The 520,000-nt window shown below is 34.0% G+C and overlaps 4 protein-coding genes and 5 pseudogenes across 8 annotated transcripts in view; 4 read left to right on the forward strand and 5 right to left on the reverse strand.

The window, feature by feature from the left end:
• Window positions 1-31,337, forward strand: part of LOC145297576 (inactive C-alpha-formylglycine-generating enzyme 2-like) — an 86,292-nt gene extending 54,955 nt beyond the window's left edge. Inside the window, exons 4-8 of the mRNA XM_080143599.1 lie at window positions 91-241; window positions 4,572-4,627; window positions 4,915-4,999; window positions 17,961-18,123; window positions 31,020-31,337. Of these exons, the coding sequence (XP_079999725.1) occupies window positions 91-241; window positions 4,572-4,627; window positions 4,915-4,999; window positions 17,961-18,123; window positions 31,020-31,227 (663 nt within the window). The 3' untranslated portion in view covers window positions 31,228-31,337. The remainder of the gene's footprint in view (window positions 1-90; window positions 242-4,571; window positions 4,628-4,914; window positions 5,000-17,960; window positions 18,124-31,019) is intronic.
• Window positions 31,338-41,913: 10,576 nt separating this feature from the next.
• On the reverse strand, window positions 41,914-139,846 carry LOC145297579 (vigilin-like). Of its 4 annotated transcripts, XM_080143611.1 has the most exons (26): window positions 139,766-139,846; window positions 138,138-138,268; window positions 137,038-137,115; window positions 96,036-96,240; window positions 94,655-94,763; window positions 91,772-91,887; window positions 85,033-85,236; window positions 82,810-83,025; window positions 81,763-81,969; window positions 79,939-80,046; window positions 77,742-77,846; window positions 77,187-77,265; window positions 76,148-76,284; window positions 74,046-74,264; window positions 73,280-73,366; window positions 69,369-69,500; window positions 67,436-67,654; window positions 66,465-66,551; window positions 64,874-65,008; window positions 64,056-64,274; window positions 60,009-60,147; window positions 57,758-57,927; window positions 53,920-54,159; window positions 51,323-51,541; window positions 44,175-44,393; window positions 41,914-42,912 (listed from the first exon to the last, which is right to left on the reverse strand). In XM_080143611.1, the coding sequence occupies exons 4-26, from the start codon at window positions 96,192-96,194 to the stop codon at window positions 42,697-42,699; spliced, it is 3,741 nt and encodes a 1,246-aa protein (XP_079999737.1). In that variant the 5' UTR covers window positions 96,195-96,240; window positions 137,038-137,115; window positions 138,138-138,268; window positions 139,766-139,846; the 3' UTR covers window positions 41,914-42,696. The 4 variants fall into 4 exon arrangements, with proteins under 4 accessions (XP_079999737.1, XP_079999747.1, XP_079999756.1 ...); XM_080143621.1 differs by lacking the exon at window positions 139,766-139,846 and having other exon boundaries at window positions 138,098-138,166; XM_080143630.1 differs by lacking the exons at window positions 138,138-138,268; window positions 139,766-139,846 and adding an exon at window positions 137,976-138,105.
• On the forward strand, window positions 65,671-65,787 carry LOC145242187 (5S ribosomal RNA; annotated as a pseudogene).
• Window positions 68,750-68,883, reverse strand: LOC145242724 (U2 spliceosomal RNA; annotated as a pseudogene).
• On the reverse strand, window positions 71,405-71,523 carry LOC145241761 (5S ribosomal RNA; annotated as a pseudogene).
• LOC145242462 (U2 spliceosomal RNA) lies at window positions 98,845-98,977 on the reverse strand (annotated as a pseudogene).
• An 85,928-nt stretch (window positions 139,847-225,774) lies between the features above and the next one.
• Window positions 225,775-259,837, reverse strand: LOC145297593 (signal peptidase complex subunit 1-like). The gene is made up of 4 exons (XM_080143650.1): window positions 259,669-259,837; window positions 252,393-252,452; window positions 231,043-231,129; window positions 225,775-225,974 (listed from the first exon to the last, which is right to left on the reverse strand). Exons 1-4 carry the CDS (start codon window positions 259,723-259,725, stop codon window positions 225,846-225,848), a joined length of 333 nt encoding a protein of 110 aa, XP_079999776.1. The 5' UTR covers window positions 259,726-259,837; the 3' UTR covers window positions 225,775-225,845.
• Window positions 259,838-276,010: 16,173 nt separating this feature from the next.
• LOC145297600 (5'-3' exoribonuclease 1-like) lies at window positions 276,011-470,018 on the forward strand. 2 transcript variants are annotated; one of them, XM_080143661.1, is made up of 41 exons: window positions 276,011-276,707; window positions 298,980-299,111; window positions 303,306-303,406; window positions 307,031-307,128; window positions 313,465-313,574; window positions 321,519-321,629; window positions 326,376-326,464; window positions 329,145-329,232; window positions 330,783-330,951; window positions 332,547-332,614; window positions 336,490-336,618; window positions 337,872-337,974; window positions 348,228-348,318; window positions 350,342-350,431; window positions 351,939-352,095; window positions 353,428-353,547; window positions 356,611-356,780; window positions 363,978-364,104; window positions 368,120-368,209; window positions 373,040-373,143; window positions 376,339-376,440; window positions 377,901-377,975; window positions 381,859-381,946; window positions 383,916-384,029; window positions 390,014-390,109; window positions 396,286-396,545; window positions 400,854-400,940; window positions 402,719-402,851; window positions 408,564-408,623; window positions 411,188-411,390; window positions 413,783-413,987; window positions 415,719-415,859; window positions 421,763-422,269; window positions 444,588-444,915; window positions 453,366-453,389; window positions 458,577-458,856; window positions 462,272-462,350; window positions 462,577-462,684; window positions 465,390-465,534; window positions 466,684-466,937; window positions 469,393-470,018. In XM_080143661.1, the coding sequence occupies exons 1-41, from the start codon at window positions 276,633-276,635 to the stop codon at window positions 469,771-469,773; spliced, it is 5,892 nt and encodes a 1,963-aa protein (XP_079999787.1). In that variant the 5' UTR covers window positions 276,011-276,632; the 3' UTR covers window positions 469,774-470,018. The 2 variants fall into 2 exon arrangements, with proteins under 2 accessions (XP_079999787.1, XP_079999795.1); XM_080143669.1 differs by lacking the exon at window positions 453,366-453,389.
• A 6,884-nt stretch (window positions 470,019-476,902) lies between these two features.
• Window positions 476,903-477,040, forward strand: LOC145243033 (U2 spliceosomal RNA; annotated as a pseudogene).
• Window positions 477,041-520,000: the final 42,960 nt, after the last annotated feature.

Raw genomic sequence — 520,000 nt, forward strand, 5'->3', positions numbered from 1 at the left:
CTGCTGTACAATACAATCCTTTGTTGTCTATATTACATTTTTATTTTATTTATTTTATCTCTGTCTTATTTTTCTCTTTTTTCCTTGCAGCCTGAAGGTTTCCTAAGCTCAATTTCAGAACGGATGTCTCATCCAGTCGTCCATGTAAGCCACGACGATGCTTACGCCTACTGTTTCTGGGTCGGCAAGCGGTTACCTACAGATATGGAATGGGAGTATGCGGCAAGAGGAGGACTTGACAGTGCGTCCTATTTCTTATTGACTCCAACAAAGGAGATGTTATTCTTTTGATCAGGTTTATTTGTTTGTACAGCATAGCATCAACATCGCTGGATCAATCATCATCAAACTTGGTCAAACGATCTTTCATGAGCTAACTTAAAACTAATCTAATTTTTGGATGTCAAAGACATAGGTCAAGTTCACGGAAAGGGTGCAAGTCCTACCTTGGACAATAACTTTGGTTCTGTTGATCATAGAAACTCACTACTTGACCCATATTGCAGCCAATGAAGTCTTGCATCTTATATGAATGTGAACTTCTCAACTACCTATTAACTACTCAGTCTTCCTGTCTAATCTGTTTCCTGCTTCCTTTGTGCTAGCTCGTTTGGCTTGTTGATCTAATGGTCTCCATCAGTTCTCTGTTTTTATACCTCGTTGTAATACAGTTTCCTATTCTCTTGTAGCTTCTTTACAAGAACTGCAATCTTGTGGAATTCTTTCCCTGCTGACTGTTTTTCTCCTAACTATAGCCTTGGTCAGTTCAAAATGAATACCAATAGACATCTGCCTTTGCGATAATAATCATGCTTCATTCTTGTTAGATCCTTACAGCAAGTGGCTTCATGTTAGATCCTTCATCAAGTGGCAGTTTCTTAAAAAAAAATGCAACCATGATCAAAATTTTGAACGCATTTTAATCTTCGACTTTTTCCAAATTTGGTGTACAGATATGATGCTCTTCGATAACCGTGGTCACCATGCAGCATGTCTGATTAGATAGATAGTTTTGGGGTTACCAACGTTTACATGGCATAATATGAATACTTCATGCAATCTGAAGAAGTAAACCCCAAATAAGACTTTAACCCATCCTTACGTTGTCAGATGGAGGTATGCTACTCTATTAGAATATTACTCTTCTTGAACTAATCGAAGCGTCAATAATAAAAATAATGGATCATGAGTAGCTGACGTGACTTCTTTACCTGGATTGTTCCACTTACTTTTTATGTTGACCTTGTGATTTAGAATGTTTAACAAGTACACTAATATCAGGGCGTCTCCATTTACGCTAAACATCCACAGAATGCCAACATCAATATATTACATATGAATGAGTCCGTTGTGGAATTTCCACAGGTCCCGCTAGTTATTATTATTGGCTCACAAGGAGCTTTCACACATGTCATCAAAGATCTCCCCTTGAAAACAGTCTGTGGTGTTTCCTGGAAGCTGAGTAACAACAAGTCTCCCCAGATTTCCAGTACTCTCCACCTCTTTCGATAACATTTGCAAATAAATTTGCATTATTGCAACAGCTGCTTGTCATTGATTTCTCTTTGCCAGCGGTCACTGGTCTTCACTGGAATTTGAGTGGCAGTAAGCCTCCCCAAGATCCCAGTTCTCTTCGCACTTATCTGGCAGTGGTTTGGTCAGTTCATCGGTCTTTCCTTATTAGTATTATTATTATTATTATTATTATTATTATTATTATTATTATTGTTATTATTGTTATTGTTATTATTATTATTATTATTATTGTTGTTATTATTATTATTATTATTGTTATTGTTATTATTATTATTATTATTATTGTTATTATTATTATTATTATTATTGTTATTGTTATTATTATTATTGTTATTGTTATTGTTATTATTATTATTATTGTTATTGTTATTATTGTTATTGTTATTGTTATTATTATTATTATTATTGTTATTATTATTATTGTTATTATTATTATTATTATTATTATTATTATTATTATTATTGTTGTTATTGTTATTATTGTTATTATTATTATTATTATTATTATTATTATTATTATTATTGTTATTGTTATTATTATTATTGTTATTATTATTATTATTATTATTGTTATTATTATTATTATTGTTGTTATTGTTATTATTGTTATTGTTATTATTATTATTATTATTATTATTATTATTATTATTATTGTTGTTACTGTTATTATTATTATTATTATTATTGTTATTATTATTATTATTATTATTATTGTTATTGTTATTATTATTATTATTATTATTATTGTTATTATTATTATTATTATTGTTATTGTTATTATTATTATTATCATTATTATTATTAATATTATTATTATTATTATAATTGGGTTTCTGATAGTTTAACTTCTATTGATTTAGTATGTTTTTGTTTTTTGATTTTTGTTTTTTTTGCATTTTTTATTCTATTTCTATTTGCATCTATCTGTGGTTGGCATTTGTGAATTAGTTTCTGCACTTGAGGATTTTCTTTAATATTTCAGATGTTTTCATCCATACTGTACGTTATATAGAATATACGCCATAATCACACTGACACCAGTTTCCGTTAGATCACTGAAGTTAAGTGACGTCCAGCCTGGCCAATACCAGAAGGGTGACAATTTTCGAATACCAGGCGCTGTGTGTAGGAGGACGTTTATACTTCTGGCAGCTCATGCATCCCACTTGGCTTCCCTTTGTGATGCTGCTAGAGGGTCTTCATCGTGACAACCGACAAACTCGCACATTGCATAGTGTCACTCCTCCTTTTGATACCAATTTCTTTTTTTTTTCTTTTTTTTTTTCGGGTTTATCTGAACTGCTTCTAGTGCTCCTACAATTATTGATACAACAGTAATTTTCTCCATGTCTCATATTCCTTTCACTTATCTGGAAAATTCCATGTATTTGCTTAGTTTTTCTGCCTCCTTGATCTTCACCCTGTGGCTGCTGGGATGGCAAAATCTACTAATTGGCATTCTTATTATTATTATTATTATTATTATTAATTATTATCAGATCCAGTTGTCTTGCTGGAATAAGTTTGTCCATTCGGATTCTCAGGTCCAATAAGATTTTACATCTTTCATTTTTCAATATTGGCTATGATTTATGCTTATACCATTTGTCTGAATGTTCAAAGGGCATGCATTGTATCGTTCTCAGTTGACCACCTTCTCAACCCTGTCATGTTTGTTTTTGTATACTTTTTTGATTAGTTTGCTATATGCATTTATGATGTGGTTTATTGTTCCATCCTTTTATCAAGAGAGTCTACATTTACAGTTTTTTCTGGGTTTTGTTTTGTCTATTTTGATTTTTGTGTACTTTATTCATACCATGGTTTTGTAAACCTTTCGACTTAATTGTTTCTATTTGCATTTTGCTTTTCTTTTTTTTTTCTCGTTTTTTTTTTTTCTTTTCTTTTTTTTTACATTTTCACCCCAAACAAGGCACATTGCCACTTTGATGGGAGCTACTATCAGGGACATAAGCTACAGGGGTACTATGTGGGGAGTTGTACAGCAAGATGTCAGTTCATGTTACACTTGAACTTCTGCATGTCAGTACAGTTGGGGAAGCAGGAACCCAGAAGGGAATTCCAAAGTCCAGCGGTTCTGGGGAAGAAACTACTGGAGTAGAAGGCTCTCTTACATCTAGGGATCTCAACTGTGAAGGGGTGGGATTTTGCTGCTTGTCGGGTTTGTTGAGGGTATTTACGTCAAGGGGGTACAAGTGCTTGCAGTTCGTCGGAACATTCACTTTGCCGCTGAGATGGAACAAACTATTAATAAATAAAAGTTAAGATAGACAAAACTTAGTAAAAACTTAAATGTAAACATTTGTGGACAATCTTCACTGAGATTTGAGTGGCAATAATCAACACCAAAGTCCCAGTACTCTTCATACCTATTTACTATGCCTCCCCACGGGACAGAGTTAGACACCAGGGTCGTTTTTTAACGTGGAGAAAAGGTATTCATCCAGTGGAAGTCTGATTACTGCTTTCTATCCTTGGTCCTTCCATTCATTTAACCCTTCACCACTTTTTTGTGTGATATCAGCCAAGACTGATGCTTTTAATATTATTTATACTCACTGGAAGTTCTCACACAGGTCATCATCAGAGATTAATCACTGACAACAACCGGTGGTGTTGCCTGGAGTCTCTGTGATGACAAGCCTTCCCACATATCCAGTACTCTCTACCTCTTTCGATACTCTTTGCAAATGACTTTGCATTATCACAACAGCCGTTTATCATTGATTTTTCGCTAGTAATGACCATTGGTCTTCACTGGGAACTCCCATGACTCTTCACTCTTTTTAGTTGAGGTCTGGTTAGTGCTTTTCCTCTTCGGTCCTTCTATACTCGTTGACTCTTCGACACAATTTTGTGCGCTTTCAACCTAGGATAATGCCTATTATTATCATTATTATTATTATTATTATTATTATTATTAGTAGTAGTAGTAGTAGTAGTAGTAGTAGTAGTAGTAGTAGTAGTAGTAGTAGTAGTATTCATAGTGAAAAGTTTTCCTTACTCCTTTGCAGATCAAGCTTATCCTTGGGGTGACAGGTATATGAAGATGAGAATGAACGTCTGGCAGGTAGGTTTTTTTTTATTCATTTCAGCATTTTCTCTTTGTAATATTTAAACTTGTGAACATTAAAAATATATTGTAGAACAATAGATAGATAGATAGATAGATAGATAGATATGAATGATGCTCTCCAGATACATTTATATCTGAAAATAAACGTTTAATGTGTTCATAAAGACTTTATCGCAATAAGATAGATAGATAGATAGATAGATAGATAGATAGATAGATAGAAGCAATCTTTACATACATAACTTTACAGTTGAGCATTTTCATTGTTATTTTTTTAACAGGGAACGTATCCATCAGACGATAAAAAGTATGATGGTTTTGATGGCACAAGCCCTGTCGATGCTTTCCCAACACAGAATGATTACGGTAAGTTATGCTCTGGTCACAATATAGAACCTTCTTTTTATGTTGATTGGGATACGATTAAATCACTGTGTCTCATCATGATATGCTAGATTTGAAAGTAGATTAAATTTCGTAATCTTCTATTATATAAATCTCACCTGTCTGTTTAAATGTATTATGTATGTATGTATGTTTGTATGTCTGCCTAAAACTTTCGACAGAAGCGACAGATTTTCACAAGATCGTATCATTTTGAAGACCGATCCTTCGGACGACAAATATCGAAAAATTGGGTAAAAACATTAATTCCTTCACCCTCAACTGAACACTTTTCTACAGGGAGGGGTCGCTTTTTTCGCCGATATCTGCGAAAGACATCCCCTCTTTTCGGTTGTCTTGCCTTCATTTACACCTACGTCACTTCCGGTTTGGCGATGGACGCAACAGCAAACACGTCACTTTTTTCACGTTCTTTTCCTCCTTCGCCATACGGGTTCAAGCCTGCCTGTTTAATACCACTTTTTTTTTTTTCAACATACATCTCCAAATACCTGGACAAAACCGGGCACCCAGGCTAGTTCATGATAAAGCGACACAAAATAACGATTGCTTGTATAGAAAAGATATGCCCGGATACATGTGAACATGAAATATTTGTAACTTCCAGTATTAATACGGAATTTTTGAAAACTCTCATATAAATAAGATAATGCAATCTTCATTTTATGTCATTGGAATGTTTTGTGTTGTTTTACTTGGTTTTGATACCAGCACATACTTTGTTTCACTTACTGGGGAAAAAAAAAACGACGTCTGCTTCGACAGAAGAAAGCCCTTACGTCGTATAAAACTATTAAAACATTCAGAGTCACCTCCCTTTTAACACTCTCCGTTTGTAACGATACGATGGTTTGTCGGTAAAATACCAATCATAGGTCATCTAGCAAAATTAGCTTGGCTGGCGAGCGCACGGACGTTTGAAGAATTCTCTCTCTTCTCCTAACTTTCATGGAAGCAAGACGAACCTAGCACATGCATTTTCTCTCTCTCTCTCTCTCTCTCTCTCTCTCTCTCTCTCTCTCTCTCCACTGATGATTCCCGAAAGGATGAAACACTAGTATCTGTAGGTATAAAAGGAATAATTATAATACTTATGTCAGCCCCTTTAAAAACCTGATTCTTTTTGTTGAGCATTCTAAGTTGAAATTAAAATCGGTCACTTAAGCTTACATGTGCAGATCATGATGTCATGATCAGAAGAGTACTCTCGCCCAGCTTTGACTTTTACACTTGATATAAATGTTAATTTCAATTGTATTTATCGCGGTTAACGTTGGCCGTGTGGTTTATTCCTTGTTTATGGAGTCAGAAATGGTTAGAGGCCGGATTTGAATCTCCCAACCGACTGTAATCGTAGCTCCCTGCACTGATGATTCCCAAAAGGATGAAACAGTAGTGTCTGTAGGTATTTAAAAAATAATTATAGCAATATATATATATATATATATATATATATATATATATATATATATATATATATATATATATAAAACAATCGATACAGCAGAAAAGAAATGTTTGCCCGATATAATCCGAGGTAAACTTCAATTAAATGCAAATATTAACATTTATATTTTAATGAATTAATTCCAACCAAAATAAAAAGCTCAATACAGACACAATAGGGTTTAGTAAAGTACTGGTTTGTACCCACTAATAAAATATATTTAATGAAAAAATTAACAATAAACTTCTTTTTAACGATAACAACGTAGAATAGGGTTTTATTGGTAACAGGAACTTGAAGATCGAACTGAGGTAATGGAAGAAAGTTCTTTTTGAGGTCATTGTCGGTCAGTAAGTACATTTCCTGCATCATTATCAACTAATAACAGTTGTCTTCGGTGGATACCGTCAATGCTAGATCAAAATATCCGGTGGACAGGGGACGAGAGAGGATAGGTGTTGCTTGGCTGAAGGTCCGGTCCTGACTGACTGGTTAGTTATTTGTTTCCCCACGAAACAAAATGTGACACAAGGTCGTTTTTAATGTGGAAGATAACCAGCTCCCCACAAAAGGGGCATTCTACAAAAATAAAATTGCCTTAGTATAGAAGGGTTTCCCTCTCCATTGACTAAGGACAATTAATTTGAGTGCAGCAGCTGAGCAGACGCCACACTTCAGCCACCAGTCCAGTATGAGTACCGGATATCGACTGACTGACGTTCCCTCAAGTCTTTTTATCGAGCAGATAAATCGATACACCCTGTTATCTAATAGGTCAGCCTGTGGCCGAAGAACTCAGAGGTGAGGGGAGGGGGGGCATTGATTCACTAGAGAAAATAGTTCTCTGTAATTGCTACAAGGACTTTGAAAATTGTTTTTGGAGTATTCTGTGGAATAATAAATTTAATTGTAAATTTTAATTTACGGTTTAAAATTCTTTTATTTTCTCATATATATATATATATATATATATATATATATATATATATATATAGAGAGAGAGAGAGAGAGAGAGAGAGAGAGAGAGAGAGAGAGAGAGAATAAATGACAAAAAGTTATATTCCAAAATTCATGATGTTGAACATCTTATAGTTTATTCCTTTAATTCAGTTGACTTGTGCAATTCTTGACAGTATCTGTTTCGTAGCACAAAATCAATCACTTAATTATTATATCAATCAGTGAATCTATCATGCCCTTAACTCATCAGGAGAAATAGCAACAATCAATCCGTCAAAGGAATTGAAATGTGATTTGACATGGTAAAAATCCGAAAATTGGAAGAGAGGCTGCAGCTACCTTTTATATTTTTCCATTACGCCATAATGAATTTTTATCAAACAAAGTCATTAAACTCAACTATTCGTACTAACAATTTTAATTAATGTATAAATCTTCTACCAAAATTTTCTATTTAATAATTAGTAAATTTATTAATTCTAAGTTGTGTATACATACTTATGAAAATAATATCAACAAATTATAAATTATTATACATGTTTGTATATACGAAACTAAACTAAGCTAAAAAAAATGTTTTTAAACATTTATCATAACTAATCAATTGATCTGAATTGAAAACCATACATAATTCAAATCTATTAGCTATTACAATCAAACTTATCAATCCTTACAATTATAATTTATAAAATCATACAATTTAAAAACTATACTTACGTTTTGTTAAGTTTGAAAATAAACTGAAAACTCCTTTATATCGTAATTGTCAATAATTAAATTTACTTAATAAAATGAGGCAGAGTTACCTCCCTTGCAACAAATCTAACGAAATTAACATTACTTATATATTTATTAATTCTTTTTTATTTTCACAAAGCATAGACATCCATATTCAACTAATAAGTAATTTTAATATGGTTTTAATGTCTTTCACTTAATATTATTTTTCAAAAAATTACATCGATTTATATTATAAATTAATTCACTAATTTTTCAATACAAAATATCAGTATTACAGATTATTTCAATCGATAATCATAATTTAATTGTATATCACACAAAAGCTCCGCAAACTGAACTGCATTATTTTTCCCTGACAAGTTTCTCGGCTGATACAAGCAACTCAAACTATACCAGTTTTTTTGCTTGTTTGTTTTTGTTGGGGGGGGGGCTTGTTTGTTTGTTTTGTATTTTTGTTGTTGTTTTGTTTTGTTTTTGGTGCACACAAGATCTCTAACTATATAAAATGACAAATGTATTAAATTTAACCATAAATAATTTTCGACAACCATATTGCCGTGTAGCAGCATGCATTTTTTTTTAATGCCTACATCAACCATTTATAATATATTTTTAACTGTATACGCATTGTTAACTATTATTTTTAATAAGTTGTTTTGAACATTTTCTTTAACATAATTTACCGAAACATGGGTAAGGGAGGTAACCATGTTTAAGCTGAAAAGAAAGATAACTCTAGAAAGCTTGTTTGGATTTCTTTCTAGATGTTCGCATTTTGAAACGACTTACATTAAAAAAAAAAAAAAAAAAAAAAAAAAAAAGAGGGAACTTTATATATATAAATATTCGTTTTGGGATTTCATTTCAATAAATAATCGATTAATATAAATCGTTATATTAATCGATTATTTATTGAAATGAAATATTTATTGAAATGAAATCCCAAAACGAATGTAATAAAGCGAGATTTTATTTTTAAAGAATGTCCCTTGAAAAAAAATATTCGATTAAATAATCCGTTGTAATCCTTCGGGACAAGATCAAAGTGTAGTATCTGTTCCGGCAGATGCTGCACTTGGGATGGTTTGTGCCGGTCAATGGAGGGGGGGGGGGCCTCTATACTGGGACAATTATTATTTTTGGTAACCAGTGCCCCCTTTTTGCCTACTTTTAGGGGAGCTGGTTTTTACCTCACATTAAAAACGGCCTTGTGCCTAATTTGCTCAGTGGGGGAGCAAATAAATACCATCCGTTGTAATCCTTCGGGACAAGATCAAAGTGTAGTATCTGTTCTTCAGATGCTGCAGTGCTGCAGTGCTGCACTGCTGCAGTGCTGCACTGCTGCACTTCAATTTCTTGTCTCTGTCAGTGGAGGAGAAATCCTTCACGACTGAGACCATTTTTATTTTTGTTCCTTTTCTCCACATTAAAAAACGACCCTGGTGTCTAACTCTGTCCCGTGGGGAGGCATTGTAAATAGGAACAATGCATTTGTTTTCGGGTTTTTTTTTTTTTTTTTTTTTTTTTTTTTTTTGCTTTTGTTTGTTTGTTTGTTTAGTTTTGCTTTTGTTTTTTTATTATTTTATTTTTGTTTTGTTTGTTTGTTTGTTTTTTTCGTTTAAAAATGGTCAGTTCAGTTTAATATTTTGGCGCTTTATGTCAACAGAAACTCCAATCTAGGGGAGATAACCAGCAGAAAAAAATAAGCATATATAGCAAGGTAATTTGGGACGCTTATTAATTAACGTACACAAAACACACAAGTAATCAATATGTTACAACGAAACGATGTTAATCAACAACAAAAATTAAATGAGCTTTTCAATTAACGAAAATAAAAAAAAATCATGTCATATACTTCTCTCTTTTCCGCCAAAGAAACTCAATGAGATGAATTTTCGGATGTCTTTTTGTATGGAACCAAAAACCTTCATTTAAAAATAAAAAATTTGTTTTTCTTTATTTTAGTTAATCAGTCAGCGTCAGCCTTTTTTGTATCTATAATAATAATGAAAAACAAACGTATTTACTTCGCCATTTGAAGGAGATTTTGAAGTATTTAAACTGTCAATTTCTCGTTATGATTAGAGGGCACTTCTGCATGACAGTGCCATGAGGCGAATGTGTGTAGTTTAGTTTCAAGAACAGCCGATACAGTGCGTGTGTCAGTCAAACAGGTGTTGATAAATCGTATCACTCATTGAAAAAAATATATTATTAAAAATTTCTATAAATTTTTATAAATAAATAAATAAATAAAAAACTTTTATATTAAAATCATATTTTGCTCTATTGACAAAGCAAAAATTATATTTTGATATATGTATCATAGCCTCGCCAACTTCACGGCGAGACTACTCAAATAGAATAATGGCGCCCAACCCCAATTGTTACACTTAGTTGCACGCGCATGCGCACGACTGTTTAAAGATCATTTCAATTGCGCGTACATCGCCTTTCTACACCCAGGCAAATTCTGTGGCCATATAAACGAAACTGTCTTTTCATGCAGACGTCTTGGAAAGCACCTTATGTTATAAAGATTTTGTTTTCATCCAATCGGATTACGAAGAAAACAAATTTCAAAAATATTTTTCAGACAGTGTTCGTGGAGCCTGGAGCCAGCCTGAAATCTATAAATATTGCATTTTGCGTCAAAACCAATCAGTCGACCCTCAACCAACATGCTGTAGACGTTAAACACAGGCGCAACCGATAATTAATTTTCCATGGAAATGGACTTTTTACCTTTTTCTGTCTCTCTGCTAAAGTAAGCGATGCACTTTTATGTTGGTTAATTATTCTTTAAAAAAAGGACTGGTTATTTCCAACCGAGAATTTTTACTGTTCTACTTCATTTCATTTTATTACCTCAGCTGCAGGAAGAGACTCAATTAAGAAAAAAAAACTTTCTTGTCTTCTCTGTTCACTTAATTATGATTCTGAGAAAATAAATTTTGTATTAAATTTATTCATCCACCTTAGTCATCTTTGCTTGATTGTTCAGCTCCATTTTACACATTATTTTTATTTTTATGTTTTGAGTTCGTGGGACCAACATCGACACCCATTAGTCCAGCAACAAATGTTTATACAATCTTACTGTAAAAAAAAAAAAAAAAAAGCAAACTATTATAGTGTAAAAAATATTCTTAAATTTCTATAAATGTTTCATGTTTTTTTTTAAATTACCTTTTGCTACATTTTGCTAAAATTATATTTCGATATATTTTTATACAATCTTATTGTGAAAAAAACAAAAAAAAACAAAAAAAAACAATTATATGTTCCTACATTTTATACAATCGTATAGGAAAAAAACAAAAATTCTAAAAACAATCTATAAATGTTTCATGTTTTTAACATTTATTTTATTTTCGCTTATAAATCACTCATTTAAAAAGAATGATATCAAAACATTAAAATTATATCTTTTATACAATAAATGTTTCTCTTTTCCTATATTTTTGTGTGATTTATTTCGTTATTATATATTTTTGCATTCTTGGAGGCACTTGTTTATATTTGAGGTTCAGAGAACGGCCGATAGAGGGCATTTCTCATGCAAAGAAGAGGGGTCGATAACTCGTCTCAGTCGCCTCCTGGCACTGTCATGCAGAAGTGCCGATTAAAGTTTAAAGTCAAGCATTGTAGTTTACTTGAAAAGGGGAAATTAATCATAATTCAAATTTTAAAAAAAATGAGAGAAATAGTGATATGTATTTAAATTTTTTAAAAAATGATACTCTTGTAGAGAAAGGGCCGTGCTGATATAATAATAATAATATTTCAAAATCCATTTTCAACATGAGTAGGGGGTGTTTTTGTTTTTGTTTTGTTTTTGTTTTTTAACTATTCTGTAGTTTCACCTAGCAATTTAATAAACAAAGATACCGTAGAAATTGAATTTAATAATAAAAATATTTACACGGTCCTTTCTCTACATAAGTACCTGCATTGTCAAAACTTTTATCAAAAAAAAAATAATAATAATAATAATAATAATAATAATAATAATAATTATACATAAAATCGTAAAATATACACATATTGCTAATGTCTTTCCTTTTCGTAAACTGTTTCAGCAATTTCCAGGACTTGGCTATGTTAGAATAAATTGCTTTGACTCTTCCGGAAATAAGGGATCGTAGTTATTCCCCTTGGCCGGAATTAAGGATTCTGCTATATTGATTTCTCGAAAACCCGTGTATACTTTTAAGTTGATAAAACCTTTGCGAAAGGCATTCCTGTTTACTCTTCTTTTATTTCTACTTATCATTTCAATTTTATCAACTTAAAAAAAAAAAAAAAAAAAAAATGGACAAACTACTGCGACTGCGTCTGGACAGATTTAACGTAGAACCAACAGCTCCGAATTCAGAAAAAATCTATAAACACTGGAAATTGACATTCGAGTATTACTTTTGCACTTTAAACAACGGGGGAAATAGAAAATAATGCACACAATCTCTCCGCCTTGATTAATTCAGTCTCAGCGACAATATTCGAAATAATAAGCGATGCTATGGATTACAATGGCGCCATAGAAACGCTAGATGCCGTTTACAATGTAAACTTTACATGAAACCGGCAAACATTATATTTAATTTAACCGACATAAACTTCTGACGAATAAACAGAAACCAGCACAAACTATCAACGAAAGGCATTACTGTTTACTCTCCTTTTATCTCTACTTATCGTTTCAGGCTATATTATTTGTGTAATCAGTTTTTTTGTTTTTTTTCGTTTTTTTTTTTTTTTTCATTTAACATTCTTTCTTTGTTCCACTGCTTATTTCAACGGCACAAATTCTACCTTGGAAAATATGCTTGTTTTTGCTATGTTTATGCTGGTTATTTCCCCTAGTTTTAAGTTTCTGTTCGTATGAGCCAATATTTTGTTAGTTGTTCAAAACGGGTGCTGGCCGCTGGCGCCTTACTCGGCGCTTTGTATATACTGTCATCAATCTGAGGGGGATAACTCCGTTTTACTTGGAGATTCGTTTATTTTTTTTCTGATACGAGAATTTAGGACTCTGAAACCTAGGTATTGTACGAAAATTCACGATTATTCAAGAAAAAATAAATGTTAACCTTAAAAAAAGGCACAGAATGAAACCATTTATAACAAAAAAAATTAAGCCGATGATGAAGGTTCTCATACTGGTTTTCTCTCTTTTTAATATAAGGTCCAATTTGACTGGGGACAGACTTTTCTTTGGGCTACTGCCCGGAAAAAACAATTTTCATTATTTCAGTTGTTTTGAAAGCTTTCCAATCGGATTGCATCGTCACGCTGGACTTATTTTGGAATACATTCTCTCTAAAGAAATAGTTTGCATTTCGGATCAACTTGAGAGGAGTTTCATGCAAGCTGAAATATTATACGCGGTTTGTTTTATATATATTTTTTTTACATATCCAACATTTTTTTAATTGTTTATTTGGCAATTTATAACTACAATAAATTGCGGTTTCACTTAATGCCTTAACTAGCAAATTCTATCATACAAATATAATTTGCTGATTTCTTTATGTCCTCTGATGAGAAGAATAACAAGAATAACATTCTTTGAAACTCCGTGGAATAAGGACTTTGTAAATTGCTTTTTGGAGTATTCAGTCGAACAATAAATTTTGATTGTAAAGTTCAACTTACAGTTTTAATTTTCTTTCTCTTATAATAAGCTCTACTCTCTATTGCGTATTGAGCTTTTTTATTCGGTTGGGATAAAATTTTCTATATATAAATACTGTTATTCATATTAGTTTGAAGTTTACCATTGTGTATATCAGGTAAACACTACACCCCTTTGTTTTCATTATATATATATATATATATATATATATATATATATATATATATATATATATATAGAGAGAGAGAGAGAGAGAGAGAGAGAGAGAGAGAGAGAGAGAGAAAGTTCCTAAAAAATACACTATAAAATTTTAGAAAAGACTATCAAATTGTAGAGATTAAAGGTAACATTAGGTGAATTTTAAACAAAAGATTTGAAATAGAGGAAAATATATTGATTTAGTACGGATAACTTGTTAGGAAAATCAAGAATAAAAAGTTGGTAATGAATGAGGAAGAAAAATTGTTTAGTGTGTAAGAAAAAGTTGAGTAATCATGTTTATTTCCGCTAGTGCCGTGACAGTTGGCGTTTTACCTTGTGTGTAAATCGGACAGGGATTGTAGATATGTGTATATTAGCTTGCCTATCTTTTTTCACTTTTAGTACACACTTCTGATGTTATAGTTTGTGAATGTCTCTCATTTCATATTCCGAGAGCTTTTGTTCTCAGTTTCCTCGGATGAATTCGTGATGTACTATTTTATAAAATGACAAATGTATTAAATTTAACCATAAATAATTTTCGACAACCATCTTGCCATGTAGCATGCATTTTTAATGTCTACATCGACCATTTATAATATCCTTTTAACTGTATACACACTGTTAACTATTATTTTTAATAAGTTGTTTTGAACATTTTCTTTAACATAATTTACCGAAACATGGGTAAGGGAGGTAACCATGTTTAAGCTGAAAAGAAAGATAACTCTAGAAAGCTTGTTGCGTTATAGTTTGTGAATGCCTCTCATTTCATTTGCCGAGAGTTTTTATTCTAAGTTGCCTCAGCTGAATTCATGATGTACTCACGTGTATCAAGTCTGAAAAAAAATTGAACTGCAAAGAGAGGAAGAAAGTTGTGTTTGGGTTTTTATAGTGCATGCAAAAATATTAGAAAATGAATATTCTTGTGCCTGTAGCTGACTGAAGGGAACTGCTGATTGAAGATTTTGAACATGAAGATGTTGATATCGTCTCTTTTGATAGTGGTCCTCCTTACAGTTTTAGACCACTTCATGTTCCTGAAGGATTTCCAACAATGTCAGCAGAGGCCAGCGATTGCTTCAAATCATCGAATAAGATCGTTATATTTTTATTTTTTTTTTTTACACAGTGATTACCACTTATCAAGGCCCGGAAGCCACTCAGGGATAAGGGTTATTGCAAGTACATTACGTTAGTGTGGAGATTTGATGAAGTGTTTACTTAAGGGGGCGGTTCATTAGGAATTTGTTAACGTTGGACTTGAAGACATCCAAGTTGTAGTCTGGTGGGAAGCAGGCAGACGGAACAGAGTTCCACAGGCGTGCAGTTCTAAGAAGCTTTGTTCATGGAATCTGCGTTTTGATTTAGGCACAGATATAGAGTAGGGGAAATTTTTGACAGTGGATTCAGCTAGACGGGTGTTTTTTGTGAAAGATTGGCGAGGGGGGACCAGAGATTGGAGTTCAGACGAGTACCTGCCATGGAAATAACGATATATAGACATTAAATAATAGTTCAACACTTGCCAATGCAACATTGTTGTATTCACTCATTATGAATAGTGATAGATGACTTGTCATGGAGTATCCACTGACGCATTGGCAAAACCGACTAGAGACTATCACACAGACACCTTTGAATTCCACCAGAGCTGCTTTAGCTAGGCTGCAGTCCTAATGGCAATGTTTGTCAGACTAATCTGTCTTGAGTGGCTTTTCCAAGAATCTGTAGGACTAACCTGAGTTGCCCCTAAAAGCCAAGAAGCAGGACAAAAATAATACCATTCCCCAAGAAATTATAGTTTCTTAGCCCCTCTCTTTCTCTTTCTCTTAAACCGGACACAAACCAGAAACTGCTACTCAGAGTCCCTCATCATCTCCCTCTCTCTTTCTTCTTAACGAATCCCTAGCCAGCATGACAGGTGAGTAGGCAGTACACTCTTCTGAAACCAACGAGGCATAAGTTACCAGTGAACATTTTTAACAAGAGGTGTACTCACTCCAAAATGTAAAAAGGCAAATAAAGTTCTTTCCTTTTAAAGGTTAACATTTGAATTACTTTTATTATTCCAACAACAACTAATGAAGACAAGTGCCAGCCAGTGTTACAATCCAAAGTTTCCCACAGCGTAGATCTGACACTAACTGTTATCATAGTCCTGTCGCATTTGATGAAAAGCTGCTGCTGATGCCTTTTTGTAGATATCATCATTTGAACAACAGACCACAAATAATCAAGCTTCGTCTCGAAGATGTCACATGTTGATGGCAATTAAATTTGAATAGTCGTTGTTCAAGAAATGTTGACAATATTTCAGTTCATGCCAGATCGTCAGGAATTTGTAAAGATTATATTTTTCAGGAATATGTAATATGCTCGAAAGTGTATGTGTGTGTGGGAGGTGGGGGGTGACTTCAATCAAGTATCCCCACGTCTTCAACTGACCATCTTACTCCAAACACACGTTTATGGAATACAAAATGGAATAAGATTGGTAAGTTGAAGTGTTTTTGTGTAGAGATAGGTTTAATATATTGCCGGCTGGTTGAAGAAGAGAACAGTTCAGTTCCGTTTACACGTGTTTATAGATAGTAGTTGTCGGTATGAAGGAATCTGATTAAAAGAGAAAGACAGGGCAAAGTCTTCTATGTATTAACATGTTGTCATGCGTGAGTGTGAGTTGTATGTTCTTTAGCATGACAAAGAATGTTCGTTTGGGTACAGCACGTGTAGAATGATAAAGTTCATGTGGGTACGGCACGTGGAAATAAATGGAAGTTAGAAGAAAGCCATAGCAAACTCGTAGTACTCACGTTCAGCCTGGGATCTAAGCCGCAGGTGGTCTGCTTCCAGGCAGGGTTAGGTTGAAAGAGGATTAAAGGTTCGTGATTTCGCCTTTTATATACTTTGTCATATGATTGAGAGCTGGTTTGTGATTGGACAAGCCAGAGAGAAAATGGATTTCAAATCTCATCGAGAGAAGTAGCTGTGATGTAGCGGGAGTCGGCTGCAACACGTTCTTCTTTTATCCTATCTTCTTAATGGGCTGTGTTGAGATTCTAATGTGGTTGGTTGTTGGGGTACAAAGCCATATTCCATAATTTATAAGAAGTGTTTACTTTTTAATCTCTTTCCGAATTTTGTATCTTGAAATCACAGGCTGTTAACAGCTAATTCTTATGGCATCATTTGTCTGTAGAGTTCAGTGTATCCATCGTTTTTAATTTGTAGTGAAGACAAGACTACTACTACTACTACTACTACTACTATCATTACAGTATACTCTCTTTCTCTCTAGCCTTCCCCTTTCCTTCCCTCCTTCCTTCTTTTCTCTCTATGCGACCAGAGGTTTTAGCCAATCAGGACAGAGGACAGTTTTGGAGGGAAAGAAGGGAAGATATAAAATATTCGGGGTGAAAGATAGCTGACACCAAGATGGAGAGACGAGTTGTTCCCGGAGTCATTACACAAAATGAAAAATCTCGAACTTTCTGTGATCTGATACAACTTACAGGCTTACTGTAACCTTGGATGCTGAAATGTATATAAAAACCGTGTCGTTTTGAAATGCCTTGTTTCGTTGTTATTATTATCCCCAGGTCTGTTTCTAGACCATTTCAACACCCCCGTCTTCTTATTAATTTCAACGACTTACCAAGAGGGGACCCGCCAAAATGGTGACCTATCCAACAAAAATTACATTAAGGTAACCACCATAAATGTATTTTTAATGTTTTTTTTCTCATTATTTTTCTAGCTTTCTAGGCGGTCCTAGTTAGGGCGGGGGGGGGGGGCATTCCATACTACCGCAACTGCTGATGGGGGAGGGGGGGGGTTATATGTTTTTTCTTCAGATCGTTGTGAAATGTTTTTAATATTTCAATTTATATCAGATCGTTAAGATTTTTTTTCTCCCATTTTTATTTCAGGAATGTACGACATGCTCGGAAATGTGTGGGAGTGGACCTCAACCAAGTACTTTGAGAGGGTAGTTGATCGAACCAAGCAACCACTGCGATATACTCTCAAGGGTGGATCCTTCATCGACACAAGAGATGGTAATTACAACTACATCGTGAGAACTGCAAACAAGTAAGATGAAAATTTCCATTTGTTTGAAAAATACATTCTAATTATTTCTTTAATTTCTACTATTTGTATCTTTTGGACTACAGGGTGGATCAATAAAATTGTCGCCATAGAAAAGACGACATGATTTGAACTAATGAAGGCAGAGTTTTTTTTTTTTTTGTTGCAGACCATCTACTGGTTTGTTAGTTGTGTACAAATCCCAAGAGCAATAGGAGCCCTCTATCATATCTGAAAGTAACACAATGGTCAACGAGCGAGATTCAGAGATGTGCCGCTGTACAACTCATGCTCTCTACCGATCTATTATGATAACAGGACCATTGCCACAGTGCATTGCTGGATTGCCACAGTGCATTGCTGGATTGCCACAAATAACAGAGATGTGCCCAGGGTGATGAAAACAAAGTTTCCGGTCACGGTTATGGTCTTTGGTGTGGTTTCAAGTGAGAGCCACATCATCTTTGAAGTCGGCTTGAAAGGCAACACCAAAGTGTACCTGGATGTGCTGAAGAATTTGGTGATCCCCCCGGTGCAATTAGCTCGTCGTTAGCAGACCCTGAGTATGGCAGCAGGACTCAGTAGTGGCCTACAAGTCCAAAGAGACCCAGATTTGGCTTCAGAAGGAGTGCTACAACTCTATACCCTTCTCTCGCTGCCCCCCCCAACCTCCCCTGACTTGAACCCGCTGGACTACTTCATTTGGTCATACATCGAGAACATCACCAACATGACCTCCTACAACACCAAAGCCAGCCTGATCTCTGCCATCTGCCAATACATAAACATAAACCAGAAATTTAACGGGTTTAAATATATTCCAACAAAGCAAATGGAGTTAAATCTATTACACTCGAGACGACAACATTTCGTTCGAAGACATGTCACTTTTGAAAAATGCACGTACCTTTAAAATAAGTGAAGATACTCAATTAATTTTTTTTATCTATTATTATCATATAAAATTATCATGTAAAATCTATGTTTTACAATTTTAAAAATTAAAAACAATGACATGAAATTTTAAACTTTCTCCGATAGACATATTGTGAAAATCTTTTTACCATCATGTAAAAACTGAACTATTAAAAGAACATTAATTCAACATAGTTTTTGCTGTATTATTTAAAAAAAAAAAAATATTGACAATGTTATCAAATGTTATGAAATAGCTTAAATAGTTTTAATTACATACACTTTTAATTAAATATGTATCTTAATGCTTTTAAATAAATACACTTTTAATTAAATATGTATCTTAATGCTTTTAAATAAATACACTTTTAATTAAATATGTATCTTAATGCTTTTAAATAAATACACTTTTAATTCAATACATTTTTAATTAAATACATTTTTAATTAAATATAATTTTAATAAAATACGCTTTTAATTAAATATGTATTTTAATGCTTTTAATTAAATATGCTTTTAAATAAATACACTTTTAATTCAATACATTTTTAATTAAATACGCTTTTAATTAAATATTAAATTTGCTATTTTAGAATTAAACGTTTTTAAACGTCGCCGAGAAATAAGATCATTGAATACTTATTATCTCCCTTTTATCGAGTCAATTACGGAAAAATTAAATTATATTTCTTAGATTACATGAGTTAGATCGGATATTTGCACAATAAAAAAAATGACTACTACTTTTTCTGTATCTTTTTTTTGGGGGTGGGGGTATTATAGAGTTAGAATAACTCCTTCTATTAATTAACCTGCCCCCCTCAAAAAAATTATATCTATTTTTTCAATCGATTACGTTTGATTAGTTTCACATGTTCATACATTTATTGCAGTGTATAATGCGTTGTTTGCTGAATGACCGTACAACTAAAAAAGTAGACACCGTCAAAACACGGCAAATAGCAAAGAATCGAGGACAAACGCAGATGAACAGTTATAAAAAAAAACAAATTTATTTCGCCATAAATAGACGAGGAAAATGTAGAAGAACTGGACAAACTCGATCGATAAAAATTCTGGAAGTAGGAAGATTCAAGGATAGGAATTGTTGTACCTGGGTAGCTGTGGAGACTGGATGGATAGGAATGCGGACGCTGATTAGCTGGAAAGATTGAAGACGTGGAAACTGGATCATGAGATGTTGTCATATGAAGATGAATGTGGATGTCTCTGAGGTGTGCTGAGATTTCTCATGTAGGTCCAGTCCATGTGGACAAGGCCAAGGGCTGGGTCCACAGGTACAGAGGTTGTAGAAATGAACCAAGTATCAACGGTCACTGAATTCGTGCGTTGATGGGCACTGGAACAGGGATCTGGAGCCTATATGCAGGAACTGCTAGAAGGAACTAGAATATGAACTGAAGCAGAAATTGCTGGTGTAGGAAGGAGCTGGAAGGAGTGTTGCTGGAAGGAGCTGCTGAATGTTGCTGGAACATGAAACACTAGAGTAGCAGGGGAGAGGCTGCAGCCGGAGCTGGAAGAGAAAGCCGGAAGCTGCAGCAGTTGTAACAGAGCAGCTAATGCTGGTAGCAGTAGCGGCCATATAACACATGTACACATGAAGAAGCCAGTGTACAATGTGACATCATAGCAGAGGAAGAGAAGGGAAAGAAAAAATTATAAAAAAATTTCTTTTTGTTTCCCCTTGCGACTGACTCAGATACAACGTGTTGGGTCCGAGTGTTAAAATGTAACAACACCATAGAAGAAGAATAGAATAACTGTAATGTTACAGAGTGAGTTAAATGCACGGAGGTTGGAAGCTGTCGGATTCAGAATAGGAATTGGAGTCAGGTAGATGAAGCAGGCAGCAAGTTGTAAAAGATTGAATCGCATTCTAGTAGTTTGAAAGCTGCCATGAAATGGATAATTTGATTTGGCACTGCTGCTGCTGCTGGTATCTTCTCCTAACGGGGCTCAATGATTGACTACAGAGTCGAGTTGGAGGGGTCTCCTGAATCGATTTTTATGGTCAAAGTGCATTGTATCTATTTAGCATGAGGCACATTACAGTGGCAATGTCATCAAACAAACAACTATAATTAATTAATAATCAAATTTGGCTCGATCAGCCATATCTAAAGTCTTCATTGATTGCAGTTTTTCGGTCAACATTTAGATATTGGTATTTGATTGGGTGTGAGGAAGTTGAACTACATGTGTTTTAAGGGTCAAGGTTTTTGCGAGAAACGTGGCTTAACATCCAAGTTTGTTAAAACTAGCGAAAAATTAATCCCACCTTCCGACCTTGTGTCACATCCCCTTGCGGTGGGAGAGAGGTAAATGCTGGGTGTGGAAAATCTCGTAGTACGCCATATTGGCACTAGGTACTACAACTCTCGTTCTGAATGTATACTATTTTGCTGTAAACACAAATACCTTTTTTTTTAAAACCATATATGTGTCCGAGTCTTTCTTAGTGACCCTTTTAGGCCACCACAAATACCACAACCCGACAGATAAAAGACCACCGAAATAGCCCAGTTGTAACAGAGCATAGATGCATGTATGTAAATACCAAGCAAAATGACCTCATGGTAAAAAAAAAGAAAAGCATTATAAAAATGAGAACAATCACGTTAGAGACGTGGGTCTCGTTTGAGAGGACAGAGAGAAGGATCACAGTTTATTCAGGAAAGTACCTGTAAATCAATGTTGTTGTTACAAAAAGCAAAAAGTCGAGTTATTACTTGTCTTATGTTCCTTGCAGCATACTCTGCTATAATGTGTTGGGTCTACATGTGTAAACGTGTAACGTTACACAGTTCCCATCGGATTGGTTGTCGAGAAAGAATCCTTAACTTGTATTTAGCAGTCCAGAGTTTCTAAACAACTAAAGCTGCTGCAAGTCAAATTATACTCATAGCTTTCACAGAAGTTGTGGATAATTTCGCCCCATGCAACAGTCATTTATATCTGATACAGTTTCCCATGACCTTCAAATCTTGATTGAATTATATTTCAGAAATTTTTTTTTTTTTTTAGATAGGGATTGATAATTTGTATTTATATTTTGGACTACTATTCTCATCTTGGTTGTTATGTTTTTTTCGGTTGATGTCAACTCCAATCTTTTTTTAGAACTTTTGAAGCGAACACTTTATTTAATCCATGAGGGTAGATTGTTCACACTCCGTCCGCCATAATTGGATAGAAGTGTTCAGTAATTTATATTATACAAGCAGGGCTATCCGGCGTTGCTGGGGCAAAAGTGTAACATATTTCTATTAAAATTTCTATCTCTTTAACTCTTCAGGAATACACTTTATTAAAATTCTATATATTATTTTTATTTTATTGGAATCCTTTAAAGAGAGTAAGTTGTGTGTTCATTTTTTTATTTGCGGATTGTTATCCTCATCTTCATAGTTGTTGCCTGTTGTTGTTTCGCCACGTTTTGTCCTTTGGGGTCCGTGGCACAGTGGATAGAGGCGTTGAGTCTCTACAGTTTCAGGTGAGCATTGTCTGAAGATCATGGTTTCAACTCTACCCAAAGCCAGCCAGCGAATTAGTTGGCCAAAACGTGGTGAGACAACAACAACTATGGAAGGCAGTAATTATTGAAGATTCGGTTACAAGACTCAGCATTCCTATTCTGTCATGGTTAATCATCTGGAGAAGGCCAAAGGATGAGTGGGCTGAAACGTGATGGAATAATAACAACTATGAGATAACAACGAAGATGAGAATAAAAAAAAAAATGAATACACTTTATTAAAACTTTAATGAAAAGAGTCGGTGTAGGCGTTCATGTTCGCCTGCACCGAACGATTGCTTATTTTTATTTTTCTTCCCCTTGAAAATGAAGTATACCCCTGTAACATAGTGCAGACGCACGTATGCTGCACATGCATGCGAAATGGCGTCACCGGTAGGGAAAAATAAAGGCTTTAAAAAGGAGATCACGTTAGAGACGGGAATGACGTTTGTGATCACATTAGAGGTGTAGATAACGTTCAAGAGCATGTTCAAGAAGACAAACATGTGAGGGACGCCGCAGCGGTAATGAGCGAATGAGGAAATAAATGCTGTTGTACAACAAAAAGTAGTGAGTTAAAGTTCTTTTCTATTCACTGTCTTATTTGCGACTGAGGCATACAATGTGTTGGTCTCTTGACAACGTTACACCCTGAAAATTTGGGAGTCTTACAACACGTTAACATCTTCATATGACACATGACGTTTGTAAATAACTATTTTATAATTGAAAATTATTGAAATCTTTCGATATCATCATGTTTTATTCACTCATCCCATATCCAACGGTGTTCTCCTATGAGACTGCATTGTCATAACCTTCCAAAACAACTCCTTTCAAACTATATACAATGCTTTAAGCAAACTACAAACTCCTCCTAAGACTTGAATTTTCAACTTTTAAGCAAGAGATTTTTATAATACGCTAAAAGAATTGTAAAATTTATTTTTTTTTTCTTTGTCTCGGTAAAGTTTATTTCATATCATAATCTTTACTGTGATATCAAAGAAACTTTGTCTGTGTGTATTCGTTCTCTATGGACTCGAAAACAGCTGAGATGATTTTTATGAAATTTCACACAAGGTATTTTATGTGCCTGGCAGTGTTCTTAGATTGCTTTGTATCTGAATGTCTTTCATAAGTATCGATAATCGAAATAATCCGATGAAAGAAAAAGCAGGCGATTTTGATCAAAGTTAACATCTTACACAGCCGAACATCGCAAATGCATTTGAGAAGTTTTATTACCACACAAGCCGAAAAGACCAACATATAAAATCAACAGTAGGTTCTTTGATATGACAGGGATGCGTTCGAAATGAATGTTTCTGTTTAAAGCACAACTGAATCACGATATTTAACTTTTTCATTTTAAACTTAAATTCAAGGCATTATCACCACACAAGCAGTAAGGTCAAGAATACAAAGTCAGCAGTAGGTTCTTTAATATGACAGGAGCGCATTCGAAATGAATGTGTTTGTTTAGAGCACAAAAGAAATATGATACTTGACTTTTGCACTTTAAACTTTAATTCAAGCTATAATATATATATATTACACAGGAATCATCACTTACCAAGGCCAGGAGGTCACTCGAGGATAAGGGTTAATGGGTATACATTAGTCAATGTGGTTCAACAGTTGGTTCTGTACAGTGCAATGTAGACAACAAGGTATTGTGAACTAAGTCTACTGGGAGGCATGTAAACTTCCTCCCGGTGCATCATGATGGGTCCCCAATTAGAACAGGCAATCAATCGATTTGATTAAAAAATGGTCGAATTCACCGATTTTGATGACAATAAAAATATGGAAGTGTGAAACATTTGTTTACCATCATTCAATCCCGGGCAACGTTGGGTCACCCCGCTAGTCATCTATATATATGTAAGAATTATTTCCTTTTGTTTGCAAAGCTTTTTTTGGTTTATTTTGATATTGTATATTAACGTCTAAAATAATCTATCTGTTGTTTAGCAGATTAGGCGTAGATAAAAATATATTTATTGGACAACTTGTTAGAACAAACCAAAAAAAAAAAAAAAAAGAGATGTAAATGAATGAGTTCAGAGCGTCCAGCAAGAAGTTGTGGTGCTTATTTAGAAACAAACCTATTTAAAAAGAAAACTAAATTGCAATAAAAATCATTTTGATATACGTACCAGTCACGGAACAAAGATATCCTATTCTAAAAATCACATAAGTTGATTATATATATACTAGCAGAAGTACCCGTCGTTGACTGGGTTCAAAAACCGCCTACAGAAAATGGACTGTGATTGATGAAAGTACGATAGGTTATAAAAAGGAGGGGGTTGTAAAGAGATAGGTTTTGATACGCAAAAAGTTTACCCTAAGCAAAATATGATGAAAGTAAAGATAATTTTCGCAAAAATGTATTTTTTTATATCAACTTTGTTTCCATTCGTAGCCAAGAGTGACCAACAAAATGATGTTTCCTTACAAAGAGAAAATGTTATATATATAATAATATAAATATACAAGAAATAAATGTTACCATAGTCAATAAAAGTTACTTTTATGGTAGAAAAGTTCATTGGTCTGTATTTTTAAGTAGTTTGTAAAAAAAAATTTTTTTTTTAATCCACGAACCGGTTTAAAAAAAAAAAAATCAAAATTGCAGCGATTTTAAAATGGAGAGCCCCGTTTTCAATTTGAAGGAGGGGCACCTGAGCATTCTGTGTTAACAATTTAAGAGAGTTCCGTCAACGTAAGGAATATTTATAAACATATTTTAATGTTTTCCGTTATTTTGTGCTTGAGGAATATCCGATTATGGCATCTGTAGTTTATATAAAAATTCAATTAAGTAGTTATTGCCTCAAATTTCGTTTTAATTTCGGTTTGCTGAAATTATTTCAAGTAAAGAGCATTAAAAACTATTTCAAAACAAAAAAAAACACGAACTGAACTTTTTATTGACTATGGTAACATTTATTTCTTGTATATTTATTTTTTCGGGTAGTCGTTTGTTGGCTTTTCTGCTAAATACTCTAACTAAATAATATCGACGAAATATTGAAAAACAAAGAAGCAAAAACAGATTTGAAAAATAATGAAGCTTTACTTACTTTAGTAAAATAATCTGAAACAGCAAAATGGGATATTAAAAAAGTAAATACGTAATTACTTTAGTTTTTTAAAGCAAAGAATCGATATAAATATGAATAAGAAGAAAATGGCACCCTTTTCAAGCAGAACAGCTTCGTTTCAGTTTTACAGTATTGAACGGTGTAGTATTGCGCCGTTGGATTCAGGGTTGTACTATTGTAATGTAAAGAACACACAGAAAGGGTTGTAATCAACTAAATTCCTTCTAGTACACTGACAAAAAAAGCTTAAACAGATATATAAATAAAAATAAAAAGGTTATGTAAATGTTTTTAAAAAGACACAATGTAATCACGTGATTAGGATTTTTTCCTTCTTTTGACATGATAACAAGTAACGTTCTTATTTTTTATTATTTATCTATTTATCTATTTCGAAAGAGTGCCACATGCAAGTGGAGAAGGAAAAAACAGAGTTATGCAAAATTTGTGTCGAGAATTGTCTAAAGTTCCGGCTTATTTTTTGGCTTTCACTTTAATAAGAACGTGAATTTATGAGGTGAATTTATTCGACACAATATGATTCAACTAAAAAAAATAAATAAAAGCTAACGTGAATTAAGATTAAAGTTAAGGTGTTATTGTGGACCCTCACCCCTTTTAAAAAACCTTGTTAAACTTTGTGACATATTTATATTCTATGGAGGTCAGGTGCGAACAAACACCCAATAATTTTATTATACCATATTTCTTCAATCTGAAACATAATTATCAAAGTATACTTACGCAAATAGATATGAAAAGTCTTTGTTAAAGTTTGTGCCATATTTCCATGGAGTACAGGCGCGAACGCAGACCCCACAATTTTATTATACCATCCCTATTTAGGTTGAAACATATATATCAAAGTATTCTTATGTACATCTATATCAAAAACCCTTGTAAACGTTTTTTTTTCATTTTTTATTTCCATACTTTGGGGGCCAGGCGCGAACACAGACCCCACAATTTTAATGAACCACCGTTCTGCCAGATCAAACATACTCACTCCTGATCCTCAATACATCTTCTATCATTATATGTAATCAGTTTTTTAAAATAATCAACCATATAGGAGCCTATTCGTGACCAGACACACACACACACACACACACAGACGTTCAGCTTTATATATATATATATATATATATAAAAAGATTTTTATGGGTACATTATTTTATAATACTTTTAAAGAACACCGAACGTAGTGCCATAATTAATTACTGAGCGTTCTTTTTTTTTTCTTTTTTGGTAGTTTAAACATAAACCATTAAAAAGAAACTTTCAAAAAGACCAAAATACACTTCTAAAGTATATTTCTCCTAAGCCTACATAAGATAAAGAGGATAGATAATGGGTAGAGCAAGAAAAAAAAAACCTATCTAGACGTCTTTCAGCCAACCCTTTTTCAAGATATACGTTGGCAGCGGGGGGGGGGGAGAAAACATTGTTTAAAAACGTGGTCAAAAGACCATAAATTAACAGCAAGGGTAAAAAAAAAAAATTGTGTAGGGAATAGGAGAAAAAAGACAGAGAAACAATCTCAGCAAATACCAATAAGTTATAAATTATGGGTATACTCTCTTTGCTTACACAGAGATGGTTGGCGCAAATTAATGTATACAGCCTCGAGAATTTTTAAGTGAATTCTCAAGCGCGCTCTGTGTAAAACCGAAAAAGTTTCATCCGTGTATCCTTCAGTGCAAATTTGGCACTATAATAAATGTTCACCAATGGCCGACGTATGAGTTGGTAAACGCCCGGATGTTGGCCTTTTTGTGCCTATGTATCGAAGGGGGGGGGGGACATGTTGGGAAATTCTAACCTCCAAACGTTGAATGGTATGGCCCACGTAGTCAGCTTCACACTAACCGTTAAATCGATAAACAACCATATTATATTGAGTGGTAGGGATACCATCCTTTCGAAAAGAGGGGAAAGCATTTCTCATTCCAAACACCGTTCGGACCTTCGTTGCAAAATAGCAACGTGAAACGGCTGTAGCAATTTTATGTGAAAACTCCTGACTTTTAACACCAATCCACGGGAGTTTCACATATACGGGACATTTTTTAGGGCCCACAAACGTTCCACTTAAAACGTCAAGATTTTATCCCTCATACATTTTTGAATTACAAACTTTGGAGTTCCGCATCTAGTTTAGTACTAGAGCAGATCAACAAAGTTTTAATCAGATTTAATTTTCTGATTTTAGGGGAGAACGAAACCCAGCTAATGTATTGCGCTGTAAATGTGGGGTTTCTATATATGCTAGTAGTAAAACTCATACCGGATCTTTCAATGTGAACATCTAAGAACGGTAATGAGTCATTAACTTCACTCTCCATAGTAAACCTCAATGCAGGGTGAAGTAAGTTTAATTGTTCTAACAATCCCTCGGCTTCCGTACAGGAAGAACACATGACAAAAAATGTCATCCACGTAACGGAAATATCACACCGGTTTAGGAAAGGGATCAAAAAGCAGTTTTTCTTGAAACCCAACAAAAATATTAGCCGATGTTGGACCCAAAGGACTTCCCATTTAAACAAAAAAAACAAAAAAAATTAGATTTAAATAAACATATTTGCATTTTACGCAGTGACTTTTGGGGTTTTTTTTTTCTTTTTTTTCCTCTTTTTTTCCTTTGGTATTCTTTCACGTTCGTTTTGTTTCAATTTTCAATTTTCTTTCAATTTTACGCGTCATATATTAGAAAAGAGGCTTGCCTTTTTTCTGTTGTTCTTGACCTTTGGGCTGGGATCAAAGTGTAGTATCTGTTCTTCAGATGCTGCACTTAAGATAATTTGTACCAGTCAATGGAGGGGAAACCCTCTATACTGGGACAATTATTATTTTTGGTAACCAGAGTTCCCCCTTTTTGCCTACTTTTAGGGGGGGCTGGTTTTTACCCACATTAAAAACGGCCTTGTGCCTAATTTGCTTTGGTGGGGAACCAAATAAATACAAATATTACCTAAACGAGGGCGGGGTGGGGGGGGGGCATCTATAAATATAAAAGCTAAAATGTGTGTGTGTGGAGGGGGTTCCTTCACCGTAAATCGGCCTCCTCCTGCTACGACGACAATGACGTCATGTTTGACCTAGAAAACGTTGACGTTAGTTTCAACCACCTGCAAGTGTTTTTAAAGGGTTGATTTTATCCGGTCTCAATTGTATGTCTCTTTGGCATAGAGGTAACGTGTCAGGCATTTTTTACCGCTTTAGCCTCGATGCTTCGGGTTCGAGCCTGTCTTCCTACCTAAACCTTTTTTTCTCTTTTACACCTTTTTTTTTTTTTAACATTTGTTCGTGGTTTTGCTTTGTTTTATCTACTTTTAAACATGGATATCCTTTGCTTTTAATATCGGAAGAGGTTACTATTTGAGACCATGTTTACAGGGTACTATGCAAGAGGTGTCAGTTTATATTACATTTAGACCTGCATGTCAGTATAGTCAGGGAATCAGGAAACAGAGGGTGGGGGTAATTCCAAAGTCTAGCAGTTTGATGTAGAAGGCTTTCCGGCATCTAGAGACCTCTACAGTGAAAAGGGTGGGATTTTGTTGCAGAACAAGTGTGTCACGAGTATGTATGTTGAGGTACAAATGCTGTAAGTTCATCAGAGACATTCCATTAAAATATTTGCACAACAGATACAAGAACACAACATTGCAGTGATAGGACAGCGGTTGGAGCTTAGTTGATAGTGTGAGACTTATTACATCAGAGATTTTTTTTTGGACCCTGTCCAAGACAGAGTGACTAGTTGCGGATGCATCAGCCCGAATGTGGCAACAATACTCGATGCATTGGGTGAATAATGGCTTTGTAGGCATACTGGATACTCTCAAGTGTAAGTAATTTTCTAGCACAGCAGAGGGAACCCACTTTTTGCGGCAGCCTTTGCAATATCCTCAATGCATTACTTTCTTTTTTTTTTGTATTCAAGCGTTTGATAAACTCATAGTGAGATTTTTATGTATACTTTTCACTTGCGTCAGTTTTTGCTATTTTTCCACTTGTGCCATTTTTACTGTGGCATTTTTCCAATGCTAATTTCACCGAAATTCGTTATTATGATTTATAAAGTTTAGTTTTACTCATAGTTTTAAACAAATAAATATTTATCAGATTATTATTACCAGCAATTTGAAAGTTTAAATATATATATATATATATATATATATATATATATATATGTATATAATGTCTACGAATGATGTAAAGATGTTACTAAGAAGATCATTAATGTAGATCAGGAAGAGAGTTGGGCCCAACTGTTTGTTCACGATATGATTATTGTACAAAAGGTACATTCTTTCATAGAATTGTTTTAATTGTTCTGTTTAGGAATGTTAGTTAAGGTTAATTTATTTTAAATTTAATATATTTTTAATTATTTACTAAAACTGACACCAATAGCGTTTACAAGTGGAAGTAAGCTTTATTTATTTAAGCTATGAGAATTATTCCCCCCCCCCACTTTTTTTTTTTTTTTTTAAACTCATGTTCACCCCTTACAAAGCATATCGCCACTTGGATGCAAAGGGCTACTATTTGGGGCAATGTCTAGGAAAGATTAACACAATATTTGTTTATGTTACATTTAAACTTCTGCATATCAGCACAGCCAGGGAAGCAGGCAGCAGGAAAGGAATTCCAAAGTCTAGCTGTTCAAGGGAAGAAACTATCAGAATAGAAAGCTTTCTGACATTTAGGGACAACAATAGTGAAGGGGTGAGATCTTATTGCTAAGCGGGTTTGTCGGGATATGTACGTCGAGGGGATACAAGTGAAACGAATTCATCAGAACATATTCCATTAAAATATTTGTAAAACAGGCACAGTGATGCAACATTGCGGCGATGGGACAGGGGCTGGAGCTTAGTTGATAAAGTGGGACGGATTAGATTGACAACTCTTTTTTAGACTTTATCTAAGGAGGGAGAGATGAGTGGTAGATGCACCAGCCCAGATGTAACAACAATACTCAATGCATGAGTGAATGGTGGCCTTGTAGAGGTACAGGATACTCTCAGGCGCGAGTAGTCTTCTAGCTCGATAGAGGGAACCCACCTTCTTTGCAGCAGCCTTTGCAATATCCTCTATATATTTAAATTGATTATTTGATTTTCAAAGATGAAGCTGGGTGCGTCTTATGCTTCCAACATATGAGTCACTTTCAGGAAAATGATAACAGAGTTAGGATATTCGGTGCATCTTAGATATGTGATTAAACCCTCTGCCTGGCAATATATTTCGACCTGACAACACTATCCGACAGTACTAAACATTCTAATAACCCAACCATTACTTTATCTGTTTCTTTTTAGGCTCGGTCGTAAACCAGACTACACATCAGGTTACATTGGTTTCCGTTGTGTGATGGACATGACAAAGGAGGAATTGTACGCCCGGCTTCATGCTACGACAACAACTCCAAAACCAATCCGTATCCACCGGAAAGAAGAGATGTTCTACGATGAATTTGGAAAGCCAAGAAAGAAAAAGAAAAAAATCGATTCCCACAAAGAATTGTGAAACCAAAAAAAAATAAATAAAAAATGAAAAAAAAAAAAAATCCTTTCCACTCTTTATCATCTCCATTATTTCATTTTCTTAAATAAATCAAGATTTCAATTTTAAAAAAAGTTTCTACTGAATTCATTTATTTCATAAAGTAAAAAAAACAGTTCAAATTTTTCTGGTGCTTCTTCACAATAACGGCACAATATTATTTTTCTTGGTAGTGGATTGTTCAATTGTACAAGGGGAGTTCAATAAATAATGCTCTTAACCCACTTTTTTTTAATCTAGCTGAAACTTAACATGTGCAATGATTTATATCTCTATGGGTTATGTGGTAAATTATAAATTTGAACTAATTGTGATATATCTGATTCACAGGTGTTTGAACCGAGCCAAGTGTAAAATGGAGCCTGTTGAGTGTTGCGCAGTGATCCGGAATTTTTTCTATTTTAAAAGACCTCAAGAGACTTTATGAAATGCAAGAAACACATAGTAATAATGCCCCATCATATGACCTTGTAAAACGCTTGGTCTGTGGAAACAATTATTCATGATTATTTGCATATGCATAAGTTGCCTGCTATATGGATTCCCAGGCTGCTGATACCTTTCCAGAAATGTTGTATTCGAGGATGAATTTGGAGATGTGCCAAGAAGATGAGTTAATAGTTTTTCAAAAGACTGATTACTAGGGCTATGACAAGAGAATATTCTTTTCATTACTTTGACCCTCGAGTATATATCAGTTAATATCTTAGATGTTTATAAATAGAGTGATGTGGTTCTCGATTGATTAACTGTGTCAGATAGAAGTGCACATCTGTGGAACTCTCTTCCGCTTGCCTGTTTCCCACCTGACTACAACTTGGATGTCTTCAAGTCAAACATAAACAAATTCCTGATAAACCACCCCCTTACTTTATCAAATCTCCAATACTAACAATTACTACGATACTATCCCATTGATTATTGTACACGCAATAACCCTTATCCCCGACTGGTTTCCGGGCCTTGATAAGTGGCGACCACCATGTATAAATAGATATATACTCGAGAGTCAAAACAAGGAAAAGAATATTCTCTTGTCATAGCCCTACTGATTACACAGGAAGAATCTTGAGTCTATAGTTATTATCCAGAGAACAAAGTTCAGTCAATGCAGTGGAAACACTTGAACTCACTACCTCAAAACAAATCAAGGCTGCAGCTCCTCTCTGCTGGCAAAGTCATGTTCACAGTATTCTGAGACTAGGGCAGAATAGTGATGACAGATTTCCTGGCAAAGGATACTATAATTACAGGAACCTATAATGCGTCAGCTTCTTTTAATTTTCTCAAAACTATCAAAATCAAGAGGCAGGGCATATCAGGATGTGTAGCTATGAAATCCCCCCCCTCCCATCCATCATACTGATCACTTATCTGACCTTCACCTCTTCGCAACTCTAAAGTTGACTTAGAAAGGAAAGCATTTCCCAGATGCTGCAGCCTTGATTCCAAAACTCACATTGTGATAGGAGGAACAACATGGGGTGTGCTACAAAAACAGTTTTCAGAGTGACATTGAACGATGGGAAAAATGCATAACTCTAGGTGGTTCTCCATGTAGAGATAGACTAACAGCTGTGCCAAATTTCGTTACTCCACTGCTATGAAAGTAATATTCGGTTGTAAAATATGCTTAAATATATTTTGATTTATCCAGATTTCGTATTTATTATTATAGGAGTTGATTCTATCACTTATTTAATATGATATTGGACCCAATATGTAGTCAGAATTTCAAATGAAAAAAAAAAAAAAATTATGACTTGAATACCACCAGCTAGAATCGAAACTGAAATTGAAAGCAAAATTTGTACCATGTGAGCCTTCGTCAGTCGGATAATAAATAGCTTAAAATGAACTAACATACAAATGTATGCATACACTCCTGATCAAAAATTTAAGACCACTTGAAAATCTTTAAAAAGAAACCTTTTTAAGAATAGATTTTAAACTCCTCCCACTTAAGGTTACAAATACTACAACCTAAAAAGGGTGGGGGGGAGAAAACGACATTCCAGAAGTTTCCATTTTTATAGACTGAGATATGAGGCATTTTACACTTGATCAAAACTATAAGACCAAGAGTATAAGTTCTATGAAGTTGCATGAAAAGTGCATAAAGAACATTCAATAACCAGATTTAATAATGAGTTCTATCTCCACTGGTTTTGATGACTTCAAAATTCTTTGGGGGATGTTAGAAATAAGTGTTTCCATTAAGATGCGAGGGGTATGTTGCTCCAGTTTCTGAAGATGGCTTCACGAAGTTCATTTTTGGTTGAATATGGTTTGCCATTTCAATAAACATCTCATCATCAATCCCCAAACATTTTCAACTGAGTTCAAGTCCGGTGAGCATGCAAGATGTCCAGAGAGAGACCCATTTTCTTGCAGAGAGGTCAAGGTCCATCACGTAGCATGGATTGCAGCATTATCCTGTTGGAATAACCATCCATCTCCACACAAACAATAGCCCTCCATCATGAACGATACTTTTTGTAGTATGCTAACATAACCAGCCACTTTCTGACGACCCTGCATCACCTGGAGCTCCATTGTCCCTCTGTAAGAAAAGGCACCCTATACTATTGGAGACCCTCCACCACTATGACGTGTGGAAAAAATCTTAGGAGGCATATTTTTGTTATGCCAATATCATTGGAAGTCATCAGGACCATCTTGATTGAATTTTTCTCATCAGAAAATAGGACTTTCTTCCACTTCGTTCCATGTTTGGTACTCCTGAACAAACTTAGGCGGTTTGCCTTGTGATGTGGAAGCAGGCAAGGAATTTGTTTACGCTTTTACCATGCCTTTTTGTCGCCTGATGGTTACTTGACTACAACCAGCATATGTGGCTGCCTTAATTTAACTAGAAGAAAGTCCCTTGTCTTTCACGACAACCAGTCTTATTCTCCTACTCAATGCAGAATTTTTTTTTTGGGGGGGGGCATACCAGTGAATTTCGCTTTTCCATAATTCTCATTGTTCTTTAGAAAATTGCAAATTAGTTTTACTGTGATTTACCTTAGCTGTGATCGCCTGCTGTGACAAACCTTGCTTATGGAAATCTAGAATTCAAACATGCTCAACTTCGGTAAGATTGCTAATCAGTAACGGAACTAAAAAAAAATAAATAAACAATTTATACCCGTGGTCTTATAATTTTGATCAAGTGTAAAATGCCTCATCTTATAAAAATGTAAATTTCTGAATTGTTTGGAATGTAGCTTTTCATTTTCCATAACCTTCTAGGTCGTAGTATTGTTAAGCTTTCAAATAGTCTTAAATTTTTGATCAGGAGTGTATTAGCGTATCTGTATGTTGTACATGTGTTGGTTTAATCTAAATCATACTTATATTTATATTTTCTCGATTAATTCATGAGCCACATGTATGTACGTTGTGTTATAATGGACTTGTCCTCGTGTCTAAATGTTTATCTTAGCGACCCGTGACTCATCTAGTGGTGTTGATGCGTGCTTGCGTGTCATTACGACATACCTGTTTCAGCTGCTGGTTGCATCTGGGGGGGGGGGGGGGGTTTCAACCATCTTGGGGAGCCAGACCTGTTTTAAGAAAAATGATTCACCAAATGTAGACCAAGACGTAGGATTTTATATAATTTATTCACTCCCAAGTATTTGTTACAGCAGAAGGGAGTGATCGATGGACTCTAGGCTTGTGGGATTTTCTATGTCTCTAATTTTGAGGGAGACCTGTTCAGTTCATCCACCTTTCTTGGCAACTCAAACTATGCTTGTGCAAACTGAAACAAGTGACACGTTATGTCATGTCCGGTCACCGTTCGGATATTTGCCGGTGCAAAGTGACTGGTCACAAACTGATACACGTGAAAACATGTCACCATTTAAATCTCTGTTGTTCACTCATAGCCAGATATAGATTATATAGAGACGGACAGATTTTATAGAGATAGATAAACAGATAATGAAAAGCTTCTAAACAACTATTGTCTAACACGCAGAAAAGCAGTTTAAGTCAACTTATGTTTGTCAAGTTCTCAAATTCACATGAATACTTGCTCGTCTAAACTCCACTTCCCACAGATCTCAAAAGTTAGAACTGGCATTACAATTACACTGATTTTGTGCTTAAGAAGACTGTTAGCGATGTAGGATACAGGATAGTGAAGTGACATATGAATAAAAACGAATATCACATTTAAATTGCAAATCCTCTCAAATCGATTTTTCAAAGTCTTTCACATATAAATCAGTAAATATAACCAGGATCGTAAAATGTTTTTGAAAATTTTGAGCGATACCTTCCTTTTCCAAAAGAAAATATCCCAAAAGTATGCGCTGTAAAAATGGAACAAGAAACACCTTCAAATATCGATAAATAAAAAAAAATAAAATAAAAATAAATAAATAAATACTGAAATGTCTTGTTTTTTAAGCTATCATTTTCTGTTACATTTTTCCGGCATAAACACGCACTCTAAAGAATGTTTTTAAATAAATGGGTCACCTGACATCATTAAACGCACATGCGCAAATATTCTGTGACTAAAAACCCTTTGTCTTGCCTCAGTAACTTGCCAACACACACACACAAAAACAATAAAAATGTTTTCGCTGAAAAGCAAACCAAAAAGCTTTTTTAGTTGCATGCAAGCGACTATAATTCACTCCGTCAGTCAGTCCGTAACACTTTTGTGCTTGGCCTTTTTGGTTAAGATCAAAGGTCTGTTGTTAATAGATGCTGTTCTTAGCTTTTTAAGCTCCCGAAATGCACTTCCACTTAACATACGATGTAGTTCTGGGTTTTTGGAGTCACCTGCTTGTCCCCGTGGCGGGACAACGGCCATAGAAACGACTGATCACGCTTTCTTCGATTGCCACCAGTACTGGTCGTATGTCAGCGAGATGACGGCTCGCATCGATCCTGAACATCTTCGCCCGATTACCGTATCAATTGTCGTTGACAACGTGAGACCGCCGTGGGATCGGGAAAGACAAATGGTCTACATTACGATCCTGGCCGTGATGAGAATGGTGGTTTGGACGTCGCGTCTGCAGGGTGGCCAGGGGATGTTGTCTTTTTCTGATCAGGATCTGATCGCTTTCTTTAAACATGAACTACAGGTGAAGATCAGATGTGATAGAAGAAGGCTGCATTGTGTGGCATTTGACAGATGGATACGTGTAAAAGTCTGTGTGTACGAAAAGGAGCCAAGTTTGAATACGTGTTCCCCGCCTAGGTGTGGAACGCGCAGTTCCGTCAAGCATAATCCATTTTCAGCCTCTTAGCTAGCCGAGTGAATGCTTCATCCCTCCCCAACTAGGAAGCCTCCAAGATCCCCACCCTCCCCTATCTGCATTTTTCTTTTCACCCCTCCCTCTAAATTTCACCCATCTTGGAGATGAAGAAATCAATCACTAACTCCCCATCCCTCACGCACAAAATTTTCTTTTCTCCATTTCGTCCCATTTATAGAGCATCACCCACTTAGAGACCGGCCTGCAGGAGCTCAGGTTCCTTTACAAACCAAAGTGGAACAGATGGTCTATCAACTAGACGGGGTTGGGGGGGGGGGGGTCCTACTAACCACGTTTGTATTTTTTCTTCCCCCGCCCTCGACACAAATTAATTATCATATCATCATTGTTATCTTTTTTGTTTTTGCATGGAAATAAAAAATGTTTTTAAAAATTGGGTGCCAAGTAGGACGTCCCCAACTACAAAAGAGCGAATGCGGTATTATGGTGAAAGAAGATTATAGCTAAGAGAAACTTTTGTTTAGTTCTAGAGTGACAAGAATGACGAATGACCCCCATCTATCCCCCTTTTGAGTTGGCCTTGTGCCTAAGTTTTTGTTAATGTTCATTTTTTTGTCTGAATAAAAGATTTAATATCTCAAAGTGTAGTATCTGTTCTTACTACATGCTGTACTTATTGTGATATAAAGTGGGGGATCACTTTTCTGTATTAATTTAATGTAAAATGATCACCCACTTTACAACCAGTCAGTCTCAAAGCCATTCAAGTCATTCTCCAGATCATTCAAGTTGTTTTTGAAGGATTCCAGTTATTTTTTAAGCATTCAAGTCATTCTTAAGGTCATTCAATTCATCCTTAAGTTCATTAAAATCATTTACTTTTTATTTATTTACTAGCGGGGGGTACCCGGCGATGCCCGGGTGTCTTGAGGTAAATCAAAACTCCGGGGGGGGGGGGGGTTAAATAATAATAAAAAAATGTTTTGGTAGGTGAGTATGAGAATCGAACCCATACCCTTGAGTTGGAAATTAATGTGTGAAAAAAAACAAAAAAAAACGTGATGTTACCATTGGGCCACCGCGACTTACAGCATAGACGTGTTTGAATTTATTTATCTAACTATAAAAACAGGCCCTGCTTCCATTTGACCTAATTAAGAAGGTCAAATAGAAGTCACGCAGCGTAAGCGTCTGAGTTTGTCTGGACGTTTTTCTCAGCGAATGCCGCGAACATGTCCGAGTTTAGTTTCACTTTATTTATACTAAAAAGCCCAATCAACACGCGAGAAGCCAAAATAGCAATAATTTTGTAAAAATCGAAGTAAATAAATCTATACGCTACGCACTTTCCTAATTCCTAGATATTATTATATAGGACCTATATACAGTTTTAAGTGATAGTAACGACCCCGGGAGCATGTGCGAGAAAAGCCTTTTGAAGACATACACGAAATGGTCAGACACATTTTGCCTTTTATATATATAGAAGTCATTTCAGCCCATTTTTCGGTCATTTTAGTTAATCTTTAAGAATTTTATGTCAATCCTACATTCACGCATTCATTCATTACACGAGAGCACACAACTAATGGCTATCGCCCTTGTTTTTTTTTCAGTGAATAGTTTTCCACAGAAAAATAACTAACCTATGTTCCATGAAAAAAATATATTCGTTTGAAGTATCTGAAAGAACAGTATTACAATGTTCGACTAATAATCTGGTCAGTGGTTAGTGAACTCAGCTGCCATTTTCTTTCTAGGCCGCCGTGTCTACACATTACCCATGCTCTGTATTACATTGAGCTCTTTTACTCAAGATTTCCCCCGCAGATCCAACACATCCTCTGCATATATGTTTAGAAAGATGTTTGTTAACTACCACCACCCTCTGCACTTTACTCATCAAATTTTGAGCAGAGCTATTTCTAGAGAGAAAAAAAAGGGGGGGGGGGTAACTCTTTTGGTTAATAATTACTGAAAAAATTCCATCTTGAATCATTCTTTTTGAAATAAAAAAGGCAGTTATGCTTTCCTAGGACTACAAAATTTGAGATAGTGTGTAATAGAGAGACGGGCACACAGACAGAGCCTGATAGACATACAACCAAAGAATAAAAAATTCAATTAAAATCCAATTATAAAAATAAAATATGAAAAAAAAAATTTGAAAAGAAAAATGAAAACCATTCTTAGAATATATTCTGATTTTATTGCGCCAGTTGGAAGATTCTCAACAAGAAAAACAAATTAATTTCTGCAACTTCTTTATTATTTTACAGTAAATTTTGAGGATCTTCTGATTAACATCATGGATATGAATGTACAGAGTTTTTCGTTTTTTGGATTTTTTTTGCATTTTATACACAGAAACTGAAGTTCTGTCATGAGAAATAGCTAAAAAAACACTTGGTCAGGGTTTACACCATCTCTCAAAACTAAAAAGAAAACGTTATGTGAAAAAAAAAAAAAACAACACCTTACGAGTTCCTTATGTAATAATAGTAGTTATAACATGCATCATAATTTCTATCATGGTATATTTTGATATTTTTGTTTGCTTTTTTTTTTTTTGATAGCATAAAAAATGATTGGAATGGAGCAAAATTTCTTCACTTTTTTTTTTTATTTCTTTGTGTGAAATTATAAGTTGTGCTTGAATTGCATCATCTTTATTGACATCAAATATTTTATGATTTTAGGAATTACCCCATTAAAATTTTTTTTTTTTGTTTTAATCATTCAAATTAATTACCTCATATTTTGCATTATCGATTTAGTTTTCCATTTTAGTTATTTCCAGAGATTTATTTTGTTTTTATTGTTCTGTCGTTCTAAGGGAACTTTTGAAAAGTAAAGGAAACATTTTATCATTACCCTCCCACCCTTCTCAAAAAAAAACTTTATTAGAGATATTTTGCCTCAGTATATGCTATTACGGAATAAATAAAAATTCACCCATATAATTTGGGGATTTTTATTTAGCCCCTTTTATGAATAGTCTCCGAGGGCAGAGGGATATAAACCACTTTTTAAAACCTCCACAGCCAATAAAACAATTTTGGTGGTATATCATTTTTTTTTTTTTATTATTCAATATTTATCTCCAATCCACAAAATACGATTAAGAAAAAAAAGTGTGGACTTTTGAAGATTTAGCAATTAAACAGTTTAAAATCTTTTGAAGATCTTACTCAAGACAAGTTCTTCGGAAAAGATGTTGAGAGGGGGGAAAGGAGTAATTGACCTGATATTTTGTTTTCAAATTTGGACTGGAAAACATGTTTATAACCAACATTTTTTTTATATGATTACTTTTAACAATTTTTTTTTTTTAGAATTTTCTTATGTTTTCCCTTTAGCATTTTTTTGTTATTTTTTTTTTTTAGGATTTCATAACAATATTAAGTCATTTTTAATAGTATAAAATTCTGCAACAAGAAAATTTTTAGTTGCATCTTTAATAATGAAAAGATGCATAGAGGAAAAAAAGATTTTGATCACTTAAAAATAAAAAGAAATTTTAAAAAAATTAATAAATCTTTTTTTTTTTTTTAAATTATTCTTGTTTAAGCTACTAAACAATATTAGATAGTCAGGAAACAGATTAACAATGTTTTTTTTTGTTTTTTTTAATCTGTATTATAGTGATTGAAAAAAGAAAAAAATATCAGTTTTGAGATTGACATTAACAATTATTTCCTTTTTGGACATCCATAATGCAAACTCTTGTATCATTAATAAACAGACTAAACATGTTAATTAAATCGTGCCAGGTTCAAACAAGTTCAATACTAATCAGACAGTGTTTCAAAAAGAAAGGGAAGGGGGGATAGCAAGATAATGTAAAAAGAATAATTTGATGACACAACCTGAATTACTTAGGCTGGTAGGTTGAAGTTGTATTTTCTTTTTTCTCCCCAAATGCGAAACATTCACACATTTATGGGGAAAGAAGAAAAAAAAAAAAATTATTTACAAAATCATTTCAGTTCGTTTGAAATGAAGAGCAAAAACAGTGGAAACAGTCTTCCCCGCCACCCTCAAACTGAAATACATGAAAAGCAGCCCACATAAAGAGATAGAAGGAAAGGAAAAAATAATTTTTTTGTCTTTTTTGCTATTTTTCTTTTAAAAGATTTTATTCCTTTGTTAGATGTATGGCAAGAAAGGAGAAAATTAAAAAATTCCCTTTTTATTTATTTATTTATTTTTTTTTGGCAATTTTTGCTTTATCTATTTGTAGCGAATGACAAAAAAAAAAAAAAAAAAAAAAAAAAAAAAAAATAGCACTTCAATATCACACAATAAGGGCAAAAAAAAAAAAAAAAAAAAAATACCCATATTTCTTCCTATTTGGAGGTAAAGATTAAATCGCTATACAATCTTAACGGTATAATTTCCATTCTGGGTTTCAGAAGTGCAAATATAGAGCATTTAAATGTGCTGGAAAATTAGGAATCATTTAAAAATGGTTCAGTTTAGGAAGGCAGAAAAAATTAAAAGCTAAGTAATAACACTTCTAAAAATTCGACACTCACTACAAGTATCTTCGTGCAAGGAAGATTGAGTTTCAGACAATTTTGATGGGCTTAAATTATTTTCCAATTTTAAATATCTAATATAGTTCTAATAGAAAACGAACCACTTTGTGTATGTTTGTTTTATGGCATATCAACCTCATATACGATTTGGTGCCATACAGTTACCCTCTATTCGGGATAGATACAATCATCTTTATCAATAACAGTGTTTTTTTAATGTTAGGTGAAATATCTCTTAACAGTGATAGCAAAAAAATGACTAAATTTTCAATATGTATATGGTACTTGTACAGTTTAATAAAGACATTCAAAAATGAAAATATTGAAAAGGTTATATTGTACCCATCCGTTTTTGGACTGAAGACCTCCAAAAAGATTTTATTTAATTTGATTGAGTAGTTTTTTTCATTTTTTACAGCAGAAAAACACTTTCTTATGAGCGCATTGAAGTCAGCCATTGTGGAATTTGTTAAACACGCCATGAGGAGATAACTCAATGTAAAGCGCCGACATTCCCTCCCATCTTTAATACTAGCTTTTCTTCCTAAAAAAAAAAAAAAAAGAGCCTTTTGCTCGGTATCATATAAAAAACAAAATAAAAAAAAAAAAAAAAACTACTTAATGAAATTAAGTGAAATTTTTTTTCGGAGAACTTCGTTCCATAACAGATAGATACATGCAACATAAACTTTTTTCGATATTTTCATTTTTTAATGTCTTGATTAAACTGTACAAGTACCACACATTATATATATATATATATATATATATATCTGAAAGAGAAATGGAAGGAAGGATGCATTTGCTGGTCTGAGCCAGCCTGCCCAGTCACCGCATACAAATTATAGAAAGAAACTAGAGAAATCATTTGCATGTTTTATTTATAGAAAAGAGTTTATAAAAATTAAAACCTTTCCTGATCGTTTTCAATTAATTCTTAGCAACCTGAGTATATAGATCATGTCAAACACAAGCAGATATTCACATCTTTTAAACGGTTTTCCACCATCTTGGCGAAAACAGTCCAAAACATGCAAATAATACCTCATCGGAGAAATAGAGCGAAATAAAATAAGAAAACCTCTAAAAATATATTTTTTTAAAAATAAAAATATGAAAACTTTATTTTATCACTTTTGTCCGTCTGCAAACAAATCCTATTGCAGTTGAACAGATTCTTCAGAGAGAATGCAATTTGTTTTTTCTACATCTCCGGATTATAAGCAGAGAAACTCTCTACTAAAAGAAATTTGAAATGAACACAAGTTCCCACAGTATTCAAGAAGAGAAGGACAACTTGCAGACATAAACTGAATACCGGGTGCAGAAGATAATGAGATAAACTGGTGTTGAGCATGACTTGCAAAAATCATTAAAAGAAAAACTTTTTTTTTTTTTTCAAAAAAGACAATATAAACATGTCCCCTTTATTCTAAATTCTTGAACATAAGTATCTAGAAATAAAATAAAAATAATTTGAAAGATTAAAAAAAAAAATTGAGAAAATCTTGAAAATTAATCTTAATGAAGGAAATTGAGAGAGAGAGAGAGAGAGAGAGAGAGAGAGAGAGACAAAAGGTAAATATACTAATTTCAAGAAAAGAAAAAGCCTTTCAATGGCTTAAATGAATGTATGGGGACAGTGTCTATTTACGCTTAAGGGGACCCCAAGCCTGAGATGGCTTTGGGGTGACCACTGTTCCAAAAGAAGGGAACTCGTCTGTGCTGGCTGTATCAGGTACTTTATCCCAAGGGGCGTCCTTGACAAAGAAGCCCTTTGACTCTTTGGTGGCTCCATTTACTTCGGCACGAGGCGGGGATTTCAGATTATCCAGATATTCTTGGTCAATGACATCTTGCAACTGAAATACAACGAAAGAATCTATTATATAAAGCATAGTTGTGTGTTTGTGTGTCTGCTAACAACTTTTGTAATCTGCATCAAACCGGCATGAAACTGGTACCATCCCCAAAGTCAATGCCTTGGATGCATAATATGTGAAAATTAGAGGAAAAAAAAAAATTTCATTCTGTGGGGATCAACTGGATCATTTTTTAGGAGGAATGGGGTGTGGTGGTCAGTTTTTGCAAGTCACATGTGTATTAAACTAAAACTATGTTTAAAACGCTTATTTTGCAATGTTATAACATCAAAAGCATTTGCCCGTAAGTTTTTGCCTTCTCCTCCTCTTTCACAGTCAAGCCCGGCCATTGCTAAATTTTTTTTTTCAGTTGATGGGCACACTGCTATTTTGACTGAAAGAAAAGTTGTTTTGATTTACGGAAAGGGGAGAGGCAACATCGGGCACACACTTGCTAGTCTATTATATAAAGCACAGTCATCTGTGTGCATGTATGTCAGCCTAAAAATCTAAATATTTTCTTGTTCACCTCTGGATGAATATCTAAAATTTTTAAAAATATATTTATTCTTTGACCCTAAAAAAAAAAAAAAAGGGGATCTGTTTTCCATTTATTTGATGCATTAATTAAAGGGAAGTAACTGTTGAAGGGATTATTTCTCTTACAGTTAAATATCTCTTAAATATTCTATAAAATAGAGGAATGGGTGGGCAGAGAAGATGTTGGTTAGTTTGTTTAACCAGCATATTAACTTTCTTTAGGTCATTTATGGTTGTATATAATTTTTTTTTTTAATTTTTTAAATTCTGTTGTTGTTGAAGTTGATTGTTTTCAAATTTTTATTTATTTTGTTGTCTTCACGGATGCTTTCTAAATATAGATAAATAGGTTATAGTCAGCTAACAAAATTCCTAATTTTCTGTGGAGCGCTACTGGAAGCGACAAGGCAAATCAGGTCCTTCACTTTTATGTTTTCTTATATTTTATTTAAATAAATCGCTTCACAATAGAAATACTAAAGAACAATAAAAGTGAAGGAACTGATTTTCCTTGTCACCACTTCCGGTAGCACTCTGAAGAAAATTAGGAAGTACGTTAGCTGACTATAACCGATAAATATTGAACATGCTTAGAGTTGATAGACATGTATCAACACGTTAAAATAAGCAACTTAAACATGCATTTTATAAGTAGGTTTACGAAGCTACATAGTGTCGACTTTTTAGAAAAAAAAAAGTTTTAAAAAATTGGTTTAACTTACAAATTCTTCTTCAATAGCCATTAGATAATCCTTACAATCGAGACAGTCGTCTTCAGCACCAGTAATCGTTATGGTATCAGGATCATCGGTATCTGGACGAGGGAACCTGATGTCGACTTTATGATCCTCCATAAGGCGGCGAACTGTACGGCCCTTCAAGCCAATGATGCGGGGATGGACTCTATGGTCCACTTTCACTTCAATGGTTGACATGCTATCCTGAATAAAACAATTTTAAAAGTTGATTTAATATTAAACATATCAACAACCTTCCACTCTGTACCTGTTAAATATTTAACGCACACCTGCTTTGGACCTGAAATACTTCTTTTTATGAAATTGTTTGTTTGTTTGTTTGTTTGTTTTGTTTTACGGCATATCAACCACTTTGGGGTCATTTAATGCCGAAAGGTTCGTTATGTTGTGTTAAATATTGGTTTGTTCTTCTTAAGGTTTTTTTTTTTTTTTTTTTTTTGGGGGGGGGGGGTCTTTCCTTATATTTTTGAGTATATTTTAGTTTCTTTCAGAAAATTGATAATTTTTTGGGGATCAATCTTGTTTAATATTGTTTTCAGATTTTTTTCTTGGTAATACTTTGTTCGGATTTGTTCAAGGTCAATGCAGTTTGTCAGTATATGGTGTATTGTGTAGGGTTCTTGACACGTTATACAGTTTGGTGTCTCCTCCCCTTTTAGTAGATGTGAGTGGGTGATGTGAGTGTGACCTATTCGCAGTCTGGTCATTACTACCTCTTCCTTTCTTGTTAACTTTTTGGTGTCTCTCGTTCCAATATTTGGTGTTATTTGGAATAGTTTGTTTTTGGTGCATGAGCTCCAGTTTTCTTGCCATTTTCTCTTCAAAAATGTGTTTATTTTAGTCTTTAGGTCTGTATAGGGGATTTTTCCACTTATGTGGTTTTGTTGCAGAGTTTCCTTTGCTGCCTTATCTGCTTGTTCATTCATGTATATGCCGATATGGCTTGGTATCCAGCAAAAGATAATGTTTTTTTTCATGGTTATGGCATCTATTTTGTTTAGCAATTTTGTAATGAGTGGGTTTGTCATTTTTTTTTCTTTTAGAGATATGAGTATTGAAAGTGAGTCAGTAAATATGATATATTTTTGATGGTCATCATTGGTTATTATATTCAGTGCCAAATCTATGGCTGTTGCTTCTGCGCTGAAAATAGAAGATTCGTTTGGGAGCCTTTTCTTTAGTTTTATTTTTTTGTGGATGGCTGCGCATCCTACTTTATCTCCATCTTTTGATCCGTCAGTGTAAATTTGTGTATATTCTTTGTATGTATTCTGGATGATAAGTAGTTCTTCATGGAAGGTTGATGGGTGGGTTTTCGTTTTGGGATATTTATTTAATTTTAATATTATGTGTGGTTGTTTGATCATCCAGGGTGGAGTTTTTGATTTGTTATATTTATGTATTTTTGTAATGTCCATTTGGGCTTCTGTGAGAAGGTTTTTTATCCGGAGGCTGTAGGGCTTGATATCTTCTTTCTTGTTGAAGAGATGTGTGTATTGTGGGTGAAGGGTACATTGATATGCAGGATTTGTTGGACTTGATACCAGCTTTAGGTAATATTGTAGCGCTAACTTCTGTCGTCTTAGAATCAGTGGAGGCTCGTGGGCCTCTATATAGAGGCTTTCTACTGGAGAGGTTCTAAATGCTCCCAAGGCTAATCTTAATCCTTGATGGTGGATTGTATTTAGTTCTTTTATGTAGGACTTCCTTGCTGCTCCATAGATGAAGCATCCATAGTCCATTTTAGATCTGATTAGAGTTTGGTATAATTTTAATAATGTGACTTTGTCTGCACCCCAATCGGTGTGTGCTAGGACTTTGATCAATTGCATTGTCTTTTGGCATTTTGCTTTTAAATATTTTATATGCGGTATAAAGTTCAATTTTTTATCAAATATAATACCTAAATATTTATGTTGGTCGGTAAGTGGGATGTTCTTGTTATCCAGTTTCAGGTTGGGGTCGTGGTGGAATTTTCGTAATTTGCAAAAGTGGATGCATTTAGTTTTTTCCTCTGAGAATGTAAATCCATTTTCTATGGCCCATTTGTTTATTTTATTCAGACAGAGTTGTAGTTTGCGTTCGGCTGTTTGTATATATTTAGATTGGTAGTATATAAGTAGGTCGTCCACGTATAGGGCATTTTCAATTCCTGGGTCTATGTTTTTTATGATATTGTTTATTTTAATGTTGAAGAGGGTGACAGACAGGATACTGCCTTGGGGGACTCCCATTTCTTGATCTTTTTGGACTGAATAAGTGTTGTCCATCCGTACTTGGAAGTTTCTATTTGTTAAGAAATTTCTGATAATTTCTGGCATTCTACCCCTAAGTCCTAGTTCATACAGGTCTTTTTGGATTCCGTATTTCCAAGCGGTGTCATACGCCTTTTGCATGTCAAAAAAAATTGCTATTAGATGTTCTTTTTTTGCAAATGCTTCTCTTATGCGTGTTTCCAGTTTTATTAAGTGATCGGTGGGGCTTCTATTTTTCCTGAAACCCGACTGGCTTTCTGTAATTAGATTTTTGCTTTCCAAGTACCAATTTAATCTTTCGTTAATCATTCTTTCAAAAGTTTTGCACAAACAACTAGTTAGTGCAATGGGTCGGTAGTTTGTTGGGTTTGTATGGTCTTTTTTTGGTTTGGGTATTGGGATTACTGTTGCCTGCTTCCAGTTTTTTGGAATGTTGTTAGTTATCCATATCTCATTGTAAATTTGTAATAAGTAGTCCAGTGATGGTTTTGGTAGTTTTTTGAGGAATTGATAATGGATCTCGTCGGGGCCGACTGCTGTATCGGGAGATTTGTTTATTGCCTCCTCTAGTTCTGCACTGTTGAATAATTGATTGTAGTTTTCTTCATTTTTTGATTTGAAGTTTATTTTTATTTTTTCTTCATTTTTCTTTATAGCTTGGAATTTTTTATTTTGGTTTTTTGATGATGAGTTCATTGAGAATTGTTCTGCTAATTTATTTGCGATATTTTGTTTGTCGGTAATCTTTGTGTTGTCGCATATAAGGTGTTTAATAGGGTTCTTTGTATTTTTTCCTGCTATTTTTCTGACCATCTCCCATACTTTTTTGGGTTTTGTGTTTTGATTAATTTTTGTTACATAATCTTTCCACGAGTTCCGTTTTGATTCTTTGATAGTTTTCCGTGCTTTGGCTTTGCTGTTTTTATAGGTGTCCAAATTTTCTTTCGTTGGACTGTTTTTAAATTTCCTTAGGTTTGCACGTCTGGCTCTTATAGCTTCTTTGCATTCTTTATTGTACCAGGGTTTGTTATATTTTGTAGTAGTGGAACTTTTTGGTATGTTCTCCTCGGCTATTGTGAGTAGGGTGTTGCTGAAATATGTGATGTGTTCTAAGTCAGGATTCGCTTCAGGTATTAATCTGTATTGACATGTATTTTGGAAATTTTCCCAATTTGCCTTTTGTAAATTCCAGCGGGGTGTTTTGTCTTCTGGCTTGGGATTCTCGTTTTCTATTATGATTGGGAAGTGGTCACTTCCGCATGCATCCTTATGTGTTCTCCAGCTATAATCCATGTATATAGTTGGGTCACATAGTGTTATATCGATTGCTGATAGGGTTCCCGTTGGTGGGTGCATATATGTATTCTCTTTGTTGTTGAGTAGGCATAGATCGTTTTGGTTAATTATTTTTTCTATGGTTTGGCCTCTTTTGTTGTTTTTTTTTACTGCCCCACCATATATTATGACTATTGAAGTCTCCCAACAGTAGAAAAGGTTTAGGTAGTTGTTTGATTATATTGTTTAATTCAGTTTCGTTTATTGTTTCATTTGGTGGTATATAGAGTGAGCATAGGGTTATTGTTTTGTGTAGTGTTGCAGTTATTGCAACAGCTTGCATATTTGTTTTTAAGTTCACTTTGCTGTGTGGAATGTTTTCGTTTATCAGTATTGATGATCCACCGGTGGCTTTGCATGATAATTTGTTTATGTGGTTGTATATTGAGTAGTGTTTTATGTTAATTTTGTCATTTTCTTTTAAGTGTGTTTCCTGTAGGCAAATTATTGCAGGACATAAGGATTTGATAAGTATTTGCATTTCTTCGATATTAATTTTTAATCCTCTTATGTTCCACTGTAGGATTTTGTTAGTCATGGTTTATATTTTCTTTTGGTTTTGGACTGTTGGTGTTTATGTCTACGTCCATAGTTTCGATGTTAGTTTGGGTGTTTCTTTTGGAAGTGGATGGTCTGTTTCTTGTTTCTGGTGAGAGGCTTTTTTTGGGTTTTGGTCTGGGACTTTTAGATTTACTTTGTCTTGACTGTCTTTTTTGGCTATCAGTTTCAACTAGTTCAAATTTATTTTCATTTTCAATTAATACTAATTCTGTTTTTTGTTTGTCATTTTGTTTTTGGGGGGTAGTTTTTTTGTTGTTCTGTTCTATTTCCATTTTTTCTGTTGTTGTGTGTTTATTTTTAACATCTGTTTTTGTCCTTGTTTGTGACTTGGATCTTTCACGTTTTGATAATTGAGGAGGTTTCATTTCTTTAGGGATTGATTCCTCAATATTGATGGAAGTTTTTCTGATTTCCTTTGTTTCGTTTTCTTTTATACTGGGTTGTTCGTTTCTGACTTTTATTTGGCTGTTGGAGTTTATTTTCAGTTCTGATAAAAAAGATTTTAATTCTTCAAGTATGTTCTTTAGTTCTTTTGCTAGGTTTGCAATTTCTGGAGCAAGGTTTAGTTCATTGTAGTTGTACATTTTGTTTGCTTGTTGGGTTATTGTGGCATATGAGTTTTTGGTGCGATTTGTGACTTCTTTGCGGGCTTCTTGGAAGGTTATATTTTTTTGATATTTGATTGTTATTATTTCCTTCTCTTGATTATATATTTTGCACTGTTTTGAGTGAGAGTGGTGCTCTTCTTGACAGTTTGTGCATTTGGTTTTATTTGGACAGTCTTCTTCATCGTGGTCTGGGTTTTTTTCACTGCAGTTTCCACATGTGAAGAATCTTAGACATTGGTCTTTATTATGTCCAAACTTTTGGCAGTTGTAGCATTGTAAAGGTTTTGGGATGTATTGTTCTATTTTCGTTCTTTCATAACCTATATTGATGGTCTCTGGTATTTGAGGATAATTGAATGTTAATATATAAGTGTTTGTATATATTACCTCTCCTTTTTTTTTAAATGTGATTCTTTTTACATCTGTGACCCCTTGGTTTTTTAGTTCTGTTTTGATTTCTTCTGTTGTGCAGACGGAGATTTCCTGGTTTTTTATGACTCCTTTGGAGTAGTTTAGTGTTTGGTGTGGATAAGCTTTGATGTTTGTTTCATGCAATTTTTGTAGTTGAAGTAGGGTTTTGGCCTGTTTTTTATTTAGTACTTCTACCAATATGGTACCATTCCTTAATTTTTTGACATTTTTAGGTGTTATTTTGCTTGATATTACCTTTTGGATAATGAAGGGTGACATTTTAGTTAACGGTATATTAGACGTTGCTTCTAGCACGATGAATCTTGGAAAGTTTGTATCTTCATTGTCGCTGTCAGAGTCAATTTCTGTGTGTGGTCTCTTGGATTTTTTGGTATTCATAATAATTTTTGAAAAATTCATCAGCCATGCTCCCCACCCTCCTCGGAGCCCCTTATGGGGAAGAACTATGAGGGGGTAAATCCCATTCGCCTCGGTTCTCCAGGGCTACATAGCTGGTATACTCAAACATGGGGAGGTTTCCAAGCATTCACAATATATGGTTATGCCCACCCAAGTATGGGATTTCCCTGTATTTTTATTATTCCTGATGGTTACCTTTTTCCCAGCTTGATTGACCCTTCAGCCATCGCTTATTAATTCAGTTTATTGTTTATGTTGAGTGTTAGTGTGTTTTTGTTTGGATTGTCTGAATTAGTGCTTGTCATGACCAACCGATTGATTGGATCGGGCCTATCCAACCTCCCGTCTAGCCTAGTAAGGGCCAAAGTGGTGTGTTGTAGTATCATGTTATTATTTCCTAGGCATGTTCCACTCAACCACCAGGATCCCGTTCTTAATGCATTACGGGTTGCCACCAACGGTCAACTGGTGGTCCCATTGAAGGATTTTTACCCTCTGCAGGGGGGCAGTTGGTATGTTCTATCGCCCTACCAACTAGGCAAAAAAAAAAAAAAAAAAAAAAAAAAAAAAAAAAAAAAAAAAAAAAAAAAAAAAAAGGTGAGGAGGTGAAGGAAAAAGAAAACGAGGGAGGGGAGGGGGAGGAGAATGTTGTTTTTGTTTTTGTTTTCGCAGAACATGACTAAGTTTTGCAAAAGGGAATAAAAAACAAAGACATCTATGTAGGTGCGTTTCATCTCAGGAAGTCAGTAGACAGCCTGATCTGGTAGCACCAGTTTTATGAAATTGAAATTAACAAAAAAAAATACATGACTAGGAGAGACTGTTGATTTGGGCAAGGTTGAGCCAATCTCTGATACAGCATCCTGAATCAGACTGCTTATACGACATGGTTTTTCAAAGTCAGACTTTGTAATCCCCACTAGTCTCATAATTCCATTGTCGACGATCACAGATTTGATACAGATTGTTTTATGGCATATCAACCCTTTTTGAATTATTTAATACGGACTCCATTTTCATTTTAGGATTTTTTTTTTTTTTTTTAAAGATATTTAATAGATTGCTTTGCATAAAAATCATATATACTTTAACTTCTTTTGCATTTGTATATTTTATACATAAACAGTCTGCAATTGATAAATTCTATTGATTTAGGTGTTCGTCTAGTTTATTGAGCTTCTAGATATTAGATTTGGGGTAAGAGGCAGTGATTATCTCAAACTAATAGTTATGATGGTTTAAAATTGTAAAGGATTCAATTAGACCACTCTACGTTCTAAAATTGTTTTATGATAGCCAATACTTTCCAATGTCTTTATAACACAAATTACCAATTACTTCAATCATTTCTGTGATCTTTAAAATAATCTTCCATTTCCAGCATGAATTTCTGGTGCCTCAAAAATGAGTGCATCTTATGGTGACCCTTCTTTTTTATTACAATTTGAAATGAAAACAAAAATCTGAGAAAACCTTTGGAGCGTGACGCTTTCGCCTGTATTCAATAAAAATGTCTACTTACCAATTCTTCAACAATCTTTAAGATTGCTTCTTTTGCTTTGGTAGCATTCGCTTCATAACCAACAATAGTGATTATGTTTTGGGCATCGCCTCTATCTGGGAACTGAATATTCACATCATGATCGGCACGTATCTTGGAAATAACGGCTCCTTTCCTGCCAATGATCTTGGGGTGGTAAGTTGGCTCCACCTCAATTTCAAGCTTGAAACTACGCAAGATCTGTATTAAAAAAGTTTTAAACACAAAATGAATGATTTCTTGGAATTTTTGTTTTGCCTATCTTCACTTTAAAAATAAAACTAAATATTGTATGCTGCCTGATTTTCTTATATTTCAAAGTAAATAAAAAAATTAACGGTTTTAAAATTTAAAAACAGAAACTGTTTGATTTTTTTTTTTTTTTTTTCATTAAAAACAAATTTTGTTACTTAGACATAGAAGGTACCGTGCCAAAGCCAAAATTTTATGTGTTTTTTGGCAAATAACGTAAACCACTGGGATATGCTGAAATGCTTAGAAAATGAAATTCGAGTAAGCAGACAACAGTTAGCAAATGCTGATAAAGTTGTCAAAATAAAAAAAAATGAAAAAAAAATCCAATAAATTTGTTGACATCTTTATGAAAGAGTGTTGGATAGACTTGGTAGGGACAGCTATCTCAACAGAATTGTGGAAGCAGAAGTTCAGACAAGATCCTTTTGTCTCCATATTGAACCAGATAGCTGAATATAACTATCAAGCACCAGCTTCCTTCCGCCTTCTCTACCAATTCTCTTTCTCCTTTGATGTTGTATACTCTTAAAGCTAAAGGCGGCTTATCAATGATGCCATCTACTACCTCCTTAAATATCACAGAAAAGCGACAATTAGACTCTTACGGTATCAAATTGTTAAGAGAAAATACAAAATAGTTACAAAACACCCTCCCCATGTTAAGAATGGCTTTTTAAATAATATTATTTCAGCACAGTACATTCTTTGCATAAGTACCAGAAATTTCAATAAAAAAAACCCCAAAAAACAACTTATCTCCCAAACAATTTCTGATCATTGTCTTATTTTTAATATTCTTACTAAAATTTGGACTAAAAAAAAAAAAATCATAAAAATTGAAAGTCTTTAACATTTGCTGTTATGTTTTAATTTTTTTCATTATCATTAAAAAAAAAAAAAAAAAAAAAAAAAAAAAAAAAATTTAAATATTCATTCTTGAAAATTACCATAGTTTAAGTGGTTTTTATTTCTTTTTTAAGTGGTTTTTATTTCTTTTTAAGAGGTTAATAACATTATTGAATTTGATTTTTTTTCTTCTCCATTAAGACATCATGTTTTATTTATTTGTTTATTTAGGTCAGCATTTTAAATGTGTCACACTCAAAACCCACTAACACTCCCAAATTGACCTTTGTCCTAAAATAACTGCCTCACCTTGCTTAACAGTACTATTTCAGCTGCTTTTGTCTACCCTGGTAAACAACTACCTCCATTCTCTATATTCACTACCTCCATTCCCTATATTTATGTTCGCAATAAACTCTTATGAAAGTGAATCCAGGTTTAGTCTTTCTATCCTGAAAATCACTCAGAAAGACTTGAGTAGATTTGATAAAGGAAGAGTGAAGAAAAAGGTACCCCAGCTTTGAAACTGGTGAACCTTTATTTTATTGGGCACTCAATTTTCAGTGGAAAACAGAAAATGTGTTTATAGTAAGATTTGTCATAAGGGACATTCATTTACATATGAGAAGAACAACTCCTTCAAGAATGACAAATTAAAGACGAGCATTTTAAGTTTTGACAGCTGAGCAAGAATGGTTCTTATGTAATTACATTTTCCTCATGTGAGATCGTTTCAACGACAAGCCTTCGAGTACAGGGTCAGCCCCAGATCACAGGTAGCTCTGATTTCATCAAAAGAGGACTACGCAAAATTAATCATTTCCAAATCAACCTATTATAATAAAGTCATATTTCTATCTGTTTGCTTATGCACAAAAGGTACACTATTTCACAAATAGATTTTTATACTGAAAACGAAATTCATGTATTCATATATATATATATATATATATTATTTATTTAAAAGGAATCAACATCCAAGAAGTTATCTCATTTGCATATTGCATTAAAGAAAATCTGTTTTAACAATTAGCTCTAAGTTTTTAATGGGACTTGGTAATAGAATTGTTTTAAGTATCCTATTTAGAAATATTATATAAAGTTGATTTATTTATTTTTAATTTACATTTATTTTTAGCATAACCAACATCAGCTATGTTTAAAAGCAGAAGTTTTCATTTAGCCTATAGGTTATTTCCCTTTAAGCTATGAGATTTTCTTCCGTTTGAATTTCACAGACGAAGATGACCGTTTTTTGCTTCCAAAAATCTAAAATATGGTCAACTTTGAGGATATTTGGTGTATCTTAAATAGTATGTGACTAAACCTTCCACCTGGCAATGTTTTTTTACCTGTCAACATCTGGTATATACAGCTAGTGATTATTTAAAATCTTAGTAAGATTACCAAGATAAAAAATGACATTGGATATTTGTAGTATTAGAGTCAATAGAAAATATATATTAAATAGAACTTACTTTATCTTGCTTTTCATTTTCCAATACAACGCATTTCTCTTCGAGAGCCACCTTAGCTCCTTGCACGTTGGAAGGTGGACCAGTTACCGCAATGATGTTGCTTTTATCTTCAGGAGGAGGAACGGTGATGCTCACCTCATGATCTTCCATCATCTTACGTACATCTTTTCCTTTTTGGCCAATAATAAAACGATGGAATTCAAATGGTACTTCCACTTCCACAGTAATCGGAACAAGGGCCTGAAGAGAAACAGAAATGGAGACGTATAACATTAGACATAAAATGGGTAATATTTAAAAACAAAAGAAAATCATTTATAAAAAAAATGAAAATTTTATCTGCCTTATCCAGGCAAATCAATTCGTGAAAAGGGATCGGCAAAAGGGCAGCATAAACAATACAAACTAGACCACATCGGTTCTACTCTCAAGAAAACAATGTTTAAGATAACATGCTTTGAACATTTTTTCCTCAGCTACCAGAATCCACTTATGTAAAAAGGAATTTATTAGATTTTAAAGACTCCAATAAATGAACTGAATGAAAGTGACAGTTTTGAGCATACATTGGTTACTTCCGGTTGACCTAAATACATTACAAACAAATAGATAATAAACCTCAGTTTTTGTTTTTTCATCACAAGCTAGAGTTTTAATATAGGAAAAAAATTCATATTTGTATTATTCAGACTACTGTTCTCATTTTGAGTGTCATTTTTTTTCACATTTCAGTCGATGTAACCTCTGACCTTCAGGTGTATTTTGTCAAACTCTGGAATCTTTCTGTTGAACTTGGGAATCTATGAAAATGAGACTGTAGATGAAAACAGTAGTCCAAGAATCCAAATAATACAAATAACAAATCCTCATCTCCAAAATTCAGAAACGTAGGAAAAGATTTATTTTGAGAAAGAAAGTGGTGGTGGTGGGGGGGAGATACTAAACATTTTTTGATGATTTTTTTTTATTCAAGAAAATGTTTTAAAAAGTGAATCTTTGTTTCTATTTGTCAAAATGGAAGATTCTATCTTCAGATTGTGCACTAGCAGTATCAGAATTTTGGGGGAATTTTTGACACCCCTAACAGAAAACTGCGATTAAAATATAGAAAACTCGTAATTTCTCTTTTTAAAGTGGGTTATTTATTTTCTTTATAGAATATGCTTCCAAAATAAACTATTTAAGTTGTTTAAAAAATAATAGAAATATTATTTTTCATTGTTTAAAAAACATTGTTTACAAAGTGCGTGCGTGCGTTCTGGGAAGCCATTTTGTTACGTAGTGAAATCAATTGATTTTTATGAGATGAATATTTTTCAATTTTTAAACTTTAAAAATCTATCAAAATTTTCCTATTCGTTCAATTGTTACGTTTTTTTCAGGGTGAATGTAAAATTTTATGCTCTTTCCGATAAACTAAATATAATATTTTAGACAAACGTTGTTTTATAAATTCACCCCCCCATTTTGGAATGTCTATGAGAATTTTAATAATTTATTTTGTTTGAAACGTTTTATATATCACAAATTGAAGATAAAACATGAATAAATAAAATACTCAAATTTAAAACAACAAAAAATATCGCTTATCTGGTAATTTACCGGTAAAGTCCAAAATTTAAATCCTTTTTTCGATAACCACGTTTTTTTTTTTTTTTTTTTTACGTGGAAGCTTAATTTTTGTTTAGAATGTGCCAGTAATTAATGGTCGATCAGTTTATATAATTATATTTAATTCCTGGTTTCCTTTTTTTCGATATAAAAAAAAAAAAGACGAATTCGGATAATGCAGATTTATAGTATAATAAAAAAAATATTCAGGTATTTCTTTAAGATATTAAAAAAAGAAAAATACCATTGCACATCTGCGTCATATCATAATTTGTGTTAATGAAAAAATGAAAACTATCAGATTTTATCTACGATAGCGTCAAGGCACAAAAATAAAAAACGGACAAGTTATCTCCCTTAAGTCAGGCAAAAACGTAACTGACTGCTATTCGCTACTGATATTACCCGACATTCAGCAATGTGGCCATAAAGTGGGTGCCCATTTGACGTCACATCATTATAGAAAAGTGACCCCCCACTTTGTGACCATTTGTAAAATTTTTTATCTTGGAAACTACTAGTTTTGTTTGCCGTATATATAAATGGTTAATTCCGTTTTCAGCGCCTCCGAAAACCTTTAAAAGTGGAAAATTTGAAGGAATATAATCCAATATCGAGATTATTAAGGTTTCTGAATTAGTGGGGGTTTTTTTTTACACTTATAGGCCTCCGTACATAAGTAAGAGATAATTTTTCACTTCCGGTGTCGTTACAAGTTGCTTTAAAGACACGCCGTCGTCGCCGTGTGTTGGAAAAATCCTTCCATTTAAAAATACATGGATTATAATACATAAATATGAATAAATTCTCATACAGGAAGATTAAAAGAAAGCATATCTTACTCATTAACCAGGTAAGTTCTTTATTTTGCCGTTAAAATAATTATCGTAAGATTCAAGTAATGTTATTGTTCGAATGTTAAGTGTCACTTAAGTGAAGAAATCGACGGAAAAATAAATAAAATTGTTTATTTCTCTATTAAAGCTTTTATGATATTAAAATTTGGTCTTTGCTCGTTTTATTGAAATAAAATTTACGGGTTTAAATTACGTTTTACTATTATTAAAATCTGATAGAAATATAGGTGTATATTCAAAATTGCGACTTCGCCTGAAAATGTCCCCAAAATTCTGATACTGCTAATTGTGCACATTTTAAATGTCCTTAATTTTCGTTTTCCAATTATTTCATTTTCTATGACTATTCAATTTATATTTAACTTATTAGAATTCAAATATATAAATTTTTAATTTAAAGAGTAATTATTTTATGTTTTAATATTTATATTATTTTTATACTCATTTTAACTTTTAGTATCGAAAATTTCCTTTCTATTAAAAAAAAAAAAAAAAAAAAAAAAAAATGACCCGGTATCAAATCTGCCCAAGAAGGGGGGGGGGGGCTAAGAGCTTGCTTTTTAATATAAGGAAAGATTTATTTTAAGAAAAAAAAAAAAAAAAAAAAAAAAAAAAAAAGGGAGAAATACTAAATTTTTTATGCTTTTTTTTTTTTTCTTTTTAAATGAAAAAATATATTTGTCTAGACAGAAGATTCTATTTTGGGTTGTGTACATTTTAAACATCCGTAACTTGTTTTCAAATTACTTCATTTTCTAAGATTATTCAATTTATATTTTACTTTCAATGTCTCAAGTGCATTTGATTTGGAGTTTTAAAATTATAGGCCATTCAAGTAATCTTCCATTTTGCTTCTCTACTAGAGTGGAGTTAAACTAAATAAGTTTATAAACGTTTTTCTGTAAGCAAAATAAATAAAACTAAAATTCAACTTTCTTTTTAACTAAAGCTCTTCTGAGTTGCTATCACAATATCTTTCTTTTCCTCTTTCAGTTAAGGAAAAATCCTTCGCACTGATGAGACAATTTTAACTTTTGTTTCAATCCAGAGTGCCCCATTTTGAGAGGAGTATGATTTTTGCTGCATGAAAACTAGATCTTAGAAATTTCTAAAAGAATACATTTTTCATCAGGAAAAAAAAAAAAAAGTTACAAACACTTGACCTCCCCACTTGAGCAGATTTGAGGTCATTTATTTTAAATTACAAATCAAATAATAACAAGTGAATTAGAGATGCTAAAATGCCCACAAAAATAATATAAACATTAAAAAGCAGGTGGGGGTGTCAGGTCATATTTTTTAGACTAAATAGTAGGAACATTTGAAAATGAATTAATCAAAAGATGATTTTCAAAAGGTTATTAACTCACCAATAAAGCTTTCTTTGCCTCTTCACAATTATGAGGTTTTCCGGTAATGATGATGACATCCGTTTTATTAGTGTCAGGAGGGGGTGTCTCCGAGTCTGGACTAACGTCTCCATTGGGAATAGCAGTCGTGGAGGAATCAGTGTCCTCAGTGGGAGGCTGCGACGAACGCTCTACATACAGAAAAAGAAAATGAATGAAAATGATTAAAATTTTACATATGAAATCTATATCGTAGTTCAATCTTCAAGAAGGATATTAGCAGTCAATGCGCAACAACAAACGACGTCGTCACGATGCGCAACAACAAACGACGTCGTCACGATGCGCAACAACAAACGACGTCGTCACGATGCGCAACAACAAACGACGTCGTCACGATGCGCAACAACAAACGACGTCGTCACGATGCGCAACAACAAACGACGTCGTCACGATGCGCAACAACAAACGACGTCGTCACGATGCGCAACAACAAACGACGTCGTCACGATGCGCAACAACAAACGACGTCGTCACGATGCGCAACAACAAACGACGTCGTCACGATGCGTAACAACAAACGACGTCGTCACGATGCGCAACAACAAACGACATCATCACGATGCGCAACAACAAATGACATCATCACGATGCGCAACAACAAATGACATCATCACGATGCGCAACAACAAATGACGTCGTCACAATGCGCAACAACAAATGATGTTGTCACAATGCGCAGAACAATGGGCTCCACATTTTGGCCAAGTTTCAGAAAAATCTAATGGATGGATCAAAAGTTATGGGGCAAAACATGTCATCTTTTGCCATTTGGGACATTTTTGACCTCTTTTGAGCCCCTAGGGACACAACATGAATTTTTGCAAAAAAAAAAATTTTTTTACTGTGCACATCTATTTAATGAAATACAATTTGTGGCAAAATTTCAGGAAAACTAATGGACGGTTATCTGGCAATCGTCCGGACTAATGGACGGACGCCACTGAAAACATAGGTCCCTCTCAGATAAACCGGGGGACCAAAATGCACTCATCTGTCTATAAAGGCAGAGAAGATTAATTTGGGATGTATTCTTGCTTATATCTCTATCTAGGTAGTGCAAACATATCGGTCAGCAGCTGAAGTGAATAACAACAATCGGAAAGGACTTAATTGAGCTCTTAAGTTCACAAGTAGTCGATCTCCGATAGTGAAATTGTGATTGATTTACTAGGTCTTACGATTGTTCATGACCGCCATAACTAGAAAATGCTAGCCTAGAAAGAAGCCGACTCCATCGGACTAAGGTGGATGCAATTACAACTAAAACTTACATTTTTTTTTTTTTTTTTTTTTTTTTTTTTTTTTTTTTTGCATATCAATGTGTAACAATCTGTCTAATCCAGAAATCCACATCAGGGTAAAATGCCCAAATACTGAGTCTAGTAACATGCTATCAAACATGCTGGGATGGACAGATGGTTCGCATGAAAAATGACAGACTCTCAAAGCAATTATTTTACAGAAAGCATCTTCAACACAAGCAGAAAGAGGTACAAGACCATTATTAAAAACAACTACAAGCATATAAAAGGAAGGAGACTAAGTAGAGAGGGCATATAAGGGAGATTGTAGCAGGTCACCCGAAGGGCGAGTTAATTCGCTACATAAACCTCCCTACCTGGGTGACTTGGATACCAACTATCAAGGATTTGGCCGAACTCTCAGATATACAGGTGGTTGGCCTCCTATATTGGATTGTGGTCGACTAGACATATATAACCTGGTTCTGAGCAGACAATTTGGATGTTTAGGCTAAGGACAAAACCACATCAACCTGATTAAGGTGAATATCATTACAACACTAAAGATAGCAATCGATTAATAACATTCTTTGCAGGTCTCCATTTTGAATAAAATCTGCCTTCTTTTGAAACTCGCATGGAAAAAGAAAGAGACAGACTAACAAACACCTGGTATTGTAGGCTGGAGCCAGATAAAAAGAGGATTGGCCATACATGGAGGAAAGGTTTGAAATGTTTGTCTAAGACTAGGATTTCTGCGAATTTTTCTGTCCAAAAATGGAGGCAAGAGCTTAATGATTATTAATACATGAGCAAACAAACAGACGCTTATTAAGCGAATTCAAATGCAATGTATTATACAAGATAACAGGAAACTATTGATTGTATGGATGATGATAAAAGCAAACATTTAAAAAAAAAAAAAAAAAAAAAAAATGAATAAAAATAAGTATTTTTTTTTTACTGACCTCCGTTAACAGGGCGGTCAGGAAATTTGATTGCCACGTCATGGAGCCGTGTGATCTCTTGCACTTTCAGTCCTCTAGCTCCCATCACGGTACGATGGAACTTTTGAGGGATCACACATTCTACCACAACTTGAGCATCCTAAATTAAAATAAAAAATTTTTTTAAGAGTTTTTGATTAGAAAGTTTGGTTCTTATCCAAAATTCAACCTACAAAAAAAAAAAAAAAAAAAAAAAAAAAACATGGATGTATATACGTGTCATGGAACAAATGTCATATTCCAAAAATCATATGAACTGATCTAGTATATATATATATATATATATATATATATAAAGAGAGAGAGAGATAGTTTTTTTGGGTTTTTTTTACAAGTTTTACTAATTTTAATAGTAAATTATAGCCATTACAAGGCTAATTTTGTCAGTTGAGTTGTTTCCCCTTTGATCATGGATCAAAATATGTCTCAGTCATAAAATTTGATTTTCTTCTACTTGATCAATGTACATAATTTTTGGAATATGACATTTTAATTCAGTGATAGGTATATTATAAATGTTTTTGGTATGTTTGTTTTTTTGTTTTTTTTTAGTTAGGTTAAATTCTGGGCAAACACCAACAGTTTAATACTTCTTCATAATCATACAGACATATATTTATAGAATAAATTAGACGTGGATGTCCAGAATTCACCTACATTAGAAAATAAAGGTAGAAAAAAAATCTATTGTAACTGAACAAAAGATCATATTCCAAAAATCGCATAAATAGATTAGTTTCATTTTTCTAAAGAAAATTTTTAAATAATTAATGGGAAATCATAGGCATTACAATATTGATCTCCCAAGTTTTGTGGAGTTATCTGCCCTTGCTTCTTGATGCAAGAGCTCCTTTTTACTTACTCATAAAATTTGATTTCCTTAGCTAAAAATAAAACTACTAGTCAATTTATGCGATTTTTGGAATACAACATTTTCATTGTAAAGAATTCTGGACAAGAACCTTTACTTACAACAAAATATGAATACTGATATCAATATGTTAGTCTATTAAAAGTATGGTACAACGAAAGGCTTACTATATTTCATGTTTAGGTGCTAGAAGCATTGAAAATAAGGTTTAAAGTGTCCCCAAACATGGAAATAGTCAATGGGTTGTGCTGCCATAGTTTTATATTAAGTAATTAAAAGAAAAAGAAAAACTTTTTTATATAGTCTGTATGACAGAGGACAGAGAATGATTCTCTTTAAGATCTTTCTTCATTAGGTACATTAGTGAAGACAATAATTTCAACTTGAAACATTTTATCAAGATTGTTTGAAGCTAATGGGGGGAAAAAAGTTAAAATTTAATTTCTCAATCCCCATGTGTAGTACAAAAAATAACTTTTATTTCTGAAGTTTTAAGATAAGATTATTTGAATTATTTGGATTCTTTTAGACTATTGTTCTCATCTTGAGTGTTAGTTTCATGTTTCAGTTGATGTAACCTCTAACCTTCAAGTGTATCTTCAATCTTTTTGCCGAACTCAGAACTCTTTGCAAGATGGCAAACTTGGAAATCTCCACGAGATGGCAGACTCGGAAATCTCCACGAGATGGCAGACTCGGAAATCTCCACAGGATGCCAAATGGAACCCTTTATTTAATCCACCTAGGTAGCATGCTCTTGTTCCGTCAACCACGACTGGATAGAAGTCCTAATTAATTTGCCCTTTTGAGTGTCATCCATACTGAGGATTGAACCTTCAACCTCCAGAAGAGTAATTTATGACAAATATTCTCAGGGTTCAACAATATGCACCTTAAGAAGACCAAGGGTTACATCAACTGAAACGTTGTGAAAATAATACTCTAGATGAGAACAGTAGTCTGAAGAATTAATAAATGAAAAATTTTTTTCCTGAACTGATAACAAAATTAATAATTTAAGTTTTCAGAGAACCATCATAAGAGGAAAAGAGAAACCAAGACAAAAAGAAAATAGGAAAAACAAAATGAGAGAAATTGAGAAATAGAAATTCAGTCAAAAGTGACAAAAAAAAAAAAATAAAAAATAAAAAAAGAGAAGGTATGGTTCTAGGAACAGGGTTCATATAGATTTTCAACATCCATTTTCAAGGCTTTTCAAATCCTTCTCCAGACAAAATGCAAGTTTTCAAAACAAAATGAGGTTTGTTTTACAATCCACAGCAATTCAAAAAAAGTGTTAAAAAATCAAATATACAACAAATAAACACAACCAATAAGTTACTTTGCAATGTACCTGCATCATCTTTTAGTCTTTTTATGTAGTTTGAAATGATTTTTATTTCATCTCAAATATTAACTCTCTTTACAGCTTTTAATTTCCGACCAGGATGGCAGCTGTCTTGTCCATTTTTTTGCCTGGCCAAGTCTAATTTAAAATTATCACAATTTGGGGGGAGGGGGGCATTAGAGAGTCCCGTCTGCATAAGGACAGTATATCTTTAGAGAGTGAGGGTCATTTTATTTATGGTGATCACTACTCTTCTATCCTTGCGCCCTCAACCCACAAAAAAAAGTCCATTATAAAAGAGAACAAAAATAGACAAAGATTTTAATCTTTATCAGAAAACTATCCAAGGTAGTTTTGATAAAGGGATATAACTCTTGTATCCACACTACTGTGCAATTTCAGAACAATGCATTTCGATTTTAAAAAGTATTTTAATCATTTTTATTAATACTTAAAATAATTTAATAGTATTTATTTCTATTTTATTATTAATATTTCAACAATTTTTTTACTAGAAATAAAGAATATGATTTTCAAAGCCTTTTCAATAAATTTTCCATATTTTCAAGGATTTTTCAAGGTAGTAATAGAAATAAGACCTTTTTAAGGAAAAGGCCAAATTTAAGGACTTTTCAAGTCTGTACGGACCCTGAGTAATTCTGTTGTGTAGGGGTACATATTGGAGATGACGTGGAATTCATATTGGGGCACATATATAATGGGACTCATGTAATACAGACATAACGATCGTGATGATGAGGGAGAGAAGACATTTATATTACAGTTCTTTTAACACATTAGAGGAGAGGGAGATACTTCACTTATGATGATGGTGGGGACACATAATACTTAGAAGGGTTTACACAATGTTCATTATAAGATGATAAACACAATTACCTTTTTCGTTCGTGATGAAGGATGACACAAAGCAACAGTTACAACATGACTTCTTTATTCATCTGATCGGCCGGTTGATGAAGTCAGGAATTCAAACTTGGATCTACAGGGTTAATCTTCTACCCTTCACCTCTAAGGGACTCCTCTGACTATGTCAACTCTTGGCTGATCAACTCTGACGGACTCCTCAACTGACCGACTGACTAACTCACTCTTAGATCCTATATTGAGAATTTGTCTATGACGTCAGAAGTGTGTTTTCAAACATGACCAATTTTCACGTGGCTTAACATATGTTTGTCCAAAACACTTTTGGCAAACAAAAGAATCCTCAATTATACTCTAACCTATTTTTTAACAAGATATTTTTTAATTTGCATTGTTCATTCTTTCAGCTGACATTTTTAATATTCTGATTTCTAAACGAATGGACACTCAACTCTTTTTCCGATATAAACAATATTTAACTATTCTAACAGAATTTAATAATAGACTAAATTTCTAACATTCCATTTCTTAACTTTGCCTACAGGGTTCGATTCTAGGCTTATCCTAATCTCATTTTCACTTATCTAATATTCTTATTTCCATGTAACAATTCATCAGATTTTGACCAAAAAAGTGAAGGAAACCTGAGTGATTTAAACAAAAATCTGCATTTTCTAAAAAATCTTGTTTTATAAGTTTGTTGCAAAATCTGAAAGTTAACGATTTCCTTTGGTTTAGAAGCACATAACCATAATACTTGAGTTACCTTTACTCTTTCATTCAAACTGGAATTTATCCATTAAAGAACTTAAAAATTACTTCTAAATGCTGAAGTCTAATGATCAGTAAATACGTGTCAAACTTTTATGATTAATATTCAATAGATTTGAGATAAAATATTTACCAGATCAGCAACGATCTCAAGGATCCTGCGTTTGGCTCCTTCAACACAGTCCTTGGCCCCCTTGATAACCACGCGGTCACTCTTGACTCCACTGCGAGGGAAGCTGACCGTCACACCACCATAGTCATCAGCGATCTGACGCAGCACCTCACCACGACGAGCTACAAAATATCTGTGATGTTTGGGATCAACGCTGATTTCGCCTTCAACGATATTATCCTGAGAAGAAAAAAAGGGAGGGGGGAATATTTAAGATATTTATCAAGATGAGACTTCAGGAGATAAAATAAAAAAAAAAGGTTTTTAATTTGGTATTTATGCAGAATAAGGATCATATTGTCTAAATTTTCTGAGCAATTTACGTAAAAAACGCCAGGTGCCTAATGAAAGTTAAATAATTTTTTTTTGTGCAAACAATGAAAAATATATTTTTGTTATAAAAAAAACAAAAAAAAACAATGAACAATTTTATGAAAATTTATGAAATTTAAAATTAAAATAAAAAACTTGTAAGCTGCATGAATATTCATTTTTTTTTAATAACCAGTGATTTGCTTTTATGATTTGTTTTTAATGCTTTTTAAAATAAATTTTTTTGTTAAAATCAAGATAAATATCCAGTTTTTTTTTAATAATTATCCAACGATATCAAATAAATGTTTCCTTAAATGACATTGGCTGCTGCCATTTTCATTGGCTCAGCATTTCGGTACCTTTTGGCATTTTATGTAAACAGCTCAGATAGTCGACTCTTCTGCATCAGTATCAAAAATTTTTTTTCATTTTTTTTTGAACGGAAAAGAAAGGAGAAAACATACCAAATTTTGAATGAGTCCTTCCAGTTCCATTTTGGCCTGTTCTACAGATTCTTTCCTCCCAATTATAGAAATGAGTTCAGGGTCATTGTCTTGATCAGTTGGGAATATAACACGGGCACCAGTTTTTTCACGAACCTTTAGGAAAAAGATTTTTTTTAAATAATAAAACATGTTCAATGTTATTTTAATTCAAACTCAACTTTGTTATTTATGTTACAGTAGAAAAAAATAGCAAGATATACTGCATCACCCATTGAACTGGAGTTAAGATTGTTTGAATCGAAACAGGGTGAGTTTGCTGAGCCAGTTAAGTTTTTTTTTTTTTAAATAAAGACAAGATACAAATTTACTTTTTCCTTGCTATGCTCCTTCTCCCCTCTCTCTCTCCAGCTATGGATTAAATAATGTTACTACCTGGTGAAATTTCCCTTTGTTAATGTAAATGCTGTCAAGATTGTTATAAGGTACTCGAGTTATAATTATTTTTCTCAAAGATTCAAAATGAGTACCTTATTGGTAACACCTTGCGTACAATTATTTCAGCCCTCAGTGTTAGCATGTAAGTTTATATTTAATCAAAACCATCCGTCCAATTAGTAGAAAAATTAAAATTATACTTTGCAAGTCTTTGCACTCACTATTTAAATATATTACTAAAAGATGTATATATAACTTCTTTCTAGTATCCATAAAAGCAACATAAAACAGACAAAGGGTACAACTGATATTTCTACGTGTTCCACAAGTAAATTAGGATTAGTGTGCACGGAATATGTCTGGTCATTTGATGAGTGCTAACTTAAGGCTAATCACGTTGACACACTGGTTCCCATCAGATCACCAAAGTTAAGCAACGTTGAGCTTGGTCAGTACTAAAATGGGTAACCATTTGGGAATTTCAGGTGCTGTATGTGCTCTCTGCTTACCTCAGCATTGTTTCCAGTCATCCTGGACCTCTTCTTGCCACTGGACTCAAACAGTACCGATTCAGAAGAAGTGTGGTTGAGGCTTGCACAACCCTTGCCTCACAATTACAAGCACAGCTACCTTTACAGAAGTGTCTGTCTCTTGAGACTAAACGGAGGCATCGCAACCTAAGGCTACCTGCTGCATAGTTGGATTATTAACGACTAGACCAGTTTCCCACCAATCATAACTGATTAAGATACTTAGTTTTAGATGGATGTGAAGTTCAGTTAGTTGGGGAGAAAAGTCGAGTATCGATTTTTAGTCGGGCTGGACATACAATGAAGTAATCCACATGATACGAGTTGTGGGAGACGAGGCATCAAGAGTTAGACAACAGTGAAATTGCAACTCCGACAATTAAAGATTATGAAATCACCAATTTTGTCCAGCGCTGTTAAAGAGATGACAATGATAAAAGGTATGTCGTTTGTGTATATGTAAAACATCCTCCCACACACACGGACACAAGACGTTATATACACCCATGTTATATAGCTCAGTATGCAACAATAGCAGAGACAAGATTTAACTGACAACCAAGAGAGAATACAAAGTTTATTTTGTTTTAATTAAAAAAAATAAAATTAAAAAAAATAAAAAATTTTAAATTGTTTAAGTTCACCTTTTTAATGTTAGCTCCTCCACGTCCAATGAGAAACTTGTGATATTCTGGTTTGGCCTTGATATCGGCAGTGAAACTTGACATTTGCTGTGGAAAAAAATTTTTTGAAATTGATCTCATAAAAATCTCAAGAAAATGGGTATCAGAGAAGAGAAATATTGTTCTGCTTTTCTGTTACGCATAAAAAAAATTTATTTTCATTAAATATTTGAGCTTTAAAATTAAATTTTTTTTTTTTTACACTATAATCCATTCACACTTGGATTCCAAATTACTATTTCATTAGCAGATTGAAAAGATAATTAGTTGATTAATTTTATTTTTTTATGTTATTCTATTAAAAATGCCTGTTTCACAAAAAAGTTTTGTGTATATTTTTTACAATTTATGCTAACCAATGATTCAGCTTTTACTAATGTTTATTCTCTGATGAAAAGAGCCTATGTTTAAAAGTAAATGGGTTATGGATTTTTCTTTATTATAATTCCTTGTTTGAATTTTTGATGGATTAATATTGTAATTGATTCAATTTTTCTTGTTTCTTATATACACATATATAAATAATACTAGACAAGCTTTGAACAAACGTTGGTACATTGTACATTAAACACATTTTAAAAAGTTAAAAGTGAGACATGTTCAACACTTCCATTTACACAAAGAATTTAAAAATACATTGTGATATCATAATAGACCTTTCCCTTCAAGTATTTATATCATTTAATTTCTCTCAGCACTTCTCTTATTCACTCTTTATCTTTCATTTACTCTTTCTGCCATCATCTAAAAAATTCTTGTACACAAATGAGGTATGAACGATAAGATGACATTCTCAAAATTTTATATATATATATATATATATATAACTACAAGTTTCTTGTTGGTCTTATACAAGGAAACATGTTTCAAAGGTTTGCTGCTATAAAAATAGAGATAACGAAAAAAAGAAAAGCAATAAATTTGTTACCAACCTTTTCGCTAGTCAATTCCTGCAACTGTCTGCGAGCGTTCTCAGCATCCTCAATCGGGCCACGAATGACAACTTTGTCACAAGAGCTCCCTTCAGGAGGAAAGCGGATTAAAACGCCAGAGCATTCTTCTAGGATGGAACGGATCAGACGACCTTTGGCACCTATGATGGAGTTGTGGAACTTTGAAGGAATGTCCACAGTGATTTCTTTAATGTTAGCCTAGATAAAAGACAAAGACATTTTTTTGAGGTGGTTAATGTAAGCAAAAAGATTCACATTTATTCCGATCGGAGTTGAAATAATCTGTCCATTAATTTGCATAACTCGCCCTATTCTTTGGTTTTTCTTTTATAAAATACATAAGAGATTAATATCAACCAAAATTAAAAGAAAATTCAATGAAACATTGGTTATAAATTGTTTTATCCTCAAGATAGACCATTCCTGTAATGATCTGATCCCTATTGATTCTGCAGTGGGATGTTAGTTCTGTCCAGTTCTAGGTGGTCTACCCTCCAGGGCTTTGCCTTCCATCTTTAAGAAGGGGTTAATTTATTGCTAATCACCTGAGGCGCCCTTACCAGGGAAGGTTAACAGGTCTAACCAGACATTTCGCAGGTCAGAGTGCCCCTCTTCGTGGGGGCGCTGACTTCTCAATCTCACTTCCGACCCTGGTGTTACAGTTCTTGCAGTGGGTTATTTTTGTTTTACGGCATATCAACCCTTTTCAAGTTATTTAATGCCAAATCCAGTGATTTTGAAGACAAATTTTTTAATAGAGTTTGTTTGGTTTTTTTTTTTTGCAAGTCGGTTCCTATTTAAGCCATAGTTGGGACCCTAACAGGTACTACCACTCCAGGTCAGAGTGGACCTGGGAGCAATGGCAATTAAAAAGGCATCTCCACACTCCCCAAAGCCCATAAGCTGGGGGCCTCACCATCAGATATAGTTTAAGGTCATATCCAGGACCTCTTCCAGTGGGAGAGCACATAATACCCTATATATATACATAGTTGTAATATTGTTTAAAATAATTTAGCTGTCCGATGGTAATGTAGATGTGATACTTAAAAAAAAAAAAAAAATTTACATTTAATCATTTTTTTTTAAAAGCTGACATCTTCTGGCATAGGAATGTTTTTGATTGTTTTGAAGAATCGCTTGCATTTATTAAAAGTTTCCACATGTGCATTATTATATATGAACCTGTTCTGGGACAGGTATTCCAGTTAATATCTGATATTATATTGTACCTATTTACTATGCCTCCCCACGGGACAGAGTTAGACACCAGGGTCGTTTTTGAACGTGGAGAAAAGGTACAAAAATAAAAATTGTCTCAGTCGTGAAGGATTTCTCCTCCACCAAAAGAGAACAATAAAATGAAGTGCAGCATCTGAAGAACAGATACTACACTTTGATCTTGACCAAAAGGCCAAGATTGTAATTCAACTGTTCTCCATGATTAACTCACATTAACACTTACAAGTTTGTTTAACTTCTGACATCATTAAAAAGCAAGATTTCAAAGATCATCATTGTTATTTGGTTGTGTTACAGCATATCAAACCTTTTCAAGTTATTTCATGTAGAATTGAAAAAAGTTTATCCTTTAAATTTTTTTTTTTTTTTTTTTTTTTTTTTAAATATTTTCAAATATTCATTCATGATGTTTAGTTTGGTTGTTTTGTAGAGAAAAATTGTTTTTGATTTTGCAGAACATATTGTTTTTACATAGAAAAGTATAAAAAAAAAAGTCAGTTTGGTGTATTTTAGGTCAGAAAGCCAGTATCTTAGACAGCCTAATTTAATAGCGTGAGACTATTAAACATTATTGTATTAAAACATAAAAATTGTTGGATTTGTTTAAGAGGCAATTATTTTATTTTTCTGGTAATTAAGTTAAGAAAAAAAAAAAAAGCTAATTACTCACCAGTTCTTTTTGAATGGCTTCAATTTTTTTTGTGGCCAATTCTACATTGGCTTTCTTGCCTGTGATAATAATCATATCCGAATCAGTGTTCTCACTGGGCAATTCAATACGAGTGTCAGTTTCATCACGAATCTGAAGAGAATTTCAAATCATACGGAAGAAATTAATTAAAAAGAATGCCACAAATACAGAGGATTATAATTTAAATTTAATACTGAGTTTTAAAGAATTTGAAATCTTTTTTAACTTGTTTTTTGCTTTTATTCACTCCAAACAATGCACATTTCCACGGAGACATAAGGGATACTGTGAATTACAAGTCATAACCACAGGAGCATCTTAAGTGAGGAATTGTACAGCGTGATGCTTGTTTACATTACATTTAAATTTCTGCATGTTATATCGAAACAAGGAAAAGAGAGGGAGTTTCAAAGGCTGACAGAGGCGTATTAGAGTAGAAAGCCTTTCAGCATCTGAGGTTTCCTAAAATGAAATGAAAGGGTGAGATTTTGCTGATTGTTTAAATGTTGAATTTTCTGGTATGGTGTTATTAGCCACGGCAATCAGTGATTGAAAAGGCTTCTTATAATTATTAAAATAAAGGATCTTTATCCTAGTAGCATTAAACGTTACTACCTATTTATGAGTTCATTCCACTACAGACTGGAGGTCATTCTATAAGGTTTCTGACGTTGCCTTGGATATAGGTACATTCGCTTTACCCACATCTTGAGAATAGTGTCGGGTCATCAGCTAATATACATATCTTAAATATGGAGGGAGTCCATTTATGAATATCAGGAATAATAAAGGTCTAAGGATTGAACCCTACATTAAGTTTATTTAAGTATGCAACCTGGATTTTTCTTTTAGTTAGGTAGAATCTGATTATGTTGAATATTCATTCAGTAATAACATGCAAATTTATTTTCATTGACCTTATCAAAGGCTTTTGAAATATCAAAATCTACTACCCTAGTAATGAATAACACGTTTTCAGGTGTACATCTTGATGTAAAAAAGCGAAACGCCAATCCGAAGAGGAACCGAAAAATGAAACAAGTATTTTCTTCATTTGTTTTACAAAACTACACCTTGTTTCATTTTCCATTTCAGATTCTGGCGCTTTGCTTTTTACATCAACAAGACGTAAGCCCGAAAATGCATTATTCATTACCTAATATACAGATTTTTAAAGTGTGTATTTCTCAAAAGATTCGTCGTGTAATAATATTTTTAAAAAAGAAGGGCGGGAAAAAAAACCAAAAACAAAACTTTTTTTTTTAATGGCTACACAGAACTGTTTTCTTGCAATAAAGTCATGCCACAACTCAGTGACTTTGCCTAGTTCTTTCACCAGAATTCTTGAATACTGGTACCACAGAGCCAATTTTCCAAGGCATTTGTTTTAGAGTTCGGAAAGAACAGGAGCCAGTTTAAAAGAACATTTTTCTTATTAATATAACAGAGATAAGATCAGACGGACATGCTTTGGCGGTGTCAAGATTCTTTTTTTATATCTTGGACATGGAAAGAGGTCATCAAGTGTGCCTTTTGTTCACAATGAGAAATTTGGGGGGGCAAATAGTTCAGCCTTATCAGTTGAACAGTGGGGTGGGAGATTGTCGATTATTCATTATTCACCACACTATTATAGAGTTTCCAGAAACCGAGTGTTCGAAATTAGTCTAATTACAGGAAAGTTTTTAGATTTCTAGTTCTTAAAAATAGTCAAACTAATTGGTTTTTGTTTATTTAAAAACAAAAACCAATTAGTTTGACTATTTTTAAGTTTTAAAATATGCAATCTTTAATTGTGAAAGAAAACTAAATTGTAAAAAATGTATTTTTTCAGGCATTTTCTAGAATTTAATTTTCACTTCTAATGTGTGCAGTCAGCACCAACCCTATTAAGGGTTTAACCGCCTTCCTCCAAAGGAGGCAGTTTCATGGGAGTAAGAAATTCACAAGCGGTCTCCAGTCGCATGTTAGGGGAGATGACGTTAGGTTTTTGCAGGGAGGTATCGTCGACGTCCTACTTACAGCACCTGGACTTTCCAAATTGGTCACCCATTTTAGTAATGACCAGGTTCAACGTTGCTTAACTTCAGTGATCTGACGGGAACCGGTGTGTCAACGTGATTATGCCGTATGCTTCTAATGTTGGTTTTAAAAACTTTTTTTTTAATTTTTAAAATTATTAAAATCTTTCTCTTTGTTACTTAACATTTACGATAAAATTTTAAATATAGTGTGACCAAAAATAAAGGGATGAGGAGAACGTCAGATTTATATCTGAAAGACAACAAATCTAACAACTAAAAATAAGTTTGATTAAAGAAAAAAACGATTATTATGAAAGCGATTGGACAGGGCTCTGCATTGCTAGTGAAACAGTTGCATTTATGAGTGATTTTTCAAAGTGGCAACTAAAAATAATGAAACGCTTATATTCTGGCGATTGTATTTCTTTCACTGACAGTCTTCCAAGGCTCACTACCGAGTGAAAAATATCTTTTTAACTTGTTTTTTTTAATAAAACGAGCAAAGTTAAATTATTTAAACAATAAAATATACTCTTTTTTTTAACGAAGGCTATTTAAAAAAAAATATCTGAAGAAATTCAAATGTTTATACCTTCAAGTATCAACATAAAATTTGTTGTATATTTAGAATTACACTTATTAAAAAAAAAAAAAAAAAAAAAAAAAAAGAAAACACAGAAAAATCTTTGATGTACATACTCGTCACAGAACGAAAATGTCATATTCTAAAAATCATGTGAGTTTGCCTAGTAACTGTTCTATTTGGCTAGTAAATGAAATTTAGTTAAAGGTCAACTAAAGATAAATTTGTAGAGCCCTGTTGGACTTCTAATTTGTGAATTTACTAACCAACAGAGATTTACTACTGTCACTGAACGGAAGAGTCTATCAGACATGTATACACTATGTGATGACATAGAAAAGTAAAACCGACTAGTGAGGATAGGAGTTGCATGGAGAGAAATGATATAAGAATAATACAATGGATGTGTAATGCTAGTCTTAAAGACAACTTAGTATTGCTGACCTCAAAGGAAGATTAAATCTGGATAGTATAGAGATGTGTGCAGAACAGGAGACTTTGATGGTATGGTCATGTTAAAATGGATAAAAATTCTTAGGCCAGTGACTTTACAACAGTCAAGGTAGCAGGTTAGGTTTGCAGGGGAAGGTCAAGAAAGTCATGGGAGGGAATGATAAAATGTACTTAAGGGAAAGAAGGATAAATAAAAACATGGCCAGAGATAGGTTAGTTTTGAAGCCTGTTTTTAAGAAACAGGCTTCAAAACTAACCTATCACTAGCTGTCAAATGCATGCCAGCACATAAAGCGTCCATTAAACCAAATATGAGGTTATTGATAATATAATAACCTACTTCCCTACAATTTATTTTTTTTTAAGTACTTAGTCCAGCCCCAAAAAAGTGATATGAGGAATTTAGCTAACCACTGAAAATTAAAAATCAGCAAGGGGAATAACTCAAATTTTTAATTAAATATAAGGGTTGTAGTTTTCATAGTTAAAAATCTATTTCTTTTTTCTATATTAGTTTAAAATAGTGTAAACAAATAAAAATTAAAAACTAAAATAACTTAATTATATTTAAAGCAACACCGGGTAAATACATTAGTACATTATGAGATCAATTAATATATATATATATATATATTACACACACACAAAACTAAGTAATCACTGTAGGGCAGTGGATAACGAGATTATCATATAAGCCAATAATAGTGGGTTTATTTCTAAATTCAGTTGCATTAATCCAGTAAACACCTAGAATGAGGATTAAGTTTTGATACAGAATTTAAAAAAAAATGGAAATTTATTTAAAAAAGCAAAAAATATCGAATGTTCACCTTTCGAATGGTGGCTCCACCTTTTCCAATGATATTTTTATGGAATGCTTTAAAAATCTGTACTTGAGACTGGAAGTTGTTTGTTACCTAGAAAAAAAACGGAAACAAAAGAATGAAAAACATAAAAAATGAAAAATTAATTAAAATAAGAAAATGAATTAAAATAAAATGTAAAATTTTTAAAATAGTAAGTGAAAAAAATTGTAAAAAGTTAATACATGTAAAAGAGGAAATAAAAAACGTAAAAGAGGAAATAAAAATATGTAAAACGAAATAAAATATGTAAAAACGAAATAAAATATGTAAAAACGAAATAAAATATGTAAAAACGAAATAAAATATGTAAAAACGAAATAAAATATGTAAAAACGAAATAAAATATGTAAAAACGAAATAAAATATGTAAAAACGAAATAAAATATGTAAAAACGAAATAAAATATGTAAAAACGAAATAAAATATGTAAAAACGAAATAAAATATGTAAAAACGAAATAAAATATGTAAAATTATTTTTCGATTATTTGTTGTTTTTCACCCTTATTTTCTGTTGAATATTCTCTACAATCGCCCACATACGTAACTTATTTACATTGACAAACTTGTTATGAATCAAATAGTAAAAGTTTAGAGGCAAAAATAAGTTTTTTTTTTAAATGATGTATTAGATTGGTGCAAAAATAATGTTTTTAACGTTCAACTTCATGTCAATAAACATTATTTTTGCACCAACCTAAAAAAAAAAAAAAAAAAAAATGATGACTCACCAGTTCTTGATGGTATGCATTCAAGTGCTTGTAAGCCTTATCTACATCGTTCTTGGGTCCACGAAGGATGACCACATCGCTCTTCTTTCCAGCATCAGGGAAGGTAATCTGTACCTGATTGAACATCTCTCGAATCTCTCTGATCTTCTCACCACGGGCACCAATGATGGTCTTATGGAATCGCTGTTCAATGAGAATTTCTCGGCTTTTCTCATTTTCCTAAAAAGTAAAACAAAGTTGAAATATTTCATCACAAAAATTCAAAGAATAAAAATTATAAAAAAATCATACATTATATTAATTACCAAACTTATGTTAAACTATGTTGCTAACCTCAGTCTTTTCTATAAATACTATTATAGCAGGTGTTCTAAAGAATGGTTTGCTTCCTTTATACAAGTTCGTTTAATTTGTTGGTCTAGTGGTCTTTATATATTTGCTGTTTTGATACCTCATTGTAATACAGCTTTCTATTCCATTAGCTTCTTTCCAAGAACAACAAGCTTGGGGAACTCTCTTCCTGCTGTTTTCCCCTATTTTTAACCCTGGCCTTTTCAAGACTACATCCAATAAGAATCTCCTGTCTTTGCAATAATCATCTTTCATTCTTGTTAGCTCCATACATCAAATGGCTTCATGCCTTGCCTGGAATGATTTCTATTAAAAACAAGTGAAGCATGCATGGCCCCCCCCCCCCATGAGTGCACAGTGAACGAGGCATAAAAAAAAAATGACTAAGTGCAGCATTTCTCCCCCATTTAGCCCAAAAAGTCCTCAGGCAACAAAAGGAGGGTGGGCCTGTAAATTTACCCTAGTCCATTCATCCATTTGCACTTTTCTCAATAATTATGCCTTTGAATGTTTTTGAAATTTTGTGCAAACATTAAACATGATATGAGTAAAAAAGTAACAGAACGGAGTTTCCGGGAAAACTCTGGTTGCTCCCCTAAGGGTGCCTTTCAGGTTAAAATGGCTAAAATTTACATTTTTGTGCTTATTAAAAAAATAAAAATTGATGCCTTGGATTTTTATAAAACTTTCTGAAAAGTTGTAACTAACTGATTTCTATATAATTTTGTTTGTCTATACTTTGCTATAACTCTTGGATGTGTCCCAGAAGCTCTTTTAGGGTTAATAAAAACACTCCATTTTTGGGACTATTTTACCATATTTGTCCAAATTTTTTTATGTATGTCTATTTAGCAGTTTTGCATGGTGCTGAACTCAAATTTAAATATGTTATGACCTTGGAGACTTTGGGGGCTAAATGGGGGCGGAGGAAAATGATGGATCTAGTCATTTTTTTCTTTTGCATGGTGCAGAACTCAAATTTACATATGTTAAGGCTTAAAACTACACAGTTTGTTCATTTTTACCAGGATTTGATGTCGCCTGAGGACTTTTGGGGCTAAATGGGGGGGGGGTCAAATGTTGCACTTAGTCATTTTTTTTGTATGCCTCATTCACTATACACTCATGGGGGACCATGAATGCTTCACTTGTTTTATCTAATAATCATTGAAAAGTTTTTTCAGTCTTAATTTAAATAATTATTGGAATTATTTTTTTTAAGAATTATTGAAAACACTTTAAAATCTTTTTAAACTATTTTGAGAATATTATGTATTGGATACGTTTTTTTATCATGTTTTAAACTTATTTTGATTTCAATTTTATTTTTATACTTTCATGAACATATTTATGATATAAATTCAAGAAGAAATACTTTTGTTTTTAAAATTAAGAAAAAACATTTTCATAATTTCATAAAGATATTTTTTTATAAAATTACAAATAAAAAAAACTTTAAAATTTTGTTATTTAAAGTGCAGTTGTGTTATTTTTATCTGTATAATTTTGTTAATTTTTATATTTTTCAATAATGTCCTTTTCTTATATTTTATTTCAATAAATCGCTTCACAATATAAATACTGAAGAACAATAAAAGTGAAGGAACTGATTTGCTTTATCAGCGTTTACTGTGTCAGTCAGGCCAGAAGTTAGGCAGTACGTCAGCTGACTATAACCATGAAAAATGTAGAAAAACTCAATATATGGACTCTGAAACTATACGAGAAACAAAGGTTTCTGATGAACTTACCATTCTCTGAGCCATGTCCAAGAGTTCCTGCTTAGCTTTTTGCACACCAACTGGATCACCTTCGATTCTTATCACATTGTTGACATTATCAGACGGAATTTGAATGGCCACTCCAGTTTCATTCTTGATTCGAGAGACTAAAAATAAAGACAAATAACGTTAGGTAAAAAAACAAGTAGTGATGGTGGGAAGGGGATTGAGCAAGCAAAAAAAAAAAAAAAACAATATTAAAGTATCAAATAAATAAAACAATAATCTATACAATAATATGCTAAATCATTTCAGATTTGTACATACGTTATCACCTTTTATACTTTTAAAAATATAGAAACTTTTGGCCTAATGAAAGACAACTTCTGGCATTTCTACATTATTAGGACAAAATTTTGTAGTCAATAAATGGAATTTTCAGATAAAAAAATGGTTCTGATTTTTTTTGTCAATTTTAATAAATTACAATGGTAGCTTCCAAATTATGTAGTCAAAATTACTGAATATTACTAAATTATTAAAAAAAAAAAAAAAAACTTTAATCATTAGGTAAAAAATTGTAGCAATCATGTTTAAATCGAAATGGAAAATTACCTCTCTTTTGGACTATGTCTTACAATCGTTTTCATCAAATCCTATTTTCTTTTTTTTTTTCTACCTTATTGATTTTCATAATTGTTTTATATAATCTCAAAAATATGAAGAATACGTAGATGCCATTGTTTTCATGTGAAATTCAGTATTACGATTTCTGAAATTTCGTCCTAATAGTGTAGAAGCGCCCAACTTTTTTTAAACTACCTTTTGAAGTTCAATATTCTGAAATAAAAAACCTCTTACCAAGTTTCAGAACTGAAAAGCTATGAAGGTCAATAGAAAATTAAAGTCTGGTAAGTATTATGTGTCATCTATTTGTTCCTCCACTCTTTGCACCGTTAACTATCCTACACTTGTATTCAGTTTTCATAAAGAAGCATTATTTTGATGTCCGTTTCAATTTGTATTGAATAGCTTGGCAATATACTCAATCATAAAAAAATACACTTACTGTTAGCACCATTCTTGCCAATGATATGTTTGTGGAAACGTTGGTCCACTTCTATTTCGGCAAATGCCATCCGTTGCTCCTGTAAAAAATTGCAAAAAAGTTTAAAAGAAATATAAAATGGTAGCTAAGCTCAAAGTACAGTTAATGTCAAAGAAATTTAAAAAAAAAAATTTTTTTTTTAATTACCACTAATAACTTTCAAATGCATTAATATTTAACTTTCTATCCACCTATGTAATTTCTGAACTTGTTTTTAAATATATAGGATTATAACAAAACTAGTTCTATTAGCATAATTTTAAAACTTTAAATGTTTTTAAAATTTGACAACACGAGGTTCTTATCCTCTACTTAAAAATAATTTAATTACTTTTCTTCTTGAATATTAAAGCGATATTGCAAGCTTCACAAGTTAAATAACTATAACTAAAATTTTATGATTAAAACAAAAATGAATGCAATAAAAAAAAATTTCATAAAAAGTTCTAACAGTACAATTAAAAACATTTTTTAAAAGAAATAGAAGAAAAAAAAGAAAAGAAAAGAAAAGCTTACCAAATCAGAAACAAATGCTGTTAAGTTGTTAACACATTCTTCAACTTCTTCTGGAGGACCTTCAAGGGTGATTGTATCTTCCCCATCAGTGAATTCAATATGAACCTATGATTATCAGAAGACAAAAAGCATAAAATCAATAAAAATACTCTTGTTTCTGCTATCACTCACTATCAAGGTTTATTGTCTATATTCCTTTCAACAAGATTCAATACTATCTGGATGTCCGTATGCTAAAGTCTTCAGTGATCGCAACTATTATATTATTGGTTCTTGTCTTGCTTTTTTTTTTCTTCCTTTGAAGATTGTAACCAGCTGTCAACATTTCCTTGCTTTTTACTGAAACCAATCGAGAGCTCTTTTTAGTATTCCCGTTGTCCCTTAAGTGCAATTGTCTGGATCTCTTTTGTACTTGGTTCACCGGGAATATTAGTTAGGTAGGACTTCAGGTTCTTCATAAGCCCTGTGGCACCTATAATAACTGGTATGATTGATATCTAAGATTCCAGTTTCTTTTCATATCATACATGAGACCTTGATATTTGGTCTGTTTCTCCCTTTCAGCTCTGTTCAGACCTCCATTATGAGGGACACTCACTTCAATCTGACTTATTCCATATAACTATGTCAGGTTTCACAACAGCATTTTCAAGGTAGGTGGCTGTATGGATTACATGGTTGTAATGTATGGTATATAAGTTATTTCCAACTCTTGCCTGATGGTTTCTTTCCACGTTTACTTAGGGTGCCCTGCTTTGCTTTTGCTGTCAGCCTTAGTTCACTGCAAATGCTGATATACCTCTTGCTTCTTTCACGAGTGAAGATGGTTTGTCTTAATCAGGATATAAAGTTTTTGGAATGGCTAATTTCTCAAGTAGAGTGTCTGATCTAACTTTATATTGAATATCCACCAAATTATTGCCCTGTCATTTCTTTGGACTCAGACAAATGAAGCCTGGATAATAACCTAACACTCAACACCATACTACATCCCACTTCTTATGCAGATATCATGGATCTTACTCTTGGTAATAATCGGGATGGCTCAGCTACAATTGATATATTTAGAAATAAATATATGATGCATGTTTGAAAATTAATGGGACTGGAGTCAAAGAATTTATTTCAATTCCAAACCACATAAAATAACATGCATAAGGTTGATCCATAGCTTAGATGATTGATGGTGTAGATCTCGACAAATTATACGCATTAGTATATCATTTTTAAGGAAAAAAAAAATGCAAGCAAAATGAAATTTATAATTCTTTGATGGTTGGATTTTAGTAAGTTTGCTTGGCATGTCAGAATTTGATCACTAGGGAAGGAACTAAAAATTAACTGATATGGCCACAATGGATCTATTCTGTAGGCCAATGGCCAACGTGAAAAAGTGAGACAGTTACAATTTCCAAACTAATATATTTAAATTGGTTCAATAGTGAAAGAACCATTTCCATTTGTACATAAATATTGTTTCAGAATAAAACAAAAATATATTCATTTTATTTATGCCTTGTTAGAACAACCAACAGTAAAGAATTAGTTTTGTTTGAATGGATGTAAAATTATGAAAGTTTTGTTGAATAGAAATTATAAAAAGTGCATGCAACATGTCAAAACTGCCCACGTGGAGAAAACCTGCTTTGACCCCTCAAAAAAAAAAAAAAAAAAAAAAAAAAAAAAAAAAAAATTTTTTTTTTTAAATTCTACAAATTTAAATTTTTTCTCAAAATCCACAAACTCAGATTAGTGACTATATATTACAGGTACTGTTGATCCAAGTAAACATTTACTTTCCTCTAAGATGATTAAAAAAAATAAATAAATAAAAATAAAAAAAATGGCACATTGTCACAAACATTTAAAAGTCAAACCATTAATTTTTTTCCAAAAGTTGTGATCAATGGACTCTAATCAGATAAAACCAGCTTGCTATTTCCTAGCAAAAGGCACTTCGATACATTAATTTAAAATAAAACAGTCATAATAACTGTTGTAAACACTAAACAAAACCATTTATTCATACAAATAAATGTTAACATTTTGATAATTTCACTACAAATTCATTAAATTAAGAGTTTAATTTTACCTTGCTATTAGAGCGAAAAAAATTTAGACATTTAGATTAGTAATTGCAGGGGAGACAATTCATGCTTTGTTTTATGATCATTGAAGTTTGCATTTCCGCACTTACTTTTGGCGTGTTCTGTGTGATCTTCTTCACATTGGCACCTTGACGTCCAATAATGAAACGATGAAGCCAAGCAGGAGCACTCACTTCTTCCACAATGACACTGTTTGCCTATTGAGAAATAAAAATTAACAAATCAAATATATTAACTTCAAAAAGAAATTTTAAAGTGATATTTTTTAGATTCAATTTTGATTATAAAACGAATAATTAAAAAACAATTGTATTTACAGAAAAAATAAAGCAAGAAACTTAATGCTTATATAGTATGGGATACACACGAAAATTGCATTCCAAATAAAAATTCAGTAATATACTTTGATATCATGATTTGATATCAGGCAAAATTAAGTATCCTCAAAAAATTAAAATTTAAAAAAAAAAAAAAAAAGAAAAAATGAAAAATGAATTTAAAAAATAAAAATCAGTTTTATTATATTTTGTCTATCCACCATTGATAAGAGTAGAAATCTCAAAACAGGACAATCTATTATTTAACCAAATAACAATGATTAGCAGATCAGCAAAATACGAAAACAGATTAAAATTTTTAATTAAAACTTTGCTTAGATAATTTTTCAAAATTTTTGTACATAAGCACCGTGACATTCCTCTACCATACTTATGTCTGTTAAGTTATGTATGCAAGAATTAAAAAAAGAAAAAAAAAAAAAAAAAAAAAAAAAAAACACTAAGTCGAGATAGTTCTTTACAAGGCATTGTTGATACTTGAAATATTAAAAACAAAGTTTTATATCATCTGCTGGAACATTAGCCTTCAAAAAGGAGTGGATTACATAATATCTTTCTTTATGAAGCAAGGTATATAATATATTCATAATGTTCAGTTAACTAGTTTAAGAGTGAATCCTGTATATACAAATACAACCATATATATGTTTATATTTGTATATTCAGGATTCACTCCTAAACTAATTAACTGAACATTACGAATGTTGGAACACAGCTGTTTGATATATGGGACTGTAATCTGTGCTATATTTCAATTTAGTTTTGTGCAAAGTAAATAAAAAGGGGGTAGAAGCCCTTTGAGAAACTCCTATTTTTGTGAAATTTTATCAGTAGTAGATATCAGTTTATGAACATTTCTCAAATTTCAGTTTCTTTAGGAGATATAGTTTTTAGAAGGTATAATATGAACACAACCTCCCATTTAAAATTAAAATATTTCAGATTTGCATTAAATTTGATTGATAGTAATTAAGCAACATTCCTTAAATTTCAAACCCTCTTAATATTTCTCAAGCCTAAAATTTTAGACATTTTATAGAATCAAAATGTTATTAATTAAAATTGGAACAAGGATTCTAGACATGATTTTATTTTCATAAGAGGACATGAAAGTGGTGCAAAACTTAATTGTATCTACCCTGGGGCAGGTATTCTAATCCATTTATGTGTATCTCAAAAAACGTTTTTGTTACTCTTATTCTTTTTAAAGACTAGATGGGTTTCTGAAAAGCCAACACACTAGCTGAAGTGCTCTCAGACTATAAAAATTGCTTGAGCATCCTTGTCTGCATTCCCTTGTCGGAACACTTCAGGCAATTAGTAATAAGCTAACCCCTTTCCAGAAAGAAGGTAAAGTCAGAATGACCTCCTAGAAATGAACAGAACCATACTTCAGTCCAACAACAACAAAGTCACTGTTGAACTGATTGTTAGGGACGCATCCTCAATGGGCGCAAACAATACCTACTTGAGCTGTGTCAGCTAAACTTTATGATCAAAATAAAAGAACCAACTTTAAATTTTTCACAAATAATTTTACATACCACAAGAAAATCTTTTTTCTTTAAAGCCTACCTTGGAATACACCATAGTCAGAGCTGGGCCAAGTTTGTCCTCTTCACCACGTAATGTGATTGTTCCTGAATTGCTTTCCAAGCTGGGTACTTCCACGGAAACTCCAGTTGCTTCAAGGATCTCCTGGATGTTAACCCTCTTTTGTCCAATCACATACTTGTGTTGAGATTTGCGAACTTCAACAGAAACCGCCTGACACTTCCTTTTCTGAAATAAGGAAAAAGAAATTTAAGCATTCAAAATCTCAAGAAATTACAATCATTTCGTCTGACAAGTTTCCATCAGAACACAACTCAAATAGGAAGCTCCACGGACTGATTTTTTAATGGTTTCATGCACTTTTTTTTTCTTTTTACACTCTGATATGTAAGCATTTATTTCAATCTCTGATCCTTTAGTTACTGAATTTTGCTACCCAAGTTTTGATAATCAAGTTCCAGACTTCCACACCTTAGATTCCTTAACATCGGACTCTCCCCATCGGTTCTATATCCTCTGGACCGTTTTCCCACGGACTTTATTTGATTAAGCTTATAAAGTTTGGACTATTTTTTAATGCATTTTTTTTTTTTTTTAATATTTCTCTATCCTTTCATATGTATTCCCTGCCCTACCATATATGCCCCCTTTCTGTTACTGTATGCATATATCCTTTCTCATTTCTAAACTGATGTCATAATGCCAGTTTTTTCTCTAGATTTATAATTCTGGCTCTTACTCTTCTGGTGAAAAGCATTTAGTTCTGAAATGCCATGAACTAAAGAGTTCACCTCTCTTTGTCTTCGTTATTGATCTGAGGAGTTAATAAAGATTTTTTTTTATTCAACTTCAAAACTCATCTCTCACTTTTTGTATATAATAATGGAAAGTTAATTCTGCAGAGAATGAGAAATACTGTAAGTATATTCTTCCAGCAAAACCTGATAACATACGTACAAAAGTAAATTGTTATTTCACCTATTGCATGAAATAATTTGTCATGGTACCGGTTAATGCTGTGAACTGCACTAAATAACACCATTACAAGAATCACATCAAGAAAATTACCTTTTCTTCCAAGATCTGCATTATTACAGCTTTAGCTTTCATGACACCTTCTTTCTCGCCAGAAACAACAATCTCATCCTTCATCACACTGGGTGGAGGTACATTTATTCGAGCATTTGTCGTTTCCATAAGATTTTTGATGTTGTTGTTGTGAGGCCCACAAATGAACGGATGGTAGATCTTTGGTACAGGCAGACGCTCAAAAGCAAGTTTAGCCTATGGAGAAGAAAGAATATTTTTTGTTTGTTAAACCAGATATTTATTAAAAAATATATAACGGTGCAGAGACCAATAAAAAATGCAACTTTTTTTTTTCTAAATATAAACATTTATGTATTTAAATTGTAGTTTTTAACCCATATAAGAGTTTTCATCAGGAAAATACCGCCAACATTTGTTTTTAATTTACATGGCATATTATTAAGTATTGAAGATTAAGATTTTTTAATGTCCAAGTTCAGTGGTTTTATGCCTTTGTGCATATATGTGAGCAAGCTGTAGAAGTATCTCCACTGTTTGAAAACCTTGAAATTTTCAATAACAAGATGCAGCAGAAAATAAAAATAAAATAAAAAATATTGTCTGTTTTTTTTTCTTGATAAAAACTCTTATTCGAGTTAAAAATGATTAAAATAAATCAGATATTTATGCTTTTTCTTTCAATTAATTTTCAACTGTGAATGAAAACATTTTATATATCTTCAGTGTATAAACATTACAACGAATTGTTCAGTATTTATTTTTTTTTTTTTTTGGAAGTTGGGGGTAGCTTTTCATGCTCTAATGAATACTGACATTTTATTTATTGACAGAATAAAAAGAAATTTCCTATTGATATTTCAATGCTCTTATTTTCATTTGTCCGCGCACTTTCAACTTGTTTTAGTAATTTTACAAGGATTATGTTTACCCATCTGCACCCATGGACGAAAAGGATAATTTACCATATTTTTTTTTTTAAACATTTGAATTTTTCGAACATAGTCATAGTTATTATAAATATTGGTGTCTGATTTATATTTGTAATACTTTTTTCTTTTATGGCATATCAAATCTTTTTGAGTTAATTAATGCTGAATCCAGTCATTTTGGTAAAAGTTTTTATACTTCAAGTTCTTTATATCCTCATTTATTTATTCATGATGTTTGGTTGTTTTGATAATAATTGTTTTTAACCTTGCAGAAACTGATTGAGTTTTGTCAAATTGAATTTTGTGAAAATTTAGGATGGAAGTATACAATTAGTTTCTATCTGTCATTCAATCAAACATTTTTTGGGCAGGTAAACTTTATAACCAACCCACATTGTTATATAAAGGACTAAGAGGGTGACCCGATGTTTCCCAGGATTGAATATTCCTGTATTTTTATTATCAATAAAATCGCCTATTTTTCAATCAAATCGATTGATTGCCTGTTATAGACGAAGACCCATCGCAGTGCACCAGAAGGAAGCTTTTACATGCTTGTTGCAGTGACTTAGTTCACAATACATTGCAGTCTACATTGCACTGTAGAGAACCTACTGTCGATTTTATTAAATTATATTTTATATATAATGGTTTGAATTTAAATTTAAAATGCAAAAGTCAAATATCGTTCAATCGTGCTTTAAACAGAAACATTCATTTTGAATGCACCCCTGCTGATTTTATATGCCAGCCGTTTTGGCTTGTGTGGTAATAAAACTTCTCAAATGCACTTGTGATGTTAGGCTGTGCAAGGTGTTAACTTTGGTCAAAATCGCCTGTTCCTTCTTTCATTGGATTATTTCGAATATCAATACTTAAAGACATTCCAACGCAAAGTCTTTCTTAGAACACTGCCAGGCACATATAGTACATTTGTGTGAAATTTCATGAAAAAAAATCGGCCCAGCTGTTTTTAAGTCCATAGGGAACGAATTCAAAGTTCCTTTTATATAATAGCAGAGAAATTAATAGTCAAATAAATCTTTGAAACTAATTTGTATTTATGGAAGCTTTTTCGTAATAAACAAAATTTGGGCAGTCATAGGTTAAATCAATATCTGCAATAATTAACATTAATTTCCTTAGCGAAATTGTCAAAAAACACTAAATAACTGCCAGATTTAGGAAAAAAAAAAAATTAACATGATGCATTGTATAAGTTCAATTAAAGTAATACAAAATTTAGTAAATAATGCAGCAAAAAAAAAAAAAAAAAACAAACAAATAAAAAAAAATACAGACAATGGCTCACCTGTTCATCAGAAGTACATTGTATTTCATGACGAGCCTTTTCAATACCTTCTTTAGTGCCCACAATACGGATAGCATCCGAGTTGTCAGTGCGAGGAATGATGATCTTGGTAGCTGTGTTCAGTTCTAACTCGTGGAGTTTTTTGCCATTCTTGCCCAAGATAAAACGATGATGCTCCTTTGGGATCTTGATCAAATAACTTGCCTGTTAAAATTTTTTAAATAAAAATAAAATCATTACAAAAATAATTTCTTTATACAAACTTCTCAAATGAGATGAAATAGGGAATTCTTCTAAACACAGGGTTGTGGTCCTATTCAAGAAGGTATCATGTTTGTCAAACAAGTTAAACACAAAAATACAATACTATTTTACGCCAGGTTGGCCTTAAGGTTCTTGCTGCAAATAGGTATCTCATTTCTGATGCAATCCTCTATCTGAATAAAAGGCAAATATGTCCTAAGTTAGACTGTTGGCACATCTGAAAAGCATCTTTTACAAAACAGACTTTGAAATCCAGTGAGCAATGTCCTCTTCTCCACCCTACTACATTTTTCTTACATAAGAGACATTGCTAGTCTTTCTGAACTCCAATATTTTCATGGCAAGTACTTGACCGAACTTCAATATATGCCCCCTCCCCCATAATAGTGGAGCAGATTACCCAAACAATCGTTCATTTGATGATACAAGCATGAAATTTGGCATAAATATTCGCTGGATAGTAGATTTTAAGAAAAAAGTGCTGGCCACCTGAAATTCCAATATGGCGGCCATTTTCCAAGATGGCCGCTATAGGAGTCCAAATTTTGAAAAATTTCAGCATATTATTGTATAATACAGTGCGTTTATCGAGCTTAAGTTGGTTTTGTTGTCATAATATTACTCACTTTAAGCTCGTTCAGTGTTCTAGTGTTCCTGTAGAAGCTTGACAAGGGCAACTGCAAAGTTTAGTACAATGCAACCCAGTCTTTTTACATTTGCACCTTCCACCACAGTCAGTCTTGCATCCACATTTTGTCAGTTCACTGCAGCATTTTGAAATCGGTTCCAGTGAAGTCCACACAATTTTCCAAGAGTCATCTTCTTTTGACCATCCCCACTTTGAAGGACACTGAAGTTCTGGATCACGTATGACACTTTGTCCCCAAACATGACCTGCTTGATAGGCAGCTCTTTTGGCATGTTCCTTGAGTGCATTTTGAGTTGGTGGGATTAAGTCATATGACCTTTGCTTCCGTGCAAAGAGGTCAAGTCTTGCGTCATCTACTGATGAGGTTACACTGGACCTATCATACATGAGAATTACATATTTCTCCAATACTTGTAGATCAGACTCCTCAATTTCAGATGGGCTGAGACTGAGTTTTGCAAATGTGGCTGAGACTTCATTAAATACATTCCATGTCTGCAAGGCTGTCTTTTTTCCCTTGCCATTGAAAGAAGATACAACATCACACCCTGTGAAAGCATGGAAGAACAACATTCTCTTGGATTTCTCTGGTCCTAGATTGGACACAAGGTCATGTATAGGAATCCACCTGGTGTGTTCCCCCTTGCCGAATCTCACCCACATTTCCTGAAGACAAATTGCTGTGAGAGAAGGCATCATCGATATGGCAATTACTACAATGTCTGTGTCATTTGCATCAACCAGTACAGACTTGTAGCCCTCCTTAGCTGCATGCCAAGCATGTAAGAATATCCGTGTGTCGGCCTCCTCATGCGTACAGGGTGCCAATTCTTCTAAGCTGAAGTTGGTGCAATTGGCACTGGTAAGGACGATTTCCTCCCTAGTCACACGGACTGCATTTCTTGTGGTCATTTCAGCTATGACATCGGCAAGGAAGTGGAAGAGTTCTGATTTGTTAGTGCTGTCTCGAAGGAAGCTCTTCCAGTTTGTAGGCGGTTTGCTCTTTGCGGTAACTCTCCTCCTGATGGCCTTTCCACATTTAGATCTAGCTTCTGACTTAAAGGACTGGGACAAGAACAACTCCAAGACAAATGAAGGCTGGTCTTATGGTATACATCAAAAATGATATCTGTTCTCTTGTGAGTGTGGCTGTAGTTCTGCACCAAGGGAAGAATATCGTTTTGGGCATATTCCTCAAATGTCTTTGGTGTTTTGGTGCAACAGCATTCACCAGTGAAGCTCCATCAACAATCAGTACATCAGATTCTGGCTTGGACTCTGGAAGCTGGACTTGCCCTTGGAGAATTTCCACAAGATCTGACTTGGTACTTGGACGTAGGTTACCATTCTTGCTGAGAGAGGGGGGAAACGACTGGTTCTCATGCTTGAAAAATTCCTGTAGATCACAACCTCTAGTTTGGCAAGAGATGAAAAGGCGGGAAAACAGGTGGCAATATCTGAACTTGGGTGCTGGAACACTGAAATACTTGTACCATGGAAAGATGTGCTTGATGTTGTTGCTGTTGGGTTGTGATCTATGTTATCTACAGCAGATGTTGTGAACAGCCCTTTCCTCAAATTTGGTGGACACACGACATCATCTTCCACATATTGCTTTACAACAATCTCACCCAACTGTCCTGATATTTCCAAAACTCTGTCATAAGATATGCTTATTCCATTCTCATGCAGCTTGTCGATCAGTTGTCTCTTTCTTGTCTTTGCAAAAACTTTCATTCCAACATAAACAGCAAACGGTGTTTCACGGTCTTTGGCATGTCTTTGAGATTTCGAACCTTCCCTGTACTTTGAGTAACAGTTGAACTGCAGTAGTTGAGCAATGGCCACATCTGACTGCACAATACCATGATTCAGATGGGACCTTATGTCCACCCCATGCTCAATACTGCAAACAAACTGCAGAAGTGCCTGGGGAACGGCTTCCTCTCCAAACCCTTCTTGAAATGCCTGGCTGAATTTTGTCTTGTGAGCCAGCATCTCTTTCCGGATGATATCAGCAGCTTTAGCCAGATGAATGGCTTCACTGTACTTGCTAGCATCAGATAGAATGGTGCTTACATCTTTTCTGAATGCAAGAAGGACATCTCGCCCTTTCTTATGTGCTTCAAGCTCAGGGATCCTAGAGAGTAACTGCTCTTTTAATCTGGTAGAATTGACCTCTGGGGATTCCACACCTAGTTGTTGCAGCCGACGCTTGTAAAGTGAGGCTAGATCAGCAAGTCGAAATATCACTGGTGTTGTTTCTGTACCGGTAACCATGCTATCCATGATGTAGATCACAAGCTCTGAAAACGCTAGGGGGTAAACGTCTTTCCCTTGACCGCTGTTATTCTTCTCTTGCTTCATGACATTAAGATGTGCTCGCTCTGAGTTGTATAACTGTGCCAAGCATCGAGGGTGATACTTCAGCTCTTGGGCAACAACATCACCAGCACTTAACTTTGCTAGGAGCTTTCCATTGTTTAGGGTCCGGGCACACAGATTAAGCCTTTCATTCAGCTGCATGGTCATTGCCTGTCTTAAATTTGATATTTCATCCTCTTCTTCACATAAGAAGCACTGTACCTCTGGAGGGTCTGAGGTCCTTTGTCTCTTCTCACGGTTCTCTTCTGTGCCTGATGTACTGGGGGTTATTTTCCTTTTCTGTCCTCTTGACAGCTTTGTGTTATTGAACAATAGTCGGCAGCTTTGGTGATATTTTGCTTTATTTCGTATCAGTGTGGCTTCTATGCCTTCTCCTTCATCTAACCGTGCTGGATTAAAGGGTATTGGCATATCATTAAGGGCATAAAACAAAGGCACATTTTTTGCAATTTTCGCATATCCAGCATAGTCCTGTTTCCTCTGGAATGAGCTAAGAGGTGAAATTAGAGTTTCATCTCTTGTCAACCTGACAAAGGCAACATTTACTCCAGTCAGTTTGCTGTCTAGTTTTGGCATCCATCATAAGAGTCGTTGAAGTGGTGTAGGCCGAGGGTTTATCCTTTTACCACCTTACCACCTTTGCTCACTTTGATGTATGGGATACAGTTAGGTTCATGCTGCTGCCCTACACCTAAGCCGATCGTTCATCCAATATCATTTAAATCCCGTGCGATCTGTACACCATCCGGATAACAATAAAGCCCCTGTCATCCTTGGCTCGGCTCTCCCGCGCTGGCACATCCTGTCAATCAAGGTGCGGCTATCCAACCTTAGGGGCTGGCTAGATAGCATTTGGGATACTAAACTGGAGTTTAGCTGATATTGAACCCCATGCTGAGTTCCACAGCAGTGTCTCTCACCAGTGTGCCCTGGTAGTGAGCGACATACACTCTTGTCATAATATTCTGCAAAATTCTCCTTCTGTGGAAAAAACGGTGGTACTTAATTTGATCCTCGTGAGATGTGCCGCCTTGGTCACAATTTCTCAATGGGTTGATTCAGGGGCTTGTATGGAGTGAGGAAGGTAACGGAATTAAGAACACCTGATTTCTTCAGGATGGCTAGCATGGTTTGTAAGACTTTTTGGGGCATTTTATAGGCAAAAACAGGTTATCCACTTTGTCATCCTTGCATTAGCAGTCCTTTTTAGGCATAAAAGTTGGAAAAAATGACCGTTTATGGAAATTTGTGGTTTGCTGGCGGCCATCTTGAAAAAAATGGTCGCCATATTGGAATTTTTGATGGCCAGCACTTTTTTCTGAAAAAGTAACTTACAGAGACTATTGATGCCAAATTTCATGCTTGTATCACCAAATGAACGATTCTGGCAAAAAATCACATTAAGCTGCTCCACTATAAGACATTCACAACAAAATCTCATCTAGCCACATCAAATACAACAATAGTTTCCCTTTCTACCTAAAACTAAACAAAGCTTCCATGAAGAAAGTTTCTTTCCTAGAACTGCCTTTTCATGAAACAATACTGCAAGACTGCTTCCCAGCTAACTACAACATGCTCATTTTCAAATCCAATGCAAACAAGTTTGTATGGAGTTACCCTCTTAATCAAGTTCTACCCAATCACCACCATTATTACCAATTATCACGGTGTTGTCTCACCGTCCATCCGACACTTATTTAATCCTTGAGTGGCCTTTGAGTCTTGATAAGTGGTGACATCTTAGTAAAAAAAAAAAATAAATAAAAAAATGGAGTAATATAAATGATTTTAAAAGAATACTTGCTGAACACTTTATTTTGTCCTGACAAAGGAAGAATTTCCATTTTTTGGGTCAGAATCTATCCATTTGACATATATTGTTGGCTATTCTTTTACCTTTAAGCAGTTTTTTTTTAGCTTCTTGTATCAAGTTGTTTCATGCCTTGTTTGGAATGATTTCAATTTTTTTTTTTTTTTTAATTTTAAAAAGAACTTTTAAAGAACTTTGTATATTTTTGATATTAGCAGAGAAGAATAATTGTCAATAATTTTCAACTTAAAAGTTTGGGTAAGGTGATGCCATGCCACCTACTTCTTCCTTGGAGAGCCTCAAACTGAACACTGATGGTTTTATCCATATTCTGAGAAAGGCAGTGAAACCTTGGATCAATCAGGTAGGTCACACCTGGGGGCAGGATGACGGAGTGCTCTTCTCATATCATCCAAAATAAAAATATAAAAAATAGCCAGAGAGCTGATTATTTACTTCTTTCTCACCAGAACATGTGACACAAGGTCAGAAGGGAGGTGGGGGGATTCAAACCAGTGCCCCTAAAGGAGGAGCTCTTTGACTCTTCAAAAATTCCTGGGCAGCCATGTTGGCATTTTCTGGTTGGGTGCCTCAGGCAGTAAGCAATAAATTTACTTCACCCACAAAAAGGGAAGGTAAGGCATGGGAAGGTTAGACCTACTAGGACTACTACTGCAGCTCAACAGAAGGTTACCATCACAACTGCCCATCTCTGTTAAACAGATTGTCGAAAACAAATCTTGTTATATAGTAGGAGATTGTAAACAGATTGGCAGTTATGGCAAGTGCCATGTATAGAATTAAAAATTAGAACTCACTGTTTTTAGATTTTATAAAAACGTGTCATAAGATTAGAGAGATGGGTCGAACAGGTAGAGCAATCGTTGACATGGAATAATGTGAATCACCATGTCACAGAACGACTGATGCAATGCAACTGAGGGAAGAGTGATACAAGTTAGTGGGAGTTTGTTTCGAGGATTCAGAGAGAGCAGATTAAAAAAAGTGTCTCTGATTCTCCATAAATATGGATCAGCAGAGTTCTTGTGGAGGCGATAAGATAATAAATAGCAACTAAACTATAGAAAAATAAAGGCCCCTAACCTCCCACACCTAAGGATAAGAAACAATGACAACTTTGACCATGGAAAACAATGATGACTGAATAAAACCCATTTGTCCAGAAAGAAATGAGACTTGCATCTGTTGCTAAGCATTGAGATGTGATGAACAACGGGACACAAACCACTTTGCGCCATGGCCAAGGGGCATGAGAGCAGGATATAAAAGGTGCAGTCGGTTTCGTTTTTATAAAAAAAAAAACAAAATGGTTGAGGTGCTGTAACTGAAAACAACAATCCTTGACATAAGAATGGTGTCTTTGACCTTCAGAAAAAAAAGACTTGTTAGAGAATTTAATCAACCACACTTCACTTGACATCTGGCCTTATCTGGAAATTTTGAAATATATACACATAGCATTTTTATCAGCTATTTTCAATGGTCTAGCAAAAGAAAGGCTCATCTTTACATTATGTTAAGGAATGTAAGAATTTATTTATTCAAAAAGTTAATCTAATATTAAGGGGAAGAAAAAAAAAAAAGAAAAGAAAAAAAAAGGTTTTTACCTGTGTCTGCAGTTCGGAAACCACTTCTCGACGAGCTTTCATGACATCTTCAGGTTTACCACTAATAACAACAGTTAAACTCTGATCTTTAGCCAAGCTCATCTCAATGGATACGCCTTAAAAACGAATATTAAGTATTGTTATATAACAATAATAGCATATAAAATTACTGAAGTTTCAAAGAGAAAAATGAAAATATTTGTTGTATAGAAGAGTTTGTTTGTGACCCCTCCCAATATTTCAAAGAAAATGGAGTTAACTGAGAAGTATTTGTGAGAGAGGCCTCCTGTATTCATTTCGGCTTGAACCATTTTTTTCATGTAATAATAAAATATTGAAATACTTCAGTATTACTAGCAAGAACCCGTGAAATACCAGTGCTTTCTACATCAATCTGTAGAATTTACTGTTAGTAATAATATTCCTTTTTGAAATAATAAATGTTGGTGTGTCACAATTGAAAATCATATTTCAAATAAAAAAAAAACAATTGGATATACTTACATGTCATTCTGAAATAAGTATCCTAAAAAAGATTTTGACTAAACATAAATGCATTTCGTTTTAGTGATTTGAATACTTGGCGCTTCTACAGAATTAGGAAGAAATTTACGGAAATCGTAAAACTGAATTTCACATGAAAACAATGGTATCTAGGTATTCCTCGTATTTTTAATATGAATATATAAAAAAATTACGAAAATTGGTAAGGTAAAAAAAATTTTATTAAAGAAAATAAAAAATAGAATTTGATGAAAATGATTGTAAGACACAGGAGAGTTCAAAAGGGAGGTCATTTAATTTTATATTAAGATCACAGAATATGTTTTAAAATGAATTTGCTACAATTCGAAATAAGCAACATTTTTTTTATTATTTAAAAAAATAATTAACTGACAATGACACTTATTTTGACATAAAACAAAAAATGTTTTTCTCAATAACAAAGACCCTGATAGACACTAGTTTCAAAAGGAATTTTATCATTATTATTACTAACAAATTATACAGAGTAATGTTGAAAGCACCATGGAACTTCCGAGTTTCACTAGTACAAATATAATGCTCCAATATTATGTTTTAAAATGCTTTAAATGTTATTTATGCTGGTAATATTCTAACAGATTTTTGCTTTTATTTAATTGTTTTTCTTATTTAAAAGTAAAATAAGGATATGGCTCAGAAATGGGTAGTCAACAAAGAATGTTAAAAAATAAACAAAAAAATAAATATTTCTCTTATAAAGTTTACAAATTTTGACACTAGTTTGAATTACTGACTACTGTTCTATTCCTGAGTGTTATTCTCACAATGTTTCAGTCGATATAACCTCCAGCTTTCTTTAGACGTATTTTGTTGAACTCTGGAATCTGTACAAAATTTTAAACTAAACCTTTTAATCCATAAGAGTAGCATGCTCTTGTTCCATTAGCTAAGTCAGAATAGAAGTTTAAAGTAATTTGTGATTGTATTCTTAATATTATCTGCACTGTGAATTGAGCCATCAATCGCCAGAACTGAATTTTACTTAGTACTTTATCCGTAACGTCACAAATCTATGAAAGGACCTGTGGTATAGTAGATCAAGTACTAGGAAAAATTCAGTTCTAAGTGACACTCTCCTAGAGGTTAATGGTTTCAACCTCAGTGCAGTGTAATACTAAGAATGCAATAGCAAATTAAAACTTCTATTTAGTCATGGCTGACAAAAAAAACAAAACGAACATGCTACCCTTGTGGATCAAAAAGGGTTCCTTTCAAAATTCCATAAAGATTCCAAAGTTCAATATATATTAACTGTAACATTGTGCAAATAACACTCAAGATGAGAACAGTAGTATGAATAATTATCAATCCTCATTTCAAAAATTTAGAAACTGACACTAGTGTTTTTTTTTGTGTGTCTAATAAACAGTTAGGTTATTATTTAATATATTAAATGGTAGTAATTGAACAGTTGAGCACAATGATGGATTCATAATGTTCTCAGGTTCAGTCAATAACTAAAACCTATTTGATGTTTCTCAAAAATGTAAAGCTATTTTAATTTTTATTTGTTCACACATTTTCTTTTCTTTAAATTGCAAATTTCCAGTGGCATGGGAAATCTTTATTCAATGAAGTGCGAAGAAAAATCTTAAATCTATCGGAATTCTAATTGTTTTTTTTGTTGTTTTTTTTTTGGGTTATCTAAAATGTTTGATACTGGCAGTTATACAGGTTGGACAAAGTAATTTCTAAAAATAAATTGTGTGCTTGTGCATATTAGTGATGTTTTAAACCAATGCATTTCAGGTGAAAACATTGCATACTTTGATGTCATGTTAAAATTAGTATACAACACATTCAAAATATTATAAAAAATGATCCAGTAGATGTGCTAGATGCATTTTTAACAAAAATCATCTATGATAATGTTTGGAAATTTTGTGTTTAAATGTGTCCAAATTACAATTGTTTAATTAAAATGATCGATTACAGTTACTTCCCCTGGATCTTGAGAACTCTTCTATATTAAAACATTGTTTTTTGTTATTTCTCTTGTGTTTATTTTTTATACTTGTGAATCAATGTTCACCACCTCAGCAGTCATCAAGACAACATAGCCAGAATAGAAGATAAAAGAGAAGTAAACCACAGCACAATAATGGGGTCAGCAATTGTCGTAGAGAGGGAGCACATGGTTTCACATTTTGTCAGATTTGTCTGAAGAAGGTGCAAGAATTGTCCAAAATATTGCGAGAAAAACATTCAAGATGAGAACAGTAGTCCATATTAACTGAAATTAATATTTAAGCAGGCTGAATTGGTAGTTTTGCACTAATAGAATAAACAAAAATTGGCAATATGAATGCAAAGAATAAAATAATTAGAATAAATTACCGTTTCTCTGCATGATCTCTCGGCAAATCTTTGCCTGTTCTCCTTCCTCTCCAAAACTATGCTCATTGATCTCCTTAAACCTTCTCTCTTCAAGAGGAACGGTGAAAATCTGAAAAGAAAAATTTTCATTATTTAAAAAAAAATTTTTTTTTTGTATATCACTGAATTCATTCAGAAAATTTTACCTATAAGCACAAACAAATGCGGGGACCAAAGATCACATCTGCATTTAGTGAGATAAGAGTTGTCATAGCGGAGCTCATGTTGAAGGGTCATTTTGATATGCGAACTTTCAAAACAGTTAAGATGCAAGTCAACCCCACTTGTCTACAATTTGCTGGGTTGGTCATGTGGCAGGCAAGGGTAGGTGTAACAAATTTTTTCCAAAATGAAAAATCAGTATCAGTTGGAAACCGGATATGGAACGAGTAAAATTTGAGTCTCTCAACCAAATTTTATCTCTTAGTTAAGGAATCCACTCATAAGTTATAATAAACTATATTTTTAAAGACAAAGTATACAAATATTTATTCAAGCTTGTTTGCTTGGTTAGAACCTGTCGAACACAGCACAATAGAGACGTCTGTCCTTGGGTTGAGACAAAACGTTTTTGGATCAGAACAGAGAATTGCTTACTGACGACTTACCCAAGTTCCAGATCAATGACATCAATACCAAAGTTTTGCTGATTTTAAAACAATTGATAGAGAAACTAGTCTGAATGCATACGATTCTAATAACATTGGAATCCATTCATTACCAAGTCACCCAGAATACACTACCAGGTGACTCCCAGCAATACAATAGGTTCACAGTATATATATATATATATATATATAATAACTTGCTTTAAATGATTTTCATTTCAGTTCTAGAGCAGTTCAGCCCCATCCATCACACTAAACAAACAAAATGGCTGCTCATTATGATAAAGATATAACATAATCGATCAGTTACACCCATTACATAACACACACACACACACACTGGTGCTACCAGATCAAGCTGTGTGTATATAATTGCTTCTAACTTAAAATACATTAAAAGCATTGACGTTTTTTTTACTTTCATAACCAGGGAGGGTTGTGAAATGAGAAGGTATAAGATCCAACTCCTAGAACTCCAAAAACAAATCAGACTCCTTAAAGTCTTTCCAATATTGAGATTTGATTTTTTTTGGATATTAAAAAATACTTCATTATTTTTATTTTTTATTATTTTTTTTTTTTTTTTTTTTTTTACACATCTGACTCTTTTCAAACCTCCACCTTGGAAACCCTGGTGATAACAAGCAAGATGAGAAAACCAATCCAAAAATTGTTAATCAAAATTTAAAAAACAAAAATAAAAAAATGATATAGACAAATAATTGAATGTTTACCTGAGTAGTTTTGGTCGATCGCACAGCCAGTTTAATATCTCCATGGGAGATGGTGACTGGCGCATCATTCCTATGAGAATGGAGCGCTGGAAAAGCTTCATCATAGGTCTGCGGCTCATAAGCCTCATCTTCAATATTTGGAACCACCTCAGTCGCCATGCCCAGACTCAAGGTCAGTAGACAATTCCGAGTCGTACAGTACAAACTGAAAAGATAAAAAATAAATTTTATAAGCAAATAAATGACCTTTAAACCTCCTGTTGATATACTGTACATTAGATAAATAGATTAAAAAGAAAAAGTCAAACGCAGACAGGATCAACCATATCAATGTTTTGAAAAAGAGAATCAATAGACAAAACACCCACTTTGACACGTTGTGATGTCATAATAAACCCTTTTTATTTCTATGCTTTTGCTCTTAATTTCAATTTCACCACTTCTTACCCTTCACATTTCCTTGCACCATCTAAAGCAGTCACGTACAGATGAAGTATACACAGTGATAGGACAACAGCAGCTGTTTCAGAGTTTTAGAATTCTCTACACAGAGTTACGTTGCGGATACGTCTGACTATCAGCCCAACAGAGGGTTGGCTGCTGTGGCATCTTCTAGCCCCACTATATTGGGCCATGGTATTTGTTCCGGATGAGCCTAGAAGATCCACACGCATATGTTAGCATCTCTTCGAGAAGAGAACTGGTTTTTAACCAATCGCCTGAGGTTTCCCTATCAGGGAATGCTGATGGGGTTGCTCAGGCATTCTCACAGTCAAAATACACGGCTTGCCATTCTTTCGAGTTTTACTAGTAGTGATTATATATTATAGTTCCCTGAAAGTGAAAAAATAATTGAGCACCAAATAAGAAATTAAATAAAGAAATACAGTTTCGTTTGGTACAAATAGTTCTCGTTTTATTTGTGATAATGATCCGACCATGGAGAGAAGATTCTCAATGAAGTATATCCATTTTCTACCCAATAAAATACGTCTCTGCTAGCAGAAGAATGATAAACCAACTGGGAAATGTCTTCACCCTACAAGGTAAAGCAACAAAAAAAAAAAAAAAGTTTGTCAAATTATTGATCAGCAATTGAATCTGCAAACTTTGATTCTCTTTTATACTAGGGGTGTGCAATAAGTAATGCCCCTGATCCACTTCCAGTTGTCTGATCTAGCTGAAATTTTGCATGTGCAATGATTTATATCTCTACGGGTTATGTGGAAAATTACAGCTCTGAACTAATTGTGGTTTCTGTTTTACAGGTGTTTGAACTGAGTCAGGTGTGAAATGGAGCCTGTTGAATGTCGAGCAGTGATCCGGTTTTTGTATTTGAAAGGATGCACGTTACAGGAGACTTTTGATGAAATGAAAGAAACTTATGGTGATAATGCCCCATCATATGACCTTGTAAAACGCTGGCATCATGAATTCAAACATGGCCGGAAGTCTGTGGAAACAGCTCCCAGAGCTGGTCACCCCCCTTCTGCCATTGACGAGCATCTGTCCGTCAAGTTGAAGCTGCCATTTTGGAAGATCGGCGCATTACTATTCACCAAATAACCCAAGATGTCAAGATTAGTATAGGGTCTGTGGAAACTATCATTCATGACCATTTGCATATGCATAAGGTGTCTGCCAGATGGATTTCCAGGTTGCTCACACCATTCCAGAAGCAAGAACGTATCGAGTGGTCAAGGATGAATTTGGAGATGAATCAAAGTTCTTCAAAAGACTGATTACACAGGATGAAATCTGGGTCCATCACTATGATCCAGATACCAAAGCCCAGTCAATGCACTGGAAGCACTTGGACTCACCACCTCCAAAGAAGACAAGGGTGCAGCCCTCCGCTGGCAAGGTCATGCTTCAGTCTTCTGGGACCAGGACGGAGTAGTGATGACAGCTTTCCTGGCAAAGGGTACCACAATTACAGGAGCCCATTATGCTTCACTTTTGAGGAAATTAAGGGAAGCTATCAAAATCAAGAGGCGGGGTAAGATCAGCAAAGGTACCCTCCCTCCTGCAGGACAACGCTCTGGTCCACAACTCGCATGTCGCCAGATCAGAAGCACGGGCGTGTGGTTATGAAATCCTCCCTACTCTCCTGACCTTGCACACTGACTTTCACCTCTTCCCAGCCATGAAGTTGTTTCTGAAAGGAAAGCGTTTCCAAGATGATGCAGCCTTGATTTCTGAAGTCACGTCGTGGTTGGAGGACCACCCTGGGGTGTTCTACAAAAACGGTCTCCAGAGCTGCATCAAACGATGGGAGAAATGCATAACTCTGGGTGGTTCCTATGTAGAGAAAGACTAATAACTGTGCCAAGTTTTGTTGCTCTACTGCTATGGGAAGTGGGTCAGGGGCATTACTTATTGCACGCCCCTACGTACATACAGATTTTTTAAATCTATATTGATTGCTTTAAAACGTTATATATTTTTAAAAATATAATTATCCATGCACACAGATTCGAAACTTCGTGGATAATTATATTTAGAAAAAACAAGGCCGATAGCCATTAGTCGCCTGCTCTTGTATAATGAATGAATGTGTGAATGTAGGATTGACATGAAATTCTAAAAGATAAACTAAAATGACTGAAAAATGGGCTGAAATGACTTAAATAAATAAAAAGTAAATGACTTAGAATGACTTTAATGAACTGAATTTGATGAATTGATGAATTGAATGACATTAAGAATGACTTGAATGCTTAAAAAATAACTGGAATTGGAATCCTTCAAAAACAACTTGAATGATCTGGAGAATGACTTGAATGGCTTTGAGACTGACTTGTTGTAAAGTGGGTGATCATTTTATATTAAATACAGAAAAGTGATCCCCACTTTATATCACAAAGTTACAAACATAAGTACAGCATGTAGTAAGAGCAGATACTACACTTTGATCTTGGCCAAAAGGCCAAGAAAAGGGTATTTATTTGCTCCCCCACAGAGCAAATTAGGCACAAGGCCGATTTTTAATGTGAGGAGTGAAGGAGAAATGGGGACCAACTCCCTGGGGAGTAGGGGAGCTGGATAGTGACAATTGGTATGAACGGTTTCCCCTACATTGACCAAGGTCTTATATGTGGGGTTGCCCCCACATATGGTCTTTGCTTATATGTGGGGTTGCCCCCACATATGGTCTTTGCAGTATCTGTTCCAGCAGATACTACACTTTGATTTTGGCCAAAAGGCTAAGAAAAGCTTAAAAAGCTAAGAACAGCATCTATTAACAGATCTTTGATCTTAACCAAAAAGTCTAAGCACAAAAGTGTTACGGACAGACCGACCAACAGAGTGACTTATAGAGTCGCTTGCACGCGACTAAAAGGTCTTTTCCCCATCACATTAGTGAAGAGAAAATTATAATACATCAGAAAACCCCAGTCTAGCAGCAAAATCCTATCCCTTTACAGTAGAGGTCTCTAGATGCTGGAAATAGCTTCTTTCCTTGTACTGGTAGACTTTAGAATTCCCTTCTTATTTTCTGCTTCTCTGTACTATGGGTACCTCCAATGTGAGACACAGATTTAACCCCCTCCCCCATATGAAACACGATGTAACTAATTTAATGTTATAAATTTTATACCATTTAAAAGAAGTTTCAAATAAACTAGTAATATTTCAAAAAAAAAAAAAAAAAAAAAAAATTTTTTTACAGCATACAGAAATAATGAAAATAAGAGATCAAAATCATGTTTACATTATTGACGCTTTAAAACAACGTTCCTATGTAATGATCATTTTGAAACCATAAAAACAACAGTGTTTAAAAAAGTCTAGCAAAAAATCAATGGTCAGATTTTCATGAAATTTTCGAAACATTATCTTAAAATAAGTTCAGCATTGGCATATTGTCATAAATTTATTACTTATGTTTCAAAACATGAATTCCAACATAAGTGATGACAAAAAAAAATAAATGAATAGGTAAATATTACCAATAACATTTGCAATTATTTTAATAGTACAAAACAATTTTGGTTTGAGTACACATTGACATTAAAACAATAGTTACTAGAATCTGTAGTTTAATTAAATGAGGACTTGCTACGAATTTTAAAGTTAAGTTAAATAGGTTTCTATTCAGTAGTATAAATGCTTCTGTAATGCGGTACCGTCACAAATGGACAAACAAATAAAACAAATTCAAGTAATTTTTCTTTTTTACAAAAGCACTTATCGTTACTTTTAAAAGTCGATTAATGCCACATGTTCATTTTACTTGGCACGTTTCTCCTTCCTCCGACTGCATGCTGGTCACAGTCGGCCCATTCTCATCTTCGGGTTTATACGTCCATTCTCTTTAATGCCCACTTTGCTTCTGCTCGAGCACGTGGTGTATTCCCCCCCCTTCCTAATCTGCCTATGCCTTTCTGAATGAAAGACCTGAGAATGATGCACACAATAATTGCAGATAGGTTAATCTCAACCTTCCGGAAAATGTTGATATCATATCAACAATCTGAGCAAGAGAAGATGGTTGAGTGAATGAGAGTTTAGAACAATGGCTGCTTTAAAAGGCACATTTAATGATCAACATAGACAGGCGGTAGACATACCAAGAGAAAGATTAAACTGGTCGATTATTACAATGTGGGTAACATGTGTTGGCATTCACTGTCCCTTCTCCTCATCACCACCTCCCGGGGGAAGAGGGACATGCTCTCACAGCTGACAAGACCAACAGCTACAGTGAGGCGAAAAGAAAAAAAAAAATTCCTTGACAACCTGTAAACCTACAAATTCCGGTTTTATTTGAACTGATCATTCGTTCATAGAAAAAATAAACTTGACCAAGTAAAGGTACTTTATATCAAGTCATCCAAAAGTTTTCGTAGACTTAAAATTTCAGCCTGAAAATAAGAATGGTTTTGAAAATGTTTATTCATAGTAATAACGACCTTTGCTTTTTCTAACTTGATTCTATCTGTCAAAGAACTTACAAGTGGAAAATTACTTAGGTTTTGATATTGAATACGAGTTTAACTCGTGTTCAATTTCTTCTAGTTATTTTTACCTAAGGCCATCTGAATGGTTTTGTAATCCTCAAGATAAGCAATAATCTGAATCTGAAGAAGCTAGGTCAAAAAATATGCAGAATGGTGCAATATTTCCCAACTAAATTCTCCGAAAAGAGATCTTTGATTAATAGTGTTGTGTGAGGACAAGCATTATCATGATGGACGACGATTCCTTTATCGACTAAAGATTGTTTTCAGGTCAAGATGGATGAGAATATTGTAGAAAAATATGAAGGATGCTTTAATAATCTGAAAGTTATAAATTAATCATGGTGATATGCTTAAGTAATAACAATAAGCATGAAATATATTACAATGGTTTAAAATGCCCTTCATAAACCAGCAAAAGTTTTTGTACTGATCTAATATTTAAAAAAGAATCAAGGTGCTCACTCCAAAAATTATCAGGAAATCTTTTTACCAAGACAGTAACTACTTAATGGAACAAGTTGCTGGTCAAACTAGTTTAAATGTTTTTTTTCTTTCAACAACAGATTTTATGATTACGCAAGCACAATTGAGGATCTACAGATGAGATTCTTAGATCTAAACTAGTTACACATGCGATATAAAAAAAAAAAAAAAAAGTTCAATTTTTAATAGTTCAGCATTAGGACTTTGCTTCTCACTGGTAGCATTTTATACTGTTTTAAGGTGAAAAGGTCAAAGTTTAATTCTTAATGCTTGTAACCAGAGTTGGGCAGTTTACAATTTGGTGGAGTGATTTTAGACGATGCATAGGCTATAGAAAAACCTTTGTTCCATGAAAGTGATGAGCATCGTATAGAAACTACTAATGTTCACAAAATATCATTTAAATAAGCTTTATTTTGCTCATTTATTTTTATTAGATACAGCAAGTAGAGTATAAACATTTCGGTACTTGTGCATTTAGCGAACAAGACGTAACTAAGCAAGCGCTCGGATTTGTCCGGCGCATGACGTCAACAGCCGGATAAAACCGAGCGTTGCCGATTAAATAAAAACAACGCTACAACAAAATAACTGTACAATGAAATTGTAAAATGTAGAAACATAAATGTAAATAAATAAAAAGCAAAAACCTACCGTTCATTTATGTTTTTTTATTAATAATTATTATTTCTTTTTTTTTTTTGAAATTGTTTTCTGTTATCAAAAAAAAATAAATAAATAAACAAGTTTTTTTAATAATAGGAAACTTTTTTCGTCTGAAATGTTTGGGTTTTTTTTCCTTAATGTTTAACGTAAAAAAAAAAATATTGTCATTTTTTCCCCCAGAAACAAGGACTTTTTTTTTTTTTTTTTTACCGGAATCCCTGCGAGATATATAGTTTTTTTTTTTGTTTTTTTTTTTTTCTCAGGAGGATATGTTTTCCTCAGACTTTTGAAGGGCTTCAGACGAAAATGTAGATGGAGAAGAGGTAGCGATTGTGATAGGAAGCTCCTCCTTACCAACCGGGTAGCTTTCGGCTATATGGGTTAATATGGAGTCAAAAGGCTGCCTACCAAACTTTTGCCTCCACATAAACTCAATAAGATATGTGTCCAAAAGTTCCCGGTTGGTACCGCATTCGCGTTTATTTCGTTGCTTGGCTTCCTTCCACATCCGCTCCACATGATTTGTGGTTGCCTGTGTTACGGGATCAACAAAATTCAAGCTGTGGTTCACCGTCAAATGGCAATACCCATCTCCTCCCACTTTGCTATAAGCCCTCCAACAGTCTGATACGACCGTCGTCCCCAGCAAAACATATTTTTTTATTAGTGGAAGGAGGGTTTCGGCGTTCCTATTAAATACGGACTCGTCGATTTCTACCGTATGGCCTGGGCCTCCAATCTGCCGGGGATTCCTGAGAAAATAGTCCCTGCATATATCACGCAGGAAATTCTTCCAATCCACAATTGTGTGGCGAGAACGTAGCCCACATTCGCGATGAAGGTTTTTGGTCGAGGCCATCTCGAAAGCCCATAAGTATATTACTTTTAGGATGCATGAGATGGTCAGTCGCGAATATGAGAAGAAGGTCCCATTCCTGATGGAGGTCCAACAGCGGCAACTACTACACCTCCAACCGTAACCGTCGGAAAGGCTTGCTCTCTTTGCTATTACACAATCCTGGCCGCAATGTAAACACCTTTTCTCTTCTGCCACCAATTTTCGTTTCTGGCAAAAGTTTAGGGTAGCCTCGGGGGGTCTGTAGCTGGTCCGCAAGGTTAGTAATATTCATTTTTATTTCGTCGGTTATCTTTTTAAAACTCTCCTCGATTAAGCGTTTCTTGATTTGTTACAGTCTTCCAATTGATAGCGGTTATCTCGTCTGCTTAATCGGCAACGCTCGGTTATATCCGGCTATTGACGTCATGCGCCGGACAAAGCCGAGCGCTTGCTTAGTTACGTCTGGTTCGCTAAGTGCACAAGTACCAACATTTCCAATAAATTCCTTTTTACAAACATTCATAATTAAACTGTAAAAAAATCGGCTATTTATTTTAATTAAAATAAATTTCTGTAGTATAAACTCCAAACATTTAGCAATAACTTTGTAATTTATGTTTAATTAAAATACAATATGTCTTAGTTGATTTATGCCCCCCACCCCTCACACACCTTTTTTATCCCTCCTAATATTTACCCCAAACAAGGCAAATTACTACTGAGAATTAGAGACCATGCTTACAGGGATACACCAAGTAGGGAGTTGAACAGCAAGATGTCTATTAACCTTACACTTTTATTACAAATCAAGAAAGCAGGATACAGGGAGAAAATTTCAAACTCTAGCAGTTTGGCAGTTTGAGAGAAGAAATTTTCAGAGTAGAAGGTTCTCTGGTATCGGAGAACCTCTACAGTGAAAGCATGGGATTATACTGCTTGTCAGCATAATCCGATGCTTTCACTGTAAAGGTCCCGTTGAGGAGGCACCAGTACTACAAGTTTGTCATAGCACACTCCATTAAAGTACTTGTAAAACAGGCATAGGGATGCAACATTGCAATGATGGGATAGGGGTTGGAAATCCTATGCTAGTAAGTAGAGATTATGTTAACTAGTATGAATTTTGGTAAGCGTTACATAGGTACATGTCAGGATAACCCGGTGGCAAACAGAAATAGACCGAACTACAACTGACATAATTGAAGTGAGGGAGTCAAGGGTAACCTCTCTAGACAAAACGTGCTAGAAATGCAGGTGTCAAATTATATTACATAAAAATGACGTCACATGTTCAGAAGAGAGAACACAGAGTTTCTACACAGTCGGTACCAGGAAACAGGTGATACACAGGAAACAGAAGCGATATGGGCAGAGTTTCAAAACAATATTCACTTAGATTTTCTATATTTTTAAAAATGTAGAGAATCTTAGTGAATATTTTTTTGAGACTTTGCCTTAAGGCTAAGTAAAAAAAAAAAAAAATTAAATAATTCATGTGGTCTCTCCTTCAAAGAGCAAACTCTTTGAATAAAACTTTTGAAAACCCAGCAAGTCTATTTTGTGCCATGCACGAGTAGATTTGAATTAAACAGAAGATCAATGACCACAAGGGGTCACAGCCTACACATGGAAAAAAATGATAAAAAGAATGAAAGACCAGCAATTGCGCATGGATGTAAAAAGACTTTTTGTTGATAGTTTTTTTCATTGTTCACTAGTGATAACACATGTGAACTAGTGCATGTTTAAAACGAACAGTTCACACATGGAAATGAAAATATTAGATTGGAGACTTTTTGGACTGTCCAAAAGGATTTTTATCCTTGGTTCCGATAAAAAAAACAAAAAAATAGATTAGACCATTCCTGTAATAATCTGATTGTTGTTGATTTTGTGGCGAGAGTTTAGTTCTGTGCAGTTCTAGGAGGTCCACCTTCGCAGGCTTTGCCTTCTCTCTTTCAGATAGGAATTAGATTATTGCTAATCAATGAGACCACCTCAATGGGGAATGCCGACAGGGTTGCCCTGACACTTTTTGCATGTTAGAGTGCCCCCTGCCACCTCGGGGGTGCCGACTTCTCAATCTCACTTTCTGACCCTAGTGTCTAAGTTCTTACAGTGGAACTAAACAACCATATGTGGCAACTATATTTCATGCATGGGAATCAATAAAAAAGTAGCATATCTAAAGAAATTAAAAATCTACAAAATCAAGATACACTTGTCAGATTTGTATTCCAATCAATCCCTGAGGAGAAACTGCCCCAGTCACATGGGACTTCCTAAACTACCTTAATATATTAATGACGTGCCATGCCATAAATTGACTCAGCCCTAAGAGTGCTTCTCCATCACTATTATTCAATGTAACACCTTGAGCCTGCTCTTGGCCTGCCAAGCCAGCAGGACATCCGATGAAACTCCATGTTTGGAATATAATTTTGGTGGTTGAAAAGATTTGTGAACTTTAAAATCTTAATATACATATTTTGTCAAATATTGAAGTACATATTTATTGAATTCGTCTTTAATATACTATTTTATTCATTTATAATAAATTATCAAAGCTTGTGAGTCAATAAAAACAAGAGAACTGGTGACAAGATGAGAACATCCACTGACACAAATTCAACAACACAAACACAATCCAACACGGACTAATAATAATGCTGATAATTATGAACGCTGAATTCAAGAGCAACCTGTGAAGTTACTCTCAAATGACTTATAGCTCTTAGGTGAGTGCATTCTAGTCTTTCATGGTGTCTGATGAAAGCACATAACACCGTTCTTGGGCACATGCCATCACAATTTGTAATTTCGTTTCTTTTATTGCTTTTTTTATTACAGGCAAAAAAGATACTTTCATTTTCTTGGATTTGTTATTTTAGAAAAGCAATTTATTTTGTCATGAAGCCTTCAAGCAACCCCAGAATTATTAGAGAATTGAAAAGTCGAAATGTATTATTCATAGCAAACACTTCCATGAAATGTGAAAGTTAAAATACAAAGCCCAGTTAGATTTATTTATATTTATTTAATGCAATGAAATGAATTTAATTTGCTCAACCTCAAACATGTACATAATCAAAGTTCAAGAACTTTAACCTTTTTTTATCACAGAATTAGGATATAGATCAACCAGGCTGTGGCTTTGTTACTGTCAGACTGCTGTTTTATTTAACCATAGGAGTTGCTTAGGCAATTTTTGTACGCCAGTGTGTTGGCTTCTGAAAACACTTCATGGAGAGGAGTTGCATAATGTGAAAGCGCTCAGTCCTGATGGAGAGAATGATTGACAAATTAGGAACCAAGGGTTGGTTGGTTGTTTTTGTTTTACAGTATATCAACCCTTTTCAGGTTATTTAATGCCGAATCCGGTGATTTTGAAGAAAATTTTTTAATAGAATATATTTGTTTTTTGCAAGTCAGTTTCTATTTAACCCATAGTTGGGACCCTAACAGGTACTACCACTCCGGGTCAGAGTGGACCTGGGAGCAATGGCAATTAAAGGGTGGCTCCACACTCCCCAGAGCCCGCAAGCTGGGGCCTCACCATCGGATATAGTTTAAGGTCATATCCAGGACCCCCATTGAGGGACTTTTACCCTCTGAAGGGGGGTAGTCGGCGTATTCTAATGCCCCACCGACAGGGCCCTAAGAACCAAGGGAAAACATCAGTGGATAATCAGAAATATGTGAATTCTGGTAATTGTCGCCAAATCCTCAAGCAAAGTAGTCGCATAAAAGCTGCTCATCCTCCAAAAGTTCCAATGATGGTGGGAAGGTAAGCAATGTGAGTTAGCATAGCATGGCAGCCAAGCTCTGTAACCATATTTGTCACCATTTTGAAATTAATAACTCCTTTATTCAAAAGATTCTCTTTGTGTGCACATAAAGATAACAAGGACAACTGGAAAGGAGCACCAGCTACAGCGTTTATAATGGATTATACATGTTGTAGACAAAGTGACATTGTAACATTTAACAGAAACGCCATCTAATGCTGAATGTGCTTTCAATTGCCTACAGTCCCCAACTGTATCCTCATCCATAGATCACAATATGCATAAGAGTCCGATTTATCAAGTGCTTGTCGGCTTTTCTCTATGGTTGAAAGACCTAGCTGATGAAAGCTGCGGATCTCAAAATGTTGGTAGTGTTTGTCCTATACTGCTACACCAAACTCTGTAAGTATGCTGGAACTATTTTGTTTTCAATACACAAATCTGGATGCAATACAGGACTATCCTTCTGAACAAAGCGCTTTTAAAATGGAGACTTTGTTGGTTTGGGCACGCAGTGTGCCATAACAAGAGATATAATTTCTTGGCCTAGGATCAAAGTTTCAGTCCTATTTAGAAATCAAACTGTTTGTTTTCAGTTCCCAACAAGCTGGAAAACAGTGGGTGGTCTACCATTTAGAACGGATCAGAAGAGTCTTACTAACATCTGTTCTCAGTTTTTGTTTTTCCCCATCACTCTACGCCAATGAAATTATTTTTTTCATAAAATTATTTATGTCCATATTTATTTTGGGGAAAATCAATATGGTAATCTTAAATAGGTTGACCCCCCCCTCCAGAGTGAATGTGGTATTATGGTAATTGAAGACTCTAGCTAGGAATATTTTAGACAGCTATAAAGTACGGTAACAAAGGTGACCCTCTCTCCTCACACTTTTGAATGGCCTTGTGCCTAATTTGTTTCGATTAATGTAAAAAATATTTTGAAATGACGAAATTTTTCAAAGTGTAGTATCTGTTCAGTCCAAAGATGATATAATCATATTGTAGAGTCTGTGTTCATGGCAGACATCCATGAAGATGGAAATATGTTAGAACTCCTACAAGGAGGTTGGAGATAGACACTCTCATAAAGTATACTCTAAAACTACATCAAACAGTACCTAGGTAATGAACATGTACTAGTTTGAAAAAACAATCTTGTAGGATCTACATTTATACTAGCGTTCATAAAATGGCGACCTTTTTAAGCATAACAGTATTATACAACAGATAAAAGATACAAATTCAGAATTTCTACACATTCCACTAGTAATTCCATATTTTACATGCTGAGCTATTTTTGGTAATATTTTAATGAACATATAAAAATTGCTACCGTTAAAAAATACTAGTAATATACAAAGTTGTAGCGAAATCTTTAAAAGTAAAATTTAAAACAGAAATTTCAGGACTTATGAAATAGGATTGGAAAGTATAATAGCTGTTGTATAATAGCATTGTAGATGAGACTCGAAATACAAGTTTTTTTTTTAACCTATAACTGTTGATACCTTTTGTTAGATAGCGAAGTGGATGTTTGGATGGAAGAGTTTGAGTGACACCCTAAAGGTCAGGGATAACCTAAAACCAGAAGTCTATGAAACTGATTTCCGATCAGTCTCATTTGGGCTGACAACTGAAGCAAACAGACACAAAACATCAGTTTATCAAGGGGTGGGGCAGCAATCCTGTCACAAATACACAAGTAAACAGTTAGTGATGCTTTATATGACTGTCTCTTTAAATATACTTTTCTTATAAACTGATATCAACGTTTGAGCATTTTATCTACAAACATGTGTCATGTTTTCAGGTCGCTTTTTCTCATTATCCTCATTTTTTTGCTATAGAAATAATTTTTTCATGAAGAAAGAGGACACAGGGAGACTTCGCAGAGTTTTCTTTAAGGTCTTTTTTGAAGAGAATTCATTCAGGAAAGACTAACATTATCTTAGCTAATTATTTCCTTAATTTAACTTCCTAACTTACCAAAATGAGTGACGCACACAGACAAAGTAGCATTCGCCTTAGATTATAAAGTTTTCTACATCATTGGTGGCACCTCATTCACACAGCTTCCACGGAGAAACTGATCCGAGCTCTAAAAATATTATGCCAGTTTCATCTACAGCATTTTGCTTGTTGCCCCCTGACTCAACTTTATGCCACTCATCTCTGGGAACGATTCTGTTTTGCAGATCTGGGTTATTATCATGCACTAACTTTGATAATTGTCTAAATCAACAGTAGTTAACTTAATGGCCATTGACATAGGGTCCATAATATGTAACAAGAACCTGGGTGCAGAATAAAATGTGGGTGTATAATAGTTTATATAGGCATTATGCAAGGCCTTTTCCAACAGTATTAGTGTTAAGATTACAATAGATCAGCTGGATTTTAATTCATCATCTAAAATCGATTTAATATTTTGTGACTGTATTAATCCAACAAGCCCCCCCCCCCATTGCCTCCTAAAGAGAAAAACACACATAAGTATCAAAATGAGAATTAAAATACAAGTTAGGCACGAGTTGTCTCCCCTTGTAATTACTATTACTTCAACAATGTAATCACAACTTCCGGCACTATGGGGGGGGGGGGGTATTGAATGTACTTTTATTTATTTTTTAAAAGAGCAATTTTTGCCAGTTTAGAACATTTCGAGTATTTAGGTATGAAACCAAAGTTTTTCAGTAATAGTTTCATTACTTTCCTACATCTGCAATAGTCATCTTTGAATACACTGTCAACAAATACCATGAAACCATCCTCACAAATAACCAAATTTTATTCATTTTCAATCCTTTTGATATTCTTCATTTAACTGATAATCCTTTGCCTCAAGTGATGTTTGGCCATAATGTGGTGATTTATTAGAAAAAACATTTCAGTGACTTGATAATATATATTAGGGTTGTACTGATTAATAGGCAGGTAATCGGCCTAATGCGTCAATTTGCTAATTAATCGGCCGATTAATTACTTTTCTTTTTCCTATTAAATTTAAATCATTTCATCTCTGCCAAGAAACTCATCAGATAGCATTGACACATTTACATAATAACTGCCAATTTAGCATTTAAGTGTCTGGTCACTATTATGGCTTTTTGCCTTTATTAACTAAAATTACAAAATAGAATTCCCAATTCTTCAATGAATATAATTAAGCAATTAGATGTGAAAAAAGAAATTACAAACCAACTACAAAGTACAAATTGAAATTCTTCAAGTGAATAACTATAAGCTAAAGTTCAACACCCGCTGCTGCTTTATTTCCTCTTCTATTCTAGCTGCCTGCCTCCTCTGCTCTCATAATCTCCTCAGTATTTAAAGTTGAATACTTTTAAGTTGTAATGTAGAAACATTAGTTTCTCTATTCTCATGACGCAGCCTGTTCCTCAGATTCATATACATTACTAAACTGTATTAAAGAGCCTCTCACTCTTCACGGATGAAGGTGGTGTGCTTAAATATTTTGAAGCCAGTTTACTCAGCAGTGGTAAAGTCTCCTCCTTCCACCACTGAAATGGATCATCATCTCTTGCAAGTAGTTGTAAAGCTATGTAATGGTCAAGTTCTTTTGTGCACTTAACCATAAGGGATTTATTTCTGTTGCAGTCTCCAAGTTTAACTCGGTTTCTACCTACTCTAAGTTTTGATTTGTAGGTTTATTCGAAGTTAATTCATCAAAAATAGTTTGAAAGAGATACAGTTTTACTTTCACTTTGATCTTCTTGACTCAACAAAGTTTGAAGTCTGTCCTACTGATTCTGCTTCATTATCATTAATAGAAAGTAGATGTAGAATCCAATTCTTAGTCGTTTCTGAATTTTTGAGATGAGGATTGGTTATTTGTATTATTATTCAGCGGACTACCCTTCTCATCTTGAGTGTGATTTTCACAACGTTTCGGTCGATATAACCTCCGACCTTCTTCAGGTGTATCTTGTCGAACTCAGGAGTTTGGACGGAATTTTGAGTGGAGCCCTTTATTTACTTCACGGGGAGTAGCGTGCTCTTGTTTCGTCAGCTATGATTGGATAGAGGTCCTAAGTAATTCGCAAATGTATATGTCAGTCGCCCACACTGAGGATTGAACCTTCAACCTTCAGCAACACCGAGCAAAAGCAATATGTAATAACATCACTGCATATCAAGAGGAGATGGACAGTTTAAGAGAAACCCTCCGCCGAAACAACTATCCAGAGAGCCCAACATCAGCTCCAAGAAATCTGGACCAAACAGAAAAGGACACCACTCAGAAACTCAACACAGTTTGCATACCATATATGAAGGGCTTGTCTGAAAAACTTCAACGAATATGTAATCCATATGACATCAGGACAGTATTCAGGAGTGATTCAATTCTCCAGAAAGAGCTTATGAGTCAAGCCCCCTACAGAAAAAATCATGACTAAGAACTGTGAATATGAAATCCAATGTAAATGTGGAAAAATATAGAGGTGAAATGTGTCGTCCGTTGAAAGTACAGTTAGAAGAACATCGAAAAGCCGTAGTACGTGGAGAGATTGAAAAGTCAGGTATAGCTGACCATATCTGGAAAGAAAAGGGAAACCATCTACCATTATGGGACGAAGTCTTCAAATGGACTCAGGAACTGGATTTTTTTTTTTCAAGCAAGTGCCCATTGGTAATTTAAGGTAAGAATCTTATCAAAAGCTCACATTACAAGAGATTTTCATTGTTCTTAATTTATTTTCAGCATATATGTTATTTCCACCATGTGATCACACCTTGAATGAGCTTGTTTTTCCAAATTAAGCTGAGCCTGTATTTCAGTTAATTTGCTAATAGAAAATGATTAAAGGGAGAAACTGTATTTCTGTTAGATGTAATGGTTGTCTTCACAGCCTGAGTTACAATGTATAATAATCATTCTAAATCACATTTCCTGACACAAGCAATCATATTTGTTCCTAAATCCCACAAGACTAAAAAAACTTCTTGAAGTTTTTATACTCATCCAGAAAATTGTGCAATTCTTATTCTTGCACCTGTGTGTGCACCAGGGAATGGAATCACTTAAACAGCTCTGCACTGTCCAAAGTCATTTGAAAGCCAATGACCTGTCAAACTCAAAGGGACCATTATCAGTTGTAGTTCAAATGTCTGTAGTTCATAAAATGCTAATTTCAGCAGGTTACAGAATATGGTTGAATATCAACAGCAATCATTTCTCAGATAATGGATCTCTTGTGACTTGTGATCATTAGTATTACAAACTTTTTTTTTTTGGGGGGGGGGGGGGCTAATATTGATTCTATAGTAGTTTAGTGTTTTGCTGGAGGCTCATAGTTGCTGCTACTTGTTCCTGAAATGTCTATCCCTGAATATTCATTGTGCTTCTTATTTTATATCTGCAACTTTTGCTTTTTTTGAATAAACATTTCTAAGATGGTTTAACATATTAGTCATCGTAAAAGTTTTTACTGATTTGCCATCCTTTGATGTAATAGATTTACATAACTTGCAAGCAGCTGTATTCTTACTCTTGGGATTGACATCAAAATACTTCCAGCAGAAACTGGTTGTCAAAATGGTTGAAGGTTAATATTTAGTTAATTTTTTACATATTGAAATTACATGTCTGATATCTAATTAGTAATTTATCTCAATAAAATATACATTATCTAAACCAGAAAAATAAAAATATATATGTAATGGTAGCAAGAGTCCGAAAATGAGGAACAAAAGTATGACTGAAGAATATTTTATTTTTGGTTCACACATCGTCACAATTAACAATCCCAACATGAAAACTGAAAGATGAAGTTATTTTCTTTGACAGTGATTTAAAGTAAAAAAAAAATAAACATAATTCGATAAGAGAAAAGGAAATTTTCTATATGTTTACATCTATTTGCCTCAAATTCAGTGCAATTGTAAAGGTCTACTTGTTAACTGTGCATAGTGGTGTTATTTGATAATATGGTGTTGACAATGGATGTATCTTTGATAAATGTTCACTGGCAAGCAAAACTTGTCTTCGTTTACAATATAATATTAGTATCATTTATGACAAAATTTGCTGATAAATCAGCATTAGAAAATCTATTAATTGGTAATCGGACGATTTGATAATTGGTACATCCCTTTATATATATATATATATATATATATATATATATATATATATAGTAGTAGTAGCTTGGCAAGGCCACAGGGGAGACAACCAAGCAAAAAAACGCAAAGCAAAATTCATCCCAAAGCAGCAAAACTAAAGCTGGCTTGCCATGACACACACACATACATACACAGGCAAATTTGGGCATACTATATTGGTTGGAAAACTTTTTTTTTAACCAATTGTCATAAAATCTTAACCATAGAATAATATTATAATCTTCTAAAAGCCTGCAAATTTTCATGTAGTTTCGACCCAAAGAAATGAGTATTTCAATTTGGTGACGAGTGTATAATTATAAAACTCAAATGACCTTGTCACGAGTGATGTAACCCACTTTCCGGTTTACGACATCCGGTTGTGCATGCGTGCATAAACATTAACCCATAACAACGTAAACAAATAAATACAAATCACTTCTTTTGCAGATTTTGACCTGCGCACTGAAATATTAACATTATTATTTCAAAATTATTATTTAACATGGGAAGAGTGGGGGTGTTTTGCAACTATTCTTTATTACAACTATACTGTCACTATTTTCTTACAACTAAACAACTTTATGTTAAGAGTGTAGATAAAAAAAGGTTCTAAGTTTATTAAAAAATGGAGAAGAAAAAAAAGTGTGTCAAAATAACTTAAACATAATACAGAAATGAACGATGTAAAAAAAAAAAAAAAAAAAAAAAAAAAAAGCGGACAGTATTGACAATTGTTTATTTGGATAATTTAAACGCGAAACCCCCCCCCCCAAAAAAAAAAACAAAAGAACAATTGGGATGCTGAAAACGTATAAGTATGGCCAACCACTTATAATTCAGTAACTGTAAATTTTTTTTTTCAAAAATAAATTATAATAAACAGAACAACTCATAGAAATCTATCTATATTCTTTTTTCATTTTAATATACTTTCATAGAAATGTTTCTATTATGTCAAAAAAAAAAAAAAAAAAAAAAAAAAAAAAAAAAAACTATTTTCTTTACGTCACAAGTTTCACGCTCATACATGAATTCCATAGCTAATATAACATTGACCCAACGGGTCACGGGTAGTCTAATATATATATATATATATATATATATATATATATATATATATATATATATATACACACACCTCTTTTTGAGGCAATTTTATAAGATCGAAATCTCAGCAACGACTGATCAGAATTTAACAAATGAAGGCCCGTTGGAAAGCTAATGACCTAAATTGTGTAGTGGGCTATGTTACATTTGCCTTTAGGGTTGCACATTGTTTCAAGAAGTGGGGGATCACTTTTCTATATTAATTTAACGTAAGATGATCACTCACTTTATGGCCATCTTGATTATAACGTGGATGTTCATTTTATGTTAAATTAATATAGAAAAGTGATCCCCCACTTTATAATTTCTTCATGCCTTCGAAACTATTCGTTTCCTGGGATTTTTATTGTTATTTTCAGCACCCCAAAAACCTATAATTGTGGTAATTTTAAAGGATTTTTCATGGGTGAAAAGGTACTGCACCTTCACCAATACTCCAATCAGGTATTTGTTTTCCTAGTTTTGCATATGAATTACAAAATATCTGATATTCTCCCAAAACCTCTGGCCTTGATGGAGGGAAGACTAAAACTTGCTGATATGGTTTCAAATGATATGAAATAAAAGCAAGGGGAGATTGATTCCAAATATTTCTCATATGTTATATCTCTCCTCTTTGGTTTTCATACATAAAGTAAATTTCACAGTATATAAAGATTATTTGATACTGGAGATAATCATAGCCTATTTCCAAAAGAAGGGAGATATAACACAAGAAACATTTGGACTTCAGTCTCCCCTTGCTGTTATTTCAGATCATTTAGAACTATAACAGTAAGTTTTAGTCTACCCCTCCATCAAGGCCAGAGGTTTTGGGGAAATATATATATGTATATATATTATATAGAAGGGAAATTAGCTAAATGGTAGAGCGCTTGCGTAGAATGCGAAAGGTAGAGGGATTGAGGCACCTATTCTCCAGTAAAGTTTTATTTTTAATTCTAAATAAGCTTCAATACAATTTTGTTGAGCTTTGTATTATCCAGATAATTATCTCCCCTTAAAGAATTGATTTTATTCTCTTCCTTTAACCTCCCTATATATATATATATATATATATATATATATATATATATATATATATATATATACTTGAGTGTTTATCATCATTTTAAATCATAAATGTTATTAAATATGGGAAAAAAAAATTAATTAAAAAATTTTTTTTTAACTATTTGGCTACCACCTATCAAGGCAACTATCCACTCAAGGATAATGTTTAATCAGATAAAAACAATTTTCAGCCAAAATAGGAAGAACACTGGAAATACTAACATGAATAAACGATATGAACAGATTTCTATTTATGGGACAATTTGTTGACCTTGGATTTGAAGATGACCAAGTTGTAATCAAGCAGTAATGCGTTTCGGTTGGGAAACCCTTGTAAAGTAGCACTGTCCGTAGAAATTCTGCCTGACGCTAGACATCTTTTTTTCAATGTGATAGCAAAACAAGTCACTTAGGAGGAACCAACATTGACGCTAAGTCAAGCACTTTTCATGAAAATAAAGATAAAAGTAGAAACTGGTAATGTCTCTTCTGCGAGAAAGGGGTGGTAGGAAAAAGAAGACACCCCTGTCCCACCTAAAATTCAAACTTTATTTTGTATTCCAGGGCTCCACGGACAAATTTATCTTTAGCTGACCTTAGACAACTAAATATTTTCATTTACTAGCCAAATAGAAAAGTTACTATCCAAATCCACATGATTTTTGGAATATGACATGTTCATTTCATGACAAGTATGTACATCATGAAGATTTTTCTGTATATGTTTTTTTATAAGTAATTCTAAATATACAACAAATTTTAAGTTAATACTTGAAGGTATAAACATTCTAATTTCTTCAGGGTTTTTTTTTTTTTTTAACTAGCCTTCGTATAAAAAAAAAAAAAAAAAAGAGTATATTGTTCTATTAAACTTTTATTGTTTAAATAATTTATCTTTTTGTTTCATTTTATAAAAAAAAAAGAAGTTGAAGATATTTTTCACTCAGTAGTGAGCTTTGGAAGATTGTCAGTGCAAGAAATACAATCGCCAAAAGATAAGTGTTTCATTATTTCTAGTCGCCACTTTGAAAAATCACTCAAAAATGCGACTGTTTCACTCGCAATGTAGAGCCCTGAAGACAGGAAAGAATACAAAGACACCTCCCCATACATGACAATAGTATTCCAACTTTTGATGCATTCACCATATAGAGGATTAGATTTGGAATCCGATACTTATTGAACATGCGTTTCTCATTTTAGGCCTCAGGTGAGCATCAGTTTTAAGAGACTATCAAAGCAGGAGTTCTTCAAGGAGCAAGCTGCTTATTTTGACTGGAGCAAAATAGATATCCGAGCATTGGTGGTGAAAGGAGTAAAGCAACGTTTTTAGATGTAAGAAAGCAATTTTTCCCCAGGTCCAAAGAAAGAATCAGCAAGATCATGGTCACCAATGCATAGATGTCAAATGATCTCAGGATATAATTTAGCATATCATAAATAAAGATCAGTATGAGGGTTATTCCGAGTATAGATCCTTGAGTCACGTCGGCATTGATTCTACGTGCCTGTAACCATTGCCCATCAAAAGCTACTTGTGCAAGCCTATCTGAGAGAAAGGATTCGATGATTGCAAAGACATTCCCAGATATTCTATAGTCAACAAATTTGTGAAGCAACTCTTTGTACCACACACTGTCGAAGGCCTTTAATATATCAAAGATTATTGTTCTAGAAACAAACCCCTCATTAAAGATTCACTTATCCTATGAAATTTTGATACCTCTGCAGTTTACAGCCCATACCATTTTTTTTTTTTTAGATAAGATTTTCAAGTTAAATTAAATTTTTATGCCATCTTTTGTTAAATTTTAAGGTGAAAATACAGAATAGTTAAAACTTCCCATGTTAAAAATGGATTTCTAAATAACATTATTTCAGTATGGTCTACAGACTGCAGAAGTAGACAATGTTTTAACTCTGCAATTTCTATTATTATCACATTAATATGTCCTTGATGTTTATTGTCACTACTAAGTAGATACAACAACTGGCCAAATATTTATCACACGCTATGGTTATATTAAATTTGTTTTCACAATGAACCGTTGTGAGTTTTCCAACTTCTAATAAAAAGAAAAAAACTTCAGTGTATTATAAAATAAAAAAAAAACTGATTCATACATTTTATCAGACAGCATGGAATTATAAATAACTACTATCCAACATTGCCAGAGTGTCAAATACGTTTAACCTAAATAATAACTTTATCGATTTATAGTCTATATAGTCGACACACAAGCAGTATTGTTGCTCGCATAATATGCAGATAGGTAAAAAAAAGAAAAGTTCTTGTTGAGAATTCTCCCTATATTAAAAAAAAAAGAAAGAAAAATCTGTGATATACATACCTGTGATATTCCAAAAATCACAACTTAATCAAATACTTTTATTTTTAAATAAGAAAATAAAATTTTATGGAGTAACTGAGGAGAGATTGTCTCACGTTGTCATTTTGAAAACAATCTCAAGAAACAAAGGGATATAATTCAACAGTTCAAACTTGCAAGATTTGTTATAATGCCTACGAATTCCAATTAATCGCTAAAAATGAAATTTTTTTATAAAAATAAAGAAGGAAGGAAAAGACATGCCTACGATTGAAAGACAATCGAGTCTTAGCAAAATACAAACAAACCATTTCATATCACCAACAACTAAATCAAAGTCAACTTCTAGATTAGCTACAGATTCCATCTGAGCCTAGGGAAATGGATGAGAAGAAACAGCATTGGGCCTAGAATAGAGTCCCAAGGAATATCAGCATTGATAGGGAAAGAGACTGAGGCAATACCATCCAGAGTTACATGCAAAAATAATAGATCTGATAATATGAAGACTAAGACCATAGTCCTGAAGTTGAGCATTTTGTAGTATAGATAAAATGAAAATATGATTAAAAAATAAATTTATAACAAATGTTACCTAAGACAAAATCAGATCATTTCTCTAACTGGATAAGTTTTCGATGTTTTAACTTATTTTAAGGCGTTTATTTAGTTTGAAACAACAGTAGTGTCACATGTTTTTTTTTGTTGTTTTTTTTAACTTGGGAGTAACCATGTATCAACTCCCAAAGACCACTCAATAAAGGTTAATGAATGCAAGTTGGTATTGCAGCAATCACTAACGGTGCAAATTGAGTATAATTTGATCATTTATGGGGACCGACTCAACAAGAACTTGTTTATATTGGATTTGAAGGTTACTATGTGTTACATTAGAATGAGAACAAAATGGTGGATATGAAACTGCCATCTTTGGAATCTTGATAATCGCTCAAAATATATAAAATTAAAAAAAAAAAAAAAACACTGGTAGAAGACCAGAAATGCCATTGAAATGTCAATCACAATGGTTCTACATTCCCCTGAACTATCCATAATCCAACAGATCCGTTCAGTTACAAGTTAAAAAATCAGCAATTGAATGAAAACCACAAAAGTGATACTGAACAAAGTTTTTTCACTTCTATGTGACTAATAATTTGTTTTTATTACTAATCAATTATTTATTGAAATCAAAAAGACAAAAAGTATTAAAAATTTTAAATCCCATTTTTAGAAATAACTAAATTATGAAATTAAATTCACCAGAATGCATTTCAAGCCAACCATTTAATCTGTTGGTCATGCTTTTCAAAAATAAATTTAAAAAAAAAAAAAAAAATGAATTATTTTGTGACCCTTTGAAATTTAAAAGGAATTTGGAAGCATTTAAATGGTTGAATCGAAAGTTATTTCTAGCTATATTCAATCATTTTATGAATAGAGATCGAAACAAAAAGAAAATTAGTTATAATTTTATGAACAAAATTAGTCATAATTTTATAACAATTCAATTAAAATTTAATGATCAAACGATTAAATTTAATTTTTAAACTATTATTTAAAAAAAAATAGGAGAGGAGGGGGAAAGCAAATGATACAATACAGAAAAAAAAATGAAAGTAAAAATACTCTCAGACAACGGCAGGTAGGGCATACGATTTATCTTTACATTTTACTGCAGTTTCAGTGATCATCCAATCATCGAAAGCGACTAATATATATATATATATATATATATATATATATATATATACACACACAAATTTGGTTATATTTTATAACAATTTGGTTTACTGAATAGTTTAATGACCAAACAATACTGTAATTAAAATTTAACTTTGAAAATTCTGTTTAAATATAAGTTTAAGAAAATAATGAAATTTTAGGATTTTTTTTTTTTTTTCGAGTATTTCTTTTTCACATCTGTAAAAGTTTCTTATAAAAAGATAATTGAATTAGACTATATCCCGAGATAAAGCATTACGGAAAAAAAGAAAAAAAAAAAAAGACCGACCACGCATTTGTGAAGTTTCAGAGAAGGGCTGTTGATTGGGACAAGCGAATAAGGGTGGAAAATAGTTAACCCTGAAATAGAATGTAGGTTTAATGCTCAGATCAGCTTGGTAAGTAAGTAGCTAGCATATCGTTAATCAAAGACAACTATTTGAGGAGCTGGCGTGCTTCAAACTGCTAAGAACATTTTTTGGCACACACACACACACATATATATATATATAACAATAAGAGTAACAAGAGAAAACACTCATACGTATACAAGCAAGAATGCTCAGTGTTTCTCAATTTAATAATGAATCCTATATTCTCCCGACACATAATTATATTGTTTTACTAAGTATTTATTTTACTATATTCATTTTTGAGGATGGGATTCGAGGAGGTTTTCAGCATTGATTAGGTGGGAGAGTACAAGGAGGGGGGGGGGCATTTGTGGAAATACATTTGGTTGTTGTCCAAAATTTAACAAATAAAAAAAAAATACAGAAAAAAATCAGAATAAAAATGCCATATTCCAAAAATCACTTAAATTGATCAAATAGTTGTTTTTATATGAAAATGACTTATGATTTTCAGCAATTAATAGTATATCATAGCCATTTTAAGGCTGATTTTGATCTCAGTAGTTCAAATCGAGTTGTCTTCCTTTATTAAAATGTCGGAGTGAGACACTATCCTTGCTTCTTCATGAAAATGTGATTTTCTTAAACTATTTGATCAATTTGTGATTTTTGGAATATGGTATTTTCATTCCATGGCAGGTACATATATCATAACGCCCCCCCCCCCGAATGAAAATACCATATTCCAAAAATCAAATTTTTTATGTTGAATTCTGGACAAGCACCATACAATTTCAGTACATAGTCTAATTTCCCATCCTCACAGTGGTAGTGATTTCCAGGAATCAATAGAAACTTCTGTATACTCCTGCTCCAAGACCGGAACACCTGAGATTTCTATTTTTATATTTCTAGAATTTAAATTATAAAAGTAAAATGTCACATTTCTTTTGTTATGGATGTAAAGCACAAACAGACTATGATAACGTTACGCCTCCTTTAATCAAAAGGAAATAGTCATCCAAATACCTTGGATAACAATAGTTTTAAAATATGTATTATGAGCATCTGTTTTACATACCTTAGATCTGGAACAAACATAGAGAACAACATATAGAGTTGGACTAATTTTACTCATGTATTTTAAAGATCTACTTTATGCAAAATGTTGATCAAATTTTGTATCCATTGTAGCTGGGTTTTTTTATTTTTTTTGTTTATCTATTAGACTTTAATCTACATGCAAAGATATTCCATGTTAGTGTGTATATTGTAATAGGGCGATTAATCTGACGTCATTAAGGTAAAAAAAAAAAAATTCTTACTTTATTCCTTTCAAAATGAATTGTTTCAAAATCTAATTTTATCATCACGTCAACTAAAACAGTACAGTTTTCAATAATTAAAAAAAAAAAAAAAAAAGTTACATTTGTTTTGATTTGGGAGATTTATTATGGTACAACAGAATATTTATTAAAAAAATAAAATAAATTGTTCCAATTTTAATTCAAGAAACATTCGCTTTAATATCTAGTTGATTATTTTCACGAGAAGGATTTTTTTTTTAACAGTATTGACACTGGGAGACATTATTTTAAAAGAATGTTATTAACAGTAAATTGTACAGAATAATGCAGAAAGCACCATGAAATTTCTACAGGTTTCTGCTAGTTTATTTATTCCTCCAGATGAATTTATAAATGGTAAAAACACAAAGAAATTAAGAAATTTTTTTAGGAACTATTGAGTGAAATATTTAAAATTTCGTTTATCTCTTCTCTATATAAATAAAATGAACTCATTTTTTCCCCGTCTGATTTTGACATTAATAGGATTAAAAATAAAGATATTTCATGCAAATATAATATGCACAAACGGCAGAACAATATCTGAGGTGTGTTATAGGCTTATTATTTCTCAAATTCCTCGATCATCTTAGATTTCTATACTTTTTCTGCTGAGAAGTCACGGCCAAAATCGGTTAAGATCAATGGAAGTGGTAAAATATTTTCTCTCTAATAAATTCCTCCTCCCCCTGCCACCACTTAACACCGTTTGGGGATCGTTCACAAGGAACAGTTGAGAAGAGAACACCGGTTTGGCTTCGTAGTTCTTTCATGTGAAGTTATTTAAAATCACTAAACTAAGCTGCAGTGCTCTGTAGCGTAGTGGTTAGCGTGCTGGACAATTCACATTATATTTTCACGTTCGCGCCGACCTACCGTAGTCGTTTTTTTTTGTTTTTGTTTTTTTCCTAAACAACTGGAATGGACTTTTCTTGGTGGCCGAACTGTTAACGTTGCAGATGTTTTTTTTTGTTTTTTTTTCACACTTTATTTTCCTACTTTTACTCATGACTCCGGGTTTGATCCTTCCTACTTACCTACCATAACATTTTTTAACCCCCCCCCCCCGTCCCGGAAAGAAACACTCGGGCAACGCCAGGTACCCCCGCTAGTATATTCATATTGTGTTAATATTGTAAATATTCTGCACACTTTTTTTAAGAGTTGAATTAAGAAAATACTTAAAATGGAATTGCTTAAAGCAGTATAAACAAAATCACTAATAAGCAAGAATGGCAAAAAAATGTTTTTAATGCAGATGTATTTCCGAACCGTGGTGGGAATACATGCCCTTAGTGTGTGTATGTAATAATATATATATATATATATATATATATATATATATATATATTCACACACTTTCCTCCTAAACAATCAGAATTATTATGATTCTTCAGACTATTATTCTCATCTTGAGTGTTATTTTTGCAACATTCGATCCACAGAATTTCTGACCATTTTTAGATGCATCTTGTCAAACTCTTGAACTCAGATACCTGCATGAAATTTCAAATTTAATCCATGAAGGTAGCATGTTGTTGTTCTGTCAATCATGACTGGGTAGAAGTCCTAAGTAATTCACAATTGTATTTTGAGTGTCACCCGCACTGAGGATTGAACCGTCAACCTACAGAAGAGTAACTTTTACAACCAAATTTTACCAAGTACTTTAGCCACTACATCATGGGGCCTTGCAGATAAACTTGGAGAATGTTGGAGGTTACACCGACCGAAACGCGAAAATAACACTCAAGATGAGAACAGTAGTTCGAAGAATCCAAATAATACGAATAATCAATCTCCATCTCAAAAATTCAGAAAAGTAACTTCAATCAGTTTTCAACTAAGTAAAAAATAATGTGTACAAGTGGGGAGGGGGGAAGAAGACAGGAAGTAATTCTTTTTAAAATAAAGATCAGAGCTTAACGTTGAGAGAGTGAAACAGTCACATTTGTGAGTTGACTAGAAATAATAAAACGCTCATCTTTTTGAGTCCTTCTAGTAGTTGCAAATGGCATTAATTCATGGAAGTGCGATTCTCAACTAATTTTATAATTACTAAGTTTACAGCAATTTGATAACTTGCATAAAAATAAAACTAAGATTAAAAATCAAGACATTAAGAAATTGCTTTTGACATTTAGAATAGCTTCATGAAAATGATAAGTCTTAATCGTTTCAAAGATTTTCATTCTGTAGTTCAAACACTAGACCTTGACTTAATTGTGAACAGGTCAAATTTGAATCGGTTTGGTTGTTTTTACTGCATTGGATTTTCTTTATGGAACAGGTGTTCGAAAAGCATGAGAAATTTCTCATGGACTGAAAGAAGTTTTTCAAACTAGGTTTTAACTAATCTATGGTCTCATCAAATCAATCAAGGATTTGAAAAGGTGACGCAATTAATTATCTATGATTCACTTAAAATTAACTTCAAAACTTTATGCAAATATTTTAACTATACACTATGAAATTCTACACGATATAAACTATTTTGAGAGGCATAAAGGGAAATTTAAAAGACATTACAATAATAGATGCAACAGTTGAAATTAAAAAAAAAATTTAATTAAAAAAATAAATGCATATGCTTTCATAAAAGAAAAATGGCGTTATTTAATTTTTATCATGTATCAATGTTTGAGATGAGGATTCATATTTATCTGAAGAAGATCGGAGGTTACATCAACTGAAACGTTAAAATAACTCCAGATGAGAACAGTAGTCCAAAATAACCAAATCATCCCAATAACTTTTTACCATTTTTTAAAATTCCAAACTGGCATTATTTTCAAAGTTTGCGAATCTATGTTCTCAGAGTGATGAAAGTTAGTATAAGTTTTCAAGTCATTCAGGGCCAGATCAATTTATATTTTTTTGGTAAAACATGTTAGGACTCAGTTCTTAATTACGGTTGTGAATTTTTGAGATAAGGATTGTTATTCATATTATTTAGATGTTTCCGACTACTGTTCTCATCTTGAGTGTTATCACAATGTTTTGGTCAATGTAATCTATGATTTTCTTTAGGTGCACCTCATCTAAAAAAATTTTATTCAAAATTGTCGGAAATCTTTATTCAAAAATTTGTGCAGATTTCAAAGTTTGACAAGATAAACCTGAAGAAGGTCGGAGGTTATATCGACCAGGACGTTGTGCAATTAATACTCAAGAACAATAGTCTAAAGAATCCAAATAAATGAATAATCATTTCTTAATATTTTCAAATATTTATTTCGTATTTAAGGAGTTGTACATTAATTTGTATTACAAGCATATATTTCAAATTCTGGCTTACATAGCCAAGAATGATCAACGAGTGTACACACTTCTCATATTTTTGTTTATGTTTCAGGCATTGTTAGGTGGTCTCCATTTGTCCAACTGAGCTCATATTCATCCATTCTAATGAGCCCACAGCTTGCGGTTCTGTAAGGTTGTGTGGCCTAATGCTATCAATTATGTTCACCCAAACTCACTTTAGTTCTAATCACAAGTATAGCATCCATGAATACTCAGGCAGAGATCACCGTTGTTAATAATCCTTCAGAATCACCTGAAGACCTCTCAACCAATTTTGTATCCAGATCAAATAGAACCTGTTATCCTCACAGAGTCATCACAATTAAGTACTGAGAATGTGAGCATCAATTGAAACACCTCAACACAATGCAATTCAGTGACACAAAACATGCACGAAATGCCAAAGAGATTGCAATCATTTAACAAACAAAGCCTCAATGAACTTTAACTGCTTTTACATGGACTGAAACTCATTCTTATATTTTTGTTATTTATGTTTTAAGTATTCTTGGATGATCTCCATTCATCTGATTGATCACATAATTCATCTCTAAATGATCCACAAAACCTTTCTCTATCTCTTAGTAAGATGAAGATGAGATAAGGTATCCATATTTTCCTGATCAAGTTATTACCCTGGTTGATGTCCAATCCGAACATTATTGCATACATTTGGTCAATTGATGCTTTTTTTTTTTTTGACATTTGATCAATATTCAAGCTGTCGAGCCATAGAGTAAAATTCCACCATGGCCTTAAAAAGTATCAGAAAGGGGAGACTTCCAAATGGTCAAAGTTCAACGACACTCCGAGCCTTGTCTTTACAGATTTTGATAGCTTCTTTACTGATTAGACATTGCTGTCAAGGTGTACAAATGGACTTTATATTTCAGCTTAATTTTTCCTTGGTTGTAGCTGATTTGTTTTGTAGCTGATCATTTCTGCTAGCATTAACCAATCTCACTGGCTGTTTCTTCGAGCTGATGAAGTTTTCTAATCCACTTAATCGAGTCTGCATACTTGGTGATGTGAACTTCTTGTTCTTCCAAGGGTGAACACCAGATACATGTTTAGATTGGCAGAGTGTAATCTAGAAAAGCAAAGGAAAGGGGGCAAATGCAAGACTTCTGCACATTAAAGATCTCCATATTTTCATGGAACCAAGGGCTGATACTGATTCTTGCAGGATCCCATATAGCAACATAATTTATTCAAGTTTGCTAAAATGGAATCGACATGTTTAGTGAACTAGATACATTAAAATGCAATTTTGAGGTTCTTGTCTTTTTACACCCTCAATTATATGACAGTTAGAATTTGACCAACTGTTAGGTCTTGCATGAAACAGTTTTTCTTTTTTACTTTTTATATACAGAAAATTCAGTTCAGAACAAAAAATTTAAAACTAATTGATATATTAAATACAAACATTAAATTTTTTTCATAAATAAATTCTAACATTTCAAAATCATTTTTGACTTTAACATGAGAATTGATTTTTAATGAATTTTTAACTGCTGAATAGACATTAATTCATTGCTTCAATTAACGTTCTTCAATTCCTATTTTAGTCAAATTATTTAGAGTGAAATTGTTTTGGGTATTACTTTCAAACTTCTTACTTGAACTGTGTTTTAATGTGCATATATATATATATGTATGTGTATATATATATATATATATATATATATATATATATGCACACACACCATTATCATGTTGATACACTTGTTCTCGTCAGATCACTAAAGTTAAGCAACACTGAGCCTGGCTAGTATCAGATGGGTGACCATTTGGGAATTCTAGGTGCTATATGTGCTCTCCACTTATCTCAGCATTGTTTCCAGTCGTGCTGAACCTCCACATGCCACTGGTATTTAACAATGCCGACTCAGGAGAGGTGTGGTTGGAGATTGCGCAACTCTTGCCACAAAAATTCCACATGCACCCTTACAGTTAATTTCTATAGTCTGTAAAGACTGAAGGAAGCTACCATATATAAAGTTTCATAATACATATGAAACAACAAAATGCAAATTCGACACCTTCATAAACAAGTCGAGAATGAAGCTAGCTAAGGAAAACATTAATTCAAGTTCATAATTTTCAAGCTACCATTTTAACTTAAAAATTATAAAAATAACCATATTTTTTCCGTTAAAGTTTTGTTGACACAATGGTGGCGTTGATTAAAACTAAAATTGTATATATTCTTCGATGCTTATATAGATCAGCCCCCAATGGCTGTCCGTATTGGCTCGCTAAAATGTGATGAGTTGTTGAATGAATGAAAGACCGCACAAACTCAAATTCCTGAAAGGGAAAGCGAAAAACAGAAAACACAAACTTACTTTGTAATGCATTTTCTACGGATGTATTTATGTAGGTGGATTATTTTTTTATTATTTTGCTATTTTATGTTAGTTGCTTCATTTGTCTGCCTTTGTTTTTTTGTATTCCTGCAATTTACAGATGGTGCTGAAACAGTATGGTCATTTAGAAACCCATTCTTAATATGGTGAGGGGGGGGAGTAACTTTTTTGCACTTTCATCTAAAAATTTAATAAACAAAAGATACCGTCAAAATTTAATATAACTTAGAAAATTCTATCTAATAAACTGCAGAAGTATCGCTATATATATATATATATATGTGTGTGTGTGTGTCGTGTCTAAGTTCAGAATGTTCTTTTGTAAATTGTTGCATTTTATGCGGACAAAAAATTGACCGACCATTCCATGCTATCCTTTTAAAAAAAAAAATAATAAAAGTAAATAATATATATATATATATATATATTCAAATAAATATTAATTATTTTTATACCTATAGACACTAGTGTTTCATGCTTCTGCAATCATCAATATAGGAAATGATTATTGCTGGTTGGGAGATTCGAACCCAGTCACAAAGTCACTCTCGTAGGTTAGTATCCTTTACCTCAAAGCCAAGAATTGAAGAAAATTAAGTGCGTATAAATGCCATAAATCAGCAAGTGATTTTTTTCGTTTTACACTGCAGGAACCCAGGTTTCAGTGCGTCTATCTATATGGTCGCCCTTCCACTGTTCTCATTCGTTAACGCAGTTAATATGGGTAGCCATGGGGGCTGATCTATATAAGCACCCAACCCGATGAGCAAACAACAAAGGTGAAGGCAATCGATAAACATCGGACAGACACAGTGTAAACATTCTCGAGCAGTATTATTTGAGAACAGAGGTTTTTGTTTGTTTTTGTAAGCGTTATGAACATATGAATATTAAATGAACGAATAGAAGGTTTAATGTTTTCTTTTTAAAGGCAAAGAGAAATAATTCGTGGCTTACAACAGCTCGTCATGACTACAAATGCTGCCTTTTTTCCGTCTAAAAGGAGTCATAAATTACTTAAATGGCGTCTCAAATAGCCCATCCATCACCCATTTAATCTTTATATTAACAACATTGTGCAACAACTTGTGTCTGTCTTTCTACCCGCTACGCGACTTATTTTACGTTTGCTTTTAATCGAATAAACTGAAATAAAATACCAAAAAATAACTTGATATCCTATTAAAAAAAAAATTAATCGCGAAATTAAATCCTCCACACTGCATTTCGGTTTCTTTTTAAAACAAGTCAGCCATTTTAAATGTTACAGTTTTAAAAAAAATTAGTACTTTTTTTTTACGACAATACTCAGCGTAATATAACCCCCCACCCCCATGTTAAGAACAGTTTTCGGAAATAACCACCCACAACCTCGGAAACCGTTCTTAACATGGGGAGGTTGGAGGTGTTTATACTATACGCTGAGTACTTTCGTAAAAAGATACAAAAAAAAATTGTGACTCTTTGAAATTCAAAAGGAATTTGGAAGCATTTAAACTATCAAATTGAAAGTTCCTAGTATTTACTTACCTCCCAACGAGGACAATCTTAGACACAAAGTCGTTTTTTTAATGTGGATAAATCCAGTTAACCAAAAGAGGTCAAAAAATTAAAACGCCTCAGTCCAGAAGGGTTTCTTTTTCAGTCTGTCACACTCACTGACTTTGAACATAAGATTAAGTATCAAGAAATATACTACACGTTGCTCCTCCTAGCCAAAAAGTTATTTCTCATTTTAAAATCCTTATGTAAGACTGAAAGTTTTGAAGTTATAATCACTTTATAAATAGATTACGGTGCTTATTCACATTGGCACTTCTGGCGGCAATTAAAAGTAAAGAAAATACAGAAAAGTCTGTATGTACCAGTCACGGAACGAAGATGAAATATCCCAAAAATCACGTAATTTGATCAAGTAATTTTTTTGTTGTTTTATTTTAATTCAAGCAAATCAAATTTTACGACTGTTTTCGTTGGCCATGATTAAATTCGATGAAATAAAAAAGGGGGGGGGCTCAAATCAAAGTCTTATGCTCAATGCAGTTTAGTAGTAAAGTCGCTAAAAATCGTAAATGTTGATTTTCTTATTAGTTTTAAATAAAACTACTTGATCGATTTATGTAATTTTTGAAATATGACATCTTCGTTTTGTAACGAGTACGTCCATACACTTCTGTATTTTCTTTACTGTTAATTGCCGACATAAGTGCCAATTTGAATAAGCACCTAGATTATATTACCACAACAAAATTAGCATTTATAAACAATTTCGTTTAATAATTTAATTTATTGTTAAAATCCTATTAAAAATGTTTTGGTAAATTTTTAAAAAGTAAGACACCCGGGCAGTAGCGCAGGCTAAGTAGATATGCGATAATGAACAGTTTGTTTGACACGTAAACAAGGTCAGTACAGGACAGGAATCTTTGATCTTTATATTTTTCCGTTACTTGCGAATAATGGAGGATTTCAGTACTTACGAATTTAGTTCGTAGTACTGACGGCGTAGCAGCTAAGCAGCACAGACAGACAGCAACAGCACTAGCACGCACCGCCCGAAGAGAGCAAAGTTAGACACAAAATCGGTTTTAATATGTCTAAAATCCATCTGACCCAAAAGGACACTTCAGATTGTGGCAAATAAAATGCAGCAGTCTAGAAGGATTTCTCCTTTACTAAAAGAAAAGAAGTTAGTCAGAACAAATACTACACCTCGCTCCTAGCCAAAAGGTCAAATAATACAGTCAGTCACGGAAATTACCGAAACAATTTACGATTTGAAAGCTACTCCCTCCATAAAGGAAGTTTTTCAACATTTTATATAACCCTAATCTAATCCTTCGCATGCTTAGTGTCGTCTGCCATTTTTTCGCGGCTTTCAAATTGTAAATTGCTTCGGCAATTTCAGAGAGACTCGAAATTTTCCAACAATACTCTGAACCGACTTCATAAAAACTGCACCCCTCTAGGTGTTGACTCCTCACAAGCACCTTTATTCACATTAAAAAAATGCAGATACTTTAAGACGGAATATTTCAAATTCTGAAGGGGAATCCGTAAGTCAATTTACTTAAATTCAAAATATCTTTCAACTAAGGTAAAACTACACGCCAATTATTCAGAGTGGAATTAGTTTTGAATTACTCCTAAAGTACTAATTACTTGAGCAATTAAAAAACAGTAAATTATAGCCACTTTCATCGTACATGCGAAAAACCAAAATGAAAAATAGCCAGGAAAAGTATAGTTGTCATTTTTATAAACAAGTTGAAATGAGGCTAAGGGCACATAACTCAAGTTCAGGAGTTTCTAATTAAGAGATGGGAGTTTTGTTTTTTTAATGAACGGTTAAATAAATAAAAAAAATTAAAAACTTGTTGAAAATTAAAATGTTTTAACTTGATTTTTATGTGTTGCCTGTCCTTATGTAAAGAATTATAAAATTGAACCTCGGTTCAAATTGCCCACAAAAATGACAATTTTCTGGTCTAATTTTCACGTGTACGATCAAATTCGCTAACGTACTGATAAAAAAGAAAAATCTGCGTGACACACACATAAAGAAACGAAATTATATTCCAAATGTCACGTAAACTGAGCGAGTAGCTTTATTTTTAAATAAAATTCAATTTCATTAATATCCGAAGAATGACTTTCTAGCTCGCCATTTTGAAGAAAAAAAAATGTCAAGAAACAAAAAGAGATAACTCAACAATAATTTATACTTAGCAGATTTTTGTTGCAATGCCTTATTACATATCAATCGCTTAAAAATGATTTTCTTAGTCAAAAATAAAACTACCCGATAAATGTACGCAATTTTTTAAATATATTTTTGGGGGTGCTTATGCATTTTTGGTACCGCGCTATTTTTTAAATAATTTTTTGGTGCTAGTGCAGACTGCAGATCCACGCTATTTTTTAAATCGTATTTCCAAGTTTAATTAATGTTTTATGATGTTTTTTTTTTATTCAATTGTAAGGTTGAAGTATAGAATAGGTACAAAACATCCTCCCCTCCCCATGTTAAGAACGGCTTTTTAAATAACGTTATTATGTACGTCCGGATCGGATCACTCTCTGTACTAGTACCAATTTTTTCAGGTTGAATTCAAATTTCACGATATCTTTTATTATTAAATTGTTAGGCAGAAGCATAGAATAGTTACAAAACACTCCCCCTCTCCATGTTAAGAATGGCTTTCAAAATATTTTAGCACGGTACCAAAAATGCACAAGTATCATTTTTTGTTTCCACACAGATACAAATTTTTTCGTTTTTTTTTTTTTTTAAATTTTGTATCGGGTTAATTCTGAACAAGAACAGTTTATTATTGATGATGATGATGATGATGATACTACATATTGCGATATGAGTAAAGAGAAAAAAGTTGGTAAAAAGAACTTCCACTGGATTTAGCCATAGCTAAGTTTTTGTAACAGTGGTTAAAAATATTTCGTTACATTTCATAGTTATTTATTCACTACAGACAATATACTTTAGTTTTCAAAAATGTTTTATAAAATGGATAAAAGCGAATTGAGTATTTTTTTTTCTTTAGTTTCGTCAAGAATGACGCCACACACGAATAATAGCAAAGAGCAGACGAAGCAATTAGTTGAAGTTTTAATTCTTTTTTTAAATAAATATAATCCCCAAAATGGATATTTGAGGGAGGGGGGGGGGGCTCATTTTCGTAAAGATAAAATACATTAATATTCATTTACAAAAACTGAAAAATCAAAATGCTTGATCTTAAAAATTAAGTTGCTCAATGCTGCTGCTCTAAGCAAGACGGACACGTCATCAGATTTTTTTTTTTAGGTATCAAAAACAAAGAATTCACTCAAAAATATATACTCGTTTTATTTACGATTTTGCTTAAAAAAAAAAAAAGTAAATATATAAGGGCATCAGTAGAATGTTCGATGAGTGATCACTATCAGTTATTTTCGATAAACAATCAGGTGGTGTTTACTTTGGAGGAAGGGGGGGGTGACAAGTGTCTACGTGGTTATGGTGATGTGTGTATAGTAGGGAGAAAGACATGACAGTCGTCGGGTACATAATTGACACATGACTAACAGTAAACAGATATAAAATGAAAAGTTGGCCCCTTTTAAGGGGATAAAAATGTCAAGAATAGTTTTAAGTTACAAAAAAAAAAAAAGAAAAAAAAGAAACGCACCCATAAGATTAAATCGAGGATGCTGGGTCCCAGCATAGTATAAACACCCAACCTCCCCATGTTAAGAACAGCTTTCGGAATAAACACCTTAACCTCGAGAGCCGTTTTTAACATAGTGAGATTTGAGGGGGAGGGTCTACTACTTTGGGTTAGGTAATAAAAAATACCTAAGTAAATTCACGTCTTGGTAGGGTTTACTTTTGACACACAATTTTATAAAGTTAGGCATGTTTATACATATGTACAGGATTCACTCCTGAACTGATTAACCAATCATTATAAATTTGGGGACAAGGCTGCGTGCGATGCGTAAAGGGTAAAATACAGCCCTTCCCCTTCATAGAAGCTCAGAAATTAGACTTTTTGTGGAATTTTAACTATATCAATAAATATTCCCCAAATTTCAGTTTCTTAGAAGTAAGGTTAAAAAAAAAAAAAAAAAAAAAAAAAAAAAAAAAAAAACGGGGGGGGGAGCACAATCTCCCATTTGAAAATTCAAATATTTCAGATTTGCATTGAATTTGATCCATAGTCATTGTACAGTAATTAAGATTATTTTAATTTCAATTTTTCAAGATTCGTTAAGCTTAAATTTTAGACATTTTCTGGAATTTAAATTATATAATGGATATGGATCAAAATTGGAATAATGATTTTAGGATGCTTATGCACTTATGTTACCGTGCTATTTTTTTTAAAATATTATTTCCAAATTAAATTCAAGTTTTATATCTTTTTTATTATTAAATTGTTATGTGAAAATACAAAAGAGTTTTAAAAAAAAAACTCCCTATGGTAAGAATGGTTTTCTAAATAACGTTATTATTTCAGCACAGTAACAAATGCATAAGTACTGATTTTAGACATATGGCTTAAATCATACCTTGATTTTGATCTTTGCCTTGTAACATAAGTGTTGTGCAAAACTTCTGTTCGGTGAATTAGTTTTACCCGTCCTATATAATAGATCCGAATTAGATGCAGGCTACTTTTGTTGGTAAGTCCTGTTAGCGATCAACGTAATTATAGAACAATAACCTTAATAATATTGAAGTTATATGGAAAATCTCAAGCCAACATGTCGGCTGTTTCTTGACCTACAGGTTTAGATCAGAGTATAGTGTGCCTAATTTGTTTAAAATGTAAAGTTTTTTATGCTTTGTGCAAAAAATGCAAAGTGTAGCATCTGTTCTGTCTTCATTGAAGAAAGAGGGATACTTGACTGAGGCAAAATTAATTTTTGTCTCATCCAGGATACCCCTTTTGGGGAGACAGATATACACCCGTCCCCATAGATAACGACTTTATACACAACTTTGCCCTTAAGAGCCCTGACAACAGAGACATGTCCCTGTTTGCTTGCCTTCGCACGAGGACAAAGTTAGACACAGTCGGTTTTATAAGCGGAAAATCCAGCTCCCCAAAAGGGGCATTCTAATTTGGTACAAAAATTTAAATTGCCTCAGTCTAGAAGTATTTCTCCTTCGCTTACTGAGGATAGAAAAGATGAAGTGTTTGAGCCAAAAGGTCAAGGTCTTCACTTATATGTAATCTTATATTACTGACATCGTGGTTTAACTGTTTTTTTTTTTCCCCTGTAACGGTCTACGTCTCACATACACACTAATATATATATATATATATATATATATATATATATATATATATATATATACACATATTCACACACACACACCCAAAACCTCTTGCCTTGATGGAGGAGAGACTAAAACTTGCTATGGTTTCAAATGATCTGAAATAACAAAGGGAGACTTAATTTCAAATATTTCTCATGTTATATCTCCTATCTTTTGAAAATAGGGTACGATTATGAATAGCACAAGTATCAAATAATCTTTATACACTGCAATTTACTTTATGTATGAAAACCAAGAAGGGGAGATATGAGAAATATTTGGAATAAAGTATCCCCTTGCTGTTGTTTCAAATCATTTGAAACCATAGCAAGTTTTAGTCTCCCCTCCAAGGCCAGAGGTTTAGGAGAAATATCATATTTTGTAATTTATAGGAAAACAAATGAATATGATTGAAACATTTTATGGCTGTAAAATGTGCCAAAAAGTCTTTGGATAATGGATCATCCCCTTAATTACGACCTTAAGAGCAAATGTCATATAGCCAACTACACAATTCAGGTCATTACCTTTCCAACGAACCTTCATTTGTTAAATTCTGATCAATAGTTGCTGAGATTTGGAACTTATAAAATTGGTGTGTGTGCGTGTGTGTGTTTGTAATATATATATATATATATATATATATATATATACTCGTAGCCAAATTGAATATTGAAATGCTCATATTTTTGGCTCTATGGGATAAAACATGAAAATTTGCAGGAATTTTGAAAATTATAATACTATAATATGGATAAGATTTTATGACAATTGGTAAAAAAAGAACCTACATTTTCAAACAAATAAAATATGCTCAAATTTGCCTACATTATATATGTCTTGGCAAGCAAGCTTCAGTTTTTTTTTTTTTTTTTTTTTTGTTTTTTTGCTTGCTTGTCTCCCCAGTGGCCTTTCTAAGCCACTAACAGGGTGAGGCAGAGTAACTTATTTGGCATATCAATCAAAACAAAAAAGCAAGTTGCTCTGTATATGATGCTTATGTATGTGTGTTACCGCGCTGTTTTTTTTAAATAGTATTTTCGAATTAAATTCAATTTTAACGATATTTTTGTTTAAACTGTTAGGTGAAAGTACGGAATCGTTACAAAACACCCTCCCCATGTTAAGAATGGGTTTCTAAATTATAACGTTATTACTTCCGCACGGTAACATAGATGCACATTACACACACTTTGCTTAAGTTTCGCTTGTTAAATTTAAGTACTTCTGAAGTTTACGGATTGTGCTTTGGAGGGGGGGGGAGATATTTTCAATTTAAGATACCATAAAAATTGAATTTGTTTATTAAGTTATTAGATTAAAGTAGAGAATAGTTAACAATTCCCTAATTCCCATGTTAAGAATTGGTTTATAAATAATAGCATTAATTCAGAGAACAACAGTCTGTCATCTGCAGAAGCAGAAGCACCGAATTCGAATTTATGATGAAGGTTTCTAAAAATGTGAATCCGACGATGAATCCATTCGAGTATATTAAACTAAATAAATAAAATAAATAATAGAATAAGCAAAATATTGCACGATGAATATCATTAAAAAATTGACTGTTTACAAGTCATGAGGTTAAAAATCCATACAGAGTAGGGGAGGGGCAACAGTAGTCAACATCGCTGTAGATTTGTGTCCACGTAGTAAAGTTACCAATTGACAAGTCAACGCACTAGTTTGTTTTTGTTGTTTTTTTTTTTTGTTGTTGTTTTTTAGAGTTGGCAAATAAACCGTACATTTTTATGAAGAGGTCATTTCAGTGATTCATGAGGATTCCATTTATTATAAACTAATTTAAATTTTAGATATGTAGTTTTAAACTAGTAAAAGTAATTAAAAAAAAAAAAAATTAACAACTCTTGCGTTTTCCAACCCCTCCCTCCATTGACAAAAATTATACAAGGAAATGTTCGAAATTCACTCTGATACGTATATAGAATATGGATCGAGCTTTTTTTTTTTTTTTAGATAGGCTCTTTAAAGTTAAAAAAATTTTTTACGGTATTTTAGTGAAAGTACAGAATAGTTACAACCCCACGCCCACCCCTTCTCTTCGTGTTAAAAATGGGTTTCTAAATAACGTTATTATTTCAGCACGGCCCGTATACTACGAAAATACCTTCATTTTTATTTTAGATGCGATAATTGATTTATAAAGCTGTTAGATTATTTTTTTAGATCAATCAAAGTCTGGAAGAAAAATTTATATATATATGGGGGCACTTATGTTACCGTACTGAAATAACGTTTTGGAAAGCCATTCTTAGCATTGGAGGGGAAGGTGTTTTGTAACTATTCTGTACTTTCACCTCACAATTTAATAATAAAGGATAGTAAAACTTGAAAATACTATTTTTTTAAAAATAGCACGGTAACATCAGTGCAAACACATACAAAACAAAAACAAATAGAAAAATATTGCGTACGTTTTCAGCATCCTAAATATATTTAAATAAAAATGATAAACGACATCCATATGAACGTGCAATATGATTTAGTATTGCAAAATTTCAAACATTCATAAAGATTTAACATCGAGGTACTCCATGCAGAGAGTGATCCATGCCGAAATAACGTTATTATTTAAAAAGCCATTCTTAACATGGGGAGGGTGTTTTGTACCTATTCTGTACTTTAACCTTACAATTGAATAAAAAAAAAAAAAATTTAAAAAACTTTAATTAAACTTGGAGATACGATTTAAAAAATAGCGCGGATATCACTCTCTGCAATCTGCATTAGCACCAAAATCGATTGTTCAAATTCTTTTACATATAGATCCAGGATTAAGGGTCCTTTTTCTCTCCTTATTAATTTTCTATTTTGGTAATTTTGGTCAATGTGCAGTGTGCACTTGTCCAACCTGCAAAGGGTGTTTATTCCGAAAGCCGTTCTTAACATGGGGAGGTTGGGGGGGGGGGGTATTTATACTACGCTTGGGTACTCTCGTAAAAATACCTCTTTTCCTTTCAAATATTAAAGTTTGAAAACAAAATGCTAAGTTCCCTTACAAAGAATCGACATTAAAAATCGGATCTTTATATTTTTACTTTGATCCATCTTAAATTACAAAGTAATCTTAAAACTAAAAATCGAATGATCGCAACGTGTGTGGGGGGGGGTCTCTTTTGGAAAGAGAATTTGGGACGCTGAAACCGTACAGCAACTAAAATGTCAAAATAATCCAATAAGAAAATAAATTATTATAAAGTATCAAAAATAAATTATCAAGTTCAATATGAAAAAAGAAATAAAAATAAAAGTATTTATAGTCAGTGATCGAAGTGAAGTGCACCTTGTGATGTGGCAATTCAACTAACAGTAAATGGGTTTTACTTACATCAAGAAGTAAATTTAAAAAAAAAAAGTGTGAAGGGGAGAAAAACGAAGTAAATAAATAAGAGGGAGGGGCAAAGATGACAGCACGGTTCGTTAGACACGTCAACAACAATAAATAATATTTAATGTAAATGAATATCAATTAAACAAACCAGAACCCCCCACCTCCTGAAATCGAAAAAATAAAAATAACGAGACGACGTGGAATGCCAAGTCAAGAGGCAAAAATTGATGACGCAGCCAGGCTTGTCGACGTGTCCACTTTTTTGTTGTTTCGGCAGGATTTCTCCCCTTGAATTTTTTTATACAAGATTATAAACCCAGTTTAAATCACATCCCTTGTATTAAATAAAAAGGGTTATACTTACTGTACTGCGTCCGTAAGAAATCCGTCCTAAATGTGTTATTTACACCTTTTGGCCTCCACTTTGTGGTCAGACTTTGTTCTGTAAAGAATAATTGTATTTAATAAAGAGTTTTAAAAAAAATTGTACGTTAAATATATATTTTTTAAAAATCGATCGTATTAAAACGAAAAAAAATAAAAATAGTTTGAAGTACAGAAATAATATAAAAATAGATCATCTTGACAATTAAAGAAAAAAAACGTCAGTTATGTAGTATTTTTTTTTTTTTTTTCAATAATTGTCGAAAACGTATACAGTGGTTACATAGACTACAACAAGCAATGTTTTTAATCGACCTTTACTGTAATCTCGGTTTACAGCAAAAATCTACAAACACTATAAAACATGGACTTATAAAAGAGGTGGGGGCTGAATGAAGATAATCTAAGATTAAAAAGATCGAGTATATCTTATATTCTATCAAGAAAATGTAGATGCCGTCGTATCCAGATTGGGAAGAAAAAAAATCAAATGTTAAGTTTTTTATATTCTCTATGACGGACATAACTACATATTGATGTATTTTTTTAAGCATTAGAAAGCTAAAAAAAAAAAAAATGCCTTTAACGATCGTCTTTTTATTTTTAAACATTGGATATACCCGGACTAAACAAGATGTAAATAATAGATTGTGTCCATGGAGCAGAGGTAGTAACAACATATGTATGAAAATTATATAAATTATCTTGAAGTTAGATCGGTATTAATACTTAATGAACTAGAAGAATAAAAGTTTAAAATATCTATATCGGTTTCTAATTAAAAAAAATACTCCTTTCAGAAAAAGAAATCCATTACAGATATTAAGAAAAAGGCGTAGGTCCCAACAGATTGTGTGAGTGTGTGCCTATACACGTCAAATAGAGATAGACTAGTGGCAAACAGATGGGGGAAATTACGATTTTGTTCAGAGATCCAACAGCTGCGAGTTTACTTTTAAGAAATCCGACTAGACTTTAAGTCGTGAAGTTGGTATTCGATATAAAAAAAAAATGTGAGCTAAGAGCTGAGAAATGCCTACCAGTCGGGAAGGAGAACGACATCAAAGAAGTCATACGTACCTCGTCAAGTAAGAGAACAGTCAGAAATCGGCCTGTGCACATGTGATTGCGCTGAAAACCCCGCACACAAATAAAAGCTGGAATCCGATTGGCTCTCTCAGCCATCTAGGTCAAGACCGTCAACTTATTTTCTATCGATAATAAAAACAAAAACATCACACTTTTAATTTTTTTATACAAATAATATTTACCAAACAAAATCATCTCTTATTTTAAATATTTCGTGACGATATTATTTAAACAAATTGTCTAAATAAAAAACGGTCCTGTAGAACTATTTTTCGCAAAACAAAAATAAATAAAAATATAACAAAACAAATACGACAAGGAAACTTTTAGCCAATTAACGACGCCGTTTCATAATGTGTTATGAAGATTTTCCGGCGAATTTGTTTTTTTTTTTTTATTTATGTCTTCAATGAAATAGTCCACGTAAAGATAAACCTACTAAAGACATACGAGGGTCTTCTTCAGTAAAAAAAAAAAAAAAAAATAGAACCCGGTATGTTTTATTTATTTGTTTTAATCTAATTCATCGTGAAATTATGTCAAAAATGGGAGTTTTCTTTAAAGAAATCACGTCAAAAGAAAAAAAAAGTGTTGACGTCAATTATTTAGTGCAAGTAGCCACGTGTGACAGCTAACTACTGCAAGAGACAGAAAGCAACATAACGATTGACTTTCTCTACTTTCTTTTTTAGAGGACTTATCAAAGTTCATCGGAGATTTTAGCATACTTGTATATTGTAACTAGTTTAGTTTACCTGCTCGACTTTACCCAGGAGTCCTTTTTTATTCTGATTTTTATTTCACTTTTTTTCCTTTCGATTGAAAATCAACGACAACAAAACTCTTCAATTTATAAATAGCTATACGACACGTGACCCGTAGGGTCATTATTTTGTTATATAATTAAACAAAAAGAATACCCGCCCCAGGACAGGTAAAATTGATTCCCTTGCGGAGATTAAAATAAAAAATTAGTAGTACTAAACTTTCCGGTTAGGGGTTTTTATCCTCGACCCCCAAAATCAACAGAGATTAGACCATTCCTGTAATGACCTGACCTCTGTTGATTGCGGTGTAGTGCTAGTTCTGTGTAGTTCTAGGGGTCCTGCTTCCCAGTTTTTGTCTTCTCTCTTTGAGAAGGAGTTAGTTTATTGCGAATAGCCTGGGGCGCCCTTACCAGGGGGTGCCCAGGGCCAATTTCCGATACTGATGTCACGGTTCTTGCAATGGGAAAGAACTAAATAACCCTATGTATATAATCTTTAGGGTTTGTTTTACAATCCACAGAGGTACAAAAAGTGGTCAACAAACATATATTTAACAAATAAATGTTATCCAAGACAAGAAAAGTTTCTTTTCTACCTGAGAGGATAAGTTTTTAGTGTTTTTATTTAATGTAAAATGTTTGTTCGGTTTGAAAACAAGTAGTGTTGAGCACTACAAGAGATCAAGAAAAAATGGCTGTGTTAGTTTTAACTAAACCAAAAATATATGAATTGCCCAATTACGTTTACACATTTATTATACACTGACAAACATTTAAACAACAATAAAACACAATACAATAGCGACAGTTCGATAAGACTCACCGACTGGTGGAAAAAGTTCTCAGAGCTCACCTCGTGGTGGAACGAAGTTTCTCCTCTTCTTGAGAGGGAAAAGGCAACACGTCTGCCCGTGACCAAAGGGAAAAACAAACCAGCACTAGAGCAGGGGCAGATTACTCCTCCCCGGTGTCCTCTAATTTTTAGTCCCCTACAACACTACCCCTCAAAATACAGAGTACTTTTAATTGAATGTTGTGAGAGGATTGTTTTTTTTTGTTTGTTTGTTTTATGTAGAGACAAAGTCTCTTAAATGGGCAGGCCATTTTACCTGTCTGCCCGAACGTGTTTTTTTATAAGGGCGTTTTTCCAATGTCACTTCTACTGGCATCCTTTGTGAGGGATCTACTTCTAAATATGCATCCTAGCGTGTTGCGGGTTTCAACCTGTCAATTGAGATATTTTGTTCTTCGTCCTTAATGAGGACGCTGAAATACTTCTTGTTTTTCTTGTTGACTTTAAAAGGTCCGCGGTACAGTGGTTGCAGGGTATGCAACCTAGCTGTATCGCAAACAAACACGTGTGCATGTCTCTAGTGCCTTTGGCACATATGTGCTAGCGCACTTGTTTATTCCTGATGGAGAATATGCCATTTTGGCCATGGTTCTTGTCAGTCTATCAACAAATGATGCAGGGTCCCAAACTTTTCACAAAAGTATTGTGCTGGCAGGCATAGTGTGGTACCATACAGCGCTTCTGCTGCTGAGCAATTCATATCCTTCTTCACTGCAGTGCGCAAATCCAACAAAATTAGAGGAAGATGTTCTAACCACTTTGTATTGCTGCTAAGCACTGCGCGTAAAGAGGCCTTTAGGCTGGAATGTAGACGTTCGACTGCTCCGTTTGCTTGTGGATGGTATGCTGTCGTGTGTATACTTCTGGTGCCCAAAAGTCCTGAGAGTTTATGAAACAGTTTGAACTCGAACTGTCTACCTTTGTCAGTTATCACATTTTCCGGGACACCGAATCTTGCTACCCATCCAGCGAGGAAAGTTCTGACTGTTGTGTATGCTGTCATATCCGGCATTGGTAAGGCTTCAAACCACCTTGAAAATCTGTCGACACATGTCAAAAGATAGCATTGGCCTTCACATGTTGGAAATGGACCGGTGATGTCGAGGTGTATGTGCTCTCATCAGGTACTGGAAATGTGCCTAGTAGCGCACGTGTATGTCGACCGACCTTGGCCTTTTGACACTGCACGCACTTCTTTGTCCATTCTCGCACGTCTGCTTTCATCCTCGGCCAGACATACCTGTCTGTCATCAAATGTATCAACACATTGGCCCCTGGGTGTGATAACCCGTGTACCGCGTTGAATATGTTTTTCCTTAAGGATGCTGGAACATATGGGTGCAGTTTGTTAGTGCTGATATCACACACTATTTTTCTAGGGCTGTTGGGGTGTGCCATTTTCACCAGCTGTAGTGATGTTCCATTATTCTGCAGAAGCTTCTGCAGGTGCTCGTCTTTTTCTTGCTCCATAGCTAAGGTGTTGGCTCCGACGGAAGGTCCCAATGTGAAGGAGTTTATTCCTTGTGACAGTGTATCTGCTGGTATATTGTCAGCTCCCTTCACGTGCCTGACATCTGACATAAACTGTAGGATATAGTCCAACTGACGAACCTCTCGGGGAGAGTATTTGTCTGAGGAGGACTGCAGAGCACCTAATAAAGGCTTGTAGTCAGTCACCAAGTAGAATGGCTGTCCCTCTAGGAGCTGCCGATAATGTCTTATTGCGGAAAATGAGGCCAACAACTCTCTGGAAAATGTGCTATAGCGTGTTTCTGCGTCAGTCAATTTTCTGGAGAAGAAAGAAATAGGTTGCCAGTTCCCATCACATTTTTGCTGCAGGACCGCTCCAATTCCAGTTGCAGATGCATCTACTGCCAGGCAAAGTTCACTATCAGGTTGAATGTGGGACAGCTTTGTGGTGTCTTCTAACATGGCCTTTATTTTGTTGAATGCTGCTATTGCTTCCTCCGATAGTGTAATGTTGTAGTTCTTCACATTTGTCAGCATACCTGTCAATGGCAAAAGTACTTGGGCAACATGAGGGAGAAACCTACGATAGAAGTTAACTAATCCTAAAAATTGCCGCAACTGTCTCATTGTAGCAGGGATAGGGAAATCTCGGATGGACTTGACTGTCTCTGGGGATGGGGAAATTCCCTTCTCTGAAATATGGTGCCCCAAAAATATAACCTTGGATTGACCAAAAGTATATTTCGATGGATTTAAAACAACACCATATTGGTTCAGGCAACCGAATACTTGGTGCACATGATCTATGTGTTCCTGCCTATTCCTGCTAGCAATGAGGACGTCATCTATGTATGCACACACAAATGGCAGATCTCGCAGAACCTGGTCTATAAAACATTGGAACGTTTGTGCATTGCGTAAACCAAATGGAACACGCAAAAATTCAAACATTCCAAACGGTGTGGTAATTGCCATTTTGGGAATATGTTCGGGCTCCACAAGGATCTGGTGGTATGCCCGAATAAGGTCTAATTTAGTAAAAACCCTATTATTCTGGGCCACTGCTGTTATATCTTGGATATGTGGTACTGGGTACCTATCCGATTTTGTAGCGGCATTTAAAGCTCGGTAGTCCTCACATGCCCGCCATGCATTTGGACCCTTACTTGTCAGCATACCTGTCAATGGCAAAAGTACTTGGGCAACATGATGAAGAGGCAAGGCCCATTCGTTATTTGAAGGACGAACTATGCCAAGCTGCATCATCTGCTGAAATTCTGCTTTCGCAGCCTTTATTTTTTCAGGTGTTAAACGTCTGGCTTTACAATGGATGGGTGGGCCTTTTGTCTCAATGTAAGGAGTTACAGTGTGTGGTAACACTTCCTTGTGAAAGGAGGGGACCGATATTGAAGAATATTCCTTCAACAGACTCAGGAAGGCTTCGTTCTGGTCTGCATGTGCTACCTGTGGACCTAATGGTGTGCCAGTCCCCACCACCCCACATGCTGCAAGTTGTGTGCTTGGATCTCGGAGACACTGGCCTGACATATCTACTACCAGGCCAAATGCTTACAGAAAGTCAGTACCCAGTATAGCACTGCTTACGTCAGCCACTATGAAAACGTGGATAAACAATCTGCGTAAACCCAAGTTAAGGTCCATGCACCTCTCCCCATAAGTCCGTATTATCGAACCATTTACAGCTCGCAGTGTAAATTTACAGGGAGGAGACCTTTTGTCCACTGATGTTGCCGGGATAAGGGAAACTTGTGCCCCACTGTCCACCAAAAACAGGATGCCTGTATTTTTATCTACAACATAAAGTAGGCGGCCAGAGCAGGATGCATCGACAGTTGATGCCGCTCTCGTCTGTTGGTTTAGGCTTTTCCCTGTCCCTTATAGTTGCAAGGTGGAATACAAGAGTTGGCATTTTCGCCAAATCTCTTGTGCTTCCAACAAATAGCTTCTTGCTTGCGTTCCCGGGACTGGCTGCGACCTCCTCTGCTGCCATGTCCCTGCTTCTGTTTTAATGATAGTCTGGCGATGTCTTCCGCCATTCTGTCCATACGGGCTTCCAACCGTTTTTGGCCCTCCATTAATTTTTCCAGAAGCTCGTCTCTTCCAGAGGTCTTCACGCTGGATACTGCAGACGATTGTGTGGATAATATGTCTGCAATGTGATCTGCTATGACGGCGAGTTGTTCCACCGGCGTGGACTCGTCCTGAGCAGCGATAGCCACCTTATACTCCGTCGGGATCCGTTGGAGGAAAATATGCTTAACGATGTTTTTATCCATCGCACCTTCAGCTAATTTTTGTAACCGTTTTAGAAATTGGGACAGCTTGCTATCTCCCAGGGTCTCTTGTTCCAACAACTGCGAAATATGCTTATGTTTGAAAACAGTCACAGCAGTTGTGACTCTCTCCTTAAGTACATCGTACGGCTTTTCTGTAGGTGGAGAGGTTATTAACTCTCTTACCTCAGTAATTGTATCCTGAGGTAAAATGGATGCGACGTAACAGAGTTTCTCTGCCTGGTTGTCAATTGATTTTTGTTTAAAAAATAAATCGAGTTGAGCAAAAAACAAAGCAGGGTCGTCGCGAACTAGGAGGCATTAACGTTACAAGTTGTCGCCATTTTAAAAAATATATATTTATTTATTTATTTTACTGCACTGGAAACTACAACAGTCTAGCAGCAGGGCATGGAAAGAAAGGAATAGTAATAATACAACACGAAGGGTAAGGGGGCACAGAGACAGAACGCAACGTACTTGCCCATATCAGTCAATCCTGTATCAGGCGCCGAATTTGACAGGAATACCGGCAGCCATTTCAGGAACGAGTTTTCCAATAAGGGATAATTTAGTTTCGAAAAAAAAACTTGTTGTATTTGTTGTGCACGATTAAAACAAAACCCTAGTTCTATCCTTATTCTATCGACAAAAATATGTAAAGAATAGAAGAAAAATCGTGTTGCTATCTTAATTACGCTACCCTAAAGATTTTTATTTAAGGAATAATAATTAGAATTCTAGAAATAAAATTTACATCCTAACTTTTTCTTATTGTTCATAGAATATTATTTTACTTTTTTTTAACAGAACTTATTATTATGTATGTGCGTGTACATATATATTTTCTCGGAGTCACCAATTTGTTAGTTTTAACTAAACAAAAAATATATGAATAAACACAATTGCCCAATTACGTTTACACATTTATTATACACTGACAAACATTTGAACAACAATAAAACACAATACAATAGCGACAGTTCGATAAGACTCACCGACTGGTGGAAATAATTCTCAGAACTCACCTCGTGGTGGAACGAAGTTTCTTCTCTTCTTGAGAGGGAAAAGGCAACACGTCTGCCTGTGACCAAAGGGAAAAACCAACCAGCACTAGAGCAGGGGCAGATTACTCCTCCCCGGTGTCCTCTAATTTTTAGTCCCCTACAGCTGCAATGTCTCTTTACAGCATTGAAACCACAATTTTGTTTTATTTCTTATTTTGAAGTCTTTGTTGAGACTTCAAAGATGTAAAGAGACATCATAGCTATTTTTTCTTATTCTCACATTGTGCTCAACAATACTTGTTTTTCAAACCGAAAAAACATTTTACATGAAATAAAAACACTAAAAACTTATCCAGTTAGGTAGAAAAGTAACTTATCTTACTTTTGATAACATTTATTTGTTATATGTTTGGTTTTTGACAACTTCTCCATACCTCTGTGGATTGTAAACAAAGTCGAATCCTTATTCTAATTTTAATCCATAGCTATTACATGATTTTGATACTATCAGGTTGACAAGAAAGTTCTTATGGTTTTTAACTTTTAAATTCACACGAACAAACAAAAATTTATTGACCGAAATAAGCACCATCAGAATCAACACACATTTGCCAACAAAAAACAAGTGTATTTATGCCTGTAATAAAAATCTTGCTTTCTGGTGGCGATGAAGTCACTGAAGGCGTTTTTGATATCGCTTAGGTTTTTGAAGCATTTCTCATGCAGAAAGTTGTAATCAGTAGGTGAGAGGTCTGGAGAGTATGGCAGATGAGGCAGAGTTTCGTAATCTAATTCATTCAAATTCTGTAGGATCGGTTTAGCAATGTGCAATTAGGCATTGTCGTGGAGGAGAATTATTGACTAATGCTGGGTGTTATTGTCGAAGTTTCTGATGCATTTCATCCATTTATTGACAGTACTTCACCACCATAATGGTTTCGCCTGCATTCAAAAAGCTGTAATAGATGAGACTGGTCAAAAAAGACTACCAAACAGTCAGGATAACCTTTTTTTGGTGCAACTCTGGTTTCTGGAAGTGTCATGCTGCTTTGTCAGTGTCTAATCACTGAGCTGAGCGCCGCTTGTTGTCATAGAAAACCCACTTTACATCGCAAGTCACAATCTGGTCAAAAAATGGGTTGTACTTTTTTATTTCCAAAAAAGTCACCACTTATCAAGTCTGGGAGGCGATTCGAGGATAAGGGTTAATGATTAGTAGTGGAAATTTTGTAAATTGGATTACTTAAGGAGATGGCTCATCAAGAACTTGTTTACATCGGACTTGAAGACAACCATATTGTAGTCAGTAGCAAAAAAAAAAAAATGTAGTAAAACTGGGAACCAAGCCGTTGCTCAGCTATTTTGGACTTGACGGACTGAGCATACAACTCTCTCACATTCTTTATTACTCTTTTACAGCGGTTGCTGGTAGTCCTGACGGCGACTTTAGTTTCAGTACATCTCTTACGTTGGAAGCAATGGAAATAGTGATTTCTGTGTGCAATGGCAAGCAGCACATTCTGGAGAGAACCGTGACTGGCTGTTAGGTTTTTGCTGGAATATTTTGGAGAGTATGATGCGGTCTATACCTACAATTAACCATTCCGTCAGGTCCGATACTATGGAGGACATGTTCTTTTTATACATGGAACGCAGTGGTAGATTTGATATAAATGTACGAAAGCTATCTCAGTCAGCCATAGAGTATCAATATACTGTACAATGGAGAGGTATGTTGGAGGACTTATTAAATTTTGGTTTTATCTTAACGGAAACAACCGAGTGGTCGGAAGATCGCAGTGAAGAAAGAAACGAAGATGAACATAGCTCTGGGCAAGTTGTGAGGAACAGGTCTAGGAGACTTGCATACTGACCATCGGTGTCGGGCACACGGGTGGGTTCATGAACAATCTGAATTAGGTCATAAGCAATGGAGAAATCGTGACAGAATCTCTCCTCATCATCTGTTTTGTTTGAGCTGGCTAATCATTCCACGTTATGAACATTAAAGTCTCCACAGATTTGAATATTAGCCGAAGGATGAGCAGATAGGATGTGATCAATTTTCTCAGATATGCTCTTAAATATATGCGGTTATGGGGTGATAGAGGGCAAATAGAAACTCAGTGGTGTGAGCAAGTGCAATCTGAAAGCACATATAGGGTAATTTAGGGACTTCTCTGAAGATGTCCCTACCACATGGAAAGCCACCTCTAATGTAGGTACATATTCCATGCCCATGATCTTGGGGGTCAGACTTGGATGTTAAATTAGAATATCCTTACACATATTATAACACTCCTAGGTACTACCCAGGTGGTGTACCTCAGTTTGACAGTTCCTGACCCCCACACCTGTCAGGCTAATTGTCAAGAGCAGATTCTATTCTTTACTGGTATATCGAGCTGGTCTTTAAGTAACCAAAACAGCAAGGAAATCCATCCTCATCATATTATGATGAGAGTAGAAATTGACATGCTGCGCACAACAGCATGATGTAATACTAGGTTGGGAAAGTGGAGATGTCAAGCAAGCTCCCCTAAAAGAATGGCACTCTTGCCTAGCAAAAACTGCCTGAGCATCCCCTTCAGCATTCCCAGGTTTGGGCGCTTTAGGCAGCAAGCAAGCAACTTACCCAACCTGAAAACCAGGTGGCAAGGCTTGGGAGGGTGGACCTCCTGTGTGATACCCAGACAGAGTATTTCAGTCTGACAGGTACTGGGCTAGTTCCTAGCACACATATGCACAGACTAATTGTCAAGAACAGATTCTTGACTGGTACTTTCTACCCAAGTCTCCAAGCAACCAAAGCAGCAAGAAAACTCATCTTCATAATTCCAAAGAATATGATGATGGTAGATATTTACATGCTGCCCACCTCAGCATGGTGTGACACAAAGTTGGGAAAGTGGGTATGTCAAGCAAGCTTTCGTAAAGAAGGGCACTCTTGCCTAGCAAAAATTCTTGACTGGTACTTTCTATCCAAGTCTCCAAACAACCGAAGTAGCAAAGAGATTCTTTCTCCCATTAAAAAATAATGAGGAGGGTAGAGATTACGAAAAATTGGAACGGTCTATTTATAGACAGGGATGATAAGAACTGACCAATCAAATGGAACCGCGCTCTGCTAACAACCAATCAGAAACTGGAATCACTCCATAAAACATACTGGATATTTTAGAATTTTGATACATACTTTTTCGCCTTCACGTGAGAAGGAACTTTGCTCTTCATCTCAGGACCACTTCAGATTGACTACCTACTGGAAACACTTTTCTCCATCTGCAAACTTTTAAAATTCAATACTTCTCTGGATTGATACTGCCATTTTGTTTGGAACAACATTTCTCTTATCTTCTAAAACTAAAATGGCTTATTACTCAAAATAATATTCTTACCTTGCTTTGTACTTCCTTGTATAACCTGATGTAATTACTAATATTAATTTATTACTCTAAACTAGTTCCTTTTTACCGCCTTTGCATAAAACTAAATTAAATATTGCCAGCATTTGTATATATTACACATATTTCTCTGATGTATCGTTATTTTCATGGAAAGTGTTCGACTGAGCTTCAGTCTATGGTCCCCCCCCTCGCCAAACTGTCACAAGAAACACTCGTCTAGCTGAAAACACTATCAATAATTCTCCCCACTCTTTATCTGTGCCTAAACCTAAATGTAGATTCCATGAACAAAGCTTCTTTCTTAGAACTGCACGCCTGTGAAAATTGTCTTCCGTTTTTCTGCTTTCCGGCTGACTACAATATGGTTGTCTTCAAGTCTAATGTAAATAAGTTCTTGATGAGCCGTTCCATATAAGTTATCAAATTTACTGAATTTTCATTACTAATGATAACTATAATGTCCAATTTTTACTGTACACTCTTTAACCATTATCCTTGGTGGCCTCTTGGCCTTGATAATGTGGTGATGCCTGTGTAAAAAAAAAAAATCTGTGTTTTAAAATTCATAATGATCGTTTAATTAGTTTAGGATTGAATTACGTACATACTTTTCAATTTCTTTGCGGCACCATTTTAAAATTTGCGTCGGTTTTCATGCATTTTCCAATTAAGCAAGATTCCTTGAATTTCAATGTTTTCCCAAGACCCTTGAGCCATAACATTAAATGTTAAACATGTTGTAGAATCAAAACATGATATGGATTTTGATCAAAATTAGAATAAGGGTTCTAGATGTAAGGTTTAGTGTCAATATATTTTAATGTTAATCTCTGAAAGGGGCATTAAAACTGTTTGTATGGGAACTTAATTTTACTCATGTTCGAGGAGGGGGGTATTCTTCTAGTCTATCTATCTATAATAACGTTATTATTTCAAAATTATTATTTAACATCGGAAGAGTTGCATCAAGTCGTTGCATATGTCAAGGGTTTGGGGATAGTGCTCTAGATAAATGTACTGCAAGGTGTTAGTTTAAAAAATTCAAGTTGGACGATTTGTTCCTCTGTGATGATCCTCACAGTGGACAATCATAGATCTTGAATGACAGAGTCCTGAAGGCAATATTTGAAGAAGGCAATAGTCTAATGTGAACTTGTAAGACAGTTCACTGTTTTCGATGAAACCGTTAGACTTCACCTGCATCGCCTAGATAAGACGTACAAACCTGATTCTGCAAATACTCCTGGAGGTCCACAAAAAATAACGAGTAGCAGCCTTAGTATTGTTGCTTTCTTGCCACTGTACAATATTTTTATTCAATTGAGTGCTTATCAGTGATGAAAGGTGGATTCTGCATGAAACTCCCAAGAGTTCCAGACATTGGTTGTCTCCTAAGGATGCTGTCCTTCACACTGCAAAACTGCCTATGCACCCATGTAAGTTATGCTTTGTGTCAGGTAGACAAGTCATCAAATGGTTCATTATGGTCACTGGAAACCTCACAGCAATTGAAACCTGTGCAACAGGCATTGTAGCAGAAGGAGGCAGCACTGGGGAATCATAAAGGTGTGCTTTTCCTCCATGACAACGCCAGATCACATGTTGGACAAGTGGACAAGAATACTATACAGCAACTTGAGTTGGAAACTGTGCCATCCACCTTATTCACCCGACCTTGCACCATCCGATTACCACCTTTTCCACTCACTGGATAATCATTGTCAGGAGAAATCCTTCACCAATGAAGTAGACTTGTGCCAAGTCTTTATGGATTTCTTTGTGTTCAAAACCCCCAAGTTCTACCGCAAGGTGATTAAACAGCTGGAGACGCATTGACGTAAGTGGTTGGATGCTGATGGCGATTGCTTCACAAACTAAATATAAGTTACACATATTGTGAACACATTGATTATAAAAGCTTGATGATTCCATGATGTGATAATGCAATAGTATCATTGTACGTACCATGAGAGGTCCTCGGCAAATGGACTGAGGTGTCGTTATTCGTGCAAGGTTCTCAACCAATGGATGGATGTGCCGCTATTCTTGATGAGATGATACAGAGAACGAAAGGCAAAACAAAACGAAAGTGGTGCTCCTGTCAGCAGCAGTATATATAAAATGTATGGCATGAACCGCTGTTTGGTTTTTAAGCATATATATTTAAAAACAATTGCAATCACATACATTACAGTTCAGATCAGTAAAACAAAACAAGAAAAAAAAGTTATTAAAAAAGAGAAATAGAATGAATGTACAAACGTTTTCGCTTAACTTTGGTGATCTACATAAAGCATTTTGTATTCCCAAGTAGTCGGTCCTGGGTATGACTTTAAACTATATCCAGTGGTGAGGCCCCAGCTTGCGGGCTTTGGGGAGTGTGGAGCCACCCTTTAATTGTCATTGCTCCCAGGTCTACTCTGACCCGGAGTGGTAGTACCTGTTAGGGTCCCAACTATGGGTTAAATAGAAACCGACTTGAAAACAAATATATTCTATTAAAAAAATTTTCTTCCAAATCTTTGGATTCGGCATTAAATAACCTGAAAAGGGTTGATACGCCGTAAAACAAAAACAACCAACCAACCCAAGTAGTTACCCATTATATAATGACCAGGCTGGATGATAGTGACTAAGCTCCTATTACTTAACTTAAATGATCTACATAAAGCATTTGAAATTGCTAAGTAGTCACCCATATGATAATGACTATGCTAAATGTTGCTTAACTTTGGTGATCTACATAAAGTATTTGGTACTCCCAAGTAGTCATCCATCTGATAATAACCAGGCTCTAAGTTGCTTAACTTTGGTGATCTACTTACATCATTTGCTAATCGCAAGTAGTTACCCATCTGATAATGACCAAGCTCATTATTGCTTAACTTTGCTAATATACATAAAGCATTTGGTATTCCCAAGTAGTCACCCATCTGATAATGTACAAGCTTAGTGGTGGATGCATTTAATTTCTCTTCTTTCATTTTTCCCCTCAGATAGTTATTTGCTCCCATGCATTATTAAGAAATCGAGTTTTAACTTAGTTTTTCTTTACTTTTGTGGGGTTTTTATCAGCTTGATCGACACATCCAAGCTTTCTAATGTTATTTTTTCAATGTTGGTAGAATATCTTTTGCTGGTTACCAGTTGATTACTATGATTTCCATCCTGGGTTTCTGCATTGCAATTTCTAGAAGAGTTTCACAAGTCTTCTGAAATATCTTGAAAATTCTTTTAATTATATATCTTAAGGAAACTGATCTGCTTTATGCCCGAAAGCCTTAATGGCAACACCATTCAACTCACTGACCAAACTGTCTTAGTCACACTGTTTGACTGATGAAAAATGGTTGTGCAGTGCATTTTATACTAAAGGATTAGGTTAGGGGAATGTGATTTCCTGTCATGTACCAATTAATGCTTGCCACGTTGATTCTCGTTGGAAGATGATTGGTCAACCATCTATGCCAGACTGGTTGCCCTCAATCAGGCTTCCCAAGGATAAATGTGATCTCACGTCTTGGTTTTTAGCCAAGGTCAATGGGGCAACCTCTTGGTTGACAATATTTTTTGTCATCAATCGAAATCTTAAAGCGAATTGACATTTCCTCTTCACTCAAAACCAATCTTAACCAAAATAATTAATTGTTCAATCCATTTTCACTTGGTCATTGCATTCAATCTATTATTCAGCCATCATAAATATACATCCACTGATATCTACTAGTGAATGTATAGCTAATGTGATCAGATCCCGTAGGTATTATAGCAATTAGCAGACATCTCTAGTCCCACCCAACTTGGCCTAGAAGTTGAATCTCCTGGGGCTAGCTACACCGATAAGGGACTGGAGTTCTAATCAAACACCAAGATTACACTTGTCTTAAATTCATTCTATATTAAAAACAAAAATAAAGAAAAATCTGTAAGATATATGTACTTCTAATGAAATGAAAATATCATATTCCAAAAATCATATGAATTGGTCAAGTAGTTTTATTTTTAAAGAAGAAAATCAAATTTTATAAGTATCCGAGAAGTAATTGTCTTACCTGCTATTTTGAAAAAGTTCTCAAGAAAAGGAGATAACTCAACAATAATTTATACTAAAATACCTATGAATTCCTGTTAATCGCTTAAAAAAAGTTGTTGTTTTTTATAAAAGTAAAACTTCTCAATCAATTTATAATTTTTGGACTATGATATTTTCGTTTCATCATAGGTAGATATTTTCTTTATTTTTGTTTTTTAATTTACAAGGAATACTGAGCAAGTACCATATTTTCTAATCTAATTTTAGGGATTTTGATTTTGGATAGGATTACAATTTTCACTTATTACCTCAATTTTTTTATATCTAAACTAGCAGACCGCCTTGCGTTGCCCGGTCTTAAAATATGCTTAAATAAGATATTTTAATTGATGCAAGTTTCATATTTATTATTATTATAAAACTAATTCTCTGTTGATTATTATATTGTACTCAATATATAGTAGTGGCTCACTTGGCGTGACCCGGTCATAAAATATGTTTAAATATCATATTTTAATTCATGCAGTTTTCATATTTATCATTATTATTTCACTCCTCGGCCTAACGTTTACAGGGAACATGAACTGGAATAGATACATTGAGGGCATTGCCAGGGCTGCTGCGAAGAAGGTGGGCTCTCTCTACCATGCTAGAAAACTACTTACGCCTGAAAGTATCCTGTACTTCTATAAGGCCACCATTCGTCCATGTATGGAGTACTGTTGTCACATTTGGGCTGGTACATCTGTTACTTGTCTCTCACTCCTTGGCAGGGTTCAAAAGAGAGTTGCCAACCTGATAGGTCCTGAACATTCATCTAGGCTTCAGCCTCTGTCCCATCGACAAAACGTCGCATCACTCTGCCTGTTCTACAAGTATTTTAATGGTGAATGCTCTGACGAATTACAAGCACTTGTACCCCCTCGATGTGAATATCCCTGACAAACACACCAAGCAGCTAAATCCCACTCCTTCACTGTAGAGATCCCTAGGTGTAAGAAAGCCGTCTACTCCAATAGTTTCTTCCCCAGAACTGCTAGACTTTGGAACTTCCTTCCGGGATTCTGCTTTCTCAACTGTACTGACATGCAGAAGTTCAAATGTAATGTGAACAGACATCTTGCTACTCATCACCCTTCATAATATCCCTGCAAGTTATGTCCCTGATAGTAGCCCCCTACTGCTTCAAAGTGGTACTGTGTCTTGTTTGGGGTGAAAATTGAATTAAAAAAAATTATTATAGAGCCAATTCTCTATTGGTTATTATATTGTACCAATATGTACTAGTGATTTCAAAAAAGTTTTTTTTTAAATATAATTTGGGTGCCATCAGCAAGAATTGAAACCAATGTAATTAAAAGGCATTAAAAAACCACTACACACCTGTTTCTTGGGTGATCCCATGCAGACAAAAAGAAAAGAAAAAATGGCTGCCTTTCCAGTTTTATGCTAATCCAACTGATCACTTTATGCAAATGAGATGCTGCTGATTATAGTATAAAAGCCTGACTTCTATACAGACTTGGGGATTTAGGATTTGGTGAGAAGGAGCGAGTCTTGTGAGCAGAGAGTTATGTTTTTTGCAGTTGGGAGAAATTAGGCAGCAGAGTCGTGGGAATGTTTTTTTAAAAACAAATTTTATTTTGGATATCGAAGCAAGGAGGAATTTACAAGCTATTTCGGCAAAAATGGGCGACCAAATAAGGCCAAGCAGTGACATCATCAGGCCATTTACTGGAGAAGGCAATGTGGTCGCCTGACTTAACAAGCTGAAGCTAGTTGCAAAGCTCCAAAAGATTGAAGACGTAGCAACATTGATTCCAATGTATTTGGAAACGAATGCGCTCGTGGTCTACCTGGAAATGGGAGAAATGGACCAGACCATCGCTGAGAATATCAAAAGTAAATTAAAGACTGCATTTTCAGAGAGTGCTTTTGAGGCATACAATAAACTCCAGAAAGTTACCTGAACTGAAGAATCAGTGGATGTGTATGCGGCAGAAATAAGGCATCTAGCAGGATTGGCTGGATATATGGGGTGCAACCTTGAGAAAACTGTCAGGGCTACTTGTATTTTGGAAGTCTTGGGGATGTGAGTGCTAATCTGGGCATGGGTTTTGTGAGATAATCTTTTAAGATCATAGGGTTATGTAGTTTGATATGCATTGATTTACATATCAATTAGCTTCGCTAAAAAGATGTTATAAAAAGACAGTCGAGTGGTTGGCAACAAAAGATATGAGGCAAAAAGTCGTGCACATGTTGGCAATTACTTTTTGTTTTTTAATAAGATTACACGATGATTGGTCAAGCGATGTAGATGCTAGATTGTACACAAGTAAGAATAGAAACAAATTTGGCAAAAGTAAAAACCTTATCAAACAATTCAATTAAGGGTGAAATTGTTGGTTGATTTGATGGATCTAATTCTATTGTGAACATAGCCGTTATGAATTAGATATTATTTAGAAGTTACAATAATCATATCAGTAAAATTGCAGTATAGTTAACAATCGATAAATAATGAAAATACAAAATCTACAACAAAATAACGTTTTACTAATTAATTTTTCTACTGACCTGTATACTGTAAACATTCCCAAACTATTTTCAAGCTTTTTTTATTTTAAAATTATATTTCATTCAAAGATCTTTCTTTTAGTCACAGAAAAAAGAAAATGGCTGCTCAGTTCTCTTTTTTTTTTTGTTCCTTAAAAATTGTAATAAAACTGACTTATTATTAGGGCTAGGACGACAGCATATTCTTTTCATTGTTTTGATTCTCGAGTATATATCCGACACAGTTAGACACATTTAATCAACCGAAAACCACATCATTCTACATAAAAAAACATATAAGATATCAATGGAGATATACCTGAGAATCAAAGCAAGGAAAAGAATATGCTGTTGTCATAGCCCTACTTATTAATACCAGGAACCTGAAGTCCAAAATAGCAAGCTCTTCCTCTTCTGGACTTAGAGTTAATGGTAGGATAAGTTATTTTCATTTTATTATCTTTTCAGCTTAAAGTTAGACAAAGCTAAGCGACCATTTGCAAAAAAAAAATCGACTACCTTTTTTTTTTTTTTCTTGTGTTTCAATAAGTCTATTTAAAAGTAACAAATTCAGAGATAATAACATATCCAATTAGTTTTCACACTTTAAAAGTATACAGGTCGGTAGAAAATTAAATTTTAATGTGTTTGGTGAAAGTTATTAATTGAAATTTTCTTTTATTTTTCGATTTCTCAGCTGTTAACTATAACTGTAATGTTACCGTCAGATATTGAATAGGAAAATACCAGGTTGACAAGAAAGTTCTTGCGGTTTTTAACTTTTAACTTCAGATGAACATATCTCTGCTCAAACAAAAATTTATTGATTGAAATAAGCACCATCAGAATCAACACACTTTTGCCAATGCAAAACAAGTGTATTTATGCTAGTAACATAAAAATCTTGCATTCTAGTGGCAATGAATTCACTGAAAGTGTCTTTGATATCGCTTAGGTTCTTTTAAAGTCTTTCTCATGCAAACATTTGTCAAGATGCTTGGAAAAGTGGTAGTTGGTAGGTGAGAGGTCTGGAAAGTATGGCAGATACGGCAGTTTCATAGCCCAACTTCTACAGAGTCGGTTTAGCAATGTGCAGTCGGGCATTGTCATGGATGAGAATTGGATCTTTTCTGTTGACTAATGCTGGGTGTTGTTGCTGAAGTTTCTTATGCATTTCATCCATTTGTTGACAGTACTTTTCTGCCGTAATGGTTTCGCCTGTATTAAAAAAACTGTAATGTATGAGCTCAGTCACAAACTATGAAACAGTCAGTGTGACCTTCTTTTGGTGCAACTCTACCTTCGGAAAGTGTCATTGAGCTTTGTGAATGTCTAACCACTGAGCTGAGCATCGCCGGTTGTCATAAAGAAATCGCTTTTTATCACAAGTCACAACCTGGTTGAGAAACAGGTCGTTTTCATTGTGTAAAAAAAGGGAAGATGACACTTCATAACAGCGTTTCTGTTGGGTGTCGTTCAATTCGTGAAGCACTCATCTTTCAAGTTTTTTGTCTTTCAAATCTCTCTCAAATGGTTAGAAATCGTCGTATACATTATGTCTAATTAAGAAGCAAGTTCTCGAACAGTTGTACATGGATTGGCTTCGACTAAGGCCTTTAATTAATTGTTGTCAACATCCAATTATCAATTATCATCTTCAAAACTCTTGTGGCCGCCACAAAATTTCTTAAACCACCATATACTGTGAATTCAGTAGTGTTTCTGGGACCAAATACTTTGTTGATATTGTGAGCTGTTTCAGCAGCTTTTCAGCCTAGCTTAAATTGAAATAAGGAAATTGTGCAAATTTGCTTTTATCCATCTTGTATTCAACGTTCTGAAAAGAAGACAATTGTTTTAAAACGATTGTAATTTAAACGATTAGATAGAGTGAAAAACGCTCTTTAAAATGATATGCAAAGTAAAAGTATTACAACGAAACTTATTTTAAAATACATCATTTGAAATCAAAATTAAAAATTCTGCAACAACGTTCTTGTTAATCTAATGAAAACGCTTCCAATCATAGTAAAAAAAAAAAAAAATTCAGCATGAACTGTCAATTGTATGATTTAAAGACTTTATACCTGCCTTGCAAATTGGTTCACATTAATATAAGAATGAACACGTACAATGATTTGAATCTGAACTTTAGATTCGGATAAAAAAAAAAATGCACTACTTTTTTAAATCACATATTTGAATGAAACTCCTTTTTTTATAATTGTTCTCCCATTGTTTCAAATTGTATTAGATTTCTAAAACCAGATCAAACATAATTTTATAAACAATTTCTAACCCAAATAACATCATTTAATCTTGGTCTCACTCAGAGACAGTTACAGTTAGGATTGCCTGTTCTTTTTTACTTCCAATTTCTGACAGTAACAAGAAAGATATGGTCCTATTAGATAACGCGAAGCCCTCCCTTGTTTCTCATGTTAAGAATGGCTTTCTTATCTGGTTGACCATATCTAATTATCCGGCCAAATGGACAGCAGAAAAAGGAAGTAAAAAAAATTAGACAATTTTGACTATAACCATGCATTCTTGGAGAGAATTCCTTTTTGCTGAAGCAAAGAGGTAGAGGGCTATTATTTTAACCTGCTTTAGCTCGAGCAAAAACGGCTCTGTTTGGAACAAGAACAGATTTTAAGTATTTGTCACGATTTCATAAGTGTTAAAGTTTAGGTTAGTAGTAGAGTAACAAGAAACAACGCAAAGGCATGTTTAGCTTACAAGAGCTCCATCTGAAAAGCACGCGAACCCGCTTTATTCAAGGGCAAGTAACTCAATAATAAAAGAAAAAGGAAAGGATGAAGAAGAAAGAGGAGAAAGTAGAAATGGAGATAGAAAAGGCAAATAAAGGATACAGAAACACATATATCCAAGATATATGTGATGGAAGTAAAATCCAAACTTAAAAATACTTGTAAATCCTGGTAAAATTCTGAAAATTAATTTGAAATTAGAGTCAAGTCAAGGTAAAAAAAAATTCCCACACAAGACGGTTGACAGAGGAATTCTATTAATTGGTAGGTTTCACTTCCATCAAGGGGGGCATTTATATTGAAATAGAAAATTGGAGTATATAAGATAAATGGTATATCTTCGAGCAGTAACCAAATAGGAGGGCTAAAGTCGTCAAGGTCACGTTCTTAGAGTGGATACAGTATATCAGTATATCGATGTATAAGAAATTGGCATACCAGAAAAATGGTATTATTGCTCTCAAAAGGGACACAAAAGCTTAGAGAATCGAGTATAATAAAAAAATAAATAAATAAATCTGCAGATATTAGTTACAAAGAGAAATCTGTAATCAATCGAAAATCGAGCACATCAAAATACAAATATCCAGATATCATCACTTTTTCATCAACCTTTGTATCTGAAGGTTAGATTTTTTAACACTCTTTATTTCCTGTATTACTGGTAAATATATCATATTACTGAACGTATTTTCAATTTTCGATTGTTTTAGTTTTCTTGAATTTGGATTCGATTACTCTATCTGGATATTTGCATTTTGATGTGCAAAGGGTGAGTGTGACAATAGTACATTCGAATCAGAATGTTTAAAATTCTAATCAATTAATTAATATATTTTGAATATTATTTCGAATTGTATCATATATATATATATATATATATATATATAGTGGACCCCCGACATACAAGATTAATTCGTTCCCGGATGAAGCTCGTATCTTGAATTCAAATGGTACCATTAAGGAGATGTAGTGAAACACGACACACTCGACCACCTAGCGGTTGCATCTGGAAATTCATAACTTGGATTTTTGCTCATATGTAGGGGGAGGATTTTTGCTCTGAAGCCATCTCGTATGTCGAATTTCTCATAACTCGGGTAGCTTGTAAGTTGGGGGTCCACTGTGTATATATATATATATATATATATATATATATATATATATATATATATATATATATATATATATATATAAGGAACTTTATCTGTGTGTGTATGAGAGAGACAGAGAAAGAATTTCCTATTGACTCAAAAACGGCTGGGCCGATTTTTATGAAATTTCACTCAAAGGTACTTAATGTGTCTGGAAGTATTTTTAGATAGGTTTTATATCAGAATGTCCTTGATAAGTATCGATAATCGAAATAATCCAATGAAAGAATGGAACAGGAGATTTTGACCAAAGTTAACACCTTATACAGCCTAACATCACAAATGCATTTGCGAAGTTTTATTACTATACAAGCCGAAATTCCCGACATATAAAATCAACAGTAGGTTCTTTGATATGACAGGAATTTCTGTTTAAAGCACCATTGCACCATGATACTTGACTTTTTTCATTTTACACTGAAATTCAAGCCATTATTACTGCACAAGCAGTAAGGTCAGGCATATAAAATCAACAATAGGTTCTTTGATATGACAGGGGCGTGTTTGAAATAAATGTTTGTTTAGAGCATAATTGAAGCATTTCAAACTTTAATACAAACCATTATATATAAAATATAGTTGAATAAAATCAACAGTAGGTTCTCTACAGGGCAATGTAGACAACAATGTATTGTGGACTAAGTCACTGTGGGGAGGCATGTGAAGCTTCCTCCCGGTACACCGTGATAGCTCCCCAACTAAAGCAGACAATCAATTGATTTGATCGATTTCGATGATAAGAAAAATATGGGAGTGTGAAACATTCGTGAGTCATCATTCAATCCCGCACAACGTCGAATCTTTCTGCTGGTATATATATATATATATATATATATATATATATATATATATATATAATTTGAAATTGGTATATTTAGGCAGCATTTTTCATTCAAGCAAATATTATTAAATGCAACGGAGACACTTTGTTTTATGATTCTTTTTTTAATTTTTCGATTTTCCGTATAATCTTGTTTGTATCAAAATCAAAAATATTAATATTAAGTTGTTGCTGTCACGAGCGCTTTCGATTCATCCACGAATCATCATCAGGTGTTGAAGTAAAAGTCCGAAGGGGCGAAAATGAGAATTAAAAGTGAAAGCTAAAATATACAGCAAACGGTGATAAGTCAAAATATATAGAGTCGATGAAAAGATTATATGGAAAATCGAAAAATTAAAAAAAGAATCATAAAGCAAAGTGACTCCGTTGTATTTAATAATATTTGCTTGAATATATATATATATATATATATATATATATATATATATATATATATATATATATGAAGACTGGCAGGGAGACCCAATGTTGCCCGGGATTGAATGAGAATCAACAAATATTTTATTGCCATTGAAATCGGTGAGATTAACTATTTTTCAACCAAATCAATTAATTGCCCACACTAGTTGAGGACCCACCACGGTGCACCGGGAAAAACCTTCACATGCCTCCTTAGAGTGTCTTAGCCCACAATACATTGTAGTTTACATTGCACTGTAGATAACCTACTGCCGATTTTATTTCTATATAATGGCTTTAATTAAAGTTTAAAATGCAAAAGTCAAGTATCATGGTTTAATTGTGCTCTAAGCAGAAACATTCATTTTGAATGCGCCCATGTCATATCAAAAAACCTACTGTTGATTTTTATATGTTGGACCTTTCTGTTTGTGTGGTAATAAAACTTCTTAGATAGACTTGTGATATTAGGCTGTATAAGGTATTAACTTTAGTCAAAATTGCCTGTTTTTTCTTTCGTTGGATTTTTCGATTATCAATACTTATCGAAGACATTTTCATACAAAACCTATCTTAGAACACTGCCAGACACATAAAGTACATTTGTGTGAAATTTTTTAAAAATAGGCCAAGCCTATATATATATATATATATATATATATATATATATATATATATATATTACAAAGAGGTTACTACATATCAAGGCCTGTAGGCCACTCGAAGATACGGGTTAATGTTTGCATTGTAGTCATTAGGATAGTAGTGTAGCAATCGTTTGTGGTAGAAATTTGGTATAATCAGATTATTTGTGAAGACGGTACAATAAGAACTTGTTTACATTGGACTTGAAGACCACAATATTAAAATCAGCTGGAGAGCAGACCAATGGAACAGAGTTCTACAGACAGGCAGTTCTAGGAAAGAAGTTTTGTTGATAGAATCCACATTTAGGTTTAGGCACTGATAAAGGGTGGAGGAATTTATTGATAGCGCTTTTGGCTAGACAATTTTTTTTTGCGATAGAATGGAGCTCAGTCGAACACTTGCCATGAAAATAACAATAGAGCAGAGACAGGCTCATAATATCCTTTCTGTGGGAAAGCGGTTGCAGAGAAGAGAAAAGGGCATCAGCTACTAGATTGCGAAGTCGGTTTTGAACTCTGTTAAGGCAGGATAGGGTGCTCTAAGCAGCTCCTGCCTAAATGTGGCAACAATACTCCATCCTAAGACGTACTTGGCTCTTATACAGGTAGAGAATAGAATTGCATCGGCAGTTAGATATCTACTGGAGCGGTAGAATGATCCCACCATTTTTCCAGCAACCTTGGCAACAGATTTGATGTATGTGCTCCATTTCAGATCAGGAGTGAAGCTCAGACCAAAAAGCTTGTCTAAACATGGAGCATCCTCGAGGTGAGAGCCATTCATTTCAATAAGGGCCAGATGTGAGTCAGAACATTGATGATGGAAAATTAGAAGCTTGATTTTAGATGCATTACAATGATTCAGCCACCTTTTTCTTCATTGCACCTCGTTCTCATATCAGAGGAGAGAGAATCAGAGAGATTTTGACCATTTCCAGCCTTGGAAGTGTTACCATAGATGGTAGTGTTGTCTGCATAAATGTCTACAAATGATCAAAGAATGTGATTTGAGAGATTGTTGATGAATATTAGGAAGAGAGTTGGGCCAAGGATGGAACCTTGAGGGATGCCAGCATTAATACTGTGAGCTTCTGATTTATGCCCATCAACAATTACTCTTATAAACCTATCAGATTTAATGATTGAGAAGACATTTCCAGCTATTCCATAGCTGGAGATCTTGTGTAGTAGGTCTTTGTCACACCCTATCAAAAGCCTTTGATATGTCAAGAGCAATAGCCCTAGAAACCAGGCTCACATTGAAAAATTCACTAATCCTGTGAGATATTACTGTTAGTACATCAGCTGTAGATTTAGCAGATTGGAAACCATATTGCATGTCACTAAGTTAGTTGTTTCTGTTGAGGGGTGATTGGCCACTTCTCTGTTTTACATGGATTCCAGTAACTTACTCATGACACACATGAGACTGATTGGTCTGTACTGAGAGGGAGATGAACGATCGCCTGAATTTTTAAATACGGGGCAGACTGATGAGGTTTTCCAGTGTGTTAGGAGTCAAGTATCTGCAGAATGTCTTCTTGGTTCCTCCTCTTCTCTTTTCTCTCTCCCAACAATCGAACACAGCATATAATAACAAAACTCTAAAGCACGTCTGACAGCACTGACTTCTGCCAACAGTCTGCCCCTCCTCTTAACAACACAGGCTTTTTATATCGCAAAATCGTTCACCTCTATTTGCATATTCTTCTAACTCACGTGATCACTACTCTATAAATAAGAGTCTTGACCATTTCTTTTCTTTCTTTTTATTTATTTTTGGTGACCGACCCGCACGTGGTCTATCCAGGTAAGTCACGCATTTCTCCACACTCCCCCCTGATCTCATGATCACAAACAGGACATGCGGGCAATCGTCGTTGGCGGGTACTCCTTCGAAGAAGCACTTCCTCATTGCTGTTTTCTTCATTACCACCATCATTACTACCAGTCTGTTCCATTATCCCGTCTCGTGGTTCCATAGGCGGTGTCTCACAATCAGGGCAGGGGGGCAGTATCCGTCTTTGTCAGGTACTTCTCCGAAGAATCGGAGGCGTCATCTCCTCGGTATGCTCCATCATCCCTTCTCGCTGGGTTTCGCAATCACGGGGGGTGGGCAGTATTCGTCTCTGTCGAGTATTTCGATGAGGCATTACTTCCTTGTGTCCATCGCTCTCCTCACTATTGTCATCAGTATGTCCCATCATTCCCTCATCTGGTTCTGTTGGTGGTGTTTCTATGCTCACCTGAAGGGGCAGTAAGTGATCAGGATCATCTCTGAACGGTGTGTGATCCTCCTCATCGTCCTCAGAATCAGAAGAGGTATAACAAGGGCGGATATCTTTTACGTGACGTGGTATGCCACCAATCAACATGGTCTGAGGACTTATGATTTCATCTATTTTTCCCCGGAAAAATTTCGTAGTGCACCCAGCATTTGGGGGTTTTATCCAAACAAGGTCTCCCACCTGATATGGTGTATTGACAACACTCACCACTGATGGTATGGCATCAACTCCTTTCACACGCTGTTCATATTGGTAAATCCCATTGGCTGGTGCAGTTGCTGGTGTTGCATTGTCCTTGGGTGTTATATTATACCAGTACACAGCTTCTGGAATAGAGCACTGCGTCCTGGCTGCAATTCTTTTGATGGTGCGGTGACACCGTTCTGCTATACCATTACCCTCGGGATAATATGCACACCGATAATGCATTTTAATCCCCCATTCGTGCACGAATTTCTGAAATTCTTGACATCGAAATGTGGCGGCATTATCAGTCAGAATTTCAATCGGGGCACCACGTTCAAAAAAGACGGCTCTCAACTGTTGTATAATGCTGGCTGCATCCTGTCGTGTCAACAGGCGCCATATTGTGAAACGCGTCGGGCCACAATCCGTCATGGTCAAAAAATGTTTGCCCCCATAATGTGTTATGTCCATCCCTACTCGCTGCCAGTTGCCCTCCACCTCGAGCTTCCCTTTTTGCCATTGGGATGGTGCCGGATCAATTCTCTGACACTCTTCACACGAACGTATGGCTGCTTTCACTGATGCTTTTGTAGTTGCAGGGCATACTCTTCGGACAAAATATGCAGTCCTCTGAATTCCAGGATGTCCAATCTGCTGGTGTATCATACGGATCTGGTCAGGTGTTAATTGATCCGTTACAGTCGCGCATGTTTGTTGTTGAAGATCGGATCCCTGCCTCATTGCATCGATCCACCTCTTTGGTACTCGAGTCAAGCTATCAGCCAAATTCTGCATCGACGAGACTAACGTAATGTCTACCTGCAAGCTGTATTCGTCAACTAGACGCTTAATTATTGCTAGTCTCCTTCGTACTAGCATTTCACTTGCAGCTCTAGTCTTAACTCGAGCCTTTCCAGTCAAGGTGTCGGTTAACCAATGGTAAACACACAATGAGTCAGTGTGGAGATGCACAACATTAGTCTGCCATTGCAATGCGAGATTAAGACCTTTTAACGTGGCATCAAGTTCTGCCAAATTTATATGTTGGGCATCATTTTTCGGACGAAGCCAGCATGCATCTTCCACAACAACACCTAGTTGCTCCAACACGACACCTGTAGCCAACGAACTTGCGTCAACCCATGCATTTAGTTCGTTTCCAGACACTTGCCACTCACCCCGGGCAGGGTCATTCCTATGCACTCTGGACAACATTTCAGCCATCATTTGTTGGAGAGAATCATCATCCGCAACATCGTCCCATCCTTTTGTTACTGTAGTCACTCGTCTTTTCACCACTCCTGTTGCCGATCGGAGCCATCCACAGACAGGTAGATGTCCTACCAATTTACCACAGATAGAAAACACAGTACGTCTTGTTAATACATTGGGTAACTTTGGAAGTGGGCTCCCTCGTTTCCATCGCAACGTATTGCCCTCCTCCCAGACCTCGAGGCCTAGCACGGGCACTCCATCCTTTAGGCGCTTAGGGTCTTTGCTTATTAACCCAAACGCTTTCAGTTTTATTCGAACTGCATCCGCAGACATTATGTCCTCATTAACATAGATGTCATCTATGTAGGCTGAAGCAGCTTTTGCTGTGGTCTCATCCTGCATCAAAACAGTTTTAATAATGGTTGTCATAATCAAGGGTGCTACGTTTAGGCCAAAACCCAAACGTGTCAAACAATATAGTTTTCCCTTGAGTAGTACTGTCTGAAACGGCCATAATGACTCATGGACACGTATCTGCAGGTAGGCCCTCTTTAGATCCAGAAGTGCTACATTGCTCCCTTTTTGACGCCACTCTCTCAGTTTAGCAGCGCACACATCTGCGTTTCCGGTAAACGCATCAACATGCCGATTCAACTCTCGGTAATCCATTACGGGACGAATTTTTTCTTTGGTAGGTTGTTCAACAGCCATGAGCGGAATTAATCCCTTGGGTGGTCCCAGACGTTCCTGTGGGTATGGTATTAACCAACCGTTGTCAATCCACATCTGAAGTTCTTCTTCATATGCGGCCCTATTCTTGGTAGAAACTGCATACTCTGGAATCGTGTTGCACAGCCGATCTGGTTCCTGGCCCATGGCCCATTTCCACTTTGCAGTCCACACCCTTTCGTTGTCATCAAATGTAGCACAGAAGTCCTTTTCTTCAATCGACATGGCTGCACAGACGTCTTTCCCTTCTCCAAGCCATTGATGGTCATAACGCCAACTGGGTTCCTCCGCCACACCGGACAGCAATGGGCACTAACTATAGACCGGGAACACCCCGTGTCTATAAGTGCTGAACACTGCACATCATCAAGTTTAACGCTAATGACAGGCAATCCTGTGTTTATTGGTTGGCAGGGGGCAAGGGTAGCGATAGTACCTTGCCCCCAACTTCGTTTCCCGAACAGTTGCGAGATATGTGCCCAAACTTATTGCAGCGATAGCATTGCACTGGTCTCTTTGATTGTGGATATACACCTCTCCTATCACTCCGGCACTCTTTAGCAAAATGATTGGCCTCCCCACATTTATAGCACACTGGGGTGGCATGCTTATTACTATCTGGAAGAGAGTCCACATTGCCTCCATGTCGAAAACGAGCTGCTGCTGCAATTGGTTCCTGTTCCTTACAGATGTTTCGAGCTCGGGCCAATAACTCATCAGTTGACAATTCATCGATTCTTGATGATGCCCGCAACAGTTTACTGACCTCCTCGGGTAGGCCTACCAAAAAAGCACAGCTTAATATTTTATCGTTGACCCCACCAAACGGTACAGATAATTTTCGCAGGTCGGCTAGGTACACGTCGACTGTTTCCTTGGGTTGAAGTGTCCGGCTCGTGAACTGTTGCCATGCAACAAATGGATCTGTACCAAACGCTGTATACAGGCTCTGCTTGATTTCATCCCAGTCTGGTTCATCCCCGAGTCGTTGGTAGACTGCATAGGCCCCTCCGGTTAGCCTCAAAGGGATAACTGTGGCTGGTTCTTTAATTTTGCACAGTTTACAGATTTTCTCTGCCTTTTCAATCCATTCAACGACAGCCGGTCCAGTGGTAGATCCGTCGAACTCGGGTATTAAGCGAATGTCGAATCTGTCCATTGTTAGTAACCGCACACCAAGCGCCGAAATAGCTTAAAACCAACACAAAGTCAAGTATCTGCAGAATGTCTTCTTGGTTCCTCCTCTTCTCTTTTCTCTCTCCCAACAATCGAACACAGCATATAATAACAAAACTCTAAAGCACGTCTGACAGCACTGACTTCTGCCAACAGTCTGCCCCTCCTCTTAACAACACAGGCTTTTTATATCGCAAAATCGTTCACCTCTATTTGCATATTCTTCTAACTCACGTGATCACTACTCTATAAATAAGAGTCTTGACCATTTCTTTTCTTTCTTTTTATTTATTTTTGGTGACCGACCCGCACGTGGTCTATCCAGGTAAGTCACGCATTTCTCCACAATGTTTAAATAGCTTTGTAAGTATAGAGACTAATTCTGGTTGAAGCTTTTTGAGCATTATGATTGGAATGCCATCACAGCCAGTTGCTTTAATGCTTTGATTAGCTTGGCAACATCATGCATAGTTATTTGCATGTTGCATAGTGTCTTTCCAGACACAAGAAGATATATGGGAATAGGCAGCCCTGATTGCAAAGTATAGAATTAGCTGCAAAGTTGTTGGCAAAGAGTTTGGCTTTGTCTGATGCTGATGAGATTACCTCACGTCCATTGATGATCATTGAGATAGAGGACATGCTTCGGTTCAGGACTCTGTTATTCACCAAGACTCATGAGAATTAAACCATTGCTTGGACTTGACGGACTGACCTTACAACTCTCTAATGTTCTTTATTACTCTTTTACAGTGGTTGCTGGCAGTTCTAATGTTCTTTAGTCTCAGTACATCTATTTTTCGGAAAATAATAGAAATAGCGGTTTCTGTACGCAATGACAGCAGAACATTCTGGAGAGCTGGCTGTTAGATTTTTGCTGGAATTTCTTGGAGTGTATGAAGCGATCTATACTGACAATTAACCATACTATAGAAGACACATTCTTTTTATTCATGTAGTGCAGAGGAATATCTGATATGAATCGGCCATAGAATATCGATATACTGTACGATGGAGAGGTACATCTGAGGACTTATTACATTTTGTTTTTATTTTAACTGAGATAACTAAGGCGTTGGAAGATCCCAGTGGGGACAGAACGGAGGATGAGCATAGTTCTGGGCAAAAAAAAATCTAGGAGGGTTGCGCACTGAGAGTCAGTGTCAGGCACACAGGTGGATTTGTGAACAATCTGAGTTAGGATGGAGAAATCATGACAGAACCTTTCCTCATCATCCGTTCTGTTTGAGTGGGCTAGATATTCAACATTGTGAACATTGAAGTCACCATAGAGGTAAATGTGAGCCAAAGGATGAGTAGGCAGAATGTGGTCAATTTTCTTAGAGATGTTCTTAAAAATAGTAATTCCACTGTTGTAAGGTGGGGACGATAGAGGGCAAATATGAATGCGGTGCAGTGAGCAAGTGCTACTAGAAAGCATATATGGGTCTTCTTTGGAAATGACCTTACCATATGGAAAGCCATCTCTAATGTAGATACATATTCCATGCCCATGGCGATCTTAGGGGGTCAGATTTTGATGTAAAGTTTAAGTATCCTTTAATCGCGATGTCACCTAGGGAAATAGTCTGTCCAATGCCGGTTTCACACAAGAACAATAGGTCTGGTTTGGTATTCTGTAATTAGATTTCAACCTCTGGAAGGATGGAACATAGACCTCTGATGTTAGAGAAGGAGACTTGGTAGTGGGATCTACGTTAGAATATATATTACTGATTTCTCCCTGTAGAAATGTCAAATGTCCATTTATATAGGCACCTGCCACTCCCCCACTTTCGACTATTTACAAACAAACAAACAAACAAACAAACAAAGAACTTCACATAATGCTAATCAAGCAGCTGTGAAATCATTTTACGACAGTGTTCTACCCAAGGAGCGGTCTTAAAATAGTCATATATATTACAGATATTTTTCCTTTGGCAAATAAGTTGTCTGGGTTTCTTGCCAAAGAAAACAATGAGATTTACACAGTGTCATCATCAAGTGGTTTCATGATTAAATGACTAAACAAGATATTAATTTGCTTCCTCCCATAAAGAAAATATACAATAAGAAGCCGAGTTTAAAGGGAAGTGAGTGTAACATCTGGATCGAAGGTACAAAGTTTACACTCAAATGTTTCCAAGTTTCTGGTTCTGGCCTCAAGTGGAATGTAACAGACGAAAATTGCAACAAACAGAAGCAGGAACAAATTCTCGTGGCTGGAGATTTTTAATCCACTTTCTTCCTGGCTTGTTCAATCAGAAGCCAGTTTTCAGTCATGTGACTGAGTGTATAAAAGGTTTAATCGGCAACAGACTCTCTCTCTCTCTTTCTTCCTGGCTTTGACTGAGAACGTACCCCTTTGTTGGAGTGTGACCTCACCTGGGCTTTTGGCCCCTGGGCTTATGTGAATACAAACAAACCAACATGGCTATCTCTGAAACACAGACTTCCTTATGCGGTACACATGCGTACTCTCTTTTTACCACAGGACTTTTACTCTTTTGCCCCCGTCCATACATAGACGCAAGCTCCTACTACACGTGTACACTGAACTCTTCTCTATTTCAACAAACCTATCTAATATTTAATGTACATTTCCACACAAGAACACTTTCAACGACTAACCCTTTTGCTATACAAATCGTTTCTCTCCTATATTTTCACTAACGAAGACAACCAATAAAGTTGCTTTTAAATGTTAGAATGAGACTTCTTGTCTTTATTCTGTAGGAGTTTGCAAGTGATGTTCTTGAGTCATAAACCCCATGGAGATAATCATATACTCAACATTCACTTCATTCACTATGTCAATTTTGGATAAATCAGCTTCTGCAATAAGCAAACATGTACTAGAATTCCCATGTATACTTCTTAGATCTACTGCTTATAAAATCGAACTTAAGAAGCAAATACCATTCTGAAAATGACCCCCTCCCAAAGACCGGAATCAACTTTTTGATTGTATGTCTTACAGGCACAAGTATAAGTCCTAGTGATGAGATGATTCCAATATTTTTTCTCGATTTCAATACAATTACCGATTTTATTTTAAATTCTCAATTCATATTCCGATTCTTTTAAAAGCCGTAAATATTTAGCTGTAGAGTTGCTATTATGTTTTGTTTCTTGCTTTTTTTTAATTTTCAGATTGCTGTAAAAATTTATGTAATCTCATTTATAAAATTCACTATGTCTGTCTATTTCCATTTTTTTTAAAATTTGCATCTCCTCCTTTAAGACGTGATTACATTTTTTGTAGGCCGTTTTTTTTTTTATGGTCATTTACTCGGCTGAAATACTTGTTAAGCAATGAAGAAAGGATCAAAATGGAAAGAAATCGTGTCAATTGTTAAGTCGTCTTCAAATGTCTTCTATGCGTGCGCAAAAACGTATACGTTAAATGATATTTGTATGTTAATGTAAGTTTATTTTCACCCTTTTATTACCTGACTAATGGTGACTCACTCAGTAACGTCTCTGGCAGAGACGTTTTAACTTTTTCTTTCGGTTTCGATTCTAGCTGATAGCACTCAAGTCATTTTTTTTTTCTTTTGTTTTACTTTTGAAATAAAAAAATTTATACAGCGTTTCACATTTGGTAGAAATAAATATTTATTTGCTTAGTTAAAGCATAGTGTAAGTAAAATTTAGTTTTTAGAGACTAATGATGAAATCCATGTCACGCTAAATAATTTGCGTGATTAAAATAGGAATTAAGCCGATAGTTTACAATTATAGATATTTTTTTGTCATTTCTTTAGAAAAAATAATAGACGGTAACTCGATTTTTTAAGTTTATTGAAATTTGAAAATCTTAACAAAAAATTCATGTTTAAACATATTTTACGACTGGGCAAAGTCGGCCGCCCCACCGCTATTATGTGCATATCTTTTTTTGCAAACACAAAAACACAATGTTGGGAATCTGAATTATTTTTCCTTTGACAGACTATCGAATTATTGTAGGCTTTGTGCCAATGGACATATTTTTTGTGTTTATCTAAAGTTTGTCTTGTCTCTTTCAGCATTTTCTCTGCATTAGATTTTGAAGAGTTTATTAACAAAAAATTATATATACATAAAATATAAAAAAACAAAATCTTATTTCCAATCATTACGGAAATATTTTAATCATTAAAAAATATAAATAATTTAGTTTTCTTTAAAAAGATATAAAAACAAAAAATTTTAAGAAATTTATAGTTTACATTTCTGATTTCTTTTTCTTTTTTTTTAGATGAAGATTGGTTATTCGTATTATTTGAATACTTCGGACTACTGTTCTCATCTTGAGTGTCATATTTACAACGTTTTGGTCGATGTAACCTCCGACCTTCCTTCTTCGGGTGTATTTTGTCAAAATCAGGAATGTTTCTGTTGAACACAGGAATCTGCACAGAATTTTCGAACTGAACCATTTATTTATTTCACAGGGATATCATGCTCTCGTTCCGTTAGCCATGACTGGATAGAGGTCTTAAGTAATTTTCAAACATATTTTTCAGTCGCCGTGCTGAGTTGTGAGTTCAACAGAAACATTCCAGAGTTCGGAAAGATACACTTGAAGAAGGTTACATCGACCGAAACGTTGTGAAAATGACACTTAAGATGTGTAAGAAATTATTCAATCATCATACAGGCCCTAACTGCCATTGTATCGATCGATTTGATTGGTCAAATCTAACCAGACATGTTACGTGCCTTTGGTGTCAATTTCTATTCCCCTGTCAGTTTCTTCAGTTCCTTCTAGACCAGCGGAGAAGAGGGACTCATTTTTTATTATGTCTTCTATAAGGAGACGTGAACGCTAACAGTAGTGCCTTCTTTACTTCAGAACTCTTTATGAGTTGGCTCACCTATAAGACAGAATGTCTTCAACCATATTAAGAACTTTTTACCTTTCATCTTTAGTATGCAGCTTTTTTGCTTTGCTACCAACCTTTGGGGGTCATGAGGTCCTATGGAACACAGCTAACTTCAACTTTTACCTGCAATGGACCCTGCAACGGTCTTTGACAACATTGCAAAATACAAAAGGCATCTAACTACGGCTCAAAGAAACAAACTACCCGTTCCAAAGTTGGATGCAAGATGGGCGCACTATTTTGCAATAATATCCTGTATACCAATAAAGTCTTTTGCGAATTTTGCAGGTAGGGTTTGTTGTTTTGTGATTGTCTCATTTCTTGCCTTCAACAAAGAGCATCGAACGTGCTAGATAAATTCCCATCTTCCTGCAAAATAATTCCTAATAGATGAGAACTGTAGTCCGAAGATTCCAAATAATACAAATCTTGCAGTGTTTCAATAAACGAAACCAAAGATTTATATGAATAATATAGACGAATAATATTTTTCTAATGGTAACATTAAAACGGTCTCTATCAAGTTAAATCATGCATGATGTCTGCACAATTAGTATGATATAGAAGTCATACGCAACAAAAAAGTGTTATAAAAAGACATAGCAAAGAACTAATATATTGTTTACTCAGTAGTGCTTTGTATACATCTCAGCGTCTACATCACTTGACCTGGTCAAAGTATTGGTCATCGTCTGAGAACTGGTTTAATTTTGAGATATTTAGGTTACAGTCAAAGAAAAGGTTAAACATTAGATAGGTTCTGTGGAATGGTAAATCCGTATGCGATCAAAAGTTCCGTGTTGTTATGGCAACCATATCTGATACAGACTTGGGTATATTTATATGAACCGCTCCAAGGGACAATTTGTCAGAATTTTGGGATAGTTATCAAAATTCGACTTTGTAGGGTAACATGTACGAAAAAAAAGGAGAATAGCTATGCAGCAACAAAGAAAAAAGAAAGACCCTGAATTAAAGTTTAAAAAGTCCAAAGTTTATTTGGTAAAAGTGAGTGATGAATTGTTTTTGCTTCCCAAGAGCAATGGTAAAAATTACCACATTAACAAATCGAGTAAAAATAATTTAAACAACAAACATTCAAATTACAATTGAAAGAAAAATACCAAAGAAGGAACACAGTTTTACAATGAAGTCACGAAATTAGACTTCTTAAAAAAAAGGGGGGGGGGACGTTCTCGTTTTCCTTAAAAACAAAAGAAAGGCTTACTTGAAAAAGGTCTGAAAGTGAAAAAATCATGAAAGAAAGAGTTCTCGAAGTTCTTTTAAAGTTTTTTTTTTCTATGTCCCTTTTTCGTCCTTTCTTCAGAACAAACAAAGCAAACGAAAGGTTTAAAAGCTGGTCTCTCTCTCGACCCAAGAACAGAGTCCAAATGAAAATTCCTTTTCCCTGAAAAGGGTTGTCTTCTTTTTCTTCTTTTGCTTCTTCAGAAATAATATTCTTTTTCTCTGAAAAGGTTTGTTTGTCTACTTCTTCATCCGTTCGAAAGGGGACGAAGAAAATAAATCTGTCTCTCAGTCAACCGCTTGAAAAGGAAGAATAAAATGGTGACAAGCTATGCCACATTTTTTCTTCTTCAATAAATGGTGTATTTTAAAACACGAATATCAAACCGCGCCAATAAAGGCTCTGTACCCTTAGTGAAGGGGTTGAATGAATTTACGTTGGTGGTCTCCACATGACGGAATCCCAAAAAACAGACTTGCTCTTATGAAGTCTTAATTGGAACTAATTTTAAAAAAGTGCACAAAAAAGGGAATTCTGGGACTGTTTTACAGCAGCTAATCACCATCAAGCAATGATGATGGATACTAAGAAAAGGAAAGATACTACATAAAGAGAGAGAGAGAAAGAGAGAAATGTCCGCCAGGACTTAAGTGACACAAAAGAGGGGAGGCACACGCACACACATTCGCCAGCTGAAAAGACCTTTCAGGTCAAACGATTGCTAGACAACAGGGCCAAGATGAGAATGCTACAGGCTAACCAAAAATGCTGACCTCCACTTCCCTTCGCACTGCTGGAGGCGACTGCATCGATAAAAAAAAATAAAATTCCGACAAATTTAAAAACTTTTGGTTGCAGAATTTAATCCAGCTGAAACCTTAAAAAAAAAAAAAAAAAAAAATGGCGTCACAAGTAAGGTTAATGTTTTGTGAAAACAAGTAGAATATTTTTTTTTTTTAACAAATAAAAAATTTAACTCAAAGGTAAAGATTACAATTGTCGAGAAAAGTTATTCTAAAGGAATTAACGTTTGGAAAATTTGTCAAAACCTATTTATTTCATTTTACATAAGCATTTGTGACCACTAATTCAAAAAAAAATATAAATAAATAAAAAATAAAAATAGAATAAAATAAATAAATGAAAAATAAAGAGACATAATTTAATAGAAAATTATAAGACTGTGATCATCATATCGGGCGGGTTGCCCAGACCAAATTAACTCTTTCTCTCCACAGGCCCTTTGTATATAAATCCGGTTCTTTTAATTGTAGAGACTCGCTTCTTGTCTCACATTGTACCCAATGATGTCCTGTATTATATATAACATTGAGCTCCGACTTTGAAAAATTCGGTTGCACCTCTATATATTAATGATAAATGAAACATAGCCTGGAATGATACACAAAACATCTTTTAAAACAAAACAATGAAAAAGGTTGAATAAAATAAATACGTATTATATACGTTTGAAGCTAAAACAACGCATTATTACAAAATAAACAGATATTTATTTTGTTTGAAATTTAGATTGAAATTCATGTATATATCTCGAAATATATTTATAAATTTCAATATAAATTTCAAACAAAAATATTTGTTTATTTTGTAATAATACGTTGTTTTGGCTTCAAACGTATCTAATACGTATTTATCTTATTCAAACTAAACCAGCGCTTCTGTCAAGGAACACAAATCCTAAAATGAAAAAGTTCATTTCAGTGGCAGAAAGTTGGCATAAACAGTAACAACTTATGTAAAATGAAGAGTTGAAAGATCTTTGACTGTTGCAGGTTGGCCAGCAGTTATCTTCAGGCGAATATCGTTGATGATGGAGCGTCCAGTGAACAGGGAAGAGAGAGAGAGAGAGAGAGAGAGAGAGAGAGGGGTCTTCAATGCTTACCACATTCTCTCTGCTGACTGACTGTGGTTTCCAAAGGAGCTTAACAGGTTCCTTAGGGGACAGATGGAATCAATGTGCCCTGCAAGTTGATTGGTTAGTGCTGCAAAGAAGATGGGCTCTCTCTACCGTGCTAGAAAGTTACTCTCTCCAGGGAGTATCCTGTATCTCTATAAGGCCATCATTCCCCCATGCATGGAATATTATTGCCACATCCAGGCTGGTGCATCTGTCACTAGTCTCTCACTTCTAGACAGGATTCAAAAAAGAATCGCCAACCTAATAGGTCTCGCACTAGCAACCAAACTCCGACCTCTGTCCCATGGCTGAAATATTAATGTTTTACAAGTATTTTAATGAAATGTCCCCCGACAAACTCCAAGCACATGTATTCCCACATTGTAAATACCCTCGACTAACTCAACAAGCAGCAAAATCCCACCTCTTCACTGTTGAGATCCCTAGATGCCAGAAAGCCTTTTACTCAAATAGTTTCTTTCCTCAAACTGCAAGACTTTGGAATTCTCTCCTGACTTCCCTATCTGTACTGACATGCAGAAGTTTTTTTTTTTGTTTTTTTTTTACACAGGCATTACCACATTATCAAGGCCAAGAGGCCACTCGAGGATAAGGGTTAAAGAGTGTACAGTAGAAATTGGACAGTATAGTACTCATTAGTAATGAAAATTCGCAAAATTTGATAACTTATATGGAACGGCTCATCAAGAACTTATTTACGTTAGACTTGAACACAACCATATTGTAGTCAGCCGGAAAGCAGGAAAACGGAAGACAATTCCACAGGCGTGCAGTTCTAAGAAAGAAGCTTTGTTCATGGAATCTATGTTTAGGTTTAGGCACAGATAAAGAGTGGGGGGAATTATTGATAGTGTTTTCAGCTAGACGAGTGTTTCTTGTGAAAGTTAGGCAAGGGAGGACCATAGATTGAAGCTCAGTCGAACACTTTCCATGAAAATAACGATACATCAGAGACAAACTCGCAACATCTCTTCTGTGAGATAGAGGTTGCAGGGAAGAGAAAAGGACATCTCCTACGAGGCTACGAAGTCTATTTTGAACTCTATCAAGGCAAAACAAGTCCTTTCTAGCAGCTCCTGCCCAGATGTGGCAACAGTATTCCATCCTTGGACGTACCTGGCTCTTATATAGATAGAGAATTGCATCAGCAGTGAGATATCTACCGGATCGATAGAAAGATCCCACCATTTTTCCAGTGGCCTTGGCAACAGATTTGATGTGCGTGTTCCATTTAAGATCAGGAGTAATGGTCAAGCCCAAAAGCTTGTCAAAACTTGAGGCCTCCTGAAGACGAGAGCCATTCATTTCAATTGATGCCAGATGGGGATCAGAATGTTGATGATGTAAAGAGAGAAGCTTGGTTTTAGATGCATTAAAAGTAACCAGCCACTCCTTTCCCCATTGTACAACGTGATCAAGATCAGAGGAGAGAGAATCGGAGAGAACTTGATCGTTTACTGTCTTAGATGTGCTACCATAAATGGTAGTGTCGTCAGCATAAATGTCTACAAATGATGTAAGGATGTGATTTGGAAGATCATTAATGTAGATCAGGAAAAGAGTTGGGCCCAGGATAGACCCCTGAGGGACACCAGCATTAATACTGTGAGCTTCTGATTTTTGCCCCTCAACTACTACTATTATGAACCTATCAGAAAGAAATGATTTAATAATTGAGAAGACATTACCAGCTATACCATAGCTAAAGATCTTGTGAAGTAAACCTTTATGCCATACCCTATCAAAGGCCTTTGATATGTCAAGAGCAATTGCCCTAGAAAGGTTGCCTCCGTCGAGAGATTTGCTAATCCTATGAGATATAACTGTAAGCACATCTGCTGTACATCTTGTAGTTGAAATAAAAGTGAACGGACATCTCGCTGCCTAACTCTCTACATAGTATCCCTGTAAATTTGGTCCCAAATAGTAGCTCCTTACACCAATATGGCACTGTGCCTTGTTTGGGGGGAAAAATCGCTTAGTATGGACATTGGTTCACAAGAAAAAATAAATCTTTATTTTCTTGGTGACAGCTACAATTTTTTCATATCATTGTTCTAATACTTGTTGATAAACGAAATGTTTACCGACTTGGGCTCATTCTTATGTTGTTAAGCAGAGGAACAGCCAACTTATATTCCTATCAATAAATAGTTAAAATTCAAAAGTCAGTCTCCATTGGAGGAATTCTTAAATATTAGGTAGCCGTTTTTTGGTACTCCAATAAAAGGAGGATGAACCTGTAAATTCACCCTTGTCTGTTTGTCCATTCGTCCGTTCATCTGTCCGCACTTTTCTCAATAATTATGCCGAGGAATTTTTTAAAATTTTGCACAAACATTAAACATGATATGAGTAAAAAAGTAACAGAACAGATTTTCCGGGAAAACTCCGGTTGCCGCCCAAGGAGCGCCTTTCAGGCTAAAATGGCTAAAATTGACACTTTTGTGCTTATTAAAAAAAAAATTGATGCCTTGGATTTTTATAAAGTTTTCTGAAAAGTTGTAATTAACTGATTTCTATATAATTTTGTTTGTTTATACTTCGCGATAACTCTTGGGTGTGCCTATGGGGCTCTTTTAGGGTTAATAAAAAAAAACTCCATTTTTGGGACTATTCCACCATATTTGCCCAAAATTTTCTGCGTATGTCTATTTATTAGCAGTTTTGCATGGTGCAAATTTACACATGTTAACGGCTAAAACTGCACCGTTTGTTCATTTTCACCAGGATTTGACGTCCCTTGGAGACTTTGGGGGATAAATGCTGGACTTGGTCATTTTTTTTATGCCTCGTTCACTGTGCACTCAAGGGGGACCATGCATGCTTCACTTGTTTTTTTTTTTTGATTAAAGAGTCACCGCTTATCAAGGCCGAAAGGTCACTCTAGTGTAAGAGTTAAATGAGTACTCCATGAACAGTATGACAACACCGTGATGATTGCTAATAATGGTGGTGATTGGACAGGATTTCATTATTTAAGATGTCGGTTCAACAAGAATTTTTTTATATTGGAATTAAAAACGATCATGTTGTAGTCAGCTGGGAAGCAGCCTAGTGGTATTGTGTTCCACAGACAGGAAGTTCTAAGAAAGAAACTTTGCTCATGAAAGTTTTGTTTAGATCTAAAGATAGATAGATAGATAGACAGATAAATAGACGGATAGAAAGATTGATAGATAGATAGAGAGAGAGAGAGAGAGGGGGGGAGAGGGAGAGAGAGAGGGAGAGAGAGAGGGAGAGAGAGAGAAGCTATTGACAGTAGTTGTAACTAGATGAGATTTTGTTGTAAATGTTTTACAGAAGGATGGGCATAGATGGAAGCTCAGTCGAGCGCCTACCATCACGCTAATTTTTCCTGTAAAAAAAACTAAACAGAACTTTGGAAGAAAGTTAAAGTAACGGATTAAAATACCTTTATTTAAAAAAAAACTGAGATGAACGCGTTCATATACAAATTATCAATCCTCACCTACAAAATTCAAAAACAGTTGTTGTTTTTTACTTGCTAAATTGTGTGTAGCAAGGGTGGATATGTATTTATTAATATATTTATATACAATTAAATACACATTAGTCTTTATTATAGAGAAAAGAATTAGCAAGTGAGAGAGAGAGAAAGAGAGAGAGAGAATGAGTGAGAGGAGGAGGAGGAGAGAGAGAGAGATTTAACTGTCATTTTATGCATGTGTTTCAAAGTTCAGGTCAATTATCTACAGATAAGAAAATTTATCAATGTGCATTTAACTTTTATTTTAAGCACTGTGCTCCCAGAGGAAGGGCCTAGACCAAAGGTCAGCAATCTACAGCTCGTGGGCTGGATCCAGCCCACAAAAACATTTTGACCGGCCAGCAAACCTAATTAACAATGACTATTTTTAAGATGAAGGACGAAGCTTTCGAATTCAACAAAAGGCCTGTGGTTATCTTCCTTAGATCCACCCAACCAAATTTGAATGCTATGACCGCAAAACGCGATCAAGACCCAATCACCTCCATTTCTGCATTAAAAAAATAAAAAAAATAAACATATAACAAAAACTGAAGGCCGATTGTACCGATCGACCATGCGTAAATCGCTCACATGACAGATTTTGGTATCTAAAACATTTCTAATTTTATTCAGTTTATTTACAGAATAATTAAGCTTTAAAAAGCATGATATATGGCCAGTTTCGAGGGATGCAATGTGCAAAATAGTGAAATATTCTTGCTTGAGAAGAGGAGGAATATGATAAGATAAAAAACATGCCGATTGAAAGATTCCAGCAATTTACAAAGGGTAGGTTGAAAGGGCAAGCGATCGAGGGGGGGGTCGCTGTTGGAAGAATGAAATGGAAAGCCGACTGAGACAGCATTGTACCTTTAAAGCTGTCCTCATCTTATGTTTGTTGCTGATATTTTTTTTTGGGGGGGAGCTTCACTGTAGCTGTTCTAGTTTTGGGTCATCTTTCCACCGGGCAACACTGGTACACGGGTCCTGCTAGTATATATATATATATATATATATATATATATATATATATATATATATATATATATATACTTGCAGGCCACCCGGTATTGCCCGGTGTTTCCCAGTTGTAAAATATGCATAAATATTATATTTAAATTCATACAGAAATTCAGATGTGCATGCAAGTATTATGGTTTTTTTTCTAAACAATTCACTTCTTGTAAGAAAAAAATACTCCAGCTGAGATCAAAACCAAAACCTAGGGGCAGTGAGTCAAGTACAATAACCATTAGACTAGCTTGACACGATCTTTAAAAAGTGTTTTCGAACGTACTTATTCCTAACATAAGGAATCTGTCATGTGAACTATGCATGCATGTGCATTCGTGAAACAGTTGACAAACAAATAAAAATTTGATGACCCCTCCCCACCCTCACGTACCAATTTTTCAATTTTTACCCCTTAGCAGCCCTTTTTCCGGATGAAAACCGATTAAAAAAGTTTTCCACATGTCTGAATATCCTATGTACCAATTTTCAAGTGTGTAGTTCAAAACTTTGTTGAGTATATAGGTTGGGAATTGTCCTCACACATCTACATATTCTCACTTTTATAAATATATAGAATAGATATAGTAGTGATTTCAAAAGTTTTTAAAAAAAGATATGACGTGGGTGGCATCACCTAAAATCGAAACCGAAACCAAAGCATATAGCACTCCAGCCTTAGTCATTACCGTTTGAGCTAAAAAATGAACTACCATTGACTTATATATATATATATATATATATATATATATATATATATATATACTGTGTAGGCAAAATCAAGACTTAAAAACAAAAAGTGTATTTCATTTTACGTTACAATTGTTTCCATATCCAGTTCGACAATTTCAAGCATTATATCGTTTGAAAATTTTCAAAAACCAACATTTCTTCAGACTTTATGAATAAACACACTTTTGGCAATGGAGCATTTTTTTGAAGAGAAAGAAAAAAGGAGGAAATCCCTAACGGGAAAAGCATGCAAGAAACATTTACCTCGCATGTTTTTTTATACATATATATATATATATATATATATATATATATATATATATATATATATATATATATATATATATGCATTTACATACACATTTATTTGCCTTATTCCGGAGTTTGTAGATACCGGCCTATCCCTCCCCTTATTTTGTATGTAAGTATGTATGTTTTTGTTTAACTTGTATATGTTTTTGGATATGTGTATATATTTATGCATATTTATGCATACGTGTGTGTTTGTATATATATGTGTGTGTGTGTTATTGTATATGTATACATATATGTATATATATTTATATGCGTGTGTGTATGTATATACATGTATGTGTGCATTTGTGTGTCTGTATGTATGTATATATATATATATGTGTGTATGTGTGTATATATATAATTTTCTATTTTTTTTATTTATTTACTTTCATTCTTTATATATATATATATATATATATATATATATATATATATATATATATATAGCAGACGCCCCATTTCATAAACTTAGCCATTTATTTGTTCTGATCAGTTTTCTTAATTTAATTCTGGGACTTTCACGTGCATATCTAAGCTGACCTAATTATTAACGCTAATTTTTGCGCTTCTTGTCTGGGTCAGTTTGACCTTGCTTGTCAAATTTAAATCTTCACCGCTTTTCAGGTGTGTTTTTTTTTTTTTTAACCTAAATTTTTTTGATTGATCCAGCCTTGACAGACGTGTTTTTAAATATTCTCTCCAATACTTTTCTTTTAATGATTTGGAATTCATTCCATTTGCGCTTTTTTCCAAGGAACTCTGCCTTTTGGATTATTTTGGACCATTTGGAATTTACCCATTGGATTGAAATTTTAAATTCGACCGTTTTGGATTTTACCATTTTGGGATTTTTACCCTTCACCGGACTGTCCATTCATGTGCAATCTTTTTATCATTTTTCTTTTGCCTCCTGTTCCCCTTACCTCACCCTTTTTTTTAACCAAGTAAGATCTGTGACTTACTTGTAGTTTCATTAAATACTTTTATATGCAAAATCCGATCCTGCATTTTGCTAATTCCTGCCCTCTGATGAGAAGGAGAGTATTTCTTCGAAACTCCGTGGATTAAGGACTATCCACTTATCTTGTGTTTCCTTTTTTAAAATTAAATATGTTTTTAACTCTTTTTCAAGATGTCTTTTAACATGTTTTATTAATCATTTGTTCATATTATAAGCTCTATTTCCTTTTCGGTTTTATTGAGCTTTTACATCTGGCTGAGTTTATTTTACTTGTAAATATTTACTCTTTAATATTTATAATATATTTTAAGTTTACCATTTTGATTACCTTGGTAAACTTATTGTAATTTTTATTATATATATATATATATATATATATATATATATATATATATATATATATATATATATATATAATAAAAATTACAATAAATTTACCATTTTGATTACCTTGGTAAACTTATTGTAATTTTTATTATATATATATATATATATATATATATATATATATATATATATATATATATATATATATATATATATATATGACCCCATAATAGTTATTTTTACCCACTAAAGACCCATAAAAAACGGTCCACAAAAAATGCAATCATTTAACCTGCCTTGTGTCACTCTGCGACATCGTGTTTCGGGTGGGCGGGGGTCGGGGCGATACAGTTTGAAAAAATTGAGACAGACGGACAGACAGGCAGACAGACATAATGAGTTTTATATATAAGATTATTATAAAGTGTATTTTGCGCTTTCATTTTGATATTTGTTGTTCAGAACATGTCTGAGGAATTGACATCTCAAATATGTCCGAATAAGTCACCAGTACGTTGAGACGTTGAAAGGCCAATAATAAGCACATCAATACATTTACAAGGGTGTGTATTTACAAAAGTACAGAATGATATGTTACAAAAAAGCTGATATTCACCCCCTCCCACTCCGAGAAGATGTGACACAAAGTCTGAAAGTGGAATTTGGCAGTCCAGCACACAAAAGGTAGCATGTTCTGAGCCTGCAAAAAGTGCCTGAATGCCTCCATAGGCATTCCTCGGTTAGGACGCTTAAGGCACTAAGCAATAACCTTACTCCACCTCACAGAGAAAGGTAAGGCCTGGGAGAATGGATCTCCTAGAACTACTCAGAACCATACCTCAGGCTGGTAGAAAAAGAGACACCATCAGACAAAATTACCCACTTTCATTAAACTGATTGCCGAGAATGACTCTTCTACATGGTAAGAATGGCTTTCTGACATGCACAATAAGACTGTAGATGCACAAATGATTATTTACTTCTTTTCCACCACAGGAAAATGTGACACAAGGTCGGAAGGTTGGGAGAATCAGGATAGTACCTCTAAAGGAAGAGCACTGGTCCTGCAAAAAAAAATGCTTGAACAGCTCCGTTAGCATTCTCCGGTCAGGGCACCTCAGGCATCAAGCAAAAAACTTACTCCACCCCAAGAGGTAGCGCGCTCTGGCCCTGCAAAAATAATGCCCGATTAGCCCTGTAGGTCAGTTAGGGCACTTCAGGCAGCAAGCAATAAACTTACTCGATCCCAAAGAGAGAAGGCAAGGCTTGAGAGGATTGACTTCTTAGGACTACTCAGGACCATATTTAAGCCTGACAGTGGGAAGGCCACTATCACTCGTAATGACCCACCTCTGCTTGAACTGAATGTCAAGAACGAATCTGCGATATGGTAAGAATGGTGTCTGACTTTCGCAGTAAAATTGTGATAGAAAGATTACTCGTCCCCTGCTGTAGGCTTTTCTTTATATAATGTCTAGAAGAGTCCATATAGTTACAAAATAGGGTAGATCAACTATGACGCCATGACAGTTATATTAGGGGAAAAAAGGATAAATAATCAAATAAAGGTTTTTCTTTTGGTTTTGAGTTTAACATTTAGATTTCAGAGAAGGAGAAATTATTTCGGATAGCTATTGGTCATACATTAGAGAAAGCCCCGAAGAGGAGGGGGGGGGACAAATTATACTCGTATTATGTGCTATTTATATTGTAAATGTCAGGAATTTTGCATTCTAGCAAAGATACTGTTTTTAATTTATCAGGCTCCGTGTATTTACTTGAGAAAGAGAGATAGATAGATAGAAAAAGAGCGAGTGAGTGATTGAGTGAGTGAGTGAGAGAGAGAGAGAGAGAGAGAGAGAGAGAGAGAGAGAGAGAATAATTTTTCTAATTCTTCATTTTTAGAATGATAATGCCCACAAAAATGTCACACCATCAATTATTTTTTTCGTAAGAAATGCCAACACATCAAAAAATGAATTGAATTTAAATATCTGAAGGCGAGAGAGAGAGAGTAAAAGAGAGAGAGAGAGAGAGAGTAAAAGAGACAGAGAGAGAGAGTAAAAAAGAGAGAGAGGAGGGATAGAGAGAGAAAGAGACAGACAGACAAATTGACAGACAGAGACAGAGCAAGAAAGAGGAAGGAAGAGAGCCATAAATATGTAGAGACTCAGCAGTAAGAATTATATCAGCCTCTTTAAGAACTCGGTTCTTATTGTTGAGCACTCTAAGTCGAAATTAAAAGTCGGTCAATTAAGCTCACATGTACAAATCATGATGTTATAATCATAAGATAACTCTAGCTGTCTAGACATTTATATAAATGTTAATTTCAACTGTATTTCTCGCGGTTAACGTTGGCCATGTGGTTTGTTCCTTATTTACTTAGAGTCAGAGATGGCTACATGGCCATGTTTGAATCTCCCAATCGACTGTAATAGTAACTCCCTGCACTGACGATTCCCGAAAAGGATAAAACACTAGTGTCTGTAGGTATTATATATATACTAGCCTTTTTCGCCCATTAAAAGGAAGTAAAAGTTATAGACGATTGACTTAGAATGAGTTCTTTATTCCAAATTGATGGTTGAATATGATTAAATTTGCGCCTATTTTTGTGTTAAATACTAATCCTTATTAATCCCTAACTGTACATCAAATGGATGCCATATTGCTTAGTTTGCTGCATCTTATTATAACAAAGGTACATACAAAATTTCGGCTAGATCGGTCAAGTAGTTTCTGAAAAAAGATGAAACGGACAAAGAGAGAGAGAGAGAGAGAGAGAGAGAGAGAGAGAGAGAGAGAGATGGATTGATTGATAGATAGCTAATTAGCTAGATAAATAGGTAGACAGATAGAGCAAGAAAGAGAGGGGGGTAATTTTCCTAATTTTTCAGTTTCAGAACGAAAACAAATATCACATAGTAAATTATATTTTTCTTTAAGAAATGCCAACATCGAAAAATGTGCAAAACTTGTAATATTTTAGAGAGAGAGAAAGAGGGAGGGTGGAGAGAGAGAGAGGGGGGGCAGATAGAGAAATATGTAGACAGAAGGATATATGAGAATCTAGTTTGGTCTTGAGAAACTAAAGGGCCCAGACTTAGCAGAGATCTTCCAACCAATGAGGGAGATTTTGCCTCTCTCACCGTCATCGATGCTGATGACGCGGACTTCAGCATAACAGTGACAGAAACAGCCAATGAAATCCCTGGCAAGCCTTGACCAGTTAAGAAACCATGACCCACAGCAGACATCCTGAAGGTGAGAACTGAAAAAGGAAAAAAGTTTGTTTTGTTTTGTTTTGTTTTATGGCTCATCAACGCATTTTTGGTTATTTAATGCCGAATCCAGTCATTTTGGTAAAAAGATTTTATGCTTTAAGTGCTTTAAACCTTCAAATTCCTCAGGGAGTAAGTAATAAACTAGTGTTTTTATTATAGACACAAGTGTGTATGTGTGTGTGTTTTCAAGCAGATTCGAATGACTTCATTTTCAGCAAGATGGGGCTACCCCACTGGCATCTCCCCTTTCCCCTAAAAATGCGTGTTTTACAATTAAAAAAAACAAACTTTTTTCGTCGATTATCATAGATAATTAATGACTTTTAAGAAAGGGTTCACTTTCTCGTTATAACGTTCTAAATACTTCATTGCTACCTGATTTACCGACGTGTCACGTGATTAGAACCCCTTCTTCAAAGTCATTAATTTTTTTTTTTTTTTTTAATTTTTCTATTAATATGATATTTAAGTCTGTAATCTATAATAATCGTTGGAAAAACTTTAAAAGAAAAAAGGTGAAAAAAAAAAAAAAAAAAAAAAACCTTTTACGGGGGTGGCCACTCTCGTACAGGTCCGCCAAGGAAAGATTTTATTTTCAGAAAAATGGAAGGAATAAATATGTATTTTATGCGGGGTACATTTTTTCGGGGGAGGGAGATTTTCTTTTTTCTTTTCTTTTCTTTACATAGGTGTAACCACTTATCAAGGCCCGGAGGTCACTCGAGGATAAGGGTTATTGACTGTACGGTAATTAATGGGATAATATCGTAGTAATCGTTAGTAATGGAAATTTAGTAGATTGAATTACTTAAGGGCGGTTCATCAAGAATTTGTTTTTAACAAAACGTTTTATTTAATAAATGAACGTTGAGATTGTGTGTGTGTGTTTTTTTTTTAAATTAAATGAGAGTTTTGGATATTAAAAATCAATTAATAAAACAAACGATTCAGGTTGTGTATGTCTGTTTATAAATGACATGTGTCAATTGGAATGTGTCCCGCTTGAATCTTTCTGCTTCCAGGATCCTTATTCCATAATTGCTCCGGAGGTATTTGCAATGAGGTAGTCGTTTGAAGGCAGTAAGTTCACCGGATTGCATTTCATGGAAGTACTTGCAATACAAGCGCAAGGATACAACACTGCGGTGATGCGACAAGGACTGGAACTTGGCAGACAGTGTGCAACTTATTAGATTAGCGAATTTATTTATTTACAATTCAGATGCATTAAAGAAATGGTATATACAGCATAATCACGCTGACAGGCCAAAGTTAAGCAATGTTCAGATTATCAAAGTTAAGCAATGTTGAGCCTGCTCAGTACTAAAATGGGTGACCATTTTGGAATTTCAAGTGCTGTACGTGCTCTCAGCTTATCTCAGCATTGTTTCCAGGTATTCCTTGGCCTCTCCTTGTCTCTGGACCCAAGCAGTGCCGATTCAGGAGAGGTGTGGTTGGGGATTGCACAACCCATGCCTCATAATTACATGCACAGCGACCCTTTCAGAGATGTCCATCGTCTCCAGACTGAACGAAGTCATCGAAAGAAATGATATTACATTTTCAATAACAAAATAAAGTCTTTATACACATATGCACGCTGTTTATACATGCTTGTCTGACATATGGTGAAAGTGGACGCAAAGAAACGTTTGCAGAGAGTTTTCTTTAAGATTTTATTTGGAGAAAATTGACTCAAGAAAGAGAGGCTAATGTTCTCTTAGCTAATTATTTCCTTCTTAATTTCCAAACGTAGACCTCCCCTTCTCGCTACCAGGTCTTTTTCTCCACATAAGAGGTCTACGTTCCAACCTTTCAATCTAATTACATACGATCAAATCTGACATTGCTCTTAAAGAGCCGTCCTCTAGGAAAAATTATCAAATAGAAATGAGTGACGCACACGGACAGATAACAAAGTAACATTCGCCTTAGATTGCAAAGGTTTCTACATTATTGGCCGTGTCTCATTCGCACGACTTCCACAATGAGGCTGATTTGAAAACCTTTGTTTTTCCCAACTAAAAAAAATAAACAAACATGACGTCATTCGTCCTATCACTCTGTTTTTTCTACGGTGTTTGACCTGCTGTTCTCCGCCTCAAATTTACGTCACTCATTTTATGGTAACGATTTTGTTTTGCAGATTTGAGTTATTATCATGCAATCAGTGTGATCCTTGCCAAAATTCACACTAGGTGATTTAATTGCCACCGGCGTAGGATTCTTAATATATAACAATAGAAATTAGAGTGAAAAACTGGATTTAGACAGAAAACGCTATTCAAAAATGTTGTCGATTTTATGAGGGGGGGAAAAATGAGTTAGGTTTAACAATTGCAAAAGCGCATAAAGAATGAAAAATTATCTTTCACTGAAAAAAAGAAAAATAACATCTTTAAATGGTTTCCATTTCCAGATTCACAAATTTTTACCCTTTCCAAAACATTATCCATGACGGGTTGCAGGAATGTGTGATTGCGATTTAATTCCTCGAATTCATTCCTAATGTTCTTCAATTCCTGTAACGTTTGTGATACTTCGAAAAAAAAAAAATGAATAAATAAAGTTGCTGACAGACTGTAAAGGAGGTTCACGTGTAGGTTGGCGTCAAACGTTAACACCTGCATCCAAGCTAGATTGACTGTAATGATCGACGTTTGTGGCAGGTGTACGTTTACTATACAAACTTTAAAATGTCAAATGTAAGTCACTCTCTATTTACCTATATATATATATATATATATATATATATATATATATATATATATATATATATATATATATATATATATATATATATATATGGGAGTGATTAAATGACGTGGCGCTAGGGTTGTTTTCCTAGGACATATTTCTCTGAGGTGTAAAAAGTCAATCTCAAGCTAAGAATCAAAACGGATATGATGATAGAACAAACATTACAAAATAAAGTGAAGAAGAAATTGAAAAGGCATTAAAATTCGAAGAGGATGATTCATCTACGATTAATTTTTTTTATTATTTACTTTCGGCGACCTCGTGACTATCGCTTCCTCTATTTTGCCCATTAGTCCTCACATTCCATGAGCGATGTCTTTGATAAAGAAGTAAGAGTTGTTTATTTCTAGGTGGAAGTCTATCTATTTAACATAGTTGTTTTCTAAATGGGCGGTACTGCCTCCCTCCCGCCCCGAGGGGCGATATAAACTTTCGAGAGGGGGCGAATAAACAGACGGATGGGGCGTTGAAATTTTAAAGATGGCGTTCGAGCCATTACAGTAAAATGTTACGTTGGTGTTGGTAGAAAGACTGGAAAAATGGGTCGTTTTCATTAAGCGTTTCCAGTCGCGGCAACTAAATGTACGTGCCTGTATACATCCAGTGTGTAAAGCCTGTTTTTAGTTCCTTTTTCTTAATTTCCATTTGGTAATCATACCTAATTGAATTATCAGATGAACATTAGCTTTTGATTAATAATATTGAATTATCAGATGAACAAAAATTTATTTTTGATTAATAATATTGAATTATCAGATGAACAACATTAGCTTTTGATTAATAATATTGAATTATGAGATGAACAACAATTTATTTTTGATTAATAATATTGAATTATCAGATGAACAACAATTTATTTTTGATTAATAATATTGAATTATCAGATGAACAACAATTTATTTTTGATTAATAATATTGAATTATCAGATGAACAACAATTTATTTTTGATTAATAATATTGAATCATCAGATGAACAACAATTTATTTTTGATTAATAATATTGAATTATCAGATGAACAACAATTTATTTTTGATTAATAATATTGAATTATCAGATGAACAACAATTTATTTTTGATTAATAATATTGAATCATCAGATGAACAACAATTTATTTTTGATTAATAATATTGAATTATCAGATGAACAACAATTTATTTTTGATTAATAATATTGAATCATCAGATGAACAACAATTTATTTTTGATTAATAATATTGAATTATCAGATGAACCACAATTTATTTTTGATTAATAATATTGAATTATCAGATGAACAACAATTTACTTTTGATTAATAATATTGAATCATCAGATGAACAACAATTTATTTTTGATTAATAATATTGAATTATCAGATGAACAACAATTTATTTTTTATTAATAATATTGAATTATCAGATGAACAAAAATGTATTTTTGATTAATGATATTGAATCATCAGATGAACAACAATTTATTTTTGATTAATAATATTGAATTATCAGATGAACAACAATTTATTTGTGATTGATAATATTGAATCATCAGATGAACAACAATTTATTTTTGATTAATAATATTGAATCATCAGATGAACAACAATTTATTTTTGATTAATAATATTGAATTATCAGATGAACAACAATTTATTTTTGATTAATAATATTGAATTATCAGATGAACAACAATTTATTTTTGATTAATAATATTGAATCATCAGATGAACAACAATTTATTTTTGATTAATAATATTGAATTATCAGATGAACAACAATTTATTTTGATTAATAATATTGAATTATCAGATGAACAACAATTTATTTTTGATTAATAATATTGAATCATCAGATGAACAACAATTTATTTTTGATTAATAATATTGAATTATCAGATGAACAACAATTTATTTTTGATTAATAATATTGAATCATCAGATGAACAACAATTTATTTTTGATTAATAATATTGAATCATCAGATGAACAACAATTTATTTTTGATTAATTATATTGAATCATCAGATGAACAACAATTTATTTTTGATTAATAATATTGAATCATCAGATGAACAACAATTTATTTTTGATTAATAATATTGAATTATCAGATGAACAACAATTTATTTTTGATTAATAATATTGAATCATCAGATGAACAACAATTTATTTTTGATTAATAATATTGAATTATCAGATGAACAACAATTTATTTTTGATTAATAATATTGAATCATCAGATGAACAACAATTTAATTTTGATTAATAATATTGAATTATCAGATGAACAACAATTTATTATTGATTAATAATATTGAATCATCAGATGAACAACAATTTATTTTTGATTAATTATATTGAATCATCAGATGAACAACAATTTATTTTTGATTAATAATATTGAATTATCAGATGAACAACAATTTATTTTTGATTAATAATATTGAATCATCAGATGAACAACAATTTATTTTTGATTAATAATATTGAATTATCAGATGAACAACAATTTATTTTGATTAATAATATTGAATTATCAGATGAACAACAATTTATTTTTGATTAATAATATTGAATCATTAGATTAACAACAATTTATTTTTGATTAATAATATTTCACCAATCATTTAAACCATCCTTTTGGAACACACAATTTGTTTCGAATTTTTGGTCAACGATGATCTACATATGTATGGTGGTTTTAAGCTCTCCAATCTCTATATTAAGATGTCCCAAGCATAATTTATCGAGCCTTTCACACGTTTCCATACAACTGTGTTTTTAAAACTATATATACAGGTTTCATACTTTTTTGCGCTTGATCTCAATCGTAGTTTCTAATCGTTGCTCCATTTTCTGCCTCTAAAAACAGTTTGCAGTTTTTTTTCTCTCTGGTGATTACTATGGTAACCCCAGGAGCATCAAAAAAGAAGTGTAGACAATCTCCTGGATGCACGTTACACTCTGTAGAGTACTTGAAGTATGAATTTATACAATCACCGATCAATCCACAACAACGTATGTGCGTTTTTGTGGGAAAAACTTTTCTAATGAAGCCGTCTAGGCTGCTTGAACATTTACAGAAGTTTCATCCCAATAAATCTGATAAAACACGTTCTTTCAATCTCTTTGAGATCAATTTTTGCAGCAAAAAACAACGAATATGTTTATTTCCTCATTTAAAAATTCAGATGACGGTCTGAACGTTTCTTACAACATTTCTTTGCTGATAGCGAAAACGGGCAAGCTCCACGCTAATGAAGAAGAACTGAATCTGCTTGCAATTAAAGAGGTTATTAAAACAGTCTTGCACAATCTCCTGAACAACTCATAAAATCTATTCCTCTCGGTGATAACTCAGTTCAACAAAAAGTGGACAAAATGGCTGACAATGTCGAAGAAACCGCCAGTAAAATGTTAATGACAACTGAGTTGTTTTCAAATGGACGAATCCACTCTTCCGGGAAACGAATTGCTACTTCTCACTTATGCAGGCTTCATCAGGGGTGGGGTCACTGTGTCAAGAATTATTGTTCGCACGTCTCCTAGAAACAGATATCAAAGGAGAATCAGTGTATCGAGCTGTGGGGGATTATTTCCAGAAAAAAAAAAGCATTCCACTTACAAACACCATCTGATGCGTTACAGATGGCGCCACCGTGGATTTCCAAGTTATTTGAAAAAAAGCTTTTTCGGAAGTCTTCACAGTTCACTGTGTGATCCATCGACAACACTTAGTAGCAAAGAATTTGAGTTATGAGCTACATGAATCCTTATCGACAGTGATTTCTGCAATAAACAAAATCAAACCGAATGCTCTCAATTCTCTACTGTTCCATCAGCTATGTATTGAAAATTACGAAAATTTTCAATGCATGCTACTCTATGCAAAAGTCAAGTTGTCGAAAGGCAACTGTTTAAAAAGGTTTTACATGCTGTTTAACAGTGTTGTAGATTTTTTCAAGAATCCAACCCTGAGCTTTACGACAAACTGGAATCGAGTAAGACATATACTGCGTACCTAACTGAAATGTTTTCCAAATTCAATTAAGTGAATTTGCAGCTTCAAAGTGATAAGACTTCATTAATCAAAGCTAAGTCCGCCTTCTCTCGCATTCCTCTCAAAATTACAGCTTTGCAACAGAAACCTTGGACACCACGAATTCCGTCAGTTTCCTCATTTGTCTGATTTGGAGAAGAAAACAGGAGTGAAAGAACGATGATATTCCCGTGTATTGCGCTCATTTAGTGGAACTCCACAGGAATATGTCAGTTAGATTGAACGTCTTATTTTTTTCTTGAAATCCCTGATCGATCCGTTCAATGAACCCAATATAGTGGTGCCAACCCATCTAGAAAAAGAACTTGTAAGTTTTCAAAAGGACGAGGATCTGAAACCAAAGTTGAAAACCTCTTATGCAAAAAACGATCCCGAAACGCTACTCAACCCTGTGGAAAGACATCGAGTTATTTTCCATTGCTTTTCCGGCTTCCTAACTCGTTGAGAGAGGATTCAGCGCTGTGTCCAGGCTCCTCATCAAACAAAAAAACAAACTCAACATAACAGAGCATGGTGACAAACCTTCATCCTGATATTGAGACTTTGATTACAATGCACAAAGTTCACTCATCTCGTTAAGTATGGTAGTTGTTAATGATTACTCGTTCAGTTTTACAATTTATTTCATGTTCAGTTCAAGGTTCTGTGATTGAAAAATAAATGTCAACCATTTTTTAGTTGTTAAAATTGTTTTTTATGCTCTTCAAACTGTTCGTGATTGAAAAATCAACAAATTCTTATGACATTCCCATCGTTCTGGCGTTCTTTGAAATTTTAGTCTGGCGATAAAGAAGGCGGTGGCAATAAAGTGTGAAGACCACTAATCTAACACATGCTTGGCTAGTTATTGTCGTTAAAGTAGTATTTTTAATTCCTTACATATCAAGTGGCTTCAACTTGGATTAATCCCTAAGGAGACCGTCCTATTAGTAGGTGCAAAGGACTGAGACTGGTGTATTGCCATTTGATGTATGGATTCTAGAACATGCAGTAGCTTCTGATAGGGCTTCTCGATGCTATATAAGTGGGAAATGTTACAGCTTTCCCTCTTCATGGTCTGTAAAAAAGCATTTCCCGTATCTTTTGACCCTTTTCTTTCCCTCTCTTTCCTGCTCTAATACTGTTAACCTATTCCACATATCCCCATATTCCAACATGAAAAATTCTCAAGAAACAATACCAGATAAAACCCACAACCTTAACTTCCACCGTAGGCCCCCATTACCAGGTCTCCTTCTTCAACATCAGAGGTCTATGTGCCAACCTTCCAGAAGTAGAAATTAAATTGCATGAGACCAAATCTGACATGGTCGTTTTCAAGTGCAACGTGAACAAGCTTTTGAAGAGCCGTCCTCTAGGAAAAATTATCAAATAGAAATGAGTGACGCACACGGACAGATAACAAAGTAACATTCGCCTTAGATTACAAAGTTTTCTACATTGTTGGCCATGGCTCATTCGCACGGCTTTCACAATGAGACTGATTTGAAAAACCTTTGTTTCTCGCAGCTTAAAAAAAACGTGACATCATTCGTTCTATCATTTTGTTTTGTCTATGGCGTTTGACAAGCTGCTTCCTGCCTCAATTTTACATCACTCATTTCTAGTAACAATTCTATTTTTTAGATCTGGGTTATTATCATGCACTCAGTGTAACCTTTGCTAAAATTCACACCAGCTCACTTAATTGCCACTAACGTAGGATTTTTGATATATAACAATGGAAAGTAAAGAGAACACCCACATTTAAATAGAAAACACTAATCAAAAATGTTGTTGATTTTATGAAGAAAAAAGAAGCAGTTAGGTCTAACAATGTGTGCAACACATAAGAAAAATACAAAATTATCTGAAAAAAAAATAGCATCTTTAAAAATCGTTTCCATTTCCAGATTCACAAATTTGTGCTTTTTACAAATCATTATCCATGGCGGATTGCAGGAACACGTGATTACTAGTGAATTCCTCGATTTCATTCCTTGTGCTCTTCAATTCCTACAGAGCTTCCGTTTTGTTGATGCAAACATTTTTTTTAGATCTTTCGAAAAAAAACAACAATTGTTTCAATTTCCAGATTCACAAATTTGTGCCCTTTCTAAAATATTATCCATGACACATTGCAGGGATGTGTTTACGATTTCATTGCTCGGCTTCACTATTCCTAATGCTTTTCAATTCCTGTAGAGTTTCGGGTTTGTTGATGTTAACATTTCGTTTGAGATACTCAGATAAAAAAAAAAAAAAAAACAATGCACGCGTACATTGGCGTCAAACGTTAACACCTGTATCTAAGTTAGTTTGACTGTAATAATCGACATTTGTAGCAGGTGTAATACAAACTTTAAAATGTCAAACGTAAGTCACCCTCAATTTACCGATATATATTTTGAGGTGATTAAATGACGTGGCCCTAGGGTTGTCTTCTATGACATATTTCTCTGAGGTGTAAAAAGTCAATCCTAAGCTAAGAATCCAAACGGATATGATGAAAGAATAAAATTACAAAATAAAGTGAAGAAGAAATTGAAAAGACATTAACATTCGCAGAGGATGAGTTATTTACGATTATTATTTTTTTTTTTTAAATTTCATATTACTTCAGGCAACCTCATGACTCTAGATTCCTTTATTTTAGTCATAAGCGATGTGCTGACAAAGAAGTAAGAATTGTTATTTATTTCTGGGTCGAAGTCTATTTATCTTACACCTATGTTTTATTAGTTTTTGACGTTGAAATTGTATTATTTTTTTTATTCCTTACATATCAAGTGGCTTCATGTCTTGCCTGGAACAATTACATTATCCACCTGATAGTCAGGCACTCGAACCTTGGATTAATCCCCAAGAAGATCGTCCTATCAGCAGGTGCTGGGGCTGTTGCATTGCCATTTGATGCATGGATTCTGGACGATGCAGTAGTTTCTAGTGGGCTTATCGGTGCCATATTAGTGGAAAATGTTTCGACTTTTCCTCTTCATGGTCTGCAAAAAACATTTCCCGTTTCTTTGTCTCATTTCTTTCCCTCTCTTCTCTGCTCTAACCAAGTCTGTCGAGCTCTTCCACATATCTCCATATTCCAACATGAAAAGTCTGAAGAAACAATACAAGATTAAACCCAGAACTCCAGCTTCCAACGTAAACCCTCACTACCAGGTCTCTTGCTCCAACATCAGGGGTCTACGTTTCAACCTTCCAGAAGTAGAAATTAAATTACATGAGAACAAATCTGACATTGTCGTTTTCAAGTTTAACCTGAAAAGGTTGTTGAAGAACCGTCTTCTAAAATATATTATCAAATCTTATTCCGGTACTCATTAATCCTTATACTTGAGTGGCCTCCAGGTTTTGATGAGTGATGACTATATAAAGTAAAAAGCAAAAAAACAAAAAAAAAACATGGAAATCGCTCCAAACATTATAGCACATTATAGGACAGTATAGGTCATTATAAAAAGAAAGAATGGTAAAGTTAATCCATACAAAATTAATTCATCTGTAGTGGACGTTGTTAAATGTTGTCTATCACGTCGTTAAAGGTAAAATTAATGGAAAAACAACAAATAAAGAAACAACGCTTACCAAAAATATGGAACTTGCAAACCGTGTGAATTTATCATGGGCGACTGGTACAAGACATGTTTTATAAGAAAGCCAGAAGGAGAAAATCTCCACACGTCCATACAGCATGACGTTCCAAATGAAAGAGAGACGGACAGACAGACTACAGACAGACAGACAGAGAAAGGAGGAGAGAGAAAGTCGATATCGCCATCTATCTATTGAAACATACAACTCAGAAAATAAGAGTCGATAATCGTATATGTCTCAAAATTGAGGGTGTTATGTATTGTGTCCGTGTGTGCGCTGCTTGCGAGCGAGGCTGAATAGTACCTATTTACTATGCCTCCCCACGGGACAGAGTTAGACACCAGGGTCGTTTTTTAACGTGGAGAAAAGGTACAAAAATAAAAATTGTCTCAGTCGTGAAGGATTTCTCCTCCACGGAAAGAGAACAAGAAATGGAAGTGCAGCATCTGAAGAACAGATACTACACTTTGAGATATTAAATCTTTTATTCATGTTAAAAAATACAGTCAATACTACACTTTGATCTTGAACAAAAAGGCCAAGTTCGACAATCGTCTATACATCTTTATGGACAACTCAAGACAATGAAATATAAACAGTTCATAGAACTTGAAAGTTCAAATAGTTGTGAAAGCTTCGCGTGTAGGGAAAAATTGAATACACAATTGTACGCAGTTAAAGCCTTGTCTTGGATCGTTTTATGTATTTCCTTTTGTCTGCTGAAGAAAGTCCAAGATTAGTCAAATATACAAACGTTGAGTTGGCAATGAAATCTTGGCATTGGACCTCAATGTATTGGTTATCTACCTACTCCTGCCACATTGTTTTTAGAGATCTTCATTTTTCCCCCCAGGTTGCGTTGATGTAACCAGTCAAAATCTTACTCAAAAGGAACCGTTAACTCAAATCACAAAACTTTTTTTTCAACTTAATAAACTAAATGACAATATCTTGAAGCTCAGCTGTTAACAGTATTTGTGTTCTCAATAGGATACAGTGAGCCAGTTTTATGTTGTTTTTTTTTGTGTTTTTTTCACAGAAGTTTCAATTTTTTTTCTTCTTCAACGGAATGAATCGATTTATTGATGATATTGGGAGCTTAATTAGCAATCTTTGGGCCCCCCCAAAAAACTTTCCAGGACGTCGTGTTTCAACGCGCTTCTTAATTCATCATAGCATCTAATACATACTCTGCGTCGGTTCGATGGAAATTAATCACCAAACATGATGTTGGTAAAACTGTTATAGTCTACCTTTAGAAGGAAATTTAATTTTTAGGTGCTATGTGTTTGAGGTTGTTCTATGTCACAGCGCTCTCTATCTCTCTCTTCCCTCCCCCTTCCTCCCTCTCTCTCTCTCTCACACACACACACTCTCTCTCTCTCTCTCTCTGTCTATTTATCTATCTATCTAGCTAGCTATCTTTCTATCTCTCTCTATCTCTTTCTCCTCCTCTCTCTTTCTCCTGCTCTCTATTTTCGCTCTATCATTTTGGCACTCTCTCATTTGGTCTATGCACCCTGTTTACTTTGTCCTACAACTGTAGCAATACGTTTGACTTCCTCAAAATAATGAATTTATTCCATGTAAAATGAATGTTTAAATTGAATATAATGACGATGATCATCATTAACAGGAGTTGTGGTACACTGTGTAACTAGCCATTGCCATTTGTGCCGCTGTTTAAAGAACACCGTCATTAAATTCCTTATAAAGCTGTGCTTGATCTTGGTATAGGGCTTCAGCTTTTATTTGCATCCCTGGACAAACAGAAAGACAGACAGAAAGACGGCATTTACGAAGGTTGTTCCAAATGTAATGCATCCTATTTTTAACTAAAAAAGAAAAAAAATATTGAAAAACTACGAAGACGGGAGTGGTACCATTAAAATGAGCGACCTTTTGTGCTCCAAAATTTATTTTTTCTAAATAGTCACTATCATTCTCAATGCCCCTTCGCGCCATCGATGGGGATGGTGGCTGTGCATAGGTGTCCAGGGTGTGCTTTGCTATTCACGTCGCTGTCGTTATTCTAAAATCGACGAACCCATCTTCTAATTGTGCTGACACCAACTACATCAGCTTTGCCAAATGTTCAACAGGCGCCGATGAATGTTAATTGGTTCAATGTTTCGGCATGGAGGAATTCACTTATGCATCTTTGCTTCTGATGCACGTTCATGACAGGAGTTGCTTTATATGAGTTTCACACCGTCAATATCTGACACAGAGAGATGAAACTTTCAGGTGATGAATGCATAAGTTCAGTCATCATAAAAATGCAATTTGTAATCCTTATCTTACCCATTTGGGTAGAATAAAAATAATAGGGTGCCTTACTTTTGGAATGCCTCCCGTATTATATACATTCATAACTTTTTTAATTTAGCTAATATAATATATAAAAAGGCAAACATTTGTATGTATGTATGTATGTATGTATGTATGTCAGGCCATGTCATATGCTACTGGTACCATGTAACCCAGTACTACCTGCCTCATGGTCGGGTCACCGGCGACTAAACTGGTTCCCCCACCAGACTTGTTTGGTGAGGAGGGTGGCTAGTCTCCCTGAAGGATTAAAAACAAGACCTTCCAAAGAGCGAATGAACCCTTTTTCGGGGTCAACGGCCAACTAGCACCATGTGTGTTTGTGTGTATGTATGTGTGTGTTGGGGTGGAGAGGGCTCCCGTAAGTCGTGGTGAAGGCAACCTTTCTAGGAGAAGCAAATCTCTTATTTAAAAAACAATAAAGCGGGAGACCAGTACCCGCATTAAGCTGATCTGCAGTTTAACTTGTTGCTGGCTATCTTGCTCTTGCTTGTTGCTGGATCTCAACATTTTGAACCGAGAGAGAGAGAGAGAGACTTAGCTGTCGTACAAAGCTAAGACTCTGTAACACCATCTGTGTACAGATACTCCCTCAGGCATTTGTCTATTAAAATGGTCCTGTGGCGATGGAAGTCATTTTTGGGTTCATGGACTTTGTCTGAGGGAGTGGCACTCGTCTGACAAGACGTTACAATCATCATGTATGTATGTATGTATGTATGTATGTATAGTTAAAAGTCTAAAACTATAAAACAAACAGCCACAAGTATCATAAATATTCAAAATACAATTCTAATATGCACTTTTGTTTTTAACACAAATTTATTATATTAGTGTCTCTCAGTTGGTCTTTTCTCATCCGAGTACAGCACAACGACAGGTTCATGATCAAATGGATTTGCAAGATGAAATTTGACCATACGCAACACATCAGGAATTATACCAAACCGATAATACCTGGTGTGGTATTAGCCTTAGTTTACAGGGAATATGCAATTCACAAGCATATATATCTCTGTCATCGAAAGATGACATAATACACCGTCTAGCATTCACGAATGGTCACCCATCTGATACTGGCCAGGCTCCACATCACTTAATTTCATTGACCTAATAAGAACATGATTATGCTGTATATCATCATCATCATCATCATCATCTACACCACCACCACCACCACCACCACCACCACCACCACCACCATCATCATCATCATCATCATCATCATCTACTACATCATCATCTACTACATCATCATCATCATCATCATCATCATCATCATCATCATCATCATCATCATCAAATCTATTTTATTTAATGGCATGTGTTGGCCGGCTTTTAGAAATCGTGAACGTGGTATATAACAATAATTTTGTCTATCTTATCTCCGATCTTTCTTTCTTTCTTTCTTTTTTTTTTTTTTTTTTTTTTGTTTACTTCACAGTTCAAACAAAACCATCGATCTCACTTTGTTGACCTTCTGACCTTGCTAGTCCGAGTTTTAACAAAGTGCTTTCACAATATGAGTTCAAGAAGAAGAAAAAAAAACTGCCAGGCTACGTGCACTAAAAGTGTATGGTGACGTGGGTGTTCATAAACTTCGTCACAAAAAAAGACAACGTGGATTGGGGAAGAGGTGATTTTGCTGTCTTTTTTTTTTTCTTCTTTTTTTTTTTTTTTTTTGACAATCTGTATGCAGCAGTAACAGCAAGTGTAACAGTCAAATACGCCAAGGAAAGCTAAAAGTTTCGTATCGTATTTCAGGTTGACCTACTATAAGCATTGTGACTATTTCTTTTCTTCTTTTTTTTTCATTAATTTCTTTTCTTCTTTTTTTCATTCACCTATGCTTACATGAAATTTTTAAAAGTAAAAAAAAAAAAAATAGGAAGAAAGGAAAAGGGGCGAACGAAAGAAAGAAAAAAGGAAAGAAAAAGAATTACAAAAAAAGAACAAATAAAATAATGGGGAATTAAAGAAAGAAAGAAAGAAAAGGAGAACGAGAAAAAACAACGATCAAAAGAAAAGCGGGTTTGTGTCCAGAATTTCTCCTATATTAAGAAACAAAAATAAAGAAAAACGATGTACGTACCTGCGACAGAACAAAAGTGTCATATTCCCAAAATCACGTAAATTGATCAAATAATTTTTTTTTTTTTTTTTTTTTTTTTGCAAAGGAGTCACGACTTATCAAGACCTGGAGGCCACTCAAGAATAAAGGTTAATGAGTGTACAGTAGTCAATGGGAAAATGTCGTAGTAATCTTTAGTAGTGGAAATTTGGTAAATTTGGTAAATTAGATTACTTAAGGGGGTGGCTCATCAAGAACTTGTTTACATTGGACTTAAAGACGCCCATATTGTAGTCAGTTGGAAAGCAGGAAAACGGAACAGAGTTCCACAGACATGCAGTTTTAAAAAGAAGCTTTGTTCATGGAATCTACGTTTAGGTGTAGGCATAAAGAGTGGGAGAAATTATTGATAGTGGTTTCAATTAGACGAGTGTTTTTTATGAAAGTCAGACCAGAGGGGACAATAGATTGGAGCTCAGATGAGCAATTTCCATGAAAATAACGATAAAACAAAAGCAGGCTCGCAACGTCTCTTCTGTGGGAAAGAGGTTGCAGGGAAGAGAAAAGAGCATCCCCCACTAAGCTACGAAATATATTTTGAACTCTGTCAAGGCAGGATGAGCTGCTTCTAGCAGCTCCTTCTCAGATGTGGGAACAGTACTCCATCCTTGGACGTACTTGGCTCTTATAGAGGTAGAGAATTGCACCAGCAGTGAGATATCTACTGGAGCAGTAGAACGATCCCACCATTTTTCCAGCAGCCTTGGCAACGGATTTGATGTATGTGTTCCATCTCAGATCAGGAGTAAAGGTAAAGAAAAGCATTTTAAGTAGTTAATGGGAAACCGTAAATATTACAACAAAAATCTAGCAAGTTTGAATAATTGTTGAGTTATCTCCCTTGTTTTTTTAGATTATTTTCAAGATGGCGACAGGAGACAATCACTCCTTCCTAACTCGTAAAATTTGATTTTTTCAGTTAAAAATAAAACAGCTTGATCAATTTACACTGAAATATGATATTTTTTTTTCTTTACAAAGGAGTCACCACTTATCAAGGGTTAATGGGTATACATTAGTCAATGGGATTATAGCATAGTGTTAAGGAGAGGTTCGGGCGACCAATTTGTCCAGGTAAACAATGAAAATCCCAGACGATCATAGGAACAATGTGTCGGTCCCAGGAAAGGTGACATAAGCTATATCCAGGCGAACAAAAATAAACAATGGAAATCCCGGGATTTGGAGCGACCTGTATCCATGATGTCAATCGGTCATGGATCAGACCAAAAACTAGCAAAATTGCAATAAACAAGCTGGCGAGAAAATAGGTTAACAGGTCGAAGTGATACCAATAAAAAGAGGAGAGCGAAACAAAGCAAGAGTCAAATGGACAGAAGCGTGACACAGATTGACACAGTTTGCGACCCACCCTCTGACACTAACCCTACCGTCATCATTTTGTTGAAGTGTATATAGTAAAATAAATAAAGTCTTCATGATAAATAAAATATCTCATATTCATTCATAAATGAAATAACGGTCCATTTCATATAGCTAGATGATCACCAGCCAACCATATATGTAACAATAGTAATCATAAGTAGTGGAAATTTTATAAATTGGATTACTCAGGGGAACGATTTATCAAGAATTTGTTTACGTTGGACTTGAAGACAATCAGACTGTAGTCAGCTGGAAAGCAGGCAATCGGAAGAGAGTTCCACAGGCGTGCAGTTCTAAGAAAGGAGCTTTGTTCATGGAATCTACGTTTAGGTTTAGGCACCGATAAAGAGTGTGGGAAATTATTGATAATGGTTTTGGCAAGTGTTTTTCATGAATGTTTGGCAAAGAAGGGGGGGGGCATAGATTGAAGCTCAGACGAGCACTTGCCATGAAAATAATGATAAAGCAGAGACAGGCCTGCAACATGTCTTCCATGAGAAAGAGGTTGCAGGGAAGAGAAAAAGGGCATCTCCCACTAAGCTACGAAGTTTGTTTTGAATTTTGTCAAGGCAGGATAAGCTGCTTCTGATATATGTATTTTTTTGAAATAGAATATATATAAATCAAAGCTTTATTTTCTCTTGTGAATCAATGCCCCTCTCCCTCTGCTAGATGATTAAGTCACACACTGACCAGTCAGGTGGCAGGGCGCATTGATTCCATCTGTCCTCTAAAGAACTTCTATAGCCCCTTTGGGAACCACAGCCAGCCAGCAGAGAGAACCCAAGCAGCACCTCCCTTTTTCTCTCTTGTTCTTGTCCACTTGGCATTCCAGCATCGAATAATTGTTGGCCAACCTGAGACTACATAAATTAATTATTTTATCAGGAGCTCTAACAAGCAATTCCCTAAAGGTATTTTCGTTTCACCCCGTCCCCGGGTACATAGAGATTTTTCCTTATTTTTGATTTTTTAATAGAGAGAATCTTGAACAAGAATCAAAAGGCGGAATGAAAAAAAATGGACGAAATAAAAAATAAACAAAGAAAAAAAAAGGGAGACTGAAAGAAGAACGAAAGAAAGGAAGAAAAAAGAATAGGAAAAGAAAGAAGGGGAAAGAAAGAAAATGACTGAAAGAAAGAATGGGTAGAATAAGGAACGAAAGAAAAAATAGGAAAGGAAAAGAAAGAAAGAGGAATAAAAGAAAGAATGAAGGAAAGAATAAAAAAAGAAAAAGAAAATGAAAGGAAAAAGCAAAAAGAACAGGTGTTGTGTGAGCCCTGTCATGAATGAGATATAGACGATGATAGTTTTGTGTTTTGGTGTACTGTGGCACATGCTAACAAGGAATATTAAACACTAGCAGAACCCGAAATTGGTATAAGAAATATATTTAACCAACAAATGTTTTGATAAAACTGATGTTTTTCTGAATAGGGCCAAAAAAATTTTTTTTTGACAGAAAAACCAATAACATGCAGCAAATATGAGTTTACTAACATTTCTATGAAAATAATGTCCATTGTATCTTGAAATACGACCTAACCCAAATGAGATAAATTAATAAGTACTAATAAATACTCAGAAAGTAATATTGTGCTACATAGTTCAATACAATTAATAAAATCACATTGTAAGGGACAATCTTTAATTTACTTTTTCAGTCCAGCATCTCTTAGTAGACAATGTTCTTCTTTTTTTTATTATTTTTTTGCCCTGCTTCTTTCGAATGTTCCCTTTGTTTTGTTGACTTCTTTCTTCAGTGAAGAACTGCTGCACATCAAAATTACTATGAGTACCTTTCGTACACCATTACAACAATGATCATATATTATTATAATGATATTTGCAAACGAGGCTACATCAAAGAAAGGTCATTCTCATATTCTTGTCCAGGGTTGGCAGATTGGCCTTTTTAAAGCCAAATTTTGCAAATTTAGCTTTTTTTGAAGCAGTTTGGCATTCAAAAATTGTATTTGGCCTTTTCAAATCGTAAGGTATGGGCGAACAAGTAGATTATTATTAAGATAGATGTTTGAAATGAAGAAGGTAACAACATGATTAACAAACACAGCATATATATATATATATATATATATATATATATATATATATATATTCAGCCAAACATTATTAAAAACAACAGAGATACCTTGCTTAATGATTCTTTTTTTCATTTTTTCGATCTTTCGTAAGATTTTTTTAACTTCAAGATGGAAGGTATTTACAAATGTTCCATGGTTCACACGAGCGCTTTCGATTCTTTCTTGAATCATCATCAGGTGGAGATAAAATATTAAAAATAGAAGTGAAATATATAGTTACGAATGATAAAAAGAGTCAATGAAAAGTCGATTAAAATATACATTTACGAGTGATGAAAAACTCGATTAAAAATTAGGATGATAGAAGGCAATGTTAGTAAAACCAGTCGTATACTGGTTATGCTAAACATTTCAGCACATTATTGCTACTTTCAAAATTAATGCTATTTATAGATGGATGCTGGGTTTTTATATATAGTGCTTCAAGTATTTTTAATTTTTTACAATTACTTTCTCGTTGCAAAATCCTTGTGTTATCCACGAGGACCTTTTAAGATTAGAGGGGGAACAGCTATGTTGATTTGTTAAATGTTGGTATATTGAGCTAGTACTGTTCAAATGCATCGTTAATCGACGGGACAATGTTGTTTTTGTATGTCCAATATATGCGTTTTTATTTTCGGAGTTACACTTACAAAAGGGAACTCCTCGCCGGCGACAAAAATTTTGGAGCAAACCAATATTGTGTACAAATTTCAATGCCCCTTAGAGGACGAGACATTTATGTGACATTGTTACACAGCTATGACGATGACGAAGAAAATAGTTTACAAATATAAATGATGATCTTTGTATTTGACCAGCTGATTGATTGATGAATCAGGAATTCAAGCTTTTACGATTACATTGTTCTATCTTCCCCTCTTCGCTTCAAGAGGGTTTCAGCTAACTCGATTCGACCCTTGTCGACTCTGCCTTGACTCTCATAAGTCACTCTCCGACTGTGACTGTTTGCTAACTGACTCGAACCCATCTCAACATATTAGGAATTCTCTTTCTTTATGACGTCAAAGCGTTCCCCATAATGTGATTCTTTCACGTGGATTTCACCTATGTATGTCCAAACACGTTTTTGGCAAACAAAGAAATTCCTAAATGAGTTGTTTCATTTATAACCTATTTATTTCATCATTATCTAACTTGCGTTGTCCATTCTTTTAACTGACATATTAAATATTCAGTTATTTCTAAAACAATGAACAATCGCTACATTCCTAAATTGAATATTTATCTTTTTTTTTGAACTCTTGCTTACTGGGTTCGATTTGTAGAGGACTAGGATACATAAATCCTAATCCCGTTACAAAAGAAAATAATGAAACGAATGGAATGAAGGAAACAAAAACTCAATTGCTGGATAAAATAAACGTGTCGTTTATTTACTGTTGAAAGAATGAATGTTTTAGGTGTAACACGTGTTCATGTCCGCGCGGGTGTCACCATCGTTTGTTGTGGGACTTGTAGTATAGGAGGAAAAGGAAATGTGTGTTCATCTCACGTTCGGGTCACTATCGTTTGTTCGCGCGTGGGAAGAGAAGTGAGTAATGTAGTGGAAATGGTAATGATAGACCCGCGTGTAGACAAAGAAAAAGATAGAGGGTTGACATCAGTTAAGCTGCGCGCCATGTTAGCAGTCAGCTACGCAAAGGTATTCTCAGGCACAAGTTGTATATATAGAGAGAGAAAGAGTGAGAATGTCAATCCAGTTGATGGAGAGAGAAAGCGTATAAAGTGTACGTACTGTTTGTTAGCTTTTTGCCCCACATACAGTAGCCGAATTAAAAAGGGTAGGAAACAGCTTGTCTCTTGCTTTTATAGTTGTTTCCGGTGGTCTTTTGCGCATGTGTGGATTTCCTTCAAAGGGGAATGACGTTCTCCATGTGTGCATACGTGTGCGTGTATGTGAGTACATGTGTGTACGTTAGCATGTGTGTGTATACACATGAATGTGAGTGTATATATGTGAACATGAATATATGTACATGTGTTTGTGTGCATGTATGTATATAACAAGAAATATGGCTTGAGATGTGAATGCATGTTTTTGTGTGAGACTAGAAAAGGCTCGCGCAGATTCTATTCTTTTCCAAATATCATTTTCAAACTTATCTAGGTTGTTCTTTTACTTAATGGTGTCTCTCTCCCTTCTCATGTAACGGTTGGTCAAGTGGTCTCCATCAATTTGCTGTTTTTACACCTTACTGTAATACTGCTTCTTCTTCCAAAAACCTTCTTTCCAAGAACTGCACGGCTGTAGAACTCTACTTCTTGCTCACTGTTTTCATTCTATCTCCAGCCTTGGTCTTTTCAAGACTAAGATCAATATACATCTTTTATCTTTGCGATAATCATCTTTTGTTCTTGTTAGCTCCTTAAATCAAGCAGCTTAATGCCTTGTCTGGGGCAATTTCCATTAAGAAAATGTTCGGTCATGGTCGAAATTTTGATGGAATTTAAACTTTCGATTTTTCCAAATTTGATGTACGGATTTGATGCTCTTTGATAAAATAACCACCGTTCAATATTGTATCTTGATCAGATAAAAAGATTTTTTAGTTATCAATGTTTCCATGGATACTTCATATATTGTAGCAAAGTAAAGCTCAGATAAAACTTTGGCTCATTCTTATGTTGTCAGGCGAAGGTATGCAATCATGCGATTAATTTTATTCTTAAAATAATTATGCTTTTGAAAAAGTATCACTGCTGTACATCAAACGAGGACCAAACAGGACTCAAACCACTTGATAACAAAATCACCAGCTGTCACAAATCAGATAGGTACTGACTGACGCACAAACCTCACGAACCTCATGAGTCTCATGAACTGATTTATAATGATGTCATCAGCTGTTGCAAATCGAATTGGACGGACTCACGAACAGTTTCGTTTTAATTGTCACAAACTAAATGGCGACTGATTGAAATATGCTTGTTATGGACGCCACATGTGATTTGCTGAACGTAGGATCAATTGCATTTATGTTTGATCCGGTCATTTTCATGGCAAGCAGAAATGTATGTGCAAAATTCTGTCTCTATTTTCGTCACCCGACACTTGTAGTTATGTACTCCACTCTTGTTGACGTCAAACTCATGTGGCGTTACTACATTCAGCTGAAGTTGATTCTCAGAATGCCTTGGTTAACGATGTTCTCCTGCTGACCAAGATTGAAGATGTCAAAGCATCTGCACTGGTCAGTTCAGTCTCCTCCCCACATTGTGAATGATAATTGAAAGGATTATGTCCGACTGGTCAGTTGAGTTTGGCATCACTTGAAGCATGGAGTCAACTTCACAGTGAAAGAGTAGAAAGTGGATCATGGGTTTGCTTTAGGCAACCTTGTAACCCTTGCTTACATTATATTTAGATGTTTCTGACAAGTTAGGAAGAATTGCTGTTTTCTGGGTTGGAATCTATCCATCTCACACTTATCGTTAGCTAGTTTTTGACCTTGAAGTATTATTTTGGGGTTTTTTTTAGCTTCATGCGAAAAGTGGCTTCATGTTGCAGTAATATTTCTATTCAAAAGACAGACTTCTAGGTCTATGGGACAAATACAGTCTTTACACCGGAAACATACATGAAATGAATAACAAAAAAAAAACCCTAAATACAAACCTCAAATTAATGTTATGACTTCAAAACGAGGAGGTCCTGAAGCAGCTGCTACTTGCCAAAAAGGAATGGACTCCCTCCTCCAAAAAATGCTATGGATGCCACAAATGATCCACTGAATGTAGAACTAATTGTAATTATTTTATTTATTTTTTTTTATTACTTTTTCACCCCAAACAAGGCGCATTGCCACTTTGGTGTAGGGGGCTACTATCAGGGGCAGCAATTACTGGGGCGCTATGTTGGGATTTGGACAGCAAGATGTCAGTTCATGTTGCACTTGAACTTCTGCATGTCAGTATAGTTGGGGAAGCAGGAACTTGGAATGGAATTCCAGAGTCTAGCGGTTCTGGGGAAGAAACTACTGGAGTAGAAAGATCTTTTGCATCTAGGGATCTCTACTGTGTGGGGGTGGGATTTAGCTGCCTGTCGGGTTTGTCGAGGGTGTCTACATCATGGGGGCACAAGTGTCTGCAGTTCGTCAGAGCATTCACCATTAAAGTACTTGTAAAAAAGGCAGAGAGATGCAACGTTTAGTCGATGGGACAGAGGCTGAAGCTTAGATGCCAGTTCAGGGCCTATCAGATTGGCGACTCTTTTTATTAACCTTGTCTAGGAGTGAGAGACTAGTAGCAGATGCACCAGCCCAAATGTGACAACAATACTCCATACATGGGCGAATGGTTGCCTTGTAGAGGTACAGGATACTTTTAGGTGTCAGTAGTTTTCTAGCATGGTAGAGAGAGCCTACCTTTTTCGCAGCGGCCCTGCCAATGTTTTCAATATAATTGTTCCAACTCATGTTTCCTGTGAACGTTAGGCCAAGCAGTTTGAAAGATGTACTCTCAGACAGGGAGTCACTGGCCATTGCTATTGGTGGCAGAGAAGGTTTCTTGAAATTATTGAAGGAAACCAGTTTAGTCTTGGCAGCATTGAATGTGACCATCCATTTATGTCCCCATTCCACTACAGATTGGAGGTAATCCTCTAGTGTTTTTGCCATTTCTTTAGATATGTGTTCATTATATTTGATCCTGTCATTTTCATGGCAAGCAGAAATGTATGTGCAAAATTCTATCTTTGTTTTCATCACCCAACATTTGTAGTTGTGTACTCCAGTCTCTGGTTGATGTTGAATCCATGTGGCATTACTACATTCAGCTGTAGTTGATTCTCTGAATGCGTTGGTTAGAACTGTTTTCCTGCTGACCAAGATTAAAGATGCCAATGCATCTGCATTGGTCAGTTCAGTCTCCTCCCCGCATTGTAAATGATAATTAAAAGGATTGGGTCCAGATGGTCAGCTGAGTTTGGCATCACCTGAAGAAACAAAGGGTCGTATCACCTGTGGGAGAATAGAACGTGAACTTTGGGTTTATTTTCAGTGGCCTCATAACTTCTGCTGCTTTTATTTTGTCCTTTAGTTCTCACATTCCATCAGCGATGTTTCTGATAGAAAGGGAAGAATTGCTGTTTTCTGGATCAGAATCTATCCATCTAACATATCATTGGCTAACTTTAGCCATGAAGTAGTATTTCCTGTTAGCTCACTACATTAAGTGGTTTCATGCCTTGCTTGGAGCGATTTTCATTTAAAAAAAATAAGCCTGTTTAGGACGAACAATACTAAATATACAGTTATAAATTACTTCAAAGTTTTAAATGATCACAGTTGATGAAATAAGAGAAAGCTACCCTCGTGGATTAAATAAAGAGTTCCATTCAAAATTCTATACAGATTAACAAGTTAAATATAAAAATTCTCGAGTTTGACAAGATGCGCTTAAAGAAGGTCGAAGGTTGCATAAGCCAAAATGTTGTGAGAATAAATAGTGGTCCAAATAATTGAAACAATACATAGAAAATGGTCCACATGATTCTCCAATCCTGCCAAATCATAGATTTAGTGCAAACCCACAGCCTTAAGCACGATACTGACACTATTATTATACATAAATACTTTGGGTCCTTTCTTCTATTATAGGCCTTGACATATTTCTTCTATTTTAATGATGGTGGTCTTAACACAGAAACACTAACTGGTGACATTAGCTTGCTGACAATTTTTTTTTTTTTGCTTCAAACTCGATGTAAAAACATAGGCTCAGCAGACTTGGAGACAGGCATGTTTTTGACATGAACACACCCAGACAATTGACGAGCTTCAAAGACAGAAGACAAAGTTTCAATTACAGCTATTTTGGTTTGGTTAAGCTGTTTTCTTTTTAAGGAATGCCGAGTTTTCAGTTATTTCGGTAAAAAGCTTTTATTTGTATTACTGTTCCCATATTGAGTGTTATTCTCACAACGTTTCGACCAACATAACCTCCAACCTTTGTAAGGTGTATTTTGTTAAACTCAGCAAACTTCTGCAAAACTTGAGAATCTGCATGGAATTTTAAAAAGAATTCTTTATTTAATCTACACTGGTAGCGTACTCGCATTCCACCAGGTATGACTGGGTCACAATTGTATTCTGAGTATCACTCGCACTGAAGAGTATCACTCACAACTAAATTTACCAAGTGCTTTATCCATTACGCCATGCTCCTTTAGAGTCTTGAACCTATTCTTGTTTTTAGATGTGCAATCTGACTATTATAGATCACTGCTTATTACTACAGATTACCATATATCTCTACTGTTATATAAAATGAACTTTCTCTGTGTGTGTGTGTGTGTGTGTGTGTGTGTGTGTGTGTGTGTGTGTGTGTGTGTGTGTGTGTGTGTGTGTGTGTGTGTGTGTGTGTGGAGTTCTTTCTCTATGAATTCGGAAACGGCTTGGCCGACTTTTATGAAATTTCACAGAAAGGTAGTTTAAGTGCCTGGAAGTGTTTTTAGATAGGTCGTATTAAAATGTTGTCGATAAGTAGTGATAATCGATAATCAAAATAATCCAATGAAAGAATGAACAAGCGATTTCGATGAAAGTTAACACCTTACACAGCCTAACATCACAAGTACATTTAAGAAGTTTTATTACCACACAAGCCGAAAGGTCCAACATATAAAAATCAACGGTAGGTTCTTTGATATGACATGGGTGCATTTGAAATGAATGTTTCTGTTTCAAGCACAATTGAAGCATATTACTTGACTTTTGCATTTTAAACTTTAATACAAGCCATCTTCTATAATATAAATCTCACCTGTCTATTTAAATGTATGTATGTATGTTTGTACGTCTGCCTAAAACTTTCGACAGGGGCGACGATGTTTATGAGATCAGCATCATTTTGAAGCTCAACGTCTTGGACGTGTATGAGCCCTTTCTAGTCTCGCACAAAAACACACGTTCACATCTCAAGCCATTTTTCTTGTCATACACATACGCGCGCACAAACATATGCACGCACGTACACACACATAGATATATTCACGTTCGCGTACATACACTCACATTCACATGCATACACACACATGCTAACGTACACACATGTACGAACACATACGCGCACACGTATGCACACATGGGCAACGTCACTTCCCCTTTGTAAGAAATCCACACATGCACAAAAGACCACCAGAAACAGCTATAAAAGCAAGAGACCTGAGCTATTTCCTTCCTTTCGATTCAGCTCCCGAGCTAAGCGGTCGACGGACCATCCGCTCCCTTTCGGGGCGTGTGCGCCTGCGCGCCTCACGCCACCTGTACTATGTGTGGGGCAAGAGTCAACAGACAGTATGTATACTTTACACACTTTCTATCTCCATGGCCAAGATTGACTTTCTCACTTTCTCTCTCTACAACAATAGACTTTCCTTCTCACCAGTTAACAGCGAGAGACGCACGCCAAACTAAACACGTGCTGTACCCTTTTCTTCTATTTGTTTCTTCACGAAATAAATCCTACTTCGTTTATTTCAATAAACGTGTTGTTCGTTTCTTCCTCAAAGCAATTCATTTTTCCTATTTTGTACGACTGGGGGATATATATAATATATCCACCAGTCCACTACAAATTGGTAACCCGACGTGAGATGAACATGCATTTCCTTCTATGCCACAAGTCCACAACAACTCGGCGACCACGACGAGACGTGAAACGAACACGCATGGTGACTCTACTTTTTTTTTAAATGAATTGTTTTGAGCGAGACGCGCGTTTTACTTGATAAACAAAAAAAAAAAAACATTTCAACAAAGAAAAACAAGTGAACTACTACCGACAGGAATAATTACTACAAACAACAATGACGAAACTCCTCGTCAGACTCGGTAGAAAAATAAACATGGAGCTGTCGACTTCATACCGAATATAAAGAAAAATTCGAGCTCGACAAACATTTTTCACGGTTTCCTGACATTACCCTGCAACAAGCGCGAGGAGCAAAATCACATAGGCCTATACACATTCTCTCCCGCGCAGCAGATGCAACAACAAAGAAACAATTACAGGACATCCCTATGAACATATAGGAAGAAGTTGAATCAACAATACGAGTTGAGATGCACCATGCACACTGATAAACTCACAACTGGAAGTTTCGTTGGCACGAACGAATGTGCAACTAGCGCTCATACAGACATGTATACACTACCGCAGACTCACTTGAGAAGACACCGTCAACTGGACACACCACGTCAACACGAACAAAAATTTTCCTTCCAAACGAACAATTCACTTTATTGTCCAAGCAACTCGTTGCACATGTCAGCACAAAAAAAACAAAAGACAAAACAAACAAACAAATGTCAGCTTAAAAAAAAGAGTAAACGCCTTTTCCACGTGTAAGTAAATACTTTTTTTTACAAATACACTCCGTTTTTGACGTTTTTTTTAAACAACCACACCAACAGCAAAAAAACAGGACGAAAATTCAATTGGCCAAAATATTACTTAAAAAAAAATATATATATATATATACTGCATATTTTTTTTTTTCCTGGGAATGGGAGTATTTCTAGTCTCGCACAAAAATACGCGTTCACATCTCAAGCCATTTTTCTTGTCATACACATACACGCACACAAACATATGCGTGCATGTACACACACGTAGATATATTCACGTTCACGTACATACACTCATAATCATGTGCATATGCACACACGCTAACGTACACACATGTACTCACATACGCGCACACGTATGCACACATGGACAACGTTACTTCCCCTTTGTAGGAAATCCACACATGCACAAAAGACCACAGGAAACAGCTATAAAAGCAAGAGACCTGAGCTATTTCCTTCCTTTCGACTCAGTTCCCAAGCTGAGCGGTTGACAGACCATCCGCTCCCTTTCAGGGCACACGCGCCTGCGAAGCTCACGCCACTTGCTACTATGTGTGGGGCAAGAGTCAACACACTTTCTATCTCCATGGCCAAGACTGACTTTCTCACTTTCTCTCTCTCTCTACAACAATAGACTTTCCTTCTCACCAGTTAACAGCGAGAGACGCACAGCAAACTAAACACGTGCTGTACCCTTTTTTTTTAATTTGTTTCTTCACAAATAAATCCTAGTTCGTTTATTTCAATAAACGTGTTGTTCATTCCTTCCTCAAAACAATTCATTTTTCTTATTTTGTACGACTGCGGGATAAATATAATATATCCACCAATCCCACTACAAAGTGGTGACACCCGAACGTTAGACGAACATGCACTTCCTTCTATACCACAAGTCCTGCAACAGATGACAAAAATCGAAAAATTGGCTGAAAACATTAATTCCTTCACCTTGAACTGGGTGCTTTTCTACAAGGAAGGGTCGATTTTTTTGCTGACATTTTTGCAAGTCATTTAAGCCTTGCGTCAACGACGTCACATAAAAGACGTTATTTCGACCGCCTGTAATGTCACAATCGTGGTGGGCGCATCATTTTTTTTCATCTCCTTTTCGTCTGGCACATTACGGGTTCGAGCTTGCTTACTACTCCTTTTTTTTTGCTCAACCAACACCCTTACACACATCTCCACTTTCTTTTCCACCTTCACATCACAGGTTTGAGCCTGCCTGCCTACCTACTACAACTTTTTTTTTTGCTCAACACAAACCTACAAATACCCGAGCAACACCGGGCACCCCCGCTAGTCTATGATATAAACGGCAAAAACCTGTATGTATATATGTTTGTATGTCTACCGAAAACTTTTGACAGAGGCGACAGATTTACACTAGATTAGTATCGTTTTGAAGCTCGATTCTTCGGACGACAAATATCGAAAAATTGGCTAAAAACATTAATTCCTTCACCCTCAACTGGGCACTTTTCTACAGGGAGGGCTAGCAAAAAATCGTTCCTTCATGACAATTTAGCCAAACACGCATGCGCAAAAAACGTTCTTTCTTGAATTAGTTTAAATATTAAAAAAAACAACCTAACTTCGCTCACGCAATCATAGACCAATCGTTATAGTGGCAGTGTCATTATCTTAAGATAACACATTCGAGCCAAGATATCAGATATATTTTATTTCCGATTTTTAAAGTTTTAATATTGAAACAGGATTATTTATGCCATTTCTTCGTTCTTTTTTCTATTTTTCCATCACATTCGCTGCTTTTTTTTTTTCTATTTTCCGATTTTTTAAACATTTAAACAAAGTTATTGATGCCATTTCTTTTTCGTTCACTTATTCTTTATTTTGCATCGTATTCGCTGTTTTTTTTTGTTTGTTTTTCTGATTTAAAAAAAAGTTATAATGTTTAAACAGGGTTATTATGTTCGCTTCTTCTTTATTTTCCATTTATTTTCCATATGTATGTATGTATATTTGCCTAAAACTTTCGATAGAGGGAACAATTTCACAAAATCGGTATTGTTTTGAAGCTCGACCCCTCGGACAAAAAATATCGAAAAATTGGCTAAAAAACATTAATTCCTTCACTCTCAACTGGGAACTTTCCTACAGGGAGGGTTCGCTATTTTCGAAAGTCATCTCCTCTTTTCGATTGACTAGCCTTAATTTGAACATTCGTCACTTTCGGTTTGGCAATGGATACAACAGCAAAGACGTCATGTTTTTGTTCACGTTTTTTTTCCTCCTTCGCGGTATGGCTTTGAGCCTACCTGCGTACTACAACTTTTTTTTCTTTTGTTCAACACACATTTCCAAACACCTGGGCAATGCCGAGCACCCAGGCTAGTTGTAGATAAAAAACAATTTTATAAAATCAACAGTAGGTTTTCTACAGTGTAATGTAGACTACAATTTATTGTGGATCAAGTCACTATGGTGAGGCATGCAAACTTCCTTCCAGTGCACTGTGATGGGTCCCCAACTAGAGCAGGCAATAAATCGATTTGATTGAAAAATGGACGATTTCATCGATTTTGATAACAATAAAAATATGGAAGTGTGAAACATTCGTTGATCATAATTCAAACCCGGGCAATGTCATGTCTCCTGGCTAGCAAATATATAATTATAATTTTAGTTATTTGTTTCATATACATCAACAACTTTTATGTTATTCGTGTTGAATCTAATAATTTTGTAGAAAGTTTTCATGTTTCAAGTTCCGTATATATTCAATCATTAATTCATACTGCTTGCTTTGGTTGTCCTGTAGTGGATTCTGTTTGCGTTCCCAACCCAGCAGAACATGATTGAGCTTTGCTAAGGGAAAGGGTTATAATATTAAAGTCAGGAAGCCATTAGGGAAGTGGGGAAATGAAAACAATGGGGGATGTTGCTTTTGTTTTTGATTTTGCAGAACATAATTGAGTTTTGCAAAAAAATTAAGACAAAAACAAAATGGTTTTAATGCGTTGGGCATTTGAGCCAGGAAGCCAATATATTCAGACAGCCTGATTTGGTAGCACCAGAAATTGTAACTTTAAATATCGTTTATAATAAATGATTTCCATATTGTGTTAAATTCTATACTAGGTCTGCTTAGTAGACGGTCGTATCTCAGCATATGTGCCGCTTCTTTGAGTCGTCTTACTCTCTACCATTCTTCTCTATAATTTTTACTTCATCCCTCGAGGATATATGGTTTCTCTTTTCCCTCCATATGTGGTCAGCCACAGCCAACTTTTCAATATCTCCATATATACATACACCTTTTCAATGTTCTTTTAATCTTACTTTTAGTGGACGACATGTTTCGCCTTTGTATATTTTCCACATTTATATGGAATCTCATACACACAGTTCCTAATCATAACGAGATGCTTTCAGAGAGTTGAGCCGCTCCTGGATATTGCCCTGATATCATATGGATTACATTTTCTTTGAAATTTTTCCAATAAACCTTTCATGTATGATATACAAATTGTGGTGAGTTTTCATGTGGTTTCCATTTTGTGTTTGGTCCAGATTTCTTGGAGCTGAGAGTTAAGTGCATGTCAGAATAACCTGACATCTCTTTTGATAGTTATTTCAGTCGAGGATTTCTCTTAAACTGTCCATCTCCATTTGATATGTATTGCTGTTACTAGCTATTATTCGTTGTTGTAGGCAACTGACGATTCCTTTCTTTTCATTATATGGATGGTGGAAGTTGAAGTTTAGATAGTGTCCAGTGGATGTTGGCTTTCGATATACAGATGACATAAACGCCTGATCAGTGTGGGTAAATCAGTAGGGCTATAACAACAGCATATTCTTTTCATTGTTTTGATTCTCGAGTATATATCCGACACAGTTAGACACAGTTAATCAACCGAGAACCACATAACTCTATATAAAAGCATATAAGATATCAACGGATACACACTCGAGAGTCAAAACAATGAAAATAATATGCTGTTGTCTTAGCCCTAGTTTTTTTTGTTTTTTGTTTTTTACATAGGTGTCACCACTTATCAAGGCCGATAGGCCACTCAAGGATAAGGGTTATCAGTATATTTAGGAACAAAAGTTTCCTTTTCCACCACGAACAGTATGGATGGACGAATAGGGTTCACATGGTCAACTAATCTGTGAATGTCTTCCTGGTGAAGTCAAGGTCTGAATACATCATCCACATATCGTAGCCACATTGTTGGCTTTGGTGGTGTTGAGTCTGATGCCATTTCCAAAAGGTGGGAGATGACATCGACCAAAACGTTGTGAAAATAACCCTCAAGATGAGAACAGTAGTCCAAATAATCCAAATGATATGAACTACTAATCCTCATCTAAAAAACATCAGAAGCATAAAAGCTTTTATGTTTCAAAATCTTAATATTCTTCAAATATTTACTCAGTTGGACCTTGGGTTTACTTCTCACGGCCTCGTAATTCTCGCTCACCTCCTTATCAAAAGGGAAAGAAGGTATTTAGTTAGCAAGAACTTAGACACCAGGGTCGGAAAGTGGGATTGAGAAGTCAGCGTCTGAAAGGAGGAGGGGTACTCTGACCTGCATTTCCGGGTGAGGGTGCCTCAAGTGATTAGCAACAAACTAACCCCTTCTCAAAGAGAGAAGGCAAAGCCTGGGAAGATGGACCTCCTAGAACTGTACAGAACTAAACTCTCACCACAAAATCAACAGGAAACAGATCATTACAGGAATGGTCTAATCTCTGTTGATTTTGGGGGCCCAAGATAAAAACCTCTAATTGCTGTTTTCTGAGTCAGCTATTGTTCTGCGCTAGTTAGGATTAGAGTAAGGGTTAGGATTAGGGTTAGGGTTAGGGTTGTGGAAATTTTCAATCCTCTTGTGGTATTCATCACCAAATTTATCTATTTCATTAACCGTTATCCTTGAGATATTTTAGCTTTGATAAGGGGCGACTCATTAATAAAAAAAAAATCGTTCCTTTGAAACAAAATGGCTGGCACAAAATTTTAATGATTCTTTGACCACTAATTATTATGAAACTATAATTTTTTGTAGGATATTTGGACCTTTGATAGAACAGAGACGCAGCAAAAAATGAAAAAAATATGATATTCCGTTGGTTTGGAAACATAAAGGTACAACAATACTTGACTTGTGTGTTTTAAATTTTATAATATATAAAGATGTATCCGTTTTATTGCCACTATCATTTTTATTAAAATTAACCATGAAAATGGACATGTCACAGAAACCGAGATAACCAAATCTCCTCACTGCTTGCAACCCTCCATCCATCTTTGCTGCCTTACATACTCTCGTATTGATGGATTTTTTGGAGTGTCTGCTCACTGGACTGTTCACTCTCACCTAATATTGCTCAGCTATGCTAGAGTGATCCATATGCCAACTCATATCTCAGCCATTGATTTGTTTAAATTTGTCTGCTGGAGAGACATTCATCTTCCTGCTACTAAAAGCTTTGATTTGCATATGTAGAGGGTAGTCACTTCCCTCACTGGTTGCTTGAGAGGCGACCACATCTGTATGATAACCCCCTGGAATATCAGAGGGAGGTTAACAGGTAGTACACCTTTCCTAAGGGTGATCTGGAACTGTGCAAGGCAGGGGCATTCAGCTCCCCAAGGTATTATATATACCTGTATGCTCTGAAAAGCAAAACTGCAATTGTAAAATAGATATCAAAAGACTGCTTATTCAAAGTGTGGACTAACTGACCGTACAAGATTCTCAGTGTTTGGTTTGGTGTTAAATGTAACGAACCTATGTTGATCTCAACACTGTTTCTTTGGTCTTCTTCTCCTTAGTCTTCTTCTTGTTCTGGCCATGTTGTCGCCTTTCACACATTGGCAACTGCCGATGGGATACACTGGCTCACAAGTATAAAAATAAAACAAAACGAAACACAAACTCCAGCACCTGCTGCAGTTACAGTCTGGCTGTATATGTGACAGCATCGATCCTCTGAACACTGAGGTCAACATCTATATGGTCTGTTGAGGCTTTTTCGTCATCAATTGATGTCAGCTCATCTCGATCTACTTCAAGCCACGATCTGTGTTCAACTACGTCAAACTTTAAACTCTCCTCAACTGTAACTGTTGTCAGCTATTGCAAACACAAGACTGTCCACAATTGTCGGCAACTGTTGCAAAACTCATTGCCACTCCTAAAACTAAATCTAAAGTATCTATATTGAGGATCTTTTGCTTCTGTTATTGTCACGCCTTGATTAACAATCCCATTTTAGCGTTCTTTTGTGCTCCTTTGTGAATAACTTCCTTTCCATTGTTCTGCTGATAAACCCATTTCCACTTGTTTTTGTTATATCTTTTTCCTCTATTTGTTTTTACTTCCTAACACTTGGGGTGGGATGAGGGGAAGATCGATATTATTGCACTAATCTCATGCTGGAGAAAAATCGGTTGGAAGTTTTGAAAATGATCATGGCCACAGATAGTCCCCATAGGAATCGTTCATCAAAAACGGGGGTGGGTGTAATTTGCACATCTATTTGCCAATGCGATACCTTTCAGTACTTCTGTAATGTTTTTATTACTAAAATGTTCTTTATATATGGTATTTATATGTGAGTCTTTAATACTTCTTTTCTATGCAACCCAAAATGTTCATTATCTACATGCATAACATTTTCGCAAACAATTTCACACATATAACACACCAAAAAAATTAAAAACTACATCTGGTTAAAAAATGGATAACATATAATTAATATACTGAAACCAGCAGCCTCTTAGTTTTGTAAATATTATGTTTCTAAGAACTTACAATTGTTTCATTGATTTAATTAAAAATTTAATCATAATAAGTTAAAAATTATACCTCCTAGGGTTCCCTGATAATTAAATTATCTTTATAATTCGTGTAAGCTTACTTCCAACTAGATTCAAAACTTCAAAACCCTAGAGGCAGAACTATTTTCTTTTTTTTTTTTCCTTCCAAAAAATGGCGGCTTCAACATTTGACAAAGGTCAGAGGTTACATCGAGCGAAACATTGTGCAGATCACACTCGAGATGAGAATAATTGTTCGCTTAATTTAAATAATACAAGTATTCATACCTCATCTCAAAAATTCAGAACTGTAACGTCACACATAGTCTTTTATGTATAAACGCGTACTTGTGAACGTATGCATTTTTGTGAGTGAGCAATCAAGAAACTATCAATAAAGTCTTTTTACACACGTGCGCAGCCACTGGTCCTCATTCTCTGATCATCGCTTTTCCATGCGTGACCTTTGATCAAATTCTTACTTTGAGAAACACAAAAGGATCAAATTGTTGCTCTAAATGTAACATTTTCATCTTAAACATTAAACGAATCATTCACACGTTTCCAACAAATGCATGCACTTGTACACATGTATATTATCACCAGTAAGTGATCAAGAAAAAGTCTTTTTACATACATGCGCAGTCACTGATCTACATTCTCTTCATTAGTATTTGCATGTGTAGCCATTGATCCATCATAATCTTTTGTTAAACTAAAGACAAGTCTACTCATGCATGGAAACACAATGGAGACTTATTGGGGTTTCAATGGTTTTATTCAGAGAGTTTGCTCTTTAGGAGAGACACCACATAAATTATTGTTTATATAATGTACTGCTAGCTTTAAACATTACAATACGTTGCAATAAAAATGATTTTATGAATATATTCTGATGAAGTTGAGAAGGGTGTTGAACATTGAGTCATTATTTATTTCTAGCGTTTTTTTTTAGTTTTGTTTTACATTTGTAAGTTATTTCAACACTTGTACCAGGTAACAACAATGTGGAGTCGGAGTTGACAACTTTTTGAACAATCATGACTCAGATTCATTTTTTTTTAACTCTATTAAGAAGTTCTTTGACTTTCTTTAGTCAACTTACCACCTTTTATTAGGAAAGTTTGCTCTTTGGACGACATAAATTATTTCTTAGTCCTTAAATGGTCAATGCTTGGGCAGTATCTCAAGACAATAGTCACTTAGATTATCTCTCCATTTTCCAGATACTTCCAAAGGCCAACTAACTAGAAACTTCATTCTCTTCCCCAAATATGTGACATAATCTCTGTCATATCATTCAACATCTGCAGTTCTAGTACGTTTTGTCTTGGGAACTAACCTTTGAACCTCATGTTAAGTGCAATTAGTATTTTTTTTTTTTTTGCCATCAGTTTATTCTGACTTGTACTTATGTAACCCTCGATAAAATTCATACGAGGTAACATAATCTCTACTTGCTGGCATAGGGTCTCAATACATAAGATAAATACAAAAAACTATCCTGTGTGTACAATTAGCATATAGCATCTGTACTTACTGCTTTTGGAAATTAAAGAAAAAGTGGAGTAGGATTTTTAAAGGCATAAAGTTGCTGTCCAAGGAAAATTAGCGTTACTCTACAGGTATATATAGGGTGGGGCAGAGCAACTTGCTTATTTGGAATATCAATTAAAACAAAAAAGCAAGTTGCTTTGTCCCACTCTGTATTTACAAAAAAAGACTTTTATAGTAACGGATAACTCAAATAACCTATTACTTTGTATGTTTCTTCACTCTTCGTAAAATTCATGCTAATTAACATAATCTCTACTTACTTGCGTGGACTCCCAACATATTACATATGCGTGCATGTGGCATACCTTAACTCGCTGTTTTCCTTTTCTCTTTCGATGTTGATTGACACAGCTTTCCTTCAGCATCACTGTTTCCATGAGTTGACTATCGATCATTTTATCTGCTTAGCATGACACATTTTTCATGCAGAAAGAATTACAGAGACGTTTGCTGAGTTTCTTAAAGGTTTTATTAAGGTACAAGATACTTTCAGGCAGCTTTCTAGTACAGTAGAGAGAGCCCATCTTCCTCGCAGCGGCCTTAGCAATGCTCTCAATGTCTCTGTTCCAACTCATGTTCCCTGTGAACATTAGGCCGAGGAGGTTAAAAGAAGTATTCCTGTTATTTGTCTTTGGCCATTGCTATTGGTGGTAGAGAAGGTTTCTTGTAATTACTGAAGGAAACAAGCTTAGTCTTGGCAGCATTGAATATGACCATCCATTTTTGTCCTCATTCCACTACATATCGGAGGTCATTCTCTAGTATTTCTGCCATTTCCTTAGATATGTGTTCATTTGTTTTCTCCTCGTACCTGTTATAGAGCATTGTGTCATCAGCAAATATACCCATCTCAGAGACAATTTTATCAGGGAGGTCATTTATGAATATTAGGAATAATAAAGGTCCAAGGATAGACCCCCCCGAAGTATTCCCGCATTTATATCATATTGTTTAGATGTACAACCGTCGAGCACAACCTGGATTGTTCTCTTACTTAGGAAGGATTTAATTATGCTATGTATTCTTCCAGGGATACCATATGATCTGATTTTCCTGAGAAGACCATCGTGCCATAACCTGTCAAAAGCCTTACCTATATCTAGTGCTACCACTCTACCCTCCCCTGTTTTGTCCAGCGAATGGTATATACATTCAGAGATTATAGTTAGGATATCTGCTGTGGAACGGGCTTGCCTAAATCCATATTGTTGGTCAGTCATAAGTTTAGCAGCTGTAAGGTGATGGACTAGAGCTTGATTAATTATGGATTCAAATATTTTGGTGAAAAGCAGGAGGAGGCTAATAGGGCAATAATTTAATGGGCCAGTTCTTTCACCAGAATTCTTTAAAACTGGTACTACAGAAGCAGTTTTCCAGCAGTCAGGAAAGCAAGATTCGTTAAGGCATTTGTTGTAAAGTTTGGAGAGAACTGGAGCAACCTCAGCGGAGCATTTTTTTAATAGCATAACCGGGATGAGATCAAGTCCACATGCTTTTGAGGTGTCTAGGTTTTTTGATACCTTGTACCTGAGAAGGTGTGATTTTCACATCATCTAGTGTGGTGTCCATCCGCAAAAGAAAATCAGGGAGGGAGTGGTTTGCTGGGTCCAATGTGGAGTTTGAGGCAAACCGACTAGCAAGCATGTTAGCTTTCTCGATCGCCATGCAAACAACCTCATGATTGTTTGAAAGTGGGGGAATTGTTGATTGCCCATTATTTACTACACTGTTGTAGATTTTCCAAGAATCACAGGTTCCTAATTTCTGTGCTTCAATACGTTTTCTGGTAGTTTCAGTATGTTCTCTCTTAACTGTGGCTATTTCTCTCTTACAATTACTTCTTTCTTATTTTTGTTATGGAAATCGTTCTAGATATGGCATGAAGCCACTTGATCTAAAAAGCTTACAAGAACGAAAGATGATTATTGCAAAAACAGGATATGCCTATTGGCCTTAATCTAGAAAAGGGACCAAGGCTCTTCGTAAAAAGAAAACAGTCAGCAGGAAGAGAGCTTCATAAGCCTGTAGTTCTTGGAAAGAAGCTAGTAGAATAATTAGCTTTATTATAATAATTATTATTAATTATTATAATATTATTAATTATTATAATAAGGTATCAAAACAGCGAATGCCAGATTAACGAGTCAAACTACCTGGAATGCAAGAAACAAGGAATAGATCAGATGGTTCTGAAGAACACATGCCACAATGGTATTTATAAAGAAGACTGAGACTAACAACATCACGTCTGTGAGAGAAGTTGCAGAGAAGAAGAAGTTGAGTGGAGGTAATAAAATTCCAGATACGTTTCTGAACCTGAAATGGGACAGAGATTCACCAGTTTAAATATGACAAAATTTGTAGGATAAAGGGAATTCCATTTTTTTTTCAATGTTCATACATATGTTACCAACCTCCACCCCACTTTAAAGAAATTACATTGCCAAAAATGCAATGCAATAGAATGCAATGAAAGTATTTTTTAAAAATTTTACTTTGATATCACTGTTTGTTGTTCAAGCAACATCTCACAAAGATCATGCCTCAGGGTTATCTGATATGCATGTAGTCCTTATTAGCTATAATTATTAGGTTGGTGCAAAAATAATGTCGTTTTTTATCAGATATATATAGGTCAAAAATCAATATTATTTTTGCACCAATCTAATATTTGTTAACCTGAAAGATTCTAGATTTTATCCTTGATAATGTGAAGAGCAAGGCTACGCAGTTGTATGCAAAGTTGGAGAAGGTTTTGCACAAAATGAATGTAGGGATTTGTATTATTTGGATTATTCAGATTACTGGTCTTATTTTGAGTGTTATTCTCACAATTACAGGGTGGAACGATAAAATTGTCGCCCTAGAAAAGACAGCATGATTCCATTTCAGTTTGATGAAAACCGGTTTTCTCTTTTTGCTGATCATCTACTAGTTGGCCAGTTGTGTACAAATCCCAGAAGTGATAGGAGCCTTCTATCATGTCTGAAAGTGAAAAAGTGTTCAATGAGTGAGATCGGAGATGCACCACTGTACAACTCATGCTCTCTACCAATCCAAGTTATGACAATGGGACCATTGCCAGCACTCTCAAAATGCATCGCTGGATTGCCATGAATAACAGAGACGTGCCCAGGGTGATGGAAAAATTTCCAGCCATGGTTATGGTTTTTGTTGTGGTTTCAAGTGAGGGCCACATCATGCCATCTCACATCTCTGAAATCGGCTTGAAAGTCAACACCAAAGTATACCTGGGTGTGCTGAAGAGTGTGGTGCTCCCCTGGTGCAATCAGGTGACTGCTGGCAGACCCTGATGTGGCAACAGGACTTGGCGCCAGCCCACAAGTCCAAAGAACCCAGGCCTGGCTTCAGAAGGAGTGCTACGCCGTTCTACTTTTCTTTCACTGTTCCCCTCCTCCCCAAACCTAAACTACTTTGTTTGGTCATATGTTGAGAACATCACCAACATGACCTCCCACAACACCAAAGCTAGTCTGATTGCTGCCATCTGCCAAGTATTCGCCAAGCTCCCACTGGCGCTTGTGGAAAAGGCATGCTCCCAGTTCTTCACCCGCATCGAGGCGGTGATTGAGGGTAAAGGCGGGTACATTGAATAAATATCAGCTCTACTACATAATCAAGTTATCTGGATTGATTTTTTACAATAAAAGTTTTAAAATAAAGCGGTAGTGTTGTTTTCTTTCGGGCGAAACTTGTCTTTCCACCCTGTAAATGTCATGAAGATCATTCCTGAGAATTGTTGGGTCTGCATGAAGTCCTTTTTACTGGTTATTCAGCATTGCAGGTGTTTATCTTCAACATCGAGAACAGCAAGGCTCAGCAGAGAATGTTTGACCCGGAATACACAAAGGAATGTCACAGAAGCAACATTGCCATTTTCACTCCATTGATTTGTCACATACAGAGGCAAAGACATCAAAAGACGATAGAGTTTGATGCCAACTCCTCCTGGATTTTCATCAGAACCCTGTTAGGCAGGTAGCTCTGACACTACCAAGATTACCACCACTCCTACCACGCTTAGAAAGGGTTGGAATTTAAGGGGTAGGGCTATTGTTACTGCTGTTGTTACTGGAACAGATGTTTCCCCATAGGCAATAAAAATACCAAAATAATCTGAATTATTCGGATTATTCAGACTACTGTTCTCATCTTGAGTAACATTTGGAATACATTTTCTTCATGTCCAGAAAGTACTAAAGAAAAACATTCAAACTGGTATTATCTAAATTTTAATTTACTTGTCTATACATCCAGTGTCACAAAAAAAAATAAATAAAAACATCATCACAAATATTAATTAATGAGAAATAAATTACCTCCCTTTATAGTCGCTCTTTATCAGTCAAAAATCATTAAAACTATTTCCTCTCCAAAATTAAAAAATAAAAAAAAGACACGGCTGTCTGTTTACGGTTTCAAATTAGCTATTTTATTTTATGATTAAAAAAAAAGCCATGTTGAGAGGAGACTAATTTTTTTTATTACTATAATTTCCTTGTAAAATTAAAAAAAATATGTGCAAGTGAATTAACATATGTTCCTTTATAATTTATATAAAAAATTATTTAGAGAAAAAAAAACAGAAAACGTGTTGTGTGTTGAATTTTCATTGAAAAAATTTCTTTTTACTTTAAAACTTAAAAAAAAGAATTTGTCAAAAAACTTGTTTTAAATTTGGCGTTATTTGTTTTTTTTAATTTTTTATTTATAATATTTTAAAAAAATTTCAACTACTGTGGAATTTTCATGGTTTCTGCTAGTTTGGATTATTAAGACTACTGTTCTCATCTTGGATGTTATTTTCACAATGTTTTGTCTGATGTAACCAACGACATTTTTCAGGAATATTCAGTCAAACTTGTAAATCTTTCTCTCAAATTCAGGAATCTGTATAGAATTTTAAATGGAACGCTTTATTCAATCTACCGGGTAGCATGTTCTCGTTCCGTCAGCAAAGACCCGGTGACATAACAAATAAAGTACTAAGTGAAATTTAGTTCTAAGTAACACTCTTATGCGGGTTTAAGGTTCAATCCTCAGTGCGGGTAATATTAATATAATTGCAAATCAATTACTTAAGACCTCTACTTCGTCATGCTTGACGAAATTTGAAATTCCATAGATTCCCTGAGTTCGATAGAAAGATTGGCCATGTCGTGATTTATCTTTTCCTACAAATGAATCGAAGCAGGTTAGGGTTGGATTTTGAATTTAAAGCCAATACAAAATTTGTTGTTTAGCCTAATAACTGAGTGTGGTTCAATATACTAACTTTGTTATCCACCAGAACCTTTCTTAATGACAATCTTATTCATTCAGTCAGCATCATCGTTGTTGAGTTAACATCTGTTTAACATGTTATGCATCGGACAGCTTTTAGAAATTCACTTCCAGACTAACCTATCTCTGGCCAGGTCTTTTTTTTTTTTTCTAGAGTCCATCCTTATCATTTCCTTCCATGTTTTCCTTAGCCTTCTTCTGCAAATCGAATTTGCTACCTTCACTATTCTAAATCTACTAATCCAAGGGCTCTCATCCATTCTTTCAATGTAACCAAACCATCAGAGTCTCCTGTTCTACACAAATCTTCTTATATTGTCCAGATTTAATATTCTGAAGTCATCAAAACTAAGCCTGTCTTTACAACTGACATTACACATACATTATATCGTTCTTATATCATTTTTATCCATTCAATGCAGGTTTTCAACCATCACTAGTCGGGTTTCACTTCCATATATCATCACTACGGATGTGACAACAAAATATTCTTTTCATTGTTGTGACTCTTGAGTATATATACAACACAATTAACCAACCAAGAACCACATCTAAAAAAAAAAAGCATATAAGATATCAACGGCTACACACTCGAGAGTCAAAACAATGAAAAGAATATGCTGTTGTCCTAATCATCACACTGTGTACACATGCCTGATCTAATTGTTAGTGATTTGAACAAATTCGACCTTCAAACATGTCTGAGGTTACTTGTCTTTTTCTATGCTTTCAAAACCCTCTCTATCTAAAAATAAAATAAGCCCTCCCCCACTCCGTCTGCCCTAAAATAACTAATTTGTGTCAGGTTTTAAAACCAAATTCATATTATTTGGATTATTTGAACTACTGTTCTCATTTTGAGTGGTTTTTTTTTTCATGTTTCAGCCGATGTAACTTCCAAGCTTCTTCAGGTATATCTGAACTCTGAATCTTTGTCAAACTAGGGAACCTGTACGGAATTTCAAACAGAACCTTTTATCCACTGGAGTAGCATGCTCTTATTCCGTCAGCCAAGAAATTCCATGCAAATTCCGGAGTTCAACAAGGTACACCTGAAATAAAAATAATTTCTGTAAGATCTCAACTGGCTTGCAATCACAGCATAGTACCTTTTATTCAAAACATTATTTCAAAAAGGTTAGCTGATCTCTTAGGTGGTCTTTTTTCTCAGTTAAATATTTTTCCCATTGCAGACCTGCCACCCATAGCATTACATCTATGCAACCCACTAAACACGCAGCATTATACATTTTCTACACAACAATAACGTGTATACAAAAAAAAAAAAACTTTAAAATTAAATTCAAAATGATTGATGGTTGTATTATCAATTTATTTGCAAAAAAGACTGATTGATGATAAAAAAAATGTCAACAAAAATGGTTAAGCCCTATTTTTCTTTTTAGATTTCTTCTCAGTTGTTTGTTGGTTGGAAGGATCACTATCCATTTTTTTGGGTTTTTGCCAGTTGAGAGGTTTCCTTCTGTACATCGGCCATGGTGGTAAGGTTAGCTACAGTGAAAAAGAGAACAGAATTAGCAAGGTATGTGGGGATATCATTTACGGAAGAGAGGTTGGGATTATATACATATATTTATTTTTCATTTATTTTTAAAATATTTTTACATGCATAAAAGTTATCCATGGCCACATGTTTCAGCTATTTTCAGCATGGCATTTTACCACTGAGCCACAATACCTTGCCAGATTTTATGCCAGACTGCAGGCTTGATCCTTGTCAAATAAAATCTAGCAATGCTGACAACGGCTGGTAGCCAAAAACATGTGTCCATGGATAACGTTTATGCACGTAAAACTATTTTTAAAAAGTAAATAAAAAATAAATAAGCATAAAATGTCCCATCAAAAAAAAAAAAAAAAAGAAAAGGACGAATGACATGCAAAACAAAAAGGAATATAACTCCATCATTTAGGAAGTGAGATTAAATACAAATAATATCGCTAATAAAAAATAACAAGAACAGTTACAATATATATATAAACCCTGGGTATCGCTTTATTGCAGGTCAACATTTTTTAATTTTGAAATTGCTATGAAAAGCAGAAAAGTGAAACTTGGTACACTGGAAGAGCATAACAAGGTGCCTTATTTCCCTGATTTTTGTGGAATTTGAACAAATATTTTGAAAATTATACTAATTTTTCTAATTTCTGGTAATTTTAAGTGTGTATTGCTTTATTACAAGTGTCTAAAATGTATGTTTTTCAGTAATAAAACAATATTTTAACTTCATATTTCTATTTATATGAAATAAACATATCCAGTAACAATATTAACCAAAAATTTCATATTATTTTGTTTAAGGAAATATTTATCAACTTAACTCCCTGCTCCAAAATCATTTTGAATAGCCTCTTGTCAACTGATGATGTCAATTGGTGGATTTGAGATGATGTGATGCTTTAGGAAACTTCCAAAATCTTTCTCCAAAGTTCATCGTTTGATAAAAATTGAACACCTCCTTCATAACCTTTCATTTTTATTATTGACCAGAGTTGCTCAATTGGGTTTATATCTAGAGAACAAGGTAGCAATGTTATCACATTTTCTCCACTAATGCCTAATGATTTAAATTAGGATGTCGAAGCCTTGGTTGAGTTGGATGGCACATTGTCGTGCATAAAAATCAATTTGTGGCAACTCGCCAATGGAAGGTCATCAGACCATGGTGACAAATGCTCATTTAAAAATAAAATATAAGACTGGCTTATCAGTTTAACACCTTCTGGCACTCGAAATGGTTCAATTAATTCATTGCAGATTATTTCAGCCAAAAACATGACACCTCCACCTCCCTGTTGATGAACGAATCGATGAGGGGTAGGGAATTTAAACTTTGGCCCACCCATCTGATCCACCAAGGGTTGCTCTGGCCTCATTGGTGAAAAAAACATTTTCAAAGCTTGTTATCATGTATTTCTCAGCCGAAACCAAACGTTTTTCCTTATGAGTTTGGTTTAAAACAAGTTTTGCTATGAGCTTAACGTTGCTTACAATTTTGTTTAAGACATTGTAGCATGTCTTTCTAAATAAGGACAGTATTCCAGCCTTGTCAAATATAGCAGCACTATTGCTGTTTGGCTGCTTGATAAGTTGATGACAAATTTTTTTAACATCACTAGCAGAAACTGATTTGTGTTTTTGGTTCTTCCTTGGTTTGATGTTTGGATTTTCAACAAATGAAGACAATGTTTTTTGATCTCTTCCAAGCTACGAGAGATAAACCTTCTGCAAGGCCTGCAACAATATGTTCCTTTTCACTAGCTGTTAATCAACCCTTTCTAGACATTTTGGGAGACCTGCAATAAAGTGATACACACTTATAATTACCAGAAATTAGAAAAATTAGCATAATTTTCCAAATATTTGTTAAAATTCCACAAAAATCAGGGAAATAAGGCACCATGTCATACTCTTCCAGTGTACCAAATTTCACTTGTCTGTGTTTTTTTTTTTTTTTTACATAGGCATCACCACATTATCAAGGCCAAGAGGTCACTCAAGGATAAGGGTTAAAGAGTGTACATTAGAAATTGGACAATATAGTAATCATTAGTAATGAAAATTTGGTAAATTTGATAACTTATATGGAACGGCTCATCAAGAACTTATTTACGTTAGACTTGAAGACAACCATATTGTAGTCAGCCGGAAAGCAGGAAAACGGAAGACAATTCCACAGGCGTGCAGTTTCATAGCAATTTCAAAATTAAAAAAATATTGAGCTGCAATAACGTGATACACAGGGTTTATATATATATATATATATATATATAGTTTATTTAAAAAAATATTAAGTGGAAGAACCAAAATTGCGTAATACAAAATTTATTAATACATTAGATCTTATAAACCCAGATTCATACCCAAAATAAAAATAAGCTCAATGGTTAACAGATCATGTTAAGCAGAGCTTTCATATAATATTCTAATCATATTCCGAAAATCGACCTTTCATATTTATTTAATATTGCTAAATGTCAATTTTCAGAGATATAATTATAATATTGTAAATATTAATTGTCATAAATTTTGTTATATACTGAATGATAACATATTTATCGCTTAACACCATTTCTATGACATCACATGGGTGGGTTTAATGAGCGCCGTTACCCACTGTTACTTCCAACACAAATAAAATACTAACTGATTTTCTTATTCGCTAAAATTAAACCAAATAATAAATTAATAAATAAACAAAGAAAATAAGGGTGAAAATGACAATAATAATAATAATAAATAAGGAAACATTAGGTATCAATATATAGAAAACAATGATTATAATATCAAATTAATTAGGCTTAAAAATAAGTCCTATTACTTAGTTGAAGCTCAACTAATCCCACTTCTGGTTTCATTTTTACAATGCCCCCCCCCCATCCCATTTTTTAAAACATTCTTTCAACTTCTTTCTTTTTGAAATGAGATGATATTCTCAAAATATTAAAAACTCCCACCATCTCAGTTATATCAAACAGTAAGTCCAAATTTAATGTTTTGTATTTGTGATTGTTTTTGGAAAATAAATATATATACAATGATGTAAAAAAAACAAACAAACAAAACCTACAAGACCTTTCTTCGTTTATCTATTTTTGTTCATACATCTGATCACTTCAACACCCAGTTTCCCAAATTGCTACAGCCTTATACTCTTACATATTTGTTTACCAGCAATGTTTCAAGCAAACTACTTTTCCCTTTTATATATATATATATATTAGTGATGGGACGATTCCAATATTTTTCCCCCGATTCTGATACAATTACTGATTCCATACTAAATTCCTGATTCCGATTCTTTATAAATCTCTAAATATTTAACTATATAGTTGTATTTTTTTCTCTGATTACCATAAAAACACACATGTCAAATGTGCAAATATTTTCCTAAACATAAAAATATACTTGAGAGGGGGACGATCTATTGATTTTAGCTTCACTGGTGGTATAAAATCAATAAATATCTATTATTTTATTATTATTATTACCAGCAATAGAAGATTTAGCTTTAAACAAAATCAAATAAAAATGGCAAGTAAAAGAATCGTTTTCGGCATCAAAAAATCGGTACAAATTTTTCCGATTGTCCCAACACTAATATATATATATATATATATATATATATATATATATATTACTGTTGAGACTATTAATTGGAATCAAGAATCAGAAAAATAGGAACTTTTTGGGGTATTGGAATCGGAAAAATTTGTGCCCATTTTCCGATGCCAAAAACGATTCCTTTGTTAATTTGACTCTATTTAAAACAAAATCTTCCACTACTGGTAGTAATAATAAAATATTTATTGATTTGAAAGTAACAGCAAAGCTAAAATATATAGATCACCTTTCACAAATGTATTTTCATGTTTGAGAAAATATATGCACATTTAACATATGTTAAAAATAACAATTTTATAGTTAAATGTTTAGAGATTTATAAAGAATTGGAATCAGAATCTGTAATTGTATCAGAACTGGAAAAATACTGGAATTATTCCATTGATGACTACAAATATATATATATATAGTATATGTGTCGTGTTAGTAGATAAAAAAGAAGCAAAATGTCACATCTTATGTCAAATAAGAGCCAATATTTATCATTTTTTTTAAAATACTATGTACTCCTACATCCACTGAAGATTTCATTCATCTAATCATGCTGGAATTAGGAAAAAATCCAGGCTGTAATATTCTAAGCAGAGTTGTCAGTCTCGGTTAGCATAGATATGCTGGTGTAAATGCCTAAACTTTGGGTGTTTTCCACTGAATTGTTTGCTTTAAAATTGTTTCTAGTTGGTTTTACAAACAGCTTTCTACTTGATAAAGAAGATGAAATGTTTGAAATGTGTGTTTGTCTTTTGTTTATTCCTTTAAAGAAAAGAACAAAAAAAAACATTCTAAACATCTTTGTCAGGTAGAAAACAGTTTGTAAAAGGGTTAGATGCAGTTTAATGTCTCACATAGAATAGATTCAATTTAAATCATAGATGAGACCCTGTCGGGTATTACCATGCTGGGTCAGAGTGAACATAGGAGTCTGAGCTTCAATCTATGGCCCCCCCCCATGCCAAACTTTCATGAAAACCACTTGTCCAACTGAAACCCTATCAATAATTTCTCCCACTCTTTATCTGTGCCTAACTCTACCTAAACGTAGATTCCATGAACAAAGTTTCTTTCTTAGAACTGCACGCCTGAGGAATTCTTTTCTGTTTCCCTGTTTTGCAGCTGACTACAATATGGTTGTCTTCAAGTCCGACGTGAACAAGTTGTTGATGAGCCGTCACCTTAAGTAATCCAATTTAACAAATTTCCACTACTAAAGATTACTATAATATTGTCCCATTGACTACCAAACACTCATTGACTCTTATCCTCAAGTGGCCTCCGAGCCTTGATAAGTGGTGACTCCTTTGAAAAAAAAAAAAAAAAGTAAATAAGGGGATTACTCTATACTCTTAAAAAATGAGATTCTAAAACGAGGTCTCATTACTGGATGTATTTTAAAAGAAAAACGATTAAAATCAATAATAAAAATGTACTTACTATGCAGGAGAGGGCAAATCCAGCAAATAATATGTACATTGTCTGGCTAAACTGCTGACAAATGTAACCCCAACAAAAGCCAACAACCTGAAAAGGAAAAAAGGAAAGAAAAACAAACAAAAAAAATAATTAGAATCAATTTCATGTTTTTGTTTAGCAGTCTTGTATTTTCTAACAAAAAAAAAGAAAAAAAAAAAAGAAAGAAAAATGGCTACTATCTTGGATTTTTAATTTGTCAGTAGGGCATATATAAAGAGTATTTTAAACAGCATTTCTAGCTTGTCTTACTAATTTGAAAGACATGAAGCAGGAAGAACATATCAACGCCTCTAAAGTTAACACTTTACAATAATTTCTATTGCTGTATATGCAAGCGAAACATTGACTATACTGAGAAGAAGCTCAATGTCTTTGAAATGAAATGTTCAAGAACTATATTTGGAGTAACTTTGCAAGATAGACAAGGAAAATGGAGATATCAGAAAATGGTTTAATATCAACAGATCCATCAACAATGTTATTTGAACATAGAGAACGCCGGTTGCCAGACTCCAGCTATGCCAAGAAATCATATCAAGAAGACAAGCTCACCAGATAATGGTCGAGAGTTGCATACTGCTTCTGGCAGCTTAAACACTGGCCGCAGACTATGATAAGTTTGTTTACAAGAATGTGACAAAGCTCTCTGGAAAGTGCACATAATCAATTTAACAAGTATAAATAGTGTAGAGTTTTAAATGGGCACAATTATAACAATAGATAACATTATGACCTTAAAAGAACTGACATGCTTAATTATCACCCAATTAGTCTACTTCCTTTCTTCACTAAAATCTTCCAGTTGTTAATCCACCAGGCATTAGTCCACCATATTGTAAACACTAAATTCCTTTTGACCAACAGTATGGATTTAGATAAGCCCGTTTTTCTGCAGATATCCTATTAATCATCTCTGAATGTATATACTGTGCACTGGACAAGGCAGGAGGAGCCAGGGTAGTAGCCTTTGATATATCAAAAACATTTAAGAAGGTCTAGCATGAAGGTCTGCTCATGAAAATTAAATTGTATGGTCTGGCTGAATACTTAATATAATCAAATTCTTCTTAGACTAGAGAAAAATCTAGGGTGTCCTTCATGGCCGTACATCCAAACATGACATTAATGCAGGTGCGTCCGAGGGGTTGATCCTTGAACCTTTATTGTTCCTGATATCTATAAACAACCTCCATGATAAAGTTGTGTCTGAGATGGGTAGATTTACTGATGACACCATGCTCTATACCAGACATGTATCCAAAGCAATATCTAAATGACCTCCAGTCGGTAGTGGAATGAAATTGTCAATGAATGGTAACATTTAATGCTACTTAGACAAAGCTCCTTTCCTTCAACGATTACAAAACCTTTCCAGCCACCAATTGCCATGTATAAAAAAAACTAGTTGAGAGTTCATAATTCAACTAATTCCCCAGCTTAACATTTTTAGGTAACATGAATTAGAACAAATACATAGGAGACATTGCCAAGGCTGCTGCAAAGCAGGTGGGCTCCTTCTACCATGCTAGAAAATACTCACACCTGACAATATTCTATAACTCTACAAAGTCAAAATTCGTCTATACATGGAGCATTGTTGCTACATATGGACCAGAGCACCAACCATTAGTTTCTCTCTATTGGACAAGGTCCAAAAACAAGTCTAGAATTAATATGTCCTGTACTGTCAAATAAGCTCCAATCCCTGTTCCATCATTGTAATGTTGCTTCCCTATGCTTATTTGACAAGCACTTTAATGTAATTATTGTCAAGCAGAGTACAATCTATCATATAATCTGTCATGTCTTAACTATCTCGAATAATTCCTGTCACATATTTTCTCTGTAGTTTAACTGAACCCTTACACCATTCCTTCTAAACATATTAAACTAGTAACGAATTAGTTCATAGTTTTACATTTATTTTCACATTAATTGCAGATCTGACATTAGAAATCTGATCACTTCAGCACATTTTAAAATGTTTCTTTTTGTTCTCTTTAGGGTTCAGAGTTAAATGTATCTCCTTTGGCTAAGTAAAACCCAATCTTACTGTGAATGAGGGAAATTAACTCGCTAATATTTATGCAATACAATGTCTCAATATCTAGCACACTGATAACTAAAAAAAAGCATTATACTATACAATCAAATAAAATATGTTGCAGATAAAATTCCACCAAACGGACATTACCTCAAACAATAGAGGAGAACCTCTTAGCCATATTTGTATTAAAAATAACTTGATAATAACCAATACAAAATATCATAAATGATTTCATACATGGACATCAAAATAAAATTGATTTTGTTCTGATGCAGAAAAACTTCATTAAATTATATTTATTAATCCTTATCCTCTAGTGGCTCTTGACCTTGATAAGTGATGACCCAATAGTAAAAAAAAAGAAAATAGATATCTCAATGCTCAACACTATGTGAACATATATTTGTATGTGATTACTGTACACGCCTTGATCATCCACTAGTCTTTGTCTGAAATCGATACTTAATTCTGACATCGGTTACAGTGTAAATTGTGTGATATCAGTTGATGCTGCAACAGAAGGATTTTCCCATCCAAACAAAATCACAACTAAAGTTTAAAACAAGCAACAAAGTTTTATTTCCTGAGGTTATAATGAGACTTCCTTTCTCTATTAAATAACAGGTCTTCAAATCAAAACTCTTAATCTAATGAACTAAAAAAATTATTTTTTTTTTACTTTTGGTTGCCCTTTGGGGCCTGTGGCGAAGCGGATAGAAGCGTCGAGTCTCTACGGTTCTAGGTGCGCTTGTCTGCAGATAGCTGTTTCAATCCTACTCAAGCAGGCCAGAAGATTAGTTGGCCAAAATCTGGTGAAACAAATCTATGAAAGGCAGTAATTACTGAGAATAAGATACAAAACTCCACATTCCTATCCCAGTGTGGTTAATCACCTGAAGAAGGCCAAAGGAGAGGTTGGCCGATGAAACAACAACAACTATGAAGATGAGGATAACAGTCCGCAAAAAGAATGAATGCATGAATCAAAACAAGTTCACCCGAACTCAATCTTTCAGCTTAGTTGGTTCCATAGCCCCATTTTCACTTTTGGATATTGGCAACCTTTACATGGTCCCTCCTGCAAATACCTCAAAGAATCAAGGGAGACCAATGCCAACAAGAGACTGAAGCCAGTCAAAAAAAGGGTCACATCATGTTAATTAATCATACAAACTTACATTTACTTTATCAAATTTCTGCAAAGATTTTTACCCCGTTTTAAATGAAAAGATCAATACTTTTCCCAAGTATTATTATGTTCAACCAATTTGAGTTATATATTTTTTATTTTGTGAAATTACAGAACAAAAAATTAGGCATAAGACCACTCAAAAATTAGGAAGGAGATGTCTATGGTCATTCTCATCACTGCACCTTTGCTTGTCTATGCTAGTCCTAGCTAAAGTTCTCATTCACCATAATACCGCAAGTACACAGGGGGTTGTCCTACTTAAAATTCCCAAATCATATCAGTTTTTTTTTTCTTTTTTTAAATGTATATGTATAATATATGCCAAAAATAGAAATCTGTATTATTGAAATTTCATTGGCGTAGAGTGAGGGAAAAAGTAAAAATTTTTACAAATGTTTTTTTTTTTTTGTTGTTGTTATATTCATTTATTTCGGGGTCCTTGGGAACAAAATTAGTCAGGGTTATAGCTGACATTTGGAACAATTTTTTCATCAACCTTTGCTGTAAAACTAACTAAAATACATTTAGACATTCCAATGAAATTGAATGTAGACGTATTCATGAATAAATTTTTTAATCATTTCAAGAAATCTTAAGTAGACTGACACCTTGACGTAAATGTAGTATTATGGTAACTGATCATTGTACTTAAGAGTAGGATAGAGATTTTCAGTAATTGTGACCAAGGATGACCAATGACACCCATTTTCCCCAGACTTTTAAATGACCGTGTGCCTAAATTGTTTAAATATAACATTTTTTATTTTGTGCAAATAAATATTTAAAAACATAATATTTATTCTATTTTCTGTTGGTGAAGGGGAAAGATTTTTAAACTGGGAAGGGGGAAATTGGAAGAAAAAGAGAGAGGAAAAAATAGCTATAGAGAGGGGGAATCACTTCACCTGCCCCATACTGATTGCCGTTAGGGTGCTACAGATGAGTACAGATCTCAGAGGGGTAATATACGGAGGTAAAGAAAAAGAGAGAGAAGTTTAAAAGAAAGATATTATACACAGCATACAAAAAAGATGACAGCTTAAATTTATTTGATCTAATTATTACTATAATCTACAAGTACTTAAATGGAATGTGCTCTGATGAACTCATAGCACTTGTGCCCCCTCAATGTATATACTCCCGACTAACCTGACAAGCAGCGAACTCTCACCCCTTCACTACCTAGGTCCCTAGATTCTAGAAAACCTTCTACTCTAATAGTTTCTATCTCCCTCCCTAAACTACTAGACTTTGGAATTCCCTGTTTCCATCTTCCCTGACTGTACTAACCTACTGAAGTTTAAATGTAATGTGAAGAGATATCTCGCTGCTCAACTCCCCACAATACTCTGTTAGACCTGATCCCAAATAGTAGCCCTTTATGTTCCAAGTGGTAATATGACTTGTTTGGGGCGAAAAAGAGTAAAAAAAAAAAAAAAAAACAGGCTGAGCGTGCAGAGTCCCCCTTTCATAAGTGAAAAATATACTTTCACCATGACTAATGTTTGTGCAAAATTAAAAAAAAAAACCCAAGGTGTGGTTAATTAAGAAAATGTGAACAAATGAATGGATGATTGATTTGGGGCAATTTTACTCCTATAATGGCCTCCAGGGGGCCAACCAAAGTTATCCCAGAAAATCCGTTCAGGGAAAAATATACTTTCATCATGACTAATGTTTGTGCAAAATTTCGAAAAAATTCAAGGCGTGATTATTGAGAAAACTGCGAAAAAACGAACAGACGAACAGAAGTGAATTACTAAGTCCAATCCCTCCTTTGTCAGGGAACTAAAAAAGTAATCAGGTATTTTTGTCAGAAAAGAAAAAAAGAAAAAGATAAATAAAAACAAGTTTCCATCCTATTTTTTTTTGTTCTCTTATTAATAGCAGATAACACACACACACACACATATATATATATATATATATATATATATATATATATATATATATATATATATATATATATATATATATTGTTTTCTTATTTATAGCAGATAAAAAAAAAACAGCTGCTCTTGGTCGTTTGAAGGGAATCATTGCCTCATTTATCAGACTGCTTATCTTTTTAAACAAATCTTTTAGTAAAAACGTTTTTTTTATCTCCAAATTTAAATGAAGATCAGGCTCGACTTGAAATAAACGCAACAAGAATACACAATATCCTTCAACAACATCAGTACAAAAATAAGAACAATGCCTTTGATTAAAAATATAACATTCCCCCTCCCCATCTCTCTCGTAGGAGGTGAAAAACAATCTGCAACTAAATCAGGACACGTAACGTTCACAGCTAAATCAAACCAGCAACGGGAAGTCATGTAGTCAGTCAAGTGTGAACAGATCCAGTACTATTAGTCCCACGTGGTCGTTCAGTGCCGCGTGGAAAGCACGCTCTTCAAAAATGTGCCCAGTTATTTAGATGTCTGCACTGCACAAGCATTCAGAGTCGTTGATACATGCCATAGTCTAAGCAGCCCGTTTTTGCTTGCAAGCAATTTAGTCATAACCAAACAGGCAGTAAGTCTTCACCAAGTGACTAGATAAATTAGTGTAGAATGCATAGAAAAACAGCTGCCATTCACAATTTATGTACGAGGATGCCACAGTCTTTGTGTATGAGAGATTGATAGAGATGTAGTTTGGTTGTTTTAGGGCATATCAACCTGTTTTGGATTATGCCGAATCCAATAATTTTGGAAAAAAGTTTTTATGCTTCAAGCTGTTTATATCTCCAAATATTTATTTTTGGTGTTTGGTTTGGTTTGGTTGCTTTGTAGAGAAAATTTGTTTGGTTTGGTTATTTTGTAGAGAAAATTTGTTTGGTTTGGTTGTTTTGTAGAGAAAATTTGTTTGGTTTGGTTGTTTTGTAGAGAAAATTTGTTTGGTTTGGTTGTTTTGTAGAGAAAATTTGTTGTGATTGAGTTTTGCAAAGAGAAAGGAAAAAATAAAAACACAATAGAATTAATAATGGAAGCCAATATATTCACACAGCTTGATCTGGTAACACCAGAGATAGAGATATAGTAGTCACTTTTATGGCTTTAAGTGCTCTTAGATCCAATGTTTATCACTGACCTTATAATGTTTAGTGAAACAGGATAGTCTGGTCCATTCCTTATGACAGGATGCTAGTCTGTCACCAGTTATGCTTTCTAGCAACGCTATTACCCAGTTATACATCTGGGCAGGGTGTTTGCTTACAACATTTGATATTCTCAAATAGTCAACATCTAAATAGTCACCATCTAAATAGTCACCATCTAAATTGTCACCATCTAAATTGTCACCATCTAAATAGTCACCAATCAAATATGACCAGATATGTATTATTTGAGCTACCATTCTTATCTTAAGTGTTATTCGCACAGCATTTTGACCAATGTAACATCTGACCATCTTCAGAGTGTATCTTGTTGAACTGAGGAATCTGCACAGAATTTTTAATGGAACCCTATATTTACTCAATGGGGAGTAGAATTCTCTTGTTCTGTCAGTCATGATTGAGTAGAAGTCCTAAGTAATTACCAATTGTATTCCTTGTATCGTTTGCACCAAGGATTGAACTTTAAACCTCCAAAAGTGTGTAACTTACAACTGAATTTTTTCAAGTACTTTATCTGTTATGCCATAAGTCTTTGTGGACGGAATGAGAGTATGCTACCTCTGTGGATTAAATAAAGTGTTCCATTTGAATTTCCTTGCAGATTCCAGAGTTTGATAAGATATACAGTGTGTCCAAAAAGTAACTGAAGCGTTGAAAATCTCTGTCATTTTACCATTAATGGTTTTTTTTTTTCTCTATTTCAGATATTTTACAGATAATATTTTGGAAATCTATTATAGATAAGTATAGCATTGAACAATGTCATATATGGTGAGAGACACACTACGGAGCTTCTTAGGCAATGCTTTGGTGACAACATTATCTCTTGCTATGGCAATGTCAAATGGCCACCACGTTCCCCAGACTTGATTAGCCCTGACTTTTTCTTGTGGGGATATCTTAAAGAAAGAGTCTATGCTAACAAACGCCAAACCCTGCACGAATTGAAGGTAAACATCAGGAACAAAATAAAGGAGTTAAATCGCAATCCAGAGATTCTGCAATCTGTCATGATTAATGTTTTGGAAAGAGCACAAATATGCGAAGCTGAAAATGAGCAACATTTAAAAGACATTATTTTTCATAAATTAAAATTGTTTGAATTTTACATTTTGTTTAAAAAAAAATTCCTAATGTCTTAGTCAGATTGTGTTCAAATTATAGAAAGATATCATCAAAAATAAAGAATCTATTTAAGTTCCAAACCCTTAAGTGATTTTTTTTTGGACACCCTGTTCATGAATAAGGTTGGATGCTACATCAGCCAAAATATGAAAAATAAAAATAAGAGCAATCATACAAATAACCCAAATAGTCTAAATTATCAACTCCTACCTCAAACACAACCAGGTGTGGTCATGCATACATTTCATTATCCACTGGGTGAACTCAAAGAATAAGATTTTCTTTTGGAGGTTAGTGGCTGATGCTGGTTTTGACAGATGTTTAAAAAAGATGGGCAATTTGCTATTAAGCAACTGTCATAGCTGTTTTCATGTTGTCACATCTCATTGAAGACCTGACAGTGCAAAATTAGCAAGGATCGTCATCATCATATTCACTTTGACATCCATTTTATATGCCGGCATGTGCTAGATGTTTTTAAGAAATTTACTTTCAAATTAATCTATCTCTGGCCAGATTTTTATTTATCCCTCTTTCAAGTTCATCCTTATCAATTCCTGCCATGCTTTGCTTGACCTTCCTCTGTGAGTTGAATCTATCACCTCAACTGTTCTACAACTCAAGAACTCTTATCTATTCTTTCAATGTGACCATACCATTGAAGTCTCCTGTTCTGAAGACATCTCCCTATACTGTTAAGATTTAATCTTTCTCTGGGGTCATCAAATCTAAAGTAATTCTTAAGACTCATGTTGTACATCTATTGTACCAATTCTCTTCATGCAACGCATGTCCTCAACTCCCACCGGTCAGATTTCACTTCCACGCATCATCGCACTTCACACGTTTGATAGACTCTTCCCTTAGTCAACAGTGTTAAAATCATTTCTTGAGTATTTTCACCAAAGAAATAACTTCAGAATATGTACAAGTTGACATAACTGACAATGAAGAGGTTAATTAAACATACACTTTTTTTTTGGGGGGGGGGGTTGTTTCATGGCATATCAACCATTTTTTTGATTATTTGATGCTGAATCTAGTAAGAGATGTTTATATAAATTTTATCCAGTAAGAAAGAGTCTATCAGCCATGTATATGCAGTGTAGTGATGAATGCAACTGAAGTTTGGCTAATGAGGATTGAAGACATGGGTTGCATAGCAGCGAGGCATGATATGATGGATGTGTAATCTAAAAGTCTAAAAGACAGGCTTAGATCTGATGATCTTAGAGGAAGATTAAATCTAACCACTATTGAGAGATGTGTGCAGAAGAAGAAACTTTGATGATATTGCCACCTTAAAAGAATGGATGAGAGTTTTATGGTTAGTAGATGTAGAACAGTTGAGCAAGCAGGTTTAGTTTATAGAGGAAGGACAAGAAAAACATGGGAGAAAGTGATGAGAATAGACTTGAGTGAAAGAAGGATAAATAAACACCTGGTCAGAGATAGGTTAGTTTGGAAGTTAATTTCTAAAAGCTATCAAATGCATGCCAGTATATAAAACAGATGTTAAACTAAATATAGGGATGATGGTCGTCATCATCATCATCATCATAAAACATGCAATAAATGTTGAATTCAAGGAGCTGTGAAAAATAAAAACACAAAAACTGGCTTCTTTAAAAATCAAAACACTAAAAGATATTTTCATTTTTTTTTTTTTAAATTGAAATCGCTCCAAACAGGGTATGACACCACTTGATGTATGGAGTTTAAAAAATCTCACTTCAACATCAACAACTAACCAACGATAAGTATTAGTAGATGGATAGATTCTAACCCAAAAAGCACCAATTCTTTCCCCTTTGTCAGAAACATCGATCATAGAATGAGAAATAAAGGACCAAATAAAAAGAGTGAGAGTTATGAGGCTGCCAAAAGTAAACCTAAGGTTCATTTTTTACTCTCCTTAATAATATCTAGTACTATACATTATTAGTGGTAGAAAAAGATCTCAGAAGTCGGAACTATGTGTTTGAACTACAGACTTTATAGCTTCATTTAAGAGCATCTGTTTCAATTTGTATTATTTCTGTTTTACAATACTATTTACACTGTTTTATTTTGGGGCCCGGGGATATGGGTTCAAATCTCAATAAAATCATATCGAAGACTAAAAAAAAAAAAAAAAACGATACTCCCTTACTAAACACTCAGCATTATATGCGGAGGATCATGTAGACAATGCATGATGACGTGAACATCATACCGGCCGATGCAGAAATGGCCCGTACTCATTTGCATATGTGCAAGCCTCGAGGGGCATAAAAGATGGTGAATTTTCTTGTGTGGGCAGTATTTCTTTCAGAGTCAGATAGATTCCTCCACGTTGTTCATTTCAGAAGGAGAAGAGGGGGAGGAAGTAGAAGAAGATCAAAACAAACAAATTCAAACACAAGCTATTTCGGCAGATGTATGCAACAACTCTGCCGTCTGACCATGAATGCATACTTCAATGTCTGGCTGGCTGACGACTCTTCCGAACAGACTGGAAAGTTTTGTGAAGGCAGAGTAGAACTCATCTACTAACTTGTTCAAGCATAAAGTGCATCTCAAAAACTGCTCATACACCTTACGAGTTAAGCGCAAAGGCCCTATGCATTGCATCTTTTACCAGTGTCACATTCGTCTTATCTGCATCAGACAGCTGCTGGTAAATGTCAAAGGCCCCTCTGCCTAGCCACAAGGGGGTTACTTGCTAAACTCTGCACATGCTGTGATCAGAAGGGAATGTAGACAATACATCACGAGGCAAGCGTCATGCTGGCCGACACAGAAATGGCATTGCGTGTATGCGACTAGACTCAAAGTGAGGCCTGTACTCATTTGCATATGTGAAAGCCTCAGGGTGTATAAAAGATGGTGAACTTTCTTGTATGGGCAGTATTTGTTTAAGAGTCAGGCATGCCATTCATTTCAGAAGAAAGAGAGGGAGTAGAAGTAGGAGACGACCAAAACAAAAAACTCAAACATAGATCAAGAGTAAATGGAGTAATCCTAAGAAAGGAGTGGCATCTTTCCTTACATTGAGATGTATTGGCTAATAAAAAGGAGATGTTTGGGTTACCCTCGATTATGACTGACCACTTTACTTTTAGTTATATTAAATGAACTAGTAAACATTATGGGCCATCTAGACGCACATATTTAATATTTTGTGAAGGTATATAAGAAGATTGTTCTCAATGCCTTTCTCATGAAATGTATACAAAAACAGTTGTTTTAATGTATAAAAATAAAACAATGACATTAAAAATCCACAACAGCAGTAGTGATGGGACGATTCCAATATTTTTTCCCAGATTCCGATACAATTACTGATTCCGTTCTTTTTAAATCTCTAAATATTTAACTATAGAGTTGTAATCCTTTCATTTCTGATTACGATAAAAACACGTTAAATGTACAGATATTTTCACAAACGTAAAAATACACTTGTATGGGCCGATCTATAGATTTTAGTTTTACTTGTTGTGTAAAATCAATAAATATTTACTATTTTTTATCATTACTACCAGGAGTGGAAAATTTTGTTTAAAACAAAAAGTAAAAAAACAAAAACAAAAAATTAAAAGAATCAATTTTGGCATTGAAAACTACTCAGAATTTTTCCCAGATTCCAATACTCCCAAAAGTTCTGATTTTCCAGATTCCCAACACTAAATAGCAAGTAATTATTTATTAAAATTATCTTGCTTTAAATCATGCAAATTACACCTTCCCAATCACTGATTGCCATGACTAATAATACGCCACCTGAGAGCTCTGCATTTAAATTTCTCACATTCACAGGAAAAAATGAATTTGAACAAATATGTTGAGGGCATTGTCAAGGCTGCTGCAAAAAGGTGGCCTCTCTATTGTGCTAGAAAACTACTCACACCAGACAGTATTCTATATCTCTACAGCCACCATTCGTTCATCATGTATTGAGTATTGTTGTCACATCTTGGCTGGAGTATCTACCTAGGTATAGCACAATTCCAATATTTTTTCTGATTCTATATTAAATTACCGATTCTGATTCTTTATAAATAAAATGAGCACCATAAAACACATATTACATGCACAGATATTTTCCCAAACATAAAGATACACTTGTGGTGGATGATCTATAGCTATTAGTTTTACTAATAGTTTAAAATCAATAGATATTCATTATTTTATCATTATTACCAGCAGTAGAAGATTTTTCTTTAAAGAAAATCAAATAAAAATGGCAATTAAAAGAATGGTTTTTGGCATCAGAAAATAGGCACAAATTTTTCCGAATCCAATACCCTAAAAAGTTCCGATTTTTCAATTCTCGATTCCGATTAATCATTCGAACACTAGTATATACCACTAGTCTCTCTCTCTCTCCCAGACTGGGTGAAAAAATGGTCTCCAACAATCAACTAAACTCTGTCACCTTGCCACAATTTACACTGTGCCTATTTTACAAGTACTTTAATGGAATGCACTCTGATGAAGTTGTAGTACTTGTGACTCCTCCCCCCGATGTAACTGTTGCCAACTAACCAGACAAGCAACAAAATCCCACTCCTTCAATGTAAAGCTCCCCAAATGCCAGAAAGTCTTCTACTTTAATAGTTTCTTCCCTTAAAGTGCTACACTTTGGAATTCCCTCCCAGTCTCCTTCTCCCCTGATTGTAACATGCAGAAATTTCAAGGTAATGTGAGCAAACATCTCGCTGCTTAACTCCCTACATAGTGTCCCTGTGGATATGGTCCCAAATAGTAACCTCTTACGTCCAAGTGGTAATATGCTTTGTTTGGGGGTGAACAAAAAAAAAATACATTTACTCTGGTAGCGGTTATTATTCAGTTTTCAGGTTAACTTAAAAACAAAGCCAATAGCTTAACTACGTGAAGATGAAAGAACAAGAGTTGAAATAAAAAAAAAAAACAAAGAAAAGTCAAAGATTTAAAGACAGAAAAACATGTGTTATTAGAAAAATATAATTGATAAGGAGAAAGGAAAATGGAAAAGTTTGAATTGACAGAAAGATTGGTTCATTTTGTTTTAGCATAGTATCTGTTCTGATGCTACACTTCACCATTTCTGTCCTTGGTCAGTGGATGAGAATCCTTCACGACTGAGACAATTTTTATTTTTGTTCCTATCCAGAGTACTCCTTTTAGAAGAGCTGGATTTTCCCACATAATGAAAACCGACCTTGTGTCTAACTCTGCCCTCGTGGAGAGGCAAGTAAATAGGAACCATCTAGGAGTTATTTAATGCTGAATAAACTTATCAAATATAATTCTAGAGATTCTTAGAATACAGTGCTCTTAGAAGGAAATTTTACAATAAGAGTGGGACCATTACTCTTTGAAAACATTACTCCTTGGCAGTTGTAATCTTTGTTCTCAACATGATGTACCATCAACCACTACCTTTAAGTATTGACTTGGGAAGAAAATAAAGAGAAATAAGGTTTGGATTTTGAGAAAAATCAGATTAAATGAACTTATAAATACTAGGGTATTATGTTACCAGCTGATTGATTTAATTGGGTCTCTCTGATCTCCCGTCAAGCTGAAATAAGGACTGAAGTGAAAGAAGGGCTCAGCCACCAGGATCTTATTCTAAGGTATCATGGGTCGCCTTGCACAGCCTACAGGTGGCCAGTTTTTGGGGGCAGGTGGTAGTTAGGGGTATCCCTCTGCATAGGGTTGCAGTTGACAAATTTGCAGCCCTGGCGATGGGGCACAATTAACAGAGAGGAGTTGAAGCAGTTTAGATATATTAAAATTAATACAAAACCTAGGAGAGGATCTTACAAAAGCGATGGGGAAATTTGTGTGAGACAAAATGTGAATAAACTCCCAAAATCCTCAGCTGAAAAGAATTTAGATAGAATAGTCTAAAAGAAAGCTTTTAAGGCTTTTTCAGTAGAGAAAGAAAAAAAAAAATCGCTGAATGAATCTTTAAGTAGGTCCTGCCAAATCAATTGCGTGAGGTTTTTGGGAATCAGGTGACCTAAAAGTTGTTGGTTTTTTATTTAAAGTACATCTGACCTGGGTATTATATAACAAAACAGACAACCTCAAAAATCAAACCTATCTTGATGCGAAACTCAAGATTTTCATCTTTTACCAATCTGCTTCAAATGGTCAATCATTAAAATACTAGCATTAAATGAGCGCAAGTTTGTGCAAAACAGACGAATCCAGTTAAACTTTTGTGTATGACACACCTAAACATCCTTTTTTGACAAATGTTTGTCGATGCAAGCATCCTTTAATATCTTAATCTCCCTTCTATGACAAGAAGATGTGACAAAGTCAAAAGGTGGGAGATTTAAAAGCCAGTGTCCTAGAGTAAAAGCAATCCGGCCTACAAAAAATACTAAAAATAATCATCTATTGAAATGAAACCCATTCAACAATTTGTTTCAGATGGCTGAAAACTATTGAAATAAGTTTATATAAGTGGGAATCTTTTTCCTCAGCACCAAAGCCAACAGAGCCTAGATTATTTTTAAAATGACCTATTTCCTGTTGACTGCAATATGTTGTTGGTCGTATGTAGTTCTAGGAGACCCACCCTCCCAGTCTTTGCTTCTCTCTTTAAGAATGTGTTAATTTATAGCTGATTTTTTATTATTCAATTTTCACCCTAAACAAGGCACAGTGCCACTTTGAAGTAGGAGGCTACTATCAGGGACATAAGTTGTAAGGACTCTATGATGGGGGATTAGCAGCAAGATGTCTGTTCACATTACACTTGAACTTCTGCATGTCAGTACAGTTGAGAAAGCAGAATCCCCCAAAGGGAGTTCCAAAGTCTCGCAGTTCTGAGGAAGAAGCTATTGGAGTAGAAGGCTTTCTTAAACCTAGGGGGCTCTACTGTGTAGTAGTGGGATTTAGCTGCTTGTCGGATTTGTCGGGGGTATTTATGTTGAGGGGATACAAGTGCTTGTAGTTCGTCAGAGCATTCACCATTAAAGTACTTGTACAACAGGCAGAGGGAGGCAACATTTCGTTGATGGGACAGAAGCTGAAGCCTATATGACAGTTCAGGACCTGAGGCACTTCTCCCAGGGAATGCCAACAGGGCTGCCAAGGCATTTTTGTAGGCCAGAGTGCTCTTTCTCTGGAGCACTGGCTCTTCAATCCTACTTTCCGACATTTATGTCACATCTTCCCGCAGTGGGAGGGAGATAGATACCTACTAGCATCAAGTAAACATAAGTTTGTGCAAAACAGTCGAAGTATGAGCCCAGCAAAACAAAACTTTTGCGTATGACACACCTAAGCATCCTGCTTTGACAAATGCTTGTCAATGTGTTATTGGAAAACTACAATTGATAAAGGTAAAAGATCTGAAAGTCGGAAAAAGTTTACATATGTTAAAATTAATAAAGGGGAAAATCATCAACAAGACATGAGGATTTTTTTTTCTTTTTACTATAATAACAAGTGACTGCTTACCAAGGCCCAAAGGCCACTTGAGGATAAGGGTCAACGAGTTTGTCAGGTAGACGGTGAGACAACATTGTGAAGATTAGTAACAATTATTGTAACTGATCAGAATTTGATTATTTACAAGGACGGTTCAACAAAGATTTGTTAACATTGGACTTGAAAACTCATGTTGCAGTTAGTTGGGAAGCAACTCTGTGGTATTGTGTTCCACAGATGGGTACTTCTAGGGAAGAAACTTTGTTCATAGAAATTCCATTTAGTTTTAGGTATATAGAGGAGGAAAGGGAAATTATTGACAATGGGTGTAACTAAATGAGTTTTGTTGAAAATGTTTTATGGGGAGGGGGGAAGAACCACAGATTGGGGTTCAGTCAAACGCCTAATAATGAAAGAGCAGAGAAAGACTAGCAACAAATCTGTTGCCAAGATCACTGGAAAAATGGTTGGATTATTCTATCACACTCACTATCGATGCAATCCTTTATCTGTATAAGAGACAAGTACGTCCTAAAATGGAATACTGTTGCCACATCCATGCAGAAGCTGCTTGCCACACCCTATCCTGCCTTGATAGAGTTCAAAACTGGTTTAGAAACCTAGTAGGTGATACCCTTTTCTCTTCCATGCAACCTCTTTCCCCACAGGGAAGATTTTGTGAGCTTGTCTCTGCTCTATCATTATTTTCATGGAAAGTGCTCGTCCGAGCTCAAATCTATGGTCTCTCCTTGCTAAACTTTCACAAAAAAACACTCGACACTCTACAACCACTATCAACAATTTCCTCCACTCTCTATTTGTACCTAAATCTAAACACAGCTTCTATGAACAAAGCTTTTTTCCTGGAACTGCCTGTGGAACATTGTTCCACTGACCTGCTTCCTGGGTGACTACAGTATGGTAGCCTTCAAGTCCAATGTAAATAAGTTCTTGTTGAGCTGTCCTCTTAAATAATTCAAATTCTACCCAATCTACATCATTAATGATTATTACACTATCACCTTACATTCATTAACCCTTATCCTCGAGTGTCCTTCAAGTCTTGATAAATGGTAATTTCTTTGTAAAAATAAACAAAAGACAGCGTTTCTTTTGTGAGAAAGAGACTGCAGGGAAGAGAAGAGGACATTTCCCACTAGATTTTGATATTCGTTTTGTACTTTATCAAGGCAGGAAAGGCTGCTTTGAAGACATTTTATTTGCATAAGATAAAATATGTGAAATAAACTCCTCAAAATTTGCAGATAAAAATATTTTGGACAGAACAGTCTAAAAGAAAACAGAGATGAAAATAACTCCTTGTTCAGTAGATAAAATTCTTTGGATTGTAATCCTGCCAAATCAGTTGTGTTGGTTTTGTTTGTATTTTTTTTTTTTTTTTTGGTTTGGCAACATAAATTTGTCTGTTTAGGTTTAAAGTATTGTCAAAAGTATTGAAATTTTTAATACCACATCTTTTAAAAATCTTTTGCATATTCGATACCAAAGCCATCAAAATTTAGTTCTTGTCTAGATCTCCCACTGTATTAAAAAACAAAAATAAAGAAAAATCTGTGTGATGTACGTACCCATGATAATACAAAAATATCATACTTTAAAAATCATGTAAATTGATCAAGTAGTTTCACTTTTAAGTAAAAAAAATTAAATTTTATGAGTACTGGAGGAGTGATCGTCTTGCCATTAAAAAAAGGATGGGGGGGGTAATTCAACAATAATTCATACTTAACTGTATTTTTGTTGTAATGTTTATGAATTCTCATTAATTGCTTAAAAATCATTTTCTTATTTAAAAATAAAACTACTTGATCAATTTATGTGATTTTTGGAATATGATATTTCTGTTTCATCATAGGCACGTACATAATACAGATTTTCCTTCAATGTTTTTTAATATAAGGGCAATTCTAAACAAGAACCTTTCTCTTTGTTTTTGTACTTGTCTGCCGATTACTCACCCAGGCCTTTGATCTCACTTCCCTCTTTTTTTTGTACTAATGTGCCACTGCTTATCAAGGCCCATAGGCCACTGGAGGATAAGAGTTAATAAGTTTGTCAGGACGACAGTGAGATAACTTGAGGATTGATAACAATCGTTTAGACTAGTCAAAATTACATTATTTAAGAGGATGGCCTAACAAGAATTTGTTTACATTGGACATGAAAACAACCATACTATAGCCAGCTGGAAAGTAACCTCATGGTTGTGTGTTCCACAGACGGATAGTTCTTGGAAAAAAACTTTTATCATGGAAGTTCTATTTAGTTTTAAGTACACAGAGGGAGAAATGAAAATTATTCAGTGGTTGTAGCTAGATGAGTTGAGAGAATGTGGGGCAGAGGGATCATGAATTGAAGCTCAGTAGAGCACCTACCATGAAAATAACAATAGAGTAGAGAATGAAATAATGTCTGTTCTGTTCAGAAGAGATGGCAGGGAAGAGAAGAAGATATCCCCCCCACTAGATTTTGAAGTCAATTTTCTACTCTGTTAAGCTTGAAAAGGGTGTTCTGAATGGCACCTTTCTAGATGTGGCAGCAGTGCTCACTCTTAATATGTATTTGACTCTTATACACATGGAAGCTTGTGTTAGTGTAACATTGTCTGGGAACCAACATGTTGTAGGCTCAGCCACAAAGCAGATAAAGAATTAAAAAGAACTTCAACTTGCCTTTTTTGTCGTACAACAACATTTATTTCCTAATTTCTTCCATTACCACTGAATTATATATTAAAAAACAACATTAAAGGAAAAATATGTAGTATGTATGTGCCTATGATGTAACAGAAATATCATATTCTGAAAATCACGTAAAGCACTGTGATGTTGCTCACATGATCGTCTTTTCAAACATGTTCTCGAATGTCACCCATGCCTCTAGCATGATCACAAATGTGCTCCACGTCTATAACGTGATTGTTTTCTCCTTTTTTTTTCTCTTTACCAATGGTGTTATTTTGTATGCATTTGTATATGCGTGTCTGCGCTCTGTTACATCAGTAGAATGATCCATTTTAGAGCAGTATAATAATACAATCATTTTCCTAGCTACCTTAGTAACAGATTTGATGCAAATCTTCCAGTTCAGAGGCTGCCAAAAGTAAATCCAAGGTCCACTTTTTACTCTCTGTAATAATATCTAGTACTATACATTATTAGTAGTGGGAAAAGATCTCGGAAGTCAGAACTATGTGTTTGAACTACAGACTTTACAGCCTTGTTTAAGAGCATCTGTTCTGTTCCAATTTGTATTATTTTTGTTTAACAATACTATTTATACCGTTTTATTTTGGGACCAGGAGACCCCGGTTCCAATCTCAGTCAAGTCATATCGAAGATTCAAACAAAAAACGGTACTTGATGCTCTTACTAAAGACTCAACATTATATTTCTTTGTCAACAAAGAAAAAAGAGTGTACAACTATTTGGACGGACCATTCATTGCTCAGTGGCTCAAAGTCAGAACTAGATGTTAGTTATGCAGCTGAGTAGGTTCAAATATTTGTTGCTGAAATATGGATTGTAATAGAGTTAAATATTGTTGGAAATTATTATAACCTTTCCTTTTTCTCCCTTGACAAAGAGATTTATCTCGAAAATTTGGGAAATTTACAATATGTTGGTAAATAAATATTTTATAATAGAAAATTATTGAAATTCTTTCAATATTGTCATTATGCTTTTACTTCATTGGTTTGTGTCTACAGTGTTCCCACACAAAATGCATTGTCATAGCCTTCAAACACAGCTTCTTTCACACTATGCACAATGCTTCAAGCAAACTACAACATCCTCTTTTGTATATATATATATTTATGCTCACTTAAAGATTTATATAAAAGTTCAATAATGTATAAGACTAGAGCTCTTTAACTGCAAAAACAGAATCTAAGCAATTTTTCCCTTCTAATTAGAGTGATAAAAAAGAAAATAGGAAACTAAAAATGAAATGAGTTTCTATTAAACATTAGACACATTGTTTGTTTTTTTTTTCAACCAAACTTTAATGTCATAACTTGGTAAGCGCCATTGCGGCAAAATATTAGGTTAGTATATCATTTTATTCCCTATAGTCTCCTCTAACATGTACAAGAATAGTTATGGTCGAATTCAGACCAGAACATGGGTAGAAATCGACTAACACACAGTATACTCAAACTAAACTTTAACTGCGTTTTTGTCTGTTTTTTTGTTTGTGGCACTTACCGAGTTATAACATTCAGCACCTCATATAACATAATATATTCCTGGTTCATAGAAAAAACATTTTCGAATGTTCTAAGCATTCAAAGGTTAAAATATTGACTTTGAATCCTTGACAGATAGAGCATCACTCTACATGCCGATGATGCCCAGTAAAATGAATGAAGAATGAAATGTGTGTGTATGTGTCTATATATATATATATATATATATATAGAAAGAGAGAGAGAGAGAGAGAGAGAGAGAGAGAGAGGGGGGGTACAGTTTATTTTTGGCAAATATTTTTTGAGGTTTTGCCAAAAATAAACTCGATTATTTTTGATTTTCCTCTTAAGCCTGAAAAAAATTTTTTTTTAATATTTTACCTAAGTTTGGAAAAAAAAGGAAAGAAAAACTTGTTTACATTTTTACAAAATTTTTTAACAAAAAAACAAACAAAAAGAAAGGCATAATGCCAAACATTTAAATTAAAATTGATTGCTTCATATTGTTTTAGGCTTAAAAAAAAGTTTCTTTTTGGCAAATATTTGTTGTTAATGTATCAAGGTTGCTGTAATATAGAATCATTGGTTGTTCAAATGATGTGCCTAAGTCGCATGAACAGAGAACAAGCAGCAGCAGTCGTTGTAACTAGTCAAACGAGATGCCTTAACTAAGTTTCAAAACTTCTTTGTTTGAGATGTAAAGGAAATCAATATTTGAATATCTATGTATCTCAAATAGAAATCAAATGTTAGCCTCAGGAAGGGGTCCCTTCATTTTTTGAGAATTTTGACTGAAGTAAAATGAAACAATAAGGACGAACAGTTGGAAAGTCATACACCATCCATTACGACGATGAAATTCCTTCAGCTACATACATAGAAAACGGAGCTGTTAAGCCCGATATAGTGATATGGGGCAAGAGGGAGAAAGTAACAACACTAGTTGAAGTAAGTGTTCCTAGTGATGCTGGCCTCATCAGAGCAGAAAGGGAAAAGATAACAAAATGCCAACATCTTATGTATGACATGAAAAGAAACTGGAATCTTAAGATCTCCATTGTTTCAGTAATTATAGGAGCAACCATACTCATGAAAAAGAATTTCAAAAACTACCTGTCGAATATACCTAGTGAACCAAGTGTAAGAGAAATACAAACAACTGCACTCAAAGGAACGGTTAGAATTTTAAAAAGATTTCTTGGTTGGAGTGACTGAAATAGTGGGTGAATATCTGGCATTCGGTAGGATGCCCCATTCCCATAAAAACAAAATGATTAGAAAATTAAAATACGTAAAAACAAGTTCATTTTTTTTTTTTTTTTTTTTGTCTAAACTCTTAACATTTCTTAACTCCTGTTAACTCATTGCTTTTGGTCATTCAAAAAAACAAATTTGATATATCATGCATGGATAAACTTTGTCATTACTTTTGATGATTGTATTTTTTTTTAAATTCTGGACACAGGAGTCGGAGGAGCTACAAAATTAGTGAAATGAATAAAGCATAAACACAATCTATATATATATATATATATATATATATATATATATGATGATGAATTTCATTTTCTCTGTTCTTCTAAAAAGTGGATTTCTATTAATTTCTACACAAGTGTGCCTGATCAAGCACCTACCCACTGGACTGGACAATACACAACATCAATCTTCAACAAATAGACTGTGCTGAAAAACACCATGGCAAGTAAGATAAAAAAAAAAATGTATTGTTTAAAAAAAAAAAAAATTCCTGATGAGAGCTTTGTTATAAGCTAAAAATTAGAACCGTTAAATAAATGAATGTTTATTAAAAAGAAAATTAAAATACTGCATGTGTCCAATCTTCTAACCGGCATGCTCTTGAATTTCCTTTTCTCCGTGCTTCTAAAAAGCAGATTTCTATTAATTTATATATATTTCTTTGTCTGTCTGTCCATTTCAGTTTTTCTCAAACTACTGAGCTGATTTGTCTGGTATTTTGCATGGGACTTTGTTAGGATAAGGTGCAATGAACTATTATTGCACCCATTCAATACACAATTAGTTAATAGGAGTCTGTATTTAATGCAAAAATGAGCACAAATTTAACCATATTCAACCATCAATTTGGCATAAAGCACACAATCTAAGTCAACGGGTCATAACTTTTTCTTGTTTTTAATGAGTTAAAAAGTATTGTCTATTCAATTCAATGAAAATAACCAAATTAAATACTCACTCCGAATACGATAATGATTATCTGGAAAGTCCTTTCTGCTCGCTTTTGACCATCAAAATCCTATAAAATAGAAAGAAAATGCAGTGTAAAATAAATGTTAAACCAAATACAGCATGATGACATTGCTTATTTACACGGACTCTCTTTTGCTTATCATGCAGGTGGATGGCATATCAATGACGCAGTTCCAGCTCTTCCAGTGTTATCACTAATCAATTTGCATTCATGTTCAGTTACAGAGTCAGAGTCTTTTGAGGTGAAGATTGGGGTTTTCCAAGAATGTGCCCTATCTATCACACCCTTCAATTATATGAATGACTTCATTTTCAACAACCTAATCTTATGTGGGCGGGTCACATTCTACAGAGATGTAAATGTTTGACCTGGTGTAATCCTGATGAGATCAACAAATGAAGATTACATTTCTGTATTTTTTAGATGAGGACTGATAATTCATATTATTTAGATTAGGATTATTGTTCTCATCTTGAGTGTTATTTGCACAACATTTTGGCTGATGTAACCGCCAATCTTATTCAGGCATGTCTTGTTGAACTCTGAAATATTTCTGTTGCACTCAGGAATCTGTATGAGGTTTCAAACAGAACCTTTATTTAATCCATGAGAATAGCATGCTTTCATTCATGAGTCATGACTAGGTAGAAGACCTTAGTAATTCGCAATTGTATTTTTGAATGTTACCCACATTGAGGATGGAATCATCAATCACTAAAAGAATGCAATTTACAAATGAATTTTACCAAGTACTTTACCCACTATGCTTCATGGTGGAGGTTACATTGGTTGAAACATTGTGAAAATAACACTCAAGATGAGTGCCAGGAAGAAAACCAGCTCAACTACAAGTGAATACTGCCACAAGTACAAGTACAGTTGTTGCATAGGGGTTATATTAGAAGGGATGACCTATGTTATATACTTGTTGTTGCATGTTTGTCTTAGAGCGTTCATATTAGTGAGATAGAGTACATTTTAATACCGACGATGACATGTAATAGAGACATGTAATACACTTTGAGAGGGATATAGATAGAAAGATGGAAGAGAGATTGACATTTATACAATTCTGACAGTTCTGGGAATGTTTCTATAAACATTATTTTTCTTTAACACACATATATTTTTGAGATGATGATTATCAGTTCTTTTATCATAAAGAAGGAACCAGTCATTACTTATAATAGCTGAGGGGGGGGATATTCTTAGATGAGTTTATACACAAAGTTCTTTATACAGATGAGTGGAACACAAGTTCTTATAAATACAATTTCACAATACCTTGTTTGTTGAATGATATAACACAAGGCAGTAGTTACAAAATATGATGACGTCCTTAATTTCTTGACCGGTCAATAATTTCGCATCAAGGAATTCAAAGTTTCTACATGATTTCAACTTCCAACCTTTCGCCTCCAAAGGTGGATATCAGCTCTGTCTGTCCGACCCTGTCTGACCTCTAACTCAGCACTGACTTCTCTCTTTGACTACTCTGACTGTTTGTCTCACTAAAGCTCTAACTATATTGACAACTCATCTCTTCCATGACGTCATTGCATGACCAAACAACATGCATATCGATCCCATAGCCTGACATGCCTCATGCGTCTAAACATGTACTGTTCCTCACATGTCTACAACAAGAGTTCTCTAACCTATTTTTTCGACTAACCTACTTTACAAATATGTTTAACATTTTCCTATTTCGTTTCAAACTCCTTATTTTAATTTCATTTTCATAAACAAAATTGAATCATCAAATTCCGTTTTCAATAACATTACTAAACAACGAATTCCTTTTCAACAAAACATCTGCTTATTTATTTTAAACTCTCAATCAGAATTCTCCTGAATCTTAATTCCAAACCTAGCTTCCCAGATTCGAATTCTCGGACTATCCTATCTCATTTTTACTTACTTACAAGAACAGGCGACCTGTTACCTAACACAGTAAACAGCAACTTTGGTAAATATTACTCTGTGGCAACTGAATCAAGAAGAGATTCTTACGAATGCTAAAAAGCAGATGACTTTATTTGCTACCCTCTTTCCTTCTCCACTTCATTGGAATTCGCTTTCCTCCTCAGTCTCTAAAGCAAGTATGAACTCAAAATATTTTCCAACCAATGAAAATCATTTCAAACACAAAAAGTAAGAAGTCGATGTAAAAAATGGTAAACCAGTGCGGAGTTACTCTTCTATCTACCTGAATAAGTTTATTTGTGTTTTAACATATTTTAAAGCGTTTTTTATTCAAAACAAACTCTACTCGATTCAGTTTAAAAAAAAGAACATAAAAATTGCACAAGGACCGTTAATTAAAAAAAAATCGAAAATTGAACAAAATACTGGTAGAACATTGCATTTATTGGATGTTTCTATCAGTATTTTGTTTAATTTTCGATCTTTTAGCTATTATCAAAAGTTATTGTGCAATGATTGTGGTTGTCATTTTTTTTTTCTCACTGAACAGAGTGGACACTGTTTATTTGGAAATATTAAAAAAAAAAAACGCTTTAAAATAAGTTAAAATACAAAAAATACTTATCCAGATAGATAGAAAAGTAACTTATCTTGCCTTTGGTAATATTTGCTTGTCGCATATTTGTTTTTTTTTTTAGTTCCTCATAAATATTTAAAGTTTTAAAGCAATTTCATTTGTCTTAAATAGAGACTGTGAAAATATAATCCATTTATTAATTTACTTCCTGGAAGGGCTGAATACGGATTATTTTACTCTATTGTGATTTACAGCAAATGAAATTTCTTTAAACTTCCTTCATATTAAACAACAGCAATAATAATAATTATAATAATAATAATAATAACGTAAGTAGGTCACAAATGAGTTAATAAAGTAAAATAAGATGATTTTCCAGAATAGCTAACAAAACAAAAAAAAAAAACATACATACCTAACAAATAAATACCAAATGCAAGCTATGTTACTCTTCTACCTTTCTGGATAAGTTTTTTAAAACTTATTTTAAAGTGTTTTTTTGCTTAAAAATGGAGGTAGTGGAAAGACTGTCGAGTTAAAACAAAAAATAAAATGTTGGTCTCGAGCCATAATAAAACGTTGACAATCGCTCAAAAATCGAAAATTAAACATAACATGCTCTTACATAAAACCTTGTTTTTGGCCACTATATATATATATATATATATATATATATATATATATATATATATATATCTGTAATGAAAGAGCGTAAAAAAAGCCAAATTTTGCCTTAAAAAGGTCAATCTGTCAAATCTTTGAAAGACCAAATTTTAAAAGCAATATAGCGACCTTTAATGCCGTACATTTAGTTTAATAAAAATCATGAAAAAAAAAATAAATAAATAATAAAAATGAAATTTTTTCTGGCTTTATTTTAGCCTTTGGGTCTAATAATGTGTTTTATATAAAAATAAATATTTTATAATTTTTTGTCTTTCAAATAATTTACGCCACTAAACTATACTTGTACCAAAGTTTTATATTATTCTGCTTTTCATGTGATAAAATTCAGGCTTTTATCTTTCTGGGGGAAAAAAGTTGCTCAAGAATAATGGATTTTAATTTATTTTTAAAAACTTGGTTTTTCTTCCAATTTTTGGCTGTGCCTATAAAAAATATTCTGTTATTCTAAAAAAAAACAAAAAAAACAGCCATTTTTAAAAAAAAAATTTATAACTCACGTTTTTTTTCTTTTCTTTTTACATAGGCATCACCACTTATCAAGGCCAAGAGACCACTCGAGAATAAGGGTTAAAGAGTGTACAGTAGTAAGATTGGACAATATAATAATCGTTAGTAATGGAAATTCTGTAAATTTGTTAACTTATATGGAACAGCTCATCAAAAACTTGTTTACATTAGACTTGAAGACAATCATATTGTAGTCAGCTGGAAAGCAAGAAAACGGAAGACAATTTCATAGGCGTGCAGTTCTAAGAAAGAAGCTTTGTTCATGGAATCTACATTTAGGTTTAGGCACAGATAAAGAGTGGGGGAAATTATTGATAGTGTTTTCTGCTAGATGGGTGTTACTTGTGAAAGTTTGATGAGGGGGGACCATAGATTGGAGCACAGTCGAGCACTTGCCATGAAAATAATGATAAAGCAGAGACAAACTCACAACATCTCTTCCGTGAAAAAGAGGTTGCAGGGAAGAGAAAAGGACATCTCCTACGAGGCTACAAAGTCTATTTTGAACTGTATCAAGGCAGGATAAGTCCTTTCTAGCAGCTCCTGCCCAGATGTGGCAACAGTATTCCATCCTGGGACGTACCTGGCTCTTATATAGATAGAGAACTGCATCAGCAGTGAGATATCTACTGGATCGATAGAAGGATCCCACCATTTTTTAAACGGCCTTGTAATGGATTTAATGTATGTGTTCCATTTCAGATCAGGAGTAAAGGTTAAGCCCAGAAGCTTGTCAAAACATGAGGCCTCCCCCAGAAGAGAGCCATTCATTACAATTGATGCTAGTTGATGATGTAAAGATAAAAGCTTGGTTTTAGATGCATTAAAAGTAACAAACCACCTCTTTCCCCATTGTACCACTTGCTCAAGATCAGAGGAGTGAGAATCAGAGAGAACTTGGTCGTTTACAGTCTTAGATTTGCTACCATAGATAGTAGTGTCATCAGCATAAATGTCTACAAATGATGTAAGGATGTGATTTGGAAGATCATTAATGTAGATCAGGAAGAGAGTTGGGCCCAGGATGGACCCCTGAGGAACTCCAACATTAATACTGTGAGCTTCTGATTTCTGCCCATCAACCACTACTTTTATGAACCTATCAGAGAGAAATGATTTAATCATTGAGAAGACTTTCCAGCTATACCATAGCTGGAGATCTTGTAAAGTAAACCTTTATGCCATACTTTATCAAAGGCCTTTGATATGTCAAGAGCAATTGCCCTAGAAAGGTTGCCTCTGTCAAGAGATTAGTTAATCCTATGAGATATAACTGTAAGCACATCTGCTGTAGATCTAGCAGAACGGAAACCATATTGTGTGTCACTAAGAAGGTTATTTTTGCTGAGATGCTCGATTACTTTTCTATTTAACACAGATTCCAGCAACTTACTCATAACGAACAGGAGACTTATTGGCCTGTACTGAGAGGGAGATGAGCAATCACCTGAATTCTTAAAATACAGGGCATACTGATGAGATTTTCCAGGGTGATCAGAAGCAATTCTCCTTAAGACAACGTTTAAACAATTTTGTAAGTATGGGCGCTAGTTCTGGTTGAAGTGTTTTGAGTACTATAATTGGAATACTGTCAGGGCCTGCTGCTTTACTGGAATCAAGGTTTTTGATTAGCTTGGCAACATCACGTACAGATATTTGTATATCACATAGCGTGATACAGGAGGAAATATTGGGGGTTGGCAGCCTTGGTCGCAAAGGGTAGAATTAGCTGCAAAGATTACCTCAGGTCCATTGATGATAGTTGGATAGAGCATGGGATTTTGTTTGCTATTTGCCAAAACTGGTCGGTACCAAGCAGCTGCTCAGCTACTTTGAACTTGACGGACTGAGCATACAACTCTCTCGCCTTCTTTATTACTTTTTTACAATGGTTGCTAGCAGTCCTGAAAGTGGCTTTAGTCTCAGTACATCTATTATGTTGGAAGCAATGGAAAAAGTAATTTCTGTGCGCAATGTCAGCAGCACATTCTGGAGAGAACTACGGCTGACTGTTAGGTTTTTGCTTGAACTTTTTCGAGGGTATGAAACGGTCTATACCTACAATTAACCATCCCGTCAGGTCTGATACTATAGAGGACACATCCTTTTTAAACATGGAACGTAGAGGTAGATCTGATATAAATGTACAGAAGCTATCCCGGTCAACCATAGAGTATCGATATACTGTACATCTGAGGACTTATTACATTTCATTTTTATCTTAACTAATATAACAGAGTGGTCAGAAGATCCAAGTGGAGACAGAACGGAAGCTGAACACAGTTCAGGGCAAGTTGTGAGAAAAAGGTCTAGGAGACTTGCATACTGGCCGTCAGTATCGTGCACACGGCTCGATTTGTGAACAATCTGAGTGAGGTCATAAGAAATGGAGAAATCATGACAGAACCTCCCCCTCATCATCGGTTTTGTTTGAGTGAGTTAACCATTCCACATTGTGAACATTGAAGTCTCCACAGACATGAATATTAGCTGAAGGATAAGCAGATAGGACGTGGTCAATTTTCCCAGATATGCTTTTAAAGATAGTAACTCCGCTGTTGTGGGGCGCACCACGCACCACTTAGACGCAAGGGGCTACTATTTGGGACCATGTTTAAGGGAGATGAGCAAAATGTTGGTTTACGTTACATTTAAACTTAGACAGAAAAGCAAGCCGCAGAAATGGAATTCCAAAATCTAGCTGCCCGAGAGAAGAAACTACTAGAGTAGAAAGCTTTCCGGCATTTAGGGATTACTACAGTGAAGGGGTGTGATTTTGTTGCTAAGCGGGTTTGTCATAGGTATGTATGTCGAGGGGGGCACACGTGCAATGAGTTCATGGGAGTATATTCCATTAAAATACTTGTAAAACGGGCATAAAGTTGCGGCAATGGTAAACAACATTAATCAGAAGGGACATTTTTAGGGCATCCACCGTGAAGTAGAATGGTCAGCAGAAAACGGAAGTAAACAAAGATATGCAGATTGCAGAACGTTAACAACCCCCCCCCCCCAAAAAAAAATATATATCCAGGAAGGTAGAAGACTAACTTAGGTTGCCTTTGGTAACAGTTGTTGTGCATTTATTTTTTTCACTCCTTTTTTGGTTCGCTAACCATTCTGGAAAAACCATATAAAATAATTTGTTTAAAACTAATTTTCAAACAGTATTTCCTTTAAAATACAGTATGTCGGTAATAGTAATGATTATTCAAATGCAGTAAACCTGTTAAACATATGTTGACATAATTAGTCCATTATAAAGATAATAGGATTTCAAAATATTGTTCATTTTTTTTTTTAATCTATGCAGATACAAGTTCATAAAATAGACACCTTTTCTTTTTTTTTAAATAATAATAATAAAAAAAAAAAAAAGATAACGTTTTATTATTTAACAAACGCAAAATATTGATAAACAAAAACAAAAAAAATCAATTCTTTGTAAAAGCATATTTTGGTATCGCGTTTTTTGTCATTTTTTTTTTTTTTAACTTTATTTGAATAAAAAAAAAATAGATGCTTTTTTTTTTAGTACGTATAGAAAATCCTGCAGGAACTTACCATATGTGTAGGTATGCTTTTGATACTTTCGGGCAAAAGGTCTTTAATGAAATCCATTTTCTTTTTCCTTTTGAAATTTGAATACCGGGTTGTTTAGCACAATCGATTACAAACAAGATTGTTGTTTGAGATACACGTCAAGTTAACACCGGTTTCTGTTCTCGTGAAATCTCGTTGAGGTATGTAGTTTACTTTATAGACAAGGGAGACAATTCTAGATTTTTTACACACGAATTATTTCCCCTGTTTTTTTTTTTATTTTGGGTGTATTGATATTCATATTAAAAACCTTTTTTCTGTTTATTTAAAAAGAAAATACAACTTTCTTATATATGGGTCGTGGAATTGCATTCACTAGCAAAAGATCTAGCTAATTTGCGTCTTCTTTTAAACATTCATTTTAATTAATTCCCTTAAGTTTTTTCGAGTTCTCTTATGGGATGATCATATTTAGTTAGTTAACTATTACTTATAATTATATTCAGGTATGATTTATACTTGCGTACTATTTGCGTGAAAAGATTATAGTAGTAAACACAAACCTCTTTTTATATGAATTTATATTATATATATATATATATATATATATATATATATATATATATATATATATATATATATATATATATATATATATATATATATATATATATATATATATATATATATGTGGTTGTGGTACTTGTACAGTTTAGTCAAGACATTAAAAAATGAAAATCTCGAAAAAAGTTTAAATTGTATGTATCCATTATACAACGAAGTTCTCCGAAAAAATAAATTCACTTAATTTCATCAAGTATTTTTTTTATTTATTTATTTTTTTTTTTTTACAGCGGAAAAATACGTTTTTATGAAAGCGCGTTGAAGGCGGCCATATTGGATTTAAAAAAATTGTTTGAATGTTATAAATGCCAAAGGGAGATAACTCCAGTTAAAGCGTTGACACCCCTCCCCATCTCTAAATACTAGCTTTCCTTCCTAAAAATCGAACATTTTGCTCGATATCATAACAATTTTTTTTTTTCGCTGTAAAAAAAAACTACTTGATGAAATCAAGTGAAATTTTTTTTTCAGAGAACTTCGTCCCATAACGGATACATATAATTTAAACTTTTTTCGATATTTTCATTTTTTAATGTCTTGACTAAACTGTACAAGTACCAATATATATATATATATATATATATATATATATATATATATATATATTTGTTTAAAAAATTTTGCCTACCCAAACTCTTCTGTCACTTTTTGGTCTACAGATATGAAACTTAATATAGAGAATATTTGAATCCATGCAAAACTTTATATTTGTATTTTAGCAGGGGAAAATCGGTGCAAAAGTGTGAAAATTACAAAAAATGGAATTTGCCAGGTGAAGGTCGAACGATGGCATTACGAATATGCATGCGTAACGTAATAGCTATCCGTTCAGGTTTTAATTTTTAGCCTTGCAGCAAATATGTCTTCATACCTCAGGCATTAACATCAAAGGAAAAAGTAAATTGTAAGCTAAACGTTTTGGTTTCAATCCTCGGTGGTGGCGCACAAGTCATTTTTTTTTTTTTTAACTTTTTAAATCATTACTATAAATTAGGTTCAATATACAGTGTAACCCTGATATAAGAGGCCCTAATATAAGAAAAAGCGGATATAAGAGAGATTTTCTTTGGTTTCAAATTAGAATCTGTGTTAATGTACAATGTAACCTGGATATAAGAAACCCTGATATAGTGTAACTCGGATATAAGAGAGTTGTAGGGTCCAGAGAAGAAGTTACACTGATCTATATAATTATAAAACTCAAATGACCTTGTAACGAGTGATGTAACCCACTTTCCGGTTTACAACATCCTGTTGTGCATGCACACATAAACATTAACCCATAACAACATAAACAGATAAAGACAAATCGCTTCTTTTGCAGATTTTGACCTGCGCACTGAAATATTAACATTATTATTTCGAAATTATTATTTAGCATGGGAAGAGGGGGGAGTGTTTTGCAACTATTCTTTATTACAACTATACTGTTGCTATTTTCTTACACCTAAACAACTTTAACCTGCTGACAAACATAAGAACTATTGTAGTAAAGCCAAGACTATTACTACTACTACTACTACTACTACTACTACTACTACTCTCTGTCTGTCCCTTTTCCTTCCTTCCTTCCTTCCTTCCTTCTTTTTTATTTTTTGTTTAGATTTCTAGATACAAAATAGTTGTGTGAGAACGATGAATTTGTTGACACATTTACTAATCTGTTTCAATATTAGTTTTACTTTATTTTATTTATTTAGGTTTTATTTTTTTACTTGAAGTTTTATTAATTATTTTTTTTTTTTTTAGATTTTAAGTTTCTATAACTTGGTTGAAGAATTCCAATATGGATTTTTCATTCTTATATTTCTTATCGGTAGGTTCATGTGCGTTTTTGCTGCTAAATGACTTTTGTCAGCGTTCGATTTGTAGGAAAATCATGTTTAATTTTCGATTTTTGAGCGATTATTCGGAAAAATAGGTAAGTTTACACGATTAGGGAGGATTTTTTTTTCATGTTTGAGTGATCCGTCTGTGATTTTTCATTTTAATGTACTTTCATAGAAATGTTTCTGTTATGTCAAAAAAAAAAAAACTATTTTCTTTACGTCACAAGTGCCACGCTCATACATGAATTCCATAGCTAATATAGCATACTGACCCAACGGGTCATGGGTAGTCTAGTATGATAATAAATACGAAATCTTCATTAATCAAAATATCATATTTAAGCGTATTTTACAACTACGCAGTGCTGGGCGGCCTGTTATTTAACTATTAAATCTATCTAGCAATTGTATTTATCAATCGATATGCCTGCATATTGCTAGTTGGAAGTTTTCTTAGGGAAAAATAATTTCGTGATTCCTCGGAATAATAATGAAAATCGAAACCCCAAAAATTGAATTTAAATTAAAACTAATATTATCCACTTAATTGCCATGTCACAATCGGTAACATATTACAACATTATTACATAAAACATGTACTTTCACGACTTCCCGATCCAGTGATTCGCCATTATTATTTTTTTTAAATGTCACTTAAATAAAGGAAGTAAATCTTAGTTTGGAATTCTGTTTATTGTTAGTAAAACTTGCAATTTATTTTGAAAACTATTTTCATTAATAATTTTCTACTTCATTGTTTTTTGTAATTTTTGAATATGTTACTAATTTCGACATGACGATTAAGTAGATAACATTGACTTTTATTTAAATTAAATTTCATTTTCAATTTTCATAATTATTCCGACCAGGTACCAATGATTTCAAATATAGTCAAGTTTTAAACTTTTGCCTTGAAAGAAAATTTAAAAAAATAACACTTGTAATATATCACGTGATTAACATAGACTCTCACTGTTTCTAAGTAAATGAAACTATATCAGTTGCATTAAAGGAATCGTGGAGAGAACAGGAGGCTTAGTTGAAAAAGCATGTTATGGCGACAGACACGTGCAATAGACTGTTTAAGTCAATTAAAACAGTGGCCAGAAAAGGTGCACAACTTTATTGAAACAAACTTTCAAACTATACAATCAAGAATATTCTTTGTGTGTGCGTGTGTGTTTTTTTTTTTTGTTGTTCTAATCAAGAAAATTCCTTGTGTTGTCTTTCCAACAATATATACAAAAATATGCAATATAACTGGTAAAAAAACCCCCCAAAAAACGATCTCTGTATTTCAGTGGCATAAAGAAAATAACAGTATGTAGATAATGTTGTTGTTGTGAAGTCCACTTTTATTATTAGTAACAAAAAGAAATATAGCACAGAAGGAAAAACAAAATTTCTTTTAACATAAAACGAAAAGATTTATTTCAGTGGCATCAAATTCTATAGTGTCCGAGTGAGGAAGATGAAGAGTTGAAACTTTTTTAGACTATCAAAGGTTGGCTAGCAGTTATCTTCAGGTGAAGATCAAAAATTCTGGAACATCCAGCGTTCACTGTAGAAAGACAGAAGAGAGAGAAAGAGTCTTCCTTAGATGCTTCCAGGATTGTCTCTGCTGACCGACTGTGATTCTTTTTTCTTTTTTGTACTTGAGAGTCATTACTTATCAAGGCCTGAAGGTCACTTGAGAATAAGGGTTAATGAATGTAAGCCACTCGAGGATAAGGGTTAATGAATGTAAAGTGGTAGTGCAGTAATCGTTAATGGTGTAAATTGAGTAGAATTGGATTAATAATGGGGACGACTCAACAAGAATTTGTTTACATTGGATTTGAAGGCTACCATGTTGTATTCAATTGGAGAGCAGGCCAGCAGAACACTGTTCGATAGGCAGAACAGTTCTGGGAAAGAAGCTTTGCTCATGGAATCTACGTTTATATTTAGGCAGAGTTAGAGTTGGGGAAATCTTGAAGTGGCTGAATTAGTTCTTCAGGAGTGTGGCCAAATCGCTTAACAGGGATATTGATTCAAAATAGAAAATAAGTCTTTATTGTATTTATGACTGCTGCAAGTTTAGGGTTAGGATTGGGGCTAGTTTTGGGTTAGGTTAAGGTTAAAATAAAGTCCTGTTTTTGTTCAGTTCAAAAGCTATGCCAATACAAAAAATCCTATTTATCTATAATATAAATCTCACCTGTCTGTTGAAATGTATGTATGTATGTATGTATGTATGTATGTATGTCTCGCAAAAACTTTCGACAGAGGCGACAGATTTTCATAAGATTTGTATCATTTTGAAGTTTGATCCTCCGGATGACAAATATTGAAAAATTGGCCCAAAACATTAATTCCTTCACCCTCAACTGGGCACTTTCCTACAGGGAGGGGTCGCTTTTTTCACCGATATTTTCGAAAGTCATCGCCTCTTTTTGATTGTCTAGCCTTAATTTAAACCTACGTCACTTCCGGTTTGCCGATAGGCACAACAGCTAACGCATCACATTTTTTTTCACTTTCTTTTCCTTCTTCACGGTACGGGTTCGAGCCTACTTGCCTACTAACACTTTTTTTTTTGCACTTGCAATTTTCCTTCTTTTTTTTTTTTTTTGCTCAATCAACACCCTTATACATAACTCCATTTTCTTTTCCGCCTTTGTGTCACGGGTTCAAGCCTGCCTCTCTACTACAACTTTTTTTTTGCTCAACAAACACCTGGACAACGCCGGGCAATGCCGAGCACCCAGGCTAGTCTAATATATAATAATAAGTAATAATCTATGAAACAAAATCAACCAGCATATTTTAAAGTTATAAAAAGAGCAAAATAAAGTAAAAGGACTCATGAGCAATGCACTTAGAAGAAGGTAGTAATTAATAATTGTGACTTCACCTAGTAGTGGTCGATGTTTACACATCGACGTACGAAATCAAAATGTATAAACACATTTGTACACATGTCGTTTGCACATACACTATCATAAATAAAAACAAATAATTATATTTTGGACCAATCAGAAAACTTTCTGAATTTATTTGAAATTATCTTTCTGGGAGCTACCCAAACCCTTTAAAAGCCAGATTTTTCTTCAATAAACCAATGGAATCTAGTTGACCCGAGTCTGCAGAGCGGTGTCGCTGGGAACCCCACTGTGGTCACTCATCTTTGCAATATTTCTCTCCACCTATGCACATAAACATTGACGAAATTTTGGGTTCGTCTCCAAAATCCGTTTTTCATGGTAACAAAATGGAAAGAAAAAAAAGGGGGAAAAAGCATTTATGGCAAATTTCTCGTAAAAGAGTAACTAGTGGAAATGAGCAAAAGAAATACAGACCCGAATAAGTTTAAAATGATCCAAGTTTATTAAAACAAAAAGTTATCGATTGCCTTTATTTCCCAAGGCTGGTGTAAAAAAAAACAAAAAAACCCTTAAGGAAACATTTAAAAATACATTAAAAAAATACAAAAAAGACGTCAATCCTTACTTGCAAGAAAGGCTGAAAGAAAAGATCATATAAAAAACGGAAAACAGTCCTTGTTTAGAATTCAGTCCTTTTAACAAAATGTTCAGTCTTTCTTTGACAAAATGTTCTTTTTTTTTTTTTTTTTCCGAAAGGACAAACAAAAGTTTCTTTGACCTAAAATGGGAAAAAGAAGTAATTTCCTTTGTGAAGGCTCATGTGCCTTTTAATTCAAAGGGGAGAGAAGACCATAAAGCCGCTTTGATAGGCTTTATGTGTACAAATACGGGGTAAATTCTTGAATTATGGAAGATTTCCTTTCTGAAGGAAACTTCGGTTGAAAAATCTTTCAAAGAGGGGATTTCCTTTCTAAGGGCGATATTCTGCTCGTCTCGTCGGCGAAATTAAATTTTGTTCTTTTAGAAAAGAACTCTTCAACACACGGTAGTTTCGTTCGTTAATCCTTTGAGAATAATAATTTACCAGTTGTAGACTCGTTTGTCTTTTAATAACCGGTATTAATCTTCCAGTCGTAAGACCTTGTTGTCTTATAATGACTGAGAATAAAATAACGTTAATAGTTTAGTACCAACAAATGAAGTTCTAAAAAAACGTCTTTCTCCAAAGGAGGAGAGAAAAAAAAACGTAGAATTTAACGTCAAGAATCCTTTTTGACGGAGCCGAATAGCATCCTTCTTCTTGGCTGGCTAGATTCGAACTGACGAAAATGGGCAAAAGCCCTTTCCTCCTCCTCCTCCTCCTCCTCCTCCTCCTCTCCAGAGGGTAGAAGTGGAGCTGGCTGTTAGAAAGCGAACTATACCATTGCTGATGATGATGGAAGTGACCTGCCGGTCAAGGAATGCGTTCCTTGACCCAAATGGTGAGATGTTGAATGTGTATAAATAAAAAAATAAATAAAAATTATTTCTCTATTAAAAGTTTCAACAACATTAACAAACACATACAACCCATCGCATTATCATCTGTCAATCTATATAAACTTTATTCATTGAAATATTTTACTAATACAATAACAAAAGAATATTGACTCTTAAAAACAACTTTCAATGAATTATAATTTATAAAAATAAGCAGAGAAGTTTTGAATACGATTTTCCTGACATCTGAAACTCATGGCTTTTAATTAATCGATTCAGACTTCTAATGTCTCAGCTAATGACTTCCTTGTTTTCACAAGAACACTAAAAACATTTACAAACATTTTATGTTTTCCTATTACTGTAAGCCTTCCAATTTAAACATCAACCAGCTTGTTGTGAGTTTAGAGCGCTAGTGTGCATGCGCACCAGATGTTTACAAATAGAACGAAATTGGCGCCTTTTCCCAGCTTAGTCGTTCGTTACCGACCATGTTGTTGTACCTGCTGAATTTTATATTGAATAAAACCTTTCTAATATCTTAAAAGGTCTTTATTTTCCATTACAATTTATTCAACATAAAATTAAAAATTAACAGCAACAATGAATGCTATACTGGGACCTGGTAAATTCAAAGGATCGTCAGATACAACCGCTGACGAATGGAATCATTGGTATCGTACCCTCATCAACTGCATCGACTCTCTCACAGTCGCTCATCCTCAAAATCCTCCGAATAAGTTAAGTATTCTGATTAATTTCATCTCACCGAAGGTCTATTCTCTTATATCTCACTGTTCAACATTCGAGAGGGCTATTAGCATCCTTCAAGCAACCTATGTAAAACCGGTAAATTCTGTGTTTGCTCGTCACCTTCTCGCCACTAGGAAACAAAATCAAGGTGAATCTATTGATCAGTTTCTCCTAAAACTAAAGAATCTTTCTAAGGATTGTAAATTTGAAGATGTTACTGCTCTCAACATGCGGAGCTAGCGATACGTGACGCATTTATCACAGGTCTCACTTCCTTAACTATTAGGCAGAGATTACTTGAAAGTTTTGAAATTAACCTAGATCATGCCGTAGCAACTGCACGAAGTCTAGAAATGGCCCAACATAATGCAGCAGCTTATGACACATCAATTGTAGCAAAGGCATCTATTCATGCAGATGAATCTGAAAATAACTCTAGTTTGGAACTAACTAATGAATGTGCTGCTATTCCCAGAAATAATCAGGCGACTCACTTCGCCAGATGCCAATTCTGTGGACGAGAAAATCATTCTCGAAATATTTGCCCAGCTTGGAATGCTGACTGCCTTAAATGCGGAAAGAGGGGCCACTTCTCTAAAGTCTGCCGATCTAAAATAAAACAAACAACTTATAATACCAGGACTAGTTCTGCATATATTGCCCTCACTGCGTCATCCCAATGCACTCCATGCACACAATATTCTGTAGTAAATGCAACAATTAATAGTACCTGTTTGAAAGCTATGGTAGACAGTGGAAGCACTCATAACTTTATACGAATGAACATCGTGAGATCACTCGGCCTTAGTATATTACCTTCTAATGATACGGTAAGCATGGCTTCCTCGAATCTCACGAGCAAAACCTTAGGACACTGTGTTGCGTCCATCGCTGTTAATGGACAAATTTACACTAATATGCATCTATCTATCCTTCCCAACTTGTGTGCTCCAATTATACTAGGACAAGAGTTCATGCAATTGCATAACCGGGTGGAATTCCGTTATAACGGAAAGATACCATCTTTACAGATTTGTAACGTCACTCAGATGAAAATCGAGCCACCGTCTCTTTTTGCTAATTTAGCAAAGAATTGTAAACCCATCGCAACAAAAAGCAGAAACTACTCAGCATCGGACTGCGAATTTATCCGGAATGAGATACAAAAATTATTAAAAGAAGGTATCAATCGAATTCCCCATGGAGAGCCCAAGTACTAGTAACTAGAAATCAAAGACATAAGCATCGCATGGTCGTTGACTATTCTGCAACTATAAATCGGTTTACACTTTTGGATGCTTTTCCGCTTCCCAAAATTTCAGATATCATACGCCAACTATCACAGTACAAAATTTTCAATAAGTTGGACCTGAAGTCTGCATATTATCAATGCCCTATACGTAGAGACGAGAGAATTTACACAGCATTTGAAGCTGACGGAGGACTATACGAGTTTTCTAGGTTACCTTTTGGGCTAACGAACTCAGTAGCTGTGTTTCAACGTATTATGCATAATCTGATTCAAGAACATGAACTCCAAGGTACATTTGCCTACATTGATGACATTGTCATTGGAGGAAAAACTAATAAAGAATTAAACGAAAATATGGAAGCTTTTAGAAAGGTTATCAACCGTCTTAACTTGCAACTAAACCCTGTAAAATGTGAATATGGTATAACCAAACTAAAGTTTCTAGGGCACTTATTGGAAAATGGAACAATCAGTTCTGATCCAGACAGACTTACACCACTAAAAGAATTATCGATTCCGAACTGCAGTAAGTCACTCAGGCGGGCTCTAGGTCTCTTCTCATACTATTCACCATGGATAGAGAATTTCTCAGATCGGATTTCACCTTTATTAAACATTGTGTCCTTTCCTATCACTGAGAAACTCAAAAATCAATTTCAAGCCATGAAAGATGAAATTTGCAAGGCTTCGGTTGCAGCCATTGAGGATGAAGTTCCTTTTACGATAGAAACTGATGCATCTGCGACAGCATTAGCAGCCTGCCTTTCCCAGAATGGACGTCCAGTAGCATATTTTTCCAGAACCCTAACGCAGTCAGAGCGTCGACATTCAGCAGTGGAACGTGAATCGGCAGCCATTGTAGAATCTGTGCGTAAATGGCGTGACCTCTTACTCGGTCGACACTTTACCATTATTACTGACCAACAGGCTGCATCATTTATGTTCAACACGCAGACACCAAATCGTATTAAAAACGATAAGCTGCTTCGGTGGAGACTTGAACTTTCAAACTATTCTTATGAGATAGTATATAGACCAGGTTCTCTTAATAACTCTGCAGATACCCTTTCTCGATCATGCTCTGCTTCGCGCTCATTATCACTAAAGGACCTGCACGCAGCACTTTGTCATCCTGGAGTAGCGAGACTCTATCACTTTGTGAGGCAGAAGAATCTACCATTCTCCATGGAAGATGCTAAGTGCACCTGCGCTGAATGTCAAATATGTGCTGAACTAAAACCAAGGTTCTTCAAACCTCCATCAGGTCGATTAATCCATTCCCGATCCCCCTTTGAACGTCTTTCAATAGATTTCATGGGACCGAAACCATCTACGAATAATCTCAAATACCTACTCGTGATTGTAGATGAATATTCACGCTATCCTTTTGTCTATCCATGTCAGGACATATCAACAAAAACTGTTATAAATTGTCTCCAGAATTTATTTACCTTTTTTGGCTGCCCAGATTCCATCCATAGTGATCGAGGAAGTCAATGTGAACTAAAAGAGTTTCTCTGGCAGCATGGAGTTGTGATTACCCACTCAACTCCATACCATCCAATTGGCAATGGACAATGCGAGAGAGTAAATGGCACAATCTGGAAAACGATCAAACTTGCACTCAAAACCAGGCAATTGGACGAACGTCACTGGCATGAAGTACTCGACATAGCTTTGCACTCTATTCGATCGCTACTTTGTACAGCAACTAACTCAACCCCACACGAGAGAATGTTTAACTTTTCCAGAAGGTCGGGCACCGAATATACCTTACCCGAGTGGCTGCAAGGAGGACCGGCCCGCCTTAGGAAGTTTGTCCGCCAACACAAGTCAGATCCCCTAGTGGAACCAGTAGATATAATATCTGCAACTCCCAACTTTGCCAGAATTCGTTTCCCTGACGGCCGTCAGTCAACAGTCTCAACAGAAGACCTAGCCCCCACTCCTGTCACTGACCCCTCCTCTACAAACTTGGAATCTCCTGTCTCCCCTGATCATGGTACATCACCAGATTCTACTACTCCATCAAACATCCGCGAACCAGAGTTGATTGATCAACAGGAGACCCCAAAGAATAATACCTCACCAAATGGAGAGTCTTTCTCTTCAGTCGACAAAACAAAGTGTTTAGAAATAGAAGAGCAGCAGCAACAGTCTGACTCGAAGAAGGGCGTTTTCAAATTTCTTCCAGAAGCAACAAAAAGGGGAAGGAAGATCACCTGCAACCCGAAATATAAATAAAATGTGGTGGAGAGTGTTGTGAGTTTAGAGCGCTAGTGCGCATGCGCACCAGATGTTTACAAATAGAACGAAATTGGCGCCTTTTCCCAGCTTAGTCGTTCGTTACCGACCATGTTGTTGTATCTGCTGAATTTTATGTTGAATAAAACCTTTCTAATATCTTAAAAGGTCTTTATTTTTCATTACACAGCTAACCCAAGTTGCTCGTCATATTAACAAAAGAATTCATACGGCTGAAATTTATTCATTGCAGGGATATTTAGTTGTGTCACCGAACACCCACGCAAATCTGTATTGTGCAAGGAAACACGGCTGTAATCCGTCACCTAGATACACAAGTTCATGGGACTACATTTTTATCCCTTTGTATAGGAATACAGTAAACAGGTTAGAATGTTCAAGAAAGCCGGTGTATAAAGATTAATGCGCTAAAATTTAAACAGTCCAGAACAGTTCAAAACGGTCACTAATAATATTTGCAAATTATACAAGAGCACAGACCACTCTGTAAAGGACTGTCTCAAATATTTGAATTTTGACACTAAATGTCAAAGAGCTAAGGAATTAAAATTATGTGTCAGGTGCCTCGGTGGGCACTCCAAAACTAATTAAGGGTTTTCCTTATCCTTGCGCCGTTTGTGGACTAAAGAACCACTAATCTATTATGTGTCCTAAACGTCCCAAATCCTTCGAGGGATGTACCTCTTGAACAGGACAGGAAAATTGTACTTTCCCTATAATTAAAATCTCGATGAGGATAAATGACCATCATATTTATTTCTATTCTTGTTAGATATAGGTAGTTAGAGGTCATTGTTTCCGCAAACAGTTTTAAACCAATTAAGTCTCGGAAAGAAAGTAAAGTCAGGATCAGTTGAGATGCCTGTAAACACTCTTATTGGGTATAATTCTTTGAAACTTAAGGCAGTTGAAGTCTCCCTTAAATTGGGATATCAAAAACCCTTCCTAATGAAATCATGTCAAAATTGACTAATGAGGGTTTCCATCTTTGTCCTGGATACACCGAATTAAACGGCTCTGTTATTCATGTCTGGATTAAATTCAACAAATAAATAACCTCCATTTAATTAAATGTTTGGGAGGTACTGCTTGAAAGGTTTCCAAGTACATAATTCCTTTCGATGAAGAGTCAAAAATGTTGAATTTTAATGCAAACGATAAGGAAGTTACTGACCTTTGATAAGGTCATAAATGCACTCCTATACACTATTCGCTACTAAAATCGTTCTTTAACAATTTTTCAGTAGAGCATGGAATCAAGAAGTTATTTTCCTAGATTCCATTTGGATTGATAAGAATGATAACTTATCTTTTAGTGATGAAGAAGAAATAAATAATTTTAAATAGTCTATTGTCCTTAGAGATGGAAAATATTATATCGATCTGCCGTAGGATTCTGAGAAAATTAAATAAATTATGGGACTTTTCCCCCAGATGTTGAAATCATTTGTTTCTGTGATGCATCTAAGCATGTTCACAGATTCTCTTTATATACCAAACAGGGGACTCAGTGTTTCTTGATATTTGCCAAAGCTAAACTGGCTCCCATTAAAGGGAAATTACTCCCTACCTTGGAATTGATGGCCATATACCCGGCCTTTAAAGTTATTCTTCAGGTCTTGCGGGCCCTAATGCCTATTAATATCCAAGTTCTTTTCCTTGTGTTTGACACATAAGTAGCTTTGACATGGGTTTTAAATGAGAAGGGCTCAAATAAATATATTCTTGTGAAAAACCGTATATCGAATATAAATAAATCTTTGGAGGAGATTGACCTCAAATTATGTGCCTTCGTCGGAGAATCCAGCAGATTTTTAACAAGAGGCATTACTACCTCTAAGTTCACACAAGTGTTCAATTTCTGGGCATATGGATCAGATTGGCTTAACCCAAATAGCATCAACTGGCCCGTCTCTCCCATACTCTGCCTTAATGGCAGCAACAGAAAAATTGTTTCCTGCATGTTCTTGTATGACGTCAACTCAGACGAGAACTTCTTCTCTTTAAAAATATCTGATTTTCTACATTATCTAAGGCGATTAATGTCTTAGAAAAGGTTTTGAGATTCGGTGATAAGCTACAAAACCAAAATACCGACTCCTATAAAAGAGCTACACTGTTGCTTTTTTTCTCGCATGCAAAGCGAAACTTTTACCTTTGAATTGAATTATCTAAAACAACCTTTGAATAAGGTTGCCCCTTAAAGGGTAACTGTCCTTGACTTATTCCTAGATAAGGATGGTTTGATGTGGACCAGAGGATGCATTCAGAACTCTGAAGTTTTTCCCTTCGAGGTGAAATTTCCTATTCTGTTAGGAAAGAAGCACCACCTGACCAAACTGGCCATTAATGAACCTTCAACCCTCAGCAAGTTGAGATTATCTGGTTTTCGGATCCCTCAGGGGAAACAAGCGATGAAGACTTTTCTCCGCAGTTGTGTCATATGCAAGAGAATTAATTCTCTACCTTGCAAGGCCCCATCAGGGTTTCAGCTACCCTCTCATAGGGTAAATTTTGTCCACCCCTTCAAACAGGAATGTGTGGATTTTACTAGACATTTTTTTTATTAAATGGAATGAATAAGACATAAAAAATGTACATTCTATTGTTCACATGAATGACCTTGCAGGCTATTCATTTGGAACTTTTACCAGACATGGGCACACGTTCTTTTCTGTTAGCCTTTATCAGGTTCACCAATTTATACAGTGTATCTACTCATGTATATTCCGATAACGCCAAGTCATTCTTAGCATCAGGCATAATACTACCAGACATATTCGTCTCCAACGACTTTAAAGAACACTTTAAGTCTGCTTCGATTAATCACTTTACCATTCCACTTTATTCGACTTAGCAGGGGTGGGGGGCATGGGAAAGGCTGATTAAAACTGTTAAACAGTGTTTGACAAAATTGTTGGGTAGGAGGAAGGTTGATTATTTCAAATTCCTAACTACCTTGTTAGATGTGCAAAGGACTATAAATGATAGGCTGCTCACATTTATATCAGCATCGGGCACAGGTCTTGATGTTCTGACCCCTAACCATTTTTTGCAATTGGACTATCATCCCTGCTTGCTAATAAATAATTACAGTTCTGAGGAGTTGTGTCCTGACCTTCCCAATAGAACGGGTCTTCTATATTCCCTTGAGTTAAGGGAAAAATTTATTAATAAATACAAAAGCATCTGGCATAACGACTATTTGTTGTCCCTTAGGGAAGTTGATGCTAACATAAGGGGCGACTGTCTCCCAAAAGTTTCTGTAGGCAAGGTTGTACTTGTTAAATCCCCGAATAAATCTCGTCCATATTGGAGTCTAGGTAAAATACTTAGACTGATCATTAGTAGTGACGATAAAGTTTGTTCAGTTTGCGCACTATAAGAAATGGGTGTGCGCAAATCCACTCGTTCAAGCATATTTTCCCTTAGAAGTAAAGAGTGATCCAGAATCTGCCCCAGCAGAATTTATTGAAGAAGGGGGACCTTTCTATTACCCTGCATGTTCAGTCACTAATGATGGATCAGCGAGCATGGTGTGCTGTGACTCATGTGATAATTGGTATCATTTTTATTGCGTCGGGATTATATAGCAGGACACCATAGGGGAGTGGGCTTGTCTGAATTGTGTGAATAAAATATCACAATAAAATTCAAATTTCATGCTGCTTTTATCTAGATTCCAAGCTGCTGACACTCGTTTTATTATTGTCTTTGGCTAAATGTGGTAGCCTTTTTAATTAAAAAAAAGATAATAAAGGGAGATAATTTAAATGTTAATAATTTCTTCCTAGTTAGTGGGAGAATCAATTTGGATTTCTCTTGTATCAACATATTCCTTTATTCCTTTTCTTCCTAAGTGAAGTAGCTAAGTTACACAATGGCGATTGGGTCTAACGTCAAATCTATTGATTATTAAAAGGACTTCGACCTCTTTATAAAAAGAAAACATTTTTCACCTTTTTCCTTTCCCTGATAATAGTGAGGGTAATATTGTTCCCTTAAAGTATCTCATTGAATCTTATAATCAGTAATTGTAGTTAATTGATTTAAGATGTAGTCACTTTCTTTCTTGTGATTAATTACTGATCTAGACAATCTAGATTTTTTTTTTTTATAAAATCATTCAGTAGCAGATACATATATTTGAATTCAATAATAAAAATAAACTATATGAAAGTTAAGTCCCCTGGGATAACCATTGTTACCTGTCTCTTACTGACAGTTTTTAAATTCATTCATTTCAATTCAATAATGAAAAATTAACTATATTAAAGTTAAGTCCCTTGGAACAACGTTTGTTACTTGTCTTAATGGCAGATTTTTAATTTCCACATATTTTAATAAAAAAGTAATGAATAATTATTACTTTTTCCTCCTTTCCTTGGCAGTTTGTTAGAAATTTGACAATTATATCATGCCCCCAATTGTATTTGTTTTGGACCAATCAAATCGGTCGATTATATTTACCGCGTAGAATTTTGCTTTTGCGTTTTTTTTTTATTTGCATGTTTCTTTTCAGTTTCAATGAAGGCAGCCGAAATGTACGGATGGGGCAGAATTCTGCTCCAGTTTCATTCATGAACCCGTGCAAGAAGGACGCATAATGGAGTCTCCAACTATCGTCTCTTGAGATGTTTTATTTCAAGCCTAAATAATTAGCCATATTATTATTTAAGTCTGTTAGCGACTTCCAATTTGGTCTGCATTGCCGAACTGACATGATTATTTAAAATAGACTTCTGCACTATCCTATCTGCGAGGACTGGATCTTTTTACACCAAAAGGCATAATATCGACCCCTTTAATCGCTGTCAACTTTTATCTTTGACGACAGATAAACTAGCGACTAGCTCGTGTTGAATAATCAAAGACGAAGAGATCATTTCCAAAAATCACATAAATTGATCAAATAGTTTTATTTAACTAAGAAAATCATTGCTTTTTTTTTTTTTGGTTTTAATAGAATATTGTATCCATTACATGGCTGATTGAGATCTACATAGCTTGAATTAAATTGTTTCCGGCTATTCATAAAACGTGGCGGATCGAAACATAGCATCTCATAAAATTTGATTTTCTTAGTTAAAAAAAAAAGAAAAACTACTTGATCCGCTTACGTAATTTTTGGAATATGGCATCTCCGTTCCGTGAAGGGTACGTACATAATAATATTTTTCTGTATATAGTTTTAATTAGCTGGAATTCTAAATAAGAAACAAGACTTTTCATTTCACTAGGAAAACATTGGGCCAACTTCCGGTATAGAAGTCACGGCGCAAAAACACGTGTGCGTGACTTCCGGCGAGAGTTGGTGGAAGTTTCCTTTCGTTAGTTATTTGTAGGCTGCAGCCAATTTTAACTGCAGCTGCATGAACTGCTGCCCCCCTTTTTCTTTTGATTACACTGTAAAAAATCCGGACTTTTCCAAATTTAATCGACGCAAGTGTCGATACAAACACTAAAGATTAGTAATAGCTTGTTAAAACAAGAAAAAAAAAAGTCTCACTTACATAACTCCGAATGATTGTTCGGGCTAGATTTGGATTTTGGGGTGGCTTTTCTTTTTATAATTACGTCAACTAATTGGTTTTTATTTATTTTTTATTAATATTATCCATAAACGGTTATTATTTTTATTGTGTTCTTTTCAAAAACTATCGTTTTGTTTCGATATTGTCAAAGGCTATGTCGTCATCTTTTAAAAAAGAAATAACCTAACTACAGGTTAGATTTCATGTCTGCTGGGATTCATTAATTTCTGTTTTGGAGAATCCAAAAATAAACCCCATAGTGTCGCTAATGAAAGATATTTGTAGCGCTTAGGCAGGAAAGAACTTTATTTATTTTTTTTTTTTTTTGTGGGGGTTAACAACAGCAACAACAACAACTACAACAAAATTAACTTCCAAAAAGATGGGGGTTCCAAAATTTTATCGCTGGATAAGCGAGCGATATCCTTGTCTGAGCGAAGTTGTCAAAGAATTTCAGGTATGAACGACATTTTCTTTGAATTTTATTAATTTTCTTTTTAATTATTTTCTGTAAATGTTGCATTTTTTTTGTTTGTTTAAATGTCTGTTTAGGGACTCGTATAGATCAGCCCCCACGGCTTCCCATATTGGCTCGGTAAAATACGGTAACAGCCTAGCAAGGTGATGGTGGTCATACAAAATGAAACTCCACTTTCCTAAAACGAAGCTGGTTTATTTACATTGCATTTTATTTATTTATTCCTCTCTTATTGATGTATTTATAATGTTGTATTCTACTTTTGGTACATATGCAGAATACGGATCGTGCTGAAATAACGGCATTATTTAGAAACCCATTCTTAACGATTCTATACTTTTACATAAACAAAAGATATCGTAAAAATTAAATTTATCTTGAAAATCTTAAAAATAAAGAGCACTGTCTGTATTCTGCATAAATTCTGTTTATTTTTATTTGCTTTTATTTTATTTATGGTACTTATTATGGTATTTTTTGTTATTTTCATGGCAACTGCTCGTCTAAGCTTCAATTTATGGTCCCTCCCACGTCAAACTTTCACAAAAACACTCGTCTAGCTATAACTAATACCAACAATTTCCCTGTGTTAAATTAGTTTATTTTATCTTATGGTGGGGAAGTACACCGTGATTTATAGTTTTCGTATCTGGTTCTACGAAATTCTAGGAATTGTTCGTAATTTTTCAATATTCAGAAACATACTTTCTTTGAAAACAATCCCGTGTTCAACCAACTTTGATTCAAGACAAATAAAAAATAAAAAAGCCAGTTCGGTTTAAAATATGTAGCCAAAGTACTTGTTTTTTTTTTGTTTTTTTTTACTTGGAACAACAATAAAATGACCCTTGTTTTTATTTTAAAGTGACAAAGTATGGGAGATATTCTTTAATTTTACCAAGTGATACATGCGAAATATTTAGAAATTTTACCAAAAGAACGAAAAGCACTTGTGTATTTTAAACCCCCCCCCCCCGGCAAATTATTTTCATTTTAGGAAAGTTCCGTCGGTCTCAAGGAAAGAGTAAACAACGTACGTACTCATCGCGGAACGAAGATGTCATATTCCAAAAGTTACGTAAATTGATCAACTTGATCAGATCAAGCTTTTATTTTTACTAAGAAAATTACATTTTATGAGTAAACAAAACGGTACTAGTGTCTCTGTCTCGCGTAGCCAAAAATAACTCTACAATAATTCAAATTTGCAAGCGTAAGATCAACCTTATTACAGATTAATCGCTTTAAATAGTCTAAAAAAAATGTTTCTTATAAACTACTTAATTTACGTGATTTTTGGATACGTACATTATAAAGATTTTTTTTTTTTAATTAGGTTGACTGGTTGACTGCTAAATAAGAACCAAGGTTTCCCCTCCCCCTTTTTTTTTCCGTTTCATTTTTCATGGTTGCCTTTCAACTGTTGTCATAACTCATGACGGGATTTTACCTAGTCGAAAATGGTAGCTATGGGGACTGATCTATATAAGTACCCAACTTTCATTTAAATGTTTGCTTTTCTTTTATCAATAATAATTAAAAAAATTTTTTTTTTTGCTGAGTGATGTAGGAGAGTCTATAATATAGGTCAGGTTATTTCTGTTCAACTCCACATGATGAAATCATATAGTGAAACTAACTGCATTGTTTATTTATTTGTTTGTTTGTTTTGTGGTACGTACGACTATCTCTTGAAAAAGAATCGGCATAGTGTGGGTGGAAACTAATGTTTAGACGATTAATCGGAATCGGAAAAATCTGAACTTTGGGAGGTATCGGAATCGGAAAAAATTGTGCTTTTTTTTTTTTTTTTTCTAATGCCAAAAACGATTCTGGTACATTTTTACATTAGATCCAGTGCAGTGGTCCATCTCCACCTCCACAATTTTTAACATGGGGAGGTTGGGGGGGGGGTGTTTATTCCGAAAGCGGTTTTTAACATGGGGGGAGGGTTATTCCGAAAACCGTTCTTAACATGGGGAGGTGGGGTATTTCGAAAGCTGTTCTTAACATGCAGAGGTTGGGGGAGTATTTATTCTGAAAGCCGTTTTTAACGTTTTTAAAGAAAATTGTGGCGGTGGACCTATTTGTTTATCGTGCGCGCATACAAACATGTCCGCCAGTGAATTACAATGCATAATACAGTTCTTTATATCTCGTAAACTACTTGTCTCTGCAAAATTTAAATTGTTTTATTCAGCATAGTCGAAAACCTACAAAAGTCATTTTAAAGAAAATTGTGGAGGTGGACCTAATGTAAAAAAAAAAAATACTGTATTTCTATTAATGTTTTTAAAATTTTCCATCATGATAAAATGAATATTTATGGATTTTTTAAACTATCAGTAAAACTAATCTATATATCTGTTGCGGGGCCGGTCGTCTGGGGACAATCGACCCAACAACTAACAAGGTAGGCCTAGGCAAAAGGTATACAGCAAAAAGGCAAAGAAGAATGACAGACGACAGGTTATTTGGTTAAAGACGAGGGTTCGCCTGGAAGGTCGCATGTCATTGGAGGCTGAGGTCTGGAGGTCTGGAAAGGTACTCTAGACGTAGCGTGGTTCAGGGTTGCTCGCTGGGTCTGGAACAATCGGCTAGATGTCAAGGCGATCTGGAACGGACGGTGGACACCGAGAACGTGAGGGTCAGTATTAGGGAACGGATGACACTGAGAACGTAGGGGTCAGTGTTAAGGAACAGATGACACTGAGAACGGAGGATCAGTGTTAAGGAACGAACGGTCGGTAGGGAGCCAGGTGCAAGCGAGGTTGCAGACCGGAGGAATAAGGTGCAGGCGAGGTAGCAGACCAGAGGTGCAAGGTGCAAGAGAGGTTGCAGGCCGGAGGTGCAGGTGAGGTTGCAGGAAAGCTGTAGAAGGAAGTTGGAGCGAGCTGAAGGCACCAAGGGCTGGAAGGCTGAGGGAATAAGCAGGAAACCGCTGGAGTGCACTGGAGACTGGGAGTGAAGTTCGCCGCTGGTGGATCTCAGGAAGCAAGCAGTAGTGAATCGCATTCATCAAAAAACTTATTAGCTCTGATAAGGGTTGTTTTGAACTGCTGCTGAGACGGCTGGTGTCACTGGGAATCTTTTGGCTTGGCAGGTGGGTTCGGTCGACGTGACTGGTAGCGTCAGGCGTCGCTTCGGGAGCCTCCTCCTACTCCCTTGGCCAGGGCTGGCACCCGGCTGAAACTGGTTTTAGTTGGGCCGAGGCTGGCTGTATTCATTTGGCCAGCGTGATGTTAGTGATGTCACTCCCAATAAGACAAACAAACGACTCTAATTAATTCTAGAACGAAATTTATGTAATCAAAAGTAGATTGTGGGTTTGTTGATTCCATTTAAATTAATTTTGTCTAAAAGCAAAAATGTCAATTGCCTGTTTTAATGGCGTTTTGTTGATGTATTTGAATTCCGACGTGTGTAGCGAAATCGATGATGAAAGGGAAGGTGAATGAATTCATTGAACCCGGATATGTTCATATGTGTAGCTGGCGTTAGCCTATCGCATCCTTTTTTTATGGGAAGGGAAAGCAAAGAGAACAGCGGGAGAAAGAAAGAAAAAATGGAGGTGGTGATTTTGAAACTGCAACATATCCAAGCATAAATATAATTTTTACGTTTGCGGAAATATATGCACGTATTAATTTTTTTTGTTTAAATATTACTAGTTTATTTTAAGCTTCTTTTTAAATGGTATAAAAGTTATGATGATGATATTAAGTTATATCACAGTTACATCGTGTTAGATATGGGCGAGTGGGGGGGAGGTAAGTCTGCCGCACACGTTGGAGGTCCCTATTGGTCAGACTTCTGTTTGATTATTTTCAAGTGATTGCTTTAAGGTTTCTCCTGACTGATATTGTCAACGTTGAAATATAAACAAGAAAAAATACCTGGGTGATTTTTTCCAGAATATCCAACATAGCAAAAAAAAAAATAAAGGCACAACAAATGATACAAAACGCAAGCTAAGTCTATTTATCTATTGTTTTTGTGCTTTAACTTATTTTAAAGTGTTTGTTTTGTTTTTTTACTTAAAAATAAAGGTAAAGCCTGTCGAGTTAAAAGTTTATTTTTCTACATCGTCTCCTAAAATTCTTATTAGAATTGTCCGCAAGGACCTGTAGTGCAGTAGTTAGAACACTTGGAAAAATTCTGTTGCAAAAGCAACCTTCTTTTGAAGGTTGAAGGTTCAATCCTAAGTGTGGGCGACCAAAAATATAATTGCAAATTATTTCTATCCAGTCATGGCTGATGGAATAAGAACATGCTACCCCCGTGAATTAAATAAAGGGTCTCATTCGAAATTCCGTGCAGATTCTTGAGTTGGACAAGATACACCTGACGAAAGTCAGAGGTTACATCAACCAAAATGTGAAAATGCCACTCAAGATGAGAACGGTAGTCTGAAGAATCCAAGTAATGCGAATAATCAGTTCTAATCTCAAAAATTCAGAAAAAAGTTTTTATGTTCTGATTGTGAACCACTTGAATTTTGCTAAAGTTTATGTTCATACCAAATGACCCTCATAGTCAGTTTTTATGCCCATAGATTAAAAACTAATAAATCTCAAGTGGTCTTGCCGCGTGGACTTAGTGATATCTATATATATTCTACTGGAACTGGAAGAAAGGGGACAGTTGGGTGCTAAGCTGATGAACTATGTGTGTTCAGTTATGAGATGTTTGTTCATTTTTTCAAGATTGTCATTCATTGGAGGAGCTGGGTGTCATTGTAACTTCCAAAATTTACTTTTTCAACTGCTGTTATGATCTTGTAACTTCCAAAATTTACTTTTTCAACTGCTGTTGTGATCTTGTAACTTCCAAAATTTACTTTTTCAACTGCTGTTGTGAAAGCAAGCACCAAATTCGGACGAAGCCAATTAGTGTGTGCTGTTAACGCCATTAATAGTAATCTATAAATATAAAAGCGAATATGTATGCATGTATGTATGTATGTATATTCGCTTTTCCTTGATGTCCACGAAAGGCTTCTTTCAAAGAAGCGCTTGCTCGCTTCACAACTTTTTAAAACTTTTTATATCATCTATAAATTGTAATATCTACGAATTATCCACGGAGCTCGCCTCTCTATTTAATTTTATTGACTTTCAAACCTTAATTATTCCACATTTCCCGCATCGGCATGCGTTACATTCGCTTTTCGGTATAAAAAAAAAGCGAACCTCGACTCTAATCATAGGCCTAGAGCCAGTTTGGTCAATGTCGACTTCGTCATATCAGACTGTAGCTTTCATTTCGAGACGAGGGAGCGGGTTTTTAAAAATAAACAAACCCATTTATTCAAAACTGTCCCGCACAAAATAACTGCTGAATACCTATCTCCATCACGTCAATCAAAAACGCGCACCTGTTTTTTTTTAAAACACTTTACTATTTTTCAACTGCGCGTCGTCAACGCTTCGGCTTTTTTTCACATACCCCGAAAAACACCCGGGCAACACCGGGTACCCCTCGCTAGTAAATATGTAAAACAGCTTATCCCCCACCCCCCTTGATCCATTCTGAACATTATAGAAAACAATTGCTTAGGGTCATTGGAACTCCTTGTGATTGCTGTTGCATTCTAGCCATTCAACTTTGTTGACAAAGGGTTCATACTTATGAGCGTACATGAAGTTTTATCAGGACCGGACCTGGATTAAAAAACCAACTGGGAAGAGAGGTACCAGATGCTGATTTCTGATTATACTGGAATATTCACTTGTGAGGCATAGCGTGAGTGGCAGTATACAATAACAAACAAATGGAATGCAAGGCATCCCACAAAACTGATTCCCGATGAGAAATTAGCAGTCTTCGTGACTTCAATGCCAGCGATATCATTTTCCATAACGTGGCATTTAGTTATTCTACCTGGCCATTTCTCTATGGGTTATTGCGATTGTGCGGCACATTGCTATTCACTTCCTATGCAAAAAATCTGTTCTGTTGAAAGGAATGATGGACCTTTGTCAGAGTGAATAAAGGAATGCATGCCAAATAGTAAAAATAGTTGGCAAAAACAATTTATGATTGTTTGTTAGGACATATCTTGACAAGGAAAGGCAAAGGGGAAGCGTGAATGTTTATTGATAATTGTTAATAGATATTTGTTTCGATCGTTAGATGGCAGGAGACCTTTTAAAGCCAACATTTAAGCGTTCAAATGGTTTTGTCGCTTTGACAAGCTTAAAAATTAGTAGAATGAAAAAAAAAATCATAGTTTTAATTCTGCACAGACGAAACAGTTCCCAATAGTTGATTGAACATACGCGATGAACTAAGAGAGGTTACGCAGACATACAAAATGTCTGGATGACACAAAACTTTCAATTAAAAAATTTTTTTATTTTTTTTTTATAACAATTTATAATCTAGAATTACCTGATTAACACAGGAAAGCTGCAAAATGGACCTTGTTTGTTGGATTTGGTACAAATAAAAGAAATCTTCAATTCTGACTGAAGTGATGGGACGATTCCAATACAATTATAGAGTCTGTAGTAAATTACTGATTATGATTCTTTATAAATCTCTAAATAGAGTTATTTAAAAACATGTTAAATATGCAGATATTTTCCTAAACGTAAATTCACACTTGTAGAGGATGGTCAATCGATTTTAACTTTACTGGTATTTTAAAATCAAGAAATATTTATTATTTTATCATTATTACCAGCAATAGACGATTTAAAAAAAAATAAAATCAAATTAAAAAAGACAAAAGAATCGTTTTGGCATCGGAAAATATGCACCAATTTTTTTTTTTATACCAATTCCAATTAATTGGCCCAACACTGATATGTATATATATATCTGTACAAGGATGTCCGAAGTCTGACTTTTTTCTTTTTTTTATGCAAGTGCTTCTGCTTACGCCTAATCCGTTTTTGTAACTCTTTTACGGAAACGGTCAAACAATCATGGATGTGGGTGTAAATAAGTACTAAAAACTGAAGACATAAATAAAACGTGGAATTAAATGGTAATTTTTATTTAAGAGATTCTATCTTTCTCTAAGAGAAAATGTAAGAGAGAGAGAGACCAAGAGAACTTTCACGAAAAATACTTGTCTAGCTGAAACCACTGTCAATGATTTTCCCCACCCTTTATCTGTGCCGAAACCAAAATGTAGATTCCATGAACAAAGCTTCTTTCTTAGAACTGTACGCCTGTGGAACTCTCTTCCGTTTGCCTGTTTCCTAGCTGACTACAATTTGGTTGTCTTCAAGTCCAACATAAACAAATTCTTGATGAACCGTCCCTTTAAGTAATCCAATTTACCAAATTTCCATTACTAACGATTACCACAATATTATCCCATTGACTACTGTACACTCAATAACCCTTATCCTTGAGTGGCCTCCGGCCCTTGATAAGTGGTGACCCCGATGTAAAAAAAAATAAAAATTAAAAGAAACAAAAAACCCTTATCTCAAAGATTTTCACAGAAGAAAATAGAACTGTTACGCTGATTGCTTTTTATTTATAATAGTGGATTGTCTGGATGTCCCAGTGGCCAGTATGTTACTTACAGCTGATATATGAACAAGCACAAACATTTTATATATTTTTTTTTTTTATTTATAATTTTATCATTTTGTTCTAGTTGGGGATAGGGCATCCTACTGGATGCCAGACATTTGCCCGCTATCTCATTTATTCCAACTGAGATCTTAAGATTCAAACTGTTCTTTTAAGTGCGATTGTTTGCATCTCTCTTGCACTTGGTTCACCGGGTATATTTGCCAGGCGCTCCAATAATTATTGGAATGGTGGAGATTTTCCTATGGTTCCAGTTTCTTTTCATGTCATACATAAGACCTCAGAATCTCATCTTTTCCTTCTCACGTCTGTTTAATCCAGCATCATTGGGGACACTAACTTCTATTAAGGTTGCTCCGTTCTCCTCCTTCCCCCATATTACTACGTCAAGTTTAATAGCCTCGTTTTCTAGGTACGTAGCTGTAGGAATTGCATGGTGGATGGTGTGTGACTTATTTCCAACTGTTCTTTCTGGTAAACATGTTACAAGGCTTCCTGCTATATTCAATATTCAACTTTTTACAAGTAATCCAGTAGAGATATTTACACACTCCATTATAATACGTTGTATAGCAGCCGTCCTCCAGCAAATTTACCAAATTTACAGGGATGCTGTGTAGGGAGTTGGGCTGCGAGATGTCCATTTACATTACACTTAAACTTCTGCATGTCAATACAGTCAGGGAAGCAGGGACCCGGAATGGAATTCCAAATTCTGTTTGAGGGAAGAAGCTATCTGAGTAGAAGGCTTCCTTGCATCTAGGGATCTCTGCAGTGTAGGGGTGGGATTTTGCTGTTTGTCGGGAGTATCTATGCCATGGTGGTATAAGAGCTTTGAGTACATCAAAGCACATTCAATTAAAACACTTGTAAAAACAGGCACAGGGATGCTACATTTCATCGATGGGACAGAGGTTGGAGTTTTGTTGATAGTGCGGGACCTCTCAGATTGGCGACTTGGAGCGAGAGACTAGTGGCAGTGCACCAGCCCAGATGTGGCAACAATACTCTATACATGGGTGGATAGTGGCTTTTTGCAGAGTACAGGATACTGTCGGGTAACCTTCTAGCATGGTAGAGGGAGCCCACCTTCTTTGCAGCAGCCTTGGCAATTACCTCATTGTATTTGTTCCAATTCATGTTGTGAGTGAATGTTAAGCCTAGGAGTTTGAACGATGTACATTGAGGTAGTGTATTATTAGCCATAGCAATCAATAATTGGGAAGGTTTCTCGTACAGGGTGGCCCACTTAAAAGTAGCCTAGAAAAATGTAATAGAAAGAACATTCTTTTCCAATGCCTCCGTTCAGTCTCGAAAGACAAAGGATACTCTCTGTGGGGGCAGCTGCGCGTGTAATTGTGAAGCAAGGTTTGCGCAATCCTTAATCACACCTCTCCTGAATCAGCATGATTTGGGTCCAGTGGAAAAGAGAAGTCCAGGATGACTGGAAGCAATGCCAAGATAAGCGGAGAGCACATACAGCACCTGGAAGTTCCAAATAGTCACCTATTTTAGTACTGACCATGTTCAATGTTGCTTAACTTCGGTGATCCAGCGGGAACCGGTGTGTCAACGTGTTTATTCCATATACACATTCTTTTATTGTTTAAATTACTTGTAGCATTGTTTAAATTACTTGTAGTATTTAAATTACTTGTAGTATTGTTTAAATTACTTGTAGTATTGTTTAAATTACCTGTAGCATTGTTTAAATTACCTGTAGCATTGTTTAAATTACTTGTAGTATTGTTTTAATTACCTGTAGTATTGTTTTAATTACCTGTAGCATTGTTTAAATTACCTGTAGCATTGTTTAAATTACCTGTAGCATTGTTTAAATTACCTGTAGCGTTGTTTAAATTACCTGTAGTGTTGTTTAAATTACTTGTAGCGTTGTTTTAATTACCTCTAGCATTGTTTAAATTACTTGTAGTGTTATAAAAGATGCTGGAAATGCTCTCCATTTACATCTATGCATTTCTGGACACGTTTAACAATGTTTGAGATACTGCCTGTAGATCTTCTCTGTTGATTCTCCTGATAGCGTTGGTAATGTTCTTTAGTGGGTCTAGATTGTGAGGATTATTTGCATAAACTTTTTGTTTTAAAGTCCCCCAAAGATAAAAACCACATGACAAGTCCGGGAAACGTGGTGTCCATAAACTTTTGCTTGTTGTTTACTCTTCCGTAAACGTCATGAATTTGTGTCCGTGATCTGTGAGATGTGTGGCATGTAGTACCATCTTGTTAGAAAAAGAATTGCATTTTGTCGTGTGGTGTCAGTTGGCTGTTAAGAGAAAAATTAGAGAGATTGGGCTACTTTTAAGTGGGCCCCCTGTAGTTATTAAAGGAAAGAAGCTTAGTCTTTGTAGCACAGAACATTACCATCCATTTACGACCCCATTCCACTACAGACTGGAGGTCTTCCTTTAAAGTTTTAGCCATTTTCTTAAATATGTCTTCATTCGGTTTCCCCTCGAGTCTGCTATAGTGCGTAGTGTTGTCAGCAAATATATCCAATTTGGAGACAATTTTATCAGGGAGATCATTTATGAATATCAAGAATAATAAAAGTTCAAGGATCGACCCTTGTGGGACATCCGCGTTTATATCCTGCTGTTCCAACGTACAACCATCTAGGACAACCCAAATTTTTCTCTTATCTAAGACTAGCCTACATGCGCGGCATTGCCTGGGTGTTTGGAGGTGTGTTAAACAAAAAAAAAATGTTAGTAGGCAGGCAGGTTCGGAGCCATGACGTGAAGGCGGAAAAGAAAGTGAAAGAAAATTTGACGTCTTACCACTACTCCATGACACGACCGGAAGTTCAGAACGTTAAAATTAGGCAAAATCGATCCAACTGATATGATGACTTGCTAAAAATCGACCCCTCCTTGTAGAAAACTGCCCAGTTGAGGGTGAAGGAATTAATGTTTTTGGCTAATTTTTCGATATTTGTTTTCCGAGACGTCGAGCTTCAACGTGTTATTGATCTCGTGAAGATCCGTCACCTCTGTCCTAAGTTTTAGGCAGACATTTAGCAGTGTCAGAAATTTCGTGAAAATAGTGAATAATTCCACCCCATCTTTCCAAGCTTATAACTCCTCGAAAAATGTAATTCAAGCCCTAATTTTTTTTTTCAATTAAAGGAGCAAGGACCAAGGTTTTATTAAAAAAAAAAAAACAACAAAAAAACAATGTGTTTTTTTTTAAAAAAAAAGGTTTTAAACTTCGGACTTTACAGGTAAATTTCTAAAAAAGCGATTTTTTTTTTTTTGTTTTAAATTTGAATATATTATTTATTGACCTTTTCTCTTCAATTTGTGATATATAAAACTATTCAAGATAAATTAATTATTTACTTTTTAATAGACATTTCAAAATGAGAGGCGTGAATTATTCGACCCCCTGTCTTTTCAAGCTTATAACTCCTCGAAAAATGTAATTCAAGCCCTAATTATTTTTTCAATTAAAGGAGCAAGGACCAAGGTTTCATTAAAAAAAAAAAAAAAAGACAAAAAAAAGACAAAAAAAAAACAATGTGTTCTTATAAAATAAGGTTTTAAACTTCGGACTTTACAGGTAAATTTCTAAAAAAGCGATTTTTTTTTTTTTTGTTTTAAATTTGAATATATTATTTATTGACCCTTTCTCTTCAATTTGTGCGACATAAATTAATTATTTACTTTTTAATAGACATTTCAAAATGGGTGACACTTGGGGGGGGCGTGAATTTAAAAAAAAACGTTTGTCTAAAATATTATATTCGGTTTATTGGAAAGAACATAAAATTTCACATTGACCCTGAAAATATCGTAAAAATAGAATCAATAGAAAAATTTTGATAGATTTTTAAAGTTTAAAAATTGAAAAATATTGAGTTCGGAAAATTCATTACTGTTTTTAAAAAAAAAAAAAATATTTCTATTACTTTTAAAACAACTGTAATAGTTTATTTTGGAAGTATAATCCATAAAGAAAATAAATAACCCACTTTTAACAGAGAAATTACGAGATTTTTATATTGTATTCGCAGTTTCGTGTTAGGGGTGTCAAAAATTCCTACAAAAATTCTGATACTGCTAGACATGCATACATACATTTAAACAGACAGGTGAGATTTATAGAAGGATCTGATTATGTTAAATATTCGCCCAGTAATACTATATGAGCTTATTTTCATGAGAAGACCATCATGCCAAACCTTCGCTTTAGATATGCATAGGGCAACTGCCCCAGCTTTTCCCATCTTATTCAGTGCATGATATGTTCAGAGATTACAAATAGGATATCTGCAGTAGAACGAGCTTACACCTGCACTTGGTGTCGTTGCTGAGACCATGTATCAAGTGTTGATCAACAAGCCTTGATTTCGTTTTGGCTCAGAATATTCAGAACTTAGTTTCTGATAGCAACTTATGTTTCCTAAAAAAACAAAAACAAAAACGAACTATGTTAACGTGTCAACAACACTCAACAGTGGAGTCAATAGTCATTTCTAAAGGATGATGGCATTTTACCAATTTTACGATCGTTTAAAGACTCTAAAGAAACAATGAACAATTAGGAAGACAAGAACAACGGTGCCAATAGTTGGAAAGAAGCGTGGTTTAAGATCTATTTAAAGCGAACTCCAAGGAATTTGAGACATTAAAAAAAAAAAAAGGAATTAAAACAGCAAAAACGGCACATGACTTTACACTTAGTTTTTGTCTGTCTTCATGAAAAGGAAAAAGGAAAAAGGAATTGATGGAATGGAGCTATAGTTTGAAATTTCTAAAGGAATTAAATTTCGATTACAGGGGGGGGGGCATTTTTTTTTTTTTTTTTTTTTTTTTTAAATCTAATCCTCAGCCCCTAAAATAAACAGATTAGACAATTCCTGTAATGACATGGCCCCTGTTGATTGCAGTGTAGTGCTGGTTCTGTACAGTTCTAGGAGGTTCACCCTCCCAGTTTTTGTCTTAACTCTTTGGGAAGGGATTAGTTTATTTCTAATCGCCTGAGACGCCCTTACTGGGAAATGCCGACAGGGTTGCCCAGGCACTTTTTGCAGATCAGAGTGCCCTTCCTCAGGGGCACTGACTTTTAAACCCCACCTACTGAATCTGGTATCATGGATCTTGCAGTGGGAGAGAACTGAATTCCTTAATGAAATGTTTAGTGTTTGATCTGCAAATATTCTTTTGGGTCTTTTGTATATTAAGTTTCGTTTTATAGGTTTCGTGCTTTGCGTCTAAGTAAATTGGAAACTTTAAAACGGATATTAAGCAGTAATAAAACGCGGCAAAAACAATGAATTTTTATTTACTTCATCTTTTTTTTGTCTTGTCTGTCATTAATATTGAGTATCATTCATGATTTTTTTTTTTTTTTTTTTTTTTTTTTGCATTCTTTTCTCCCGATATTTTTCTATTAAAAATTCTTTCCTGAAGACCAGAAGAATATCGGGTACTTTTAGGAGCGGTCACATAAAGATTGTCAACATCCATCCCTAAGTGAAAATTTTTCTGTGGAACAAACTGGATTCGAACTTGGCACACCCAGGTTGTCAGTCCATGTTAGCCACTTAGCCACTATCACCTCCCTTTTGTTGTTGCTTGCCTTTTTTTTTTTTTTTTGTAACTCACAAAAAATAGTATACAGATTTCTTCTACAAGTTTTGTTTTGATTACATTTAAAGGTTCGTTTTTTTTTTTTTTTCCAGTTTGCTGTAAGGCAACATTTTTTTTTTCTCTGATCATTTATTCAAATGTTGTTAAATGAGTCAATGACCCAGTTTTCAAATAAGAAATCTTCAATAACATAAATATGGTTATTGCTTAAATGTTTCAAGTCCCATTTTTGGTTTAGTTTGCTTAAAAGTTAAAGCCAACAACAGCGGTTAAACTAATTTTATTAATTAATACTTTTTTCTTTTTTTGTCTTTCTTTTGGCCTTGAACTGAGAGGAGTTTTGTCAATAGAATATTTTAAAATTAACCAGAAAACTGAACTATGGACAGTAAATACAAGCTTACATTGTGTATCTCATATTCCGAGGTTCTAGGTATTGGTCTGTCTGTCCTTTTCATTTCCCTTCTCAAATAGTTATAATATAAATCATGTTAAAAATTAAAAAATAAACTAGATGAATTCATAAATGATTGAAAAAAAAAAAAAAATGGTTTCACGGGGACGTTTTTGGGGTCTATACTTTAAGGGACAGCTACAATCTTAAAAAGATCTCTTGGTTGAAATGTATGAGATAGTAGATGAATATCTAATATCCAGCAGGATGCTTCATCCCCAGCTAGAACAAAATAAGAAAATAAAATTTAAAAAAATGAAATATTCAGAATTTGATCTGCATATATTCTTTCGGATCTTTTTATTTATTTAAGTTTACATAAAATTAAAGAATTATAGATTAACACCAAAAAAAAAAAAATGCTCCAAAAGGCATCATTATCATTTTCGGTTTAATGTTTTTTTTTTTTTTACATGCTCACTTGCATTAGACATCTTTTAGAAATTGATTTCCAAATAACTAACCTATCTCTAACCCGGTCTTTATTTATCCCTCTTTCTCTAAAGTCCATCCTTATCACTTCTTCCTCTGTGACCTGACCCAATTACTATAACTGTTTAACAACTACTAACCTAAGGACTGTCATTCATTCTTTCAATGTGGCCATTAAGTCTCCTGTTTTAAAAACATCTCTCTATACTATCAGGTCATCAGATCTAAGCTTGTCTTTAAGATTCTACTTCTTTAGCACCACCAATAACTGTTTGGAATGCTTATCGTTGCACAGTATAGGGTTGCAAGTGACACAATGACTAAAAGGAGTTTAAAATATTTGATTAGTGAAAGAAAAGAAAACTTTGTAGATATTTTGGTTCTTGTACAGAAACCTATTTAAAAAAAATTTCAGAAAAATTTGGATGAAAATGTCATATTTCAAAAAATTACATTTCCTTTTTTTAACTAAGAAAATCAAATTTTATGAGTAAGCAAAAAGGGATTGTCTTGCATCACCATCTCGAAAAAAGAAAACAAGAGCAGATAACTTCACAATAATTCAAACTTGCAAGATCAATCTTGTAATGCTACCGATTTCACATTAATCACTTAAAATAGTTTAAAAATGATTTTCTTTTATTAAAAATACTTGATCAATTTAGATAGTTTTTGGAAAATGACATTTTTTGTTCTATTCATGGGGAAGTACATCATAAATTTTTCTATATATATATATTTTTTTCTTAAGTGTACTTGTAACAATACTAATAATTTTTATGACCCTCTAATCTAGTGATAAATGAATTTCAACTTTTTCTGATCCCAACATTTGATACATTGTACCAGTGTTATGGCCAGTATTAGTTACCTCCCTTAAGCTGTTTTGTTTGACTTATCTTTCCTTGATCTTGTATGATGATAGTGTCTTTTAATTTTAACATTGCTGTCGTCATTTATATGTACTAGTAAACTTAATCATATTCTGCAAAAACAACAACCCACCCTTTTCCCCTTTTTCTTCTCCCCATTTCCCTTTTCTCTTTTTATCTCCCCCATTTCCTGACTTGTTTCTTAACTTAAAATGTACCAAACATTAATACTGTAACCCTTTCCCTCTCCCCTTGCAAAACTCATTCATGTTCTGCAGGGCAGGGAACAAAAACGATAAAATCCACTATAGAACAACTAAACCAAGCACTACAAACTAACGATTGAAGATACAAAGAGCTTGAAGAATAAAAACCTAGTAGTGGTAGATGGTCAAAAATCGGTGGCCTGCAATATAAATGCTGGAGTCCCTCAGGGGTCAATCCTGGGCCCAACTCTTCCTGATCTACATCAATGACCTCCCTAAACACATACTTAAATCATTCGTTGACATCTATGCTGATGACACGACCATCTATGGCAACACATCAAAGGCTGTAAATGACAAAGCTCTCTCTGATTCTCTCTCCTCTGATCTCGAGCGCGTGGTTCAGTGGGGGAAGATGTGGCTAGTTACCTTTAATGTATCCAAAACCAAACTCCTATCCTTACATCATCAACGCTCTGATCCCCAGCTGGCATCAATTGTGATGGACGGCTCTCGTCTGGGTGAGGCCCCGTGTTTTGACAAGCTTCTGGGTTTGACCTTTACTCCTGATCTGAAATGGAACACGTACATCAAGTCTGTTGCGAAGGTCGCTGGAAAGATGGTGGGATCCTTCTACCGCTCCAGAAGATATCTCACTACTGATGCAATTCTCTATCTATATAAAAGCCAAGTACGGCCAAGGATGGAATACTGTTGCCATATCTGGGCAGGAGCTGCCAAAAACAGCCTATCCTGCCTTGACAGAGTACAAAATAGACTTCGTGGTTTAGTGGGGGATGCCCTTTTCTCTACCCTGCAACCCCTCTCCCACAGAAGAGACTTTGCAAGCCTATCCTTGTTTTATCGTTATTTTCATGGCAGGTGCTCATCTGAACTCCAATCCCTGGTCCCCCCTCGCCAATCTTTCACGAAAAACACCCGTCTAGCTGAATCCACTGTGAAAAATTTTCCCCACTCTATATCTGCCTAAATCAAAGCGCGGATTTCATGAACAAAGCTTCTTTCTTAGAACTGCACGCCTGTGGAACTCTGTTCCGTCTGCCTGCTTCCCTCCGGACTACGACTTGGATGTCTTCAAGTCTAATGTTAACAAATTCCTAATGAACCGCCCCCTTAAGTAAACACTTCATCAAATCTCCTCACTAACGTAATGTACTTGTAATAACCCTTATCCCTGAGTGGCTTCCGGGCCTTGATAAGTGGTGATCTCTGTGTAAAAAAAAAAAAAAAAAAAAAAAAAAAAAACCTACAAAATAACTGGATTCAGCATTAAATAACCTGAAAAGAGTTGATAGCTCTACAAATAAATATTGAAGATATAAAGAACTTGAAGAATAAACAACTTTTTCCAAAATCACTGGATTTGGCATTAAATAACTCAAAGGGTTGATATGTGGTAAAGCAAACAACCAAACCAAACCAAATATGTGTAGTAGGGCTATCCAGCATTATCCGGGATTTTAAATAAACAAAATAGAAAAGATTAAAAAGTGTGTGTAGCATCTTTATATTAAAACTACTTCCTCTCTACCTTTCTTAATCTGCCTCTCTTTCTCCACTTCCCCATTTTTTCACATCCTTCCCTCCACACACTTCTTTCACTATCGTCCAACCCATTCTTCTCGTTTTGATGCATTGAAAATAATAATAATAAAAATAATTATTCTCTTTGCTTTGATATATTAAAAATGACTGAGAACCTGCCCAGTTACCGCCTCCCTACAAAGAATGAATAATTTTAAATATTCATCCAGGGCAAAGCCGATCAAGATTATACTAACTTTGTGGGTGTTTGTTTCATAGTTTATGTTTAGCTGAACATACACACAGACAATTGCTCTTTATACAATAGAGTAAGGAGATAACCATGTGTACATCATCATATTCCGCTGTGTTTCTCCTACATAGTGAGTTCTGTACAGGATTTCTCCTTCCACAATACATGGTCAAAGGCTTGGTTGGGATGAAGTCCAGCTGTCTTGAGATCTTGGTATAGGGCTGGGTTTCCCAAAGTGAGCACCATGAGTGAGGCTGAGGGGCTCCGGATAAAAGCCAAGTACGTCCAAGGATGGAGTACTGCTGCCACATCTGGGCAGGAGCTGCTAAAAACGGCCTATCCTGCCGTGACAGAGTACAAAATAGACTTCGTAGTTTAGTGGGTGATGCCCTTTTCTCTTCCCTGCAACCTCTCTCCCACAGAAGAGACATTGCAAGCCTGTCTTTGTTTTATCGCTATTTCCATGGCAGGTGCTTGTCTGAGCTCCAATCCCTTGTCCCCTCTCGCCAATCTTTCATGAGAAACACCCGTCTAGCTGAAACTACTGTCAATAATTTTCCCCACTCTTTATCTGTGCCTAAATCCAAACGTAGATTCCATGAGCAAAGCTTCTTTCTTAGAACTGCACGCCAGTGGAACTCGCTGCCGCTTGCCTGTTTCCCACCTGACTACAACTTGGATGTCTTCAAGTCCAACATAAACAAACTCCTGACAAACCACCCCCTTAAGTAAGACACTCTATCAAAACCCCCAATACTAATGATTACTACAATACTATCTCATTGATTATTGTACACGCAATAACCCTTATCCCTGAGTGGCCTTCGGGCCATGTAAAAAAAAAAAGGACCAAATACTTGTATGGAAAAAATTAAATGGCTGCAGACATTTAATTATTGATCTTTGTTACTAGAAAGAGATATATGTGGTTGCTCCCCTTGACTTAAAATTTAAGTTAACAAATTCCAAAATCATTAGTTAGTGTTAAAATTTAAAATCAATGTTTTTTTCATATTTATTTTAGAAATTATCTTGTTAGTGCTGCATAAAAAACCTTTTCCTGCTCAGGGGTCTAATGGTGGCCTGAAGTTTGGGAAACCTTGGTGTAGAGTATGCAACAATCTTTGGAGTGACCATTCTCTTTACGTTTTCCCTGGGGGCTTCCATTTTGAATGCTGTTTTTGCGACATGTAATTTCTATGTAGTACATGCTCATACCAGCACATACCTAGCAGTATCAGAATTTTTTGTGAAAATAGCGAATAATTCAACCCCATCTTTCCAAGCTTATAACTCCTCGAAAAATGCAATTCAAGCCCTAATTTTTTTTTTCAATTAAAGGAGCAAGGACCAAGATTTCATTAAAAAAAAAAAAAAAAAAAAAAAAAAACGTGTTTTTTTTTTAAAAAGGTTTTAAACTTCGGACTTTACAGGTAAAATTCGACGAGAACACGATGTCCGTTTTTTTTTAAATTTGAATATATTATGTATTGACCTTTTCTCTTCAATTTGTGAGTAAATAATTATGTACTTATCCGAGTCGAAATTAATTATTTTTAGACATTTACAAAATTGGAGGCGTGAATTATTCGACCCCCTGTCTTTCCAAGCTTATAACTCCTCGAAAAATGTAATTCAAGCCCTAATTTTTTTTTCAATTAAAGGAGCAAGGACCAAGGTTCCATTAAAAAAAAAAAAAAGAAAAAAGAAAAAACAAATAACGTGGTTTAAAAAAAGGTTTTAAACTTCAAACTTTACAGGTAAAATTCTACAAGAACACGATGTCCGTTTTTTTTTTAAATTTGAATATATTATGTATTGACCTTTTCTCTTCAATTTGTGAGTAAATAATTATGTACTTATCCGAGACTAAATTAAGTATTTTCTTTGTAATAGACACTGGGGGGGGGGGGGGGAACCGTGAATAAAAAAAAAAAAACGTTTGTCTAAAATATTATATTCGGTTTATTGGAAAGAACATAAAATTTCACATTGACCCTGAAAATATCGTAAAAATAGAATCAATAGAAAAATTTTGATAGATTTTTAAAATTTTAAAATTTAAAAATATTGAGTTTAAAAATTTAAAAATATTGAGTTCGGAAAATTCATTACTGTTTAAAAAAAAAATAAAAATATTTTTATTACTTTTAAAACAACTGTAATAGTTTATTTTGGAAGTATAATCCATAAAGAAAATAAATAACCCACTTTTAACAGAGAAATTACGAGATTTTTATATTGTATTCGCAGTTTCGTGTTAGGGGTGTCAAAAATTCCTACAAAAATTCTGATACTGCTAGCACATACCTTGTTCTGAGACTGGTATGATGTTGTAACAGTGGCAAATATTGATGTTACGGATATGATCAATTCCCTTTTTATTTTCTTCCTCCACGAGGGCAGTTAGAGACGAGGTCGGTTTTTAGTGTGTGTGTGTGTGTGGGGGGGTCCAGTTCTCCAAAACTGGTCATTCTGTATTGGGCAAAAATTTAAGTTACTTCAGTCTAAAAGGATTTCTCTTTCAATAACCAAAGACAGAAAAAATGAAGTAATAGTATGAGAACAGATACTACACTTTGGAATATTTATTTTTAGAAAATATCTTTAAAAAGTACATTTAAAACAAATGAGGTAATGAGTAGGACTATGATAACAGCATATTCTTATCATTGTTTTGACTTTCGAGTATATATCCGACACAGTTAATCAACTGAGAATTATATCCGTCTATATAAAAGCATATAAGATATCAACTGATACATATTCGAGAGTCAAAACGATGAAAAAAGTATGCTGTTGTCCTAGCCCTAGTAATGGGTCATCAAAAATGTGTGTGGGTGAGTGGGGAATATTGTTGGTTATCCTTGGTTTAAAGTAATAAAAATGTTTATCCTATTCTTAACTAGAATCATCTCGGTCACCACAATATCACATTTACACTAGGAGCTCTCTTATTTAAGATAGCCCTAAATAGATTAGAATTTTTTTTTTTTTTTTTTTTTTTTTTCCATGAATATATTTATATACAAACTAGCTGAAGTACTCTGTGTTACCGGGTTGTATTGGCTATATATGAATATTCCGTCCTCATACATTTTTTTTTTTTTTTTTTTTTTACATAGGCATCACCACATTATCAAGGCCAAGAGGCCACTCAAGGATAAGGGTTAAAGAGTGTACAGTAGAAATTGGACAATATAGTAATCATTAGTAATGAAAATTTGGTAAATTTGAAAACTTATATGGAACGGCTCATCAAGAACTTACTTACGTTAGACTTGAAGACAACCATATTGTAGTCAGCCGGAAAGCAGGAAAACGGAAGACAATTCCACAGGCGTGCAGTTCGAAGAAAGAAGCTTTGTTCATGGAATCTACGTTTAGGTTTAGGCACAGATAAAGAGTGGGGGGAATTATTGATAGTGTTTACAGCTAGACATAATTATCTTATTGGTTAAGCGGAACATTAATTCATAATGGCTTCTTTTTCCATATCCCCCATGAGGTAGAAGCGGTAGATACGTTTTAATTTAAAAAAGGTCTCGTCAGTAGCAATAATTTTCTTTTCTAGTTTAATCTTTTTTCTTTTAGTCCTTCTTCCAAAATATGATGCAAGAATCTATATATTAATATGATAGCGCTTTTGATTCCTCTTGCCGTAATATATGTTTAAATATATTTAAAATCATGCAGATATTCACATTTATTAATACAAAAATATGATGGCAAAAGTTTAAAAAAAAAAATAATTACTTGGTACCATCAGCTAGGATCGAAACCAAAATATTTTGCGTCCCAGTCGCGTGCTCTACTGATGTTGTTATTGAGACAAAGATAATAATGTCTAAATGTTAACGCACTTAAAATAATGAATTTTATGTGAACATGCACAGAAAGAAGTATAAACATGTCGGCTAGTTGGAAAGAACATTTTGCATTCTAACATGCCGATATGTCTTTGTGCTTTATTCATCAACCCAAACAAAGATTTTATTCCTCATAAACCATCCTTGGTGTATAATTATTATTTGCAGTATTACGTGACTAGTAGTTTAAGAGTTTACCTATTAAATATTTACACGCATATATACATCTATTTTATTTATATAGATTTCATTGGTATAAAATGGAGAAGGGAGAGATGGAACAAAAAGCAAAAAATTTGGTTAGCAAAATTTTCCTAACCCTTTCTAAAAATATGGTTTTCCGGTTTGTTCAGAACCAAAAAAAAAAAGCAGGCACATTTATCAGAGTCTAAAAAGCCAAAGAGAACTGAGTTGCTTGACATTACAGCTGCAAAATCCCAACTTATAAAACTAATTTGAAGTTAGGGTCTTGACTGTGACCCTGGCATGCCTTACCACCACACTAAACTTAGGGTTAGTGTTGGGGGGGGGGGTTAATGAAAAGCATGTTTGTGTTATCAACTAAATTCCAAAGAATCAATCAATAAATTAGAAAAATTTGACTGATAATCCCTAAGTCTAGAAGAATTGCTTCTTTACTGAAGAACAGTTACTTCACTTTGCTCCTAACTAAAAGGCCAAGTCTGGTCAGATTGGAAGTCCAAGGCAACATCTCCATTGCCATAATACCAATAGTATTCCTTCTACATCTTTTGTCTCTGAACGATATAATTATGTGCACCGTTGTTAAATATCCAGGCTGTGTGTACCAAGAAATAATTTTTGACAAGAATAGGTGCACCTCATGAAGACCTGCAAGAAACAACATAAAATAATTATCGGATGTACTAAAAGATCATTTGAATAAAAATAATGAACCTGACAGCAAATACCTGCAAGGGAAGAAACAACAAAAATGACTGATTGTCAAAAGCTAAGTTAAATGTTTGAAATATTATTTTTGGCAAAAAGTATCTACGGGTGTAATAAAGCCAAACCAAAATCAAGTCAATTCAGTGAAATGACCATCATTGAATAAAACACCATTGAGGTGTGCCTACAGTGACAATGCCATTCCAAGGGGCGTTTGAGGTAGTCATAAATGGGTATGTAATAACAACCGAAATAAATATCAGTATTGGTTGATGATTTTAACCCGAGAAGAATCAATCTGTTGAATTCCTGTGTGTGCATCTCTCTCCTAACATCTAATCATCCATCACCAACAATAAAGATATGTTATATTTATATACATTAGTTTGTTGTCATTCTTTTAAACACAGTGGAAATACAACACCTTCTTTGTAATGTGCATTTCATATTTTTTTTTTCTTTTTAATTATTAGTAAGCTATGTATTATAGTTTTTTCTCCATGTTTGTTTCTAACTGTTTTTTGTTATTTTCTTTTCAGATCCCAGAATTTGATAATTTATATTTGGATATGAATGGAATCATCCATGTTTGTTCTCATCCGGAAGATGACAATCCACATTTTAGAATATCTGAAGAAGATATTTTTATCAGTATATTTCATTATATCGAAGTACGTTTATTTTTATTTTTTTATTTTATTTATTTATTTTTTTACATATCCTACTCCAACTCTCTTCCTGATCTACATCAATGATCTTCCAAATAACATCCTAAGATCATTCGTTGACATTTCTGCTGACGACACTACTATCTATGGCAACACATCAAAGGCCGTAAATGACAAAGCTCTCCCTGACTCTCTCTCCTCTGATCTTGAGCACATGGTGCAATATCAATTGAAATGAATGTCTCTTGTCTTAGGGAGGCTGCATGTTTTGACAAGCTTCATTTTTACTCCTGCTCTGAAATGGAACACATACATCAAATCTGTTGCCAATGCCGTTGGAAAAATGGTGAGGTCCTTCTACCGCTCCAGTAGATATCTCATTCCTGATGCAGTTCTCTACCAATATAAAATGGAGTACTGTTGCCACATCTGGGCAGGAGCTGCTAGATGCAGCTTTGATAGAGTTCAAAATAGACTCCATAGCTTAGTGAAGGATGCCCTTTTCTCTTCCTTGCAACCTTTTTCCCACAGAAGAGATGTTGCGAGCCTGTTTCTGCTTTATCGTTATTTTCATGGCGAGTACTCGTCTGAACTTCAATCTATAGTTCCCCCCCCTTGTCAAACTTTCACAAAAAATACTCGTCTAGCGAAAAGCACTCTCAATAATTTCCCACACTCTTCATCTGTGCCTAAACCTAAACGTAGATTCCATGAGCAAAGCTTCTTTCTTAGAACTGCATGCCTGTGGAACTCTTTCGTTTACCTGCTTTCCAGCTGATTACAATCTGATTGTCTTCAAGTCCAACGTAAATAAGTTTTTGTTGAACCATCCCCCTAAGTAATCCAATTTACAAAATTTCCACTACTTGTGTATACCCATTAACCCTTATCCTTGCATGGCTTCAGGGCCTTGATAAGTGGTGACTCCTTTGTAAAAAAAAAAAAAAAAAAAAAACTATGGATGAAATAACAACTTTTGTTCAATTATACCATGCAAGCTGCAACACATCACTGAATAAGTTCTGGGTGTAACTGATAAAACAACTTTTAGGAAAAATGATAGACTCTTCCAGTGGTCAACCCTGTCAGTGAGGCATTAGAATACATTGACTACCCCCTTTCAGAGAGTAAAGTCCTTCAATGGGACCACCTTTTAATCATAGGTGGCGACCTGTAATGCTTAAAGACAGAATCCTGGTGGTTGAGCAGATCATGCTTAAGGTACTATAAGAACATGAACTGCAACACACCATTTTGGTCCTTACTTGGCCTAAGTCGAACGGTTGGACAGGCCTGATCCAATCAATTGGTTAGTCATGTCTAGCACTAATTAGGCAAACATAACAAGAAAATGCGCTGACACTCCCCCCTATTAAACAATAAACTGATTTAGTAAGCGGTGGCTGAAGGGTCAATCTACTTGACAGACAATGAACTCAACATGGATGAGAAACACCTTTTTTTTTTTTTTTTCTAAAAAAGGTTTAGAAATAAATGAAAGAACCTGGGTTCATTAAATGGTTGAGTATATCTCTTCTGTATCCTTCTTGTGTTGGGGCGAATGGGTCATACCTCAAACCTCCAATATAGGACTTCGAGATGGATGGGAAGCAAGATAGATGAAAAAAATAACATAAAATTATGTACAACAATAAAAAAAAAATTAAAAAAAAAAATATCATTCTGATTTCTCAAATCTTACCAGTTCAGACTCAAAAATTGAAATGAAATATAAAAACAAAAACTTCCCAACATACATAGTGATAGAATCAACTGATAAAAAACCTTTTACGAAAATATCACCTTTCAAAATTGAAAAAATATTCTCCAAAAGTATCAAACTAAAACAATTTAAAATCCCCCAAAATATCAAAATAGGATATTTGATAATAAACACATAACCATATATTTTTAACTCACTAATATGCCATAATTGTCAAAGATATGAACATCATCATGGTAAATGTACTTAACTCCCCCCCCCCAAAAAAAAAACATGCATAAGATGTGGGAGGAAAAAGATTAACACAAAAAAATGCAAAGACGAATCTAAATGTACTAATTGCAGTGAAAATCACTGGCCAAACTCCAAAAATTGCCCTATTTTGATAAAAGAAAAAGAAATCCTCAAAAAAATACACCAAAAATATTTCCTTCTTAGAAGCCAGGAAAACAATAGAAAACACCAATCATTCAGAAATAACTAAAAAAAAAAAACTGCCAAATACTAACATACCAAATCACCATATAAAAGCAACAAACCTATCCAATGTGAAAATAAGAAGCCATCACAAAACTCTTAAATGAAAATTTTACTAGAATTCAAAAAGAAAACATAAACCAAATTAATACTGAAAACAAAATCTATCCAAATAAAAAACAAAAAACAAACAAAAACAACTCAACAGAGGACCCAACAAAAACCCAACCAAATATATACTCAAAACCCTAAACCACAACTAGTTCTACAGACCCTGTTACTAACATGGAACTAAAAAGATGACACACCAAAAGCAGTACTTTAACCACTGTGCCATGGGTCCTTGCACAAGGATCCATGGCACAAGGTCCTTGGAAAAAAAAATACAATTACGAATTACTTAGAACCTCTAGCCAATCATGGCTGATGGATCGAGAGTGTGCTACTCCTGTGAAATAAATAAAGAATTCTGTGCAAAATTATATGCAGATTCCAGAGTTTGACAAGATAAACCTGTAGAAGGTCGGAGTTTGCATCAACTGAAGCATTGTGAAAATAACACTCGAGATAAGAACGGTATTCTGAACAATCAAAATAATACAAATAACCAATCCTCATCTCATGAAAAATTCAGAAATATAATTGACTGATGCAAAATTTTTTAAAATGGCTATTTAGAATAAAATATTGATATTTTAATCCTAAAGTAAAAATTTTCTCAGATTTTTATATAATATACAATAAATTCTTTACGATAAGTATTGTGTTTTAGTATTGTTGGCATCAATTGTCTTGGGAGATTAATGAAATTCTGTGGGCAAATTGCAATATCTGCTTTGACTGTGCAAGCATATCCTGAATCGGTATGCTCTGCTGCAGGTGCCATAAACATTAGTGGTGTCTAGTTGTGGGAGCTCTGTTGCAACCCTCTGCCATTTGTTTTCTCTCTTCCTCCTCCACTGCTAGTCTCTCCTCTCTTTTCCTCATTCTTCTTGGAGCATGCCTTTATAACTCTTCAGCTGCTGTAATTTTCAGCCACAGACTCCCAGCCTGTTGAGTCAATGCCACTTGTCCTCATATCTCACCTGCAAACATCCTTGTAGTGTAGGATAAGTCTTCTTGCCTGATCTGGAGTCTGTTGCAAGCTCACCATAAAGAATGTCCTTTCAGATCCTCCTGTCTATTCGCTTCAATATAATACAGCATTCAATGGGTTGATATGCCATAAAACTAATTAGTTTTGGTATTCGTCTGTCTTTAGGTTATATGATAGTGGATACCACTGGAAAGCTAAATGTTTTGGTTTTGATTCTAGCTAATTGCATCCAAGTCATATTTTTTCATCTGTTGAAATTTGGTACAATATAATAATCAACAAAGAATTGACTTTCTGCATAAACTAAACTATCATATTTAAGTATATTTTATGATTGAGCAATGCCAAATGGGATTCTATAATATATATCTCCAAGCAAATATTATTAAATGCAACAGAGACACTTTGCTTTATGATTCTTTTTTTTAATTTTTCGATTTTCCGTATAATCTTTTATATCAAAATCAAAAATATTCATGAAAGTTCCATAGATCTTGCTGTCACAAGCGCTTTCGATTCATCCACGAATCATCTTCACATGTCGAAGTAAACATGCGAAGGAGCGAAAATAAGAATTGAAAGTGAAAACTAAAATATACAGTAAACTGCGTTAGGTGATGATAAGTTAAAATATATAGTCGATGAAAAGTCTATTAAAATCAGCAAGTTCGTGGACACTGTTAGCAAAGTTCGCCCACTACGAACTACTATATATGAAATATTATTACAAGTGTAAGTGAGATTTTTTTTTTTTGTCTGATTTTCAAAAAACAGCTCACCAACAAGTATTAAAGAGTAAAAGATAATCTGAAAGAAGTTATTAATATTTTGGAACTTTATTCAAACAAATTTGGTTTTACTTTATTTAAAATTTGTTTCTGTTTATTATTTTTTCCCCCAGTTTTTATTCCGAATGATTAAACCACGAAAAGTGTTCTTTATGGCTGTTGATGGTGTCGCTCCTCGGGCAAAGATGAATCAGCAACGAGGAAGAAGATTCAGGTAATTCACACAAAATTAATCAAAATGTCTTGGAGACTTAATTTATGAGTGTTGTTCCAAAAGTAAAGCCTCCTATTTTTTTTTTTTTTTAACATAGTGGAAGAGCTAGGCATAATTGCACAGTCTTTGATCTTGATTTTGTTGATATTGTCAGAAGAGCTATGAAGACGGGAGTGATACCATTAATATGAAAGACTATTTTTGCTCTAAAAAAAAAAAAGCACAAAAATGCACAAACGTTTCAACACAACGTTTTGTGTTTTTGTTACATTATTAAAACATTCAGAAGTTTTAATATGATGACTAGTTATAGCTACCTGGTGTTGCATAGAAGTCTATTTTGTAGTTATTTTTGTCTTGCTTTTTTTGTTTCTTTTTTTTTTTTTTAAATTTAAAATAGGATTTTGAAAGTTAAATCTAATTATTACAGTTACTTTTGATTATTATTTGAATCAAATTGTTATGAAACTATAAACTATAAAAAAAAAATCTTATGTGTATTTATTAAATTATTGCATGTAAATAGCTTCCAGAATGTTCAAACTTTTAATGCTATTAATTTGAAAAGTAGAATGACTTTCTATCAAACTGTTTAAATGCTTCTAAATTCCTTTCAAATTTCGAAGGGGTCATGAAGGAAATCATTATTTTTCTTTTTTTCCAACTAGTAACAAAATATTAAAATGGCTGACTTTATGAACAAACAAAAAATTCTATGTGATCGATTTAATTTTTTAATTACATTTTTTTTTTTTAAATAGTTTTTTGATTCATTTTAGTTTTTACTATTGCATTTAATATTCAATCAGTAGTAAAAAAAAATGTCACTAGCTTGACATGTTGCCTGACATCATTACAGGAAAAATATTTGACCCCAAAATGTTAAAGAGTAAAGTCAATGTATCCTAAGTAATTCGAACTCATTACTACAGGCTAGCTGTCCAATTGTTAACCAATTATACCAAAGAGATCATTAAGCTTTTGTTCACTTTTTACTAGACTTGAACAAAGTATCTCAGACTGATTTTTTTATTTTTTTTATTACTGTTTTTTATTGTAACAAAACCACTGTACCAAATTTATCCTGATCACTCAGCAACCACGTTATGACTATGTAAAGTTTGTCAGAAATCGTATTTCATGTGATACCAAATGAGAAGCAAACTTCAATCTATAACTGAATATATAGGTTTTAATTGATAGTATGGCGACCTGGAAAAAATGGATGAAAATTCTTTGGGTTAGTAGATGTGAATGAGTTAAGGTAGCTGGTTCAGTTCACAGAGGAAGGCCAGGAAAAACATGCAAGGAAGTGATAAAATCGGACCTTGGGGATGAATAAAGGTCTTGCTGTAGATAGGGAGACTTTGGAAGTCAATTTCTTAAAGCTTAGCAGCATGGAAAATGGATGTTAAAATGAATATCATGATGATAATTGAGCAATTTTTAGAAATTTAATGTCATAGTTAAAAAAAAAAAAAAAAGAAAAGATATTAATAGAATCAATAATCTATAGATTGAACGATTAGTTATAAAAAGAGAGCAACTCCTGTTTGTCCAGAATTCACCCTATATTTAAAAAAAAAAAAAAAAAATAGGAAAATGTATACAATGTACTTACCCAGTGTTGAAAAAAGAAAATATCGTATTTCAAAAACCACCTAAATTAATCAAGTAGTTTTATTTTTAGAAAGAAAATAATTTCCATTTAAAGCTAATTTATAGAAAGTAATACAATGCAGTAGAGGATGGCCCACTTAAAAGTAGCCCAGAAAATGTAGTAGAGAGGAGAAACATTCTTTTATTGTTTTTTATTAAATTACCTGCAGCATTGTTTAAATTACCTGTAGTGTTATAAAAGAAGCTGGAAGTGCTCCCCGTTAACATCTATGTATTTCTGGGCATGTTTAATAACGTTTGCAGATATTGCCTGTAGATCTTCTCTGGTTGTTCTCCTTTATTTGGTCTAAAAATTGTGAGGATATATTTGCATAAACTTTGTTTTAAAGTCCCCCCCAAAGATAAAAATCACATGATGACAAGTCTGGGAACGTGGTGGCCATAACTGCTTATTGTTCTCTCTTCTGTAAACATGTTGTAAACTTGTGTCATTGATCTGTTAGACGTGTGACATGTAGCGCCATCTTGTTGGAAAAAAGAATTGCATTCTGTCTTGCAGCATCAATTGGTTGTTATGAGAAAGATTAGATAGATTGGGCTACTTTTAAATGGGTCACCCTATATAACAGATTAATACAAACTGAAGCAAATTAATAAGCTATGGAGATTCACCTTTTATTAATACAAGGTACATATTTTTTATTATGCTTGCATTGTGTTTTTACTTGTGTCAGTATGGTCAGATGGAAGTTTTTTTTTTTGTTTTGTTTTTACTTGGGACTCACCACTTATCAAGGCCCGAAGGCCAATCGAGGATAAGGGTTAATGAATGTAAGGTGGTAGTGTAGTAATCATTAATGGTGTAAATTGGATAGAATTTGATTATTTATGGAGACTGTTCAGCATTTGATTATTTATGGAGACTGTTTACATTTGATTTGAAGGCTACCACATTGTATTTAACTGGGAAGTAGGCCAATGGAACAGTGTTCCACTGGCGGCCAATTCTGGGAAAGAAGCTTTCTTCATGGAATCTACATTTAGATTTAGGCACAGATAGATAGTGAGGGAAATCGTTTATAGTGGTTGTAGCTAGTTGAGTGTTTTTTTTGTGAAAGTTTGGCAAGGGGGAACCATAGATTGAAGTTCAGTCGAGCACTTGCCATGAAAATAATGATATTTCCTTATTGTATGATATTTCGGGGGAAAATATACCTTCATCAGTTATGTGTTTGATTTTAGTTCAAATGTACACATGGGGGTATGCATTCCCCAGTAAATAACTAAACCCTTCTTAAAGAGTGAGAAGACAAAGCCTGGGAGCATGAATTCCCTAGAACTGCACAGGACTGTACTTCAACCAACAGAACAAGTCATTTCAACAATAGTCTTGTGGTGTTTGCAATAGTTTAGAGTTGCTTCCATTTTTTATGTACAAAAAAAGAACATCAAAACTTTGAAACTTACTATACAAAAAGGTTATTGATAGATTTTTTTTCTTTTTTTTTTTTTTTTTAACAAATGCTTTAAATATTTTTAAACACAAACTCACAAAAAAATTTCAAATGTGTAAAGATGTGCGTTCTCTGCTTTTTGGTAAAATTCCATTTTTCTTTTTATCCAGAAAAAACGGATTTTCACTAAAATTGCTAAAGCCTTCAATCGATCTGAGTTGTTCACTTTCTGGTCAATTTTTGTTATTTTAAATTATAAATAAATAATTTGATTTCTGTTAAATAACTAGAACCTTGCCACCTTATTTTTCCAAGTTTTTAAATTTAATGAAAATAAAATTTTCATTTGAGATACCTACTTCCAATAATGCGTTTATTCAATCTGCATATGTTAATAATAAAACCACTAATTCTAAGCTCAAAGCAAAACAGACACATAGCTTATAAAAGAGATATATTGACATAACATAATAAGATAAAAAAAATCTGTAGGCAATATTTTTCTCTCCATTTTCTTATTGATGTTTATTTTTTCCGTTTATTATTTTAGATCAGCTAGGGAAGCTGAAAATTTAATAAACCAAGCAAAAGAACGAGGAGAAATTCTTCCGACTGAAAAACGTTTTGATTCAAATTGTATAACACCAGGTAAGAGTTATTGCTCTTTAAAATGTGGAACATTATACTGTAAACCTGCACAGTGCTGCATGTTTAGCTAGGGTGCATAGATGCATGTTACATATGGCGGACCTACAACAGGAAAAGTATTTAGTTAAGAGACAACCTAAGAATGGGTTAATTTTTTTTTTTTTTTGACAAAATAATTTTTTATATGCAGCATAATCAAGTTAATACACCGTTTTTTCTCAGATCATTGATGTTAAGCAATGTTGAGCTTGGTCAGTACTAAAATGAGTGACTATATGGGAATTCCAGGTGCTGTATGTGCTCTCCGCTTATCTTGGCATTGTTTCCAATTGTTTAGCACTTCTCCTTTCCACTGGACTAGAACAGTGCCGATTCAGGAGAGGTGTGATTAGGGATTGTGCAACCCTTGCCTCACACTTACACACGCAGCTACCCTTATAAATGTTATCCATTGTCTTTCGAGACTGAACAGAGGCATCAAATGGTTTCTTGAAAATGGAGTTCATGTTGAGAAGTAGACCACTTGAAATGCCAACAGAATTTCACTCCAGATCTCCCTGGTAAATTCGTTATTATATCCATAGATTTAAATAACTGATAATTTTCAATGCATTTGCTATTTGGCTTACATCAAATAACAATAATGTCTTTCTATGTACATACTAGCAGGGAGACCCGACGTTGTCCGGAATTGAATGTAGATCAACAAATGTTCCACCTTCCCATACTTTTATTGTCATTGAAATTTGTGAAATAACCCATTTTTTAATCAAATCAATTGATTGCCTCTAGTTATGGACTCCCTCTGCAGTGTACCGAGAGGAATGTCTCCCCACAGTGATTTAGTTCACAATACATTGTAGTCTACATTATTAGGTAGAGAATCTACCGTTGATTTCTATAAAATTATCTGTAAAAATTATGACTTCAAATTTAAGATGCAAAAAAAAAAAGTCAAGTTTCATGGTTCAGTTGTGTTCTAAACAGAAACATTTTGAGTCCACACCTGTCTTATAAAAAGAATCTACAGTTGATGTTATAAGCTAGGCCCTTCTGCTTGTGCGGTGATAAAACTTCTCAAATGCACTAGTGATGTTAGACTGTATAAAAGTGTTAACTTTAGTCAAAATGACTTCTTCTTTAATCGGATTTTTTTGGATTATCGATTTTCAATACTTGGAAGCATTCTGATACAAAACCTACATAAGAAAATTCCCAAACACATCAAGTACCTTCCATGTGAAATTTTTCAGTCGTTTCAGAGTCCATAAGTAACAAACTAACACAGACCAAGTTCCTTTTATATAATAGTAGAGACAGAGATAAGCAAGACAGATGAGGGATTTGGGCCAATTGATAAGATCCTGAACTCTATTTGTCTGTAGGAGCCTTTTGTTTTAGTCAGGCTCTGGATACCATCAGAAATTTAAGCAAACCCATCTGTTGTTTTATGTTCAGTTAAAAGGGATTCTATTGTTCTAGTTGTAAGCCTGTTATTTAGTTGAGAAAATAAGTATCATTGTAAATTCACAAAATAAAATACTCCTTTTAAAACTCATGGTTGTAATTTTATTTAGAAAAGAAATTTGTTACCACACTGACCAAGACCATGTGATTGAGATTAATGGAGCTGGTGGCTTTCCTTAGTGTTTCTGGTGTTTGTCGCTAGAATCAGGAATGGCTGAAACCTGCCAAGAACTAAGCTGCTAATCAACCGAGGTGGACCACCTTAATGTGGAAAGCAGTGAATTTATTTAAATCTGGCTCAACCAACCCTGGGTGAAATGCTGTTTTATTGAGACTAAGGCCAGTGTCGAATTCGGGCAGAGACAATGAGCAGACGATTATGGCCTGAGCAGTGAATGCATATAAACACAAGTTTACAATATTGTAATAACGATTTGGTGTCTAAGATTTATTTATTTATTATGCTTTGGGCATTTCTTATTTTATCAGTAATCTCATGTCAACTTAAAAAATCTCATGAATCAAAATTAAATAAAGAAGAAAAGTGACATACATTGTTTATTTATAACTATACTAGCAGAGATACCCGTACACATATTAATTGAATGTACTGATTTTGTAACAGTAAGAAATCGATTCTACAAATAAAACAATATATATTAAAGAGTTATTTGATAAAAACAATCTCCACACCATACTCTCATATCTTAAAAAAATTGGCCTTTATAAAAAAATTTAAAAAGAAACCTTTATACAACGGTCCTGGATATGACCTAAAACTATATCCGATGGTGAGGTCCCACCTTGCGGCCCTTGGGGAGTGTGGAGCCACCCTTTGATTGCCATTGCTCTCAGATCCACTCTGACCTGGAGTGGTAGTACTTGTTAGGGTCCCAACTATGGGTTAAATAGAATCCGACTTAAAAAACAAATATACTCCATTAAAAATCGTTCCTCAAAATAACTAGATTCGGCATTAAATAACCTGAAAACGGTTGATATGCCGTAAAACAAAAACAACCAACCAACCAACCGTACTTTATGAGGGATTTGCTGTATGCTTGGGTACCTACTTCGTGGGTACCTAAGCGTACAGCAAAGTGCCAACCTTAACCATGACCTTGAAAAACTGTGTGCACCATCTCTAGGTAGAAAACCATCATCATGCCAGGTTTGGTCATGATTGATCCTGGTGTTGATGTGGGCTGTAGGAGAGTTGTACACACACACTAATGCTATGACATATATATATATATAACTACTTCATTTACTCACATAAAATTAATATACGAAAGTGTAGATTTATGCGTAAACTTTAAGTATTTACTTCAAAAGTGCTCAATACGTAGGTAGAGCTAGTTAGTAATTTATAAAATATATATGGCGATTAAGCTACACTGAAACGCCGAATATTCAGTGTAGCTTAATCGCCATATATATTTTATAAATTACTATATATATATATATATATATATGTGAAATAGAATGGAGGTGGAAGGACCTGAATACTCAACGATTCATCCAAATTATGCAGGATTTTTCAAGAGAGATGGTCATTGACAAGAGAGTCAGAAGATTTGGGGCTGTATATAATGATGGGGGAGAGTAGCATGTTTTCCTTATGTAAATTAGATGTCTATATACATATATACATTTTATGAGAGAAAATAAATTAGAGTAAATTAGCATAGTGGATTACATCTAAAAGTTAAAATATCGTAGAGATTTAAAAGATTGCATCTGGAAATATAACCGTGATAGATTAAGTAAATAAAATGAAACAAGATTACAAAGAGAGTTTTTAAAATTTTGAGATAATTGAATTGGGATAAAATAGCATAGTAGCTTAAAAGATGGCATCTAAAAATAATAGGTGATAAAATGGAGTCTAAAGATAGACAGTGATAAAATAAAATACAGTAAATAAGTAAAATAAAAATAAAATGCAGTGAAATTACGAATGGATTTTTTTAAAAAATTATATATATATATATCCACGATCACCGCCCAAACCAGGGATGTCACTCTACCAAAACGATACATAAATGCATTATCACACATAGCTAGCGACTATAATATTATCGTCTCACCTGCTGATTGTGATAATGGAAACAACTGAATACAAATATAAAATACTTCAACTATTACAAGATGAAAACACATATGAAAAAACTACTTCCGAAATAATACATAAAGAAATTGACAAATTTAACAAATCTTACAAGAAATTAATAAATAATGATAAAATATGGACTACCTACATAGAATATCATCCTAAAATTCCGACCTTATATGGTTTACTCAAAACACATAAAAATAACAACCCACTACGCCCAATCATTAAGATAGCACGAGCCATCACAAAACTCCTAACGCCATTATTGGGCACAATTAGCAATTCCCATATAAGAAACTCTGTCGACCTTCTTAATAAGATAAAAAAACATAGATATGAAAAATAAAACCATTAATAGTCTCGATATAGAATCTTTATACACTAATATCCCTACCAAGAAATGCCTCAACCTTCTTTCAAAACACTTGAACAAAATAAAAATTAAGTTACCTCTGCCAATAGATTAATTAAAATTATAAGTATATGCATTGACATGACGTATTTCATATTCGATGGACTCTACTACAAATAAAAATTTGGACTGCCCATGGATAACCCCCTAAGTGGGGCTTTGACATGTCTATTTTTGGAAATTATAGAAACCGGACCCATGAAATATAAATTGTCCAAGGGCACTTCCTACTATAGATATATAGATGATATTTTAATTTTCCTCTCCATGTCTTCCAAAATAGAGAATATCACTTATAAATTAAATAAGATCGAACCCACTATTAACTATACATATGAAAGAGAAAATAACAACTCCATACCTTTTCTGGACATCAATATCATAAATAACAATGATCGTCTAAGTTTTAAAGTCCATCGAAAGTAACAAATAAAAATGATTACATACATTTTTATTCTCATCACGATGATAAAGTAAAAAGAGGTATTCTAATAGGATTTTTTCTTAGGGCCCTGAGAATATGCAGTGAAGAATACATCAAGGAAGAATTTGAGTGTATCGAACGTACATTCATGAACTTACAATACCTACAACATTTTTTGATAAATACAAAAAGGAAAGCACTAAAAATTTACCATAACCGAAACCGAGACAATTCCCTAAATAGCCAGATACATGACAGACAACATTCCCAACTAATAAAAATAACGACACAATCTATAAGAACCTAAATAAGACAGGCATTCAAATAACAAAACTAAACTCTTTAACAATTAGGGATCTAACACGTAAAATTATGACTAATACCAACACTAACACCAAAGCCGGAATATATTCCATACCCAGCCTTGATTGTGGGAGAAACTCAACGTAAATTAGATAAAAGAATATATGAACACAAAAGAAATGTGAAAAACAACAATACACTCAACGCCATATTTTGTCACATCATGGAGAACGACCACCATTTTAATTTTAACAAAGCAACTTAAACACATACATAACAGATCCACACGATGTTTGAGTCGGCTATAATCTCCCATTCCAGCAATATAATTGAACAAAGAAAAATTTTTTTCCACGTTGCTCCCTATCTGTCGAAAATAATTATTAAAGAGAACAATTTAGACACAGGTTAAACTCAACATATATATATATATATATATATATATATATATATATATATAATTTAAAAAAAAAAAAATCCATTCGTAATTTCACTGCATTTTATTTTTATTTTACTTATTTACTGTATTTTATTTTATCACTGTCTATTTTTAGACTCCATTTTATCACCGCCTATTCTTATTTTTAGACGCCATCTTTTAAGCTACTACGCTATTTTATCCCAATTCAATTATCTCAAATTTTAAAAAACTCCCTTTGTGATCTCGTTTCATTTTATTTACTTAATCTATCACGGTTATATTTCCAGACGCAATCTTTTAAATCTCTACGATATTTTAACTTTTAGACATAATCCACTACGCTAGTTTACTCTAATTTATTTTCTCTCATAAAATGTATATATATACATAGACATAATTTACATAAGGAAAACACGCTGCTCTTCCCCATCATTATATATAGCCCCAAATCATCCGCCTTTCTCGTCAATGACCATCTCTCTTGAAAAGAACGCATAAATCGGGCGAAACGTTGAGTATTCAGGTCCTTCCACCTCCATTCTATTTCATCTCATCGGATTTAATCCAGCTCAACAATATAAATATATATAGTATAATGATGTTGACACAGCGGTTTTCATTATATCACCAAAGTCAGGCGACATTAAGTCTGGTCAGGCATCCAGGCTAATTCGCAATAATATTAAGAGGAACTAATATACCCCAGACAAACCCAACAAACAGCTAAATCCCACCCCTACGCAGAGATCCTCAAGTGTAAGAAAGCCTTCTACTCCAATAGTTTCTTCCCCAGAACTGCTAGACTTTGGAACTCCTTTCTGCTTTCCCAACTGTACTGATATGCAGAAGTTCAAGTGTAATGTGAACAGCTGCCCATCTCCCTTCATAATATCCCTGCAACTTATGTACTCGATAGTAGACCGCTATTTCAAAGTGGCACTGTGCCTTGTTTGGGATGAAAAGTGAATAAATAAAAAAACAAAAAAAAATGTCATTTAGTACATTCTAAATATTTCATTGTTTGAACAGAAATAAATATTATTGTCATAAAATGGTTACCTAATTTTTCAGTGCTTGATTGATTTGTTGGGGTGGGGGAAAAAATAAATTAGCTAATCAATCTGCTACTTTACATTTTTAATTTGATATTAATTTTTTTACGTTTTTATTTAGATGTATTTTTTCACTTACAGGCACACAATTCATGGTAAAATTACAAACACAATTGCAATACTTTGTTGTCCATAAAATCAGTACAGATCCACTTTGGCAGGGAGTTGATGTTTACTTATCAGGACATGAGGTAAGCTACCTCTTTCTGTTTTTCTCTCTTGCTCACTCTGCAACAAAATAGGACCCTCTCTTTCTAAAAGAAAATAATCTTCTTCACCAAAATACAAACCAGCCCCCCCCCAACTATGTGTACACAGTAACATACCAAAGCAATAATATAGAACCAGAACAACGAAACCAAGAACATGATGACTAACTGAATCAAACAACCCACAACAGACAGTACACTACCCACCAGCAAGTACAATACTAAAAATATTAACACTTGGAAACCTATACAAAATAGCTTCCCACAAAACCTTTTGTTCACTCTCTCACAAACTGATATATTGGAATATGAAAAAAAAACATGATTTATTATAAATACTTAAAAATGTAACATTGTTGGGGGCAGTCCTTGTCCCCCCCCCCTACGCACGCACGCGTCATTAATGGCACTGGTTTGAATCACAGGGTTTATCTAGGGGAGATAACTAAAAACTCAATTTTCACTAATTGTCTTTGAAAACCATTTTCATTAATATTTAATTTTCTACTTTATTGTTTAGTAATTTTTGGATATGTTCATTACTGTGACATGACAATTAAGTAGATACTGTTGGTTTTATTTTAAATTCAATATTTCGATTTTTATTAATAAAAATAGATTTTGAAGACAATTTTTTAGTTATCTCCCCCAAATAAAACCCATGATTCAAACTAACACCTCATTATTTCTGTCGATAGTAAAAGTTCTCTATCTCTCTACCATAAGTAGTTGATGACGTTTAGTCCTAAAGATGTCATATAGTGATGTAGAGATCTTATTTTCCGTCTCTTTATGCCTGAAATAATCAAAACCATTAAAAAAAAATAGCAAATAACTCCATTATTTGCTCAGAGATCTTTATTTCTATTAGTAATTTGCAGCAAGGAGGAGGACTCAAACACATTTGATCACTTTAATCCTAAATTTCCAAAAGCAGTAATTCTAGCTTTTCTGACACACGCTTCCTCCCATGACATCTTCTCCTACTCGTGGTCCTATTTCAAAAACTTTAAAATTCCTATCGAATTTTCCACTTTTTTCATGTGAAAAATTATGATTTTTAACCGCTTTACTGTTATACACCATATTGCAACACAAGTTAAAAAAAAAAAAAAATTTATTCTTATTATAGATTTTATCGCTAATTCCAGAAAATCAAGCTCTCTGTCCAAGTAGTAATACACACGGACGAAAAAACGCTTTGGATAATCACAGATTTCAAGGTAGTTCTACTAAAATAGCCATATTTTTTAAACCAAAGCACTTCAAGTCTTCAAATTACTACTGTTTTGTTCGGAAATGAATATACTTTCAAATGAATTAATAAATATGAATGTACATTATATATTTTAAGAGTTTTGAGCAAATAAAGTGATAAAAATGTGAACGTCATAAAATGGCGTTTTCGGTAAGGTTTTGTAATGACCCCCCCTGTTTTCTAAAGGTCCGTACCGTGATTGTATGAAGAATTTCGTCATGAAATTTGGGAATCAATAAGAAGAGGTGTTAATCTTAATACTGTCAAGTGTCCGAAATATTTTTGACCATTTCTTTTTTTGTTGTGTTAAAAATAAGACTTTAATATGCCGAGTATCGAACATTTTGAAAAAAAAAAATTCTTCGGACACCCAGTAGTAAGTAAATCAATCTTTTTACTATCTTTATCAATTAAAAGTATTATTTTATGTTGAGTAGGACCGCGGTAATTGATAATTTAAAAGGACCTACCCGAAAAAAAATTGTTTCTATTTCTCGAATTTGGTCAAATGAAGTTAATATTACTAGAAGCAGCAGCAGCTACAGCCTGTAGAATCAGCCATAGCACAGTGTATAAACAAACACGCGTTCTTTAATTTTTATTCAAGAACGAATTAAGAAAAACAAAATGAAACATAATGAAAATAATTAAGAAAAACAAAATGAAACAAAATGAAAACATAATGAAATATGAATATAAATGTTCTTATGTTTAATTAGAACTATTTTGTTATCAGAATAACATTAGTTTAGAACTATTCGGTTTTCAGAATGTATAATAACAACAATCCCAACCAATTCGGCATTATGAATCTGTTGCAATTTCTCACATTTTTCGTCAAATTTAAAAACATGGTTAAAAAAAACAAAATAAACTTTTGTAGATATATAGCTTGCATGCACTTTTATTCTTTAAATTAGTTTTGAACAGCGAATTAAAACAATGTTTTACTGCAAACAGCCACAAATGTTTTTTTTCAAAATCAAAATAAGTATCAAAATCTCGTTGATACATAGATTCGAAAAAGTTGTCAAAAAACAAATATATAACAAATAAATGTTATCAAAGGCAAGATAAGTTACTTTTCTACCTAACTGGATAATTTTCTAGTGTTTTTATTTAATGTAACATGTTTATTCAGCTCGAAAAACGTACAGTGTTTACCGATGTATTGGAAAATTAAAAATGGCGCCCGGCCCGACTCTCTTTGACACGGTAAGTTTGAGAAAAGGAGTTAAAAATTAAAAAAAAAAAAACTATACAAAATACTGTTAAAAACTCACCGAATATATGTCGGCCTATGTCACGGTAACATATATTGAGCGAGTTTCTAGCAGTATTTTGTCTACTTTTTTATTTTTAACTCTTTTCCCCAAACTTACCGTTTCAAGAGAGTCGGGCGGCGGGCGCCATTTAAAATTTTCCAAAACATCGGTAAACACTGTTTTCAAGCTGAATAAACATGTTACATTAAATAAAAACACTAAAAAATTATCCAGTTAGGTAGAAAAGTAACTTGCTTTTGATAACATTTATTTGTTATATATTTGTTTTTTTGACAACTTTTTCGAATCTATGTGTATAGTAATACAAACCCTCAAAATCTATATCAATATTCTTGAAATTTTAAAAGCAGTTAGAAAACACATCAAACTACAATTAGGAAGCTTTTTATTTCGTTAATTTTTTTTTCTACTTATTAAGCGAAAGATATTTTTACAACCTGCTCCAGCGTAGTATAAATGGCCTATGGAATTAACACCTTCAACCTCGAAAATAGAAATCAACAAATTTATGGAATTTTCTTTGAAATTTCGCAACGCAGTTTCTTATTAAATTAAAACTAAATAAAGCCAATAATTATGAACTGCTAACAGTAAATATAAGTGATGAACGCTCTCTTTGAAAAAAAGCTCTCTTAACTTAACCTCTAATCCAAATTATGTGTGGCAAGTCTCCTCCTAAAACACTCTTTAACCCTAACAATAACACTAAGTTCGAGTGGCAAGCCCTCCTCCCCCTCCAACAAAATACCTCTGTAAGCCACATACAAGCATTTAAAACAAACAAACAAAAAATAGATCCTTCCTTAAAGAAAATACACATAAAAATAAATTGGTTAACTGTCCTAAAATGCTAGAATGGCCAGGAAATGGTGAATTATTTTACATTAAATTTTTGTGAAACTAACCGCTCCCCCCTCTAATATTGTTTTTGTTAGCTTTGTCTCTGTCAAGTTTTCAGTATGTTCACACATAATTTTCCTTAGCCCTACAATTAATTCAAAGTCCGAATGGCAACCCTCCACATATTCTCATTGCATAGAAACCCTCTTAAAACTACACATAATCAGCTTAAAAAAAAAAAAAAGCATGCATATTTTCCCATAGAAAAAAAAAGTTAACTGCCCTAAAATGCTAGAATGATCTGTAATAGGAAATTATTTTACATTCAATTCTAAAATAATTTGTTTATCTTTCATTAAAGTATTTCATGGCATTTTATACATAATTTCCTAAAAAAGTAGAATCACATTTTGGAGGGGTGGTCAGAAGGAGTTGAGTGGTGTTAAACAGAAGGTGTTAATCTACAGTAATACCAAAGAAATATTGCAATATATTCATTTTTAAATGGTCTTATGTTTAGATTTAAGTTTTTTGTACATAAAGCACATTATAATTCAACTTTGAGTTCTCCAACTTCTTTTCTGTTTATGGATACATGGCATTTTTAAGGAATTGCTGCATATTTATGCACATTTACTGCAGATTATTTGGAAACCATAAACTTTGGGAGATTTTCAGTTGCATATTCTGATTCCTTGTACAAAAATACACTTATACAGTAAATTTCATTTTTTAGTCTTGTGTTTTAACAAAGATATGACATTTTTACTGAAAAAAGTAGTGTAAAAAATGTGACGAAATGCATATGGTCTTAAAGAGGGGAAAATATCCAAACGTGTGAGGCACAAAAATAGCCATAACTTCCTTAATTTTAATCAGATTTTAAAAATTTAAAAAGATTCTTTCTTAGCTCATCAAGCTCTTTCTATGCATACCAATATTGATTCCATGAACAAAGCTTCTTTCTCAGAACTGCACGCCTGTGGAACTCTGTTCCGCTTGCCTGTTTCCCTCCCGACTTCAACTTGGATGTCTTCAAGTCCAACACAAACAAATTCCTGATGAACCGCCCCCTTAAGTAATGACACTTTATCAATTCTCCAATACTATTACTACACTATCCCATTGATTACTGTACACACAATAACCCTTATCCCCGAGTGGCCCTTGGGCCTTGATAAGTGGTGAACTCCATGTAAAAAATAAAAATAAATAAATAACTACCTCATAAAATCTTATCCTACTGAAGTTGTTTAATCTTATTACAGGACTTTGTTATGAATAAAATAAAATGTTATTTTTGCTGTTTTTATAGTGTAAATACAAATCTGACATTATTGTAACCTGTGCGAAATTAGAACCATTGACATTCAAATCAATATATTCGAAATATGCAATACAGTGTGCATGTGTGTGTATATATATATATATATATATATATATATATATATACATATATATACATATATATATGTGTGTGTGTGGTTTAATCCTTTTAAAATGCAGATTCAAAAAGTCTGATTCAAAATCTGTCCAGAGTTTTACTATTAGAGCAATCGTTCAAAATTGATAAAGTTTTTAATTTTTATTTATTTTTACTCATTTAATTTTCATTTATCTTTACTGTTTATTTATTTTCATTTATTTAACATTATTTATTTTTATTTTATTTATTTTTTTTTTTCAAATATTGCCTATAACTCAAACTCTTATCATTGCCTAGACCTGTTGGATCAGTATTTATATCATTAAATATTAGGAAATTCCAAGTTATGGCTGTTGCTTTCAAACAACAACCCAGACTTTTAGTTTTAAATAGATCAGCAGTTATGGCTGCTGCTATATTTCAAACAAGCATAAAAATTAAGAGTATTTGTACAGTTTGATTAAGACATTAAAAAATGAAAATGAAAATATCGAAAAAAAAAGGTTATATTGTACATATCCGTTTTGCACTGAAGATCTCCGAAAAAAAAAATTCATTTAATTTGATCGAGTAGTAGTTTTTTTTACAATGGAAAAACGTGTTTTTATGACAGCACGTTGAAGTCAGCCATTATGGAAATTTTTAACATGCCACGAGGAGATAACTCTATGTAAAGCGCAGAGACTCCCTCCCCATCTTTATTACTAGCTTTTCTTCCTAAAAATCCAACCTTTTGCATAACCAACCTTTTTATCATAAATTATTTTTTCGATGTAAACAAAAAACTATTCGATCAAATTAAGTGAATTTTTTTTGAGAACTTCGTTCCATAACGGATACGTACAATATAACCTTTTTTCCGATATTTTCACTTTTTAATGTCTTGATTAAACTGTACAAGGCTCTTGTACATTTAGATGATTTGTCCAGAAGATAACCCATTACAATTTATCTAAATTTCTTTTGTCTCTGGTTTGATGTTTGCATCATTTTGTATGGTTAGCCTCTACCTCTGTTTTAATGGATGTTATTCTTTTAGTGACGTCATCATTTCTGATGTCATCCATCATGTATGGTGACAAACAAGATATCAAGATCCACACTTTTAGTATAAACAGGGCTTGTACAAACTTGAAAAGTCTTTGAATTTTTTTTTTTTCCTCTTGAAAAGACCTTATTTCTATTACCTTGAAAATATAGAAAATGTCTTGGAAATTTCTGGAAAACTGTATTCTTTATGTCCAATAAAAGTTTGTTTTGAAATATTAAAAATAAAATCAAAATATATATACTATTAAATTATTTTTTTAAGTATTAATAAAAATGCCATTAAAATATTTTTTAAATATTGATAAAACTGAAATACATTATGAAATTGCATCATATTATTGTGGATAAGAGTTACATCCGTATCTGGTATCTTGTATTGTTTCATGATAAAGATTGAAATCTACGTCTATTTTTGTTCTCATTTATAATTTTTTTAATTCTTCTTCAAGGGAGAGAAGTAGTGGAGGCCGTCATGAATAAAACTACCCCCCTCCTTTAGGCTGGCAAGGCAAAAAAAAAAAAATGGACAAGATGGCAGCCATCTTAGTTGGAAATTTAAAAGCCGTAAAGAGAGTTAATATTTGAGATGAATAAAAATCATTTAAAACTACTTAAAAACACCAAAAAAATGATGCAAAGTAACTTTTGGCTATGGTAACAATATTTGTTGAATATTTGATTTTATTCCACTTTTTCAAATCACTATGGATTGTAAAACAAACCCCAAATTTTGTTTTGAAAACTTTAATTTTGTCTAGAAAAGGCCTTGAAAAACTTTGAAAAAGACTTGAAAAGGAACTTTGAAAATCTGTACGAACCCTGATAAAACTAGATCCCCATGGCTTTATGCAGTTTGTCTCAAACTCTGGAATCTTTCTGCCAAACTTGGGAATCTGCATGAAATAGGGAACCCTTTATTTAATCCACAGAGATAACATGCTCTCATTCCGTTAGCCATTTCCGGGTAGAACTTTTAAGTACTTTATCTATACAAATTTTCATGTTCAACAAAGCGATTCCCAAGTTTGACAAGATACGCCCAAAGAAGGTTGGAGGTTACATCGGCTGAAATGTAAGAATAACACTAAAGATGAGAACAATAGTCCAAATGATACGAATTGTGACACAACATGTCTAACCAACTGTGATTCCATTATTCAAAATCAACCAAGTCCTCATTGAAAGTTGTTGTCCAGGTTCTTAGTTGTCCACGAATGTGTTTGTACAACCAAGGAAGGTTTACATTGCAAAATAACTTACTCTCCAGATGAAAATCTGCAACTCTCCTTTAGATACCTTCTCTACTCAAACTGTCTCCTTCCAGTTCCTCATATAATCCTTTGTTTGAAGTAGTTTCAAATGCTGTCCTTATACTGTTGCATTGCATCAATGTTTACAACAACAGCACATTCTGGAGGTTTATAAAAATATAAGTGAACGCACCTTTTTTTTTTTTATCCTGCTTTTGTACCGTTTGGCCCGGTCCCCAATGCATCACGACAGACACAAGTCTTGTTTCTTTCTGGACAAATGGGTTTTATTCAGTCAAAATCGCGTTAGTGTTTCTCATCCTTAGGAGGATGTTTATTTTGCTATGGTTTTAGCCGACATTTACTTTTATCTCATCATCTCCCTGAGAACTCTGCCAATCTATCTTCTCAGGGAATCGGACTTTTTTCTGATCTGCTCTGACTTCCCCAATCAGACTTTCTGCTAACTCATATGAATCTTCCTCCAAAATCGAGTTCCACAGAATCCTTCTGTGATGTGGTGATCCATTGCTCTGCCTGTTCAACCCATTTCTAATTTTGCCAGTCTGTCTACGTTGGGACCGTTATACGACACTACTCATCTTCCTGCTTGTGCTGAGGATTCTTTCCGAGATGTAACCCATTGTAAAATGATTGCTTTAAAGGTGTATCATCTCTCATGCGAACCGTGTATCCTTCCCAGAATATTTGATAGCATGTTACGACATGGATCTCTGGATTAGATATATTTGCGTATTGAGGCAATAAAAAGGTGTTTGTATAATTTTTTCTTTTCTTTTAAACTCATTTTTCCAGACTCCTGGTGAAGGAGAACACAAGATCATGGATTTTATTCGATATTCACGTTCACAACCAAACTATGATCCAAACACAAGGCACTGCTTGTATGGACTTGATGCTGACTTGGTGAGTAAAACTTTAATTTTTTTTTTTTTTTTTTTTTTAAGACTAAATACAAACAAATACTGATTGCAATATTGATTTGGAGTATTCAATGAGGGTGCTATGATGAAGTGGGAGGTAAATAATTGCCTCTCTTGATGGACCTGTTTCGCCTTCAGTGTTAAATATGGATTGTTTTTTCGGTACTTCTATGGTTTAATCAAGATATTAAAAAATAAAAATATTGAAAAAAGTTATTGTATGTATCCATGAAGTTCTCTGAAAAAGAATTTCACTTAATTTGATCAAATAGTTTTGTTTTTTTTCAGTGGAAAAAGTGTTTTTATGACAGCGCACTTAAGGTAGCCATGTTGGATTTTTAGAACACACCACGGGGAGATAACTCAGTCTAAATCTCCGACACCTCCCCTCCCCATGTTACATAGTTTTTCTTCCTAAAAATCAAAACATGGCTACCTTTTGATCAGTATCATAACAAATTGTTTTTTTTTCACAGTAAAAAAAAACAAAAAAAAAACTACTTGATCAAATTAAGTGAAATTCTTTTGAAGAACTTCACTCCAAAACGGATACCTAAAATATAACTTTTTTTGATATTTTCATTTTTTAATGTCTTGATTAAACTGTACAAGTACCGTTTTTTTTCTTTGTATCCGGAGACTTGCAGTTTCATTGTGATAAGTTATATGTCTTGCTAGCACTAGTCATCTTCTTTCAATGGTTAACAGTCAAAGTTGCACTTTTGTGTCATTTTTACACATTTTTAGGGATAATGGGATTTTCCAAATGTTTAGGATGGTTTGATCAAATTATTGCTTGCATTATGATTTTTATACACTACAAATGATGTCATATTTATAAGGATTCTTGGCACTTCTAAATTATACAAACGAAAAAAAAAATTTGAATTTCAAGTGAAACAAATGGTACCTAGGTTTCAGATATTAACATATCCAAAAATTAAGAAAAATGATAGGTAGAAAAATAATCTATAAATATAAAAGCAAAAATCTGTGTATGTTCGCTTTTTGTGTATGTCCAAGAAAGGCTCTTTTCCCAGAAGCGGTCGGTCGGCTCACAACTTAAAACTTTTTATGTCACATATAAATCATAATATCTATGAGTTAACACCGGAGCTCGCCTGTCTATTTAATTTGCTCGACTTTGAAAAGATAAATATTCAACATTTTTCGCTCGCCGCATGTGGATTAGGCTTTTTCATATAATAAAAGCGACACTAATTCTGGTGGTATTTTTCCGGTTGCCGGAAATGTCCAAAAGCAATCAGCTTTGAGTAATGTGGAAATATTTTCCTTATATCAGACAATTGCTATTCAATTTGGGCAATCCCCTTTACATGGGGAGCTGGTCCCCCCCCCCCCAACATCTTGGGAAAATAAAAATAAAGTGTTCTCGCAGTAAATAAAATACTACCCCGCAGTCAAACTTGACCTCATTAAGTCATTAAAACATGCACCTGCCAATTCTAAGTAATTAAATAAATTCAAACGTTAGTATTTCGCGGTGGCCCAATTGTTAATGTCGCACATTTTTTTTTTCACACTTTAATTTCCAACTTTGCCTCAAGGGTTCGGGTTTGGGTTCGATCCTCATACTTACCCCCCCCCTAGTTATTAATGAAAATGAAAAAATAAATTTGTGAAAGGAAGTGAAATTACTGTATTACACTTATAAAAAATAAGTTGACAAGGGAGATAATTAAGTTCTGTTGCTTACGTCATATGACGAATGTAATGTCCCACAAAATTTATTCCTCATATAAACTTTAGCGAAAACAGTTTTTGCATTAAAAAATAAAATAACCAAAATGAGAACAATAGTCGAAACAATCCAAATAATACAAAAAAAAAAAAGTTTTACATTGATAATTATTTTTCTACCTTATTTTCCATAATTTTTGAATATGTTACTATTTGCTACATGACGGTTACATAGGAACCATTTGTTTTACTCAAAATTCATTTTTTTTTCCGTTTGTATAATATAGAAGTGCCAGATTCTTTTAGATAATGAAACCTGAAGTTATACAATGTGAAAAATGGATACACAACTAATTTTTTTCATTTGCAACATGTTTTGAATAATTATAATTCAAATGCTAATTGATCTACAAAAAATAAATTTTGTACCAGTCATGATCAGTGTTGGAAAGCTTCCTAAAAAGAAGAAAGTTCTTCTGCTCAGAGCTTGTTGCAATTCGATCTTTTGTAATATGTGTAAGCATTGGGTACACAAAAAGTGCAATGGAATTACTGGTAGGTTGAGAGAGGATAACCAGTTTGTATGCCAGAAATGTCATCATCATGCAGTCCGTCAATAGATGACTAGTTGGGGCCTCAGTGCTTTATCCCTCGGTGTTGGCATAGTCTCACTCCATCATCACAGGACTTTCCACCTTGGCTCCAAACTTGCTTGTGCAGTTTACGTGCAGTATTTGTTGGGCATCAGCTAGACACCCTCTGAACCTCCAATGCTGATGTCTAGTGAAGTGAACCCACGACGACTAGCAGCAGAGGAGGCCGCAGCTTCTGGATGAAAGTAATCTTAGTGAGCTAAACAGTCGCCCTATCATGTCCGCCACTACGCCTTTTCTTTCTGGATGAGGTTCCATAGCAAGACAGCAGTAGAATTTGAAGTCAGTTCCCATCTCTTAGCCTTTTGTTGTGATAAGGCCCACAAGGTAGTGGTGTTTGATTTTGGGGTTGGTTCCTCTAGTCTTCGCCCAACCAAGGTCACCCACAAGACAGTGGGTAGGGATTGGTAGTGTGCCAGGGCATGTCCACACATCGGTGGGCCATAATGCACTACCTCTGGGGTCCCCTACTACTCCGAGATCTACAAGTTTAGCTTGGGGCCCGCAAGGCACCCAGTTACCGTGTGTGGCCAACGTGGAGGCACTCTAGGAGTCTTGATGATGGAGAGGCTATGTACTGGCAGGGAAGACTTATGCATAGCTGCTCCCTTAGCCAGCGGTTAGCTGGAAGCGAGAAGGCATGCAAGCATGAAGTTAACACTAACTTATACCTAACACACTAGACGCATCACATCCCCCTGCCGGATTAAGAATCCAAATGCACACACTACCAAAAATGTAAGACAATGGAGATGGATGAAAACTTTGATATAGGCAAAGTATATTTGGATAGTGAAGCTCTTGAATTATCAAGAAGTTTTGTTGCCTTGGTGATACCATTAGAACACAGGGTGAAGCAAGTGCTAATGTGATTGCATAAATTAGGAAGTGAGTGGAGTAAGTTCAGGTAACTTTTGTCATTACTAACCAGCAGAACGTTATTACTGTTGATCCCCCCCCCCCAAAAAAAAGTCTGTCAGCGATGTGTACGCAGTATGATAATATATGGAAGTGAAACCTGGCCAGTGAGGGTTGAGGACATGTGTTGCATGGAGAGAAATGATATGAGAATGATACAATGTGTAATGTAAGTCTTAAAGATGGGCTTAGTTCTGATGATTTCAGAAGATAAAATCTAGAAAATATAAGATGTAGGTAGGACAGTAGACTTTGATGGTTTGGTCACATTGAAAGAATGGATGAGAGTTCTTGGGTTAGTAAATGTAAAATATTTTCTTTTATGGAAATTGCTCCAGTCAAGGCATGAAACCACTTTATGTAAGGAGCTAAAAAAATAATAATGGTACCTCAAGGTCAAAAACTTGCCAGTGATAAGTGTTAGATGGAATAGATTCTGACCCAGAAAACGGCAATTCTTCCCTCTATGTCAGAAACATCACTCCTGGAATGTAAGGACTAAAGGATGAAATAAGAAAAGTGAGTTGTGCAGCTGTCGAAAGTAAACCCAAGATCCAATTTCTACTCTCCTTAAAGTTATGGTTGCAGGTCCAGTTTACAGAGGAAAGGGAATGATAAAAATAAACTTGAAAAAAAAAAAAGAGATAATGACCTGGCCTGGAAGTCAATTTCTTAAAGTCATCCAACATATGCTAGTGTGTAAAACAAATGTTAAAGTGAATATCGTGTTTCTATTTTGAATTTCTGGCATTGCAGTGCATTGAGAATGATGGTGACCATGTAGAAGAACAAATTCTGGAACACAAAAGGTTGCTCGTTTTAATGGTACAACTTCTGTCTTTGTAGCTCTTCAATTCTTTTTAATTAAAAAAAAAAAAAAAGTTAGGAGGCTTTACCTTTGGAAAGACCCTTGTACGTCAACCAATCCAAGAACTTTCATCCATTCTTTCAATGCAACCAAATACCTTCTATATGAAGTTTCATGTCTGTAGACCAAAAACTCTAGGAGGAGTTTGGTAGGCAACATTTTTTAAACAAAAATATATGCATACATATATATATATATATATATGGAAAGAGTTTTGTTTTTATTATAGACTTTTTATGCAAATATAAATCATGTAGAATATCTGCATTAATATAATTACATGTAAGAGTTAACTAAAGATGATCATCCCATAATAAAACTGAAAAAACTAATAGGGAATTAAAATGAATGTTTAAAAGAATATGCAAATTAGCTAGATCTTTTGCTAGCGAATGCAATTCCACAACCCATGTATAAGAAAATTGTATTTTTTTTTTAAATGAATAGAAAAAAGGCATTTTTAATATGAATATCAATACACAAAAAACTCAAATTTATAGGAGTATAGATTTGCTTGTGATTTTATTCTGAATATTTTTTTCATTCTTTTAATCCAGAATATGTTTTTTCATTCATTCTTTTAATCCAGATTATGTTAGGTTTAACAAGTCATGAACCTCATTTCTCGCTACTTCGAGAAGAAGTTCGCTTTGGGGGCAAAAAGGATAAAAACAGACGGTAAGTTTTATTTTTGTATCTGTGCATTTCATGGGTTTAATCAGGATCTTTGAATTCATTGGAAATTTTTACTTCCTTTTCGTTTAATATCATTTGATTCTGAGCTCATAATAGATCCGCTGACTTTAAGTCAAGGAGTCATACTTATAAGTTTCTTAATTTTTTTATACTTAAAACAAGACCTATGTCACTTAGATGGATCATATCTACAGAGGATTATGTGGGAAGTTGGGATCATATCTACAGAGGATTATGTGGGAAGTTGGGATCATATCTACAGAGGATTATGTGGGAAGTTGATTAGTACGATTTAAACTTCTGCATGTTAGTATGGTCAGAGAAGCAAGAACCAGGAATGGAATTCCAAAGTCTAGCAGTCTGAGGGAAGAAACTATTAGAATAGGTTTTCCAGCATCTAGGGATTTCTACAGTGAAGGAGTGGTATTTTGCTGCTTCTTGCATTAGTTGGGAGTATGTACGTCGAGGAGGCACACTCCATTAAAGTACTTGTAAAACAGGCACAAGGATGCAACATTGCGGCAATGTGACAGGGGTTAGAGCTTGGTCGATAATGTGGGATCTATTAGGTAGGAGACTCTAGTTTGGACCCTGTCTAAAAGGGAGAGATTAATGGGAGATACACCAACAATACTCCAGGCATGGGCAAATAATGGCGTTGTAGAGATATAGGATACCCTAAGGTGTAATTTTCTAGCACGTTTTTTTTTTTTTTTTTTTTTTTTTTTTTTTAAACATGTCATGAATAATGTTAAGAAATCACTGATTAAAAATGTTACATATGAAATGTGAGACGAGAAATGCTCTGATCTGGTTGCCTTATACCAAACTGAGAAATAGTTTTCTGTGCTGCTTAAAATAGAATGTAAGGTATGTGGTCACAAAAGAACTTGTGTGACTTAAACAAGACATGGCTGAATCAATAACGGTTAGAACTTGAATAAAGAGGAAGGAATGGTGTGCATACATACAGTTCTTTAATTCTTATTACCAATGGGGTTGGTCACACAAGTTGGATTTCATTATTATTTTTTTTTTTTATTGTATATATTGAAGGGTTTTTCTTGGCCTTTTGCGAATGCTCTGTGACTTTGAAATTTTATCAGAATTTATGGTTTGCATTCTTTTTTAATTTCATCAGTAAACTTTGACTAATTTAAGCATTGCCCCCCCCCCCATTCTATAATCTGAAATCAATGTAAATAACAAGTAAAATAAAAGCTTGGTAATCTTGAAGCATTATCAAGTCAAAAAGAAAAAATATATAAACAAAAAAAAACTATCACTAAACAGATTAAAATTTACTTTACTACCAGTTGTAATATTATCTCTGAATTTGTTAAGTTGACTTATCAAAAAAAAAAAAAAATGAAAATAAAAAATGGTGTTGATTTCTTTTTTTTTTTTTTTCCTAGGTGGTCTTTTAGTTTTGGAGAATTTCAAGTTTAAAAGATAGTAAAACAAACAAAAAACACTTACTGTACCATAACTCAATTGGATTTAGGCGGTGGTAGGGTAAATCATCTTTTTGTACAAGTTTTTGAGAAATGAAGTATAATAGAGAGCCAAGCAACCATTTTGATGCTAGTGTGTTGAAAGGGAGGTTTCGACTCATGTTGGAACGATTGATCGGCGTCAGAAAAATTGGAACTTTTTGGGGTATCAGATCAGTCTTGGAATAGGAAAAATTTGTGCCTATTTTCCGATGCCAGAAAAAATTCCTTTAAGTGTCGTGTTTTTTATCTGATTTTGTTTAAAACAAATTTCTTCCTAGCGGGTAGTGATGATAAAATAATATTTTAAACTAATAATAAAACTAAAATCTATACATCATCTCCCACAAGTGAATTTTTACTAGTGATGGGATGATTCTAATTTGTTTCCTGATTCCGTATTAAATTACCGATTCTGATTCTTTATAAATCTCTAAATATTTTACTATAAGTGTTATTTTGTCCCGATTACTGTCAAAACACATCTTAAATGTGCATGTATTTTCTTAAACGTAAAAACACTTGTGAAGGGGTGATCTACAGATTTTAGTCTCTTACTGGAAGTTTAAATCGATAAATAGTTATTTTATTATTACTACAAGCAATGGAAGATGTTTCTTAAAACAAATAAAAAAAGATAATTAATGGAATTGGTTTTGGCATCGGAAAATAGGCTAAAAAATTTTCCGATTCTGATACCCCAAAAAGCTCTGATTTCCCCAATTCCGACTAATCGTCCCAACACTAATTTCTACGTTTGAGAAAATATATGCCCATTTGTACACATGTTTTTATGGTAATGGGGGGGGGGGAATAACAACTCTGCAGTTGAATATTTAGAGATTTATAAGAATTGAAATAAGTAATTTTATAGGAATAGTCCCATTCCCATCATTAGTTTCAACAAAATCTAATTTTGTAAAAAAAAAAAAAAAAAAAAAAAAAAAAAATTGAAAATAATTTCAGAATATTTAAAGTATATTGGTTGGTAGAAAATTAAATTTTAATGCATTTGGTAAGTAACAGTTATTATATCTTTTTAATTTCTTATTTTCTTGGTTGTTAACTCTATTACAAGATTACAAAAAGTTCTGTATAAAAATGAACTGTAGTAATATCTTATCTTATTGATCATTTTTATTTATTGATCTTTTCTTTATCTTTAAAAGGCCACACACTCCCGAGGAAACAACATTTCTACTTTTACATTTGTCTCTTCTGCGCGAATATTTAGGATTTGAATTTGCAGATTTGGAAGTAAGTTTCTTTGACTTTTTCCTTTTCTTTCCTGTTTTTTATTTTTTTTTTTATAAAACACCTAAATCAAAGATTTTAAATTTTAGTTAAACTTTTAGAAATAAATGAATTGAATGTTTCTGATTTTAAAAAAGGAATCAAAGAAAAGGAAAAGTTATTTTCGAATTCAAAAGAAATTTTGTTACATTTCTTCCTGTTATTGTCTTTGTTGTTTTTGTTAACTATCGACACGTCACAAAATACAGACATGAGCGAGTATCTTGTAACCTTTATTATCAACCAGGCAACTAATGATTTCTCTATTTTCGATGCCTAAACAGATTTTTTCTGATGTTCTTCCACGACCGTGATCTTTAGATTACCAGATTCTAATACTGATAATTAAAGAATTGATATGTCATTTTAAAAGTGGACTGATTTCTCCAGCGACATTTTGTGATAAAATTCATCCATTTTACTTTTTCTTTTAAAATCTTTGATTTAGGTTTTTCAAAAAAAAAAAATTGTTTGAAAAAAAGAATAAATAAATAAATAAAAATATACAAGTAAATGTTTCCATTTCATTTCAAAAATAGTCTTTTACTATGATGGTAAGTTTAACTTGTATTCAAACGATGCCAGAGAGAAATCATTTCCATTTAAAATCACATTTACAATTGAGAAAAGCCTTTTTTTTTTCCATGGGAGTTACTACTTATTAAAGTCCGAAAGCCACTCAAGGATAAGGGTTAATAAGTGTACGGTAGTCACTGAGACAACAGCATATTAATAGTTAGTGATAAAAATGGATTATTTGAGAGGGGGCTCAATAAGAACTTGTTTACATTGAACTTGAAGATGACCCGATTGTAGTCAGCTGGAAAGCAGGCTAGTGGTACAGAGTTCCATAGGCAGACAATTCTAAGAAAGAAGCTCTGTTCATTGAATTTGCGTTTAGATTTAGACAGATGAATTCAGTAAGACCAAGAGACAGATATGCTATAATGTAGTTAACTGGTCAGTTAGTGAAATGATAATTAATATTACTAACTTCATCAGCAGTATATGGGAACCTGTAATTATAAAGAAAAGCAAAAATTGTATAACCCCTCATTTAAATTTAAAAAATAACAGGACAATAATCCCTTGTCCAACTTTATTAAAGTTACCTCCCTTTGTCAGCCAAATCGATTTCACACATACAAAAACCATGGCAAAAAAAAAAAAAAAACAACTCCAAGAATACTAAACCATCTACAAAGCCAATAACTTTACTCCTTTCCCCCCCCCCTCAAGATGACAATCAACATGCCTGATGAAGGTCAGAACTACAGACTGAAATGTTGCACAAATAACACTCAAGACGAGAACAACAATCTGATCAAAACAACATAAAACTACTTTGAATGTTCAAACAGATTTTTACATGTATTCTTCAATAGCCACAATTTTTTTTTTTTTTTTTTCATGTTTGAATATCCAAAGAAATTTTTATTTTCATGTTTGAGTATTCCCCCCCCCCCCATTTTTTTTTTTTTTTTTTTTCAATTGTTCAAAATGTTCTATTTCAGCATCGACTACCGTTTCCTTATGACCTGGAGCGAGTGATAGATGATTGGATTTTAATGAGTTTTTTAGTCGGCAATGATTTCATTCCTCATCTACCTCATTTACACATAAACCACGATGGCTTACCTACGCTTTGGACGACATATATGCAAGTTTTACCCACATGTGATGGTGAGCTTTATTTTTTCTGAACCTTCTTTTTGCATGTCCTACTATTTAAACACTATCTTTATCTCTATGACTGTTTACATTACACTTGAATTTCTGTATGTCAATATAATTGGGGAAACAGGAATTCGGAAGTGAATTTCAAAGTCTAACAGTTCTGGGGGGGGGAAGGCTTTCTGGCATCAGGGGATCTCTACTGTGTAGAGGGTGAGATTTTGTTGTTTGTTGGATATTTATGTTGAGGGGGTACAAGGGCTTGTAGTTCTTCAGAGCATCTACCATTAAAATATTTGTAAAACAAGCAGAGGGATGCAACATTTGAAGCCTAGCTGACAGTTCAAGGATATGGACGAAACAAGAGCATCCTACCCTCATGGATTAAATAAAGGGTTCTGTTAGAAATTCTGTGTAGATTTCTGATAAGATACACATGAAGAAGATCGGAGGTTACATCAATGGAAACGTTTTACGAAAAACACTGGATGAGCTCAGTAATACAAATGGAAGATAATTGAATTACAAAATAAAATCCAGCAGAATACACCACGGTTTCTTTTGTAAATAAGTTAGTCATTTTAATCTTTTAATAGCTGAAACAAAACAATGAATTTACTTAGTTTCTCTTGGAAATTTGAAAGCCTTCAAACTGTCAAATATAAAGTTATATCTAGCTTTAAAATTATTAACAAATCCTTATTTATTAAAGCTAACTAAAAATAAGTCTTTTTATTTAGTATTAGTCTTATGTAGAATTATCTTTTCTTATATAGAAAAAATTCTATTGCTATCTAATTTACATATGTCTTTATGGTGTGCTAACATGTACGAAAATGATGCCGAGACAAGAATCAGCTAGAGACATTAAGAACTATTAGAGAATGGTTGGTTCAACACCGTGAGAGATGAGTGTCTTCAGTTAATTGTATTTACAAGGATTAAAATAAATTTTTGGTTCTTCTCTAGAATTCCTCTTTTATTAAAAACAAATAAATAAATGAAAAACTGTATAATGTAAGTATCTGTGATTTAAAAAAAAAAAAAAAAAAAAAAAAAAAAAAATTCCTAAAATCCCATAAATTAAGTAGTTTTATTTTTATAAAGAAAATCATTTTTCAGTGATTACTGAGAATTCGTAGGCATTACAACATATACCAAGTAAGTATGAATTATTGTTGAGTTATCGCCCTGTTTTTTTTTTGTTTGTATTTTTTTTAGACTTTTTTTCAAAATGGTGGGTGAGATAGTTACTCCTTGAATGATCATAAATTGAATTTTCTTATTGAAAATAAAACTACTTGATCAAATTGAGTGATTTTTGGAATATGATATTTTCATATTGTCAAATGTACATATCGTACAAATTTTTCCTTATTTATGATTTTTTAAGACAGGAAGTTCTATGTATTAGCATGTATTTTGTTTTCGGAAAAATATATAGGAAAAGCCTCTTAGGGAAATAAACATTGAATTCTGCTTTAGTATAATAATAAATAATTATCTTTTTAAAATTAAAAATAAAACATTTTAATAATTCAAATTGAATAACCAAGAAAAACTAGTTAACATGGAAACTTATTTTGCTTTTATTTATTTTTCAGGATATTTGACAGACGGTGGGCATTTAAATTTACAAAGATTTCAGAAATATATTGCTGCTCTTTCAGAAGTAAGTTTTCCAATTCTTATTTTCATAATGCAAGGGATGGATGGGTTTTATCCTGGTTATTATTTAGAAGAGTGGAAATGAAACATTTCAAGTTTGTATGAGAGTTATTTGGTTAGATGTAGAACAGTTGAGGTAGCAGGGTCAGTTGCCAAGTAAAGACATAGGAGAAAGTGATAATAATGGGATTTGAGAAAAAGGATAAATAAGGACCTGGTGAAAAATGGATTAGTTTGGAACTTTGCGTTGCATGGTTTGTCTCTTTATTATTGGCTCAAAATAATAGATCCAACACTCATTTTGGATTGGCAAATGTTGAAAAAAAAAAAAAAAACTAGCTGGAACTGTTGCAAACAATATTAAGATTTTCTCATTATGTCATCAACCTGGTGCACTTTTTATTGGGTGTCAAAAAACTCTGCATCCATCAAGCAGAAACTTTATTCATGCTAACTTCTATAAGAATATTTTTAACTCCCTCACGAGATATGTTAATAGCATTGGCCATTTTATTGATAGTTAGATTACCTGTCATCTATAATCGTGTGATCATCATAGCATTTCACTCCATTTTGGAGTCCATCATTGGACAGTGTCTGAGACATTCCTCAAGTTCACATTAGAGCATGCTTCGCTTAGGGGATAGTCTGTGAGAATGTGTGTGATAGTTGGCATGTCAGTACCATCAGAACACCGACCGTCCTGTATATAGCCCCACTTATGCGGGTTGTTCTGTGTTTTGGCAACCTTCGATCGAGCCTAGTTGAGTGTTACCCACTCTTTCCGGTGGAGCTCAGATTCTGCTGGGAGGTCTTCTTTTGGTGTCAGTGTTGTTTTTGATTCATTCTAGCAATGCAGGCAAAAGAATGCTGGTGTTGTTTGTCTGAGGTCAATCAATGACAGTGACAAAGCTCTTATAATCGTACTAGCGGGGGTGCCCGGCATTGCCTGGGTGTTTGTATGTGTGTGGGGGGAAAAAAAAGTGTTAGTAGGCAAGGCAGGCTTGAACCCATGACGTGAAAGCGGAAAAGAAAGTGAAAGAAAACCTGAGAGTTTACCGCTAGGCCATGAACGAGCGAAAGTATAAAGCGTTCAAAGTTTCACTTTATTTATACGAGAAAGACCAACAAACACTGAAAAGGATGGGATGGTGGGAATTTTTTAAAAGTCTATCAAAATAAAGATAGACGATGTCTGTTCACAAATCGGAGATATTACAATCTAGGGAGTATAAGGAAACTTCTCCAAAATAGTAACCGACGTGAGAAGCCCAGCGAAAAAAGCGTTTCTTTGACATACAAAAATGCTTGTGGTGGTTTTGCCGTTTTTATATATATATATATATATATATATATATATATATATAGACTAGTGGGGGTGCCCGGCATTGCCTGGGTGTTTGTGTAGGAAAAAAACAAAAAAAAAAAACTGGTAGTGAGGAAGCAGGCTGGAACCCGAACAGCGAAGGAGGAAAAGAATGTGAAAAAAAAATCTTGGTAGACAAGCAGACTCGAACTTGTGACGCGATGTGAAGGGGGAAAGAAAAGTGAAAAACCTGAGATTTTACCGCTATGCTAAGACGAGAGAGGAAGTGAAAACCGTTCAAATTTAGCGATTAAAACATTAAGTGAATGAGTTCATGCTGTTAGCCAGTTAAGCTTACAGCTTTCCACCTGCATATTTCTTTCCCCACGATGTTGGGGAAAACCAGCTATTCACTAAAAGGGAGTGTCCAAATGAATAGCAGTTGTCTGATATGAGGGGTTTCCCCCAGATTGATCCCCCAGATTGATCAAAGCTAATTGCTTTCTGGACGTCCCGGCATGAAAAACCAAGAAGCTGACTTCGTTTTTGATTTAGTTTCTCTTTTATATGAAAAACACGAACAAACATGCGAGAGGAAGGAATAGCCAGAATTTTATAGAAGTCGATCAAAATAAATATAGACACGACGTCCCTTCGCAAACTGTAGATATTATAATCAAGGGAGTATATTCCCCCCTCTCCCCTGTGAACCCTGGTGAAAAAAAAACTATGCTGGACATACAAAAACGCGCATGGCTGTTTTGTCTTTTATATATATAGATGGTGAACACAATGTTTGTTTGATTTATTTTTCTTCTTTTTTGTTGCTTTTTTTTTTTTTTTATTGCAGTTATAGGATGTCCAGATCTTTTGTTACATTTTCTAAATTCTATTTCCCACTTTAGCACGTTTAATAAATTCGAAGCATCATCTCCCGAGTGTAGTAGCAATTACAGGTAGGTCAAGAGATAATAACCCGTATGTAAAGAAGTATTTACTTATACTTATTTCGGCATTCCCTCTGCTACATCTCGAACGAATGCTGACCAGACATAATTTACCGCAGTAACAGATACAATCATGATTCCAGCGGTCAACCCCATAAAGTTCGATATCATGTTTCACCGTTCTGAGCCAGGTTTTCTGCTGATCTGCGCATCGTCTTTCCCGTTCCCTGAGGAAGGACTGGTTCCATGACTTTGTGGATGAAATCTGTGACAACGAAGAACATGACCAAACAAGCGAAGACATCTCGTGTGGATATGTTACAGCAAGAACGAACAGCAGCATTTAAGATGAATTGCTGTCAACACAAATGCAAAGTAGTGATCGAACACCTCAAGCTTTTGTAGGTTTCTTGCTCTTATCTGCCAAGTTTCACAGCTGTACAATAGAATGGTGTGGACGAGGGCTTGACAGATGCGGATTTTAGTACCAAGTTTGATTTCAGGCCTGCTCCAAAGCCCAGATTAAAGATTGTAGAGAGCGAGACAAGCAATGCTAATGTCGTTGTCGATATCTTTCTCTCCTTGACCTGTTGTGGTGATAGTAGAACCAGTGTGTTTGGAATGATCAACCTCTTCAAGATCAATTGGATGTTTTTTGTTTGCGAGGAAACTAGCAATCAGGAACTTTGTTTTTTGAGCATTTAACTTCATCATTTTAATGTCTGGCATCCAGTAGGATTGGCTCATCCCCAGCGAAAGATTAAGAAGTGACTATTAATTGTTTTCAAAGAAGACATTCCTCTTGGCCTTTTGACTAAGATCAAAGTATATTATCTGTTTTAATACTAAACTTCATCTTTCCTGACCTCGGTTATGAATGAGAAATCCTGCTATAGATTGAGGCAATATTTATTTTTGTCCCACTTCAAAGTGCCTCTATTGTAGTAATCATATTTTCCCCCACATTAAAAAGCAACCTAGGTGACTCGGTAATAGGAAAAAAATATTTTTAATTCAGCAGATTTCAGATAAACTATCAATGGCCTTGTGCCAGACTGTTGCAGCTTAAAATCAAATGTAAAATGGATTTCATGTATAAATTATTTTATTAAAGAAAATTGGGTGCTTGTTGAGAATTCCCTCAATATTAAAAAACAAAAATAAAGAAAAATCTGGTGTGCATACATGTGATGGAAAGAAAATATTGTATTCAAAAAATCATATTAATTGATCAAGTAGTTTTGCTTTTATAAAGAAAATCATTTCTAAGCAAATTTGAACTTTTCAATTTTTTCATGTTAAGAATAGCTTTCTAACATCTAGCAAGTTTGAATTATTTGGATTTCTCTCCCTTGTTTCTTCAGATCGTTTTCAAGATGGCATTGCAATACTGTTGCTGTTCGTTTAATCACAAAATTTGATTTTCTTTAAAAAAATATAACTGCTTGATTAATTTACATGATTTTTGGAATACAATATTTTCTTTCCAACATAGATAAATATACATATCATAGATTTTTTTTTTATGTAATGGGAATACTGGACAAGCACTAAAAATTGCTTTTTATTTTTTAAATGTGACATGATGGATGCTTTAGAGTGTAACATCTGATTTTTACTTTATAGTTGGATCTACATAAATTCCAAGAAACCAGTGCTGATGCTAAATGGTTGGCTAACAAATCGACCCGAGGTCGGCCATGTCGGCCAAAGGTGGATTTACCAGAATCTCCAAAGAAGGGGGAAACCAAATGGGTAATTGATTTTTTGACTTGTTTTTCTTTTTATCTTTTTCTTTTTTTTCATGTTTTTTTATTTACTTATTAGTGAGCATCCACCGTCAAAAATGACAGAAGGAAAAATAATTATGTTTCACCTATGTTCGCACTAATATTCATATAAAATAAAATAACATCTTGGTGTAGCTAATAGAAAAACAAAGAAAACATAGTAACTTCATCTCTATATAATATTTGCGTGCAGAAATTCCCCTCTGGACCAAATTACCATAGGTCTGCAACAACAGATGCCATATACAAATTTTTTATGCTTAAGCTATTTTACACCATCTTATGTAACTTTACAATGCCTTCACAAACACATTTATTCATTAAAATAACATCTTACTTTACTTTCTAGGAGAAACATCATGATCACCTACATCTTTAGAAGGTGTAGTTTGTATTTTCCCCTTTAATTCTAAAGTCCTCTCACCGCTCCCAGTCATCACTGGGAAGAGATGTTCACATTAATACTATATTGCCCTTACACCCATCATAATTGGATCATACTTGCCATTAACTTTCCTTTCCACACTTCTAAAATAACAATTTCCCCCTTCCAAAAATTCCTTATTCCCATTGGCTGAAACCTTACGAACCAATTATTCTTGTTTACAATCTTATAACATAAACGAACATGGTCAACCTTTACTAATATGGCTGCTTTCTCCTAACAACGCAATCATTAAACAATAAATTAACACAATTTCCTTTAAATACTAAGCAACTATTATCCCAATATATGCAGAATTTTTTCTTATATTACTAAGAAAACAATTAGAAACTTTAATAATTTTTCACTCTGTAAAACTTCTTACAACTTTTATTCTAGACAGGAGAAATCGAATCAATTAAATTGCATGATTACGTCAAGAACTAATTGGGTAATTATGACTAATAACGCATTAAACATTATTGGTACTTATGCACTTATGGCAGATTATGTACTGTAGCTGATGTTTTTAATCAAGTAGTTAATTCTTTTATACTGACTCATTACTTGAGGAATCTATAGAAGTGCATGTGGATGTGTATATCTAGCGAGAAAAATGGAATGGGTAGAGAAGATAAGTGGGAAGAAAAAAAAAGTTTTAAAAGAAGTATGCTGCACTTTACCCCCTGGTAGCCTTTTTATAAAATATTTAATTTGTAATATTGAACTGTTATTCAATATCTTCTTACAGTATTCCATATTACATTTTGTTTATTTGTTTAATTTTATTTCAGCGAAATCTTGAACAGTTTGAGATTGATGAAGATGAAAAATTGATTGACGGCTTAGTGGATAGTGAAGAAAGTCCTGAATGTGAAATACCCCAAAACATTAAAGGTGAGAGATCAGTTTTTTTTTCGTTTTTTTTTTTTTTTTACTTTATAGGAAGAAATATAATTGAATGTTTCAACATTTTATCCCTCTCTCTCCTCATTTTGCAAAAAAAAAACATTGTTCTTGGCCTTTTGGTCAAGATCAAAGTGTAGTATCTGTTCTCTGATACATACACAGCGATAGGCAGTCGTGTTCTGGCGACACATTCTCGTGCCCGGAGAGCTTGTTGGGTAGCGTTCTGTCCGCACCCCCACTTTGTCTGTCTTTCTCTGCTCTCCCCCCTCCCCCACGGGGGGGGATCCGAGCTGATAATTTACGACCTTCCCGCGAGGGAGGGTCGGAAACACTTTCTCTCTTCCCTCCACTAACCTCCCACTCCCTCTCTCAGTTCTATCTCCCCTCTTGCCGCCTTTGGCGCCACTTCTTTTTGGCGCCAAAGTCGGCTCCCAATTTGGACGCCGACTCCACGTCACTCATTTTGGTGAATTATACAGAAGAGAGAGAGCTTTTTTCAAAAATGGACACCCCCAGCTCGGGGACCACCAATACAGATACCCCCAGCCAGGAGGCTACCACAAGAAAAACTGCTCCCCAAGAGGACGGCTCCCCAACAGGGGAAGCAAAAAGCAACGGGGCATACCGCCCGGACACGAAACCGAAGGACGCCCCCCAGAAGGGAGAAAACTCACCAGCAGCTCCCCAAGAGGGCGACTCCCCACAAAGGGGAGAAAAAACAATGTTGGACAGGGCATCCCGCTCTGACAACAAAAATCAAGAGGCAGTAGCCCCAAAGGACGATAAGAGAGACAGTGCTCCCCAGGAGGGCTACTGCCCCAAAAGGGGAGCAAATCAAGAAAACGAGGGGGCATACAGCCTAAACCTCCCCAAAACAAAAGGGGCAAAAGCTCCCAAGGACAATGCTCCCCAGGAGGCCGACTCCCCAAAAAGGGAAGTATTTCCTGGAAGAAGTATAGAGCAGGGAGAGTCGGTCCCAAAGGAAAGCGGAAAGGGAAATGCCCCTCAAAATAGCAACCCTTCCGCCAAGGAACAGCAAAAACAGTCCAACCTCACCAAAGATCCAACACCAACAAGAGGGTTGGCATGGGGGAAGACTGTAGAGAAGCAACTGTCCCCTCAAGAGTATAAAGACTTGTACTTGACCAAGTACAGACAATACATAGAGGGGGCAGAAATTAAACCAGTGCCAGGCGCTTGGGAGGCAATCGAAGACAGAGTGCTCTCCCTCATCATCTCGGATATGCCGGAAAACCGCCTCCTAGGGATGAAAAAGGAAGACATGGCAGGGCTCCTACATAAGCTAAATATCCCGGTATTATACCTGTACCAGAGGAGCTACGCCATGTGGGACATCCTCCTACCCACCAAGGAAGATGCAGAGAGACTCTCCCTCCAAGAAATAAAGCATGGGAGAGTCAAACTAACACCTGAATACCAGGGCAAGAGAAGGACTCGGGTGCAGGTATTTAATGTGCCAACCCAAATACCTGCGGAAGTATTAGGATGCCTCTTCAGCCAGTACGGTGAGGTAGAACAGGTGACCCCAATACGGTCAAAAACTGGGACTCACCTGGGCTGCTACACAATAGCAATGAGGCTGAAGAGGAAAGGTTTTCAGGCAATACCACCGCTGCTGACATACAAAGACGCCAGCATAACGGTAGTGGTGGAGGGCCGTCGTCCACACTGTTGGTTCTGCCAAAAGCAGGGCCACATGGCTAGGAGTTGCCCCCAAAGGGTAACCCCTAATCCAATAACCCAAAAGGCGGTCACATCCACTGAGACAACGCCCGCACCAAAACAGGCGGCAACAACCCCTGCAACTGCAGCACCAACCCCAGCTCCAAGGAAAACTCAAACCACCCAGGAGGCCAAGGGGGAAGAATGGAGCACGGTAGTGAGACAAAAGCGGAAACACTTAATCCCTTCTGCCACCGTCCCACCACCAGCCCAAAAATCGAGGCAGGAGCCTCTGCAAATGCAGAAACAACAACAGCCACCGCAGCCAATGCCGCGGAAACAACTGCAGCAGCAACTACTGCAACAGCAAAATCAGCAAGTGCAGCAGAAGCAGCAGCAGCAACGACACCAGCGAGAGCAGCAACAACAAAAACAGCTGCAGCAGCAAATAGAGGAGCAGACACAACCAACGGTCCCCACACCAATCGAGACAGGGATCAAGCGGAGAAAAGACTGCTCCTCTGAGGATGAATCCGCAAGTGAGAGGGAGAGGAACTCAACCTCACCTCTCCCCGGTTCATTCGAAAGAATGAAAAAGAAAAACAAAAGAAGAAAAGAGGAAGAAAAGGTGGCCCCCACTCCCTGTGAACATACACCACCCCTAACAACAAAATCCACTTCCACCCCCAAACCACACACTGCAACAACACCAGACACCGCACCAACACCAGACACCGCACTAACACCAGACACCGCACCAACACGAGACACCACACCAACACCAGACACCGCACCAACACCAACACCAGACACCGCACCAACACCAAACACTGCACCAACACCAACACCAACACCAGGCACCACACAAACACCCGTCCCCACACCAAGGCAAACTGAGCCACTACCCCAAAAAGAAAATGAAAAGAATGAACCGAGGGAGAGGAGAGACTCCTCTGCCTCTTGCAGACCAAAGGTCCTTGCCCCTGAGGAACTATGTTATGTAGACCCTCTATCTGTGGCCACAGACATTTCCCATCGGCAGAGGAAAAACTTAAAACCTCTGCTCGATTACAAACAGATAGAGGGGAAAGATGTAAATATCCCCTCAAATTTCCCGGACGCCCCACTCCTAATAACCTTTGTCAGAACTCCAGAGGCCTGCAAGACCAACTTGTGGACAAGGCTGCAGGCCGCTGAAGGGGCGTTTCCGGGAATTGAACTGGTTAAAAAAAATGACCCTTCTCTTGATGAACTGTCAAAACAATGCAAGGGAAGGGTCCCAGTGTTGGTCCATCCGTCACTCTATAGGGCCCTTAAATTGACCTACCCTTTGGATGTCGGCGGCATTGTGAGAGAAGGTCAGGACATGAAAAACCTGACCACCTTGAGCATTGCACACAACGTCGGTGTCCTTTCCCCGGCTGACTTCGGAGCTGAGTGTAACACACCTTAAGGTAGGTACCATGGCTTTGAATTTGGCTAGTCTGAATGCGAGGGGCTTGAGATCATCGGGCCGGGCGGCTCGCCTCCGGCACGACCTCTGGTCCCTGGGAGTGGATGTCGCTGCGATTCAGGAGACGCATTTCGTTTCCTCTGTGGACTGTCAGGTGCTGGCCCGAGACTTTGAGGTTTTCTCAGCATATGGCAGCCCGCGGGGGAAGGGAGTTTCCGTGCTGGTTAAACGTACCCTGTCGGCGACGGTCGACGTTGTCCATAGAGATGCAGTGGGTAGGCTGGTTGTGGCCGATGTTGCCGTAAAAGATTCTGTGTTTCGGGTGATTGCGGTTCATGCGCCCAGCACCGCTCGTGAGAGGGTCTCATTCTTCAGTCAGCTTGACGCGTTTGTAGATTGTCGGAAGCGGGTAGTGCTAATGGGGGATTGGAATTCCATCTTAGACCCCGACATAGATAAGGTAGGAGGCGGAGCTAGAGGATCGGAGAGGTGCGAGTCCAGCCTGGCTGATCTGATGGCTAGATGCGGTCTGGTCGACAGGTTTCGGGTCGAGCATCCAGGGCGGGAGATGTGGACGTGGACCAATAGTGTTTCCTCCTATCCAAATACTTATTTGGACAGGATGTTAGTTAGGAGAGGCGAAGTAGACTTCTTATCTTGTCCCACGTTCACTTGGCTAGGCCAGACGGACCATAAATTAGTTATGGCCCGGCTGAAGCTAGGAAATAGGCCTAAGTTAGCGGGGTACTGGAAGTTAAACACCTCCCTTCTGGAGAGACAAGACTTCCAAGATCAGTTAAGAGAATTGATTAAAAAGGCACTAGTGGGGGCGGTTACCGGGAGTAAGTGGTGGTTAGGTCTCAAAGCCAAGATCAGAAGCTTCTCCGTCAAGTATGCCCAGCGCCTCGCACTAGATAAGGCCAAGACGAAGAAGAAGCTAGAGCAGAAACTAGCCCAGGCTACCGGGGAGGGTGATAGGGTTAGTCAGGAACTAGCTAAGCAGGACCTTCTACGCGAGACTAGCGAGCGTTACGAAGGCCAAGTAGTTAGAGCTAGGCTTAGAAAGATAGGCAACGAAGCAGTCAATTCTGATGCAGACGTGCGCCGTGAGGTTTCTAGGCGTGGCTCGGACAAATATATTGCAAAAATCAAACATCCGAATGGACGCACCCTGGAATCGACTCGGGAGATCTGCGAGGGGTTTCGAGAACATTTCGAGGAGCGTTTTACGCAGCAGCCCGATCTTCCGGTCCTTGAGTTTAGCGACTATTTGGCCGACTCTCCCCGCCTCGAGGCGGCTAGAGCGGCTGGTTGCGAGGGCCGGGTGACAGAGCAGGAGGTCTTTACTGCGCTGAAGCAGGTCAGCTGTGACAGATCGCCAGGACTTGATGGTCTGCCATACGAACTGTACTTGAGGCTGTCGCCCATGTTTCTGCCTCTTCTGACGGATATGTTCAACCATTGGTTTGCTCAGGGATCCATCCCAGGGCAGGTGACCAAGGGAGTGATCACATTGCTGAAGAAAGGTGACGGGCATGGAGGGGAAGAGTTAGATGACTACAGGCCCATAACTCTGCTAAACACAGAGTTGAAGATTTTGGCCAAGGTCCTGTCGAATCGGCTGCAGGTTGTTATCGACGAGTTGGTTGAACCAGAACAGAACTACGCTGTGAAGGGGAGATCGATTCAGAACAACTTGCACCTGATCCGCATGATCCTAGAGGGGGGAATAGATGACGACACAGAAGCCGCGCTGATAAACTTAGATCAGTCCAAAGCTTTCGATAGGGTCGACCATCGTTTCCTGGCATCTGTCTTAGAGGCCGCCGGTTTTAAACCGGACTTTTGCAAGTGGATCTCCATAATGTATCGGCAGCCCATGGCTGTCGTGCAAGTGAACGGAAAGCGCTCGAAACCCTTTGTTATCTCTCGGTCGGTTCGTCAGGGTTGTCCGCTGTCGCCCCTGCTTTATGTCCTGGCTTTGGAGCCTCTTCTCCGCAAGCTGAGACATGGGGAGGCAAATTCGGCCCTGCGCGGAATGGCTCTGCCTGGCGGCTCAGCTGCCAAGGTATCCGCGTTCGCCGATGATGTCACGATCTTCGTGTCGGGCTCCAGAGACATTGAGGTCGTGTCGGAGGCACTCACACAGTACGAAAGAATTACAGGGGCCAAGATAAACCGCAACAAGTCGGTAGGACTGCGGTTGGGCGCATGGAGTGGCAACGCAAACCTCCCTGCGCCCTTCAGCTGGACAGATGGCCCGGTCCGGATCCTCGGCGTGTGGTTCGGACCGGGTCTCCAGCTTGACAAGAATTGGTTGGAGGTACGGTCAAAGGTGGAGGCTGCAGTCAGTTCGTGGCTTCCTAGGAAACTTTCCTTAAAGGGTAGAGCTGAGGCGTGCGCCACTTACGTCTTTCCTCTCATCCTTTACCGACTGGCCGTACTTCCCCTGCCTGCACAACACCTAAAAGCTCTCGTCGAACTCTTGTCCTCGCTCCTTTGGGACAGAGGAAGACACTGGGTGAGCAGACAGGTCTGTATTCAACGTCCGTGTGAGGGAGGCTTGGGAATGCCGGACTTGAAGTGTCATCGAGATGCTGAGAGACTGGCCTTCCTGAGCAACTATATGCAGGAGGACCAACCGTGGCACCCCGTGGTTACTGCCGCCTTCCCCGACCTCGTTCTCGACCCTTCCATCGAGAGCCGTCGCAGGCCGCGGGGAGAATCTGCCTACATGAAAGAGTGCCGAGCCGCGCTAAAACGACTACCAAGGTCCAGTGACCTTGTGACTGCTACCCGTAGGGAACTCCACAGGGATCTAGTGAGGGAGGCCGCTGACGACCCGCTATGCGCGCGTTTGGGGTGGCAGCAGAGTGAGATCCGCTCCGCGTGGAGCTGGGCGCCAGGTTCGAGTCATCTGAACAATTCGGAGTTCTCTCTGACCTGGCGATTGGCCCGAAATGCACTTCCACTCAACAACATACAATGCAGTTCTGGGTTTCTGGAGTCGCCCGATTGTCCCCGTTGTGGGACAACGGCTGTGGAAACTACGGATCACGCTTTCTTTGATTGCCGCGAACTCCGCCAGTACTGGTCGTATGTCAGTGGGGTGACGGCTCGCATCGATCCTGAGCATCCTCGCCCAATTACTGTATCCAATGTTGTGGACAACGTGAGGCCGCCGTGGGACCGGGAAAGACAAATGGTCTACGTTACGATTCTGGCCGTGGCGAGAATGGTGATTTGGACGTCGCGTCTGCAAGGTTGCCGGGGGGTGTTGTCTTTTTCTGATCAAGATCTGATCGCGTTCTTTAAACACCAACTACGGGTGAAGATCAGATGTGATAGAAGAAGGCTGCATCGCGCGGCATTTGACAGAAGATGGATACATGTGGCAAGTCTGTGTGTACGAAGAGGAGCCAAATTCGAATACGTGTTCCCCGCCTAGGTGTGGAACGCGCAGTTCTGTAAAGTTAAATTAAACAAGTAGTCTCTCAGCTAGCTGAGTGTGTGTTCCATCCCTCCCCGATTAGGAAGCCTCCAAGATCCCCATCCCCTCTTACCTGCAATTTTTGTTTTTCACCCCTTCCTCTAAATTTTACCCATCTTGGAGAAAAAGAAATACAAACTAACCTCCATCCCTTACCCACAAAATTTTCTTTTCTCCATTCACCCCCATCTAGAGGGCATCCCCACCTAGAGACTGACCCGCAGAAGCGAGGTTCCTTTTACAAACCTAGTGGAACGGGCAGTCTATCAACTAGACGGGGTTGGGAGGGTCCTACTAATCACCTTTTGTTTTTTCTTCCCCCTCCCTCGACACAAATGAATTATTGTTACCATTTTATTGTTATCTTTTTTGTTTTTACACGTCAATAAAAAATGTTTTAAAAAATTGGGAGTTACTAGGACGTCCCCCAAGATGAAAGGGTGAATGCGGTATTATGGTGAAAGAAGATACTAGCTGGGAGAAACTTTTGACTTTGTTTAGTTCTGGAGCGACAAGGATGACCAACGACCCCCAAAATCCCCCCTTTTGAGTTGGCCATGTGCCTAAGTTTTTTGTTCACCGTTAATTTTACTGTATTTTTTTAACATGAATAAAAGATTTAATATCTCAAAGTGTAGTATCTGTTCTTCAGATGCTGCACTTCTATTTCTTGTTCTCTTTCGGTGGAGGAGAAATCCTTCACGACTGAGACAATTTTTATTTTTGTACCTTTTTTCCACGTTAAAAAACGACCCTGGTGTCTAACTCTGTCCCGTGGGGAGGCATAGTACCTATTTATGGGGAGGCATAGTAAATAGGTACATTATTTGCTTAACTATTATATTAAAGGCAGTTGTTTGTGTCTAGCTAAAAGTAGGAAATTATACAAAGGACTCCCACAAAGTTATTTATTTTTGTTCATTTTTTCTTTTTCAGCATTGCTTCAGACAATATAGGCAGATTTTTTTTTTTTAATATTGATTCTTTTAAAGGTAATCGGGAACAAAATTATTCAATTTCCATGGGCCCATGTGTAGCCCTGCCAAGGATATCTTATTTTGGGTTCAAATACTCTGTTATTTTGAATATCAAGTCAGGGTTTACTTGTTGGGTGAAGTATCCTTATATCAGGTTGTCTTGACAAACCCCCATACAGAACAGACACTTGAGGATGGTATCTAGTAATTATTCAAACTCTCTCTTCTGTGTGTAGCTATGTGTTCAGTTAAGTCAAAAACTACACGACCCACGTTTTTCAGCATTGCATCAAATAGAAATTTTTTTTCTTAATATTCATTCTTTTTGGGGTTACAATGAACAAGATTAATCAGAAATGAAGGACATTTACAGCAATTTTATATATATAGGATATGTTAGGAATTCAAACGAAGATTATCAACAGATGATCATGGTTTGTGTAGAGAACATGCAGAAACACAAATTCACATTTCATTGGCTAGTATTGTGGAATATGGAAAATTCTGTATAGCTTAATTGCCATATTTTCATAACTTCCTCTTATATATATTAGCAGGCTACCCAGAATTGCCTCGTCGTAAAATATGCTTAAATATGATATTTTAATGCAGATTTTTGCATTATGTTATATTGGACTCAATATATAATAATAATTTAAAAACATTTTTTTTTTTTTTTTTTTAAATGTGACTTGTACGCCACCGAGAATAGAAACCAAAACATTTAGCTTATGATTTACTTTTTTCATTGATGTTAATGCCTGAGGTATGAAGACATGTTTGCTGCTAAAAATTAAAACCTGAACCAATAGCTATTGCGTTATGAATGCATATTCGTAATCCTGTTGTTTGACCTTCACCTGGCAAATTCCATTTTTTTTTAATTTTCATACTTTTGCACTGATTTTCCCCAGCTAAAACTCAAATATAAAGTTTTGCATAGGTTTGAATACCCTATATATTAAGTTTCATGCCTATTTTGATCCATATGTCGTATTTTCTTTTTAAATAAATAGAAAAAAGGCGTTTTTAATATGACTATCAATAAACACACAAAAATAAAGACAAATTTATAGGATTATAGATATATATATAAGATATTTTATGTAGCAATTTTTACTTCTCTATATGCAAGTAGAGCTAGGTAGAATGTTATGAAAATAATATATTTATGGCAATTAAAACAACAGTAGGCAGCCTGGTTGGAAAGAGGTATTATTAAAAAAAAAAAAAGTGGTAGTTGGTAGGCAGGCAGGCTTGAACCTGTAATGTGAAGGAGAAAAAGGAAAGGTTAAAGAAACATAACGTCTTAGCCGATGCATTCATGGCGAAACCGGAAGTCTCAAGCATTGTAATTAACACTTAGTAACACGAAAGGAGATGATGACTTGCGAAAATGTCAACAAAAAAAGCGACCCTCCCCCTCCTTTTAGAAAACTGCCCAGTTGAGGGTGACAGAATTAATGTTTTTGGCCAATTTTTCAATATTTATCATCAGAGACGTTCAGCTTCCAAATGATACCGATCTGGTGAGGATCCGTAGTGTGTGTGTCGAAAGATTTTGGCAGACATACAAATACATACACACATTTTGCCTTTTATATATTAGACAACTAACTATATAAACATAGAGAAATATGTATTCATGTACAAATAAAAAGACACTGGGATTTGTCATAAAATAGAAGATTTTTATAGTTTAATGTTCAAATTTAACAAAGATTTTCAAGAGTGAAATTTGAGTTGGATATCAATATTTTGTTTAAATCTGATTTTTTAAGTAAGGAAACAAATGCATAAAACTGGGAAATCTCTTGAACGCGGCTGAAACCATCCCTTCAATCTCCCCCCTCCACCGACCCCCCCCCACACATTTGCAGCGATAAATACAGCTAGATTTGGCTGATATTTTCTGCAAATGTATAACTATGAAATTTATGCGTTGCTAATTTTTATTTGTATAAAGAGGAAGTTAGCAAGGCTCTTAAAGTACAGATTTACTTTTTATAAATATTTGGTTAACTTGCTGTTCAAATAAGAGTATATTGAGTCATTTTACTTTTTTACTAGCGGGTCATAAAAATATGCTTAAATATATTAATTCATGCATGTTTTGTATTTATTACAGAGCCAATTTTCTATTGAATATTATATATAGTACTGATATTAAAAGTTAAAAAAAAAATGACTTGGGTGTCATCAGCTAGAATTGAAATCAAAACGTTTAGTGTTCCAGCCACGTTCCCTAGTGGTTGAGCTAACCTGCTAGATAGGTAAGAAAGATTTAAAATTAATCCCTTTTATATATATATATATATATATATATATATATATAATGTATGTATGTATGTATGTAAAACTAATAGAAATATGTCGGTAAGTTGAAATGAACCGTTTGCATTTCAATTTTCCAACATATTTCTGTACATGTTATTCATCCATGCAAACAAAGATTTTACAAGTTATGAACCATCATTGGCATGTAGTTATTACTTCCTGTTAATTTTGGTGTTATGTGAGCAGTAGTTGAAAAGTTTATCGGTTAAATATTTACACACACACACATTTACTATTTTATTTATATAGACAAGACTAAATTTCAATAATCTATGAAAAATGTTTTTTAATTCTTCTCTAGTGCCTGACAATTCTGATGCTGAAGATCAGCATTTCACACAATACAAAAAGGAATATTATATGAATAAACTTGAATACAAAGAAGTTACACCGTAAGTATTGAATGTTTAATGAAATTTTTGTTTCAATTAAAATGAAAATGGTTTTAAAACAATATACGCATTTCTGACAATATAAATCATTTTTCGGCACTTGTACAGTTTAGTCAAGACATTAAAAAATGAAAATATCGAAAAAAGATTATATTGTACGTATCCGTTTTGGACTGAAGATCTCGGAAAAAAAAAATTTCATTTAATTTGATTGAGTAGTTTTTTTTTTTTATAGCGGAAAAACACGTTTTTATGAGAGCGCGTTGAAGTCAGCCATTGTGAAATTTGCTGAAGCTGAACAACATGCCACGGGGAGATAACTCAATGTAAAGTGCCGACACTCCCTTCCCATCTTTAATTCGAGCTTTTCTTCCTAAAAATCAAACCTTTTGCTCGCTATCATAAATTTTTTTTTCGCTGTAAAAAAAGAACTACTTGATGAAATTAAGTGAAATTTTTTTTTTTTTTTGGAGAACTTAGTTTCATAACGAATACGTGAAATATAACCTTTTTTCGATATTTTCAGTTTTTAATGTCTTGACTAAACTGTACAAGTACTCATATTTCAAATCAACAGAATACACAAAGGTGTTATAATTATTTATAGCTGTTTCAAGGCAATGTTTATTTCATGTGCATACAACAAAACTGTATTTTTTCAAATGCTGCATCAACAGAAATTATATAATTACCCAGCAAAAGAAAAAATTCTATGAAAATATTTCAGTTTAAACCAAAAACAAAGTAAAAATCACAGGAATAGATTCATTGTTATGCAAACAAAATAGAATAAAAATAAGGGGGGGGGGATTAGTATGGACAAATTAAATAGAGAAATAAATTATTTTTTTTATTTATTTATTTTTTTTTTTTTCCAAATTTTAAATTCATGGAACCAGAACTTATTAACCATTATTATCATTTTTTTTTAAATTTTTTTGTCTTCTGCTGGAGGTTAGACGTTTCATGAATGACTTAAAATTTTTCTTGTTTGCTGCCATTTCGGTTGTGCTGCTTCCCAGGATCATGTTGTCATCAACTGATCCTTTTCATGTAGCTTTGGATCATGGGAAGCCGCTTGAGATTATGATTTCAATTATTCAGACTGCTATTCTCGCTTTGATTTTGAAATTCCATCTACGAGGGGTGTTCCAAAAGTAATGCACCCTAGTTTTTATTCCACTCAAATGGATCGGAGGGTCTTTCAAATTTCATTGTTATAATGACTGAACTTACGCATTCATGACCTGAAAGTTTCATCTTTCTGTTGTAGATATTGACAATATGAGACTCAAAGAAAATAACCCTTGTGCATCAGAAGCAAAGATGTTGAATTCCTAGCAAAAGTGCATTGAGAATGGGTCATAACTATGTACAAAAATAAATTCTGGAAAAGGTCGCTCGTTTTTAATGATATTACTCCTGTCTTCATAGGAAGTTAAAAAAAAAAAAAAAAAAAAAAATAGAAGGCTTTACTTTTGGAGCGGTCTCTACAGATTCACAAATTGAACCTGAAGCTAAAATGTTGTGAAAATAACCAAGATTAGAATTGTAGTCTGAATAGCCATATTTAAAGCTCTAAACAAAACCAATGACCTGTATTCCTCCCTCTTTGGCAGAACACTAATCTTTTATGGTTTTACCTCAGCTAAGCTGATATTCCTTTATATAGATGTATGTAGTATTTATGTATTGACAAATGTAAGGAGTCAGCAAATTTTGTGAGTGTTCGATTTTTTTTTTTTTTTTTTTTTTTTTTTTTTTTTTTTTAATAACCAACTCTCCATCTTGGAAGTGGGATGGGTGGTGGTTAATAATGTTTGTAAGAATTAGTTTTTCAAACTGACTCCAGTTAAATATTTTTTTAAGCTACTCTCTATTCAACTTACGGCATCTGGTATTTTCAAGCGGTCACTCATTTAAATATTAACTGGTATTTATGTTGCTTAACTACATATGTATTAGATCCATAATGTTGCTCACAATGCTGTATTGATGTTGATCTCAATTTTCTCTATTCTAGAGAAGTGCTGCGTCATCAAGCTGAGATTTATGTGACAGCTTTACAATGGATTCTACTTTACTATTTTGAAGGCTGTCAGTCATGGAGTTGGTGAGTTTTTTGTTTTTTTTTTTGTTTTAGAATAATTCTCAGATTTATTCTGTCTTCCAAGATTTGATTAAGCATAAACAGAAAAGAATCACAAATATTACTCAGCTGTTCTGTTATTACATTTTTATTGTCATTAATATGAATAAAACAATTAAAATCCTAGTGCTACCAGATCAGGTTGTCTAAAGATACCGGCTTCCTGACCTAAAATGCACAAAACATTAATTTTATTGTTTTTTTGTTTTTTTTTCCTTTTACGAAAGTCAATCATGTTCTACAAAGTCAAAAGCAAAAACAATTTTCTTCTACACAACAACCAAACCAAACACCATGAATAAATATTTCAAGATATAAAAAACTTGAAGTATAAATACTTTGTTCCGAAATTACTGGGTTCAGCATTAAATAACCCAAAAAGTAGACCATGAAATAAAACAACCAAACCAATACTGTCTGTTTTTTTATTTTATTTTTTTGGGGGGTGGGGGTTAAAAAATGAATAATTAAAGCACTTATTTTCACGTTATCAAAGTTAAATATACAATTGTAAAAATCTAAAATATAAACTTGTTTTGTGCGTATTATTTGGATTCTTTGGACTATTGTTTCCATCTTGAGTTATATTTTGCACAATATTTCGGTCAAAGTAGCCTGCGACCTTCTTCAGATGTTTCTTGTTGAACTCTGAAATCTGCACAAAATTTTGAACGGAATCTTTTCTTCAACTCCTGAGAGCAATACGTTCTCACTCCGTCAGCCATGATTGGGTAAAAGTCTCTGGTACAAATTTTAGGAGCCTTAAACTTATTTGATCAGCAAGATGTCTGTTCACGTTACACTTGAACTTCTGCATGTCTGTACAGTTGGGGAGGTAGGAACGCGGAAGGGAATTCTAAAGTCTAGCAGTTCTGGAGAAGAAACTTTTAGAGTAGAAGGCTTTCTTCCATCTAGGGATCTTTACTGTGTAGGGGTGGGACTTTGCTGCTTGTTGGGGGTATTTACATTGAGGGAGTACAAGGGCTTGTTTGTCGGAGCATCGACTATTAAAATACTTGTAAAACAGGCAAAGGGAGGCAACATTTTGTTGATGAGACAGAGATTGAAGCTTAGATGACAGTTCAGGACTTGTCAGGTTGGCAACTCATTTTTGAACTCCAGGAGTAAGAGACTAGTAACAGATGCACTGGCCCAAATGTGACAAAAATACTCCATACATGGGCAAATGTAGGCTTTGTAGAGGTACAGGATACTTTCAGGCATAAGTAACTTTCTCGCATGGTAGAGAGAGCCCACCTTCTTCACAGCAGACTTAGCAATGCTATCAATGTATCTGTTCCAACTCATGTTCCTTGAATTAATTTTTTTTTTTAATATGATGTTTAAAAAGTTTGTGTTAGTACTTTATGCTATTTTATTTTTGATTTAAAAATGAAAATGAAGGTATAGAGATATGAGTAATGTGTACCCAAATTTATTCATTATTGTTTTATATTCTTTTTGCTTCCAGGTATTACCCTCACCATTATGCTCCGTTTATGAGTGATATTGTAAATATCAAGGACTTGAAGCTTCGATTTGAGATGGGAACGCCATTTCTACCTTTCCAACAGCTGATGGCCGTCTTACCTTCTGCCAGCAAAGAATTTTTACCTCTGCCTTTCCAGGTATTTTATTCATCTGTTTATCTTTTCGAGATATTTGTTATTCGAAAATCAATTGCGCAAGAACCTGTGGCATAGTGGATAAAGTACTTGATTAAATTCAATTGCAAGTTACACTCTTCTGTATTTTATTTTATTTTTATTTTTTTTTTTTTATATAATTGTGGAGAATAAAGAAAAAAAATGTAATCCTCAGGGCAGGCAATACTCAAAATATAATTACTTAGGACTTCTACCCAATCATAGCTGAACGAGAGCATGTTATTCTCATGGATTAAAGAGTTCCATTCAAAATTCTGTGCACATCCCAAGTTCGACAAAAAAGATTTTAACAAGATACACTTGAAGAAGGTCGGAAATTACATTGACCAAAACATTGTGAAAATAATATGAAGATGAGAATGGTAGTCTGAATAATCCAAAAATCAAATTGGCACACCGGTTCTCACCAGATCACCAAAGGTAAGTAATGATGAGCCTGGTCACTACTAGATGGGTGATCATTTGGAAATGCTAGGAACTGTATGTACTGCGCTGGGATATAGAAATTTCTAAGTTGGTATGGGAGGGGGCACATTTAATCCACTGAGAGAGATGCACCCTCAGTCTTCATTAAGACATGGATCTAGGAGAAGGAAAACTCTTGATCTAAAACCTGAAGTTTCCTATCTATTCTCTTTTGTGGCAGCAGTTGCACCAGCTGAGATTAACAGTTGTACCAAAAAGTGCAATTGTTTCGCACAAATCCTTCACCACTATTAACAAATCATCTGTGTGGATTTCTGAACAACCGAAGGGTATTGCTTGCCTGGCGTTGTGGTCGAAGTGTATTGCTTGCCTGGCGTTGGGCGTTGTGGCCAAAGGGTATTGCTTGCCTGGCGTTGTGGTCGAAGTGTATTGCTTGCCTGGCGTTGTGGCCGAAGGGTATTGCTTGCCTGGCGTTGTGGCCGAAGGGTATTGCTTGCCTGGCGTTGTGGCCGAAGGGTATTGCTTGCCTGGCGTTGTGGCCGAAGGGTATTGCTTGCCTGGCGTTGTGGTCGAAGTGTATTGCTTGCCTGGCGTTGTGGCCGAAGGGTATTGCTTGCCTGGCGTTGTGGCCGAAGGGTATTGCTTGCCTGGCGTTGTGGCCGAAGGGTATTGCTTGCCTGGCGTTGTGGCCGAAGGGTATTGCTTGCCTGGCGTTGTGGCCGAAGGGTATTGCTTGCCTGGCGTTGTGGCCGAAGGGTATTGCTTGCCTGGCGTTGTGGCCGAAGGGTATTGCTTGCCTGGCGTTGTGGCCGAAGGGTATTGCTCTGTTTCACTGTAACAAATCTTTTTTGTTTGGTTTTGATGTAGGAACTGATGACATCCGAACACTCTCCACTCAAAGACTATTACCCAGAGAATTTTGAAACTGATCTTAATGGCAAAATGCAGGAATGGGAAGCTGTCGTGTTGATTCCTTTCATTGATGAGGTAAGTAAATTTATTTTTTTATTTTATTTTTATTTTTTTGTATATAATTGTGGAGAATAAAGAAAAAAAATTTAATCACTTGTCTAAAATGCATGGCTAGTTGCATCTAATACTGTTTCTGAATTTTCTTATTGATATGTTTCTAGCATCATCTCATCTTGGTTGTTATAATGTATTTACAATTATCTGCCTAATGGATACCATCACAGCCTTTGAGGCACTATGTACATCCCCATGTGCCACAGTTCAACCGCAACATCAGTGAAAAACATTAAAAAACAAAAATAAAAATCTGTATGATGTACATAACTATGACAAAATGAAAATATCATCTTCCAAAAATCATAAATTGATCAATTAGGTTTATTTTTGAATAAAAAAATCAAACTTTATGCATAATCGAAGAGTGTCTATTTTGTCATGGTCCTGGATATGACCTTAAACTATATCTGATGGTGAGGCCCTGTCTTGCAGGCTTTGGGGAGTGTGGAGCCACCCTTTAATTGCCATTGCTCCCAGGTCCACTCTGACCTGGAGTGGTAGTACCTGTTAGGGTCACAACTATGGGTTAAATAGAAACGACTTGAAAAAAGCATATTCTATTAAATTTTTCTTCAAATTAACTGAATTCGTCATTAAATAACTTGAAAAGGGTTAATATACCATAAAACAAAAAACAATCAGCCAACCAACCATTTTGTCAGCCATTTTGAAAACAATCTAAAAAAAACCAAAGGGTATTAATTCAATAATTCAAACTTATGATATTTATGTTGTAATGCCTACAAATTCCCATTAATAGCCTAAATTTTTTTTTTTTTTATAAAAATAAAACTTTATCAATTTATGTGATTTTTGGTCTGCAATATTTTCTTACTGTTACATACATCATACAGATTTTTCTTTATTTTTGTTTTTTATATAATATAGGGGATATTCTGGATAAGAACCCAAGATTGGAATATGGGGTTCAGAACTGGGAGCAGAAGTACATAGTTGTGCATTTATTGCCAAACAGTACAGGGGTGTCAGCTATCATCTAATACACTGGTTCCATCAAAATTTTTATTTTTATTTTTATTTTTTTAAATTGGCAACAATTTTAAGACTTGTTTAATACATCTCCCTCCACCTGTAGATTTGGTTTTATATTTGTAGTTGAAACTATCATAATCTTATACGTGCTATTCTCACAACACTTTGCTAAGATAGATTCCTATCAAAACAGCACAAGGCATTATCAATACATATTAAAATATGTACGGGGATTGTTCCCAAAGTAAGGTCTCCTATTTTTTTAACTCAAAGACTAAAATATTGAAAACTGGCAACATTTTTGTGCCCAGAATTTATTTTTCTACATAGTCACCACCATTCTCGATGCACTTTGTCAGCTGCTTTTGATTCATAAGTGATAAAAATTCAGAGCGCACTTTGTCACTCACATTTCTGTCACCACTCTGAAATCAACGAACCCATCTCTTAGTGCTGACATCAACTACATTGACTTTGTAAACGTTCAACAGGCATTGATGAATGTTGATCATTCAATTTTTTTCTGCATGGAGAAATTCAATGACACATCTTCGCTTCTGATGCACGTCCATGACAGAAGTTGCTTTCTTAATCTCATACCGTCAGTATATGCAACAGAGAGATGGAAGTTTCAGGTCATGAATGCATAGGTCCAGACATAATAACAATTTGTAATCCCCTTTGATCCATACAAGTCAAATAAAAATAGGTGTTGATTTTGGTATGTCCCTCGTAATATGAAACGGTTGTATGATAGACAACTCCACATTTGAAGAACTTTGTCCAATAATGATATGTGAAATAACGAATGCAATAAGTGTAAGCCATTCTCAACAACTGCCGACTACAATGCTTGTGTGTCATGGTTTTTGCCTTCATCTTCTATTCTGGCCGTCTTGTCTTGGTGATCGCCCAGCACCAGTTTACAAGTATTAAAAAAGATAAAATAATGCAAATTTACAAGAGAAAACACAAATTCCAACACAATGTGTATAGACACATTGGGGAAAGAGGTGGCTGATTAATTTTAATGCATCTAAAACCAAGCTTCTATCTTTACATCATCAATGCTCTGGTGCCCGTCTGGCATCAATTGAAATAAATGGTTATCGTCTTGGGGAGGCCTCCTGTTTTGACAAGCGTCTGGGCTTGACCTTTATTCCTGATCTGAAATAAAACACATCAAATCTGTTGCCAAGGCTGCTGGAAAAATAGTGGAATCATTCTACCGCTTCAGTAAATATCTCGCTGCTGATGCTATTCTCTACCTGTATAAGAGCTAAGTACATTCTAGGATGGAGTGCTATCATTACATCTAGGCAGGAGCTGCTAGAAGCACTTATCCTGCTTTGACAGAGTTCAAAATAAACTTTGTAGCCTAGTAGATGCTCTTTCCTCTTCCCTGCAACTTCTTTCTCACAGAAGACATTTGAAAACCTGTGTCTGCTTTATTTTCATGGCAAGTGCTTGTCTAAGCTCCAATCTATGGTCCCGCTCCCTGCCAAACTTTCACGAAAACACTCATCTAGCTGAAACCACTATCAATAATTTCTCCTACTCTTTATCTGAGCCTAAACCTAAACATAGATTCCATGAACAAGTCTTCTTTCTTAGAACTGCACGTCTGTGGAACTCTCTTCTGTTTCCCTGCTTTCCAGCTGATGACAATATGGTTGTCTTCAAGTTCAATGTGAACAAATTCTTAATGAACAGTCCCCTTAAGTAATCCAAGTTACCAAATTTACTCTACTAACGATTACTACTATTTTGTATCATTAACTATCGTAAGCTCATTAACCCTTATCCTTAAGTGGCTTTTGGGCCTTAATAAGTGGTAACTCCTTTGTAAAAAAAAAAAAAAAAAAAAAAAAAAAATCACTTCCTAACACTCCCTGAAGCCCTGGTTGATCAAGGAGATCACAAAACCTTTGAATATATATATATCATATAATTGTAACAAAAAATGTTTTCTTTTCAGAAACTTAAGATGATTATAATTATTTCTTAAATTTTTTTTTTTCCTTGTAGAATTTTCTTATACGTTGTATGAATGACGTAGCGCACCGTATGACCCCTGAAGAGAAAAAACGTAACAAACACGGCCCTTGTCTTCTATACCAATATGTTCCCCAAAGCCAAGGGGTATATCCGTCCACAATGCCGAAGCGATTCCCTAACCTTGCACATCACTATTCTAAGTAAGTATTTTTGATGAATTTCCAACGAAAATTCATCTTTTTATATACATTTCTTTTTTCATGAAGTGCATTCAGTCTTTCTTTTAGGAATGAAGCCTAAATATTTGTGTCACTCACTCGCTATAAACATACACTATTATACAAGGGATGTTCATAAAGTAATGCCCCCTACTTTTTTATTTGTTATGATGACTGAACTTGTGCATTCATGATCTGAAAGTTTCATCTCTCTGTTCCAGATATTGACAGTGTTGGACTCTAAAAAAAACAATCCCTGTCATGGATGTGTGTCAGAAGAGATGCATCAATGAATTCCTCCATGCAGAAAAAATTGAACCGGTCAACATTCACTGGCCTATGTTGAATGTTTACGAAGTCAATGCAGTTCATGTCAGCACAGTTAGGAGATACATTTGTTGATTTCAGATTGGCTAAAGATGTGAGTGGCAAAATGTACTTCGGACTCCCATGCATGATCACCATCTCATTGCTGGTAAAATTACATAGAGAATGGTGGTGACTATGTAGAAATATAAATTCTGAACCACAAAATGTTTATTTTAATGGTACCACTCTTGCCTTCATAGCTCTTCAACTTTTTTGTGTTTTTATCTAAAAAAATAGAAGGCATTACTTTTGGAATGACTCATATAATATATATACTAGAAGGAAGACCTAACATTGTTCGAGATTGAATGAAGATCACTATTAAGTACTTTTTCATTATGTTCATAATACTTCCTTTTTACTACCCCCCCTCTCTCTCTCATTTCACCCCCTAATATAGTTAGAAAAGCCTGAAATGTTGCAAAAGTTTCTGAATTAGTGTTTGAAGTCTTAAGAGGGGGCCTGTTCTCATGAATCACTTAAAGGTCATGTAGACATTCGGCACAAAGAAGATAGGGATTCAAGACCACTTCTGTTGTCAATAGTGGTTCTTCTCTTTTGTCAAGACTAAAACTTATAACAGAAAAATTCATAGATTCAGTATAATTTTATTACAGTGATGTTAATACCTGATTGGTTTGTTCTTGTCATCCTTGACTACAAATATAATGAATATAATCATCCAAATCTTTGATCAGTAAATTATGCCAAAAATATTGCAATTCTTTTTGTTCTATAAGGAATACAGAAACATTGCACATACACACATATATATAGGGTGTCTAAAAAGTCACTGAATGGGTTTTGAACTTGAATAGATACTTTATTTTTGATATAATTCCATATTTTTGACACAATCTGACAAAAACATTGCAAATTTTTTTTTTTTTTTTAATGCAAAATTCAAACAATCTTTATGAAAAATGTCTTTTAAATGTTGCCCATTTTCAACGTCACATATTTCTGCTCTTTCCAAAACATTATTCATGATAGATTGCAGAATCTCTGGATTACGATTTAACTCCCTTATTTCGTTCCTGATGTTTTCCTTCAATTCTTGCAAGGTTTGGGGTTTGATGTTTTGAGTTCTGCCAGCTTGCGGAATGAAATAAGGGAGTTAAATAGCAATCCAGAGATTCTGTAATTTGTCCTGAATAATGTTTTGGAAAGAACACAAATATGCAAAGCTGAAAATGGGCAACATTTAAGACATTATTTTTCATAAATAAAGATTATTTGAATTTTGTTTTGTTTTTTTTTCAATTTCCCAATGTCTTAGTCAGAATGTTAAAATTATAGAAAAAATAAAGAATCTATTTAAGTTCAAAACTCTTCAGTGACTTTTTGTACACCCTATATATGTAATGTGAATTCTTTTGGTGTTTGTGCATTTCCTGACCCACAATTTCCACAAAGTTTCTCGGATGTGCTCAGCCGCTGGTGGGAATAACAGGGAAAGGTTGGCCGCATGTTCAATTTTTTTATGAACATGCTGTCTTGTTTTAGCCCGGTGTTGCCCGGGTGTTTGGAGGTGTCTGTTGAGAAAAATCAAAAAGTGGTAGTAGGAAGGCAGGCTCAAGCCTGTACCATGAAGGAGGAAAAGCATGAGAAAAAAACGTGATGTCGTTGCTGTAACGACCACCGCCAAACCGGAGTGACGAATGTTTAAATTAAGGCTAGACAATCGAAAAGAGGAGATGACTTTCGAAAATATCGGCAAAAAAAGCGACCCCTCCCTGTAGAAAAGTGCCCAGTTAAGGGTGGAGAAATTGTTTTTAGTCAATTTTTCGGTATTTGTCATTTGAAGGGTCGAGCTTCCAAACAATACTGATCTTGTGAAAATCCGTCGCCTCTGTCGAAAGTTTTAGGCAGACATACAAACATACATACATACATACATACAAACATACATACATTCATATATTGATAGTTCAAATTTTCAACCAAACCGATTAAAAGCTTGCCCTATCTCTGATAACCTTTTATGTAAAATTTCAAATGTTTAGACCAGAAATTGTCTGAGTAATTTGGTAGAGACCGCAGAAGTCAAATTTTTAAAAACTTTGACCCCTATTATGAGCCCTGAACATTTGTTTTGGGCTCAAATCAAGTTATTAAGTTAGATCCATGTCCAAGGAACCTATATCTAAAATTTCAATTGTTTTGACCCAAAATTGGTGGAGGAGTTTGGTGGAGTTCTCAAAGGTCAAATCGTTGAACTTTGACCCCTTAACAGCCAAATTTCTGTCCGAAAATGGATTGCAAAGATTTTCCCAAATCTCAGTACCCTGTATATCAAATTTCGAGTCTGTAGACTGAAAATTGACAGTTATTGCGTAGGGAAATGTACTCAAACAGACACACAGACACTTTCACTTTTATAGATATGTAGATGGATCTATGAATACTACTTTTTTATATATTGGAAGAAATAAATTATTTTTACATGCGCAGGTTGGGGATTGGTTATTTTTTTTTTTTCATGTTTTTCCTGTTATTATAATTTTCTCATTTTGCGATCGGCCGCTTCCAGTTATTTCTGTCAGTTTTTTTTTTTTTTTTTTTTTTTTTTTTATTACATTTACATTTTCACCCCAAACAAGGCACATTGCCACTTTAATGTAGGGGGCTACTATCAGAGGAAACATCTACTGGGGTACTATGTAGGGATTAGGACAGCGAGATGTTGGTTCACGTTGCACTTGAACTTATGCATGTCAGTACAGTTGGGGAAGCAGTGACCTGGAATGGAATTCCAAAGTCTAGCAGTTCTGGGGAAGAAACTACTGGAGTAGAAAGATCTTTTACATCTAGGGATCTCTACAGTGTGGGGGTGGGATTTTGTAGCTTGTCGGGTCTGTCGAGGGTGTTCACGTCGTGGGGGCACAAGTGCTTCCAGTTCTTCAGAGCATTCACCATTATAATACTTGTAGAACAGGCAGAGGGATGCAACGTTTCGACGATGGGACAGAGGCTGAAGTTTTGATGCCAGTTTAGGGCCTATCAGATTTGCGACTCTCTTTTGAACCCTGTCAAGGAGCGAGAGACTAGTAGCCGATGCACCGGCCCAAATATGACAGCAATACTCCATACATGGGCGAATAGTGGCCTAGGATACTTTCGGGTGTTAGAAGTTTTCTAGCACGGTAGAGAGAGCCCACCTTCCTCGCAGCGGCCCTGGCAATGCCCTCGATGTAATTGTTCCAACTCATGTTTCCTGTGAACGTTAGGCCAAGGAGCTTGAAAGACGTACTCTCAGATAAAGAGTTGTTGGCCATTGCTATAGGTTTCTTGTAATTATTGAATGAAACCAGTTTTGTTAAGCACACTCAAGAAACTTCATGGAAACAGTGAGTCGGTAAATGCAGAATATTTTTTTATTTAAATCTATCAACAAAGGCGAGTAAATAAAGCAAGTTATTTATTAAATACAGTGTATATGGCCAGAACAGCTATTGAAGATCAGATATAAAAAATAGGATGTGTGCAGAAGCAATTCAAAATGCATTTCATAAAGTTTTGCCATCAATATAATTGATTTGTAACACACTGTATTGTCTGATTGAAAGAATGCTTTTTTTTTTTTTTTTTTTTATGGCTGCTTTTTTACTGATTTCTTTCTTCATCATGAGTTGCATCTTCCGCTTGATGCGGATTGCGAACTCACATGACTTATTTTTCACCATTCCTTTCGATCCAGGGCAAGTTGGTTGATAGACATCCAACTGTCGAGAGATGTCCAATCAAAAACATTTTCTCTCCACATTCTCCTTGGCTTTCCTCTCCCTCTTTTGCCTTCTAACATACCCTCAAAGCAAAACTTTGACAGGCTAGTGGTTGATCGTTTGACATGGCCAAAAAGTTTAAGGGCTCTACTTTTTTTTTATCAAATAGAGGGGGTAGGGAAGTAGTTTGACGAAGGGTGGATATTTTGTTTGTTTTTTTTTTTTTCGATCAGGCGATGTCCCATAATGAAATGCATTACTTGATTTTGAAATGCCTCAATGTGATTGGCTAGTTGTTTAGTCCATGTGATACAATCAAGGCCATATAAAACTACTGGGAGGACATAAATAAACTTTTTTGAATTTAGAATGGTATTGTGTTTTTGGAAAGCTACTCAACCCAGCCAGATTCGTTGTTTCAATGTCTCATGATCACTGGAGAAAATTAATTTATGCCCTAAATAAATTAATTGGGTGGCCTGTTTGATGGGTTTACTGTGAATTGTTAGGTTAATGTGATTTAGATATTTCTTCAACCTTGCCAATTATGCTATATGATATTCACTATTTTTTTCATTTTCCAAGATAATTGATTAACAATACTTTTGGTTCTTTGTTGTGTAATTCGAAAATCAAAATATTGAATTTCAAGTAAAACCAAAACCAGGTATCTACTTAATTTTCATGTTGCAGTAATGAATATATCCAAAAAAATTACGAAAACAATAAGGTAGAAATTTAATTATTAATGAAAATAGTTTTTGAAGACAATTAGCAAAACAATATTTGCCAAAGATTTTCAGAAATAAAATATCTCCTTTTTTGTTATTATTCAAACTCTGTTTTTTTTTTCTTTTTGCAAAAATCAATTTTGGATAATTGTCTTCGAAAACTATTTTCATTAATAATGTCTGTACAAGCGCATTAAAAAAATCAACAACAAAAAAAACAGCATACTACCTTTTAATTGTTTCTGACATGGATAGCAGTGTTCGAATAACACTTGTCAAGTTATTGCTTAAATAGTATTTTTCCCTATCAAATAGTAATATTTTATCAACACAAAATTCAGATTTTTTCCATTGTTTTAAAAACTTGCCACGGAAGCTTCAATTAAATAATTATAATTTGTTGATTAATGATCCAATTAGGCTCAACTTGACCTGTGCCATTTGAAGATTAATACTGTATAAAAAAAATCATGGACTTCAAAAAAAAAATTTTTTTTTTTTTTTTTTTAATACTATTAATGGAACAAACCTATATGGCAGGACCAGGACTTATTGAGTGATGTGTTCTTATTAGAAAGAAACTTTGGTAAATTTAAATTATATTTTAATCATTAACAATGAAAGGGTAATCAAGCATATAGGCTAGATTGAATCAAGTATTGATAGGTCAGACTGATTACTATTTGGGTCTGACATTTAAAATCGAACAAGATTAATTTATATGCTGTTAACCTCTGGTCCAAAGTAATATTGCTTATGAATTCAAAAGTAAACACAAAAGAGGATATCAAGATACAATTTAAATCTTAGTAATGCAAATTGGTATAAAAATACTACTGCAAAAAATAGGAATTAAAAAAAAAAAATAAAAAAGAAAAAAAGTGTTAACTTTTTAAAGGTGTAACTGATATTGGCTTATAAACTTGAAAATAAAACAACAAATATCAATTATAATTATTGTTTTAAAATTATAATATATAAATAAACTAGCAGACTGCCTGGTGTTGCTCAATTGTAAGATAGGCTTAAATATGATATTTTAATTCATGCAGATTATGTACATATTTATTATTATTATAGAGACAATTCTCTGTCGATTATTATATTGAACCTAATATATGGTAATGAGATCTAAACTAAATATATATGTATATATATATATATATATATATATATATATAGATAGATAGACTTGATTGCTATTAGCTAGAACCAAAACATACAGCTCTCCACCCCCATTCTTTAGCCTCTGAGCCACACACATATGCATGTGTGTGTGTGTGTGTGTGTATATATATATATATATATATATATATATACGGGAGCCCTCTCTACTCCAATACACATATACACACACACAAGCCGTGGTGAAGGCAACCTTTCTAGGAGAAGCAAATCTCTGATTTAAAAAACCATAAAGCGGAAGACCAGTACCCGCATTAAGCTGGTCTGCAGTTTAATTTGTTGCTGGCTATCTTGATCTTGCTTGTTGCTGGATCTCAACATTTTGAACCGAGAGAGAGACTTAGCTGTCGTACAAAGCTAAGACTCTGTAACATCATATTTGTATAGATATTTCCTCAGACATTTGGAATCATGGATTTTAAATGTCTGAGGGAGTGGCACTCGTCTGACAAGACGTTGCAATCATCATATATATATATTCACCTGTTATCACTTTTTAACAGAATGGAATCGCCCGATCAGCGAAGACAAGATTCTAGCAATGAAGCAAGGTCCACAGTTTTATAAAACAATATATTCTCTAATAATAACAGCCTTTTAAAGAAAGTTCTTTTTGCCAATATTTAAATCAATTTCTTATGAATGTTTCGACTTGAATTATTTAAAAAAAATAAATAAATAAAAAAAATAAACAAAAACAAGTCGATTGTGAGACTGCATACCTCTGCATGACAATGTAAGGATGAGCCAAATTCCTATCTGTGCCTTAGTTTTATACAACATCAGACTCAATACATCGAATTTAAAATCCAAAGTTAAAATTTTGTCAACATTTTAATTATGACTGAATTTCTCAATGTCATGTAAGATATGAGACTTCATTGATTACAATATTGGCCAAGTAGCAAGTCTATGATGAACAGAATCAAAATTATTACCAAAAGTTATTTCCCACCTTTTCCATGACCTTTGGCCTAGATATTCTAAAATTTAATCAATCCTGTACACCTATGACAGATGGTTTTGTAGTGGACAGATTATATATATTATATATTATAACCACATAATGTAATTTTTACCATTTAAATCTGCTCAGTAAATGAGCTTGTTAAGTAAATAATAAAAATTTTTTGAACAGTTTCGATTATTTTTTTTTTTTTTTTTTTCAGGTGCACATATATTCCAATTGATAAATTTCATGTCAATCCTGCATCTCTTGAGAAAGGACTTCTTGCCAACAAAAAGAAACATGTCTATTATCCAGGTTTCCCCACATTAAGACACATACGTCACAGGGTAAGATACAACTTTCATTCTTTTTTGTGTGTGTGTGATAATAAAACAATTAATAAACATAAATTTGTGATAAAACTGTGGCCTCATCTTGGCTACCCTCAATTTTCATCAATTTAACATCTGTTTTAAATGCTGAGAAATTGACTTCCAAACCAACCTATATTTCTGGCCAGGTCTTTGTACTTCTATTTCTCATTTCATCCCATGTTTTTTTATGTACACTTCTCTTGGCAACTAACCCAGCTACCTCAACTGTCCTACATCTACTAACCCAAGCATTCTCATCTATACTCCCAATGTGATGAAATTAACAAAATCTCCTTTATCTGCACACATCTCTCTATACTGTCCAGATCTAATTTTCCACTGAGGTCATCAGATCTAAACCCTTTCTTTCAGATTCACATTACACATCCATCATATCATTTTTAGATCATTTCTCTCCATGCAACACATATTTATAACCCTCACTGGCCAGGTTTACTTCCGTATATTATCACACTGTACATAAATGCCTGATAGACATTTCTCGTAGATGACAGTGGTAATCCTCTTTTGGACAATAATGAACTTACTCGATCAACTCCTAACTCTTGTTATCATGCCAGCACCTGTTTCTCCTTATGCTCCAATAGTATCACCAAGGTAGCAAAACTTATAAATAACTGCAATAACCTTGCCATCCAAATACACTTTCTCCACATCTCAGTTCTCATCCGATAAAATGTGATGAAACAATGACTGCATGCTGTTTTCAAATTTATTTTGAAAAAAAAAAAAAGCAAATAATTTGTCCCATGTCCAATTATATTACAAATGATAAATTACTAATTAGATTCATATTATTTGTATTCAGCGGACTACTGTTCTCATCTTGAGTGTGATTTTTTTTACAACTTTTCGGTCGATATAACCTCCAACCTTCTTCAGGTGTATCTTGTCGAACTCTGGAATTTGGGCGAAATTTCAAGCGGAACCTTTTATTTATTTCACGGGGTATATTATATAGTTATAGTATATCACTATTTATTGCTAATTACTACTATATATATATATATATATATATATATATATATATATATATAAAAATGAATGTTTTTACTTATTACTTGTATATATTATCTATTATTTATAATTCACGATTCCCATATCGTATTAAATTCTATACTAGGTCTACTTAGTAATTGGTTATTCCCCAGCATATGTGCTGCTTCTTTCAGTTGTCTTACTCCCCACTGTTCTTCTGTCTATAATTTTTACTTCGTCCTATAATGGTAGATGGTTTTCCTTTTCTTTCCAGATATTGTCAGCTATATCTGACTTTTCAGTCTCTCTACATACTATGACTTTTCGATGTCCTCATCTCAAAATTTAAAAAAGTTATGCTAATTAGATTATTTAACATTTTCATGCCAAATTAGATTTCATCCTTCTGAATTTTAAAAAAAATTTATTTTTTTTTTAGATGAGAATTGATAATTTATATTTTTTTGGATTACTGTTCTCACCTTAAGTGGCATTCTCATAGCGTTTTTGGACAATTTAACCTCCGATCTTCTTCAGGTATACTTGTCAAACACTGGAATCTTTCTAACTGGTGCTATTAGATCAGGCTGTCTGAAGATATTGGCTTCTTGAGACGATATCCACCTAACATTGATGCTTTTTATTTTTCTACTTCCTTTTTGCAAAACTTAATTATGTACTGCAAAACCGAAAACAAGAACAACCATCTACTTTTTCCTTTTTCCCATTTCCTCTTTCTCTTTCTATCTCTCTGACTTCCTGACTGGTTTACTAACTTAAAATGTACCAAATATTAATACTGTAACACTTTCCCCCCTCCCATTGAAAAACTTATTCATGTTCTGCAATGCAAGGAACAAAAACGATAAAATCTGCTATAACTCAACCTAACCAAACCGAATACTACAAACTAGCAATTGAAGATACAAAGAGCTTAAAGAATAAAAGCTTCTACAAAATAACTGGATGCAACATGAATGCTATTTCCAAAATAACTGGATTTGGCATTAAATAACCTGAAAATGGTTGATATACCATAAGACAAAACAACCAAATCAAACCTTTCTATCGAATTTCAAGCACAACCCTTTATTTAATCAACAGGGGTAGCATGCTCCTGTTTTGTCAGCCATAACCAGGTAGAAGTTTTCAACATCCAGAAGAGTTTCACCTAGAAACATTACATTTTTCAAGACACACAATTTGACATTTCATAAATTATAACATTGTCTGTAACATTCTTTTCTATTTCAAAACAAGAATTCTTTCTCTTTATAATTGCCAAAATGTATCTATTTTCATCGACAAACAAGACTTTTCTCATTATTTTAACGCCATTTTTTAGAGCATATCAGTCCTCCATTTTTTTTTTTTTTTCAGTTAAATTGTTGTTTTTTTCTTATTTGAACTCTTTTTTTTTTCTTATTTGAACTCTTTTTTTTTTCTTTTTCAAAATGCAGTTTAAAATGTAAGTTTTTCAAATTAAAATTGCCATTTTCCACATTGTGTGCTTATAATTGACTAATTTTATTTTTTTTTCACTTCAGTTAAATGGCTCCCCTCTTTTTTTCTCATGAACCCCTCTTTTATCTTTTTTTACGTTGTGTATGTATGGCAACCCCAATTTCGTTTGTGCTCTTTAGGCTCCAGGTTCAGACCGCGGCAATGACACAAGCTGATCACACGGCACCAAATATGCATATATTACATACTGAGTACATCCTGCCATACTTATGTATATTGCATGCACCGTATTGCCATAGTGGTGTATATACGGACACCAATGCCTGTCTTTAAATGTATATATAAAGTTATGCAGTGTTATCATTTTGGCATATCACATGAATCTGCCAGTGCATACCTGAGTGTATAACAGTCACAAACAGTTCAATACAACTGTTAAACATGGGTCTGCATACCTTGCATTGAATACTGGTTCTTTTATTCGCTGGTGGTTGACACTCGACTTAAATGATGTAATAAGGACCTTTCAACTTCCAGTGTATCATGCAGCTAAACCAAGACAACTCCTGCTATATTTCCAGTGTAACTTATTTCAGGATGCATGTTTTTACTAGTTCAATATCCTCTTGGCTCCCTAGGATGTAAAGGGACGATCTATAACCAAGCAGATCTCTTGGTAACTAAAAATCAACTCTTCTCTTTGATTTGGTCATTAACATAATATAATCAACATATACTTTTTTCCCAGAAGCTGATTATGTCATCCTTCTCTGCCTGCAACCAAGGCCAGCTTTTAGTATTGTTTTTTTACCATTTGCTTCTAATATTTAATCTGTCTTTATTTAACTGTCCATTACATGTTTCAAACATCCAGCTTGTTTTGATTATTGTTGCAGACATTCCATTATCTGTTAAATATTTCATTTATATCCATCTGGCCCAGCCATGCAAACTGCATAGCTAAACCAGCTAACGTACTCAACTCTTATTGTAGGGCCTCATCTGTTAGTTACTTGTCATAAACCGTTCCCATAAGTAGTCAAACTTTGTTTCACTGATCACTTCTAATCATCTCATAACATTCTTTCTGGTGCTACCAGATCAGGCTGTTTGAAGATACCAGCTTCCTGACTTAAAATGCACCAAACATTAATGCAGTTGTTTTGTTTTTTTTCATTTTCCCTTTGCAAAATTCAATCATGTCCTGTAAAAACAACCAAACCAAACCAATCACCATGAATAAATATTTGAAAATATAAAGAACTTGAAGCATAAATACTTTTACCAAAAGACCAGATTAATCTATGAAAACTTATAAACCCTCACCGCCCCCCAATAAAAAAGAAAAACATTTAAACTTTTTTTGGCAATAAATGACCTACAGAGGTTGAAATACTGTTAAGCAAATCCACTTGCTCATAACATTCTTCATCATTTAACTGACAATTCATTCATCTTGATAAGTGGTTGCTTTTTTAGTAAAATAAAAAATAATTCAAAAATAATTTTTTTCTCTATATTTTAGGCTGAATTGAAAAGAGATGGCGTAAAAGTATTCCAGTCCAACAGCCGGGGAGAAAACATGATTATACAAATAATTGATGAATCTGAGCAGGTAACTATTTTCCACTCCATCATTATTTGTATCATTTGGATTCTTTTAACTTTACCCCTTACTCTTCTAACGATGTCCCAGGGGTGACGTCACCAAATTCATCCATTCTGGATTCTGGTTGGTAACTCGATACTTGGTAGTTATTGACAAAGCTCCTAGATGTTGAAAATCACCATTCTCCCCACGTTGTTAAAGATCAAGAGGACAATCTGTCCGACACTGGTCACCAAAGCTTATATCACTGGGGAGCAAAGGTCATTTCAAGCGAAAAGAATAATGCATTGATGTCTGGTCCTTTTGCATAAATGATTTATTGGTCGAAAAGGAGCTGCTAGAAAGGACTTGTCCTGCCTTGATAGAGTTCAAAATAGACTTCGTAGCCTCGTAGGAGATATCCTTTTCTCTTCCTTGCAACCTCTATCTCACAGAAGAGATGTTGCGAGTTTGTCTCTGATGTATCGTTATTTTCATGGAAGGTGTTCAACTGAGCTTCAATCTATGGTCCCCCCTCGCCAAACTTTCACAAGAAACACTCGTCTAGCTGTACACCCTATCAATAATTCCCTCCACTCTTTATCTGTGCCTAAACAGAACAAAGCTTCTTTCTTAGAACTGCACGCCTGTGGAATTGTCTTCCGTTTTCCTGCTTTCCGGCTGACTACAATATGGTTGTGTTCAAGTCTAACGTAAATAAGTTCTTGATGAGCTGTTCTATATAAGTTATCAAATTTACCAAATTTTCATTACTAATGATTACTATATTGTCCAATGTCTACTGTACACTCTTTAACCCTTATCCTTGAGAGGCCTCTTGGCCTTGATAAGTGGTGATGCCTATGTAAAAAAAAAAAAAAAAAAAAAAGAAAAAAGTTACACAAATCTGATCATTTTTCAGTCTTTGACTTCAGATTTTAATGTTCGTATCTGGCCGGCACTATTGGTAAAGTCTGCGCGATTTTCAGATTTAGCGATCTCAACCTTTAGTTGAAAATCGATCTTTCAACGGCATGGATTCGATGAGTGAGCAGAACAGAATTGCCAAAGCTCACTGTTTACTCTTATATTGGGAACCAAATGGGCATGACCCCCCCCCACTCACTCCGATAGAATTTAATTAATAATTCTCAATGACAAAAAAAGACATTTCAAGTTACCAATCATCATTATAATTCCTGATTCTGAAAGAATGACTTGCAAAACCATGAGCAGTCAGCAGATCTTTAAACCCGACCCTCTTTTCTCCTTCGTTGATCCAAATCTCTCACTGTTACTCTGACAGCAAGAGGTTCCTTCTCTTCTTGGGGATGGGTCCTCATAATTATGTGTTTTCCAAATTTGTGTTAACCACAATTTCTTTTTGTATAATTGTTACTAAAATTTTAGTTATAGGGGAAGTGTCTTTTAGCAGTTAATCAATCATCAATCCCCATCTCATTCCGCCACTCACATTGATGGTTAGTCCTTCTGTTTATTTGCCTCCGATTTCATTAGTTTGGGTAAGCAATATTATCAGTGGACACATTTCAAAAACTTGTTCATTTTTTGTAACGTGATGAGTGTTGAATTTGGTCTGCCATATTTTTTGTTTGTTAATAAAGCTGTTTTAATATCAACTCTTTGCTGTCTGTTCACTTCAATTATCACAACAGTTGACATTTACTTTGTGGCCTATACAAGGCAGATGGCTCAACTGCTACTTGTAACCAAGCCATTGTGAAGACTCTTTATCATAACATCAACAATTCCTATTTCCCAAGTCCTCAGAAAAAATGAAATTAGACTCTCTCTTTTCATTTTCAGATTAACCTTTTCTCTTTTAAAGTGTAATACAGTTAATCATATGCTAACAAGATGTGAAGACTTGAAAACAAACCGACTAATTCTATATAATGAAAAAATTGTAAAGGACATGTAAACCCAACTACCCTCCTCAAATAACAGGGTTACTCAACAAAATGAAAAAAAACCCCAAAGAAACAGTACTTTATCTTACTATATAAACATAGACACTGAATATCAGACACATACATAAAACTTGTAACTATTAATGTATATAAAAAAGACTTTGGCATTAAATGACCATTAAGGTTGATATGCCATAAAACCAATTTATAAATCATATAAAGTGTAACAGCCAAGACTCTCTTATGCCACGTCTCATCAATTCTGGTGATCAATTAAAAAGCAAGTTTTCCTTCACTCAAAATCCAGTGCAAACTGGCCTTAACTCGATCTGACATTTTCACAGGACTACTGTTCTCATCTTAAGTGTTATTTTCACAGCGTTTTGGTTGATGTAACCTCCAACCTTCTTCAGATATATCTTGTCGAACTCGGGAATCTTTGTGTTGAACTTGGATATCTGCACAGAATTTTGAACTGAACCCTTTATTTGATCCATCGGGGTAACATACTCTCATTCCATCCACCATGACTGGGTAGAAGTTCCAAGTAATTCACAATTATAGTTTTGGGTTCCCAGCACTGAGGATTGAACTTTCAATCTCCAGGAATGTAACTTTTACAACTGAATTTCACCATGAGCCTACAGGGTGTAGTGGATAGAGTATTGAAGATGGTCAGGTTACATCAACTGACTTTGTGTCACATCTATAAGAAGATAAACATCTTAGCCTTTTGGGTAGGAACAAAATGTAGTATCTGTTCTAATGCTACACTCGGTCTGTTTTGTCCTCGGTTACTGAAGAAGTCTTTCTGGATTGAAGCAGTTTTATTTTTTTCCCAATCCAGGGTGCCCTTTTTTAAAAGCTGACATTGTGCCTAACTTTGCATCCTTGGGATACAGATAAATAGGAACATGATAATTAACACTTTTGACTGAAGGAATAAGAACAATCTACCTTGTCGATTAAAATAAAAAGTTCACTTTGAAGTTTGACAAATTCAATAAAGATTTCTGAATTCAATTATTAGATTTTGGGTATTTAAAGAAGGTGGCGTCTTAAACATTGTGTATATAACAATTAAGATGAAGATACGAGTTAAAATAATTCAAATGATAAAAATGTACTTTTTTATTTAAAAGAAAAAAAAATTAATATCAGACAAGAAGAAAAAAGTTGAATACCTTATCATTATTTCAATTTTCTTCTAGTTGCAATGGCGATAGTTGCTTGCTCCCAGAAGTTTGCATCCATCTTCACACAGTATTTTGATCTTACAAGTGCTATATTATTAGTTAGTGCCATATTATTAATTCTGATTTAGAGATTATAAGTTGTTTGCCATGAGAATATTTTCAGGTATATATATATATATATATATATATATATAAGAACAAATAATAAAACATGTTAAGAGTTAAAACATATTTAATTTTCAAAAAAGAAACACAAATTAAGTGGATTGTCCTTAATCTGCGGAGTTTTGAAATAAATACTTTCCTTCTCATCAGAGTGTAGGAATTAGGAAAATGCAGAATCAGATTTTGCTTGCAAAGTATTTAGTGAAACTACAAGTAAGCCATAGAGATTACTTGTAAAAGTTTTTAAAAATAGTGAAGCAGACGGAGTGGAGAAAAAAAAAAAATGATTTCACGTGAATAGATGGTCAGGCGAAGAGTAGGATATTCAATAACTGTAAAATTCAATATAATATATACAGGGTGACCCCCCAAAAAAAGGGTCCCATCTCTAATTAGCCCCGTTTCTTAGTGTTTTGTCTGAATGAAATTAAACTTTGGTCATAACTAGTTTATTATATTCAAAACATCACATCAAAACACAAGAGTCTTTGGCCTTTTTTTCTTTTTTTTCTCTTTTCTACAGCATATGTTCTTGATGGCCTCCATTTAGCTTTTGTTTTTTTTGCGGGGGGTCGCCCTGTATATATATATATATGTGTGTGTGTGTGTGGCAGAACTAATTATTGAATATAATAGAATGATTTAACTATAAAAAATTTTTTGTAAAATATTTTGGGTGTTAGTAAAGGATTAATGTGTGTTGATTGTTACTGTTTTGCTTCTACATAATTTGAACAACCAACTTTTGCCTAACTAAACCTAAAACTTGGGTTAGGGTTAATTAAGAGTAAGGTTAGGATAAAAGCAAACAGTTTGGTTAAAATTTTGTCAAAGTACCGAGATTGAAAAACAAATTACCTCCATGGTAGAATGGCAATAACGACTCTTTTCTATTATAAAGTTACCTTTTTCTTCAATCTTAATTCATATTTGGTTTTCTGCCTACAAGATGTGTACACAGTAAATGTTTGTGTGTGCATATTTAAAAACAGTATTTCTATAAAATATCTATCTGCTTTCAGTTCATTCATTAAATAGAATATTGGGTGCTTATACAGTATGAGAATCGCATTTTAAGTAAAAATTCTTCATTATATTTACATATTAGGCAAAAATGAGTATTCTCACTGTAAATTAGAAAAAATTGAGTAAAATTTTAATAAAAAAACAAAAGTCAGTTTAATCGTATTTTGCCAATCTGCTATTGATAGAAGTGGAAATATTCATAAAGCAGGCATTGTGGGATATGTTAGTCTGTCATTTAAGTAATGATGAATGACAAACTGTCAAAATATGAAAAGTGATTTTTACATTTTTAATTAAACTTCTACTTCATAATTGTTCCTAATTTTTAGAGAGGATACTTATGATACGTTAGTAATATTGAAGAATTTTTACTTGAAATGCAATTTATAGATGTGCCCTCATACTGTTTAAGCAACCAATATAAATGCTGAATATTAGATATTAATTAATTTACAATGTTGTGTGATTTATTGAATTGCATGATTTTTCAGTATTTTCACTTATTTTGTTGAGTTTAAAAATTTTTTTTCTCTTTTTAGGACTTGAAGACAATTGCTCTAGACTTGATCGGAAAAAGTATTTACGTTGATTGGCCACATTTGTATGAAGCCAGAGTTCTCAATGTTTCTGATGACCTGACCAAGTAAGTTTCGTTTAAAATTTTGAAAAGAATCATTACACTTTTAAGATGTTAACATCATTTAAATTTATTGGTTTTGTATGTTTATCATTAACTCCAAGGTAAAGCCAGGGGAGATAAGTCATGACGTAATATGCTAAAATTGCAATTTATGATAAAATTGATTTTTACTTGTAATCAATCTTCTACGCATTCATTTTTTTGAATTTTATTTCAGCATGACATGTAAGTACATCAAAGTGTTTTTTTTTGTTTTTGTTTTTTTATTGAAATGCCGGTTTCAATTGTGGCTAATACTAAAGAAGCACTGAATTGTTTAATGGTTGAAATTTTCATTCTAGTTCAACAAATATTTGATTTATTTAGATTAGAATTTATTTAACTATAAACAGTTGGTTTGATAGATTTTAACAGTAAAATAAGAAATACATATCTTGCTTTAAATTTCTTTTACATATATATATATATATGAACAAATGATTAATAAAATATGTTAAAAGACATCTTGAAAAAGAGTTAAAGACATATTTAATTTTAAAAAAGGAAGCACAAGATAAGTGGATAGTCCTTAATCCACGGAGTTTCGAAGAAATACTCTCCTTCTCATCAGAGGGCAGGAATTAGCAAAATGCAGGATCGGATTTTGCATATAAAAGTATTTAATGAAACTACAAGTAAGTCAAAGATCTTACTTGGTTAAAAAAAGGGTGAGGTAAGGGGAACAGGAGGCAAAAGAAAAATAATAAAAAGATTTCACATGAATGGATAGTCTGGTGAAGGGTAAAAATCCAAAAATGGTAAAATCCAAAACGGTCGAATTTAAAATTTCAATCCACTGGGTAAATTCCAAATGGTCCAAAATCATCCAAAAGGCAGAGTTCCTTGGAAAAAAGCGCAAATGGAATGAATTCCAAATCATTAAAAGAAAAGTACTAGAGATAATATTTGAAACACGTCTGTCAAGGCTGGATGAATCAAAAAAAATTTAAGGCTTAAAAAAAATCCGAAAAACGGTGACAATTTAAATTCGAAAAGCAAGGTCAAACTGACCCAGACAAAAAGCGCGAAAGTTAGCGTTAATAATTAGGTCAGCTTAGATATGCACGTGAGAAAACTGATCAGAAGAACAAATAAATGGCCAAGTTCTTTAATATTTATAATATATTTTAAGTTTACCATTTTTGATTACCTTAGTAAACTTATTGTAACTTTTATTTTATATATATATATATATATATATATATATATATATATATACTAGCAGGCCACTTAGTGTTGCCTGGTCATAAAATTTGTCTAAATATATTTTAATTCATGCAGATTTAGTTATTATAGAGTCTATTGATTATATTGTAACCAATATATAGTGATTTGTAAAAGTTAAAAAAATAAAAATTTCTGCCCATCAACCACTACTCTTATGAACCTATCGGAGAGAAATGATTTAATAATTGAGAAAACATTTTTAGTGATACCATAGCTGGAAATCTTGTGAAGAAGGCCCTTATGCCATACCTTATCGAAGGCCTTCGATATGTCAAGAGCAATTGCTCTGGAAAGGAAGCCTGTGTCAAGAGATTCACTAATCCTATGAGATATAATCGTTAGCACATCTGCTGTAGATCTTGAGCGGAAACCATATTGCATGTCACTAAGAAGGTTGTTTCTACTGAGATTGTTGACTACTTCTTTATTTAATATGGATTCCAATAACTTCCTCATGACACACAGGAGACTTATTGGTCTGTACTGAGAGGGAGATGACTTTTCACCTGAATTCTTAAATACAGGGCATACTGATGAGGTTTTCCAGGGCATTGGAAAGCACTTCTTAAGGCAACACTTAAACAGTTTTGTAAGTATGGGGGCAAGTTCAGGTTGGAGCTTCTTCAGCACTGTAACTGGAATGCCGTCAGAGCCAGTTGCTTTACTGGAATCAAGGTTCTTGATTAGCTTGGTGACCTTATGCACAGATATTTGTATGTTGCATAGCATGTTGTTTGTTATAGGAGGAAATACTGGGAGTTGATGGCCTTCGTCGCATAGTAAAATTAGCTGCAAAGTTCTTGGCAAATAGTTTGGCCTTGTCTGATGGTTGGGATAGAACGCACGCTTCTGTTCAGTATCATGTTTGCTATTTGCCAAAACTGGTTGGAACCAAGCCGCTGCTCAGCTACTTTGGATTTAACGGACTGAGCATATAGCTCTCTTGCATTTTTTATTACTCTTTTACAGTGGTTGCTGGCAGTCCTGAAAGCAGCTTTAGTCTCAGTACATCTATTATATTGTTAGCTATGGAAAAAGTGATTTCTGTGCGCAATGGCAGCAGCACATTCTGGGGAGAACCATGGCTTGCTGTTAGGTTTTGTTGGAATTTTTTGGATAGTATGAATCACTCTATGCCTACAATTAACCATTCGGTTAGGTCTTATACCATAGAGGACAATCCTTTTTAAACATGGAATGCAGAGGTAGATCATATATGAATGTACGGAAGCTATCCCAGTCAGCCATAGAGTATCGATATACAGTACGGTGGAGAGGTACGTCTGAGAACTTATTACATTTCATTTTTATCTTAACTGATACAACGGAGTGGTTGGAGGATCCCAGAGGAGATAGAATGAAACATGAACATAGCTCAGGGGAAGTTGTGAAAAAAAGGTCTAGAAGGCTTGCATACTGACCGGTAGTATCGGGCACACGGGTGAGTTCGTGAACAATCTGAGTGAGGTCATAGGCAATGGCAAAATCATGACAGACCCCCCCCCCCTTGTCATCTGTCTTTACCAATTTACATACTTTTGGGAATGTGATATTTTAATTTTTTTTTAATATAGAGGGAACTCTGGACACGAGCCATTGGCTGTCGCAATTTCTGCATTTACTGATAAAACTGGTAGTCTTTTTCATACAGATATTTTTAGATATGAAATGTGCTTATGTCAGCTGAAAAATAAAGTACAGTCTGACGAGGAAATGGAGTGGTTCGTGGAGGTGTCCATTGGCAAATCTGCTCGGGTTGGGTGAATGAATTCTAAGAACGAAGAAATGTTTTTTTCTTCTCGTCTAACATTAATTGACCAGTTGTTGAAGTGTTATGTTTATGCTGTGCATTATCATTTAGTAGCACCTGTCGAGCTGATCGCATCAACTTTTCGTTTGTTCTGACAACGTTTTTTCATCTTTTGTTTTCAGATATTTTCAGTCCAATAATTCTGAAGGCAGCCTCAAATGGGAGAAAACTCTTGAACACAATCAAACCATTTGGCACCGGGAAGTAAATGCTATTGCTGACAAGTAAGAAACAAAAAATGTTCTGTTTTTGACCTTCATTTTACCGTAGTCATCGCTGGAATCTGGTGCTGTATGTATCCGGACATTTCGAGTCGTAAGTTAATATATTTAGGAACTGGTTTTTAGAAGCAGATTTTAAGTTCAAAATTTAATAACTCAATATTGGACAAAGAAGATAATCACTGGGGCCGACACAACCAGACAGTTATCAACAAGCAATGTTTGGGAATTTTTTTTTATGCTGATAGTATCACACATACATAAAGAGCACATTAGACTTATACACATATTGAATCTGTTTTCTCTTGTGAGCGTGTTTTCTTTTTGTATACTTATAAAACAGTGTTTGTTTCCTTGATGGTTTCAAGATGAACAGAAAAGCATGACACATGAAATTTGGGATCAGCAAATAGTTATGTGATTATTTCCTCACATTCTCCAGGGTCTTGACTCTGGGTTAACAGTCCGTAGTATCGCATACCTTCCATGTCCAACTTGTCATTTATTACATAAATTTCAAAGCAAAAATTATACAATCATATCACATAAATTATGATATTCATACATTCATATTACATAAGTTATAAAACAAATTGTGTGTTCATATGACATAAGTTAACAAAACAGTAAAAACCTGACAGACAACTCAAAAGAGGAACAGTAAAACCAAAAACGATTGGATGATCAATGAATCAGAATCACATATGTACACCTTAAAATTTTTGTGAAAATTTACCCATTAAATATGGAATATAATTGACTAATCTTAGGATGAGAAATTAAAAAAAAAAAAAAAGTTTTCTTTCTAATATTAGAATATATTGAAGAATTTTTGTATATAAAAAAAACAAACAAAAAGAAGTTTATATCAGACCTTGAAATTCGCTATATAAAAGAAAACATCAGCCAATTTTTAAACTGGCTTATAATAAGACTTCAAGTTCAATTAAAAAAAAAAAAATTGTCAAAAATCCTTTGACTTCATAGGAGACTAGCCGGTGTTGCCCGGCTGTTCAGAAGTGTAAAAAAAAAAAAAAGTTGTAGTAGGCAGGTAGGCTCGACCTGTGACGCAAAAGCGGAAAAGAAAGTGAAAGAAAACCCTTACCCCTACTCCATGGCGCGATCGGAAGTGTAAAGCATTCAAATTAATTAATTTACCCAATTTCATTGCTAAACATGCTAATTTGGCATTGTTACTAAATATAATTCCTTGACCTGCTCGCTTTTAAAATTTGCTCCATTTTCTCGCCCATACTAATATGCAAAAAGTTAAATGTAATTCAAATGCACATGTTGCTGCTCAACTCCTTACCCTCCTATAAATCTGAACTTCATCACAGTAGCCACTTGTGCTTCAATACTAATACAGCTTGTTTGGTATGAACAAAAGTAAAATAATTTTTTTAATGGATTTTAAGATTCTTTTAAAAAAACTATATACTTTTTTTTTTTTTCCTTTTTAGATATCATTCTCGACGTGGAATCGATATTGGTCCAACTTTTGCTCTCATTCATGCTTGTCCCATGACAGGACGAAGGTAATACAATCACTTTTTTCTTTTCCCAAAATGTCTTCAACATTTTTAAAAACAAAATTTTTAAGTTACAGGTTGAATATATTTTTTTCTGTTTTGGGTAACACAGCCAAACAAATTAACAAAGAACAAAATCTTTTACTTTGTATTCTTTAAAATGGCTGTTTTTTTTATTTTCATTTCTGTAATCTTCAACTTTTAGAATAGTTACCTGTTTTCAAGTTCAATGTAAACGAATTCTTGTTGAGCTGTCCTTGTAAATAATCAAATTCTACCCAATTTCCCTGATCATTACCAATCATCACTGTTGTCTCACTCCTTAACCTTTATCTTTGAGTGGCCTTTAAGCCTTGATAAGTGGTGACTTTCTTTAGTAAGAAAAAATATTGGAAGCGAAGCAGACACTTGGGAAGGGGGTATAAAAAAAGTAATTCCCTTATTTTGTCCTTTAGTCCTCACATTCCATGAGCAATGTTTCTGATAAAAGAGGAAGAATTGCTGTTTTCTGGTTCGAAATCTATCCATCTTATATTTCTCATTGTCTGGTTTTTAACCTTAAAGTAGTATTTATTTTTTTTAATTTTAGCACCTTATATCCAGTGGTTTTGTGCCTTTCTGGAACAATTTCCATAAAAACATATTTTTTAATTGGTTACAAAACTTATTCGATAAAGTAATTTACACTTAAGTATTAGTATGTGTGTTTTACAAAGGATAAAATGAATAAAGTTTTATCCTATGCTTCAAAGCCTTTCGTTGTTTCTATTGTTTGTATGATCTTGACAGGAGCATCACATGCCAACCAAACCAAACAGATGTCAGCAGACACAAAAACCCTGGTTTTCTTATTTTGGGAAAATTTTCTTCATTACAGTAATCTTGTACGTTTTGAAGTTGGAAAGATTTGTGTCCTTCATTTTTTGAATCGAAGAGATTGAAATTTATTAGATTTGAAATGCTTGAATAAAAACAAAACGTTCTTCCAATGTGATCCAGGTCCTGGATATGACCTTAAACTATATCCGATGGTGAGGCCCCAGCTTGCGGGCCTTGGGGAGTCTGGAGCCACCCTTTAATTACCATTACTCCCGGGTCTACTCTTACCCGGAGTGGTAGTACCTGTTAGGGTCCCAACTATGGGTTGAATAGAAACTGACTCGCAAAAAAACAAATATATTCTAGTAAAAACTTTTTCTTCAAAATCACTGGATTTGGCATTAAATAACCTGAAAATGGTTGATATGGCGTAAAACAACCAACCAATCCAATGTGATCCAAGTATGGGGTTATGGTGTATTCCTACCTGATGAATAATTTTATATTAAGGTGTAGGTATTTTGCAAAGTTACGTCCAACTGATAAGTAAATTATTTTCTTGTGATTTATACATAAGCTTTAGATGTTCTTCTCTTGTATGAATTTGATCCATGTTTTGAAAATATGCTTTTTTTTTTTAAATATTTTTTTCATCTTATTGTCTAACTGCTATTTACCATAACTTATAGAAAGAGAAAAGGTACAGAGAAATCTTAATCCATAGTTTTGAATGGATTCCTTCAACTATACTTCATCAGAGACTTGATATGTGCTTAATATCTCGTATGGTTTTGCCATGTACAATGTACCACCATAACTTATCACGATGGTAGACTGAGTATCAACTTTTTGGACTAATCTCTCTCTATTAGCTAGGAGGTTACTTGCACCTAAAGAGTATTCTACAAAGGTACTATTCGGCCCATGTCTGGAGTATTGTTGCCACATCTGGGTTGGTGCATCTGCCGCTAGTCTCTCACTCTTGGACAGTGTTCGAAAAAGAGTCGTCAACCCAATAGGTCCTGCACTATCAACTAAACTCCAATGTCTGTCCCATCATTGAAATGCTGCATCTCTGTGCCTGTTTTATAAGTATTTTAATGAAGAACTCAAAGCACTTGTGCCCCCTCGACATGAATACCTCAGACTAACCAGACGAGCAGCAAAATCCCAACCTTACACACTGTAGTTAATTTACGTTTGCATGGGATCTCGTATGATAAAATGTATCACACACATACACACGAATATATATATATACACATACACATATACATAAACTCCACCACAAGGATGTGATAAAGTGCCACCTAAAGGCAATGAATATGAACATAAAAATTGGGAAGAGCTAGCAGCAGATCGAAGTTGCTGGTGCAGTAGCCTTCGCAAAAGGCAGAAATAGAGGCAAAAATAAATACCAGATTCGAACAAAAACATTACCAAAGGCAACAACCTTGATAACTACCCATGCACTACTTGGGGGGGGGAAACTTTCCACACTGAGCGTGAAATGCTACTTCACTGTAGGATAAAGCACCAAGACCCTGACTAGTCTTCTTCAGCTATGAATGACTACATGATAGATAGATAGATAGATACACACATTTCAAGGTTATGGGGAGGTGTAAGAAACACAAAAACATTTTATTTTGATATTTTAAGCGGTTCTCCATTCTTGGTCATAAAATGTAACAAAATAAATAAAAATAAGATGGAGAAACTGGAAATTTATTTTTGGGCTGCGTTCATTCCTTGCTAAAATTTTTGAAATGGTTTACATGAATTTTCGTAACTGTTTGTCCAAGGTTGGAATTCAAAATTTTTTTAAATTTTGAATGTATTTGTGTTGGTCTCAATCGGCATCAACATTATAATGCAACTGATTTTTAAATATAATAAAAGACTAGAAACTGAAAGCAATGTGAATGGAAAAATAAAAACATAGTATAATAATATTAATAATGATAATTATAATAGTAAAAACAAAAATTAAATATTTTTCCATTCAACGTGCTCCCTCTCAGCCTCCAGTCCTTCATTTATATCTATTGAACCAACCACAGTTTTTGGTATTACTGCTAATCTTTGTCGGTGCAATGGCTGCCACAAGACAGAGCATACAGTAGACCTCAGGTTTTACACGAGTTTTCTTTCTAGATGCATATCTAAAGATTGGGGGTGCATCTCTTCAAATGAATTAAATGTGCCCCCAAATTACTATGTCTCCATGTGATACAAATATATAGAGAAAGAAAATTAAAACTGTAAGTTTAACTTTGCAATCAAAATTTATTGTTTGACTGAATACTCCAAAAAACATCACGGGCTGATTTTTTTCAGCTTGGCCTGATCTTAATTCTTTAAAATTTAGTCTGAAATTACTTTTTCTAATTAAACCGATGATGACGGTTGACATACCGCTTTTCTCTTCTTTTTATTGCCCAATCCCATTTGACTGGAGATCGACTTCTCTTTGGGCTACTGCATTATCAGGAAAAAAATTTTTCATTATTTCAGCTCTTTTGAAAGCTTTCCAATCTGATTATATATGCATCATCACGTTGGACTTATTTTGGACTCCATTCTCTCTAAAGAACTATTTTCGCATTTCGGATTAACTTGAGAGAATTTTCATGCAAGCTGAAATATTGTGTGCGGTTTGTTTTTTTTACATATCCAACATTTTTTTCACTTTTTTTCTTCGCAATTTATAACTACAATAAATTGCGGTTTCACTTAATGTCATAACTAACAAATTCTAGCATTGCTACAAATATAATTTGCTGATTTCTTTATGTCCTCTGATGAGAAGAATAACAAGAATTGAGCTTTTTTTTTTTTTATTCGGTTGGGATTAAATTATCTCTATACAAATACTGTTATTTATATTAGTTTGAAGTTGACCATTGCGTATATCAGGTAAACACTACATCCTTTTGATTTCATTACTATATATATATATATATATATATATATATATATATATAATGTGTATATACACTTATTTATAGTTTGTTACATTCTGCTTAACAGTATACAAATCATACTGAATTTTTTGTTTTTAATTTAGGTATATTGCTGGTTCTCATGGCAACATCACTCTTGAGAAACAGTTTTCAGAAGTTCCTCAAACCTTTGTGCTTCAAGCATGTGTGAAGGTAAGATAAGCACTTATTTCCTCTGTAAACAAAAAAAAACGATCAATTAAAAATTAGATTCATTTATTTTAGGTAATGCACAAGAAAAACAAAAAGATAAGTCCAAATTATTAAAATAAATTTGTATTATCCACCTTTCATTAATATTGCATCCGGGTCAAAGCTGAAACGTCTTAAGACATTGTTGTGATAAGATCATTTCCTTTGGTAGAATTGAAAGCATTCCTCACTCTTTCCCCTCTCTCCAAAATCTTTTTTATAATAGTTAAAAAAAAAAAAAAAAGAAAAAAGTCTATCAATTAATGAATAGGTATGGCCAAAATTTTGCATGTTTTTTTTTAACCTTCATAACAAAATAGTAAACTTAAAACCTTGTAAAATTAAATTAATATATTGTAATTTTATTGTATTAAAGATTTAGAAAAAAAATCTTACAAAAATTGTTTCATGTTCCTTGAAACCAATGAACTTTATTAGTCACTACTTGTATAATCACACCAGTTAAATCACAGAATTTAAGCAATGTTGAGCCTGTTGAGTAAATGAGTGACTATTTGTGCTCTCTTTTTATGTCTGCATTGTTACTAGTCATTCTTGACTTCCATTGGAATCAAGCAATACTAATTCAGGTAAAGTGTGGCTGGAGATTGCATAAGCTTTGCTTTATAATTACATATGCGGCAACCCATAAAGAGAGTGTCCATTGTATCTCAAGACTGAATAGAGCCTTGAATGAATGAATGAACGGCATTGCCTGTGTGCAGTTATATCGTTGATCAGAAGGATTAGTAGGAAAAAGTTATTTCAAATATAGTTATGTTTATAATTTTTGCCTCGAAAGAAAAGTTATTAATAAGTTTTAATATGAGGTCAAGGAATAAGACTTAGCGCAGTGCTGTTATCTTAACAAAAGATATATTGTTGACAGACAGCTGTAAGGTGGCAAATAGATTTATTGAAACGAATTCAAATTATTATTTTTTTTTTTTTTTTAAATGTTTAAACTTTTTTAAAATACATTCTTCACTGTGATATTCTGTTTAATTTTATTTTTTGTTTTATGGAATAAAGAGGATAAAAATTATTACCAGAATAGTAGTAGAAACAAGCGAACAACAGAAGATGTTGTATTTGAGAGAAACAGCTTACCTTATAGGCTTGCATATACTGATGTTTATTAGCTGTTTTTTTTGGGGGGGGGGATAAAGTTAATGTCATGAGAATCTATTTAAATGAATTTTGTTTCATTACATTCGTATATATTTTTGTTATTTTGCAGCTAATTGTAACCCAAGATGGAATTATAGGAAAATTTTGGTGCTTGTGCATTATAATTAAATATAAAAAATGCTTTTTAAGTAAAAACATTATTACATAATTGTTATAGGATTGTTACCTATCCATTGATGGACTCTTCCAAATACTGTATCAATCAAGAGGCAAGCACTCTCGAGGATATGGGATTTTACCAATATCTGATTTAGCTTATGTCAACTGACTTATTTCATTTGTTTTCACTTTTACTAGAAAATTACGGATTGATAATTTTTTTTTTTTTGTAAAAAGAAATAGATCTATCAGATCTACTAATTTTGACGTGCTACATAATTACATAAATGTTTTTACTTAATATTATTATTAAAAAAAATTATATTTTAAATATCAAGTTATAGTGCATAAGCACCTGTATTTCAATGGTGTCTTTAGATTTTTTTAAAAAGTTTTACACTTATCAAAACTTATTTGAAAGTTCTGTTAGCATATCCATTTCTATAACATACACACGAACATTAACTTCTATATATAGATTGATAATCGGAAAAAAGGTAAAACCACAAATCGCTTCAAGTGTTATTATGCAGTGTTACATAACATTTTCATTCAATCATGTTTACCTTTCAAGTTACCCTGTAAAATTTAGATATATATTCTGTTACCTTGTTCTCAAATTTTGTACGTTGTTTTTCAGGATATTGTTATGGAAGAATCTGCCTTATGTCAATACAAAACAATTGATGATTTGTTCGCAATTGAAGCTGCTGTCTTTATTATTGGCTGGCCACACTATGGATGCCAAGGAAAGGTTAGTGCCTACATTCACATCCAGGGTTTTATGTTGTGAGTGAAACAGTCACATTTGTGAGTGATTTTTCAAAATGGCGACTAGAAATAATAAAGCGCTTACCTTTTGGTGATTGTGTTTTCACCAATAATCTTCCAATGCTCATTACTGAGTGAAAAATGTCTTTTAAGCCTTTATGTATTCATTTTTTGTATTTTTATTTATGTATTCATTTTTTTAAATTTTTATTTATGTATTCATTTTTTTAAATTTTTATTTATTTATTCATTTTTTTATTTTTATTTATTTATTCATTTTTTTATTTTTATTTATTTATTCATTTTTTTTATTTTTATTTTATGCATTCATTTTTTTATTTTTATTTATGCATTCATTTTTTTATTTTTATTTATGCATTCATTTTTTTATTTTTATTTATGCATTCATTTTTTTTATTTTTATTTATGTATTCAGTTTTTTTTTTTTTAATAAAATGAGCAAAGTCAAATTATTTAAATAATAAAAGTTTATCAGAATAATATACTCTTTTCTTAACAAAGGCTGTTAAATAAACACCTGAAGAAATTAAAATGTTTATACCTTCAAGTCTCAACATAAAATTCAGTGCATACTTAGAATTACACTTATTTAGTAAAAAAAAAAAAAAAAATACAGAAAGGTCATGATGCAACAAAGATATATTCCAAAAATCATATTGGTTTAACTTTTCTAGTAACTTTTCTATTTGGCTAGTGAATGAAAATATTTAGTTGTCAAAGGTCAACTAAAGATAAATTTGTCTGTAGAGTGCTGAAATCACTTGTAAATTAAACAAAAATATGTTCTCTCTCCATATTTATCAAATTATGTGATCACTTCTCATGTGTCTCTATCTTATCTCTACAATAGTACACATATGTGCAGATAGGTTACCTGGTATTGCCCGGAAAAATGTGTAACAGATTTCTGTTAAAACATCTATCTCTTAATTTCCCTCACCTTCTTCTTCACTCAGCCCATTCCTCTCTCTGGATACACAAACACATGCCTTATTTTTAGATTCCTTGAGAAATGAGTTGACATAAGAAAATTAATTCCTTGATAAAAAATCAGAATTACTTCCCTTTAGTTAGCACATGATCAATCTGGACCCCCCCCCCTTTCAAAATTTGCAACAGTTTATACAAATAATGAATATCTTTTTCTAAATTTTAAATATTATTCCTCTGAGGCAATGCCAATCAGGGAAAATATCAACTTTGTAGGTATTTTAGTCGTTTTTTTTTTTTAATTTTAACTGAGCATACAAACATGCACACAAACAACTGCCCTTTATTTAATAGATTAATCAAAGAAAATAAAAAACACAATATTGTATCAACTCAAATTTAATTACAGAATTAAATTCATAAGAATGAATTTTGGGTCAACTATTTAATAGTTCGTAAAAAAAAAAAAAAATGAACCAATTACTTTGATACTTGAAAATTTGAAAAAGATTTGAAAGCATTTAAAATATTTTATAAAAATTGATTTCTAAGCCTTAAAATTCTTGACAAATTTTCATGTATTGAAAGTTTTTAGTGCGATTATGAATTGTTACAAGATAAAGATAATTAGAGGCTGTAAGTGAATGTGAAGATCCTGAACGTGAATGATAGAATAATTGAGCAGCAAACAGGAAGTCAAATAAATGAAATGCAGTTTGCTTTTATGTCTGGGATGATGAGATTTGACAGCGAATAGAAGCAGTACGGTCCACATCCTTCCGTCTTAACTGGTCTCTGTGATCTAAATGTGAAATACGCTAGGACACAAAGGGGCGCATCTATCGGGCAATGGTGAGAACCATCCTTTTGTGAAACGTGACCTGTGAGAGTAGTGAATTTGTACAAACTAGAAGTCTTCGACAATGACTTTCTTTGTAGCATTCTGCAATGCTGCCTTGGACATTGTGTTTCAGGTTCTGCTCTCTGACAAAGACTAAACCTACACTCCTTACTGTCTATCCTTCTTCAACAACGTCTTCCTTACTGTCTATCCTTCTTCAATGACGTCTTCAGTGGTTTGAACATGCGGCTTGTCGAGCAGAGGGAGAGCTCATTCACAAAATCCTCCCTCTCCCCTCTCTGCCTGGCATAAATGTGTCATTAGCAGATGAAAACCTTGGTGACAATAATTAACAGTAATATCGGCCCACAAGTAATTGGTGTCCAATGTTAGATTTTGGAGTGGCTAGTTATTTCCCACGACCTGGCCCAGAATCATCAAAACTGGACTACGATGGTTCAAGATGCAGTTTGTACTCAGGAGAAAGCCAGCTTAATCTGACCAGGATGATAACCACTAGAAGTAGATGCCTTTTTTTATTTTTTTATGTAATATATATATATATATACACACACACATGCACACAAAGGAGTCACTACTTATCAAGGCTTGGAGGCCACTTGAGGATAAGAGTGAGTGTACGGTAGTTAATGGAACAATTTGATTACTTAAGGGGACAGCTCATCAAGAATTTGTTCACATTGGACTTGAAGACTAACATATTGTAGTCCGTTTGAAAGCAGGAAAATGGAAGAGAGTTCCACAGGCATGCAATTTTAAGAAGGAAGATTTGTTAATGGAATCTACGTTTCGGTTTAGGCATAGATAAAAAATGGGTGAAATTATTGTTAATGGTTACAGCTAGACTAGTGTTTTTTATGAAAGTCAGGCAAGGAGGAACCATAGATTTGAGCTCAGACGAGCACTTGCCATGAAAATAATGATAAAGCAGAGACAAACTCACAACATCTCTTCTGTGGAAAAGAAGTTGCAGGGAAGAGAAAAGGGACATCCTCTATTAGGTTACGAAGTCTATTTTGAGAGAGAATTGGAGAGAACTTAATCGTTTACAGCCTTTAAAGTGTTGCCATAAATGGTGGTGTCGTCAGCATAAATTTTTTTTTTTTTTTTTTTTTTACACAGTGATCACCACTTATCAAGGCCCGGAAGCCACTCAGGGATGAGGGTTATTGCAAGTACATCACGTTAGTGAGGAGATTTTATGAAGTGTTTAATTAGGGGGGCGGTTCATTAGGAATTTGTTAACATTAGACTTGAAGACATCCAAGTTGTAGTCCGGAGGGAAGCAGGCAGACGGAACACAGTTCCACAGGCGTGCAGTTCTAAGAAAGAAGCTTTGCTCATGAAATCCGCGTTTTGATTTAGGCACAGATATAGAGTGGGGGAAATTTTTCACAGTGGATTCAGCTAGACGGGTGTTTTTCGTGAAAGTTTGGCGAGGGGGGACCAGGGATTGGAGTTCAGACGAGCACCTGCCATGAAAATAACGATAAAACAAGGATAGGCTCGCAACGTCTCTTCTGTGGGAGAGGGGTTGCAGGGTAGAGAAAAGGGCATCCCCCACTAAACCACGAAGTCTATTTTGTACTCTGTCAAGGCATGATAGGCTGTTTTTGGCAGCTCCTGCCCAGATATGGCAACAGTATTCCATCCTTGGCCGTACTTGGCTTTTATATAGATAGAGAATTGCATCAGTAGTGAGATATCTTTTGGAGCGGTAGAAGGATCCCACCATCTTTCCTGCGACCTTGGCAACAAAATGTCTACAAATGATCTTAGGATGTGATTTGGGAGATCATTGATGTAGATTAGGAAGAGAGTTGGGCACAGAATGGATTCCTGAGAGGTTCCAGCATTAATACTGTGAGCTTCTGATTTCTGCCCATCAACCACTACTCTTCTGACCCTATCAGAGAGAGATGATTTAATAATTGCTATACTGCAGCTGGAGATTTTGTGGAGTAAACCTTTATGCCATACCCTATCAAAGGCCTTTGATATGTCAAGAACAATTTGCCCTAGAAAGGAAGCCTCTATCATGAGATTCGCTAATCCTATGAGATATAACTGTTAGCGTATCTGCTGTAGATCTAGCAGAATGGAAACCATATTGCATTTCACTAAGAAAATTATTTTTGCTGAGGTGGTTGACTACTTCTGTAGTTAAGATTCCAGAAACTTACTCATGATGCACGACAGATTCCCAAGAGAGGTTGTCTAGTGAGTCTTGCATAAACTTGGGACGAATGAGTGGTTAGTGAAGGTTGTGCAAGCAATGTATAGAAATGCTCAGTCATGTCAGAATCAACAGCACATTTAGTGATTGTTCTATTGTTACGTTAAGATTCTGTATGGAGTCCATTGCTTTTGATTTGTGTCTTAGAATTATTGTCCAGAAGAGATGCTGTATGCTGATGATTTTGTCTGAAGAAATAGAAGATCTACTTGTTAAGTTAAAAACTTGGAGAAATGATATGGAAAGTTATTGTGTACGAGTGAATGCTACCAAGATCAGAAGTTATGATCAGCAGTAAAGAAAACTCATGATTGGCATAGTTAATAAAATAAATACTTGGCATAGTTAATAAAATGAATAAAAACCTGACATAGTTAATAAAATAAATAAATACTTGGCGTAGTTAATAAAATAAAAAAAATAATGTAAAAATACCTGGCATAGTTAATAAAATAAAAAATTTCACCCTCCCATATTTTTATTGTCATCAAAATCTATTAATTTTTTTAATCAAAACAATAGATTGTCTCCTCTAGTTGATGCACAGGGAGGAAGTTATGCATACCTCCCCCAGACTTATGTAGTCCAAAATATATTGTAGTCTACATTGCACTGTAGAGAACCTACTGTTGATTTTATAAAATTATTTTTATATATAAAGGCTGGAATTAAAGTTTAAAAAGCAAACTTCAAGTACCACATTTCAATTGTGCTCTAAACAGAAACATTTATTTCTAACGTTCCCTGTCATATCAAAAACTTACTGGTAATTTTTTTGGTCTTTCTGCTTGTGTGGTTATAATGGCTTGAATTTAAGTTTAAAATGAAAAAAATCAAGTATCATAGTTAAATTGTGCTTTAAACAAAAACATTCATTTGGAATGCAACCCTGTCATATCAAATCAATCATACTATTGTTTTTATATGCTGGACTTTCTGCTTGTGTGGTAATAAAACTTTGCAAATCCACTTGTGATGTTAAGCTGTATAAGTTAAGTTTGGTAAAAATTGCCTGTTCCTTCTTTCATCACATTTTTTCGATTATCAATACTTATCAGAGACATTCTGATACAAAACCTATCTAAGAACACTGCTAAATACATAAAGTACATTTGTGTGAAACTTATAAAAATTGACCCAGCCATTGTTGAGTCTATAGGGAATGAACTCACACACACAAAGTTCCTTTTATATAATAGTAGAGATTTTCAAAGGGTTGTGCACTTATAGCCCACTTAGGAGTGCACTTAGAGATTTTTAAATACTTTGTCTTCTTTGCTAAATTTTATATGAGAATATATTTTTAGATTTTTAATATTCTCTAATCTTTCTTTCTATAAAGAGCACACAAACATTGAATTATATATATGAGGGGCATTCTGAAAGTAAAGCCCTTTTTTCTTTTCTTTTTTTTTTTTTACCTCAAAAAGTTAAAGAGCTACAAAGAAAGGAGTGATACCATTAAAATGAGCTACCTTTTTGTGCTCCAGGATTTATTTTTCTTAGTCACCACTGTTGTCAATGTACTTTTGCGAGGAATTCAGTAATACATCTCTGCTTCTGACGCATGTCCGTGACAGTGGTTGGTTTCTTAGACTCTCACACTGTCAATATCTGCAACAGAGAAATGAGAGATGAAACTTTTAGGTCATGAGTGCATAAGTTCTGTCATAATAATGCAATCCATTTTGGCATAAAAAAATAGGAAACATTACTTTTGGAAACACCCCTCGTATTTTATATTTCTGAGATAAAGTATTGTTATTTACATTAATGACATATTTTGGACTCCGTTTAGTTATCTCCACAATAGATTCTACTCTTTGACCTTCTTTAAGTGACTTTTATCAAAGTAGGTAGCGTTTTTTGAATTTCCAACTGTAGCCTGTTTTCATTCTATGTATTTTTATTGTTGCAGGTTTTTCACATAGAAAAAGCAATCACAACAAAAGTACACGTGAACATAAATATTCCTCATGAACCAAACCTTGAAAAAATCATTCACAACCAACAGGTAAACAAAATTGTTTCAAACATTTATTAATTTATTTATACGCTTTTGGGTATCTCATGGCGAGTGCTCGACTGAGCTCCAATCTATGCCCCCCCCCTCGCCAAACTTTCACAAGAAACACTTGTCTATCTGAAAACACTATCACTAATTCCCCCCCCCCACTCTTTATCTGTGCCTAAACCTAAACGTAGATTCCATGAACAAAGCTTCTTTCTTAGAACTGCATACCCGTGGACTTGTCTTCCATTTTCCTGCTTTCCAGCTGACTGCAATATGGTTGTCTTCAAGTCCAATGTAAGCAAGTTCTTGATGAGCCGTTCCACTTAAGTTAACAAATTTACCGAATTTCCATTACTAACGATTACTATATTGTCCAATCTTACTACTGTACACTCTTTAACTCTTATCTCGAGTGGCCTCTGGGCCTTGTTAAGTGGTGATGCCTATGTAAAAAAAAAAAAAAAAAAAAAAAAATCAATAATCACACATTAACTATTAAAAATAAAGATCTTGCAATGTATAATATGAACATGTGTCAAATATTAATGTGGGTAGGTTGACTACTGAATATATTAGTACATTTTTTTTAACAAGGGAGTCACCACTTATCAAGGCCAAAAGGCCACTCGAGGATAAGGGTTATGTCAGAAGAGTAGAAAGTTAATCTGGCTGGAGTTTATTTTTATTAGGTGTGTTACTCTTACTTTCCATATTTTGTCCTTTAGTGCTCGGCTTCCATTAGCTATGCTCTGACAAAGAGGTAAGAATTGCTGTTTGTGTTGGAATCTATCCATCTAACACTAATCATTGGCTAGTTTTTGATCTTTAAGTAGTATTAAAAAACAATGGTGGGGAGGGATCCTTACATCATGTGGCTTCATGTCTTGTTTGGAGTGATTTGTATAAAAAAAAGAAAGGTACTGTAGAGAGAGGTTAGAAGAGATCAAGACATTGATCCTGGCTTTTAAAGTCCTACTTTGAAAATGGGAAATCATGATATCACATATTCAAAGATAATGGAATTCTCGTCTTTGTTTTTGGGCAACCTCTGGGGAAGCATTCGAATGATAAGGCATGATAAATATGGATTAATGTAATGAAATAAGCCTTAAAACAACAAGCTCTGCAAATTTTCTCTCTCTCTCTCTCTCTCTCTCTCTCTCTCTCTCACTACATGAAAATATTGCCATTTTGAAACAATGAAACTAATTGGGAAGCATATTGTCTCTTAAGAGAACAAATATGCCCCCTTACCCCTCTGAGGAAGAGATAATCCTTGGGAGAAGAGTTTTAGATACTACACTACCCCAAAATACTTGGAAGGATCATTTTTTGATGAATGAACATATCCTCCACAACCATCTTCTAAAGGAGCCAGTAATATCGTAGAGGATTGTCTCGTGACAACAATACTATACTGCTCCTACTACCCCTTGAATTGAGCTTTGGTATATAATAGAAGTGATAATATACTCTTTGCTTCAGACAGATACCAAATCTACTCAGTATAAGAGACGTTTTCTGTGTGCATGTCTGTTCATCAGTATCATTTTTTTTTAAATGAATATCTCAACTTTCTTTAGAAATGGAGAATATTGAATTTGTATTAATAGATTCCCAACATGAAATAAAGTGGATGCCACTACCAGAAACTGAAACATTGAGATATTCAGTCTGAGATGTTATGAACTGAGCTATTTAGATTTTCTTATAACTAATTCTTATAGCATTACCATGAAAAAATAATTATAGCTTTGACATGATGTGATAGTTTCATGATTTAAAATGTATATATATATATATATATATATATATAAGCAGGCTGATCGGCGTTGTCAGGTCATAAAATATGCTTAAATATGGTATTTTAATTTATGCAGATTTCACATTATTATTATAGAGTCAATTCTGTATTGATTATTGTATTGTACCCAATATATAGTAGTGGCCACCTGGCGTGGCTTGGTCGTAACATACGCTTAAATAGAATATTTTAATTTATGTAGATTTTATACTTATTATAGAGCTAATTCTTTATTGATTAAATATGACTTGGGTCTCATCAGCTGAACTCAAAATCAAAACATGTAGCTTTCCAGCCTTATTCATAACCATCTGATCTTTCATACGCATATAAAAACTGTAAAAAAAAATGTTGTTAAAGATCTAAATGTATATTTGCGCACATATTAAAAATAACATGTTTAGTTGACTTATGCCGGCCAAGTTCCAATTTTAACCACTTGGTAACTATTTTTAATAGCTAAAAAAAAAACAAATCAAATTTGGTCTGGAGGTCCAAATCCTCTATATATCATGGACTATTTCTCACATACAGACAATGTAACTTTTATTTATATATATATATATATATATATATATATATATATATATATATACATTATTTTTAGCCTTGTACCCAATATATATAGTAATGATTTCAAAAGTTATTTTAAAAAAAAAAAAAAAAGTGACTTTGGTGCCATTAGCTGGGATCGAAACCAAAACATTCAATGCTCCAACCTTAGTCGTTATTTAGCACTTCAACCTCTGTTACCATCTGAGCTATTGCCAAGTGGATAAAAAAAAGGCTAAAAATATAGTATATATATATATATATATATATATATATATATATATATACTAGCAGGCCGCTTGGTGTTGCTCAGTCATAAAATATACTTAAATATATTTTAATTCATATTATACAGCAAATTCTGTATTGATTATTATATTGTACCCAATATATATATAGTAATGATTTCAAAAGTTATTTAAAAAAAAAAAAAAAGTGACTTTGGTGCCATTAGCTAGGATCGAAACCAAAACATTCAATGCTCCAACCTTAGTCGTTATTTAGCACTTCAACCTCTGTTACCATCTGAGCTATTGCCAAGTGGATAAAAAAAAAGGCTAAAAATTATGCAGCTTCAAGCTAAAAATGTATAAGCATGCATGCTCAGAGGTTAATGAATTTACTCCTGCCAAGGTCAACTGTTTTTTGTTTTTTTTAATTTTGACCTCTTAACAGCTATTTTTACAAGTTAAAACAAAAATCGAAATTCTTCCACAAGTCCAAATCCCCTATATATCGAGTTTCACATCTGTAGACCAAATATTCAGACAGGAGTTTGGTAGAGGTCACTTTTGTATCTATGCGTTTGCTATAACTGTTTTATCCTAAATTCTACGCAATCACGCACAATTTAGAAAATAGGCTTGAGTAGAACTGAGCGCAATCATTAAATGAAGTCAATCATCCAATAAGGAACCATATAAAAAAATAATTAATGAAATTCGTTTTTCAAAGGAATATGCAAATTAGTTAACCTTTATGAAGTTGCTTGCAAATTCATAACTAAGTATATTAAAAAATTTGTTTTAATAATTTTTAAATAGAAAATGTAGGCCTTTAATATCAATGTCAGTGTGACAAAAAACTCAATTTTATAAATGTATATATAGATATACTAGCAGGCCGCCTGGCAATGCCTGGTTATAAAATATGCTTAAATATGATATTTTAATTCATACAGCTTACATATTTATTATTACAGAGACAATTCTCTATGGATTATTATATCGAACCAATATATAGTACTGAGATCAAAGCTAACAAAATAGAGGGTGGCCCTAAAGAAAACAACACTACAGCTTTATTTTAAAACTTTTATTGAAAAAATCAATTCAGGTAACTTGATTATGTAATAGAGCTGACATCTATTCAATGTAGCCATCTTTAGCCTCAATCACCACCTCAATACGGGTTGGAACCAGGAGCATGCCTCTTCCACAAGTGCTGATGGGAGCTCGGCAGATGGCATTGATGATCAGGCTGGTTTTCGTTTTGTGGGAGGTCATGTTGGTCATATGACCAAACGAAGTAGTCATCGGAGGAGGGACCAGTTAGAGAAGAGTACAAAGTCGTAGCACTCCTTCTGAAGATAAGTCTGGATCTCTTTGGATTTGTGGGCCGGTGCCGAGTCCTCACTCAGTCTGTCAGCGGCAACCTGATTGCACCAGCGCATCACCACACTCAGCACATCCAGGTACACTTTGGTGTTGACTTTCAAGCCGACTTCGAAGATGTGATGTGGCGTGATGTGGCCCTCATTTGAAACCACACAAAGACCATAACCGTGGCCAGAAACTTCATTTGCATTTTGAGGGTGCTGGCAATGGTCCTGTTGTCATAACTTGGATCAATAGAGAGCATAAGTTGTACAGCGGTGCATCTCTGACCTCACTCATTGAACATTGTGTCACTTTCAGACATGATAGAAGGCTCCTATCGCTCTTGGGATTTGTACACAACTGGCCAACTAGTAGATGGTTTGAAAAAAAAAAAGAAAACTGGTTTCCATCAAACTGAAATGGAATCATGTCGGCTTTTCTAGGGCGACAATTTTATTGTTCTACCCCATATATGTATGAATTGGGATCCATCAGCTAGAATCTAAACCAAAATCTGCAACTCTCCACCCTCATTCCTTAACTTCTGAGCCATGCCCATAGGCATATATATATATATATGTATATATGATTTAAAAATTTTAAAAACATTTAATTTTCCATGTTTATTACCTATAGCAAATCAGGTGCAAACCTTTTTATAATATTTTCCTCCGAGGAAATGTATAAACATTGAAAACTCATGGGTTAAGGAAATATATTTTACTACACTGTATTCTTTGTTTTGTATACAATAAAATTTCTATATTTGAAATTTTAACTTTTTCAAATCACAAATTTTAAATTCCTAAATTATTTATTTATATATATATATATATATATATATATATATATACTCCTATAAATTCGTTTTTCTTTTGTGTGTATTGATATTCATATTAAAAACACTTTTCTATTTATTTAAAAAGAAAATACAATTTTCTTATATATGGGTTGTGGAATTGCATTCACTAGCAAAATATCTAGCTAATTTGCATATTCTTTTAAACATTCATTTTAATTAATTCCCTATTAGTTGCTTTGGTTTTCTAATGGGATGATCATCTTTAGTTAACTGTTACGTGTAATTATATTAATGCAGATGTTCTACATGATTTATACTTGCATAATATTTGCGTAAAAAGTTTATAGTAAACACAAAATTGTTTCCATATGAATTTATGTATACGTATATATTTTGTTTAACAAATTTTGCCTACCAAACTCCTCGTGTTTTTGGTCTACAGACATGAAACTTCATATATAAGGTATTTGAATCCATGCAAAACTTTATATTTGAGTTTTAGCTTGGAAAAATCGGTGTGAAAAATTAAAAAAAAATGAAATTTGCCAGGTGAAGGTCGAACGCCAGCATTACGGACACATAACGTAGTTGCTATTGGTTCATGTTTTAATTTTTAGTCTTGCAGTAAACATTTTTTCATAGCCCAGTCATTGCGCAGAGGTAAAATAAATCATGAGCTGAACGTTTTGGTTTCGATTCTCGGTGGTGGCACATGAGTCTTTTTTGTTTTTTAATACTTTTTAAATCATTGCTATATATTGCATCTATCTATATATATATATATATATATATATATATATATATATATATATATATATATATATAAAAAAAGTGAAAATGTCTGTCTGTCTTTTCTCTATGGTAGTTAAGGAAGACTATTATACAGAAAGGCATTACTTTACATATTCACATGTTTTAATATATACATATGCACATAACCTTATGAACAGTACATAAGGCCTGAGCAAAGCCGGGCGGAACTGCTAATATATATATATATGTATATATATATATATATATATATATATATAAATTCACCTGTCATCCCTTTTTTAAATGATGGAATCGCCCGATCAATGAAGACAAGATTGTGTGTGTGTAAGTTCACCTGTCATTTCTTTTTGTCAAAGATAGAATCACCCAATCGTTGAAGAAAAGATTCTAGCAAGGAATGTCCACAGAGTTTCATAATTATATAGAGATATAGTGCCTCAATGTACATTTATTAAATAGTTTGTATCAATATTATATAATGCTAAAAATGTCGGGGAGCATGCATTTGGTAATCGCTATTAGCAATAGATAAGAGATGCTTAAAGAAGTCTGACAATAAATACATTTTCAATGAATTTGCTTTCAATTTAAAACTGCATTTTTACATGAAACCAATAACTTTTATTTAAAAAAAAATTAATTTCAGTCTTTCAAGAAAAGATACATGCCTGCATACATCGCGTGTCAACGTTTAGGAATCAACACCCATTTCCTTTCTCGGATGACAGGCACTGTATTTGTGCAACGGGGATCCAGAGAAAATCCCACGGATCAGAAAAGCAACATTGGGCTGAACTTAAAGTTCTCCAAACGAAATGAAGAAGTGCCAGGCTATACTAAGCGCACGGAGGATGGCTGGATGTATTCTGATAAAGCTGTGGATGCTGTCATGGAATATCTGAAACGGTAGGCGCTATAATATTTCACCTATAAATAAATATTCATATATTGTTTTGCTATTAAAAATGTAACAAAAAGATGTGGAAACAAGTGTTTCCAGTTAAAAACAAAACAAAACAGTAACTCTTTTTTTAAAAAAAAACATTTTTTTTATTATAAGTTAATGTAGTTTGCTTGAAGCATTGTTTAGTGTGTACATCAAGTAAAATTATAGAAGGCAATATAACAATGTTTAACAAGTAAATAAAAAATGAAGCAAATTAATACATAACAGCAGAATAAGTTTTGGTGGCAATTAAGATTGAAAAAGAATTGGTGCGTGTGCAGAATTTCGCTTATATAAAAATTTTTCTTTAAATCTCTATGATGTACATATGTGTGACCAAAAAGAAAATATTATATTCTAAAAATCATATGAATTGATCAAGTAGTTTTAATTTTTATAATTATTTTGATGAACTTGAAATATCTGCCCCCCCCTCCATATTTTTTTTTTTATTATTTTCATCTTTTTTCAATTTTTCGACTGATTATTATTGAATGTACACTAGCTTACCAAATTATCAAAAAAAAAAAAATAAATGAAGTAAATATTTATGGGGGGGGGGTGCTCAGTTTCTAACGCAACATTCTAGTAAATTGATCATCTATTTTAGTACCACACAATGTTTTTAAGACAAATTTCACGAATTTAGTTCTTTTTAAGCAGTTTAGTCTTTTAAAGATTATTTTAAAAAGTGAAATCCAAAAAGGCAAAACTACTTTTAAAAAGGCTAAATTTTCAAAATTTGGCCTTCGAAAATGGGTGATTGATTTAATAGAATGTTGCATTAGAAACTGAACACCTCCTACAAATATGTAAATATTAATTTTTTTTATTTATTTTTTTTCTATAATTTGTTAGACTTGTGGCCTTTCAATAATAATCCGTTGAAAAGAAGACAAAAATAGAGGGGTAAGGGGCCGGAATCTTTAGGTTCGCCATTATTTTTTATGTGAATTTGAGTTTTTTCAATGTCCTCATGTTAAAAATGTCTTCCTAAAATTTTGCAAGTTTAAATTATTTGGAGTTATCTCCCTTGTTTTCAAGATGTTGTGATATCGTTGCTGTTTGTTTGACCATAAAATTTGATTTTCTTATTTAAAAATAAAACTACTTGATCAATTCATGTGATTTTTGGCATACGATACAGATTTTTCTTTTCTTTTTGTTTTCTATTATGGAGGAATTATATTAATAAAAAGTAGAAACTTCAAAAGCACATCTGCACTGTATTGCCTTCTATAAATTACCTTTGTATTTCTGTTATGTTAATTTTTTGAGATGAGCATTGATAATTTGGATTATTCAAATTAGTTTTTATCTTAGATATTATTCTCACATAGGTCTTGAATTAAATGGATCAGTAATTTCGAATATAAAAGAAAAATGAATTTGACTAATTAAAATTTAAGTTTAAAATGAATACATATGTATTATATATGTTTAAAAGCCAAATCATGACGCAATTTTATGTGGATAAACAATATTTGTTTAACATTAATATATTTCGAAGTAATACTTCATCTTCAGAAGTTTGTACATTTTCTTTCTTTTTTTCTTTCTTGCCATACTGTTGAGTTTGATAAAGTCATTAAAAGAAAGTCTGCACTGTTGTTCTTAGCGGTGTTGCTTTGAAATGTCAGAATGATTTGGCTTTCTAACGTATATAATACATATTCACTTTAAATGTTAATCGATGCTTCTAACACACAATCTACAACCTTAACTAAAATGTAAGTATAATTCACCAGTGGAAACTTACTATTTTCTGAATTATTTTAAAAATGTTTTTAACGCAAAAATTTTACTGTGACAATTTTAATTTAAACATTATTTCTAAATTTTATTGACTGGTCTTTTTCTCAAGGATGCTTCATTCCTGGGATATAGCTAGTTATTAAATATCATTCATATCATTTCAAAACAACTTGATATAAAATCATTATATTTGATTTTATTTATATTTTAAAAAAAAAGGGGGGGGAGCAGTAAGTTATAGCGAATTCAAAGAAAGAAATCTGTTTGTATCATGCTACAAGGAAGATAATTCTTGTTTTATGACGTTTGTTACATCATTCCATTTGATATTAAAAAGAGCAATAAGTTATAGCAAATTAAATCATACAACAAAATCTATATAATTATAAAACTCAAATGACCTTGTAACGGGTGTTGTAACCCCACATCCAGTTTATGACTTCCGGTTGTGGATGCATACATAAACATAACAGCATAAACAAATAAACACAAATTGTTACTTTTGCTGAATTTGACCTGTGCACTGAAATATTAATTTATTCTCTATTTTTTAATTACACCTTTCTTAAAAACATTAATATATTTTCTTCTATATAAATAAATAATCCAGAAAATATGTTAAAAATAAATAATCAACACAACAATAAAACATTGTTTTACTGTGTACGTTTTCAGCATCCCAATTGTTTTTTTGTTTTGTTTTTTCGCGTTTAAATTATCCAAATAAACAATTAATATTTTCTGCTTTTTTTTTTTACATTGTTCATTTCCGTATTACGTTTAAGTTATTTTAACGCAATTTTCTTAAAAATAAATCTACTTTAACCCGTTGACAACCATAAGAGCATTTTACAACGGCGATTTACTCAGCACCTTCCTTTTTTGTTTAATTTATTTTCCATTTTTAATACACCATTTTTAGAAAACATTCATACATTTTCTTCTACACTACTAACATAAATAACCCCAAAAATGTTTTTTTTTTAATTTGCGTTACAAATAAATAATCAACATGACAATAAAACATATTGTTTTACTGTGTACGTTTTCAGCATCCCAGTTATTTTTTTTTTGCGTTTAAATTATCCAAAAATAAACAATTGTTAATACTTTCTGCTTTTTTTTTTTTTTTTTTTTTTTTTTTTTTACATTGTTCATTTCCGCATTGTCTTAATTAGTTTTATTGACCTTATTATCAATATATAAATTATATATTTGACCCAATGGGTCATAAATGATTGTTTAAAATAAATGAAAAAAAGTTATATTTTATTTTCATTTTCAAATAGAAAATGAAAATGTAACTTAACATAGGGAGAGTGTTTTCAACTATTCTGTACTTTCAACTAACAATTTCATTTAAAAAAGATATATCAAAATTTGAATTTAACTTGAAGTATTATGGTATCTGTTCAGTGCACATTTACATATAAGTATGGCAAACCACTTATAATTCAACGGTTGTAAGGTTTTTTGGGGTTTTTTTTTCAAAAATAAACAATTATAAACAGAATGACTCATAGAAATCTATCTATATTCTTTTTTTCATTTTAATATACTTTCATAGAAATGTTTCTGTTATGTCGCAAAAAACTATTTTCTTTACATCACAAGTGTCACACTCGTACATTCATTCCATAGCTAATATAATATATATATTATTAGCAACAAAACAGCTTTATTTATTATCGTCATCTTTATAGTTGTTGCTTCACAGCGTTTCGGCCAACTATTCCTCTGGTCTTTGTCAGGTTGTTAACCGCAACGGGATAAGAATGCTGTTAAAGAGTCAGCTGTCTCATCCTGCCGTGGTTAACAACCTGACAAAGGCCAGAGGAATAGTTGGCCGAAACGTTGTGAAGCAACAAGTATGACGATAATAGCCCACAAATAAATAAAATGTACAAATTACTCTTCTCACAAGAATTCTGATAATTAAATAAAACAGCTTAATGATTTAAATCAATAATACAATTTTTTTTTTAAATACTAGTAGACAGCAAAGACCCAAACACAACTTTGTATGCCTAATTTGTGCAACTGTTTTTAAACAGCTTATAATAAATTAATGGTTTTATTCATGTATAATTTTGTCTTATTTTCCTATATATGTGAAATAGTTTTCTTAATATTAGCTGTAATTAAGGTGATTTAATTTTTAAAAAAAAATGGATAAATTACTATAACTTTTAAAATATGTTCATTAATTTTCAAGGGAGGTAATTTAAGCTATTAGTTTTTAAAATTACAACCTAGTTATATTAAACCTAAGTTATGCAGATAAAAGGAATAGATAGAGGTGGTTTGTTATTTGCTTATATGTAATTTGGAGTGAATATTTCGAACAAAATATCATTGTAGATGGAAACTTATATTTTAAAATGGTATGAACCATCTATTAAATTTTAAAAATTATTTTTTTGTTCAATATCTACCATCCACACCAAATTTAAAAAAAAGAAAACGAAGACGTATAAATATGTAGTCTATAAACAAAATATTGTTTGTTTCAGATTTCCTGCTGTGTGGGAATACATTTCTCACCAAGACCACACGGGAAATGATATTTATTTTGAAGCGGACGTGTTTTTAAATCAAAGGTTCGTATCAATTCTTTCACTTTCTAAATATTTTGAATATTGCTTGACAGTGATCCATTTACTTAGGGATGCGAGTTTTCTACTTTTTTAAATCCTGAAAAAAAAAGCATAATTTTTATTTGAACGGCTAAATCCTGGTATCGATGTGAGTTCTCTGCTGTTTATAATAAGAAAAGGCTTATTTTTTTCCTAATAAAAATATCCATAAAATATTCATTTGATTAAAAGTGTGTATAGGATAAAACGTTTTTGTAAGTAAAACTATTTTTTTTTTTTTTTTTTTAGCAAAATGTGTCTCTTTGGTTGTTGCCCATTTTGGGTGCCTCAAATCAATTTGATCAGTAGTTTTGGATAAAAAAAATGGTTCTTATCTAGAATTCAACCTAATTAAAAAACAAATCTATAAAAATCTGTATGTATCCATCACAAAGAAAATATTGTATTCCAAAAATCGCATAAATTGATCAAAAATTTTTTATTTTTTTAACTAAGTAAATCAGATTTTACGATTTTTAGCAATTAATATTTTGCATCCATTACAAGGCTGATTAAAACAAAAAATCTCGGTAGTCGAATTGTCTCCCTTGATTTTTAAAACATTCTAAAACATGGCTGATCCATCTCGTTTTCTCATAAAATTTGATTTTCTTACTAAAAAAAAAAAAAACAATAGAAAAACTTCATCAATCTACATTATTTTGGAAATATGACGTTTTCGTTCTATGATGATTACGTACACCATTAAGTTTCCTCTGTTTTGTTTTTTCAATTAGGTTTAATTCTAAATAAGAACTGAAAAAAAATGTACTAGTTGTATCATTTTAATATCAGTATAGCATGTTTGAAAGAGAATTATGCACAAATATTGATTATTTTTATGTACTAAATATCAATAAGCAAATTGTAACAGTCTTAAAATAAAAAATGGCTGCAGTAATTTTATTTTTTTAATAACATTATCATGGGACTGTATCCCTGCAGGCGACAACATGGTCACTTTCAAATGCAATATCAACAAATACTTCTCATAAACTGTGTTCCTAAGTGTTATGTCGCCACAGAATTATTAAATGTGAGAATTACAAGAAGACATTGTTTTGGCACCAAATTATTTATTTTTTTAAACAGAAAAATACTAAAACGTTAGAGCAACAGATTATGTGAACTGCTGTGTCAGCCATCTTGAAAAATCCTCCCACCTTCCCAGCAAGGGGAGATAACTCTTTGCTTTTCGGTTATTTCCCTTTATAACACTAAATAATTAAATGTTTGGTTCTTATCCAAAATTACCCCATATTAATAAAAAAAAAAAAAAAAAAGAAAAATCTACATGTACGTACCCATGCAAAATGAAACTATCATATTCCAATAATCATGTTTTATTTTTATAAAGAAAATAATTTTTAAGCGATTAATGGGAATTTGTAGGCATTACAACATACTTCTAGTATGAAGTAATGAGTTATCTCCCTTTATTTTTATTTATTTTTTTAAAATTTTTTTCGAAATGGCGGATAAGACAGCCACTCTTATGTTACTCATAAAATTTCATTTTCTTATTAAAAAATAAAACTACTTGATAAATTCAAGTGATTCTTTGGAATATATTCTTGTTTCGTCACGGGTGCATACATCATACAGACTTTTCTTTACTTTAACAATCCATCAATCTCATTAATGTTATCAGGTGATCCTTGATTCTTTAGTAAAAAAAAAAAAAAAATTGAATAAAAGCATTTTTTTTTTTTTTTTTTTTTTCATTTTTTTTTCTCTTGTAGTGACACGTTGCAAGATGTGATTGGATTTTTGAAGACTCTTCCTTGCACACAAATCAAACCACAAAAAGTTGGTTGTGAGGTGTTGGACGAGGGAATAATCCAAGCCATTCAAAATGAAGTTCAGAGAATACAGGTGAGGGTTTAATATAAAGTACACAACAAGAAGAATAAAAATTATTGTACATAATAGTAATGTCCTTAAAGTTATGTATCTATTAGTGATGGGACGATTAAAATATTTTTCTCGATTCCGATACAATTACTGATTCCGATTTTTAATAAATCTGTTAATATTTAACTATAAAATGGTTATTTTGTCCCAATTACTTTAAGAACACACCTTAAATGTGCATATATTTTCTCAAGCATTGTGAGAGGGTAATCTATAGATTTTAGTTTTACTGGAAGTTTAAATCAATAATTCTACCAGCAGTTGAATATTTTTGTTTTAAATATAATCAAATATAAAAAAAATAATAATTGAAGGAATTGTTTTGGCATCGAAAAATAAGCACAATTTTTCCAATACCGATTCTCCAAAAAGTCTTGATTCAGATTAATCGTCCCAACACTAGTATCTATACAGTTTGTCAGGTTAAGTATCAGTGACAAGATTTTAAGCTGTGTCCTGATATGTGAGAAGATATCTGATTGGTTGGTTTAATCATGTGGCCTAGGAGTTTGAAATCAAATCAGAAATATTAAAGCGAGGCACGTTAATGTTTAGTAAAAAAAAAAAAAAAAAAAAAAATATTCTTATAAAATAAAAAGTTTGTTGGCTTGTTTAGAAATTCTAATTAGCTCCAATCATAATTAAATTTTTCAAGGATCCAGTCTACATTGCCTGTAATATCATCTGTGGATGTTCAGCATAAATGGAGACACCCTAATATTATTGTAGCTCTTTTGTTAAAACTGCAAAAGTATTTATCTAAGCTAGCAGAGACGCCTGGCATAGCTCGGTCATAAGCTATGCTTAAATATGATATTTTAATTTATGCAGATTTCATATATATATTATTATAGTCAATTTCATATCGATCCTTATATATTATAAAGTTGTGATTTCAAAAATAAAAAAAATATATCCATATGACTTGGATGCATTGAACTGAAATCGAAACTTATGAAGAAAAAAAAAAACATGTATATATACAATGTGTGTCCAATAAGTCACTGAAGGGTTTTCTTTAAATTTGTCTGTTCATTTTTGAGTGGCTTTTTGGACACCCTGTATATATAACTTGAGTTCCTTCAGCTATAATGGAAACTAAAACCAAAACTTATGAAGAATTCTTAGTAAAGTTATTTATTACAAGAAATGAAATGTCATAAGAATTAAACGACAGTTATTCGGAAGAAAAAAGATGTAAGCATGAGACACAATAACACGCTATTGTATTAATATATAGATCAGCTTTTTTAACCTTAAAATGCAGTTGTCTGATTACTAAATCACCAGATATATGAAGAACTTTGTAAACAATAGATGGCACTTGTACAGTTTAGTCAAAACCTTAAAAAATGAAAATATTGAAAAAAGTTTAAATTGTATGTATCCATTATGGAACGAAGTTCTTTGAAAAAATATTTCACTTAATTTCATCGAGTAGTTTTTTTTTTTTTTTTTTTTTTTTGTTTTTTTACAGCGAAAAAACAATTTATGATACCGAGCAAAATGTTCGATTTAGCTAGTATTAAAGATGGGAAGGGGTGTCAGTGCTTTAACTGGAGTTATTTCCCTTTGTTATTTCTAAAATTCAAACAATATTTTTCTTATAAATCCAAAATGGCCGCCTTCAACGCGCTCTCATAAAAACATGTTTTTCCGCTGTAAAAAAAAAAAAACTATTTGATGAAATTAAGTGAAATTTTTTTCCGGAGAACTTCGTTCTATAACGGATACATACAATTTAAATTTTTTTTTCGATATTTTCATTTTTTAATGTCTTGACTAAACTGTACACGTATTCAATAGATAATAAAGAAAAATACTTTTTATTAAAACCAGGTTTGTTTCTTTGTTACTAACAACCTGGGCATATAAACACTGCAAGACCTCATCGCAAACCGCAAACTTGCCTTTGTATGAGTGGTGGCGGTGGGGTTATATACAGTTATTTTTTAAATATGACAAATTATTTTTTGTTTCATTTTACTTCAAAGTTCTCAGAAATTAAGTTCCTTCTTGGGCTAACACTTGATATTCAAATATTCCTTTACATCTCAAAAGCTAAGTTAATAATGAAGTTGAGAGCATAATTTTCCTCTATCCAATTGACCATTTAAATATGTTATGACATTTCTTTCGTTGTGGTCTCTTTGTCTTACTGGATTCCAGGACAAGAATTCATCTACTCTGGTGGAGTATCCGGCTTCATGCTGTTACTTGAGGTAACATCACTTGGAGAAGGTGCACCATTTCTTGTAAAAGTTAGTGTGATCTTATTTGGGCTACAAATACTATGTGAATTTGAATATTTAGTCAGGGTTTACTTCTAGGGAAAATTATCCTCATGCCAGGCTGTCCTGGCAAACCCTTGTACAGAGATCTTAGACACTTAAGGATAGTGTCTAGTAGTGTGTGTATATTTTTATGTATAATATATATATATATATATATATATATAAATATAAAACTGAACGTCTGTGTGTGTCTGGGCACGAATAGGCTCCTATATAATTGACTATTATAGAAAACTGATCACATATAATGATAGATGTATCGAGACACAGGTATTGGTATGTTTGATCTGGTATAATGATGATTCATTAAAATTGTGGGGTCTGTGTACGCGCCTGGTCCACAAAGTATGGAAATAAAAAATTAAAAAAAAACGTTTACAAGTGTTTTTGATATAGATGTACATAATAATACTTTGATAAGTATGTTTTAACTTAAATAGGGATGGTATAATAAAATTATGGGGTCTGCGTTCGCGCCTGGCCTCCATAGAATGGAAATAAGCACAAACTTTAATAAAGACTTTTCATATCTATCTGCGTAAGTATACTTTGATAATTGTTTCAGTTTGAAGAAATATAGTATAATAAAATTATGGGGGTGTTCGTTCGCGCCTGACCTCCATAGAATGGAAATATGTCACAAAGTTTAATAAGGTTTTTTAATATAGATCCACAGAATATTGTGATAAGTGATTCAGTGTGAACAGGTATGATATAATAAATTATGGGGGTTATCTATTTTATTTTTACTTTCATCATATTTTGCTTTGGTTTTGATACCCCCAAATTCGAAGCTATCTCTTTACAACCCTTCCTTTTCATAACCTATCATACTTTCATAAATCGGAGTCCATTTTCTGTAGGCTGTTTTTGAACCCAGTCAACGACGGGTACTTTTGCTAGTATATATATATATATATATTTCTGTAGAAATATATTTTCTTATATATCAACCCTTATTTAAGAAGCTCAATGTAATTGCAGAGCAATATAGAGAATAAATGACGTTTTATTCCAAAATTCATGATGTTGACCATCATATAATTTATTCCTTTAATTCAGTTGACTTATACAATTCTTGACAGTATCTGTTTCGTAGCACAAAATCAATCAATTATATCAATCAGTGAATCTATTATTCCCTTAACTTATCAGAAGAAATAGCAAAGAAATAGCAACAATCAATCCGTCAAAAGGAATTGAAATGTGATTTGACATGGTAAAAATCCGAAAATTGGAAGAGAAGCTGCAGATTCCTTTATATTTTCCATTACGCCATATATTATCAAAGTCATTAAACTCAACTATTCGTACTAACAATTTTAATTAATTTATGAATCTTCTACCAAAATTTTCTATTTAATAATTAGTAAATTTATTAATTCTAAGTTGTGTATATATACTTATGAAAATAATATCAACAAATTATAAACTATTATACATGTCTGTATAAACTAAACTATATATACATATATATGTGTGTGTGTGATATTGTATGGATTAAATAAAAACAAGTCACTTACAGATACCTGCAACTCATTATTTTGTTTATTAAATTCCCTTAGTTTTATAGGATTTTCTTTTCTTTAAAGTATGGTAGATATATATATTCTGAAAGATGTAGTTTTTTTTTTTCTTTTGTCATTGTGGGGATGGGAAATATTAAATTCTGATAATCAATAGAGAAATACCATTATTTTATAAACGTGTGCAAGAGTGCCATTGCATTTGTTTAAATGTTGGTCTCAACCGTTTTATATTTTGTTCTTTATTCTTGCATGAATTTTCATCCATGTAGATTTGAAAATACATTTCAGCAATGCTTGTCCATGAATACCTCTATAAGATTTTATTATAGGAAATAGATAATAAAATGTGTGTGTGTGTGTGTATATATATATATATATACATTATTGATATAGACAAATCAATAAAAATATATCTATCTCTTTTATTGAGCACTCTTAATAATCTTGTTAAATTCATGAATTTTCTCTCTTGAATACCTATAACTTGGTGTGTATATATATATATATATGATGGAACAATTCTAATATTTTACAGATGCTTTTTTTATATTCTTGATTCTGATACCATTTCTGATTCTCAAATTGCCTAAAAATATAGAATTGAATATTATTGGGATTGGTGGTGTACCGGAGAGTTTTTAAATGTAGATATGATTTTATTTTAAACTTCTCAGTATTTTCCCTTTATGTGTCATATTCTAGATTTTGATAAACTTATTGTGATATTTTTCATTTTTGCTACCAATAGAAAAATGAGTTTTAAACAACAGAAAAGAAAATAATTGTTTTTGGAATTGGAAATTAGGCTCAATTTATTCTGATACCAATTCCAATACTTCCAAAAGTTCTTATTTCGATTAATTGTATAACAAAAATATATATATACACACACACACTTTTCATTTCACATAAGTATCTACACGGTGGTACACATTCATGAGTATGTTTCGATCAGCATAGTTACAATTAATTATAAAAAGAGGGATGGGAAGGCGATATTATTTATACAAAAGTGGTGTCTGTAATCAAAATTTTACAGGAATTTCCAGCACAGAATAATCACTATGTAACCTACTGATTATTTTACTTGTAATTAGTTTACCGAAACATACTCATAGATGTGTAGTGACATACAGATGCTTATGTAAAATAAAAAGTATATTTTGCTTTACTTTGGTATTGAGCACTCTTGCATTAACCTCATTAAAACTTCATTAGTTACCTCACTTCTGGAAAATAATAACCTGGAATTATGTGTGTGTGTAAATTAAAAAATTTACAACAAATTTATTCAACAAGGAATACAAAAAATGGATTAAGGAAAAAAACTTTACATTTCTTTATTTGTCAAATAATGAATTTGTAAATTTTTAATTTACTGAATTTAATTCCAAAATTTCATTTATAATATTGCTGTATCTCGTATATTGAGCTTCTTTATCTGATTGTGATTGTCTTATAAATATTGATACTAATATTTATATGGAATTTCAGTTACATATGTATGTATGTGTATATATATATATATATATATATATATAACCTGAAATTTGGAAATACTTTCATATTAGATTGTATAATACTGTAAAATTATAGGACAATCCCATATATATATATATATATATATATATATATATATGTATATATGTGTGTGTGTGTGTGGTATTGCCTTATAAATATTAATACTAGTATTTATTTGCTTCAAGTTTACAAAATTATTCAATTTGTAAATTGAAATTAATTTTTTCTTTAAATCTTTTTTCTTGAATATATATGTATGTATGCTACTGTGCAATTTACTTCAAACTAAAACTCAATTATATTGTGCATAATTTCCTTTTGAAATGCAGAGCGTTAACAAGAATGTCACCAATAAAGATTTGGCCATTGTTCCTCAACACTTATTTAGGGTGAGTAATACAATTTCTTCATGTCATGTTTTCTTTTAAAAAATAATAAAATAATAAAGAAAAAATAAGTTGATGTGTAAAAATATCCCCAAATGTGTGAATAAGCACAATTTTGTCCAGTAGGACAATTTAAGATTTTAAAAAAATTTCTAAACTAGCTGTATATACCCGGTTTAACCCAGTCAAAACATCTTGCAGGGCAGAGGGATTAGTCACATACTATTTAAGATATACCGAATATCCTAACTTGTTACCAAAAGTGACCACATGCTGGATTTAGGGAAACATCGATGCCTCCGTCCAATCTCTAAAGACAAAGGATACCCCTTGTAGGGGCAGCTGCACGTGTAATTGTGAGGCAAGGGTTATGCAATCCCCAACCACTCCTTTTCTGAATCTGCACTGTTTGAGTCCAGTGGCAAGGAGAAGTCCAAGATGACTGGAGGCCCTGTCGGTGGGGCATTAGAATACACCGACTGCCTCCCTGCAGAGGGTAAAAGTCCCTCAATGGGGGTCCTGGATATGACCTTAAACTATATCCAGTGGTGAGGCCCCAGCTTGCGGGCTTTGGGGAGTGTGGAGCCACCCTTTAATTACCATTGCTCCCAGGTCCACTCTGACCCGAAGTGGTAGTACCTGTTAGGGTTCCAACTATGGGTTAAATAGAAACCGACTTGAAAACAACAAATATATTCTATTAAAAATTTTTTCTTCCGAATCTTTGGATTCAGCATTAAATAACCCGAAAAGGGTTGATATGCCGTAAAACAAAAACAACCAACCAAGATGACTGGAAACAATGCTGATAAGCGGAAAGCGCATTCAGCACCTGAAAGTCCCAGGTTCAACGTTGCTTAACTTCAGTGATCCAGCACGAACTGGTGTGTCAACGTGATTATGCTGTGATTATTATCTGCAACGTGATTATTATTTAGTGAAGCATAAAACACATCCATCAAATGCAAAGTAACTTTCAAAACTTAAACAGAAAATAACTTGCATTTTAAATAAACTTACTCCCGGTTTTAAATGCAATTATTGTCAGCTATTAATAATTAAAAATGAATTAAATAAATTAAAATAAAATTTCTAAATAGAACAATTAAAATGATTCTATTACAACAAATGATTAATAAAAAAGTCAATCATTTGAGGCCTCTAGTGCCGCTCTGCAACTTTTAGTTTCGGAGGAGGTAGAGTTTGAAAATATGAAGACAGACAGGCATATAGCCTTTTATATATTAGATTTTGTATCCATTTTATAATATTACCATTATCTCTAATTCTAAAGTTATCTGCTCTTTTTGATCCTTCAATTTATCGAGAGGGACCCATGTTTTCAGTGGCGTAAGTGCGTCCGTCCATGCATCCGTTATTCTGGACGATTGTCGATTAGTTTTTCTTGAAATTTTGCTACAAATTGTATTTCATTAAATAGATGTGCGCAGTAAAAAAATTTTTGCGAAAATTCCCGTTGCGTCCTCAGGGGCTCAAGAGATCAAAATGGCCAAAAATGGCACGCTTTGCCCCATAACTTTGATCCATTTATTAGATTTTTCTGAATTTAGCCAAAATGTGGAGACCATTGTTCGTAATATAAATCTAGTATGGGTGACGCTGGCAAATTTCTGGACACTTTCTTTTGCCCTATGTATTAGATTTTTCTGAAACTTGGCAAAAATGTGAAAGTAACGTTGGCCCTTCAACCATTCATCATTTCTTCACTATTTTTTGTGGTGTCATCTCACATGCAGAGGGGGACCACGCATGTATGGCTTGTTCTTATTGATATCTACATTGTCCTCATGTACTTGATCTATTTCAAAACACTGTGTGCTTGTTTGATCTTATAGGGTTTTATTTTTAATTACATCATCGGACAGAAGAAAAAAAGACTAAACATTTATTGTATAAGATTGTAAAAATTTTAAATACAAAGGTTGTTCCTTCTAGTTTTTAATTCAAAAAGTTGAAGAGCTACTACGACAGGAGTGGTATTAAAACGAGCAACTTTTTGTGCTCAGGAATTTATTTTTCTACATAGTCACCACCATTCTCCTAGCATTTTTGCTAGGAATTCAATGACACATCTCTGCGTCTGACGCACGTTAATGACAGGAATTGCTTTTTTAGTCTCTCACCATCAATATCTGCAACAGAAAGATGAAACTTTAAGGTTATGAATGCATGTTCAGTCATCATAACAATGCAAATTGTAATCTCTGATCTATTCAGGCAGAATGAAAAAATAAGAGGCATTACTTTTAGAAGACCTCTCGTAATTTTGAAGCCTTTAAACTGCTGAATAAAAACTAATTTCTGACTTGAATAAAAATTTAACAGTCAATGTTTTAACATTATAGTTAATTTTTCTGATGGGTCCGTATTATCTCAAAGAACTTTTAACCCTTATCCTTGAGTGGCCTCTTGGCCTTGATAATGTGGTGATGCCGGTGTAAAAAACAAAAAAAAACTTTTTTTTCTATAATCATCACTATCAGTTACTCTTAAAATTCATATCACGCTTATTTATTGCTCATTTTATTTTCATGTTTTTCAAACAGCCATTTCCCTTAGTCTCCAATTTGATCCCGGATCCAGATGCAAAATACCAGCTCTTTGACAGAGTGGTGAATGTCCGTCAAGGGTTTACAGTGCCATTTGGTCTACGAGGAACTGTGGTTGGGATTCATCCTTGGGAAAAGGAGTCTGATGTTATCTATGATGTTGTCTTTGACGAATCATTCCCCAATGGTATTGATTTTGGGTATGTTTGTATTTTTTTTTTTTTATTTTGTTGTTTTTCATGGACATTTTGCTGAAAATAATGTGCGAAAGAAAATAGATGTACGTTCTCATTTCAACATTAATTGGAATATAAGAAAGTTTTAGTTACCTGTAAGCATTCGGTACACAAGAAGTACAGCAGGATTATCGGTATGTTGAGATAATAACTAATTTGCGTTCAAGAGAGGTAAGACAATGAGGATGGAATAGTGTAATGCAGTATACATTTTTTTTTTTTGTTAAGTCAGGACCCATACAGACAGTCACAAGGAAAGAATTCAACTCGCTCTTTTTTTTGTTCAGTGAAACGAGACATTTATTTGCAGGTACTTTCCAGAATAACGCCATGTCTCTTCTTCAAAAGTCTTCTCACGCTCCAATGGGCTTAACAAGACTCTGCCGTGTCGAACACGTGGTACTCTGTTTTTGTCCGACCATGTTTAGGATGCGTCTTTCCATTGTCCCTTTCAGCCCACATGTGTAACGCATCTATTTCTGTTCTCTCGTCGGCCACGTTTTTCAGTTTTTATAGTCTGTTTCTTTCCTTCTTCCTAGCTATGATGTCACCTCGCACATGGCTCGGTCATACAGCTGCTGCTGCACGCACATCTACGCTCTGTTACCGTAGAAATTCAGGTGTTGATAAAACATATCTGGATGGTAAAGCTGTTAAGATTGCTGAAGTTCTGTTACCTTGGTGATACCATTGGAGCACAGGGTGATATAGGTTAAGCCGTTAAACAAAACAAGTAAACCAAACACCATGAATAAATATCTGTGTAATATTATTTAAAAGGACTTTGTGTGTGAATTCATTCCCTATGAACTCGGAAACGGCTGGACCAATTACTTTGAAATTTTACACAAATGTGCTTTATGTGTCTGACAGTGTTCTTGGGCAAGTTTTGTATTGAAGTGTCTTCGATAAATATTGATAATTGATAAAATCCAATGAAAGAAGGAACAGGCGATTTTTAATAAAGTTAGCACCTTATACAGCCTAGCATCACAAGTGCATTTGATAATTTTTATTACCGCACAAGCAGAAAGGCCAAAAAAATAATTTCATAAAGTCAATAGTCAAATACTCAACAGAGTAGTGTGAACTACATTGTATTGTGAACAGTTACTGCTGGGAGGCATGTGGAGCTTCTTTTCAGTGCACCGTGATGGGTCCTCAATTAGAACTGGCAATCAATATGATTAAAAACTGGGCGATTTTTACCGATTTTAATAAAATATGGGAGGTAAGGGTGAAATGTTCATTGATCCTCATTTAATCCTGGGCAACGTCGGGTTTCCCTACTAGTTTGGAGATATAAACCATTTGAAACAAAGCTTTGCTTCTTCTTTTTTTTTTTTTTTAAATTACTGGATTCAGCATTAAATAACCAAAGAATGGTTGATATGCCATAAAACGCATATGCATATAATGTGGGGAGGTGGAGTGGGGGTGGGGGCTCTGTTTATACTGCGTGTCAATGTTCTTTTACGGCCCATCAGCACTTTTCAGGGGTTTATATACATGAAGCAGAACTTACCTTTTATATCCTCTTTCGTACCTATTACCCGTTTCGTTGAGTGATTTGTGTCCCAACATTAGCGCACCTGGAACAAAAGCTCTCTCATGCAGAGCAATAGACTCATTTAACTGGACAGTTGGATCTTTATTCAGTTTCTACGGTCAAAGTCGCATCCCTGTTTCTCTGCATCATCCTTAGGAGGGTGGGAATTTTGCTATCGGTTTAGCTGCCATCCATCCCCATCTTTCGTCGTCTCCATGAGAAGTGTTCCATTTTCTCAGAATCAGAGACAGACTGACTTCCGAAACAGACTGTTCCAAAATCTAAGTGAATCTCCTGTTCTGACAGACTGACTAACTGACTACTCTCACGTGTTTTTTCCTTATATATTGATGTGTGATGGGTGGCAAATCCTGTCAACACAACTTGCACTCAACATGCACTGACTTGTCTTGTGATCTCTTGTCAATCCCTCGGCGTAGTGCATTCGCCGGCCCAAATCAAGCAGTTTAATATGTCACCGGTAACCCTTTGACCTCTCTGCACTTAACTTGAACACAAGTTGGTTCAAGCTAGTACCGTGCTAACTACATTATTGACACACAACATGTGGCAGGGCGGAAACATTTCCCTGCAAAAAAAAAAGAACATGAAAAATCATCTCCCACTGACGTGATATGCATCCAAGTGGGGACTGCTTGTGAATTGAAAAGCATCCTTCTTGAAAGAGGAAGCTGGATCAACCCACCTAGAGTGAATGCTGCACTAGGACAGGAAAAACTTTAGGTTTTGATTGTCTTTTTTTTCTTTTTGTCTAATTTTTTTTTTTTGTTTTATTTTCCTGTATAGCTGTTCAGCGGGTCATGGTTATCGTCTACATGCCACAGCCATGATCAATTTGTCTTATGGTCACCGTAAATATGACACTGGTTCAATTACTCCCAGTCCTTTCCCTGCTCGTATGTCCTATCAGGCAGGACGATCATATGCAAAGACAAGCATGGCTGAACGTGTTCAACAGGCTCAACGTTACCAAGATCGACAAATGCAAGCAGTAAGTCAGTTTTCATTTTTCCTCTTTCTTTTGTTTTCCTTTTTATTTTTATTTTTTTTTATTTTTTCCTTTTGTTTTTTTTTTTAATTTTGTTCTTTCGTTTTTCTTTTTTTTTTCGTTATTTTTTTTTTTTCTTTCCTTTTATATTTTCATTCTTCACACTTTTTTTAAAATTTTTCTCTTTTACTTTTGTTTTTCCTTTTGCCTTCTTTCTGTCTCTTCTCTCTCTACCCCCTTTGTTTCTGCCCTCTCTCTCTCTCTCTCTCTCTTTTCTCCCACCCTCTCCTCTCTTCCCCTGATCCCTCTCTCTCTCACTTTCCTGCCTCCTCTTCTTCTCACTTTCTCGCACCCACACTCAGAGACAAGATGAGCATGGCTGTTAAGACTGATACTTAGAGACTCGATGATCCACGGACAGTTAAATAAGAAATAAATACACAAGCAACTAATTAAGCAAATGATTATTAAATAATATAACAAAGGAAGGCTAGTTTGGAAGCAATTAGAAATTTGAAAGAATACTTCCTCAAAAAAAAAAAAAAACCCTACAAATATGAAAACAAAGAATTCTGATAAACAATTTTTAAAAACAAATAAGTTTAAAAATGAAAGTTTTTGTCCTTAAACGACCCTTTTGTTGTTGATAATCATTAAACATAGCCAACCAACATCACTACTTGTCTGGATTATATTATTCTTTATCTTCTGTCTTTCTCACTTTTTCTTTCTCTTTTCCTGTTTTTTTTTTTTTTTTTTTTCCTCTCTGCCTCTTCCTGTCATTCTTGCCTTGATTTCTCCTCTCATAACAGTTCTGTCTAAAAACTGAAAATGTTAAGACTTAAACAATTCATGACTTTTGTATATTTTTGAGATGAGGATTAATAATATTTGTATCGTTTAGACTATTATTCTCATCTTGGTTGTTTTTTCCACGATGGTTCGGTCGATGTGACCTCCGACTGTCTTCAGGTGTATTCACACTGGATGTTATTGGTGAATAGTGTTAAATGTTTGGAGTTTTTTTTTTTTTTTTTGCTTTCCCAATGAACATAGTTGTTAGACATTGAAAATGCAAATAGCGCCAAGTCTATTTTTTAATACATCTGGGTTCATTTCGTTTTTTGAGATGAGGATTGATAATTATTTTTTTTATATTATTTGGATTGTTTGGACTATTATTCTAATTTTGGTTGTTTTTTCACCACGTTTCGGCTGATGTAACCTCCAACTGTCTTCACGTGCATCCAAAAAGAAATAAACTTGGCACTAGTTACATTTTGAATTTCTAACAGTTATATTCGTTGGGAAAGCAACAAACTAAATATTTTTCACCATTCACCAATAACATCTAGTTATATGGTAGGGTACAGAGGTTCAATCCTTGATCAAATTATTTAAAAGTTTAAAAAAAAATTGTACTTGATGAATTTTTGCTAAACACTTAGCATTATAAAGATGAGGTTCAAAGATAAATAGAATAATCCTGGGAATGGAGTGAGGCTCTCAATGTTGTAGCCTATGCAAAGGGAGCCTTTAGGTTTCCCTCGACTATGATCGATCCATTTATTTTTTTGTTTATATAATTATATATAATGAAATCAAAAGGAACCATAAGTGAGGCAGAGGTGGTTGAATACAGATTGGTATATAAAAAAGAGAAGGAGAAAATATCTCTTCTAATTAGATTAATGAATTTGACAATTGTCTTACCGTTTGTCATCTCTTTCATAGCAAAGACAAGGTTCCGCTGACCGGGATGACACGTTCCATTTGAATTCCTGTCATGACGCTGCTACTCCGCAATTTGTGACACCAAAGATGTTTAATCAGCAACAATCCAATCTGAAATTGGCCAGTGATAAAAGTTCAAAGGTCAGTCGGCACGGGAAGCATATGATTATAAATTATTTAATTTTGGTCATCATCATCATCATCATCATTTTTATCATCTTGATCGCCATCATCAATTTTTATCACTTTGTTTGCAAGAATGAATGTGTCGATATTAAGGGTTATTTAGTCAAGTGGCAGAGTTTTGGCTGAATTGGAGATTAAAGCAGACTTTTACCGTTTCTAATGCTAGCAGATTAAAATTAATACAACATGAACCAAATATAATTTGAAATCTAGCATTTTATTCCTCGTATCTGCATTGCTGAAGGAAACAATGAGACCTTTTTTGAATGATATTGTATGAGACGTATTGTGTTATGGATCTCCTTTAACAATTACATGACGCCTCGCCAACCACCTATATCCATGACAAATAGCACCCTACCTGAGAATTCTACCTTCAAACTCCTCAACTTAATATTTGCGGGCAATATGAACTGGAACAAATACATAGAGGACATTGCAAAGGCTGCTGCAAAGAAGATGGGTTCCCTCTATCGAGCTACAAGACTACTCACACCTGAGAGTTTCCTGTACCTTTACAAGGCCACCATTCACCCATGCATAGTGTACTGTTGCCACATCTGGGCTGGTGCATCTACCACTAGTCCCTCCCCCCCCCTTAGATAGGGTCCAAAAAAGAGTTGTCAATCTAATCAGCCCCACGCCAGCCCCTGACCCATCGCCTTAATGTTACATCACTGTGCCTGTTTTACAAATATTTTAATGGAATGTGTTCTGATGAACTCGTTTCACTTGTATCCCCTCAACGTACATATCCCCGACAAACCCGTTTAGCAATAAGATCTCACCCCTTCACTGTTGATGTCCCTAAATGCCAGAAAGCTTTCTATTCTAATAGTTTCTCCCCTCGAACAGCTAGACCTTGGAGTTTCCTTCCTGCTGCCTGCTTCCCTGGCTGTACTGATATGCAGAAGTTTAACTGTAACATAAACAAATATGTTGTTAATCTTTCCTAGACATGGCCCCAAATAGTAGCCTCTTCTGTTCAAGTAGTGATATGTTTTGTAAGGAGTGAACATAATTAAAAAAAAAAAAAATTTTTTTTTTTCAAATCATGGTGTAATACGCAATAAAAAGATATGAATGAAGATTTTTAATTTTAATAAGAACTAATTCTTTGAGTTTATTTTAAAGGAAATATAAAAATGTGATAAATAAGGAATTATTGAAAGTAAAATGCGAAGAGACAATATTTTGTATAACACGAAGGGCCACAAAAAAATAGTGTGTGTGAGATTAAGGGTTTACAAGAATAAAGCTTGTTCTCAAAAGTTCTTGAAAAATCTTTTATGCTGAATAACATTTAATTCCTTATTTGGGGATTCTACATTTAACAGTGAAGTAGAGCTGACATAATGAAAATGCACAAAATGCATAAAGTTCCGGAATTCTACATGTGTAAATCAATTAGAGAAGAGGAATCCTAGAATCAACAGATACCAAAAAGACGTGTTTTGAGTTGATACTTGTTTGATACGTTTTGCAGATTGTTATTTTTATTTATTTATTTTCATTAAAATGGAGTTTTATTGACAAAATGTTTTGTTCTATAGACTTTGGAGGAAATAAAATTTTAATTATAAAACAAGTTACAAACTTTTTAAACAAAAATCATTTAAAGTGGATGTTGTGCCAAGATGGTTTACAAAACTTTCTTTTGTTTTGTAGACTTTGGAGATTTGTCAAAGATGGTATAAAATAAAATTGAAAAAAAAAAAAATTTTATTTACAAAACTATAATTAATAAAAAACAAAATTTGTTTATACATTTTGTTTAATAAAATTTTTTTACTTATTTTGTTTTGATTTAAAAAATTATTTTTTTAATTATTTAGACTATTATCCTCATCTTCTAGTTGTTTTTCACAACGTTTCGGCCAATTATTCCTCTGGTCTTCATCAGGTGGTTAACCGTGACGGGATAGGAATGTTGACTCCCCAACTGCATCCACAGTAATTGCTGCTTTCAATAGCTGTTGTCATCTCACCACGGTTTGGTCAACTAATCCTTTGACCGGCTTTGGGTGGGATCGAAACCGCTACCTCTAGACAATGCTCACCTGGAATAGTAGATATTCCGCATCTCTATCTACTGCACCACAGGCCCCGAGGATAATAATCCAAATAATTAAATAAAAAATTATACAATTTACTCATCTTCAAAATAATTCCAAACAGATTCAATATTATTTTGTAAATGAAACTTTTCTTTAATGAAAAATGTGTCTATAACAAAATCTGCTGATCAGTATGTTTTATAAAAAAATATTTAAATATTTGCTTGTATGAAATATTTGAATATTTGCTTGTATGAAATATTTGAATATTTGCTTGTATGAAATATTTGAATATTTGCTCGTGTGAAATATTTGAATATTTGCTCGTGTGAAATATTTGAATATTTGCTCGTGTGAAATATTTGAATATTTGCTCGTGTGAAATATTTGAATATTTGCTCGTGTGAAATATTTGAATATTTGCTCGTGTGAAATATTTGAATATTTGCTCGTGTGAAATATTTGAATATTTGCTCGTGTGAAATATTTGAATATTTGCTCGTGTGAAATATTTGAATATTTGCTCGTGTGAAATATTTGAATATTTGCTCGTGTGAAATATTTGAATATTTGCTCGTGTGAAATATTTGAATATTTGCTCGTGTGAAATATTTGAATATTTGCTCGTGTGAAATATTTGAATATTTGCTCGTGTGAAATATTTGAATATTTGCTCGTGTGAAATATTTGAATATTTGCTCGTGTGAAATATTTGAATATTTGCTCGTGTGAAATATTTGAATATTTGCTCGTGTGAAATATTTGAATATTTGCTCGTGTGAAATATTTGAATATTTGCTCGTGTGAAATATTTGAATATTTGCTCGTGTGAAATATTTGAATATTTGCTCGTGTGAAATATTTGAATATTTGCTCGTGTGAAATATTTGAATATTTGCTTATATAAAAAAGGCAAATAACAAATACCTCTGTCAAAACGTTCCTTGATTTTTTAACTAGGAAGAAAATGTAATGCCTGTTCTTGTCTTCTATCAGTAATTGAGAAATCCTTCTAGATTGAGGTAATTACAAAACATTTTTTTTTTTTTCACCATTGGAGAGTACCGTCCGCACAAGGAAAGTTTTATTTTTTAAAGATGGGGCGGGTCATTTTTATTTCTCGCTTTGGTGGGATTTAAATCTTTTTTTGCTCATAATTTAATGGAGGGGGGTACCACTTCCCCTATGCTCCCCCACAAAATAAGAGCAAAATTAAATTATAAATGAATGTTATTATTATTATTATTATTTATTTTTGTTTTTATTTTTTTTTTAATAAAAATATCAATCCAAAGATTAATTAAGTTTGTTTAAATATATAGAAAACGCACTGTTGGTCGCAAAAATTCGCTTGAATGTGCCAAGGTGAAGATTAAACCATGGTCGGCCAAAATCTTTACCTTTTCTTACTGAAGTCGGCTGAGGTCCTTATTCTATACTTTGTCCAAAAATTTATAAATAAAAGTTGTATTTTTTAAAAGATTAGGTGCTTATTCAGATTAGCACTTGTAGCAATAAACAAAATTGAAGAAAAACTTTTATATTGTACCTACTTTGTCACGGAATGAGGATTGTATATTCCAAAAATCACAAAAATTGATCAAGCATTTTTTTTTTTTATTTTTTTTTTTTACGAAAAACAAATTTGCCATTTTTCTTTTCTTTTTTTGTCCCCCTCCCCACCCAATATGTGACAGACAAGGACATGTTGTTCTAGAAAACATAAGAGGAGGTAATCAATTATTTTGGCATTTTCCACATTAGGGTTGCCTGCCCTTGTCCACCAATTTCGTTGGATGACTTTTTCATCTTCCATCGAAACAATAAAATTTGATTTCCTTGACTAAAAAGAAACCTACTTTATCAGATTACATATTTTTTTGGAATTTCTCATCTTTGTCCCATAACTGGTATGTACATTATACAGACATTCCTGCATTTGCTTTAATTTTAAATGTCGCCATAAGTGTCAATCTGAATAAGCACCAAAATTTATTTCATTATATTTGTGAATAAATATTTATTACACTTATATATTTATAAATTTCCAGCATTTACAAAGCAAAACATTTTGTAAACCATTTCTTGCACATCAACAACTTATTTAAAATGTCTTTGTTTAAATTTATTTCAATTTGTTTATGCATTTGGTTTAATAAAATGTTTGTAATGTTCTCTTTTTATTTAAAAAAATTTTTTTTTTTTTTTTTTTAAAATCTCTATAGTTTAAAAAAATGTTTTGCAAATAACTTTTCAAATTATATCCGTGAAGGCAAGTAATTGTTTACTTATATTAATAACACAACCAAAAGTAAAAGAAGCTAGTATCAATCCAATATGTGTCCTTTTGGTATTTGCTAATTCTAGGGTGACTCAAATCTAATTGATCCAAATGTCTCCATAATGTCTGAAAAACAGTAGTCCAGAGATAGACGTTCATGTTTTCAAGCTGTTTCACACTGTATTTTAAGTCAGTTTTCTCTTACCGTGAGAGTAGATTGAGATTATCAAGGGTACTAAAATTAATACCAAAATACTTATCTATAGAGAGCAAAGGAAGATGTCGGAGAAAGAGTAAAAAAAAAAAAAAAATAAAAAAAATGGTGGTTGGATTCTGCTTAGTGTAACTTAACCTGATCAGCAACTCTGAGGTTTGCATGCAGAGGCTCTAGGTTAGTGCTTATAGAATTTTCCCAGATCAGTCCTTTCATTTTTGCAGACTTGATGGCGCAGAGCCTTGAGTCAGGTTTGGAAACAAGATGGTGGAAAAGGGGGTTCTTTACAATTGCTTCATCAACATTTTAAAGGATGTTAATATGAATTTTCAATAAGTAGCTTTAGTATAATATACTTAGTTGTGATTTTAAATTTATTGTAAAGTTTGTATTTCTTTTAGACCAGGGGTCGGCAACCTTTGGGAGCATGAGGGCCAAAAAGCTATTCTGATTATAGGAGGAGGGCCAAACAGCTTTGACGGCATTATCTTTGAGAAGGACAATGTTATTAAATATATAGATAAATTTGCTGTGCATTTGAAGAAAACAAGTATTAAGTATGATATGATTATATTTAAACAATATCACTAATTTTACTACAGGAATAGCAAAAAAAAAAAAAAAAATTACACATTTTGCAAAAATATATTTTAGCCTGAGTAAGGTGACATGCTAAACAAATTCTATTTGAGGAATGGATTTGGTCCATGGGTCAGAGGTTGTCAACCCTTGTTTTAAACTATCCATGCCATGTTGGGTTACAATCAGTATCTTTTCTGCTTTGATTTTATCCAACAATTCATGAACTTTGACATCTGCTATGACATTTTTTGGTTCTTGTCTAGAATTTCCCTTATATTAAAAAACAAAAAGAAATCATTATGATGTACATACCTGTAACAAAGCGAAAATATCACATTTCAAAAGTTACATAAATTCATGAAGTAGTTTTCTTTTTAAACTAGAAAATCAGATTTTATGAGTATCCAAGGAGCGACTATCTCACCCACTATTTTAAAACAAAACTAAAAAACCAGGGAGATAACTCAACAATATTTTATACTTGATAGATTTATTCTGTAATGACTACCAATCCCCATTAATCACTTAAAAATGATTTTCTTTATACAAATAAAATTACTTATGGTAGCACAACGCTTAATTTGACGTCTTATCAAAAAATGTTGTTAGTATTATGACCTTATGTACTCACATATATTGATGCTTATTAACTTGATTGAATAAAAAAAATAATAATAATCGCTTCCATTCTATCCTCTATAATTAATAATTGTTTATTTGGCAGATGGAGAAGCCAAATATCGGAAACAGCAATGAATTTGCCGATATGTGGAAACAGTTGCAGCAGCACAAGAACGATGCTGGTGAATTGAGCACCTCTCCTCATCCTGGAAACCAGAAAAGCACCGACTGGTCCCTCACCAAAGCAGCTCAGGCTCTGGAAAAGCTCCCCAACCCTTCCAGCATGTCAAATCTTAAAGAACTCTCTAAAAATAAAAATTTTAGCAATAGTAGAGACCACGTTGGTGGTGGTGGTGTTGGGAGGAACAATAGTCGTAGTGGTAATGTTGGTGGTGGTAGTTTCACCGGTGATGTGCCATCTGGTTCGCAGGCTGGTAACGTGTCTAATAGTGCTAATATGACTCGCTTAAATTTGGACAATTTGTTTGAACGTGCTGTGAAACAAGACATGAAAACATTAACAAACTCTTTGGAAGGCTTAAAGGTAGCAGATCCGATACCAGAGACCAAGTCTTCGCAAGCTGCACGGATAGCTTCTGGCTCGGCTGAGGTAAGTGCCGTCTATCCTAAACGAAAACATCGACGCAGAAAAAAACCAAAAGAATAACAAATTTTCTCACGTTCCTCCTCAATGTGTCTTATTTTATTTTTTTTCATTTTTTTTTTTTAGTTAAAACAAAATATAAATTTTTAAAAAAATTTTCCATAATGGGGCAATTCTGATTATTGATTATAAAAGATACCTTAGTGTTTTACTAGTAGGATTTGTTCATGGCCATTTCTAGGACAAACCGGGTGATTGTACAACTAGGGTCTTTTTCCCGAGGCAATGTGAATTTTCTAAGATAATTGGTTTAACAGTTAGAAATAGAAAAGAAAATTACTCTGTAAGATAAGTTTATGTATTTTTCGTAGGAACCACGATAAGCACATTGATAAATTTGAAAATTATTGACAAAAAATACATAAATGGAGAAATGGGTAACTTTTAATAAACAAATGTAAATGTGTATTTAAATGACGTATTTTTAAAAAAATTTCAATGAGTGTCTTTTTCCTTTTCTCTTTTTCCTTTTTTTCCTTTTCTCTTTTTCCCTTTTTTCTTTCTAATCTTATTTTTTCTTTCTAATCTTATTTTTTCTTTCTAATCTTATTTTTTCTTTCTAATCTTATTTTTTCTTTCTAATCTTATTTTTTCTTTCTAATCTTATTTTTTCTTTCTAATCTTATTTTTTCTTTCTAATCTTATTTTTTCTTTCTAATCTTATTTTTTCTTTCTAATCTTATTTTTTCTTTCTAATCTTATTTTTTCTTTCTAATCTTATTTTTTCTTTTTTATCCTATTTTTTCTTTCTAAACCTATTTTTCTTTTTTTATCCTATTTTTTCTTTTTATCCTTTTTTCCCTTTTTTTTCCTTTGTTTACTTTTTTCCTTTTATTCCTTTTTTTTCCCTTTTTGGTCTCCCTATTTATCAGAGAGGGATCTATGTTTTCAGTTGGGTCCGTGCATGCGTCCGATTGCCAGATAACTGTCCATTAGGTTTTTCTTTTTTATCCTATTTTTTCATTTTTATCCTATTTTTCCCTTTTCTTTTTTTTGCTATTTTTTTTTCTCTTCCTTTTTTTTTCTATTCCTATTTTTCCTTTTGTTTCCCCCTTTTTGGTCTCTCAATTTATCAGCGAGGGCTCTGTTTTCAGTTGCATCCGTGCGTGCGTCCGATTGCCAGATAACCGTCCATTAGTTTTTTCTTCTTTATTCCTTTTTTTACCCTTTTCTTTGTTTTTCTCGTTTTTTTTTTTTTAAGGTAATTTCTATTTAATCATGGCCATTGTTAGACTAACTAAAAAGATTTCTGCTGACTGACTGAAACTCCAAATGTTAAATTTGCTGGCCTGATATAGAGATGGCTATAAATTTGTAATAATCTAAGTTTTTCTTTTTATGGGAGGGAAGGGGAAAATTGTATTTTTGTCCTTTTAGAAAACGATATATTTTTAACTGAAAAATAAATTTTTACTCTTTCAAGATTTAAAAGAAAAAGAAATATTTTTGAGCATCAACTAAAACTGTGTACAATTTTTAAAGTGAGAAATCACCACTGATCCCAACATTACATTGGGTTTCATGTCGCTAAGAAACACTAATCAGATGTTGCTTCTGTTGTGATTTATTTCACATTCTTATTATATACTAGCTGTATCCACCTGGCGTTTCCCAAGTGGGAGTTTATTGCTGGTTTGAAATAATCTATATATATTTTGTGTACAGAAAGTTGTTAGTTGAGACAGGTCATTGGTACCGTCGGTTTCAAGCCCGATAATAAGGCCCGTTTAAGGTATCCTTATCAAGCTCTCTTCAGCCAAAAAAAAAAAAAAAAAAAAACTAATCATAATTATATATATATAAAAGACAAAATGTGTGCTAGTGTGTGCACATTTTTTATATGTCCAGCAAAGCCTTTGGGGGGATTTACTGTTTATTAGAACTTTTTATATCCTCCCTAGATTGCAATATCTCTGATTTATGAAAGGAAGTCGTGTGTATCTTTTATTTGGGTGACTTTTACACATCAATTTGTAAACATTGTCCAATGCAGACGTCAACCATAATATGATGATTACAGTAAACGGTGCAAGTTCAGTATTCAACCTAAAAAAAAAAAAAAAAAAAGAGAATACGGTAAAATCTTTGATGTATGTACTCATTACAGAACGAAAGTGTCATATTCCAAAAATCACAAATTGATCTAGTAGTTTTAATTAAGAAAATTAAATTTTATGATGAAGCAAGACATGTTTTGAAATATTTAATAAAAAGAAAAAAACTCAATTTAAACTAGAGATTTTAAAATCAGTCTTATAATGGCTACAGTATGCTATTAATGCTTAAAAATCGTTTTAAAAAAAATGATTTTCTAAATATATATAAATTATATATATAAAAATTATCAATTTATGATTGTTGGAATATGACATTTTCATTCTGTGATGTGGTATGTACATTATGAAGATTTTTCTGCCTTTTTGTTTTTTTTTTTATTTTTAATCGAGTTAAATTCTGAATAAGAACCCAGCAAACAAATGAAGTTATTTGACTACTTTAAAAAAAATTTTTTTTTTTTTATTTAAAAAGGTAAAGATTTTTTTATTCACATGATCTCGTATAATTTTCTATATCTTGTTTTTTTTTTCTTTTTCTAAGTCAGTTTTTCAGAATGTGATGTTGCTAGCCTCAGTCTTTTCTATAAATACAATACTATTATGGCAGTACTATAGGTGTTCTTCGAAGTTGTTTGACCTACTCCCTGCTTCCTTTGTTCTATCTTATTTGAATCGTTGATCTAATGGTCTCCATTAATTCGTTGATTTGATAGCTTATTGCAATGCAGCTTCTTTTCCAATAGCTTCTTTCCAGGAACTTTTTTTTTTTTTTTTTTTAATTTTTTTTTTTTACACAGGCATCACCACATTATCAAGGCCAAGAGGCCACTCGAGGATAAGGGTTAAACTGCAGCTTTGTGGAATTCTTTTCCTGCTCACTATTTTCCTACTATAGAGTTAGTCTTTTTAAGACTAATCGTCTGTCTTTGCAATAATCATCTTCATTCTTGTTAATTCCTTATATCAAGTGGCTTTATGCCTTGTCTGTGGTGATTTCTATAGAAAAATAAGATAAAAACCTTCATTTCAACATTGTTTGTTGAGACTCAAAATGGAATTAAGTTCTTAATCATAAACACTCTAACTTTAAAGAAGATGAAAAATTTTGTAACTAGAAAAGCTAAAATAAAACAAAACTTAATCTTGTGAGGAGAAAGATGGCTGTTTGTCTTAATGAATAAATATGGGCAGAGTATCCCCATGTCAGACTGTCCTGACAAATCCCTTGAGGCTGGTGTAGTCATTCAGATTCTTTCCAGGAGGCATTCGATGTATTTACACATAAATGTTAAAATCTTTTCAACATAAAAAAGAATCCTGTGTATAGAAAAGTTGTTCCTAGCTGTTTTTCAATAACAATTTCAAATTGGTGCACTTTATTATGTCTTTGGAAAAATGCATTTCAGAGAAAAAAAATTATCACATACTTCCATGTAATGTCAAAATTTCCAAAAATTACGGAAAATGGTCCAGTAGAAAAATAATCACAAGTAAAAACCGGATTTTTTGAAGTTGCAATTTTTCACTGTAAATTAATCTTTTAGAAAATCGAAAACAGGGGGAGATAACTGCATTTTACTGGTTAAGTTGCTTTGAACAGATTCCAATGACACTATCTTTCAGGTCGACCATTTTACCTTTTCTCGATCTACTGTACATTTTTTTTTTTTTTTTTTTCAGAAAATCAGCTCTAGCACGTCTTCTACTGGACCATTTTCTTTTTTTTGTAATTTTTGGTATTTATACTAATTTCGACATGACACTTAAGTATGTGATAATGTTTTTCCCTGAAATGCATTTTTATTTCAAAAATACACAATTTGGTCCGACAAGACACTATAGTAAAGTTGCACCTTCAATTTCACCATAGATTTTGTAACCATAATACGAAAACAAATCTATATCCTTAATCTGAAACAGAACTTGAACAAAAGAATGTTAAAATGTTATAAAGAAAATAAAGTAAACAAAAAAAAACTATCAGCTTTGAAAGACGGTTTTGTGTTTTAATGGACACGTGCAAGTAGTGAACTGCTGGACAGCTAGCATAGAGACTCATCTTTCCATTCTATTTTTAGTTTAGTAGAATAAATAGTGAGGAAGGGGAAATAATCCAGTTTTTTACTTTTATTTTAAACAATCTCTTTACCCATTTTTGGTTTTGACGTATACCTAGTCACTTTACCTTAATTAGAGGATTTTTGGTATTTGTCTAGAATTCTGCATATATTAAAAAACAAAAAGAAAGAAAAATCTGTATATCTACACGTGATCAAACGAAAATACTGTATTCCAAAAATCATGTCAGTTGATCAAGTAGTTTTATTTTTATAAAAAAAATCATTTTTAAGGGATTAATGGGAAATCTTAGACATTACAACCTAAATCTAATAAGTATGAATTATTGTTGAATTATCTCTCTTTGTTTCTTGAAATTTTTTCAGAATGGGAGGTGAGATGGTCACTTCTCCAATACTCATAAAATTTAATTTTTTTTTTCATTTAAAAATAAAACTTGATAAATTCATGTGATTTTTGGAATGTGATATTTTTGTTTTGTCATAGGTATGTACAGATTTTTTTTTTTTTTTTTTTTTTTTTTTTTTTTTTTTTTTTTTTTTTTCACATAGGGGGAATTGTGGAGAAAATAATGTCAGGATTCATTAATATGCATTTTTTCTTCTTTATAATCGTTTAAATTTAATCTTGAAATTCAAACAAAAGAACATCTAAGTATCTTTCTGACACTTTTAATACTCTGTATTTTGTAGGGACAACTAAAATAACAAAAAAAAAAAAAAATAATCATCTTTTCTAGTAAGTTTCTTCAGTTTAGAATTTATCTTTTAACTACCAAATTTTTTTTTTTCTCCTGCTCCATTTTATAAGCTTCTTTCTGCATTTAAATATGAAAAAAAAAAAAATGGAATCAGTTTTGATAGATTATTTTGATTACTGTATATACTTGTGTCTAAGTTGAATTTCTGGTAAACGATTTTAAGGTTATTTTTGGGGGGGTCGACTTATACATAGATAATTGGAATTGTTGATAATTGGAATTGTTGATAATTGGAAATGTTGTTAAAGAGTGACTCTGTGCTCGATCATAACATAGAAATCACCATTTTGTTTGTGCACTCGGTATATAATTCTAGTAATTAATCGCACTCCTTCTGAACCCCATTGCAGCGTGTTTTCCAGCATGTAAGCACATGCACGTTTTTTTCAGAGGGAGGCTTAATAATAATTGGAATAGCTCTCATAATGTTCACTCTCTAGACATGGCTATGGGCCTAAGTTCGATATGATGTATTCGGTGATATAAGTTTCTTTAGTAAGTTAGGAAATGTAACGTTTACATTCTTCCCTAAGTTCAACAAGTTTTAACAATTTAATGACAACTATTTAATGAAACCATTTAATGGCACTTAACGTATGTGTTCACAATATTACGATATGACTCCTGCAATGTATGCATTTACATTGTTAATTATTATGGTACATGATATAAGTTATGTCTAAAAACAGTTCCTTGTCCTTTTGACTAGAAACAAAATTTAGTATCTGTTCTGATACTACAGTTCATCTTCTTTTACCTTTGAGGAGTCGGATTACCCACCATTAAAAGCTGACCTTGTGGCTAACTTTCTCCTTGTGGGAAGATAAGCTAATGGAGAGGATTTTTATCTTTCAATAGAAAATGAACATTTCTCGAATTTATTTATAAAAAAATAAATGCAAACAATTTCAATAATGAATTACTTTCTTTGCGTTTATAATTTTTGTTTTAAGACATGTTTTTCTTTATACCTGAAATTGTTATAAAATTGTTTTCAAAAGATTTTGACAGTGTTAAGAATGGTTCTTATTCAGAATTCTCGCTATATTAAAAATGTAAATAAAAATCTGAATGATGTATGTATTAATGACGAAACAAAAATCATAAATTGATCAGTTTTATTCTTATAAAAAAAATCGTTTTTAGGAGATTAAAGAGAATTCATAGGCACTAAGTCTAGTAAGTTTGAATTATCTCCCCTTGTTTCAGATAGCTTTTAAAATGATGGTCAATCACTTCTCAGATACTAAAAAAAAATTTATTTTATTTAAAAATAAAACTACTTTATCGATTGATATGATTTTTGTTGTCATGCATATGTGCATCATGTAGATTTTTCTTTGTTTTTTTTTTTAATATATGGACAGGAATCTTAATAATTTATTTCCCATTGTCACACTAAGTCTGTTAATTTTGACCCCCCCCCCCCCTCCAACATTGTTCATGTCTTACACATGTATGCAATAAAATTTTTGATCAATGAAAACATTTTTTAGAAAGGGTCGTTTTATATAAGTTTAAAACAAAGTTTTAATAATATTAAAATGGCTTTGACCTTCACTTATCAATAAAAAAATCGGCAAATTTTTTTTTTTTTTGTAAATAAAAAAAAATACTTTATCAATTTTTTGTGATTTTTGGAATATATTATCTTCATTATGTGATAAGTAGGTACACGATAAGTTTTTTTTTTTTTTTTTTTCATTTTTATTTATCGCCATAAGTGCCAATCTGAATAAGCACTTTTTTTCAAAAGTGCTCAATATGTGAGTAGAGCTTTTCTTAAAACTTTTAGAATCCTGACAAGACATGTTAATGTCGAATGTTGCTCTGTCAGTCTAGGCCCTTCCCAATGTTTTATATATATATATATATATATACTTCTGTCCTCTTAAATAATCAAATTCTGACTAATTGCAACCATCATTATTAATTCTCACAATGTTGTTTTTGACCGTCCAAACTTATTAATCTTTAAGTGACCTTTGACTTACATACAATATTTGATGTTAAATCTTGATAAAGCGATGCTCAGTTTTATAACTAGAGCATTAATATTAAACAAAATAAAATGGTCTTCTTGTTCCATCTCTCTCTCTCTCTCTCTCTATATATATATATATATATATATATATATATATATATATATATATTTGTTTTTGTTTTGCGATAGTTTTTAAATGAATTCAATTATTTATACAAAAGTGTATTTTTACCGAAATGCGAGTTGGGAATAATTTTCCCTTTGACCAATTTGGTACAATTGGATAATTATATTTTAACTATATATAAATATATATTAGATGAAATAAAAATCCAACTACATTAGATAATTGTTTTTTCTCTTTTCTTATTAAGAGGTCAGGAGTGAAACCGGGTGTAATGTTGGGATGTGTGAGATGAATTATAACTAATAATTTTATCGGCTCTGTTATATATATATTTTTTTTAATCTATACTATTGAGCACTCCATGGAAGAGTGCTTGAATAAATACCATTTGATTTGGTTTTTAGAATGTAATTTGTTTATTTTAAATGTTTTAAAAATCCCATATATTAGCCAAAGTATTATTTACATATATTTTGTGGTAGTGTTTTAATTTTGTCTACTCTACTCTGACTTTCTTCAGGTGTCTCTTATTGTAGGGTTGTTAGCTTTGAAATCTGCATCTATTCCAAAAATGCACCTAAAGAAGGTTTGGATAGTAGAATAGACACAAAATGTTTTGTACATGACAACCAAAAAGATTAAAAATAAATATTTACAGTAATTTATCAAAAGTTCAAAAACAAGGAATATAATCTTCAGAAGAAATAACTAATAAAATAAAAGTAAAGGATTCCTGTAGAATTGCTAGTTAGCATAAAAATTGTTAACTTTTAAATTGGCAATTATCTATACATATAAAAGGCAAAACGGCCACTCGCATTTTTGTTTGTCCAATAAAGGCTTTTTTCACCGGTGTTCTCAGCAAGATTACTATTTTGGAGAACTTATACTTCTAGATTATAATATCTATGATTTGCAAACGGACGTCGTCTCTATCTTTATTTTGATTGGGTTTTAAAAAATTGCGAGCCTTTGTCTTTTTCATATAAAAGCGAGACTGATTGGAGCGAAAGAATGCCACCTGACCTTTCGTGCCGGGACGTCTTCAAGGCAATCAGCTTTGATCAATTTGGGGGAAACCCTTCATATCAGACAATTGCTATTCATTTCCCCTTTTTCGGGGGAGCTGGGTTTCCCCAACATTGTGGGGAAACAAATAAAATGGCAGAAAGTGGGAAGCTTAACTGGCCTGCAGCCAGACGTTCATTTCTGCACCGGCGTGAACTCATTCACTTAACAATCCATTTCTGCAAGTCAAATTTTTGATTGACATTGCTAAATTTGAACGCTTTTCACTTCCTATTGCGTCATAGCGTATCGGTAAGATGTCAGGTTTTATTTCATTTTCTTTTTCCTCTTTCGCTGTACGGGTTTGAGCCTGCTTGCCTACTACCACTTGTTTTTTTTTTTTGTGCTCAACACACACCTCCAAACACCCGAGCAATGCAGGGCACCTATGCTAGTCATATATATATATATATCTAAAGGCAAAATGTGTGTTTGTATGTCTCGCAAAATTTTTCGAGATATATGACAGATCCTGACCAGATCGGTATTGTTTTGAAGTTAAAGGTCTTGGATGACAAATATTGAAAAATTGGACAAAAACATTCATTCCTCAACTGGGCAGTTTTGTATAAGGAGGGGTCACTTTTTCGCTGACATTTTTGCAAAGTCATCATACGTGCTTGCAATGACTAGCCTTAATTTGAACGGCAGCAAAGTCGTATGTCATGGTGGCTGGGGGAGGGGGTTAAGCGGTTTGCTTTTTTTCACCTTTTCCTCCTTCACGTTACAGGTTCGAGCCTGCTTGCCTGCTCTTTTTTTTTTTTTTTTTTTTTTTTCCTTATTCCTAGGCTTACATAATGGGATTTTTTTTCTCTTTAAAACAAAAACTGAATTATTTTACCGTTTGCTGAAACTTTTTGTTTTGTTTTCACACCTCTCTCCACCCAGGCTGCGTCTATTTTTTTTTTTCTTGTCGTATTGACTCCTTACTACACCACCTCTCCACACCCAAGCAACGCCGGGTACCCCCACTAGTTATTTATATATATATATATATATATATATATATATATATATATATATATATATATATAATTTTTTTTTTCTGCTGCTATTTAGCATGAATATTTATGCATATTCTTGTTCGCCGGAAAGTTAAAGAAGCAATGGAAGGTATTTTTTAATTTTGAATTAAACACTTTCAAAATGAGCATCTTTATTAAAATTTAAAAAAAAAAAAAAAAATGCAGACCGTAAAAATATCGCTGAAAAAGGGATTTATTTTTCCTAAAAATTTAGATTTTGAAGTATAAAAAAAAAATAGCATTGTTAATAGTTTTCATTACTTATAAAATTTAAAATAAGACCAAAAAATAATGTTTCCTAAATAAAACTACTTTTTTTTTTATTGTCATCTATAAAAATGGTCTGAAACATCTGAGGCTTGTTCCAAAAGTAAAGCTTTTTTTTTTTAAACTCCAAAAGTTGAAGAGCTATGAAGACGGGAGTGATACTATTAACATGAGCAACATTTTGTGCTCCAAAAATTTATTTTTCAAAATCGTCAGCACCATTCTCAATGCACGTCTGCCAGGAATCCAATGATGCATCTTTGCTTCTGATGCATGTCCATGATGGGTTGTTATCTTAGTCTTGTACCATCAATATCTGCAACAGAGAGATAAATCTTTCGGGTCATAAATGCAGAAGTTCAATCATTATAATAATGCAATTTGTAATCCCTTCTGATTTATTTGGGTGAAATACTAAAAAAATAGGAGGCATTACTTTTGGAATGTCTCGTAAATAGGAAAATAAAAACTAAACCAAGTTTAGATTTCTTTATTGGCTGTTTTGCTCAATGAAACCTTTGTCAGGATATAGTCTGGTGTAATAAGATTTTTTATCTTTTGTCGAGCTATATTAAAAACATTTAAGGCCATTGAAGATGACATTTTGTTTAAATGATTTTTCTGCTAACCATACTCTGTAAAGCTGGTGTACTCCCAACAGAACTTGCCAGGGAGTTCATTGGTTTTAATAAACGATTGTGTTAAGGGATTCACAAGTGTTATCCAAATTTTTTATGTCTACTGTTTTTTTTGGTTGTTGTTTATTTTCTTTCAAAATCATTTGCTTCTCATTACTGAAATTCCCTCATCAATTCAAAATTGATCTTGGTTCCTATTCGACCTGACCTGTTGACCTGACTCTATTAGTAGTTGATCTGTTCTTCATTTCATCAGTGTTTTCTTTTTCTTTCTTTTTTTCTTTTCTTTTTTTTTTTCTTTTCTTTTTTTTTTTCTTTTCTTTTTTTTTCTTTTCTTTTTTTTTCTTTTCTTTTTTTTCTTTTCTTTTTTTTCTTTTCTTTTTTTTCTTTTCTTTTTTTTCTTTTCTTTTTTTTCTTTTCTTTTTTTTTCTTTTCTTTTTTTTTCTTTTCTTTTTTTTTCTTTTTTTTTTCTTTTCTTTTTTTTTCTTTTTTTTTTCTTTTCTTTTTTTTTCTTTTCTTTTTTTTTTTTTTTTTTTTTTTTTTTTTTTTACAAACTCTGCTTATTTCCTGTTCCCAGAGAGAATATCCATGGTGTTTTAGATGCAGGTGCACATTAGGTGGTGCTATATTGTTCCTGAACATGTTAAGCCACCTTTTGCCAATGGAGGAAGTTTCTAGATTATATCAAAATTACATACAGTCTCCGGTCGCATGCATATCCCTTTTAAGGCAAATAATATACAGCGTCAAATGGTTACTCATCTAGCACTGACAAAGTCCAACATCCTTTAACTTTGGTGATCTAACAAGAATCAGTATGTCAACATGATTGTTATAAATCTGTATATGCTCCTTTGGCTATAGGTGATGTCATCATGTAAGATATCAAGTGTGTGTGTGTGTGTGTGTGTGTGTGTGTGTGTGTGTGTGTGTGTGTGTGTATATATATATATATATATATATATGTATATATAATCAGGCTATATTTATGCACACAAATTTCAAAGAATATAATTAAAATCTATATATGTCTCTTTAGACTATTTAAAAGAAATGTTACACTTTACCCATATTAAATAAGGCAGGTGAAGGAAAATATAAATATGTATTAGATCCCTATATATAATAAAAGCGGCACAGTTTTTCCCCCTCTGCACTAAAATATCGTAGGTTTGCAACAACAGATGCCACATACAAATCTATTATGTCGAGACTTAGCCATTACATTCTGTAACTTTACAACTTCATTACAGACATATTTAGGCTTCATAATTAAATCGTGCATTACATCCGAAGAGCGACATCATCACTACCACATTATGTTTAAAGAAAGTAGTTCCAATTTTTCTCCCCCATTCCATAAGTCCTCTTACGCTCCCATTCTTCACCACATGAATTTATACTTTTCCTACTTGTGTGTATGCCGCCATTAACTGGTAACTAATTTCATATACATCGCATACTCTTATGACTTTCCAACTACACAAATAATGAGGTCTCCCTTGACGTATTCCCTGTATTTCAATTGGCTGGCGTATAAACATTACTACATTCGAGAATTACAGTATCAGCCTCAAAACCGAACACTTACGTACATTACAATATGGCCTTTTCAGATTACATACATATAAAAGAGAAACCTTCTAGCTTATTACTAATGACATTAAACACGCGAACAACGTATTACACATGTATTTACACATTGAAAAAAAGAAAAAACTCTACGTTGCTGTGTGTGTGTGTCATTACACTGATATGCCACATAAACTTTCGCACGTGTGTGATTTTGTTTATACACGTGTGCCATTAAACTAATAGGCTGCAAAAAACTTGTGCATGCGTGTTTGTGCTTAGGCGCATACATGTGCACATGTACATACAAATGTGTGCGTGCCTGTTTTTGTTTGATTGAGTGTGTCTTTGGTTGTGTGCGTGTGTGCATTTGTGGATGTGGGTGTATATGATAAAACTATTAAGCCGTGTAAACTTGGGCATGCGTTTGTTGGTGTCTATACACATACGTGTGTGTTTGCTTTTTTGTGCGTGCATTTGAACATGTATTCAAATGAAAATAACAATTTTTGGTAAAACTTGCTGAGGGTGCTGTTTTACAGTTGTTGTAAAAATGGAACGGAAATTTAAATTTTAGTACATTTTTACATTACATCTAAGTCATCACTCACATTTGACATGTCAACTTTTATAGGTTTTGGAGTATACTTACATGGTTGGAGGTATCTATTCTTTTATAGGTTTTCAGGTATGCTGACAAGGTTGGAGGTATCTACTCCGATTTTATTTTTATAAAAAAAACAAATCGTTTTTTTTTTATATATATAAAAAAATATGATTTTTTAATGTTATTCTTTCGATTACTTTCGTTTTTGGGGGAGGCACAATATAAAAAAAAATAAATAAATAAAACGGAACGAAATTTAAATTTCTGTTCCATTTTTACAACTGTAAAACGGAGCATTCTTCGCAAGCTTTACCTGATTTTTTTTTATAATTACAAATTTAAATCATTGTGAATTTATTCAAACGGTTCTTTACCTTACTAAGTCAACCCCCCCCCCCAAGAATATATGTAATAAACTGATTATCCCTATATATAAATTCAAGATAGCTTTTTTGTTTGTTAAATTGTTAGGTGAAAGTACAGAATAGTTATGAAACACTCGCCAGCCCAGGACCATAAGTGCAGAAGTACCAATAAAGTGATTTTTAATATCATATTCAGCTAAATCCATAACAAGCGGTGATTAAATGAATGGTTTATTTTATTGTCGTTACATCATAATCACATGATTAAAATTTTAGCAGACAAAAAATCGAGACAAAAAGGGTCAGGAGAACCTGAATAGTAATTTGAGCAGGTATGCATGGGAAAAAAAAAAATACTAGAAATGACGATTTTGTTTTAATAAGAAGGATAACGAAATAGTAATTTGTTCTTTTCTGGTAAATGCATGCATAAAGAAAAGTGTGCAAAAAAAAAAAAAATAATACTTAAACAAATAAATAATTTAAGTTTCATTTCATTTTGAGTTTCCAGTCCGGTCTTTAAGTTTGATGGGCGCAAAGTATTTTTTTTGCAGTGATTGGGCCAGGGTATTCCTATCGTCACATTTACCAAAAAAAAAAAAAAACCATAAAAATCATAAAATAATATTTGAAAAAAACTTTTTTTTTTTTTTTTTTTATAAAATCATGAGTGTTACGTTTGTAATCGATGAGATTAACGTGTTAAAAGAAAAAGGTGTCCTGTGTGGATTTCAGGGGGAGGAGTCAGCATTTTTTTTTTTTTTTTTCTTCATTTCCACTAAGCCACAGCAACGCGTGGTCGGGTACAGCTAGTAGTATTATAGAAGAATAAAGTTAAATAATAAAAACATAATAATTATCAATTTGAATTAGTTAAGGCCTTTACAAAGTTATTTCCCTTAGACTAGTTAGAAACTGAGTTAGGATAAAAACAATTCCGTTTAAGACAGGAAAAAAAATTTTAAATTAAGATTTAAAATTGATAGTTTAAAAAAAACTTTTTTTATAGGTGATGCGATAAATAGTTTAAATATACTAGAATAACATACAACAAACATTTTAAGTATATACAATTTCTCCTTTTCTTTTTCTTTCTTTAGCGTCCAAAATATTAAACAGACAATTTTTTAAATTTCAGGTTGTTTAAAAAAAAAAAACAAGATTTTGTAAAGTATCTATGTGAGTCCTATTCTGGTTATAAAACAGATGCATATCGGCTAAAGATAGCTTGATATGGATATCAAAAATAGTCCCCGTATTATCAAGTTTGAAACCGATGGTACCGATGACTTATCTCATCTAAACTTTCTGAAAATGAAAATATAAATAATATGCTCATTTTTATGTTTAAACATAAGACACTTCACTATTTCAAGTAATTTAAATGTAATTTGAACTGAAGCATATAAAAGCATCCAGATTTTAAACAAAACAGTAATCAAAAACGGCCGGAAGACGACTGAAGAAAATCAGTTGAAAGTACTTGCAAAACAACCAAAAAAAACAGATGGACGAAAATGACTATGGAAAATGACTATGGAACTTTCCTGTTCAAATCCGACTAAGACATAAGAATGACCATTCGAAAAATGGAAAAATTACAAAACAAAAGATCATTAAGCAAAAACATTCTGTGCTATTTAGCAATATTTGTCTGAATGAAAACATGCTGCCTAAATAGACAATATATATATATATATATATATATATATATAGAGAGAGAGAGATTAGTGATGGGACGATTCCAATATTTTTCTTGATTCTGTACTAAATTACTGATTTTGATTCTTTATAAATTTAGTTTTTCCTGATTACTGTATAAACACGTTAAGTGTACATATATTTTCTCAAACATAAAAACACTTGTGTGTGTGTTAGGGGTGTGTATAGATTTGTTTACTGGTCGTATGAAATCAATAAATATTTATTATTTTAGTATTACTATCAGCAGTGGAAGATTTTATTTTAAAGAAAATCAAATAAAAAAAGATAGTTAAAAGAATCATTTTTGGCATCAGAAAATAGGCACAAATTTTTCTGGTACCGATTCCAATTAATTGTCTCAACACTAATAAATATATATATATATATATATATATATATATATATATATATATATATATATATATGAAAGAGAGAGAGAGGGTGTGACAGAAGTAACATCCTTTATTTAATTACTTTGATTATTATTTATTTTTCCAAATGAAAAAGGACATTACTGATGCTGCACTTAGTATATATATGCTCTTAATTTTTACTGCTTTTTTTTTTTTTTTTTTTTTTTTTTTTTTTACCTTGCAGGGAACAGAAACTCATTATGTTCATCAAAAAGTTTGTTTATTACCTATATAAACAAACAATTGTTTCAGCCTGTACTAATACATATATGGTCCACTGTATATAGATTTTAATTTTTACTTCAGTATGGGTACTTATCAGTGCTCAGATGTACACCAAAAAATAATCACCTTCACCTTGGGATAACTTTCTTGAAATTTATCTGTTCATTTAGTATTAGGCTTTTTTATTTTATGAGTCATAACACCCTATCATATTCCACACTAGTTATATAATCAGCTTCCATCAGTACAGATAACGTGTAAGTGTTGAAGCAAAATTATTTTAAATTAATACACTAACATTAATACAATATATATATTGTGTGTGTGTAAGAATTCAATTTCGCAAGTCATTAAAACATTACGTGTGTGTGGGGGGGGGGCAGCCAATATTTTTCTTTTTCTTTCTAAGATACCCGTATTTGACATGCCAGATAGGTGCACTGCAGCTTACATAAGTAGTTTCTCCTATTACAGAAAACTATCGCCAAAATATATGGATACGATGGGCGAGAGCATAAGTACTTGTACAATGCAACATAATAGAAATGGGTTTTACTCTTTTTCACCCTAAACATGGCACATTGCCACTTAGAATATAAGGAGCTTCTATTCCATTTGGGATTGTATTTAACAGGTGCTTGAAAGTCTTCTGCTCAACCAGTTCCTTCCTTCAAACTGCTAGACTTTGGAATTCCCCGTTTCCTGCTTTCCTGACTTTCCTAACATGCAGTAATATGTAATGCAAAGGGTCATCTTGCTACTCAACTCCCTACAAAACATGATCCCAACGGGGGAGCCTCTTGGGTCAAAGTGGCATTACGTCTTGTTTGAGATGAAAGAGTGTATAAAAAATTTTTTTAAATAAATTGGTACAAAAGAATTTTCCTGGAAATGGAAGAAAACCCAAGTTGTCACTGAGAACAGGGAAAGCTGTATCGTGAGGATTTTAATATAAACTGATGAGCTGTTTTGAAAGTGTATCCATATTGAATCTCTTCGCCATCAAATATGTTACGATATTTTTTATCTATAATGGGGTATGATCCCGCACAGTCGATATATTCTGACACTATATTAACTAGATAGATAAATACTTTTAAAGTTTTAACAAAAGAGCTACAATAATATCGCGAGGCCTCCATTTACGCCTCCATGTCCGCAGAAGATCCAGCAGCAATGTATATAATATATATTACAAGCAATATATATTACATAGGAAAGATGCTGCTGTGAAATTTACACAGGTCCTGCTAGTTTTTATGAATACCGTTTCAACTTCACTTCCGGTTGCTCTTCCCCATGTTAAGAATGTTTTTTTCTAAATCTATTATTATTATTAGACATTATTATTTTGAAAAGCTATGTCGAATATACATACATAATTTTTTTTATAATGAGAAAATTTGTTGGTGATTGGCTGATTTTGGATTTTATAGTTTTTTTTTCTTTTCCCAATTAAAATCAATTCAATAATCCTTTTTTATAATGACAAAATGTATTTATAATTTATTGATTTAAAATTTTTCAATCCATGTTTATTTTTTTCTTTTAAAATCAAATAAATTTCAGATCAATTTACTAAATAATCATTTTTACAAAATATATTTACATAATTTGTCAAAATGTATAGATACAATTGGATAATTTTGCATTTTTCTTCTAATGTTTTATATGCAATTTTATTTCTTCTGTCAAAAAATTATAATCAATCTCCTTTATCTATTCTGTACTTTCACCGTTGATGGTAAAGAGATTCGATATGGGGTTAATTACTTTTCCCGTCCTTTATTTTGCTCATTCTCCTTTTTATTGGATTACTATCAGGCTGCCCAGTCGTAAAATATGTAGAAATATTATATTTTAATTAATACAAAAATTGAGACATGCGCATGCAAGTATTGTTTTTTCTAAACAGTTCACTTAAAAAAAAACAATACTCGCACTGAGATCGTAACAGTGAGTCAAGTATGATAACCATTAGACCAGCTTGACCTGATCTTTACAAAGTGTTTTCAAACCTACTTATTCTTAACATAAAGAAATTATCATGTTTCATGGCTGCGCATGTGCATTTGTGAAACAGTTGAAAAACAGATAGAAATCTGATAACTCCCAACTACTACTTTTTCAGTTTTGACCCTTTAGCAGCCCTTTTTTTCCAGATGAAAGTTTTACACGTCTGAATACCAAATTTCAAGTCTGTAGATCAAAAATTTGTTGAATATGTAGGTTGAGAAGTGTCCTCAAATACACACATTTCTCACATAGATACATATGTAACATATAATTTTTCAGTCAAATTTTTAAAGTCAGACTCGACTAGCAATCAGTTTCACATATCGCTATTTGATTCATGCTTTTTTTTTTTTTAATTAGTTTTTCCTACAATATTATTGGAACAAATTCATTTTGATTTGTTTTGTTTATCTGATAATGCTTTCACTGGGCAGGAGCAATGTTAAACTGGATACACTTCTCTGTGATTTTAGCTCGTGTCTTCTCAGAACATTTCCTGTGTTTTCGTTTCTCATATAAAATTTGTTTAGGAAGCCTGTCATTTTTTTTACATTTCTTCAGTGTCCAGCTTAGTGCATCTTACACGCATATCTATATTGAATATATCAAACTTACTATATAACCATTATGTCTGGTCTGAGTGACTGGCAATTAATGCTTAAGATATATGGTTTATGAATACAAGGTCTTTCCCCCACCAAACACAATCCTTAAGCTCACCATCTTTCCTCCTCTTTCTCTTGCTCATTTTTATTGGCTTAAAGCGTTAAATCTCGCCTACAAGTTCAATTTTATGAGTTTCTAAAACATTGTGTTGAGGCAGCCTTTTTTTTTTTTTTTTTTTCCTTTCCAAGATACCTGCATTCGACGTGCCAGACAAGTGCACTGCAGCTTTCATAAGTAGTTTCTTCTATTTACAGAAAGCCATTGCCAAAAGTTTGGATATTATGAGTAAAAGCATAAGTATTTGCACAATACAACATAATAACAATGAATTTTACTCTTTCTTTGTTTTTTGTTTTTTTCACTTTAAACATGGCATATTGCCATTTGGAACGTAAGGGACTATTTTGTTTAGGATTGTATCTAACAGGAGACTGTGTGGAGTTGAGCAACGAGATGTCTGTTCGGATTACATTTACACTTCTGAAGGTTGGTATAGTTAGGAAAGCAGGAAATGAGGAGGGAATTCCAAAGTCTAGCAGTCCGAGGGAAGAAACTATTAGAGTAGAAGGCTTTCTGTCATCTAGGGACGTCAACAGTGAAGAGGTAGAGAGAGCATGTATGTCGAGGAGGCACAAGTGCTGTGAGTTGATCAGAGCACATACCATCAAAGTATTTGTAAAACGGGCACAGAAATGCATCATTGCGGCAACGGGACAGAATGCACTGCATGGAAATAACACCTCTTCACAAAATGTTCTGTTTTTTATTCAGTTTAATTTTACCAAAATGTTCTTGGACAAGTACTCTGGAATGATGAAATGAAAACTTAACTTTTTCGGCATAATGATGCATAGAAGATTTGGTGCAAGGAAAATGAGGCAAAGAACAGTGTCTGCATTTTAAACATGAAGGCGGCTCGATTATGTTTTGAAATCGTTGCTGAAGATGCACTGAACAATAAAAGGAATATTGAAATCTGCAGACTCTGAAAATTACTGACGAAAACTACATAAGTTCGATTTACTTTTGAACATGCTAATTTTAATTTTATTTATTTCAGCAGTGTACAAATTGAAAAAAAAAAATCCAACTTTCTTTAGCATGCTTAATTTCCAGACCGTATATTTATTTATGTCCTCTGAAGAAAGGTTATACACAAGGTGAATTGGGTTTTGAAAAGCCAGCCCACTAGATGGAGTGCACTCTAGCCTAAAAAAAATGTCTCTGGTAGAGGTGTCTCAGGCTGTTACCAATGAACTAACTTCTAGCCAAGGGACATAATCTAGTTCAAAATTTGTCGTATTTATCTCCCTTGCAACTAAATATAATTGCTTTCATAATTTGACTCCATTGAACACGTTGTGAATAAAGGACGATTCTTTTAATGAATTCGTTATATTATAACCTCGCGGCGGGTACCCGGCATTGCCCCGGGTGTTTAGAGGTGTGTGTGTGCTCGGGCAGGGAAGGGGGGGTGTTAATCAAAACATAAGAATAAGCGAAGTAAATATTTTTGAATAGTAAATTATTAAATATTTTAATGTTATATGTTAATAAATAAATAAATGTTAAAACTTAAAAAAATCGAAAAACAAAAACAAAGAAAAAAACTAACGTAAGGCAAATGAACGATGTTAAATGTAAAAATCGAAAAAAACAAAAAAAGAAAAGGCGAATGTGATGGAAAAATAAAACAGATAAACGAACGTAAAAACTTCTTTAAAAAATCTGAAAAATAAAACAAAAAAAAAACACTGGCTTAAATAACTCTGTTTCAATATTAAAATTTAAAAAATCGAAAAAAAAAACAAAAAAAAAACACATCTCGCACCACGATTCGAACCCAAAACCTTTAGATAGCGATGCCGTGCTCTAAGCAACTGAACTAAGACGACGTCAACGAAATTGTGTCGCTTTTTCAAATATTTAAAGTAAATCATGTTCCGACATCGTATGACGCATGCGTAGAAGCGAACTTGTCATGAGAGGATAGTTTTTGCTGACCCCTCCCTGTAGAAAACTGATCATTTTAGGGTGGAGAAATTGTTTTTGGCCAATTTTTATTTACAAATTTTTACCCTTCCCCCTTTTTTAGGATATATTTATCTACAGTATTTATGTACTAAAAGCTATTTAGTCTGGCCTCAGATGAGAAAGTATGTATTTGACTCTATGCAAACAATTTTGGACTACTTCCTGTCTAACATTTAATAAGTTATCTTTTAGATACTATTCTTTGGTATGATTTTAGGGCACAAAAGTTACATCTCTTAGATTTACTTGATATATATTTTCTTGCTTCACCTATTATTGATCAATTCAATTTCTATATTATTTCTATGTAGTTTCCTTACCCCTTTAACTGATATTAATTTCTTGTCAGTATCATCACTAATAATTAATTTATTTTTTATTTCGGACTATTATTCTCATCTTTATTAGTTGTTGTTTTCATCTTTATTGGTTGTTGTTTTTCACAACGTTTCGACCAACTATTCCTCTCGCCTTCGTCAGGTGGTAACCACAACGGATAGGAACTTTGAATCTCTTAACTGCATTCTCAGCAATCACTGCCATCCGTAGTTGTTGTCTCACCACGTTTTGGCCAAGTAAACCTCTGCCCGGCTTTGGGTAGGATTGAAACCGCTATTTTCAGACAATGTCCATCTGGAACCAGGGAGATTCAACGTCTCTATCAACTCTGCTATGGACCCTGAAGTGCGATCAAGGTTGGATTCTTTGATCTTATGAATCCACGTTTATTTATTATCTGATCTTACATTATTTATTATCAGAATAAACAAAACCAATAAAGATGAAAACAACAACCAATAAAGATGAGAATAATAGTCCGAAATAAAAATAAATTAGTATATATAATGCTCATCTCAAAATGAATTCCAATTAAGGAATAATATATATCATCACTAAGAAATTTGGAAGTATATTGTGTTTTTGACCAGTTGGAATGTAAATAAAGATTCTAACACAAAGTTTATATGTAATTAAAAACAAATTTAATGTCCCTTAATTATGTAACCATTATTAGCTTATAAACTATTAAGTGCTATTCCAATATTCTTAACATTTAAATATATGGTTTTTAAATATTGTCACTAAAAGTGAAATACGTAACTATTGAAGTTTATACAAATAACATTAACACATCCGCTGCCAACTACGAGTATTCTTATATCCTGGCATTTGCAAACTCATTACAAAATTCTTTTTCTATTAGTATATGCATGCTCGGCACATACGATAACTGTCTTTAACTTGAACTAGCATCTCAAAATAACACATTGAATAGTAAGTTTACGAGTTATTTTGTATTTGGCCTCTACCATGTATTATGATTTTTCTAGCAAATACATGTTATAAGTTGAATGATTCGCTATAAATAAAAGCTGAGTTTTGAGTTATTTTTATTACAAAAAAATACAAACTGATAAAAACTGATAATTCCTTTAGTAAAAGTGACTCGTGACAATCATTTAAAAATAATACAAATTTAATATATATGACTCGTGACAATCATTTAAAAATAATACAAATCTATATATATATATAAAAGCAAAAATATATGTTCGCTTTTTGTGTATGTCCAAGAAAGGCTTTTTTCAGAGAAGCGGTCGGTCGCCTAACAACTTTTTAAAACTTTTTATATCACATGTAAATCGTAATATCTCAGAGTTAACAATGGAGCTCGCCTGTCTATTTAATTTGCTCGACTTCGGGAACATAAATATTCAACAGTTTTCGCTCGCCGCAGGTAGGTAAGGGCTTTTCCTATAATGTTTCCCCCTACCCCCAACGTCTTGGGGGGGGGAAGCATTCCTGCACTAAATGAAATGCTACCCCGCAGTCAAAAGTTTACCTCATTAAGTCATTAAAACATGCACCTGCCAAATCCAAGTAATTAAATAAATTCAAACGTGTTTCCGTTAGCATCTTGCGGTGGCCCAATGGTTAAAACCGTTGCACTCTTTTTTTTTTTTTTTTTTTTTTTCCACACTTTCATTTACAACTTTGCCTCAAGGGTTCGGGTTCGATCCTCATACTTACCTACCAAAACATTTATTATTTTATTTTACCCCCCCCCCCCGGAGTTTTGATTTACCCAAAACCACACACACCTCCAAACACCCAGGCAACGCCGGGTACCCCTCGCTAGTTTAATATATATTCCAAATTATATTCATATGCGTTATTTGTTGACTTTAGTTTTTGGAAATTACAGAAAAATAGCTTGATAATGGCAAATTTAATAGAGCTATAGCTGGCAGCAGATAGCATTAAAATACGATTAAGTGATTTGAAAAATAAACAAAGATGGCTGCCAAAAAAAGAAAATACATTTGGTATAGAATAAGGTTTTAGTTTATTACTTATATAGCTTTTAATTATTTTTTAGAGCCATCCCAACGTATGATTTTTAGTTTTGTACTACTTAACAAATTTTATATATATACTAGTGATGGGACAATTCCAATGTTTTTCCTGATTCTGATACAATTACTGATTCTGTTTTAAATTTCCAATTCCAATTCTTTTACAATTTCTTGTTTTCTTTGGGGATGGGGGTCAGATTACAAAAAACGCATGTAATATGAACATATAATTACTTTTTAAAGCCATCCCAACATTTTTACTGCCAATCAAATATCATGGTGTCTTTATCGTTCTTGTAGGATGGAACTGCAGCTCTAAGACACATGTTACATATAGGTGAATCTAAATGCCGCGGCTGGTATGAGAACGTAGATGCAATAGCAGACACCCACAACAACCCTCATGTGAAACAGCAACAACTTCAACCGCAGCAAAAGCAACAAAAACAACAGCAGCAGCAGCAACCACCATCGCAACAGCAGCAACCACAGCCATTCTCATCATCAAATTCCTCATTGCCATCGTCTTCATCATCGTCATTCACTCAGTCGCATAGTTTGGATAGCAAGTCGAATGAGTTGACAACGGCATTTACAAGACAAGTGACAGTGGAAGAATTATTTGAAGGTAAGACAAAATTCTTATGGATTTATCGTGCTGATCTTTTAATTTTTGTTATAACTTTGGTAATTTTTCTGACATGGTTCTTATGTCACGTCTACTCACGTAGTCAATTCAATCTTTGATTTTGTGGCCAACAACTCGGAAATTTATATTGGGCAAATAGTTGCCAGAGAGAGAGGAAAAATTGAACATATAAAGTTATCTTGTCGGAATTTCAAAGTCCCAAATAGCTTTTACTTCTAACAAGCAGATTTTTTTTTTTTTCAATTTATTGTTGTACCATGTTATTAGTAATAAAATATACTTTGCTACGATTTATTTTTAACATTACTTAGTCCAGCCCAGAAACTGCTAATATGAAACATTTTTAAATAAGCGCCTAAAAATAAAAATCGATAGAGGGAGGGTTCATTTTAAATTGAAAAATATAGCTGGATTGGTCTATCTTTTAAGTTTAAAAATATGCAAACACATAAAAATTAAAAACTAAAATGATTCCATTGCATCCTGATTAACATCGAATAGGTACAACTAGTTTATATATATATATATATATATATATATATAAAAGTGAAAATGTATGTATGTATGTGTGTGTGTGTGTCTGCTAAAAACTTTCAACAGACAACAAAAATTAACAAACTCGGTATCATATTGAAGCTCCATCCTTTGCTCGAAAAATTGGCCAAAAACGATAATTTTTTCACCCCGAAATCAACAATTTTCTACAGGGGGGGGGGGGGGTCAACAAATGCTGTCCTCTCATGACGACGACCAGTTCTACGCATGCGTCAGATGACATCATGACCTGATTTAGTTTAAATAGTTGAAGAACTGACTAAATTTCATGTACGTCATGTTAGCTCAGTTAGTTAGCGCGTTGGTTCATTATCTAAACGTTTTGGGTTCGAATAGTGGTGTGAGATGTCTTCTTCTTTTTTTTTTTTTTTTTGATTTTTTTAAATTTAAATATTGAACCAGTGTTATTTAAGCCATTTTTCACGTAACGTTCATTTTTCTGGGGTTTTTTTTTTTTACTTCGCTTATTCTTAGGTTTTCATTAACACCCTCCCACCCCGACCGTACAAACACACACCCAAAAACATCCGGGTACCCACCGATTTTTTAAAATTTTAATATCGACACAGGCTTATTTAAGCCATTTTTCACTTTTTTTTTTTTTTTTTTTTTTTTTTGGTTTTTGGTTTTTAGTTTTAATGTTCGTTTTTCTGTTTTCTTTTGTTTTTTCGATTTTTACATTTAACATCGTTCGTTTGCCTTACTTTAATTTTTTTTTGTGTTTTTTTTTTTTTTTACTTCACTTTAATTTACCCGACTTTTACAAGCTATTTTCTAGATATTTTTTTAATGCCGCGTAGAGTGGAAAACAGAAACTGGCTTCCAGCGCAAAACTAGGTCAAACATCACGCAACTTGACGTTGTCGCACCTGCTAATTTCAGTTTATAAACGTCAACTTAACACACTTATCAATTCATCTGTTCCCGTGGTCGAGATGGTTAGGTCGCAGGGTTTTTTTTTTCCATTTCTTTTCCACCTCCACGTCAAAGGTTCGGGGTTCAAGCCTACCTTTCTACTAAAACTATTTTTTTTCTTTTACACCTCCAAACAACCGGCCAAGGTTTTTTTTTTTTTTTTTTTTTTTTAACAGGGTTGTTTTAATCTAACGACCAACATACACCTCCAAACACCCAGGTAACGCCGGGTACACCCCACTAGTATATATAAATAAGGTGTAGTTATTTGTGTGTATGTCCAGCTAAAACTACAAAACGAAAACTCACAAAGTTGGTATTTTTTTAATCAACATTACCCTGGATAAGTAATACCTAAAATTTGAAAAAATAATTATTCATTCTCTGATCCTAAACTGACGATAGGGGAGGAGGTTTGCTTTGCAGTCATTGGGTATACTAACTAAAGGGAAGCAACTGATTTTTTTATTTCAAAGAGTTATTTCCCTTATGACAACTTTTTTCAACTAATCTATATAAATAAAACAATAGATGTATGTATGTGTCCGTGTGTAAATGTTTAACCAATAAACTATTAAACTATTGGTCACATAAAACTGAAATTAACAGGAAATAGTAATCATACACCAAAGATGGTTTATAACAAGTAAAATCTTTGTTTGGATGGATGAATAAAGCATACAGAAGTCGGTAAATTGCAATACAAAATGTTTTTTTCAACTTGCTGATATATTTGTATTAGTTTGTGCACGCGTAAAAGTGGCTTAATTTTTAAACTTTCTGATCTGCCTGTAGGAATGTGGCTAGAGCATTAAAAGTTTTGGTTTTGATTCTAGCTGGTGGCGCACGAATCTTTTTAACTTTTGTTGTCCCACTGACTATCTTACACTCATTGACCCTTATCCTCGAGTGACCTTCAGGCCTTGATAAGTGGTGACTTTATAACAAAAAAAAACATATTTAGTCTGATCAAATTATCTCTTATAGCTTAGTCTTCAAAATGGCAGTCTCTTATCTTTAATTCTTAAGGTTAGAAAATTTGAAAATATTACCAGTGTCAACAAAGAGAAGAGTCTGTCAAACATGTGTATGCAGTGTCGCAATGCATAGAAATGAAACTTGGCCAGTGGGGATTATGTTCAACCACATGCTCTTTCACTGACCCCCCCAACACTGTTTCCATGGTCTTCTCTTCCATCTTCTCTTCTAATTCCGAGGAGACGAGCACTGATTCACAAGTAAATAAATAAAACAAAAGCTTCAGCACATTCTGTATATATCTGTTGGGTTCTGGGTGTGTGTGTGAAACTATTGTAGGAAATAACCCTCCAAGTGCTAAGATCCATATCTACATCTGTCGAGGCCGTATACATCAGTATTTGATATCAGCTCATCTCAATCTGCTACAAGCCCCACACTGGAAATTGTCAACTGTCGCAAACTCAAAACTGTCCGTAAACTAACTCTAAATATATTCAATCTTTTGTCCCAGTCACCTGCCAAACCTTGACTAACAATCCTATTTTAAATTGCCTTTGTGTGCCTTGGTGAACAACTTCCTCTCCATTGTCTTTCTACCAACCTTTGTCCTGCTGATCAACTTATTTCCACTTTTTATTTATTTATTTATTTATTTTTTTACTTCTCTAAGACTGGGGGAGGGGGGAGCAATAATATCACAGTTGAGGATATGTATTGCATGGAAGGAAATTGTATGAGAATGATACAATGGATATGTTATGAGTCTTAAAGACAGTTTTACTTCTGATGACTTCAAGGGAAGATTAAATCTGAACAGAATAGGGAGATGTTTAGCGCAGGAGACTTCATTGATTTGGTCACATTGACAAAAGGGATGAGTTTTTGGGTTAGTGAATGTAGAAAAGTTAATGTCTCCAATTCAGTTCACAGGGGAAGGCCAAGGAAAACATAAGTGATAAGGATAAATTTGCGAAAAAGCGTGATGAATAAAAACCTGGCCAAAGACAGGTTAGTTTGGAAGTTATTTTCTAAAAAGTTGTCCAACACATGCCAGTGTGTGAAACAGATGTTGAATTGAAAATATTATAGACTATTTCAAATAACATGGTACAACAATAACAAATAACAAATGGTTAGTCAAAATCAGTTTGATTTGTCAGCTTGTATGCTGTTTAGGTCTAACTTGTTAAAATCCAGCTAACGTTTTTTTTATTTTTGTTTTTTTTTTATGTTAGTAGAAGAAGAGATATCAAACCAAATATGATAATTAAGTATTTAAAAAATAAATTTATTTGTTCTAACATAAAATATTATGTTTTTATGCACTAACAAATCTTTACATTACATAGGGAGGATTTTTTTTTTACTATTTCTTTTTGTTGTAATAAATAATATTTTTCATTAATTTCATATTTTTTTAAAAATCTCATTTGCTGGCATAGACAGTATTCATCCCTGCAATCCATTGTTTATTTTTATACTATAAACACAAAATTGGTCAACATTTTTTTTTTTTTTAATATTTAGAAAACATCACTACAAAAGTAAATTTATTTTTGACTTGTCATTTAATCAATAATTTGATACGACAAACTTTGTCAACGCTTAAAAAAAATAATATCCAATGTTTTTCTTTGATCCATGCAGGTAACTCATAACATGTTTATAAATTTTAAATGAATTGAATGTTTGTTTTTTTAATCAAGGTGATACCTATAAGAGGTCTGGTAGCTATGCAACTAGTGTCTACAACTTGGTGGTTCAGGTATGTTAGGAGTTAAATTACAACTAAATGACCCTTACTGAGAACATTTTTAACTAGAGACTTGTTAGTAATATCCAGTAATTAGTTAAATTATTGTTTCTCTCAGATTCATATTTTTCTTAAAATATTTTGAAACCTTGGCGAATGATGATTTTGTAAAATACTGATATTGTTTTTTTTTGTTTTGTTTTTTTAACTTCAATAGTACCTTTTTGATCCTACTTTTAGATAATGAACTTACCTAGACAGACAGTTATGGCCAGTCTAATATCTAGAATTGAGAATCAGGGTCATTATTTTAAATTAGAAATTCGTAAGTTCAAATGGCTGTGTTGCGAGCGTGGCTGTAGATGGTTTGTTTACCTAATGTATCAAAACAAACTATATAGATGGTTTGAATAGTGCAGAAGCACACGTTGACATGGGTTGATGTTATCGTATTGCAATGTCACAGAATCGTTGGTGGAACACAATTATTACAAGATCGAGCAGTTTGATTTTGGGTGGCAGAGACCGGATCAGAAAGCTGCTGTCTGGATCTCAGAGAAGATGGGCGAACAGATTTCTCATGTAGGTGGCAACAAGAGTCACATGGAAATTGAGGTTATAGCAAGATAAAGAGCCCCTCATCCCTTAAAGTAGTGGAGTGGTGATGCAGGTTTGACGTGGTAGCATCAATGGCTGAATAAGAACTCATTTGTCCAGAAAAAATACTTATGTCTTTCATTTGTGTTGAGAAAGGTTTGTTTCCAGAGCCGAAGAGCAGAGAACAGATGCAGACAACTCATGGAACAGACACACAAACAAAATAAAAGGTACTTTCGATTTTTATCGTAATGAACACTGCATTCGGTTCAAATACCATAGACGTCTTTCTCATGCAAGGAACACCTTCATACAACTCAGATTGTTGATGTGCCGTAACGGTGAACATGAAAGAAATTAAGTAACAAGATATAATTGCCTTCATGAAGTAACAAACAGCTATAACTCTACGAACAATTAATGAACAATACAGGAACAGTAAACAATTTATCAATGAGATGTGTCACAGAATTAATTGCTACATGGCGAGTACGGTTGTGTTATGTAATAGAATTTAACAAGCTATAAACATATAGAAACAACAAAATATTACACTACATGTCTCTTCACAAGAATCGTAAAAGTCGGGCACTTAATTGTGAGGAAAAAGGCATTCATCACTGTGCCACACATGTACTTAATCCTCGTCAGTTTTGCTTCTCTTTCTTCCATGTGTCAAAGGGTTGAGAGTTCTGCCATGTCGACCAGGTTCGATGTTCATTCGTCACCATTCTTGATCCATTGCTTGTTTAGGTTTGAAGATAGTGCTCTGCAAATCCTCATTGATACAATTGATCCATATTTTCTGTGGATGGCCTGTAGGATAGAAACCAGGCGAGGCTCTCAAATTTTCTAGGCCATACACTATGATCCATGCAGTGAAGATGACCATACCAAACCAATCTGCTTCACTGAACAACTCCACTCCACACTGACTAAACCTACTTTAGACCTCAACAAATGTATAGGATCTCTGTCAGAGAGTTTCAAGATAAAGATACAGTGATTCATGGCATGATCAGTACAAGTTAATCTGGCTGTATCCTCAGATGTGAACAGGCCATGTCTCACTAAAGTATGAAAAAACACTCTTTACACAGGAATTATAGAAGTAACCTGTGTTGTTCAGGGAGATTCCATGTACTTTTATACGATTATTTATATAGACATTGGATGAAACAAACAATAAGCAAAAAGTTGTATCGGAAAACAACATATTTCGCATATGATATAGAATATGACTGAGAGATTGGGTGAGCTTAAAGTTGGTTTCCTATTTTTCTTAACCTATTTTCAAACTTTGTTGAAAGACGATTTTGTAAAATGTTTTGATTTCTGATTGTAAAGTATGGGTACATTTTATTTTAATCAATTAATACAAACAATCGAACTCCTTAGACGATGCTAGTCTCTACTTTATCATTATTTCCACGGAAGGTGATCGATTGAGCTCCAATCTTTGGGCCTTTGTAAGATGTCAAGAACTCTCCTTTCTACAACCATTTCAAAGAACTTTCTTATCTTCCTCCATGAGCCTAACATAAAACAGAATTTTCATGAACAGAGTTTCTTTCCAAGAAGTTCCCATCAATGGGACACATGACCACATCACTGCTTCCCTGTAGGCTACAAAATTGAATAACTAGTAATACCACATTTTTGTGGTATTTGCCCAGCATCGAGCATTCCACCTTTCACTGAATATTGAAGCTTATGAAACGTACAAATTTGCATGCAATATCCAGTCACCGTGTATATCCCACTTAGGCCAGATGACATCTTGTATCATCCATCTTGTATCAGCCAGGTTCAACATCACTACGATGATCTAAAAGTAACCAGTGTGCTAATGTGATTATGCTACAACATGATTGTTTTCAAATGTAATGTCAACAAATACTTGTAAGAAACCGTTTTCATAAGTAATCAAATTTTATTCTATTCGTTATTTTCAATCCTTTTATAATATTCTTCATCTTCCAACTCAAACTCAATCCATCTCATTAACTTTTATCTCAAATGGCTTTTAGCCTTGTAGAAAGTAGATCTGGGATTTACTTTTGGCAACTGCGTAACTCTTGCTTTAGTCCTCATATTCTATGAGCAACGTTTCTGACAAAGAGGAAAAAAAAATTACTGTTTTCTGAGTCATAGATTCTATTTCATCTAACACTTATTGTTGGCAAGTTTTTGACCTTGGAATAGCATTTTTACATTTTTTTTTTTTTTTTTTTATAGCCCCTTACATTAAGTGGCTTTATGCCTTGTCTGGAGTGATTTCTATAAAAAAAAAAGTAGTAACTTGTTAGTAAAATATGAAAAAAAAAAAAAAATGTTAATTCTGCGATATCGTTGGAAAAAGTTTCTATGTTGTAGTGAATAAAATTATTTTTGTGCATTTAGTTGTTTTCTAATAGATTGTTTTCTTTTTATATTAGTTAAAATTGTAAGAGATCAATTAGGTTTTAAGGATCCCAGTAAATAAGCTAAATGAAAGAGATGACTTCAGTTGTACACCTATTTTTCCGCTTAACCTTCATGCATTATTAAGAAATGGATAATAAACATCAATTGTTTCATTTTTCATTACAAGTTCGATTCGTAATATAGTGAAAGATTTATTTTGGGAAAAAGGCAGGGTACTAAGTATTTTTTTGTTTTTGGTCCTTCAACAAAGAAAGGATTGGACCTAGTATCTCATGTTTGTTTGCACTTTCCTCAATAACCACGCCTTGAATTTTTTTTTTTTAATTTTGCATAAACATTAGTCATGGTTGTAAGTAAATTTTTGCCAGAATGTATTTTCTGAGATAACTTTGGTTGCCATCCTAGGAGGCATTATAGAAGCAAAATTGCCCCCAAATCGTTTATTGGTTTGCATTTTCCTTAATAACCACAACTGAAAATTATTTTTTTAATTTGCACAAACATTAGTCATGGTGAAAGTAAATTTTTTACTAATGGAGTCTTTAGTGTAGTGTCTCTCTACTCTATCTTTATTTCCATAGAATGTGATCGACTGAGCTCCAATCTTTGGTCCTTTGTAAGATGTCGAGAACTCTCCTTTCTACAATCAGTTCAAAGAACTTTCTTTTCTCCTCCATGTGCCTAACATAAAACAAAATTTTCATCAACAGAATTTCTTTCCAAGAAGTTTCTATCAGTGGGACACTTGCATGCTCGGCTTGTTTTTTTTTATTACAAAATGTTTGTATTAAATAAATCTTTGTCCCTATTTTTCAAAATATAAGATTCTATTTTTCGTGTTATGTATGTGTTATTTTTTTTTTTTTTTTCATAATGAAAGTAGGTCAACCGGAACTAACAGGTGTCCACCCAAAGTTGTTTCTTTCGTTTACCTCATTTACTGCAGTCCTTCAAACCTAATTGATTCATTATAAAGTATTTCATGTATATTTGCTCATTAACTAATTATTCACTATTACTAACAAGTCTGTTGCTATATATGAGAGTTAATATAGATTCACACAAGATTGCCACCAAGTAGATCCAAGTTACATGTATGCCAGGCCTTTTATAGGTATTGCCTTGTTTGTAACCCATTTAAACCAACGCCTGTGTGTCTAATTTCTTTTCTTTCTCTTGTGTTCTTCCTTTCTTATATTAGCTTGTCGGAAGTTTGCTAAACAGAGTAAGTCCTTTGGAATAAAACCTTTCAAAGAAGAAATTTACAACCAGAATTATTTTTAATTTTTGTTTTTCTGTATATTCTTTATTTTGTAAGAAATAGTAGACTCCTCTTCCTTTTTCTTTTCTTTTCTGCCATACTCTCTTTGTCTGTGTCTCGCCTCCTCTCTTTCTCTCTCCCTCTGTCTCCCTCTCCTCTCTTTCTCCCTCAGTCTCCCCTTCCCCTCTTTCTCTCTCCCTCCGTCTCCCCTACTCATTTTATGTCTCCCACCAACTTCCTTGTCTCCCAACACGTGTCTCCTTTACTCCCTCCTTCTTCCATCATATCTCTCTCCATTCTCCTCCTCCTACAATCGTTATCTCATTTCCCTTTATCTCCCTCCTCTCATGCCACCCGTTATCCCCTCTACTTCTCTTTGCATCCTGTCCCCCTCTCTCCTTATCTCATGTTGTCTCCCTCTTTCCAATTTTTATTGAATTTTTTTTGTTTTTAAATTTCTTTTTAGGGTGGATTTTTCTTTTGATGTTTGAATCTTAGTTCATTTGTTCATATTTTATTTACATTTCATTTCCTGCATCTTGATTTTTTTTTTTTTTTCACCATGAACTAATTTTTGTTTTTTTTACTTGTTTGTCACTCACAATTATTGTTTGTCATAATTGTTTATCGTTAAACATTTTGTTTTAATGATTACTCAGATGTGCATGTTGAGAAGCTCTCAATGTTTTGAAATTATTTTATATATATATATATATACTAGAAGTTCAGCCCGGCTTTGTTCAGGCCCTATGTCCTGTACATAATTTTATATTTATATATATATATATATAGATATATATATATATGTGTATATATATTTCGAATCTCGCTAGATTCAGCCACTTTGATGAGTCGTAGCTGACGAAACATGTTTCAGTGGATAATTATATTTTAAAAACAATATATACAGTAGCGTCCAAAACTAAGGGACAAATTTTAAACCCCAGTATTTGTTAGAAATAATAACTGTGAAAAGCTGAAATTTCGACAACTGGTAATCGTTATCAACCATAATAATATACTAAAATTTGAATCATTTGCAAAGGGTAGAAAAAGAAGTTTAACAATTATTTATTTATTTTCAAAATAGGAACGTCCAAAAATAAGGGACAAAATTGAGAAAAACAATGTAAACAGCCAAAAAACAATAAAAAATACATGTACAATCAATATTTAGTAAATGAGCCCTTTCTCTCAATGACAACTGCACATCTTCGACTACAAGAACAAATCAGTTCTTGACAATCCTCAATACTAATTTTAGACCATTCTTCTTGAAGCTTCACCCACAAATCCTCTGTGTTAGTGTGATTTCTTTCCATAACTTTCATTCCTAAGGTCTTCCAAAGGATTTAACTCGGGACTTTGCTGTGGCCAATCCATAATTTCAAAATCTTGCTCGCTAAGGTAACTCATTACCACCTTTGCCTTGTGACATGGGGTATTATCTTGCATAAAGGTAGCCCTATCAAAACCTGAATTCTGTATGATTGACACAACATGATCTTGAACAATGTTTTTATAGATCTGCGCATTTACACGAGTTTGTAACGGACAAGAGGTGTTGTACCTTGGCTAGAAAACATTCCAAATACCATGGCGCTTCCGCCCCCAAACTTGACAGTTTTCTTAGTACACTTTGGAATCTACATTTAGGTTTAGGCACAGACAAAGAGTGGGGGAAATTATTGATAGTGTTTTCAGCTAGACAAGTGTTTCTCATGAAAGTTTGGCGGGAGGGGATCATAGATTGGAGCTCAGATGAGCACTTGCCATGAAAATAACAGTAATCAGAGAAATGCTCGCAATGTCTCTTCTGTAAAAAAGAGGTTGCAGGGAACAGGAAAGGACATCCCCTACTAGGCTATGAAGTCTATTTTGAATATCAAGGCAGGAGAAGGTCTTTCTAGCAGCTCTTTCTCAAATGTGGCAACAGTACTTCATCCTTGGACATACCTGGCTCTTATACAGGTAGAGTATTGCATCAGCAGTGAGATATCTACTGGATCGATAGAAAAATCCCACCATTTTCCCAGCGACCTTGGCAACAGATTTGATGTACGTGTTCTATTTCAGATCAGGAGTAAAGGTTAGGTCCAGAAGTTTGTCAAAACATGGAATCTCCCAACGAGCCATTCATTTCAATTGATGCCAGATGGGGATCAGAGCATTGATGATGTAAAGATAGAAGCTTGATTTTAGATGCAGTAAAAGTAACCAGCCACCTATTTCCCCATTCTACCACGATCTGACATTGAAATTTAACAAAACAGACTCTAGTTACCTCCCCTGCTTTCCTTAAGATTTGGAAGAATTGCAATTTATACGATTTTTATTAATAATTTTCTTAATCACTTTTTGCAATTTTTGGATATTTTACTAATTACTCAACAATTAAAAAGATACCATTGGCTTTAATCGAAAGACAATTTTTGGATTTTTGTTCTCATTTTGAAGAATCACCGTTTTTTTTTGTTTGTTTTTTTTGGGGGGGGGGGTAAAAAAATTTTTAATTTTTTTTATTAGATTCCTTTTCATGATTGCATGATTTTAATTATTTTCTGTCCGTAGAAATTTGTAACGTCAACTTTCATCGTAAACTTTCACTTTTTTTTTTTTTTAATTGTATTAATTGAAAATGTTTTTGTTGCTGTTTCTAGGAATTTTTTTTTTCTTTTCTGTGCTTTTTTTTACAATGACTCTGACTTGAATTATTTCTAGATTCAAATCTCCAAAATTTTATTTTGAGTAATATAGCATTATTTAGAATTTTCTCTTTGAAGTAACATTTTTCCGTTTAAGCAACTGAATTGATGTGTAATGAGTTCATACAATATGAATGGGTGCACGGCGCCGTGCAGCATGGTTGAGTCAATTCAATGATTAACGAAAGAGGTGTAGAGTATTGGAAACTTGAAGAGACTTGTTACTCAGACTCCAGGGAACATGACATGTTATTGTCAGTGAGCAATCTACCAATGGTAGCCTGTGTGAGGACTAGTGAGTAGATAATAATAATAATAATAAATGTTGTTTGAGTCTAAAATATTATATAAGAAAAAGATTTTATTTAGGTGATCTATAAATACTGATTTCACAAGCTCTTAACATATTCAGCAGAATTAGGCAATTAGTTGAAAAAAAAAAAAAAATGTGTGTCAGCTTTGAAAAAAAAAAAAGTGTCAGCTTTGAAAAAAAAAAAAAAAATCAAGTCCTACAGAAAATTCCGACTCTGAGTCTTTACCTTAGAGATAGGTGTTAGCTAAAAAAGATCTAAGTTGTTCTTTTTAAATATTTTTTTTCTGTCTATTCACTAGAATTAAAATGTAATAGTTATTCGGTCGCAGAAGTTCTTTCCCCCAAGTATTACCCTCTTCTTTTTCTTTTTTTTTTTTTTTTTCAAAATAGGGATTGATCTGCCCCCCCCCCCCCCCCATCATTTTGACATCATTTTTGGGAAACTTCTGATGAGGTTATGGCAATTACATTTATTTCTATTCCAGAATACTCCTGAATTTTTCCAACATTAAAACTGACAATTTGTTATTTGCATTAATCGGACTATTGTTTTCATTTTGAGTTTTATTTTCACAACATCTAAAAAGACACGTGACATGATAGTTCTTGGGAAAATTTGGTTATGCTTTACACTCTTTTGGAGGTTGAAGGGTTCAATTCTTAGTGCAGGTAACACTAAAAATACAGTTGCGGATTACTTTGGATTTCTACCAGGGTGTCGGAGTCAGAGGTTTTAGCTGGAGTCAGTTGGATTTCTAAAATTACTAGGAGTTAGATTTTTTTTATCTGACTCGGACTCCATTAAATCCAATAAATTTTTTTTTTTTTTACATTGTTCTCCTGTTTGGTTTTACGATTTGCACAATTTAGCAATTTTTTTGTATGGTTTTGCTTTTATTTTTGGAGATATATATCATATTTTGTACTATACTGTAATGTTTCTACTTCAAGATATTTCGGTCCATTGGATCACTGCAAATTCTGTCTGGGAAGCTGTTGTCATTTTGGTTGTGATATCACACAGGATCAATGGAAATTCTGTCTTTGAGTGAGGTCACTGTGGTGGATTATATCGGATAACAATCGGATTGTAATCCAAAAGTTATCCAGTTCCTGAATTAAATGCAATTTGGTAATCTGATTAGCCCGGGATTGATCCAGAATTATGATCTTACCCCCAAAATACAGGCTTAAATCAATAAGAAGCAACCCATGCTACTAGAGCCCTTTATAGCTTTTTCCTGTGTTCCTTTCATCTTCATTCCATAAATTATCTTTTAAAAAATTTCTTCTCTGTATGTTTCTTTACTCCCTTCTTCTGATGAGAAGCGTTTGGTTTCGAAATGCCATGGCCTAAAGAGGTTTCCCTGTCTCTAAATATTGTATTCCCTTTTGAACTGATAGAATAATAAATTTTCATTGTAAATTTTTTATCCCTTTGTTATCTTAACTTATTTTATAAAGCTGGTTGAGTGTACATGTGAGTATATCATACAAGTGAATGTTAAACATAAAAATAATATACATGAAAAGTATTTATAAAATGCTTGCTGAATAGGTGTGGGAGGCTGATATATGGATCTGCAGAATAGATTTCCACGTAGGTGTCGGGATTCGGAGTCGAAGATATCAGAAATAAGTCTGAGTCGGCATCTTAAGAATTCTAGGAGTCGGAGTCGGACTTTTACCATCTGATTCCGCAACCTAGTTGTGGCTAATCAAATGAGAGCATGTTATTCCCGTGGATTAAATAAAGGGTTCCATTCAAAATTTCGTATAGATTCCCAAGTTCGACAGAAAGATTCTCAGAGTTTGACAAGATACACTTGAAGAAGGTTGGAGGTTAGATCGGCCGAAACATTATGAAAATAATACTCAAGATGAGAAAAGTGGTTCAAACAATTTAAATAATACAAACTAAAACTGACCTTGTGTTTAACTTTGACCTTGTGTAAAAGAAGAAAAAAATTCACTCTGATAACTTCTCTGACTCCTTCAAAAATTACCCACTTCAACTCCCCACGTGTACAGCATACATATTAGCTATTATGATATCTTTGGAAATATTCCACACTTACAGCTTGTTTTATTATTATGCATCATACGTGTTCTCTTATCTTTTGTTGTTGATAGGAGCGAAAGAGCAAGCCGTTTCTCAAGCTAGCCTTCAGCAACCGCAAGGCTGGAACCAATCAGGTGCACACACTCTACAGCAGAAACACCCCACACATCCAGCTTATGTTAATGTAAGCACAGCAAACCACCTCTTGTTGCAAGCCAGGACAGCGGGAGCTCACACCAATGCTGCAGTTGCCGCAGCTCAACAACAACAACAACAACAGTTGCATCGGGGACCGCCACCTGGTTTGCCGAAACATCAGAAAAACTACAATTCAAAAGTCAATGTTCGAAGGTCAGTCATACATATTTTTTATTTATTTATTTTTTTTTTTTTTGATAAATAAAACTATGGAATAGTGGATAAGCATGATGCAGACTAATAGAAATAAAAATCTGTCGCGACTTTTCGTGCATTGAAACAATGGTCATGAGAAAACATGTGCAAGTGATTTCCTTTGAAATTAATGCTACACTATCCTCTCTTCCTCCTGCTTGGCTTTGATGCTATATAAATTTCATGTTTTAAACACCTATATTTATTTTATATATATATATATAATTATAAAACTCAAATGACCTTGTAACAGGCGTTGTAACCCACATCCGGTTTACGACTTCCGGTTGTGTATGCATCATCATCATGACTGGCTCCTTGCCCAGACCAATGTGACTCTTCCTCACCAGAGTTTCCTGTCTTCCATTGCCTCAGATCTTCAGGTTCACAGTTGGTGTTGTGTGCTATTTGCTGGATGTACATGGATCTAGGTCATCCTTTGCTTGCGCGTCCGTGTCGTGGAGTCCATAGCTATAGATCACTCACCAATTCATGCTTGCTCCTCAGACAATGACCAGCAAATCGTAGGCGTCTTTCTCTGATGGTATTAGATATGGTAGGTAGGTTGCCATAAAGTTGCTGCTTCGTGGGATGATTTTGCCAAGATATATTTAATACTGTTCATAGCATATGGGTGTATGTGCCGTCTAGTTTTCTTTCCAATCTTTTGGTGAGTGTCCAGGTTGTAGCACCGTAAACAAGGACAGACTCTACCACTGCCCTGAAGAACTGCCTTTTCAGTTTGTTAGTTAGTCCCAAAGTCCATACTGAATGCAGCCCATCCAATGCGACCCATGCTTTTGAGATGCAAATTTCGATATGTCTCTGGAAGCTATGTTGCTGCCCAGATATGTAAACTCATTGACTTCTTTCAGTGTTGATCCAACCAGAGCCTGATCTCTCCTTTCACATTGAAAGTCATAAACTTTGTCTTATCTACATTAATGTGGAGGCCAATGCAGACAGGTAGGACAAGGTGTCAGTAAAGTGATAGTAATACAAAAATTTTGGTATATTTGTATTCTAACACCCACCCACCCTCACACATGCAAATTATGCTATATGTTTTCCTACGCTTTTTAATCATATGCAAAGACAAAGAAAAGGCATTAATATTGTAACATATGGAAGGGGGCAGATCCCAGTAATTATATAAACAAAGTAAATAGGATTAAAAGTATTTATTAAAAGGAAAAGGCTAGAATCGAACCCAGTATTCAAAAGTGAATGCATATTGCAATCTCAGGAATTTAGTGAATTGACCATTGTGTTTAGAAATAACTAAATAACGATACAACCAGAGTTCAGAGTAAGGACAATGGAAAACAAAACAGTTTAGGAATTTTCTTTGTGTGGCCAAAGTTGGAAGTCATGTATACAATATTTTTGAAGGATAATGGGGTATGATCCCGCAGAGTCGAGATTCTATTTATAAACGATGTTGCTATGAACTGACAAATCAAATTAATTCACGTTCTGCTACCAACCAATCAGAAACCAGAATTGCTCCATAAATATTAAACCTTTTCTGTAGCAATTCGCATGTTTTCTTGGTGTCAACATGTGAAGATATTTTTGTTCTGTCTCCTGAGAACCAATCACCTCCAGGACTTGTATAAAACAACTAACCATCGGAAACTGTGCTGAAACTAAACATGGCTTACAACTCTAGATACATATTGCAATCTCAGGAATTTAGTGAATTGACTGCTGTGTTTAGAAAAACTAAATGATAAAACAAGAGTTCAGACTTAGGAAAATGGAAAACAAAAATAGTTTAGGAATTTTCTTTGTCTGGCCAAAGGCATGTTGGAAGTCATGTACGTAAATCCACGTGAGAACATTCACGTTGCTGGAGCATGTCTTTGACGTCACAAAGAAAGATATTTACAATATATTCAGAGAGTCAGTTCAGTCAGGAGTTTGGGGTCAGGTCAGAGAGGAGAGTTGCGTTAGCTGAAGTCCTTTTGGAAGCAACCAGAAAGGGAAACAAGAAAATGTAGAAATCTAAAGGCAATTGAATTCCTGATCATCTTCCAGCCAATTAGTGGAATAAACATCTCATCATATATTTTGTAATTCTAAGTCTTTGTTTGTCATCTTTCAACCATGAAATGTAATGTGATTTTTCTCTATCGTATTTGATGATGCACTTTGTGTTCCACAGTGTTAACTGTCCCCACCATCACAAGTAATGTATTTCCTCTCTGTGTTAAAAAAAGGAACTGTATTTCACGTCTCCCTCCTCAATGTTAACGGTATCCCTCTTTCAATAATGAATGTTTATCATATATGTAATAAGAAATGTCATCGCAATCATCGTGATATACGCAGTATATAAATGTCTCCTCCCTAATAGGCCGTCCCTGATATGTACCTGTCAGCAGACACTGATATACACACCCGACTATGTTACAATATCAATTGAAAGTTAATATTAATAGTAAAAATTGTAAAGTACAGCCAGCCTTGAATTATTTACACCTAGTACAGAAACACAGTGTAGACTGATTTATTGTTTATGTAAATTTTATTTATATACGAGGGACGTTCCAAAAGTAATGTCTCCTATTTTTTTTTATTCTGCCCGAACGGATCAGAGAGGATTGTAAATTGCATTGTTATGATGACTGAACTTATGCATTGATGACCTAAAAGTTTCATCTCTCTAATGCAGATATTGGCTGTGTGAGACTCTAAGAAAGCAATCCCTGTCATGGACTTGAGTCAGAAGCAGAGATGGGTTATTGAATTCCACCATATAGGAAAAATTGAAGCAACCAACCAACATTCACTGGCACCTGTTGAACATTTACAAAGCCGATGCAGTTGATAGCACAATTAGGAGATGGGTTTGTCAATTTCAGAGTGGCGACAGATGTGAGTGACAAAGCATACTCAGGACTTTTACGAGAAAGTCATCAGGAGACTGGCAAAAGTGCATAGAGGATGGCAGTGACTATGTAGAAAAATTAATACTAGAGTACAAAAGGTTTTATTGGTACTATTCCTGTCTTTTTAGCTTTGCAACATTTTGAGATAAAAAAATAGGAGGCCTTACTCTTGGAATGACCCTCGTATACACACACATATATCTTACTGGCCGGACCGGGACGTTTTGAAGTCAATTAGGTTTGATCAATTTGAGGTAAACCCTTCATATCAGACAATTGCTATTTATTTGGACACTGTCAGAGTTCCCCCTTTTTGGGGGAACTGGTTTTTCCCCACACATTAAAAGATGACCTTGTGTCTACTTTGCTTTTGTGGGGAAGCAAATAAATGCAACATGTATCTTACTTTATATATATATATATATATATATAAAGAGAGAGAAAGAAGATAATTTTTTTTTTTTTTTTTTTTTTTTCAGGAGTAATGTTGCAGAACTTTACAAATGGTGTTGCCAGGCTGGAATTGGTCAAATAAAATATGATTACAGTGGAACGAAGGTAAAACTTAAATTTGTTTTAGATTAAAAATAAAAATTTTTCTTTTTTTTTTTATTAATTTTCTGATCATTTTTGTAATTTAATTTTCTGATAATTTTTGTAATGATGTAAATCTGTTTTTAATCTTATTCTGACTGTTGTCCTCTTTCGATCCAATATGAACCTGTTTACATTTCGTACCCTTCAACATGGGTTGTAATTTTTTTGTTCTTTAATTCTTTTGCAGAATCACATAACAGCCCAAGTGACGTTACCGAATGGAGTTCGAATTCAAGGTTCCGTGTGCCAAACACGTGAAGAAGCAGCTGAAAGTGCGGCAAGTATGGCGCTTTTGGTAAGTGTAAATTGCTTTCTTGTCATTTGTTTTCCTCTGCTTAAATGGTAGAAATTATGAACAAGCAAATCTCATTTAATTTTGTTTTTAGTTTAATATCTATATAATAATGTGTGTGTGTGTGTGTCTATACTTTTTTTGTTAATTTTCTTATTTTGTTCAAGCTGAAGATGGGGTATCCTGCTGGATGATAGACATTCACCTGCTACCTCACACATTCCAATCGAGAGATCTATTTAAGATTCTAACCATCTCTTTGAGTGCAATTGTTTGAATCTCTCTTGCACTTGGTTCACCAGGTATATTTGCCAGGTAGTTTTTGAAATTCTTTTTTATGTATCCAGTTTTTCCTATAATTACTGGAATGATAAGTTTCAAGACCATGGTATTTCGCTATATTTTTCTCTCGTTTCTCTTTGTGTGTGCATGTATGTGTGGAGATATATTTGTGTGTGTGTGTGGCAGAGCTCTACAAACAAACTTATCTTTAGTTGACCTTTGACAACTAAATATTTTTATTTACTAGCCAAATAGAAAAGTTACTAGTTAAGCCCACATGATTTTTAGAATATGACATCTTAGTTCTGTGACGAGTATGTATATCAAAGATTTTTGTGTTTTTTTTTTATAATTCTGAATATACAACAAATTTTATGCTGATACATTCTAATTTCTTCAGATATTTTTTAAACAGCCTTTGTTAAAAAAAAAAAGAGTATATTCTATTAAACTTTTATTGTTTAAAAAATTTAACTTTGTTCGTTTTATTAAAAAAAAAATTGAAAAGATATTTCACTCGCAATGTAGAGCCTTGATATATATATATATATATATATATATATATATTTAATTTTTCTTGCCTGATGAGATCTATTATGATCGAAACGGTCTGCACGTTGTAGCAAGAGGGTCAGTACGGCTGCTGGCAATTCTAGGATTAGTATCAGGAATATACATACACATCTGAACTCAAATCATTGGCTCTTCCTTGTATGAAATTCATAGCAAGACCTTATCTTCAACAATTTGCCATGCAGAATTTTCATGAAAAAAATTTGTGTGGAACACATTACCACATGACTGCTTTCCTGCCGACTACAACTTGGTCATCTTCATAATCAATGTTAATAAGTATTTATCATAAACCACCCTTTAAGTAATCATAGTTCATCACAATTGATTGACATCTCCCCAATTCATTAACCCGTCCTTTAGTTGTATTTGGCCTTGATAAGTAACGACTCTACAGTACTAAAAATTATTAAATATAAACAAAAAAAATACCATTTAATTTTACTTTTAGTTTAGTATTAATAAAATCTGGAATACAAAATGTATGGAAGTTAAATCTGGCAAATGATGGTTGAGGACATGCGTTGCATGGCAAGAAATATGAAAATGATACAATTTTAGATCTGTTGAGTTTAGGAAGATTAAATCTGGACAATATATGGAAATGGAGTCTTTGATGGTATGGTCATGTTGGAAGGATGAATAAGAGTTTTGGGGTTAGTAGGTGTAGAACAGTTGTGGTAGCAGGGTCAGCTGACAGGAAAAGGCGAAGGAAAACATGGGAGGAACTGATTAGAATGAATTTAAGATGTCTGTTTCTAAAAACTGTCCTGTACACGCTAGCATGTTAAACAGAAGATGATGATGATCATCAGCATCATCAGAATTGTAATTTTACTTTTAGTTAATATTACAAAATATAGACAGTAAAATATTTGATTTTATTGATTATAACATCGACAAATTCACTTCGTTGACATCAAAGCAGCGAAGATGCTCTGTGAGAAGAGTTTGCAGCTGAACCTACCCCAGCACTATATAAGGGATTAGGGTTTTTTAAATGTTTTTAAATAACAGCCTTTTTTAATACTATTTAATGTTGTATCCCACGTGAAGTCAAAAAAGTTTATACAAATATTGTAGCAAAAATTTGAGCTCAATTTTTTTTGATCAACAAGATTAAATTTAAAAAAAAAGCTAAGCTTTTTATTTAATCAAACATGCCTAAATGAAAGTATGCTGCCTAGATGTACAGTTTGTTCTCAAATCTTCTAGTCTAGTTTTCTAGATTAATTTGATTGACTTGATTTTCCCCCCTCTACAAAGACATTATAGCAATGCAAGTACAGGTACCATATGTAAATCCAAAATGATAACACGACCTGCCACTACCTGGCACATGTTTTCTGTAAATCATCAGCTGGTTTTATTCAAATTCATAGATTCTCACAATTTATCCAAGCTGTCACTCTTCCCAAAGTCCTACTTACAGATGGTAGGAGGATACTTTACTCAGTCTTTATTAAGTCCTTTCACTCTCCCATATCCACCGTTAAAAATATGTCATAGTGTTCAATTATTAGACACATCCGTCATTATTTCATTTTATCATTACATGTAATTAACATTCATCAAACACTCATTCACTTGGTAAATGTTCACTGCCCCTTATCATAATTAAATAAATCTATATTTAACCAGCTGGAACAATGGTTAGCATGTTTGTTTTATGGGCTGGGAGACTAAGGTTCAATCCTTGGTCATGTTATACCAAAGATTTAAAAACGGATACTTGATGCTTTCCCTCTTGCTTAAACATATAGCATTGTGAGAATTAGGGAGCCTTTTGGTTACCTTTGACTATGGTCGCTTACTTTACCATTTTTTCCATGTCTGTTTTCTTTTCTTTCTAGCCTGCTACAAATATGATGCTTCCTTATCCATTTGTGCCTCATCCAGGGTTGATTCCATCTGCAGCCCAACTGGGACAGCTTCCACAACAGTTTCCGTCTCCAAACTCTGCCTTCAGTCCCGTTGTTCCCCGAGGACCCACACCAGGTAATAATTATAAAATTGTAGTGTTGGCATTAAGTGGCACTACACGAATTAGTTGTGAACGGTCAAAAAGGTTGGAAAGAACAGGAGAGAAAGCACTAACCGGACATCGACTGAATAAGTGTGAAGAGGACAGACCTTGGTGTCACCAAAATTTCAGTGTACACTAATGGTCATTGTCAGTGAGAAGTCACCAGCAAGTGGCTGTGGTGATAACACAAATTTATATGCAAAGGTTATCCAAAGGGGTAGAGGGTATTGCAAATCTAGAGAGACTTATGACCCAGATTCCGGAGTAGAACATCCGTTATTGTCAGTGAGTAATCTCTGATGATAACTTGTGTGAGAACTCCAAGTGAGTACAGATAATAATGATAACCTCACTTCATCAGACAAATAAATTCAATGATGTATCAACCTTATTTATGTTCAGACCCTTACTCTTTTGGCTAAGATCAAAGTGTAGTATCTTTTTGTCTCTGGCCTCCCCCAAATTTTATTTATCTTGGTAGAGCAATACCTATTCTCTTATTTCATCTATTTTCTTTTCCCTCCCACTTAGATCTGACTCCCGTTTAGAGAACAGCATACTTGTTTTTCCTGTTCTGAACAAACTGGAAAAACAGTGGGCAGTTTTTTATTTAATGAAATCTTTGTATATAAATATATTTATGAAGAAGTAAAATTTCCAGGAAATTTTGGATTATCTTCAGTCAGACATCTAATGTAAATGTGGTATTGTGGTGACTGAAATGATTCTAATTAAGAGTAGCATGAGCATCTTAACCACTTCGGACCAAGGATGATCTACGACATCCATTTTTGTCTCACACTAGTAAAAAATTATCTGCTCTGACCTAGGTCACTGCTCTAAAAAATTATCTGCTCTATAACCCAGGTCACTAAAAATTATCTGCTCTAACAGATAATTTAAAAAATTATCTGCTCTAACCTATGTCACTAAATTAGAAATCCTTCTAGACGGAGGCAATTTTTATTTTAATCTAGTTCCCCTCTTTGAGGAGCTGGATTTTTCTCTACTTTAAAAACTGATGTTGTGTCTAACTTTGCCCGTATGGAGAAGCAAGTAAATAAGTAACATGTTCACATTCAGATATTGTGATTTTTTTTGTTTTGTTTTGTTTATTTAAGGTTGGGGTTTGGTAACGCCAAACCAGCACTTGCAGAAAATGTCCTGGTACACACCTCCAGCCAATCTGTCAGGTACAGTCAATACAGTTCCAAATGCCACATACCAGTCCAGCAGCACCACTAGTCAGTTTGGTAACAAACAGCAGTTAATAGGAAATACATTGGTATCGACTATGACACCGACGCAGGCTCTTTGCAATGCCTCAGCATCTTTAAATCGTCCTGTTGCTAATGGGAGTTCAAATGTATCAGAGGTAAATATTTATTATCATCACTTTATTTTATCTTTATTTTTATTTTTTTTTTTTTTAATAGACATACAAGAAATTCTACATAGCATATACACACATGACTCATTTATATAGGGCTAGCATGGGTGCCTAGCATTGCCCAAGTGTTTGGAGGTGTGTGTTGAACAAAAAAAAAAAAATAAAGTGGTAGTAGGCAGGCAGGCTGGAACCCGTACTGCGAAGGAGGAAAAGAATGTGGAAAAAAAAATGTGACGTCTTCGCTGTTGCGCCCATCGCCAAACCGGAAGTGGCGCAGGTTTAAATTAAGGCTAGTCAATCGAAAAGTGGGAATGACTTTCGAAAATATCGGCGAAAAAAGCGACCCCTTCCTTGTAGAAAAGTGCTCAGTTGAGGATGAAGGAATTAATGTTTGTAGCCAATTTTTCAATATTTGTCGTCCGAAGGGCCGATCTTCAAAACTATACCAATCTCGTGAAAATCTGTCATTTCTGTCAAAAGTTTTAGGCAAACATACATACATACAAACATTTAAACAGACAGGTGAGATTTATATTATAGATGTTTTTTTTTTAGAGGCAGTGAACTTTAAATTGACAATTTCACTTTTTTTAATTGCAAATTTGGCAATCGCTTCTTTTTAAGTTCAGCTTGGTTTTCGCAATTCGTCATGTGGTTTCAGCAGGACGAAGCCACATGCCACAATCAATTTACTGAGAGAAACATTTGATGAACGAATAATTTCATGAAATGAGTTTATGATTTTCTTTCAAGTTATGTAAAGTCCTGTGTCTATGTTGACAAACCAGACGCAATAGACCACTTAGAAGACAACCTTGAATGCATTATTGCCTTAATGCAATTAATTTAATGTGTAGAATTGTGAAAATTGGATCTTTAGATTACGCCAGATAAGTGCAAGCTGCATGTTCAATATTGTATTTAAAATTGTAAATGGCAAAAATTAATTTTTGGAATAAGTAACATATTTTTATGATAAAAATATTTTTCTGTGATTTATTTTAATTTAAAGTTCACCGTATAAGCTAAGAAAATAAGTAATTCTCTCTATATATATATAAATGTCTACTAGGCCATGAACTGTGAAACTTCTGGTGCTAAACTAGGTTAAGCTATGTAAACTGCGGAGACCATGTCAAGCTGCGAAGCCTGTCACGATATACCGTGTCGAGTTGCAAAGCCTGTTGCCACACAGTGCATTGCGACAATCTCCGCAGCTCGACACGGTGCATCAATCTGCAAACCCTGTTACAGCACACTATGTCAAGCTAGGTTTCCTTTTTCGGCAAAAACCCAAGAAAGTTTATTACTCTCCCCCACCCCACCCCCATATATGAACGAGATTCTACATCTTGATTGCACAGGCAATGATCATATACTTGCAGGTTTCATCTGAATTCAGTGTTTGATTCCCGCACTAGTTGCAGTCACGATCATGTGGTCTTTGTCACTGCTATAACAAGAAGATTCTCCCTTCAAACAAAACCACAACTCTGATGTAAAACAAGTAATAAGGTTTTACAATGATACTTTTTGGTGCTTATGTAGATTCATGATCAACGCATTTCAAGTTAAAACATTATTACGTTTCTACGTGTCATGTTGTAATTAGTATAAATTAAAAAAAACTATGAAAAATGATTCAGTAGAAAAATAATTACAAGTAAAAATAGAATTTATAGAATCATCGAGTTTTATTGGATGTTTTAATCTGCCACCAATTCAGTATTAAAAAAGGGAGATAACCCTTGATTTAAATTGACACGATCTTAGAATGTGATTGATTTTTTTTGTTAAAAATAGATCTAGCATATCTACTGGATTATTTTTCATAATTTATACTAATTTCAACATGACGACACGTAAGTACGTAATCTTTTCACCTGAAATGTGTTGGTTTAAACGATCACTACTCTACACAAGTATCTATTTTTTTTCGTCTGAAGAATAAACATATCTTTCAACCAAACACAAAATTGACTACCTTAATGCCCAAAGGCCAATCTGTCTTTAAAACCCACAGAAACCCAACTGATCTTTCTGACCTATCCTACTAGAATATATATGGATATTGGTGACCACTCATCCACTTCATTGCAAAGGCTAATCTGCTTTATTATTGGGCATAAAAGCTTACTAAACAGATAGAGCTCACCATTTGGGATGGTCATAACTTTTGGAAAATCTCAAGTGAGTCATAATCACAAAGTGTCTCATATCCAAGAAAATATTTCAAAGAACCAGTCAATTTCTTGGGTGATTACTCTTTTCTTTAACGAAATATTTTTCCCATTACAGGCTTGAATGTTGATGGCTTACAATATGTATATGGTGTAATGATTTTATATTTAGTCAATATTTCCTGATATATTTTTTTAAATAATCTGATAAACAAAGTATTTTTACATTATTGTTCAAATGATCTCTTTTTTCCCCCCAGAGTACGACTTCTTCCCAGTCCTCGAAAGTGACTTCCAATCGTTCCCATCCGGAAGAGAATGTCACGATGGTCAAAATGATTCACAATAAAACATCGGTTTCTCGGCACTTGCCTGAAGGGAATCACACCCAACCCCTGCAGACCACCACCTTTACTCCTGTTACTTCCAATTCTTCTTTCACGTCAGCTCAAACATACCACAAAGCTGAGACGTCTTCAGAAACCTCTGCATCGGAACAAAAATCAAATATAGATACAAAACCTCTGGACATGAGCAGCTCCAATAAAAGTGAGGCCAGTTCAACAAAAAGCCACCGTAAGAAAGGTCGTTCAAGAATAGCTGCCAACTTTAGTGCCGTTCCACCTCCAAGCACGAACTAAAAGACAGTGATTGTGTCGATGGGGTTTTCCTAATTTTATGAAAAACGTTTTTCATAGGTTTCTCAAAAAGAAAAAAACGGAAACTAATCAAAGGCAAAATTGCATCTATACATACCCCACTCACTCTCAAACTCTGAAAAAAAAAAACAAATGACTGTCCTTTTGGAAAGGCTCAACATTAAAAAAAAAAAAGATCTTCTGTAAAATAAAATTATGGACCTTTTTACAAAATAATTCCTCACAAATGCTGGAATTAATGTTGTTCATAATATTTTTTTTCTTTTTTTTTTTTTTTTTATCAAATAGATTTGCATCCTGGAATGCGCCATGATCAAAAGGAGACATTTTGCTATCACACTGTTTTTTATACAAGTCCAGAATTCAATTTGATTAAAAAATAAAAATACAGAAAAATCTTTATTGATATACATATTTGTCATGAAATGAAAATGACATATTTCAAAAATCACCTGAATTGATCAAGTAGTTTTTTTTTGTTTTTTTTATCTAAGAAAATTAAATTTCATGATGAATGTCTTGATCCACCATATTTAATAAAGACAACTAAATCTGAATTAGAGATATTATAATCAGCTTTGCAATGGATATGATATGCTATTGATTGCTAAATATCATTAAAAAAAAAAAGATTTTCTATAGTAAAAAATCTACTTATGATTTTTGGAATATGACATTTTTCTTTCCTGATAAGTACACACAGCAAAGATTTTTCTGTAATTTTGTAATTTTTTTTATTAAGTTTAATTCTGGATGAGAACCATTGTTTTTCTACATTTGAATAGTAAATATCACAATCGATCATATACAAACATCTATAACATTGCATTCACAGATTTTATAAAAAGGTTTTATTTACAGAAAAATTTTACTATAATAACTTCGAAAAAAGTTTTATGCAATGTTTGAGCTCTACAAAAAAAAAAAAGTAGATTCTTGTCCAGAATTTCCTCTATATTAGAAAAGAAAAAAAATTCTTTATGATGTACATACCTGTGACAAAATGAATTTATCATATTCCAAAAATCACATCAATTGATGTTTTGATAAAGAAAATTATTTTTTCAGGAATTTGTGAATCTTGCAAGTTTGAATAATTGAGTCATCTCCTTCTGCATTGTTTCTTTTGGGTTTTTTTTTTTAGATTGTTTTTAAAATGGCACAGGACGAAATATCTGAAAATTTGACTTTTTATTTAAAAATTAAACTTCTTGATCAATTTACATGATTTTTAGAATATGGCATTTTCATTTTGTCACAGATATACAGATTTTTCTTTATTTTTGTTTTTTAATATAGGCATATGGTTCTGGACAAGAACCAAAAATTAAATAGTTTTTTCAAAATTAAAACCAAAATGTATTAAAAAAATATGCACACTATAAAAAAAAGTAAAGCATTTTATTAAAAATATATTTTTTTTAAAATTGGATTTTTCGCTATAGAAATCTTGGTTCTTTCTTCGTTATTGTAGCAAAATTGAAATATTGAATTTTAAATGAAACTAATGAAATATCTACTGAATTGTCATCTCACAGTAATGAACATGCCAAAAAATTACGAAAAATGATGAGGTAGAAAATTAATTATTAATGAAAATAATTTTTAAAGACAGTTAGCGGAAACTAAGTTTTGCTAAAAAAATAAACTGGAGACAACATAACAAAATGGGGGTAAATCTTTTCTGAAGACTTTAACCAGTTTAGCAAAACTTAATTTTCGCTAATTGTCTTCAAAAAAGGGAGGTAAATCTTTGACCAGTTTAGCAAAACTTAATTTTTGCTAATTGTCTTTGAAAACTATTTTCATTAATAATTTCCTACGTCATGGTTTTTTGTAATTTTTTGATATGTTCATTACTGTGACATAACAATTCAGTAGATACCATTGGTTTCACTTGGAATTCAATATTTCCATTTTCGAATTTCATTGCAATAATGAATAACAGATTTTTAATGTTTCATCAGTGATAAAGTCAAAAGTTTGAGTTTAGACAAAATGTTTCCTTTTGATTGTTACACATTCTGGGTTGCCACAAATCTTTTTTTTTTTTTTACACTGGGAAATATTAGTCATATCTTACCAGTTTGGGGTGAAAATGTAATTAAATTAAAAAAAAAAAAAACTACTAAGTATGAATTATTGTTGACTTATCTCCCTTTGTTTCTGGAGATATTTTTCAAAATGTCAAGGAACCTCACACAGAACCAGAACCAGAACCTGAATCCGAGAGCGTAAATACCACCCTTCGCAGAAGCCAACGAACTAAGAGGCCACCCCCGGAGTGCACTCTGTGATCATCAGATCAGGGGGGAGTGTAGTACTTACCAACACAACAAACGCCCTCGTGTTTGTGCCTTGTATAGGCATGCGCGACAACAAAACTTGGGTTTTTATAAGCGGAAGTCTCGAGATTGTCAGAAATCTACAGGCGCATGCGCAAGAGAAGGGATTGAGATAGTGGTATAAAGGCAGGTCGAGTGAGAAGGTTGAGGCGGTTTATTTTTGTATGTCAAGTCGCGCACTTCGGTGAAGGTCATATAAATCGTTCACCTCGGTGAAGGTGAAGGTCATAGTTTCGTTTTCTAATATCTAATTACTGAAAGGAATAACGAAGGAACAAGCAGAATATCATCTAGAATAGAGCATTATTATAGTTAAGCAATTGCAGAAAATAAACCAATATTTAGTTATATACTTTACAAGTTTAATTATTTCAACAAAATCTATATAAATAAAACGGTGGATGTGTGTCTACTTGTGTGTAAATATTTAATCAATAAACTCTTAAACTATCGGTCACACACAACTGAAATTAAAAGAAAATAGTAATTATACACAAAGGGGAGTTTATAATGAGTGAAATCTTTGTGATGGATGAATAATTTGGACAAAAATATGTCGGCAAGTTGAAATGCAAAATGTTCATTTTGATTTGCCAACGTTTTTACTTTCTGCACAGGTCCTGGATATGATCTTAAACTATATCCAGTAGTGAGGCCCCAGCTTGTGAGCTTTTGGGGAGTGTGGAGCCACCCTTAAATTGCCATTGCTTCCAGGTTCACTCTGACCCGGAGTGGTAGTACCTGTTAGGGTCTCAACTATGGGTTAAATAGAAACAGACTTGAAAACAACAAATATATTCTATTAAAAAAAATTTTCTTTAAAATCTTTAGATTCGGCATTAAATAACCTGAAAAGGGTTGATATGCCGTAAAACAAAAACAACCAACCAACTTTCTGCGCATGCCCAAATTCAATTAATTTCTTCAAACTGTTTAATATTAAATCTTTCTTATCTATCTCTTGACATTCGTAGGAGACGCAGCCAGAGTGCTAAATGTTTACTGTACTCATATGTGCAAAAACAAAAAATTAGTCCTCGTAGGATTTACATGACTTTGGGACGAAGCACGTAGTGAACATTCTGCCATTTGTTTGCAGGGATGAACCAGTGTTCTTTTAGGTTTAGTATCTATTTCGGAAATGATTTCAATTGAGTTATTTCCCTTTGAATACATACAATTGAGTTATTTCCCTTTGAATACATACAATGTATCTGTGAGAAATAATGATTCGCTACATGCCCTACTTCTAGAAAAAAGCGTCAATTAAGGAGAAATAATGCAAAATATTTTTACTGTATGAAATTAATAAATCTGGGTGGATGTCCTATTTTTCTGACAGATCTCATGAAAGAATGATTCAGAATCGTTTTAAATGCTTACAGTTGAAGAAAATTCTTTTTTTTTCTTTTTTCTTTTTTTTTTTAGGCTGTCAGCAATATAACAATGAGTTTCACTATCAAAAATTACCTTTTTTAAGTTGATCTATACTCACTGTGTCGTGTCTGCCATTAATATCAATTATGAAGTGCTTGGAATATTTTCTCAGAATATGGTGGTTGAAGGTGAGCAAGTACTCCATCATTGTGTACAAATACATGTGTCCACGTTATGTTTTGAGCCATGGATGAATATTCAAGAGCTGTGACCTATATTCCTTCAAACAAGTTATATAGCTGATTCAGTTGTGTACGTTTTGTGTAGTGGATGGTGCAACCATCTGACCAAGTAATGTCAGTGATGTTTCATAAACAATCACAGCAGGTGTAATTCCAATAGCTACTTTAACAATAGATCTGATACCAAGGAGACCAAAAGGAAGAAATTCTATCCAATTATAAGGATCAGAATATGCTTTTAATTGATGATGAAAGTGTTCAACCATGCCATTCATTGCTGGATGGTAAGCTGTAGTATATATGTGTTTACATTCAAGTAGCCACGTAAGTTCTACAAAAAGATAAGAGACAAATTGTCTACCTTTACCAATAGTTATTATTTCTGGAACGCCATATTGTGATATCCATTGTAAAATAAATATTTTGGTGACACTTTCAGCTGAATGGGGGAAAGCTTCAGGACATCTAGAAAATCTGTCGACACAAGTAAGCAGGTATGTCTTTGAAAGTGGAAGTGAACCTATGATTTTAATATTAATGTGTTTAAAACAGGCCCGTGGTGTTGAAAATCTTGCAAGAAGACTCCTAATATGACAATTAACTTTGGATTTTTGGTAAGGAATGCAACTCCATGTCCAATGGTGGTTCATATGAAACGTGACGCCACCAATTTTTGAGTTGCATGAATACCCGGATGAGATAAATTATGCAATTTTGAACAAAGGATTTATCTGTGCTTACGAGGCACATATGAACGTTTATGTCTGGTTGAAGTGAATTCGCTTGAAAAAGGCAAGGGTACTTGTTTGAATTTTAGGTTAAAAGATTTTGCATTTAATTCTTCGTCATACTTCTGGTCTATAGCGATCTGATGAAGATCAATATTATTACTAGCTTGTACACATTAATATGATTGTGTAACAATGTGTCAGCGACCAATTTTCAGAGCCTTTGATATATTTAATATCAGAAGTAAACTGAAATTTAATCCAAGTGATGAGCTTCTTTAATGTCGTCCAGGCTTAGCAAATAAGACATGTGATAATGGCTTATAATAAGTAAAAAATAGTGAAATTTGAGCCTACCAACAGAAATGTTTAACTGCCGAATAAGTTGCATGAAGTTCTCTCCTGAAGGTACTGTAATTTATTTCCGCATTTTCTAGAAAAGAAGGATGTTGTTAACAACTTGTTGTAAAACTCATTCGATGCCGACATAGGATGCATCTACTAGTAATGGCAGGGATGTATCTGTCTGAGAAAAAACATGCACTATTTCAGTGCAGTGGGGTAAAAATCGTCTATACAAATTAACTAAGCTGAGGAATTCTCTGAGATTACGAAGAGAAGTTGGAGCAGGATAATCAATTTATAAGGAATAAGCTTACTTTAGCACCGATATCAAGGAGAAAACGAATGCCAGTGTTATTATCTTTAACATGAATGGCACAACACATACGGATATTGTCAAGAGTGTCAGTCGCTCTTACTTGCCTGATTAAATCGTTTCCCGATGTATTAAAAATAGGTTTCATGAATGAACAGGGTTTTTGGCATTTATAAGCTTTCTCTCCATATCGGTAATGCAAGCAACACAAGTGAATATTATTTTGCTGAAAAGATCGGTCTTTACTGTTAGAACGCTGATGAAAGTTATCTCATTGATATTGGTATAATTGATGCCGCCTTAAATCCAATTTCTGAAATCTATTAGTCAGGTCTTGAATCTGTTTTGATTTTTTTAAGCTTTTCTTGGCCTTTTGGCCAAGTTCCAATGAATTGAACTTTTTTCACACACACACACACACACACACACACACACACATTTTAATTAAAAAAAAAAAAATTTACACATACATACACACACACACACACACACAAAGTAATTGTAAATATATTCTTTCTTGCAAAAACGCTGGGGTTTTCATTAGTTAGTTTAGAGTCCACAGAGTGAATGAGGTATTGTGGTAAATGTTGCCAGTCAAGAGTAAAGTCGCCAAAGACTCCATTTTCACTGTAGTAACAAAGACCCTGCAACACTCCCCCACCCAGATCTTAAAGGGCCTTGTGCCTAAATTTGTTTTGTAAATTTGAATTTTGCTCTTAATTTATTTTAATTTTACATTGAATTATTTTGATTGTAATTTTCATTTTCACAAAATAAATTATATATAAAGATCAAAGTGTGGAGCGCTTGGTTCTAGGGTTTCTGTCGGATCTCTGCCCCTTTCCAATTCTACTTCCTTCAGCCTCTTGGCCAGCCAAAAAAATCTTGTTTCCATTATTAGAAAGCCTCCAAGACCCCAAACCTCCAAAAACAACAATTTTTTTTCTTTTGCCCCCTCCCCCCTCCTCTCGAAATTCAACCCAGCTTGGAGGAAATCAAACCAAACACTAACACCCCCCCCCACCGCCCTCACCGTCAAATTTTTCTTTTCTCCCCTATTTAGGACACAACCCCTACCCCCTCAATTTAGAGGCTACCCGTGAAACCCTGGTTCCTTTACAAACCAGAGTGAAACAAGTGGTCTAGCATTTCAGATAGAGTTGGGAGGGCCTTTTTTTTTTTTTTTTTTTTTTTTTTTTCCCCCTTCCCCCACACACACCATGTCCTTCGATACAAATGAAATTTTATTAATATTATCTTTTTTGGATTTTTTGATAAAAATAAAAAATGTTTTAAAATTGGGTTTAAGTAGGAACACCCACCCACCCTCCCATCACACACACATAAATGCAAATTTAAAGGGGTAACCATGATAAAAGATGCTGGCCGAGAGAAAATTCATTTAAAATTTACAACAGAGACGAGATGATTCAACCAAACTCCCCCTCCGCCCGCCCTTCTTTTCTGAGTTGGCAGTGTGCCTAAGTTTTTTGTTCATTTTCCCAACTGTATTTTTTTCCTGTGAATAAAAAATTTAATATCTCAAAGTGTAGTATCTGTTCCAGCAGATACTGCAAGCAAAAACCATATGTGGGGGCAGCCCCACATATAAGACCTTGGTCAATGTAGGGGCAACCCTTCATACCAATTGTCACTATCCAGCTCCCCTGCTCCTTGGGGAGTTGGTCCCCATTTCTCCTTCACTCCTCACATTAAAAATCGGCCTTGTGCCTAATTTGCTCGGTAGGGGAGCAAATAAATACCCTTTTCTTAGCTTTTTGGCCAAGATCAAAGTGTAGTATCTGTTCTTACTACATGCTGTACTTATGTTTGTAACTTTGTGATATAAAGTGGGGGATCACTTTTCTCTAATAATTTAATGTAAAATGATCACCCACTTTAGAACTAGTCAGTCTCAAAGCCATTCATGTCATTCTCCAGATCATTCAAGTTGTTTTTGAAGGTTTCCAGTTATTTTTTAAGCATACAAGTCATTCTTAAGGTCATTCAATTCATCCTTAAGTTCATTAAAGTCATTCTAAATCATTTACTTTTTATTTATTTAAGTCACTTCAGCCCATTTTTTGGTCATTTTAGTTGATCTTTAAGAATTTCATGCCAATCCTACATTTACGCATTCATTCGAGAGCACGCAACTAATGGCTATCGGCCTTGTTTTTATTAGAGCAGGCTTAGAAATTTTGTGATGCAAATGGTTACGTATGAATCGACATGTTTGGATAAAATAGAAAAATTTAAAGAAAAGTCATTCATTACTACTTGGGTAAATAGAAAACCTTGGAAAAGTATTTATCCATTATCAGAAGCCACCTCAGCATGCATATTTCCTGGTAAATAATTTTTACATATTGCAATGGAGTTAGGAAGCCCGGTTTCCCACTAAACTGAATTGATTTTTTCCTGCGTATTTATAATCAAAATTGTAATACTCCCAGCCTGTTTACTGTACCCATATGCGAAAAGACAAAAATTAGTCCCCATAGAATTTACATAACTTTGGGACGAAGCACGCAGTGAAAATTCCACCATTTGTTTCCATAGACAAACCAGTGTTCTATTAGGCCTAGTATCTATTTTAAAACTTAAAATAATTTCAATTTAGTTATCTCCCTTTGAACGTATGCAGCAAATCTGTTTGTAAAATCAGGATTCCCTATATATATATATATATGTGTGTCACGGTTTCCACCAAAAGAAACCGCTCACCAAAAATAGATCCCAATTCAAAACGTAAGAACCACAGCCGACGACTCTTTGACAAGTACTTTGATGTGAATAGTATAATTCCCGCAAAAATAATATTCACAACTCTCCCAGCTCCAATTTGATATGACACATTAATATAAACCTCAAATAGATGACTTCCTAAAGACACAAAAATAAACACAAAATGAAAACGACGACCAGTGCTGCAAGCCTCGGTGTCTACGAATTCGTTTGCTGCACGAGTATAAATAGTTTTTTTTTCAACAAGCAGTCAGTCAAGGCTATATCGCCGCACAGTGAGGTTGGGCCTGTCAGCGGCCCAACCCAACTCAGCAGCAGCCATGTCCACACAGAATGGTTTAGACTACCTTCCCAACAACAGCTGAACCTAGTAGCAGCAGCAGCGACCACTCCCCGTCGACGCATTTGATTCCCAGCAGCCCAGCTTCCCAAGTCAACACATGTTTCCAGTAGCCACTGGCGACAACCCCATAGCTGTGCCAGTCCAAACACCGGCTGGCCTCCAACCCTTAGTCTAAGACCTCCTACCACAAATCAGTTTCTTTTTGAAAAAAATAAACCTGAACGGATTTATATTCGTTCACGACTGCGTTTGTCATCTTTACTTTGCCATTGTCGTTTTTCATCTTTTTCTTGCCTCTGTTGTCTTTTAGTTGTGGGGGTCGATTGCCACCAACATTCGACCCCACAACATATATATACTCCTGTATATAGAGGTGTCTGTTATCTGCAGATAACAGACACCTCTGTTTCAAAACACGTACACACATGCAGTGGAAACAGCTTCAAAATAATGCCAATCTTCCAAACAGACAATTATTTTTATTTACTTACGCAGGAAAAAAACTTCATCACCAGATTCACTCCTGAACTGAACAGAACCTAATGCCATCACACAAAAACATGAAATGCAAGGTACACTCACATGCACACCCATACACATACACATATACACATCCACACATAAATCAGAACCGACACATTAAAACACACACGTGCGCGCATACAACCACACACAGACATAACACCCCTATCTCTAATACAACACACTGAACAATACCAACCCTACTTAAACTCGAAACCAACAACACTAGGAGACACCTAGAACCATAGTATAATATCTGTTCCAACACCTCTCTCCCTCCTCACTCAGTGGAGGAGAACCCCCTCATGACTGAAACGACTATCATCCCTTCTATCATCCCCCTCCCATACCTATACCCCCTCCAATGCCCCCCCTCTGGGGAACAAAATCTTCCCCACACTAGGAACCGATCCTGGGTCTGGCCATACCCATATGGGGAGACAAATAAATAGAAACATTAAAAAATCCCCTATTTTAAATACACCCCTCTTTCTAAACAAACATAATATAAAGAATACCCGAAAAGACTAAAACGAAAAATCACAATACTAAAATCCAAGAATCCAAAAAATAAATATCAAAATAGAATGAAAGCACCCCTACCCTTATTTCAGAAGAGTCAGTCCCCCCCCTCCCCACACATACACATTAGTAACGACCTCGGAGCACAGCCGCCTTCCTAAGGAAGCAAATAACCCCAAAATACTATAAAACAATATACACATTCCCAAACCAATAAAAGCAAACACGCACACACACGCACATAAACACGCACACACACACCCTACCCCACCCTAAAGGAAAAGAAAAAACATTAGGATTCCATGAACAAAGCTTCTTTCTTAGAACTGCACGCCTGTGGAACTCTGTTCCGTCTGCCTGCTTCCCACCGGACTACAACTTGGATGTCTTCAAATCCAACGTTAACAAATTCCTAATGAACCGCCCCCTTAATTAAACACTTCATCAACTCTCCACACTAACGTAATGTACTTGCAATAACCCTTATCCCTGAGTGGCTTCCGGGCCTTGATAAGTGGTAATCATTATGTAAAAAAAAAAATAAATAAATAAAAATTCATGTATATATATATGTATATATATATATATATTCATGTATATATATGCATATATATACATGAATTCATGTACATATATATATGTGTGTATATATATGCATTCATGTATATATACATATATATATATATATATGCATTCATGTATATATACATATATATATATATGCATTCATGTATATATACATATATATATATATGTATCCATGTATATATATGTACATATATGCATCCATGTATATATATATATATATGTATATATATGTATCCATGTATATATATGCATCCATGTATATATATATATATATATGTATCCATGTATATATATGCATCCATGTATATATATATATGTATATATATGTATCCATGTATATACATATATATATATATAAATATGTATATATATGTATTCATGTATATATATTTATATATATGCATGTATGTGTATATATATATGCATTTATATGCATGTATGTGTATATATATATGCATTTATATGCATGTATGTATATATATATATGCATTTATATGCATGTATGTATATATATATATGTGTATTTATATGCATGTATGTATATATATATATATGTATTTATATGCATGTATGTATATATATATATATGTATTTATATGCATGTATGTATATATATATATATATGTATTTATATGCATGTATGTATATATGTATTTATATCCATGTATGTATATATGTATTTATATGCATGTATGTATATATATATATATGTATTTATATGCATGTATGTATATATATATGTATTTATATGCATGTATGTATATATATATGTATTTATATGCATGTATGTATATATATATGTATTTATATGCATGTATGTATATATATATGTATTTATATGCATGTAAGTAAATATATATATATATATATATTTTTTTTTTTTTTTTTAAATTCATGTTTGTATGTGTGTGTGTATATTTATGTGTGCATCTGTTTGTTTGCAAACATATACAAACACAACATTTTCTTTTTTATGTCATTTATATTTTCCTGCTGTTACAAGCAATTTTCTAACAACAAAAAATATCCCTCTTTTTTTTGTTCTTTTGAAAGAGTTCATTTTAGTAAATTTGTATTAACGATTCCATGCATGCCCATCAATCAAATGAGATGAAATTTATTAAAATAACTAAAGCTGTTGACATGAAAAAAAAAAAAAAAACCAAAAAAAAAAACCTGTTCCTGTTAAAAGAAAGCTACACATGTAGGCATTTATTCGATTCCCCACGAAAGCAAAATGTGACACAAGGTCGTTTTTGATGTGGAGGAAAACCAACTCCTCAAAAAGGGTCACTCTGGAAGGAGACAAGCATAACAAATTGCCTTTGTATAGAAGGGCTTTCTCCTTTACTAAAGACAAATTAACTTGACTTGAGTGTGGCATGAGAACAGATACTACACTCTGCCCCCTTTCTATCATTAATTGATAACAGAATATTACAATACCTGAATATGTCGTGTGAGCAACAATTTCAAGAGATGAAATCTTTCCAAGTGAGGGAGTTGGAAAAGTTACAAGAGTATAAACATGTGCTGCTCAGCGTGTTTTGCTGGTGACTACAAATGGCAGACATTGCAGTGGTAGATGCTTGACCAAAGGAAGAGGGTGGGAACACAGAGAGCTGAAAATATCTTTGGCAGGAGTCTGGCCTCCCAAGAGATATTTTTCTTTGTTTGAAATAACAAGTATCTAGAGAAAATGAGACAACGCAATGGAGTTTCATTCTCTATTAATAAACAACTTTATTTGTCATTTTCGTTAGTGGAGGAACAGATTAGTGTGAGAGTTTTTGTGTAAAGATAGAATTAATATATTGCCGCCTTGTTGAGGAGAGAATAGCTCAGTCAACACGTGTTTATAGCTAGTAGTCGTCGGGATAAAGGAAGCCGATTAAAGGAGAAAGAAAGGGCAAAGGCTTCAGTGTGTGTGTGTGTGTGTGTCGGTGAATCGACGAGAGCAATTCTGTAACATTTTAAAGAATGTTCGTTCGGGTACCGCACGTGGAAACAAATGGGAGTTAGAAGGTCGCCAGGTTATGATTGTTGTACTCACGTTCAGCCTGGGGGCCAAGGTCGCAGGCTAATGTGTGCTGTCAGCTAAAGCCAGGAGGAAAAAGGTTTCTGATTTTGCCTTTTATGTACTTGGTCACGTGATTGAGAGCTAGTTTGTGATCGGACAAGCCAGGGAGAAAATGGATTTCAAATCTCGGGTCGCAAGAATTAACTTCTGCCTGTGATTGTAACGTGTTTCAGCTGCTACATATCTCATTTAATGAGAAAGTCATGCTGAGATCGGTCTTTGTTAGAAAAACAATGGACCAAGATTGTCTGCAGATAAGCCACATGAATGGTGACAGTTTGAATGTTATCTCCGGTTATCTTCTGTTGATATGCTTTGGAAGTAGAGTAGACTGAAGAAGAAATCAAAGCCACCAAAAGTTAATCTCTTAAGTTGAATAGTATGGATCAGAGAACCCCCTCCCCGAGTAATTGCAATTCAGGAGTGACTCCATACTCCTCAAAGTTCACAAATCTGAGTCTGACTACTAGATCATATTTAAGATTATATTCAGAATAGAGTCGGGGGTAGATCTTAGCTTTAGTTGGCATGCTTTGAAAGTAGGATGGACTCAAGAACATATTTATTTAAAAGCGAAGTGTAGTTACTGATAAACAGGTATGTGGGTATTTATGAAGGATGATAGCAATGTAGATAATTCAGAATGTTGAAAGAAAGTATAAACAAACAATTTGGGTTATGAATCTTCAGAAAATCTATTTATTTTTCAAAAGATTTTAAACATGTGATTTACTGCTAAATATTAATAAAATATCCAGGATAGTATAATATTCTTTTTGGAAATGAACCTCTCCGATTTATTTTTGTTCATACCTTCTATTTTTTTCTTCTGCATTGTTACCGTCCTTTATAATTACCTACATATTTTTAAATAAAAATAGTAGAAAAGCATATGAAAGGCGGATTGTCATCCTGAATGGATGAGGTGAAATTTTATTTTATTTTATTTAGCTAATGCATTACTACTTATCAAGGCTAAAAGCAACTTGAGAATAACGGTTGATGAGATAGATTATCAGTTGTCACTTGAATGATAAAGAATATTACGAGAGGGTTGAAACTTATGAGTGGAATGAAGAAAATTTGATTCCTTGTGTGAATAATTTATGACAAGTATTTGTACATTGGATTTATGTTCTAGCCTGCAGGGAAACAATCTCGTGGTAATGTGTTTCACAGATTAGAAGTTCTCAGAATGAAAACTCTGTTTGGTATCAGGCACACGGATGAAAAAAAATGATTTTCTTTTCAGTTGAGGTAGAGAGACAAGTTCAAAAACAGTGGAATGGAAAGTATTAAGAATCATTGTAGATTCTGTTTGAGTGAGAAACTAAAAATCATTACTGTAGATGTTACTTCCATTTGCTAACTTATATTTCTTGTAACTTATCTATTTTTTTTTTGTACTAATAAGTCACTACTATTTCTTCTTCTCATATCATGGCATATTCATGCCGCAGATGAAATCATGGTTAGTGTTCTCCATAGACGTCAGTCCATTGTTGGTCTGATTCCTCTGAAGACATCACATTATTTTGAACTTGGCAGAATATATGGGGTGGGTTGCCATTACCTTCCCCAGTGCAGTGGCATCTGACTCGTCTGTTTGCACCTACCCATTGTCCTTAGATCATCCGCATAGCTGCAGTCAAATAACATAACTCTTAATACTATAGAATTATATATTAATAGTATAACTCTTAATACTATAGAATTATATATTAATAGTATAACTCTTAATACTATAGAATTATATATTAATAGTATAACTCTTAATACTATAGAATTATATATCAATAACATAACTCTTAATACTATAGAATTATATATTAATAGTATAACTCTTAATACTATAGAATTATATATTAATAGTATAACTCTTAATACTATAGAATTATATATCAATAACATAACTCTTAATACTATAGAATTATATATTAATAGTATAACTCTTAATACTATAGAATTATATATTAATAGTATAACTCTTAATACTATAGAATTATATATCAATAACATAACTCTTAATACTATAGAATTATATATTAATAGTATAACTCTTAATACTATAGAATTATATATTAATAGTATAACTCTTAATACTATAGAATTATATATCAATAACATAACTCTTAATACTATAGAATTATATATTAATAGTATAACTCTTAATACTATAGAATTATATATCAATAACATAACTCTTAATACTATAGAATTATATATCAATAACATAACTCTTAATACTATAGAATTATATATCAATAACATAACTCTTAATACTATAGAATTATATATCAATAACATAACTCTTAATACTATAGAATTATATATTAATAACGTAACTTTTAATACTATAGAATTATATATTAATAGTATAACTCTTAATACTATAGAATCATATATTAATAACATAACTCTTAATACTATAGAATCATATATTAATAACATAGCTCTTAATACTATAGAATTATATATTAATAGTATAACTCTTAATACTATAGAATTATATATTAATAGTATAACTCTTAATACTATAGAATTATATATCAATAACATAACTCTTAATACTATAGAATTATATATCAATAACATAACTCTTAATACTATAGAATTATATATCAATAACATAACTCTTAATACTATAGAATTATATATTAATAACATAGCTCTTAATACTATAGAATCATATGTTAATAACGTAACTTTTAATACTATAGAATCATATATTAATAACATAACTCTTAATACTATAGAATCATATGTTAATAACATAACTCTTAATACTATAGAATCATATGTTAATAACGTAACTTTTAATACTGTAGAATTATATATTAATAACGTAACTTTTGTATTAGAATTATATATTAATAATATAACTCTTAATACTATAGAACCGTGGATCTGCTAGGCATTCATCCTCCTCCATGGCCATGAATGGAGAAAATTTGATTACTAATAAATATAGTTTATGAAAAGTATTTTTTGAGATTGAATTTGAAAACGACCATATTGTAGACTGCTAAAAAAGCATCTACAAAGTTGTGGGTGGAATATGCCCCTCCAAGGGCTCAAGGCTATGGATGCTGCAGAGTGCAGGTAGTAATAAGGAGCAATAAGGTGAACAACTTCCCTAACAAAGCAGTTTAGTGTTATGTTAAGAACTCGGACACTTAAAAAAATAATTTTTATCAACTCGTGCAACAATCAGACAAGCTTATCAAGCTTAAGAAACACTTTTATTGTACGTCATATGTCATAAATATGTCATAGATATGTCATAGATGTTTGTATCTTATCAGCTGTCAGAAAACCTGTCACACATAATCGCAAATGGATCATTCAGGCCCATATTATCTTTTCCATTAATGAAAGTTATATTACGCAAATATACAAAATTTATTGTTAAAAAAACAAAGAATGCAACACACAAAAAAATTTCTTTTTTCTTTATTCCATGGAGTTTAAAAAATTAGGCTTGTTTCTTGAGAGAAAAATAGCTACTAAAATAAAAGTATAGAATTGCTAGTTAGCATAAAACTTGAAAACTGTGAATATAAAGAAAATAAAAATTGTAAGTTGAAATTTACAATCAAAATTTATTGTTCGACTGAATACTCCAAAAAACAATTTATAAAATCCTTATTCCGTGGAGTTTCAAAGAATGCTATTCTTATTATTCTTCTCATCAGAGGGCAGAAAGAAATCAGCAAAGAAAGCTTTTTTATTCGGTTGGGATTAAATTATCTATATATAAATACTGGTATTTATATTAGATTGAAGTTTGCACTACATCCTTTTGATTTCATTACTGTTACATATATATATATATGTATATATATAGTAAGTTATAAAATGTATATGGCGATTAAGCTACACTGAATATTCCGCGTTTGATTCACTCTAGGATTCCTCAGGCTTATGCGCGAATTCTGTGGTTGTTTTCGTTTTTATATCCGCATCTTCTATTGAAATTTTAGTTAGCCAATCAGCTTTCTAGTATCCACCACGCCCTTCCTATCAGCCAATGAGAATGCATTTATCGGACAAAGGCCTATTTGACCTCTGGTTGACCTGTTCCTTTGTGTGTGCTCTATTTAGCCTAGATATTTAACTTCTTAATCTGTTTTAAATCTAGGTTAGTGTTTTTTGTTGTTTTTTTTTAAATGTTAGTTTATATATAAATATCTATCTAATATAAATACCAGTATTTATATATAGATAATTTAATCCCAACCGAATAAAAAAGCTTTTTATTTTCTTTATTTTTAAAATATAAATATATATATATATATTAATGGTTCCAACACTAAAATATATATATATATATATATATATATATATATTTTAGTGTTGGAACCACTAAAATATATATATATATATATATATATATATATATATATATATATATATATATATATATATTTTAGTGTTGGAACCATTAATATATATATATTTATATTTTAAAAATAATATATATATATATATTTTAGTGTTGGAACCATTAATATATATATATTTATATTTTAAAAATAATATATATATATATATATATATATATTAGTGTTGGGACAATTAATCTGAATAAAATTATGGGAATTGGAAAAATCAGAACTTTTTGGCATATCGAAATCGGTATCAAAAAAAGCTGTGCCTATTTTCCAATGCCCTAAAACGATTCCTTCAATGATTTATTTTTAAAACAATATCTTTCAATAGTAATAATAAAATAAATATTTATTGATTTTAAGCTACCAGTAAAGTTAAAATCTATAGAACACCCCCATAAGTTTTTACAGTAATTAGGAAAAAATGACAATTTTATAGTAAATATTAAGAGATTTATAAAGAATCGGAATTGTCCCATCATTAATATATCACAAAAAAAAAAAAAAAAAAGCCGGTAAAGCAAACATATTCGTCGTACTTAACAAGTCTGACTACTATGAAAAACTGCAAACCATTCTTGATGACAAGTCAACAAACTCATCACTGAAATTATCATATTACAAGTCAGCACTCCTATCTATTCCCTAACCAAAGTACTCAATAATTTCACTAGGCCATATTTACCTATACACCATGAAACCAACATCAAAAATTAAAAATTGGAAGAATAAGAACTCAGAAACCGGTCCTAAATATGGTAACATTCCAATCTAGCCCAAACATTTTCAAATGCTTATCGTAAACCCTTCCCCCTTTCTGATTGCCCATACCTCAAAACTCAGACACGTCCTCCCTCCCCATTGGACGCATTAACCGTTCTACTACTACAAACGACCATCTACCTGTCAGCACAACCAAATCTTACACCTTCTCCTGACGATGTCTTCACGAAAAATAGAAAGTAAAAAAAAAAAAAAAAAATCACAACATGCTTCGAATATAAAAATCTAGCTAATACCTTTGATCTATACACAGAAAAAATCATCAGAAAAATTGAAAAAACTGTGTTGTGTTTAACAATAGTTGTTTAAAAAAATTTTTTTAAAAACGGATGAATCTCACAGGTAAGAATTCATTTTTATAACATGAATAGGTAGCCAAATTAATTAAAAATAAGAAACTAAATCTAATATCTGTAACATGTCTTCTTCTTAAGATTAAGGGAGGTGGTGCTTGATCAACACTGCTGGAGAGCCATGATTTAATATACTGTTTTGTTTTTAAATCCCCGAAACAGTGTTTCATGGTAAACAACTGATGGTCCCTTAAATTACCATTAGTACTATAATGAATTCGAGAGATCAAGTTGATGCAGTGATTGCAGGTTATTAAATGACTTGCTGACTAAATAGTTTTCTAACGAATGATAAAAATTAAATAATTTTTTTGTATAGTTTTAAAGGTTAAAAAACTTCCAAGACTATATATATATATATATATATATATATATATATATATAATTATTATTTATTATTATATTTAATTTTTATCCGCAATCTGTACATAATGTGTCAACTCCAGATTATGAGTTTAGAATCTTCCTTACCTTCACCTTTCTTGAAATATTGGTTACCTGAGAACCAGATGAATACTTTGGGTTGACTAACGTATATCACTAACTCGATATATTACTGTATTATTACTCATATTTCTCCTGACCAACACTATGTACTTTGTGCGGTAGACCACACAGTAACAGAAAATAAAGAAGTTATTCCTCCCGGACAACACAATAACTTCTTTGTCTTCTGTCTATCATCTTCTGGTCGGTTTTACTGCTGCATATGGCAAGTGAAGACATGTCAAGCGCAGAACTGCAAATCAATTGCGTGAAAATGACAACATTGCTTATGCACCGTTCCCTTGTATTTACTGGGATGAACCTTCCCTGACTTTGTATGCAACTGCTGAACTTTGCTGCTCTCGGTGTCAGGGATAACTGTTGCTTCCCAAGAGAAGAAATAACAAAAAAATTGTTGTCACATGCGGCAGCATGATCCTCAACAGTTTCGTCCACATGACCCGACACGATCCTGGACAACTCCGTCAATTCAAACCTAAACACTTCCATTAATTTGACATGACACAGAATCCTGAACAACATCGTGGATTCAAGCCAACTACTTCCAATGATTTGACATAACACGATCTCAAACAACCCAGTTGATTCGAATCCAAACACCTCCGATGATTCAACATGACATAATCCCGAACAACACCATCGATTCAAACTCAACTACTTTCAATGATTCGACACGACACAATCCTGAAAAACTCCCTCGATTCGAATCCAAACACATCTGGCAATTCAACATGACACAATCCCAAGCAACTCCCTCAATACAAACCCAAACACCGCCAATGATTTGACACGACACGATCCCGAACAACTCCATTGATTCGAACCCAAACACCTCCGACAATTCAACATGAACCTAACTCAACATGGCACATTATAAGAGCAATCTTGACAATTACTCGCCGAATGACTCAGATATCAGATTTTTATAGCCCTTGGACAAACTCATTTTTGCCATAGGTAGACCCAACTTAGACATTGACATAAAGTTCTTGCTTAGTTCTGATGACCTCAGTGGTGGTGGTGGTGATGATGACTATGATGATGATAACAATGATGATGATGATAGCAATGGCGATGATGATGATGATGACGATGATGATGACGATGATGATGATTTTATTATGACTGATTTATGTGATTGATATGAGAATGATATATAACGGATGTACAATGTGATGGGGTTACTTCTAATGCCTTCAGAGGAAGATTAAATCTGAACAGTACAGGGGGATGTGTGCAGCACAGGAAACTTTGATTGTGTGGTCACTTTGAAAGAGCGGATGAGAGTTCTTGGGTTAGCAGATGTATAACAGTTGAGGTAGGAAGGTCGGTTGACAAACAAAACATGGAAGGAAGAGATAAAAATTAACCCCTGTGAAAGAGGGATAAATAAATGCCTTGGTTTGAAAGTCAATTCCTTAAACCCGTCCAATGTATAGCAGGATATAATATGAACATAAAACCAATGATGATGATAATGATGATGATGATGATAATGCATTTTATTATGGTTGATTGATGTACTTTACAAGATAACTTTAAAAAAAACAACAAAATATCCAACAAAGGCTTTGACGTTTGCTGACATCTGCTATTTCATCTTGTTAGATTTTCTCATAGATTTTATCTTTGCATATAAATTAATTTTTCTCCCTTATCTTTGTAATTAATAGCTTTCTTAACAAAAGGCACATGCATACATCTTTCTTTTTTTTTTCTTTTTTTTTTTAATGAGTCATTTATGCCAAATATTTGTCTGTGTTTAAGACAAAAAATTTATTTTAAATCGATTTCATCCCAAGCCCTCTTATTGCCACTGTTAAACAAACCACTGGGTATTAATTTAATAACAGACAATTATTTTTTGATATTCACTGATAGTAAATGGTATTGCCAGCATTTTCATTGGCTAACATTTAACTTTCATTTCAACATTTCCAACATGGCCACCACAAACTTCATCGAGTCTGTTTTGCATTTCATAGAATTAATAAAGACATGTACATACACAGTGGTTACACATTTTCATTAATATACAGAGAGTAATTAACAATGCTTAAGGTAATATACTTTCCATTTTTCATAAAAGTTAAACAGGCTAAGACATGTACTAGTGTGTGCTAATTTCGTTTACCCAATAATTTGCTTACGATCGCAATGAGCTCGATAATAACTGTTTTCCTCTGGGTTCATCAAGCAAAGTAATACCATAGAAAAGATGCAAAGCCATTTTGAGAGTCGACTGTGAAGAGATCAGATTGCTTGTTTCATCGTTCGCCCACTCTTGTCAGTGTACTCAATATAGCAGCAGTTTTTCATTAGCTCCTAAAAGTGCCAACGCGTTTTCAGTGTGATTCCTTAGCTTCCTTATTTACGCGAGAGAACTAAGGCTGCATGTGTGCATCTAAACATAATTCACACAAATCAGGAGGCTAAGGAATCATAGTCACATAAATTATTTAGAGTTCAATGTGTTTCATCATTTCACCTAAAAAAAAATATTTTTACTTAAATAATGTTTGAATTATGTTTAAATAGTGTTTAAATAATGTTTGTTTTAATAATGTTTAAATAATGTTTAAATAGTGTTTAAATAATGTTTAAATAATGTTTAGATAGTGTTTAAATAATGTTTAAATAATGCTTAAATAATGTTTAATAGTGTTTAAATAATGCTTAAATAATGTTTAATAGTGTTTAAATAATGCTTAAATAATGTTTAAATAGTGTTTAAATAATACTTAAATAATATTTAAATAATGTTTAAATAATGTTTAAATAGTGTTTAAATAATGTTTAAATAGTGTTTAAATAATGTTTAAATAATGTTTAGTGTTACTGCACATTTCAACGTTGAAATTTCCTCCCTGTAAAAAACTTGCTAGAAGAAAAAAAGCAAGAGCTGTTCCACATTCAAACTATTCGGTCTAACATACATAGCAAAAATGAATTGAAACAAACACATAAAAGACATTGCCAAGGCTGCTACTAAGAAAATGGGCTCCCTCTACTGCCAACAGTTATGACACAGGCTCGTAAACAAAAGCAAAATATGACATAAAAAGTACATCGTATATGTGAAACGCTGAAAAGAAAAATAAATATTATGTGGTTAAATAATCAAGTGTTAACAATTCTATACTTATCCTGATGGATTGTTAACTATGCTGCACTTCCAATATGGCGATTGCCGGGAGCTGGTGTCTTGTTGAAGTAGGAAGTGGGAAATACAGAAATAAAGATTGCTGAACTCACACAAGAATTGGAGAAAATTATGTATATTAAATTGAAAATATTACAAAGAAAAGGTTCTTGCAAAACTAATTGTGTTTGCGGCTTTAGAAGTCCAATAAAAAGTTCTTTATCGTCCAAAAGTCTTGGACGGCTCCCTGAAAAAGTTCAATCAAAATTCGGCGGCAAATTTAGGAGAGATTTTCCATAGTTGTCTATAGGCCGACGATTGATTCAAAAAGAGGGCGAATCTGTTTTTCCAGAATTCTGCTTATATTAAATGTTTGTTGATTGGCCAAGGAGCTTCATCCTAGCCAATCAAAATAGGGCTTTCAGAAAGGAGAAGTGGTCGATATAATTAGTTTGAACAAAGGGAGGTAACTACTTTTTTTTATACCAACTAACAATCTCCAGGATTAAATTCAACAATCTGCTATCCACAACTTTCTACTCCTAATTTGACACTCTGCAGTCAAAAACGTTTTACTCCCAAACTCGACACACTGCTGTCAAAAACTTGCTATTTCAAAATGCAATAAACTGCTGTTAAAACTTGCCACTCCAACGTCCAAATCCAAATCCAGTCAAATAAGGCTTTCTATTTAAACCGGAAGCATTTCGTTTGCATATTAGGTGACAAGATCGCAAGCATATAAAGAGAACAAGCGGTCATTTTTTTCATCTTTTTGTCTGCAACAGACACTACAGGCTGCACAAAACAGGTTTGTATCAGTTCTTAAGGCATTTAATTACATATTCTATTTATTTGAATCATTTTTTTAAAATGTATTTCGAAGTAATTAAAATAAAATATATAAGATATATCATAAGTATATATAAAGAATAGCATAAACATTGCCACATCTGAGGAGGGGCTGTTCAGAGCACCCTTTCCTGCCTTGACAGTATAGCAAACACTTGATTAGCTACAACCATTGCCAACTACTATTTTTTGAATCTCTGGTATGGTGTATTGAACTCCTGTCTCTTGACCCATTAGCAAACTCGTGAGAAAAAAAAAGCAGGATCCTAGAGTTCCACATTAAAACTATTCAGACTAATATCCACAGCAAACATGAATTGAAACAAATACATAGAAGACATTGCCAAGGCTGCTGCTAAGAAACTGGGCTCTTTCTTTGTGCTAAAAAATTGCAGCTATGTATATCTCTGTATATCTCTACAATGCCACTATTTGTCCACTAGTCTCTCGTCATTGGACAAGATCTAAAAAAAAAACAAAGCCCCCAATCTAAATTCTGAACTGTTGAAAAAGCTCTAACTCCTGTCCCATTGCCACAATGTTGGTACCGTCTCGATGTAACCTCACACGTAGCAAAATTCTAAAACTTTCTAATTCGAAATTTTCTTCCCTCAGACTGCTAAATTTTAAAATTCCCTCTCTGTAGCAAACTTGTAAGAAAAAAAAAAAAAAAGAAGCAAGAGCTGTTCAACATTCAAACTATTCAGTCTAACATCCATAGCAAAAATGAGTTGAAACAAACACATAGAAGACATTGCCAAGGCTGCTGCTAAGAAAATGGGCTCCCTCTACTGTCCTGAAAAATTACTCACAGCTATATATATATATATATATATATATATATATATATATATATATATATATATATACTAGCAAAAGTGAACGGCGTTGACTGAGTTCAAAAACAGCCTACAGAAAATGGACTCTGATTTATGAAAGTATGATAGGTTATGAAAAGAAAGGGTTGTAAATTTGGGTTGAATTTGGGGGTATCAAAACCAAAGTAAAATATGATCAAAGTAAAAATAAAATAGATAATCCCATAATTTATTATACCATACCTGTTCACACTGAAACACTTATCACAATATTCTGTGGATCTATATTAAAAAACCTTGTTAAACTTTGTGACATATTTCCATTCGATGGAGGTCAGGTGCGAACGAACACCCCATAATTTTATTATACCATATTTCTTCAAACTGAAACATAATTATCAAAGTATACTTACGCAGATAGATATGAAAAGTCTTTATTAAACTTTGTGCCTATTTCCATTCTATGGAGGTCAGGCGCGAACACAGACCCCACAATTTTATTATACCATTCCTATTTAAGTTAAAACATACTTATCAAAGTATTTTTATGTACATCTATATCAAAAACACTTGTAAACGATTTTTGTTAATTTTTAAATTGTTTATTTCCATACTTTGTGGACTAGGCGCGAACGCAGACCCCACAGTTTTAATGAACCACCATTCTGCTAGATCAAACATACCCATTCCTGTGTCTCGATACATCTTCTATCATTATATGTAATCAGTTTTTTAAAATAGTCAACCATATAGGAGCCTATTCGTGACCACACACACACACACACACACACACACACACACACATTCAGCTTTATATATATATATATATATATATATACAGTCCTGGTCAAAATCATAAGACCACTTAAGAAAGTAAGCGTTTACACATATTATCGAATTTTTAATCAAACAAATGGTTGAAACCATTGCCAAAAGAGAAAATATGATGGAAAAAAAATGAAATCTGCTTCATTTAAAACCTTAACCCTGATCTAATAATTATTTTTTAAAAAACAAACATTTTCACCTGGTGGTTTGAAAACGAACATGTCATAGTCAGCCAGGAAACAGCTCCATGGTATTGTGGTACATATATGAGCAATTCTAGGAAAAAACTCTGCTTATGGAATTTTGGCTTAGATTTAGGCACAGATATAAAGTAAGGGAAATTGCTGATAGTTGTTGTTGCTAGTCGAGTGCTTGCTGTGAAAGAATCACGGATGGAATCGTAGAATGAAGCTTCAGTCGAGCACCTGCCATGAAAATAATGGTAGAGCAGAGAGAAGCTGGGATGAGGAGAAAAAGACATCACCTACCACATGCCGAAATTGGTTTTGTACTTTGGTTTTTGAGGCAGGCGAGGATACTCTTAGCAACTCCTTCCCAGATGTGATAACAATACTCCATCCTAGGTTGTACTTGGCTCCTATATTGATAGAAGATTGCATTGAAAGTGAGACATTTACCGCAGCAGTAGAATAATCTAACTATTTTCCTAGCATAATGTGAACAGATATTTCGCTGTTCAACTCCCTACTCTGAGTGTTTCTGCAGATATAGTCCCTAATTCACAGTAGCTCCTTACATCTCAGTGGTAATTTGTCTTGTTTGTATGTGTAAAACAAACAACAAAAAGATATGATAAACACAGTTAAAAAAAAAAAAAAAAGGAAAGCTATTTGTACAGAAATCTTAATGAATGCTATATATGTTGTATCTCTGGAGACTTTCATATTGAAAATATATGAAAATATTCATAGAATCCAAATACCATTAGATTTCCCATGGGAATTTTAAGGGAGGACGGAATTTTATCTTGCTTCATATTAAGGCTGTTCAATTTCATTAGATCCTTCCTTCCAATCTACAATTTACTTGCATATCAATATATTATACTTTCTAAAAATATGTTATTTATTTTTAGCTTTAAAAAAAAAAAAAGAAAATAAGCCTATTTTTTGAAATATTCGGCATATATTCAATAAATTATAATTTGTATTAGTTGATCCAATCTGGCATTGGGTGGCATGTTTAGTTAAATATGAAGACAATGAAAGGAAGTCAAATTTAAACATTTAAAAAACAACTTTATTTGTCATCTTTGTTAGTAGTGTATACAAAACAGAAACGGGTTAGTAGCTGGAAGTGTTCTTGTGTGTAAAGATAGATTTAATATATTGCCGGCTTGTTGAAGGAGAGAATAGTTCTTTATACACTTATTTGTAGCCAGTAGTCATAGGGATGAAGGAGGCCGGTTAAAGGAGAAAGAAAGAGAAAAGTCTTCAATGTGTTTGCGTGTTGTAGTGGGTACTAGGAGTGTGTGTTGGTGTATCGATGAGACCAGTTCTGTAGCATGGTAAAGAAAGTTTGTGTGGGTACCGCACGTGGAAATAAGTGGGTGTTTAAAGATAGCCATGTTGTCTTGTTGTACTCACGTTAGCCTGGGGCCAAAAGCTCCAGGTGGTGTTTCCTGCCAGCCAGCAGGGAAGAAAAAATGGGAAGAGTTGCCGATTTCGCCTTTTATGTACTAGGTCACGTGATTGAGAGCTGGCTTCTTATTGGACAAGCCAGGGAGATGGTTGATTTAAATATTGAGCCGCGAGATTTTGACCCTGCCTGCTATCGTAGCAAGTTTCAACTGCTATAGATGCCTTAATGCCGTTTTAGTTTCAGTTAAGAAAAATAACAATGCCTAAGTCATGAGGAGATGCAAAAGCTCAAATTATAAGAAAGATAACTCACATTCTTACGTTTAAATTAAAATAGGAATTATCTCCCTTACATTTTGACCCTTTTAGTTTATTACAGTAATACCCTGAGATACAAAGTTCATTGATTCCATGACCGCCGATGTATCTCGAAAAAAAATTGTATCTCAAAATAATTATTCCCATTTGAATTAAAAGAAACATAATTAACCCATTGCAAAGGTAAGAAATTTTCCCCCAAAAAGCTCAAATTACACTCAACAATCACAAAAGAAAGATAAATATAACAGTTATGACACAGAAAACAATCATAAAACAGAGTTGTCTTCACTGCCTAGGCAAGTGTTAGCATACAAGATGCATGCAAGAAGGTGGGAGGGAGAGAAGCCAGGCTACCATGTACACACATGCACACACACACACATACACACAATATGATAATTAAAAAGGGGCAAGATTATACACAATTGAAAAAGTTGAATGAACTTGATAAATGCTTAATATTTAAATCTTAATGTAACAAAAAGGATGAATAAAAAAATAAAGAATAAAATTCTAACCAACTTACCATGAAGGCGGGGATGAGCGGCTAATGAAGGTGAGCTACGAAAAGGAGGCAACAGGGAGAGAGGGCTGAGACAACATAGGCTAACCCTCGATACACATACACACAAACATACACTTTTTTCTTGCTTTGTGTTTTGTATGTTGTTTTTGGCTTTTCCTTTTGTATTTTTTTGCTTCTGGTTTTTTAAATTTTTTGGCATTGCACGATTGCTGAAATCATATTTTAAAAAATTGTTTTATCTTAGGGCATAAATATAGATACAATGTATTTTCATATTTAAAAAAATTGTGATTTTATTATTTGTATTAAACTTTGTAGCACAATATTACTTTTTTATTAGTACTTATTAATTTATCTCATTTGGGTCAGTTTTATAAAACTCTTTATAAAATCAGATTTATCTGAATTCCCGCAAAGGTTTTCTTTTTATATTAAACTAAATAAATCTCACCTGTCTGTTTAAATGTATGTATGTATGTATGTATGTATGTCTGCCTAAAACTTTCGACAGAGGTGACGAATTTTCACGAGATCGATATCGTTTTGAAGCACGAGCCTTCGGACGACAAATATCAAAAAATTAGCTAAAAACATTAATTCCTTCACTCTCAAATGGGCACTTTTCTACAGGGAGGGGTCACTTTTTTTGACGATATTTTCGAAAGTCATCCGCTCTTTTCCATTGACTAGCCTTGATTCATCACTTCCTGTTTGGCAATGGGCACAACAGCAAAGACGTCACGTTTTCTTCTTTTTTTTCACATTCTTTTCCTCCTACGCGGTACGGGTCTGAGCCTGCCTGCCTACTACCACTTTTTTATTTTTTGCTCAACACACACATCCAAACACCCGGGCAATGCCGGGCACCCAAGCTAGTATTAAACTAAATTAAACTAAATATAGTCTGTATTTCGACCCATTATGACAAGTAGTTGTGTTTCAGAATTCATAATCGTTGGTTAAATACATGCATACAAATGTATAAACATATAAGCATGTCTAACTTCATATACAGGTAGAAATTATATCTCTTTATGCAAAAGTTTTCAAATTTAACATCATAATTATTTTAAAAAGAATAGAGATTTGACGAGATTTAAGTTTTGAGCCAGACTAATATATAGCGCCTTTTCTTTCTTCTGTCTTTTTTATTTTTAATAGACTTGATTTTATATGAAACAATTTTGAGACCAGCCAACTTATGTTTTGTTGTTGAATCGAATTGAACAGCAGCAATTTGATCTTTACTAGCAAAAATGTGACCCCTTGGGTCAGCCATTGATCTCCATTTAAATTGTTTGAATCAGGAAGTGAGTTTGTAAAGCCAGTTGAATTTTTTTAAATAAAAAGACAAAATCCAAAATTAGTTTTTCTGATTGCTATATTCTACACTCTCTCTCTCTCTCTCTCTCTCTCTCTCTCTCTCTCTCTCTCTCTCTCATACACACACACACACACTTTTTCATCTTTCATTCTCTCTTTTTCCTTCTCTTTCTTTCTCTTTCCTTCCTTTACTTCTCTCTGTTCCCTCTTCCCTCTCTCTTTCTCTTCCCCTTTTTTCCCTTCTCTCTTTACTTCTCTTTCTTCTTTTTAGTCTGTTTCTTTTTCTCTTTTATTCTCTCTATTTTCCTCTCCCTCTCTCTCTCTTTTTCTCTCTTTCTTCTCTCCCTCTCCCCCTCTCTTTTTCTTTCATTTTATTTCTCTTTCTTTTCCCCACTCTTTCCGCTATCCTTTTTCTCTCCCCCAATCAGTTTCCTCTCTTTTTCCCTTTCTCTCTTCCTCCCCCACCTCTCTTGTGAAACACCTCATACTTTCTATTTTTTCAATCATACTGAATTGAATTGTTGACAAGACCTTGAGCTGACAGAATGAATCAATCTTTCGTTCACACCGTGACATTTTCTTACTGATTAGAATTATAATCGAACAGTGTCAGAAAAGTTACACGAGCGAAGATCAATAAAGAAGTGTTTTTTTAACTTTATGATTAATGTTATTTTAATAGCCTCAATCTGTTGCTCTAACTCATCAGCTAAGCCATTATCGCTCTCATTGGGTTCGGTTATAACATCTACGAGGTGCCTTAAATAAGTTTCCAGACTTTTTTCATATAGGCACTTTTATTGATAATACACGCATAAAACCCTAGCCCCCTTTGAATTAATCTCCTCCGGCTGCAATGCACTTGTTGTACCGTTCCAACAACTTCTGGAAGACCCCATAGAAATCCTCTTGTGTGAGCATGTCAATGACCCTTACCACAGCCTCTTTCATCTACTCAAGGTGTTCCTTGAGCTTAGGGGATGACCAAAAGTCACAATGAGCAAGGTCCATAGGGAGGATAAGGAACTGTCTTAATGTCCATCTTGGTCAAATAGTCTGTGCCTGGACTATAGGGACTGGGAAAAACTGTCTTGATGCTCATTTTGGTCAAATAGACAAGGACAAATTGTGGATTGAGCACACTTGGGACAAACTTCACACAAATCTTCTGCATCTTCAGTTCCTCACGAATAATTGTGTGCACAGTACAAGAAACACTCGTCTAGCTGTAAACACTATCAATAATTCCCCCCACTCTTTATCTGTGCCTAAACCTAAACATAGATTCCATGAACAAAGCTTCTTTCTTAGAACTGCACGCCTGTGGAATTGTCTTCCGTGTTCCTGCTTTCCGGCTGACTACAATATGGTTGTGTTCAAGTCTAAAGTAAATAAGTTCTTGATGAGCCGTTCCATATAAGTTATCAAATTTACCAAATTTTCATTACTAATGATTACTATATTGTCCAATTTCTACTGTACACTCTTTAACCCTTATCCTTGAGTGGCCTCTGGGCCTTGATAATGTGGTGATGCCTATGTAAAAAAAAAAAAAAAACTGTGCATTTATTGAATATTTTATGTCACTCAAAAACTGATACCCGATTCATGCAAGATGGTTCAAAAGCAGTCAAGCATTTCATGCATATATGTGGTATTTTTTCCAAGTTTAAAACAGAATTTCATTGCCTATCGTTCTTCTAAAGTGTCCTTACATCCACATTGCATTTTTTACATTCACCAGCAGTGACAATCAAGCTTTAGTAAGGTGTGTTCAAATTCCTGCCGCAGCTATTCATTTGAACCTGAAATCATAAAAATTGGTCAGTCATTTTATAAGATGTATAGCAATAATAACAATGGATTTTCAAGAGTCTACGGAAATTTTAAATGTACAAATAAGTCTGAAAACTTAATGAAGGCACCTCGTATTATATAAAGGGCAGTTGTCTGTGTGTGTGTGTGTGTGTGTGTGTGTGTGTGTGTGTGTGTGTGTGTGTGTGTGTGTGTGTGTGTGTGTGTGTGTGTGTGTGTGTGTGTGCATATCCAGCTAAAAGTAATAAAACTACAAAAATTGTACCCACAAAGTTGGTATATTTTTGATTGGCATTAGCCTGGATGAATAATATCTGAAAACAAAAATATTTATTCTCTGATGGTCAACTAGGTTAGGTTTCGTCAGAAGGGATTGTTTTTTCAGTGTTATTATGAACTACTTTTAAAGAAAAATGTTGACCAAATACTTGAGGAACCTATTATATAAGAGAGAGTTGTATGTTTAGGTGTGTGCAGCTAGAGAGGAATGGACTGGGCAAAGGAGAAAGAGGGGGATGGGAAGAGAAAGATGGAGAGGCAGAGAGAAAGGGCTTTTTAAACCATTGTAATTTATTTTATTCATATTGCTATTATTTAAACATATTGATATGATTAATTTATAACGTTTTCTTTCAGATTACTAAAGCATCATTCATTTTTGTTTTTGGCAATATTTTCACCCAATGTTCAGTCAAAAATGACTTTCTTTAGTCATCCGAAAGGGAGTCATCTTCCATCACTATAATACTCATCCTCACACAACATTACTGATCAAATATCTATGAGTAGTTGGTTGTGAAATCTTGCCTCATCCTCCATATTCTCTTGACCTAGCTCCTTCGTATTATTACTTATTTCGAGGATTACAAAACCATTTAGATGGCTTTAAGATTGAACATGAGTTAGATTCATATTTCACATCACAATTTATAAGCTCGTTGACATCTAAAAATCAAGTTATACAGAGCAAAAAATGCTACGAAAAAAGATTTTTAAAAACAAAGTTTTTCATTTTCACAATGAAATTTTAAATCAACAAAAACTTTTGCACCGACCTGATATATGCCTTACTTCATCTATATAAATAAAACAGTCGATGTATGCATGTGTGTGTGTGAAAATATTTAACCGATAAACTCTTAAACTACTGGTTACATAACACTAAAATTAACAGGAAATAGTAATCATATACCAAGGATGGTTTATAACGAGTAAAATCTTTATTTGGATGGCTTAATAACGTGTACGGAAATATATTGGTAAATTGAAATGCAAAAACATATTTCTATTACTTTTGTGCATGCGCAAATTCGTTCATAGCTTGAACTAGTTTAATTTAAATCCTTCTTATCTATCTGTCGATAGGACAAATGGTAGGGAACGCTGCTGAAGCGATAAATGTTTTGGTTTTGATTCTAGCTGATGGCACCCAAGTCATTATTGTTTTTTTTTTAACTTTTGAAATCAGTACTACAGACATATGTATTCACTAGAGAATTTGCTTTGTAATAATAAATACAAACTCTGCATGAATTAAAATATATTTAAGCATATTTTATGAGCGGGCAAGACCAGCCTATCCCCTCTGTGAGTTTAATTATATTTATATTAAGTACTAGCATTTCAGCCCGGTGTTGCTCGGGTGTTTGGAGGTGTATGTTGAGCAAAAAAAAAAAAAAAAAGAAAGCGATCAATTTTTTAAAACTTTGACCCCTACTATGCCCCCTTAACATTTATTGTTTTGGGCTCAAATCAAGTTATTAAGTTAGATCCATGCCCAAGGAACATATATCTAAAATTTCAATTGAATTAAAATTGTCGGAGGAGTTTGGTAGAGTTCTCAAAGGTCAAATCGTTGAACTTTGACCCCTTAACAGCCAAATTTCTGTCCGAAAACGGATTACAAAGATTTTTTCAAATCTCAGTACCATGTATATCAAATTTCGAGTCTGTAGACTAAAAATTGACAGAGTTATTGCGTAGGGAAATGTACACAGACACACAGACACACACAGACTGACACGTTCACTTTTATATATTAAGTATTTATATTTCTTTGAGTAAGAATTACTTCTAACTAAACCACCAAGATGGCTAAATGCCCCTCATTCTTGCATGTTTTTTATTTACTACTAAATTCTAACTACGGCTTGGTATATTTCTATATCTAATACCTTTCTGTCTAGTCACATGACTCGATCAACTAATTGACTTTCTTCTACTTGCAAATATGACTACCAGACACTGGTGTCAAACCATGTCTATAATGCTAAATAACACCAGCAAACACATTTTGAATAATTTAATATTTAATATAAGTCCTGTACTATCAACCAAGCTCTAGTGTCTGTCCCATCACCGCAATGTTGCATCACAGTGTTGTCTTACAAGTACTTTAATAGAATGTACTCCGACGAACTTGTAGCACTGATAACACCTCGACTAACCTGAAAGGCAGCAAAATCCCATGATTTAACTGTAGGGTTCTCCGATGCTAAAGTGTGTTCTACTCCGAAGGTTTCTTCCTTCGAACTGCTAGACTTTGGAATTCCCTCCCTGTATCCTGCTTCTCCAACTGTACTCACATGAAAAAATTTAAATGCAATGTGAACAGATATTTTGCTACTCAACTCCCCACCTAAAGTGTCCCTGTCTGGATGGTCCCTAATATACAGTAGATCTTATGTATATCAGTGGCAATTTGCCTTGTTCAGGGTGAATATGAGTTTAAAAGAAAAAGCGTTTTGTATGTTCTGATACGAAATTCTAATTTGATTTTGAAAGTCTATAAAATCGAACTTTTATGTCCACCTGTCGACATCGTCTTTTTCACAATTTGTTAATAATAAAATTTGTTAATAATAAAATAGTATCGACTAGAAATTCCGTTAAAGCTTGCTTCTTTTTTTGCATAAAAAGAATGTTTCAAGTTTTTTTTTTGGGGGGGGGGGTTTAAGTTCTTTGTGTGTTATAAAATTCTAAAATAATTAAAATATTTTTGGTGCTAAAAAAAGCAGCAATTATTAAAACATTAACCTACAATTACATCTTGAACATTTCAAAAAGATTTTTTTTTCCAACACAAGAAATAAAACTTAAGCAAAGCGAAATGGACCATGAAATAATTTTGTTTATAAATTTATTTCCATTTTTATATAAAACTTTATTCTGACCCTATTTCGTTTCTCTATACCAGTGGTTCCTAACCTGTAGGTCATGACTCTATTTGGAGTCGCGATACCTATGCCATGGGGTCGCCAATTGATTTTGAGCCGAATGGGAATATTATATAAAACACGGTAAAAAAAAAAAAAAAAAAAAAAAAAAAAACATACTGATAAACTTCAACTACAAAAATTTTCGGTAAAAAGTTCCCCAAAATTCCCAGTAATATCAGAAATTACAATAAGAAATTCATTGCGATTCCCACCAACTTATGTGAAGCAGCTTTCTCCTAACTTCTCATCCTTAAAAACAAGTAATAAAATCAATTCGATGCAGAAGATAATTTAAAGTGTGTCATATCGAAAATGGATTTTAGAATTGCTAACTAAAATCTGCAATGTCATCCGTCTCATTAAGGTTAGTTCATAGACATATTTTACATAATTGGTGGAAATTTGTGTCAGAATAATTTTGAATTGATTTGCAATTAATCAATTTCTGTCGCAGCTTTGGAATTTTATATGAATAAATTTGAAATTAATCATGGATCTATCGGAATGTATAGAACTGCACGCCTGTGGAACTCTGTTCCGTCTGCCTGCTTCCCACCGGACTACAACTTGGATGTCTTCAAGTCCAATGTTAACAAATTCCTAATGAACCGCCCCCTTAAGTAAACACTTCATCAAATCTCCACACTAACGTAATGTACTTGCAATAACCCCTTATCCCTGAGTGGTTTCCGGGCCTTGGTAAGTGATGATCACTGTGTAAAAAAAAAAAGAAAAGTTGCTTCACGAATAAATAATCTCTAATTTAATAATCGCAATATATGGCAGATTGTTGTATAAAAAAATGAATGAATATATAAGATATTTTAAGGATTGGAGTCGCTTCCTCATTGCTTGTTCTAAAATTGGGTCGCCATATTTGAAAGGTTGGGAAACTACTCCTGTAGACGTAAAGTGTTAACATTACCAAATTATTTACTTGTTTGCTTATTTGATTACTGTTTGTGCGTTTCCTAAATTCATACTTGATCTTTTTAATTTAAGTTGAATTTTTATATCTTTTCACAAATAAATAGTCTTAATGTAAAGTGTAGTATCTTTTCTAACACTATAAATCATCTTTTCTTTTCTTCGGTCAATAAAGGAGGAATCTTTCTGTAATAGAACGCAGATGCGTGTATGCAAATATCTGCGAAATGACGTCATCGGTAAGGAAAGAGAAAGGCTGTAAAAAGGACGATCACGTTCGAGATCATGTTTGGAATCATGTTTTTTTCGGAAAAATACCTGGAAATAAATGTCGTTATTACAAAAGAAAAGGAGTTGAGTTATTACTTGTCTTATGTTCCTTGCGACATGCTCTGTCTACAGCGTGTTGGGTCTATGTGTGTAAACGTGCGTAACGTTACACTTTTACATTGAGAATATTTAAATTTTTGTCCTTATTCTAGTCGTTTTTTTTTTTTAAGGTGGATTTCCCCACATGAGAAATCGACCTTGTGTCTAACTCTGCCCTCGTGAAGAGCTAAGTAAATTGGGAAACATGTAACCACTAAGATCATAACCAATATTTTCTACAAAACAAATAGTTGAATATTTAAAAAAAAAAAAAAAAATTAGTATAATGGCATTGCTTGATTTTAATAGCTTCTGTAAAGAAAATTATTTTCAAATTGTTCACAACCCAAGTAATAAAACAAATTTTAGTCTCTAAAATCCACGAAACATGTTTATTTACTTTAATGCAACAACAACACACACAACCTAACTTTTCTTTTTTTTTTTTTTATTAATCCTTGTTTTTGTTGTTGTTTTTTGTTTGTTTGTTTGTTGTTTTTTTTTAAATAAATTATCGTTAAATAAAGTTCCAGTTTCAGTGCGGCACAATCACGTTGACACACCGGTTCTCGCAAGATCACCGAAGTTAAGCAACGTTGAGCTTAGCCATTGCCAGATGGGTCACCATTTGGGAAGGCTGGGCGTTGTATATACCTTCTGGGAAGGTTGGGCGAGGGACCAGCATCCTCACCCCGAAAAAAAAAACTCTTCGCTACAAAAATAGTGGATGTGGATGACCTATGCCCCTCCAGAAACCCCAAGCTATAAATGGATGAAAAGTTCAGTTTCAGTATAAACCAGATTGTGTTCCTTTTTTTTATTGTAATTTTTAACGTTTTCTGATACATTTTACAAAAGCTATCATTCATTATCGATAGCATGACTTTTCGATATGTCTCGCACCAAAATGTATGACGTCGTTCTGTCTCACAGGCCTTCTTATTTTACGAAGGTCACGTTTTAACTCATATTTAGTCTAATAATGGATTTATTTTTCCTACATTATATTTTTCCCCTTTATAAACATTTTATTTATATTTTTATTTATTCCCTATGTTTTTTGTTTTTTTTTAAGAATAGATTAAAATTGTCCATAAGTATGACTACGAAGTTGATGTTGGAAAAGGCCACTTCGACTCATTATCTGGTAAATCGGTTTAGTTACTTGTTTTTGTCTGTGGATACGACGATCATTAAGTGGATATTTATTTGCTCGACATTTTCTTTTTCTTTAGCAACTTCTTTTTGTTTGTCATGGCGTCCTTTTAAGTTAGAAGTATTTAGATTAAATGGAGTTTTATTGTTTCGTGTTTAATCAGTCAATTTTCAAACCATAAACAAGTCCAGGCGAGTCCTGACATATTTTATTGTTTTTTTTATTACGTATATGATGTGTTATTTAAACAATCGCTTGTACTCTACCCCTCCTCTCTCTCTCTCTCTCTCTCTCTCTCTCTCTCTCTCTCTCTCTCTCTCTCTCTCTCTTTCTAGCTTAAGTTATTTGTTCCTATTAAAAAAAAAAAAAAAAATTATGGAAATCACTCCAAATAAAGCCTGATGTAAAGAACTAAATAAAAATACCGCTTTAAGGTAAAAAAAAATTAGCCACATTAAAAATCGACTTTGCCCTTGGATAGATTTCGACCCAAAAAACAGCAATTTTACCCTATAGGACTGTGATTTGTGAGTCGGCATTCACCAATTCATAATCGGAATCCATCGATATTAGAGATCATGGTTGCAGGAGGGTGCAAAGTGCAAGGATAAGTCAAACGTGGTAGAGTATCACTGGGACCGTTAAAGATAAATTTCCCCAGATCTCCGATTTACAGAAGGGTTCTACCTAGTCACATTCACATCCCTATAAATTTAAAAGGCATGAACAACTTCGGAACAATAACAAAGAACTCGAGATCGCTGTACTGGAATAAAATAACATTTATTAGTCTGTTTAAGGAAAAAGTAATTAAAATTATTTCAACGTCAAGGTTTTTGCAACAAGTGTTCATTAGACAATCTTTGTTAATGAGTGCCTCGTAGAAAAGGCAAACGGTTCATGTTGAGAGGGAACATGGGGTTATTTTCTGGCGGTAAAAGAAAATAGTCATTAAAACATGTATGCGCCTTGCGCATGCGCGTGCGTGCGTGTTTATTACATACGAAAATTGCAGTTCAAAATAACTTGTTGAAACGAATTAATTCTCGTTTGATTTGGTATTTTCCATGATGAGAATTGAGGTGTATGACACATTAGTGTTTTTGCGTTGCACACCGACGGAGTCGGGCAGTGATGTTGTTATTCGTAGAACTGCATCCTAGACCGCACAAGCTTATATAGCCGAGTTCTAGAATGTTCCAGACTATTTGTTGTATTACTATGTGCTGAGCGTAACATAGTCCTTTATCGCATGTGTGCGAATGGACAAATCACGACGTTGCGTTGTTGCACATACTTCATACCTATGTGTGTTGAAAACAGTGATTGCTATTAGAATGTCTCTGTCGCAGATTTGTTCCGGCCAACCCTTTTTGTCAGATACATCGCTCATGGAATATGAGAACTAAAGGACAAAAAAGGTCGGTATTTGTTAAGATAGAGTCGACAGATCGATTTTTTTTTTAAATATGTGGTTTTAAACAAAAAATAACAGTACTTAATCAATTGTCATGTCGAAAATAGTAATATATCCAAAAATTACGAAAATTCATCGAGAAGAACAACTGCTATAGTATTTTTAGTTTTAAAAAAAGTCTATTGCTATCGTCTAAAACAAAAAGTCAACCATTTTCTTACATCTTTAAGATAAGAGAGATAAGTATGTCCCCTGTATTCGTAATCTTCCAAGTGTTTACATCTAGGGCAATGCACCCCCCCCCCAATTTTCGTAAAATTTACTTTTAACTATAAATAATTTTCTACTCGATTAATTTTCGTAATTTTTGAAGACATTACTATTTTCGATATGACACTTAAGTAAGCACTGTTGTTTTTGCTTAAAATGACATATAAAAAATATCGATCTGTCGATTCTATCCTAACAAGCACCAAAATGTCCACTCTCTACTCTCCTTGGTTAGGCAGAAGGTCAGTTTTTGTTGCAGAAGAAAATCTAGTTCCTCAAAAGGGACAATTTGAAAATCTAGGTCCCCAAAAGGGACAATTTGAACAAAAAATACCCCAATACATAGGGTCATTGTGATAGGACTTCTCCTTCTTTGACATATACTACACTTTGATCCGAGGTAATAATATATCTTATTTATTTATATCTCTTTCATTCCCTTTTGTTTTCCTTTTCCATTTCTTTCTTTATTTCTCTCTTATTTTCTTTCTTTCTTTCATTCATTAATTCCTTCTAATCTTTGCTTTCTTTTAATTTTATCTTTTACTTTCGTTCTCTCCCTTTTTCTCTTTCTTAACCATTTCCCTTTCCTTTCTTTCTTTCTTTCTGTTTTATTTTTATCTTTTCTCTTTCTTTTTTTTATTTTCGCTGATTTTCTGTCTTTTTTATAACGTCGTTCTTTTTTTCTTTTTCTTTTTTTCTTTTACTACCATCGTTGGACGATAGAATACTCAGGGTCAATATCAGCCAACAACAGACATATATTCAAACAGAAAGATAATGTGACACAAAGGTCGGAAAGGAGCAACCTTGACAATGTCTTCTATGTATATGAATGATGAACTTTTAGCTAGGGCGTTATTACCCATAGCAATTGGTGGCTGGAAAAGATCTTTGCAATCGTTGAAGGAAAGGAGCTTTGCCTTAGTAGCATTAAATGTTACCATCGACTTACGTCCCTATTCCTGAACAGATTGAAGTCCATTTTATAAGGTTTCAGACATTGCTTTGGGTATGTGCATATTCGTTTTTCTTACATGTCTGGTATAGAGCATGGTGTCATCAGCAAATATACTCGTCTCGGACACAATTATATCAGGGAGGTCTTTTATCAGTAACAATAAAGGTCTAAGGATCAACCCCTGAGACACACCTGCAGTAATGTCATGTTGTTTGGATGTACGACCATGAAGGACAGCCTGGATTTTTCTCTGATCTAAGAAGGATCTGATTATATTAAGTATTTGTTCAGTCATTTGGTATGATTTCATTTTTATGACAGATCCTTGTCAAATGCTTAAAATATATCAAGGGTTACAGTCCTAGTTCCCTCCACCTTGTCCAGTTATGCGTTTAGAGTTGATTGTCAGGATATCCGCTGTAAAACGGGCTTGCCTAAATCTATACTATCGGCTAGAAAGAAGCTTTCATTAAAGGAGTTCATAAAACATAATTTTAGTTACTAAGGGAGATAACTCTGATTGGCATTCCTGGTTTCTGGAAGTTTACAGCGTTAAGACCAAAATCAAAGTGTAGTATCTGTTCTTCAGATGCTACTCTTCAATTTCTTGTTCCCTCTCGGTGGAGGGGAAATCCTTCACGTATGAGACAATTTTTGATTTTCCTTCTTTTCTCCACGTTAAAAAACGACCCTGGTGTCTAACTCTGTCCTATGAGGAGGCAAAGTAAATAGGAACTACATAACTACTATATTTGTTTTTTAATGGAAATCACTCAATACAAGGGATGAAGTCATTTGATGTAAGGAGTTAAAAGAAAAAAAAAATACTACAATTGCCAACAAGAAGTGTTAGATGGAATATATTCTGATTCAGAAAACAGCAATTGCTCCTGGAATGTGAGGACTAAAGGACAAAATAAGGAAAGCGAGAGTTACAAGGCTACCGAAAGTAAACCACTTTGTACTCTTATATTTTATTCAGATAGGAGTCAATTAGCTATAAAATACAATTTTAATCGTTTGTGCATAAGAGACATATTTGCAAATAACTATTATCCACTAAATGTGCCTAAAATTAAATCACCAATATTGTTTGATTAGTTTTAAAACTATTAATTGCAGTATTGGAAATATACATATTCTAAAACTGAAGTTAAAAATAATTTAATTTATTTGAAGGTTTGTATTTTAGACTATTGCAGGAAATTATTTGTAAAAAAAAATTATTATTTTTAACAAGAATATAATTTGTAAAACGTAATTATTTGTAAAAAAAAATTACTTGTAAAAAATATTATTTGTAAAAAATTATCATTTGTAAAAAAAATATTTTTTTTAAAAAAATTTAATATTTGTAAATCAAAGCATTATTTGTTTAACAAAATAATTATTTGTAAAAAATATTATTTGTAAAAATGATTATAATTTGTAAAAAAATATGATTTGTCAAAAAAATATTTGTAAAACAAATTATTATTTGTAAAAAAAATATAATTAGTAAAAAAATTATTCGTTCAAGAAAATAATTATTTATAAAAAATCATTATTTGCAAAAAATTTATTTGTAAAAATAATTTTTTGTAAAAACACAATTATTTATAAAAATATTATTTGTAAAATAATTTCCTAGGGAAACATTAAAAAAATTTCGTAGGGAAATATTAAAAAAATATGTGTGTATCAGTTACAAGAAATTTTAGATCTGTAAGGTGTCTTAAATAAGTTTTCAGGGTTTTTTTTTTTGTACAGGCATTTAAAATTGTCGCAGACTCTTGAAAATTCAGTATGTTATTGCTATACATCTTATGAGATGACTGACCAATTTTTATGATTTCAGATTCAAATGAACAGTTTCAGCAGGAATTTGAACACACCTTACTAAAGCCTGATTGTCATAGTTCGTGAATTTCAAAAATGCAATCTAGCCGTAAGGACACTTTAGAAGAACGATAGGCAATAAAATTCTGTTTTAAACTCACAAAAAATGCAACAGAAATGTATGAAATGATTCAGACTGCTTTTGAACCATCTTGCATGAATTAAGTATCAGTTTTTGAGTGGCATAAGAGATTCAAGGAAGATAGGGAGTCTGTGAGGGATGATGAGAAGTGTGGGAGTAGGAAAGGAATCAGAACATCAGAGTTGATTGACCAAATAAAGAATTTCATGGATAAGGACCGTCGTGTGACTATAGAGACAATAAGTGCACAGTTTGATGTCAGTGTGGGAACCGTACATGCAATTATTCACGAGGAATTGAAGATGCTGAAGATTTGCGCAAAGTTTATCCGAAGGGTGCTCCATTCTTTTCTCAGACTATTTGACCAAATGGGCTTCAAGACAGCTCCTCACCTTACTCCCTGTGACTTTTGGTTATTCCCTAAGCTTAAGGAAAACCTTAGAGGCTGTCGTTATGGGACAATTGAGAAGATGAAAGAGGCTGTGATGAGGATTATTGACATATTTACACAAGAGGAGATTACTTTGAATCGGACGAGAGTTTCCTGTGTGTACTATCAATAAAAGTACCCATACGAAAAAGTCAGGAAACTTATTGAAGGTGCCTCGTACGCATTTCTTTTAGTGGGGAGTTATTGTACTGAGGCAAACTGTGGCCATCTTTAACCAATCAGACGACGTAGCATAGTAATTTTCTAATTGATCACTTTTAGTCCTGTGTCGACAGAAGAACAAAAGACATATCTAATTGATAGCCATGACAATTGCACTACAAACTCTTTCCTCCTTTCACTTTGTAGGCGAATGTGGTAAAAAAACGCTTTCATTCAATGTTGCACTCATGCGGAATGCGCATATGAGCGCTCTTCTTGCAGGGTAATGATTTTATGTATGTAGATATTTGTTTATGTAACGTGTAGGTGTGTATGTATGTATATGTGTGTATATATGTGTATGTATGTATATGTATGTATATGTATATTTGTATATGCATGTATGTGTGTATGTATTTATGTATGTATGTACGTGTATATGTGTATGTCTATGTATGTATGTGTATGTATGTATGTATGTGTATATATGTATGTCTATGTATGTATGTGTATGTATGTATTGTGCATGTATGTATATATGGATATATGTGTGTATGTATGTATATTTGTATGTGTATATGTGCATGTATGTGTATTTATGTGTATATATGTATGTATGCGTGTATGTATATATATGTATGTATACCAATGACCGTCTTCAGTGTCATGTCTGCTTGAGGATGTGCAAGTCGCTCGCAGAACTAAAAAGTCATCTTCGGGCACATGGACTTTCAGTGACTGAGGGAGTGGCACTGGTCTGGCAAGACATCGCCATCATCATGTAACATGAACTTTTAACTGTATATATCGTTAATATATGTATGTGGTGTGTGTGTGTGTGTGTGTGTGTTCATGTTTGTGCGTGTGTGTGTGTGTGTGTGTGTGTGTGTGTGTTGTGTGTGTGTTGTGTTGTGTGTGTTGTGTGTGTTGTGTTGTGTGTGTTGTGTGTGTGTGTTGTGTTGTGTATATAAGTCCTATTTACTTTTTTCCTATTCAGATTTCATTATAAGATGTGTGTTATAATTTATATCTTAACCTTAGAAAACGACCTCAATTCTGCAGTGGAATGGAGCCATAAATGGATTTTCATAGCAAGTGCTCGTCTGAGCTTCAATCTATGCTCGCCTCCCCCCTATTAAACTTTCACAAAACCACTCGTTTAGCTACAACAACTATCAACAATTTCCCCCACTCTCTATCTGTGTCTATATCTAAATGCAGATTCCATAAACAATGCTGGTGTCCCTTAAGAGTCCATCCTTGGCCCAACTCTCTTCCTGATCTACATCAATGATCTCCCAAAACACATACTTAAATCATTTGTTGACATCTATGCTGATGACATGACCATCTATGGCAACGCACCAAAGGCCATAAATGACAAAGTTCTCTCTGATTCTCTGTCCTCTAATGTTGAGCATGTGGTACAATGGGGGAAGAGGTGGCTGGTTACTTTTAATGCATCTAAAATCAAGCTTCTATCTTTATATCATCAATGCTCTGATCCCCATCTGGCATCAATTGAAATGAATGGCTCTCGTCTCCATGTTTTGACAAGCTTCTGGGATTGACCTTTACTCTTGATCTAGAATGGAACATGTACATCAAATCTGTTGCCAAGGTCGCTGAAAAATGGGGGATCCTTCTACCACTCCAGTAGATATCGCACTGCTGATGCAATTCTCTATCTATATAAAAGCCAAGTACGTCCAAGGATGGAGTACTGCTGCCATATCTGGGCAGGAGCTGCTAAAAAACAGCCTATCCTGCATTGACAGTGTACAAAATAGACTTTGTAGCCTAATGGGGGATGCCCTTTTCTCTTCCCTGCAACCTTTCTCCCACAGAAGCGATGTTGCGAGCCTGTTGTTGTTTTATCGTTATTTCCATAGGAAGTGCTCATCTGAGCTCCAAACTCTGCCCCCCCTCGCTAATCTTTCACGTAAAACACCCATCTAGCTGAAACTACTGTCAGTAATTTTCCCCACTCTTTATCTGTGTCTAAATCAAAACGTAGATTCCATGAACAAAGCTTCTTTCTTAGAAGTGCACGCCTGTGGAACTCTGTTCCGTTTGCCTGTTTCCCACCTGTCTACAACTTGGATGTCTTCAAGTCCAACATAAACAAATTTCTGATAAATCGCCCCCTTAAGTAAGACACTTTATCAAATCTCCATTACTAACGATTACTACGATATTGTCCCATTGATTACTGTACACGCATTAACCCTTATCCCCAAATGGCCTCTCGGCCTTGATAAGTGGTGACTTCCATGTAAAAAAAAAAGATAAAAAAAAGCTTCTTTCCCAAAACTACTCGCCTGTGGAACTCTGTTCCACTGGTCTGCTTTCCAGCTGACTAAAATGTGGCCGTCTTAAAGTCCAATATAAACAAGTTCTTGTTGAGCTCTCCCCAATTTCCATCACTGATGATTACTATGTTGCTGTCCCAGTGACCATCACATACTCATTAATCCTTATCTTCGAGTCGCCTTCAAGCCTTGATAAGCTGTGTAAAAAAAAAAAAAATTAGAAGAACCCTTCTCAAACACCAATAGCCATGACTAATAATACCCTATCTGAGAGTTCCTATTTACAATGCCTCCCCACAGGACAAAGTTAGACACCAGGGTCGTTTTTTAATGTGAAGAAAAGGATCAAAAATAAAAATTGTCTCAGTCGTGAAGGATTTCTCCTCCACTGACAGAGAACAAGAAATTGAAGTGCAGCATCTGAAGAACAGATACTACACTTTGATCTTGTCCCAAGAGAGTTAACCATTCAGATATTTATTTGCTCCCCCACCGAGCAAACTAGGCACAAGGCCGATTTTTAATGTGAGGAGTGAAGGGGAAATGGGGACGAACTCCCTGGGTAGTAGGGGAGCTGGATAGTGACAATTGGTATGAGGGGTTGCCCCTACATTGACCAATTGAAATTTTAGATATAGGTTTATTGGACATGGATCTAACTTAATAACTTGATTTGAGCCTAAAACAATAAATTTTAGGGGTCAAAGTTAAAAAAATTGACCACTTTTTTCTTTTTGCTCAACATACGTCTTCAAATACCTGGGTAACGCCGGGCACCCATGCTAGTATATATATATATATATGATATCCACATGCGGTACTGTTTCGCTGTATCACAGCTCATCAGTGTGGCTAGACAAGCAACTACCTCAAGCCAGGTTTGAATCTCGACCGCCTAGACGGCAGGCATGTGAATTAACAATGTTCAAACATAGTCCAAATGCCTAAGCTCCATTTGTTTACACAAAGAACATCGCTTAATATGCTAATGGTAGTTTGTTTATCACTTCCTAATATGCTTAACCCAAGATAGGGAGCATTAATGTATATTTTGCAAACCTCTTTCCTCTGATGAGAAGAATATATATATATATATATATATATATATATATATATATATCAAGATTCGTACTTATATATATATTTCTAAAACTGCAACTAATTATTTTAATTCCTTTGACAAATCATTTATAGGTGTCCTTAGAAGTTTCTATGTTTGGAATTAACGTTATTGATTTTTTTTACATATAACTTTATGCTATAATTAAATAATAGCTTTGATACTCCTCCCCCACCTCCTTAATAGTCTTTGTGTCATGTAGGGTGGTTAGTAAACAATGAAAAACTGCACTGAATGTAGCTTTCAGATCTTCGAGCGCTCCCGTTATATTTTTCCTCTTGAATATTTCAGTTTGTGTATTCCTGTTCCAGATCAAATAGGACCAGCCATTTGACAAAAGAATGCTTTCGTTGTTTTTTTTTTTTGTTTTTTGTATTTTTGTTTTTTTCGCGTTATAATGCAATAATGTGTACGAAAATAAATACAGGGTGTTCCAAAAGTCTTTGGCACATTTTGACATTGAATATCTTAAGAACTATTAAGATATTGGATCTAAAAAGAAATGAAAAATATCAAAAGCCTTACAAAAAACTTAATGTATTTAGCTTTAAAATGGTACCACTTTCATCTTTCTACTATTCAGAGTTAGGAAGATATGAGGACTTGAAATGTGCCCAAGACTTTTGGAACACCCTGTATATTGAAACATTAAACAACTTTGCTTTTGTTAAAGACTAGTAGAGCCCTGTGGAAATTCCTCAGTGATTTCTACATTAATCTGTATAGTTTACGATACGATAGGGACAAACCTAAGCGTGGCAGACTAACAAGTCAAGTTACTACTTGAACACAACGATATAGTGTAGTATCCGTTCTTTTTAAAAGGAGCTGCCTACAATGTAAAGGGTATTTAGTTCTCTCCCCCTGCAAGAACTGTGACGCCAGGGTCAGAAAATGGGATTGAGAAGTCAGCGCCTCCAAGGGGGTGGGCATTCTCACCTGCAAACAAAAAGTGCCTAAGTAAACCCGTTGGCATTTCAGGCGATTAGCAATAAACTAACCTCTTCTCAAGAGAGATGGCAAAGCCTGATAGGGTGGACCTCCTAGAACTGCACTGAACCAGCATCACATCACAATGAACAGGGACAAGTCATCACAGGAATGGTTTAATCTCTGTTGATTTTAGGGACCTAAAATAAAAATCCCTAGCTGGTTTCAACATAGAGAAAAAGAAATCCATTGAAGATAAGATAAAAGAAAAAAAAAAAAAGATAAAATCTATCCATTTCTCTGTGTACCTAAAATCAAACCAAATTTCCATGAACAGAGTTTCTTTTCAAGAACGTCTCAGCAGTGGGATACGTTACCACGGGAATGTTTTCTTACAGACTACAATATGGTCATTTTCAAGTCCAATGTTAACAAATATTTATCAGGTCATCCTGTGAATTAATGATAGTTTGCAATCCTTTCATAGTATTGTTCCATCATCTAAATGGAAATCTTGCTAACCTTTATCTTCAAGAGGTTGTACATGAACAAATCTAAACGTGACAGTTTGACATGGGGACTTGCTGTCACTTTGCCTCCGTTGCCAGATTCTTACTTATGAGAATACATCCTATTCTATATATACTAATTTGATTGCAGAAATTCCCCTCTGAACAAAATTACTGTAGGTTTGCAAGAACCGATGCCACATACAAATTTATTCTGCCTAAACTATTAACAGCCATCTTATCTAACTTTTGACCACCGCTATAGACACATTTATTCGTTAGATTAAAACCCTATATTGCATCCTAGCAGAGGCATCATAACGCTCACCATCATCTACAGAGGAAGTAGTTCTTATTTTCCCTCTCTATCTACAATACTCTTTTTTCCCCCAGTCTACACTCGGAAGATATATACACATTCTTACTATTTTCTCCATTCATCCTTCTTAACTGGATTATAAAAGCATATACAAAGCATTAACTTTTTATTTCCCTTGCACAAAATAATGATTCCTCCCTTACACATTTCCATCACTTCTCATTCGTTGCTACCTCTCAGCCCGCTTATTCGAGAATAGATACCTAATTGCATAAACGAACACACAAGCTGTCAAAAAAACATGGCCGCTAAACAGCCGGTTTCTTTTCTGTTTCATTTTCCTTTTCCACACTATATTACTTAACTTCTTCAACTGTTGTCCATTAAACATTTTGTTTTCTGCAAAATAATACAGAGACATAATCACGATGTTCGAGGTTTGTCATACCAGTGGGCGAATGACATATTTTGTAAACAAATACACACGGACACATAAAGATACGCAGGCACTGTAAGATAGACTTATAGGGAGACAGGGACAGAGGCAGATAGACTAGTACCTAGAGAGAGAGAGAGAGAGAGAGAGAGAGAGAGAGAGAGAGAGAAAGAGAGAGACAGACAGACAGACGGACAGACAGACAGAGAGTGAGACGGACAGAGGTAATGGAGAGAGAGACAAAGACACAGAGCGAGACAGACAGAAGCAAGAGAGAGAGAGAGAGAGAGAGAGAGAGAGAGAGAGAGATATTTTTGAACAAGATTACACAATTTTTATTTACTTTAGACAGAACATTTTCTTTGCTTTTAAACAATACGCAGAGCATTTTATAGACCTTTCCTTTACTTATAAACAATACGGATAGATTTTTATCTGTAATCTTATACACCGTTATTTTAAATCTTATACACGGAACTTTTTATAATTTTAAAGAGGAAATAGTATGCTTACAACAAATACCATGTAGCGGACTAGTTAATATATTATATATATCCCCCAGTCGTACAAAATAGGAAAAATTAATTGAGTTGAGAAAGAAACGAACAACGCGTTAATTTGAAATAAACGAACTAGAATTTATTTCGTGAAAAAACAAATAAAAGAAAGGATACAGCACGTGTTTAGTTTGGCGCGCGTCTCTCGCTGTTAACTGGTGAGAGGGAAAGTCTATTGTTGCAGAGAGAGAGGGTGAGAAAGTCAATCCAGGTCATGCTTTTGTAGTTGTTTCCGGTGTTCTTTGCACATGTGAGGATTTCCTTTAAGGGGAAGTGATGTTGTCCATGTATGCGTATGTGTGCGCGTATGTGTGCATACATGTGTGTACATTAGCATGTGTGTGTATGTTCATGAATGTGAGTGTATGTACGTGAACGTGAATATATGTACATGTGTGTGTGTGTGTGTGTGTGTGTGTATGACTAGAAAAGTGGCTTGAAATGTGAACGCATGTTTTTGTGTGAGACTAGAAAAGGCTCGCACAATACTCCCCTTCCCAGGAAAAAAAATATGCAGTGTATATTTTTTTTTTTGTAATAAGTAATGTTTTGGGCAATTGACTTTTTGTCCTGTTTTTTTTTTTTTTTGCTGATTGTTTCAAAAACGGAGTGTGTTCATAAAAAAAGTATTTACTTATGCATGGAAAAAGGCGCTTACTCTTTTTTTAGGCTGACCCTTGTTTTTTTTGTGCTGACATGTGTAACGAGTTGCTTGGATAGTGAAGTGCATTGTCCGTTTGGAAGGAAAATTTTTGTTCGTGTCGATGTGATCTGTGCAGTTGCCGGTGTCTTCGCAAGTGAGTCTGCGGTAGTGTGTGTACATTGCCTGTACGGGCACTAGTTGCGCATTCGTTCATATTGAACGGTGGGTGTGTAGTTGCCGGCTGTCTTTGCAAGTGAGTCTGCGGTAGTGTGTGTACACTACCTGTATGAGCGCCTGTTGCGCATTTGTTCGTGTTGAACGATCAGTGTCCAGTTACCGGCTGTCAACGAAACTTCTAGTTGTGAGTTTATCCGCGTGCATGGGCATCTCAACTCGTATTGTTGATTCAACTTCTTCATATATGTTAATAGGGATGTCCTCTTATTGTTACTTTGTTGTTGCATCTGCTGTGCGGGAGAGAAAGTGTATAGGTCTATGTGATTTTGCTCCTCGCGTTTGTTGCAGGGTAATGTCAGGAAACCGTGAAAAATGTTTGTCGAGCCTGAATTTTTACTTCCTTTGAGTGTTACCGCACGCACGATATAGCAAGTAGGTTAGGAAACCGCGTGTAGCTTGTAAGGAGATTCCGTTGTGCATGTAATGTTCTAAGTCGGGTCACCGACTTGTGGGGGTCGTCAGGCCTTTTTAGGAACTAACTTCCTCCACAAATAAATAAAAATAAAAAGAAGACTTACATGCAAAACAAACGGAGTTTTATTCACAGAAACCAACCATTAACAAATAAAATATAATTCTCTTTATAATGAGTTCAGAAATCCTTTTTAAGTGTTCGTATAAAAAAAGGAGAATGTCTTTTTTTGTTGAACCGTTCATATGTTAAAACATGTTAAGAGAGGCAATAGGTAATGTTCGCCTGTGAAATTGTATGAAGCGCACGGAGCGGTGAAAAGGGAAGAGTGATAGTAACACGCGTGGAACGTCCAAATGAAAATGCAGTTGAGAGAGAGATTTGATGTTTGTGTGTGCTTAAATACTATTTGGACCGGCTGCCAGCGAGCTTAAAAAGAAAAGTTTAGAAAAATGTCCTTGGAGAAATCCCATTGGACGGAAACATCATGTGGGGTGCTCTGTACTACGTCCGCTCGTTTTGAGTCGATTTAATATATAAGGCTACGTCGGAATTTGCGTGGGAGTTATTTTTTATTTTTCACGCGCCAACATAATCATAATCATACTGCGCGCCTAAATTGTATTTATTTTTATAACAATTTTTAATCCGAATCTTAACTGTGTAAACTGGCACAGACGCAACGCACACCGTATAACTAAAAAGGGGATCTTAAAGATCAAAACGGATATCTCCCTTGATGTAAACATAAGTTTTTTTTCTACATTTTGACATGAACAATTAGTTTATATTATATATGCTTCACAAACTTTATACAGGTAAAATTTAATTATGTTATTATTGAACATGTAATCATGTGATTATTTAATTTTTAGGTGGAAACACAGATTACTTACAAACCACCCTCCTCTAACATGTTCAGAATGGCTTTCAAAACAATAACAATATTATTTCAGCACGGTAACAAAAACAAAACATAACTACCCAACATTTACATTTTTTCCAACACACCCAAAATTTCAAGGTTGGTTCATAGTATTTGCGCGTGGGGATCATGACAACGATTATCAAGATCAAATTTGGGGCAGATATTTTGACAACCTGCCCTCCACAAAATGGGGTGTCTATTCCAACAGCCCTTCGTAACATGAGGGGGTTGGGGCTGGGGGTTTGGTGTTGGGCAATACCAACAACAGCCTTTTTACGTGAGGGAGGGGCATTCTTCCACCGGGCAACGCCGGTTAACGGATCCTGCTGGTTGGAAATATTAATAAAGTCTAGCCACTGCAGGATGTTACTTTTCTCACAATAAAATCAATCCTTCTTTATAGAATCAATTTTCATCCACGTTGGATGTTCCGGTCTTGTTTAAAACAAAAGATTGTCACGAAATGAATTCATGTGTTACACACGCTATTCGTGTCACATGACAAATTACGTGATTTATGATTGCGAAATACGCATTGTTATTATACTTCTTCTGAATAAAAGTATTATTCCGATCCTTTACTCTATAATAAGGACCAATGTGTGTGTATGCAAGGCCACAGGGGAGACAACCCCCCCCCCCAAAAAAAAAACTAAGCAAAATTCATCCTAAAGCAGAAACTAAAGTTGGCTTGCCATGACACTATATATACAAATCTAGGCAAATTTGGCCATATTTTATTGGCTTTAAAATATAGGCTCTTTTTTACCAATTGTCATAAAATTCTAACCCTAGAATAGTATTATAATCTTAAAAAAGCCTGCAAATTTTCATGCTGTTACGACCAATTTCAATATTCAAGTTGGCTTTGAGTATAAATATATCCATGTCTAGATATACTACTTTTTGGGCAATTTTATAAATTTGAAATCTCGGCAACTACTGATCACAATTTAACAAATGAAGGTCGCACATTACTATTTTAAGAAATGGGGAATCACTTTCTATATTAATTTAATGTAAAATGAGTACCCACTTTATGGCCACATTGACTATAAAGTGGATGTTCATTTTACGTTAAATTAATATAGAAAAGTGATCCCCCACTTTTTAATAATATAATTTCTTCATATCTTGGAAACCATTCATTTCCTGGGATTTTTACTGTTATTTTCGTTTTCAGCACCATTGAAAACCTATGATAGTAATAATTTTAAAGGATTTTTCATGGGTGAAAAGATACTGCACCTTTATTAATACTTCAATCATAGATGATTGGATGATGCTCCCTATCCCCCATTTGAATGCCTGAGCAATCCCCACCTCATCTGCATGTCATTGTTGTATACTCATATTTAAATAATCTTCTATATCGAAGAGAAACTTTTGGAACAAACATATTTGGTAATCGTGCAGTTTACAGACCATGCTGAAATAATGAGGTTATTATTCAGAAAGCCATTCTTAACATATGGCAGAAGGGGGTGCTTTTTAACTATTCTGTACATATATTATTTAATTGG

The sequence above is a fragment of the Euprymna scolopes genome, chromosome 2 (assembly GCF_053919585.1).
Source record: "Euprymna scolopes isolate OS-2025 chromosome 2, ASM5391958v1, whole genome shotgun sequence".
Classification (NCBI taxonomy): domain Eukaryota; kingdom Metazoa; phylum Mollusca; class Cephalopoda; order Sepiida; family Sepiolidae; genus Euprymna; species Euprymna scolopes.

Bases quoted from the DNA above. Each gene is read 5' to 3' on its own strand.
- LOC145297593 (XM_080143650.1), bottom strand. From the start codon at position 259,725: ATGGATTTCATTAAAGACCTTTTGCCCGAAAGTATCAAAAGCATACCT. The intron at 252,453-259,668 runs GTAAGTTCCTGC...TCTATTTTATAG, and splicing joins AAAGCATACCTACACATATG to GATTTTGATGGTCAAAAGCG. The intron at 225,975-231,042 runs GTAAGTACATTT...TTTTCACTGTAG, and splicing joins GATTTGCCCTCTCCTGCATA to CTAACCTTACCACCATGGCC.
- LOC145297579 (XM_080143611.1), bottom strand. From the start codon at position 96,194: ATGGCGACTGAGGTGGTTCCAAATATTGAAGATGAGGCTTATGAGCCG. The intron at 91,888-94,654 runs GTAATTTATTCT...TTCGTTTTTAAG, and splicing joins AGAGATCATGCAGAGAAACG to GCGTATCCATTGAGATGAGC. The intron at 54,160-57,757 runs GTGAGTTAATAA...GTTTCTCTTCAG, and splicing joins AGGCAAAGAAAGCTTTATTG to GCCCTTGTTCCGATTACTGT.
- LOC145297600 (XM_080143661.1), top strand. From the start codon at position 276,633: ATGGGGGTTCCAAAATTTTATCGCTGGATAAGCGAGCGATATCCTTGT. The intron at 353,548-356,610 runs GTAAGTAAATTT...TTTTCCTTGTAG, and splicing joins TGATTCCTTTCATTGATGAG to AATTTTCTTATACGTTGTAT. The intron at 381,947-383,915 runs GTAAGATAAGCA...GTTGTTTTTCAG, and splicing joins TGCTTCAAGCATGTGTGAAG to GATATTGTTATGGAAGAATC.